We start from the raw sequence: 451,371 nt of genomic DNA, 5'->3' as shown, positions 1-451,371 counted from the left end.
GGGAGGTAAGTGTCCAGCTGTGGCCTCATCAGGCTGAGCAGAGCAGGAGTACAGTGTTCAGAGTTCTGGGCGCCACAATTTAAGAAAGATGTGGACAAATTGGGGAAGAACACAATAAAAGATTTAGAAAATTTAACCTATGAGAAAAAGCTAAAAAAGGGGGTGGAGGGGCATGTAGTCTTGAGAAAAGAAGACTGGTCAGGGACCTGATAAGTCTTTACATATATTAAGGGCTATTATAGAGACAACTGTGATCAGTTGTTATCCATGTGCACAAAATAGGAGAATAAGTAATTGATGTAATCTTCAGCAGGGGATATTACAAAGACCTTCCTATCAGGGTAGTTAAGTACAGGCAGTCCCCGGGTTACATGGATCCAACTTACATCGGATCCCTACTTACAAACGGGGTGAGGCAACCCCGTACTAGCTGCTTCCCCCCAGCAGACCAGGGAGACGCGAAGCTAGCGCCCCCCCCCCCCCCAGCAGACCAGGGAGACGCGGAGCGGCTTTTCTCAGCAGACACCTCAGCTTGAGAATAAAGGACCGAGGGAAGTGAGGTGTGGGAGAATAAAACTGAGCTCTGGAGAAATGTTTGGCTAGAGTTTCCCCTACAATATGTACCAGTTCCGACTTACATACAGATTCAACTTAAGAACAAACCTACAGTCCCTATCTTGTACGTAACCCGGGGACTGCCTGTACTGGTAATAAGTTTCCAAGGGAAGTTGTGGAATCTCTGTCCTTTGAGGTTTTCAATAACAAGTTAGACAAGCATCTGTCAGGGCTGATCTAGGTATGTAGAGGCTGGGCTAGAGGACCTTGTGAACTTCGTCTGTCCTCTCAAATTATTTTAGAGCCTATGGTATCAAAAGCAGCCCAATTTGGGGCTGTCTCAGTTATGAAGCACTTAACTTGAAACTTTTAGGGCTACTCCTCTGCACCCAAGGATTTGGGTCCTGTTGAAATTAATGAGACTTGGGCATACATGTAAGTTAAGTATAGGCTTACATGCTCTTCTGAAGCAGGGAGCTTAGATGTCTCAAGCTAGCCGTGCAGAAGTAGTGGATATATGTTTAACAAGTGGGTCTGAAACGCTTCAGAGGAGTACCCCTAAATTTGGATGTTTTTCTTATTTAGTCAGTAAACTTTTATTAAAAACTAGATCAACTCTTGACCATACAAGCTTGATTTGATAAGACTAGAGTGACTTTGAAGCAGGATGGGATTGCGGGACCCTCCGAGAGCAGTATTGTATTGTCTTTGTCCAAAACAGTACTATATCTTTGCCAACATACCACAACTGTAATCTGTGAGTGCCATCAATGTGGATAAGGAAGAGGGTAATTGAATCACTCTGTATACCCTTGATTGTAAGCTCCTGAGGGCAACAACTGTTTCTTCCTGTGCTGATACAGCATCCAGAACAATGAGTTCTGATCCATTGTGGACAGTGTTGCATTCCAAATACTAATAGCAGTGAATTTTCTGACAATTCTGTGAGATCAGAAAATTTAGCCAGAATATGCAAGTTTATTATGCTTTTAAATCTGCTTCCTGTGTCTTCCTCTCTGGCTGTATTCGATATATTCCTCCAACAATGCATTAAAATCTCTACACAGGTCTTTTAGCAAAATTCTGCTGACAGCTAATAATAGTAACATTTTTTTTTACTTCCTCTCATAGCACTTTTAAAACGTCTCTTTGGGAAGGAATAAATCAAACGATCTGTGACCATTTTTTTCACTCTTCCAGAAAGCTCTCTCAGAGCACGCAAATTGTTAAGTATTCACAATTTTCCCTCATTTTCATGAGCATTATTTATCACTTTCCAAAGTGCACAGTGTTCCATTGGGGCTTCAGTGTGGACAGCAGATTAGTTAAAACAAATGCTGGCCATTGCAAATGTATTCTTATTTATTAAACACAGACATTTATTAGAAGCCCAGATCAATGGAAGATAGGTGTCTAAATATCTTTGATGTTCTGGATCAGATAGCCTAACACTCACTGATTTGAGTAACTAAGAACTGTGCTCTTGGTCTTTACTGGATTGATCCTAGAACCCCCAGAGTTCAAAGCATGACCCTCCACATCTTGGCTACGTCTACACTGGCATGATTTTCCAAAAATGCTTTTAACAGAAAAGTTTTCCGTTAAAAGCATTTTTGGAAAAGCACGTCTAGATTGGCAGGATGCTTTTCCGCAAGAGCACTTTTTGCGGAAAAGAGTCCGTGGCCAATCTAGACGCAGTTTTCTGCAAAAAAAGCCCCCATCGCCATTTTCGCAATTGGGGCTTTTTTGCAGAAAACAATACTATGCTGTCTACACAGGCCCTTTTGCGCAAAAGTCTTTCGGAAAAAGACTTTTGCCTGAACGGGAGCAGCATAGTATTTCCAGAAAATCACTGATGATTTTACAGGAGATCGTCAGTGCTTTTCTGGAAATTCAAGCGGCCAGTGTAGACAGCTGGCAAGTTTGTCTGCAAAATCATCTGATTTTGCAGAAAAACTTGCCAGTCTAGACACAGCCCTTGAGTTAAACATCCCATCTTAAGAAGGCAATTAAGCATGTGCTTAACTTTAAGCACATTGGTTCTTACTCAGAAAGCACTTATACTCAAGCTGAAATCAGTGAAACTACTCACATGCTTAAAGTGGGCACATGCTTAAGTATCTTGGTAACATGGGGCCCGGAACTTCAAGCACCTGCTTAAAATTTCAGACATGATGAAGTGCTGTGTAGTTTCCAGGCTGTGATTGGTCTCATGGAAGTCAATGGAGCTACTCAGTCATGTGCTTAAAGTTACACATCTGCTAAACATTTCATCTAAGTCCCCGAGCTGGAAACTGTAGCCGACTTGTACCTTTTTTTAATCAGAGCTGGAGGTGAGGACACGTAAAACACACTGCTCAATAGGTTACTTTATGACTGACTAAGGGTTTGCAGGATCTGGCCCAAACTGCCTGATCAAACAAATCTTTGCCCAGTGGAGTTCCTGATGTAACAAGAATTACCAAGGGCCTGATCTAAAGTCCACTGCAGTCAATGAGAGTTTGGCCATTGGTTGGGGCTTTTACTGAGGATGGAGTTGCAAGCGCAGGCCCTGAATTTTGAAGGCGACTCTTCAGTTTTTTGTAAAACAAAAACAAAACAAAATCCAGTCCTTTCACAGGGATAATGTTATTTTAAGATACCTCTGCAATGCAGCTGCAAGTCTGAAAGCTTGGCTGGGGGAAGGGGGATGCGAGGAAGGGGGAACCTGCTCGCTAGGAGACAGCTAATTAAATATATACTGTCACTGATATACAAGAGAGCACTGAGGCAATATAATTACTGTAATTGTGCAAGCTACATACTACAGAATTGCTGTTTGTGTTGGTTTTTTTCGCTCACTTTGTATGACAGTAGATTTAAAAATCACGTAACTGCCAAATTTAATCAAACCACAACTGAAAAGTAACATTCTTTCACTCCATTGTTTGTTTTAACAAGGAGTCCTGTGGCACCTTAAAGACTAACAGGTTTATTTGGACAAGTTTTCTTGGGTAAAAACCACGGAGATGACTCCTCGTCGTTTTTGCAGATGCAGACTCACGCAGCTACCCCTCTGAGACTTGTTTGTTTTGTGTGGAGTAAATATAGCTTGTTAGACGGCAGCATGCTGGGAGCAAGGAAACATGGTGGGGGTGTGGTAATGCTCTCTTTACTTTTTATTGACTCAGATCACATGCATTAGTTACCTTTCAGCAGTAAAGATGAACTGACCTGCCAAATGCTCTTCTTAGCATGCACACAACATGTCTCAGGACAGGTGGCATGCGACCAGGATTCAAACAAAATTTGGTTTGCTAGTTGGATCATTAGCTTCCCTGGCTAGAGACAGGTACCAATCAGGGCATGTAATGTGGACACTGATCCGTGCTCCTTTTCTCTCTCCCGCCAAAGGCTCTGAAAGTAACTCATACATCCATTACCTGTGATTATAGCAGTCCTCAGTAAGCTGCTAATGGTTACAGTAACAGATCTGGGTGCTTACACAAAAAAAGACACAGGAGACTTGACAAATGAATTAGAGAATGTGTGTGTTTCACACGTGGATGTATTGAGTTTGCTAATATGCCTGATCTGTGATAAAGACATTTTGTTTAAGGTTGGTGTCTGTAGTTCCCAAGGCAACTGCATCTGGAGTATTAAGCTCAGTTTGGGTGAGTCATTGCTAGAAAGATACTGAAGAAGTAGAGAGAGTGCAACAAAGAGCAACAAAAATGATCAGGAGCCAAGATAAGCGGTATAGTTTGATTTAAAAAAGAACAGTGGGTTGTGTGTCTATGTGGGGAGACATGGTAACTGCCCACTAATATGGGAAGGCTATGTGAATCCCAATGAGAGAGGGGAATTATTTATTGTGACACACAGGGGAATTTCTAGGAGTAATAGGAGGAAATTAAGACAAGGAAAATTCAGGAGGACTATTAGGAAAAGCATTGAGATTTATTGTATTTTTAGACTTTCCTAGGCTCCACATCAACATGGTAACTCAGCACCCCACACCCATTCATGAATTTATCCTCACAGGAGCCCCATTCTAAGTGTATTATTATCCCCATATTACAGAAGGGAAACTGAGTCTCAGAAAGATGAAAGCCTGATCTGCATTTAAAAGTTTACAGGTATGACTCTGTTGGTTAACAGGGTGACTTTTTTTTACCAGTATATCTATACTTGTAAAAGCTGTACTTGGACCATTATTCTGCTATAAAGGTGTTTCATACTTGTGTCATTTTTCTTAAAACGCTACCGGTATAAGCGTATCTATATCAGTATAGCTGCACGCTCGCTAGCAGAGTAGTATTGCTTTAGCTACACCAGGCTAGGTAAAGCCGAACAGCTTTTTTACATATTCTCTACCTTTCTTGGCCAAGGTTACAGAGGTAATTTGTTCTGGGAACTGAAATAGAGCTCCTGATTCCCACTTGACTGACTGAACCATATGACCAGCCCGGGGCAGTACAGGGGGCAGGAGGGGTCACATATGCCCAGATGCCATGGATAGGAGGGGACGGCTAGCAGTCAGCAAAGAATCTAGCAGGGCAGCCCTAGCACCTGCAGCAGGGATCTGGCCTCCTCAGCACTCAACAGAAAGGGAGGGGTTGTCTGACCCTTCCCTGGGTCTCTGTGACTAGTCTTTCTCTTCCAGATGTATTAGGTTGTAGGCTAATCTCTGAAGGAAAGTAATGGAAGCCCCTTCACTTTGATTTGTAAAACCAGATTGGACAAAGATCAAGGCATTTGAAAATCTGTTATTGCTCTCAAGTTATCTCCTCTAGACAATCACAAATGTGGCTTCGCTCAAAAGCATCCTATTAGCATTTTCAGCCTGAGGGAATTTGGCCTAGAGGAGATGTTTGATGGTAATATTTGGGACATAAGGAGTTCAAATGAGGATGATGCCAAAGCAGAGCATTTACTTTCCTCCTTTAAAGAAGTGTTTTATGTTTGAGGTAACAAAAGCCTGACACTGCTTGGTGGCGCTGTCCTTCTAGTTAATGTTGTCATTGTTGATTGTTTAATGCACCATTTTTTATAAAACCTTAAACCCAAGGATCAAAGTGTTTTTACAAAGAAATAATGAATAAAGCCTATGAGCTGGTCTATGCTACAAAATTCAGTATAAGTATGTCACTTTGAGGCGTGAATAATCCACACCTTGGCGTGACGTAGTTATACCGACCTAAGCACCAGAGCAGGCAGTGCGGTGTCAGCGGGAGAGCAGCTCACACTGACACTGCTACTGCCTCTGGCGGAGGTCAGGGCCACCCAGAGGGGGAGGGCAAGAGGGGCAATTTGCCCCAGGCCCCGCAGGCGCCCCCACGAGAATGTCTGAAATCTGAGGTCTGAGACAGGGAGTGTCAGGAAGGGGCCCCCGAAATTGCTTTGCCCCAGGCCCCCTGAATCCTCTGGGCAGCCCTGGCGGAGGTAGATTAAGCTGACGGGGATGCTCTCTCCCATTGCTTGGAGCAGTGGTGGGTGAGCTGCGTCCTGTGGACCATATGAGGCCCCTCAGGTTCTATGTGTGGCCCATGAGCCATTTTGTTTACCATTGCCAATGTTCAGGGTTGCCAGATTCCGCTAGTTTCTGCCCTCATCGTTTTTTCTTACCAGTATTACTAAAGCGAGCCACATGAAAAGCAAAGGCGTATGAAGTGAGGTGTGTGATGATTGACTGTGAAAGCCACATGCTCTCTCTGCATTCAGTCAAAGCGCTGCTGCAGTTGAATTGGTGCACCCTGCAAATTCTAGGTAGGCAAGCACAGTTGGCAAAACTAACCCTAAGCCGGGAGACTGTCTTGGTTCTGACAAGCTTTCAGCCTCCCGAGAGGAAGAAGGGCCACTCATGTGGCCCACTCACTAGCTTAGGTTGCCCATTGCTGTGTTAGGCATATTTGTTACAGTGCAACCACAGACAGCTTTTGCCACCTGATACGGGGAGGGAGGGAGACAGTGTAAAAGAGAGGACAGGTGACCACCCCCCATGTCTTATGGGAAGAACTTCCGGCCAAATCTCTTTGGTCCAGGGCAGCCAATCTCACCAGTTCATGGGGGGTGAGAGCATGGGGCCAGCTGAGCAGAGACCAGGGCACCTGCTCCCAGCAATCCCCCACCTCTGCCTGCCCCACCAGAGTTACCTGTGAGGAAGGAAGCAACTCTGTCCTTCTCCTGCTCTACCTCACCCCATCTCACCCACCATGCTTAGGCTGTCCTTGGTGGCTGGGCCCAGACAGGGTATGACACACAGTCATTTCTCACATGGCTGAAGCTGGCTGCTCACGGTCGGGGGTGGTTGTTCCACGGCAGCTGCCTGAGAGAGCCTGGTTGGGGAGGGCTGTGGCTTCTGTTCCTTGTGTGGGTCCAGCTGCTGAGGACAGTGTCCAAGCGAGCCAGAAATATGCTGCAGGGGGGGGGGGGGGAAGAAGTTGCCACCTCTCCATCTGGGGTATCACAGGTAGCTGCAGCTCTACACAGAGCAGTGTCCCAGAGCAGCCAGCATGAGAAACAGCTGGTCCCGACTCCTCTGCTTCCTACCTGGGCCTGGCTACCAAGGGCAGTGGCCAAGCATGTTGGGGGCGTGCAAACGGGAGAAGAGCAGAGTTCTTTCCCCTTCCTCTCAGCAGACCAAGCAGAAATCTGGTGTGTGTTGGGCAGGGGGGGACTTGACCCTCACATGCCCCTCCCCCATCCCACCTCTGAGTGTTACAGTGGTACAGCTGCATTTTCGCAATCGGGGCTTTTTTGCGGAAAACAAATCTGAGCTGTCTACACTGGCCCTTTTGCGCAAAAGTTTTGCGCAAAAGGGACTTTTGCCCGAATGGGAGCAGCATAGTATTTCCGCAAAAAGCACTGATTTCCTACAGTAGGAAGTCAGTGCTTTTGTGGAAATTCAAGCGGCCAGTGTAGACAGCTGGCAAGTTTTTCCGGAAAAGTGGCTGATTTTCCGGAAAAACTGGCCAGTCTAGACACAGCCATGGAATCTTTTTCAGGGAACAAGACAATCTACCATTTGTATTTAAAATGCTAACCAACTATTAAAATTAGTACATGTATATACACACACACATAAACACACCAAAAAGTTTGTGTTATAGTTACCAGTCCTTATCATTGCTTGAGTCAGGCCAGTGGACTACTAGGATGAACATGAGTGGGACCTTGGCCTCTGTCAGCTGCATAGTGATGCTCCATTGCTGTCGCAGAACAAACCCAAAGGTTGCCAGGTGTCCGGTATTTTCTCTTCCTGTCCAGTAAAAAAAACTCAGAAAATACCAGACACCTAAAATGTCTGGTATTTTCTGATTTTTTCCCCCTGCCAGGAGGAGAAAATACTGGATACCTGGCAACCCTACACACACTCAGCAACCTGCCCCACCCTCCCACTTACCTGGTTCCACGGGGGAACTGTCTCCTGGTTCAGATCAGGAAAACAAGATGGCCACTGGCAAAAAGTCTCAAAGGCTTTTCTTAAAGGGACCATGCTGGGGTTTTTTTTTAATTTTTGTTTTGCTCAACAACTTTGGTCTCCCCTTTTTTTTCTCAACAGAATTTTTCCCCCGGTGTTTTTTTTTCTTGGGGGGGGGGGGGGGAAGTGTTCAGTATTTTTGATTAAACCATCTGGCAACCCTAAAAGACCCCGTCTCTCACCCATCTTTTATAGTAGTCGGTTCTCATGTAAGTCTATGGGTCTTGCTATGTCATGCTTCAATCACAAAGTAGTTGTTTCTCAAGGCTGGTTACACAATCATCTTCCATCAGCCATATTGGATCACTAATTGCAAACTAGCTGTTTTCATAACTGGTCTCCATCTCTCTATCTTGTATTTTGTTCATTCAGGGTGGATGCCTCTTGCACTTTAAGGTCGCCAGGATGATCAGGATGATAACGATGGTGGTCCCTTTGTTTCTTCACTCCCTGTTTTAGAATTAGGCCCATCAGTTGCTGGCCTCTTCTCCCTTGCCTACCCACACATACCTCATTCTCACACAGAACAGCACATTCACACAAACAGCCAAAAAGCCTCATTAAGAAGCTCTCACCCTTGCCAAGCAGGCCACTAGGCTCCCCCAAACAAACAGCAAGTACATATGCTATAGACAACAAACTTACCTCAAGGGAACCAGAATCACTCCTCCTGCACCTGGAGATCTCTCTTGGAAAACTCCCCTGCTAGCCACTCCTGTTCATTAACTTCCTTAGGAGCACAAATTTGTATTCCACTATTCTGACTGCCTTTAACATTCTCAGCCCTATCCCCACAACACAACATGCTTTTTTTCCACCGCCACCTTTTCGCCTCAGCTGATTCCACTGAAAGCAAATACAATTTGATTTTATGTGCTACTCTTAAAGGGGGAGAAGTGGGTGGGAAAGGCAGCAGAGTGGCAGAGGGAGATACTGACCTGTCGGACATAAGAGGTGGGAAGAGAGGTTTGAGACCCCCATGTTAGTTGCTGATGTGTGGATGAGGCTATCGAAGAGCAGCAGCCTCTCACACCAGCAGAAGATACAGATGTTAGAGTGTAAACATTGCAACTCTGTATTACCATATGGTAACAACTTGAAAGTGCTCCCATCAACTAGGTGGTAGCGTACCCTGAACGGACTACAGCCTTTGGTATACGCTTTGGGGGTATTTAGCCCCAGCTATGGCTCTGGCCTCTGACATACAAAGCTCTCACACGTTATCATCTAAAAACTGTAAAATGCAAATCCCTGCATACTGCTTAGTGCCTCTCTATCAGAGACAGCAGAGCTGGGGAAATAGGGGGCAGCTGCTTAAAGCTAGCTCCCCATAGCATCAGTTCACAGACCCCCTAGCCAGCAAGGGGGGAATGTGTGTAAGTCAACTGGATTAACAGATAAGCCCAGGCTTATTGGATAATCAGTTATAGTACTCGACTATACACTAACATCCCTAGTTGGGAGGGAGGTTTGGGGGAAGAAGGCTACTTACTGGTGTGCTAGCAAGAAAGATGGCAGAGCCCAGCCCTGCCGGTCGCTCCCTTGGTGGTACTACTGCTCCCAGTGGACACTCTGCAGGATAGCTCTCACCTGCTGGCTTGCTACCCCCAGTGGCCACTCACATATCACGTCCCAGACAATAATGGAAAACAGTCCTTTCCCCAGGCTTCAAGTTGTCGTAACATACCCAGACCCTGACCTTGCTTTAAGTTAGGAGAAGAGGAAGCTGCATACCAAATTTGGTGGCTATAATTCTTACCATGTAGGGGGAATTCTTGAACAGAGTCACAGACAGACACATACTAAAATGTATAGAGAGCAATAAGAATTTGACCTTCAAACTGATATGGGGGGGGGGGAAGCAGATCAATTTGTACAGTGGACAAGGGCAGAAATACATGCTGCTTTTATCAGTTGCTCTAGTTCTTCATTTGCTGAAGAGTTTAACAGCAACTGAAGTCTGTCTCCATTAAGGAATACAAGGCTGATTCAACACAGTGAAATTTAAATAGAACACTACATATTTCAAAGGTGACAACAAAAATTTACAGTTTAATAAGGCAGGTTTGTTCTAACGGTTCCTTTGAGACTGTGGTTGAAATATTTAAGAGATGCATTTTTTTCATGTCACTTTGCTGTTTTCTCCCAACTGGTCCGGAGGAAGAAGGGAGGAACCGAGACCGTATCTGGCCCTTTCCCTGTGTTGGTGAGGCTTGTGTTAACTCACAGATGTTGTGGTGATAAGCATGATATAAATAATAAATGGATAACATTGATTTTATTATTATTTTATTATAACAGAGAAAGTGGTTCACAATACTTTCTGCCAGTCAGCTAACACAAAAAGACTGCCACTGAAATGCAAGGATGGCATGTATAACATGAGAATTTATGCCCATCAGGGTCTAGTCTCTCCTGAATAAGTGCCCTGATATTGCTGAGACATCAGTGCCTTCACTGAGATACTACTACTACTACACAGTTTTATAAAAAAAAATCCAGTTCTGCCTCAGTGGATAATAAAGTCCCAATTTAGAGTCTAAATATGAGATATTGAAGAAATTATCTTATTGAGACTGAATGGAAAGACCATAATTCAGGTTTGTCAGGCTAGTGTAGAACATGTCTCATATATGACATACTGCAGTTAGTTGTCTTTGCGTGACAGCTCTCAGTGCAGGTGCTGATGGTGATGCTATGATCAGCACCAGAGCTGGAATGCAGAATTGGTGTTATAGCATATCTTGCTGCAAGACTTCAAATGAACACACCTTTCCCACATAAGCTACACTGGAACACTGATGTAAGTTGATTTTCATTGAGCTTTCCTGTGGTTCTGAACAGATTACCCAAGTGATCCTTCACGGCATACTTCCAGCATGCTAAAAAACGGGTGGAAATTCTTTGTTGTTCTTTCAGATATATGCTAAAGGATTTCTATAGGGTTTTTTTATAATTACATGGGATGACCCAGATAATTTTAGGCTTGGTTTTGAATCGGGAAGGGAGGGGAGGAGAGGGGGGGAAGAGAAATGGACTGGATGATCTAGGACTCAATTAAAGGAGATTAATATAATTAATGCAAGGCCATTTCCAAAAATGTCAGTGACCCAGAATAATCTGCAGTTGCTTGAGGCAGGTAAGAACACTGTGCTTGGTTAATTTCTATCACCACAGCTCATTGTATCTCAGCTCAGCAAGTAAGCTGTCTTTCTACTGGGAAAAATGCACGCAAAATAATCATGGAACTGCAGAATTACAGCAAACACCTACCACATTCTAATACTGTACTATACATCACTGATAATATGGACTTCATCATGTATATTCTCCATCCTGGAGGTTGTCAACTTCATTCTTATAATCTCATTCTAGCACTAAATTCAGGACTCCAGGTTGTTCACATATAAGTACAATACTGTATGTATCTGCGACTCTTGTTAAGCATTTGCTACTCAGTATGAAATAAGAATGTTGTTTAATGAGCTAGCCTTAGAGCAGTGGTCACCAACCTGTAGATCGGGATCTGCTGGTAGATCCTGGAGCCTCTGACAGGTGATCCTGACTAGTTTGGACAAGAGGCTATCAAGTGCCAGCACTTCAGCTGTCCCTCCCCTCACTGCTGCTCATTTCCTGTCCTTTGCCTTAGAGCTGCCCCTCTCCCAGGGGAGCCTGCTGCTTTCTGTGCAGGGCAGGGAAAGGAGAGAAGGGGGGCTGACGTCAAGCTACCTCCTCCCACTTTGTATCCTTTCTCCAGGAAGCAGAGAGGGGGCACAACAGGACTTGTGGAGTTTGTTGGCTGCTTTAGGTAGTGGGCCAGGTTCAGGGCCAGGGGTGAGCCTGCCTTAGCCCCACTGCACCACCAACCAGGAGCCACCTGAGGCAAGCAGTGCCTAGCTGGAGCCCACATCCCGAAGCCCTATCCCAGTCATGAATCCCCTCTGGTACCCCAACGCCCTGCCCTGAGCACCCCTGCATCCAAACGACTTCCCAGAACCTGCCCCTAGAACTGCCTCTTCAATCCAACTGCCTGCCCCACGGTCAGCTCAGAGCCCCTCTCGCACTCCAGATCCCTTCATCTAAGAGCAGAGCCTGCACCCCAACCCTCTGCCCTAGCCTGATGAAAGTCAGTGAGGATAAGTAAGAGAGGGAGAATGGAGTGAGCAGGGGTGGGGCCTCAGAGAATGGGAGGGCCTGAGGCAGGACAAGGGTATTTAGGTTTGAGGTAGATCGTGGATTGCACTTAAATTCAAAAAGTGATCTCGTGCTTAAAAAGGTTGGAGACCACTGCCTGAGAGCAAGGGTGGGGAACCTTTTTTGGTTCAGGGGCTGCTAACCCACAGAAAAATCAGTTGGGGACTGTACACATGTGAGAAGCAAAAAAACCCCAAACAAATCCTCATTGACGTGGCCCCCACCTGAGAAACAGAAAGACATTCCCCACATTCCCCTCACACACCACAACCTGGGTGGCGGGGCAGGCTAGTAGATTTTGTATGCTCCAGTCCTGTGGAGTAATATGGGGGGGGGGGGTTGGAGTGCCAGCACTGGCTCCCCAATGCTGGGGGAGGAGTCCTGACCCTTAGGGTCTGGATCCAGGAAAGCCAAGGGCCCCATCCAGCCCCCCAGCTCTTAGGTTTCCCACCCCTGCTTTAGAGCTTTTTGTATGATAAATAGAACCATCTTGCAGTGCTCTGTTCAGAGTCAGAACTAGAATGCTTTTAAAAACAAAAATTGCCAAGGACAGGCTGAAAGTTTTTAAATTTTCAAATGAATATTTCTCAGGAAAATTTAATGTTATTTCTTTTAATTATCTTATAGAGCTTGCCAAAATTTTTTGAAAATCTGAAACTGTGTCAAAAAAATTGTGTGTGAATTTTTTTGACCAGCTCTAGAATTTTCATTTAGATATAACAAGCTTTAGCATTTCACTTTAAAGAAAAGAGGTTAATAGAAGCATGATCCTTTGATTACAACTCTTTTGGTAGAGTCTTGATTTGTATTACTGTTGTGTAAATCCTAAGTAATTCCATTGTGCATATACTCTATATTTACACAAATATAACTGAGACTGTAGAAATGCTCTGCGTTAAATTTTTGCTTAGAACCAGGGGTGTTTTCCTCCTCTATAAGGCACCAAACTAGTCACACAAAGCACTTCAATTACCAAGCTGGCCAGCAAGAAGTTGCGCAAGCAAATCCCCTTAGACACGCCAGCTTTACCAGTGCCACAACCAGCACCACTCCTTACACAGATGAGAGATTAAGAAAACTAGTCTCTCCAACTCTGAACAGGTTCTCCCAGTCAAAGGACCAGCCACAATCCAAGCTCAATTTATACCTTAGAATCACAGGGATGGAAGAGACCTCAGAAGGTTGAGTCCAGCCCCCTGCCCAAAGCAGCAGGACCAAACCCAACTAAATCAACCCAGCCAGGGCTTTGTCAAGCCAATACTTAAAAACCTCAATAAAGATGTTGAACAAAACCAGCCCTAGAACTGATCCTGGGGTACTCTGCTAGAAACCGACCACCAACCTGACATCGAGCTGTTGATCACTACCCATTGGGCCCGAAAATCTAGCCAGCTTTCTATCCATCTTACAGTCCATTTATCCAATCCATATTCCCTTAACTTGCTGGCAAGAATATTGTGGAAGACCGAATCAAAAGCTTTGCCAACTTTCCCATATCCACAGAGCCAGTTACCTCATCATAGAAGCTAATCAGATTGGTTAGGCATGACTTGCCCTTTGTGAATCAATGTTGACTATTCCCCTCTCCTAAGTGCTTCAAAATGGATTCCTTGAGGATCCCCTTCGTGATTTTTCTGGGGACTGATGTAAGGCTGACTGGTCTGTAGTTCCTTAGATTGTCCTCCTTCCCTTTTTTTAAAGATGGGCACTACATTTGCCTTTTTCCAGTCATCCGGGATCTCTCCCATTCTCCACGAGTTTTCAATGATAATGTTCAAAGGCTTTGCAATGATATTTACCAACTCCCTCAGTACCCTCGGATGCATTAAAGCCGGACCCATAGATTTGTGTATGTCTAGCTTTTCTAAATAGTCCTTAACCTGTTCTTTCCCCACCGAGCGCTGCCCACCTCCTTCCCATACTGCATTGCCTAGTGCATTTGTCTGGGAGCTGCCCTTGTCTGTGAAGACCGAAGCAATAAAAGCATTGAGTACTTTAGCTTTCCTGACATCATCTGTCACTAGGTTACTTCCCTCATCCAGTAAGGGCCCCACACCCTCTCTGATCATCCTCTTACTGCTAACATGCCTGTAGAAACCTTTCTTGTAATCCTTCACATCCCTTGTAACTGCAATTCCAATTGCGCTTTCAACTTCCTGATTACTCCCCTGCATTCTTGAGCAATATATTTATACACGTCCCTGGTCATCTGTCCAAGTTAGATCTTGCTCAAAGAGCTTGCTGTGCCAATCCTTTAGAATCTAAAATGTAAAGGTTTATTAATAAAAAGAAAGAAAAGGTTGAAAGTAGGATTGCTAAAGAAAGCACATAACATACTTCAATCACCAAGTTCTTGATGCAGGTTACTTGCAGAGTCAGAGACATTTACTCGAGAGAGATGTAAGGTTATTTCTAAGGCAGCTGGAAGTAGATTTTTGTTTATACTTTTATGCTGGCTTTTCTTAGAAGATTCCAACCGAAGGTCCTGATCCTCCTGACCCTGAAACAAGGGTGAATCTAGAATTGTTACAGGGGACAAGGTCTGAGAAAGGCTGAGTAGGAAGGAGCCCAGGGAAACAGCAAGACTGTGTCTACATTGGAACCCTTTTCCGGAAAAGGGATGCTAATGAGACAAGTCGGAATTGCAAAAGCCGTGGGGGATTTAAATATCCCCCACGGCATTTGAATGAACATGGCTGCCGCTTTTTACCGGCTCGGGGCTTTGCCAGAGAAAAGCACCAGTCTAGACGGGATCTTTTGGAAAATAAAGCCTTTTCCGGAAGATCCCTTATTCCTAAATTTAAGAGGAATAAGGGTATGTCTACACTGCCCTCCTAATTCGAACTAGGAGGGTAATGTAGGCATACCGCACTTGCAAATGAAGCCCGGGATTTGAATTTCCCGGGCTTCATTTGCATAAGCCGGGCGCCGCCATTTTTAAATCCCGGCTAGTTCGAACCCCGTGCGGAGTAGCTAGTTCGGATTAGGCTTCTAATCTGAACTAGCTGTACTCCTCGTGGAATGAGGAGTACAGCTAGTTCGGATTTGAAGCCTAATCCGAACTAGCTACTCCGTGCCGCGTGTAGCCGCGTGGCACGGGGTTCGAACTAGCCGGGATTTAAAAATGGCGGCACCCAGCTTATACAAATCAATTTCAAATCCCGGGCTTCGTTTGCAAGTGCGGTATGCCTACATTACCCCACTAGTTCGAACTAGCGGGGTAGTGTAGACATACCCTAAGGGATCTTCTGAAAAAGGCTTTATTTTCTGAAAGATCCCATCTAGACTGGCCCTTTTCTCCGGCAAAGCCCCGAGCCGGAAAAAAGCGGCAGCCATGTTCATGCAAATGCCGCGGGGGATATTTAAATCCCCCACGGCATTTGCAATTCCGACTTGTCTAATTAGCATCCCTTTTCCAGAAAAGGGTGCCAATGTAGACACAGCCCAGAGTAGACTTTGGCTGCTAGTAATTGGTCCCTGTAATGAAATCTAGTGTGGTGGGAAGGCCTAACAGCCACCAACAATGTGACATGAACCCTCTGAAAAGAGGATACAGACCAATGGAAAGCCCCAAGAGAAAGGTGTGAGGATCAGCGGATCCAAAGCTGGGGATGAAGACCTTTGGCTGAAGTTGTTAGAACTGTTTATTTTGTTGGACTCTTTGTTACCGTGGAAGAAGTCTGAGCTGCTAAGTTAAGGAAAGAGAGACCGCTGGAGCAACTGTCACTGGGGAGGCCAGAGCAGCAGGAAGCCAGGGTATTAGATGCTCCAGGGGTGAGTAAATTCCTTTACATTTATGAAAGTAGGAATGGGGATCTCTGGGATGTTTTTGTGGCTGTGTGACCGTAACCTCTTTCAACCTCTTTGTGTCTTATTTTCCTCAGCTGTAAAATAGCAGTAATAATTCTCCAGTGACAGGGTTTATAAGTGTCTGTAAAGTGCTTTGAGAGCTCTAACTGGAAGGTGCCCTTTACTGTGTTTATAAAGCACCATTCTTTGGAATTGCTATTGGCTTTCTACAGAGCAATCTACAAAGACATTATCTGCTTATCCATTAGCAAGAACAACAAAGGTCTGTCTCATGAAGTTGTTTGTCCCTGTTGCAATTATTTCACTGCCTTGATAACTTCTTAGCACAGCACAACTCCCTGCCACAGCACCTCCTGCTGGATACTCAGGGAATCAGCTCTTCAACCCTGGAATGCCCCTTTCTGGCTCACATCCCTCCCAAACTGTGGCATCCTCCCCATCTGGGTATTGCCCTGCCACAGTGCCTCCATACTCTGGGGTCATCCTCCTCCAGTAACCCCCAAGTCAGCTAGTCCTCAGGGGCAAACTGCAGCCTGAAATGGGAACTCATCATTGGCAAGGTGGAATGGACCTGCTGCCCTGGCTGCATCCCTAGTACCCTCACACCTTGCTTCAGGCCCTGCAGCCTGGGAGCTTGCCTGGCCAGAGTTTCCCCAGCTCTACCTGCCTTTCCACAGCCCTGCTCTAAGTCAAGAAGCCTCTAACAGCCAGGTCCCTCTTGCTCCACAACCGGAGCAAGACTGAGTCCCTCTCTCTCTCCTCCCCTCCAGAAGCCTTTATTTATACTGCTCTCAGCTGGGCCCTAATTGGCTAATACCTGCCACAGCTGCTGGTTCCAGGGCTCCACTGCTCCAGCCCTCTCCCAAGGCTGGGTTTTAACCCTTAAAGGGTCAGTGCAGGGAAGCCACTTCGTCACACTCCCTTAAAGACTATGATTGGTTCTGGCATTTAAAACTAAGTCAAGTCCACACAGGTGTAAAGGAGACTGCCCTAGAGGAAGAACAAGTGCCAAATGCTGTTGGCCAGTGTGTGCATGCAGATCTTTAAACATAGTTAAAAATATTACAGAGGATGAATGGGATATATATGTCCATGTAACTGTTATGACTTTGTTTTCTCTGTGCTGCTCTTTTAAACGTCTTGTTTACATGGTGCGGCAAGGCAGGGCATGAATCTGTAGCTTGTCCTGCACTTGATGACTGCATGCAGTGTATCAAAGTGCACTATGGAGTTTTTAGCCCTAGTAGGTCCATATGGTCAGTTAGTGCATAGCAAGCTGGCATACTATAGAGTAGATCTTGGCTTGCCATACAATAAATTGCTGAGTAAATAAGTCCTAAGGTCTCTGTGAGTCAGCATTGATATAATAGAACCCACTGCATGGCAAATCATGGAAGCTCCTTCACTGGAGTTTTCAGAAAAAGGCTGGAGAGCCTTCTGTCTTGGATGGTATAGACACAACAAATCCTGCAACTTGGCAGGGGGTTAGACTAGATGGCCTTTGAGGTCCCTTCTCACTCTAAGGTTCTATGAGCATCTTAACAAACAAGACACAGTCTGTACTCCCATGGGCTACGTCTACACTGGCATGATCTTGCACAAGAACTCTTTTGCAGAAGAGTTCTTGTGCAAAAACTCTTCCAGAAGAGAACGTCTACACTGGCATGTGCGTTTGCGCAGGAGATGTGCTTTTGCGCAAGAGCATCCATGTCAGTGTAGACGCTCTCTTGCGCAAGAAAGCTCTGATGGCCATTTTAACCATAGGGTTTTCTTGTGCAAGAAATTCATGTTGCCTGTCTACACTGGCCTCTTGCGCAAGAACAGTTGCGCAAGAGGGCTTATTCCTGAGTGGGAGCATCAGAGTTCTTGCGCAAGAAGCACTGATTCCATACATTAGAACATCAGTGTACTTGCGCAAGAACTTGCGGCCAGTATATACAGCAAGATCGCGCCAATGTAGACACAGCCATGGAGACTTTATCTTTATTCCTTCTTGTTTCCTTTAATCTGCAAGAAAAGTCAATGAGGTTGAAAATAAACGGGTTGCTCCTACAGAAAAAGACAACAGGAGCAAAATTTTATCAGCAGGGTGAACAGCTAAATAGCAGCTTTTCAACTCCCATTAAATTTCAGTGCTCTTAGCCCATCCCAACTGAGGCACTGGAAATGGGGCATTCATATGAAAAATTATAATAACTTTATTTGAAAAATATCCCCTCGCCCACACCAAAGTGCTCTGGTAGCTGTACCATAGTGTAATCAAAGCATTATAAAACACATAAAAAATTAGAACAAAGAGCTGTGTTTTCATCTGCACCAATGAAATATTACACTTGGCAATTTCAGCATATTCTTCAGAGGAGCAGTGGGGCAGGGAGAGATAGATGGGAAGCCTTATTTATTATATGGATATTTTCCTCACTCCATGTTGTGGAAGTCTGCTTCCAAAACATTACCTCTATTTTTTACCTATGAAAACTCACGATTCTAGATATTATTGTAAGTCTCTAAGATGCTGCAGGACTATTTGCTGTCTCTATGATCTGGTGAAGCATTATATACACATCTCCAATTACTGTTAATGAAAGTAATTGCTTCTAATAGCATAAGTAATACAGTATGCTGAATAGTATGCCCTCATAATATTGTGGCTGTACTGCACATATTAACTGGCTACAAGCCACATTTTTCTGTTAGTAAAAAAAAAAAAAAAGACAACTCACATAAAGTTCTCAATTGATCATGGTTGTCTTGCTGGGCAGTGATGCTCTTTGCAGTTTATGTATTGCAGAACTTAAGTACCAAATCACAAGATTTTGTTTTTTTTAATTCTGGGGGGTTTTGCACTAGTTTTGTATATCACAGTGGCTGTGTCTAGACTGCATCTCTTTTCCGTAAAAGGGATGCAAATTAGACACATTGCAATTGCAAATGAAGCGGGGATTTAAATCTCCCCCGCTTCATTTGCATAAAAATGGCTGCCGCTTTTTTCCAGCTCAGAGATTTGCCGGAAAAAAGCGCCAGTCTAGACGCGGATCTTTCAGAAAATAAAGCCTTTTCCGAAAGATCCATTATTCCTCTTAAAATAAGGAATTTTAACGTTAAGGTTTTGCTAAAACAGGCCAAAATCTTGATCCATCCAGACCTCCCCCTTCTGTAAATCATCATCTTGATTCAATTATCAATAAACTGAAGCTATTAAAAAAAACAAAGCATAATTTCTTAATGTATTTTTCTTTTTTTAACCTCTAGAACAGTCCACATATTTCAAAAGGCAAGCAAAGCTGGGTTAAATTTTTTTCACTGATGTTATTAATAAAAATGTTACAATTATGTCTTCAAATGTAATGACACATTCTATAATTTGACTTTTGCATGGCTCTATTGGTCGTCACGTTTCATGACAGATTGGACTATTTCTACACCTCCAATTTCACATCTGTCACCATCCTGCCTCTCGGTATTTGCTGTTCCATATATTTAATAACTGACACGCAGACTTGTATAATTTCTTTATTTCGTCAGTTTCTTTTCTTCTTTGTTACGCAGCCCTTGTCTATTCTAATTACTCTTTACTATCCTCCATGCTTTGTTTCTCCCACAAGTTAGCTCTGTTGATGCGTCAGGAAAGCTTTTTGATGACAATGCTGCCATTTAAAAACGGACAAGTGTTCTCACAAGCTATTTCTTTCTCTCCCTAAAGGATTTATGCTCATCTGGCACTAATGATTCAGGCCCTTTATCACTGCCTGCAGAAGCAGTGCAAAGCTGTCAGCCAGGTTCTAGAAGACTCACCCTCCTTTGACTGTAAGACATTCTGCCTCCTCCAGCAACACTAAACAGCAGTCAGCAACTCCCACGTTTTTCACATCCTTACATATAAGACTGTGACATTCTACAATGAATTTCTCGTGAATTAATTGTGTGTTGGGGGGAAGGCTTCTTCAGCATTATATAGAGATACGACGTTTAGGTTTCTTGGCCACTTGTTTGGTAGCTTGGTCCTTGACATCCTTTTGGCGCACTCTTTCCAGCGTGTGAGGAGAGGGATAAGACAAAGCAAAATGCTGCCACCTTCTACCTGTGTGGTCACAGAGATGGAGGGCTGGTTTGTGTGCAACCTTCAAATGTGCAGACAGCCCTTCAAAGTCATAGGAGATCATGAAAAGGGCTAGCAGAGCCTGTATCACACGCTGTAGTAGTACCTTCTCCATTGTCTGTACCCATGCTCCCTGTCTCACTGCCTTACATTCTTGGAGTGCCCTGTAAGCACCTTGAGCAGAAGTAGCTGACTAGTGAGTAGGGGAAAAGGAAGGAGAGATCGTCCTCAGGTCCCTGCTCCTCTCTTGTACACTCCTCTTTCCTTCCCCTCCCTCCACATAGCAAAGAGAAGTTCCCAAGGAGCCAGCTGCCAGGAAGAGGGAAAGAGGGCATCTGCCCCAGGGCCTGGCGATTAGGGCCTCAGGAGCCCCTTTAAAATTGCTACTGGGAGCCCTACAATGAGCGCTCTGGGCAACACTGAGGGCTGGCTGCCCCAGCCCCGTCCCTTCCATCCAAGGAGGGAGGGGGACACAGGCACAGAAGGGCGTGTTTGGGTAGGGAGGAGTATCCATATTTTAGGCTACATGAAATATTTTAAGGGGCGCTACTAGAGATTTGAAAGCATATTGGTGTATCCTTTTCTCCTACTAAACTTCTGGCTTTTGTGCACTGTGTTGTGTAACTCCGTAAGTGGCACAGCCATTGTATTATAATGACAGTACTATCGCTGATAACACTCTATTTGGCTATACAAGAAAAAATGAATAGGATCTCTTTTAAAAGCATTTCATGTAGTTCAGGTTCTTCGTAAGGAAAAACATGTCTAATTTTAGCTTAAATGGATGTTAATTTGACACGTTGATTTGAATAATAGAGATAAATTCCCAGGGTTTTTTTACATTAAAAATATATGAAATGACAGTTGCCTTTTGAATGTTATTTTCTGAAGGATTTTTTTTCTTTTTGTGGTATCTAGTGATACAACTCTAAAATGTATAATAGAGAATGCTCCAGAAGTTAGACTAGGTGGGTCATTTACACCTATATAATTTATGACCGTAATAGGAGGAACATAAAACATTACAAAACATTCTTACTTTGCTCAAGTCAGTTAATAAGAAGTTTTTTTTATGGGGTAGATATTCATCAGGAGTTGGGTATTCATGTATTTCTAAGCTTTTGTGTACAATTTGTTCTGAACATAATAAAACAGGAGAGTCTAGTTCATCTTCATTTGTGATCTCATTTGTGGATCTCAAATCTAAAAACTGTATTTGAAGGAGTGCTTGACTTATCATTTATACATACCTAACAAAAGCAGAACTCTCCAAATGCTTTAGCAGGAATTGTAAAGGACTCTCGCATTCTGATCTAAATGTTTCAAACATGATACACTGTGTAAACCTTGAACATGTTACTACAGCTACTACACCAAATGCAAGTTCAACAGCCTCAAGGCTGACTCTTACGCTTACCATGTTTACCAGGTTGACTCTGATGAATGTTTTTCACAGTCTGCCTTTGACTCCCCTTTTCCACCGCTAGTGGCAATAAAGAGGGACAAATACAGAAGTCACCTTCCATGGCTCTGACTTTGGTGCATTTGAAGAAAAGTGTTTTTTTCCCCTCTTCAGAAACAGCTTGTCAGATACAAAATAATGAGAAAACAAGCTCTGCCCTGTGGTACTCGTGTCTTTCCTGAAAATCAGACAGCCCCAAAGATTTGTTCAAAGTTCTCTCGCCTTTGCTGCAGACAGAGAGACAGACTTGGTATGCAGCCTTCCTTCCCACTTCCTGACATGCATACTCCTTCCCACTACTATTTTATTTTCTCCTTTCTGACTGTCCCACTCCCACCTTCCTCTCCGACTAACATCCTTTTCCTACTATTGCTGGGTTCCTTGCTCTCACCCAATTTTCAACAGATCTTCTCATGTAGTTTAGTGTGATTCAGGGGTGAGATCCAGACAGATGGAGCTGGAGTTCTGGAAGAAACTAAAGGATGACCAACAATGACCCATCCACGTCAGGCTCCAGAATGCAATGAGGAAGATCAAAAGCATAATGTTGGGGAAGGGCCAAAGTTTTCTCATCAGTGACTTTATCACAATGTCCCTTAAATATAAAGAAGGGGGCCTAAAACACCACTGCCTAACTCCAGTGCTATGCTGGTGTAACTCCATTCACGCAAATTATACTGGTGGGTCAGCAGTGATTGACAGATTTATAATTACCATGATCTTGGACTCAGCTGGTAAATCCTCTTTGCCTGGTGAGAGTGTAATCCATACACCTTCAGGGTGTGTTGCACCATCCCATATAGTGGCACTGAGATTACTGAGCCTCTGCTAAGACCAGTTGGCTTTTAATGCATGTGGTAGAGGCTCATGTTCTAAGCTCCAGAGGTCCCAAGTTTGATTCTGTCTGTCAGTGATACATTAGCACTTACTAAACATTGACCATCTGTTTCACAGGTGAGAGGTTTGGAAACCTGGGTGGTATTTGACAGCTTCATGCCATTTACCAGTGTACTAGATCCTAGAGAAATAAATAATATAATGAACACCTAATTGCAATAATCTTAAAGCAAATGTCAGTGTAAACTAATTCTATTGAAATTCCATTACGCTTTTATTAGGTTTTTGGGATCAAAGAGGCTATTTCAGAAGGATAATCAAAGTAAAGAGGCTGCTAACTGGCTAATTACACAGATGTTTCAGCACACATGGCTTTCCAAGTACTGGTTTTGATCCAGCAGAATAATTTACCCTTGTTTTCATTCCCTTGAGCTACCCTTTTCCTCTCAGGACATTTGGGCCATGCTCCTCAGGTGCATTGATAGCTACAGCTAGCAGTAATTGTTCTTCTCGCAGAGGGTCAAATGCACCCTCCCAGATAGATTTTTCATCTTCTTGGAGGTTTTTTTCATCTTCTCGGAGGGCTTCCTCATCCTCCCAGAAAGCTCTTTCCTCTTCTAGGAGGCTTTTTTCATCTGCCCAGAGAGCCTTTTCTTCTGCCCACAGGACTTTATCCTCATCCAAGAGAACCCTGTCCTTTTCCCAGAGGACCTGATCCTCCTTCCAGAAAGCTTTGTCCTTCTTCCAGAAAGCATTATACCCCTTCCAAAAGTCCCTGTACCCCTCCCAGAATGCTTTTGCTTCTTCCCGGAAAACCTTTTCTGCCTCCCGAAAGGCATTTTCCTCCTCCCAGATGGGGTTTTCCTCCTCCCAGAAGGCCTGGATCGCCATCCTGAAGGCCTGGATCTTCTCCCGAAAGGCATTCATCTTTTCCCGAAAGCCCTTGATTTTCTCCTGAAAAGCCTTGATTTCCTCCCGAAAAGCTTTCTCAGCCCATAGCTTCTTAATGAGCTTCTTCTGGCGGGAGGTGTAGGACATCTAGTGACAATGGCAGTTTTAGTCGTTCACTTGCCAATCTTGATGAAAGCTCTCATTGCTTACAGAGCCTACTGAGGGCAAGGCATGCTCCAAGTCCAGTCCAGCTTGTCACATCCTATAGCCCATCAGATAGAAAAGTATCAGCAATGACTATCGTAATTGGAACTGCTCAAACATGCAGTAATTGTGTAAATCAGGGGGGTTAAAATATTGCTGCACCATAAATACAGATATATGCAAAGTGAAAAGCCTTTATCTTTGGACAACATGTATATAGAATCAATTAGTGCAGCATTTGGCTTGGGATCCTGTACCTCATTATAGGTGTAACACCTGGACCAAGATTTTCCAAAAGGATTTTCCAAAATGACTTGGGATGCCTCTGTTTTTTGAGGATCCAGCTTGAGATCTCTAAAGGGGTTGGGGATATCTGATCATGCTGATCACCCCACCCCCTTCTAAAAATTAAGCCCCTTAAAGGTGCCTTGAAGTGACTACCCCAAATAGAAACACACACAGATTCACTACTCCCCAGGCTCGCTGACGGCGGTGGTAAGGGACAAAAGGGGCAGTTGCTCTGAGCTATTCAAAGGTGCTTTCCTGTCCACCACTGCTACTGTGGCAGCAGCAGTGGCCAGAGCCCTGGGCCCTTTAAATTGCTGCCAGTGTGCTGCACTGCACACTCCAGGCAGCTGTAAGGGCTGGGGGGAGGGAGGTGCGCCACGCTCTGGGCAATGCAGACAGCTGGCTGCCTCTGGCCCCACCCCTTCCACCTGAGGCCCCACCCCTTCCAGGAGCACAAAGCTAGCCCCTCACTGTTGCCCAAGGGCCTGCAGAGGCTATTGACTTCCCTGACCAGTGGAGAGAGAAGACAATCCAATTTTCTATTGACTAACCCTGCCTCATAATTCCTGAACTGAGGGAAATGCTGATTACTTATTTATACTGTTATAAATATTATGAATTATAATAATAATGTATTATGAATTATTGTACAGTGCCTCAGGCTCCAAAGTGGGAGAGAAGGGTGCTTTGTAAATAAAATGTCTTTTTAAAATTTGTTTCAGAGTGTCAGCCGTGTTAGGCTATAACTGGAAAAACTTAAAAACAAACTAATAGTTCTGCAGCACCTTAGAGACTAACACCACATCTAGATGGTATCATGAGTTTTCATGGGCACAACCCACTTCTTCAGATGCAAAACTATTTGTTGTTTTTTTATTATTTGATTATGTAAGAATTTCTCTGCCCTTTCCTAGAAAATTAGGAAAGGCTCCAGGGATAACAGGGGCAGTGCAGGGAATGGTCCCTCCTCTTGCCAATGGTGATTATCAAGGAGATGGGAAATGGTTAAGCCCTTAAAATTCCTTCTTCCTTGATTCCCCCTCTCTTCATGTGAGATCTGGGTGTTGAGTGATCTTACCAGAATAGATCCCAATAGGCCTTTCCCATTGCCTTTCATGTAGATATGGGAATCTAAGGGGACGGTCTTCTAGCATCATCCGTACCATCCCCACTTTCCACTCCCCCTGTCACCCTGATCACTGGTTGTGAAAATGTTGCCTGGAATGGGGAAAAGAAAGAGGATAGAAATGATGTGCCACTGCATCTTTGCAGGGCTCCTAGCAGCACAGCTCTATCCCCGCTCCCTGTGAGGTGCTCAGTCACTGAAACAACAGCAATTTCGTCTCAAAGGTGATTGCTGGCAGTAGCTCTTTTGCACCCACTCCTCTTGTGGGCATGTCTTTTCCTCAAGGAGACCAGCAAGAAGCATCTACTCCTTTCCCCCCTCTGGGATCCCTCCTGGTGGCAGTCAGTGGGATAATGAAAGTTCAATCCCATTTACCTTCATACTAACAAGATCTGTAGAGCTGCCTGAAAACAAAGGGGAAAGGGTGCCCGACCTAATCCCAACATATGCTCTGTGCTGAGGAGAGGGAGCAATCCCTTGCAGGAGTGATAAGGACAGATCAGCTCCAGTTCTCTGGGAGACTTTGACAGTAGCAACAACAGGAGGCAAATTTTGCCATCCCATGTACTACAGGTGCTTTGGCCTGGTACTTCCTGGAGGGTCTGGACAGTAAGGAGAGAGCAAACAGAAGATAGGATTGTTTGAGTCTCTTAAATAAAAGACCCACACTTACTCACACCTTACCATGCCTTTGAGAGTGTCAACACTTGTTCCATTTGTTCATACTCACACCTCAGCCATGCTTTAAAATTTTCTCTCTCAGAAGAAACTTTTTCCTCCCACATCTTTTCCAGCAGGGGGGTTGGAGAAATCCAAAGGGCATAATTCTCCTACCTCAGGATACAAGAAATTCACTTGTACCTTTTAATGGGAGTTATTTATCATGTAGGGCCGGGGTTGGAAACAGCTAGCCTGTGGGTCAGACACAACTGTCAGGGTTAGCCTTTGGTGGGCCACCAGACCCTTTGTCCACAGGTATAAAGCCCCACATCTCTCAGTGGCTGCAGTGCTGGCCTGGCCCATACCGCTTCCTGCAACTCCCATTGGCCAAGAATGGCAAATTGTGGCCTCTGGAGCTGCAAGCAGCCGTGTCTACACATGCTTAAGTAAACAAACTTTTCAGCTTAGAAAAGAGGAGACCAAGGGGGGATATGATAGAGGTCTATAAAATCATGACTGGTGTGGAGACAGTGAATAAGGAAAAGTTATTTGCTTGTTCCCACAATATAAGAACTAGGGGCCAGCAAATGAAATTAGTGGGCAGAAGGTTTAAAACAAATAAAAGGACATTCTTCACACAGAGCATAGTCAATCTGTGGAACTCCTTGCCTGAGGAGGTTGTGAAGGCTAGGACTGTAACGGGGTTTAAAAGAGAACTCAATAAATTCATGGAGGTTAAGTCCATTAATCACTATTAGCCAGTATGGGTAAGGAATGGTGTTCCTATCCTCTGTTTGTCAGAGGGTGGAGATGAATGGCAGGAGAGAGATTGCTTGATCATTACCTATTCAATTCACTCCCTCTAGGGCACCTGGCATTGGCCACTGACAGCAGACAGGATACTGGGATGAATGGACCTTTGGTCTAACCCAGTATGGCCATTCTTATGTTCTTATGTTCTAAACTGTTTAACAGCCCACCAGTGGCTAACCCTATGACCTGCATGTGACTGGCACGACAGAGGTTCCCCACCTCTGATGTAGTGGGAGAATCATTCACTGTATTACAAGAGAAGGATTTAATTTGGAGTTTCTTACATTTATCAGTCTAACACCAGTAGTGTAATGGCAGCCAATAAGGATGTTAAATACAACCAGCCTTCTTTCAAATTAAATATCTCACATATGATATTTCTATTGATAGACTGCAGGTTTAAAGCAAAGTCAACCTGCGGAACTCCTTGCTAGAGGATGTTGTAAAGGCTAAGACTATAACAGAAGAACTAGATACATTCATGGAGGATAGGTCCATTAATGGCTATTATCCAGGACGGGCAGGAATGATGTCCCTAGCCTCTGTTTGCCAGAAACTGGGAATAGGCATGAGGGATGGATAACTTGGTCTATTAGCCAGTGACACAAGACAGGATACTGGACTAACTAGCTTCTAGATTTGACCCAATATAACCCTTCCTATGTTCTTTTCTCTTCTTTAGATCTCAGTGTCTTATCTCCAGGACTGCACACCTTTCCTTCTCCTTTTCTCTTTCTCGCCCTTCCTCCAATCACCAGGTGGAGAGTGAAAATGGTATCTGCCTTGTTAATTGCACTTTGCTGAATCTATAGAGCCACTAGCAAAGTGCTACAGAGCAGTACATTCATTATCCTGCTGTCTGTACCATATTCATTTCCACTGTTTTCTGGCCAACCACTAATCAGGGTAATTGAGGTAATCTGCTCTTGGCAATTGGTTTTGCCACATTTACTGACCTAATTTTGCCTGAGCTATAAAAAAAATTGTATGAGACCTGCTTATATTTTAGTTCAGAGCTTCTATCATCTGAAGACAAATCGGGCATCTTCTGGTTGCTTAGTTCTGCCTCTAGGGAAGTAATGAAGAAGGGGTTTACTGATGCTTCAAAAGCAAGGAGTGAAATAGACAATGAATATACAGTGGAGATCTTTTCCAAATCAGATCGGGTGCTCAGCAGACTGAATTAATAAGTCCCACTTGGAACCTCCCTCTCTGAGACATGCATTAAAAAAGCAAAGAAAATGCTTGAAAGCTCTTTTTGAAAGGATCAGTAAAAGGCAATTCCATTTCTTCTTACGAAAAATGCAGGCATAACCTTTTTCATTTTGTACATCGTAATTATCAAATAGAAAATATGACTAAATTTTGTTCCACAAATCTGCAAATATTATTTCTATTAGGTAAAAATAACAGTTGTTGAGTCATTGCTGATGTACCTAGATGTGTAATAATGGCTGACATCTTTGTTGACAACCTGGGTTTAGCCGCTGACTGGCATGAGGCCTTATGGATAGACTGACCAAATCATTTCTTTACCCAATGAGATTTTTCTTCTTGATAGTATTAATTAACATCTTTAGACTTCAGAACATCAAACTCCAGGGATTCAGAGTAAGTCTGCTTAATAACAATATATGTGCTACCAAATACATAACTTTTGTAACAAATTTAAGAGAGACTATACAGCACTTACCCAAGTGCAGTCCTTTACCCAACTGGATGTCTGATGCCCTTTGGTGATTGCCTAACTAAGATTCAGGTCACCTATAGTGATGTCATTTCACAAAGTGCAACACCAATAGTCCAAATCTCAATATAACCTTATGGTGGTCACTGAGGCAGAGCTGAATGAGGGAGGAGCCAAGAATGGATCTAGGTTCCCCTCTCATACCTTACTTTAGATGATCATCTGTTCATGGGTTATAATAAATAGAATTAGAAAACCACAATATTTTGGTTTTGGAATTACAACTTGCTTGTTGGGTTAAGTATTCCTGGTGAGGGACTTTTGCAAAACAGGCTTGCTTCAACATACTTTAAATATTAGGCAAATATCAGTATTTTGGCTTTATTGCTGAATGTATATGAAGCTTGACACCTAATATACTAATCACACTATTACATCTCCCATTAAAAACTTATTATATAAAGAAAATAGAGACATGTATGTCATGCTGGGGCTATAACTAAGCTTCATGGGCCCAGCTGATTATAACCCTGTGTCATGAAGGCTAAGACATGAAAAAGTAAATCTAGGTGCCTATCACCATATATAGGTACCTACTGTAAATAAGGCCGTGTCCAGACTCAGGGGTTTTTTCGGGAAAAGTAGCCTTTTCCCGAAAAAACTTCCCCTGCGTCCAGACTCAAGCCGCGTTCTTTCGAAATTATTTCGAAAGAACGCGGCTTTTCTTTCGATGGCGGTAAACCTCATTTCACGAGGAAGAACGCCTTCCTTCGAAAGTTCCTCTTTCGAAGGAAGGCGTTCTTCAATGTAAAGAGGCCATCTTCGAAAGAGAGCATCCAGACTCGCTGGGTGCTCTCTTTCGAAAAAACGGATTTTTCTTTCGAAAGATCTGCCTGCAGTCTAGACGCGACCTTTCGAAAGATGCTCTTTCGAAAGATGCTTTCGAAAGAGCATCTTTCGAAAGAAGCCTGCAGTCTAGACATAGCCTAAGTGACCTCATTTGTTCCACAGTATTGAGTAACCAGCAGCTCCCAGTGAAGCACTTCTGAAAATCAGGTTGATTAGTCACATTAGGTATCCAAATATAGATTTGGATTCCGGTCTTTTAAATTCTTGACCAGAACATTGATTGACTTTGCTGGGGCTTCTATCCACAGATGGCTTCCAATATATCTGTTGTTTACAATGCAACGATATACAGTGTGCTATGAATACTGATGCTGTGGTATGTACAATAGCAACTTAACTGAAAGGAGAGATTGTCATCCTTTTCTTCCATTATTAACCTTTACATGTAGAGGAGTCTGTCTTCTGTGTTTCTGCTCATTGCTACAGAATGTGGAAGGGTGAGTCACAGTTCAGGGTGTCTCTCTAGTGCAGTATTTTAGAGACAGATTCACCTGTGTACTTCAGCTGCTTGGATGACAGAGAGATGAGAGGAGAATTAAGAAGGAATGAAATGAAGTTCCAAGTGGAGAGTGAGAAATTGGAGCAAGAGTGTGCAAAGATTGCTGGGAAGCTTTTAAGAGAGGATGAAAAGCTGGGGTCAAGAAAGAAGAAAACAGCCAAAATAGAGACCTTTATGGGGGGGGGGGGGGAGGAATAGAGATGCTGCATATTGAGCTCCTGTACAATGTACTTTATATCACAAACAAAATTAGTTGTAATGTATTAACGAGTATATGTACTGCTGCCTCAATTGGATCAAATCATAATTGCTTAATTGTATGTCATAAGCCTTGTGCTGCTAATGGCTCCTTTTCATTCATAAGGTACTGTGCTTTTTTTTTGGGGGGGGGGGCGTATGGAGGGGGGGAAGAAGGATTTCAGATCTATCCTTGCTTCCACTGTGAAGTTCCAAGCTGCCAAGATATGCAGCATCAAGGAAAATTATAAAGTTCTAGAGTAGATAGTCACACATTTATTATCATGTTTTGAGTATTGATGTTTCCAGCTAGTTTCTGAAATTTCCAGCACATCAAGTAGAAATCACAAGTTATTTAGTCAAAGATAGGATGGCTGGGCTGACTATGGAGAGACTTCTCTGATCTAGTCAATTATTAAAATTGAAGTTACAAATGCTAGATCACCATCAGCATGAGAATAAAGATTTCAGCCACCCTTTTACAAGTAAAAGGTTCAAAAAAGTCAGTCAGCGGTATCCCAGAGATGAAAATAAAATTAAGCAAATATGGCAACAAATCTAAAAGAAAACACTCATGCTCTTAAATTGTTTTTGTTTTTCTTTTGAATCTTTGTTATAGATTTATCGCAGTCCTGGGAACAAACGGGTAGATAAAGATCTGTTTTTGTTCATAAGGGCTGTCATTCCTTTGTTTCATGTCCTATACAATATTTATACCTTTTTCTAGTTTGCATAACTGGGACATGACCACCATCAGCATTTGTCACTGCTATTTCAGATAAATGCTTTCTGTCTATATCTTGTAGGCACCAGTTACATCTTCCCAATGGACTTACTACTTCTCCTTCTTGAGAGCTTTTTCCATTTCCAGAAGCGCACGTATTTTCATCCAGCAGACATCTTGTTCCATCCCAATATCTTTTACTTTATTTGGGATTATTCTAAAGTCAATTTATATGAAGGCCAGTTCCTTATTCAAGACCACTGTAACCATGTTGCTGTAGACCAAGAAAGCTTCCTTATCCTCCAGGTAGGTCTCTTGTTTCTTCTAAAAGGCCTTTTTCTTCCTCCCATATGGCTTATTGATGGCTCAAACTTGTTCCCAGAAGACCTTATAGGTCTTTGTCTTTTCCCTTAGCTTTCTCCCAGAAAGTCTTAACTTCTTCCTAGAAGGCTTTATTTTCCTGCCTCTTCTTGATATATCTCTTTGGAGGGGTAATAGAATTGGAGGAGGATGCCTGTGGATGGAAACAGCAAAATGTATTCACTCACTTTCTGAACTTGGAGAAAATCATCACATATGCATTTGTGAGGGGACTATCGCCGAGTCCTGTTGTGACTGTCACATCTTGTGATCTATCAGATAGAAGGTGAGTGACTGGACATAGAGGTGATTTGGTGAAGCAGGGAACCCCTGGAATTCCTAACTACCCAGTCTATTACTACACTTGCTATTAATCAAATGAGCTGCTGGAAGAGTAATTTTCCTCTGCTCCTCAGTCTGCACTCCTTTAATGATTGCTTTTTGCCCCACCAATTCAAATACAATGTCCAAGGGGCCAAACAGACCTGCTGGGATTAAATTCTATAGCCCTTCTTTCCTCTCCTCAGCAGCAGCAGCCCCATACTCTGGGACTGATGTTCAACACCAATCATCCTTCTCACAGATGCCTGTGAAACATTATTGGCTTGTCATATAGAGCTGAAGAGCATGGGTGCCTTCTCTCAAAGCATTGGGGTAGAAAGTTAGAAGAAGCTGCTGTCGCAAATATTTTAGGGAGGAAAAACACAGGGGAGAGAGTCAGCCAATTTTGGGGACCTAGATATTGGTAGGAAGCTGTATGGAGAAAAGAATGTGCCGGGACATTATTCAGATCTGAACAGGCCTGCTTGTCTCCCACGTAGATGGCTCCTGCATTGTGGATGCTGCTACCATAGCAACAACTTCATGTAACATGCAAAGGTTCCAAAAGACAAAGAGCCTGAAGTGTTCCATTATGAAATGCTCCACTCAATCACACCAGCCATCTATAATTATTATTTATATTGTGGTAGCACGCAGAGGCCCCAATTAAACTAGAAGCCTCATTGTGCAAGGTACTGTGTAAACACCTCCTAATAGACCATCCCTGCTTAAATTTTTAATAGCTTAAAATTTAAGTAAATCCAGCAAAAAAAAAAAGCATCTTTTATGTCCATTTTGTAATGCAGACTGGAAACACAGTGCAAGTGACTTGACCGATGTTTCACAGGATATCTGACAGAGCTAGGAACTGAACTCCGATCACCTAAGTGCCAATCCAATATTTTAATCACAAGAATATAAATCTCAAAGTTGTGAATAATGAGTCATATATTTTTGTAAAAACTTTCATTTAATCACCAGCTCCCTTTGGCCAGTTGTACCTGCCAGTCTGTTTCACCAGCACTGATTGCACATTCCAATCATACACAATTCATTAAATAAGTTTCACGGCCATTGGGAGGCGTGGTATATAAAATAACTATTTCATCCACCACCAGCCAGGAATGGAGTACAGGAAATGATGCAGAAACTTGTATCCAATGAGGATGCAGACTGTATGGAATGGAATTCCTAGGGACTTACCCTGATTGCTAGGCTAAACCTTGGAACCCTACATATTTGTTAATTGCTAGTGAGACTTTCAGGCCAAAGGATCATTTTGTTTCCAAAACCAGGAAATAAGAAGTTTGGAATGGGGATGACACACCTGGGAGACTCTCATGTCCCACATTGGACTTCAGGAAGCATTTCACTCCATCTCACATCACAAGGAAGCAGCAAGGGTTAAGGAACATGAGCATATGGAACCATGCCAGCCATTAACACTCTGACATGATCTAGACCGTCAGCTCTTCACAAGAGTTCAAAGCACTTAGATAAGAGAGACCAGAGGGTCAGTATTAGCCCCTTTGTAAAACTCAGAGAACTGGCACAGAACAAAATAACTGACTCAGCCAAACCACACAATGAATTAGCAGAAGAGCTAAGACTTAGAACCAAGATATCCTGGTTTTCAGGCACCTGCTGTGACCACTGGACAACCTGCTTGTCTGTATTCTTGCATTTCATGTCCTAAAACCAACAGGCCATGAAACAGAGGGTCAGCCTACAATAATTTGGGAGCCTCATGGCCCTGACCTACTCATTACAAACAATGACGACACATTGATGTGGTTTACATAGTTGCTGCTAGCAGTCCCAAAATATTTTGGTCTCAGAAAGGGGCAGAGCAAGGTGATTAATTCAAGATCCAAACGGAGGTTGTGCAGAAAGGAGGGAAGGATTGTAAGGGCTTGTGCCATGTCCAGGCCCACCAAAAGTGTGTGTGAGGGGGGCAAATTGGACAGTTGTCTCTGGGCAGTTGCCAATGGGGCTCCTGGCTATCACTGTTGCCACCACAGGACTAGGACCACTGGAGAGGCCCATGAACTTTCAGAGGGGTGAATTACACCCATCTCTAACATGTCCTTGATCTCCTTCTATATAGCAGCTTTGGCTGAAGGAGCCATCCGGTAGGGTTGGGCTCTGATTGGGTGAACTTCACCTGTGTTAATGGAGTGGTAAGCCCATTCAGTCCATCCTCGGATGGCTGAAACATCCGTGCAAAGCTGAATTACAGCTCCTAGATCTGCTGTTGCTCCTCACAACTGCGGCTCATAGACAGGGTTACCTCTTTGATGCTATCCTTGCCCTTCATGTTGTAGTAGGCTCCTTCAGGGCACTCAGTGTCGTCTCTTTAATGGGCTTGGAACTGAAGGTCCTTGAATTCTTGGGAATAAAAGGGCTTTAGAGAATTAACATGCTTAGGCTTAAAGTCTGGGAATACTATGAGGTAATTAACTGCTCCTATGTGCTCTCAGACCATGAATGGTCCATCCCAGGATGCTTCCATCTTATTGGCCTGGAGCACCTTCTAGCCCATGACTTGCTCACCTACCTTTAAAGAACACTCTGTGGCATATTCATCATACCAGGCCTTCTGCTCTTGCTGAGCATTCTGTACGTTTTGTTGAGCAAGCGCTAAAGAATCTCTGACAGTGTTTTGTAAGTTGCCTATAAAATCCACAATGTTAGTTCCTGGGGAAGGGGTAGCTCCCTCCCATTTCTGCTTCACTGATTGCAATGGCCCCTTAACCTCACGGCCATAAACAAGTTAAAAGGGAGAGAATCCCAAACTGGGATGAGATACATCTCTGTAGGCAAACAGTAACTGCTGCAACACCAGGTCCCAATCATTGGAGTGTTCATTTACGAATTTGCATATCACAACGCCCAAAGTTCCATTAAATCTCTCCACCAGCTCATTTTTCTGGTGGTTGTAAGGGATGGGAACCAAGTGTTCAACTGTAAGGATCTAAGAGGGCCAACCTACCCTGGAAAAAATATCTGTTAGTGCCCGGCACAAGCTCTTCGCAGTGGTGTTCCCTAGAGCTACTGCTTCAGGCCATCAGGTGACAAAATACATGAAAGTCAGGATATATTGTTTTCCTCTGGGTGTCTTTTTAGGGAAAGGACCCAGAATATCCACAGCCAGACACTGGAATGGAACCTCTATTATGGAGAGTGGTTGGAGAGGTGCCTTGATCTAATCTTGGGGCTTTCCCACCTATTGTCATACCTTACAAGACCAGACATAACTAGACACATCCTTGCCCAGCCCCTCTCAGTGGAATGACTTTCCCAATTAGTCTTTGGTTCTTTTTACCCCCGCATGGCCACTAAGGAGATCATGGGCTAAGCTCAAGAGCTTTTCCCGGTACTTAGTTGGAACTGCCAACTGTCTTTGAGGATGCCAGTCCTCTATGTGCCCACCAGAAAGAGCCTCATTGTATAAAAGTCCTCTTTCTACCACAATCCTGGACCTGTTAGAAGAGCTGAGAGGCAGGGGCTCCAGCCCTTAACTGAGAATTCACACAATGAGAAACGGCAGCAGGTATCATAGAAAATTCAAATTCCAGCACTGTATCCCCCTTGGTTCTTCTGGCTCCCTGCCAACACCCATGCTAGCTACCTTCTTTTAGTTACAGGATGTTGGCCAGCACTCCTCCTATCCATCACATGCCCTCTTGCAAACAACAAAAAAGAACTGTTGTGTAACATGGTTGTGGACCAAATTATGAGATGCGTTAGTCCTGCTTGTATAAGGTCAGGGAGAAAGTATGTATTTTAATCAGTTTAAAAACAATTTGTGGCCCTTCACAGAGGCACAATATGATTGATCTCCAGTGATGATAAACAATGAATACTTTACCACAGGGCTGGGTCTAGACTGGCCAGTTTTTCTGGAAAATCAGCCACTTTTCCGGAAAAACTTGCCAGCTGTCTACACTGGCCGCTTGAATTTCCACAAAAGCACTGCCGATCTCATGTAAGATTGTCAGTGTTCTTGCGGAAATGCTGTGCTGCTCCCATTCGGGCAAAAGTCCTTTTGCGCAAAACTTTTGTGCAAAAGGGCCAGTGTAGACAGCCCAGATTTGTTTTCCGCAAAAAAACCCCGATCACGAAAAGGGTGATTGGGGCTTTTTTGCGGAAAAGCGCATCTAGATTGGCACGGACGCTTTTCCACAAAAAATGCTTTTGTGGAAAAGCGTCCGTGCCAATCTAGATGCTCTGTTCCGAAAATGCTTTTAACGGAAAACTTTTCCATTAAAAGCATTTGCGGAAAATCATGGCAGTCTAGACGTAGCCCAGTTGATTAATAGTGTACATGCTCAGTTAATTGAATAGTATAGGCACTGAGATATGGCAACAAGGTCTCTTAATTCTTCTGTCTTCTGAAAAAATATATTTGCCTTTTGTGGTAAATTAATGCTTGCCTCTTCAATCTGTTTGACCATGGAAATTTGATTTCAATATTTAAAAACTCAGCTTACGTCTCTTTCTGTACTGTCTGGATCTCTGACTCCATTAAAACTTTCATTTCCAGTGGGCTGCATCATTCTGCTGATGACAATCATCTTTCATCTGTTACAGACTCCCTTCTTACACTGATAAAGTGGCTTTCATCCTCTCTTGACCTGTTTTCATAGCCTCGTGGCTGGCTTTCATCTTCTATTAGGCAGCTTTAATTTTGTCCAATATAGAACCACATTTTTCATTTCCCTTACAAATGAGCATCTCTGGAAGTATTATACTACATGACAGGCACCTAATTTACAATGGCTGCAAGCACTCAGGTCCCTGCAGACTGGACAAGTGGATATTTCTTTTTGGAGTGAAAAAGATGGGCAGCAGATACAGAATTAATAAGTATTTTAATCTACTGCAAGATGGGCCTAAATTCTGTGGAAAGCTCCCAGAAAGGACTTGAACTTCTTGCTGTTTTAAATACGGCAATGACTAATAATATCCAGGCTTGTTGATGGGGGGAAGGGACAAAGAGGCAACTGCCCTGGGGCCCAGTGATTTAAAGGGGCCCGGGGCTTCCAGCCGCCACCATGGCTAATATGGCAGCGGTGGCAGCCAGAACCTCAGGCCCTTTAAATCGCTGCCAGAGCCCTGCTGGTACACTCCAGGCAAGGCTGAGGGTTGGTGTGTGTGGAGGGGGGGGGGGGGGGCTCAGTCCTGCCCCATCTGCCTGAGGCCCTGCCCCTCCTAGGAGCATGAAGCCAGCTTCTTTGGCCTGGGGCAGGCTGCCTGACAGTATCATTGCTGTTATAGCTCTGATTTTTATATACATATTCATTCTATTTTACACTGTACCCACTCTTGTTTTAATCGTGTTGTTGTAATGATAATGAGGCTTAGCCAGCAGCCTAGGAACCTAAGGGGTTAACTATTCCTAACCCAGGTAGAGTTGGCCAATAAGAATGTAGCTAGGAATTTCAAACTGGGACAAAGGAATTTTTGGGTTTTCCCTCCTTTTGTTTCTGGGGCAGTTTCTCTCCAGCTACTGAGGGAGTCAGACAAAATGTCTCCCTCCAAGAATAGACTCTTCACTCCTCTGTAAGTAGGGTAAAGTTTAGATAAATCCGTTAGGTTTGGGAAATGGGATCTGGTGTCTGTGCATTTAAAATGATTTTTTCTCTCTTTTGCAACTAAGTTTGGGCCTATGGTGGAATTCTCCATGAGTATATTACTTTGTGACTTTCCCATCTAGTCATTATGCTTGCAACAGGAATATTGTGGTGATAATAAAAGTTCTTTCTCTTTTCTTTTTCTTAACCTAGTGTTGGTTAATTTTTATGTCCTGGTTTGTACTCTAGGGGTGAGATCTCCCAAGTGATCTCTCCCCTGATTTTATCATTATTTGGGTGGTGGCAGCAGAGTTTTTATCCCCAAAACTCAGGTTGTTAAGATTTTGGGGGTGAGTTTTTTTTTTTTTTTACCAAAGCCGGGAAATATAAGGTTTTGGGGTTCTTCTGTGGGCCCCCCTTCTGCATCCATCGTGCCAGAGTGGGGAAGGAGCCATGACAGTTGTCAATTGATGTCTTTAGGTTTGAGTCAATAATCCATTAAAATAAGTGGAGTAGTTAGTTCCAGATCTGTGTGCAGATTAAATAACAAAACAGTGACTCAGTGTAAGTTTGGGTCACTTTTTCAAGCTCCTCTACAACCATGAGAATTAGGAATGTAATTTAAAAATAAAAGTAATAGTGTATATGCTGGATCTTTTATCTCTTCTTGTTAGGCCTTATTCTTCTCCCATAAAACCAGTCCCCTCTTAGATGGCCTTAGTCTTCTCATGGAAAGCCTTGGTTTCCCCAAACTTTTTGTTTTCAACCTGAAAGGCTTTATTCTCCTTCCAGAAAAACCTTCTTCTCCTGGAATGCCTTGATTTTCTACCCAAAGACCTTTTTTTTCTTTTCCCTGAATATTTTGATCTCCTGCTAGAAAGCTATTTTCTCTTCCTAGAACACCATGACCCCCTCCTTAAAGCTCTTATTCACCTACTGGTTCTTCTTGGAGTGGCTCTCACAAAATACAGAGATAGAAGCCAGTGGTAGACAGAAGTTCTCCATTATCCATTTGCTATCTTTATTGATAGGGCATCACTAAATTTATGGTCCATTTTAGTGAATTTCTGGGTCATCGGATTTCAAAAACCATAAATTTCATTATTTCAGCTATTTAAATCTGAAATTCATAGTGTTGTAATTGTAGGGATCCTGACCCAAAAGGAGTTGTGGGGGTCACAAGGTTATTGTGTGTGGAGGTTACAGCTATGTTGCTGCTGATGGCAGCCCTGCTTTCAGAGCTGGGCAGCTGGTGCCTGATGACTGCTGGTCAGGAGCCCACCTCTGAAGGCAGAGCCACCAGCAGCAGCGCAGAAGGAAGGAAGACATGGTGTGGTATCGCTACCCTTACATCTTCACAACGGCCTGCAGAGTTGGTCTCTAAGTCAGCAGCTGCCACTTTCCAACCACCCAGCTCTGAAAACAGCGGTGCGGAAATAAGAGTGGCATGGTCTGGTATTGCCACACTTACTTCTGAACTGCTGCTGTCAGGGAGCTGTCTTCAGAGCTGGGCACCTAGCCAACAGCTGCCACTCTTTGGATGCTCAGCGCTGAAGGCAAACAGAAGTAAAGATGGCAATACCATTATTCTCCTAAAATAAACTCCCCACAATTTCCTTTTGGGTCAGGACCCCAATTAAGAAACACTTGTATCCCCCCATGAAATCTGTATAGTATAGGGTAAAAGCATACAGAGGACCAGAATTTATGGTTTATAACACGTTTTTCATGGCAGTGAATTTGGTAGGGCCCTATTTATTGGTTACCTGGACTTCTAGAAAGATCTGCAATCCACGCTCAGGTCACAGTAATCATTCAGACTGACAGTGGACATGCGGGCAATTTGGTAAAGTCGAAAGGAGTCACTGAACATAAATCAATATAGAGCATTAACAATGAAGTTTGCATGACAGAAAAACATTACAGACAAGATTTTCAAAAATGGATGCCTACATTTAAGCACATAAATCTATATACAAGACCCTAAAAATGTGCCCAGATTGTAAAAAGCATAATGTACACAGGAAACCTCACTGAAGTTCTTGGGAACTGGAGAGTGTTGAACACTTTGGAAAATCAGCCCTCTTGTCTAAAACCTTTGAGTATTATAGACCAAGCCTGCTTATGCATTCTGGTCTGTTAAATAGATAGTGATAATGGAGGTGATTTGGAGAAGTGGAGAACTTTTGGGTAGGAAATAATCTAATAAAACTTTCTGCCAGTAATTGTAGCATATTAGTACACTAAGGTAGGGGCACAGGGTCTGTGGAAAATCTCATTTAAAAACCAGTACTTCAGTCATGAAATGCAAATCAAACACCCTTCCTCACTCATTAGCTATGGCATTCAAAGGACAGAAAAATGAATGCAGCAGCCTTAATTTGTTATTTCACAAATATGGCACATTCTGTGTTATGTCAAATCTCTAGGTCACAGTCTTCTCTTATAAAACAGGTGTGAACCAAAGTTACTGCAGGGAAATTATAATGATGTCAAACTGGTATGAATGAGATCAGAATTAGACTGTATGTGTTCATAGAATGAGATAGTTATGATAATATTAAACAGTGGATATTGCTCCACAAAATTTACTTTTTACTAGAGCTTCTACTTAATTATATAATGCCATCAAGAATAACCTATTGTGATGTAATCTCACGAAGTGTGACTCCAATGACATAATGCCGTGACATGAGCTTTGAGGTATATTATGAAAAAAGCATCCCCAAAATATACTACCCAGAAGTACCTGGCGTTTGGGAGTCCAGCACAGATTTGAGTATTTTCCTGTCTTTCTAATGCTGAAAGAAATCATGCTCTTTACAGAGGCATTTAACCACAAATCACACCTGAATTCTTAGGGCCTGATTTGCCACTGGGTAAGTCGTGTTTTACATCAGCAGATTTCAGTGGCATTACACTGGTGTAAAACTGGTGACTTGGGCCCTCAGTTTCCTGTCAAGAGATCTTATATTACACTTCTACTTTGTCTTAGATTATTCTCTCTTAATTTTTAGCAGTATTGCTGCCTTTAGTTTGACAACTGTGCAGAAATGAAAATCAACATTGATGATTAAGAAATACACTAAAGTGCACAATATCAGGACCTATCACAATTTATATGGGCACTGAGTTATTGAATGATAAAATCACCACAATAAGTAAAAAACCTGCGGTGAATCATATTTCCATTGAAGTAAATGGCAAACCCCTTTCTCAGAACATACCAGTAAGCTAAAGCCCATAATTTGCTCAAGGTACTTTGAGAAAGAGCTGAACATTAAAAAGCCCCCACACATTTTGTTCTAAGGCAAGAGCACCCAAACATCTTCTTCTCTGAAGGAAAAGGATAAATGGGGAAAGAAGAGGAGAGAAGCTGTACATTGCTGTTCAAACTGAGTCAATATTATGATGCTGTGGTGAAAAAGGAAAACATCCTTCTGGAGTGCTACAGGAGTGCTGTATATAAGACACACGAGTGTCTTTCAACCCTATATTTCTATGATTCTTATGGCAGTACCAGATAGTGGGAAAGGACTCTTTTCCAGGGATGTTGGTTAATAATGTCAGTAACAATGTAATGTACTGTTCAGTGTATGAAAGGACAGCATGGAAAATGAATATCCTTTTGGGGAGAAACCTAAGAGAGGGTTTTTTTTTTAACAGACTGAACTAATACTCAGATCAAAGCATATACAGACCTCAGAAATAAAATATAAACTCAAGTTAGCAGAGAAAAGTATAACATGATCCGATGTCTGGAAGTTGAAGCTAGATAAATTCAGACTGGAAAAAAAAGTATATATTTTTAACAATGAGAGTACTTTACCACTAGAACACTTGGCCAAGGATTGTGGCAAAATTTAAATCAATATTGGATGTTTTTCTAAAAGATATGGCTTCAGAATAATTTCAGGGAAGTTCTACCACTTGTGTTTTATAGGAGCTCAGAGTACTTGACTTCAGTAGGCCCTTCTGGCCCTGAGATCTGTGACTATCAATAGCCAACTACAATGGGAAGATTATCTTTGATCTGCAGAAGTGCAAATTAAACTGTTGATTCAGGTGTTCATATTTCATGCATAGTGACTTTGCAGGTATTGGATTTTTCCATTGGATGTAAAACCTTTGAGTTATTTACTTTTTGTCTCAATCCTATTTTGCTGCTGTGAGGGTTTAATGTTTTACTTATAATGATAGCTTGCCTTCACATTCTAACAACAAGCACAACTAAAACATAAAGATTTGTTTTTTTAAAAGTACTCTTCTGTGAGAAGCCTAATACTTTTTTCCTCTCCTAGTTTTTGGGGCATTCAAAGGATTTATCAAAATCCAGGCATTTGCCCAACAAAATCAATATCTTAAAAAAAACTCTTACAAATGGAGGCTTTCTGCCTCTATTGGAAGATGGTGACAGCATCTTGGCCAGCTCTTCAAAATGCTTCCTCTTTCTGATCAGCACCACTTCACAATGCATGGGTTCAGCTTGAGCCAGCTCTTCTTCCTCCCTGAACTAATTTCCTGTCCGTATTCTGACACCTGAGTAGTGGTGCCAGTAAAGAATGAGATGTATAGTTAGGCTTAGCAGAATTTGTTTGTTTGTTTGTTTTGTTTTTTGCAATTTCATTGATTAATATTGATTTTTAATTTTAATTTCCCCCCTGATTTTAACTATATTTATGTTTACAGCTCTGGCAAATGAAGCGGCTGAGGTTAGGACAGCAGGACTGCTGGGGGCTCTCTGCTTGGCCTAGGGGCCCAAAATACCAGAGCACAACTGTAGTCCTGGCCCACTAGTGCAGAGACACTCTCCCCACTCTAGGGATGTGAAGAGACCAAACTTTTGGTGTCAGGGCAGGCCATCCCCCTGCTGGACAGTTCCCACCCTAGAATGCCCCACAGACTTGTGGCTGGAAAGTGAGCGAGCAGGGCTGTGGAGTTGCAGAGGGCTCCGTGTCATGGAGCTGATGACACTGGATCCCTGCAGGCTCAATGTGTGGGGAGCACTGTGGTTTTGACAGGCAAAGCAGAGACCCCCTAGCCCGGCGGGCAAGGAGAACATTGATTCTCCAGCTGTGGGGAAAGCCACCTTCACTGCTGAATGGCTTCTGCCCAGGAACAGAGCCATTTAGCAGTGGAATGAGCTCCCCCATGGCTGGGGTTCCTCAGAATTGATAATGTCTGATCCCTGCAGGCACAAGGTGCGTGAGGCTGAACTCTTCTGTGAGTTGAAATCAATATTTACCAACATCTTATCCATAGAATCATAGAATCATAGAATAATAGGACTGGAAGGGACCTCGAGAGGTCATCGAGTCCAGCCCCCCGCCCTCAAGGCAGGATCAAGCTCCGTCTACACCATCCCTGACAGATGTCTATCTAACCTGTTCTTAAATATCTCCAGACAGGGAGATTCCACCACCTCCCTTGGCAATTTATTCCAATATTTGACCACCCTGACAGTTAGGAATTTTTTCCTAATGTCCAATCTAAACTTCCCCTGCTGCACTTTAAGCCCATTACTCCTTGTCCTGTCCTCAGAAACCAAGAGGAACAAATTTTCGCCTTCCTCCTTGTGACACCCTTTTAGATATTTGAAAACCGCTATCATGTCCCCCCTTAATCTTCTTTTTTCCAAACTAAACAAGCCCAGTTCATGAAGCCTGGGTCAGCAGTGGAATGAGCTCCCCATGCCTATATAGAGTTGAGTGTTAATGGGGCACTTCTTGCAGACACCCTGTGGTGTCTCCCTTTCTCTCCCAGGAGTCTCATGTAGCTATTGAAGAGAAGCTGCAGGGATAGCATGGACCCTGGGGATGGGGGGTGTCCTATCTCCTCTCTTTGATTTCTCACAAAGATGGCGGCTGTAATTACACTGAATTACAGCAGAATCAACAACAGCACTAACTGTGCCAGTGAACACCAAAATGTCATTTTCAGTTTGCAGGCATCAAGGCCTCCTACCTCTGCAGCATGGACTGTTTGCTGAGAGCAGGGGGTTTGCCCTTGATTTATTCCTGTGTGAACCCAGCCCTGGTTACTGCCAGGCCTACCCGGCAGAAGGGTTACACCTGTTATATATTTTGTGGAGATTAGATTGTACTAATTGCATGCTGTCATTTCTGGGATCCCATTTGGCATAGCTGTTAAATGCTGTGGAAAGCCATTTAAGTGGTTTCCCCTCCTTCCCCCCCCCCCCCCAGTGCTAAGCAAAGCAGCTATGAGCTAAACATTGACATGTCTTACTTTGAACAATAGAAAAAAAGCTGCATTGAATTTCTTTCCCTATAACTACCTGAGTTGCTATTAATAAATGATAAAAAGCTTTTTTTTTTATAAGATGATCACTTCTAAAAGAGAATTTAACACTGTTTTATTCAGCCATTTCAAAATTACTGCTGTCTCTATCAGCCTGGGGATGGATTCTCAGATTAGATGAAGCCATTTCCTGAATGCACTCACTTAGTCTGGCCCTCTGATGATTTTCTGTATGGTTTTATAAGCCTGTGCAAAGTGAGGGTGATGGCAGAGGTGGCTTGCTGTCACCCTGTGAGCTGGCCTTTGCAGGGGAAAAAGTGTGGTGTTTATAATGAGGTAGTCAACTCAAGTTAGCTATTTTGTTTTAAAATCCCAGTGAAGAAAAAGCACAGGGTAGTTTCACCTTGATGGGGCTGGTTGAGGTAAATACTCATGGGCAGTAGGTAGGAGAGGCTGAGAGACACTGAGCCTCCGCAAATGATCACTCCACTCCCAGGGCCTTGCTTCCATGGTGCTGCAGGGTTCCTGGGACTGGGAAGGTGACAGTGTTGCTGCGCTGTGCTCTCCTCCCCAGTGCGCCAGGACTAGGAGGGAGCCTGCAGCTTTGTTGCCCTGCACTCTCCTTCCAGGGCAGGGGCGGGGGCCATACAGACACAAACCAGCTTGGCAGTTGTGGGGGGGGGCTCTGGTTTCCGGAACACCCAGAAGGGGTAGGGCTTTGGGCACAAGGAGCAGGATTTGGGGCTAGTCTCCCCCAGCCAGAAGTTCAGGAGCCACCTATGTAAACACTAGTTGGGGAGAGTCTCAGGTTTGCCTCAACCAGCTACATGAAGGCAAAACTACTCTGTGTCTTGTCTCCACAAGGAAATTGTCAGTGACTTATTTTCGGTCAGATTTGGCCTTATAAACATCACCCTCTTTTTCCTAGTGACTGTACAACGATGATTTCATTCTTCACGATGGTTTGTAGAGTCGGGTGGTCTCACAAGGCTTTCTCCTGACTGGGCTGCTCACAAAGAATGGTGATCCCTTGGGACCCAAATTTATTTCTGGTTCCTCACATTTATTTCTGGTTCCTGGGCACTAACATACATTTGTGTATGAGGCTCTGCCGCTACTCACATTCCTTACAGGGCACACAATGCCAAGATGGCTCAGGAATCTACTGACTCACAATTAGCTTCTCCCTCTTCAGACTCACAACTGTGCCTTAATCTTGTGCAGAAAGGATCACATCGAGGATGAGAGTCCTTCAGCCCCCATACCAATTCAATCCTCAGCCCCTCTGCTGGCAAAGCTAACAGAAGTGCCAGCAGATGCCAGATATGCAGCTGGTTTTCGTAACACAGACGACTGTCCAGCAAAGAAAAGATTTCATTATTCCACAGCTTGTGGGATCTAGAAGCCAGTTTCACTCACCCACTTTCTTTACTCTGCCTTTAGTGTCACTTGCACAAAGTCATTTGTCATGGTTACAAGATTTGGAGTCAAGTTAAAATCATAGAAACTGGAGATGGAAAAGACTTACTAAGTAACTATGTATACCCATTGGCCAATACAGGCTTACTTCCAGCTGCATGTTCAGTCTGAGTTTTAAGATTCAGGCAAAAAGGATTTCTGTAATTTCTTATGGGTTTCTATTCCACAATTTAGAAGATTTTCCTAATTTGAAAAATTTATTCAGCCCACTTTTATCTTTGTCCAATGGCATCTGATTTCTGTTAGTTACACTTGCTTGGACTAATCCAAACAATTCTCCTCTCACTCTCCTTGCTGTTCCTAGAACAGTAGTCGCCAACCTTCTGAAGCATGAGATCACTGTCTGAATATAAGTGCAATCCAGGATCTACCTCTGGTCTTGGGCTAAAGGATTTGGAGTGTGGGAGGGGCTCTGAGCTGAGCCTGGGGCAGGGAGTTGAGATGCAAAAGAGGGTTCAGGATGTAGGCTCTGGAAGGGAGTTTGGGTGTGTGTGTGGGAGGGGGGCCAGGGCTAGGGCAGGAGTTTGGGGTATAGGAGGGGGTCAGGACTGGGGCTGGGGTTCAGACTGTGAGCTCCAGAAGGGCATCGCTTACCACAGGTGCCTTCCAGGTGGTGGAGCAGTGGGGTTAAGGCAGGCTCACCCCTGCCCTGGCTCTGCACCGCTCCCAAAAGCAGCCAGTAAACTTTCTCATCCCTGCTCCTCTGCTCTGTGGAGATGGGGTACAGGATGGGCGGAGGAGCACCCTGACATAAGCACCCCCCCCTTCTTCCTGTGTCCTACACAGCAAATAGGAGGCTCCCGGGGCTCGGGAGGCAGCTCCAAGGCAGAGGTCAGGAGAAGCATGACAGTGCTGAGAAGGGCAGATGAAGTGCCGGCACTTGACGGCCTCCCAGCCAAACCTGTCAGGATCACCTGTCAAAGGCTCCAATCTACCAGTAGATCCCGATCTACTGGTTGGTGTCCACTGTCCTAGAACGTAAGAAAGACCATACCAGGTCAGACCAAAGGTCCATGTAGCCTAGTATCCTTTCTTCTGACAGTGACCAATGACAGGTGCCCCAGAAGGAATGAACAGAACAGGGAGTCACCACGTGACCTATCCCATGTTGCCCATTCCCAGCTTCTGACATGCAGAGGCTAAGGACACCATTCCTTCCAATCTTACCTGATAGCCATTGATGGACCTATCCTCCTGTCAGCCGACGGTCAGGGCAGTGTGTGTGTGTATGTTTCCGAGAAAAGGTTTAACGTCCCTGTCTTTACTGCTAGGACCGGGGTCCCATCGCAGAGGGTGGCCAGCAGGCCAACAGACGCCCCGTTATATAGGAAGAGCTTATTACACCTTAGATTTTAGCTGCTAAAACACAGGGGTTCCTTCGCAGAGGGCAGCCTAGGAAAGGCTGAAAAGGTGCCCCAACGGATCTTGTCACCTGGGAGTGACACAGATCCAAACGCCCAAGCTCTCCCTATGTCTGTCCCTTTATGACCAGCTGAAGTTCTTTTAAATTGTGCTTGGTTCTATTACAGCAACTGAAGGAGTCAGGTTAAAACTTAAACAGTTACAGGTTTATTTGAGGAAGCTTATAAATCATATGGTTGCAATGGCTATTGCTCTATTTCTTAACTACTAGCAAAATATAGATCTTAAAAATGGTTACAAAGAAGATAAAGATAGAAAAATAGAAATAATGGTACCAAATAACAGCTTACTCTTTCTATGTGTACACTTAAGACAGAGGACCACATCCAGGTACAATTTTTACCCCCTTCTGTGCCTCTCGACTCCAGCATGTCAGGCCAGGGCCGGTCCCTCAATTCCTAGGAAAGACGAAAATACGAGGTGGGCGTCCCCATAGAACCTCGGGAGGTCAAACACCTAACCCGACCAGCAGGTAGAGGGTAGAATGACACTCAAAGTGAGTGTGTGCTGGACCTATCTTTTATACTCATGGGGTCACGTATTTCTCTTTCTTATCTGTAATGCCAATTGATGCTGGTCTGTCTGCTGTGAGACCAATTCTTACAAGGGAGTTGTGAACTTAATTTACACTTGTAAGAGAGAATTGAGATGATTAAATTGGAATTACTGGGGGATTCTTTTCTCAGTGGGAAATTCCTCTCCCAGGGACTGTGTGTGTTCGAATCAACATAGGTGCCAGCCTGACACTTCTTGCAGCCTCGAGCTTAGCTTATTTCCTTAATCGTTACTCAGAGTCAGAAACTCGCATGTCCTGGTCAAAGCAGATCAAAGCTTAATGGCTATGCTGATCTTCTTGCTCCTTCTCTGTCCTGTATGCTTTAGGAACCTCAGAGAGGCAAATAAGATGGATGAGATGGGGGCGGGCTGTCTGGCTACACCTCCATGTATTTATCTATTTCTTTTTTGAACCCTTGTAAAGTCCTGGTCTTCACAATGTCCTCTGGCAAGGAGTTCCACAGGTTCCCTGTGTTTTGTGAAGAAATACTTCCTTTTGTTGGTTTAAAACCTGCTACCTAGTCATTTCATTTTGTGACCCCTCTTTTTTGTGTTATGGGAACATTAAATAATTCTTCCTTATTTACTTTCTCAACACGAGTTATGATTTTATACATGTCTATCAAATCCCACTCTTAGTCTCCTCTTTTCTAAGCTGAAAAGTCCCGGACTCCTCATGTGGCAGCCATTCCAAACTCCTCGTCATTTTTTTGCCCTTTTCTGAATGTTTTCCAATGCTAAGATACCTTTTTTGAGATGAGGTGACCACATCTGCACACAGTATTCAAGATATGGATGTACCATGGATCTATATAGAGGCAATAAGATATTCTCTGTCTTATTCTCTATGGGTATGTCTACCCTAGTCCCCTAGTTCAAACTAGGGAGGCTAATGTAGGCATTCGAACTTGCAAATGAAGCCCGGGATTTAAATATCCCGGGCTTTATTTGCATGTTCCCGTCCGGTCGCCATTTCGAAATGACACTAGTCTGGACTAACTGCCCACGGCTACACGCAGCAGTTAAGCGGTAATTCGAACTAAGTCCTTAGTTCGAATTACCTGTTACACCTCATTCTGTTTGCTTTTTTCACTGCTGCTGCACATTGAGTGGATGTTTTCAGAGAACTAATTTAGTCCCCATCATTTTATATGTATAATTGGGATTATGTTTTCCAATGCGCATTATTTTACATTTATCAACATTAAAATTAATCTGCCATTTTGTTGCCTGATCACTTAGTTTGGTGAGATCTTTTTGAAACTCTTCACAGTCTGCTTTGGTATTAACTGTCTTGAACAGTTTGGTATAATCTATAAATTTTGCCACCTCACTGTTTACTCTATTCTCCAGATCATTTATGAATATTTTGAGGATTGCTTCCAGTACAGCAAGGCTGTTCCCCACTCTGGCACTACGAATGCAGAAGATGAGGACCCGCAAGAGCGCTTCAAAACCATGCTTCTATATGCCCTGGTTACACAAACTTCCCTCCAAAATCCTAATACCCATATTTTGGGAATTTCGCTGCCACCATCAAGTGCTTTGAACCTCTAAAAAAAGAGGGGTGAACACTTGAAATCACCTTCATGGGTACCCCAAGCTCTTTTATCCCAAAAGAGCTTGAAAAAGAAAAGAGAAAAACAAGCTGCAGTCTCTGGTAGCCAACCTCTCAGTCAGACGCATGCAGATACACACAGACAAACCTTCGAGGACACAAGATTCAAATCATCACCTTAAAATATGTGATTTTTATTACAAAACAAAAGATATACTTGATAAGGCATACTTGGTTGCTAGGTGTACAGAGCAACTAAGGAAAATAAATTTTTAAAATAGAGAACAAAGTCTCAGCACAATGCTTAGATGCTAATGGGGGAGGAGAGGCATAGATTCACACAGAGTAGTTCAAACCAAACCACAAAATAAAGAAAAATTACCCTGAACGCGCCTGGATTCATATTTCCCTGGTACTCACTTCTAATTTTTCTTTGTTCAGTCTGCTCCCCTGTCCTGAATTCCATAGGGGTAGTCTTGCCTGGGTTAAATCATTCTGTGTCTCTCAACCCCTGGTATTATTCTCCCTCACTGAGGCTAGGTCTACACCTCAGTGTTTTTGCACAAAAAATCGCAGCGCCTCCACTCCTCAAGCACATTTTTGCGCAAGTAAAACGAAAAAACCGAGGGGTTTTTCTGGTGTACGTATTCCTCTTTCTACGAGGAATAACTCCTTTTTGCACAAGAGCTCTTGCGCAAAAAGGTGTGTGTGGACAGTGAACAGGGTTTTTTTGCACAAAAAGAGGCAATCAAAAAGAGGTGCCCTGGTGGCCTTTCAGTAAATAGCAATCAGAGTTTCCTTTCGAGAGAGTGTCCATGCAGTCTAGACACGCTCTTTTGCAAAAGCGCATCGCTTTTTTGATGCACTTTTGCAGTGTGGACGCTGCCTTGTGCAAGACATTTTTGTGGAAGATCTAAGCTTCTTGCGCAAGCAGCCTATAGTGTAGACATAGCCAAAGAAAGCAGGCAGAGTATCTATATCCAATTCAAATTCTAAGCCTCTAACTCGATTGGTTTTCCCGGCCCCCTGGCTGACCCCTTTGCTAGGCACCTGAATTAACCCCTTAGTCACCAGGTGTTGGTCAGCACTCCTTTTGTTCATGACAACTCCATTCTCCAGATCATTTATCTGAGGATTGGTTCCAGTACAGACCCCTGCTAGACACCACTCTCCATTCTGAAAATTGACCTTTTATTCCTATCCTTTGTTTCTTATCTTTTTCTCTCTTTTAATCGGTTATCAGTCCATGAGAGGACCTTGCCTCTAACCCTATGAGAACTTACTTTTGCTTAAGAGCCTTTGGTGAGGGATCTTGTCAAAGGCTTTCTGGAAATCTAAGTGCACTATATTCACTGGATCCCTCTTGATCACATGCTTGTTGACCACCTCCCTCCCCAAAGAATTCTAGTAGATTAGTGAGGCATGATTTCCCTTTACAGAATCCATGTTGACTTTTCCTCAACAAATGATGTTAATCTATGCATTTGACAATTCTGTTCTTTACTATAGTTTCAACTAATTTGCCCCATACTGACATTAACCTTAGCAGTCTGTAATTGCCAGAATCACCTCTAGAGCCAATTTTAATATTGGTGTCACACTAGCTATCTTCCAATCATTTTGGTATAGAAGCTGATTTAAAGGATAGGTTACAATTCACAGTTAGTAGTTTTTCAATTTGACATTTGAGTTCTTTCAGAACTCTTGGGTAAATGCCATCTGGTCCTGGTGACTTGTTACTGTTCGGTTTATCAATTTCTTACAAAACCTCCTCTAATGATAATTAATTTTGGGACAATTCCTCAGATTTGTCACCTAAAAAGAATGGCTCAGGTTTGGGAATCTCTCTCACATCTGCAGCTGTGAAGATCAATGCAAAGAATTCATTTAGCATCTCTGTAATGATCTTATCATCTTCGAGTGCTCCTATAGCATCTTGATCTTCCAGTGGCCCCATTGGTTGTTTAGCTGGCTTCCTGCTTCTGATGTACTTAAAAAACATTTTGCTATTACTTTTTGAATTTTTGGCTAGCTGTTCTTCACATTCTTTTTCAGCCTTCCTAATTATATTTTTACACTTCATTTGACAGACTTTGTGCTCCATTCTATTTTCCTCACTAGGATTTAACTTCCATTTTTAAATGATGCCTTTTTATCTCTCTCTGCTTCTTTTACTTGGTTGGTAAGCCATTGTGGCACTTTTTTGGTTCTCTTACTGTGTTTTTATACAGTATACATTTAAGTTGAGCCTTTTAAGCACTATGATTTCCTGACTAACTTGCTACTTCAGTATCTAAATTCAAACTATTAAGGTTTCAGTTGGTGTTATAAGAACAGCGTCAGTCTGCCGACAGTGACTAATACCAGATGCTCCAGAGGGAGGGATCACAACAGGTAATCCTCATGTGATCCTCTCCTGTAACCCACCTCCAGAGAAACAGAAGCTAGGGATACCATTCCTACCCATCCTGGCTAATAACCAGGGCTCGACAAATAATGCAATCTACTCGTCCGTGGCAACCCGGAAGAGCCGGGTTTGGGCGATCTGCGCATGCACAGATCGCCGGACTGCGCGGCTGGTGAGCGGAGCTCGCCGTGGTTCAGTGGGCCCTGCTAATAACCATTGATGGACCTAATCTCCATGAATCTATCTAGCTCTTTTTTGAACCCTGTTTAAGTTCTAGCCTTCACTTCATCCTCTGGCAAGGCGTTCACAGGTTGACTGTGTGCTGAGTGAAAAAAACCCCTCCCTTTTGTTTGTTTTAAACATGCTGCCTATTAATTTCATTTGGTGACCCCTAGTTCTTATATTGTGGGAATAAGTAACTTTTCCTTATTCACATTTTCCACACCAGTGATGATTTTATAGACCTCTGTCATATCCCCCCTCTTTTCTAAGGTGCAAAGTCCAAGTCTTTTTAATCTCTCTTCATATAGAACCAATTCCAAACCCCTAATCATTTTTGTTACCCTTTTCTGAATCTTTTCCAATGCCAATATATCTTTTTTTGAGGCAACCACATCTGTACGCAGTATTCAAGATGTAGGTGTACCATGGTTTTATATAGAGGCAATAAGATTTTTTCTTTATCCCCTTTTTAATGACTCCTAACATTCTATTTGCTTTTTTCACTGACGCTGCACACTGAGTGGATGTTTTCAGAGAACTACCCACAATGACTCCAAGATCTTTCTCTTGAGTAATTTTAGCCAAATTAGTCCCCAACATATTGTATATATAGTTGGGATTATGTTTTCCAATGTGCATTACTTTACATTTATCAATATTACATTTTATTTGCCATTTTGTTGCCCAATCACTTAGGTGTTTTTGAAGCTCTTTACAGTCTGCTTTGGTCTTAGCTATCTTGAGCAGTTTGGTATCATCTGCAAATTTTGCCACCTCACTGTTTACTTTTCTCTAGATTATTTATAAATAAATTGAATAGGATGGGTCCCAGGACAGACCCTTGAGGGGCACCACTAGTTACCTCTCTCCACTTGGAAAACTTACCGTTTATTCCTATCCTTTGTTTCCTGTCTTTTAACCAGTTATCAATCCACAAAAGGACCTTCCCTCTTATCCCATGACAACTTACTTTACTTAAGAGCCTTTGGTGAGGGACCTTGTCAAAGGCTTTCTAGAAATCTAAAGATATTATATCCACTGGATCCCCCTTGTCCACATGTCTGTTGACCCTCTCAAAGAACTATAGCAGTTTAAACCAATTGCATGTAAAAAAAAAACTTAAAGCAATTCAATTTTCTTTTCCTCAGCAAACTCAACCATGGACATCCTCCTCCTACTATGTAGCTGTTAGCTTTGTTTTAACATTAGAATTAGTTATTCATGAATGCTGTGTAAACATGAGGGCTGAGTTCACTATTGTTTCTCCAAATTTCTGGCAGGCATTTAGTCAGTTCCCTAGTGGTGATTTTACCAGCTGGTAGCCCCTTTTTGCAAAGTCCTTTATAAAAGCCCCTAAATATGTGTAGATCTTCATTAATGCTGTAGTTGCTCCCGAAGAGATTTATCTGTCAAACATGGTTTCCTATTGTACAAAAAGTATTGCTTTCCAGCTAGTGGAATAGCACTTATTATTAGACTTGAATAATACAGGCACTTGTTAATAAAAAGAGAACCTGGTGAGTAAATATTTTAAAAAGTAGATCTCTACAGAGGTAATGTAATATATACAGGAATAAACAACATCCAGTAGCTAATCATAGAAGTTGTGTATGTGGCAGTTTTGTAAATTGCAGAATACTACATCAGACCAGGGGACAAAACAACACTAAAAATTAAACCAAGCATTTGCTATGAGCTGCTGATTTACAGATAAATCAAATCTGCTGAAAAATTTTGCAAAGGCAATATTGCTTCTTCTACCTTCACAAGTCTCCTAAGGGTTCCTCTGCTGCCCCCTGATGGCACTGTAAAGCCCCGCAGTTCTTGGGTTGGGGAGCAAGCCAACTGTGGGAGTATAGGAAATAATTATGATCAGTTCTTCTCATAACTAGAAACAGCAGAGGAGCTGCCTGTCTGCAGCAGAGGAATTTGAACTGCAACAGAGAGAAAAGGTGCATGCAACCGACAGAGAAAGATGTGGAATGAAAAGAAGCCAATATCACCCAAAGCCAGATAACTGAAAGTAGGGTCCCTGGAAGCTGACTATCACTATAGTGTATCACAGGATCCAACTTTCACCAGATACTTTTGTTGAAGAATCTATTTTGTGGTTTCTCATTCTAGATCTTTCTTTGGTTTAACAAGGTGAGTTAAGACAGCACTCTAAAGTCCTTTCAGGTATGAGAAATTCATTGGAAAGACGCTGATTTGCCAGGAATGTTTGCAGACTAAAAGACAACGTAGCATTTTGTATGTTGTCAGGGAGAAATGGACTGCAGATCACTACGTTAGAAAAGGTTTTCTGAATATTTAAAAAATTCTTTAGAATCTATGCAGTGAGATGAGCATGTTTCTGTTGCCGACGGATTTTGGGTCTTGGGACAAAGTCTAACTGATTGAGCAGTCAGGATTTGTAAAGTTACAGTACAGTGGACTGGTAATTTAGAAAGCAACAGTCTGTCTTCCTGGTTTGTTCCTCAGCAGTGTTTGGAATTGACTGAAAATGCAGCTTATTTTGTTTAGCCAAAGCATATTTGAAGCAACGCAATAATAGAAGACCAGTTTGGAATCTGTTCTTTAAGTAGGTGGTGGGAATAGTGTAAATGGGGGGATATCAATGCAGAGGGGTCAGGCATGCTCACAAAAGAGAGGTTCATTCTTATTTTGGCGAGCCCAACTCTTAAAATGTCAGGTTAGGGCAAAAACCAACGGCAGCAAACCAATTCAAAGTTCATGCTATGTGGAGCTGAGTTTACAGATGGGTCTGAGCGACAGAGACTTCTCATTATTACCTAGAGGAATAAGGCAACAGAGTTTTAAAACAAGGGGAAGAGTATCTGAGCAAGTGTTAGTATGTCATGAGTTTGCTGCAGTTCAAGCCCTGAAACCAACATTCTGCGGCAACCCTGACCCTCTCCACCAGCACAACTGGCACAAAAGGGAGAAGGACTGGAAGAGGTCAGCTGTGCAGAGACTGAGCAGGATGTGGAGGGGAAATACATGCTCTGGAGCTCTGGTCTATGGAGTCCACCTTTGCTATCATATAGGAACAGCAGGCCAGGGAGTAGCCCCAGGACCTACAGCTATGCAGGTTCACCAGACGAATTTTCTGCATTTAGGGCTGGGCAGCTGTTTTGACAGCTAATGTGACCACCCCCATGGTGACTGAATAACTTGTCTCTTTGTCTGGAGACTCTTCCTTACACCTGTGCAACACCAGAATAATTCTATTTGAGTCAATGAAGTAGCAACAGGGTAAAACTGAGGTAAGGAGGAAGCATAATGTGGGCCTTTGTCTCTATCTTTACCCAGTTGTGTCTGGGTTTTTCATTACCTGTGGTACTGTATGTACCTGTCAGTGATTTTCTAAGACCCCTGCAATACTTGTTGTGGACAAAATGAGGGTGCCTATCTGCATTACTTTAGCATTGTATAAGCCTCTATATTCTGCATTGATTCAGTATAATTTTTAGTGATAATTTACATTTTAATTTCTTGTAATCGCAGCATTCCAAAGAAAATTATCCCTCAATTTGCCTGGCAACTGAATTTCTCTTTCACATCTGTTGTAGCTTATTAGCTACAGTAAATGCTTTTGCGCTTAAAATGCATTACAATCCTGCACACAGGGACTTTTTTGGCACATTACCCATAGACTTAATGGCTCTTTCCAAAGTAGTAGATCAATCATAAAGGTTTCAAAGTCAACCAGGTAAATGGGTGCATTTTATCTGTAATCTAGTGAATTTATCTAGAGGTGATATAAATATGCCCTGTTGTGTGTGTAGTTAAGAGACATGCATACGTTTTGCTTTCTTAGTTCGGTCTTTACATTTTTAAAGAACTCTCCCTCTGTGCAGAACTCAATTTTAGCCATGTGATAGGATGGCTGTAGTTACTCAGGCCAGCCACTAGAAGGAGACATGATCACATATACTGAGTCTATTACAATTTACTTGGCTTCTTTATTGCAGTTTTTATTTAAAACCAAAGTTATTTTAGACTGAGAGTACATGTTGCTTTCTCTCTCTGTGTCTGTGGAAATATAGCTTGTACAGTTGTTTATCTATGATAATTTGATACTCAAAGATTTTTTTTACAAGCACTGATAAAGGATAGGTAAAGTAATTTTAGAAAAAGGTACAACTATGAAAATATTTTCTGTTCATTCCATTGTTGCTTTAAAAAAATTAAAATAATGGGTGTTTATATTTTTCTCATAATGGCCAAAGTGATTTAATTAGATCGTTTTATGGATATGTCACTAGCTATGTCTTGTTTCTAAAAGCAAAGTCTAATTTGGGGTTGCTCAGGAATAAAATTTACAACTAATGCCTTCAATTTAATCTACTTTTTTCTACATTTAAAACTGATCTCTCATTTAGTTTTATAAGAGGATATCATTTTCCTTTGGTAAAGAGTTATGAAGCCTTGTGCTGCTTCTACATTGTGTTTTTGTGAGCCAGGAGCTCTTGCTAGCATTGTGAACGTTGTATACAACCTACTACAACTACATTGTTACCTGCTCACGCTTTGCGCAGTAAGTACACTTCACTCAGGGCCGGCCCACAACATTTTGGCACCTGAGGCGGGGAGCTCAAATGACGCCCCCATGCCACCTTTTCTCCTGCCTGCCTGTTATGTCTCTTGTGCCCTCCTTCCTCCAGCACAGCACTCCACCATCTCTGTGCATCTAGAGCAGAGAGAATACATATGCACCAGCAGCAGACACAATTTTCTACACTCTGGGTCCTAGTGGGACCCCCCCCCCCAGTTTGGCACCTGAGGCAGCCGCCTCAGTTCGCCTCATGGTAAGGCCAGCCCTGACTTCACTGCCAATTTCTTTCTTTTAACCTGTCACTTGTTGCAATCCAAAAGCATGATAGTATCTTAATGAGTCTGGGAGGGTTTTGTGGCACACTGAGTGTGAGAGGGGAGAGGACAGGGTGAACTTTTCCAGAATTAGGTCACTTCTGAATTACCATCATCTTATTGTGTGGCCACATGAAGAGAGGCAGCCTTTGCCAAGAGTTACTGCACAGCATTTCTGAGTATGGGGGAAGGGTGCTAACACACATACAACTGCGCAGAAATTGCTGGCAAATGACTTTTTAAATACATCCCCTTTATGTACAATGGATACCAATTTTAATCTTTTAAAAAGTCACTGTCTTTCTTAATGGTGGCCTTGATTCTGCACAGTGCAGACAGGGAGTGTAGGGCCTGGTGTAAAGACATGGACAAAACAAGGAGAGGAGGGGAAGCTGATCCTCTGCATTACTGAAAGCTCTGCTGTCTGGCTGCCAGAATGCTCCTGACTAATAGCAGCAGCAAGGCCAAAAGGGAGCCGTTAGCTAAGTGCCTTGTTTGCACTCTGAGAATGTCTCTGACTTGCTCTTTTTCAGACACATCCAGTTGTGCATGTATGCCACACCCCTTTTTCACCGTGCATTCTACTCTTTATCTCTACCAGGGATGGGGAATTTCTGGTTCTTCAGGATTAGCCACTGGTGGGCTGCCAGACACTTTGTTTAGCTGAGTGTTCCCAGGCATGGAGCGCTAGTTTCCAAAGGCCGCGATTTACTATTTCTGGTCAATGGACTCTGCAGGATGCAGTGCGGAGCAGGCCACCATTTCCTGCAGCTTCCATTGTCCATGAACACTGACCAATGGCCACTGAGAGCTGCGGGGCTCCATGCCTGCAGATGGTCAGGTTAAACCAAGCGTCTGGCAGCCCGTCAGCAGCTTACCTTGATGAACCGTATCTGACCAGCATGTTGGAGGTTCCCCACCCCTGATCTATACCATCTCCTCTCACTTGCACTCATGTCACATGCCTGATTTAAGTGGAGTTTCTCCTAAGTTACACCAATGTTATGTGAGAAGTGAATCAGGCGTTTAGCATTCAGTTTATAGTGAGGTTCAATGTCTAGATTCATTTGTATGCTCTGGCTACTTGGTGCTACTCCAGCAAATTGAGTGTGGGGCTGCTTTGGGGGCTGGGGCTGCTAAAGCAAAGCAGTGAATCTGGCCCATCATTTTTAGTTCATTAAAAATGCAACTTATTATTGTCACGCCCTTATTATTTCTGTCCCTACAGCTATACCAGACAGTGATCATCAATGGCTGCTGGCCTGGAGAAAGCTTGTCACCGGTGCATATCTAAAATTGCCAGCAATGGTAAGTTACAGCTATAGAAATAGCCATTTTCTATTACTTAAACAGAGCTTTGGTTCCTATGAGAAAAATGGGCTGATACCAAATTCATTGGAAGTTAAGGGCATGACAGTTTAAGCAGCTGTGCGACCTTCTGCTATGATTTTACCAGAACTGACAAACTAAGGGCTTGACCCAAAGTCCAGGTAAAACCATGGAGATTTTGGGCACTGAATCAAGCCCAAATGGTCTACTCCTGCCTGGTGCAGAGAAAGGACAACTCCTACCTAAGTCAATTAGCACCTCACAGGAGGGACTCAGCATGCTGCAGGACTGTGTCCTAAACTGATAGATCTAGTCAGTACATAGATGAAAGAATTGCAAACTTCTGATTCCTCCTTCTGAGTCATCACTAAACCAATGTCCCACCATGGTGCTAGGAAGCACATTGCTGCTGCAGCTGTGATATAAAACTGAGGCTTGGATATAGAAGGACCTGTTGCCCATTTTTCCACACAAGTCATGTTTGCGCAGTGGCCGTATCGTAGTGTCCCGGTCACGTTTATTTTGAATAAATACATTCTGTCCCTACCTAATTTTCCTCTGCAATTTCCATAGGATGCAGTCCTCTTCTTCTCTGCCTGGAGTGTTGTTGTTTGTGTGGGTATTAGGGAGACTGGTTTGATAGAGAGAGGAACTAATGGTTGTCTGTGTAAAGCACTCCCCTTCTGTGGTATAGTAATAGAGATGTAGCCGGTTTCAGCAAGACCCTTCTGTGATGTTTGCATGGGAATGAAAATATCTTAAAGCACTTTACAATGCACTGCACTGTGGAGCAAATGTAATGTAATTCTTTTCAAATAGGGCCCGATTCATGATTCACCACAGATGTATAGTAGAAAACACCCATTAAAAAGAGTGCAGGTTGACATCTTCAGGGAATGAATCTCACATCCTATGACCCGCCAGAGCAAAATCACAATCAGCTTTTGATCCAAAGCACAATGACCAGACTCCCCAAAAGCCATGTGATATCACACTCAAACATCTGCCTGGACAAGCCTCACTTTTAGATCACAAGCTCTTTGGGAAAGGGGCCATCTGTTTGTACAGCATCTGGCACAACACAGTTTTGATCCATTACTAGCTCTCGTAGGCCCAACAGTAATTTTATTAACACCAATGGAAGATTTCTCTAACGTGGCCTGGGCTTATACAATTCGAGGCTTTAAAATCAACAGGGCCATCTTAAAAATCCTTTTGCAGCTTTATAGGGCATCAGGGTAAAAATAAAGATTATGGAGTAGAGTATAATAGAATCTTGGCTGCTCTTTTGTCCTTTGAGCAGGGGCGGATATAGGGCAGGGTGAACGGGGCGGCCGCCCCGGGCCCCGGGCTTAAAAAAGCCCCGCGCATGCACCGTGGCAAAGGGGGGGCCCCGCGGAGTTATGCTGCCCGGGGCCCCGCAAAACAGTCATCTGCCCCTGCCTTTGAGCATTCTGTACAAGTGACAAGTAGTGGAGAAGTCCTATGAAAACCCCTGTTAAGAGTATGACCACATGGTAAACAAGGTTGCACCTGTGCATTTTATGAGACTTTTTCCTGGAGCATAAGACCCAACCCATGGCATGAGGGTGGCATGAGGGCAACAGAAAACAAAATCGTTAACCTAACTTCCAACTATGTTGCCTTTATGTGCTGTGCTCCAAATTCCTAGTGCCATTACTTTAAATCCATGATGTTTTCCAAATCCTGAATCTCAAATATGAGAGAGAAAATTCCTTCATATTATTTGCCCACTCAACAAAACTGAAACCTCACTGAAACAAATTGCTATATTCCTCAGTCTTTGGTTGCTACTTTGGGGTCTCATACGGATAGTTTTGGCTTCAATTGATTGAGCTCCCTGAAAGCTCAGAATAAATGTCCATAAAGGATTAAAGCACTGAACTCCTTGTTCCATAACAAAGTGACCTAGAATGCACACACCCCTTGAAATACATTCCACTAAGGGTACGTCTAGACTACATGCCTCTGTCGCCAGAGGCATGTAGATTTGGCTACCAGGCCTAGGATGAGGCATACCTGGGTGGTCGACAAATGCCTTTGATGTCGACACCCGCGTGTCCAGACTATCGCGCTGAGCCGACAAACAGCTGATCAGCTAAGCGCGGCAGCCAGGTAAATTTAAATGAAGCGGCGATTATTTAAATCGCCGCTTCATTTTCCTATGCCTGGTAGCCTAATCTACATGCCTCTGGCGACAGAGGCATGTAGTCTAGACGTACCCTAAGATTACAATAAAATCACAAACCCCCAAAAGCTAAATTACATTTTACAGTTACTGATTCCAGTACATTAGAATTCCAACCAACAATGTTCTAACAAATCCTGTCCAGTTTGTTCTTCAAGTGTAGCCTAAAATAGTCTGGCTTTAAGCAATTCAGTCTGAAATGGAACAGCAAGAGCCCACCCATTCTGCATCTTACCTTCTCCCCTTAGGTGATACCAAATACCAACTGCCTAGTCAAAACCAAGTTACACAGGGCTGTCATCTAAGTAAAGGCCAGGCCAGGTGTGATGTAGGTTGGGAGATCTGACAGGATTCCCACTCTGAGGAAAGAGAACTGTAGGGAACATTGTTAGGCCAGATTCCTTATCCCCATCTCTTCTGTTGCGTTACTCCAGTGACACAAAGGGCCTCAGGAGCACAGACTGGTCCACACTTATAGGCTGAGGATTCACTTGGTAGGGACTGGTCCCCAGCTCATGTTGACCCTCTATGTCACACCCACCAATAGAGAGTACTGAGAGGGGTGTCCAGAACACTCTGTGCTCTGACTTTGCTTATTTTGCTGGTGGCTACTTGGGAACGGTGACCATTTGGCTCAGTCTAGAGAAGGCCCCCAGACTGCTCTAAATACCACTAGGACAATGGGAGGCTCAGAATTGCCTTAAGAAACCAGATGCTTCAGCATCTTGACAACGCTCCATTACTTCCGTCGCCCTCTGTGGAAATCATGCACAGAGAGAATTTTGGCCATTATTTTTACCCCTCTCTGGATTTCAGGACAAAGGCATAGGCAGTGTGTTTCCAGACTTCTGTTCCTATCACTGAAACAATTGAAATGCTTCTGTTTTCTGCTAGTGTTATAGTGCCACCAGAGCTTCATGGGTGACTGAAGCAATACATTACCCTTTAAAAAAAAAGGGGGGGGGGGATTCTAATATCACATATGATGGCTTGAATCTGGAATAACTCCATGGAAGTCTAGAAAGTTACCCCATGGTGTAATTGCTAAGACTCTGCAGCTAAAAAAACTGCATTTTGACACTGCACTTCAGTTCCTCTGTCTGTACTTTTCTAAGATGAGGCTTTTCCTAATATTTTAGTGAAAAATTCAATCCTACCTTAACTCTGGGTTTTCTGTGTGACTGGTGCCTCCAAAATGGATTTTTCCATCAATTAAATTAAAAACCCTAATTAATCTTAACTTCACATTTCTTATTCCTCTTTAAATGTTTTTCAGAAAGCATTCATGAAGAGGTTAGTTCTGATGTCAGATACAAACCTAATGGTTTAATGATCATTAAATGAACATAAATGGCCAACAAATCAGCATAGCATCTTTTGAAACTCTCTCTCTCTCTCTCTCTCTCTCTCTCTCTCTCTCTCTCTCCCTCTCCCTCTCCCTCTCCAATACATTAGGTTCAGAACATCAGGGCAAACTTTAGTTAATTGGCCAAACGGAATTAGAGCCAATTTTAAGTTCCAGTTGTATTGTAAAGCGAATGGGTGATATACTGTAGTCCTTCATGTGACTATTACTAAAATCCTGTTCAGATAGGTTTAGGATATATGAGCATCAATTGTATCATATTGTGACTTTTAGCAATTTAGGGGCGGTTGCTATAGAACAAACAATCTTATATTACTACATGGGAACCAGATGTTTGGTATTAGAGTTGCACAGTCAGACACTGAGGTGAGGATGGTCAGGCCTAGTTGCTGAAGACAAACGACAGAGGCAGAATCTCAAGTTAAGAACCGGGTTGGGACAAAACAAAAGTAGCTGCAGATGCTAGGTTGGAATAAACCAAGGCCTGTGGAATCTGACATCAATATCAGGAAGAGTAATCAGATTCCTGTTTCCGCTGTGAGGTTTGTATACTTACTCTAAGGCCATTTCTATACTAAACGGAGGATCGACGCTGCAGAGGTCGATCTTCTGGCATTCGATTTAGCAGGTTTTGTAAGGACCCACTGAATAGAATGCTGCGGATGCTCCCATTGACTCCAGAATTCCTTGCAGTCGTGAGGAGCAAGGGAAGGCGATGGAAGAGTTTCTCCTGCTGTGGGGTTGCTAGAGAAATTCGGCTTAAGATAAGTCGACTCCAGCTATGTTATTTACGTAGCTGGAGTTGCATATCTTAAGCCAACCTTCTGGTTTAGCATAGACCTGTCCTCATAATCACTAGACCAGCTCCTGGATTGTGGATTGGCTGGAGCCTAGCACAGGAATGACTCATCCCAGCACAAGGCTTAACCAGGCTCTAGTTCAGACATGACTTATCACCTCACCTGCACTTTTAATGTAAAAAAGATGCTTTGTTATTGCATTGCCTATAGCTGGCAGACTGACAGAATTGATTGGCCCCTGGGCAAGAGGGTGTGGAGTGGCTCTGCATTCGTGGAAGTGGCAGGGTCTTGGGTGGAAGGGGAGGAGTTAGGGTGCTCCATCAGTGATTTAAAGGGCCTGGAGCTCCGGCCCCTGCCACTGCTGTGGTAGCAGTGGCAGCTGGGAGCCCCAGGCCCTTTTGAATTACAGGCAGTCCCCGGGTTACGTACAAGATAGGGACTGTAGGTTTGTTCTTAAGTTGAATCTGTATGTAAGTCGGAACTGGCATCCAGATTCAGCCGTTGCTGAAACTGACCGCCAGTTCTGACTTACATACAGATTCAACTTAAGAACCCCAAGTCAGCTGCTGCTGAAACTGATCAGCAGCTGATTCCAGGAAGCCCGGGGCAGAGCAACTGTGCCTCGGGCTTCTTGTAGTCAGCGCTGGTCAGTTTCAGCAACGGCTGACTTGGGGACGTCTGGGGCAGAGCAGCTGGGGTGCTGCCGGGTTGGTCCAGTAGTGCCCAGAGCGGCGCTGCGGGACCAACCGGCAGCGCCCCAGCTGCTCTGCCCCAGGGTCCACAACAAAAGCCTGGTCTGCTGGGGGGGGGGGCATACTAGCTGCGGCCCCCCCCCCAGCAGACCAGGGACACAGGGAGCAAAGCGGCAGCGGGGGTGCCTCGCCTCTGAGGCTTTGCTCTGGCGCGGGACCGCTTTGCTCCCGGTGCCCCTGGTTTGCTGGAGACAGTCCCCAGCAGACCAGGGGCACCGCGAGCAAACCTGCAGCAGCGGCGGGTTCAGAAGCCAGAGCAAAGCCTCAGAAGCGCGGGAACCCGCCGCTGCTGTGGGTTTGCTCGCGGTGCCCCTGGTCTGCTGGGGACCGTCTCCAGCAGACCAGGGGCACCGCGAGCAAACCCACCGGGGCTGCGGCTTTGCTCCCGATGCTCCTGGTCTGCTGGAGATGGTCCCCAGCAGACCAGGGGCACCGGGAGCAGCTTTTCTCGCCCCGGAGGTTGAGGTGGCTGACCGCTGCCTGTGAGCTCCGGGGCGAGAAAGCCCCGTTCGTAAGTGCGGATCCGACATAAGTCGGATCCGCGTAAGTCGGGGACTGCCTGTACTGGGCTCCAGGACAACTGCCTCATTTGTCCCCTTCTTTCCCTACTCTTCCTCCTGGTCAGCATGCCTGTGTTTAATGTCAGGATAAACTGATACACATTATATTCATAGTCATAGATTCCAAGGCCAGAAGGGACCTCTGTGATCATCTAGCCTGATCTCTTATAAAATATAAGGCTTTAGAACTTCACCCAAATAATCCCTAGAATGTATCTTTAGAAAAAAACATCCCATCTTCATTTTAAAATGACCAGTGATTGAGAATCTGCCAGGATCCTTGGTAAATTGTTCTAGTAGTCAGTTACTTCTTTGTTATAAATGTATGTTTTATTTCCAGTCTGAATTTGTCTAGCTTCAATCTCAAGCCAGTAGATTGTGTTATACATTTCTTTTGTCAAATGTTTGTTCCCCAGGTAGGTACTTACAGACTGTGATCAAGTCATCCCTTCACCTTCTCTTGGTTAGGCAAATAAATTGAACTCCTTGCATCCATTACCCTATGGCAGATTTTCTAATTCTTTAATCATTCTAATGGCTCTTCTCTGAACCCTCTTCTATTTACCAATCTCCTTCTTGAATTGTGGGCACCAGAAGCAGACACAGTATTATAGCAATGGTCTCAAGAATGCCAAATACAGAGGTCAAAGAACCTCTCTTCTCCTACTCAGATTCCCTTGTTTATGCACCCCCAGGATTGCATTAGCTCTTTTAACCCCAGCATTCCACTGGGAGCTCATTTTTAGCGGATTATCCACCACGACCCCCAAATCTTTTCCAGTCACTGCTTCTCAGAAGCATGTTCCCTATTCTGTAAGTCTGCCCTCCATTCTTTGTTACTGAGGCCCTTGGTGAAAGCTAATCTTACTGCTCATAGCCTGAAAGCTGCAAACTCAGGTGGCGAGAGCTTCCAGTGGCTCCCCTTAAAATACTTTCCTCAGAAGTACAAACAGTTGTCACTGTGGCATAACTATTCTGAGTGAGTGCAAGAGAAGTGAAGGGGCTGGCTCTGTTTTAATTAAAACATTCCCATTGCTACCACATGGGGTTCCCGTCACTGGCAGTTAAAATCATCAGCCCACTCAGCGGTACTTTCATCGTTCTTCCCTGGGTGACAGGTCCATTCTTGAGCTCAGGCAGGAAAAAAAAGAGGGTTAATCAAACATTTGCCCTTCCATCTTCATCAATACTAATGGAGTAGAAGCAAATGGCTGGTGTACAAAGCTCCCCCCGACTCCCCTCTCATTTTAGGTTAGCTTTACTTCTCCACACAAAATAAAGGACTATTAAGTTCTTACAGAAAGGAGAAGAGGAACACGAGGAGCTGGATAAAGAAGAAATTGGGCTGTGGAAAAATCCAGACTTAAAAAGAATTAAAAGGGCAGAAAGCATGCTTCTCAGGATTGTTCCTTCATTGGCATTGCAGCCTTGCCAGGAAGGGTAAGAGGACCAGCTATAGATTTTATTTATTTCTTTGTCAAACCTTAGCCAACTTATATTAGGAAATCCAAGGTTTAGAATGAGTGTAAGTACGCACACTGTATGCTTAAGTCTCAGACTCATCAAGGAAGATCAGCTTGTGTCCCAGACACGCAGCCAATTCATCAGTCCTGGGCTTGTCATGAAGCAGTCTGAAGGGATATTCATGTCATCCTGCTTTTGAGTCCATTTTAAAGGGGATTTCTTGATGAACAATATACTTAATTTAGAGGGAGTCCTAAAATCAAGAGACAGGGAGAGCCAGAGACTCCTAGGTATTGAAAGCCTAGACTAAAGAGTATCATTTCAGAAAATACCGGTGACTATTTGTGGTACCATCTAATTTTGAGGAAGGTCTATGGCCTGTGTCATACAACAGCTCAGAGCAGGTGATCACAGTGGTTCCTTCTGGTTTTGGAATCTAGGTATCTAATCCAGTGCGGGACAACCTAGACTAGTGAGTGGGCCACATGAGGGAGCTCCTTTATCTCAGCGGGCTGCAAGATTGTCATAATCAAACAGTCTCCTGGGATAGGGCAGTTTTGCTAACTGCGCTGGTGTCCCTAGAATTTGTGAAGGGTAGCAGCGCTTTGATTGGATACAGTGGGAGCTCACAGCTCTCATAGTCAGTGCTGTGTTCAATCAGCAGGCACCTCGCTTCATGTGCTCCTGTAAGTGCGTGTCACTTTTGTAATACCGGTAGGAAAAAACTACGCGGACAAAAACCAGCAGAATCTGGAAACCCTGAGCATGGGTAGTGGTAAACAAAAGGTCTTATAGCCACGGACCACACATAGTATGTGGCCCTTGGGCCCCAGGTTGCCCACCACTGATCTAATCTCATTGAATGTTATAGGATACTCATCACCACCTACATTCGGATGTGGGTCCCGCTTGTGTAACCTGAGGGTATGTCTACACTACAAAGTTAGTTCGAACTAACGGATGTTAGTTCGAACTAACTTTCATAGGCGCTACACTAGCGCTCTGTTAGTTCGAATTTAATTGTCTGTATGCACCCTCTCCACCCCACTCATGCTTTTAGAGACCTCTATCCTGTCCCCCCTCCGTCTCCTCTTTTCTAAGCTGAAAAGTCCCAGTCTCTTTAGCCTCTCTTCATATGGGACCTGTTCCCAGCCCCTGATCATTTTAGTTGCCCTCCCCTCTCCCAGCCTCTCTCTTCCCCTCTCCCACCTCCTTTTCCCAGTCTCCCCCAGTTTTGTTCAATAAAGACAGATTCCATTTTTGAACACAATTGTCCTTTATTTTGTACATCAAGAAAAGGGGCTAGGGAAGGGTAAGTGGAAGGAGGTGAGGGAGGAATGGGGCACGAGCCCCCGATGGGGAGGACTGGGCTGGCTCTGCAGGCTTCTGGGGGTGGAAGCTCTCCTGCAGCCCCCCAATTGCCCCCTCTCTCCAGATGGCAGCCTGCGGCAAGTGCAGCCGGGCTGATGGCCAAGTGGTGTGATGTGCCCAGTGTGGGTAGTCCAGGCAATCCAAGCCAGGACTGCTTTGCAAGTGGGGCACCCCTGAGAACTGTCTGTCCGGGGTGGGGGTCGGGACCCTTTAAGCACAGCCCTCGGCTAGCCTGAGACAGCAGCTCCACGCTCTAAGTTCTTCTCTGATGCCCTGCCGGCACTGCTTCCGGCCATCCTTAAGCCCGGTTCAGGGTCCACTTAATGTGGACATGCTAGTTCGAATAAGCAAAACGCTAATTCGAACTAGTTTTTTAGTCTGGATCCGTTAGTTCGAATTAGCTTAGTTCGAATTAACGTTGTAGTGTAGACATACCCTGACAGATTCCGATAGCCTGCAGAACTATGTAGAGAATACATGAATTATTTTAGGGCTCAATACTGCAAACACTAACACAAATTATGCACAATGGATAAAATTCTTACACATGCATGCCCCCCTCCCCAACATAAGGCCTAACTGCCACTTACGTCCCTCTTGCGCCTTCAAAATAGATGCGTAGGTCTCATGGTGTCTCTCTGCACAGGAGTGCATTTCACCTGGTGTGACTACTCGTCTACATCAAATTACATATTTTCAGGATCAGAATCTTATTGAACAGATTCCTTTTAAGTTGCAAAATATGCTGCAGCATATTATCATAGTGTTATGTAAGTTTACAGGTGGGAAAGCCCTATTAGCTTTATGAATCCACATTCTTTCCAGCTCAGGACTGCTCTCTGCAGGATATTGTAGGGTAGTGTTTCTACTCCACTTTTAAAGTGTTCAAGGATGGAACATCTCAACTTCCCACTAGCAAATCCCACGATAGGATATTTTTCTTGATGTCTAATGTAACCTTTCCTTTGCTCAACTTCATCCCATTTGTTGTATTATATTTATACCTCTAGGACCACTCCAAATAGTTCATCTTCCTCTTGGGTGTCTATGCCCTTCAGAGACTCAGGCTACGTCTAGACTGTAGGCTTCTTTCAGAAGAAGCTTTTCCAGAAGAGATCTTTGGAAAAAACTTCCAAAAGAGTGCGTCCGCACTGCCAAAATGCATTGAAAAAGCGATCTGTTTTTTCGAAAGATAGCATCCACACTGAATGGACCCGCGCGTCTAGATTGGCCACGGAAGATTTTCCAGAAAAAGTGCTTTTCCAGAAAAGCGTCCTGCCAATCTAGACGTGCTTTTCCGAAAATGCTTTTAACGGAAAACTTTTCCATTAAAAGCATTTCCAGAAAATCATGCCAGTGTAGATGTAGCCACTAGTGTGTCATTGCTTAGCCAAACTCATCAGATCTAACTTCGTTTCTCATTAGTTAGTCCCTTCAAGTTTCCTTGCTGTCCTTTGAATTCCACCCCATTCATTGACCTTTTTCTATTATTAAAGGGCTCAGAATTGCATGCTGTATTCTCAGGTGCCCAATATACAGATCATTTTCTGAAACATATCTATAGTGTTAAATGAGGAATTATTGTACTGACAGTTGTGCTGATATTTGTTGTGGCCTGGATATATGCTCACTTAGCGTCTGCACCAAGACCACTTACTCATTTCATGGACGTTAGGTCCCATCCATCAATGGCTTTTAGTCGGGATGCGTAGGAATGTTGTCCCTAGCCTCTGTTTCTCTCGAAGTGGGAGACAGGGGAGGGATCACATGAGGATTATCTGTTGTGATCCCTCCCTCTGGGGCATCTGGTATTGGCCACTGTCAGCTGACAGGATACTGGGCTAGATGGACCTTTGGTCTGACCCAGTATGGCCGTTCTTATGTTCATTAAACATACACCACTAGAATAGTTACCAATGGGCAATGAATTCAGTCATGGCCAGCCAAGGATAGAAACTCAAGATGGTTTTATATTTAAAACACAGGCCCAGGAGTTAGGAAATCTGCATTCTGTTCGTGGCTCTACCAAAGTTCCTGTGTGATCTCTGATCAAAGCCCTTCACTTCTCTATATACCTGTTTTCCTCATCCAGGAAATAAGCATAATAAAACTCCCCATTGTGAGGGTAACTCATTAATTATATTTTGTAAACGAACAGCATAGTTAATCTGCTGGGAACCAAGAGAAGTGCATTCAATTCCCAGCTAAGCCACTGAGGGTACGTCTACACTACAGCGCTAATTCGAACTAACGCGTCTAGAACTAAAAACTAGTTTGAATTAGCATTTTGCTAATTCGAACTAGCGTGTCCACATTAAGTGGACCCTGAACCAGGCTTAAGGATGGCTGGAAGCAGTGCCGGCAGGGCATCAGAGGAGGACTTAGAGCGTGGAGATGCTGTCTCAGGTTAGCCGAGGGCTGTGCTTAAAGGGTCCCGACCCCCACCCCGGACGGACAGTTCTCAGGGGTGCCCCGCTTGCAAAGCAGTCCTGGCTTGGAGTGCCCGGACTACCCCACTGGGCACATCACACCACTCGGCCATCAGCCTGGCTGCACTTGCCGCAGGCTGCCATCTGGGGAGAGGGGGCAATTGGGGGACTGCAGGAGAGCTTCCACCCCCAGAAGCCCTCAGAGCCAGCCCAGTCCTCCCCATCGGGGGCTCGTACCCCATTCCTCCCTCACCTCCTTCCACTTACCCTTCCCTAGCCCCATTTCTTGATGTACAAAATAAAGGACAATTGTGTTCAAAAATGGAATCTGTCTTTATTGAACAAAACTGGGGGAGACTGGGAAAAGGAGGTGGGAGAGGGGAAGAGAGAGGCTGGGAGAGGGGAGGGCAACTACAATGATCAGGGGCTGGGAACAGGTCCCATATGAAGAGAGGCTAAAGAGACCGGGACTTTTCAGCTTAGAAAAGAGGAGACGGAGGGGGGACAGGATAGAGGTCTCTAAAAGCATGAGTGGGGTGGAGAGGATGCATACAGAAAAGTTCTTCATTAGTTCCCATAAAGAAGGACTAGAGGACACCAAAGGAAAGGAATGGGTAGCAAGCTTCAAACTAGTAACAGAAAGTTGTTCTTCACAAAGCAAAGAGTCAACCTGTGGAACTCCTTGCTGCAGGAGGCTGTGAAGGCTAGAACTAGAACAGAGTTTAAAGGGACGTGAGATCAAGTCATGGAGGTTGGGTCCATGGAGTGCTATTAGCCAGGGGGTAGGAGTGGTGTCCCTGCCCAAGGTTTGTGGAAGGCTGGAGAGGGATGGCATGAGACAAATGGTCACTGTCTTCGGTCCATCCCCTCCAGGGTCCCTAGGGTTGGCCGCTGTCGGCAGACAGGCTACTGGGCTAGATGGACCTTTGGTCTGACCCAGTACGGCCATTGTAAGCTCAGGGCTCAGGGTCGGGGGTCTCAGTGGACCCCCTTGATTTTCATGCACACCTGCTCCTGGGTGGCCAGGCTGGCAGCTCGCCTGCCCTATCTGGCCACTTTCCTGTGCCTAGTGCGGAGATTGTGGACAAGGTCCACGATGTCTGCACTAGCCCAGGTGGGTGCCCGCCTCTTGCGGTCCCGGGCAAGCTCCCGGGAGCCGCCAGCCTGGTCCCGGGAAGAGGGGGAGGGCTGGGGGTCATCGGGTGGGTGGCTCGATCCGTGCCAGGTGCAGGGTCTGCTGGCTGGGTGCTGGCAGGCTTGCACCTGGCACGGGCACCGTAGCCAGCCCGTGCCCCTTTAAGGGGTCCGGGGCAGGGAGGGGGGCAGACAAGTTTCCCTGGTGTTGGCCAGAGTGGCCACCAGGGAAACCTGGGGAGGGCTAGCCTCCCACTAGTTCGAATTAAGGGTCTACACAGCCCTTAATTCGAACTAGTAAGTTCGAACTAGGCTTAATCCTCGTGGAATGAGGATTACCTAGTTCGAACTAAGCGCTCCGTTAGTTCAAATTAAGTTCGAACTAACGGAGCGCTAGTATAGCGCCTATGAAAGTTTGTTCGAACTAACGTCTGTTAGTTCGAACTAACTTTGTAGTGTAGACATACCCTGACTTATTTGCTGTTCTTGAGCAAGTCACTTAACCCTTACTCTCTGTGTCCAAGTCTCCCTGTCTGTCAAACATATTACAGTGACTGAACTGGTTACCTAGGATACATCTACACAGCAGCGTTATTTCAGAATAATTGATAAGCCTTTATTTCAAAATAATGTCGAGCTGGAGGACTTCTTACTCTGACTCATGGTAACTCATTTCACAAGGAGTAAGGAAAGTCAAAGGAAAAGTATTCTTCCTTCGACTTCCTGCTGTGTAGACAGCATCAAAACCAAGTTAAGCTATTTTGACTTAAGCTATGCAATTGACATAGCTCAAGTTGCATAGCTTAATTCAATTTTAGTCCTGTAGTGTAGACATACACCTAGAGATTAAACCCCCAAGCCATTCTCCTTTCTCTCATTTTTAGGGCGTCTGCACTACAAACTTTTCCTCATGCAAGTGACTTTGGCATATAGCTGCCACAGTATATCACTTGTCTCCTTGCATCAGCATTTTGAGTACTCACTAAGAATGTTTGTTTTAGATGCACTGTGATTATTCCATTCTTTCTGATCATGCCATTCCTTTCCCCCCTAAAGCAAAAAGCTGAGCCCTTGTGCAGCCTCTCAGGAGAGATTCAAATGCCACCCAGCTGATCAGCAAAGTGCTCACACCTAGGTTTTTTGTGTCTACTGGTGGTGCACATTCATACACACATTTGTGCACATAAACACATTTATTCTGCACATGGATGGGAAAAATCTGTGCATGGATGGGAAATATTAGAGGGAACATTGATGGGTAGGTATCCCCTTGTGCCACCATCCTGCACACTGTGTTTTGAGACGTTTGGGCTAGGGATGTAAAATAACATTTAAAAAATTACCCAGTTAAACATTATGTTTAGCCACATACCTGGATCGAGTGGGCGGAGGGCTGCTCCAGCCTGGCTGGGCTACAGCCCCAAACCCCAGGCAACTGAAGGACCTGTGAGACCTGCCACATCCTGGCCTTGGGGACATGGTGGGGAGAGTTAGCTGAGGTTAGGGAGGCTTAGTCCACTATTAGGCATAGCCCTCTACTACACTCTGCCCATGGTCAATCATTGTGGTGCCAGAAAATTCAGCATCCACACCCACAATTCAAGTTCTGCTGTTGACATGGCAAAGTTCAGAGAGCATGCAGAACCTAACCCAGATGCTTTCTTCTGATTGCACATCAATGCTTGCAGGCCTCTCCATTTCTGGGCCCTCTTTTGTGCTAGACACATGGGAACAACCTTCTTATCTTCCCTGCAATCCAATGAGACATATGTAGAGCAAGGAACTTTCTTCACTACCTGCCTCCTCCTACTCAGTAGTTGCCCAGGCTCCAGGCATGGGTTCCATCCCAGAACACAGTTTCCTCTTGGCCAATCTTGGAAAATCATGCAGCTATCTTCCCTTGTCTTATGAGTATACTCCCAGAACACTAAGGCTCCTTGCAATTTGCTAAGAGGGGTTGGATCCTAGAGGGTGGGTTTCTGTAGCCTAGCGGTGAGGACATATGGTCCCCCCACAAAAATGTTCCCATTTCACTTCCATGAACTGTTGTAAATACAGAGTTGTTCCCAGCTATAGGAGTGTGGCACTGTCTACACTACCTTTGCGTATTGCAGTTAAAACAAGATTTTCCTGGGCAACATAGCTCAGATCCACAAAGGTATTTAGATTCCCAACTTTCCATTAATTTCCCATAAGTCCAGTCAGAGGCAGTGCAATCTAGACAAAACATCCAGTATCTGTGGCTGTGTCTAGACTACATGCCTCTGTCGGCAGAGGCATGTAGATTAGGGTTGTAGGCAAAGGCAAATGAAACCGCGATTTAAATGATTGCAGCTTCATTTACATTTACATGGCTGCCGCGCTGAGCCGACAAACAGCTGATCAGCTGTTTGTCGGCTCGCCGCTAGTCTGGACATTCCCCCTGTCGACATCAAAGCCCTTTGTCGGCAGCCCCGTTATTCCTCGTGGAATGAGGTTTACCGGGGCTGCCGACAAAGGGCTTTGATGTTGACAGGGGGAACATCCAGACTAGCGGCGAGCCGACAAACAGCTGATCAGCTGTTTGTCGGCTCAGCGCGGCAGCCATGTAAATGTAAATGAAGCCGCGATCATTTAAATCGCGGCTTCATTTGCCTTTGCTGAACAAATAAATCTACATGCCTCTGCCGACATGTAGTGCTGCTGGTAAAGTTTTGTGGCTAGCTACAGAACTGTGCCAATTGTACAGTCAATTGTGGAGTATCTCACTTTTTGTTAAACATGAATCTGGAAACATTCCCAGATCATACATCTGCCCCTCCAAAGCGAGATCTCAGAGGATGAGTCTGAATGGGGCACTAATGAGTAAATACATTCCCAGTGACTGCTTTGGGAAGAGAATTCATAATCATTACCTTTCTTTTCCCCTAGCTCTGAGTGGTCCCTGCTGCCACTTTCCTCCCCCAAAATCAGGCTAGTGGATAGAAAGCAGGCAAATACAAAACCAAACACCTGTGTGCCAGATGTGCAATTATAAAAGAACATGTGCCCCACCAAGCCATTCATAGAGTATACTGGAGTCTATTTAAGTATTTTTCTTTAGAACTGCTCAGAGAAAATATCCATTGCACATTTAAGAATCATCATTCTTCTTCCTATGTTTTTCTTTATTCTCTGCCCACATGGTGAGGGCAGGAGAGAGCTGGGGAGGGAAGATAGAAGTGTGAGAGTTGACCTACATTCTACTACAATAGTCGTGCTACTTGCTTACTTATAGCTCCAGACCTTCAGCTCAAATACTGAACACCTGAGCTGTACTCTCTGGAATGTTAGGTAAACGGGGTTACCTAGGCAACTAGTAGTATTCATGGTTAGGATTTAGAGTTCAACCCAATTCTAATGAAAATTATTCCCGTGCATTAGAATAATAGTCTGGGTAATGGAACAGTGAGAGGTTTTGGTATAGAACTTAGCCTTTATAGACAACCTCTCATTAAAACAATTTTGCACTTCACTGATTGCTATTTGAAAGAGCTTATCCAAGTGTTAGGCCTCTTTACAGACCATTGAGAGAGAGGGAGAATTGCTGTGCTGGGACGAGCGGATAGTATAGAAAAAAAACCCAGAACGGAATGAAGAAAAAGAAGTACTTTCTTCATTTCAAAATACCATCACACCATTTCAGCTAGTGGGTATGTTACATTCTCTATGTTTGCGGCTGAAGGAGTAAAGTGCAAGACCTCAGTACACAGCTAATAAAGCTAATGTAGGCTACGTCTACACTACAGAGTTTTTGCGCAAAAACCCGCGGCGCGTCCACACCTCAAGCGCATTTTTGCGCAAGTAAATTTACAGTAAATCAAAAGAACAAAGGGGTTTTTGTGGTATAGATATTCCTCTTTCTATGAGGAACAACTCCTTTTTGCGCAAGAGCTCTGTAGGGGTGGTAGCATTGTCCAGAGGTTAGACATTGGCGAAAGACTCAGAGTCAGGTGACCAGGTTCTGTTTCCAGCTCTGTAACTGCCTGTGATTGATATTACCCCCTTCCTCAGTTTCTCTTTCTGTGAGATAATAATAGTATTTACTTTCCATTGCGAAGCACGTGGAGATCTATGAACAGGATATGCCAATACCTATTTGTGTGCCGATTGAACCATAGCAGCACTTTGATTGGATGCAGAGAGAGTGTACGGCTCTCACAGTCAATGTTGTGTGCAGCAATCAGCATGTACCTCACTTCACATGCACTTGTTTTACATGCATGTCACTTTAGTAATATTGGTAGGAAAAAAAGCTACGCAGATGGAAACCAGTGGAATCTGGCAACCCTACATGTAGGCAACGGTAAACAAAATATCTCACAGACCATACACAGAACCTCAGAGGGCTGCGGGTGGCCCACCACTGTGGGACATATTTAGTAGACTGGGGTATCTTTTGATATACTGACACAGGGGTGGCCTGTGGCTATAGATGGACTCGGTTGCCACCTAGGGCGCCGCCGCCCGGGGCGCCCGATGATGACATCACAGGGGCGCCCGGGGCGCCCGCCAATGGTGTCAGTCCATTGACAGCCCTGCAGGCGGGGGTGCTGATCACGCATTCCCGCTTGGAGCGCCAGCTGCAGCAGCCGGCCTTGGGCCACTCCTGTACTGACTTCTGACTAACCCCCATTCTTGTTTCTTTACAGCATGCTTTATTTTTGGACTTCTAGCTTTCCTTGCTTTACCACTGTCCATGGCTTTTACAGGTAAGAGGTCTATCAAAAAAGTTTAAAGATAGGTGCTTGTAGGTACTATATAGTCATGTAGCAATGCCACTTGGTAAAAGATTAGTTTGAATCTGATTTATGACTCAAGTGTACCTGACATTGGTGGTGTCACCACGTATGGCTGGCCACTTCATATGCTGAATATTTGTCACTATGTCTGTTTATCCACATCATAAAACCACCACAGAGCTTGGCAATCCCTTGAGCTAGCGTGGGATGTGCAGGTCATTATCAAAGCAGATTGGTGGAGTTATGTGGGAAAAGCATGCTGAGTAGAACAGTCAGGTGCCAAATAATAAACACCATCCCTTCCATTATTATTTTTCACCCCTTAAGTTTCTGGGATGATATTTAGGCTTCAGATTCATGACCACAGCAACAATTTGTATGGGGAACCAGGAATTCCAGCCTTCAAATCTCATTTCTGACAATGACTCCTTCTATAGTTTTGACCATACTGTCAAACCTCTCCTCTTAAATTTCTCCGTCTATGAAATGTGTCTCTTTTAATTTTCTTATCTACCTCACAGCAATGTCAGGAAACTGAATTAGTGGTGAAATACTGCTCGCCTTACCCATTTACAATCCTGTTGACTCCAATTTCATCCAGAACTTGCCTCCTGAATAAATGGTATTGTGCAAGTCATTGAATTACTTGTGAACAAAACAGAATGAACTGTACAGTACATGTCCAGTATATGAGTTCACCTCCAAATAGCCAGAAAAGTGAACTGCTTTTTCTGAGCCACTGCACACTATTCAGGCTGCAGTTGAAAAAGTATTAATTTCAAACACAATTCAAATGCCTCTAGGCATAAATAAGGCTGGATATAGCTGGACTTGGGTATTAATACAAACAAAACAAACAAAAAGTCAAATGTTGCTCTTTCATATGATCCCTTAGTTGCACTACAGGAACAATTTCAATTAAAGGACTTCTATGAAAACCAAGAAGTAGGAGTACTCCAATACCATATTTCATACTCCTGCTTCTTGGTCTATTTTCAGCAAAGTGATTTCTGGTTGCCTGTCTATCCCCAGGATTACAGAGTTCAATGAGGAGCTGTTCTGGTGTATTTTTTCCTGGATGTTCAATATGGATTTAGTCTACCACAAATAGGGGCAGAACCTGTGAACAGGAAACCAAATCCGAAAGACCCTCACCTCTCTCCCTTCGGTGTCCCACCAGTCTGTTTTCTTAGCAGTCAGTAGGGAAGAAGGGAAGGGAACAGTGTGTCATAACAAGAGACAACCTTATTCTGGAGATGCCGTTCAAGACTCCATAGTAAAACTGAGTTGAGTTTTCATTTAAAGTAGGGACTCAGGTAGGAAGAATGGCCTAGTCTATAGCACACAAGAGTGAGCTGTAAGAAATATGGATCCAGTTCCTGGTTTTACCATAGACATCCTCTGTGACCATGAAGAATTTTCTTAGTCTATGGGTCAGTTCCCCATCTGTAGAATGGGAGTAGTGCTTCTCTACTTCACAGGAGTGTCACAAGAATAAAATCCTGTAGTGATTGAGATGTATTTAGATACTACAGGAGTGAGGGTCATGTAGCCAGAGCAATGGCTATGTTATGCATGAACAATACATCATTTCCTTCCCAAATTACAAAATTCACTGTACTGAATGTGAATATGGAAATGAACAATTAACGCACCTAAATTCAACCTTTTAGTGAGTGTGTCTTCAAAAGCAAGTTTGATTTAACTTGCATACTAAAAGGCATTAATGGTAGCAGTACAGCTATTGTGTAGCATAGGTACAGGGGAGGGTTTGCATTGTTTGGGTGCCTCAGTTGTGCACTTCTGAATCTTAAGATGTCCAGATTTCTTCAAGTTCATCATAACTCTGAGTTTCCTGGGTTCATACTGATTATTTTGGGGGTAATGACCATATCACTGTAATGTTGTTTTATCTTTAAGCTTTTGATATGTGCTCTTCAGGCTTAACTATCCTGTAATGCCAGTATTGGTCTATGAGTTTATTTAGGCCATGTCTTTACTTATGCACTGGAGATCAATCTTCTGGTGTTCCATTTATCAGGTCTAGCTAAGACCTGGTAAATAGAACATTGAGAGTACTTCCGGCCAGTGGCAGTACTCCTCACAAACGTAAGAAGCAAGGGAAGCCAATGGGAGCACTTGCTCCTATTGACCTTCCACCATGAAGACCGCACCCAGCTTGGCTTAATGTATATTGACTCCAGATGGCCTTCTGAGTCTAGTGCAGACCTGGCCTTAGACTTGATTGCTGCTTCATTGACCAGAGGGTTCCAGCACTGCAGCTCTGGCATAGAGCCTTGGCACCACAGTAGCTAAAAGAATCAAATAGAGGCAAAGGTATGGCTATGGCAATCTGGATCTTCTTTTTGTTACGAAGATAGTACCATTAAGCATTATTGCCATGAATTCTGGATATGTCTACACTGGAGAGATGATTTTCAGCTTGGGTTGTCTAGCTCAGGCTAGCTCTGCTAGTACGTTAAAAATAGAAGTGTAGCTGTGGCAGTGAGAGGGGCTAAGCCTTCCCTTCTCCCCCTGAGTATGCGCACAGAGTCTCAGATGGGATTGTACTTAGACAACTGGCCCATCCCTCTGCTAACACCACCCAGGCTATACTTGTAGTGTACCCAAACTGGAAATTACACTGCCAGCTCCAGCATAGACATAACCTATAATTATAAGCCAGATTCAGCTAAGTGTCTATGCTGCTCCTGGCCTTAGCTCAATGCTCATTGGATACCAGCACAGCCCAAAATTGCTACTGTTGAGCTAAAGAGCTACTGCAGAGACTATGGCTGTGTCTAGACTGACAAGTTTTTCCGCAAAAGCAACTGCTTTTGTGGAAAAACTTGCCAGCTGTCTACACTGGCTGCTTGAATTTCCGCAAGAGCACTGACGATCTCATGTAAGAAATCAGTGCTTCTTGCGGAAATACTATGCTGCTCCCATTTGGGCAAAAGGGCCAGTGTAAACAGCTCAGATTTGTTTTAAGCAAAAAAGCTCCGATTGCGAAAATGGCGATCGGGGCTTTTTTGCGCAAAAGCGTGTCTAGATTGGCACGGACGCTTTTCTGCAAAAAGTGCTTTTGCGGAAAAGCGTCCGTGCAATCTAGATGCTCTTTTCCGCAAATGCTTTTAACGGAAAACTTTTCCATTAAAAGCATTTCTGGAAAATCATGCCAGTCTAGACATAGCCTATGTGTCCCAGACAGCCAGGAGATGCATTGATCCAGCACATCTTGAAAACTTCTCCTGACTGAGCTCTTACATAAACCTGGGCTGGCTATAACTTAAAACTGTTTGCCTATCTCACGGGTGAGTACTGGTAGGGTGAATGAGGCTTCAGGGATGCAGGCTAATGCAGAGAAATGATGTTTACACTTGGCACCATTTACACATTGGCAGCCGGCCTTCAAAAATGGAGTAGAGGCTAGAATCTGACCTTTTGCTTTTTAATATCCCCTCCCAGTAATAGATTTTAATATATGAAACTTTGAGATGAAAATGTGGCATTTATTCTATGGCATTAGTCTAGAGTTGTCAGTAACTTCCCACATCTGATGCTGAGTTCTTGCCAAAATTAGGAGAGACTGTCAGCGTAATACTGTGTTGTCACAGGATAATGGTTTCTGACAGCTCCGTATCTGCGAAGGCATTTTGAGGAAAATGAAATTTCACAGGAGACATGCAGACATTTATTATCCAAGCAATGGGCTCAGATTCTCTTAACATTCTGTTACAATGATCTCTCACAATGACTTGATTTCTGTTGATCTAGTTATTCATGTGTAGGGCCCTACCAAATTCATGGCCATGGAAAACACATCCAAGACCTTAAAATCTGGTCTCCCCTGTGAAATCAGGCTATTGTCTGGGGCGGGGGGGGGGGAGGGGGAGACATGGTATTGCCACTGTTCAGAGCTGGGCAGCCACAGAGTGGTGGCTGCTGGCCAGGCACTCAGCCCAGAAGGCAGCACTATTGTCAGCAGCAGTGAGAGGGTAAGGGTGGAATGGTATGGTATTGTCACCCTTTCTTCTGTGCTGCTGCTAGTGGGAGCACTGCCCTCAGAGCTGGCAGAGGCTGCAGCTCTCCAGCCACCCAGTTTTAAAGGCAGCACTGTTGCCAGCAGCAGCACAGAAGGGTGGCAGGATGTAATATTGCCACTCTTACTTCTCCACTATTGCTGGCAGAGGCACTGCCTTCAAAGCTGAGTTCCTAGCCAGCAGCTGCCACTCTCCAGCTGTCATGCTCTGAAGGCAGTGTAGAAGTAAGGGTGGCAATGTGCACAGCCCCCTACAATACCCTGTGACTCCCTGCCTGACTATTGTTTGGGTCAGGACCTCCATAATTATAACACAGTGACATTTAGTATTTCAATATCTCAAACCATAACATTCAAGATTTTTTAAATGCTCTGATTGTGAAATTACTGATATAGACTATGAATTTGGTAGGACCTTACTGATGAGCATCCAGTCATTTTGGCCCTGGTCAAAGAGATAATTGCTAGCTGTTTTTTTAATGTTTACAAATCTGTAACTATGCAGAGTAATATTCATGGGAAAACCACCCATATTTCCTAACAACAGAAATTTGAGATCATGTCAACCACTTGGTTATTTATCTACTTTAAAATTTTAACAAGTAGGAATGAATTGTTGTCATTAAAAATTCCAAAAATCAAAGCTCGAGATGAAATGAACCTTTAGCTCAGAGTTCATCTCCCTGAGCATGCAGGATTGTTCCTGACAGCACATTTCCTGTGCTTTGTCTAGACTGTAGTAGAGCCAGGAAGCCATAGGATTGCTCCCAAACTCTGAGGCTCTTGGTTCACAGGTTGCTGAGAAGCTAGACAGATGAGCTTTCAGGAATGAGTTTGTTTGTGACCAGCTCTATATTTTAATAATGCACTTCACAAAAAATGAACAGAGCCATAAAACATGCACCTGGCCCAAATGAGAAACCCCATAATCTTGATATTGTGACCTTTATTCTATTTCTTCCTTTCCCTGCCTTTTTAATTGTTCATTATCCTCATTTGTGGCGTGTCTGATGCAATGCCCATTTAATTCAGTCCCACTGCCCTTAATGTTCATTGGATCAGCAGCTTATGTATGAGCACTACACTGCATTTATTTCATCTTTACTTTTTCCATAAAGCATATACCGTCATTTTGGCCACTTGAGATAATAAACAATGTTATATTTTTGGTATTCAGGAATGAAGTTTTTGGAAGACTGCCCACTTCAACCACTAATTCCCTTATATCTGTTGGTGGGTGGTGTTGTCGGCAGTTTAAAGGTACTGTGCATTGTATATGAAAAATGTTTTATGTGCCAAGATTTTGACATTATAAAGAACTAGAAGATTTACCCGGCATTACTTGGGTCCTTCAGGGCAGGGGGGCTGGAGTGTGTGTGCAGGAGTCAGGGCAGGAGCTTGGGGATGTGGGGGGCTCAGGATAGGGATCTGGGGGTGTGGGGTGTGCAGGAGTCAGGGTTGGGGGGTGAAGAGGGGCTCAGGGCACAGGGCCACACAGCCTGGCTACTGGCTGCTCCCTGGGGCCGGTCCAGGGTGGTAGGGCCGTGCACCCCAGCCACTGGCTGCTCCCTGGGACCAGGCTCTGGTAACTGCTCCCCAAAGCTGTAGCACTTGCTGCCTCCCTGTGGGTATTCAGGAGTACAACTGTCCCATGAGCTTGTTCCCCTCCACGCCCCCCCCCCCCACTGTGGTCATTCAGACTGTAGCTGTTCCTGCTATCATAGCTCTCCCTTTCTGTTTGATGAGAAATAGTCACATTCCACACACATCCCATAACCCTGGTACAACCAAACCCTGACTTGGCTTTAAGTTATGATAAAAGGAAGCTGTTTACCAAATTTGGTAGTCCTAGCTCTTACCATTTAAGAGGAGTTCTTGGACAAATAGACAAACAGATGGACAGACAGACACACAGACAGATGCACAACCTCTCTCAACATAAAGTAGATATTTTAAGTGAGCTGTGTTCAGACAGTGTGGGGGTTCGTCCGGCCCCCTTCCCTATTTCCCCTTTGTGTCCTCAGTTATCGTCCCCTTTCTCCGTGACCACGAACTTACAACCACGGAAGTGCGGGGAGGGGGGTCCGGGCCCACCCTCTCTCCCGGACCCCAGCCCAGGGCCCTAAGGACAGGGTCGCTAGGACCTGTCCCACCGGAGGGGTAAATGACCCTCAACCCACCGGTGCGCCGGCTCCACGCCCTGCCCTGGGCTACTTACCCCCCCGCCCTCAGTCGCCTTTGGTTTCTCGATGTTCCTCTCCTAACCGCCCTCGCTCCTCCTGCTCCTCTCTCCCCTGGCTCCTCCATTACTCCCTTTAAACTTCCCGCGTCCACGTTGGAGACGCCTGACGTCAGTGACGTCAGCCGACGTGAACCCCTCCGACTCCGCCCCCTGCGTTCGCCGTCCCGCGCTCGTTCCCTTGCGGCTCTCTCGGCCCCACCGCTCAGCTGAGCCGCCGCCGCGCTACAATGGGCGCACGCCCCGAACGAGCCCTGCGCCGTCCCCATCAGCGATAGGGCGATCGCGGGGTCAGTGCGGGTTGGGCCCGCTTCTCTGGGGTACGCGGGTCCCGCCCCGTCACAGACAGGATACTTGAGAATTTACATTACATTCTTATGGTTAATTGAGAGTTGTAATAATTCCTTGCTGCAACACAAAATAGGCACCTTTATCTCTGAAGCAAGAAGCATTGATCCCATGGAAATGTTCTGCTACAATGATTTCATTTACATTCTATCAAGTGATAGATTTATTATAATTAAATGGATGTTAACACAAAAAAGTAACAACTTCCCACTATACAGTACCATGACTGCATTCAGGAGAACACAGTGATTGTGGAGCTCAACCAACAGCGAACATCTGAGCCATACAAAGGACAATGGCTTCTGGTTGGCTGCATTTTATTTCTTTTATCAGTGAGGACAGGTGAACCAGGTAGCAATCTCAGTGGCTAGCACAGATATACATGATTAATGTAATATCATATACTGCATGTAAATGACACAATAACTTTGTAAGGCTGGAAATCCTGTATTAGCAGTCTAATCTCCCTAGAAAGAGAACGAAGATTCTTGTCCTGGACTGAAAAACTTAAATAACAGCTAGATTCAAAAGGTACCTTTATTTAATCAACAGAAACTGAATGTAACAAGCACAAACAGCATCTGTTCTGAAATGAGTCTGCCCCTGCTTTGAAGGCTGACAGGAGAGGAATTCAGCTGTCAATGAAACTTACTCACTTTGCTCTGCACAGTATGCAGTTACTCCCACCAATGCAAAAGTTGGGCGCAAAATATGATCAAATCAGAACAGTTGCATTTCACATGCTCCAAGTACTCACTTTTCTCTGGTGGAAATGACTGTACCGGGTGCTGGGCAATAATGAATCGGACCCTATCTCTTCTAACAGTCTCCCTAAACTCCTCAGACCCTTCCCCTTTTCCTGAAGAGACTCCCCGTTTTTTAAGTACAGGATCTTTCGAAAAAGCACCCCGTTGTCGAAAAAAACTGTGTCTAAACTGTGTTTTCAGTTTCAAAATGGCGCTTGTTTGAAACAGCGCCACGACGCGATTATGCAAATGAAGCACGGGATATTTAAATCTCCGCTTCATTTGCACTTTCAAAACGTCTAATTTACATCCCTCTACTGAGAGAGGGGTGTAGTTTAGACACAGCCATACTGAACAGAAAAACAGTGGAGCTCTTTCTCTGATCTGAGCTACTCTACAAATCTCATTGTGCCAGTGCATGGCTGTCTGACAGTCAGGGGTACCCCAGTAGTTGTGTGACACCCCAGGTAACAATGGAGACTGTAATGCTGTAACACAGTCTATAACTGTGTAGTGCCATCTATACTGCAAACAAAAACCTATGACAGACACTCCAACAATTTCACAAAGTTGCTTGCTGGCACAGGTAGGGTTACAGACTATGGAATGTTATTTTTCTCAACTAGCTATTCTATTTAGTCTCCCTCACCTTTCCTAAGAGAATCTGACTGAGGTAGGATTCCCCTGCTGTGAGAGACTCATGTTCCAGGCACGAGAAACCTGTCTCTTGAGGCCAAGCCTGCCAGTCTCATCTGAAAACAGCAGCATAGCTTGCTGCTATGCTCCCCTTGGATATGTTTCTTGCCCCTTTTTTGGGGCCAGGTTCAATGAAGAGGAAAAAGGCAGAGAACGTTTTTGTTAATAGGCTTCTACACACCCTATATTTACTCAGTATATGGTCCACGAGTGAGAAATGAATAGCCCCCACCAATGGGCTGAACTCAGCAAAATATGTGAATGAGGGAAAAGAAAGTGCTTAAGCTTGTTAAAAATCATTTGCAGTGAATGATTCCACTGCTTAAACGCTCAGTCATATGATTGCTCAGCTGGACTTTCCTGAAGCAGTAACATAATCAGAGAGTTAGTTTAATAACAGCTCAGTTTTCCTTTAGGAAAATTAAATCATAATTGGGAGTTTTTAATGGTAATGAACCGGGACCCTCACCAATAATGGAAACTTCCACCATTTTGATATGATTGCTTGAAACCAAACTAAATTCAATGTCAAAAGCTGCTTCGTAACTCAGTGACTGCTAATAACATCTGAGGCTCTCCTGATATTGTTGGCCAGAGATTACAATAAAAATTGTAATTAGTAATAAAATTGTGCTAGACATTAGTGATTAGCCTGCAGTCAGTTCTCATTAAAAATGACACTGTAAGGGGATCCAATACTGCTCCTACCAAACACAATCAGGGTTCTATCTTTGGCTGCAATGGAAACAGGATTGGACCTATATTTTATAATGTGATGTCCTACTTGATCAAAATAATTTGATTAGACTATTTCATGTTTTAATATAGCCCATCAATAGCATTATGTTTATCAGCTTAAATATAACCATTGAATTCTGCTCTCGATTAGACTCATGCATAAGAATTTAAGAATATCCATACTGGGTCAGACCAATGGTCCATCTATCCCAGTATCCTGTCTTCTCACAATGGACAGTGACAGATGCTTCAGATTGAATGAACAGAACAGAGCAATATTGAGTGATCCATTTCTTATCTAGTTCCTGCTTCTGGCAGTCAGAGGTCTAGAGACACCCAGGGTAGGCGGTTGCATCTCTGATCATCTTGGCTAATAGCCACTGAGGGATCTTACCAAGCTGTCCTGTAGTGGCTCAAGAGTAAGTAAGTACCAGCTCAGGACAGACTATTAAGAACCACAGTACAACCCCCAAATTGGTGGTAAATTCAATACTTAGGGCTGATCTACACTACACAAACTGGCATAAACAGTTTGGCTTTGTCTACGCTGCTGGCTTTGCCGGCCGTGCCTATGCAAATGAAATGCAGATTAGCATATTGCCATGCTTCATTTGCATAATTTATTGAAGCTCTTTTTGCACAAGGGGGTTTTGCGCAAAAACCCTGTTTTGTGCAAGATCCTTATGATCTGGAGAGGCATAAGGATCTTGCGCAAAAAGCCCCCGTCAACACTGCTTGTTTTTGTGCAAAAACAGCTTGAATAAATTATGCAAATTAAGCATGGCAATATGCTAATCTGCACTTCATTTGCATAGGCAAGTAGACATAGCCTTTATGTTGACCTAATTATGTCACTGTCTACACTGCAGTCTTCCTCCCGCTGATATAAGTGTCCTGTTACACCAACATAATAACTCCAGCTCAGTAAGAGGCAGAAGGCTTATGTTGGGGTAATTAGGGTGATGCAGTTGTAACCACCACCAGGCAGATTTGAACGTGGGACCTCTGGAGCTTAGTGTAGGAGCCTCTACTGTTTGAACTAAAAGCCAACTGGCTCTTATCTTACGTTGTATAAGGCTCTTGATCTAATCTAGGTGCCACCGCATGGGACAATGAACCACACTAGGGCTATATCTACATACAGAGTTTTTCTGGGATACTGAAAAATTTGGCCGCGTCCAGGGAACGCGTCTGCTCTTCCGACATTTTTTTCGGAAAAGTAGATGTACTTTTTCAGCATCCCTGTAAACCTTGTTTTACGAGGAAGAAGGGATGTTCTGAAAAAGGGGGTTTCCCGACATTTGGCCCAGTGTAGACGGGCCAAATGTCAGAAAAGCCTCTTCCGAAAAAAGAAGCGGAAAAAGCTATACAAATTGTGGTTCACAATTTGCGTAGCTTTTTCCGGAAGAGCAGTGTAGTGTAGACATAGCCTAGGTGTGTGGGTTACACAGTGTCTGTGTATAAGCAGGGGCCGTAAAATTGACAAGAAAGCCCCACAGCTAGTGCTTGGCTGTTCCCAGCTCCTCTAGAGGGCTGGATAGCTGGACCCCACTCCAGGCTGGGATTGGGGCAGCTTCCCTCCAGCCCACTGACTCCTGAGATGAGAAGCCCCAACATCTTCCCACTCTTTCCCAGATGGTAGCCAGGGCTCACAGCTCACATCTGCCCCACTTAATAGTATTAATTAAAATAGATGGAAATCAGTGGAAGTTAGAAGCCTAAGTACTTTTGAGTATTTGGGCCTCGTTTTGCATCTGCGAAGTAGGGATAAGAGGACTTCATATGGTACTGTGAGGATAATAAACCCATCATCTGTAGTGAGGCACTCAGATTCCATGGTAATGGAGGCTATCTAAGATAACCTATGGATCAGGGTGTTTGGACTGAACCTTGCTCACACATTCACTCTCGCACATAGTTCTACTCATTTCAGTGGAGATATTTTCATGAGGTATATGACAGGGAATTGATCCTTTGTTTCCCTTTTGTCCGTGTTTCTCTGGGAAATTTCCTCAAGAGGTTAGTTAGAACCTAAATGTTTGAAAGATTACCTGAACTTTAGCAGGGCTACCTTCATCCCTTATTTTGCAAAATCTCCCAAGATCTCTAGTGCTTCTTGTTCGAGTGAATATCCTCGCCATCCTTATGCTGCTCTGGCCATTTCACTGTTGTCCCTGCCTGAAACTAGAAAATGCAGCTGAGTGAGAACATGAAATAAGAAAACTTAACGGAACTGCCAAACATTGGAAGTAGGTTAGTTTGGATTCAGTTCAAGGTTTTAATCATTTATCTTATTTAAAACTGGTTCATTCATCTTGGTGGATTATTTGTAGATGCTATACAGAAAATTAAGCGCACACTTTTAAAGCAGTACCCCCTTTGTTTATTGCTTCTCAGCTTTCTCTGAGACTATGTGCCACACTGTTTATTTTAATTTTGTTGGAGACTTTTAGATGGGTCAGTCCTGACCATTCTGAGCAGCTCTAGGAGAGGTACTGAGTGCCTTCTGCTTTTGCTGCAGTCCGTAAGAGAGGAGGGTTCAGCCCCTGACAGAGACGACTCTTTAAAGCCATTGACTCCCTTTATTCACTTTTTCTCTACAACACACAGGTGACACTTCTGCTCTATGACTCCACCAGGATGAGGCAACTGCTTTCCAAATCTGTCGTGATTGATGACGACGATGACGATGAGTATCCATGGCGGCAGAATGCTCACAAATACTATATCCATCTTACACTCAGCCTCTTCCTCTTTATCTGGTTTATTCTTGGGAACTATTGGGTATTTTCTGTCTACCTGCCAAATTTCATTCCACCTTTCCACCAGCCCCAGGATTATTGCGATAAAACCCTGTACATTTTTGCTGTTGGAGTTCTTATCATTAGCCATACCGTGCTGTTTTTGCTTATCTTTTGTAGCTTCTGTATATATTGTTTTTCTAGGCGAAGATATGCTGCAGAAGAGGATTAAAAGCCACAGAAAATAAACCACAGCTGTTAGGTAAAGGGTGCCCAATGAAAAACAAAAGGCAATAATTTACCAGTGTGTGTGTGTATATATATAAAAAACAGCAGCCAATTATACTGAGGAAATTGTGCAAGCCAGTGCCAACTGGCTCTCTTAATATAAAACATCATAGTATCATAAAATTACAGCCATTTATAGATGGCAAGCTGCTCTCCCACTAACTTTTACACTTGTTTTGTTAGGGGTTTTATCTGAAGTGTTGAAATCTGCACCTGAGTACAATAGATAGCAAACTTCTCTCGAACCTTATTCTTAGACCCTTATGGATTCTGTTTCAGCATAATACATTTTCCTCTCCATCTGTAGAGGCAGTATGTGGTCTATCACTGTGGTTTCTAAGCTCCTCAATATTCATTAGCCTTTTGAGGATGTATCATTGTCCCTAATTTACTGATAGGGAACTGAGGCACAGAGAGATTCAGTGATGTAGCCAACGTTGCGCAGAAAGTCTATGGCAAGAACTAAACCCAGACCTCTTGACTCAGTCCAGTGCCACAGCCACAAGATCATCCTTCCCTTCTGGCAGAAAAAGGGAAAGCAAAGTCTATGGCTGTGTCCAGACTCAGGGTTTTTTTCGGGAAAAGTAGCCTTTTCCCGAAAAAACTTCCCCTGCGTCCAGACTCAAGCCGCGTTCTTTCGAAATTAATTCGAAAGAACGCGGCTTTTCTTTCGATGGCGGTAAACCTCAATTTACGAGGAAGAACGCCTTCTTTCGAAAGTTCCTCTTTCGAAAGAAGGCGTTCTTCAATGTAAATAGGGCTTCTTCGAAAGAGAGCATCCAGACTCACTGGATGCTTTCTTTCGAAAAAGCAAGCCGCTTTTTCGAAATTTCTCCGTGCAGTCTAGACGCTCTCTTTCGAAAGAGGCTCTTTCGAAAGATGCTTTCGAAAGAGCCTCTTTCGAAAGAGGCTTGCAGTCTAGACATAGCCTTTGTGGGACAACATCACTTTATCTATTGTACAATATCATTTAACAATATCAAGGTAGCACAAAGAGTGCTTTAAAGCCCCCTGATGATGTGCAGAGGGAAAATGACTATTTTAGTCAATGTGACATAATGATGTGGGGCATGATATCAGTATTACAGATGAATGTGTTTACTTTGGCAGTGCATTGGTTGTGATTTCAGGGGGTCCTTTTGATTTGTTCTCCTTAATGATGTACATGTGTAAATCTATAGTTAGTGAATAGATGTGATGAAAGCAACTTTTAAGGCAGCAGAAGTATTTGCTTTAGAAGCACCACCATGCATGGAGAAAGTTGTCCTGTGGTGTGTAATGAAACTAATTTCTTACTGGTCCTAGTAGATGCTGTTTTTCTGTTGATTAATGCATGTGAAGTGCTCTTTCTGCTTTTGCTTTTATGCAGTTACCTTATTTAGATGATCAAATCAAAATTCTCCCTTTGCTTAGATTTGACACCTGCGCTCAAATATGCAGGCATTCAGCAGCACCAAGATAACAGAATGTGGACATGCATTTTGGATGTTCTTTTTAATACCGTGCAGCCAATATCCTCCCCCTGTACCACATAGAAATAATACAAAATTAGGTGTGCCTCTGTAAGGGAGATGTTTGTAAATTAACTTCTATTTGTGGTTCAATTTTTGAAATGTCCCATAGCTTAATCTGATCCATTTGGGAGCAAGGCTGAACTTTATGTAAAGTTTTAAGCAACAGTTCTGACTTCAGCCATGAACACACAACTCTTAATAAAGTCAGTGGCAATTGCATATGGAGCTTGGGACACAATTGAGTCCTTATTGCTCAAGCCCTGGTACAAAGAAGTGCATGTTAGAAAAGGGTCACAAGTCATTCCACACAGTTCGGTTATTATATAGGACAGGGAACAAGAGATAGCATTGTCTTATAAGTGGCTCAGGAGGGAATTATTGAGGCTGCCCTGTCCTTGCTGGTATGGTTTGTTCCAGCAAGTCAGAGCTTGAGTTAGGCTGGAGTGTACGATTCCCTAGCCCTTGAGCAGCCATTCGAAAGACGCTATAATTTGATTGGCTGTGCTCAGGAGTGCAGGGAAGAGGTACACCTAACAGTGCTGGCAGCACTTACTGGTTCAGAGGGTTCATGTCTGTGCGGGGAGAGGTGTGGCCCTGGTATCCCTTCCCATGTTCCATACACCCAAGACAAGAGAGGTCCAGAAGAGGAGAATGAGCCACACTTTTCCAAAAGTATATAAAGACTTGCTCTCACCACACTCACCACAGTCCCTCTAGAAGAATTTGACAGTGCCTAAGCATCATTCTCATCACTGATGGAATGCTAGAATTGCTCCCCATCCCTCCTGGTGCTCCATGGGCTCATAATTTTGGCTATTGGATTCCACTACTTATCCCAGATCTGCTTCATAAAACTCAGATCATCCCATCTGAATAATTTCATATTACATGTATAGGACCTTTCATTCATAAAGCTCCCTAAGTACTTTTCAAATTTTACATAAGTGGGAATCCCTTCACCCATTACTGGCATGCAACCATCTCTGAGTCACACACAGCAGCTGTTTATCAATGCACAACAAGATTACACAAAATGTTAGGACACAAAGTGAAGAAAAATACTATATTCAATTGTTACTGCACTGTGAGTTTAAAAAGGCAGAAGATAGTTACCCAAACTACATTCATAAGACAGAAGAATCAAGCACTAACAGTTTCTATTGTTGCAAAAAGTTCTTAGGATCTTTAATGGTCACACATAGTTAAGTCTCATTTATAAGACAGCAGGACTGGTTCTCAATTGTCTTTCACTTTGGGCTTAATTCTTTAGTAGCCAGGAACCTTTTGTGGCCATTTACGCCTTTACACAGTGACTATAAAATGCTTCCAAATCAGACTGATAGGGTTTTACACTCAGCACAGGAGCTGCAGATCAAGTGTGAACACTACCATCATTATGAGATGAGAATTTGGATTTGCTAGTGGTTTGCACACATATGATCCAGAAATAAAAGTCTGCGTGGGATGGAAGGTGTGCACATGAACACCTCCAAAACCTTGCAAAGGCACTGGTTCTGATTCAGATTTAAACACACAAAGGGTATGTTTACACTACCCCGCTAGTTCGAACTAGCGGGGTAATGTAGGCATACCGCACTTGCAAATGAAGCCCGGGATTTGAATTTCCTGGGCTTCATTTGCATAAGCCGGCCGGCGCCATTTTTAAATGCCGGCTTGTTCGAACCCCGTGCCGCGCGGCTACACGCGGCACGGGCTAGATAGTTCGAACTAGCAAGCCATTCCGAACTATCTGTATGCCTCGTTCCACGAGGCGTACAGATAGTTCAGAATGGCTTGCTAGTTCGAACTATCTAGCCCGTGCTGCGTGTAGCCGCGCGGCACGGGGTTCGAAGCAGCGGGGATTTAAAAATGGCGCCGGCCGGCTTATGCAAATGAAGCCCGGGAAATTCAAATCCCGGGCTTCATTTGCAAGTGCGGTATGCCTACATTACCCCGCTAGTTCGAACGAGGGTGGTAGTGTAGACATACCCACAGTCACCCACACCCCATCCTTCAGCATCCGGGGTTGTCCCAGGTTATGTCCCACTCAGGTATTAGCAAAGCCTGACCCTGCTTAGTTTATAACAGCTGTCAAGTTTGCAACCCAAAGTTTAATCAGTGAAGATACAAAATATACCTTTTGTTAACATTTTGAATATTTTGTAATTTGAGGGATAAAATTACAGTAGTTTGAATATCAGCCATGTCCTTCCTTAATTGTAATTTCGTCTTGAAATGAAACAAATAACGATTAAGCTAATTCTCTTGAACCAGCCAACATTATAAATGGGGTAGAGGAAATCAGTTGCAATTGTGCTTTTTAAATCATCTTCTCTTCTGGAGAAAGAAAGGTCTATTTGTAGCTTTTAAAAGAAAAATATCCATAATTTCCAGATGGCCTGTGGGAGGCAAAGAAGGGGTTGCTAAAGGCAGGGAGACTCTCCCAAAGAGTTGAGGAAAAGACCTGATCTAACTGTTGGATTTATATTTTACTGTTTAACTGGGTTTTTGCTGATGGTTGTTGGTGCCATGAATACATAAATCCCTGAGAAAAAAGGGCTTGGAACACTCTGCTTTGGCACATGTTCTTTCCTGTGCTGGGGAGACAGGCCAACATCCTATACACATGGAATATGTCAATAATATGCCACTAGCAATACAAACTTTGTTCTTGTGGCTTGAGATTCCTTATATTCCTATGAAGTAGTAGTTAGATATCTATTATGTCTACACTGCAAGCTTATTTCAGAAAAAGCTATTCTGGAAGATATCTGCCTGAATAGTTAATTTTGAAATAGAGTGTCCACACTACAGAGAAGCCTCAATATTAGTCTGAGGCAGGCTTTCCTAATGTGGACATGCTATCTCAATTTAGAGCCCTAGGAGGCACTGGGGAGGAATAATTTAAAATGGCCCTCACATAGCAGCAGTGAAGCATCCCTCTTCCAAAATAGCCTTTTTGGAAGAGGCATCATTCCTTGTGGAATGAGGTTTACCAACATCAGAAAAAGACCTCCATTATTTTGATTTTCTTTCGAAATAACGTAATTGCTGTGTGGCCACTAGTATTGTTTTTCTGGAAGAACAGCCATTATTCCAGAATACCAGTACAATGTAGACGCACCCATATATCCTTTTGTGAGTTTAGCCTCAGTCCAATGCAAAACTAAGCTCTAAATGAGTCCACAAGGTGCAAGACAATAGAAAATCAAGGCCTCTGTTCTCCTTTTTACTGAAGTTATGGAAGCAATGTACTCTTGATCAATCTTTTATATTAGTGCTGCCTGGTTTTGCACACTGCATTGATACTTTATGTTTTGTACAGATTCAAATTAATATTTGGTAAATTGTACTCATTTCAGACTTATAACTTGCCACACTAAGAGCTGCTTTATTTCTTGTTGGGGCTTTGTTTTTTTCTCACATGTTGGTGAAATAAACCTTTTATAAATGTTTTTATCTCATTCATAGCCTTGCACTGACTAAATTAAATAGTTATCTGAAGTGCAGCATTGTAGCAAGTGGATTGCTCCTGAACAGAAACTGCAATGCATTTCTTTAGTCATTTTCACATGGAGGACAGCAGCTATATAAAGTAAGAATTGCATGTTGCCCTACTGGCAGATGCATATGTGGCCCACTGGTGTCAAGGGTGGTTGTATGTGTATGTAGGGTAGCATAAGGGCCTAAATAGTAAAAATCAAGCCACAATTTTCAACCCTAGTGAGTTTTGACAGGTTCAAAAATAATAACAAACTATACAAAATTCTGGGTAAGCCAGTCATACTCATTATTGGATCTGATCCAAAGCCTAGTCAAGTCAATGAAAAGACTCTCATTGAATTCATTTGACTTTGGATGAGGACTATCATATGGAAAACTAACAGCAGTGGCTAAGAAACCCAGCAGAATTATCATATTGCTTGGGTCATGATGTTCTCTTTCTGTCCTGATGACCAAACTGTGTATTTGGGGGGGTGGATGTCCCTCTCCCTCTCCATTACTGACCTGCCCATTCTATCTTCATCCCACCATTGCCCCATGCCTGCAAATACACTTCCATATTCACATAGCAACATTGCTGCAAAGACATCTGCCCCCCCCTTTTCTGCCTGGGAGGGGTAGGATCTATATGCTGAGTATGCCCATTTCAGACAGGTAAGTAGAAATTGATTGGCCCCTCTGTAACATTTGATTTTTTTTATGGAAAAAGAAAGGTAGGGTAGGGAGGCGCACAACTAACTAAAGGCAATATCAGTACAGAAAAATACTTATGAGGGGAAAGTACTAATTACTAGTGTGGCAATATAACACATGTTTGAGGTCATGGCAATGTTTGAGGTTAAAATATTGAGGCTTTATAGCCTAAAAATGTATTTTTTCTAAGATGAAAATCAACTACTCAGTATAAGGCATATTATACTATATAAAGATATATACAAAAGTGTATGTGTAATAGGTTATAAAAATATTTTAACTCTTCCTGCTGCTATAGCAGAGGTTTGAGCCTACTGGCAAAGAAGTAGTAAACATCCCATTGACTTCAATCGGAGCAGCACCGAGTAGTCTTTAAAGTGCTACATAGTCCTGTTTTTTGCTTCAGCTACACCAGACTAACACGGCTACATTTCTATCACGAGTCTTAGCAGGCACTGTCATTGTGCCCTGATCTTGAGAGATGATCCAGGTACTCGGCTCCCATAAAGGTCGACAGGAAATGAAGGCCCTCAAAATCTTACTGAAGCGAACCCATATTTCCGATGGAAAGATGTAACACATTCCTTTTGCATGACAAGTGCGGCTTGATTGTCACCTACTATGAGAGAAATTTCTTGGAAGATTAGCTTATCAATAATTGACTTGTTTCCAGAATCAGCTGGAAGGACTGAAAGAAAAGAGAGGAGGTTGTCATAGGAAGGGCTGACTGAGCTGACAGTACCCCACCACATGAACTCCTAATGAACAAAGAGCCTTTGTTCTGGGGAAATTCTGACTATTCACTGGAAAGCAATGATCCTGACAGTTGCCCCGACAGCTTTATCATTCTCTTGGATGTATATGCCCTAAACAAAGAAAATGTGCCGCTGTTCTATACACATCGGGTGCGTCTAGACTGGCAAGATTTTTGGCAGCTGCTTTTGCGCAAAATCTTGCCGCCTGTCTACACTGGCCACAAGTATTTGCGCAAGAACACTGACTTTGTACTATACAAAATCAGTGGTTCTTGCACAAATACTATGACGCTCCCACTCAGGGATAAGCCCTCTTGCGCAAGTATTCTTGCGCAAGAGGGCCAGTGTAGACAGCCAAGTTAATTTCTTGCGCAAGAAAGCCCGATGGTTAAAATGGCCATCAGAGCTTTCTTGTGCAAGAGAGCCTCTACACTGGCACGGATGCTTTTGCGCAAAAGCAAATCTTTTGCGCAAAGGCACATGCCAGTATAGACGCTCCCTTGTGCAAATACTTTTAACAGAAAAACTTTTCCGTAAAAAATATTTGCGCAAAATCTTGCCAGTCTAGACTCAGCCATCCTGTGTTTCAGGATTTTGACCTCTTCTGCAGTTGAAGTAGTTTGGCCAGTGACACTGTCATAAGCAGTTCAGACTTATTCATAAGGCTCTACAGCTTGGCCATGCCTCTTCTACCTAGCTACCAGATTCCCTGCCTCCACTCCTGTAAACAGAAGTAGTAAGCGCCTCTCCCTAAGTTCCTGGGGCTAGGTCTGCACTAGGGGATAAGTTTGAATTAAGATACACAACTCCAGCTACATTAATTGTGTAGCTGGAGTTGAAGTATCTTAAATTGAATTTTGGCACTGTCCTGTCCTCATAGGAGCAGGACTACCAGCATTGATGGGAGTGCCCTCTCAGTCCGAATTAACAGGTCTTCACTACACATACTAATTCGAACCCCAGAAGCTCAAATGTGGCAGCTTCAGTCTTTTCTGTAGTGTAGACGTGGCCTGACAGACTTCTGAATCCATTGAGCTCAGCTTAAACTAGTTACTTAAGGCCAGATTTTCAAGTGCTCTGCTCTCAGCAGCTCCTGTTGTGACACTGATTCCCAGAGGCAGAACTCAGCCCACTGCACATTTCTTTTGAAATTCTGGTTCCCCACTTACGGCTGCTGAGCTTGTTCGAAAACGTGGGCCATAGAGCCTCCTCCGATTCTCATTGGAATCAATGGCAAAATTCTGATTAACTTAATGGGGGCAGGAGCATTGATAAATGAATGAATGCAAGGGAAACAGAACATCACAGAAGCTGTCAGATCTATTGTGGGAACCAAATGAGGAAGCAGGTTTTGTACTTTAAATTGAGGCTTTAGCCACTGCAAAAATGGTAGCAAAAGAGCCTGTGATTACCTTGGGGCTGCTCTTAAACATCTTTTATTAAACACAATTTCATTTCAGCTCTGCTATGGCTCTCTCTATATATTAAATCTCTACCCTCCGGAGATGGCATGAAATGTGCTAAAATATGCTGTAGTACAGCCATCTCTATGGTATTCCATGTTTTAAAAAATTCCCTTTATGTTGAAAAGCCTTTAAAACATTGCTTAAAACTTTCTGTTCAAAATTCAAAAGATACCATAACAGGGCAGCTCTTGATCCATTCTTCCTGCTCCTGGAGGGTTCTCGGTGCATGAGATCCCCATGCATTCCTGTACTTAAGGGAAGGCAGCGATTGTGGGGAAGTTGTTCAGGGATCACACCCCCACTATGAAGCAGAGTCTTATCCTGTGTTTGGGGGAAGAGGAGTAGATTATGGGCATGATTAAGCACTGTACAGCTCCTTCTATTCCACTCCTTTAATCCAAAGGGGATAGGAGGTGTTTGTAAAATTAGTAGGCAGCCTGTGCAAAGGATTCCTATACCTCTCTCAGATCCTATAGGCCAAACTCATTGGTCCCTGAAAAGGTCCTCACTCACATTCTACTTAGTAGAATGCATTCGGTCCTTAACAAACATCAGACATCATGGCGCATGTGGACGCGGAAGTAGGAGTTCTGTCGAAAAAAGAGGCCTCCAGGAAATAACACAGATGCCCTGCTGGCCACTCCATCACAACTCTATAGTTCCTGTCTCCTGCTAGTTCTTAACGCCGCAGGCACCTGGGACAAGCTTTGTGGCAGGAAGGTGGCCCAGGGAGCTGCACCTCACCACACAGCTGACACTGCCACACTTACCTGGACCCATTGCCCAGCCTCAAGCCCCCCAAGAGCCCAGTGGCCCTCACGGGGAACATGCACAGGGCTCCCAGGACCCAGCCAGGGCACAAAAAGGCATGCACCATCCTGGTCTGGGGTGGAGATCCTGACCCTCTTAGACATCTGGGGTGAAGAGGAGACCCTACAGGATCTCCACTCCAGGTGCAGGAACGCCGATATATACAGCCAGATGGCCAAGGCCCAGGCCGTGAGGGACCACCACTGAAGGAGTCTTGAGCAAGTAAGGAGCAAGGTTAAAGAGCTTTGTCCAGGGGTATTCCAGGGCAAGGGAGCGCAGCCCTCACTCTGGGGCAGGACCGTACTGCTGCCCCTACTACACTGAGCTCCACCACATCCTGGGGGCTGGAGCAGCCCCTTCCCCACCCCGGTCATGGACTCAGGGCTGGAGACACCCGTAATTGCCCACCTGGGGCTCCCAGGCCAGGAGGAGGAGGAGGAGGAGTTGGAGGAGGAGGAGATGGCCAGCACTGTCACCCTCACTTTGGTACCTCAGGGCCTGGATGTCTCCCAGGCATCCTCCAAGGCCAGTGAGGGATCATCAGGTGAGTGCTCTGAGTTTTTCACACACACAGGGTGAGGAAGGCAGGTGCTGAGGGCCTGGGGAGGTGATCAGGGGCAGATGATCATTTTGCGGGGCCCAGGGCAGCCCAATTTCGTGGGGCCCCCCTTTGCCACTGCGCATACGCGGGGCTTCTTGAAGCATGGGGTCCGGGGCGGTCGCCCCACTCGCCCTGCCCTATATTGGCCCTTGGGGGTGATCATCGCTTGGCCTGCTTGGCTTGGACATCGTGTTGCAGTCCATGCATGTGGAAACATGAGCAGCGACAGCCTGCACCACACAGCCCCAGGAGGCAGCCCCGGAGCACCCTCGGGCTCCTGCTCCCAGGCTCTGGGGAGGCCACACACACGTCTGCCCCCTGGGGGGAACCCCTCCCACCACTAACCACTGCTGGAAGGAGGCTGGGGACAACGGCACACGCACAGCCGCACACAGACTGAGGAGTGCTGCTCACAGCACACGGACATGCCTGCATGCTTGAAGCACCACCCGCTCCCGTGGACAGCACTGCCAGGCGCAGGTGTGTGCGTGGCCCCCATGGAAGTCCAGGCTGCTCCAGGCCCCTCTCCTGCCTGTGGGATCCCAGTATGGATGGACACTTTCCTTTCTTGCTTGTCTATGGAACAGGATGTGGCGGGGGGTGGGGGGGGCAACATGGTCCCCTGGGCGCCTCGGGGCCCCTGTGAGGCAGGGCTTGCTGTCCAGGCCACACGTGACCTTGCTTCTGGGACATCACTGTCCCCTGGCCCAAGGACTATAGCTAGCAGCTCACAGAAGAGGGCAAGGGCTCAGGGACAGTGTCTGCATGGATCACTGACTGCCTCGCCCTCTTTGTTCTCCACAGCCGGACAAGCCGTTGCTGAGGGGCGATCCACATCAGCAGAGCCAGCCTCCTGACTTTGGGGGAGCTGCAGATGCCAGAGGGTCCAAGAAGACCTAATGAGGGAGCACATGGCCATCCTCTGGGATATGCAACAGACCCTGGCCCAGAAGGTCCAGGAGGATGCTCAATGGCAGAGCCAAATGTGGGTTGAGCTGGTGCAGTAGGGCCAAAACGTGTGTCACCATCCGGGAGATGATGGCACACCCAGCTCCTCTCCCTGCTCATCCCCCTCCCCTCCCCTGTCAAGCCTCACCCCACGCTAGCCCTCCCCACCTACCTCTCTGTTGTCCTGGTTCCCCCACTCCCGAGATTGCCGAAGTCCCCAGACCAAGGCGGCACTTCCAGCTGTACCAAACATCACTCCCAGCTCTGAGCCCCCCTCCTCGCTCCTCCTCTCCAGGTTCTGACCCTCCTTTTCCCTCCTCTTATCCAGATTCTCAGCCCCTCTCCTCCCCAGTTACTCTTATTGAAAAAAAATTACAAATTTATGTTTTGAAAACAAAACATTGTTTTTATTGAGTTTACAGGGAAGGGGGGAAGGGAGGAAAAGACAGAGGGAGGCTTGGCACAGGCCCCTAGTGGGGAGGCCCTGGGGAGAGTTGCTGGGGTCCTTCAGAGAAATTCTCCCTCCTGGCCTCCCAGATTCACACCCCCATCTGATGGGCCTGGCGGATGGCAGCTGCTCGAAGGACCTTCCCTCTTGGCCGGCCTCTGCCCTCCACCCCAGCAGGAAGGCCTCTCCCTTGCTCTCCACAATGTTGTTGATAACACAAAATAGGGAGACCACCTTGTGGATGTTGTGCTCCCCCACATCGAAGTGGGTCAGGAGGCACCCGAACTGAGCCCTCAAGCAGCCGAAAGCACATTTCACCTGCATGTGGGCCCTGGCCGGGCAGGCATTGAATCAGTCCCTGCTGGTGTCCAGGTGGCTGGTGTACGGCTTCATCAGCCACAGTGTGAGGGGAAATGCCACATTCCCCATGATGCACAGTGGCATCTGCACAGCCCCAACCCGCAAGTCACACTGGGGGAAGAATGTGCCCGCTTCCAGCTCCTGCAGAGGCTGGAATTTCTGAAAATGCGGGCATTGTGCACCGTCCCCGACAAAAATGTCCATGAATTGTCTGCGATGGTCGACCAGGGCCTGCAGCACCATTGAGACATAGCTCTTGCTGTTAATGTACTGTGTGTCTCAATGTTCTGGTGCTCAGATGGGGATATGGGTTTCATCTATGGCTCTCACACAGCTAGGGAACCCCAGGGTGGCAAATCCAGCCACGATAGGGTCCAGGTTTCCCAGACAGATGACCCTGCACAGCAGGATGGTGTTGATGGCCCTCACCACCTGCACAAGGAGATAAACAAACACAAAACAGAGAATCAGAAGGGGTGCCTGAGCTCTTGAAAGGTCCCCGAGTCTCACCCTCTCTCCCCCACTCTAACACCTCAGGAGCCACCCCCCATGAGGCCGTCTACCTTTCAGGGCTGTGTTAGGGCGGCACTACAGAACCTCCCAGGGACGGGACTTCCCCCCCAGCTCAACCCCTGCACCCTCACCCCCCTTTCCTTAGGGTCCCCCTTTCCAGAACTCCCCACAGGGACTACAGCCTGAGAGAGCCTTAACTCCATGAGGAGGGTCCCGACGGTGGACTTCCTCATGCAGAACTGGTTGCTCACTGACCGGTAGCTGCCTGGGGTGGCGAGCTTCCAGATGGCGATTGGCAACCAGCTTCTCCAGGGGGATGGCAGGTTGTATCTGGGTGTCCCGTCAACGGAGGGCAGGGGTGAGCCAGACACACAGCTCCATGAAGGCAGCCTGCACAAAGTGCTGCAGAAACTGCAGCATGGCAGTGTGGGGCCATCGCATGCCCAGAGACAGTTCTGGCTCCATGGCAAGGAGTGTGCTATGGTGTCCAAAAGCTAGGCAACCAGACCACGCACTGCAAATATCCCAGGCTTCATTTGCATGTTCCCGGGCGCCACCATTTTTAAATACCCCGTAGTTCGAACTACCTGCCCGCGGCTACACACGGCACAGACTAGGTAGTTCAAATTAAAGCTCCTAATTCGAACAACCATTAAACCTCCTTGCAGGAGGAATAACGGTCGTTTGAATTAGGAGCTTTAATTCAAACTACCTAGTCCATGCCGCGTGTAATCGTGGGCAGGTAGTTCGAACTACGGGGCATTTAAAAATGGTGGCGCCTGGGAACATGCAAATGAAGCCCGGGATATTTAAATCCCGGGCTTCATTTGCAAGTTTGAACACCTACATTAGCCACCCTAGTTCGAACTAGGGTGGCAGTGTAGACATACCCTTGGAAAGGTAGCAAGCAAGCAGCAGCTGAGAAATGGCAGTCCAGGGAGGTCCCTTTAAGCACACATCTCAGATAGCCTTAGACAACAGCACCCAGAAGCAACTGCTGCCCTAATGCCCTGCCTAAACTGGACAGACACACTCACTCATTCACAGATAGACTAACACTCCCAAATAAAGAATAGATTTCATTGACAAATCTGTATGTTTTTGCTCTTGTTTGAAGCAGAAACCTGGAGAACAAACAGAAGGAAGGTGGGATCTACAGCAGGCAGAAACTTGCCAACTTTCTGCTGCCCTTAGGGCTCACAATCGTTTAAGGTCAATGTAAGCAGGGCAAAGTCTACTACAATAGGTTATAGAGTATGCAAGCAAGCAGCACAAACTACACTCATCAGAGAGCAAAGCAAGTTTCCTAAGTCCGTTGGACTAGTGGGTAACTTTGTAAGGCCGGACCATCCCCCAAGAGCAATCCATGCTAACCAGGGGCTAAGGGAGAGACTCGCCATATAGCTGGGGCGCTCGCCCCTGTCAGGGCCAGGGATGGGGCCCTACGATGACAAGGGCAGGCAACTCTTTACAGCCCCGCGGGGGTGACAGGAGCTCGCCCGGCAGCAGAGTGTTATGAGGCCCTCTCAGGGTGCAGGTGCCCACCCGAAAGCTGCTTGCCGAGAGCGCCCAGCCCCCGGCGCTGTAGCGAGCCGAGCCGAGCCGAGCCGGGCCGGGCCGGGCGCTGCTTGCCGGGGCGTCTCCCGCCCCAGTGGCTTATCTAAGCCCGGGGGCGGGGCGGCGCTTACACAACAGCCGGGCGGGAGAGCGGCCATGTCCTGGTACCGGAACGCCGTGTGGTTCCTGAAGGGGCTGCGGGAATACACCAGGTACCGCGCTGCGGCAGCGGGGCCCGGGCAGCCCGAGCAGGGCGCCGCTGCGGGGTTGTCCCCGCTCTCGCCCCTGATCGCTCCTCAGCCGGGGGAGCGGCCCCTTGGCGGCGGCTCTTGTGTGGTGCAGCGAGCCCCTGGCCTCCTCCGCAGCCTCGGCTAGGGAAAAGCTGCCCCTCGAATCGCCTCCCCGCCCTTCTCGTGCCCGGAGCTTTTGGTGGGGTCGCCTGCTGGCTCGGGGCGCCGTGGCGCAGCTTGCGGAGCAGTGCGGGGAGCCGGGTCACTCCCGTGTCAGAGGCGCTGGGAAGGCGAGGTGGCCGGGGTTGAGGCAGGCTGTGTGCGGAGCAGGTCTCGAGTGTAATGCTCGGGGTTAGCTGCCAAAGCCATCCAGAGGGTGAGCTGGGCGCCTCAGCGCGCAGACCGGGTCCACTGCCCCTACGGGGCTTGGCTTGGCACGCTGGGGGGAAGTGACCGCATCGTGGATCCCCACATTGTCTACGAAAACCTTCAGAACCGCAGGTCTCGTCACAGATCAGCCCAGTAATATGCTTTCCCCATCCAGCCAAGTGACTTGGCCAGTTTTGTAATACTTTGGATGTTATGGCTGTCACGTTGGCTTATGAATATGCATAACTCAAAGAGGCTTTATGCAAAATACATAATGCAACATGTCCATTTTAAAGTTACAGTCTGCTGAATCTGTATAGCCTATTTTTCTGCCTGTATCATTCTTGTGTGTGAAGTTAGAACTATGACGTGTGAATTCAGTTTTTATTCTAAATGTGCTAATTAGTGATATTTTAAAAGTCTGAGGGGTAGCTGTATTAGCCTATAACTTTAAAAACGAGTATTCCTGTTGCACCTAGGAGTCTCTTTCTCTCTGGGTATGTCTACACTAGCCCCCTAATTCGAACTAGGGAGGCTAATGTAGGCATTTGAAATTGCAAATCAAACCCGGGATTTAAATATCCTGCGCTTGATTTGCATCTTCCCGGCCGGTTGCCATTTTAGAAAATCACTAGTTCGGAGTAACTGCCCGTGTCTACACGGGGCAGTGAAACGGAAGTCCGATTTAAAGCCCCTAATTCGAATTAGCTGGTAAACCTCCTTGCAGGAGGAATACCAGCTAATTCAAGTTAGGGCTTTAAATCAGACTTCCATTTCATTGCCACATGTAGACGGGGGCAGTTACTTCGGGCTTGTGAATTTCAAAAAATGGCGCCCTGCCGGGAAGATGCAAATCAAGCCCGGGATATTTAAATCCTGGGCTTGATTTGCAATTCTAAATGCCTATATTTGCAGCCCTAGTTCAAATTAGGCTGCAAGTGTAGACATACCCTCTTTCGATAGATATAGCCAGGGCTCGCCAAGTGGCGGTGAGTCCTGCTCGCCAGCCACACAGAAGTGCACGCTGCGCATGCGCAGACCGCGCTGCGCGGCCCTGCTGACTTAAAATCTACTCGCCACGGGCAAGTAGATTGAATCATTTGTTGAGCCTTGGATATAGCAATATACAGGGCTTGACAAATCACTGAATTTACTCGCCCGTGGCGAGTAGATTTCAGCTGGTTGCTCTGTTCACTGGCGGCGCGTGCATGCGCAATGTGGGTCTTGCGCATGCGCAGTGCGGGGCTGGCGAGTAGATTTCGCCACCGTTTGTCAAGCCCTGGCAATATAGTAACATGAGCTTTTGTGGGCAAAACCCACTCCCTCAGATGAGTGGAGAGGAAAGGAGGTACCCTCACAATTTATAACCGGTTCATAAATTGTGAGAATCCTCCCTTTTCTCCTCACTCTGCTCATCTGAGGAAATGAGTTTTGGCTATGAAAACTCACAATATTATAGATATGAAGGACTACCCCTTTTTAAGCGATTCTTTAGTATTTTAATAGCTCAGTATTCAAACCAACAACCTGTGAATAGTCTTGTTTTTCCTGTAAGGCTGATTGTGGTTGGTCATGCCAGGACATGTGGCCTGGCCACTTGATGCTGAAACCCATTTTGGATCTTGTACTTTTCTACTTTGGGTGAGAAAAGATTGAACTGAGCACAAAGATTTCCTGCCATGGACAAAAGAAATATAAGAGGGGGGAAAACCAAACAGTAGGGGCAGATGCCAGGAGCTCCTCCCGCTCCCACCGCCACCACCTGGAGGGAAGGCTGATGGAAACATCTAAGACTAAATGGAGGAAGGATTAGGCCCAAGGTAGGAGGCTGGTTAGCTTGTGAAAGATATTTAGATCAACTGTTCAGGGTGAAAACTTGCATGTAACAAATTTCTTGGTGGATTAAAATTAGCTGGAATTTTTGTTTAACTTAGTAGCTTTCTTTGATCTATCTGTTTTCACTTGCAACCATTTAAATCCTACTTTTTGTACTTAATAAAACACTTTTGTTTATTATCAAGCCAAGGGTAAATAGTTGTTATGGGGAGAGGAGAGCAACTACTGTGCGTATCTCTCTTTCATTGATAAAGAGGGCAAACTTATAAGATTTCTTTGTGTAAAACTTCTACACAGAGTAAGATGAATTTATCTGGGGTTTGGTCTCTTTTGGAGATTGGTTTCCTGGGTGCTAAGTAGGCATGTCAGAGTTTAATCGATAAGAATTAGCTTATTAGTTAACCTTACAGGTTAAACAGCCAGCATTGCCAGGAGACTATGAGAGCGTTTAACTCTGTAACTGATTGAGTGTCAATCGGTTCCACGGTTAGGCTTTTAAAAATTTTTTTACATCTCAAGAGCTGAGCCCTTACTGCTGAGCGCTCCCAGAACTGAACTAGTTCAGTGTTTGTATTGCTCTGCAGGGGGGCGGTAACCCCGATTCTGTGCTTTGACTGAGGATGCACGCCTGGGGTTAACCACCCCAAGAGGACTTCTGTGATCTCACTATTACAATTGCAAAGGAGTTTTCAGTGGTGTTTAGCACCTCCTTTGCCACACCCAGGTATAATGAATTCCTGGGCAGATTGTGGATCAGATCTTGCATAGGGACTTCCACCCTGGCTCAGACTGAGGGCCATCTACTCCAGGATCCTGTCTCTGACAGTGGCCAGTATCAGCTGCTTCAGAGGGAGGTGTAAGAACCTTGCAGTGAGCACAAATATGGGAAAATCTGCCCCTGACGTAGGTCTCAGATCTCTAATAAGAGATTATTTTAAACCCTGAAATGTAAAGTTTAATGTCCCATCTAACATGGTGATTGCCATTAATTATGGTAGCACTGGGTATTCTGGCTATCCATCTAAAAATATTCAGTCCCTGGTGAAATCTTGCTCAGTTCTTGGCCTTGGTGCCTTTCCGTGGCAACCAGTTCAATCATGCTGTGTGCGAAAGGCATTTCCTTTTGTTGGTTTTGAATTTCCTACCTTGTAATTTCATTGAATACCCCCCTCCCCAAATGGGGTCCAGAAGGAATTTTCCCCTAGGTCAAGTTGGCAGTGACCTGCAGCGGTTTTCACCCTCCTCTGCAGAGTGTAGAAAGGAGTGACTTGCCAGGGTGATCTGAATATATCTCATTTACTAATTTCCCTGCTGTGTCAGGGACCCGGAGCATTGGTGCTTCTCAGTCCCTCCTGTTCTCTCCCTGTGTGATGTAACGAAACCCACAGGGAAGTTGACAATTTACTTTGGTTCCAGTGGGTTGAAGCGGCCCCTGCCTGTGGTGGGTTGGGGGCAGGGATGGGATGCACTAGCCTGGCCAAGGCAGAGGTGGGGGTGCCTCTCCTACTTAATTAGTTAAGCAGTTAAACTTCACGTTTAAGTGGTTAACCAGTTACACAGGATGTTGCATCCATATTTCCTATCTATGTATGTTTTTATTCACATTCTTGCTGATCAGGGCCTTTTAATGCTACACCAAAGACTCTTAGAACAATAGACAGAGACTTGTTTGTTAGAAACATAATATAGATTAAACCTCTTTACACTGCGATTCTCTGGTCCGGTAACATCTGTGGTCCTCTTGGACCATGGATGTTACTGGACCAACGAGCTCCATCAGGCAGGAGTCCGGTGGCATGGTGGGCTGGTGACTGGGAACCCTGTCAAGTCGTCGGCAGGGGGTCGGTGGCAGTGGGGGTAGAAGCCTTACTGGGTTGGTGGCAGCGGGAACTGGTGGGCCGGCTTTGACCTCCCTTAGTCTGGTAAACTCCCTTGCTTGGGACCAGTCAGTTTCCAAGGATGCTGGACCAGGGAGGTCCAACCTGTAGTTAAATTTAGTCCTGATAGTGGATTTCTTTCTTTCTTTCTTTGAAGGCTTTGTATTTTTATGGATACACAATATTCTGTCACTTACAACTCTCTTAATTGATTTATTCAGGAGTGGCTATGAGTCTGCATCCAAACACTTTGTTCCGGCAGACTTGGAGGTAAACGTAACTGGAAGATCTTTCATGATTACTGGAGCAAACAGTGGTATTGGCAAAGCAGCTGCAACAGAGATAGCAAAGAGAGGTGAGTACTGTGTAGATTTTGTTCTCTGTACTGCCTGAAGTCTTAGCAGTTGCCTTGTGTGATAGATGAGCCATAGGTGACTTCTACTGGACAAAGTGGTAACTTTATTTTGTATGTATCAAAAGGATTAAGGATCCCCATAAGAAAATCAGGAAATACAAGACCACTTTAGTTTTACAAACTTATCCTGTAACCTAGTGTATGAACATCAGTCTATTGCAATTGGTGCAGCATATTCCAATCCAACTGGGTCTGCATGGAGTCTAGTCTGTGTTTCTTGCTATAAATATACTCCCTGGCTCAGATCTCATGTCTGATGTCCTCCCCGGGTTGTGGGATGCTGCCATCCAGCTGCCCTAGATCCTGAAACGGGACTCAGACTTCTGAGTTCCCAGTCCCTTGAGTCCCTCACCATTCCAGAGTTCTGCCTAGACTGTGGTCTCTCTGGACTGACTCATTTCACCCCTTCAGAAACAACATGGCAGGAAAGCAAGAACACAGGCTTATTAAAAGACTTTCTTAACCACAGTGACTATACTCTTAAGCACACGAATGACAGATCTTCGAAAAAAACAGAAGTCCTGAGATACTTACCTAGTCTGACCTTTCCCTCTCTTGTTATGCCATTGTTAATCAGTGTTTCAGGCTTGGCAGTGTCTGTGCAGCTCTCTCCATATTGCAAATTCTCCTTTCATGTGGTGATGGTCAGTTCCCAGTACAGAACAGAACCTTGCTCTTTCATATAGTGCTTCCTTCTCTGAACTCAAACTGTGAAGCACCATATCCACCAATCATGCTTGCCTCCCACTTGCAGGGCCCTGAGTAGAAAGGCCTTATACAAAGGGCAAGTAGTAGTTGAGGCGATCAAAGTCATTAACCTTAAATTACAGTGTTGATGACTCACAGTAATGGCTTTCGGTGAGGTGACGCTCTTTCTGAGAAGGTCGTCCCTTTGGAGCGCAGCATAACAAGCTGCCCCAGGCAAGTCCAAATTGATGTGGTCACAGTGCCATATTTCAACAGAGGTATAAAATTGACTTCACAATTTGAGAGACAAGGTGGGTGAGGTAATCATAGAATTAGAGGCCTGGATGAAATAACTAGCTCAGTCCCCTGCACTCATGAATAACTTTTTTTTGTTTTTTATCTCTGATAGGTGTTTTATCTAACTTATTCTTAAAAATCCCCAGTGATAACGATTTCACACCCTCCCTAGGTAACTTATCCTAGTGTTAACTGCTATTATAGAATACTAGGACTTGAAGGGACCTTGAGAGGACATCAAGTCCAGTCCACTGCCCTCATGGCAGGACCCAGTACTTTCTAGACCATACCTGATAGACATTTATCTAACCTGCTCTTAAATATCTCCAGAGATGGAGATTCCACAACCTCCCTAAGCAACTTATTTCAGTGTTTAACCACCCTGACAGGTTGGACATTAGGAAAAACTTCCTAAACCTCCCTTGCTGCAGTTTGAGCCCATTGCTTCTTGTTTTATCCTCAGAGGCCAAGGAGAACAATTTTTCTCCCTCCTCCTTGTGACCCCCTTTTAGATACTTGAAAACCGCTATCATGTCCCCTCTGTCTTCTCTTTTCCAAACTAAACAAGCCCAATTCTTTCAGTCTTCCTTCATAGGTCATGTTCTCTAGACCTTTAATCATTCTTGTTGCTCTTCTCTGGACCTTCTCCAATTTCTCCACATCTTTCTTAAAATGTGGTGCCAAGAACTGGACACACAACTCCAACTGAGGCCTAATCAGCACAGAGTTGAGAGGAAAAATGACTTCTCATGTCTTGCTCACAACACACCTGTTAATGCATCCTAGAATCATGTTTGCTTTTTTTTTTTTTTTTTTTTTTTTTTTTTTTTTTGCAACAGCGTCACACTGTTGACTCATAGTTAGCTTGTGGTCCACTATATCCCCTAGATCCCTTTCTGCCATACTGCTTCCTAGACAGTTGCTTCTCATTCTGTATGTGTGAATCTGATTGTTCCTTCCTAAGTGGAGTACTTTGCATTTGTCCTTATTAAACTTCAACCTGTTTATCTCAGACCATTTCTCCAATTTGTCCAGATCATTTTGAATTGTGACCCTATCTTCCAAAGCACTTGCAACCCCTCCCAGCTTGGTATCATCTGCAAACTTAATAAGCATACTGTATTCTCTATGCCAATATCTAAATCGTTGATGAAGATATTGAACAGAACTGGTCCCAAAACAGACCCCTGCAGAAACCCACTTGTTTTACCTTTCCAGCAGGATTGTGAATAGTTAACTACTCTCTGAGAACGGTTATCCAGCCAGTTATGCAGCCACCTTATAGTGACCTCATCTTATAGACTCATAGACTTTAAGGTCAGAAGGGACCATTATGATCATCTAGTCTGAACCACTGCACAATGCAGGCCACAGAATCTCATCCACCCTCTCCTAGAATAATCCTCTCACCTATATCTCAGATATTGAAGTCCTCAAATGGTTTAAGGACCCCAAGATGCAGAGACTCCTTCAGCAAGTGATCCATGCCCCATGCTACAGAGGAAGGCAAAAAACCTCCAGGGCCTCTGCCAATCTACCCTGCATCTAAGTTGCATTTGCCTAGTTTATTGATAAGAAGATCATACGAGACTGTATCAAATGCCTTACTGAAGTCTAGGTCTACCACATCCATCACTTCTCCTTTATTCACAAGACTCGTTATCCTATCAAAGAAAGCTATCAGATTGGTTTGACATGGTTTGTTCTTTACAAATCCTTGCTGGCTGTTTCCTATCACCTTATTATCTTCCAGGTGTTTGCAGATGATTTCTTTAATTATTGCCCCATTATCTTTCCTGGCACAGAAGTTAAATTGACGGGTTTGTAGTTTCCTGGGTGGTTATTTCACTTTTTATAGATGGGCACTATTTGACCTTTTCCAGTCTTCTGGAATCTCTCCTGTTGTCCATGATTTTCTAAATATGATAGCTAAAGGCTCAGATACCTCCTCGATCGGCTCCTTGAGTACTCTTCCTATGACAAACTTTCGTAATGCCGAACCTAAACCTCCTTTGCTGCAATTTAAGGCCTTTATTTCTTGTCCTGTCCTCAGAGGTTAAGAACAATTTTTCTTGCTGCTTTTATGAACTTGAAAACTGTTATGTCCCTTCTGAGTCTTCTTTTCTCGGGACTAAACAAACCCAGTTTTTTCAATCTTCGCTTATAGGTTGTGTTTTCTAGAACTTTAATAACTTCTGTTGCTCTTCCCCTGCCTTTCTCCAATTTGTGCACATCTTTCCTGAAATATGATGTCCAGAACTGGACAAAATATTCTGGTGGAGGCCTCATCAGCTTAGAATAGAGTGAAAGAATTACTACTTATGATTAATTACAACACTTCTATAATGCATTCTAGAAAGATGTTTGCTTTTTTGCAACAGTGTCACACTATTGACTCATATTTAGCTTGTGGTCCACTGTGAGCTCCAGATCCCTTTCCACAGTACTCCTTCCTAAGCTTTCGTTTCCCATTTTGTATTTGTACAACTGATGGTTCCTTCCTAAGTGGAGTACTTTGCTTTTGTCCTTACTGAATTTCATCCTGTTTACTTCAGACCATTTCTCTAGTTTGTCCAGATCATTTTGAATTTAATTTTATTCTCTAAAGCATTTGCAACCCACGCCCAGCTCAGAATCATCTGCAAATTTTGTAAGTGTAGTTCCTGTGCAATTATCTAAATCATTAATGAAGATCTTGAACAGAACTGGCCCCACAACTGATCCATGCAGGACCCTACTCAATATGCCCTTCCTGAATGACTGTGAAATGGGGGACCATTGATAACTATTCTCTTTGATTGGTTTTCCAACCAGTTGTGCACTCATCTTTCAGTAGCTCCACCTAGATAGTATTTCCCTAGATTGTTTGAGAAGGTCATGTGAGACTGTATCGGAAGCTTTACAAAAGTCAAGATATACCACATCTACCAGTTCCTCTACCCCCTGCATCCATGAGGCATATTACTCTGTCAAAGAAAGCTATCATGTTTGTTTGAGATGATTTGTTCTTGACAAATCCATGCTGACTGTTGTTTATAATCTTGTAGATGTTTGTGGACTGATTCCTTAATAATTTTCTCCATTATCTTTCCAGATATAAAAGTTAAAGTGACTGGTCTGTAATTCCTCAGGTTGTCCTTATTTATAGATGGGCATTATATTTGACCCTTTTCAGTCTTCTGGAATCTCTCCCATCTTCCATGACTTTTCAAAGCTCTATTTAACTTGAAAACTTTGTGTGTGTCAGCCACAGAATTTGGTCCAATAAAAGATATTACCTCACCCATCTTGTCTCTTTAATATCCTGGGATCAAAATGGCTACAACAATTCTGCAAACCATTCATAATTTGATACAGGCATATCTCAAAACATCCTTTTTTGCAGCCGTAGCTCATGCTGCTCTTCAGCCATGCCTTTCCGGGAGAGGAGTGGGACTGCCCCCACTCTCACCAGCAGGAAGTGAAGCTGCATGGCTGGATAGCAGTGTGAGCTAGGGTGACCTTGCTGCGTTTTCTCCGCTGCTGTTGGTGAATTTGTGGGTGGGGGTGCAGACTCCTGCTGCTGACACCAGCCCTGCTACTCTCTCGGACTTCGTCAGTTGGGGGAAAAGGCGGGGCAGGGGTAGGGCCTGGGCAGAGGGTGTTGTCCTAGCCCTTCCCCAGGATGGGGGCTGCATGTAGCTGGCTCCTCCCCTCCCTTGGATCTCCCCTCACCAGTCACCTCTACCTGCATCTTTCCACTTCACACTTAATTAACTGTAATTCTACTGGAATTCCACCAGGTGGCACACTTCATCTACTTTGCCGAAATAAAGAGCGAGCTGAAGAAGCTAAAAGCGAAATAATAACAGAAACTGGTAATCAGGTGAGTTTAGTATTAAGAGGTTGTATTTTTTGTTTTGTTTTGATTCTTAAGCACTTTGCCAACAATAAGCCTTAGAAGATTTTATAAGTAGTTCTCTGCATTACGCCACCCACTTTCATTGTTTGCCATTTCAGTTTGCATATTAGTGCACACTCAGAAATCAGCAAAGTACTATTATTCTTTCTGATGGCTGCAATTGATGAAGTTTAATTTCAGCAGCTGGTGGTTTTGATTGTTCTCCTGTGTTGCAGTGTGGGGGGGAGGGGAGAGGGAGGCTGGTATGCAGGATATTGTTCAGGTGAATGATATTCTTGTACTTTACCTTTTATTTTTAATATGCAACTTCCTTCAGTTTCCTGTATGGCTGAGGCTTTCTACAGTTAATGTGTATAAAGCACATGCACATTACTATTCTGGACATTCGTCCCACTACCTTCCCAACACCTTTTCTTCCCCACTCCCCCAAAATTGATCCTAGTCTCTTCTCATGCATTTGCAGATTTTCTATCTCCTGAAACTTTAGTATCCTCCCTTCTCTCCGCCTTCCATGACTATTCTTCTTCACGCCTGTTTGTTTTGTATCATACAACTCACCCTTGTGACTGCTGTTAATGTTGTATCCCCAATTGTTTAGCATTGGCACCTCTGCAATGTTTCATTCAGCATTTTACTACCTTTTTGCTGAGAGCTCCATTTGTATTAGAAAGTGACGTGGCTCTCAATTGGAGTGTTTCAACTCTACTAAAGAGTCCTTAATTTAGATTAGAATCCAACAACTTTCTTTCTATTTCTAAAGATTTCATGCTGCTTGGGTTCCTGTTCTTTGTCTCTGCTGCTGTGGTGTGGGAGAAACTGAAACTCGTCTCCTCCTCAAAAACTTTTGGCCCTTTGAGATGCAGGCATGTCAGCCCCATGCTCTTCTCCTCCCACCCCCCATGATACGTTCTAGTTCCTGAATAGAAGAGAAGCAGATTATTCCCAAACAAGTAGCTAATGAGCACATATGTAAGATATGGGTATCCTACTGGTTACAAGGAAGAGACTGTGAGAACGTATGTAGTATCTGAAACTGTTACTACCTTTCCCAATGCTGAGAAGACAGTGGGTGAGTAGTAATCCAATCAAATGATATCTTCAGAGTAGCATAATTATGGGTACGTAATAACCTCTTCTGTAAAACCTTAAACAACGAATGGTCCTTCAGACTTAGAGACAAATAAAAAAATGTAGATAGTATCATGAGCAAGTGGTCCAAAGAAAAAAAATAAATAGCAGAAAAGGGGATGGAGAGGGAAAGGGAAGGGGGAAAAAATCTTGTCGATTAGTGTCAGTGCTAAATGAGGCTAAGAGAGTGGGCTGTAAGTGTCCAGTACTTAACTTTTGATGTCATTAGGGTGTTGAAAGTAGCAGCCTATCCAGTTCATGTCTTTGTTCAAACCTTGATAAAAGGTGTAAAATTTGCAGATGAAGACAAGTTCTGCAGCTTCTCTTTCCAGTTGGTTTTTGAAATTGCTTTGTAATATTATAGTCACTTTTAGATCCATTAATGAGTGCCCAGGCAAGATAAAATGTTCCCCAACAGGTTTCTGTGTGTTACCATTTTGAATATCTGATTTGTGTCCATTAATCCTTTGTCATAGAGACTATCCAGTTTGGCCAATATACATGGCAGAGGGGCATTGCTGGCACTTGATGGCATAGATCACATTAGAAGATATGCAGTTGTATGAGCCTCTGATGTGGTGGCTTATGTGGTTAGGTCCTCTGATGATGGAAGGCTCATGTTATACTTGGAGGGGGAGGAAAACCGGAGGCACGGGGCGGTGAGGTTTCTGCAAATCTGCATCCAAAACATGAGGTGCAAGAGTTGGGGGGAAATTAGTAAACAGATGTCAAGCATATGGAGGAGAATATAAGATTTGTATTGCATGGCAATTGTATGGATGGAACTATTCCTTTGTGTTACAACAAACCCAAGTGATGGACCAATTACTTTTGTGGGCTGGAAGATATGACTGTATTGGATATTAAGCCAACTGGAAAGAGTCAGCTTAATGAAGAGGTAACAAATATTCTGTCAGGAGAGGAAGATTTCTGCCAAGGATCATAACCTCTTTAGCATATTGCTCCTACTTAAGTAGATAACTTCTACATAGGTTCCATTGTGAAGAAATTGCTACCTCGATGTTCAGAGGGGAACAGCTATTAACTTTTCCAGGTATCTTAGGGAAATGTTCATTTGACAAGTGTCAATATTGATCTGATTTGGTCTGTAAACATATGCAATCTTTAATGAGAATATACATTCAATAATTACCTCAAACTTTTTGCAGCATGAGTGGACTCTCTTTGGATAAAACCTTTGCAGAAAATATTAAATCAATTTTAGGTACTTTTAATATGTGACCAGAACAGTGTGATAAGGAAATCCTGGGCTGTCTCATACTAGGGGGTTAAAACTCAAAAGATGAAAAATCTGGTCAGATTTTTTTTTCTTCAGGGAAGCAAAATTATAAATTAGAGGGACCTGGTTTTTTTGTTTGTTTGTTCCTACACTCCCTAATACAATGGCCATGGCTAGGGCTCCAGGGCTATCAATACAAATAATAATGAAAATCCTTTCTTCTGGCTCCTCCCTCCCCATCTCATCTCTCCTTTTTGCTTGCATATAATTAGTATTTAAAAAAGAGTTGGTAGAAGAGGAGGTCCTTTGTTAGTGACAATTTTCAGTCTTGCATAGAACCTCATGCATACATATTATCTTGGAAATGCCTTGTCATGAGATACATCATAAGATTATCTGTCATGTTCATTTTGAGACTGAACGCTATTAAAGGGAAGAGTGGGATTTGATTTTCCTCTAATGTGCTGATAAATGAAACTCCACTATGCTATGTGAAACGCAAATTTACAAACACAGTGTTGGCAAGGAATTTGCATATGAACTAGTCTAAGTAAATTTAAAATGCATGACTTTCAGTGTGCTAAGGAGAAAATATTTCCTAAGTTAGTATGTGGGGGTATAGAGAAACTTTACTTTCCTCAAAATTTTTCACTTCTTCATATGCTCCATTCCCATTAGTGCATTTGTTACGTGCCTACCACTTCAGCATTGTTTTTCAAAATAGTGGAGATCGTTATGACGTGACCCTGAGTATCACTTGGGGAAAACTGCCGGTTGCTTATATTTTCCAAAAATTGATTGATTTACAACAATGCCTGATTCTCTTGTGCAAAAAATGTACCCAGCTGGTCTTCTGTGACTCTGCTCTGGAAGAAGTTTACAGCCTTTTCCATGCCCTTGACCATTACACAGCAGAGTTTTAAAGACACTTCTGTTACCCACCAGAGGACCAATGGTCAACGCAATTCTGTTTAGGGCCGCGGTGTCCAAACTGTTCCTGTCATGCCCTCTGTTACCAGTAATGAAATCTCTCTATGCCCCTGCTTCATTCCTGCCCAGTCCAGGTTTCCACAGCAGAGAAGCTTGGGCTGAAAGCAGAGCTGGAACTGGAGAATGGGGGAGAAATGGGTGCTAGAGAAGGAGTGAGACTGAGAGCAGAACAAGGGCCAGAGCAGAGCTGTGGCTTGAGCCAGAGTAGAGCTGCAGCTGAGGGCACTGCTGTGGCTGTGGGTAGAGAGGGGCTAGCCAGTTCTCTCTCCCCATAACATTTCTGCATGCCCCACAGTTGGGGATCTCAGTCTTAGATTAAATTACACACACAAAACTGAGTTAAAAGAACATGAAGGTTGAGCACTCAAAGATTAAGAAAATCTGAAGAATTGGGCTGTGCCCACGAAAGCTCATGATCCCATCTACATGTTTTGTTAGTCTATAAGGTGCTACTAGACTATTTGTTGTTTAAGTTTTTAATAGTATTACAGTTATACAACCATAACTTGATTTGCCCTTTTTCTCTCCCTGAGAACATGTCTTATGGTACATGTCTTTAATTACCTTATTACACACTATTTTTTTCCATAGGAGAATGCCTCATTCAGTGCAGAGGGTAGATCTGCCTTGTGGCTAAATTGAGATTGTATAGTGAAGAAGATGGTTTTCTGTAGGATTGTTGCTGAAGTTGCAAGATGTGTAGTACAGGTGTGTGTGTGTGTGGGAGGGGGGAAGGGAAGGGGTTTGCAGGAATAGAGGGGATTGTTTTATAGTTTTAGGCAGTTGAGCGCTGCCCTGGAGAATTGGGTTCTATCCCTGCCACATAAGTTCTATATGATGCTGGGGAAGGCACTCAAAGTAAGCTTTTTGCCAGGTAGCCAGTGTTTTTTGTTCCTCATTTTTGGGTGCTCAGCTTGTGAGCCTTGGAGGTCCAAGTTGCAGAAGGGCTGAGCATGTGTAGCTGCAGCTGAAGTCAATGTGCTTTGAACATAAGTTCTGTGCAAAGCTTGGAAAGCTAGGACTTGAGTTATCTAGGACTGAGCATCAGGCACTCACAATTAGCGGATGCTTTTGATTTTAATCTCTGTCTCCATCCCCTGTCTGCACAATAGGGATAGTAACACCCTTTCACTTCATAGGGGTGAGAAACCAGTACTTTTGACTTCAGTGCAGGGTTTGAATAGTGTGCAATAAATAAGGCATGAGGCCACACATTCAGTGTTGAGCTAAAACTAGGGTTGCCAGGTGTCCGGTATCGATCTGGACAGTCTGGTATTTTTGCCTCCTGTCTCGTAAACAAATTCAGAAAATACCGGACACCTGGCAACCCTACGACACACTCAGCAACTGGGCCCAACCCCCGCTTCCTCCGCCCCCGGACACCCTGCTTACTTGGTTCCGCAGGGTAGCTCTCTTCTGGCTTGACCGAGAAAACAAGATGGCCACTGGCAAAAACCCTAAAGATCTGAGCAAGCGGAAGCAATATCTTCCTTGGGTCTTAGTGCTCAACCATGTCTCTTCCTATCCCTATTTTGACTCTGCATGCAATTAAAGGGGCAATTCTGTTTTGTTTTATTTATTTATTTTTTGCTTAACTCTTGGGATCCTTTCTTTTTTCTCTATAACTTTGGTCTCTCTCCCTCCCCCCCCCCCCCCCGGAACAGAATTTTTTCCACAGTGGTTTTTTTTGTTTTTGGTTTTTTTGGGGGGGGAGAGGAGGGTGTTAGGTATTTTTGTTGAAACCATCTGGCAACCCTAGCTAAAACATCATAATGAGTAGCTTCTCATTCAGTGAATTCCTTTTTCACAATGGTGTATCATTATATTGCATACATAGAAAGGGGATGAATTAAGGTTGCACAGGCAACCTTAGTTCAGACATTAATAACATTCTGTTAACATAGCTTTGTGTGTGTAATTTCCTAGGCTGCTTTGTTTAAAAAAAAAAAAAAAAACATTTATGAGGGGAAAATTCCATGATGTGGCATCATATTGACGCCTGCATGGGCCATCGGGATTGGAACCCTTAGCTCTATAGCAGAGACTTCTGCCACTTGAATTGGTGGAATATCTGATAGCAGTGGTGGATTATCATCCTCTGTGTGGACCATTATCTGCGAGAAATCATGCATTTTGCTAGAGGTTTCATAGATATTTGCTGACAGCAGAGAAACATAGGGACTCTGAAATCAAGAGTTCCATTTCAGGCCCTCGAGGGAGTGTTCTTAATAGTCACTGACCCTTCTGATCCTGTTCTTTCCCAGAGGCATGACCTTGTCTGCCCATCCCTCCCAGCCCTGTCTCAATCTCTTCAATGTGGCCGGGAGGTGCTTACTTAGGCAGCTCTGGGCCAGCAGCCCTGCAGGAGCACCCTGAGACAGGTTTTCTGCTTGATGTAGCCCCAGGTTGCTCAAATGACTGGGAGAAGAGGGAGGCTTTGTGCACTGCCCCCATGCCCAGCAAAATCTCTCAGCTACCATTCACTGGTTTCCCTGAGGCCTCTCCCTTTTCCCTGGCACCCAGAGCAGAGAGCCACAGGGAGCACTTAAAGTGGCATGTGGCTGCTCTGTGCTGAAGGTCCTGATGGGGCAGCCCATAGGCCGGATCCAGCATCTTGGCAGGCTGGATGGCCAGCAGACCATTTCTTGCCCACCCCTGGTCTACAGTATAACTTTTTGGAGTTACTCACATGCAAATTCATAATGGTACCCTTGTCGCATTCAAGAGGTGCCTGTAGTCTTTGATGCAGAGAAGTGGAAGGCTAGGGCATGTACCTGGGTGTCAGGTGATCTAGATTTTATTCTCCGGTTTGTCACAGATGTGTGTCACCTAGGGAAAGTCACGTAGTCATTTTTTTTCTGTAAAATGGCGAGAGTAAGATTTAACTGTGTCCCTCGCAGGGGTGTTGTGCGGCATAATTTGTTAATGTTTGTAAGTTACCACATGATCTTTGGGTGGTCGATGCTGTGCCAGTTCAAAGCTGGAAGATCAAACGTTTTATTGTAAGAATTGGTTGGCTTTCAGATGCTTATGTAATTGAAGGTTTGTTTGTTTGTTTTTTACTAGCAAGTTGAAAGTGCTCTGCATAGTTTGTGCAGCATTTTGCAAGCTTTTCTGTATAATTCTGTAACTGTTTTATTACTGGCAGTAGCCACGAAGGCTCCTGTCTTGGCCTTTTCTTCAGCAGGGATTGAATTTACTGAGTTTTTGACTTCTTAAAAATGTCTTGCTCTGTTTTAGGGGCTAGAGTTAAAACACCAAACAGTATTGTGACTTCAGATAGCTTGGGTCAAGTTGTGGATAAGAAGTTTTGCATACAACTTCAGGTGCAAGGTTTTTACCCTATTTAGATGAAAATCAGGAGCATATTGACTTTTTTTTTTTTTCCGGTGGGTTTCATAGATATCAGTATTCCAAATTGGTTGTAATAATTCCTTTTTTTGTTTTAGAATGTCTTTTTGCACATTCTGGATATGTCTAATCCCAAGGGCATTTGGGAGTTTGCAGAAAAATTCAAGACTGAACATAAGTTAAATGTCTTGGTAAGTTTGCAAGTTTAAATTCTCTCCCCTTTGGAGTTTTCGGTCTGTATCTCTCCTTTTAATAGTATGACCTGTCTCATTCTGCAGGCTTAAATTGTATATAATGCTGCTGCAAAAATAATCTACCTAGTCCACATCTCTGATCTTGTCCAGCCCCTATTTATATATATTGCTTTGATACAGAGGACAAATCTATTAAAAGTCCTTGTTGCAGTCTTCAAGGCCCTGCACAACTTTGCTTCTGTTTGCCTCTTTGCTCTTGTCGTCTTGTTTCTTCTTTTACTCCACAGAAATAGTCTGGTGAATTCCCTTATTGTCCTGTCTGATTGGTTGGCACAGAGACCAAATGCAGAAGTGATGTCTAAAGCCCTAGTTTTAAATTAGCATCCATATAGATGGCTCTAGGCACAGAGCCATGTTGATTTCAGTAGAACTTTGTGTGGGTGCATGGGTCTATCCCAGGAGTGGCCAACCAGTTAGAAACAAAGAGCCAAAATAGCGGTGGACAGAATCCAAAGAGCAGGGGCAGATATAGGGTAGGGCGAGCGGGGCAGCCGCCCCGGGGCCCCGCACTTCGAGAAGCCCCGCGCATGCGCCGTGGCAAAGGGGGGGCCCCATGAAATTGTGCTGCCCTGGGCCCCGCAAAATGGTCATCTGCTCCTGGCAAAGAGCCATGTACTGGGAGGAAAAGTTGTTGAGCCAAAAAAAAAAAAAACCCGCACCAGAGGAAAATAGGTGCTGGTACTCGCTGTCCCAGGGAGGGGGTTCCAGGCTGGACAGTGTTGGGGTCAGGTGGAGGATTGGGGTGCTGAGCAAGCCACAGGCTTGTGGCTGAGGGTGCAGAAGTTTAGGCTAGGGTGTATGAGGGGCTCAGGGCAGGGAGGCTGGAAATATGATGGGCTCAGGACACAGATTTGCAGCATGTGGATGATGCAGAAGTGTTGTGGCAGAAGACTGGGGATGTGAGGGTGCAGGAATTTGGGGATGTGAGAGGCTCAGTACGGGGTTCCAGTGTATGATAGGCTCAGGTTTGGAGCCTGGGGGGATGCAGGAGTGTTATGATGCTGCAGCCAGATGGGGTCTTGGCCCCAACTGGGGGCTTGTTGGCCAAGCTTCATTTTTAAATAAAAATATTATGTCAAACACAACATGTTTCAGCATTGTCTTTATTTATGAGAAGGGCGGGGAACTTGTTTTGAGTCAGGGGTCACTGACCCATAGAAAAGTCAGCCAGGGCCACATAAGAGAATGCAAAAAAAATCTTAAAAAATCCCAAGCCTCACTAATGTGGCCCCAACTGTGCTGGTGGGGGCAGGGGACAGAGTGCTGGGACAAGGTGCTGGTGGGTGCTGGGGCAAGGTGCTGGTGAGGGCAGGGGACAGGGTGCTGGTGGGGGGTTCTGGCCAGGGGGAGAGGACAGGGACCGCTCGTCTGGTACCTGAGGATCCCAGGTCTCAGGAAGTGCATGGGCTGCTCTTCCCCTCCCCTCTACTCCCTTCCCCTCCCATAAACAGCTGGTGTGCTTCCTGAAACACCAGATCTGTCACTCGGACAGGGATTTCCTTCCCGCCTGTGTTGTCTGTCCGTCCATCCGTGCTGGGACTGCATGCCAGCTCCAACTTGTCAGGAAGCGCATGCTCTTCCTCTGATCCCCACGACAGCCGCATGCTTCCTGACAAGTTGGAGCTGGCATGCAGTACTAGGCTTCCTAACCCTTCCCTCCCCTTCTCCCCCCCCCCCCCCGCGCTCTAACCCAATCCTCATCCCTTCCCCTCCCCCAGAGCCAGGCCTCCCCCCCCCCCCCCTAACCCAATCCCCCCTGCCCCTTCCCAAACCTTATGCCCGGGTCCCAGAGCCACTGCCGCCACTACCACATGGATCTCCCTACAGGTGCTGGGCACGTGTGCTGAGCAGCCGGCTTTGAGCATGTGCTGGCCGGGACTCCCTGCACACCCCCTCCCCCCCCACCTGATTCCCCTCTCCTGCCTTCCCCTTCTCCAGAGCCAGGCATCTCTTCCCCGCCCTCCTCCCCACCAAACCTTATGCCCAGAGCCAGAGCCGCCACCGCTGCTGCCTGTACTCAGCGGGCAGTTGCTAGCACATGCAGGCTGGGATGCTGAGTGCGACCTGGCCTGCAAGTGCAAGATATGACACAGTGCGCTGGGGGCCATGAGCTGAACGGCGTGGGCCATGAGCATGTATGTGGCTCAGAGCGGCCCAGCCGTGAGACCGGCTGACCTGAGCGGTTCGGGGTTGGCTCATGAGCTGCGGGATGGCCACTGTTGGTCTATCCAAATGGATGCAGTTGCAGGAACAGGGCTGGAGATAGTGCAGCTTACCTGCCAAAATCTTGGAAGGTGATGTGTGTTTGTGTGGAATGTGAGGGCAAAGTGCAGGGGTACGTGGATAGTGCCCCAACTTGAAATCTTTTCATACCTTCTTGTTAGCTGTTTCTCTTGGTCCTGTTTTTCCTTACTTCTGAGTTTGGCACAAAGAAGGGGAGGATATAAGCAATAACGTTCCCGCTAATCTTTTCCATCCATTAGTGGATTTTTTCCATCCGTGTGTGGAATAAATATTTTTATGTGCACCAAGTCACCAGTAGGAACAAAAAACCTAGCTGTGGGTGCTCTGCTAATCAGGTGGGCAGCATTTGAATCGCTTCTGAGTGGCTACACAAGCCCCGAGCTTATAGGAAACACTGGTGAGCAGTAAGGAGTGTCAAGGAATAAAGCAAAACGAGAGAAAACACATTATCTGCACACCACTTGTCAGTTTTTAACCAAAACCAGATAAAATGTTAGTGACTTTTCACTAGTATAAAAAAATGAAACTGAATACATAAACACAATAGCTGTGATGATGTGGAGTCATTGGGATCTTTAAGATAAATTGGTAAATGAAAAAACATATTTTTTTATTGTAATAGTTATGCTCTGCAAATCACACAGTACTTCGTTGTGTGCAAAATGGCCAAAAACTGCAGTAAAAGGCACCATGATATCCGATGGCTCTTATAATTTTGTCTGTTCGGTTAATTTTTTCACTTCCTTATGAAGATGTTTTTTACACAGCAGCTTCACTATAAGTGGTGGATTCTCAGAGCTGGAGTTGCAATTTGGAAACCTTGTGAATTGAAACAAGCTGTAACTTAATACCATATCCCTACCAAAGATCAAACTAAAAGCAGGTTACACTTGTGTGTGTGTGTGTGTGTCTGTGTCTGCTTACTTCCTTGCTTATTAATGCTTAGCTGTGTCTTGCAGATCAACAATGCAGGTTGCATGGTAAATGAAAGAGAACTAACAGAGGATGGACTTGAAAAGAACTTTGCAACAAATACGTTAGGTGAGTACAGCAATCTTTAAATAAGAGTCTAAGGTATTCCTGTGTATCTGTTTTGTTTGTAGAAAGGTAAAGTCTCATGTAGCTGTGCAGGATGATTTATTCTTGCATTGAGAGAGAGAGTAGGAGGATTAGATTGTCATATTACAAAAATGTATAACTTGTACAGAAGGTAGCTGTTTGTTTTCAGGTTTCTCCCATATGCAAGATAGTTTCACATTGACTCCATTGTTTGTTCATAGCTCTGGCTGCTGAGAATAGCACATAGCAATTGACACTAGTTAAATCATTTTAAAATTTCAGCGGACAATTTTTCAGTCAGCTCTGCTAATGATACTGCGTGGCGCCTTTCTTCACAAGATCTGCAAGATATTCCAGCAGGGTTCTTGCAACATTCAAGTGCGTGATTTAAAAAAAAAATAGTACACTGATATTGTGATAGGTCCAAAATACACCAGTTGATATCAGGATCTCAGTGATACAGAGCTGTATGAAATAGCCACACACACACACACACACACACACACGACAGGAGAGATGGGATGGGATGGGATGCATGCAACACACCACAGTCAGAGTGACTGGATAATTCTTGGCAAAGGTCACAGAAGAGTTCCATGTGGTATCCAATACATTCTGGAAATTGGAATCCATGCATTCATTCCTTTAGGAATTAATAGTGTTTAAAATCTTTCCTTACTTTCAAAGCATCTCATTTGTCTTCCTTTGGTGACCCACATCTGCCTGATCTCCTCTCTCCCTCTTAGGTCAGGTCTAATGAAGCGGTCTACTGATAATACCTGTATAATTGTGCAAGACTTAGGGACATGACAGGATTTAAAAACTTCATAGCATTTTCAAGCCGAGTCAGTGTGCCAGATCTGGTAACTAGATACATCAGTTCTGGCATTGTCTGCCTTGGGGGTGTAAAACGTTACGATGTCTTTAAATCCAGAGTAGAGACCTTTCCCCTTGACTTTTTTTTTTAAGTGTCCTGGGATATATTGCATAAAGGATACTATTTTTTTTTTTAATCTCATTGAAATCAGGGTCTCTAAGGGGTTTGCATAAATATATTGTCTACTGTAGAAAGAAAATTCTGCACTACATTCCTTTTCTCTATCCATTCCTCACCAGAAGATATTTTTTCTTCTCACCAAGTTGTTTTCAAGAATTAAGACTTTAATTCTAGGTCACTTCATTTTCTTACTAAGTACAGCACATGTTAAGGCACAAGAGGTTTGTGAAGTAAAAGAATGGCTGTTCCTTACTAAAAAGCTCTAAGTCACTGAAAGTGATCCTTAAAGGTACGACTACATAGCAGCATTTTGAAATAACTAGCTAGCGTTATTTTGAAATAACTTAGTCCATTTCTGTCAAAATACTGTCAAGCTGGAGGACTTTTTACTCCAACTCCTGTAACCCTCATTGTACGAGGAGTAAAGGAAGTCAGAGGAAGAGTGCTCTATTTTGAAATAAGTGCTGGGTAGACACTCCCAGTTTCGAAATAAGCTACACAATTGACCTAGTTCAATTTATGTAGCTTATTTTGAGTTAAGCCCTGCTTTGTGGACGTACCCGAAGATAATAGAGAAGTCTGCACATTGTATTTATCTGAAATTTCTGTGTAATGATAGTCCAAGAAAGAATTTTCTAGTGTCTATGAAAAAAAGATAAGCAAACTATCTTTTGCTGTATCCTGGGGTATTTGAAGTCTAGTTTTGCAGTCTAGTTTCATGCCTGTGTATCATGTAAGCCACCTTGTGACTGTTTGGTTTGCCAGACTTTTTTCCAGATGTATTTTGTTAATGTTAAAACTTTCCTGTTGAATAGGGTAGTCCAGCTGTGTGTCTTTTTTTCTATAATGTTCATGGCAGTTCACAGAACAAACCCTGAAATGATCCTTGCTGCAAAGACCACTTAGAGATCTGACGTCACATTTCAGTTGATACTGTTGCAAAGGAAGGGCTGCTTTTGTGAATAAAGCTTTGTCTACACTGCAGGGTTTTTGCGCAAGAAGATTTTTGCGGAAGAGATCTTCCGCAAAAACTTCTTGCGCAAAAGTTCGTCCACACCTCACTGCACACTGCATGGACACTCTTGTGTCTTCTGTGAATGGCTATCAGAGCACCTGTGCTTTTTCAGGCAGCCTCTTTTTGCACAAGAAACCCCTGTGGAGCATCCACACATACCTTTTTGCACAAGAACTATAGCACAAAAAGGAGTTGTCGTAGAAGGAGGTATGCCTACACCGCAAAAAGCCCTCTGTTCTGCCATTTTACTGTCGATTTGCTTGCACAAAAGCGTGCTTGAGGTGTGGACGCTCCACGGGTTTTTGCGCAAAAACAGCCATTTTTGCACAAAAACCTTGTAGTGTAGACATAGCCTAAGAATTTCTAGAATTGATCCTACTTTTCTACATGAGTGAAAGCTGGCAGAGGGAAGAAGTAGGGTATGTGGGAGGACAGAGTGCACTGCACGCATGCTCACAGTTGGGTTTTGTGTCTTGATGGGTTGTTTTTAAGTTTCTACGCTAAAATTGTTGATTGTCAGCTTGTGAGCAGGGCTCATCTCTTCCTGTATGTTCATCTAGTAGAGCAGAACTCTGGGCACTACCACAGTGTTAAACTTAATGCAGCACATAAATAGGGTTGCCAGGTGTCCGGTATTGACCTGGACAGTCCGGTATTTTCGCCTCCTGTCCGGTAAAAAAAAATCAGAAAATACTGGACACCTAAAATGTCTGGTATTTTCTGATTTTTTTCTTTCTTTCCCTGCCAGGAGGCGAAAATACCAGACACCTGGCAATCCTATGACACACTTGGCAACTAGGTCCAGCCCCCGGCCTCCTGCCCCCCCTCCCTTCCCCAAGACCTCCTCCTTACCTGGTTCTGCAGGGAAGCTGCAATCTGGCTTGATCAAGAAAACAAAATGGCCACGGCAAAAAGCCTAAAGACCAAGGGGAAGCAACGCCTTCACTGGGTCTTAGTGTTCAACTGCTCCCCTGTTCCTATCCCTATTCTGACTCTGTATGCCCTGAAAGGGCCATGCTGTTTTGTTTAATTTTTTTTTCTTTTTGCTCAACAACTTTGATCCCCCCCCCCCTTTTTTTTCCTTAACAGAATTTCCCTCCCAGTGTGGGTTTTTTTTTTTTTGGGGGGGGGGGCGGTGTTTGGTGTCTTTGGTTAAACCGTTTGGCAACCCTACACGTAAGAAGTCATGCTCATAGGGTGAGATTATGTAGCAGGTTGGGGGCAGTTCAAAATGATTTCTTGTGTAGCAGCATTAGGGATGTTAGCATCTGGCCAGCAAACTGTTTAACCAATAATGAATTGCTTATTAGTTAATAGTCCTAGTTAACCGCAACAATCCCATCTCCCAGGCGTGCTCTGCATTTAAAACTCAGACTGGCAGGCTGGCTCAGTCCAAGCCCACCAGTCTGAGTTTTAAATGAAGAGCATGCAGAAGAGCCACTTGCCATTCAGACCTGTTGCCTCTGCTACAGAGGCAGTCGTGTGGAATGGCAGGGGACTACCCAGAAGTGGGCCCAGGAGACGAGAGCGCACTGGCTGCCACCCCCGCCCCCAGGGCGGAGCATTTTAGTAACTGTAACCACTATGAATTGTTGCAGTTACATGATTATTAAAATAAACTATTTCTAGCATCCCTAAGCAATATGGGTACGTGGAGAACTCTTGTTGCATCAGATGTGGCTGAGCTTAAATCTCATCCTAGAGGTTGGACTCGTCCTTGGTGTGGCTGTTTTGTCAAGGAGGTGCTGCACTGATAAGCAGTGATTTCTTGTGACATACAGGCTTCCTAGTCAGCATTTGCCTTTTTGAAGCCTCTGCAAGATGATTATCCCAACTGACAGTATTCAATCAGCGTGTGGAAAAGCTGCCAGTGGAGGTGGATGGATGGAGCACTCATCACTGTTTGCTTGTTGGTGCATTAAAGATAATCTTCCACAGTTGTAATAAGGCCTGTAAAGTACTGGAACAAGGGAAGTCTGACTTCATTTTTACATGTCACATCTCCTCACTCCAATATGAGAAAACAGTACATCTAGAGTTTATATTGGCAATGACTGGCAGTGGGAACGCTAAAGCACTCTGGAGGATGATCATAGACTAGAGTGTGTCTTTGTTCCTCACTCTAAGTGAACCGAATTCCCCTTGCTTCACTATCTTTTTCTGTTTTAATTTAATAGTTCAAGCCACATCCTCTTCCCAATATTCAGTCAAAATAGTGGATAGGACATGGGGAAGGATCCTCCTTTTTGTGCCCTAGAATGCAGCACAGCTCCCGAATGGTAACTACTCAAGCCTCCATCGCTGTTTGCAAACCCCTTTCTCCCTAAAAGGGGTCTGGATTACTGAATCACTGGAGGCAGCCCCACTTAGACCAGTGATGTTTAAACTGTGGGTTGAGATCCCATGTTCCTGGGGTCACTAGTGCTGACTTTTCCCCTGGGCCCCACCAAGTTGAAGTCAGAGCCCCACCACCTTGAGCTGAAGCAGAAGCTCCAGGGCTTCAGCTGAGTGGTGGGGCTCAGGTTACAGGCTGCGGTTGGGGAAGGAGGGTTGGACAGGCTCATGCTTCAGTTCCCCGTCCTGAGTTTGTGGAAACTTTTGCTGTCAAAGGGCATTGCAGCACAATGAAGCTTGAGAACCTCTGTACTAGACTCTCCCAGATCTGTCATTTGGTCTGCTGGTGACTTGGGCATGTCACTTCCTCCCTTTGTGCCTCCATTTCCACAGCTGTAAAATGGAAATACTTGCCTGCTTTGGTAACGTGCTTTGAGACCTACAGATGAAGTTTTATTTTAGTGTTGTTAATAATTCATCCACTGGCTGCATCACCTTTCGACATAGCAGGGCAGAGGAAGCCAGTACTGAGCACAGCTTTGTGGTATAAAGTAAGTGTAGACCATGTCTTGACTTTCGCACACATTTCACCGTCCACTCACCTTTCTTTTGCTGAGTGGACAGATTGAGGCCTCCGAAGGGGTGTGACAGCCCCACACTGATAATCTGAGGCTTAATCCCACTCTTTGGGCTGAGGAGGCCATGCCCCTATGGTCCTGCTGGGCATGCTCCAACTGAGGAGCAGATGTAATATGGAGTCGCTCAGCCCATTCAGGGTGGACAGCTGGAGAGGAAGGGCTTGTGGTGAAGGTTCCTGTAGAAGAACAGCCACTACCTTGCCTGGGAAGCAACATGCACCCATGAAGCCCAGAACCTAGGGATGTCAGTGTGTAGTTGACTGCACGATAAGCCTGGGTTTATCAATTAATCCTATCAACTACACTCTCCCTTCTCTCCCCCCCCCCCCACCCTGCTGCTTCTGTATCCGAGGCAGTGGGAAGGAGGCAGGAGCTGGTACCTGTGGGGAGCTGGCTTTTAAGCTGGCTCTCCTTGAGACCCAGATCCTGTGGAGCTGCCTACCCTCACCACTGCTGCGCTGCTGCCTCTGATGAAGAGGCAGCAGCACGGAGGGTGAGGGGAGCAGGCAGGAGTCAGTACATGTGGCAAGCTGTCTTTCAAGCCAGCTGTCCACATGTATTGGCTGCTGCTGAGCTGTTCCCCTGCACGCCCACTGCAGCATCTCCATCGGGAACTATCAAATAATTGTGTAACTGCTAAGATTTGATGTGACTGAATGATTTGATATCTAACATCCCCACTCAGAACCCAGGGAGACCTGGAGGATCTGCTTTGTGGAGGAGCTCAGTGACCCCCAACAGTCCACAGAGGGCAGCCTGAAGACATACAGTAGGAAGTGACCCAGAGAGAGTGCGGGAGTTGTATCTCCCACCTGAATGAGGCAGCAACTTGCAGTTGGATTTCCTCCTGACCCTGTGGCAGGCTATCCCTCTGCTGTTTGAGCCCTAAGGTGAGGAATGGGGGAAGAGGACTGCTGTGACCAGCTCTGGCCATACTGCCCTGAAAGCAGACTACTGAAATTGATTTAGGCCATTAGGATGTGGTGTCCCATGGGAGGATGAGACCACAGAGAGAATAAATGTTGCTTCTCCTCTCCAAATGGGGACAGGGAGCATCAGCCCCATCACTGGCCCTTAAATAACAGTGTGCAGGTTGAACCTCTCTAATCTAGCACGTTCTGGTCTAGCAATATCTGTAGTCTGGCATGAATTTGGTTAGTTGTATGTCTGCTTATCATGGTTGTGTCCAAGTTTCCTGCAGTCCCGGAAAGTGTTTACAGGCACCAGTCCTGATTCTCAGTGTTCTGTGCTGTTACTTAGCTCTAAATTACCTCTAAATGTCTTCCAAGAGCCCAGTAAGCAGGGGAAGTGTTGGTAATGCTGCTGGACAATATTGACCTCCCACGGGTTTGGCAAATTCTCTGGTTTGGCACTGGTCAGGTCCCAAGGATGCTGCACTAGAGAGGTTCAACCTATACTTACATCTAGAATAGGGATGTTGAAGACTAGTCGATTTCCCCCTCCCCACCGCTGTCTCTGAGGTAGAGACAGCAAAGGAGGGGAAGGGTACTTCAAAATGGCAGTGCTGCACAGCTGTACAGTGCTGCTGTTTTGAAACCCCAAGGCAGCACAGCTGTGCAGTGGCTGCCCCTTTGAAATGTTGCCTCCATACGTTGCAAAGGAGCAGTGGAGCCCGGGGTCAGCAAGGGACTCCCCAGCTGATCCTGGGCTCCACAAGGCACTTCTCTAGAACTGGGGCAGGTTCTGGAGAAATGTTGCGTGGAGCCTGGGGTCAGCTGGGGAGTCCCCCGCTAACCCCAGGCTCCACTGCTCCTTTGAAATGCACAAGAGCCCACACGGGGGACTCAGGTGCATTTCAAAGCAGCACCCGTGTGCAGCCCGAGTCAGCAGGACTTCTCGCTGGCCCCAGGCTGTACAGAGAATTTCGCATTCCTCCATTTCAAAGGAGGAATGTGGAACGTGCCTGTTGACTAGTCGATGGAAATTCTATCGACTAATCAATTAACCACATTTTAACTTCCTTAATCTAGAATTCTGATTTACTGCTTGAAAGAGCTGGCCTATGGGTAAACAAGAGGCCTCAAAGATAAACAATTCAACAATTCCAGGAAAACCTTGAGTGTAATCAATTTAAAAAACACTTGGTTGTGGCAAAAACAAGCCCATTAATCTTTTTAAAAATGAATTTACCAGATGAATGAACCATTGAAACCTGTATAATCAAACGGTATATTTTTGTTTCCACTTTTTTTTTTTCACAGTTGAAATAACACTGTTGCTGATATGATGCAAAGCATGGGCAGATGGGGAAAAACAACACTGAGTGTGGTGTTGGCTGCCTGCCATTGTCTGAATGTTACAGGATTAAAAACTTCACCAACAATTTAATTCTAATTGCCAAATAGAACATCACAACTATTCCAGTATGTTCCCTGGACATTTTGGTCTGCAGTGATTGCATCATCAATTAATTTATTTTTATAAACACACATCAGCTTTACTCTTTTCTTCTTGCAGAAGTACTAATTTACTTTATAAATCAATTATGAAATCCAAGATTTTTGGGTCATTCTAGATAAACGCATTGCCATAGGTAAGGAAGCATATTCTTATGGATAATGTTGCTTTTTATATTCTCGTGATCTTCAAGTCTTAAGTGTGTAAAATCTGGCTGTTTTTAACTAATAGCATATTAAAACCAATTAAAATGTTGACTTGAAGGCATTCTTGACATTTGCTTTCAATTGGCATGTGGGCAGATGCACATTTTGTCTAGCTCAAGATATATTTTTGTAGCCTTGTGTAGCAAGGATGAGTGTTCTAATACAGCATAGTCTTCTAAGACTGCTTGGTAGTTGCTTTCCCACTAATTTATTGCTGTAGAACTAGTATGATTTGCTGTGAATGAAAACCTCTGCAACAATTTACAAAATGGCTTTTCAGCAATACTGTCCTTTCATCAGAGGCCCTTCAGCTTGTGTTTCATGACAGGTGAATTGAAAAATCAATCGATTTAAAAATTATAATTGAAATTTGTGAGCTAACAAATATCTAGAATATTGGCATCATTTGTTTCTGTAGGAGTTCCTAATTTTAGAACTCGAGCATTATGAAGGTCTCACAATGTGATCACAAAATACTGAGCTTTGTGACATATGGTTTTACTGCTGTGTGTTAACTGTGAAATTATCAAAATGGAAAAGATTCTAATTAAAGCATGAGCTCAAATTATATAAATTGATTAGAGGATTTTGGAGTAAGTGGGGCAATTATGGAACATATCACTAGGGAATGTATAGTAGGGGTATTTTTTTATGTGTTTAAAATACATATGGTGTATGTGTATGTGGCTTTTTTGTTTGTTTGTTTAAAGTAAAACCTATTCTGTTCTTACTGACATACCATCTACTCTGGACTACTCTGTATAATTACTGATATACCATCTACTCTATATAATTCATTGAACTTTAACCTATATTGTCTAATTTCTAATGTGCGACATTGCTGAATGGTTTCCAAAGATGAGCACAGCTCATCTGTCTACTTTCTGAAAAGGATGAAACATTATGCACCACTGATTATTGTGTAAGCCCAGTTTACAGAAACAAAACTAGTAGATTTTTTCCCAAAGAAATATTCAGATCCCTATGTTTCTTAAAAAGTCACTGAATTTAACAAAACTCCACTTTAATGCCAAAAGACACGATAAGTTACTGCTGTGACAAACCTCATTTTGTAAAACAATGCTGTGGCTGGCTTAATTTTCCTCTAGTCAGCTTCCACTTCATTAGAATCCAGTTAGACATAGGATTTTGTCTAACGCTGTCTGAAGATGAGTGGCCTAACATTTGCTAAGTCTTCTCGCTTAGTCACTGACTCCCAGATGAGAGCCTGAAGAGATCTTACTCTCTTGTGGCACTATGATTAAAAAATAAATAAATCTCCCATTTGGGCAGAAGCATGTGACATGTTTCTAATGCAATTCATATAATCGTATTGCCTTCCTTTAGGCCATAGTTTCTTACTTTTGGAATGTGTAGCCATATCTAAATAGTCCCACAGCATTCAGAGCACTAGCTCTTTCTAAAAGAATCCTCTTCTGTCACTGAAAAACTACCTTCCTGAATGAATGAAAAGAGAGAGGGGGACATAATGTGAATAACCACCTAGATCTCTCCTACTTTAAATAGGGCATCCTCTAAAATACAGTACATCTAATGCCATTTCAATGGTAGTAATTTCACATTGCACTTTCTGTTCCCTACCACCTGTATTTCATTTTAAAGCCTCCTTGTTTTGTCCTTTTTCTTAATAATAACTTTTGGATTGTTCAGTATTTTTACTCCTTTCTCTTAATGTTAATGAATCTTTCCTATACTACTTGGTACTGTTTACACTGGTTTTACCAAGTTCAGTTTGGTTTTGTGTACATTTCTCCTGTGCCTGTATGCAGAAGTTCATTGTGGGTTATTTATATATTTGGGTCACTGGTTTACTTTAAAAAAGATGAAAAAATAATAGATATTACTAATATGGAGTCACTATTTATTAATTATGAGAAGAGCAAAATCAATTCAAAGTTAAGTTTCAGAAATTGCTCTTTTTCTTTTCTTTTAATGATGGAAATCTTGGTCAGTCTTTCTCAATTCTGTTCCACCAAACTAAAATTCTAGCTGTTATCTCTCTCTGGAGAAAGTAATGTTCAAAATATTTAAGTGGGGGAGGGAGGAAGGAATGTCTCCACATTTCTTTTCAATAATGTCATGTAATTCATAATACTATTTTGCAAGACAGCATGACCTTTATTCCCATTTATTCCCATTTCCCCTGCCATCACTCAAAGGAAATTCTACATCTGTATTGCTGCGTACTGTAACCTGTTCACATTTGTAACCTGTTCAGATTTGTAAATTATTTGCCCGATAGCATGTGATTGTGTAATGAAACCCTGCGTGATGTTAGCTGAATTTTGTAGAATAGCTTGGCCTTTTGTATTTGTACATAACTGTCGCACTGTGTAAGTATTTTTTTTTTTTTAGTTAAGTATATAGGTTTTAAATAGTGGAGATTGCAACTAGAAGATGCACCAAGTAATCTTTATTCTGTTTTTAAAAAGCATTGAGCAATTGGTAGCCAAATAATTAGGTTTGGGACACCACTCAGGGAATTACATAGCAGTGTCAGAAAGTAAGCTCCATGAAATTTTGCCCAGATTTGCGAAGGTATTTAGGCATGTAACTTCCATTGAAGTTAGGCACTTAAATGCCTCTGAGGATCTGGGCCTTTTGAGGCCTGAACGTTCACATCAGTGCGTGCTGCTCCAGGTGTCATTAGGCAGCCACTGCTGTAAAATCTTTATTTTCACGCATTACTTCCAAGCAACTGTACAGGCAGCTACAGAGATAAATCACTCTGAATTTGTTTTTTGGGGACTACTATTTTTGTGCTTAGTTTGCTTAATACTCTTATTAAACTGCAGAAAGAGAAATTAGGGTTTGAGGGGTAAAACTTATGTGATGAGCCAGTCCTTTGTCACAATAAGGGCTCTAGTCCTCGGCATTTGTTTCTCACAAAGCTAAAAGAACACTTGCTGGACTGACAGCCTTAAATGATGAACAACCACATCTCTTCAGAACTTGAAAACAAAATCTAGTACCTTTTTAAAGATCTTTGTTCTGGGAGACAAATAAGTTTGGAATAACAGATGTGCTATACCTCCGGATTTTGGGAATGAAGTGAATTTACCCCAGTCTGATCTTCCTTTGGATTTGAAGAGTCCCCATCAAAATGAAAGTTCAAACCAGGATTGTGGTCCTATTAGAATTCTGCTTAATTCATTGGGAACAACCAATGTCTATAGAGACCTTGCTTTGCTGCTGTTTTTTCAGTCTTCCAGCCCCTTGTAAGGCACGTCTACACTTCAGGGCAAAAGTTGAATTAAGGTACATAACTTCAGCTACATCAATTACGCAGCTGAAGTCAAAATAGCTTAATTTGGCTTTTGGTGTTGTCTACACAGCAGGAAGTCAAAGGAAAAACACTCTTCCTCTGACTTCCCTTACTCCTCATGAAATGAGGGTTACGTGAGTGGGAGTAAGGAGTCCTTGAGCTCGAAATTATTCCGAAATAATTCAGCTGTGTAGACTTACTCCAGTGAGAGACTCTTACATTCTCTAGGGATGTGAAAGGTTAACTGGTTTCCTGTGCACTGCCCATCTTTTATTTAAAATAAATAAATAAATAAAACATTTGCAGTCTCAAACCCTAAGTGCCTCATGGCATCTGTTCTGTTTCTTGTCTCAGGGCACCTCCCTGCAAAACCATAGTTCCTGTCAGACTCTTTGCCTGGACAGTACCAATTCTCTCCTTGCACCTCCCTCCTCATCAGATTTCTCTCTCTTTCTCTCTCTCTTCCTCCCTCCCCCAGCTTTACCTCCACCTCACTAGGTCCCAGTCTTCTTGCCCAGCCAGTCTCTTCCCCTTTCTTTGCCAAAATTCCCAGTCCTAGTTTCTTCTGGCTTAGATTCTCAGTCTGTTTAATTCTCTTGCCTTTCCTCTTCCCTCTGCTCCATCACTTATTCTCTCTGCATTGAGCTCACAGGCAAGACTGGCTCCCTACTCTGTTTTGGTACCTGGTTCTGATATGGCCTGCAGCAGCCCAGAACTGCAACTACAGGGAAAGGCCTTAGTCGGACACAGGCTAGAAGAGCATGCTGCCCAATGAGGATGCAATATTGGAGATTTTAGCTCTCGCAAGTCTCTTAGAAAGTCTCATCTAAGCTTTTGCAAACTGCTCTCTCTCCTTGCCTCCCCCCACCAGCTTATAACTTGTCCAAATGGCTTATAATAAGCCCCTCAAAGGTTTTCAGAGGTGGCAAAAGACACATCCTCAGCATACAGGCCATTCACTGCCAAATTTGAAGTTCTTGCTCTGAAGCATTAGGGCACTAGAGCCTCTCAAAGAAAAAACCCTCCAGAATTTAACCTTGGCAAAACATCTCTCTCTCTCCCCCCCCCCCCATGTTTTTGTACTTTGAAACAGCTGAATGGTCTTGCGGGGCTGGGGAGGGGGACGACAAACCAAACAAATACCCCTCTTCCCCAGCCTGAGGCAGGTACTTAGCAACTGAAAATTGTATTGTATAATGAGAAGGGTCATTCAACCTGAACAGGCAATACTAAACCCTCCTTTCCCCCTCATTGTAAATAAGCAGGCAGTTTTCTGCACAACACTCAATTACTGAAATGTGGGGTATATGAAGTTATTTTTAGGGGGAGAAAATAGAAATAATGTCGGTCTGCCACAGTTGAGATTTCTCTGGCATGTTTTTTTCCCTAGTAAACAATATTGTTTTTAGAATTATGCCTGGAATATAACTAGCAGTATATATAGTGTATATAAAAGGCTTAACTCAGTGCCCCATCTGTATATGCTACATGCGTCTGACGAACACCTACATTTTATTAATAAGTTGTCAATTCAGAGCAGCTTTAAGACTCTTTGATTATTTATACCAAATGGCTGAGAAATTGAGTCAGTAATTTGGAGGGACTTGTGTTTGGTAAAATAGTCTTTTTCTCCTTCTAGGCACATACGTTCTTACAACTGCTCTATTGCCTTTGTTGGAAAAAGAAGATGATCCCAGAGTTGTGAGTTTATAATGCTGCTTTCTAAATGGTTGTTTTTACTACACTCTCTTTGTGTTTTGTGGCAGTGTCTCTTTCCTCTTTGCTTGGGTGCATGATATTTGCAGTCCGGTACGACTTACTTCTCTGTTATGTGCCTAACACACTTAGACTCTAATAAATAGAAGTCATCCATTCAAAATCTGAATTCTATTCTGTTTTGCAACATCATTCTAAATGCTATAGGAGCTATGATGGTCAGTGAAGTAGATAAAGTATCTTATTCAGAGATTGCTATTTTCTTTAACATATCTCCTGCAGTCTAGTGAGACATCTATAACAAAACCATAGGATTAAAAGAGCCTTCTAGACTTTGATGCAGAAGGGGATCTTTTATTATGAAACATTGTTGTTTATACAAATAATTGAAAAACATTCTAATAAATTAACTGCCACCTATATTTTAAGGTTCACTGTCTTGTAACCTGCCAGGATTAGAAGATTCAGGGGGTAGCCGAGTTAGTCTGTTACAGGGAAAAAAAACAGCAAGCAAATGGTCTAGTAGCACTTTATAGACTAACAAAACATGTAGATGGTATCATGAGCTTTCGTGGGCATAGCCCACTTCGTCAGATGACCGGAGTTATGATTGGAGGATAAGGAAACTCGAAATAAATAGAAGGGGGGGGGGGGGGGGCGGAGATGTTCTGTTGCCTACCCCCTACCTCTATGCATAAAGTATCAGGAGAAAGGGTGCTAGGATTAGAAATGGACATGAGGCTTTTTAATGTGCTTGTGTCTAAATAAAAACAATTGATTGGCTTTTCCCTGTGTTGGTCCTCAATCAGTGAATTAAAAAGCCTATCCCTATTGTGTCCCTTGACTAGTGAGAAGATACAAGCATGATCAGGTCCCTAATGGGGTCAAGAGACTTTTGAGTGAGGATCTGCTCCATTTTTTACCTTTCTTTTGTCAGCTGTCCCTGTACTCTTTGGGACATAGGTGTGATGGCTCTCTTCAGCAAGCAGAGAGTGTAAAGAGAATAGAACAGAAGAATCTTGCATGCAGTTTGACTTCATTAGTGGGTTGTAATAATCCGAATGAACATGAGGGATTATGTATTTACCTTCACTTAATTTATTACAGATAACAGTCTCTTCAGGAGGGATGTTGGTTCAGAAATTAGACGTATCTGATTTGCAGTCTGGAAATGTAACATTCGATGGTACTATGGTCTATGCCCAAAACAAGGTATGGTATATGAACGATTAAGAATATGATGCAGCCTCCTTTAAAAAAGGCTGCAAAAAGGAAGTGCTATTGACACAGGATTGCTCTTTTCACTGCATCTAAACTACATCTGGCAACAGTTCTTATCAATATAGCTCATTTCCTGCTGAAACTGAAATTAATGTTGCATATCACCAGTAAATATTAGAGAAGCTTGAGGAGTGGCTAAATCTTGCACTGCAAGAGAGCAATACCAGTGTTTGATTTGACCCAACCCCAACAATTTTTTTAGAAGGGATGAGGCAGAAAATTAGCTTGGATTTGTCATTTTTTTTCTTTCCATTTTCTGTCCCTATATTTAGCCTGCAGTAAATAGAGTTGATGAAGGAAAGCTGCCTGAACTGGTTAGCTAAAAGCTTTGGTTTTTTTTATTAAAGGAAAGGTTCCTATTGCTTCATACGTGATTACTTTTACCACTCCATCTGGTCTCTGATAACGTTATCTTGAAGAGTTCTACATAGGTCAAAAACTGCTCTCTTTCACAGGGGAGGCAGGTTTGTATAATTTTTAGTGGTGCTCTGTTAGCCATGCTCCCTGACCCCAGTTAACCATGCTTCTGGAGGTAACATGCTCAGGGCAAGATGGACACATGACCAGAAGTAAAAGGTGTCATGTCACCCCTCTGGAAGGAATTTTCCCACCATCCTTCTACCAACAGGGATTAGTTTGGCCCCCACCAAACCCCCCTCATGCAGCCATCCTGCAATTGCATTAACTCAATATGTGTGACATTAACTCAGGGTGAGGGAGGCTTGGGGAAGTGTTCCCTCTAAGGCTATGTCTACACTCGCAGCTTCTTGTGCAAGTACAGCCATTCTTGCGCAAGAACTCACAGAGCATCCACAATGCCTGCCTGCTTTGCGCAAGGAAATTTACAGTGCGGCGTGGTAAGAGAGGGCGTCTTGTGCAACAGCTACGCTCTTTTCTAACAGGTGTAAGCTCTCTTACACAAGAGGGCAGTGTAGATGCTCGGCAGGGATTTCTTGTGCAAGAAACCCCTATGGCTAAAATGGCCATCGGAGCCTTCTTGCGCAAGAGAGCGTTGACACTGCCATGGATGCTCTTGTGCAAAAGTACAGCTCACACATGGCAGTGTGGACGTGTTCTTGCGCAAGACTTCTTGCATAAGAACCCTTGTGCAAGAAGCCCCCAGTGTAGACATAACCTAAGAGTTTCCTGCCATGAGCAGAATGAATTTTGTGTTGTGCACCAGTACTGAGTTCATGGGGCTTGTTTGGATATGCCATTGTGGCACCCAAGTTATTAATAAATATTTTATAAACCTTTACCTTTTCTCTCTGCTGCCATGTCTCCTCCCCTTGCTCCATCAGCTCCCCTGGTGCCTTCTGCCCCCAACTCCTCACCCTCCCCTGCTGTCCTGACTTATGCCCTTCTCACTGCCCTCAGCCCTCCTGTGACCTGCCCCCCGCCACCAGCCCTTCTATCCCCCCTGTGCCCACTCCTCCAGTAGCCCCGCTTTGCTCATGTGAGCTACCCCTCCTCATCCCCTCTTCTAACATCTCCCTCTACAAACCTGCCCTGCCTCTCTCCTCTGGTGCTGGTCCGTCCCCTGCAGGTGTCTGCCCTTCTGCTTCATCCCCAGAATCCCCTGGCACCTGCACCTTCCCTTACCCCTGCACCCTCCTGGTGCCTCCCCCTTCCCTTACTGCCCCTGCCCTCTTTGCCCCCTTTTTCCCTCATGCCCCTCTGTGCCCTCACATGACTTGCTCCATCCCCACCTTTCTCATGCCCACCCCTTATTTCAAGCCTTCTCCCAGCACCTCCCCCTCCTTCCCTGTAGACCCCAGTGTCCTTACCCTCTCCTCTCCCAGCATCACCCTGTCCCCCTCCCACTTACACCTCCGCTCCTGCCATTTTGTCTCTCCTCCAGGCTGTTCCTTGGTGCCTACCCCTTTCTTCCTCCTCCCCCTCCCCCTAGTTTTCCCCCTTCCCTGGTCTCCCCTACTTTCTGCCTTCCACTTTGCAGGGCAAGAGTCTGCGCTCTGGCCCCAGAAGTCCCCGGACTCCGAACGGGGAGCTAGGCCTTGTGGCGCAATGCTGCACTGAGCAGTTTTAAAGTCACGGCCTGTGACATCACATCATGCTCAGGTGTCTCCCCAGGTCAGGGAATGCCCCGCGTGGTGGCAGCAGCAGCCGGGCAGCGTGTGCTGGCAAGGGGGAGCCGACTGAATGCTGCGCATAGCAGGGACGGTCCAGGGCTGGGGGGGAACGCGCGGGGGAGCCGGCAGGGGCTGCGGCCCGTTCCAGGCAGGGCCGGAGGAGAGACCCAGCTCCAAATATTGCTGGAGCAGGGCCCCGGCTCTGAATATTGCTGGAGCATGGGTACCACGAGCCCATATAACTCGCTGCCCATGCTCTTTCACTAACAAAACTTAGTCTGATAAAAGATAGGACCTCACTCCCCTCATCTCTCTAACATTATCTAATGAATAGCTGCTTTATCCAGTTATTACAGGTTCCCAATATGAGTGGCACATGTTCTGTAATGCCTGTCACCTGATAATCACAGTGTTTTATGGGTGTATTCGAAGTATCTGTTACTGTCTACTGTGAGACAGGATAACAGACTAAATTAATCAGTGGTCTTTTCAGTATGTTTTCAGTATGGAATTTTTTGTTGTATCCTAGAGACATCAAGTAGTCTTGACAGAACAATGGGCTAAGGTGCACAAAAATATTCATTTCTCAGTCATGCATCCTGGCTGGGCAGATACACCAGGTACGGTCTGCTAAAGGCTTTTATCCCTTCCCTGTCTTGGTCTGACATTGAATTGCAATATGACATTATTGTAAATTTGCCTAACAGGTTCACCAATATCTTCAGTTTAAATTCTTGAAAGGTGGTAGTTTTAGAATCCTTTGCTGTCATGTTTTACAGGGAGCCTGAGGTCAGATGGAGCTGGGGATGCAGATCTGCAGTGTAGCCTGACTTGCTCCTGTAATTCTTCCTCTCCACCCCCACCCCCACACATGCTTCAGAATGTGGGCCCCCAGTGATATCCCTCTCCTTTCTGCTTTGAGCTTGGAAACCACCAGTCCCGATTGAGTGTGCTTGAGTATCTTCTATTGCTCTCCCATACCACCCTTGTAGTTCAGCCCCCCTCAGTAGATTTCAGCTTATTCTGTCTTGTAAAGCGGGTGGATACACAATAAAAGATTTCCAGCCTAGGTCAAAGGACACTGTCTAGTCACAAGTCTTTATTTTTACATTCTCTAGAACAGTGATTCCCAAACTCTTCAGCATCATGCCCACCCTTTCTGATTTTTGAAAAACCCTCACCCCCCCCCAAAAAAAAAAGCTTTGTGGGGGGAGGGAACTGAGCAGGGCAGCAAAACTTGATGGAGGGGTGGCTGGGTCGCCTTGTGCCCTCCCTGGAATTTCTTCACGGCCCCCCCCCCCCCCCCAGTTTGGGAACCCATGCTCTAGAATGTCACTTCTTAATAGGCTTCAGAATACCCCTTTATAAATCCAGGGGCTGGCTTTGCCTCATAGAGAACTTCCCCAACACCCATTGGCCTTGTGCAACTCTGGGTATCCCCCTGCAGTTTTCTGCTGGTCAAAAATATAGGCATCAACTTTCCTTTCCCAAAGTTTTACTTCACACTTACTGGCTACGTCTACACTGGCATGATTTTCCGAAAATGCTTATAACGGAAAAGTTTTCCGTTAAAAGCATTTTTGGAAAAGCACATCTAGATTGGCAGGATGCTTTTCCGCAAAAGCACTTTTTGCGGAAAAGCGTCTGTGGCCAATCTAGACGCGGTTTTCCGCAAAAAAGCCCCGATCACCATTTTCGCGATCGGGGCTTTTTTGCGGAAAACACTACTGTGCTGTCTACACTGGCCTTTTTGCGCAAAAGTCTTTCGGAAAAAGACTTTTGCCCGAACGGGAGCAGCATAGTATTTCCGCAAGAACACGGACGATCTTACATGAGATCGTCAGTGTTCTTGAGGAAATTCAAGCGGCCAGTGTAGACAGCTGGCAAGTTTTTCCGCAAAATCAAATGATTTTTGCGGAAAAACTTGCCAGTCTAGACACAGCCACTCAGTTTAAATGCATTGTGTGTAGCTTAGGGAATAGTAGCGATCTTCTTGTTTGTTTGTTTGTTTGGCTTTTTTTGGTCATGTGTTTGTAAAATAATTCAAAAGACTACACTGGTTAGGGTTGATCTCATTCCTAGCAGTTAGCTATTTTCATTGATTTTATACTAAATCACCAGATAATTTGCAAAACATGAGAAAACAAATGGTGTATTCACTTCAAACAACCGGGGAACTTCTCTCAGCCTTGTGACTGTCTTTGGACACTTTAATCCAAACAATGTGAAATCGCTGGTTCATCTTTTGACAACCTAACTTTGCACCAGGATCTGCCATCCCTGGGACAATAGCATCTTCTTGCCCTGATTTTAAAAGGGCACTGCTTTCACACTACCAAAAAACTAGTACTATTTTAAACTTTAAAAAACTCTTTAGCAAAAAGCCTTGATTGACACAACACCTTCACACTGTTCTTCACTGCAGCTGTGAGATCATCGATGCCAGAATTCTATGAAAGGATGAAGAACAAACTGCGCACAGAGGCTCAGGGAGCTGATACAGTAGTGTGGCTGGCAGTCTCGCCTGCAGCAGCTAAGCAAGCAAGTGGCCTGTTCTTCCAAGGTAAGGTGGAAGTTTCATACATGGAACAGGAGGGAAGATTGTTATTGTTGCACTGATTGTACAATTATTGTCTTTGCCAAAGGACAAGAGTGGTCAAACACCAGGTGTTAATATAGTTCCTGAAATTGTTTATAATGTGCGACTCCAATGGCTAAGCACGGTGTTGCATAACTAAAGGAACTGTTCAAACTGATGATATATTGCTAGCTTTGCCCTTTCAACCAGCTGGCATTGATTAGATGTGACGTCTGGGTTTAAGTTAGCTCTGCACATGACAAGGCAGAGACTAGGCAAAGCGAGCCTATAGTGACACCAGACAGACTGCTGCCTTCTGTACAGAGGACCGAGGAGTTGTATTCATTATGCGTGTCTACACAAGCCTGTTATTTTGAAATAACAGGCTTCTTATTCCAACTTCCGTAACCCTTATTTCATGAATAAGGGAAGTCGAAGGAAGAGTGTTCTTCAAGTTTGTGTAGACAGCTTCTGAAGCCTAGTTAAGCTACTTCGACTTCAGCTTTACAATTAACATAGCTCCTGTTTCTCCTGTTCTCATTAACAGTGCCCAGTGAAAGTGTGTGCTTGTTCTTTCTGAAGCTTCATGGAGGGAACTTGAAGTCAAATTGTTTATTACTGTGAACAGTGCAGACCAGCTGAGATGAGATTGAACTGCAGCTGGGTTGGTGATCGGGGTGGGGATTAATGCAGAGGAGGGTGGGAAAGGGCTTTAAATATTCTTTCTGCCACTCATACAGTGATTGCTCAAGCAGGTGCAGTTTTGTGCTGCCTCTACTCCAAAGGCAGTTCAGACCTAGCACGTGGGAGACAGGCCACAGTCTGGGCCCCTGTTCATAAAAAGCTCCATTCTCTCTCTAGGTAACTGAACCACCCTTAGTCAACTTTTTAATTAAAAAGTTGACTAACATCCCTCACTCACCCCTAAGAGCAGTAAACTACAGGCTTGAATCAGCTGTCCGTAAACCTGACTGGAATTTATTTTCAGATGAAATTGTTTGTGAGGCATGTTCAAACCTCTTACTGTAAAAAGCAGGGGTTTTGCCTTTTTTTCCATCCTTAAGTTTCTCTTCCTCCCTCTTATTTCTGTTCTGTCTGCTCTGACCACACTTCTTGCTACATTGTTGTCTCCTCTGGGTCACCACCCCATCCATGCCCAGTTCACTTTGAACAGGCAGCGGGACTGTAATCATGAGGTCGACCGGGGCTGTGTTCCTACAAGCTTTGGACTTGGCAAGGCTGTAGCTTTGGTGATGGGAGCAAAGAGTCTAGGGTTGGCCCCTAGTTACTTTGTTGCCTGTTTTGTCAGTTGGGGAACCCTGGGACTTAGTGGCTCCGTTCCTTTTGACTACTCTGAGGAAATCTCATTTTTAAATACTCTCTCTGCCCTTATCCTTTGGGGTCCCTCTTGAACAGTGCATTGTCATCCATTGCTGTCTTAGCAAATAGCTGTCAGGAAACTAACCCATAATAAAAGGAAATATGCCCAACTAAATTAACACACAGCTATTCTGCTTCTATTCCCCAGCTGTTTCTCTTTCACCTTCCTTATTCTGTTCAGTTTCGGTACAGAATATAAGCCCTAGTCACAGTTTTTTGCTGAGGAGGGAAGGGGGTTGGGAGTAGGCTGTCCAAGGCTTTGTGTATAGTACCACACTGTTGACATAACTTACACAACTTCAGCTACATGAATAACATAGCTGAAGTTGACTGACTTAGGTCTCCTTACCATGGCATCTTCACACTAGTAAGTCAACCACAGATGCTCTCTTATCAACTCCACCCACACATCTTGTTTTGGCAGAGTCAATGGAAGAGCACTCAGTTTACCTCATCTGTACTAAATGTGAGCCCTGGTGGCTCAGTTGCTGCCTGTCGATCCAGTGGGTAGTGAAGGCATGTCCCTAGGCTCAAATAATTCCTTCTCTTCTGCTAATGAGACTGCTTCTGACCTGCCACAGGCAGGAAACTTTCCTCCATAGCTTTCATAGAATAATAGGACTGGAAGGGACCTCGAGAGGTCATCGAGTCCAGCCCCCCGCCCTCAAGGCAGGACCAAGCTCCACCTACACCATCCCTGACAGATGTCTATCTAACCTGTTCTTAAATATCTCCAGAGAGGGAGATTCCACCACCTCCCTTGGCAATTTATTTCAATATTTGACCACCCTGACAGTTAGGAATTTTTTCCTAATGTCTAATCTAAACCTCCCCTGCTGCACTTTAAGCACATTACTCCTTGTCCTGTCCTCAGTAACCAAGAGGAACAAATTTTCTCCTTCCTCGTTGTGACACCCTTTTAGATATTTGAAAACCTCTATCATGTCCCCCCTTAATCTTCTTTTTTCCAAACTAAACAAGCCCAGTTCATGAAGCCTGGCTTCATAGGTCATGTTCTCTAAACCTTTAATCATTCTTGTCGCTCTTCTCTGTACCCTTTCCAATTTCTTCACATCTTTCTTGAAATGTGGCGCCCAGAACTGGAAACAGTACTCCAGCTGAGGCCTAACTAGTGCAGAGTAGAGCGGCAGAATGACTTCACGAGTTTTGCTTACAATACACCTGTTGATACAACCTAGAATCATATTTGCTTTTTTTTGCAACAGCATCACACTGTTGACTCATATTCAACTTGTGGTCCACTATGACCCCAAGATCCCTTTCCGCCATGCTCCTTCCTAGACAGTCGCTTCCCATCTTGTATGTATGGAACTGATTGTTCCTTCCTAAGTGGAGCACTTTGCATTTCTCTTTATTAAACCTGATCCTGTTTACCTCTGACCATTTCTCTAACTTGCTAAGGTCATTTTGAATTATGTCCCTATCCTCCAAAGAAGTTGCAACCCCACCCAGTTTGGTATCATCTGCAAACTTAATAAGCGTACTCTCTATCCCAATATCTACATCATTGATGAAGATATTGAACAGTACGGGTCCCAAAACAGACCCTTGAGGAACTCCACTTGTTATCCCTTTCCAGCAGGATTTAGCACCGTTAACAACAACTCTCTGACTATGGTTATCCAGCCAATTATGCACCCACCTTATCGTGGCCCTATCTAAGTTATATTTGCCTAGTTTATCAATAAGAATATCATGCGAGACCGTATCAAATGCCTTACTAAAGTCTAGGTATATGACATCCACCGCTTCTCCCTTATCCACAAGGCTCGTTATCCTATCAAAGAATGCTATCAGATTAGTTTGGCATGACTTGTTCTTCACAAACCCATACTGGGTATTCCCTATCACTTTATTACCTTCCAAGTGTTTGCATATGATTTCCTTAATTACCTGCTCCATTATCTTCCCTGGGACAGACGTTAAACTGACCGGTCTGTAGTTTCCTGGGTTGTTCTTATTCCCCTTTTTATAGATGGGCACAATATTTGCCCTTTTCCAGTTTTCTGGAATCTCCCCTGTCTGCCATGATTTTTCAAAAATCATAGCTAAAGGCTCAGATACCTCCTCTATCAGCTTCTTGAGTATCCTGGGATGCATTTCATCAGGACCTGGTGACTTGCTGACATCTAACTTTCCTAAGTGATTTTTAACTTCTTCTTTGTGTATCCTATCTTCTAAACTTACCCTCTCTCTGCTTGTATTCACTACGTTAGGCACACCTCCAGACTTCTCGGTGAAGACCGAAACAAAGAAGTCATTGAGCATCTCTGCCATTTCCAAGTTTCCTGTTACTGCTTCTCCCTCCTCTGATTTGGTAGACCTGGTCCCTCCTTTGACCTGGTAGATTACTACAGTTCCAAACTATCTACATAGACTAATTCTCCTAGTAATATTAATTGTTGCCTCAAAGTAAAGCAAGCACCTCTCTCATTGTTTGGGCTCCTGTGCACTGCTTAGTGAAAACAGATGTAATGCTGCATGTACAGTGAGTTATCCTAGAAACTGACAATTTTCACCTTCCTAGAAATTCTCCTCTGAAGATATGAGCCAGGCCCTCGTGCTTTCATGGAAATCTTCCAGTAGAGCTGATAGTAGTGTTTGAAACTGAACTCTTGTGCAAGGATGGGCTGGATGACAAACCAGACTAGGACTAGGGATGTCACTGGCTAACTGGTAAATATCACCCTTACTGGGTGATGCTTACCCATTAAGCTGTAGCCTGATTGGGCAGGGTCAGCCCTCCCTCCCCCCTTCCAGGATCTGGTTTATCCTGTTTAATCCATTAACAAGCATATATATAAACTTCCTGCTCTCTAAAACCACCTGCTTACAGCATGGCTTTTAGGCTCAACTAGTCACTTCAGACATCACTAAACATTCTAGCCATACTGCTGAAGAAGAAATACTCCAAGGCACAGTAGTGACCTAAAGTTGCTGTTTAAAAAAAGTTGTGAGACCACAGTCATTGAGTTAAGGCAGAGACCTAGATCTGCTCAGGAGCAGGTATGTAATTAATTACTATTCCTTGTGCTTTTCTGGTATATCTGTGGGAGAGACTGAATAAGAAATCTGAGGTTCATGTATCCAGGCAAGGAATGCCTTACTGTGCAAGTTTGGCTAAGCATTTTGACTGAGAACCAGTTTATTCTCTTGAGGAAAAGGTTGAGTGCTTAGCAAGCTAATTTTATAATGCTAAACTAAGGATAAAATTAGCCCTATTCCATCCTGTGGAATAGATGCACCATTGCAAATCTCCATTCTGAAAACCAAGCCAGGTGGTTCTGTGGTTTGAAACTAGGGATCTACATGTAGTCAACTACATGATTAACTGATAAAGGACTTATTGGTTAATCCTATTGACTACACACACTCCCTCCCCCTTGCTGCCTCTGATAGAGGCAGCAAGGGGAGGCTGGAGCTGGCAGTGCAGGGGGAGCCAGTTTTTATGATGTACGTCTATGCATGCTGGTCTCAGCAGAGCCTCCTGCCTTCCCCATCTCCCTCAGACAGAGGGGGGCAAGCAGGAGCCAGTATATGCAGAAAGTAGCTTTCATGCTGGCTCTCCAAACATGGCTCTGTTCCAGTGGAGCCACCTCCCCCAGCCTCTGATATAAAATGTGTAACCCCTGAAATTTAAAGCACAAATACCTGATATTTAACATCCTTATTTGAAACTAGACTGAACACCACCACTGCAAGTCATTGCACTGGTACAACTACGCTAATAACTAAAATCAGGGTTAATTCAAAGAGCAGGTTTGAATCTTATCTATAAAAATCAATCAGTCTCATGAGGACAGGCCTTTGAAATCCCTAATTTATAATGAGATTTGTTTAAATGATTTCATATTAAAATAATTCATTTACCAAAAGAACATTTAAATATTGCAGAAATCCACCAGCACAGATTAACCTTTTGGCCTCAGGATCATTCTGTGTACATGTAGATTGCTTTGGTGGTTCAGCTTGAGGAGTAGGATGCACCGGTACTGGGAGAGGTGGAAGACTTACTACATTTTTTTGCTTCTTTCAGATCGGCAACCTGTTGCTACCCACTTACCCTTTGCCAGAACGTATTCTTCACCAGAAGAGGAAGCAAGGCTAATAGAAGCCTTGGAAGAGCTGTCCCAGAGGTTTAAACCCACTTGATCACTCCACCTAACTGAACAGAAATAAAGCTTTGAATTAAAAAATTATCAATACTGTGTTACAAATATGAGGGGAAGAGGAACAAGTTTAGTACAAATGGCATACTTTAAAGGTGAACTAGGATTTCTCTTGTAACTGACAAGCTGTAATGTATGCTGCTGCAGTCTTGCACAAAATAACATAAGCCACTCATGGTTGACCTCCCCCCCCCCCCCCCCCCAAAGTCCTACTTCTGTCATGTCATACACTAGGGTCTATTTACCTAGCTTTAAGGTCTGTAAGGGAAATGGAGGTATTTCAGCATGAGGCTGCTCACATGTGCCTGTAATAAGCATTTTATAGCCTAGCACTATTGCTAAGTTAAAGTTCTATTTCCTAGTGACTGCCTCAAACTTGCATGGCTACAGTCTGTTAGGCAGGCTTAGTTAGACTTTACCTCTATTGTCCAGGTTTTGCTAGTGTCCATGTTTTCCCCTTGCTGTTCAACTCAGTTGTTGCATTATAGCAGTAAAGGATGGCTATGTAAGTGAAACAAAGGGCAGGAGTGTTAGGCACTAGACATGCTTTTTTCCAAGACCAGAAGGCTTAGACTAGCTGTCTGGGAAGGCTTGTATAGTCCTAAGTATTGGGAGTGATCTTCTATGCAAGAAGCTGATTTTCATTTTTGGAGGTTAACTAATACCTTTCTGTATATCCATGTAGCAAGTGCTCTTAAATAGCATTTGAGAGGTAAGAAACAGCTGCCCTGTATGGAGTGTCATTCTGTAAGACCTGTCTATATTAGTTTACATAAATTGGATAACACTTACTGGTTCAGTTAAACAGGTGAAAGGGCTTGAGACTGTATGTAAACCAATCACTGGTTACAGGACGAAGCAGACCACTATTTCTGTCAGGGGGCAGCTCTACAGCTGTTGTCAGATGCCTGTTGCTTGACTCAGGGTGGCTGTGTCTACACTGGCATGAATTTCCAGAAATGCTTAAAACGGAATACTATTCCATTTTCAGTTTTTCCGGAAAAGGAGCGTCTACACTGGCAGGCTGCTTTTCCGGAAAAACCCTTTTTCCGGAAAAGTGTCTGTGGCCAATGTAGCTGCGCTTTTCCAGAAAAGAGCCCCGATCGCCATTTTCACGATTGGGGCTTTTTTCCGGAAAAGACTACTGGGCTGTCTACACTGGCCCTTTTCCGGAACAGTGTTCCAGAATAAGGACTTATGCCCGAGCGGGAGCAGAATAGTTTTTCCGGAAAAGCAGCTGATTTTGTACAGTAGAGCATTGTTGCTTTTCTGGAAATTCAAGGGCCAGTGTAGACAGCTCGCAGCTTATTCTGGAAAAGCAGCTGATTTTCTGGAATAAGTGGCCCAGTGTAAGACACAGCCGGTATGTCTTTGCTTGCCATTATATTGGCACTGAGTGAGTGGGTTTGGTGAAAGGGCTCTCCTATCACAGTGTATACTCCACCTCCCTGAGAAGCATAAGGGAAATTGACAGATGCTCTCCAGTCTACCCAGCTCAGTGCAGCCATTGCAGTAAGTGGCTCTAAAAATGTTGACTTTACTCCAGCTTTAACACAGACATATACTAGTTTCTCCTTTCACTCTTTTGCCTATAAAGTTACAGCTGTTTTCAGGCATTGTCGTTACTAATGCTTTAATATTTGGCTCTGCTTTACTAAATCAATGCTCCACCCCTTGAGGCGGTAGTGGAACAGTATTTCCTCCTTATGTCCAGCATAAGTAAAGTACCATATAAGGGAACACACATCATAACAGCTATAGGCTGAGCTTATTGCATGCAACAGAACTACATGCATTCTACCCTTCCACCCTGTTTACAGGCACTAGCTGAAATCCTCCTAGTAAGGGTTCTAGATTCCCCATTTCACCTCTCCTGCGATACTAGCCTCTGAGTATATCCTCTCCCCATCTTGTGTGCTCTTACCTATGGGGTCCTCTTCAGTCTCCCACACACCAGGCTTGAACTTGTTCTTCCATTCCCAGAATCTCACACTGGCAGAGAGAAGATATTTGAGAGGAAAGAATGAAGCCTTCTCTCACCTTTTGCTGGCTGGGGGTACCTCTACAGTAGAGGACAAAAACAAGTCTTTTTTTGGGAGAGGGAAATACAAGCACTCCCTAAGTATCCAACACACAGAGCAATGACTTTTGTCATTCAAGCAATTAACACATCCATGCTCTATGGGGTGGATAAGCAGGAGTATAGTTATGCTGTGGAGAGTTAATGGGCACCATTCAGAGGGCAATGGCATCATGTCCCCCCTTCTCTCACTGCTCCGGTTGGCCCCAGAATTCATAGCCATTGGTGCCTAGACCATTTCCTGAAACTTTGGAAACACGGGGCTGCTATGTTCAGATGTGACTATGTTCAATACAGACAGAAATGCTGGCCAGCTTATCATGGGAGGAAAATAAGAGGTTACAGGGGGTTAAATTAATTTTATCTGTATATATTAAAAATTGATGTCACCGGTTTTTATTCATGACACTTGAAGTGTGACTACAGGGAACAAGTGATAATGAACTTTGTGGTTGCATTAAGCAGGCCAATACTTGTCTAGAACTATCCACTCTGCAAAAGCAGTAACCTAACAGTAGTAGTTTGATACTAAGCAATAAAGTCTTTGTCAGTAAACCTTTTATTGCAAACTCTTAAAACAAGTATTACTCCAACATACTTTATTAAAACTGTTTTAGTTTCTAATGTGTTTTCAGATAGCAAGAATAATACATTAAAGGCTTGTCTGCACTGAATGGCAAAGTGCTCTAGGAGCAAGCCAGTTATAGAACACTAATTGTTCAGGGTAAACACTGCTGGCATACTCTAAAATAGTGTTTAGTTTGTATTCGACTGCTCTGTAAATAATACCTCCCTCTAGAGCACTTTGTTGCCATGAAGACAAGACCATAATTTACAAGAGATCTACTATATATTTGTGCGAGTTTGTCTGTTTGTCCTAAATGGTAGAAGCTAGGACCACCAAATTCGATATACAGCTTCCTCTTATAAACATAAAGCAAGGTAAGGGTTGGGTGGTGCCAGGAAAGTGGGATTTGCCAGGAACGGAATTGCTTCTCAAAACCATACAGAAAAAGGAACAATCACCAAGCAGGTGAAAGGGGCTGGCTGGGGGTGCCCTAGTCCTGAGTCTCCCACCTCCCCAGAGACCCTTTATGGAGGATGGGCAGGGCTGAAAGCCCCCTCCCCCCAGATTCATATGGGGACACTGCTAGCTGTTCCTCTTGATCAAGGAGCAAGAGAAAAGTGCAGGTTGCTGCATTCCTCGCTGTGGCTGGGGAGTACAGGGGGCTGGGGAGTACAGGGAGCAGATGAGCTATAAGAACACTACAATGGCCCTACTGGGTCAGACCAACAGTCCATCCAGCCCAGCATCCTGTCTTCTGACAGAGGCAAACACCAGGGCTGCGTCTAGACTGGCAAGTTTTTCTGCAAAAGCAGTTGCTTTTGCACAAAAACTTGCTAGCTGTCTACACTGGCTACTTGATTTTGCACAAAAGCACTGACGTTCTACTGTCCGAAATCAGTGCTTCTTGCGCAAATGGTTTGACGTTCCCGTTCGGGCAAAAGCCCTTTTCCAGAAATGTTTTTGCGCAAGAGGGCCAGTGTAGACAGCTAAAAACTGTTTTGTGTAAAAAAGCCCCGATGGCGAAAATGGTGATCGGGGCTTTCTTGCGCAAAACCGCGTCTAGATTGGCATGGACGCTTTTCCACAAATTGCTTTTGCGGAAGAGCATCCATGCTAATCTAGATGCTCTTTTCCGCAAATGCTTTTAACGGAAAAACTTTTCTGTTAAAAGCATTTGCGGAAAGTCATGCCAGTCTGGATGTAGCCCTCATGCCCCAGAGGGAGAGATCACAACAGGTAATCCTCACATGATCCCTCCCATCACTCGCCTCCAGAGAAACAGAGCACTTGGTGCTCACTCCCTGATGGGGGAACAGCCCTTCTGTGAATCTCAGAGAAGGCAGGATTTCAGCTCTCTACATGCCCCCCTACACACACACAGTCCCCCTGCCCAAAGCCCTGCCTCCCTCCAATCCTGACTCCTGTACTTTCCCAATCCCCTGCCCAGAGCCCCTCCTTTAAGGACCCAAGCTACACTGGGTAAATGTCCTAGCCCAGGTCAAACCTCTTTGGTCCAGCAACATCAGTGGTCCAGCATGTTAGCCAGATGTCCATTTATCATGGGCATGGCCAAGTTTCCTGTAGTCCCATAAAGTTTGTTTACAGCCACCAGTCCAGGCTCTCAGGGTGCTGTGCTATGATTTAGCCCCTAATTTACCCCTAAATGTCTTCTGAAAGAGTCCAGTAAGCAGTGAAGTGTTGGTAATGCTGCTAGGCAATATTGACCTCCCGTAGTCTAGCAAATTCTCTGGTTCAGCGCTGGTCAGGTCTTGAGGGTGTATGCTTGCTGGGCTATACAAAAATTGAGACCATGCTGCAGCATAAAGGAAAAATAATTACATCTAGATTTTAACAGCTTAAGGAGACTTGCACATAGGTGTCCCAGCTGTGTGAAGTGCACATAGTTTAAAAAAAGGACTCTGACCTAAAGCCTTTTACATTTGTGTTTTAAAGTATCCACATTAGGACTGAAAATGGATTCATTTAAAGAAACTTGTGTTTCCAGTCTCTCTCTCTCTCCCCTCTCCCTCATATTTTTATATATATATATATATATATATATATGGAATACAGTCAAACAAAAACAAGATCTTAACTGTGGTAGCAGTATTTATAACAAGCTGCTAGCAAGATACAGGGTAGTAGATAAACAAGGCTATTACAGTGTTCAAGAGGAGACTGGTAAAGAATAATCTACAAAGCAATCTTATGAAAACTAAATAGACAATGTTTTGAGAATTGCATTTCCACTCACATACCAGTGACAGTGAAACAGTACAAGAGGGAGGCTTGCACAGACATTTATTTCCCAAATGTTCAGGTTTTACATTATTAATGTATTACATTGTTTGAACAGTTAAATAATTATTGAAAATATGGCAAGAAATGGAGGGAAAATTATAGACAAAGAGAAACCGTCACATTTAGCCCATGTTCATGGTATATTAATTACAACTTTTAAGTAAGTTTCTCATTACTGAATAATCGTATTAGTAAGCCAAATTCTGTGCTACTGGAATGTCCTACTACAAATATAAAAATATACTAACCCTTCCCTTCTGTTATACCCTGACTAACAGCAAATGGGAGTCAATATTCTTAGTGAACCAGATACTTTTGTCAATTTGCTGCGTTTGAACACTATGCTGCTCACCTACCATCTTTGTTCTGGTTGAAGGGGAAATTTAAAAAAAAAGATTCCAAAATGCACAGTAAACAACAAGAGACAACAGAGGAACTTTTATTTAACAATGGAGATGAAGTTACATGTACCAGGTAATGTGTTTCAATTTATTAAACTCTTGTCCAAACAGTGGAAACAGAAAGCATGTGCAATAACTACATTTCCTAATCCAGCAGGCCACAAAGCTTATTAGGCTGATGTTTGTGTTCTCTTCAGGGTTTCTTAGGCCTAGTCTACACTAACCCCAACAGTCTATCTAATCTACGGGACTTCAGCTACACAAATAGTGTAGCTGAAGTCAACGTACTTACCGCAGCATCTTGTGTGGGGTAAGTTTGGCAGGGGCTGCCCTCCTGTTGATGCTGGCTACTCTTCTCGTAATGGTAGAGTACCAGCGTTGATGGGTGTGTGCTTGGAGAGCAATTTATCGCATCTAAGCAGACACGATAAATCCACAGCTGCAGTGTCGCTCCCCAATGTAGTGGAGACAAGCCCTTTGCTCAAGTAAGTTTGCACATGTGCAGAAGTGAGTTTGGTATAAGCTACCTATGAAACTGCATAAAAGAATAAAAAGTGCACTTATGTACTTTGGTCCATATTCCATACTGGCATATTTAAATACCCCATCATAACTTTCCATTGATGGTCTGAAATTGGAAAGGAGGGTAACATGAGCAAAAACATGTTTGTGTAAAACTTAGTCACAGTGTAGGAAAAAAGCCAACCACATATTTTGTGAAGTACATTCGTGATCTACAATTAAATCCAGGGCATAAATTCAAAGCCAAATACATTGTTTCTCATAACATGGGCCTTATACTTCACTATTTGGTGCAATATTTGAACACCATTCTTCCCTTTAAAAACATTCCTTTTTCCTCACTGGGAGGTTGACTGAGGTATGTAATAATGAAGCAAGGGAGATGCTTTATTTTAAAATATAATGCACATTAGGTTATACATGTCATGTAAGCAAATACATTCCCTGTCATCTTAAATTCTAGTGGCAAGAGACACTAGAGAGAGACTATCCAACTAGACAGAGGACCAGAACTTTAAGCAGTGCACTTTCAATACTTTAAAAATAAAACCAAAACAACCAGACCCCAGGAAAGCAACAAACAGTTAGTGAACTGGTGAAATTATTTTTCCACGATATGTAACTCAGACTGAGTCTGTAATATCAACACAGACTTTCTCCCTCACCTCACCTTCTTTACTACAGACTAAAGCTTTGATGCTAGCTTCCTCAATTTACTGCAAACTTATTTTTAATGGGCTTATTTAAAAAAATCCTCATCAAGCCCTTATATTTTTCATGACTCTTAAGAACTCTTGATCAATACTTAAAACAGCTGTGCGTTCCTGTTTATGTAAATAGCTTTTTGCACAGGACAGAGTAACATCATTAATTCCCTTGGACTTTCTCATTATGACATGTTTTTGTTCAGATGGTATCCAGCCCCTTGTGGGCTCCAAAGACAGGTGTGCACCATCAGCACTACAATAGAACTGATTATGTAGTGTTACTCTAATGCCAAGAGTTACTAATAAGGTTCAGGTGATTTTTCAAGTTGACAGTGCCCCTGTCCTGATTTCTGCATGTGGAGAAAACTTGTTCCATAAGAATATGGCTAAATACAAATACCTGTAAGCAACAATTGTAAACAAAGTCTGCCTTCTAGCGCCAGAGCTCTGCTAGTAACTGTAGAGCACTATCACATTTGGTGCTCTTATTCTCAAAAGCAGGTGCAAAGCGCAGCCAGCAAGTCTGTGTGCACCACACATTTTTGTAGAATGTACCATTGAACTGGAAAACATTTTACAGTGCAGCTAAATTTCATTATAATTACCTGAAGGAAACAAAGTACCATCTATAGTTATGTGCCTGCTTCTGAAATACCAGTTTTCTATACTATTTCACAAGATTCTAAATTTAGATGAAAATTGGAGAGGCTTCTAAACCTGAGAGTATTTCCCGTTTTTCAACCACCTTGCTCTAACACTACTTTATAATTCCACTTTTGGCAGGTGAGGTTTATTTTGATGGATTTTCAAATATCTGACTTGGATGGACATCTGAGATTGACTAGGGAAAAGAATTTTGCAATGCATACAATGTTTTTAGAGACACTTTTATTCACATCCCAAAATCCTTTCCCCTAACCAGTCTCTGTTGTCTATCCAAGTGGGATACCCTTGTTCAGAGAAAGAACGTGCCATTCACAGACACATACATATATTAGGCTTTAGAAAAGATGTGAGGATATACCCGCCAAAGGTTGCAGTAGTAGAAAGCCAAGTATTCGGACTATAGTTCTATAGCATCCCAAGAAATTGGAAAACAAGCAGCAGCTGATCAGGAGACATTATAGGTCAGTCCAGAAGGTGGCACTTTTTCCTAATAGGATGAGTCCCAACCAGACTAGTTATGTTTTTGCAGAGCTTAGTGAAAAAGGGAATGCTGAACACTTTAGGTTCTGCAGAGTTCTTCTTCTGGGCTGAGGGTAGTGAAGTTTGGAAAAATTAAACCTTCATCAGCCCCCACATGCCTGTAACTATTGTTGGATTTTAAGGATTATCAAAAATTCTCTCCAAAGGAAAGAGTCTCAAAGGAATCCTAGAACATGTCTACACTACAAAGTTGACATCCAGCCACACCCGTAATTCGGTCAGTTGTGCATGTCCACACTGCACATTGTGCCGGTGGAATGCATTGATGCTGAGAACAGAGCAACAGGGGGTAGCTATTCTGCAGAACAACTAATTGCGGGTCAGCCGGGAGGTCGACTTGCAGCAATGCCGCCTGGGACCAAAACATTGCAGGGGGAATGGGAACATGGATTCGGTCTCCCATGATGCGGTTTCCTTCCTCCCTCCCGGTATTAACAGTAAATCACCCATGCTCTCTTGCATCTTTTTCAAAAGCCTGATTGAGCTGTGCATCTACCACAGCCCAAGAACCATGGACCCTACTCAGCTGTGCACTCTTGTTGAGCATTACAATCACCTCACACCTTACTCTGAAGTATTTCCAGACCCAAGCCATGATCTGCCACATTAATGTTATTCAAGCAGCCCTGCTGCAAGCCACAGCACAATTCCCAGTTGCTCTTGGCGGTCGCACAGCAGCTGAACTGGTGGGATCACATTGCTATGCAGCTATGGGATTACTAGCAGTGGCTGCAGACCTTTTGAATGCGGAAGACCACAGTTCAGGAACTTTGTGCAGCATTCCCCAGCTTTGAAGAGCAGCAAAACTAAAAGGAGACCTGCTCTGACAGTGGAGAAGCAAGTGGCAATGTCTCTTTGAAAGCTTGCAATGTCAGACTGCTAATGGTCAGGGGGAATCCACCCGGATTTGGTAAATCCACCGTGGGAGCGGCTGTGATCAAAATGTGCAGGGCCATTAACTGACTTCTGTTAAGAAGGGTAATAAGCCTGGCATAGTGGATAGCTTTGCCGCAGTGGGGGGTTCCTAGCTGTAGCAATAGAACACATACCTTGGCAGCAGACTGTTTCGCCAGAGAGTACACAAACCAGAAGGGATAATTTTCCATGGTGTTGCAAGCACTGGTGGATCACAAGAGGCAGTTCACCTCTACCAATGTGGGATGGCCAAGAAAGGTGCATGGACATACGCATCTTTAGGAACACAGCTCTGATCAGGAAGATGCAATCAGCGATTCTCTTTCAGATAACACAATAACCACTGCCAATGCTGAAATGCCAAGAGCGATCCTAGGAGACCCAGCCAAACCCTTTATTCCACAGCCACCTGGACAACAGTAAGGAGCAGTTCAATAATAGGCTGAACAAGTGCAGAATGATGTTAGAACGTGCCTTTGGACATTTCAAGTGTTACTGGTGAAGTCTGCTTTATTCCTGAAGGGAGGTTCCCAAGAGGATGGAGAGAGGCTGTTCTCAGTAGTGACAGATGGCAGAACAAGGAGCAATGGTCTCAAGTTGTGGTGGGAGAGGTCCAGGTTGGATATTAGGAAAGACTACTTCACTAGGAGGGTGGTGAAGCACTGGAATGGGTTACCTAGGGAAGTAGTGGAGTCTCCATCCCTAGAGGTGTTTAAGTCTTGGCTTGACAAAGCCCTGGCCGGGTTGATTTAGCTGGAATTGGTCCTGCCTAGAGCAGGGGGCTGGACTTGATGCCTTCTGAGGTCTCTTCCAGTTCTATGGTTCTATGATATTCTATGATTCTATGCTTACTAGGTTAGACATCGATGAAAGCAAAATCTCCATGATTATTGCTGCATGCGGTGGTTTCCATAATATTTGTGAGGCAAAGGGATAGGGCATGAAGGTGGATAGGTTGGCAGCTAATTGTCCTGGTATGTGACTGCTCAAAGTAAGAAGAGCCCAGCAAGGAGTTCAGTGTGTCTGTGAGGCTTTGAAAACCCATTTCAATCACAATATTGAGCATCATTTTTCTGCACTGTGCCTTCACATCCCATTTTCTCCCCACTGCAGCAGTTTCCTGTATCTTCCCCTTCCCACAAACTTCCATGATGGGAATAAAGAGTATTTCATTCTCAAATTGTTGACCTTTACTGCACAAACTGAAAGAACACGAAAATTGTGAGCTTCAGCAAATGGTGTGATAAAATTGAGTAGGAAGAAAAAAAGTCAGTTTTGTCTGTGAAAGCACACCAATCTTGCCCATCCCAGATCTTTGAATGGCCACCCTGTGTTCTTAGTACCCTCTTCTGATGTTGAAGGAATACTTTCAGCACTGTTTTCTTTTGAATTATTTTGCCACTAATTCTCTGTGCTCTGTCCCCAACAGGAAAAGATTTCAGTCTCACTGAACACGAATTTAATTTAAGAAAAAGTGTAACAATGCAACAAACAAAGAACTGCAAAAGACACTGAAGTGGCCACGCAGAATTAAAGGGAGAGCCACTGAATCTGGAAATTTAGAATTGTGGGTCTTTATTGGTCCAAAGCTGGAGGCAAAGTGTTTCCCTCAGATGTATGCAGAATTCCCACTGCTATTCATATGTAAGATCATGTGGAAAAAATCTAGCCCCATTTTTTCCATTAATACTACATGTAAGTGATTCTGTAATATACCTGTTCTCACAGTATTTTGCCAGACTTCTGGCTTACCCCAAACCAACAAACTCACACATAATAAAGTAATACTTGTCTCTCATGCCCAAATCTCTTCAAGTTCAGAGCAGTCAGCAACTCAGTCTTCCTAGAACTGTAGTTAAGGTTTGTTTGTTTTTAAAAACACACTGAAATGTGTATGCACAGCATATATTGAAAAGATGAGGAAGGCTTAATTGGAAAAAAAAACCCATCATTTGCTGATGCTGGTTAAAGGATCAAGATACTCACATGGAATAAATAAGTACACATTCATTGCTGAGTTAATTCTTACATACTACAAAATACATTTAAATATTAATTAATCTGGTCCCTTTTCCCAAGCTCTTGTTGTAAACAGTAAGGACATTCATGCACATCATTCTCAACTAACAGCAGCCCTAATGTTTAGGATTGATAATCTCAGTATTTTTACTTACACCTAAGTCTGATGAAATGAAGTAATCTGTTTATGAAACCATACAACAATTTCCTTTAATTTGCTTAACCTAGCGCTTTCTTTCTGCCACTAAACTGAGCTACATGGAGTCCTTTTCCAATAGTTTCAGAGGGGTAGCCAAGTTAGTCTGTAACAGGAAAAACTTAAAACAAAACAAATAGTCTGGTAGCACTTTAAAGACTAACAAAACATGTAGATGGGATCATGAGCTTTTGTGGGCACAGCCCATATCTTCAGATGACCGGAGTGTTAGAAGTACTTCTAACACTCCCATCATCTGAAGAAGTGGGCTGTGCCCACAAAAGCTCATGATGCCATCTACATGTTTTGTTAGTCTTTAAAGTGCTACCAGACCATTTGTTGTCCTTTTCCAATGTCTGACATTTTATCTTCTCAGCAGCAACCGACCCAATACTGAGGAAATATGTCCCCACTCCCTGGCCTAATACTGTATATATTTAAGCAACCCTGGCAGGGCTAAACTTCAACAGTTATCCCTTGGACACCACTTTAAGTATCACACCATCTGGTATTCAGGTCTACTCTTCTTTCTTGCTGTGAAAGCCACAGGATCACCAAGCCACAGGAACACTATCAGGTCACAGAAAAGAGACACACCCTTAATGGATCTTCTAGTCTCTTGTTGGCACTGCAATACAGTTTGTTAGCCCCTCTGTCAGTCCAGTATGAGATGGCCCATGCAACGAGTTTGTTTATTCTATCCTCAGGAGACTATTGCTGTTATCTAAAAAAACTGCTGCTAGTAGTCAGCATACATTTTTCCTTTCCCTAATTTTCTCTCATTTTTAGTTCCTACCTTAAAAAAATACCCTCTTCTCTTGCAACCCCAATCCTGAGTAACATCTTCCTTTAGTCATCAATTACCCAGCATGAACATATGCAGTTATAGTAATATCTTGCCTAAGATCAATTGCCAACACACTCATTTACTGTCAGTGCAGGGTACTATAATGGTGGGACTTATTTTCTGTAAGCATTGCAGTAATAATTGTTTTTTAAACCACACAGACTGCATAGACTTCCTAAAAGGGGGGGGGGGGGGGAATGAGCAAAGTGGATAGATGAAAATCTGTTACATTTTAAATCAAGAGTGGATGAAGGCAAGTGTTTTCTATAGTCTTTCAATGCAGTAGAAAAAAAAATCACAAATGAAATAAAATGCCACTGTAATCAACTACCCCAAGAAAGTGGAGGATTCTCACTTGTACTTCTTATGGTGTAATTTAACATCCTTGTTGAAATATGCCCTTTCATTACCTTCAGGTATAAGGAAAAAGGTTAAATTTATTAATTGCCTTGAGGGTCAGTGAGAATGGATCAGAGAACAAGAATTCTGGGATCCATGCTGATCAAAGGACTGAAAGAAACGGATACTCATCACAGAGATTGGACATTCTGCTTAACTCTCCCAGTGTCGAATCCTTGTACTTTTATGTGGGAGATAAAGGAGCTGCAGTTCGAACAAGACAGGTCTATTTTCTTTTCATGTACACAAGTCGTAGCTCCAATGAAAGCTATAAGATTACATCAAGTGGAGAACAGATCCCCTTTAGCTCACGTGTCCTCCAGTCAAGACAAATCTTTGTTACAAGACTGAACTCTGAATTGCCCAATACATCAAACATTTTTCTAGGCACAAGTAGAAGCAAAAATCTAAACCAACCTGTGGAATGGTTCTCTCAGGCTTCCAGCCACAGCATTTAAATTGTAATGATTAAGACGATGACGCCTATGCAAAGTGTAATGAAGTAAGTACAGTCAAACCCTTTTTCAGGCAACTGGGTGTGTGGGATGTTGGAGTCTGGTTCTCCATTTTAGGGGTCAAAACTCTGAGTTATTTTTTGCTTGCTAATGGATTTGTATTTACACAGCTTATGAGGAAAGGCTAATCCTCAGATGATACAAATTGTTAGCTTCTTTGACTTCAGTGGAAGTTCGATAATTTACCCCAAATGTTGGGCTACCCTCTTAGCATTTATCTTAGCTGTGAAGCTTAGATATGTCCAAAGATGCTCTAAGCAATGTCAACAAAACCATCACCACAAAAATTAAATCACTCTTGCAAGCCCATGCTACGCTCCTTGTGTCAGCAGTGCAAGTCCTCTCCATGAGAGTTTGTACCAATTAAACTGTCAATGTGGGGCATTGTGGGATGGCTTCTGATAAGGCAGCAACAGTCAATGTAAGCAATTCAATATCTACACTGACACCGCATCAATCTAACTAATTATGTTGACTGATGTACTACATCTCCTGTGGCAGTAGACTTAAGTCAGTGTAGTAGGCAAGTTACATAGGCGGGAGCTATATTTCAGTGTAGCGGTTTACAAAGTTAGGTTAACATACGCTGTTTTACGTCGACATAACTCTGCAGAGTACAAATTGTTTAGCCTAATATTTCACCCATATTACTATGTACTTGGTCAGAACAGCAGCAAAGTGGATCTTTTTTTAGAAAAGTAGTCCAGTCCTTCCAAGGTATTGTGGACTAGCATAATCTAGCAGCAACAAGCGTTTGGATATTGGCAAAAAACAAAATTATCTTGCCCAGCTTTTACAGCAGAAGAAATTTCAGTAATCCTAAAATATGGAACAGGTATAATGACCCACCTTTGAAAGGTTTTACAGTGGGAGGATAAAAACAGCAGCCAGCTACCATCAGAGAATGCAGGTTAGCTTGCAAAAGAACTAACATTTACACTGGAAACTATTTTTTTAGCTAAGCTTATCATCATGTTTGAAAATATACATGAGGGCTGCTTAGAGGAAAAGCAGATTATGAGCTGCATGCCCAATAAACCAAGAGTGGGTTATTTTAAACAGGAGAATGAGGACTGGTAACCTATAAATGTACATAAATACTGCAAAACAGAGAACTGTCAGGAAGATTTACCAGCCCTGGCATGTGCACACACCTACTCACTTACCCTTTATAATGACAACTGATGATAAAATATAATTAATTCTCCCCCCCCCCCCTTTTTTTTTTTTAATTTTTGCAGGCAAGGGGCAAGAGTAGGTGTTTCCAGGGCTCTAACAGCACACTTAGCACTATACAGTACTTGACAGCTGCAGACTACAATCTGCTTTACAAAGGTGGGTATGTATCATTATGCTCCATGAGGCACAGACAGGGGCAAGTCACTTCATCATGACCAAAAAGATTTTGCTTGTGCCACTGACTTGCTGATTATTAGTTGTGTATCCAAGTCCCCAAGTCACAGTGCCTAACTCAACAATAACTCCATATGAAAGGTCTTGCAGTACCTGCTACAGTCTTTCCACTTAGTTCCTTGCAAGTGCAGCCACAATAATTTATAAATGAAACGGTCAAATAATCCAGAAAGCATGGGCCTTCCTGATAGAACGCCCGTGAAAAGAGGGCAATTTTCCTGCCTATTAACCTCGACAATATCCCTTTATAAAGGTCATTTGTGCCAGTGTGATTTTTTTAAAATGACTTTTTATTATTAAAAAGAAACTACCGAATAGGACAATGGGTGTGAGTCAGCAATGTTTGTTTCAGGATGACATACACAATTAATAAAAACCACCAGCAATTTTAAAATAAATATGAGTAACTGGGTGGGGGAACAGCAATGGGAAAGTTAAAATTCTCTCCAGCAAGAGAGACAGATGTAAACACTGACATGATGCTTCATGAGGAAGAAACAGGCTTGTCTGGGCCCAACGAAGCCTGTTTAGACTCCTTTTTATAAAATTCCACAGTTCTAGAAGCTGCTGCTACTTTAATTTGAACAAGCCTGCGCAGCCTCAGAAAATAAACTGGTTTGGACACTTCTTGAAAATGCTCTGGGCTGGAAAACTGTGTCAGCTACTGTAAGATTAGTTGCTAAGCAACCCAGCCCCTTGATTTTGAAACCTGTGTGACATAGGAGAGGGCATAAGGAACTGAATTTCATATTATGCAACAATAAAAATACTATCTCAAGGTGATATTTGTTAGAAAAAGTAAATGGAAGAGCCCCCCCCCCCCTTTTTTTTGGAAGCATGCAATAGGGTCCAGAGATCTTTTATGGTGTAGTAAGCAAAGATGCAAGGTCTTGCTCAAAATGTCTCCACTGAAGAGGCCATCAGCAGCAGAAACATCACAAATAAATAGGTACTCTCTCTGGGGAACTCTGATTCCTTTGTACAGTACATTGAGATTGGACACTTTCTTACAAGTCCAGATTCAAAATAAAGAACCCTTCCACACAAAGCAACAAATATAGCAACATAATGAAGTATAAAAACTCAATTGCACACACAGATTTTTCCAGATACACTCACAATAACTGAACATAGCCAGATCGTACAAACCGTTAGTTAAAAAAATACCTTTTCTGATATTTTGAGAACAAGTTGAAATAGAGTCTTCGTGCAAATGTTCAACCATGATCTAGACGATGTCTTGAAAAATCATCACAGATGCATTAGCTCCTTCCTTATCTGCCATATACACACAGCGTTTTATCTTTGCAATATGCTTAGGTGTAGGCAATCCATTTCCTCAGCAGATAACGCCTTTTAAGTTCCACTGATGTATCAAGACACTACAGGTGTCATATCCCACAACTGTTAACAATAATAAGAATGAATGTAATAACATAGGGGAAAGTATTGTGATATTCTGATAAAGCAGAGGTTCTCAAAACAGAGTCATAATCCCGCAGGAGGTTGGCAAGATTATCATGAAGGGGAGGGGGCTGTCACAAGTTTCTTAGTTTCCAACCCAAACCCACTTCACCTCGAGCATTTATAATGGTGTTAAATATAAAGTGGTTTTAATCTGTAAGACAGCGTAGGGGGGGGGAAACTGAATTTGTACCATGTTTGTGTGTGTGTGTGTGCTATGAGAACTTTAAAGTGGATTTTTAAATGAGATTTGAGATATCTGCTTAAGAAAAAAATGCCACTTGTAATCTACAGAGATTACATATCACTTAATATATTTTTAGTTTTTCAGTCACATGCATATAGAAAATGTCTTCAATTCTTTAGCTGTTTTGATTATTTTATTTAAGAAATTACTGTTTTATTTCTTCCATTCCTGCCACATCAGAGCTCCATGTCTGAAGCTCAGTGAAGTGACTGCATTTTATTAACTTCTTGCTCATAGATGGCTCCTGTCCTGAATCAGGATTTGTCAGAATAAACTAGCATTTCAGATTAGTTTTGCAGACTTCTCTCTTACCAATTCCCTTGTTGGTACTAATACTACAATAGCTAGCACGTTTGAGTAATAGTGTCCTTGTTCATATGCAAAGGTGCAAAGGAGCTGACTGACTCAGGTGTAGAATTAGTCAGTGAAAAACAGTGTCCCAGCCAGCCTTGGATACCACACACAGAATGACCAATTTAATTTGAATTAGTCTTCTCATTTCCTGCCATGCTGGCAGCAAGACAAAGCCAGACGCTTATGAAAGACAACATGTTGCACCAAAACAACTTTCTGATTGACAGGGCGACTTTCAAGGGCATTTTTGTACCAACTCCCTAAATGAACAATTCCACTGTAGAGCACACCTGCTTACCAAAGGATAGAGCAGCTCCTAATGGAATTACACTGATGATCACCACTGGGTTATAAAAAAAAAAAAAAATCTCTGAATGGCTGTGAAAAATACCCAGTGAGAAACAGCAATGCATGATGAAAGCACAGAGATTCCCCAGACCATGGGAGCGGAAAGGGAGATTCAGACCTGAAAAGATGTGGCAGGAGGAAGGGACATAGACAAGGACTGAAAATGAACTAAAGCAGTCACCTTTCTCTTACCTTAATAACTTTGTCTGTCCCAGAAGTCAATAACCATCCCCTGGTTGCATCAAAGTGTACATGAACAATGTTGTGCTTACTGTCATGGAAAGTGGCTGTGGGAGCACGTCTAAGGAAAGATCAAATATCAAGAGTCAAGGAGACAGCAACTTTGGTGTTGCCCTGATCTAGTCAAAAAAGGAGGAAATGACAATTTGATCACTAATGTAAGGCTATGTCTTCACTAAATGGAAGAGCAATGCTGCCACGATTGATCTTCCAGAGTTTGATTTAGCAGGTCTAGTTAAGACTCACTAAGTAGAACTCAAAGGGAATCCCTGCAGTGGCCGGTAGTCTCCCATTGTGGGGACAGTGAGAAAACTCAAAACAAGGTGGAGCAACTCCAGCTATGTAATTAACATAGCTGGAGTTATGTATCTTGATTTAATGTTCCCTTTTACTGTAGATCTGGGCTAAGTAAGTGATTTCGGTCAGTGATTCAACTTAATTACTGAGCAAGAGAAGGCTCTGTCATCTCTCTGTGGCTATGTCTACATGGCACACATGCTGCAGTGAAAAGTAGGCTGCTCTCATGCAGTGTGATGCCACATGCTACAGTGAAAGGCTCTTGCCGAGGAGAGGCAGGGGGAAAAAGGCTCTAGAAGCTCCCTGCAACTGGAGTCTCTCTCAGCTGCCTCTCCTCAGCCAGATCATTTTCTTGCTGTGAGTTTCCCCTAGCGCTAAGGAAAGGCTCTAGCAGCAGGACACTATACTGCTATTTTTAGCGGTGTAGAGTGGGCAGACACTGCGTAGCCATATAGAGAACTGTGCTGGGTACATATCCATAGGGTTCAGGAGTCCTACTCATCAAAGCAGGGCCTCCCCATCTATACTGCTATTTATACCTGTGCGGCGTATGTACTATAAGGGGCGCTGTAAAGACTGTGCCATATAGACACACCCTCTGAAGGATGACCTGTAGCTCCTTGGAACCACAGGTTTTCCTTCAGAGATTGACTTTTCTATTTCCCAGGGAGTTACCGTGCAGGAAACTTTCAGATGCAATACTGAAAGCCTGAGTGTACCTGCTCTCGTGTGGACAACAGAGATACCGTGATACTTCTGTGATCAATATTGCATATCACTGTGCACTTCCTCAGGGCTATCTGAGCTTCAGTAAACCACAGTCAATAAATCTGGAAAAAAACCTTATGAAATAATCTAGCTCATCTCCATGTCCAGGCAAAATGGCCCCCAAAGGCACTTACCTAAGGAGATTATTCCACAGACTAATCACAATAGATTCTATTTACAGGAATTTTTTCTTTTAAGTTAGCCTAAAAATGTTCACTTTAATTCCATCCCACTGCTCCTACTTATGCCTTGTTTTACCACACTAAATGCAACAAATACCATTAAGCAGAGATATAAAATCTCATTGAATTGGCTAACCAGTTAACCGATTAAAGGGGGGGGGGTGAGTGTGAGGGGCACTCCAGGCTGGCTAGAGCCGCCCCCTGCCCACCACTGGGCTGGGACACTCCCCACCTCCCACCCCACTGTCCGCAGCAGGCCCCACAGGGCTGGAGCACCCCCCATCCTGGCAGGCAGAAAGCTGCTCTAACCCCCAGCGGTTAACCAGTTAAACCTCCACATCACTATCAACAAATTAATTTCCCATAACTAACTGTTATGTAGTAAGTAAAAAATATTTAAACAGTAACCAGAACTCTAATAGCCTCTGCCTTTGGTATACTTATAGACTGCTGTTTTTCCCATAGCCACTTAGCTGTCACTCAAGCAAATGGGACTGGCACTGGTTGAAGAGAAAGCCAGTGACCTCGGTGGAGCAGCATGGTGCTATGACAGAAGTTCATCTTGCTGTCCCTGGGTCTAAGGCCCCAGGCTGAAGCAGGACAGGCTGAAACTCCATCATCTCACAAGAGACAGCCCAGTATTCTGTAATGGACATCTCTGTTAACCTTGCAATGACATGTTAAGGTGGGAAGTGAAGTCCATTCATGATGGCCAACTTTGTATGTCCGTGGGAAAACAGGGTGGGGGAAGTAGTTCAGACTCACTCTTCACAGGGAGATTTGTGGCAAGGCAAAACATGAAAAACCGCTTCTCTTTTATATTCAGCAAGAGCATATTAGGAAATAAACATGTAGGAAGAAACAACGGCTCTTTAAAATCCGTGGCTGGAGAATTCTACTTTGCACCACCTCTTTAAAAAGGTTTCTTCATATTCCGGTTTTTGTTAATTATGTCCAACTACGTCCTACAGTCTTGGCAAAAACCAGTTTTAGCTTCAAGTAAAATTAATCCTTTATTTTGCATAAAAATTCCCATATTACCTCCCCACTCCACCCCCTTCCCACACACCCACCCTAGTTAATTAAATGAATTCCTCTGGCCACCAGAACAATTCTGTTGCTTTTTCCTAAGCTCCCTACAAACTTTCTAGTATTGAGGAACCCAGAAATGAACACAGGAACAGAGGCACAAGAATGCTAAAGTTATAAAGGAGGAGAATAATTTCCTGCGCTACACAGAGCTATGGAGGTTGATGGCCTGCCCTGTTAATGGAGAAAGCACTTTAAGATAGCTCTATGATACTCCCATCCAGCTGGCCAAGAGCTGAGTGTCTCAGAATACTGGAAGAGTTCTGTATCTGAGGTAACAAGGTTCGTCATTTATACTTACTCCTCATCTGTAATTGATTCATGACAGCTATCGCAGACTCTCACTTCAAACTCAAATCCCATCAGTGGTATGGAGGAGCGCTTAGAGCTGCATTTGCCACACACTGCTTTTCCACACTTCCGGCAGTGATGCTGACAGAGGCAAGCCAAAAAGGATTGGTCAGAATAGAAAAAACAAAGAATAGTGGTGATTTCTTCTCATCGTCACCTATTCTCCTAAGCAGAACTCACCTTGGGACACAGCAAATTCTTTGAACCCCCAATTCAGGGCAAAAGGAAAAAAAAAGCTGAATAACCGGGGGGGAGGGGGGGAGGGGAGGAGAAAGAGGGGACCTAGTCTCAATTCTGCATTTCATTACGTTTCATTAACAACCCCATCTAGCTGAGCATCTGGAGTAAGCCAGCCACCAATGACCAAATGGAGATAATGTAGCCTAGTGGGTAGAGCGCTGGACTAGGACTTGAGAGCTGGGTTCTGTTCCTGGCTCTGCTTTTGGGTAACCTAGGTGAAATCACGTTCTCTATACCCATTTCACAGATAAGGGAAGCGAGGCACAGAGACTCTGACCTCCTTTGTAGAGCACTTTGAGAGACACGGATGAGAAGAGCTACCTAAGAGCTAGTTGCATTATTATGTGGTGAATTTAGATCATAGCTATTTTGCGTAACAATTACCAGTCTATAACTAGCTAAAATAAAGAGCTTTGGAAACTTTTTATCAGCCTGGTGCTTTGATCAAGCAAAAATGCTATTTGACTGGATATTCTCTTTTGTGCATGTGTGTACTGAGGATAGCGTGTGGTAAATCAATGCATGCAACCTACATTCGTGGTACAAGAAACAACTACAGTATCAGTGGGAGAACTGCTCTCTTTTTAATTAGTATTCTGCCGTTACATTCAGGACACTGGGGCAATACCTCTCCTTCCTCAAATATGATCTCTGATATGAATACACATATAAACCTACATCCCTGAAGCAGGGCTGGCTTGAGCCATTCCTGCGACCTGGGCAGCGGGTGCGTGACGCATGTATGGCTCCGTCCCCAGGCGCACGGCACGCTGCGCACCTTATAGCTACAACCGGGTGCGCGGCACCTGATGGCAGCAATAAGGGGCGCCACGCAGCCCCCATAGGTTGGCACGCCGGGCACCTGCCTGGCTAGCCCCCCCCCTTAATCCAGCCCTGCCCTGACAGGCAACTGAACATGTTTCCTTTTGCTACTTTTTCAGTCTTAATCAAGACAACGTCTAGGCTACACCTCCAGGGAATGCGTCTGCTCTTCTGACAATTTTTGCAGAAGACGCACTCTTTTCTGAAGCCCCATCTTCCTCGTACCATGAGGAAGAAGGGCTCTTCCAAAAGAGGAGGCTTTTCCGAAATTTGGCCCAGTGTAGACAGGACAAATTTCAGAACAGCCTCTTCTGACAAAACTATCAGAAAAAGATACGCAAATTGCAGAACGCAGTTTGCACACCTTTTTCCAATAAAAAGCGGCAGGGTAGACATAGCCCATGGGAGCAGCAATACTTCAAACAAAGCAAACCACAGTAGGCTCACGCACCGTGAGCTGGGCTCTAGGACGGTGTATTAGGATTACATGAGACAGCAACTTACAAAACCAGCAGGGAAGAGCAATACGGGAATTCGGCTGCACTGGTTACTGCTGGAGGGCCAGATAACAGTTTATTGTTAACTGAGTGCCTGACATTACCCAACTAAAGTCAGTCACGTGGGCATATTCTCCTCAGCTTTTTACAATCCTTATTCTTAAAAACAGGCCTTTGTTATTATGACAATTGCTACCTAACCCTGTCCATTTTATCACACCACAAACTGTATGCCAGTATTACTAATAACTGGGCAATTGGAATAACAATATGGACATGGAAAGCAATAACTTAACGTAGACTACTGGTTCCATTAGAATCTTCAGAAGTGAGCTTCGGGCCACATTTGTGGTTTGTACAGAGTACTCCTGCTGAAATTAAATGAGATTCATGTGGCTAAGGCCACATGCATCTCCAGTTTTATGCAAGCCAATGTACAGTGCGTAGTTTATACAGAAATGGATTATAAAAAGTGCTTCTGTTTGTGAGGGCCAAGACATTTACCCATCCTCAGGCCTTTGCCTGCCTATACCCACCCATCTTGGCATGAGGGGTAGCCAAATGCCTTTAATCACCTAACAGGCAACAGAAAGATTTAACAAGTTCTTATACATTTGAAAAATGTTAAAATATTTCATAGAACTATGAGATATCCTGTTCTCATTAAATTACTCCATCAATACAAAACAGAACAAACCTGTCTAAGGCCTATTTTCTTACAGTCCCACATCTGTTTAAAATTCCAAAAGAAAGGCTGGTCACATTTTTGACAGGAGTCACTGTCCAACCACTCTGGTGTCTGTAACACATAAAAAAGTTATGATTTAAAAAGAAAAAAAAAAGGCAGAAAAGCTTCCATTCCAGTACAAATCCAACAGCAAAACAAGCAGCGTGGCTTTTGCTTCAATAATAAAACAGAGTTGAGACAAACTTTTCCAGAAAAACACTTCTTCAGCTAAAGGTAGTTTAAAACAGAGGTTCCCAATCCCTGGTCTGCGGACCCGTGCTAGACCACAAACCACTAGCTTCAGGGCCACAGCAGCTGCTGGAGCTGAAGCTGGGCCCTTCACAGCAGCTCTGGGCTGAGGTACACCCTGGCACTCTGAGCCATGCACAACAGTCAGCTTCAACTCCAGCAGCTTAAAAAAAAATCAAGGTGTTTCCTGGGATTTATTTTGCTGTGTTCTGAAAGTTCACATGGGAGGAAGATTTCTCACCCTACTCATAATGCAAGATTCTACTGTGAAAGGAAGGACATTTGCTGGAAACATAGAAGCATAAAATTAGATGCTTGAAATGAATGGTGCATTTTGGAGCAATGCTGAGCACTTGCAACTGGCTCCAATGAGAGCTTCAGATACTCGGCACATCTGAGACTCAGGCCAAGGCTCCTGCAACCTCGCCTGGACCCACTTGTCGGTGCTCAGCACCACTTAGAACCAGGTAATTCATGTTGCTAGCCTTTATTTGTAGTAAAAAAACCCACTGTTTTCTAATACAGTTTGATTTATTGCCATGCCCTTCATACTTTGAGTGAAGTGGGTAAGTGTCACTCCTGGGTGAATTCTGCATCACTGAACAACGCAAGAATTTTGCAGACATTCAAGCTGTATGAAGGAACTGGAGGGTTCCCAGTAGCTGCAGTTCCCGCTATGCTCTGAAGGAAGGAGCAGGAGTTCAGGAAACTGTGCAAGCCTGGGAGCCAGCATCAGGCTGTTTCTCCCTCTTGATCCTTGGGCTCTAGGAAGATAGAGAATGAGGGTATCTGGGCCAGAGGACCCCACAGCTAGGCTCTGAGAGATTGGGAGTCAGTGTGTCTGGGCTGGGGAAGCACCCCGATTGGGCTCTGCTGGAGATGGGGTGTGGGTGTCTGGCTCCCATGTTGGGCTCTAGGAGGAGGGGACAGAAAAAAAAACAAACAAACAAAAAAAAAAAACAGAAATGGGTTGTTATGGGGGTTTCTTGAATTGTCTGCTCCCCAGGAAATTTTCGTCTGTCTATGTTGTTACCAACATACCTGCTGACATGTATTTTGAAATAAATTGGTGTGATTATACAGTGCAATTTGACAAATAAAATGTGCAGATATTTTCATTTTTTTGCTGCAGCATTCCCTCAGGGTCAAGAAAGAAGAAGCCTCAACAAAGGCTATCAATGCCTACATGCCTCGTCACTCCAACCCAAGCACCAATAGAAGGATGCTGGACAACTCAAGCCTCTACTGGGAAGGAAAACGGATTATTCCCTTGGCCCTGTTTTGCTATCATGACCCTGCTGGCATGAAACAGGGAAACAACTCAGTGATAGCAGCTGTATTGGCAGCGGTCTGAGCTACCACCTCCTTGCCACTTGTTGGGAAGCAGGGACACTCCTCTTTAATATGCTAAACATTCCTCCCCCTTGTGTTAATATTCTAAATACTCTTCCCCCTTGTGTTTCCCTCCTTCTAGCTTTTATCTTTTTCCTGCATTTTCCTTCCTCTAGCCTTTGTCTTTCGCCTGCCTTACCACAAATCACACTCCTCTTTGAATCAGCTGCTGCACTCTCTCAACCACCTTCGCCCCCATCTTTTGCAAGGTTGCTCTAATATAAATGCACCTTAATCCACATCCAGTTCTCACTATGGGGCACAGAAGGGGATTCTTTAGAAGACTGCCTCATTAAGTACACACCCAAGTTACAGGAATGGCTTCAGAAGACACACTAGCTGCTTACAGGTATCGAATATTAAGGAATGAAATGTACAACACTGTAATTAATTAGGTGTAGATGACGATGGAGTTTAGCAAAAGCAAAAAGCAACGTAAGGCTGATGAAATCTTTAAACGCAAACCTCCACTCCAGCCCCCTACAATGGAAGGAGTCTTAAAGGAACTGAACCTCAGCCTTCTTTGTTAGGTTATCTCAGACGTGCAGGTGCTTTAGAGGTAGTCCTCAGTTCGCACTATTTTTCTAAAAGTAACCAAGTCTTTAATTAGATGTGAGTGCCGAGAAAACAAGGCTTTCATCTCTTAAGCACTGAAATCCTACATTTGAAAATGTCACTTTTACTTGTGACAGTAATGGCTCACTGGTAAAATGGAAACAACTTCTATCTTCTTTCAAGTGTTCCTTTCTTATGGTCTTTTAAGATTGAGAGAGAAAATAATTTTAAAAGGATTAAAATATAAAATGGCTCAATGCTTTCCTCATGCAATTCCACAGTAGAAACGGCAATATTGAAGTGAATACTACACACATATTAAATGGAAAAATCTGATCAGTGAAAAATGCCACCAGGCAATAACCAGAACATTTTCAAGGACAAATCGAAGTCTGCAATGAATAAGTAAGTTCATTACTGCTTGAGTTTAATCAGTTACAAGGAAGTGAAAAGCTTGAGCTCAGAGAGCGCAAGCCCTGCATGTGCTTGTCTACACCTAAGGTTCAGCTCTGGTTCAGCTACAGAGACTACAAAACTGAGGCTACTCCAAACATGCGAGAGGCACAGAGGTCATTTTTACTACTGTTTTTGTTATTAGCCATAGCAAGCAATACCTTATGAGTGTGCAAGTAGGATTCTGTTCTGTCATGTACAAAGTAATTGTTCATTAACTGCTAATCTGTTACATTTGTCCTAACTATTAGCAGTAGTGGCATTACAGTTGTAACCCAGGGCCTATTCGGGCCTTCTCTACACTGGCACATTTTGTCACCAAGATCTGCCTTTTGCCAACAAAACTGAAAGCGACCACACGACAATGTGACTTTTGTCCAGAAAAAACACCCAGTTTTGGCGAAAAAAAACTTCCACCTCTGCGAGAGACTTTTTTCTTCCCCCCTCCCTTTATTGTCAACAAAGAGCCAGCGTGGACTCTGTCTTGTTGAGAAAACCAGCTTCCACCAGTAACCCAAAATACCTGCCCTGATGGCTGTGCTCAGTATTTTGTGATCTCTCCTGCCCTACAGGCACACACTCCTCCCCTTTCACAGCTCTGGGAAGTATCTGACATCTGAACGAGCTGCTCGGTTTGGAGGAACAAAGAACAAATCTTTGGAATGCTCCTGTTCTGCCTGCTAGAAACACAGCAGCACACAGACTGCTGCTACAAGGGGAGGGCTAGAGAGACTGCAGTGCTGCTTTGACATTCCTTTGCATGGAGAACTCAGAGCTACGAAGGAATCCCAAGACGCGCAGGAATCAAATCTGCCTTCCCACAACACTACACTGAGGGATGCTTACCGACAACAATTTATCTGTCGACAGGGTGCTAGCAATGTGGCCATGAAACATCAACAGTAGGAGGCAGAGAAACTGGTTTGAGTGGTTTTCACTTTTGTTAATAGCACTTCAGTGGCCAAACATTCCTAATGTGGACAGCCTTAGCAATTTTTGGTAAGAATAGGAAGGGAGAAAAAAAAAAAGCGGATCAAATGGCAATCTGAGTTTCCAGATTTTTTTTTTTTTTTAAAAAGCAAACATCCATCTTTTACATGGTAGATTGACATCCTTGAAAACTGAGATTTAAGTCAGTGTTTCCTCCTTGCCATCATTGCTAAATATTAAATTAGGCCATTGGTATAAACCAATTTCCTCTTAAGTTTTGTACAGATGTCACTGATTGAAACGTGAACAATCATTCTGATATGTAAGAGAACAGAAATCTTATTTGCACACTCATAACTGTATCCTATGGAGTTACTGAAAAACACAGGCGGAACATACTGTGATGCCCTCTTCAGAGTCACTTTTCAGAGCACAAACTATTTAGCAATGTGTATAAAACACAAACTCCCTGCCACATAAGTACCCTGTACCACAAGATCTCTCTCTCACACACACACACACACACACACACACACACACACACACACACACCTTCACAGGTGTAACTAGAGCATTCCTAACACACTAGTTTTATTTTCTAACCTTTAAAACGTTACTGATCAGACTCAAATTACACACTTTAGAAAAGCCCCAGATGTTTAAAGGATGAACAAGAGATAGCTACCTCCTGTCTCTCAACATCCATATTCCAGACAACAATTCCACCATCTGCACCACAGGAGATGAGCTGTCTTGTGTGGTGAGCATAGGAGAGACACTGAACTTTATCACTACAAAAGAAACATACAGCATCAGTTAGTAACAAACCATTTAGAATTAGTCAAAGGTTTAGAGATATATATGTCCCAAGGCAAAGTAACTGGTTTGTCATATTTTTCTCTCTCAGCTCATTCATATGTATAAAGTTCCATAATCCTACAATTCCAATTAGTAGATTACATATTATGTACTGTACCATGTGCTATGAATTTGGTCCCCATTGGGTATCATACCACTTAAATTAGTTTCCAGACCTAACTACTGCTTGCCTAGTTAATTAGGTTGGAGACCTAGCTTTCTTGAAAGCCACGGTTGCATTGTAATTGAATGACCTCTAAAAACATAGTCCCAAATATCTGTAAGCTCTCACTCCAAGAACAAATCTATCAGTTATTGGTTAATTTGTTAAATCTCTGTGCCTGGGAATGAAGCAATGAAAAACCCAATGTTATCTGGCAGCTTGAAGAGAAAAATACTTAAGCTGCTGCTGTGAGTCTTCGAATTTAACACTAACAAATGGGAAGAATTTCAAATAGAATATAGAACTGATAAGGCTGCCCCAGACCATCTTAACATTTTAAGATTAAAGGTTTTTAGAAAAATGGACACTTCCTCCTTTTATTATTCTTTGTTAAGCACAAAAGGAATGTGCTCAGCTCTACACAAGAGAAATATCAAGGGGAAGGAATTACTTGAGCTTACTTTGTTTTCTTGCACTGGTCTTCGGGGGTGGGAGGGGAGAGAGAAGAGGCTCTAGAAAAAATGGATCTTCAAAAACAGGGGTGGTTTAGCACTCAGATTAGGTCAGGACTTCACCCCAGTCTTTGACTAGAAATGTTAGCATATACATGACTAAATGATAAGTGGATGTTAATGGTGTCAGTTGCATTCAGCCTCCTGGGGAGGCTGCTTCACTGCAGCAGGGCAGCAAAGCCACCTCCGCTGGAGCTGGGTGGACCAGGCCTGGTGGCCCGGTTCCTGGGGTGGCTTCACTGTGGGCTCTGCAGTATAAAGTAAGAATGTTGAAGACTAGCTACTAGTCAAGTCCCTCAGATCGAGACAGCGAGGGGCGGGGGGAGAAGGGGAGAGAAGAGAACTTCAAAAGGCGGCGCTGCATAGTTGAGCCCAGCTCAGCTGTGCGGCAGTGCCCCTTTGAAACACCAAGGTGGCGTTTCAAAGCAGCAGTGCTGCCTGGAGCCTGGGATCAGCTGGGGACTCCCCAGCTGATCCCAGGTTCTGAAGAAATGCTGCACAGATCCCGGGATCAGCTGGGGAGTCCCCAGCTGACCCCGAGCTCCACAAGTGCGCTTCTGCTTTGAAATGTGCAAGAGCTTGCACATTTCAAAGCTGGCACGCCTGCATGCAGCCCGGAGTCATCGGGACTGCCCGCTGGTCCTGGACTGCCCATGGTTTTCCACATTCCTCCTCTGAAATGTACAAGAGCGCCAGCAAGGGCTCATGTACATTTTAAAGGAGGAATGCGGAAATGCCTATCGACTACTCGACTCATAAATTAACCGCAATTTAACATCCTTAGTATAAAGTAAAGCCAGCAGTGCATTCAATCGCTGAGATTTTCAGCAGTTACACTTTCTCTATGACATGATTTTTAACATCCCTAACTTTGGCACCAGCACTGCGTGACACCAAGCCAGGCTCATATTCAGAAGTGCTTTAATACTGGTCCATTACCTTGTATACAGATGTTTCTCTCTGTAGCAATGCTGTTAGAAAGCAATTTAGAACAGCTCCAGACTATTGTGTGTCTATGGTTTGCCAACTCCAAAGGCAGGACACTGTGGAAATGTTATCATTACTGTGGTTCTACCTAATTTAATGCATTATATCACTGAACCAGCACGTTCTCCAATATCAACATAATGCAAATAAGATCCAGAGGTTTGCCTGCACGGTAGATGCTCTGATGGTACAGCAGTGAGTGTCAGCAGGGCATGCAGCAGTAGGTTTTAATATAAATAGGCATAAAGATTGACTATCAGTTAGGAAGTCCCAAGCATGCACAGCTGAAGTGGTACAGAACCATGAAATCAAGGAAGACCAAACAGTCAAACAGAAGGTCCCTCTGAACTGTCAGTATGCACGGTCACAGTAATTCAGTGACTGGAAAAACATTCATTAGTCTTTATTAATGGTCTAACACCAACTCATTCCTTCCTCTATAGGCCTCTTCAGTACAGTACTTCCCTTTACAACAGCAGACATCTGTTCTGCCTTGCTCAGTTGCTGATATTTATGAACATACATTTAACATGCTGAAAAAGGTTGGCTAATTAGAGTACTTCAGTACAGCCTGGGTTCTACATCTATTCACATTTAAAATATACTTAGTGTGGAGTTAAAGTGTCTGGTACACTGTGCTCCCTGAAAGGGGGAAAAGAAAAATTCTGATGCCAAAAAAAGGAGATTGAACCCTATGAGGGAAAACCACCTTCAGTAATACTCAAGATACAGGGAGTCCCACATACATCCCATGCAGATATTAGAATATAACCCTTTGGTTCAGCTTCCAAGTGTGACTGCTGCTTTTAGTTTTTCTCCCCTGAACACAGGAGAAGGAAAAACTCTTCAAACGTACTTGTGTCCTTGTAATTCAATGGCTGTTCCTTTTCTTCCTCCTATGTCCCACATAATAATAGAATGATCTGAACTGCCTGAGAACAAAACTCGCTGCGCTGGGTCCCAACAAAGAGCAGTGACACCACCTAAAAACAGAAGAACAACATTATAGTTCTTTTATTACCACTAAAAGGGCAAAGGGAAGAACGTAATAAAATCATTGAGACTCATCTCTTTTAAAAAAAAAAAAAAAAAAAAAAAGTGAGACTTTAGTTTAAACGCACCCAACACACCCTGCATGTGCACTGCCCACAATGCTGACTTTCTGGCTGGCACAGAATGAGCCTCACTGAAAAAATCTCAGAAACCAGAGCCAATTTCAAATCCTGACTTTCTGTTGGCACAGAGTCTAATCCCAGCTCTCTAGCTCATGAGACTGAGCCCAGAGAATGGTGAACATATCTCGGAATAGGAAGTCACCTCAGGAGTAGTCAAATTGCTGTTATGTAGCCACCCAGCTCCACATCCTAGAGGTAGAGTTTGTGACGGATCGCGGAGACATCAGGGAATAACGAGAAGTGATGTCACCATAAAAATTGCAGCATGCGGATTGAGCAGCCTTGCCTCAAAGGGCTAGTATGTCAGTGGGTTGTCAAAACACTTTCCACACTCAGCATCAGATGACTGGTTTGACTTAGAGCGGTAGGATAACGTGGAGGTCCACTGAGGCCAGTGAATTGCCACAGGGGAAAAAGAAATTGATCAATAAAGAATGAGCCATCATTCTCCCCCTCCATAAGCACAGGTTGTAATGGTGGACTCACACACCAACCATAAGGTAATGCTTTAAAGTATATTTATTGTAAGATAGCTCCAGCTGCGAAGTGACCCGTCAGCTCCTGCAATGGGTATGCACTTTTAAACTTCAACTCCTTACATGCTTTTTGTTATATCCTGGAAATGCAGCACAGAGTATGGCCTACCCTGAGCAGTTCAACTGACTACAAATATGGCTACTAGATGCACATGTCAGATGCAGGATTGGGGTCTTATCTACCTGGGCATTAGTTGTAGCACTTTCCTACCCAAGTAATGTAATTAAAGTGCAGAACATTCATCATTTAAATCTGGCTCCCCTCCTGTGTATAATGAGACCAAATTACCCCCTTCCCCTTGCTGACAGTTCAAGCTCAACTACTGTGCCCCCGAAAATACAGACATTTCAAATCACCACAGCTACTTTAAAATTTTAAAGCATCATCCCATGGTAACGCAGAGGCTATATGAAGAACAAGAGGGGATTATTTAACCTTAAACTTTACCTGTATGTCCCTTAAACGTGGTGACAAGGCTGCAGTTCTCTTGCTCTAGTTTGAGAATGGTTACCTGCCCTGAATGGTCACCTATAAACACATGTCGGGTCTCAACATCAAATCTGATTGACAGCATTGAGGAATTTTCTGGAAAGGCTCAACAGATGCTCTGAACTACGGGGATGTTTATAAGAACATGTGACATTTTTATGAACAGTTACACAGCAGTTCATATTTAAACAAAAAGCGGAGTAATTATTGTATTGCACTGCAGTCCCGGTTGCAGCAACTACTATTATGCATTTATGACATTCCCCTCACAGTAACACCGTGCTCTCTGTGATTAAAGATGCATGACTCCTCCCACCTTTTAAAATAGTTTCTAGTACGTGGCTGTTAGTGTCTCATGACATATTTGGAGGAAATGCCAGTTTGAATAGGTGCTTCCTGAAGTGTGGTCCAAATATGCTGAGATTACAACCAATTACTGGAATAATCAATTCTGACAGGTTATAGCTCTTCCATCTAATTTTAGTTGCACCTTATATATTTGAGGAATGGGATACTGGCACTGAGGCTGCATTGCACTAAAGTCTTCTGTAATCAAAGGGAACCTTCACATGGCAAACACATTACAATGAGTCTCAGAGCTGGGTACGGACCTGGGCTCGTGCTATGGTGCTAAACTTGGCTGCATACACCTTTCTGCTAGGGTTCTGCGGTGTGGTTGTGAAGAATGGGGGAGAAGAGGGATATATGGATTTCAGAGTTAAACCTCAACCTGAGCATGACCATGTCTGCATGGCTATTTTAGCACACCACAGAGCAAGCCTTACACACCTGAGTCTATAGAGCCATGGTCTGAAACGGTGTCTGTGTGTTAAACAACGTAGACATAACCGAAGAACTATGGACTCTGAACTCAAGAAGCACTGCAGGGAACACAGTCAGAAATTAACAAGGTAATAAGGTTGTTAGCACTGCCACTCTATTACTTGATTTGTTTGGGTTAACAGAAACACAGGAGCTGCCATTCTGACATGATGTAAAGGTCCGGTTCAAATGGTCACCATGTGGTAGAGAAAGAATCCTGAAACCCTCAAGGGAACTAGGCAGTGGAAAGGACAACAGGATCCTGTGTTACTCAATACTTTATACTAACCATGGTAAATATTTTAGAAGTAGAAGTTATTCACTATTTACACTAGCGGCGAGGAGTCCTGTGGCACTTTTGCAGATTCAGACTAACACGGCTACCCCTCTGATACTACTTACACTGTTTACACTTGTTTTCACACTTCACTCAGCCTGGACAGGGTGCACAAGCTTGTCAATTTTCACTTGTTTGTACAGAAGTTGGTTTCCTGCCGATTCGATCTTTAGGTTATGATGAACTAGTAAAATGGAAATTGATTGTGCTGCAGAAACTTTAACAACTCATTGAATTCTCCATTGTCTTAATTTTTAGGAAAGATTATTTTTAAACTCACAATTTATCACAGATCAAACAAGAGTCGAAATTTCTTGCGTGAAGCATCTAGGGGCAGATCTTGGAAAATGAACCTGTTTGAGTAACATTTTAGGAATAATTTACACTCCAGCTGAGCCCATATTTCACAAGTACAAGGTAGAGGATATGAACTACTAAATATTTGAAAGAGTTTGTTTGTTTATTCAAGAGCCCCTCCAAATTGGAAAGAACGAGGACCAGCAAAGTCAGGATAAAGCTTCTTCTTATCATAACCTAAATCAAGGCAAGGTTTTGGTTATACCAGGAAAATGGGGCTACAGCAACACTGTCACTTTTTTGAGGAAGAGAATATACAAATCATGCTCGCATTTGCATATCTTCTTCTGATTCTTTTTGTGGAAGAGGTTTTGCCTATAAAAAGTCCCATGTAGATGAGGCTATTTATCTGAAAAAAACCCTCTTTCACAAGATCCTGTAAACCTCGATTTTTGAAGAATAAGGGATCTTGTGAAAGAGGAGTTTTTTTTCCCCGACAAATGACCCCGTCTACATGGGGCTTATTGGCAATACCTCTTCCGCAAAAAGAATAGGAAGAAGATATGCAAATGTGAGCACGATTTGCATATCCTCTTCCTCAAAAAAATGGTAGTGTAGCCTGGGATATTGTTGGGATGGGACTGAATCTCAAAACCATACAGAAAAGAGACAGAATCAGCGGGCAGGTGAAAGGGACTGGCTGGGGGCATGCTCCCCAACCCCCGCTGGGATTGGGGACTGCCTTAGCCTCTAGCCTCCCCCCCAAAAGTGCTTTTTTCCTGGGGAGTTGGGGGAGAGGGAACAGATTTGTATGGAGGAATATTGCTGGCTGTTCCTCTTCACCAAGGAGCAAGAGGAAGTGCATCATTTGCTGCATCTCCCACTCTAGCTCAGGGAATGTTGGGGGGCAGATGAACCTGGACCTGGCCCAGACAGGGGACAAGCACTGCAGCAGCCATGAAGAGGAGCTTCTCACCTGACCCCATGCTGCTGTGGTGAAAGAGGGCTGGGTTTGTCCTCTCTCCCTGGGGCAGCCTGCAAACTGCACACTCATCCTCAGCCCCACTCCAGAGCAATGATTTAAATAAAGCACGTGCATTTTCATTTTATTTTTAAAAAACTGAGTTAAGGACCTGAGCATCACTAAGTAAATCATCTAGTTATTTCATATTAAGTCATTTAATTTTTGCCTAGTGCATGAGCACACTAACTTAATCACTAACCTAGTTAGCTGCTATTAGAATTCCCCCAAAAGAAGCATTTTTTTAAATGAAGGTCCCATTTAAGGTCCCATTTTTTTAAATGAAGGTCAATCTCTCTTACAGTAAGACCACAATCAGATGCAGCTTTTAAGAATGGACAGGTCACTGAGTTTACAAAAGTGTTTAAATCTAAATATACCTCAATGTATAAAAAGGAGAAATCTATGAGGCTCCAGCCAAGCCGTGGTGGGCAGCGGGAGCTACTCCAGCCTAGCCAGGTTTTAATACAGAAGGGTAAAATGACAAAGGCTTGAAAAAGCCTGTTTTAAACAAAGAAGTGCCAAAGAAAAGAAAGTGAAAAGCTGAGATATCAACAAAGGATACTGCAGGCCACAGGCCCCCGCGCTGGTGCGGTACCCTCCGAGTCGCTGCCCACTCTCCGAGCAGTGCCATGTGAAGTGCTTGTCCTGTCCTGTGCTCAATACCCACTCCATCTCCAGCACAAACAGAATCATCATAACTCTGCCTTGGTGAGCTGGAAATCAAGCAGAAAATGCACACACACACAATAAAGAAAAGCGATAGAAATGTAACCATCTTGTTAGTCTTTAAAGTGCTACATAGTCCTGTTTTTTGTTTCAATAAAGAAGAGGTCACTCATTTGCTATAAAAAAAAAATCCACAACCATTAATCCCTTCGTACCAAACAGCTTCTAATGTCCAATTCTGCAAGACTTTATCCCCGCCCATAATCCCAACTAAAGTTCTAATAGGTTTGGTCATGTGACTGACTACATGCATCCAATCTTGGAAGCCTTTTGTCCACATGATACAGGAGAACCTCAAGGTTTCAAACGCCGCAGTTACAAACTGACCAATCACATGCACCTCCTTTGTAATCAGAAGTATGCAACCAAGCACCAGCAGAGAAACACAAATAGAGTACGGTGTTAAATATAAACCACTAAAAAAAAAAAAAAAAAAAAAAAAAAAAAAAAAAAAGAGGGGTGGGGTTGGGGGGTGGGGAGAGGGACAGTAATTTCTTCATAGTAGTTCCAAAGCGGCATTAAGTCCATGTTCAATTGTAAACAGTGTAACAGTTTGTTCAGAGTTAACTCTATTCCAGAAGCATTCATAGCTCTGAAATTCTACTAAGATATACTTTTGCTTACACTTGCATTTTTCAGAAAAATGCCCATCACTGCAATATCAGCACTGGTAATGTTAGTATTACCTTTCACAGGATAAACGAGGTCTTGTGCATAAGGGGGAAGTGTTAGATGCGATCTACCTAAACTCTAATAAAGTATTTGATACAGTCTCGCATGATAATAAATTAGAGAAACACAACATAGATGAGGCTATTATAAAGGTGGGTGTACAACTGGCTGGATAACCATTCTCAGAGTAGTTATTAATGGTTCACAGTCATGCTGGCAGGACATAAATGGTGTTCCGCAGGGATCAGTTCTGGGTCCAGTTCTGACGCAGATACTGAACAAAAATTTAGTACAGTATATTTTAGTATAGATTTGGCATACAGAGTACTCTTTTTAAGTCTGCATATGATGCTAAGCTGGGAGGGGTTGCAAGTGATCTGGACAAACTGGAGAAATGGTCTGAGGTAAACAGGATAAGGTCAAGAAGGACAAATGCAAAGTACTCCACTTCGGGAGGAATGATCAGATTCACACATACAGAATAGAATGGGAAGTGACTATCTAGGAAGGAGTACTGCAGGAAGGGATGTAGGGGTCATAGTGGGCCACAAACTAAATAGGAATCAGCAGTGTGACACTGTTGGGGGGAAAAAAACCACCCCAAATATTCTGGCATGCATTAGCAGGAGTGTTAGAAAGACACAAGATGTAATTCTTCCCCTCTATTTTGTACTGATTAGACCTCAACTGGGGTACTGTGTCTAGTTCTGGGCACCACATTTCAGGAAAGAGGTGAAGAAACTGGAGAAGGTCCAGAGATGAGCAACAAAAATACTTACAGGTCTAGAAAACATGACCTATGAGGGAAGACTGAAAAAAGCGGCTGTTTGGAAAAGAGAAAGACTGAGAGGGGCTATGATAGCAGCTTTCAAGTGTTACAAGGAAGAAGAAGAAAAATTATTCTCCTTAATCTCTGATAGAATAAGAAGCAATGGGCTTAAATTGCAGCAGAGGAAGTTTAGGTTGGACTTTAGGAAAGACCTCCTAAATATCTGGGGGCTTAAGCACTGGAATAAATTGCCTAGGGAGGTTGTGGAATCTCCATCATTGGAGATATTTAAGAGCAGGTTAGACATCTATCAGGGATGATCTAGATGGTGTTTGGTTCTGCCATGAAGGCAGGGACTGGGCTCAATGACCTCTCGAGGCCCCTTTCAGATCTAGCATTCTATGGGCAGGGCTCAAGGCTGTGATTTTTAGATCTAATGAGCAGGTTGGTACAAATATCATGCCCTGTCTACATTTCCACTCCCACAATTACTGTTATTAGTAGGTCAAACTGCAGTCAGATTTCCTGCAGAGTTAGCATAAACTGTCTTAAACCTGAGTTTTAGCACTGAACACACATTGTTGGAGACTTAAATCACAGATAATGTATCAGAGTCCGATTGTTTCAGCGCATCTCCTTGAGTGAATGGAAAATTATGAGCAATCTCCAGATGCACATGCACATTGGACAGACATGGCTGCATGGTTTTGCCAGAGTCTGCTTTGTTTGATGACACCTCTCTTCGGCTTTTTCTGGTCTGCTATTCTCGATGGCTTTATTGAGGACCAATGATCTATTGACAGCAGCAGTTTCTACTGAATTTAGGCTGACCTGGTCTGCCTTTAGATGAGCTTTGAGCCTGTGTTTATATTGCTTTCGTCAGTCTCCTAGCACAAGCTGTCCCATTTTCAAATGTCTACAAAACATGGCTTTGGGGAGTTTGTATCGTCTGAATATGCAAGGTTACCAATCCAGCCAAGTTGCCCCGCTATGATCGCAAACTCAAAGGTAGTAATGCAGGGGCTGGTCCAGGACGCCAATGTTTGGTAATCTGTCCAATCATTTGATGTTGTATGTGTGTATTGCACACAGATAACTTATTGGAAACAGGATGATGAAAAAATGCTATATAAAGATCACACCTGGTCAATATCAATAAAACATCTGAACAAATAGACTTCTACTTCTACATAAATAAAATCTACGAAGAGCTTTTAACCTAAGAAATGGAGCCCTATCTTCCACTAGCTCTTTGAGTCAGTAGCCTCTAGGCTGAACTGTGAAGTTCTGATTGAATGGTTTTAAATAAAGGGGTTTGAAAAATAGCTTCCAGAATTATTCCCAGCTGCTTCATAACAGTAAATGCTATATTCTGCAATACACAAACCTACTGTTTTATTATAGTTCTGGGACCTTGAGACATATGTTATGCAAAGTAGACTGCTTTCATCGGTTTATGTGAAACCCAACACTGGAAAGAGATCTAATACCTTTGCAGCAGTATTCTGATATTTTTTTAAAAAACAAAATTACTCAGAACACAATGCTAAAATGAAGACTGGTATATTTTTGTTGCTGCATTGGCCATACAAATATATGTATACTGTCTATTGAATCTTATAGAGGAATTAGTTCTAATTAATGGTGTAAAATTTGCATACACATCTGTTAGAGCCCCCGCTTTTCAGGATCAGTTTCTTCATGCCCTGGTAACTCAACACATACACGTGGCTCTCACAGTGGCATCCAAACTTCATGAATATGTCCACTGATGTTATTCTGAAATAACAAAGAGTGTCTACGCTGAAAGCCATTATTTTGAAATAATGGTAAGATGAAGGACTTCTTACTCCAACTCCTGCAATCCTCATTTTATGAGGAGTAAGGGAAGTTGAAAGGGTTCTAAAAGAACTCAAATGGGAAATTGCTGAGCTATTATCTGTGGTTTGTAACCTATCCTTTAAATCGGCTTCCGTACCTAATGACTGGAAGGTAGCTAACGTGACACCAATATTTAAAAAGGGCCCTAGAGGTGATACTGGCAATTACAGACCGGTAAGTCTAACTTCAGTACCGGGCAAATTAGTCAAAACAATAGTAAAGAATAAAATTGTCAGGCACATAGAAGAACATCATTTGTTGGACAAAAGTCAACATGGTTTCTGTAAAGGTAAATCATGTCTTACTAATCTATTAGCATTCTTTGAAGGTGTTAAACATGCAGTCAAGGGGGATCCAGTAAATATAGTATACTTAGATTTTCAGAAAGCCCTTGACAAGATCCCTCACCAAAGGCTCTTGTGTAAATTACATTGTCATGGGATAAGAGGGAAGGTCCTTTCATGGATTGACAACTGGTTAAAAGACAGGAAACAAAGGTCTGGTAAATTTTCAGAATGGAGAGGGGTAACTAGTGGTGTCCCAAGGGTCAGTCCTGGGACCAATCCTGTTCAACTTACTCATAAATGATCTGGAGAAAGGGGTAAGCAGTGAAGTGGTAAAGTTTGCAGATGATACTAAACTGTTTAAGACCATCTGCTTCTGTCTTGACTGTGAAGAACTTCAAAAAGATCTCACCAAACAGTGATTGGGCAACAAAATGGCAACTGAAATGTAATGTGGATAAGTGTAAAGTAATGCACGTTGGAAAAAATAACCCCAACTATAGGTACAGTAGGATGGGGGCTAATTTGGCTACGACAAATCAGGAAAGAGATCTTGGAGTTATCGTGGATAGTTCTCTGAAAACTTCCACACAGTGTGCAGCGGTGGTCAAAGAGGCAAACAGGATGTTAGGAATTATTAAGAAAGGGATAGAAAATAAGACACAGAATATCTTACTGCTCCTGTATAAAACTATGGTATGCCCACATCTTGAATACTGTGTACAGATGTGGTCTCCTCACCTCAAAAAAGATATTTTGGCCTTAGAAAGGGTTCAGAAAAGGGCAACTAAAATGATTAGGGGTTTGGAACGGGTCCCATATGAGGAGAGGTTAAAGCGACTGGGACTTTTCAGTTTAGAAAAGAGGAGACTGAGAGGGGATATGATAGAGGTATATAAAATCATGAGTGTTATGGAGAGGGTGAATAAAGAGAAGTTATTTATTAGTCCCCATAACAGAAAAACTAGAGGACACCAAATGAAGTTAATGGGTAACAGGTTTAAAACTAATAAAAGAAAGTTCTTTTTCACACAGCATGTAGTCAACCTGTGGAACTCCTTGCCAGAGGAGGCTGTGAAGTCTAAGACTAAAACAGAGTTTAAAGAGAAGCTAGATAATTTCATGGAGGTCAGGTCCATAAAAGGCCAGGGGATAGAAATGGTGTCCCTAGCCAGGGGATAGAAATGGTGTCCCTAGCCTCTGTTTGTCAGAGGCTGGAGAAGGATAGCAGGAGACAAATTGCTTGATCATTGTCTTCGGTCCACCTGGTGCTGGCCACTGTCGGCAGACAGGCTACTGGGCTAGATGGATCTTTGGTCTGACCCAGTACGGCCATTCTAATGTTCTTATGTTCTAAAGAAGGGTGTTCTTCCTTCAACTTCCTGCTGTGGAGGTAGTGCCAAAAGCTGAATTAAGCCATTTCAATTTGAGCTATATTAATTGTGTAGCTTAAGTTGCATAGCTTAATTCAACTTTTGCCCTGCTGTATAGATGTGTCCCTACAGTAAACAAGCCAGTTTACTAGACTAAAATTTAAGTTGTGCCAGGTACATATCTCATCCAGCTGCATATGTGCTAATCTGCAAAACAGGTTGCAACACTCCTGTTCCTACACACCTCCAAGCTAGGGATGTAAGATCCCATTTAATTGGTTAACCAGTTCACCCTCTCTTTAATATGTTAATCAGTTAAACAATATGGTGGGCGGGGAGGCCACTAGAGTCTAGCTGCTCCAGATGATGGGACAGCCCCGTCCATAGCAGCCCCCCATGGGGCCAGAGTAGCTCTCTGCCAACAGCAGACTGGGAGCTGCTCCCCACACCAGTTAATCTTAATCAGTAAGCTTCACTCATTAAGGGGTGAGGCCTGGTTAATTGGTTAAACGTTCACATCCCTACTCCAAACCCTGTTTTATAACCATGGAAGTGGGATTGACAGCACACAAAACTACTGATTATTTTAAAGCCAATCTGTGCTGTACTTAATTGGTCAGAAGCACTATATAGCCAAAATGTAGCTTCTTACCGTTTGCATAAGTATAATGAAGGCAACAAGTCCTATATATTTGTGTATAAGTTCTGCATGCTTTCGTTGCACCCTGCTAGCCACCCTTTATGGTTAGCGAGAAGGAATGGCTTCAGCTGTTGGTAGATATGTATCAGGTAAGCTGATACGTGCACATCCTGATGTTAAGGCAGGAAGAGAGACGATAGCTTTTTATAGCCATTTCTTTTATCTTAGGACTTTTTTTCGTTTTACAGTGTTTGCTATAAAGTTTTACTACTTGATTGTATTACAAATTAAGTTGTGCGTCCAAATTAAGTCGTGCGTCTTTGTCTGCAATACAAATTAAGTTGTGTAAGGTGGTTTTTTTGGTAATTTCTTTAGTAACGCTATAATCCTGTCTAAAATGTAATCTTGTCTGAAATTCTCTGTAAAATTGTTTGGTGAGAGTGAAGGATGTGTGCACAGTGGATAAGGTAAGTGTGAAAGCCATCACAAATGTCCAGATGGTCAAGAAGGAATGAGAGAATTGTAGGTACCAGGGTTTTGCTAAACAAGCAAGCAGATCCATGTCCCTAAAGCGTAAGTATATACCCCTGAAGGCAAGGTAACAGATAATAGGGATGTAAAATCCCATTTAATTGGTTAACTGGTTAAACATTAAGTACAACTGGTTAACTGATTAACGGGTGCTACTTCAGCCTGGCTGCTTCTGGCCCCATGTGGGGCTGCTGACTCCTAGCTCCCATGGCAGGGCTGCAAGGGGGGGGGGGGTACTTCTCAGGTACCTGTTAACTGTTATCCAGTAAGCACCTAATAGAGAAAGGTAAAACCAGATGTGGGAGAACCGTCAAAATGCTGATGAAGCATAATGACAGGAAACACCTCTTCCCCCACAGGTGATAGCCTTGCAGCATCAGATCATGACCAACAGAGCCCAGCTCCTCATTCCTGTTCAACCTAACTAGCCTTTAGACCAGGCATGTCCAAAGTCCGGCCCGCGGGCCAAATGCGGCCCGCGGTCGGATTTAATACGGCCCCCCACTTCTCCCGGCTCCCCGGTGCTTTTTTTAACTGGCGCGCTCAGCGCGCCGCTTCGGGCCGCCGCCGCGGTCCCAAACCCTGCCCCTGCACTCCGCTTTGGGGCTGAGAGTGCAGGGACAGCCCCCGCTTCCTCCCCCTCTCCTGGCTCCCCGGCGCTCCTCTGGCGCCGCTTCCGGCCGCGCCGCCGCCGTCCATGGCGGCCGCTGCGGTCCTAAAGTCCTCCATGTAGGGCACGTCTGCAGCCCCACTCCCCCGCTTGGCTACGGGTTCGCCCTGCCCCCGGGCCGCCGTGAGGCCAGCGTGCCCTGCGCTCTCCACCCGCCTCTGACCCTGCAAGCCCTCTACCTTGGGGCTGAGAGTGCAGGAACGGACTCCGCAGCTGCTGAGATCAGGGACGGACTCCGCAGCTGCTCAAGCTCAGTATCTGTGATTGGCCCTGCACACTGTCAGCTTCCTGGCGGGCTCAGGCACGTGGAGCTGCGAACATTAGAGACTTCGCCACAAACGGGGTCAGGCACGTGGCGCTCATCATTAGAGACTTCGCCACAAACAGCCACAAAGGCAAGAGAATTCTTGTTGGGCAGTGTATTAGTGCAGTGTATTACTTGGGCAGTGTATTAAACCTCTGGCACTGCGCTCACATGATCCCTTCCCCTTCTGGTCAATTTAAAAAAATGGCGACTGTAAATAAGAGAAGGAAAGTTGACAGTGAGGGCCGCCGCTTCCAGGACAGGTGGAAAGTGGACTATTTCTTCGCTGAAATAGAGAATCACTGTGTTTGTCTGATATGCCAAGAGACTGTGGCTGTTTATAAGGAATTTAATGTCAAGAGACACTACCAGTCGAGACATAGCACATACGACAAGCTTACAGGGCACGACCGCAGTGAAAAGTTGAAGCAACTTGAAGCTGTTTTAATGTCACAACAGAAATTTTTCATAAGAGCCCGTGAGTCAAATGAAAATGCCACAAGGGCGAGCTATGAGGTGGCAACGTTAATTGCTAAAAATTGCAAATCTTTTGCTGAGGGTGACTTTATCAAAGAATGCGTTATGAAAATGGTTGAGAATATCTGTCCCGAGAAGAAGCAAGAGTTTGCCAACATTTGCCTGGCTCGTAACACTGTAGCACGGAGAATTGAAGAGATTTCATCAGATGTTAAGAGACAGTTGACATCCAAAGGAGTGGATTTTGACTTCTTTTCAATAGCCTGTGATGAAAGCACGGACCTATCTGACACAGCTCAGTTGCTGATTTTTATGAGAGGGGTGGACGATGAAATGAATGTGACTGAAGAGCTACTTGACCTCCAGAGCCTTATGGACCAAACAAGAGGAAAAGATTTATTTGTTTCTGTTAGTTCCGCCATAGATGACATTAAACTGCCTTGGAACAAAGTTACTGGGATTATTACTGATGGGGCACCTGCCATGGTTGGTGAACGAAGTGGATTATCAACCCTAATCTGTAACAAGGTGATCGAAGAAGGAGGCAAAGCTATTAAACTCCATTGTATCATTCATCAACAAGTTCTCTGTGCTAAACATCTCAAATATGATCATGTTATGAAACTGGTGCTAAAGACTATTAATTTTATTCGCTCTAAAGCCCTGTGCCACCGCCAGTTTAAACAGTTTCTACTGGACATCCAGGCTGAATACGAAGATGTTTTATATCACAACGATGTAAGATGGCTCAGTCGGGGGTCTGCACTGCAGCGTTTCTACTCTCTCAGAAAGGAAATCGGAGAATTCTTGGAAACAAAGGGACAACCAATGCGAGAACTATCTGATCCTATTTGGCTGGCTGATTTGGGGTTTCTAGTTGACATAACAAAGCATCTGAATGTACTGAACACGAGTCTTCAGGGGAAAGATGCAGCAGTGAACCAGCTTTATTCACACCTCAAAGCCTTTGGGACAAAGCTGCAACTTTTCATAAGGCAGTTGTCACAAACACAGCCCAATACCATACATTTTTCAGCGTTGCAGGAAATAATGAACAGTTTTCCACAGGACAATATCAGTGCGCAAACGAGCAGGTATGCAGCAGACATTGCATCTCTGGCTGGGGAGTTTAAACGGCGCTTTCAGGACTTTGCAGCTATTGAAAAGGAGATCAGCCTTTTCTCCTCTCCATTCTCTGTTGACCCCGAGGATGCTCCAGATCAGCTGCAGCTCGAGCTCATTGAGCTGCATTGTGACAGCGAGTTACGCAGTCGTCACCAACAGCTCTCTCTTGTGAACTTTTACCGCCAACTGGATAAGAGACGGTTTCAAGAGATTCGAACATTGGCTAAGAAAATGCTGAGCTTGTTTGGCTCAACATATATGTGTGAGAAGACATTCTCTGCTATGAACTTTAACAAGAACCGCGTGAGGACAAGACTAAGTGACTCTCACCTGCGTGACATTTTGCGCATCAAAACCACTGCCTTTGAACCAGACCTAGCCTATGTACTGCAGTCCAGATCTCAGTTTCACCCTTCACATTAGTGTAGGCAAGTTTTTTTTCAACTGAGATGAATACATTGTAAAATCTCAGTTAATGTCAGTTGGTCTAAATCAGTTATAAATATATTTGGACACAACATGTATAGTTGGTGTTATGTCGTTTGCCGTTTGCAATAAACTTTGCATAAAATAGTTAATTTGCATTTAATTTTAATGGTTCAAAGAATGTCAGGCAAAATGGTCGGCCCTCACGCATGTTCACTTCATCAAATCTGGCCCTCTTTGAAAAAAGTTTGGACACCCCTGCTTTAGACAGACTCAAGGCACTACAGACTGGTAACTATAAAAGACCATCTGCAGGACGTATGTGTGAGCATGTATGCATATGAATACTCTGCTTTTCAGGATATATTTCCAATAAACATAGTTATTGCCTTTTCCCCTGAAAAAGGTCCTATGTGCTTCTTATAAGCATAACAGCCAGCTTTTATCTAGGATCTCATTGAACTACAGAGAGTGGTCCCCCTCTGGTAAGCCTGCTGCAATGGGTGGGGTGAAAATCAGAGTCATTCATTGGTTACCCTGCATCATATTGCAGAATTCTCAAGCATTGGCAGTACTCAAATACTAATTCAGCAACAGCAAGAAATCTGTGTGTACATATTAAACACACCTACAAGCATTGAGAAAAGTGGTAGGGTAAAAAGACAAGGAAAGTTTTAGTCCATTTTTCATTCCTCCCACTAATGAAGTTCATTTAGGCTCTGATCCTGCAGCCTCCAATGCATGCATGTAAAACTCAATGAGACTTCCCCCGCCCCTCCCCCCCCCCCCCGAATCTACTAAGACGTGTGTAAGAGGATCAGGGCCTTCCAGCACATCAGTCAGAAACTCTGACATAATAAAGGGTTTTTTTGTTTTTGTATATTTAAAACCAATCTAGAGTTTTAAGATATGCACGTACATTTTACTTTAAGTCTATTTCTGGAGAGTACATATTAACACAAACTTACTTATTGTTTCTTGCTTGATGTTATAACATACCAGGCAGCTTAAGTGAAAGTGATCTAAAGTAAGACTTTTAAAAGCAAAAATGTGTTTCATTTTCATTCGTGAAGATCAAGATTCTTTAAGTTTTCAAGGGTATGACCCCCAGGCATCATCTCTTGAAAGTACAGTGGTCACATTTTGAACCTCAGCATAGAACTTTTGAAATAATTCACATTCATCTTTTGAACATCAATCAGTGCTCAAGGTTTCTATGTGGAAACACCATACTTATACCATTCAGTATAGTGTATCTCTCTTCCTTTCAGGCATGTAGATTACAAAGGGGGAGGGGGGGAGAAGGACTACACAATAGTCATCAGTTGAAACTGAATTTATGATGAATACTGGTATGAACACCTTTGTGATCTCACAAGCAAAAGTAGGGACAGCTAGGTCTTTTAGAAGAGCTCAGTGAACATTAGAATGTTATTAGGTGGAAGGTATGAATTAGTATTTAATCTTGTAGTAATATATCTAATTTGAAATGTAATGAGAGTCTGGTCTCTTTAAATAGATGTGGGCATTTAAGATAAAAGGGGACAGGATTTTTATATCTTCATTAGATATGCTGGGCTGCCAAAGATTCAAATAGAAAGACCAGATTTTAAGGAATTTACCCAGAAAAAACACATTATGACTCAAACATTTTAAACAACTCATTGCTTTTTCAGTCTTGTAATCTCGCAATAACACAGTATAGTATTAATGAAATGACAAATTAAATTTTTATATTAGTAAATTAATTATGGGAAATACTACTTTACTCCTTCTACTGCAAAAGAGAAAAATTGTGGGGGTTTTTCAGACCCAATCAATGATATTAAAACAAATGCAAATATATAACTCTGCTAACACAGATTAAATTTCTCACCCTGGTAACTTTTGACTGGTGTCATCTTGTTGTAATCTTCTGATAAAATAAACTCCTGTAAAAATAAAAACAATGTTTAGAGTGAAATATTTACAAATAAGTCGGTGCTCTATTTGAATGTACTGTACAGAAAATGTAAAATTTCTCCCATGTTAAAATCAAACACTGGCTAGAATTTTATTCTCCAATACAAATAAAGAGTTTCCTTTTAAATAAATGACTAGTAAACTCCTCTCCTACCAGAGTGCTTCACCTTAGCAATCTGCCCAACAAATGATTTCACAATAATGACTGAACAAAACGGAGATGGAAAAAGCAGCAACCAACAAATTTAGAGCGAACTGTGCCACATTAATCACTTAGCTATTAGCTGAAACAAAAAACAGGACTATGTAGCACTTTAAAGACTAACAAGATCGTTTATTAGGTGATGAGCTTTCGTGGGCCAGATCCACTTCCTCAGATCAAATAGGAAGTGGGTCTGGCCCACGAAAGCTCATCACCTAATAAACTATCTTGTTAGTCCTGTTTTTTGTTTCAGCTACACCAGACTAACAGGGCTACATTTCTATCATTTAGCTATTAGCCAAACACAAGCCACACAATGGGAGACCTGAGCTCAAATGCATCTCAAGTACTTTAGTTTCTTAAGCCAGCTGGGGCTTCAATTCAATGTGTGTGTGTGTCTGTGTACTACTGCCCTCTCCTGGTTAAAAACAAATCAGAGCCCGAGTACCTGACATTCAATTTAGAAGCACAAAAGCATCCTATCCAACCCCTTAACAATGCAGAATTATTCCTCATTGTGTTCCATCGAGCTTTAAATCTCAACAAATTTGCGTTTTGGGAAGTTTTCATAGATATCTAGGCCATGTTTCCTATTGCTTTATTTCAGTCCATGGTGAATCTATGCCCTTTATAATCACACAATCCTAAAAACACAATATTTCTCCTTCTCTAGTGTTGATGTGAGCCTGGTGAACAGCTATAGCAATGTGTGGGATGCTATGAATTATTGCAAGCTCTCTCAATGGGAAAAGAGGTGTGGTTTGGATTCTTGGTCTCAAGCACTTGTTTTTGTCACTTACAGAAACATTCATATCAGAGGAGGTTGTCAGCCTCCCAGTGCTGCTTAGGTTTGTGCTCATTTTGAAAAAGCAGCAGTTATTTTCATAGTTATTAAACTATTAATGTATCAGCACACAAGACGACACATGGGACCACTTCCAGACTTTGGAACACAGAACCACAAACATCATAATACAAGTTAGTTTTTACTGCGAGTAGAGGCATCCTTCATCTGTCTGACTTTTGAGAAACAACAGATCAAAACACCTGAAATTAACTGGCCCCAATGAAAAGAATTTGATAGAAGTCTGGTGATACTAGATTGCAATGACCAAATACCTAGATCTCAGATTTTGTGCTCTATGGTAGGATTGCATAAATTCATTCTCAAATTCATAGTGGGCACAGACACTAGAAAATACTTATAATGGACTAAACAAAAAAATAAGCGAAGGTGACACATTTAAGTAGTATGGCATAACGTTGGGGCGAGAGCTCAACGAGTCCTTTCATGGGGAAATAGGTGCATGGAATCGGTACAGGCTGACTTGACACTCTGGAGTAAATAAGAGAAAAACTGAAAGTGCACAAGATAGTAAGTGTTGAGAGACTTCACAAGATGAAAAGAGCAACAGTGACACTGGTGGGGGGGGAAATCACAAAGGTTGCACAGAATAAGAAGGGAAGGAATGAAATCAAGTAAAAATGTTCAAAATAAAGTTTTAAAAGCCACAATAAAAGTATGTGGGTAATGAAAGGCAGAGAAGTACTATAATTGATTTATAAAGCAAAGTGCATTGTATATAAAATAGGAAAAGCCATTTTTTGACTAGAGACTTGGTAGTTATTTTAAAAAGACAATGTTTCTCTATAGCTCCATCTTTAGGGGAATAACCAGCGTATGCTCAGATCTTACTGTGAAGTAACTATAGGTCCGTACCTTTTCCCACTCCATGCATCTGATAAAGTGGTTTTGACCCATGAAAGCTTATGCCCAAATAAATCTCTTAGCCTTTAAGGTGCCACAGGACTTCTCATTGTTTTTGTAGGCCTACATGTTAATTCTTTAAAATTGTGGCCACTTTAATCCAAAAATCAGCCTACAATAAAATTACTCTGACATCTGCACATTTTACAGTAACAGAACACTCTCTCTAAAAAGAGGCCATTATACCAAGACAGTGGATACGACCCACTAAAATTGAGGTCAGACTAATGAATATCAGCCTGTCAGTCAAAGGTTAGGAACACTGGACTGTGAAATCAAATGTGACTTGTTTGTCTTACCAGTTCATGCAGCAACAGAGTACAAAAGCAAGTGTCTGATGTTTGTAAGTTTCCTTGGCAAGTTAATTATAATTGTGTTCTCTTGAATTGCCCTACTTCATCCTGCTGTTCTCTTATTCTAAATCATTTCATATTAGCCATCCCCTGGCACCAACAAACTACAATAGAGCTCAGTTTTAACAGGGGTAACAAATCTATTAAGCAAGCTGAATTTCTAGTCCAAGGTCACTCTGACACCTTCACTCTCAGAGCAGGAAGAAACTGCTCCACCACTGAGGGTAGGTTTTAATTAGTTACTGCCTTAAAGATCCCAGCAATTCAACCACAGCATCAAGTGCTTTACATTAACGTTTAGACCAAGATTCCTTGATGTGAAGTATTATTTAACTTTCCTGATGTTACCTGAAAAAAATAACTTCGTTTTACTTGTTACAATGTGTAACAGTTAAACATTCCTACCTTATTAACCTTTAAGACCCCATATGACACTGCAGTGATGCATGGATTCTAGAACCAGAAGTAGCTACATTAGTGTGGCAACTATGACTCCAGTCACCTACCCAACAGTAACCATCAACAACTCATGAACTTGTCTCAACACTGTCTTCACCCATATTAAATAAACCTGAGCCATTTTTCTAGAAGAAAGTAAGATACTATAAATACAGTGGACACTCCTAGCTAGTTCTAATTTTACCTTGATAATTATGTAACCATCTCGTTAATCACTAGTCTTCAACGACAGACTTTTCAAGTGCTTTTGTAACAGACTATCACACCTTATTGAATAGGGAATACTAAGGTTGCTGTCTAGCAAAGGTGAAATTGGAGTAAGAATTATGAATGCATCATAGTTATGATTTAATACTAGCAAACATCTAACCAGTGTGTAACAGAGATATAAAACTGATAAACTATCTATATACACAAATGTCAACCCCTTTTACCTTTCTTTAAAAAAAGGAGATGGAATGTATAAGGAAGAATGTTCCATTAACCTGAACACAATCCATATTTTCATCTGCATGCCCCCCCCCCCACCCCCAATCTTTTCTTCCTTTCCACAGCTACATCTCATGCTTGCTTTGTATTCTCTCCTTTTTATACATTCTTGGCTGTTTCCCCCAACATTTTTTATAATTTTTCTGATTCCCCTTCTCCCTTTTAACCATTGTTTTCTTTTACTGGGTTCTCATTCCCCCGTCCTTGTCAAAAATGATTGAACTGGTTGCTCCAGGGCACAGGTATTTTAATATAACGATACTATGCTCAGGAAGTTCACACCTTCTGCACCTATGTGTTTTGTTTAGTTTCCACTTTGATAACCCTGGATCATGGAATATGGTTCCACTGTGAAAGCAACTTCTTTCCAGTTCTTATTAGGCAACTTTTTGGCTCTATCCATTACAAATGCAGAGGTCACCCACAAAGATCAGAACACATCTGTTACAAACTGGAAAGGCTATTTCCACAGTACTTTTTCCCAGGAATTGAAATTAGGAGGAGTTTTGGATTTACGGGGGGGGGGAGGATTGGAAAGTGACTACATTGGTAAGATTGCTGAATTAGCAGACCACTCGGGGCGTATGTGTGTAGGCTGGGAGATGCATTTGGATTGAACTGATCACTACTTAAATTGGAGGTGGACACCTCTGGCAAAGACGGATCCTAAGATAGCTGCCAGCTGCTCTTCTGCGGCTAGCAATAATGGGTTGTAAACAAAAGGTTTTTTTTTTTTTAATTAAACTACTTAGTACTTTTCATAGTATAAAAACTGCCAGGATGTCCAAGAAGATTCCGAGGTAGACTTTTGATTCTGAATGCCCAAACTGATTAAACACACTGCCTATCAAGATGGAAATTGCTATCGGAATCAAATTTTTGGTTGGCAAGGTAGTATGGGCTCTTCAGAAGTCTGTTAAGACTCTACTTATTTACATTTTAGCTACAATGATCAAGCCTCAGTCTGATTTGTTTCTAGATATAGACTGAACCTCTCTAGTCCAGCATCCTCAGGACCTGACTGGTGTCAAACGGGAGAATTTGTTGGACCACAAGATTTCAATAGTGTCTAGCAACATTACCAACACTTCCACTGCTTACTGGGCTCTTAGAAAAAATAAAAGGAAAAACTATGTAGCACTTTAAAGACTAACAAGATGGTTTAATAGATGATGAGCTTTCATGGGCCAAACCCACTTCCTCAGATCATATTCTGGAAGAGAATTGGCATGACCATATATATATCAAAAGAATACAAATGAAAAAAAGTTATGATCTGAGGAAGTGGGTCTGGCCCACGAAAGCTCATCATCTATTAAACCATCTTGTTAGTCTTTAAAGTGCTACATAGTTTTTCCTTTTGTTTTAGCAAAATCAGACTAACACGACTACCTCTCTATTACTATTGGGCTCTTAGAAGACATTTAGGGGTACATTAGAGCCAAACAACAGTCCAGAACATTGGGAACCAGGACTGGTGGCTGTAAACAAATTTTATGGGTCCACGGAAAATACGGCCACACCCATGGTAAGTGGACATCCAGCTAACTAAAATCATGCCAGACCCCAGATGTTGCCAGACCATAAAGTGCCAGAAGTTCAACCACTACATTTAGTCAGTGACCGAATGATAAAAATGTAGGGCTGGAAGTGACCTTGAGAAGTCATGAGGTCCAACCCCCTGCACTGAGGAAAGACCATGGAACCCTAGACCATAGGTTCCCAAACTGAGGGCGCGCCCACGGGGGGTGTGAAGAAATTCCAAGGGGGGGGCGCAAGGCGACCCACCCCCTCCCCCATTAATTTGCGCCCCCCCCCCATCCTCCCAAGAAAGCACCCAGTCCCTCCGGTTAAATATAAATAAATATATATATATTCATTCAGAAGATACCATGTGACACGTCCGATATTTTCCTTTTTTCCTTGCTTGGGCATCTGCTGGCAGCTTGGGCTGGTGGAGATTGGGGGGGGGGGGGGTGGGGAGGATGGAGAGTCCCAGGACAGATTTTAAAATGGCCACCTTAAAAGGGCAATGCCTGCTCTGCTCTTAAAAGGGCAATTTTTTTTGGTAAACAACTTTTCCCCTGGAGCACCGGCACTTTTTTTTTTTTTTTTTAAAATAAACACTGGTCCCGAGAATTAAAGGGGATGACTGTTTTTCGGCCCTGGTCAGTTGTGTGTGTGTGTGTGTGTGTGTGTGTGTGTGTGTGTGTGTGTGTGTGTGTGTGTGTGTTTGTTTTTGCTCAACAAGTTTTACTGCTTTTTCTTGGGGGGGGGGGGGAAGAGAATGAGGGTCTCTCAAAAATCGAAAAGGGGGTGTGATGCCAAAAAGTTTGGGAACCACTGCCCTAGACAATCCCTGATAAGAAGTTTACCCAACATGTTTTTAAAAGCTTCTAATGATGGAGAGCTACAACCTCCCTTGGGAGCCTATTCCAGTGTTGGATTCACCACAAAAGCCTTTACGAACAGGCGAGGTGAATCTCGAGTAAGCAAGAATGTCTTATTTGGGGATAAAGATTGCTGTGTATAGACCTCCAGATAATAATTGAGACAGACAAATATTCTCCCTCAAAAAAAATTCAAGTAACATCCTTTGGGAATTTCATTTTAATCTTTTCCCACCTGAAAATATTAAATTTGGCCACACAGGCATTCTTCCAGTACTCTCTTGACAACTATTGAGCAGACTAAGTCTACTATCTTTGCACACTATTTACGTTAACTGCTAACACAGTGCTCAGCCTTGTAGATGAGGCAGAAAAAAAATGCCTTTGGCCGAAGGATTTTACAATCCTTCTGGACCAGATTACATAGTTTGAATACTAAGAAATCCAAAGATAGATACAATCTTGGGTTCTTATGTGAAAGGGTGGCTGACAAATCCTTATTGGAGTGCGTTAGTGAGTACATACCCCAGAAGAGAACAGATTAGCTTCAGGATCAGAAAAAAAAGGCTCTTTAAAAGATAATTGCAGTTACATAGTCAACAGTAAGGTTTTGTTTATTTCCCAAGAGGCATTTAAAAAAAGTTTGATCATCTTTCATAACCTGGGAAATATTACTCAGGATTAAAGCTATTAAGGATTAAAATATTTAAAAAAAAAGTGCAGAAAAAGTTGGGACCACTGCATGGAGTTTGGATTTCAAGTAAGATTTTCATTGTGGGCTTAAACCAGTCTCCTCTATCTAGCTTGCAGAGCAGACTTCACAGGGCATACCCTAGAAGCAAAACAAAGTTGAGCTCTTCAAGTTCTGAAGCAACTCATTCTGTACAGAATATGAATCAGATCAAGAGGCTAGGAGGATGACGTAAACTTTCATTTAATCTTCTTATCTCTAGGGAAAAGACAGTCTAATGGCCACAATCTGGGTGAGCAGGCCAACCTCAGTTACAGACATTGTATATGACAGACTAAATTCTAGCACTTGCTCTTGCTAGATGAGAAAAATCAATTTTTCCTGATAGTGAAGTGTCATTGCTCTGAATGGGGTGTTTGATGGGATGGATCTTTTTCTTGAGACCCAACTCAATGGGTTTGGCACCCAGTTTGCATCAAGCTGGAGTGGAAGTCTACCACACGTTAGCGTGCCATGCATTAGGTGCTCATGAAGACAAGTTCTGGGATGTGCAAAAATTTTGCTTACAACAACAGAAGAATAGTGATAGTGTATAAATGTCCTTACAATTAATGGAGGCAGAGCTTTTAAGATACCTTCATAGAAAGGGAGGTTTCTTCTTCACAGCCACTTGAGTGGGACACTGACATCTTCTACAAAGCTTATTTTTTCTTCATGTTGGAACAGAGTTTGATTTTGAGGAAAGAGTCCCTTGGCTTCTAAGGGACCTGAAAAAGCCCTGAAGATTTGGAGTAAGCAATGGAACAAGAGGGACTCTTGAAAGACAGCTTCCCAAACTTCAGGCCAGGTTTAGGGGAAGGTGTTGCAGAGTGGGAGCACAAGAAAAAAAACCCCAACAACATGATTTTGTTTTAAGTGCCACCATTTCCTAGGGACATATGAAATCTGGCAGTGGAGATTAAAATCAATCATTGTAAGGCACACTCGGTCATCTTGTCTGCATGTTCTGCTTATAAATTTAAGCTTCCAAGCTGACAAGTTATAACGGTTGAGAATAATCACTTCTGACACTTCTAGGAGCAAAAGGAGAGAAGTTCATCATCCACTCGATTTTACTCAGTGACAAATGGATGAACTGTTCTAATTAACTTTTAGTTAGAGGTTAAGCTAAATTGAAACAACAGTAATTCATCTCAGCCACCAGCTCTCTCCCCCCAGCTCTGGTGGAACATATGTCTCTCTACTGATTGTCAGCCTCTTTAGATACAAACATCCTGCTTCTTACAATACTAAAACTCCATTCACCAAAATGCCAGACATATTACTAGAATCAGTCTTATTTTACAAGTGCATGTAGAGAGAGTATTTCAAACACATTTCTTCCTTGTCCTGTGCTGATGCATTTGAAATAACCAACTTTTCACTCTAAGCTTTGACTCTCTTGGAATATTTCCAAAAATTTTGTTCTGTATCTTCAAGTATTTTAGAGAATAACTGCAGCTTTCTGAACTATTAGTAATCAGATATTCCTTTGATTCAGAAGTTGGAGGAATATAACAAAACATCTGTATGCTAAAACATCTGTATGCTGTGTGATTTTTCCTGTTCCATGCTGATACTTTCAGAGCATTTAAAGGGCTAAACAAGGGAAAACAGCCTGGTAGGACAGAATCTGTATGCCGATGTAGCCCTATACCAGGGGTCTCCAAACTACGGCCCGCGGGCCGGATGCGGCCCGCGAGGCCCTCTCATCCGGCCCGTGGAGACCTTTTTGTCTACGGAAAAAAAATTACGGAAATTTACGTGTATCCTGCCAAGATCAGCCGCCGCTTACGTGGATGTTATGTTTTTACCGAATTAAAATAGAGGCACGCAGTAGTGCGTTATGTTTTCCAACCGATCATTACATTGCAAAACCTTATTCGCTGCTTACTTTTTAGTAGTGTATCAATGTGTTATTAAATAATAACTGAATAAAATAATATTAAATAAATAATTAAAAACAACATCCATATTTTGATTGTTTTTTATTTGGACCTCAAGTGTGTAGTCGGCCCCCGAACTGCTGTTTGATAGTTAATGCGGCCCTCGGGCTGAAAAGTTTGGAGACCCCTGCCCTATACCAACAAATCTAACAACATGCAACCAGCATCTTTTTCCTCAATTTACTTTCTTCAGAATAAATAACGTGCCCTCAGAGAGGATCCAAGTCTCTTGTCAACTATTTAGAATTACAAACTCAAGACACGGTTCAATCAGTTTTCCCTTTCCCATAAGCAAGAGCAAAAAATACCAACACTCTATATCCTGACTAGTACAGGCCGTCCTTGCTCTAAGTCCAAGATATGTTCCAAAAAACTCAGACTTACAGCAAAACAACTTAAAGTGGGGATTTGTTTCCATGCAGCTGGCTTTCATTTGCACAAATTGGGTTTTTTTTGTGTGTGACTTAAGAGTGGGGAATGGGAGGACTTTTAGTGCATTAGTTACCACAAGCATCAACGACTTTAGAGCACAACGGATGTATACCAGGGCAATTTATAGCGGGGGGACACCCTTTATCTCAATCCTGTCTCTCTCCTCAAAGGACAGGCAAAACAAGTGCAGTGTGTGCTGAAAGACAACAAAGGCAGAAATCACACTAGAGGGAAGGCTTCCCTCAAGCCCTTATAGCTCCCACTTATGTATTATATCAATGAGGATTTTAACACCTGCAGCTGTAGCAAAATAAAAAAGGGAGACAAAATTTCAGACAGGATGTTCCCAGTTCATTTCAGGCAGGCTTTAGAAGTCAAAGCCAGCACCTTAAAACCTATCAGAGAGCTCACAGGTAAGCAGGGCAAAGCCCAGGGAGCCCCCCATGTGCTCTCTGTAGGACACTGTGCTTGTCCTCTGAACACAGCTCTCTGTCAGCCCCCCAAGTAAGAATTTACATAATAATTACAGGGCCCCCCTGAGCTACATGGCAGATCTCTGCTTCAGTGTTCTGCTCTTTTACATACACGGGGATATCTCGGAAGTTACTGAAAGGAGAATGGGTCCATTCACACCGCTATAAATCAGAATGGATTCCATAGAAGGAAGTTGTTCCTCATAGGGAAAATTACACCCGAGTCACATTGTGTTAACAAGAGAATAACCAAAACCAGTCTTTGTGTACAGTGCTCTGGAACAGCGCTATAAATTGTGTATAAAGAGCTAAAATGTATGTACTTTCAGTTCCACACATCATATGGATCTGGAAGTAACACTATGTTTATTTGTTGTGTTCAGAAACCAGCTTAGCACCCAGGAGGTTAAGTAGCAAGTAAATGACTAATTGTGTACTTGATACAATTTGATACAGAGGCAGCATGGGAGGGGAGGGGAGGAAAGGAGGGAGAATGTAAGTAGTTGACAATCAGCTACTTTTTTTACATCCCTACTTAGCACAGGCGATTAATAATTTGATCAAAGTTGGCAAATTAAGAACTTGTTTCTGGACAAGTAAACCCATACAATTTGTTTAGTTGCCTAATTCCTCTAAACCCAGCTCAAGTTTAGATAGCAGTTTGAAATTTGTTATGGTTGACTGTTTTCAGCAATTAAGCTGTCAGTTTCATTAATAGCTAGGGTCAATGTTAATCTCCGTCATTTAGCCAATGCTAATTGAAATTCCTCATCACAATAATGTATACATACTTCTCAAAAGGGAAGTATTTCAACGGGAAATCTTATTTACATGTACTTACTGAGATTGAACCATTGTCTAGACCTACGGACAGCCTTCTTGTTTCCGGGTTAAAAGACATGCATGAACATGGAGCTGAAAAAAATGAACATGTTGATGAAGTTAACAAAACCATGATTCTCATTGATCTTGAATCTCTGGAACACCTATCTAGCTAACACACTTATGGTGCTATTCTTTATTTTACTTAAGACAGAAAAGCATAAATATACTCTTCCTGTAATGCTATTCATTAAACCCTGTTACATCAGGAAATAAATGAGAAGCTATACAACTATTCCTTACTTCACGATTCCCCCTCCCCACACCATGAAGATATTAAAACAGAAAAATGTTATACGAAAGCAGTTGTCTTTAATATTATTTGAGAGGTTTTTAACACCACATTTCAGTTTTAAAGGTCTGAATTTAACAGAATGGCTGAAGTTAATTTTCTACATTTTCTGATCTTCAGCTATAAAGTAATATAATAGCATTTCTCAGGTTTACATCCCATCATTTAAAATTCCTGAATGGACTAAACTCCTATGGACTGAAATGTCACGGAGTTGCAACAAAACTAAAGATAGACAAGTGTAGTTACATTATGGACTATCACTTCTATTAGAATTAGATTATTTTGAAACCAATGACTAAAAGCATGATCAAAATAATAATATAAAACCCTAGAATGCATTACCCTATGCAATTACCACACTACAAATGCTTTCTGTCTATAATCTCGCAGCTTACTTTTTAATAATTCCTTATGCTGCTTGAGAATCTGGTGATGTTAACATGTTGGTGTAGACAATCAAAATTTTCTACTAAGAATTAGAGTAATGTTTGCTCACTGTTAATAGATAGTCTTTTTAATCCAATCGAGGTGTGCAGTGATTGTTTTGTTTGTTTGCCTCTTAATACTGCAGCTGGTGGCCGTAAGTCTCAAGTTTCTGCAGGACAGGTTCAAGATTACAACTGACAATCTTAGCAGAGGGACTAAGAATTACTGCTCCCTCTGATTTTTATTATTCTTGTGATCAACATGGAATTAATGTCCTAAAGATTTTTAGTTTTGCTATACACTGGATTATTATATTTTGTTTCTTGTAAACCCTCCCCTTCCCACCACAGCCATCCCCAGCCAGGTATGTGCACTTGCTTTTATAAATAGTGAATACCTTACATATTTTCAACTTGTTTTCTCAATTGCTTTAAACAAACATTCTAGATTGGTATCAAAACATTCATCAGTTCACTGGATCTGACATGTTCTTTAGATTGTGGTATAATCAGATGAAGGAAAGACAGTACAAAACAGTTTTTGTTGGACATTTAACCGAAACTGCACCACTACATGAGTTTATGAGTTTATTAATTTATTTATCAAAGGGAGAATTCAGAATAATTTATGACAAATCTCCAAGTGCACAACAGACAATCAAATAGATCAAGAGTGGCTCTGCTGTTTTTTCTCTATTTTTGAATGGTTTAATTTGATGTTCAATGAACAGGGGAAAAAAGGCTTCAGTTAAAAAAAGGAAGATGTCACGGTAAAAAAGTACTTTGTTGATGATACTAGCTCCATCAGAGATCACCAATTTCACTTTAATAAATAGAAAAGTTTACTTTTCACCATTTTGCCATTTATTCTGTGGATTTAAAGCAATTTCAGAGCAGTGAAACTTATCTGGTCAGTCTGACCTTCTGGTAAGAGGTCATTTCCATGACTGGTGCATAGGCACAATGCTGTTATGCCTGGGTTTCTAACACTGCAGGGCAGTGTAAAGAAAATGCTTACTCTTAAAAAAAAATTATGGAAAACATTTGTATTTTTATATCATACCAGGTAACAAATGCCACCCACACCCTACATTTTAAGGTCCAGCACTAGATAGTGACTAACCTAAAGAACCTTTACTACAATTGCAAATACCATTAACAGTTCACAGAAAATCAGTCAAGTGCTGGGGTCCTACAAGATACTTATTTTTCAAATTGTGTTTCTTTCCTAATACACACTTGACTAAATAATGTGTCAGTAATGCAGCTGGTGCCCTCTTTCCCCCACCCCAATTAAAAAAAAGCTTTTGGATAAGTTATTCAAAAGCACTGAAACAACATAAGACTTGGTATAACTACTTCTCAGGGTTTGGTTTTGTTTTTTTTTTAAAACTACACTTATACTGCTACCACCCTAGAGTAAATGCAGTTATATCTGTTTACAAAGATACTGTAACAACTTACTGCCTTACCCACATAAAGCACTTATTTTATTGGTTTATTTATGTTAATCACAGATGACTGAGCGGCTTCAACTGTACTAGTAGAAAGTGCTACTGCTTGTCTACAGACAAGCCCTTAAGTGCTTGCTTCCCAGGGAAACTGTCTGAGTCTCACTGACATAAATGCTCTGAAAATAGTACTTAAACTGGCAAAATATTTATAGGCTAGTGAAATTTTTACCCACAGGACCAGTCATTTTCTTTAAGCCATCTCCTTTAATCTGATTAAGGAATGATCCATTAACCTTTCTGCCACCGTAGAAAATACACCATTTACTTATAAATATGATATAAGTGACTCACACTTAGTGTGCTCATTTTCACCTTCTTAAACTATAAATTAAGAACATAAGAATGGCCATGCTGCAGTGCTTCCCAAATGGTGTTCCGCAAAAACAAAAGGGTTCCATGAGAAAATTCCACTACAACATTTTATAATTTTAAAAAATTAATTAATATTTAAGCAATTATGATTTTAATTAAAACAATTTTCATTTGTGTTTGCCACGTTAAGTGTCCCTGTGTAATGCCAGCTTAGCCAGAGAGCAGGGACAATGATGTCACTACTCAGCACTGATGTCCATATATTACTGTTATTAGGGGTCCCGCAAAATTCTTTCGAATTTAAAAGGGTTCAGTGGCCAAATAAAATTGAAAAATACTGCCAGACTGAGTCAGACCAAAGGTCCATCCATCCCAGTATCCTATCTGCTGACAGTGGCCAATACCAGATGCCCCAGAGGGAGGGATCACAACAAGTAATCCTCATGTGATCCCTCCCTTGTCTCCCACTTCCAGAGAAACAGAGGCTAGGGACACCATTCCTACCCATCCGGGCTAATAGCCATTAATGGACCTAACCTCCATGAATCTATCTAGCTCTTTTTTGAACCCTGTTAAAGTTCCAGCCTTCACCACATCCTCTGGCAAGGAGTTCCACAGGTTAACTGTGCTGTGTGAAGAAAAGCTTCCTTTTGTTTGTTTTAAACCTGCTATCTATTAATTTTATTTGATGACCCCTAGTTCTTATGCTATGGGAATGAACAAATTATGTGTTCTATATTCCACTTATGATATATTCTCTGTTACTAATCCCTAATAATCCTTTGAGATGAGATATAACCAATACTGATTTTATTTAAAGCTAACATCCTCCTTGTACCTCCTTGTACCTTGTACCTCCTTGTACCCAATGGAAACTCCACTCTCTTTCATTAAAGTAAGTGCTCTATCCCATTCCGCACTCTTAACATTTCTCTTCACTACACTGTTTCCTTTTCATAATTTTAAGACCACTTGTATGAAAAAGTAAAACTGAACAGTGCTCAAATGTTTAGGACTAAAAGTCTTCATGAATGTGTAGGAGGAGGATCAGCTGCCTTTACAATGGACCTCTGAAAGATAGCTAAAGAATGCTGCTGCTAAGACATGTAGTGAACATGACAACTATATTGTTTTTCACTTCTCCCCAGTTAGCCATACACATCAGCAGTGCCCCCTTAAAAGTTTGTGAGTTTTCACTGTCTATTTCCTCAGATGTAATCATCTATCAAGCTTGAGAAGGGTGCCATTCCAAAAGCTAGGCTCATCAACAGCTCTTTATTTGGCTCCATGTTACCAGACATCCATCATCTGATGATTGAGAGCAATGTCTCTGATAGGCAATTTGTCCATTCAAAGAAACTTCACACAGCAAAGTTAGGAAAGCATGCCCCCGTTAAACAATTCAAAAATTTCATTCCAATGCTCTCCCGCATTTTGTTTTCATTCCACGTCTGAGCTCTATTTTGCTTTCAATGCATCTTCTGATATCTGATTTCATATTCTGATAGTTTCAATATGTATTAATGACTTTCTGTTGGCCTTGTACAAAAGTAACTCAAACAGCTGACATCTGGCTTAGTCCTGTAGTTCACCCTCCTTTCCCCTTTTCCTCACATTGCCACTCCCAGCATATTAACAAGCAACAGGCACCAATAAGAATCCCGTATGTCTGTGTTTGGAGTAGTGATGCCAGTGGGATGGCTATGCTTGGGAGCTGGAATTTCAGCACATTCTGGTAGCAAAGGGTATGTCTACACTACAGTGTTATTTTGAAAGACCTTATTTCAAAATAGTTAATTTGAAATAGCTTGTTTTGAAGTAACACATCTACACACAAAATGCATTTCAAAATAGCATTTTGCTATTTCGAAATAGCATGTCCACACTGAGTGGACACTGAATTGCATTGAAGGCCGGCCGGAACTAGGTCCAGCAGGTCATCAGGTCAGGAGTTTATTTGTGTGGCTGCTGCCTGAGGCTATCTGAGGCTTGTGCTAAAAGGGACCCCCACCCCGAGCAGCCAGTCCTCAATTTTCCCTGCTTGCTTGCCTACCTCGATGAGGGACAGCAAAGCATTTGTATCTCTGCGTGCTCTGGTTGCCCTCACTCGGGACACCACAGCACTCTGCGACATGGAGCCGGAGCTGCCTCTGGGCACTCTGGTGCTTCTCGTGTTGATGAGAGCCTGGCTGAACTTTCTGCAAACTGTCATCCAGGAGGTCCATCGGGGGCCTGTCAGTATCCAGGAGGCCCTGCGGGAGAGCTTCCACCCTAAGGAGCTCTAAGAGCCTCCCTGGTCTGCTCCACTGGGGTCTTGTGCTTCATTCCTCCTCCACATCGTTCCACTTACCCTCCCAGCCCCCCTTCCTGATGTCAAATAAAATACATGTATTTTCATGAACACAAACTCTCTTTATTTAACAAAACTGGGGGGGGGGGGGGAATGAAACTGGTGAGACTGGAGAAAGGAGGTGGGAGAGAGAAGGAAAGAGGGTGGAAAAGGGGAGGGGGAAACCTGGGAGGAGGGAGGAGGAAGGGGGAAGCAAGGGGAAGAAGGGGGAGAGGAAGCTCAAGGCTCAGGGTTGGGGGTCTTGCCGGACCAACTTGATTTTCATGAGAACCTGCTCCTGGGTTCGCATGTGGCCTTTGGTGGCCAGGCTGGCAGCTATCCTGCCATAGAATGCCACGTTCCTCCGTCTAGTGCAGAGATCATGGACCTTGGGAGCATCCCCCCAAACCTAAGTAAGGTCCACCCTGATCTCCATCCTGAACCAGGCTTCTCCAGGCCCTGGTAGGCTCCTGGGAACTGGGAGACTGCACCTGGGGAGCGGTGGAGGGCTGGCTGCCAGTGGCTTGCTGGCTCACGTTTTGGGGCCATTGGGTCAGGGGCAGTGACTGCTGGCTCTGGGCTGGCAGGCTTGGAGTTGGCACAGGCACTGTGGCCAGAGTCAATCCCTTTAAGGGCTCTGGGGAGGGATAGGAGTGTTCTTGTTTGAGGCTGGAGGCCCCCTATTTCGAAATAAGTGTCTACACAGCACTTATTTCGAATTAGCTATTTCGAATTTGGCATTATTCCTCGTAGAATAAGGTTTACCAAATTTGAAATAAGTGCTCCACTATTACAAATTTATTTCGAAATAGTGGTTTGGCTGTGTAGATGCCAGTAAAGTTAATTCAAAATAACGGCTGCTATTTTGAATGAACTTTGATGTGTAGACATACCCAAAGAGACATCTTTTCCACCACTTGTACCCCTAACAAGTCTTTTTAGATACTTGCTGCTGTAATGCTGCTTTCTCCTGGCTAGAGAAGTGAAGGGCAACTGTATTGAAGAAAACAGCAATGCCACTCCATGCTCAGGCAGCAAGGTCACTCCTGGTGTAAGAGATGCATGGGCATTGGGAGTTATCACTTGTGTCCTATCCAATAGCTTTCAGACTCAGGATATAGAAAAGACACAACGTGTATCAATTCAGCAGCCAATATCCCAGAACCGTAAGGTTCACAGGAATGGAGAACCGCTTTTGGGTTGGGGGCTGCTGACCCACAGAAGAAAAAAAAAAGAAAAGTCAGTTGGGGAAAAAAACCCAAACCAACCGTCACTGACATGGCCCCTGACTGAGAAGGAGAAACACACTTCCCACATTCTCCTCGCACCCCAAAGCTTGGCAGGCTCAGGCTAGAAGATTATGTGATCCAGCATTAGGGATATTAAATATCAGATAATTGAATAGTTGATTAACCTCATGAATTATCGGTTACTCAGGCAGGTCAGCAGCCAATGTGCTCTGGCGCTACTCCCAAGGAGCCTCCTGCCACTCCACGCTGCTGCCTCTGTATCAGAGACAGCAGCACAAAGGTGCCAGGTGGGAGCTGGTCCACGAGGGGAGCCAGTTTAAAAACCAGTTCCCCATGTGGACTGACTGCCTGTTGCCCTGTGCTACTGCCTCTGATACAGCCCAATGCAAACCAGAACCAAGTCAGGCTGCACTTTAAATGCAGAGCTGCAGCGGGGGGTAGGTCCCAACCCAGCGCAAGCCAGGACTAAGCGAGGCTGCTGGCCAGCCTGCTAAAAAAAGGGAATGCATGTAGTCTACAGCATTAATCTATAAGCTTTTGACAATTGGTTAATCAACTACACTATTACATCCCTATCCAGCACCATGGGAGCATGTTTGGGGAGAGAGACTAGCGCACCAATGCTGACTCTCTCATTGTGGGGGAGCCTGAAGCTCTGGATCCACACCCAGGGGCCACACCCAGCCTTAGGTTCCCCACTTCTGATAATATTTGTATGCACTTAAAAGTATGTGAGAGTATAAAGATGAGAATTGTCTTGATGTGTAAACTTGACGAAAACTAATGAAGGACTGCACCTGAGTATCACACTGTGTGCATGTTACGTTTACTCATCTCATGAGATTGGAGTATTGGAAATGTACAAGACTGCCAACTTCAAAAGATGCATTGTAGTTGACAATGGAAATTCACAGACTGCATTTAATCATCAAAGGAAGAACCCATGCTGTGAATGAAAGCATCTGCCAGAGTGCAGGATCTATTCTAATAATATATTTCCAGGGAAGGCAATCGAACATTTATCTTTGAAAGGTTTTCTTTGCTAATAAGGTGGAATACTGAACAAGTGAACAGGAATCCAAAGAATTACTCTGAGTAACCCTGAAGAACTTTTGGTAATTTAACTAATTACTAAAACATTAGGAGTTGTAGATTTATAACCTTTGACTCAGCTCTTAAATGTATTTTACCTACTTTAACCTCTCAATAACTCATTTCCTTTTCTTAATTAATAAATCTTTACTTTATTAGAGAAATTGGCTGCCAGAATGGTTTTTGTTGTGATGTAGAGAATATCCATTGACCCATAGTAAGCGAGGGACCCTTTGAGGTTGGGAGTAACTTAATGAGATATGATATTTGATATAGTGACCAATATAACAAAGGCCAGCTGATCATGGAGTGAACATTTGTTACTAGTTTGGCAAAATCTAATTGGTAGACTATACAACCAGTTTTGTGAGTATGATGTGACAGTCTGACCTGAAAGTGGCAACTGTGAGCCATTTCAGACAATGTGACAAGTGATGTAGGCAGCACAATTCAGATGCTACTGGTCCATTGGGCTTAAAGATCAGAAGGCAGAAAGAAATCTGAAGTTTCCCTGCCCAGAACTGATGTGAGAGAACTAATATTTTCTCAGGACACCTGACATTTGCAGCGACACAAAACCCAAACCCAAACCCATTAGGAATAGAGGATTTGAGATGAGAGCAAAAATCTTAAACACAAGTGTATAAAAATATCAAAGAGAGATGAATGCTATACTGCTAGGGCATCTGTTGCAGCACTGCATTAGCTAAGGGAACACAACTGTTCAGGAGAGATTAAACAGAAGTGCAGCTACTGGAAGTCACAGCTTCACTGGCTTCATTGGAGCTTCGTAGCTGTACCCCAGCAGAGGATGTGCCCAGTATTTTTTTGAGCAATATACTGAACACACACACACACACACACACACCCACAAGCTCACTCCTGGACACTAAATGGGATTAAGAAGAAACAGCCTGCCAGGGACACCTGCAAACCAAGGTGAAAGTAACCCATGCACTGCTCCAGAGTGCACCAGCTACGAGACTGCCAGCTGGGCGTGGGGCTCTGGATGTTCCAGCACTGGGGACCCAGCAGACTGTGAAGTGTGGAGACCACACACTTCCAGCCCTCAGGTTCCCCCACACTCTACAACCCCCAGTCCTGAGCCTCCATCCCACTCCAATCAACTGCACTCTTCTCACCCCTGCTCTCAGCCCCCCTCACACCCTGCAATCCTTTGCCCTGACTCCTGAACTAGGGATGTTAAATAGCATTTAATCAGATAATCGAGTAATCGATAATTTCCATCAACTACTTGATTTGTCGATAAGTGGGGAACTGCAGAGCCACAGCAGGATTAGCTCCCAGCCCTTAGCTGCCAGGCTCTTAATACATTTAAAAGGCAGATGGTAGTGGGGGACTGGGTGCAAGCTGGGACTCGGTTGATTCCTGGCTCACAACCAGTCCCCTGCTATGCCTCTTCCTCCATTGCCTCCACCCCATCCCCCCTCTCCCTTAGAGATGGTGGTGCTGGGGAGAACTGGCTTTTAAGCCAGGTGAGAAGGGTTGCAATACAACAATATCAATAAGAAATTTAAGTTACTTTCTCCTCTGGAATCCTTCTCAAATAGGATAATTGGGCTGTTTCCCCTGCTGAGCATGTATTTGATATGTATGTTCAAAATGCTGCAGGATGTTCAAAACCCATCAATACAACTATGCTTTGCTAAGGTCCCAAGCTTACAAGCAATCGCTGTGGCATTAAATACTGAGTAGGTACAGAACATTTCCCAGTAAGGAGATGGGCCTGTCAATAAGCAAGTCTTAAAATGTACACTGAAACAGAGAAACCTTTGTTTTTAACGTACAAAATATTCTCATGCTGGGAAAGTAAGCCTCAGGAAGGAAAGGACAGGTGAGAGGAGTGTTGTGTGATAGTAACTCCAATTCACAGAGTACCACTGATTTTCAGTACACTATAAGCAGGTTGGATTGTCAATAGAATTCACACACACAGCTCAGACTTAACCCTCTCACACTTCCTGATTTTCTGTATTGGTAACACATAAGCAGAATGCAAAACGGCCTTGGCCTAAGCTTTCTCCCTAAAATATCTGCGCAGAAACTACCCTCTCAAAAAAAAATATAAAATTACTCCCCACATATGTTTACATCTGTATGAACAGACTTAAGGAGCCATTTCTGCTAAGGAGTCTGCATCCTGTCAGGGGTTAAACATGCTGCATCAAGAAAGAATTCCTTCTAGCCGATTACATAAGAATGGCCATACAGGGTCAGACCAAAGATCCACTATCCCGTCCTACAACAGTGGCTAATGCCAGGTGCCCCTAAGGCCGTGGTCACCAACAGATCGATCGCGAGCTACTGGTAGCTCGCGAGGCGTCCTGTCTGCCCTGCCCCCCATTTCCCTTCCACCCCCGAGAAGCCCCACTACTTACATCAAGGAGGGATGAGTCAGCCCCGCGGGAGGCACGCAGGGGGTTTCGCAGCGCGCGCGCGCGTGGGGGGGAAGGTTGGCCCCGGGGCAGGCTTGCACGCGAGGCTTCCCTGTGCGGGGGGAGGGGGGGGGTGCCGGGACAAGCGCACACAGGGTTTCTCTGTAATGACCGTGCATAGCACCCATTGGGTTTATCATTCATAAACTTCCCTCTACAACTAATGCAACACTTCTCAACAAGATAGACTTGCCACACTGGAGAAGACCACTGGCCCAGACGTTTAGTATCCTGCAGTAGGCAATACCAGATTTTTGCCTGGTAAGAATTTTAAAGGTTATCTGAAAGGTCCTTACTGGACCTTCCTTAGCCTTGACTGACCCCGCCCTCCCTTTAATGACAGAGTTTTATACTGGATTGAATTTTGTTGATTTGCATCACATTCATATATAAATCACCTGACAGAGTGATTCTAGGTTCTTCTTGCAGCACTGTAATCTCCCCTCTCTGGTACTCTCAATGGCATTCAGAACTTTGTGCACCATCCTCCACTCTCTTGCACACAGATCTTCCCCTCTACTCATAACTTCTCCCACATCCTTCACTCACCTCCAGTTGTCTTTACCACTTCCATGCCTGGATATTGCACCCTCAATTTGCCCCTCTCTTCTAATGGAGCCAAATTCCATCAGCTTCCCCCATTGACTCAGTTCACAAACTTAGTGTCTCTCATCCCTTTTCTCTTCCTTCCATTACCCGTATCCAAGGATATGCTGAGATCTCTTTTCTGATCTTCCTCTACATCAGCATTTACGGAACCCACACTACTGCTTAATTCTGACAAATGATATAGCCATCTCCCCCCTCCCTTTGTTTTTATAACATTTTCCTTTCTGGTTTCTCTGAACTTCCCCCTTCCTGCCCCTCCAAGAAGCTGTTAAAAAATAAGCATTTTTCCCCACTACTCTGATCAGGTCACTGCCTTTTTCATACCATATTACTTCATTTTTCTGATTTCCTCTTAATTTCAAGGCTTTAGATAACTCTGCTCCTGCCTATAACTTTCTGTTCACTTCCTCCTGCTTTCTATTCTTTATTTAGCTCATTGACGGTAGACAAATGTGCTTGACATCTGCAGATGCAACTCCTGTGAGAGAGGTCACATCACTTTCCCAGTTCTTTATGCTATCAGAACCCACATGCCAGAAGATTAAGCTAATCTCAAATTGCCTTCCAATCCAAAACTAATGCATCCCCTTTCCTACTCTCCTTTTTGTTTCTTCATTGATACTACCTCTTTGGGAATGTCCTCCTGCTTCTCACGTAGTGGACAACCCTCATCTTCCAGAACATCTCTCAATAAAAGACATTTCACTTGATCTGCGGCACTCCCATGTGCCACCTGCAACTCATACACATGTATCTGAACTAGACTGTCATCTGTTCAGGGCACAGACATAGTGTTTTTTTACTTTTTAGAAAAGAAATTGTTACTACTAGGACTTGATCTAGTAACAGAAACAAAGGAGAAATTTTACAAATTGTCAAATAATTAACATTTAGAAAGATAGAGGATTTGGTAACAGTTCACAACTTGGTAAATAAGCTTCAGAGAATCCTGACATTCAGCTCAGGCATAGTATCTAGCACACATGGTGAGTTCTCCAAAAGGTCACAAGCTCAGAGGTACATGTCCAGGCCCAAAGAAGTCAGTTGGCGAATACACAGTAAACAAAGAACATCCAAAACTACTTACATGGCATTGCATGGTATATGCTAGGCCAGTATTGTCCACTCTCTCTCTTCAGCCACACACGGACAGTTCTGTAGAGGGAAAGTAAGTCATTCATATTAATTTTCAAGTGAGCGCTAAAGAAAGTTACTAGATAAATAGCCTTTAAAATTAGAATGTTTTGTCCAGAAAATACAAGAATCTCTCTGACTTCCTACTAGCCTGCCTCAATCACTAGCAGTACCTAAGGAGAAGGTTCAATTTAATTGTCTATGACCATCCCAATCCGTGGCATATATGCTGAATGCCACAACAGAATCTATTGGTATCTGTGGTAGAATTTTTGATGTTGAATTTTTCCCACTGAAAAATAGAGTAAGGCCACTGACACATTTCATATAATAGCTAGTAATGACAACTAATTACTAGCAACATGAACTGCATTCTAACCAAATGGGCTCCCCCAAAAAAAAAGAGGCCAAAGAAAGACCAATCTCCCTCCAGCTCATAGATAAGGCATGGGACTGGGTGGCTGAGATGGAAAAGACTACAGTGCTGCTGCTGTACCCTTGTGGTAGAAAAAAGCAGAATTCAGTCCATACTACTGCCAATGTCACCTCTTTCCATCTGTAAAATTAATTTGAAGAGCATATTTAGCAAAGCAGAACATGTTGTACGGAGGTGGAAGTTACATGGATCATAGTCCAATATTATTTGAATTTGTATCCAATTATTTCTTATTCATCCTTTAGATACTTAGACATTTTGTAGTATGCAAACAGAATTTCAGAATTTCTTGTTCAAAGGTTGGAAATGCTTCACAGTGTTCTTGTGCACCTTGGATTCATAAAAGTCAGATAATTCATAGAGCTACGGACTTGAGTCTTTATAGAAATATACTTCTTTCATGGTTTAATAAAACACACTCCTTATGTAGCTCTTGGGAATATATGCTACTCAAAACCCAAGGTGATTTGTCAGTGTCAACACTAGGAGACTCAGTTCACACTATTCAAAAAGAAAGAGTTAGTTACAATCACCTTTTTAGGTTTAATTGCCATTTACAGACAAGCAAGTGAAAGGTTCAATACCCCTCAGCAGATTTTAAGGAAAACACGTCAACTGTGTTTTGAGACTGCAGTCTATCATGCATGCCAAAAGTCACAATTTCCTTGTACTCCTCCACCCCTCTACCATAGCCATCTGTTGTCTCCTGTCTCAATTCCATTCTCTCCACTGCAAAAGCAGATCCCATTTTGATGCTGGGTGAGCTCAGCGCACAGTTCTGGGAACATGGCCTTCTGCATCCAAAAGTTATGCAGCCACTGCTGGCCATCCCACGTTTGCCTCACAATCTGCTCTCACCATTCAATACCTGCTCCATGGGCACAGAATTGCCAGTAACCAATTGCAGAACTGGCCAAGTTTCATTCAGTATCCGCAACATCCGCTTCCCCTTAGTACTTTCATTTGTAGCGTCGCACAGGCAGCTACACTGTGGTTTCATAAACACAAAACAAAATCAGTCACCCAGCTTCTGAAGCAGCCACAAGAGCTCAACCAATCACCTTGGCAGGCATGTTTGCCAGTGAGGTGGAGAGACTGAAAACTGGCATAAGAAAACAGATTGATCAGAGGGGATTGTGGGACCTTGACCCCAAATTCCCTTAACTCCTTGAGAGCACTAGTCCGCCCCTCCCCCCAAGTATGACCAAGCATTCCTGAAAACATTCCCACAAAGCAATGCGCCAGATGGTGGTGATGGGGATAATGAGGCGCCTTTTCACGGTGCTGTGTGGCTGCCATTGAGACAACCTGGCATCATGGGGACTCACTGCAACAGCAAAGGCAGCCAAACGTGAACACACCTCCAGCGAAATAGCTGTGCCAGCTGCTACATGCTGGCAAAACTGCTGCTGGTAAAACTTAGTAGCACTGACATGGTCTTAGATTTAAGCTCCTTGTGGCAGAGAACTCCGTTCTCCTGTGTTATTACAGTGTCTAGCACAATGGGGTCCTGATCCATGGCTAGGGTTCCTCAGCATTATGGTAATACAAATTATTAACATTAAATGAAAAATGTTAATAGCGCTGCTAACATAATATTCAGTATACTTAAATGGGAACAAACCACCAAGTAGCAGCTATTAACAGCACCAGTACAGAAACCCAACGGGTACGCTAAGACAGTGTAAATTTAGACAATGACAAATAAGGTCAGTATGCCAGCATGCTGGCATCCCCCACAAAAATTAATCTGTAATTTGGTTGGTTAGTTTAATAAAATTCTTAGGTCTAATAAATGGTTCACCAAGTAGTCACAGGGGGTATATCTACACTATGGGTTAAGGTCAAATTAAGATACGCAACTTCAGCTATGTCAATTGTGTAGCTGATAGGGTTGCTAGATGGTTTCAAAAATACCGGACACACTTGGCATTACATCATAATCTACAAAATACTGGACATTTATATTTTCTCCATTTGTTTTCCGAGCAGAAAGCTCAAATACTGGAATGTCTGGTTCAAAACCAGACACCTGGCAACCCTAGTAGCTGAAGTCAAAAGTACCTTGATTCGACTTTTGGCAGGGTCCACACTGCAAGAAGTCAAAGGGAGCACGTTCCCCCTTTGACTTGCCTTACTCCTCGTAGAAGCAGGACTACCAGCATTGACTGGAGAACCCCGTCAGTTCGAATTAGCAGGTCTTCACTAGACCACTAATTTGAACCCTAGAAGACTGACAGCAGCAGCTTTGATCTTCTCTGGGTAGACATACCCAGGGTGATCCCCTAGCACTCTCTCGGTACTGAGGTGAGCGAACTCCAATTCCCCCTGTCCTTTGGAGTTGGGAAGCAAACCTGTTCCGCTGTCACAAGTACTTCTGCCCTTTAAGCATACTGCTCTCTCTTATTTAACAAACCAACTTTTTACTTTTCTCCAGGAGAGAGTTAAAGCAAAGCTTCCAAGTGAGCTCAGAGATGCAGTGGTTTCCCCTCTTCTGAACAAGGTGAATGTAAAACACAAACAGGCAGTGAATGCTGTTGTTTTTCCTTTCCCCTCCTCTACAGAGCAGAGAAGACTTTAACAAAGGCAGCAAACAGACCAGCATCACAACTCAGACTAACAGTAGTCTTCAGTCTTCACTTAACACTGATCTTAGTAGTAATGTTAGCTCTGAGGTGCAGAGTTTTTGTAATATAGCATTTAAGCTGCTAAACTACTCCCAGACCCAAGAACTTCCAATTTTGATTCTCCAGACTTCTTTCCCAGAAGGCCAGTAAACTATCTGTTTCTGGGTCCTGCAAAATAATCCATGATCTCCTCACAAAATCTGACCTGCAACACTGTAATCCATTCAATCTGCCAACCCCTGCATCATACTAGTATGGCCTATTGTTGTTAAATTTCCAATGTTGTATGCTTCTTTGGAACCAGAACATCACACACTTTGCTGTACTATTACCACAGTATGGGAACAAAGCCTTTACCAGCCTGCAGCAATAGAAAGACAAGCAGCAGTCTAGACTAAACCTGCCAAAAAATACCTCATCTGCAAATTCATTAACTGCCAGCAACTAGGTGGCTATGTTCAGATGAATTTTTTAACCTAATTTTCTTTGAGTTTATCATCTCCCAAAATATTTTAATTTTTTGGCTAGTCCCCAAAATATCCAGAATTACCATTGTTAGCACTGCTACCCTAGCTGAAGACTGTCATACTCTATTCCACGAAGATTTTAAAATGGAAAGTTCTATAGAAAATTTTAGAATATACAGTACTAGATTATTAGAATAGATGGATTATTTGAATGGTGTGCTCCAAACTTCCTCTCTCAACCTCCAGCATCAAATCAGGCAGCAGAAAACTAAGTTCACATTTAATCTTATTTTTTCTTTACATCTTAAGTTTGTATTGTGAAAATAATTATATTAGTTTTTAGAGACCTACTGAATAATGATAAATCCTTGTTTATAGTTTAATATCCTTTGAACCGAAGAACGCACTCAGTCCATCTGAGACCATCAGAAAACAATGCAATGAACTCTCACATCTTCAAGGCTGCATTACTTTCCTGAAAGGCTACATTTTCTTTGATGAATACAGTCCTGAAGAGTCCAGGATCCTTATTAAGAACTTCGGTAATAACCATCTCTATTAGATGGTTTATCCACATTATTTTTATTTATAGTGATGCTGGCCATTTCTGAATAGAACAGAAATTGAGCAGGGCCCTTAATCTTTCCATAGACATTTAATTTGCTTACAAAATTCAGGAAGCAGAATAAACATTTAACATCAGGAACTTAAGGGCATGGAAGAAGCCAACTATCCTCTGTACAGTGACTCTTTTTCAGCCTACATTCTGCACATTTTTCTACATCTCTTGGTACAATATGGTTGGCCAGAAATTCAACCCAGAATTTTTAAAACCTCATAAGCGAAGTACAAATAAAAGTAGTTTAAATGGATTTATTATGGTAATAAAGCATAGAGTATCTCTTCTGGTAGCTTAGTTACTGAAGTGTAACACAGCACCCACCCACATGAAAATCCATTCTTCAGCTGCTCTACAATGCAAGTCACATTACCATGGAAATGAACTGTCCCTTTGAAAGAGAAGTCATATTTTGTGCCCAGTTAAGCAACTTAAACTTTTTTCTGGGCGTGCTCCATGAATCAATGGACACTTCTCTCGTTCTTTCACAACAGATCTTTGTGCAGTCTAGAGACAGAAAAACTGCATCAAGTGAACAATTATGCCACCCAAGGAGTGACACTGCACTTTCTGTATCCCTTTAGTACATAATCTTATTACTTCTTTATTTTATTGCCACTTTTTAAATACAAAATTGTTCCAGTTTCTACTTTCTTCTTCTACTTCTAGTTTCTTCAAGGAGTGTGTGTGTTCATGCATGCAAGTCCAACTATTCTGTTTGACAAACTACTACATAATGTTACTCAATAAGCTACACTTAATACTTTTGGACCATTGACAAAAACACTTTTCCCAGATGTTAGATTGGGGTGGGCAAGATTCAGCTAATCACGCTTTTTAATCCATGGTGCACCCCACCAGGACCCTTTGGCATGTAGTAGCTCGACACTGCTCAAAGCAGTTGGCTGTTCCACGTGACTCTCTGCACTACTTGCTGGGGGTGGAGGCAGCTTCGTGAACTACTCCCCCATCCCCACCACAATCTCTCAGATCCTATTGGCCAGAAACCAACAAAGCCTCTCCCTTGCCTCCTTGGTGTGTGATACAGAGAGCCACATGGAACAGCCAGCTGTGTTGAGCCTTGGGCTGCTGAGACAGAGCCTGCCTGAGGGTCCTCCTGGGCTGCTGGCTAGGAGCTGCCTAGTAAGTGCCTCTGGCTTGATCCTGCCTTTGGCACCCCACCCCTTCCTGCACCACAACTCCCTGCCCCAGGTTACTACCCAAACCCTCTGCATCTCCATTCACAACTCTCAGATCCTGCACATCCTCCTGTGCTCCTCCCGAGGCCAGAATCCTTTCCTGAACCCATACCCTGCACTTCAGTCCTCTACTCCAAGCTCCATTCTGCATCCAACTTCTGTCCCATACCCCACACCGCTTCCAGAGTAGAGCATAGCCCTGGACCATTTACCAAAATCTTGGAGTCAGCCCCACCATCAAAAAATCATTGCCCACCCCTGTGTTAGATCCTAATTTGTGGGGGGGGGGGGGAGGGGAGGGTTGTAAATTTAAGGGACTAAAAGCAATGTCTGGAACCTGGCGCAAACAGGCAAAAAGCAAAATTCTTTAGTTATCTTTATCAGGGCACCTCTATTTTGACCTGCAAGATCTTGCCAGTTCAATGAATGGTAGGTAGGTAAGCAGGCTGTGTATCCATCCTCAGATATGCAAAGCCCTGCCTATAGGTGACTGAGTTATCCTCAAGATCCAGCAAAATGGGAAATACTATTCTCAAATGTGTGAGTAGGTTAGATAAATGTCTATCAGAGATGGTCTAGTAGACAGTATTTGGTTCTGCCATGAGGGCAGGGGACTGGACTCAGTGACCTCTCGAGGTCCCTTCCAATCCTACTATTCTATGATTTTCTAGATGCTCTTGCATAGAAAATTTTTGTTTTCTATATGTCAATCAGAATTTCGCTGTAACCAACTCTATTTATCTTAGATATCAGTATCAGGAAATTTACAGATATTAGTGCTCGGAATGCATTGCTACAGAGTCAGATTCTGTAACTACATGGTAGATAAGAGCTTACCAAGTTTTATTATTGCTAACTATGTATAACACTTTCTAAAAGAGGGCCTATGTCTTGCCAAATTTGTTCATGATCCACAAGCCAAGGAAGAGTTCATTTCATTCACTTCAGACCAATTCCACATAATAAATAATAAGTTTTTTTTTTTAAACTTAACACTCAAAACACTCTGCAAAGTTTGATCACTCTTCCTATGCCTTCTATTTCAGCTTTTTGGACAGAAGGTATTGAACATTGCTAGTCATAGGTTTACCAGAAGATAAATGTGTGAATCCTCCTTTAAAAAAATATATATTTATACACACACACACACACGATAAACTTGTCAGCCATTCTTTATACACTCATCTTATGTTGGCAAAAGTTTCAAAGAAACCACTGGGGAAAGAATTATGGATGACTGCAATAATATCTGTCAGGCTCCTGCAGCAGAAAGTAATGTTCTATCTGCTTTACTTACAGTATCCTCCCTAGAAAAAGGATATTGCATAAATGGATTAGATAAATTCTTGTTTCATCAAATATTTTAGCAACTAAAATGGAAAAAATTGAGAAAAAAAATTACCCATAAAAGAATTATATGAATCTCAACCCTCTCTCCTGAGAAATATGGACTGAAGTGTTTCAGTGGCTTCTGCAAAGATTTAACCCAACAACAGGGAGGGGACTCACTGAGGAATAAATATAAGTAATTAATGTACATATATTTCTGTTCGAGGGTTATTGGTCCTCACATTCAAATATGCAACTTCTAAATTTTAGTAGCACCCACAGGCTCCTGTCAGTATTAAAAATCCCATTGTGCTGGATGTTTTATTAACACAGCATCTGCCCTAGAAAGTTTATACTGCAGTTTAAAACTAGGAGAAAACAGAGGAATGAGGAAAAGGAGTATGAGGGCAACTACCCAGGATTCTATATTGTAGGTAGGTAAACAACCCACAAAGGTTCTAAACCACAGAGCCACCCACCACCACTTCCAGTCACTACGTAATTATGAGTAACCCCTACTTGCCCTCTACCAATGGATTGATGACTAAAGTTCTGTGGAGAGGAGACTTGAAATATTTCCTCAAACAGCTGCAGGAATATCAGAGCTCCTATTTTATTGCAAAAAACACCCTTAAAACACAACACTGGTCCTGTAGCACCTTACAGACTAACCAAAAAAATATATAGATAGTATCATGAGCTTTTGTGGGCACAACCCACTTATTCAGGCGATGAAAGCGCGTGATATTATCTATCTACTTTTTGTACAGTCTCTATAAGGTACTAAAGGACCATTGTTGTTTAAGTTTGTTTAGTTACAAACTAACACAGCCACCCCACAAGCTATTTTGTTGCAAGACAGCTTTGTAAATATAAAGGATATCTAAACTTTACAAAATTGCTTATTCTGTCAACTGCAGTGCGTGTCATTTTTTCCCTTTTGTTAAACTGTTGTAGTGACAAACTGACTGCAATTGATTGTAGTCTATCCATTCAAATCTCCCCCCTAATCCCAACAAGTCTTTGGTTGGATTTTTGCCATCTTTGGAGGAGATTTTAAGCCTTAAGTAAAAAGCTTCTTATCCTTTAACAGTGCTCCAGAGAGCTGTTTCTTTGAGAAACTTGTTACCATTCCTAAATGCAGGAATCATATGGAAATTCTAGAAACCATCAAATATCTTTCAGATTCTCTGTCTCAGAGAATGCCTTCCTAGATCACAAAATTGTCACAAAGTTTATTACATTAAAAAAATCAATATGGACAAAGCAGTTGCTAAAAGACTACTGAGATTAGGAAAGAGAAGGCAGACTAACACCTGATGATAAACATGAGGAAGGGCTGGATAGGAGAGTAGGAAGAATTCAGAGAAAAAGAATGAGCCAGGAAATAGCTCTACACCAAGAATCATTCACATGCTGAAAGAGGAATGTGTTTGATTAATTACCACTGCATCAGATTTGTAATAGGGATGTTAAGAGGCCAGTAAACAATCTCTGTCAGCTACACAATTAGCTATCAACTACATGGATTAGTTGATAAGGGAGGAAGCCTCTGGAGTTACCCCTCCTCCCCCTCTCTCCCCCACAGGTCTGCAGTTTGAATATAGTAAGAGCTGGGGTTCCTGATACATGTAAACTGCAGAGTAGCAGCAGGGATAGATCCCGGACCTGGTGTGAGTCGGGAATGAGCCGGGCTTGCTTGTCCACAGATGGTTGGTTCCACCAGGGAGCTAGGATCCCATGTAGACAGGAGCTACTCTGGCAGCAGCCTGTGAACAGGAGCAGCTGTCATAACAGCCCCTGTCTGTGGTCGGCTACGAACAGGGGCTGATGCCAGAGCAGCCTCTGTTCGTGGCCAGCCTCTCCTACCCCCACACCCAGCAATGCAAGGACAATGCTGGGGGGAACTGACCTAAGCCAGATTCCCCCAGCACCAACTCCTGTTTCCCCCTTGGGGAGGGGAAATATGAGTAGTTGACTCAACTACCTGATAATCCAGTGTCTCCCAATTGGTGCTCCGGGAAACCCTGGGGTTCTGCAAAGCAAAACTAGGGGTTCCGTGAGGAGCCAGCACTCCCCTGCCCCCTCTGAAAGAGAGAGAGAACCGGCTAGCCAGCAGAGGCATGGCCAGCGAGTTGTATGGGCTCGTGGCGTCCATGCTCCACCAATATTTGAAACTGGAGCGGGCCATGGCTCCCCGTGCATCCTCCTACCCGGGCCCCAGCGCGTCTCTCCCCTGGCCTCAGCCCCATCCTGTCCCTGCCATGCGCAACCTTCACTGAGCTCCCCCTTGCTCGCTGCTGCTGCTCTGCGTGGCATGCTCAAACCGGTAGGCGGGGAGACCCCAGGGCTTGATGTAATGTCACGGCCCAGGATTTTAAAACTGCTGGATGCTGCATTGCGCCGCGCGGCTGAGTTGCGGGTCCGGAGCGCAGACTCCAGCCCCGCAAAGTGGAAGGCAGAAGGTAGGGGAAGGGGAAGGGCTGGGAGAGGAAGGGGCTTGTGCAGAGGGGGAGGGGAGAGGGGAAGACACCAAAAGGACAGGGTAGAGAAGAGACAAATGCCAGGGGGTCAAGTGCAGACAATGAGGAAAAAGGCAGGAGGGGAGGTGTCAGTGGGAGGGGGACAGGGTAATGCTGGAAGGGGAGAGGGTAAGGGTATTGGGGATTTGAGGGGGAGGGAGAGGTGCTGGGAGAAGGCTTGAAAGAAGGGGTGGGCATGAGGAAAGCAGGGATGGAGCAAGTCATATGTGAGGGCACAGAGGGGCATGAGGGGAATGGGGGCAGAGGGTGGTGAGCATCAGAGAGAAAGAGGGCAAAGGGGGTAGGAACAGTGAGGGACGGGGGAGGCACCAGGAGGGTGCAGGGGTAAGGGAAGGTGCAGGTGCCAAGGGATTCTGGGGGTTAAGCAGAAGGGCAGACACCTGGCAGGGGAGGGACCAGCACCAGAGGAGAGAGGCAGGGCAGGTGTGTAGAGGGAGGTGTTAGAAGAGGGGATGAGGAGGGGTAGCTCACATGATTAGAGTGGGGCTACTGGAGGAGTGGGCACAGGGGGGAGAGAAGGGCTGATGTAGGGGGGGCAGGTTGCAGGAGGGCTGAGGACAGTGATAAAGGCAGGAGTCAGGACAGCAGAGGAGAGTGAGGAGTTGGGAGGCAGCAGACACCAGGGGAGCTGATGGAACAAGGGGAGGAAACATGGCAGCAGAGAAAAGGTAAAGGTTTAAAAATATTTATTAATAACTTGGGTGCCACAGTGGCAGATCCAAACAAGCCCCATAAACTCAGTACTGGTGCACAACACAAAATTCATTTTCCTCATGCGAGGAAACTCTTAGGCTATGTCTACACTGGCCGTTTCTTGTGCAAGATCATCTTGCGCAAGAGTTCTTGTGCAAGAACACGTCCATATTGTCATGTGCGAGCTGTGCTTTTTCACAAGAGCATCTATGGCAGTGTGGATGCTCTCTTGCACAAGATGGTTCTGATGGCCATTTTTGCCATAGGAGTTTCTTGCGCAAGAAATTCAGGTTGCCTGTCCACACTGGCCTCTTTCACAAGAACAGTTGTGCAAAAGGGCTTATTCCTGAGCGGGAGCATCCTAGTTCTTGCGCAAGAAGCCCTGATTTCATACATGAAAACGTCAGTGTACTTGCACAAGAACACACGGCCAATGTAGACAGGAAGCAAGTTTTTGCGCAAGAGCGGCCGCTTTGGTGCAAGATCACACCAGTGTAGACACAGCCAAAGAAAGGGAGAGAGGGAGGCAGGGGCAGGCAATCAGCAGTGGCTCAGCATGACTGCATGGTGAGGGGGAAGGTGCAGGGAAATTGAGCTCAGCTGGGTTGCAGAGTGGGGAGGTCCGGGGAGCTGAGCTGAGGGTGTGCGTGTGTGCGGCTTAGTTTGGCTGCAGGAGGAGGGAGATGCCAGGAACCGGGGCTAGACTCAAGGGGGAGGGAGGGACAGGGAATCAGCGCTTGGCTCAGCAGTTTTGCGGGGCTTAGAGGAGGTGCAGGGAAACGGGGCTTAGCTGTGCTGTGGGGGAGGCATACAGGGAACCAGTGCAGGGCTCAGCTGGGATGAGGTGGATGCAGGAGGGCATACAGAACAGACGGGCAGCTCAGCTGGGCTGTGAGGGGCTGCAGGGAACTGGTGCGGCACTCCCTTGGATTGTGGGGGATGGTTTGGGGGGAGGTGCAGGGACTCAGCAGGGGTGGGCAGCTCAGTTGGCTTGGAGGGGATAGAGGTGCAAAGAAGCCTAGGGAAGGGTAGGGGAGGAACCAGGAGCCCTGAAATGACCTTCCCCTGGTCCAAAAATCCCCCTTCTGGGACAAGTCAAGTCCAGAGGGTGCCAGATCAGGGAGGTCCAACTCCTACCCAAGTCCCCTCCTTGCACCCTCCCTCGTAGCCAGACACCCTACCTCCAATCTGCTCCTGCTCCCTCCCCCTGGCCAGACACCCTACATCAAGCCTGCTTCTGCACTCTACCTCCCACCCAGACCTTGCCCCCTTTCGCCCCCCACCTCCTTCCCAGATCCTGCACCCCATCTCTATCCCGCTCCTTGGCAGCCCTTCCATCCACCCTAGCACCACCCTGTCCCTGGCCCCAGCACCCTGCCTCACACCCCAGGACTCAGCACCACCCTGGCCCTAGTACCCTGCCATCCACGCTAGCACCCAGCAGCACCCTGTTCTTTGTCCCAGCATCCTGCCAGTCACCCTAGTGTCCAGCAGGACCATGTCCCTGACTCCAGCACCCCGCCACCTGAGCCAGCATCCTTCCATCCAGCAGCACTCTCTCTCCAGCCTCAGCACCCACTTTCACTCTGTCCCCTGACCCCACCAGCACATTTGGGACATTACTGAGGCTTGGGGGTTTTTGGAGGGGTTTTTTTTGCATCTCACATGTGTGACCCCAACTGACTCTCCTGTGGGTCAGTGACCTTTGACTCAAAACAGGTTCCTTACCCCTCTCATAAATAAAGACAATGCTAAAACCTTTTGAGTTTGACATATTTTATTTAAAAATGAAGCTTGGCCAACAAGCCCCCAATTGGGGCCAAACCCCCATCTCACTGCAGCATCATAACACTCCTGCACCACCTGACCCCAAATCTGAGCCCATCATACACTGGAACCCCCTGTCCTGAGCCTCTTACGTTCCCAAACTCCTGTATCCCCACATCCTCAGTCTTCTGCCACAACACTCCTGCACCATCCACACTCTGCAAATCTGTGTCCTGAGCCAGTCATACGCAACCTTCTTCCTGGGTCCCTCACATAACCAGCACAAACTCCTGCACCCTCACATCCACAAGCCCATGGCTTGCTCAGCACCCCAACCTTCCACCTGAACCCAACACTCCCGAGCCTGGAGCCCCCTCCCTGAGCCAACATCCCCTTTTCCTGCATCCAAATTCCCTCCCAGAGCTTGTACTTCTCACCCCTTCCCACACCCAAATCCCTCATTCCCACCCCACACCTCCTGTCTCAACCAAGTGAGAGTGTATAAGGCCGGGGATGGCAAGTGATGGAGAGGAGGGGAACAGAGCAGATGAGGCCTCAAGGAAGGGGAGTGGGGTGGGGTCTTGGGGAAGGAATGTGATTTTCATGCATTGGTGGGTCCCTCCCCCCCCCTTTTTTGGATTTTTTTTGTCTTGACAAACTTAGGGGTTCCTTGAAATTCTGAAAAGGGTTCCTCAGCCAAATAAAATTGGGAAACACTGTGATAAGCCTAGGCATATCGCTTAGCTGACTACTCACATACATCCCTAATCTGTGAAGTTCCCTATTACAGAAGGAAAAGTTCATTGCTGAATGTCAATTTCAATGTTAGGTGCTGTTTCTCAGCTAGAGAAACATCCTTTTCCAAAGGAAACCCACTATCATTTGATCTCTCTTGAGGAAAAAAAATAACATTTTTGTTCATAAGCAATCCTTTCAGAACATCTGAAATGCCAACGCATTAGAGTACACAGAAGTCAAGTAGAGTGCATTCCTTGATGCATGAGACCTAGTCTATTTTAACACAAGTTAGAGGGAACAATGCTGTAGCACAGTATTTCTAAAAATGGGCTGCAGGTCTGCACGCATAAGCCGATGATGGGCCCATGCTACTTTATCTAAAGCAGGGGTTCCCAAACTTTTTGACACGGGGACCAGTAAATCCATTCACGAACTTTTGGAGGACCAGTAATACTCATTTGCATATTCATTAATCAAATGATGAATATTCAAATAAGTTGTTTCTGGTCCTCCCAAATCTCCCAGTGCCAGCTTTAGCAAAGCTTTTGATATGGTCCACCCACAATATTCTTGCCAGCAAGTTAAGGAATATGGATTGGATAAATGGGCTGTAAGACAGACAGAAAGCTGGTTAGACCAGGGTTTCCCAAACTTTTTACTTTAATTGGAATCCTTTTTTTTTTTTTTTTTTCCAGTTCTGCTTTTTGCAGCCCAAAAATATAAACACATGAAAAACAAACTGAGAAAATACCAGACATATAAGATGTCTGGTATTTTCTCAGTAGGTAAGTTGTATTATTACTAGATGTATCAGTTTGTAGTTTTGAACTGCCTGGCTGGTAAATGTGCTCAGGCTGCATGAGTGTGTCTACCAGCTAGATAGTTCGCAACTACTCAAGGGGGGGTGGTGAGGGAGGACAGTAGAATCCCTGTGCCGGACTAACTCGTGTTTTGTGGGTGGGGGGGGAGAGGGGCGAACGGGGTCGGTTCAGTTCCACTCCCTGCAGGCCGATTCATTCCTCCCCCCTGCTCCCCTTGCTGCGCCTCTGGCCAGCCCCACTTTCCCCAACCCCCTCCCGGGCAGCCAGTTCTCCCCCACTTCTCCTCTCAATCTCCCTTGGCCAGCCCCGCTGCCTGCGTCCAGCCCTCCTTCCAGCGGCCGCTTCTCCCATCCTGCCCATATCTTCCCCGGCCAGCTCCCTGCCCCCAACCTCACACCCCCTGATTCCCCCATCCAGTTCTGCTTCCAGTGGCCAGCTCTCCCCTCCTCCTCACCCCAGAATCCCCTGGCACCTGCACCTTCCCTTAGCCCTGCACCCTCCTGGTGCCTCCTGTGAAAGTAGAAAGAATTATACTGTAAGAGAAATATGAATTGTGCTGTAATAATTGAATAAGTTGAAGGAATACTGTTGGTCTTTTAAGAGGAAGAAGAAAAGTATGTTCATGTTGATTGTAGGTATGGAGATCAGCATGCTAGCCAGGTGGGCCTGAGTTAACAGGAAAAAGACATTAGGTGTTAGGGAGATATGGACAGGAGATTGCTGTGTGCTTGATGTTGAAAAGAAGATACTTGACTAGTCTCACACTAATCATGTGAAGTTTTGCCCCTCTTTAATCCTGTTAACTAGGCTTTCTTTTGACTGTATAAATCAAGGGGTTTGAACCTTGTATGGTGCTCACATTTTCTGGGTGCATTTAGCAGAGCTCTGCTAATAAACAGAGCGGTCTGACAAATCTGTGAGTCCTGTCTGACTTTGACACTCCCTTTGCCCTCTTTTTCCCCTAATACCCACCCCCTCACCAGTCTCTGCCCCATTCCCCTCCTGCCCCTCTGTGCCCTCACACACAATTTGCTCCATCCTGACCTTCCTCATGCCCACCCCTTCTTTCAAGCCTTTTCCCAGCACCTCCCACTCCAGCCCCCAATGCCCTTCCCCTCTCCTCTCCTAGCATCACCCTGTCCCCCCCTCCCACTGACACCTCCCCTCCTGCCCTTTCCCTCATGGTCTGCATTTGGCCCCCTGGCATTTGTCTCTCTCTCCTGCACCCCTGTCCCTTGGTGCCTTTCCCTCCCCCGCCCAAGCCCCTTCTCCTCCTCCCTCCCCCCGCCTCCGCCGCCACACGAGCAGGTTCCCTACCTTCTTCCACGCTGCGGGGCTGGAGTCCACACTCAGGCCCCGGAGGCCGAACCCGGAGCCAGCCAGGCCCTGCAACGTGCCTCCCGTGGGTTTCAAAACCCCGGGCCGTGACGTCATGTCACGCCCGGGCGTTCTCCCCGCCCACGTGCAACGCCGCGCATGGGCGGCAGGTGGCGAGGAGGAGCTGCACGCGGCAGGGATGTCCGGGGCCGAGGGGAACGCTCAGGGGAGGGGGAGTCCTGGGCCCGCTCCAGGCAGAGCCGGGGAGAGACCCAGCTCCACATAGTGGTGGAGCAGGGCCCCGGCTCTTAACTCGCCGGCACTTCCGGGTTCAGGGGCGTGGGGTTCAATTCAACTGAATGGGTCGAATCGGCCTAAAGGCCGGCAGCCACCAGGCACAGTGAGGCCCGGCATTTCTTTTCTGAGGCCTGGTATCAGGCTGCAGACCATAGTTTGGGAAACGCTGATCTAAAGCATCCATAGCACGGAACCGCACAGCTGCCACTGGCTGTGGTTCACCGTTTGTGGAAGGAGACAAGAAGGGAGACTGGAACAGAGGGCATACGTGAGGAAAATAACAATGTTGTATCAGCAGTTTGTGTGGTTCTAAAATAACCTGGATCAGCATAGTAAGTGGTCTTCTGTGGTGGTGTGCTAGACATAGGTCTGGCTTTGGTCCTAAAAAGTCTATTTCATAAAAGAAATTAACGTTAAGGACAACAGTTGCCTCTGCCTTTTTCTGGTCAGCGTACCCCTTCAAACACGGGTGTCTTTAATACTAATTATTAGAGTGTGGAACTTCAGATGGATAGAACCTGCATAGCTGTTCCTGAAACATCACTCTCCAGAAGCAGTTTGTACAGGAGACGGTCAGCCTCAGAAAGCTTGACTGTCGCATTCCAGCAAGTGTTTTTTTGTTTAGGAGATGACCCTTTCTCCTGCAACATATCCTGTAGATCCAGCTGGCAGCAAAAAGGCCTGAGATTGCTGGTGAGTCAGCTAAGGACAATGGCACCATCTTTGTCTTAGGCCTGTGGTGTCCAATCAGCTCTGAAGCAGTAGCTACTTTAGTGGCTACTGCTATAGGAAATTAGCCACACTCAACCAGCCAAATAGTCACGTGGCTAGCAGCTACAATGTTGGACACTGGTCTTAGGCTGTGCCTTCCAGTGGCACAGAAAGAAAAAAAAGAAACCTGGATAAAAATGGAAGCTCTTGTGTAAATGTGTTTTATCAAAAGCAGTCAAAAATTTTAATAGCTGGAGCTAGCAACTTATGTATCAGAAGCATGATTAGCACCTCAAGAATAAGAAGATAGTCTCTTTGCCCTAAGGATTTTAACCAAGGCCCTCCAAGTCTGCCACATATACACACACACTTTGTTTTACACATAAGTAGCCCCAACTGAAGTCACTGACCAACATGATTTAACAGAAGGAGAAACAAAAGGGGATGGGACCCAATATGTCAAGTTACACAGACTAAGACAGGAGTGGGCAATAATTTTTGCTGGGGGGACCACTCCAAGATTTTGGTAAGTGGTCAAGGGTCGCTCTTTTCTATGGTTGGAGGATCTGGGTGCAGAAGGGAGCTTGCGGTAGGGGACTGAGGTACCGGGGATGTTATGGGGACGGAGATGGAGTTTGGGTGAAGGAGGCAGTTTGCAGCGTGCAATGCTTCTCCCTCAGCCCCCCCAGTGCAGAGACACAGATGGAACAGCCAGCCGCTCTGAGGCCTGGGGCTGCTCCCTGTCTGTGGATCCAGTAGGGTGGACTGAAAGGCTTGGCAGGCTGTATCCAGCTCCTAGTCTGTATCTTTGCCCATCCTTGAACTAAGGTCATCTGCTCATCTGAAGAAGTGGGTTTTGCCTACAAAAGCTCATGATACTATCCATATATTATTAGTCTAAGGTGCCCCAGGACTACTTGTTTTTAAAGTTACAGACTAACACAGCTACCCCTCTGAGACTAAGGTCAAGGAGATTAATTCTGTTTGCACAGTAGGCACTTTGCTACTTCCTTCATTTTTATTCTGCTTAATCTATTTTAAATTGGGCATGGTGTGGTGGGAGGGATGAATGTCAATGCTGTATGGACAGTGAGTTTTACTAACTTTACCACAGCATTCCTGTTTTGGAATGTGTTTAGCACATGGAATATCACATACTAAATATGCTGTGAATAATGTGAAAAATAATATGCTGTAAATACTTCAGCATCTGACACTTTGTGGCTACCACTTTGCAGGGCTTTACGTGTAGCAGCTCAAAATCTAGACCTCACACTTGTGCTCTAAGGTAGGTTAACAAGTTACTTTGTCCACTCTTAAGATGAGGACTGAGAATTCTAGTTTTTAAGTCATGTTGAACTACTTCATATAATTTGAAGTTTTCATATTAGTTTTACTAATACAAACATTCTAAATGTAAACAGGACATTCACCAAGCAGACACTGTAAAAGCAACATGCTGTTCTGTCATTTTTTGTTGTGCTCAAATTCTATTTTTGAAGCAGCTGCAAGTTCACATTCAGCTTACACAACACTAACTCAAGTCTTGCTGTGTAAGATATTTTCTCATCCAATTTATGCTGCTGTACACTAAAATGTAACTGCAGATTGCACAACAGCCAAACAAGACTTGGAAAAGTTTCAGTATCTAGAACCAGGAAGTTTGATAATTTTCTACTGCCAAGCATGGCCATCTCCTCCCTGTATTAATTTTAAAAAAATAGACATTCCTATATTTAAGTAATAAATCTTTATGTAGAAAAGAAACAGCTTTTGAAACAAACATCCATAGTAAAAGCGGCCAACACACAAAAATAATGACTTGACCCACAATGTATGTTATACATCAGCTCAGAAAAATTGCACATTCCTCCACAACAGCTATGCCAGTTTTTAAATTGCATAGAACAATCTCAGTTTCTCTGGTTATTTTTCTGGGGATGCAGAACAGAAGAAGATTTTCTGGGATGATCACTAGAACAAAAAGGAGGACTTCTATTTGAAGTGCATGTCTGGTACACTTGTTACTTAGACACAGAATCAATAGTTGGGAACTTCCAATTTTTTAAATCAGGCTGTAATACAGTCCCTCCCATAGAATCTGAAGCACATTATAAAACACCTGCGTCCATGTCCTAATCTGGAGAGCAGACAAAATAAATTGTTAACCTATTCATTTAGAAAAATAAATAAGCTATTTATTTAGAAACTGGACCTTTCGTAACTCCATTCATCTGAAGAAGTGGGTTGTGCCCATGAGAGCTCATAATACCATCTTCATGTTTTTTTAATCTCTAAAGTGCTGGTAAACTATTCATTACTTTAAGTTTTTCTTGTTAACCTACCTTAGAGCACAAGAGTGAGGTCTAGATTTTGAGCCACTACTTGTAAAGCCCTGCAAAGTGGTGGCCACAAAAAGTTTCAGAGGCTGGTATTACCCTGGTATTCCATGTGCTAAACACATTCCAAAACAGGAAGGCTGTGGTAAAGTTAGTTTTGCCTTCAAATGGAGAGGCAAACAAAATACATCCTGTATCTCCTTCATACTTTGTTTTTTAGTTAAAAGTGCAAAGCTTTGCAATAGTTTCAGTGAGGCGTCTGTATTTATCTTCTTTATCACATTTCTAGGAAACAGGAAGGTTACAAAAGGATTCACAACAAGTTGTTTTTCCAAGCTCAATTTCCTTAAAATGACTATAGGATATCCCAAACAAACATTATTGACCACTGTATTCTGCGTTCTGCAGTACAGCTTATCACAAAATACTATTTTTACTTGTCCAGCAAACACAAGAGATACGCTCCCTCAATTCAGTTATTTATTAAACAATGTGCTTCTGGCTAGACAAAAAAGGATGAAATATTGATTTTTCCACTCAAGTTTCTCCACTGAAACAATCAACTGGTGCCAAAAAATTTTATTTAAATGAGAAAGAACAATGATCATGATTTACATTTGTCTATTACATTGGCAACCAGACACTGCCTATCAAGGCTGGAGATCACCACATATCATCCAGATACATTCAAAAAGCAGCCTCTGATCAAAAGACAGCATGGGTCAAACACTTTTTTTTTTTTTTTTTTTAAGAACTATATAATATTTCATTGTAACTGTTAACTTTTGCAAGAAGAGAAAGTTGTCCATATTTTTCCTACTACTATTATTTGTGCTAGGTTTGAGATTTCCAGCTCAACTCATTATTATGCAGGTGGGGGGAGAAGGAGAAACAGTGGCAGAGAACTGATTGCACTTGACCAGTTCTGATACTGTGTAGCAAAGTGGGGAATGGAAGGAAAATTAAATATATTGGTATTAAGATGTACACAATTTTAGACTCCATGACAGTGTGCATCTGCCCCCTCACTTATTTCTCAGCTAGAAGATGCTCTAGAGATTGTGTCATTATAAAGATCCACCAAGTCAAGTGATGTGCCTGGAATGCTTCACAAATAGGAGTCTTGTCTTCTGGTCATGACCAATGCTGTGTTATAGCTAGTCACATCATACCCTATAACCTCCCTTTGCTTATTAAACTATATCATGATATTAAAAAGAGCTAGATAAGTTCATGGAGGGTAGATCCATCAATGGCTATTAGCCAGGATAAGCAGGGATGATGTCCCTTGCCTCTGGTCATCAGAACCTGGGAATGGTTGACAGGATGGATTCACTTGTTTACCTGTTCTGTTCATTCCCTCTGAGGCACCTGGCATTGGCCATAGTCAGAAGACAGGATACTGGGCTAGATGGACCTTTGGTCTGACCCAATATGACCGTTCTTATGTAATGAAAAGACATGCCAGATGGAGGCCAATATTTTAAGATGGAAAGGCAAATGCTAGTTACTATCAGATGTACTTATTCTGAGATTGAAGTTATACCTGTGCTAGTCAGGCTATCACAATCAATGGTCTGGCAGTCTCTATTATAATTTCTAGGATGTGACAACTGGGAAGTCAAAGACTGGTCTGTACTATGGATGTTAAAAAGCAGCTAATTAGGTAACCGTGTAACCATTAAATATCTTAGCGCTTACACACTGTGGGCTCTGCAGTATAAAGCTTAGACTGCACAACGCACAGCATAGCCAGCTCCCTGGGAGTGGGGCCTGCAATCAGTGCACACATGGAGCCAGCTCCTGCCTGCAGTCCCACTCCCGGGGAACCAGCTGCCGCCCCGCACTGCTACCTCTGTATCTGAGGGAGTCAGTGTGCACTAGCAGAAAGCTTCTAACCCAGCTCCCACCTGCTGTCCTGCTCCTGAGGAGCCACCTTCTGTCCCGTATGGCTGCCTCTGATGCAGAGGTAGCTACGCAGGGCAGCAGCCGGCTCCCCAGGAGCTGGCTTTTAAGCCAATTTTTGGTTTAGACACAATGATGAAGATACACACCATGCTGGAAGAGATGTGGGAGCAGAGGCACAAAGTTAGCAAGTTAAGGAAACTAAGAAACTTATAAAATCCCATTTAATACGTTAACCAGTTAGCTGCTCCAACCCCATGCATGGGAGCTCGGGGGGGGGGGGGGGGGGAGCTGGAGCAGCCCTCTGTCTGCAGCAGGCCATGGGCAGCTTTGGGTAATGGTTAACCGTTACCTGGTAACCATCACCCGTTAATGTTTGCATCGCCATAAGAGATTGGATCTCAAAGGCAAACGTACCTTCAGATCAGTGCAGCAGCACAACTTCACAGGTGATTAATCAGCTCTGCCCAGTCAGTCAGCAGTTTGCCCTTAGCCTCTGACTGGGTGGGGCTGATTCATCACCTGTGACACTCTGCTGCCCCACAGCTTAGAGGGAACACTGCTTCAGATCCCACAGTTTTCTAGATTTTCCTCTCAGAACACTAGGAATCACATTACACACTCACTCACTGGGCTACAACCATGGGAAACATCCCTTCTCAGTCCCTACTCTCTGTTCATGAGCACAAAAGATTTGCAATATCATAGCTAAGAGTTATTATACAGAGTATTACACCATCTCACACGACTTCTTGAAAGTGGCTGATGAAGGGACTCTTATATGTTAAATCTGGCATCTACTTTATTATGAATATTTTTGAATAGCTTAGAGTGATGAGTATTTTAGAAAGGATCACTGTCTTTATAAGGTCTTGCAATGCAAAACAAAAATGAGGAACATGCATGTTTTGTAAAATTCTGAAATATATGTGGTAAGTAAACATCTATGTATACACAAGTTACAAAGATTTTTTTTTTTTTAAATCAAAGCAAAAATGGTTTGTGTATTTCCACAGCTTTGAAAAGAGGGGTCATAGGAAAAAAAATGCTAAGAGACTAAATACCTCTGTAGGTCAGGATAAAAGCCTGTTAATCTATTCACTTATATTAAAAAGATAAACAGTTTACTTCTCTTGCTTTAGATACCAAAGAATATAGAGTATTTAATGCAATATATTACTGTAACTAATCTACTATATATTTTGGAAAGTTTGTCTGTTTATCTGTGATCAATAATTCCTCCTGCACAGTAAGAGCTAGGATCACCAAATTTGGTATGCCATTTCCTCTTATCCGAACTTAAAGCAAGTTAAGCGTTTGGTTGTGCCAGGAACGTGGGAAATTCCTGGAATGGGATTGCTTCTCATAAAACCAAACAGAAAAAAAAAAGAATAATCAAATCAACATTGACATAGCTGAGCAAATGTTGAAAGAGACTGAGCCAGAAAAATAGGACGAACCTGAAATAGGTTTGCTTCTCAATAAACCTTACAGAGAAGAGTTAATGGAGCAATACTCCAAATTTCTCTGTTTTTTGAAATACACTTGATGGAATTCCCATTTTTTTTAAAAGAGTACTAAAAAATTAAACAGATACATTTTAAACAATCTTTTTCTATTAAAACTAGTTTAATAAAATAACACTTTTAAAAAAATATAAATCATTTAAATAAAGCATGTACATGTTCCTTTAATTTTTTTGGGGGGGGGGGGCAACAAAATTGAGTTAAAGACCAAGCAAAGCCATGTAAATTTGCTAGTGATCTATATCTTCTGATTGTTTTGTAGGTTCAGGAAAAATAGAATTGCATCTCTTAATACAGTTAGACACTAGAGAAGGCTACTCAAAGATGTTATACGAGGGCTTTGTTGGGGTTGGACTCTTACATAAACAACTGTGTGAAAAAAGTAATTTTTTATACTTCTGAAGGCCATCTACTCTTCTTCCACAAAAGTCTTGCAAACACTTATTATGCTAATAAGAGAACCCTGAAATGGTTTTCTTTCATTTTAGTGTTTGTAGATTATGCTGTGCACCATCCACACCTGTTTGGGAATATTATAAATGATAGTTACAACCCAGTTTAAGATTATGGCTGGCAGCGTACATGTCTGTGATGGTTTGGTTCACAGAGATCCCCTTGAGAATGTCACTTGACGGGCTGATCATACCACTGAGCCCATTTACCTGCTCTCTGGGGTGCTCCACCACCCTGTCCCGCTGAGCCAGAAGCTCCGATTTTCCCCAGCAAAGCACAAAATTATAGTTACAGCCCACAACATCATAAGAGACACTGAGAACAGCTCAGCTTGTAGAAGGCTCAGTCAATGGGACTTGACACAGCACCCTGCACACAACTCCAAGAGGATCAAAATCCAGATAAATCCATCCTATGAAAAAGTTACACAAAGGAAGTTCCTGAAGCTCACCCCCTTTACCAATGAAAGAAAAATATGCACAGCTATTGTTCCTCTTCCAGGTAACAGTTGTATACGCCGGTTTTAATATAAACAAGAGTGACTTTATTATGTATAAAGAAGTAGGAATTAAGTGGTTGGAAGTGATAACAGACAGATCAAAGTAACTTAGTCAGCTAAAAGAAAACAAAGCACACCCTTTTTCAAGCCAGAGCTGTTTTCTGATCTGGCTCCAGTAGCTCATCCCCACCCTTGTCGTTAGAATTCTTTTGTTCCTAGGTCTTCTCACATATTCTGCCAAGGTTGGGAGCAGTCTGTCAAGCCAGCTGAAAACAATCATTTGCTTCCAGTCCCTTATATAGAAATTCTCCAGGGCAGGAATCCTTTGTTCAATTCTCCCCACCCCTGTGGAAAAGTACAAAATTCAGGATGGAGTCCAACACCAGGTGGCATAGTCACATGTCTTTGTAGGACCATGCATAGTTCAGGCTTACATGAAAAACAAGACTATTGTCTGGAGCCACAGGCCATCAAGTTCCTTAAGTTCCACCAATAGTTTTCACTAGCTCACCTAGATTGATGAAAAGATTTATACTATACATTTCAAACTTAAAATAAAACATGATACATGCATACAGAATATACACATTCAGGGGATTACAAGCTCTTGAATGCTAGGTCAGAGGCCCTATTTTGGACTAGAGCATCTTTGAGTTATGCATATTGATATTCAAATCATATTATGGGGGTGCAGCCTCACAATGTCTTTTCAGGATAGACTACCATTTTGTAACCTTCCAGTTTTCTAGAACTTTGATATGGAAAATATAGAAGCCTCACTGAAACTATTGCAAAGCTCTTTCCCTCTCCATTTATTTGTTCCTGAGGGACAACAGAGTCAGGTCATCAGGTCACTCTGTGACCCACCTGCCTCCTCCCATCCTCCCCTTTCCCTAGTGCTAGGGAGTTGGGGCTGCCAAATAGCAGCCTCCCTCCTTCTTGGTGCTTGGGGGAAATCCAGGGCTGGCAAGGCCTCAGCCCCCTTTGCCCTTTGGGGGGGGGGGGAGGGGGAAGAGCACAGGGTTTGACGAGGCCTCAGCCTGGCTCTCCCTCCTTCCCCGCCCCCAACTCCCCAGCAAATGGGGGGGGATTCTGGCTGGCACGGCCTCAGTCCTCCTCAGCGGCGGTGGAGAGTGAGAAGACGGCCAGGGCTGGTGTGGCTGAGGTGTGGGGGAGAGGGTGAGGGTAGAGTCGGGGCTGGCATGGCCTCAGACCTGCCAGCCAGCCAGGTTGGGGAACGGGAAAGAGCTGGCCCTTGAGGGGCAGAGGATAAACCAGGGTTGCCACGCCTTGGCCTGGCCCTCTCCAGCAGCTGGTTGGAGAGCCAGGGATGCCTAGGGGGGGCGGGGGGGTTGGTGAGCATAGCGAGCAAGAGGCACAGCACCTTAGTACAAAAAAAAAGTATGAGATCAACTTAGGATGTATTCGTTGCCAGTTGCTTAACACATTTGACTGTTCGGTAGCCGCACCACACTCTTTTAAGTCTCCGTTCTTCTAGTTAAAAGTGCTTGTCTCCTTAACTAGGGCACCAGGGCTTTCTCGTGGACAGTCCCATATCTAGTCACTCAACTTGGCCATTCAATGTGAGCAATGAATAAGCTGGAGTGGAAAGGATTCCTTTGGCTTTACCGCTGACTTTCATTTCAAGGAGATTGATTTGACATGACTCAGCCTTGTCTTCATCATCTGTGCTTAACAGATGATTAACAAACCTCCACTGCTCTTGTACTAACCCCTCTCCCTAAAGGAAACAAAACACATCGGAAAGGCTCAGAAAAATCCCATTCACTTGAGGCAAGTAGCAATTTTGCCCTGGTAAAGAGGCTGAGTCAGGCTGGGGAGCAACCAGCATCCTCTCTGAAGGTCGCAGACCAAATAACAAAGCTCCTTTAAATAAAACAGCAAAAGATGGCTCAAACCAAAGCATTCTCTGAGCAGCTAGCGCTTCAACAAAAACTTCACTGAAGCCCTGCCACCACTACACTGCAGTCCTGCCACCACTCACGTGGCAGTAAGAGAAATGAAACCTGAGCCCAGAATTAGTTCAATTGAGATGACCGAAAGGCAGACCCATGACTCATCTAGTTTACTTCCTCATCATTAGCAGGCATGTGAGGAATTTTCTTGCTCCTCTCCACCTCCCACCCCGGGAAAAAAAAAAAAAAAAAAAAAAAAAGTCTCCTCAATCCTAATAGGAAAAACTCAAACTTCAGATCTTAAGTTATCTATCTCATACAAAACAATTTACCACAATTCTGGATTTTCTTCTTGTACGTGTCAAATCCCTCTTTGAATCTAGTTACATTCTTCCCCTAAACAAAATCCCACAATACCATGGCATTCACTGCTATGTGAAAAAGCCCATTATCAAGAACAATTAAAAGAAGGCTATGACATAGGGAGAACAAAAGCTTCCCCAACCACCTTCTCTACACAATTCACTATTTTGTACATGTTTATATCACTTCCATTCTCAACTCTCTCTCCTCTAATTTGTACACAATCCCAATCTTTCCAATCTCTCTTCATTGGAAAGTCTTTCCCATGCCACTAGTGATTCTCATTTTATGTTCCTGACACCCCTCTCATTCTTCAGTATCCTTTCAGAAATGGCTTGATCCATACGGAACACAGTACGCCATGGGAGGGCAAACACTTCTTTATGTAATATTTGTATTTTATTCTCCACTCTACTGCTTATTCATCTTAAGATTGTTTTCTTATTGTGATCACAGCTCCACAATGATGAGCCCATAATTCCTTTTCCAAGTTGATGGAAGTTATTTAGAATTCTGGAAGGTATATGAGCAAATCAACTTTCCCCCCTCCAGTATGCATTACTTTCCTGAGTTTAATCTGCTGAAGTGTTGTCCATTAACCTACCTTGATTAGGTCTTTCTACACCTCCTCAATCATCTCTAGATTTGATTAATTTACATTATCTTAGCCTCTGATTGGGACAAAAGAAAGGCCCAGAATTTACCAGCAGAAGAGAAGTTTCACTAATTATAGATAAAATGGAAACCCCAGAATTCATGTACTGGAGGTGTCCAGAAAAACAAAAACACACCACAATCACAAGAAAAATAGAAATGCAACAGAAGTGATTATGCACCAGCATTATAATAAAACCTGCACTACCTATCAGACTTTCCCCAGACCTGATAAATAGGAAAAATCCAAGTTTAACATGCAATTGTAGACAAATACAAAATTAACCTTTCCTCACATACCATAGTAGGAAGTTATTTCAAGTGTTCTAACCACTTGGTGGTATATTAGAATATTGTGATGGTCTCTAGGAAACATTCCTTTGACTGGAAACCAGATGTTATTCCCCCATCAAATCAACCAACTATGTAGCAATAGCTAGTTCTGCAGTGGTTGTTTTTTCTACCTGATATGTTGCATGTAAGAGATACTTTGTGATTAGACAAGGGTTTAAGGTCATGGTGAATCCATTATACCTTATTAAAGCTTCTCAGTGTTGTATTTCCGTCTCATTTGTCCACCTTTCCGTTTGGAGTTTCGTTGAAGAGGAGGTGAATAAACAGCCTCCAATTTTTTTTTTTAATTCTCTGTTCTCAAAGATCTGAAGTTTCAGTTCACTGGAGATGGATGGCCAACTCTCTCTTTCAACCTGCAAGGAGCAGTTTCTTTGAGGACTTTAGTGAGAACCAACTCCTTGCGAAATGCAGACATCACCACTTGACTATCAGAACAAGTTGTGCTTGCATGTTTAATATTACATGGCAATTACAAAGGCACATAAAAAAAACCCAATAAAATTAATTATGCTACTTGGCTGGCAAGTTTTACGTTACTTTCATTTTTAAAGTCCAGAAGGAGACACTTGTGATAAACTAGTCTGAGCTGCTGTATAAAGGAGGCCATAGAACTCCCTCAAAATAAAATCCCAGTTATCTTGGCTTGTTTTACTAATCTAATCTACAGATTTAAGAGCATAGGAATGGCCATATTGGGTCAGACCAATGGTCCATCTCTCCTTCAATGAAGAGAATAGAGCAATTATTGAGTGATCTATCCAGTTCTAGCTTCTGGCAGGCAGAGATTTCCAGATACCTGGTGCATGGTTCTGTCTTCATGATCATCTTGGTTAATACCTATTAATGGACCTATCCTCCTACTGTAAGGTTAGAGGCAGATAAATAGGCTGTTATCCTGTCCTACAGAGATGCTCAGCCTCTTGTTACATTTTCCCCCCATAACACCTCATTTCAAAGCCATAGAAACTCACAAACAAATTTTCCCTTTGATTTTATCTAACATCATTTTTTAATCCAGTTATATTTTTGGCCTTAACATCACCCACCAACAAGGAGTTCCACAGCTTGATTGTGCACTGGGAGAAGAAATACTTCCTTTTATTTCAGGGGAGGGGAACCTAAGACCTGGGGGCCGGATGCAGCCCCCCGGTTTGCCTGGATCTGGCCCCTGAGGCTCAGAGCTCCACCCAACATCGGAGAGCCTGTGCTAGTGCTCCATCCCACCACGGGGCTGAAGTACACACAATTTTCTAGCCTGATATGTGAAGCGGTATGTAGGAAGTGTCTTTCACCAGTCAGGGGCCGCATCAGTGAAGATTTATTTGGCTGGATTTTTTTACTTCCCACTTGTGTGGAGTCCCCTTCCCCCGACATTTTTCAACAGCCCCTGACCCCCAAAAAGTTTAGACACCTTCCCCCCCCCCTTTCATTTGATTTAAACCTGTTGCCTATTAATTTCATTGGGAAACCTCTGCTTCTAGTGTAGTGAAGGGGCAAGTAACTCTTCCTTATTCACTTTCTCCAAGCCATTTGTGATGTTATAGATCTTTATCATATCCCCTCTTAATAGGGTGACCATCCGTCCTGTTTTTACCAGGACAGTCCCGTACTTAAGGGCTGTTCCTGGTGTCTTGTTTTTGTTTTTGTTTTTTAAATGGACACATTGTCCCGTATTTCTCCTGAGCAGGGGGTGGGAGGAGCCATCAGCACTCCCAGCTTCAGTCACTGAAGCCCCGAGCACCAGCAGCTCCCTCCTCCCCACACCATGGGGCTAGAGCCCTGAGCACCAGTGGCTCCTCCCCTCCCCCTGAACCCCAGTGGCTTCCTCCCCCCCACCTCCACTGCAGGGCTGAAGTCCCGAACACTGCCCCCTCCCTCCTTGCGCTACAGGGCTGAAGCCCCAAGTACCAGCAGTTCCCCTACCCTTAGTATCCCGTATCTGGCATGGGGAAATATGGTCACCCTGCCTCTTAGTTATCCTCTTTTCTAAGCTGATCAGTTGGTCTTTTTATGCTCTCCTCACCTGAAAGATGTTCCATAATCCCAATAATTTTCATTGTGCATCTCTGTACTTTTTCCATTTCATATACACAAACACACACACACAGGGCTTGACAAATTAGTCAATCTACTCTCCTGGGGTGAGAAGATTTTAAGACGGCACGGCGCCGCAGCATGATCTGCGCATGTGCAGTGTGGTCTGTGCATGCGAAGTGTGCCAAACTGCGCGGCTGGTAAGAGGGGCTCGCCACCGCTTGTCAAGCTCTGTATATTTCTTTTTCAGATGGAATGACCAGAACTGCATGCACTATTCAAGGTATGGGCATACTATGGATTTATATGGGAACATGATATTTTGCTTTATGTTCTCTCTTCCCTAATGATTCCTAGAATTCTGTAAGCTTTGATTACTTCTGCACATTGAGCAGATATTTTTGGAGAACAATCCACAAGAAAGATCTTGGAATCATTAAGTGCTAACAGCTAATGTAGACCCAATCATTTTATATGTATAATTGGTTTCAGTGCTTTCTGTATGTTTAAAAAAAAAAAAAAAAAAGTGCAGGTACTCCAGGGGAAAAGTTGTTCAGCTATGACCGGAAGTGTACCAGGCAGTACTATCACCAAAAAAAAAAAAAAAACCACTGGTTGGGATTATGTTTTTCAGCTTTACTTTGCACTTGTCAACAATTAATTTTATTTGCCCATTTTTGTGTCTTGTCATTCACTTTTTTGAGATCCCTTTATATCAGAGGCTGTGTCTACACTACAAGGTTATTTCAAAATATTAACTCCTGAAACAGCTATTTTGAAATAAGCTTAAATCTCTTCACAAGTCAGGAGTTACTTTGAGAAAACACAAGCCCATTATTTTGAAACAACTGCTTGGTAATGTGGATGCTCGCCTTGTTTTTTTGAAATAAATCCCCAGTGTACACATGCCCAGAGGAGCACAAGGGGAGGAGGGGGAATGCACGTAGTTGATCAAATTAAATGATAAAGCTAGTCTTATAGGTTAATCATGTACTCCACTACACATTGTGTCAAGTATCAGAGGGGTAGCCGTGTTAGTCTGAATCTGCAAAAGCGGCGAGGAGTCCTGTGGCACCTTATAGACTAACTGAAGTGTAGGAGCATAAGCTTTCATGGGCAAAGACCCACTTCATCACATGCATCTGACGAAGTGGGTCTCTGCCCACGAAAGCTTATGCTCCTACACTTCAGTTAGTCTATAAGGTGCCACAGGACTCCTCGCCGCTCACTACACATTGACATCCCTAGTACAAGTCCTTGTGGAAACCCTGCATTGTGAAAATGGACCATTTGCTCCTTATCTTTTCCCCCCTGCTTTTTGACCAATTACCTATCTACAAGAGGACCTTCCTTCTTATCCCAAACTGCTTAAATTTGCTTAATAGTTTTTGGAATGCAACCCTGTGGAAGGCTTTCTACCAACTAGAAAACTCTTGCCCAAAAGCCTGTTGATTTCCTCAGAGAATTATATCACATTGGTGAAGCATGATTTCCCTTTACAAAACCAGTGTTGACTCTTTCCCAACGTATTATGTTCATGTCTGAGAATTATATTCTGTACTATAGTTTCAAGCATTCAATTTGCCTGGTACTGAAGTTAGGCTTATCAACCTGTAATTGCCTCTTTAAAAACAAAAGAGAACAGAAAAACTGCCTCACATAAGCTACCCTGCAGCCATTTAGCAAAAAGACCAATTTAGGCAATACGTTACATACCGAATCTAGCGGTTTGGCACTTTCATATATGAGTTCCTTCAAATTCCTTACATCTTGATTTAAATGATCAGTGATTGCTTGGTTAATTACTCTCTCCTTATTTTCATTATGTATTTGTCTAACTTCAACTTCTAGTCACTGGAATATGTTATACCTTTCTTGGCTCGACTGAAGAGTCTATTATTATATAAGGAACAAATATTTAGGTACTTACAGGGATAATCAGGTCACCTCTTAATCGCTTTATCTTAACAAAGAGGAGGTTAAGCTCTGAGTCTGCAAAGATAAAGCATGTTCTCTAATCCTTTAGTCATTCTCATGGCTTTTCTCTGAGCCTTCTCCAATTCATCAACATCTTCAATTATGGACAGCAGAACTGGATGCAATATTCCAACAGCAATTGCACCAGTGCCAAATAGAGATAATTCAACTTCTCTACTCTTACTCAACACTCTCTTGTTTCTGCCTCCAAAGGATCCCATTTGCCCTTTTGGTCACAATATCCCACTGATCAGTGGGACACATATTTGTGGTGAATAATCTGCTGACCAATCTTTAAGAATCACTGCTTCTCAGGATAGAGTCTCCCACTCTGTAAGTATGACCTACATGCATGCATTTAGATGTATTAAAAACGCATTGGTTTTTTGCACCTCACTTACCAAGTGATCTTAGTACTGTAAACTTCTGATAATCCGGCACCTTTAGGACCCAGGGGTGCTGGATTATCAGATATGCCGGACTATCGGAAGGAGGGGCTATGAGGAATCTGGGGTGGGGTGGGGAGATGCAACCCCAGACCTCTCATAACCCCCTTCTGATAGTCCAGCTCTGCCCCAGGCATCCCCAATTCAGCCGCTGCTGAAGCCTGGGGCAGAGCAGCTGGGGTGCTGCCAGGTTGGTCCGGTAGTGCCGCCCTTCAGCGCTGTGAGACCAACCCAGCAGCACCCCAGCTGCTCTGCCCCACGCATCCCCAAGTCAGCCACTGCTGAAACTGATCAGTGGCTGACTCCCGAAAGCCAGGGGCAGAGCTGCTCTGCCCCGGGCTTCCTGGAATCAGCCGCTGATCAGTTTCAGCAGTGGCTGAATCGGGGACGCCTGGGGCAGAGCAACTGGGTTGGTCCCGTAGCCCCGAGGGTCAGCACTACAGGACCAACCCAGCAGCACCCCAGCTGCTCTGCCCCCAGCTTTCCCGATTCAGCTGCTGGCCAGTTTCAGCAGCAGCTGAATTGGGGAAGCCGGGCGCAGAGCAGCTCCAATTGTCCGGCAGCCAGAGCACTTCCAGGTTCCTGATGGTGCCGGACCATCAGGAGTGCTGGAGCATTGGATGCCGGACCAATGGAATTTTACTGTAATACACTTTTGAACTATCTTAAACAAGTCTTCAATCCACATTTACTTCCTTGCAAGCAATTGTCCTAACAGTCTCTTTTTCTTGTTTAACCTAGCTATGGCTATTTTTAGGCCTTGCCTCCACTATGCAGTGGATTGATGCTGCAGTGATTGATCCACTAGTAGTCTATCATATCTGCTTGGATTTTTCACATCTCTGGTACTTCATCAGGACAAAAGGACTGGCTGGAGTTGATGGGAGAGCAGTCCCCACCAGCCATAACCTGTGGAAGACACCATGGTATGCTGACCTCAGCTACACTATTTGAATAGCTGAAGTTGAGTGGGGTATATCAACAGGAAGGTTTAGTGCAGACAAGGCCTTAGTTTTCGTATTTCAGATAGATCCAAAGCCAGAAATTCAAGCTGAGACACTTTTAAAATGATTGTTTTTAATATTTCTGTTTTAGCTTGATTATTTTTCCATATTAGGGCAATTCATACTAGAATGGAGTAAGATGGTATCAATAACCCAAGAGACCTACCATGTAAGCAAGCTGGATTGTACCCAGCTAGTTCTGGACAAACAGGTTAACTCAGAACCAATATATTAAAAGAATATATAAAGACGATGAATGAGTATTACAATAAATGCCTTGTAGAATTTGTATGAAGTGCTGGCATTTGATGAATTCCGTTTTATGCCTTGTACTACACAGTTGGCTTGAACTATTGCCTCAGTGTATTAAGCAAAGATGCAAAGTACATTATCCATTATACAATTCTTTGAGATGCACATTGGCTGATGTGTAAATATACCAAGTCATCTGTAATTGTAATCAGGTTGCTATTATACCTCTTATTTCTTAGCCAAGATACAATTTTCCCTACATGACATTTTAATGTCTCCAAAACGTCTGATGAAAAAAAGACCAACAAACAGGATGACTTCAATTATTTTATTATAAAGGCTGAGAACACAAGGTTACTCAAGGAGCTACTTGGAGGATCTTTGTCAGAGTTGAGACCTTCTGTTCACAATGGATTGTGTGAAGTGGGAGTGATGCATTTTGCAAAGTTTAAATATAGGACTGTATTACTTGATAGAGGCTTGCAACCTTCATTCATTCATTCTACACTCATTGTGGGCAGTGACTGAATGGGGAGCGGGAGAAGAGCTTTCTTCTACCTATGCAATCATCTTGCTACTTCACAGTCTGTTGAAACGATAGGTTGGCAGTAGTTACTAGAGGCAGATTGTAATTAAAATGCTGAGCCCAGCTGGCATCAGATTTTAAACACTAATTCAAGTACAGCACAGTTAGGAAGCACCTTCTAGAGTAGAAATTCCTTGTCCATAAAAACAGCTCATAGTATCTGTTGAGAATGGGAGGACATGAAATGTGGGGAAAGGAGGTTGGATATAAGGGGTGTTCTTTATATTTCAACTGGCTCTTGAATTAATCCGTTGGGAAAAACTGAATTGAAGTCTTCATGGCTTGTGGCATTTGACACAGAACAACAGGGTTGCTTCTTATACAGTAGACTTCCGATAATCCAGCACCTTTGGGACCTAGGTGGTGCTGGATTATCGGATATGACGGAGTATCGGGAGGTACTCTGGCAGGGGGCTGTGACGGGTTTGCTGGGACCTGCACTGTGTCCAGGGGGTGGGCAGGGAACGGTGCAGCAAGGGGCAAACCCTCCGCCGTTTTACAGGAAGGCGGGGGAAGCCCCATGATGCTGAGAGTTTCCGGGAGGGAAGCGGGCTCCCCACCTCCCAGACTGCAGTAGTTATCACCAAGCAGGGGGGTGAGGGACGGCGTTGCAGGACCAACCCAGCAGCACCCAGCTGCTCTGCTCCACCGCTTGTCAGTTTCAGCAGCGGCAGACTTGGGGAAGTGGCAGAGTAGAGCAGCTGGGGTGCTGCCAGGTGGGTCCCACAGTGCCGCCCCTAACCCCGCTGCTCAGCACCCGGCAGCACCTCAGCTGCTCTGCTCTGCCACTTCCCCAAGTCCACTGCTGCCGCTGCTGAAACTGACAAGCGGCGGAGCAGAGCAGCTGGGGTGCTGCCGGGTTGGTACCGCCAGCAGCTCCAATTGTCCGGCTGGCCAGAGCACTTCTGGGTTCCAGTTGGTGCTGGACTATCGGAAGTGCCGGACCACTGGATGCCGGACAATTGGAGTTTTACTGTACAAGTTTTTGGAGGGTGGCAGGGGAAAAGGGGGAAGTGCATGAGGAGAGACATAGATCACCCTGCCAATAGTGACAGCTAAGTCACTAAAGAAAAGAAGGTATACCAAATTTGGTCCAATTACCAGGGTCAAGAGATTAGCTTCCCACAGATTAGAAGCCCCAGTTTATTTTAATATAACTTTATAACAGAAAATTTACCCAGTGTTGTTTGGGTCCTTAACTTAAACATTTTGTTTTTCCTTCATTTAAATCATTGCTCTGGGGTGGAACTGGGGATGAGGGGTTGAGTTTGCAGGCTGCCCCAGGGAGAGAGGACAATCCCAGCCCTCTCCTCACTGCAGCAGCTTGGGGCCAGGAGACAAGCACCTGTCCATGGCTGCTGCAGCTCCAGCAGGCACAGCCAAGGGGGGGGGGGGGTGCATGTCTCACACAAACTCTCTGAAATATGTAGTATATAGCTGTCCTTTCTACACGCCTGTCCCCTGCTAGCCCAATGGGGTTATAGCTGTTCCAGTTCTTATCTCTGGCCCCTTGCTGCCCCCTTGTGGTCATTCTACATTATAATTCCCTCCTACTAGAAACCTCCCTTTTCGTTTTATGAGAAGATCGAATTCCAGGCACATGCCATTATACTGACACAATCAAACCCTGACCTTACTTTAAGTTATGAGAAGAGAAAACTGCGTATCTAGCTCTTACCGTTTAGGAAGAGTTCATAAACAAATGGATAGATAGAGGCACATTTCTAAAATATACAGTAAGATTATGCTTTGTTATTTATTTCCATTTTTACATTTTTCTGCATTAGAGTTTTAGGCATAAAAATTTTTACTGAAGCACTCCAGAGAGAAAGACTAGAATCAAGTCTTTTCCAACTCTAATGAGCAAATTACATCTAGCTATACAAGTAAATGTGAAATACATTGTTGGGCACATGCACTTGATAGTTCTTTTATTAAAAAAAAAGTCTGTATTCGTTAAAGCAGACAATCAGTGCAGCAAGTTTGTTACTAAAGGTAAAAAAAGTTCCATTTGACTGGGGGGGGGGGACGGGACTGAATTATCATCCTAAATGCTAAAGGGAAAAAATGACTTATTTCAGTCTCTACACAAGAATCCTCATGATTGCTATTGTAGAAGACAAATGTGAGCCAGCTATAGTGCCTGAGAATATACTGACCCAACCATTCCACAAATGGATCCTCAAGGGCTTATCCAGGGAGCAGTAAATGCATCCTTAATTCATGCAATCGCTGAACAAAAAGCTGAACATGCTGCTACAGCACTGTAGTGTCAGTGCTTTTTCTGTCAATATTACACCACCTTTCTGAGAGGCAGTGGCTAGGGCAACCAAAATATTCTTTCCTTAACCTAGCCGCATTTACACCAGGGGTTAGGTCAACATTAAATCAGCCTAGCTATTTCTCAATTTGATTTGTTGTGCCACAAGCACTTTTTATTTTGTAGGAGGAGCATAGGCTGAGGGACTACTGAGAGATTTAAGCTGTATGGAATGTTTTGAAGGAAAAAACACTTTCATGGAAGGGCATCAAGTGCTTGATCTATGGCGCTATAACTGTGTCTCAAACAACAAAGCCTTTAATGAAAAATCACTGAATACTGGGAATCTCGATCCTAATTGGCTGACTAGTTCTTATGTCTTAGATAGGAGTTAGTAACATAAAAAAAATCATACCACAGTGGGCTCCCACAGTAGAACACACAATCTGTAAGTCTCCTGGTAGCCACAGAACCTCTCTCCATTGCTGCTTCTAATAGTCCTCCCTTGACCCCCCCCCCCCCTGCACTTTAATATGCATATGTCTGCTGCGGCTGACTGACGACATACCTCCAATTCCAAATGAGGTGCATGTGACTGACAGATCAGTTTGTAACAACAGGGTTTGTAACCCAGAGATTCTCCTGTATCATATAGCCACAGTGCTTGCAAGAGTGGACCCCCTACCTATGCAGTCAATCACATAACCAATCCCATTAGGAGATCAGTTGTGATTACAGGTATTGGATTCTAGAAATGGTTTGGTGGGAAGGGATTAATGTTTGTGTGGGGAGCGGTGCGCAGGAGGAAGGGGGGTGGATAGCAAATGAGTGACCTCTTCATTATTTTGTGTGCACATTTTCTGCTTGATTTCCAGCTCACCAAGGCAGGGTTATGAGGATTCTGTTTGTGCTGGAGATGGAGTGGGTATTGAGCACAGGGCAGAACAAGCACTTCACATAGCACTGCTCGGAGAGTGGGCAGCGGCTCGGAGGGTACCGCACCAGCGCAGAGGCAGTATCCTTTGTTGACATCTCAGCTTTTCACTTTCTTTTGTCTTTGACACTTCTTTGTTTAAAATAGGCTTTTTCAGGCCTTTGTCATTTTACCCTTCTGTATTCAAAACCTAACAAGGAAATAATTTCAGTTGTTGAAAATGGTGTTAGCCCTCATAGCTTTGTCCTCTTTATGCACTAAGGTACATTTAGATTTTAAAATGTTGGAAAAAACTGAGTGTCCTATCCATTCTGAAAAGCTGCATCCAATTGTGGTCTTATTGTAAGACAAAGATTGATGGGATTGGAGGTAATTATAATAGCAGCAGACTAGCTTAGTGACTGAGTTAGTGTACACACACACACCAAAAATTAGATAACTTAACATGAAATAACTATAAGGTTTACCTGGTGTTGCCTGGGTCAATTAATTTTTGGTTTTTTTTTTTTTGGCAAACTAGAATGAAAGTGTACATACTTTATTTAAATCATTGCTCTGGGGTGGGGCTGGGGACAAGGGGTACAATATGCAGTTTGCCCCAACGAGAGAGGACTACCCCAGTCCTCTCAACATAGCAGCTTGGGGCCATGTGAGAAGCACCTGTCCATGGCCACTGCAGCTCCAGCAGGCACAGCAAAGGGAGAGGTGCATGTCCCCCAGCTGGGGCAGATCCAGATTAATCTGCCCCCTGCATTTCCTGAGCCAGACTGAGGAATGAAACAAACTATGTGCACTTTCCCCTCGCTCTGAGAAAGGAGCAGCTAGCAATGTCCCCGTAAGAATCTGCGGATGGAGGCTCTCCCCCCACCCTCTCAAAAGGGCACCTGGTAGGTGGGAGGCAAGATCGGGACAGAAGCAGTCCTGGATGCAGGGCAGGGACTAGGGGAGATGTACCCAGCCCCTTTCACCTGATAAAACCATACAGAAGAGAGGCAGAATGGTTAAGAGATGCAACCCCATTCCAGGTACATCCCAATGTGCCGGCACAACCAGACCCTTGCCTTGCTTTAGTTATGATAAGAGGAAGCTGTCTACCAAATTTGATGTTCCTATCTCTTTCTGATTAGGAGGAGTTCTTGGACACAGACACTCTCTCAAATATATAGTAGATAATAAGGTTGGTAGAAAAAAAGATTCCAAGTTGTCTTAAATCTTTTACACAGGCAACAAAAGTTATGGACTAAACAGAGATATTGTATTGATGGTTTATTTCAACACCTGGATCCTATTAACTCTTTCTTTTCATCCTATGACAGCAGACCTGACAATGGACTACTCCACTTTGAATGGTCCCTGTCAGTGCTGTTCCCCACTCTGGCATCCCGAGTGCAGAAGGTGAGCACCGGCAAATGTGCTTAAAAACCTTGCCTCTACACACACTGGTTTCCAAAACTTCCCAGAATCAAAGATTCCCTGGCTCAGAGAAACAAACAAACAAGCTACCACCATCAAGTGATTTTTTATCCCTAAAACCAGGGGTGAACACTTGAACCCACCCCCAGAGTGGCCCCAAAAATGCTTGAGAGAAAAAAGAGAAAAACAAGCTGCAGTCTCTGGTAGCTGACCCCTTAGTCCAGTGGTTCCCAAACTTTTAAACATCACGCCCCCTTTTTGATTTCTGAGAAACCCTCACGCCTCACCCCCATAGCAGCAAAACCTGTTGAGCCAAAAAAGGAACTGACCGGGGCCAAAAAAACAAATTAGCAGCAAAACTTAGGGGGGGTTTGTGTGTCTGTATGTCCATCTGTCTTGTAAGTCTGTTTGTTCAATAATTCTTCCTAAACTGTAAGAGCTAGGACCACTAAATTTGATATGCAGTTCCTCTTACCATAAAAGAAGGTAAAGGCTTGGTTGTGCCAGGACAATGGGATATGCCTGGAATTTGACTGTTTCTCATAAAAAGGAAAGGGTGGGGGTCTGCTAGTAGGGACAGTTATTCTGTATAATGACCACAGAGGAGACGGAGCAAGGGGCCAGAGATGGGGGCCAGGACAGCTATAGCTCCATTTAGGCAGCGGAGGGCAGGGGTGGAGAAAGTGACAACTACCTACTATATATTTCAGAGAGACAGAGACAGAGCGTGTCTGTGTGTGTCCCTCCCCCTGCCAGGGGTCATGCACCTCTCTCCGAGCATCGCCCACTGCAGCATCAACCGTGGACAGGCACTTCTCATCTGGCCCCAAGCTGCTGTTACGTGCTGTTACGGGAGAGAGGGCTAGGGTTGTCCTCTTTCCACGGGGCAGCCCATATAGTAAGCTCCTCATCCTCAGCCCCACCCCAGAGCAATGAGTTAAGTGAACAAAAGACAAAAATTATTTCAGTTAGGGACCTGAGCAATAACAGGTAAATCCTCTATGAAGTACATTTTCACATTATTTCTGGACAACTGGCATCCCTACAGGAATTATGGTTTTGTGCTGCATTTGGCCATGTTTGTTGTTCTGTCTCAATCATTGCGCCGGTTAAACTTTTGCTTTCCTTAGATTTGATGCAGTGGAGACAAAGCATAATTTTCATTTGTGCAAGGAGTAAGGCAGAAGGATGACCCTATATTACAGAATGAAAAACAGGTGGGTGGGGGGGGGGGGGGGACACGTTACAAAGCTATGGTAGAAACGAGTCTTCTCAATACTTTAAAATACACACAACTCTCAAGATATTCCTTGTCACTGTTCCAAATTTCCTAGTATCTATTCTAAGAAAGGACAGTCATATTACTCTGACTGCTCTAGGTTCTTGGCTCAAATTATTCCGCAGTTAAACCAGGGATGATTTTGGCTGGGTGACGTCTTTCTGTAGCATTTCATTGTTTTCAATAATTAAGACCTTACTTTTGAACAAGGGCTTTGCGTACATGGGGCTAAGTAGTCACTCGGGATGTGTCTTCTATGCTGCACACAGTACAGCATGGCCACTGCAGCACTATGACACAAGCAGCATAGTTATACTTTATCATCGGGGGAGAATTCTCCCAGAGATTTTAAAAAGCCACCCCGAATGAGGTTGGGGGGTGGGGGGGAGATAGCTTTATCACTGAGGAATGCAGCTATACTAGCATGTCTATACTAGTGCGTTAGAGCTAAAATCTTTATCCCTCACAGGGATGTTTTTTCACACCCTGCATGACTAAAGTTTTAGCACTGAAAGTGTAGACACAGCCACAGTGTACAACAAAAATACACTGATAAAAATCTCACTAATCACTAGAAGCAGACTTAGGCTAATGTTTAGCACTTTTACACTTCTGCCTCAGCCAGAAGTGGGAGGTGGAGTTGGCAATCTTGATACAGAAACCAATGAAAACCAATTTTTACTTGTGTACAGCTGAAGTTTAAAAGCAAGTCACTTCAGAAAGAACACGTCTGAGCAGGCTCACAATTAAGTCAATAGCAAAACCCCAAACAGCTGAACCAAGACCAGACTTTTCATAACAAACAAGCATTAAACAAAATTGTAACAAGCCAGAAAACCAAGTTACTTACACTTCTTTTCCCCTCCCAGTCAGTCTTATTCAAAGAAAAGTATCCCCAAACCCTTTCAGTTCATCCTTCTTGCACATATAGCTAACTATGTATACTCAGACTGGTAAAAAAGAATGTAAGCCTGAAATAAAACACAATAAGAGAAAAAACAAAAACAATTATGTGGCAGAGCTTGTATGAATAAGAAACAGATGCTAAAACATAGAACCATCATGAAAAGAAGGCATGTGAGATTAAAGTGACATTCCTTTTGTAGAGGGATGATCACTAATTACCACATACCCCTAAGAAAACAGAAGTTACCAGCACATATCAGATTCTATATAGTCCAGATAGGCATAATAAGACTAGCAAAATAAATACAGGATAAACTATTGTTGATGTGGAATGTTATACACATTACAAACAAAAGCAGCTTATTCAGTATTGATTGTACCAGTCCCATTACACCTGTCCAGACTACATGGAGTCCGAAATGTAATAACTTCTGGGTTTTTAGGAGCAGATGGTAACTGATGTTAATCATCCTGCCACAAATACAACACACACATTATACTGACAAGCATACTTAATTCTATAACCTTTAAGATTAGCTGTATTCCTCAGAAAAGTCAATGAAGTAACTGCAGAAGGCCACTGAAGAATTGTATGGACAAGTAAGAAAGCAGAATTGGATGGATTCAGTTTTGCTGCTGACATTGTCCTGCTCAGTTCAAATGGAAAGAAAGACCCTGTTTTTGGTAAATACCACAAATCAAGTTGATTTGTTCATCAACAAGGGGAAGACAAAATGGTTATCAATATTCCAAAAGTAATCATTAGAGTAGATGAAGAAACACACTAAAAGAAGTCAGTCATTTTACCTACCAAGGAATGAGATGTGCAATGATAGGGACACACTGCAAGATATCAAACAATATATATAAAAAGCAATAAACAACTTTCTTATTCTGATGCAGAGTTATGGAAATCTACAACAGAAACTGATCAAGATATCAACTTGTTTCGAAGTAAATGCCTAGTCTTCCAGTGTCTACTGGAAAAAAAGTTTCTTGAAACATTAGACATTCTTTCAATTAAAGCAGAAAATGAATATAAGCATCCAATATGGTAAAATGAAGACAATGAACACATTTAAACTGCTTTAAGGATGCTCCCAACATGATTTCCAAACCAAGTGGTAATGAGGACACCACCTGAAAAAAAGGTCTTCTAGAAACATTAAGCAGAACAATAGAGGGAAAACTTTAAATCCATCAGCATGACACACCAGGTGGACTCACCAGCAGAAAACTAAAATAATGGCGGAAACTGATAGTGGAGGAAGATAAAGGAAGGTGGTTTACTTGGGGCTTTTCAGGTATAAGTTTGAGCTGACTCTACTTCCATTTTTCAGTTCCTCTGTAATAATGCCAAGAACACAAGTTTCTTTATCTTGTATCCGTCTGTCATAGGATAACCATCTTGGACAACCTTTTGTTCCCCTTCTCACAATTCAAGAATAGTTCTTGAACCATGAGACTGAATTAATGTCACATCACGTCATGGAGGAATTCATAATAAATTGAAAACTTAAAATAAACATTCAAGCTCCACTGCCTTGTGAGACTGCAGGTCTTCATTCACCCCAGTTGCCCCTCAGACTAGTGAGTTCTCAGACTCACACCCAGAGTCCCCACTGAAATTTTCAAACCACCAACGCAATAATGCAAAAAATGTCCATCTTCCCTGGGCATAATAAAAGTCTCTCAACCTTCTTGGGTCTTTCCAAGGTCCTTGACCCTTGTATAGGACAGTGGCCACAGGCATACCTTTGGCCTTTGCTCTTGCTCCCAAATCTTGTCCTCCCACTACCCAGCCCTTCTGGCTTCAAGCCTATGATCCTGTTCCCACAGGAGGACCTGCAGAACTTTCTGCTCTCTGCAGCAGGCAGCGTCGGTTCCTTGCAATCCTTTCCTGAGTGACTTTAGGCCTGACTGACGTAGTCTCCTCAGTCTGGGATACTGGTCCCCTCTCAAACCCACTATGGGTCAGCTGCTCCATCGCTGGCACACTTGCTTCTGCCTCTTATGGAGACAGTGCAACCTTGTGATGCAATCTATCTATGGTGGTGTATAAAATATAGAAACCGCATGCCCAGCTAACACAGGTATAAAGAGCAGCACAGACAGACAGTGAGGCACACCTTAGGCAAGTACAGTACAGCAGAGTGTCCTACATGCCTGAACCCTCAACTGCATCTACAGCCATTTTTAGGGATATGGTGTCCCAGTGCTTCTCACTGCTATTGTGCTCTGACAGGTGGAGACAGTTTCTTCACCACACTGAAAGGCTTTGGCAGTGAAGAACCCCCATGGATAGGGCCTCCTGCCACCCTGCACTGCTACCTCTAAATCAAAGGCAGCAGTGTGGAACAACAGGTGGCCAGTCTGCAAAGGGATCTGGTTCTCTCAAGTGACTCCCCTCAGACTGGCTCCTGTCTACCACCCCACGCTGCTGCCTCAGATACAGAAATAGCAGCGTGAGGTAACAGGGCCTCCTCAGAAGTGGGGCCGGTAGTGCACTGGCTGCCAGCCCCACCCCGGGGGACTATCGAAAAGTCATGTAACCACAAAGTTTTGATGTGTTTACACGACTGTTCAATAACCTGATATCTAACATGCCTAGAAGTCACTAGTGGGTTTCATGGAGCTTCTAGAATTCTCCCACATTGGGGAAGAAAGACAGTTTGTATTGGATGTTAAGAATTTCTTTCCCTCATTTTTTAAGGTTGCATTGTTTCAGGGGTTTTGTAAGTCGGTTAGTGTTTTAGGGAGAAAAAGAAGTGTTATTTTTATGGTTGAAAAGCCTTTTTGAAGAGGGAGATTTTGTAGAATCTCTCTCAGATAGTCTCTAGCTTCACTTGATCTTCAAGAGTTTGTTCTATAGCCAAATCACCTTGACCGCATGTTCTTTACCTTCAGCAACTCATCCTGGAAATTTACAGTCTACTTTGTCTCAGATTGGCAGAGGCCCTGGAGGTTTTTCACCTTCCTCTGTAGCATAGGGTACAGATCACAGCTAGAGGATTCTCTGCATCTTGGGGTCTTCAAAGTATTTGAAGGCTTCAATATCTGAGATATAGGTGAGAGGATTATTCTGGGAGGGGTGGGTGAGATTCTGTGGCCTGCACTGTGCAGGGGGTCAGACTAGATGAACATAATGGTCCCTTCTGACCTTAAAGTCTATGAGTCTATAAGTATACAGCTCTCTTTGTTACTCACAGATTAATATTCAACATTTAATGTAGCTGGGTATCGATCCATTAATTGCTTTGAAAAGTCAGACCAAAGCCTTAAACTAGCATCAGAAGCAGGTGGGTAGCCAGTGGAAGGACTTGAGCACAGGTAAGCAGTGCTAATGATGGCTTAAAACAGAGAAAGAGAAAGACAGGAACATCCTATAACAGCTGGAGTAGGTGTCTGGTTTTATCTGAAGGTCAGTGTGAAAACCAGTTACGATAATCCTGCCTGGAAATGACAAATGTATGGATCGCTGTGGCTAAGTCTTTGTCCCAGAGGATGGCATCTAGTTTCTTAATCTGGAAGTGAAAGAAAGGATTTTGGGAAACTGATGCTACCTAGTCACTCAAGCTTAGTGAGGAGTCAGGTAGTACCATGAAGCTTTGCACATTGGCAAATGAATTGCAAGTTGTGTGCCTTCCAAAGAAGATGGAAACAGGGTCTGTTAGTTCTTCAAAGCAACAGCTTAGTTGTTCTCCATTTAAGAAATGATGTTTTTGTTGGCGTAGAGATAGTGGTTACATCAGCAGAAAACAATTGTATATCTATATCACCTAGAAACAGTGTCAACATATTATTGGGAGATGAACCATTGGCTTCTCTCCAGAGAAGATCCCTGTGGGATCCCACAAGTAAAGGCCTTTCAAGAGGAGGAGAAGCTGCCCGTCACCAATCCCTGAGCTCTGCTGTTGGGGAATGTGGAGTCACTTGTGCTAGACTACGTCCTCCTGCTGTGTCAGGTAAAGCTTATGAGTAATACTATGTGATTTATACTGACAGAAGGGCTGCAAAGGTCCAGAAGCACAACCGTGAAGTTATGGCCATGGAAACAGGCAAGAACACCTTGGTGTTGTAGACCCTCTAGACATGTATCTGTGAGGAAGTCTGATCCCTCAAGCCCCAGAATGTTGGCTGCCATGTGATGAAGCTTGGTGTACTTGCTCAATTATTTTGCCTAGGAATAGGATGTTTCCAATACGAGAGTAGCTGGACAGGGCTTTGGGGCATTTTTTTTCCAGGACTGAATGATCGATGGCTTTTTTAAATAGACGTTTGCTTCTCTGAAGGAGGCATTAACTGCTTAAATTAGTAATAGGCATAGTACTCAGCTGGCTTTCACCAGCTAGGAGGTGCATGGACTCATGCACAATAACCTTCATCTAAAATTATTAGTCTCTAGTCTTTTACCCACTACAAAATTTCTTCTTTCTATATAATGTCATGCAAGCAATCAGGAAATCTTTACATTTAGAGTATTAATGTGTGGTTTAAAGAACTGAAGATGTTTATCTCTACATATTAATCCAAGCAAGTTAACACACTATTTATATTATTTCATTGTGCAATTGTGTTCTACCCTCCCCAAAACAGACTACTTTTGACCTCTGTTTCACTTAAGATTTTTTTTCAAGTACTCAAATAGTTTACTCAAGAGTTTTAAGGAACACAATCAGACATAAATTGACCTAATATTTGGATCTATAAAAAGCTTTTATGAAACCCAATAACAAGTGAAATGTTTCCCTACTGGTACATGTTAACGACAGTCCAAGGAAGAAATTCTTTAAGTTACACAAATACTGCGCAAATATTTTTTTCTAAGCCCAATGATGCAATACTGTGTTATGCAAAAAGAATCAGAAAGTTAGTCTGACTAGGCTGTGTCAACATGGACTTATTGCTAAAATCTGTGTAGTGTAGACATAGCCTAAGCTTTTACAAAGAAAAGCAGCATTTATTTTAGGTGACAGCAAAAGGGGAATACGAATGAAGTTAATTTGAGAAGCAGTCCTTTTTAAAAATAGCTGACTTTTGTAGTTTTAGCCTCTTTATGCTGTACTCTGGTTTACAGCTTTTGGAATATGGAACATGGTGAAAGTTTCCAGGAGATTTCCTGACAACTGGGGGACCACATACTCATCCAAAAAGTCAAGTGACCACAGAACACTCAAGTAAAGAACTCACCTCAAGAGGAAGAAATGCAGGGGGGGGGGGGGCCTCAAACCAGGTTCTCTGGGAAATAGGATACACGCATATTCAAGTTAATGCTCTGCAATATTTTCCCCTCCCATCCAGCTCCTATGGATAATGGAGAGTAGCATGCATCTGTATCTCTGCAGGTACCATCAGAGTGACCTCGCCATTATTGGCTGATCAGACTCAATGTGCTCAACCATTTTAAAAAAATAGGTCAACGTGTCAAGCTGCCAGAAATGTGAACAAATTAACCCAGTCTTTAATTGCTTCCACTTTTTGCTTAAAATAATCAAAACCAAACTGAATTAGAACATGAAGCTGATAGGTTACATTAAATAGTCAGACAAACTGAGCTAAAATCCCTGCAGAAATCCAGTAAGATTATTTACAGGCTGGGAGCATCATCTTAGAGCAGGATAGATAAATCAGTTCCCATTAATTTACTGAGTGTTCTATTAAATGAGAGAGAAAGAGAAAGAGAGAGAGAGAAGAGAAAGGATTTATTGTGTATGAAGTCAGATTCACTTCCCTGTACTTAAGGGCTGTACTTTACAGTCCCTAGGTTATGCAACTGTTTCTCCTTATAGAATCATATTGCTACAATTACAGTGGCCTCCCTCCACCATGGGAGTGGATTGCTTAATCATAGAGCTATCCCATCTTTCTGTCACATGGCAGAATCATCTAGCAAGAGTGAAGAATATTGATTCTTACCTAATAGCAGCAAAAGCTGTTTCAGCAAAAGAAATATTACTCCTAATTCCTAAAGCAAGGGAACCACAGAAACTTGGGAATTACTAGACAAATTCTTGCTCTTCAAGGAGAGAGACCTTGAATCAGCGAGTCTAATAGTCTTCTTTGTAGCTACAGAAACATATAGAATATTTGAGCACAATGGGAAATGTATACAGGCACAATTCATAATTTCTAAATTCCATTTTAGATGTTGTAAAAGGCTAGTTTTCAGCATAGAGCCCCTTTTTGATAGTAAAGAATAAGAGGCAAGGTATCCTTGTTGCAGCATTGGAAAAGGTAATTCTTAATGATCAGATAGATTTATTATACCCCTAACCTGTAACAGTACTAACAGCAATGCCCCTCTGCCATATACATTTGCCAAACCAGACAGTCTCTATGCAAAAGAATAAATGGATACAAATCAGACATCAAGATCAGTAACATACAAAAAATGGTAGAATGTTTCAATCTCTTTGTAATCTCAGTAACAGAATTAAGAGAGGGATGTTAAGAAGTGGGTATTTAACTAATTGTGATTTCGATAGAATGTTTATCAATAGGGAAAGGCACTCAATCCCAGCTCACGCCAGGTCTGGGAGCTGCCCATGTTGTAGCTCTGCAGTTTAAAAGTAGTAAGAGTCAGGCGGACACAGATGGAGCTGCTGCTGGAACATCTTCTGCTTGTGGCCAGCATGGGCCCATTGTGGGCAGAAGCTGGTTCACAGCAGTCTCCTCGGCCCTCCCCCCATGCTGCTGCCTCTGATAGAGTAGTTAAGCCTAGTTGCATCATCAGGTAGTTAATTACTCACTTTTAAACCAGGGATTTAAGCTGCCATCCTCAACAAGAACACTTCAAAAACAGACTTTAAGAGAAACCACAGAGCTGCAATTCATTTGCAAACTTGACATTATTAATATGGGTTTGAATAGAGATTAGAAATGACTGGCTCACTACAAAAACAATTTTCTCTCTTGGTATTGACATCTCGTCAACTGTTTGGAGTGGGTCAGATTCATCCTGACTGAATTGGGCTAGTTAGTACTAGTCCTCCACTTGATAAGTTAACTCCCTTCTTTTTATGTGCTAGTATATTAATGCCTGCTTCTGTAATTTCCACCTCAACACAGCCAACAAAGCGGGTCTTTGCCCACAAAAGATCGTGCTCAAATAAATCTTAGTCTTTAAAGTGCCACAGAATCCTCATTGTTTGTGCAGATACATACTACTACAGCTACCCCCTGATACTTTTCACCATGTTCTAATTTATCAATAAGCTTAAAAATCCCAAACGAAACAATTATGTCCATAACAATAAGTATCTCATTAACTCACACCTGTAACTGTAACCCTAATTTCTCCATAGTCCCTTCTCACATCCAGGGATGACTTATACATTGTTTCCCATTTTCATACAAACATTTAAATGGAGGGCTGGAAAAGACCAATGAAGTCATCAGCACAAGGGACTGGATCCGAGTAGGACCATGCAAATCTAGACTTTCCTTGACTTGTCTAACTTGTTCTTAAAAAACCTCTACTGATGCAGATTGCACAGCCTATCCCAGAGTTTAATTATCCTTTTAGCTAGAAGGCATCTTATAGCATGTATTTGAACATTATTGCTGCCAGCTATGCCACTTGCTTCTTACCACATTCCACTGTGCATGCAGAACAACTGATAACCATCCTTTTTGTACTAAGGATGTAGAAATGTAGTTGATTAATCAATAAGCAAAAACTTACAGGTTAATGCTATAGACTACATGAATTTCCATCCCCCACCCTTGCCAGTACATTTTTTAGCAGGCTGGCCAGCAGCCTGGCGCAGTCCTGGCTTGTGATGGGTCCGGGATCTACCTCTGTTGCAGTTCTGCATTTAAATTGTATTCGCAGCCAGGCAGCCCAGCTCAGTTCCGGCTTGCGCCGAGTCTGGGAGCTCAAACCGCCCCCTGAAAAGGGGCTGTTGACAACCTGCACTGCTGCCTCTTTATTAGAAGCAGCAGCAGTACAGGGTGACAGACAGCCAGTCCACAAGGGGAGCTGGTTTTTAAACTGGCTCCCCTCGCAGAAAGTGTTCCCTCTGAGAAGCGCGGCAGCAGAGCTTCACAGGTGATTAATTAGCCCCACTCAGAGGCTCAGAGCTGACACAGAGGCAGCTGTGCGGAGTGACAGGGGGCTCCTTAGGAGCAAAGCCAGAGTGCACTGGCTGCCGGCCCTGCCCCAGCTGCTGGCCCTGTCCCTGGGAACTTTAGAATCGTCGACTAACAGATAAGAATTCATGCAGTTACTCGACTATTCAATTAACCGATATTTAACATCCCTATTTTGTACAAGCCCTTATGTATTCGAAGATTATCAGGTCCTTCCTCAGTTTTCTTTTCTCAATATTAAACACGTCCCATTTGTTAACATTTCCTCATAGGTCACATTTCTTGAATATTTGTTGCTTTTCTCTGGACTCTTCCTATTTGTCCACAACTATGGCACTGTTTAAAGTAGTATCCACAGCTATGGTACTGTTTAAGTAACAACTACTTCTGCAGTCAACTATGTTTGAGAATGCATACGAAGTTTTCTAGGGTAGACATTCCACATTCAAACACCCATTGCCAACACACTCAGATCTTGCACTGATGACACAGTCCCTCAACTTCTACAGTGAACCCATGATCAACTATCTTGAGACTAACACCCCCACTGTACTCATGGATTCAGGAACTAAGCTACACAGTATCGCACTCCACCACATCCTCTCTTTGGGGTGCTGCATTCAGATCACAGAATTTTCACCTCTTCCTAAAAATACTTCCTAGGTAGGATTTAAAATAAAAATTGACTAGTTGGTGGAATTTCCATTGACTAGTCAATAAGCAAGGGAAACTGTGGAGCTGCAGCGGGGTTAGCTCCCGGCCCCAGAAGCTAACCCCGCTGTGCCTCTGCCTTTCAAATGTATTACCTGCAGGCTCTTACTACATTTAAAAGGCTGAAGTGCAGCAGGGGAGATCAAAGCAAGCTGGGAATAAGTTGTCCCGGCTCGCACCTGGTCCCAGCACCTGGATGGTGCTCAAGGGAACTGGCTTTTAAGTCCATCAGAGGCAGCAAGGAGGGGAAAGCAATTAGTCGAGTCACTACTCAACTGTCCGATAAGCTTATGCTTACCCTATTGATGACTAGTTGGTTACGTCCCTACAAGGAACTAGAGTTTCTTCTGAGTATTTAATAGCTGAATGGCCCAATTTCTATACCTTACAGCAGTGGTGTAAAAAGGTTGGAGACCAAAGATCCCTTTTTAAATCTCCGAACAGGCGAAAATCTTCCGCCCCGCCCCTTTCTTGAAGCCCTGCCCCTTTCTATTCTCCTCCTGTCCATCATTTGCTACCCCCAGCCCTTACTTACACACTCTGAAAAACAGTTTATTTTTAAATTATGCAATGTATAAAATTAAAATCAGGTGTTTATAGTTATGAAATAAATGGTCTGTTTCTTATTCATGCTATTTAAATCTAAAATGAAGCATTTATAATTATACATTTTGTGGGGACAGTTCTGCGGCTGCGGGCAGGGGAGAGGGAACAGGGTGCTGCAGCAGGGGACAGTGCGCCAGTGGGGACAGGTTTCTGCAGCTGGGGACAGGGCAGTGGGGACAGACTTCTGTGGCTGGGGACACGGGAGTGGGAATAGAATTCAGGGAGTGGAGACAGAGTTCTGTAGCTAGGGAGTGGGGTGCCAGTGGAGGCAGAGAGTCCCCTGTATCTGCCTCCTCCCAGGATTCCCCCACCCCCAGAGGGAAACCAGCGCACGCCTGCCCCGGGGCCAACCCCTCCCCCCCCGGCACAGGGAAACCCCACACGCGCGCCTCCCCTGGGGCTGACTCACCCCTCCCATGCGGTGCAGGGAGCCGATGCTCCCTCCCGCAGTACACCCAGCAGAGCTGCTAGCACTACTTCCGGAAGCACCGGAAGTGGCGCTAAGATGCGAGACTTCTGTCCATCCCCGGAAAGCCTACACTACCTCCATTTTCACTGGAGGTAGGTAGTAGGGCTTCTCGGGGGTGGGAGGGAAATGGGGGTGGTGCGGACAGGACGACTCACGATCGACTGGTTGAGGCCTCATGATTGACCAGTTGATCACGATCGACCTGTTGGTGACCACGGCCTTACAGTGTATTTCACAAGAGAGTTAAGAACTACCCTGAAAAGTGTGCTTTCCCTACAACCATATTGAGCAATACAACTAACATGTAAAAATCTAAAATTCCTTCTATAGCTCAAAACCCTTAGTCAGTGATTCTGTTGGAGAATTTGTATGGCAAACATGCCCAGAAGACAATCTACAGATAGATGTGCTAAGACAAACTATGCCAACCTAAATTTTAAAACCTCAAATTGCACTTCTGATGCTGTTGTGCAAGTTAATTTTACAGTTCATTGGATGTGGAATGAATAAAGAGGACAATATGAACTCAGAATGCAAACTCTCAGGGATCTTCACCTATTTAAACTATGGGATAGAAATTCAAAATCAATTAAAGCATTAAAAACAGCTTTTAAAAATTGTTTTGTTAAATAAAATGGCTAGATATAAGAAATCCATTTATTATAAATGGTTCCAAAACATCTTCTGCATTTAAAACGAATGGATTTATTCAACAACCACAAAAGTTGTGCTTAGAAAATTCAACTGATTTCTGAAGAGCATAGTGATCAAAAACACATCAGAACTAGCAAATCTCATCCTCTCAGCTGTTTTTATTCATAAACTGGAAAAGGAGAACACACTTTTCTGCTTTTTCAACCCTCATTGGTTTCTTAACTTTGAACTATTAACTAGATGAACCCACAAAAAAGAAAACTAAAAAGAAAATATTCTCTCACCTACAGAAAAGACTACTGCTGTCAAAAGCTGGATTAGCACCTCATCAAACTGTAGGTCCAAGTGCTTACCATGAGCTCAGTGATCTGACTTTCTTTAAAATATGGCATCCAACATGTACTGCTTAATATTTTTTATAATTATTTTAATAGATATTAAGTTTAGGCCAGAATATTAGCTGTCAATTTAAATGGGTTGTTAAAAAAATTAAAAAAGGGGAAAGGGGAAAAAAATTTTATTGTTTAAAAAAGTTAAATACTATCCACTTTGATTTCCTGTCAAGTCAATGGGATGTCGGAATGCTAAGCACCTGTAAGAATTTGGCCAATATGCGTGCAGTGGAAATGTAAGACAAATAAACTCCAAAAAGTTGTCTTAAGTGTAAAAGCTTTGGCACACTTTCAAAACAAAGTCACACATGATACACAATTCTATGTATTGCCATTCAAGTGCTACCAGTCAGCTCCAGTAGTTTGTTAGTAGGCAGGGCAGTAGGGAGGAAATCTTATAATCTTGTTCTCAGAACTTTATCAGATTTAAACTTTCTCAGATAAGTTTTAGCTTTCACCAGCCTGAACACATATACTCACTTCTACAGCAATGAGTCCAAATAAAATGTTAAACAATTATTTGTTCCTATGTCAATCCATATAATATATTGTACCATTGCTCAATATCCTATGCCATGATAAGCATCAACTCAAACATTTCAGGGGCTATGCTAAACCTAAATATCTTTTAGAGTGTCTAATCTCCATACTTCCACTTTATGATCAGAATTCAGAAACCAGTTTTGCAGAGTACAGAGGTCATCAGATTACAAGTTTTTCCAAAATAAAACCAAAAATTTCAAGAACTTTAAAGATAAACTTTAAGAATGTTGTTGTTACACAAAGTACATGCTGTTCAGGTTCTCATATTGCATCATTCATGATGGTATTGTTAGTTATTGTTTAAAATGATCCTTAGAAGTTTACAAAGCAGTGAACCAACGCAGGAGTCTGGGCATTGCACACAATACAGAAAGACATCAAAACCCCTGTTGTAAATAGTTTATGAAATGAAGAGCCAGATGATGCAAAATACACACCCACCTTAAAGCCAAACTTTAACACTGTGGAGGTTAGGAATAATCAAAGAGCTACTTGACTACTTGCTAGCCTTCATGAAAAAATTCCTAATTCCAAATATTGGATACAAGTCCTTCCAAGATTGAAGCTGATTAATAAATTCTAGAGTTTCCCACATACAACTGATATATGTAATTAGAGCCCTATAGAGATAAAAAAAATTCTATCCACATTCAATCTGCAATCCACAAACATGGTCCATTGATGTCCATAACTACAGATATAAGTCAGATATCCTCAAATATGCAGAGCTCTATACATAACAGGTCCCACCTCAGCCAAAACAATACCTTCCTTCTATAAGTTAGGAAACAGGCATGAACTCTCCTCATTGATTACAAGGAAGTTTTTTATAATTTCCAACTATCGCTAAAAGCAATTACATAACTGAAGAGTGTAAGCCGCTAGGGATGTTAGCATAGTCACTTAAACCAGGGGTAGGAAATTTCAGGCTGGGGGGCCGCATCTGGCCTCCGACTTGCCTGAATCTGGCTCCCAAGGCTTAGGGATCCCCACTGCACTGGGGAGTCCATGCTGGCACTCCAGCTAGGGATGTTAAATTTAGATTAATCAGCTAATTGAATAGTTGATGCAATTTGCATAACTATTCGATTAGTCAATAAGGGCACCTCCGTCTCTGAAGTGTAGCAACAGTCCTGGGTTCCTTGGAAATGCTGCCCAGAGCCTGGGGTCAGCTGGGGAGTCTTGAGCTGACCCCGGCTCCACGTGGCATTTCAAAGCAGTAGCGCCACATGGAGCCCGGGGTCAGCAGGGCAGGCACTGCCGCTTCGAAATGCACAAGAGCCCTCACTGGGGACTCTTGTACATTTCAAAGCTGGCACACCGCATGCAGTCTGGGGCCAGCGAAAAGTCCCACTGACTCTGGGCTCCACGTGGATGCCTGTCGACCAGTCGATGGAAATTCCATCGACTACTCAACTAGTAAATTAACTGGTATTTAACATCCTTACTAGCGTGTCAACTATCCAATAAGCATTTGCTTATCAATAGTCGACTAGTCTTTCACAACCCTATTATAAAGTAAACAATTAGCTACTAATATCCCTACTTCAGCTATTAACCCAGAAATTAACATCCACGTGCATAAATCCATTTTTACCTAAAATAATGAATTAAATAAGGTTAATAAAAGAAACCATCAACTAGCAGGGTGAAGAGGTTTCCAGAATGCCCAAGCAAAGTGCCTCTAGCTTTGCTAGATCCCCCAACAGCACTTCAAACATCTAACAGTAAATAGCAAAAGAAACACTTAACTAGTTTTACCATCAGGCAGATTAATCATCATACCAGGAGATTCTGAAGTACCGTGTTCCTTAGTGATACTCTCCAGATTTTCACTCCATTGAGAGAGTCTCTATTCAAATAAGCTTGTAGTGGAGTGCAGAAACATTGACTTACAGTGCAATACATGCTATTATTCTGGCACCTCAAAATTAGAGGATTTTGTACCTTGTCAAAAGTAGTGCAATAAACAATTCTTTCTCTAAGGGGAAAAACAACAAGTACATTCATTCTATTGACGTAAACAATGTAAGAAAACACTTCTCAAACACCTCAAAACATCAAGTACATCAATCCAGCTCCTCACTATGAACCAACTCCCATTACACTCATGCTTTACTCAGTGTCTCACATAGCAAAATTTGGTCATAATCACTTTTAAAAAATAGATTTCACATTTTCAGTTACTATCAATTCCACTGTATATCTCTGCATCTTAGAAGCATAAGTGTGTTCTTTCCATAATATACACTACGATTTATTGGCACCCACTGCACAGATTAACTTAAATGAGATTTTGCATAGTTCACTCATCAGAGGGCTAACCAGAAATTAACTTACAGTAGGACTTAGATTTTTTCCGGTACACTGAAAAAAAAGGGGATACATTTCTTTAAACATCCTGTTAGGGGCAAATAAGTCAGTCACTTTTGCTTGAATGATGATAAAACTACATTATAGAATGATTATATTATGGATTCCAGTTAGGATCCTAGGGCAATTTTTATTAGAAGTGAAAGCATTCCTATAGAGTTCACAGAATGAAACCACTCTAGATGTAAGGGGAAATGCCAATAAATTAAATAAAATTTGAACTGTTTCAGAAAAGAAAAAAGCATCATTGGATGACTTTTATATTGTGGAGTAAAACTACTAAAAATTATAAAAGAAACAAGACACTTTACCAGATTTACAATACTAGATACTCGACTGTTCTCGTATACTTAGATATGTTATTAAAGAAAACTAGACTGAAATGTTTTGTTAGGTAAAAACTAAAAGTAGTGTTTTAGTTAGCAACACTGGCATCTTCTGTCCAGTGTAAAATAGACCTCACATGGATTTGTCAAAAGCTGTATGTGATTAATCAGTGTATTTAATATGGAATTTTTCAAACCAGTTTAAAGAGTAATATAAACTGCTTATATCGAAGGCCAAAGGGTGGTTGATTCCCCAATCTAGCAGTTTTACTTAACTGAAAATAAGACTAAAATGCACAAACGGTTATTGAGTGCTACAATTTGTTGCTCACTGTTACCAACTTTGAGTTTGACATTTCTAAATGCTGGTTTTTGAAGTGACAATATTAACAGAAATTGAATGAGACTACAGTAGTTTGAGTGACAAATTGCTACAAACATTTAACAGCTCCTTCTTAGCAAGTTACATCAAACACAGGCAAGGTCTGTTGTTTTAAAAGCCTCCTAAAAAAAAAGTACAACTTTGGCCTGAAAAAAAACCCAGCTTGGGCTTCTGTAAATATTACTGACATGATTTCTCAAGGTGCATCATTTGTGAAATCCTCCAGGTCATTTTATGATAAAGGGTCATACCTTGAAGTGCATACCACTTCTGGACTACGGTAACACGGGCGTGTTATGAGGGAAAACTCACTTTAGTTTTCAGGACAGATCCTTTTAACATGTGTGAGCACAAAACCCTTAAAGTACCTGATACAAAAGTTAAGATACGGGATGGGTTGTGACTAGGCATCAGCCACAAGGGAGCCTGGCTTCTGTCTGCGTAGCCTGACTCATGCAAGCACAGATGCAACGGGGAGAACACGACACGGCGAGCTCCGCTGCAGAGCGAGCGCTGTGCCCTGCACACCGAATAGGCCTGATCAATATTTCATCTGCGCAGCGTGTGCTCTGCCCCAGCCGCACGTCCGTGCCTCCTCGTGCAAGACACGGACCAGCCCGGCACGGAGGGGAAGGGAGGGGAGCGCCCTGCTAGCCCCAGGGCAGGATCGATGCACGCGGGGCAATCCCCGCCCCAGCATTAGCGCACAGCAGACCAGTGCAGCCAGCCCGCAACACGCCCGCAGCATCCCCGCCGAGCCACGCACGCTCCCTAGCGACTCCCGGCACCGAGGGGCCCGCCTCCCCCGGCCAGTACCTGTCCTCGGAGACGCTGATGACCCCGTCCTCCTTGGGCACGATCGCGGCCATGCTCACCACATCCTGGGAGCCCTCCACCTTGCTGAGCAGCACGGGCTTGCGGGTCAGCGCCTGGGGCTGGATCTCAGCGGCCATGGGCAGCGCCGGCTGCCTGCAGCGAGCGAGCGAGGGAGGGAGGCGGTGCCGGCCTGCAGCAAGAGCAGGGGGAGGGGCTCTGCGGCTCGCGCCCCGTGGAATCCCACAGAACCAGGAACCAAAACAGCAGCTGGCGCGGCAGCCCCGCCCCTGCAACGACACCAGCCCCGCCCCGCCGGGCCAATGTGCCAGCGGCACTTCCGAGAGCCCCGCCCCCTCCCTCCGCGCGGCAAGCCGGCAAGGCCGCTGCGCATGCTCACAAGTCGGGAACGGGGGGCGGGGCTGGGAGAGCAAGCGGGTTGTCTTGGGCGCCTGCGCAGGACGGTCGAGGTGGCCGGCACCTCTGCGTGTCCCGACGGCTTTTTTTGCGGCTGCGCAGTGAGATGGGGCAGTAAAGGTGCCGCTATGCCCGCAGTCTGCCAGCCACGGCTCCCGGGCGGCGCGGGGCTGAACCATCCGGATGTGCGGGAGAGGGGAGCCCAGGGCATGTTCCACGGCCGCCGCGCCCCTTGTCTCCGCCTCTGGGGCTGGGTGGAGCCGCTGTTCCAGCGCCGCAGCAGCTGCCTTGGGCGTGGGGGTGTTGCCGCCCCCCCCCCCTCCCTCCATTGGCGCGCCCCGCGCGGGGAGCAGGGAGCTCGGGGGTTCTTCTGACACCGCAACCACCAGCGTCACTCACACGAACTAGCTGTTTGTAACGCATAACCCATTAGCAGGAGCTTCAGGGGGTAGCCGGGTTAGTCTGTACAGAAAAAAGCAACCCACGACCTGGTAGCACTTTATAGAGGTTCTCACCGGACTCGTTCAAAATTGTCAGGCCCGTTCCTAATGCCTGGGGCTTGTTGGCAAGTTGGATCTCCCGTTAAAAGGCGAATTCCTCTGAAAATTACACAAAAAAGAAAAGTGTTTCCCCAGTTAGGGTCTGAGCATCAAAGTAGGTCAGGAGGATAATAAGGCAAGAAGAGAGGATAAATAGGAGAGGAGAAAGCTGCAGAACCCAAATTCTGCCCATACACAGTTGCAAAAATATTGGTAACAATATGCAATAATGGCAAAAGAATGATAAAGTGTTACTGTTCTCCAACCACAAACAAAGAACTTTCTGAATAAATGATCTTGAAGATTATACACAGCAGCCTACTGAGTTTGGAAGCTGCTGAAGAGGCCTTTTAATTTTATACGGCGTCTCACATCAATTAGGATCAAAAGTTATCGCCCGTAACAACAGCTGGGGTTGTCTAATATTTCTCATAGTTTGTCAGGATTGGTTTCCCAATGCAGGAAAGCACTTATGCACATACTTTAAGAATGTACTTTAGCACTCTTCATGAATAGAGATGCATTCCTAAAGTGGGGCCTGGGTTGTCTGGTTTAAACTGGGCCTACATTTTACATGAGTAAAAGCAATCTTGAGACCTTTTACCTTTGGCATCGTTTTTCCTCAAAGCTGACAAACTGTAGCTTGTTGTAGCAACCAATAGGGAAACTAGATAGACATGTCCCTTTTCTTCAGAGAGATGCCAAAGGTAAAAGATGTTACTCTTTTCTAGTGCTATTAGCTAATTTAACAGGTATGAGATGCTTGCTGAGATATTTTTTGTGCAAATCTGCAAGTGTTTGTAGAGTAATATGCACTTCTGTAAGGAACAGGGAGGACAAAGACTAGAGGGAGATGTTTCCAGGGACTCTGTGTTTGTATTAATTTTTCCTTTCTTATTTTATGCTTGAAAGTGTAAGTTTGAAATAATGATTAGCAGATTTAAAAAAAAATTGGTTTGATAGCTCTCTAAACTGTCAGTCCATATTAAATGGACATTTATATTAAAATTATTTGTGTATTATTACTTTTCTGCATCACACAAACTTGTCTTAGCCACAGTTCTTTACTACCAAAGTGTTTTTCAGACTTAAGACACAACTGTGGCTGTAAATCTGTGTAACATATCAGAGCAGAACAGTCAATGGGCCATCCTGGTTGCACAAATCGCACCCATGCAGAGGTGGTCCACCTGACATTTGGGCAGTGCTGCACCAGTGCTGGCTGGTCCCCAGCAAGCTGCCAACTGTGCTGCCAGGCGTACTTTTCTGACATGGCTAGAGCTTCCACTTCTGAGCTGTCTAATTGCGCAAACCCAAAGGCCCTTGTCTTGCCTCTTCCCTGGGGCCACATCCTTGTGCAATCCCTTCACCAAGGCTCCACCCCAGATCACTCTATCCCTTCTCCCTCTGTCACACTCTCTCTTCCACCTTCACTCACTTTCAATAGGCTGGGACAGGGGTTAGGATGCAGGAGGACATATGAGGTGCAGGAGAGGATTAGGGGGTCAGCACTTACATCAGGCAGCTCCCAAAAGTGACTGGCACACTCCTCTCACAGTGGTTGCTAGGTAGGGGCTTTCTGTGTGCTGTTGTTCACAGGCACCATTCACGCAACTTCAATTGACCACAATTCCCGGAAGCCTGCCTGAGTTCTGCTGTACTGCCAGGGGCCCCTTTAAATCATCTGGGCCGCTGGGTAGCTGTCCAGCCCCATTGCAGGGCCAGATGTAGGTTCATCCATAGTTACCACCAGATAGCAGTTTTCCTTATGACTAGTGTGCCTCTATCTCATAAGCAGAAGAGTGGGGAGAAATATTGGATCTAAATCTGAGCACCACTGGTGGCATATTTGCTTAATATTTCATGTGCATATTCCTAAAAAGCATGTGCACTTGGAAAAAAAATGTATGCCTCTCTTTGCAAGCACTGAAACTTCAGTATTCTTTTTGCATCTGATCTCCGAAAGCACAAATGGAGAGAAATGAAACTGTAGTTTTATCCAAGGGTTTTGTTGTTGTTAATGTAAATTATGAAATAGCAGGAAGCCCAGTTAGCATGATATTCTTGGAAGGAACAGAGAGAGAGTGGGAGAGAGAAAGATAGAGAAATAATTTCTTCATTGGTCCTTACTATTCAAAATCCCATGAAAAAATCGTCCATATAGTACAGATTGCCTCTGAAAAATTAATCCTTTTTATCACGTCAGTATAACTTGTGTTAATCAATGAGAGACAAGATGGGAGAGGTAATCAAAGGTTTTCTGATATACTGTCCTGGTGTGTGTACTAGGAGATTGGCTCAACTACTTGTAACCATCTTGACCTTAAGGCCACCATTGATTCCCTGAGTTGTGCTGACATCATCAAATATGTGAATCCAGAAACACTACTGTCATCAACAATCAAGTTCATTTCATTCCCACTAGAGTGAAAAGGAGTAAACAGAAGTACATCAAAAAGGAAAGACCACGGAGGGACTTTTCTGTTTACTAACTAATACAGCAAAATTTAAAATAAAACTAAGATCTTTGCTGACTAAAATATCCAATCAAAGATATTCCTCATCTGCAATCCTGTTTGGCAATCCAGAGTTACAGCAGAGAGAAATTCCCCACCTACTACTGCTATCATTTTGCTTACAAACTTGCTCTCTGGGTCCATCTTCTGGCTTCTTGAACAATAGAGTGGAGTGAGAATCTGGAGTTTTAAAAGTAGATGTCATCAGCAGGTAATCACAGACTAAGTCAGATGCATCTACACTGCACCATAGTTCGAAATAAGATACAATTTGCGTATCTTATTTGATCTTATCTCAAAATAGCTTATTTCGTAATTTGTCGCTGTCTACAAAGCACCAGATTTTGAAAGAACCCACTGTTCAAAAATGTTCCTTACTCCTTGTGGAATGAGGTTTACAGGGACATTGGAATAGTGAGCCAGTTATATTTCAAAGTAACGGACTTGCTGTGAAGATGTGGGCAGGGCCGGCCCAAGCCATTTGTGTGCCCCAGGCCCTGGGAGTGTGGCGCCGCCCCCAGGAGTGCGATGCATGCGTGGCCCGACCCTTGGGCACCTGGTGCATGCGTGGCACCACCCCAGGCGCATGGGGTATGTGCGGTGCCGCCCCCACCCAGCCCAGTAGCCCCACGTGGCGCCCCCTACAATGGGGCGCCCCAAGCGGTAGCCCAGTCAGCCTGTAGCTTGGGCCGGCTCTGGATGCAGGATAGCTATTTTGGGATTCTCCAGTATCCCGAAATAGTGTTGCAGTGTAGACATAGCCTCAGTGTTTCTCAACCAGAGTCACATGTATCTCTGAGGGGTGCAAAGAGGTCTTCCAGGGGCTACATCAACTCATCAAGATATTTGCCTCATTTTACTTCAGGCTACATAAAAAGCACCAGTAAAGTCTGTACAAACTAAAATTTCATACAGACAAAACAAGAAAATACGTATTTTTTCAGTAATAGTGTACTGTAACATCTTCTATCTTTATGTCTGATTTTGTAATCAAGTAGTTTCTAGTGAGGTAAAATGTACGCCAAGGGCCGCAACTTAAGTGTGGTTGCATATATGTACAAGTATATACACAAATATATGCAAATAGCTTATTTCACACTGACGGGCATGAATACAAAGATTAAGGCAAGATTATACAACACGCAGGCCACATTTAAGTCAGTTCTGTTGATATCAATAAAATACAATATTTATCCAATTTCCACCCATATGGCAGCACTTTTAATGAGCAATGACAGTCCAGGAATTTTACTACTAAAATGCTTATCAACAGAAGGCCATTCTATTGACTACTTTTTTTGTTTTGGCCTCACAATTTTAACAAATTAATCAAAAACTACTTCTTATTAAAAATAAAATTGTATACCAGTGTCTTGGGTGTTTAGCTTGAAGCTTCAGATTGTGCATTTCTTGGAGGGATTTTACTGTAAAAAGAAAAGTTTCCAAGCCAGAGCACTCCAACCTGCGGCAGGCGGGAGCTGGGCAAAAAAGGCCGGACACGAGAGGCAAAAAAGGAAATGTGCCCGGGAGCCGCATCCTGGGTCCGCATGTGGGAATTGTTGCTCCATGCAGGACGGAGGCAGGGCTACCTGGCCGTGGTGCCGGACGCAAACATGGCCAGTGTGAGCAAGTCAGCACCTCTCAGACTCTGCCCACAAGGCTAAGCAGCTGGCACTTCCCACAATGCCCCAGCACTCCTGGCACCTCCTCCCTGAGGGCTACAAATACCCTGTATCCATCTGTTCCAGCCAGCCCGTTTGCTTGAGTCTGTCAGTGTTCACCCTGCCTGGGAGACGCTTTGTCATTGTGGAGTGTGTTCCCAGTGGAGGCCATGTTTAAAGGATCCCACCCATGAGTTGCATGTTAGGCCCCGCATAAGCCCAAACCACACCGCGGGCTGCAAACAAACGGGCCGCGTGTTAAGTAGCCCGGATGTAGGGTATGCAAGACAAATCAGATTCCCTAAAGGGATACAGTAGATTGGAAAGATTGAGAGCCACTGGCTGCAATGAAAGTTCAAGCGGACAGAAGACAATTAGAGAAATGGCATAGAAAGGTGAAAATGGAGTGGTCTAAGATGGAAGGAGCTGGATGGAGTCCCCAGTCCTTCTGTGATCATTTTAGTTAACTATAGCTGCAGACCTTCTACTTAAATTTGTGGAGGCATCCCTCTCCCACAGAAAATGGTCATTTAAAAAAGTGCTCAACAATGAAGGTTTCTATTAATTACAATAAATATTTAGCATCCTGAGACTAGTCTCTTAACAAATTAGGACTGTTTTATTACTGGTCAGTTTTTGGGTCACAAGCTCATCTGAAGAAGTGGGTTGCCCATGAAAGCTCATTATACTATATATATTTTGTTAGTTTCTAAGGTACCACAGAGCTACTTGTTTTTAAAGTTACAGACTAACACAACTAACCCACTGAAATTTCTTAACAAGTGCACCTTTAAGCTGTTATGTAATCTGATCCAGGTCCCTCTCACTGTACAAGAAGGTGACTAGTGTGGCAGAGAAATTGTACTTTGCTTGAGTACTTAGTTGACATGAAGCTGGATTTCAATATTTTGTAGCCTCTCCAGCTCAATCACCCATATGTCAAACAACTCTCACTTTAGACCTGGCAAACTTGTCTTACAGGAAACTTATTCATAAAGAGTAACATGTAAGGCATCTACAGAAAAATTCTAACTTGTCAAGACAGAACCATTGTGAGATGTATATAAGGATAATATTTAAGGAATAATGTATTTATATTGAAAGCATACTTTATAAACTTAGAGTAGACATCAGTCTCCAGCAGGTAAGATCATAAGAACAGTCATTCTGGGTCAGACCAATTGCCCATCCAGCCCAATATCCTGTCTTTAACCAGAGCTTCAGGGGGAGTATTCAGTACAGGGCAAACAGTAGAACAGGGAGCAATCCATCTCTGTATTCCCCTCCTATCTTCCGGCAGTCAGAGGTTTAGCGTAGCCTCAAGCCTAAAGATACATTCCTGATTATTCTGGATAACAGCAATTCATGGAGCTATCCTCCATGGACTTTTTTTTTTTTTTTTTTTTTTTGGTAACCCAGTTACATTTTTGGCCAACGCAATATTTTATGGAATAAATTCCATAGGTTAATTTGTTTTGTGTGAAAAAATACTTCCTCTTGTTTGTATTAAGCCTATTGACTGTTAATTTAATTGGATGTCTCCTAGTTCTTGTATTGCAGTAACACTTGCAACACTTGTATTGTTAGTAACACTTCTGTGTTCATTTTTTCCTCACCACTTACGATTGTATCCTCTCTTATATTTCCCTTTAATTGCCTCTTTTCTAAATTGAACAGCTCTTACCTTTTGTCTCTCCTTATATGGAAGTAATTCCATAATCTTGATCATCTTTGCTGCACTTCTGTGAATTTTTTCCAGTTCCACTATCTCTTTTTTGTGATGGGGTGAGAAGAACTGGACAGAGTATTCTAGATGTGGGTGAACCATGGATTCATATAGTGGCATATTTGCTGTCTTATTTTCTATCACTTTCTTAAGAGTTTCTAATATTCGGTTAGCCTTTTTGACCACTGCTGAGCACTTAGCTGAAGTTTTCAGAGAACTGTCCTCAGTGACTCCAAGATCTCCCTTGACTGATAACAGCAGATTTAGAACCCATCATTACATGTGGTTTGTTAAGATTACTTTTTCCAACATGCATTTCTTTGCACGTATCAAGGTTGTATTTCATCTGGGGTTGATTCTTCCCCCAATAAAATGTGTTTATGTATGTGCCTGATAATTCTGTACTATGCTATAATTTTTACCAATTTGTCCAGTACTGAAGTTAGGTTAATTGGCCTGCAAGAGACAGCATTGCATTTGGAGTCCTTCTGAAAAACTGTCATTACATTAATTATCTTCCAGTCATTTGGTACAGAGGTTTGTATCAGCATTAAGAAAATAATATTAGTGCTGACCCATGCAATCAAGAGGAAGTTGTTACCCTTTGCTAGTTAGTGAGGTAATGGCAATGTTCTATTGCCTACCCCTGCTACATCCCCAAACAGGCAGTGGAAGACAATTAGAAATAACAATAAACAATTAAAATCACTTGCAGGCCAAAAATAAACTCTGAATCAAACCAGCAGTTCACCTGCCTATGAATAGAAAGAAAGGACTATTTTTTGGCATAACAGAATTTAGAAAAAGGGATTTCACTGAGGAAAAACCTTGGCAGAGGGAGGTGCTTTCATGGATATTTCAATCCTGATTCCTGAGAAACCATCCAGCTCTGCAATCAACTGAACTTTCAGGAAAATCTTCTTTATTAGAAAGGAAAGGTAACTATAAGTGTAGACCCCAGTTTACTCTTTATGATTGTACTGTATCATATAACAACATCTTGTTTCCAATACAGGCAGTCCCCGGGTTACGTACAAGATAGGGACTGTAGGTTTGTTCTTAAGTTGAATCTGTATGTAAGTCGGAATTGGCATCCAGATTCAGCCGCTGAATCTGGACACCAGTTCTGACTTACATACAGATTCAATTAAGAACCCCAGGCGTCCCCAAGTCAGCTGCTGCTGAAACTGATCAGCAGCTGATTCCAGGAAGCCTGGGGCAGAGCAACTCTGCCTCGGGCTTCCTGTAGTCAGCCGCTGGTCAGTTTCAGCAGCGGCTAACTTGGGGACGCCTGGGGTAGAGCAGCTCGGGTGCTGCTGGGTTAGTCCAGTAGCGCGGCTGCTCCTCAGCGCTACTGGACCAACCCAGCAGCACCCCAGCTGCTCTGCCCCAGGCGTCCTGATTCAGCCACTGCTGAAACTGATCAGCAGCGGCTGAATCAGGACTCCTGGGGCTGAGCAGCTGGGGTGCTGCCGGGTTGGTCCAGTAGCGCCAAGGAGTGGTGCTGCGGGACCAACCGGCAGCGCCCCACCTGCTCTACCACAGGCCCCGGGCTTTGCTCCACATCTCCCTGGTCTGCTGGGGGGGGCACTAGCTGCGTCCCCCCCCAGCAGACCAGGGAGACGCGGAGCAAAGCGGCGGAGGACCCGGGCTGGACCGCGGCGCTTCCAGATCAGCGCCGCGGTCTGGCCCGGGTCCTCTGCGGCTTTGCTCCGCGTCTCCCTGGTCTGCAGACCAGGGAGACGTTGAGCCAAGCGGCGCAGGACCCAGGGCCCGACTCACGGCGCTTCCAGCTGATCTGGAAGCGGCCGCGGGTCCGGCCCCGGGTCCTCCGCCGCTTGGCTCCCCGTCTGCCTGGTCTGCTGGCTCCCGCAGCAGACCAGGGAGATGGGGAGCAGCTTTTCTCGCCCCGGAGGAGGCGGGCGGCGGGACCAGGCATCCCGCCGCTCGAGTCCTCCGGGGCGAGAAAATCCCCGTTCGTAACTGCGGATCCGACATAAGTTGGAGCCGCGTAACTTGGGGACTACCTGTACTCTCTCGTTCCTAGTTTAATATTTATTATGCCTTACATTTTTTGTTTGCTTTATTATAAATGCTTACAAGTGCTGTGTGGCTTACAGGAGAAGTAGTTTAAGGCATAGGCACCAATTCTGTGGAGACACCAGGGCTGGAATACCCAAGATAGGCGAACCAATGGGAGCAGGGAGGAAGGGGGCAATTGCCCAGGGGCCAGGGTGACTAAAATCCCCACCAGGCCCTGTTAAACCTGTGGGGCATGCTGCAGGAATGGATACATGAGTTGAGGTTGGAACCTCCATTTGAGGGAGGCTAGCCCCGCTCCTCTCTTTCCACCTGCACCGTTCCCCCTTGACTGGCACCATGAGACTCTCCCACCCTTGGCCAGAGCCATGACCTCTGATTCCCCCCTTGCCCTAGCCAGAGGAAACTCCTGGGCTGCTTGCAGGGCCTCCTCCCTGCCTGGAAGAGCCCCAGGCCAACTGTAGCCATGCCTACCTCCCTTCTGTGAATAGCCGGATTTCACAGAGACATGATTCAAAGGGATTTGAGAATTGCGGTGTGCCTATTGTTAACTTGCAAGGTAAAGGAAGGGCTGGCATAAGCCCAGAACTGTGTGTTTGAGTAGCGAAGGGCTAGCAGTGTCAGGGAGCTGACACCTAACTACCACAAAAAGACTTCCTTTTGCTGGAAGTAAAGGAGTAGCAAAGTGACTCAGTCCTGAGTGACCCAAGAACCATCAGACCATGCTAAACCAAAAGGAATTGTATACACAAAACCATAACAACACAAAAGTAAAAACACTTAGCATCAAGCAAAGCCACAAATGACCATTCAATACCCATCAATTTCAGAAGCCTCTTCTGATCTCTTCAATGTCCCCCAACTACTGCATTTTCACAAACTCAATATAAATCATACATTGTATGGTAGGAAACAAATCTCTGAATCAAACATCACCAACTGAGCAACTGCAAATGTGTGTGGTTGAAATGTCCTCCCATGCACCACACTTGTTTTCTTTAGAGGTGGTAGTCTTGATAAATTTACTGCAATTTTTTAAATAAAATGCTTTTCATTTAAGATGATATCAACACTAATATTTTAAAAATGAAAGTTAATGATTCTTCAAAAAACTAAAGCAAATCAGGGGGAAAAGAATATACCACTGTATATAAAACATGGGCAGGTAAGACCAAACCACTTCATAGTTTATGGAGCACTAACTTGTCTGAACTTGTTTTTAAAAACGGATTTCTAGAAAACAAATTTCATAAGAAAATGCACCCTCACATTCAGCCATTCTTTCCTCTATTTTGTGATTTTTGTTTTGTTTTGCTGGCTTTAGCATTCTAGTAGGGAATAATATTGCTTGATATGTAGCTTTCTAAAAATAAACCTTCACATGCTCTTAATGAGATGTAAGCCTCAGTTTTCACCCATATTCCACTATTTTTTATAAATTTGGAAAATACTAAACTTCTGTAATATATGTAGAAACTGATGCACAGCTGGAGTCTCCTGAGTTATGAATTATGAAAAAATATTTAAAAGGATACTTGTCTTCCATGTCAGCATACAGCACCTCATCTAAAACAAAGACATTAATGTTTAGCTACCATGCAAGTGTTGTTGTCTCTTAGACTGTGAGAACAAAAAAGAGAGATGCTGTGTCAGTGTGTAGGCTGCAAATGAGAAATCCTAGCTCACATATTTTGCTCCATAAGCAGTTCTTGCATGGAATGCAGTCTTATTCCTGTTTTCTCTGTCCTCACTGACATCTCCATATATTTTCTCAAATTTTGGGCCTCTAACCTTGTTTACTATAGAAATTTTTGTTAGTAATTCCATTATATTTTTAGTGGGTCTCTCCACCAATTATTCTTCTCTGCTCTTTACTCTTGAACTTTTCCAGGCCTGCTATAAAGACATGACAAATGTTGATTTTTTCTTTACATCTTCCTTTTCTATTTGCTCCTGAAGATTAGGATATCATTAATAAGTGCATCAGTGTATCTTCTGTTTGGAAAGCAAAGCAGGGAAATGCATGCAAAATCTACTTGAAAAAATAAATTAATTTCCTGCACACACAGCACTGAGTATATGAAGGTTTTGAAGTGCTAGGCACCTGATCTAACTATAACAATTAAAAACAATATTCCTCCAAGGAGCATCAAAGGACCTTTACACAATGGCTTTTGTCTGCACATTAGATTTCTGTTCTTGAAAATTTTCACTTTTGCTATTACTCATATGGTCCACCAGTGGGAGCTCGTAGTTTGACATGGTCCTGGCAGCCACTGGAGTTTCAACTACCAAGTTATTTAGATTTGCTGTGAGCTGTGTTAAACAAGATTATGATTAAAATACTGGTCTTCATTAATGCTAACACTCCCACTGCTCCTAGCTCACTTGGGGACATGTCTACACTAGGAAATTATTTTGAAATAACTTATCCAACTCCTGAAATAACTATTTTGAAATAAGCATATTCCCCAAAGAAAGCAGGAGTACAGATTTCAAAAATAATCAGCCCATTATTTCAAAATAACAGTCTTGGTAGTGTGGATGCTCCACTAATTATTTTTTTTTTAAAAGTGGATTATTTTGAAATAACTCCAAGTGTAGACCAGGGCTTGATGAGGTACATCAATGGTAAGAAAAAAGTCTAGTGCAGGCACAACTTAGCAATAACCATACTAAAATTTTGATTGTAACACAATTGTATCGTAATTTCTGTTACCAGTGTCGACAGGGATTCCTGTCTGCAAATGTTAGCCAAACCACCCTGAAGATTAATGCAAGCGTACAGAAAGCTTTATACCACACAAATACAATTGCCTGTCTACCTGAATGTGTAAGAAAGATGGTAGATCCTCAGTAAGACTAATTTGATCATATAGGAATGTGGCAGGCAATCAATTCCAACTGCTTATGGTTCCTCAATCAGAGTATTGTCCTCTTTTCTGTGGGAAAGGATTCCTTCAAAGAAAGCATGGAAAGGAAGCTTGAGAGTAAAGAGTAAAAGATTTAATATGCATGGGAGGCTTAGGACTTTGTGACACAGATTTATTCTGGATGTCAGAATGATGCTGGATCATCCAATCAAGCTCTTCCACACTTTATTCCCTTGAAGTCTCCTTCTCTTTTAACGATGAGTCAGCATTCCAGTCCCTCAATCAAATGAATCTATAATCAAATGTGAAAGTATCCAAATACCTAGCTAATAGGTAGCAGTGTGACAGTGCCCAGTTAACACAGACTCTCTTAAGCAGCTTAGTCGCCTGCAGTTTAGGTTGTTTGGTGCCAAAACAGCCTCCCTTCTTCAGGCTTGATATAAACATAGGGGAAAGGCAGACATTTCCTATACAGAGCCCTGAGTCATAACAGAGACAAAAGGATGCTTTAAAAGGTCCTTTTTGAGCCCAAGCACTGCTCTGAGGTCAAAGCAACTCTCCTTCTTGATTGGAAAAGTTTTCCACAGCTGCATGGAGTTAAGCAGTGCAGCAGACTTCAAAGCAGCAAGATGCTTTATGAGAGATTTCTAGCATCTCTCTTGGCTGAAAGGGTGCAGATGTAGGGGCAAGAACCCTTACCATGTAAAACCCCTCCTGGCCTCCAAGATGGGAGCAGGAAATGAGTTTTCCATCCACCAATTCTCTCTTCTGTCAGTAGCCACAGAAGAGGGAGAGGGTATGTCTACACAGCAAAGCTATTTCGAAATAACAGCCCTTATTTTGAAATAACTTTCCTAGGGTATGTCTACACTACAGCGCTAATTCGAACTATCTTAGTTCGAATTAGTTAATTTGAACTAAGCTAATTCGAACTAACGCAGCTAGAACTAAAAACTAGTTCGAATTAGCGTTTTGCTAATTCGAACTAGCGCGTCCACATTAAGTGGACCCTGAAGCGGGGTTAAGGATGGCCGGAAGCAGTGCCGGCAGGGCATCAGAGAAGGACTTAGAGCGTGGAGATGCTTTCTCAGGCTAGCCGAGGGCTGTGCTTAAAGGGTCCCGACCCCCACCCCGGACAGACAGTTCTCAGGGGTGCCCCTCTTGCAAAGCAGTCCTGGCTTGGAGTGCCCGGAGTACCCACACTGGGCACATCACAGCACTCGGCCATCAGCCCGGCTGCACTTGCCGCAGGCTGCCATCTGGGGAGAGGGGGCAATTGGGGGGCTGCAGGAGAGCTTCCACCCCCAGAAGCCCGCAGAGCCAGCCCAGTCCTCCCCATCGGGGGCTCGTGCCCCATTCCTCCCTCACCTCCTTCCACTTACCCTTTCCTAGCCCCTCTTCTTGAAGTACAAAATAAAGATAACGTGTCTTCCAAAATGGAATCTGTCTTTATTGAACAAAACTGGGGGAGACTGGGAAAAGGAGGTGGGAGAGGGGAAGAGAGAGGCTGGGAGAGGGGAGGGCAACTAAAATGATCAGGGGTTGGGAACAGGTCCCATATGAAGAGAGGCTAAAGAGACTGGGACTTTTCAGCTTAGAAAAGAGGAGACGGAGGGGGGACAGGATAGAGGTATGGTGAATGCTGTGGCCCTAGTTCTAACTCTGTCAGCAGAATCCAAGGCAACCTGCAAGGATGTCTTGGACACCATCTTTCCTCCTCCAGAAGAGCTGAGAACTCCATGTGAGTCCTGTAGGAGCAACTCCCAGAATGTACAAAAGCGACGAGGAGTCCTGTGGCACCTTATAGACTAACTGAAGTGTAGGAGCATAAGCTTTCGTGGGCAAAGACCCACTTCGTCAGATGCATGTCCCAGAATGTAGCCACTGTGCTCCAAAAATTAAATGTGTATCAGCTAAGCACAGCCTGTTGACTGGCCACACGCAACTGCAGCCCCTCCCGCCACATGGCATAAACTTTACAGCCAATTAGATCCGATGTTTTGGCCTCTCACCCTTAGATGCAGGCCTCAGCTGATCTCGGAGTTCCTTGTGGTTTGTCACATCCACAATGAACGTGCCTGGTTGCAGGTGAGTAAAAAGGTGCTCATAGCCCTTTCTTCGGGACAAAATATATCCTTACAGGCCCATTTGTAGTAGGAGGCATGGAGGTTAACATATGCCAAAGCATCCTGGTGTTAGCCTGAATTGTTTTAATAAGAGACAGACCCACTCTAGATGGATCTTCAGCAATGAGAATATCCACCACGGGGACCGACTTCTCCACCACCTCCTCCACCTGAAAGTCTAACTTCTGCCCCACACATGAGGAGATGTTGGTGGGCTTTGGTATCCAGGTTGAACAGCATGATCATGGAGGTGCTTGCCACTGCCTCATCAGGGAATGAAGATGAGGAGGACTCGGTATTGGGACAGCATTCCTCAACGTCCTTATGGAGCAGCTCAGTGGTTGGTTCCACTTGCATAAAGGATTAAGGAAAAATAGTGGTCTGAGATGCAGGCTCAGTATGGGCCACAGTCGAAGCTGGTTCTTCATTTTGGTGTTGCTCTTCTTCATACTCAACATCAGTACTAGTGACGGCATCATGGTGGCTGAAGGAGGGTCTCACGATTCTGACACCACCAACACAGTTCTTGAGCCAGCCCCATGGAACTGGGGGTAGGACCAGGGGGTCCAGCAGGGACAATTCAGTGGATCCTGCTATTGAGAGGGTCAGGAAACTGGTAGTGCCAGTACCTCTTATGGTCTGTGGTGCCTAGAATGGTGCCAAGACCAGGATCATACCAGCTATGAGAGGATGCCAAAGATTTTTCCCTGGAGTCCGAGGAGTACTCTGTGCTGGATCATGGGGGTGCCAAGCCTGATGGTAATGGGGAGCAATACCATGGTGAGGTGGAGTCACGGCGCAGCATTAGGGTATGTCTACACTACAGCGCTAATTCGAACTAACTTAGTTCGAATTAGTTAATTCGAATTAGCACATCCAGACTTAAAAACTAGTTCGAATTAGCGTTTTGCTAATTCAAACTAGCATGTCCCCACTGAGTGGACCCTGAACCGAGGTTAAGGATGGCCGGAAGCAGTGCCGGCAGGGCATCAGGTTAGGACTTAGAGCATGGAGCTGCTGTCTCAGGCTAGCCGAGGGCTGCGCTTAAAGAGACCCGACCCCCACCCCGGACAGACAGTTCTCAGAGGTTCCCCGCTTACAAAGCAGTCCACGGCAGGAGCCCACACTCGGCACATCACAGCACTCGGCTATCAGCCTGGCTGCACTTGCTGCAGGCTGCCATCTGGGGGGGGTCAATCAGGGGGCTGCAGGAGAGCTTCCACCCCGAGGAGCCCACAGAGCCACCCCAGTCCTCACCAGTGGGGGCTCGTACCCCATTCCTCCCTCACCTCCTTCCACTTACTCCTCCCTAGCCCCCCTTCCTGATGTACAAAATAAAGGACACGTGTGTTCAAAAATAGAAACTCTCTTTATTGAACAGAACTCGGGGAAACTGGGAAAAGGAGGTGGGAGAGGGGAAGAGAGAGCGTGGGGGAGGGGAGGCTAACTAAAATGATCAGGGGTCTGGAACAGGTCCCATATGATGAGGCTAAAGAGACTGGGACTTTTCAGCTTAGAAAAGAGGAGATGGAGGGGGGATATGATAGAGGTCTATAAAAGCATGAGTGGTGTGGAGAGGGTGCATAAAGAAAAGTTCTTCATTAGTTCCCATAATAGAAGGACTAGAGGACACCAAAGGAAAGGAATGGGTAGCAGGCTTCAAACGAATAACAGAAAGTTCTTCTTCACAAAGCAAATAGTCAATCTGTGGAACTCCTTGCTGCAGGAGGCTGTGAAGGCTAGAACTATAAAAGAGTTTAAAGAGAAATTAGATAAATTCATGGAGGTTGGGTCCATGGAGTGCTATTATCCAGGGGGTAGAAATGGTGTCCCTGGCCTCTGTTTGTGGAAGGCTGGAGATGGATGGCACAAGACAAATGGCTTGGTCATTGTCTTCGGTCCATCCCCTCCAGGGTACCTAGTGTTGGCCACTGTCGGCAGACAGGCTACTGGGCTAGATGGACCTTTGGTCTGACCCAGTACGGCCATTCTAAGCTCAGGGCTCAGGGTCGGGGGGTCTCACTAGACCACCCTGATTTTCATGCAAACCTGGGTGGCCAGGCTGGCAGCTATCCTGCCCTAGACAGCCACTTTCCTGTGCCTAGTGCAGAGGTCGTGGATGAGGTCCACGATCTCCGCACTAGACCAGGCGGGTGCCTGCCTCTTGCGGATCTGGGCAGGCTCCCGGGAGCTGCCAGCCTGGTCCCGGGAAGAGGCGGAGGGCTGGGTGGCAGCGGGTGTCTGGCTTGTGCCGTGCCAGGTGCAGGGTCTGCTGGCTCGGTGCTGGCAGGCTTGCACCTGGCATAGGTACTGTAGCCAGACCGTGCCCCTTTAAGGACTCCGGGGCCCGGAGGGGGGCAGAACAGTTTCCCTGGTGTTGGTCAGAGTGGCCATCAGGGAAAGCTGGGGAGGGCTAGCCTCCCACTAGTTCGAATTAAGTGGCTACACAGCCCTTAATTCGAACTACTTAATTCGAACTAGGCGTTAGTCCTCATACAATGAGGTTTACCTAGTTCGAATTAAGCGCTCCGCTAGTTCGAATGAAGTTCAAACTAGCGGTTTGCTAGTGTAGCGCCTATCAAACGTCTGACAGGGTACGTCTAGACTACATGCCTCTGGCAACAGAGGCATGTAGATTAGGCTACCCGACAGAGTAAAATCAAGCGGCGATTTAAATAATCGCCGCTTCATTCAAATTTACATGGCTGCCGCGTTGAGCTGACAAACAGCTGATCAGCTGTTTGTCGGCTCAGCGCGATAGTCTGGACGCTCCCCTGCCGACATCAATGGGAGTTGTCGACAACCCAGGTATGCCTCATCCCAGGAGGCATACCTGGGTTGTCGACAACTCCCTTTGATGTCGGCAGGGGAGCGTCCAGACTATCGCGCTGAGCCGACAAACAGCTGATCAGCTGTTTGTCGGCTCAACGCGGCAGCCATGTAAATTTAAATGAAGCGGCGATTATTTAAATCGCCGCTTCATTTTACTCTGTCGGGTAGCCTAATCTACATGCCCCTGTTGCCAGAGGCATGTAGTCTAGATGTACCCTTAGTTCGAATTAACTTTGTAGTGTAGACATACCCTTACAGACTTGTCCCTAGGTTGAGCCATTGGTGCAACAAACACTGTAGCAAGTAGTGTTGGCATCGGCACTGCCAGCGAGCAAGAGGGTAGAGTGCTTGAGGTAGCCCATGAGTCAATGCCTTAACGGTGTCTGGTTGTGCCAGGGACTGTGCTTTTAAGTCTATAGGATCCCTTGTAGCCTCAAATGTGACAGATGTAGAAGGGAGATTGAGGTCTTCTTTCAATTGCTCTTTAACTCAGGAGACCAGGAAAACCAAGTTCAATGACAGAGACAGAGCAGATGGTGCCAGGAACTGCCATATAGACTGTGGGTGCCCCTGCACCAGGCACCCCACTGGAGTCCTTTCACAGTGCTCTAGCAGGTGACCAGCCCCTATCCATCTTTTTCCTCTTCAGCGGCACCGGAGTTTGAGAGTGGTGCTAGACACTTGACCCTATATGGTGAGCAGGGGAGTGGTGCCCATGGGCAGAGTGTTCCTTCGGCACCAAGGTACCATGTATTCAAGCTGGAGCTCTACGCAACATTGGTGCCGAGGCTGACTCCAGCGCTGGTTGAGGTCAGAGCGCTGTTTCCATCAAGAGGAGCTTGAGACAGTGATCCTACTCCTTAGTTAGAGGGCAGCTGCTGCAACAAATAGGGTACTTGTCAGTTTGATGTCCTTCACCTAAACACTTAAGACATTCAGCATGAGGGTCACCCCTGGGCATGTTTGCTGCAGCTCTTCCATGTGAATGCAGCATACTCCGATAAGAGGAATGAAGTTGGGGGGGACCCAGAGCAAGTAACTGCTATACAAATATAACTAACTAAAACTAAGATGCCGAGATGCCTGTGAAGCAAGAGACCAGAGCTGCTCCAGCAACCATTATGGGGAGTAAAAAGGAACTGAGAGAGGGGGTTGGCAATGTTTTATATGCACCAACATGGTGGTGCCACTCCAGGGGGCTCCCTGGTCAACTTGACAGATACCGCGAAGGTAAAAGCTTTCCAGCAACCATACGCGTGGTGCAGGCATATACCTGTTGGAATGCACATGAGCAATCACTTGAAGAAGAATGAAAACTACTACATGGGAAGGGGTTGAAAGGGATATTTCTTGCATGCTGTGAGGCCCACATCGAAGAGTGGAGAGGAGTGATTGGAGCAGCTCCATCTTCACAAGAAGACGAGACCAGGCCCATGTACCTTCCAGCTTGTGAGTTGAGAGTCTCAACTCTAGCTTTTAAATTAATCTTTTCTTCCATCCAAATTCTTTTTTATTTGCTCCAGATTTTTTCACTCGTCTCCTTTCTTCTTTTGCCAGGAAAAAAAAAACACATATACAAAACATGAGGACCAATGCCTGGTTTCCATGCTTATAAGACAATACATCTGGGGAGTGGGAGGACGTGGATGAGTCTGACTACATATAATCACCCTGAGGGAAACTTTTATGCCCATTGCACTTTTGCATCTTGGTAAGTGGACACATACCACAATAAGTCTAATTTATTATAGAAGAAGAGATAAAAATTCCCAGACCATCTATTTAGGAGCAAGAAACCCAAGGTCATTAACTATCCAGACATCTATTGGATAACAGTAACAAATACTATTTGCTAAACATGTATCATTAAATGGTTCTTAAGTTATGCAGAGAACAATTTCACAAATCCAGAAAACAAAATTCAAACAGATAAATTGGCAGTAAAGAGGAACTGACCACAACATGAGAGTTATATGAAAGTTTAGTACGAGTGACAATGGACTACCTGAATGCTATATGCAAACAGACTTGAATACTTTATTACAGCAGACTTTTCTATATTAATATTAGAAATACTGTGGTTATATTAAATGGACACAAGCAAAAACTATACTTTTAATGGCAAGTACTATAAAATACACTAATATAAGTGTGATATACTTCAATAAGCAATTGTTGGGAAATTAAGAAACAATGAGCAGATGCAGCAATGGAAAGAATATGACCAAATGTGGAAAAGGCCCTGTGCATTCAAAAGAACAAATAGTTTTAGCCCAAGAGACTATAGTTCCTCTACAAAGAAAAACAAATGAACCTATGGAACATCCCAACTCTGATTGCTTGTAAATTGTTATACTTGCTTGGCAGAGGGATGTGACTAAGTCCTACCTCTGTTGTACTGGGCCTTGATTAGGCTGAATGGTTGTCACTTGACTCTGATGTGACAGCTGAGAGCGGAACACAGTTCATTCTTTGAATACAGTAATTCTTCATTTAACACATGCCTGCTTAACACGATTTCACGATAGCACGATTTTTTTTAGGGAACATTTTTTGAATTACATGACTGTCCCTGGAATAACACGATTTCCCCAGCCAGCCGTTCGCCGGCGGCTGTGTGGGGCTTCCCCTGCCTCCCTGCAAAGCGGCAGAGGGATCGTTGCTCGCTGCGCCATTCCCTGGTGACCTCCCCTTGCCAGACGCAGTGCAGGTCCTGGCAGACCCATCACAGGGGCATACTCCCAACCATAATGTTTTGTTCAGTTATGGACATTTTGGAGTTAGGAACAATCTGCATTCTGAAGGTGTTTGTAACTCTGAGGTTCTACTTTGTATTTTACATAGTTGAGAGTGAAATGGGTTTAACAGCTGAAGGCCTGATTCTGCCATCTTCATGATGAGTAGTACCTTATTCAAGGAGTAGTTTCTTTTTGCATTAATGTTAAAAGTATTCCTCACATGTAGTGTGCCAATATCAGACCCTAAAAATACAAAATATGAATTTAGCTTAAAGTAGGGAAGGAGCAGAAAAATCGAATGGAAATTATTTCATTAATCACAGAATACAGTTATGAAATATACAGAACCAAAAGTGGAAAAGTATATATTTGCAATGTTTATTAGCCAGGACATGGATTGTGGGATGTGCTAATTTGCTCTCCTGAACTTTAAATTTTGGATTTATGCTTGGAAAGTAACAATGTGTTGCCTTTGAGAGAATGGTTTATGAACAGGTAAAGATCAGAACCAGTTCTGTAACAATCAAGCCTCTCCAACTGCAGCATCATGAAATTAAAAGCAGTTTCTAACAACTGAAGAACTCATGGCTAAATAAATGTCAGGCCATTATTATGTATAGGTATACAGTAATAAGAAAACATTCTGACATAGGAAAGTTAGAAAGTAGTAGTGTGTTCCAGCAGATTGGACTTTGTAGTTTCTACTAAAGCTGAATGGAAAATGAATTTTCTTGACTCATGAAAAATTGAGATTTTGTTCCAAATTGTCACAAAGTTAAAATTTTTAAAAATTCTGTGAAATAAAATTCCTATTTGTTTTGGTAAACTCAAACATTTCATTTTGTTTCATTCCTTTACTTTTAATATTTTAAGGATATATTTTTTTAAAGTCAAATTGTTTTAAACTGAAATATTTCATTCAAAAAACTAAAAATTTGACATTTTCAAAATTTAATTTTTGTAATTACTTCACCTCCCTGGGAAGTGCTTGCTTTTCTTAGATGAATCTCTGATAGCTGTAATCAGTTTATGCTCCAAATTGGCTGTGACTGAAACCAATGTCCCTAAACCAGTTGGCTGACTACTTAGTTCTGCAAGCCAGTATTTGGCATCCATGTTAATGGCATGTGTCTTTGGTTCCACAATAGGGTTGTTATGCTAGGAAATGTGTGAGAAGGTCCACCAATCCAGGAAGGACATGATTTCCTGAGCTACTGAAACTGCAATGCAGACAGGAAAGAATGCTTGCAAGAAAAGACACTAGAAACTTCTGGAGCAGAAACAGATGATATTGCACAGGTCAGCAGATCTTTGCAAGAAACTAGCATGTTATAGAACAGGGCAACTCAACACATGTTTGTCTGCGGCCCATGGGTGGGAGCCAAAACAAAAGAGTAGTCAATATAATGGTCTTCTGTTGACAGGAGTTTTAGTAGTTAAATTCCTGGACTGTCATTGCTCATTAAAAGTGCTGTCATATGGGTGGAAATCAGATAGGGTATGTCTACACTACAGCGCTAATTCGAACTAACTTAGTTGGAATTAGTTAATACGAAATAAGCTAATTCGAACTAGCGCATCCAGACTTAAAAAGCTAGTTTGAATTAGCGTTTTGCTAATTCAAACTAGCATGTCCACACAGAGTGGACCCTGAACCGGGGTTAAGGATGGCCGGAAGCAGTGCCGGCAGGGCATCAGATGAGGACTTAGAGCGTGGAGCTGCTGTCTCAGGCTAGCTGAGGGCTGTGCTTAAAAGGTTCCGACCCCCACCCTGGACAGACAGTTCTCAGGGGGTTCCCCACTTGCAAAGCAGTCCTGGCTTGGAGTGCCCTGAGTGCCCACACTCGGCACATCACAGCACTCGGCCATCATCCCGGCTGCACTTGCCACAGGCTGCCATCTGGGGAGAGGGGTCAATTGGGGGGCTGCAGGAGAGTTTCCACCCCGATGAGCCCGCAGAGCCACCCCAGTCCTCACCACTGGGGGCTCGTACCCCATTCCTCCCTCACCTCCTTCCACTTACCCCTCCCTATCCCCCCTTCCTGATGTACAAAATAAAGGACACGTGTGTTCAAAAATAGAAACTCTCTTTATTGAACAAAACTTGGGGAGACTGGGAAAAGGAGGTGGGAGAGGGGAAGAGACAGGGTGGGAGAAGGGAGGGCAACTAAAATGATCAGGGGTTTGAAACAGGTCCCATATGAAGAGAGGCTAAAGAGACTAGGACTTTTCAGCTTAGAAAAGAGGAGATGGAGGGGGGATATGATAGAGATCTATAAAAGCATGAGTGGGGTGGAGAGGGTGCATAAAGAAAAGTTCTTCATTAGTTCCCATAATAGAAGGACTAGAGGACACCAAAGGAAAGGAATGGGTAGCAGGCTTCAAACAAATAACAGAAAGTTCATCTTCACAAAGCAAATAGTCAACCTGTGGAACTCCTTGCTGCAGGAGGCTGTGAAGGCTACAACTAGAACAGAGTTTACAGAGAAGTGAGATAAAGTCATGGAGGTTGGGTCCCTGGAGTGGTATTAGCCAGGGGGTAGGAATGGTGTCCCTGGCCTCTGTTTGTGGAAGGCTGGAGATGGATGGCACGAGACAAATGGCTTGGTCATTGTCCTCCGTCCATCCCCTCCAGGGTCCCCAGTGTTGGCCGCTGTCGCCAGACAGGCCACTGGGCTAGATGGACCTTTGGTCTGACCCAGTACGGCCATTCTAAGCTCAGGGCTCAGGGTCGGGGGTCTCAGTGGACCACCTGGATTTTCATGCAGACCTGCTCCTGGGTGGCCAGGCTGGCAGTTATCCTGCTTTAGACGGCCACTTTCCTGTGCCTAGTGCGGAAGTCGTGGACGAGGTCCACGATGTCTGCACTAGACCAGGCGGGCGCCCGTCTCTTGTGGTCCTGGGCAGGCTCCCGGGAGCTGCCAGCCTGGTCCCGGGAAGAGGCGGAGGGCTGGGTGGCAACGGGTGGCTGGCTCGAGCCGTGCCAGGTGCAGGTGTCTGCTGGCTGGGTGCTGGCAGGCTTGCACCTGGCACGGGCACCGTAGCCAGCCCGTGCCCCTTTAAGGGCTCCGGGGCCGGGAGGGGGGCAGTAGAGTTTCTCTGGTGTTGGCCAGAGTGGCCACCAGGGAAAGCTGGGGAGGGCTAGCCTCCCACTAGTTCGAATTAAGTGGCTACACAGCCCTTAATTCGAACTAGTTAGTTCGAACTAGGCTTAGTCCTCGTGGAATGAGGTTTACCTAGTTCGAACTAAGCGCTCCGCTAGTTTGAATTAAGTTCGAACTAGCGGAGCGCTAGTGTAGCGACTATCAAAGTTAATTCGAACTAACGGCTGTTAGTTTGAATTAACTTTGTAGTGTAGACATACCCATAAATATTGCATTTTGTTAATATCAGCAGAACTAACTTAAATGGGGCCTGTGTGTTTTGTAGTCTTGCCTTAATCTTTGTATTCATGCCCATCAGTGTGAAAGAAGCTATTTGCATATATATATAAAATCACACTTAAGTTGCAGCCCTCGGTATGTGCTGTGAGTATTATTGTGGTTCCTGGGGCTTCCAAAGTTGAATAGCCCTGCCATAGAAGTTTCTCTTGGGAAAGATATAATTGGCTTCCCCACACCCCTGATGATTGTTAAAACCATGTTGCTGGAGAAATGTTACACATTTCCTAGCATAACAACCCTATTGTGGAACCAAATACACATACTATTAACATGGATGCCAGATATTGGCTTGCAGAATGTGACATGCCTGAATAGGTATGTTGCATAGAAAGAAATGTACACATGTTCTCTTCTCTTTTTGGAGCAGCTATCAGGATCACTATCATGTCAGTGAATACACTGGGTAAAACAGAAAGGCAAAATGGTAGTACTCTGAACTGACGGCAGTTTGCACTAAAGCAGAAAAAGAAGGGTTTTCTATAGGAAGACAGAATTCAGATTTGGAGATATTTCTCACAGGTCTATGGAGTTACCCTAAGATATGGCCAACAGAATAGTCTTCAGAGATTTTATCATGAAGAGTGATTGTCTCACTGGATTTCTTCAGCAGCTCAGGTCTAGAATACTATGTCCTCCAGAGCTTTTGGAGATTAGGTAGAAAGCAGATGAAGATTACCAGATACTATTCTTCATCTGGGACCGGCTCTGTTTCCCTAAACAGAACCCCAACACGGTATCTATAGACTCCTCCACCTCCTTTTCTGGGAGGTCCAAGTTCACAGTCACCTGTTTCAAAAAGTCTCAGTGTGCTCTATTGTCAGCCTGTGGGATCACTGGAGGAGGAGGTGCCACTATGGCCTAATCTGGTGTTGAGGATGAAGAGGTCTGGGTGGATTGTTCCATCTCAGGCAGTGGAGGCTGATCCTTTCTGTCTCCCTCACTGTTGGGATGCCTGGCCTAAAAGACTCCAGTGCAGGAGGAGTGGCTAGCAGATGGCCCCAACTGAGCCTTGGCCACTCCAATCACTGAGCATGTAACTTATGGCTGCATGGGAAAATGCCACAGAGTCCAGGTGCACCATTGCAAAAGTGTAGGCTACAAGGCCATCTGTGGTGCCAAAGTGGGCAGTACAGGGTGCAGTGCCAATGACTGTGCCAGTGGGTAGAAGGAGTATTCTGAAGGGTGCTGGCTGATCTAACACTGGCCAAGGCCAAGGATGGAGAGACTGGGTACTGTGGCCTCTCAGGTGCCAGGAGCTGCCAATTGAGGGCAACTTCGGAAACCATGGAGAGCATCCATGGCAGTGGGCTGAGAATCAACAACAGTCTTTAGACCTACTCCAAGGCAATGGGGACTGGCAGCAGGGAGACTATAACCAGTGCTGGGAGAAGGATTAGGACTTGGACACCCTGCGCTTGCGTCCTGAATAACGCAATGCCAGTAGGTAGTAGCAGTGTGGGGAATGGTGCTGTCCATATAGGGATACATTTAGGGATCTGCATGCTGTCCCTATGGGAGCTTGAGTATGGTGAGCGACTGGCTCTAACGTGCCTTGGCTGATGGAAGGGAGCGTGCATGCCTCCAGAGGTCTATGCCCATTCTTTGGTGACGCTTGGACTACAGTGTCCGACCCCCGTCTCTTTCTCACAAACCATGCAGGGCTGTGGTGGACTCTTCTAACTGACCTTGCAGGAGAGCAGAAATGCTGTGTACTTGGTGACTGAGGCACTAAAGGGAAGTTACTCACTTTGGTGCAGTAATGACACTTCTTAGAGATGTGTGTCCCCGTGGGTGCCCCACTGTAGGTGTCGGGCTCATCCCAGAACCGCAGGTTGGAGAGTTGTAAGCAGTAGTCTGCCGGACCACTCGTGTGCATCTTGAATCTTGTGTCTTTCGTGCCATTTCTAATCACACATGGTCCAGCTCCCGCCAATTCCTCCTAACCGCCAAGTATCTGAAAGACAGAAGAACTCTGAAGCGGGGAGGAGGGTGGGTCGTGGAGCACCCATGGGGACACACATCTCAAAAAAGTGTCATTACTGCACCAAAGTGAGTAACTTCCCTTTCTTCTTTGAGCTGTGTCCCGTCCCCATGGGTGCTCCACTATAGGTGACTTCACAGCAGTACCCCGATGTAAGGAGGCGGGATTCAGAGTTAGGATATACCAGCGGTAGAAAGTACCACTGAGGCCACTGCTGAGTCATGGATGTGAATGTTAGATAGGGCATAATGCTTTGCGAAAGAGTAGCCAGAGAACCACATGGCTGCATGGCAGATGTCTGCAAGGGAAACTCCCTTTAAAAAATCTGTAGTAGAGTGAGCTCTGATGTTGTGAGGGAGACGTCTGCCCTGTAGAGAATAGCAACACCTTATGCAATCGACTGATCTTCAATATGCATTGTACTAAGATCAGCTGGCCCTTGGAACGATCAGCTGTGGAGAGAAACAGGCATTGAGATGACCAGAAAGGTCACGTCCTGTCAATATAGAACCCCAAAGTCTGGCAAACGTCTAATGTGTGAAACCGGGCACGCTCATGAGTGGAGTGTGGTTTAGGAAATTTTTTTGGAAGAACTATCGGTTCATTTATGTGGAATTCTGAGTTTATCTTAGGTAAAAAGGTGGGCTGGGGGCAGAGAATGACCCCCTGTTATGTGAACATCGTGTAGAGTGGTGCTGCCAAGAGGGCTGCCAGTTCGCTCACTCTGCAGGCTGAAGTTATCGCTAACAGTAGTATTGTCTTCATAGGGTTGGCAAGTTGCATGTGGCCAAAGACTCAAAGGGAGATTTCATCAGTGCGTCCAAAAACAGTTCTAAGTCCCATGGTTTGGGAGGTTGTCTGCGATGTGGAAACAGGATTGTTGAGCCCTTCATGAATCTTTTAGTAATTGGATGGGCAAAGATTGAGTACCTGTCGATGGGAGGTTGAAAAGCTGTGATCGCGGCTAGATGGACCTTAATTGAAGAGAGTGCAAGACCCGTGCTCTTGAGATGAAGTGCGTAGTCTAGGATCTGGTGTAATGGGATGGATACTGGGTCTAGGTTGCTGTTAGAGCACCATGAATGGAAACAACGCCACTTCTGAAGATAAGTTGACCTAGTCGAAGAGTGCCTGCTATATATGAGAATATGCTTTACCTCCTAGGAACAGAACATCTCCGCTTATTGGAACCAACTAGGAACCATGCTGTGGGGTGGAGGCAGTTGGGCTGAGGGTGTATCAAGGCTCCCTGGTTCTGAGTGAGTAGATTGAACTGGTTGGGAAGGTGAAATGGGGGGTATAGGGATAGTTGAAACAGGTATGCGAGTCACAGTTGTCGTGGCCAGAATGGTGCTACCAGTATTACCGTGGCCTTGTCCCTGGCTACTTTCTCCAGAACTCTGGGAAGTACAGGAGTTGGAGGAAAAGTGTACAGGAGGTGCTGGTTCCAATTGATTAGGAGGGCATCTCCTAGGGATGACGGTCCTATGCCTGCTCTGGAGCAATACTATCTGCACTTCGCATTGAGATATGTAGCAAAAAGGTCTATAATAGGGGGGTTCCCCATCATTTGAATATGAGTCATATTATGTTGTGATGTAGCTCCTACTCATGTTGCTCCACGAAGTGCCTGCTGAGGGAATCCGCTCTAATATTTTCCCTTCCTGGGAGATACTTGGCTGTTACTAGAATGTTGTGGTGTATGCACCAGTTCCACAGCCGGATTGATTCTGAGCATACGGAGTGGGATCGTGCTCCCCCGTCTGTTTATATAGAATGCCACAGTGGTGTTGTCAGTGAGTATTCGTACCGTGTGTCTCTTGATCAAGGTATAGAAGTGTTTGCAGGCATTGAGCACTGCTCTGAGTTCTAGTAAATGGATGTGTTGGAGAGTTTCTACTGCGGACCATTTTCCCTGGGTGTGGTGGTTCCCTAGGTGTGAGCCCCATCCTGATAGGGATGTGTCTGTCGTGATTTCTAGGGTGGGCTGAGGTCTGTGGGAACCCCCACTAATGTTGCTGGGAATCGTCCGCCATTTGAGTGATCATACGATGTTGCGTGGTATGGACACCATCTTGTGTATGTCGTGCTTGCCAGGTATGTATACTGTGGCTATCCAATGTTGTAGCCAGCATAGATGTAGTCTGGTGTGGGGCACTACGTATGTGGTAGCTGCCATGTGTCCCATCAGTTGTAAATATGTAAGGAGGGATGCTCTGGGTGTCATGGAAAGGACCTGTATGAGGTCTTGGATGGTCTGGAACCTGGCACAGGGCGAGTAAGCCCTGGCAGTGGCTGAGTCTAGGTGTGCACCTATAAACTCTAGAGACTGCTATGGTGTGATTGCTGATTATGAGTCCTAGAGTTTAAAATATGTCTGTGGTTATATTGATGGCCCACAGGGCATCGTCAAAGGAAGATACTTTGATGAGGCAATCGTCGAAGTAGGGAAATATCATTATTCCTCTGCTTCTGAGGTATGCTGCCACGACAGCGAGCGTCTTTGAGAAGACTCTGGGTGCCAAGGAAAGGCTGAACGGGAGGGGCCTTTGTATTGGAAATGATTGGAGCCTACTACAAACCGAAGGAAGTTCCTGTGCGCAGGGTGAATTGTTATATGGAAGTAGGCATCCTTCAAGTCGAGGGATACAAACCAATCCCCTTTTTTGAGTGCTGCGATGATAGCAGCCAGTGTCACCATCTTGAATTTTTGCTTTCGAACATAATGGTTGAGCCTTTGTAGATCCAAGATCGGCCTCCATCCATCTGACTTTTTGTGGGTCAGAAAATACCGAGAGTAAAACCCCTGCCCTTGAACTGTTCTGGTACTCTCTACCATGTCTATGGTAAAGAGGTGGAAGACCTCTTGTTGTAGGAGGGTCTTGTGACAGGGGTCCCTGAAGAGGGACGGGGACGGGGTGAGGAAGCGAATTGAAGGGAGTGATGTAACCTTTTGCTACCAATACCAAGACCCATCTGTCAGTGGTGATAGAGGCCCATTGATGACTGAATGGCCTCAAGCGATGGTGAAAAGTTTCGCCCGTGGTGTATTGATGGGTGAGTATGGGGATGGTATACAGGCCCTCAACAACTGTGTCAAACCTGCTGGCAGTTGTTCAGCTGATTGGAAGATCTAGTGTTTGTGGGCGTTGCCTCTGGGAGCGTTGCCTGGGACGTTGCTGCTCTTGTTGCCTGTATTGTGGTGCACTGTATTGGAAAGGCCTCTGGCTGTGGTAAGGCGTGTAGTGCTTCTGGCAGTACGGGGGCGTGTACATGCCTAATGTCCTTAAGGTGGTTCTGGTATATTTTCCAGAATGAAACACCTGGTCTGTCTTGTCTGCAAAGAGGCTTTTCCTGTTGAAGGGTAAGTCCTCAACTTTTGGATGGAGTTCTTTAGGTATTGCTGCTAGTTGTAGCCATGATGCTCGACACATTACGATTAAGGTGGCAGTGGCCCGAGATGCGTGTCTGCGATATCGAGCACAATCTGAAGCACTGTTTTAGAGGCAGTGTAGCCCTCTTGCACCACTGCTTTAAGTATCTGACACTTAGTGTCCGGCAGATGTTCTAAAAGAGGCACCAGCTTTGAATAATTGTCAAAATTATGATTTGTCAATAAGGCAGAGTAGTTGGCCATGTGGAGTGCTAATGTGGCCAATGAATATACCTTGCATCCAATTAGATCTAAACATTTATTGTCCCTGCCTGCGATTGTGTTCTTGTATTGGGGTGCCTTGGCCCTCTGTTGAGCAGCATGTGACAGATGTCACATGCTACAGATAGTTTAGGAAAAAAATGATTTATAAGAAATATTACTAGAAATACATACATTGTATATATATATTATGACAAAGTGGCCAATATGGGTTCTGTGCTTTTCCTGGCAAGAGAGCGGGGGCTAAGACATCACCCCTGTCCCCTGCTCTTGGGGCCTCACTAGTGGCCCAAGAAGGTGGCAGAGAACAGAAACAGAGAAGGGGTCTTGGTTTGCTCTTCACTCTGAGCCCCACCTCTGCTCATCCCCTCTGGATTTCTTACCCTCTTCCTCCTTGGGTAGGATTACCCCTAGTCCTTGATGCTGGTGGAAGGAGTCTCCCTGCTCCAGTTATCTGGTCTTTCAATTCTTAGTAACACACCTCTAAACTCCAGCCCTCCTTCCTCACTCCACCCTGTCTACCTGAAGTGTAGTGATAGAAATGTAGCCGGGTTAGTCTGGTGTAGCTGAAACAAAATACAGGACTATGTAGCACTTTAAAGACTAACAAGATGGTTTATTAGATGATGAGCTTTCGTGGGCCAGACCCACTTCCTCAGATCAAATAATATTATTAATTAATTATTTGATCTGAGGAAGTGGGTCTGGCCCACGAAAGCTCATCATCTAATAAACCATCTTGTTAGTCTTTAAAGTGCTACATAGTCCTGTATTTTGTTTTACCTGAAGTGTGTGTGTGGGGGGTGGAGGGGGTTTAAGTTCCTGGCAGGGCCTCAATTGGCTACTGGTGCTCCAATTAACCTGTAGTAACCTTCCCTAGTCTGCAGGGAATCATGCCTTAATTAGCCTAAGGTATCTCTTTCTCCCTTCTACCACTCTCCCACTGCTCCCTGGCCCTGCTGTACCACAGCATAGATATATACACAAACAGAGAGAGAGAGAGAGAGAAAGAGTCCACATAGGAGCAAGGCTCTGAAGAGCTAGAATAACTACCAAAAGTGTGTAAATTGGGATTACTGTATTTAGAGTGGTCTAAAAGAATATACTGTAGTTAGGAGGAGCTGGATAAAATGAAGCAAAGGAAAATGTAAGCATAATCCACTCCACTGTGAGAATTATGGAAATTTCATCTTTTGTTATTAATTAACCAAAATCCTGAAAAATATTCTATATGGAAAAGGAAAGAAACAAAATCAACTTGCCTTATTTCCATCTCTAATTGCTTTGGTCTATGTAGTCTCTTTCGTAGCAGAACTTCTATTCAAGATGGTAATAGATCACAAAATTGTAATGAGAACATACTGCAATTTCATAACAGGATCTATCAAATAAGAGAAACAGGATTGATTGTAAAGTAAAATTTATTCAACAAGAAACCAGATACCAAAAATACCATTTTCAAGTTAACATAGTAAAAAAGACTGTAGAGAATCAGTGTACAAAGATACATTTTTGAAATAAAGTTATCTCTAGATTTGCTAGGTGGTTGTTTTTTTTGTTGTTTTTTTTAAATTGTCATACCTCTTTTTAAATTTCCATAACTCCCGCAATGGAGTGGATTCTATATTATGCTTCCATTTTCCTTTGCTTCATTCCTCTGTTTAACCACAATCAAACACCACATTTCAGAAAACAAATTACATAGCTTCAGATACTATAGCTGCTGCTCTATTTCCCAGACAAATGTTGTGATTAAGACTTCTTTCCTCCCTGGCTGTTATGTGAAAGAGTCACAGAAACAACTAGGGAAAATAGCTCACGATATAGTGATAATGGTGATCCTCATTATATGCAAAATGTTGTCAAAAATATAAAGTTAACAAACAGAAAAATAAACCTGAATTTCTTTTTCTAGTTTTTCCAGGTATAAAGTAAGTGTTACTTGTCATAATATGTGCGACATTCTCTAGGTACAAGGAGGACTGTTGAGCAGCTATGTCCCCTTATTCTTTAATCTAGGGTATCTTTTACACTTTCAAAGCCTCCCCTCCCTGGTTCTCCTCATATACAGACGTTAACATGTAATTTGCTCCCAGCTACACAGTATTGAGTTCTACTAGTTATCCACTCATGAATTGCTTCCTGGGCAACATCAGCAAATTTTTAATTCAGCCTTGTTCCCCAGAAATGTGTATCTGAATTGCTCAGTACCCTTCTGAACAATACAAGCTCATAGAAAGTCTGTCATTTCATCAAAGGAAAATGTCTATGCACCAGCCTTGTTATCTCAAGGAGAAGTTTCCAAATATTTCAATCCAAGCACACACTGGTATAGATAAAATAATAAAACAAATGTATTATGTACAGAAAGTAAAACTTTAAGTGATTACAAATAATAAGGCATAAATGTAAAAATTAGTTACAAAGAAAATAAAAGATGAACATGCAAGGTAATACCTAAGGGTACGTCTACACTACAGCGCTAATTCGAACTAACTTAGTTCGAATTAGTTAATTCGAACTAAGCTAATTCAAACTAACGCGTCTAGAACTAAAAACTAGTTCGAATTAGCGATTTGCTAATTCGAACTAGCAAGTCCACATTGAGTGGACCCTGAACAGGGCTTAAGGATGGCCAGAAGCAGTGCCGGAAGGGCATCAGAGGAGGACTTAGAGCGTGGAGATGTTGTCTCAGGCTAGCCGAGGGCTGCGCTTAAAGGGTCCCAACCCCCACCCCGGAGAGACAGTTCTAAGGGGTGCCCCGCTTGCAAAGCAGTCCTGGCTTGGATTGCCCGGAGTACCCACACTGGGCACATCACAGCACTCGGCCATCAAACTGGCTGCACTTGCCGCAGGCTGCCTTCTGGGGAGAGGGGGCAATTGGGGGGCTGCAGGAGAGCTTCCACACCCAGAAGCCCGCAGAGCCAGCCCAGTCCTCCCCATCGGGGGCTCGTACCCCATTCCTCCCTCACCTCCTTCCACTTACCCTTCCCTAGACCCCCTTCTTATTGATGTACAAAATAAAGATAACGTTTCTTCCAACATTGACTCTGTCTTTATTGAACAAAACTGGGGGAGACTGGGAAAAGGAGGTGGGAGAGGGGAAGAGAAAGGCTGGGAGAGGGGAGGGCAACTAACATGATCAGGGGTTGGGAACAGGTCCCAGATGAAGAGAGGCTACAGAGACTGGGACTGTTCATCTTAGAAAAGAGGAGATGGAGTGGGGACAGTATAGAGGTCTCTAAAAGCAGGGGTTGGGTGGAGAGGGTGCACACAGAAAAGTTCTTCATGAGTTCCCATAAAGAAGGACTAGAGGACACCAAAGGAAAGGAATCGGTAGCAGGCTTCAAACTAGTAAGAGAAAGTTGTTCTTCACAAAGCAAATAGTCAACCAGTGGAACTTCTTGCTGCAGGAGGCTGTGAAGGCTACAACTAGAACAGAGTTTAAAGGGAAGTGAGATCAAGTCATGGGGGTTGGGTCCATGGAGTAGTCTTAGCCGGGGGGTAGGAGTGGTGTCCCTGCCCAAAGTTTGTGGAAGGCTGGAGACGGATGGCACGAGACAAATGGCTTGGTCACTGTCTTCGGTCCATCCCCTCCAGGGTCCCTAGGGTTGGCCGCTGTCGGCAGACAGGCTACTGGGCTAGATGGACCTTTGGTCTGACCCAGTACGGCCATTGTAAGCTCAGGGCTCAGGGTCGGGGGTCTCAGTGGACCCCCTTGATTTTCATGCACACCTGCTCCTGGGTGGCCAGGCTGGCAGCTCTCCTGCCCTAGATGGCCACTTTCCTGTGCCTAGTGCGGAGATCGTGGACGAGGTCCACGATGTCCGCACTAGCCCAGGAAGGTGCCCGCCTCTTGCGGTCCAGGGCAAGCTCCCGGGAGCTGCCAGCCTGGTCCCGGGAAGAGGGGGTGGGCTGGGGGGCATCAGGTGGGTGGCTCTGTGCCGTGCCAGGTGCAGGGTCTGCTGGCTGGGTGCTGGCAGGCTTGCACCTGGCACGGGCACCGTAGCCAGCCCGTGCCCCTTTAAGGGCTCCGGGGCCGGGAGGGGGGCATAGAGTTTCCCTGGTGTCGGCCAGAGTGGCCACCAGGGAAAGCTGGGGAGGGCTAGCCTCCCACTAGTTCGAATTAAGGGGCTACACACCCCTTAATTCGAACTAGTAACTTCGAACTAGGCTTAATCCTCGTAAAATGAGGTTTTCCTAGTTCCAACTAAGCACTCCGCTAGTTCGAATTAAATTCGAACTAGCGGAGCGCTAGTGTAGCGGCTATGAATGTTAGTTCGAACTAACGTCCATTAGTTCGAACTAACATTGTAGTGTAGACTTACCCTAACTTACCAAACTAAATAAATTTAAAACAAAAGAGTCTGTTTCACCATAAGCTGCTGTAAATTTCACAGGCTGAGTCTCTTTCTAGTCTTGGATACCTCCTCCAGTTCAGAGTCCTTCAGGTGATCATTGATGTCATGAACAGAGAGATGAAAGAAAGAGAGGTAAGATGAAGGCCACAGTTTCCCATTTTAATACTCCTCTCACCTCTTTGAGGATTATCCCCAGCTGGGGTGGAGGTAACAAGCAGTTTCTTGTGTACATGAGGTTTGGATTATCTCTGTATTTACTTGTATATTTCTTGTTTATGCCTTCCTTCCTGCTGGAGAATGGCTTAAGCAGTTGTTAGTCTTTAATACCTGACTGGGTATTAGTCTGTTTTATGTTATTTCTGAAGCATTCCCCAGAATTATCACATATTTTAGTATGAATGAGGGGTACAGGGTGTCAAAGTAGGAAAATATTTTTCGGACAGAAATGTGAGTTTTATATTGAGGCTGCCCCTTTATATTTCAAGTAAAACAAGTGATGATCATACTAGTTAATTTAAACTGTATATTAGATATAAATATGCCTATTGTGTAAAAAAGCTGAGAAGCCAAAAATGGCTGTATCTGTTTCGGTGATAATCTAAAGGTAATCCATTCCTCAGGTATATGTGCTGTGATATCAGCATTTGAAATTAATTGCACAGAAAGCAGTTGGTATACCCATTCCCTGCCTACAGGCACAGTTTTACTTCTACATTTGGAGGACGGATGGGTGCAGGGGGGGCTTAACTCTATTCATAACAGATACAGGTCTAACTCCTGTATTTACTGATTACTAGGAATACGGTACTGAAATTACAGTGTACCTAAATCACAACTAAATTAAATATTTAATCACCCTTAATTTTTTGTTTTAATATAATTGTCATCTTTACCAGCTACCCCTTAAAAATCAACATTAGCATACAAACAATAAGCAAAATTGAGCACTTTTATGTAACTATGAATCAGACTCTCTGACTTTAGAGATATATAAGTATTGTCTTAACATAGAAACAATATATTTATCTTTTAGAGCTACAGTTATAATGTCTTACTATAGAAATACTGTATTTACCTGAATGTAGATACAATCATCTTTCCCTTTGGGTAGTGTAAATGTCCACAATATTTTCTGCAATCAGCTTTGCAGTTAAATCAGCTTCTATGTGTAGAAGAGCCCAGGAAGAAAATCCTTCTTCTCCCATGATTAAACACAATGGCTGCGTCTAGACTGGCAATTTTTCCGCAAAAGCAGCTGCTTTTGTGGAAAAACTTGCCAGTTGTCTACACTGGCCGCTTGAATTTCCGCAAGAACACTGACTATCTCATGTAAGATTGTTAGTGTTCTTGTGGAAATACTATGCTGCTCCCGTTCGGGCAAAAGCCCTCTTGTGCAAATGCTTTTGTGCAAGAGGGCCAATGTAGAATACATGGTATTGTTTTGTGCAAAAAAGCCCTGATCGCGAAAATGACGATCGGGGCTTTCTTGCGCAAAACTGCATCTAGATTGGCACGGTCGCTTTTCCACAAAAAGTGCTTTTGCAGAAAAGCGTCTGTGCCAATCTAGACGCTCTTTTCTGCAAATGCTTTTAACATAAAAACTTTTCCGTTAAAAGCATTTGCGGAAAATTATGCCAGTCTAGATGTAGCCAACCAGTTTCTAATCTGTCCCAACGTGGCCATCCTGGCTGGCGATGTGAAAGCTAACTGAGTGAATTTGTAATCATTTTGGGTATGTCTACACTACAAAGTTAATTCGAACTAACAGACGTTAGTTCGAATTAACTTTGATAGGCACTACACTAGCGCTCCGCTAGTTCAAACTTAATTCGAACTAGCGGAGCGCTTTGTTCGAACTAGGTAAACCTCATTGTACGAGGACTAAGCCTAGTTCGAACTTACTAGTTCGAATTAAGGGGTGTGTAGCCCCTTAATTCGAACTAGTGGGAGGCTAGCCCTCCCCAGCTTTCCCTGGTGGCCACTCTGGCCAACACCAGGGAAACTCTATTGCCTCCCTCCCAGCCCCGGACCCCTTAAAGGGGCACAGGCTGGCTACGATGCCCGTGCCAGGTGCAAGCCTGCCAGCACCCAGCCAGCAGACCCTGCACCTGGCACGGCTCGAGCCAGCCACCCGATGCCCCCCAGCCCTCCGACTCTTCCCGGGACCAGGCTGGCAGCTACCGGGAGCTTGCCCAGGACCGCAAGAGGCGGGCACCCGCCTGGTCCAGTGCAGACATCGTGGACCTCATCCACGACTTCCGCACTAGGCACAGGAAAGTGGCCGTCTAGGGCAGGAGAGCTGCCAGCCTGGCCACCCAGGAGCAGGTTTGCATGAAAATCAAGGGGGTCCACTGAGACCCCCGACCCTGAGCCCTGAGCTTACAATGGCCGTACTGGGTCAGATCAAAGGTCCATCTAGCCCAGTAACCTGTCTGCTGACAGCGGCCAACCCTAGGGATGCTGGAGGGGATGGACCAAAGACAGTGACCAAGCCGTTTGTCTCATGCCATCCCTCTCCAGCCTTCCACAAACTTCGGGCAGGGACACCACTCCTACCCCCTGGCTAATACCACTCCATGGACCCAACTTCCATGAATTGATCTCACTTCTCTTTAAACTCAGTTCTAGTTCTAGCCTTCACAGCCTCCTGCAGCAAGAAGTTCCACTGGTTGACTATTTGCTTTGTGAAGAAGAACTTTCTGTTATTACTTTGAAGCCTGCTACCCATTCCTTTCCTTTGGTGTCCTCTAGTCCTTCTATTATGGGAACTAATGAAGAACTTTTCTGTATGCACCCTCTCCACCCAGCTCATGCTTTTATAGACCTCTATCATATCCCCCCTCCATCTCCTCTTTTCTAAGCTGAAAGTCCCAGTCACTTTAGCCACTCTTCATATGGGACCTGTTCCAAACCCCTCATCATTGTAGTTGCCTTCCCCTCTTCCACCCTCTCTCTTCCCCTCTCCCACCTCCTTTTCCCAGTCTCCCCCAGTTTTGTTCAATAAAGAGAGATTCTATTTTTGACCACACGTGTCCTTTATTTTGCACATCAGGAAGGGGGGCTAGAGAGGAGTAAGTGGAAGGAGGTGAGGGAGAAATGGGGTACAAGCCCCCGATGGGGAGGACTGGGCTGGCTCTGTGGGCTTCTGGGGGTGGAACCTCTCCTGCAGCCCCCCAATTGCCTCCTCTCTCCAGATGGCAGCCTGCGGCAAGAGCAGCTGGTCTGATGGCCGAGTGCTGTGATGTGCCCAGTGTGGGTACTCCAGGCAATCCAAGCCAGGACTGCTTTGCAAGCGGGGCACCCTTGAGAACTGTCTGTCCAGGGTGGGGATCGGGTCCCTTTAAGCACAGCCCTCGGCTAGCCTGAGACAGCATCTCCACGCTCTAAGTCCTCCTCTGATGCCCTGCTGGCACTGCTTCCGGCCATCCTTAACCCCGGTTCAGGGTCCACTCTGTGTGGACATGCTAGTTTGAATTAGCAAAATGCTAATTTGAACTAGTTTTTTAGTCTGGATGTGTTAGTTTGAATTAGTGCTGTAGTGTAGACATACCCTTTGGTACATAATCAGAGATGTTTATAAATTATAGGAGATTACCAAGCTCCTAGAATGGGAAGGGACCTTGAAAGGTCATCAAGTCCAGTCCCCTACCTTTACAACAGGACCAAGTACCACCCCTGACAAATTTTTGCCCCCAATGGCTTTTGCAAGGATTGAACTCACAACACTGGGCCAATAGTCAAACCACAGTAATAGGCCAATAGTCAAACCACTGAGCTATCCCTCCCCACTTCTTTTTGAAGTCTTTGTAAGGTAACAGAAGATTCCATGCTGATACAAATGTCCATTTCTCCAACTGTAAGGTGAGTATTTATGTTGAGTAGGTCTGCATATTTATACAAGAGTGGATGAATGCAATTTTTGTCACTCCACAAGGGTGAGTCACATGCTTCAGCAATTTCCATCAATTCTTTTGAGAGTCATCTCTCTAACTCTGCTGTTAGGCCATCCAAAACATGAAGATCCAACAGCTTATGCCACCTGTACTGGGTTTCTTTTTCTTTTTCAGATGCAGTTACAGTCTTGGGTATTTCACATACATTTTTGCCACTTTTACACACTCTCTTTGACCCAAAGTTATTGGGACAATGGCGTCTATAAGAGATGTCAAGGGTTTTACTACTTTTTTTTTCTTTTTGGTGAGTGAAAAGAGTGTCTTCATCTGGCACTGCAATATTATGGTCTTAACAGAATTCTGTACAGTCTTTCCAGATTTCATTCCAGCCTTCTTCACTTCTGTGTTTCTCAAAGTATACTTTTATTTTCTCTATGAGAAAGCTTTTGAAAGTGTGGTTTTGATGCCTTGAAGTCCTTTGTGAGCAACATGAACAACTTTCATAAAATGTTGTAAGATAATCAAGCATGTAGTGAATGAAATGTCTAAAGCGTATCACTGCGCTGCACAATATCTTACTGCCTGAGACCCAAAGCTGTCTGCATGTCAAGAAACATGTGATGATTAGTGAGCTCTGCAAAGATCAAATACCGTTTCTCATGTATAGTCAGGAAACCCACATCACAACAAATTACAGCATTCCATGAGGATGAGGATGAATTTGTGTGCCATGCAATATATATATATTTATATACACACTGTAAACAGAGGGTCTATTTTCACTGAACAGAGCAATGTGTCCTGACATCATAGAAATACGTACCACCCTAATATTTCACAACTATTGGCACATTTTGCAAGCCACATGTCTTCAAAGCTGTTTTTATGTCAGTATAAATGCCATTTGCATTTCAAGAAGACAAGCAATTGATGAAGCTCACAAATCTTTCTTTATCTCTAGGTTTTCTGAATGTCTCATATGAATTGAAAGTTGCTGTGTTTTAAATGATCTAGCCTCATCTACAGTTACAGAAAAAAAAAGTCTTTTTCACTGCCTATACAATTTCTTTGCAAACCAGATCTGCACGCATTTGTAATATTTTGTTTTGAAATTCAGGGCTTGTTAAAAAACTTGCCTGCATTTTCTTCAAAGTTTTGTCATACTTTCAAAAAAAATCATAATAATGGAAGTTTCCTTTCAATTTAGATTTGTTTCCCTCATTATGCCTTTGAAATGGTAAACTAAGTTTTGAAAATAATTTGTCAATGTCACAAATGTTAATAAGGTAATTCCAATTTCTCTCAGTGGTACTTTTATGACTTGCTGAAATCTTCACTGCTACCAATCCACTTTATTTTCTATGTTTAAAGCATAGTCACTTTTCAATACATTTCACATGAACCTAGAGAACAGTGTACTTACACAATTTTTCAGAGAGTCTCATCTAATCCTGCACTCCATTTTTTATAAATGTGCCATCCAGATAGACTGTTTCAGAGTGGAAGTGATGGTGGGCAAAGCAGAATACAGTATCTTGTTGAACAGAATGAAATTTGTGGTAATGGACACCTAGAAAAGAAGGGTTGTGTTTTCCAAACATTCTCCTTGGACAATCAAGCAGATGTGGTTGATTAGTCCAGCTGCTTTCTTCTCCAAGGTCTGTAGGAACAGTTACACTTCTCATATAATCATCAGCTTTATCTGTGCTGAGAGAACCTGTACTCACTACACCAAAAAATTCAAGATCCTTTTGTTCTACCTGCAATGATAAGATGTCCAGACCCAAGGCAGGCAGTGACAGGGCCTGGTCTGAAGACACTGTAAAATTCTTCAGCAAATCAGCTACCAAAAGTTCAACAGTCACAAAAAACTTCAGAATGTCCATTTTAGCCTGTCTCGGTTTTAGGTAAGTCCATTGAATTATTTTATTACAGTTAAAACTTTAAAAGGTTAATTTCAACATTTTATGTTAGTGTTCACTGCACTATTCGATTCAACTCTCGCTCAAAAGTGATTGTTCCTTTTGTGATCCATGATTGTTGTTTGCCTTATATAAAAACATCATGGTTTGTGGCTATGTGGTGCGGTGTGCTATTTGACACAGGAAGCACTTAACAGAAAATTCAATGTATCATTAGTGCCTTTTACATGCAACTTTTTTCCCTCCCCAAACTCCAGCTATGCTTCAGCCGGTTGTATGCGTGCCTCATTTATACATCTGTCTTTCTTTTATTGCCTGTTGGTTCTTCCTAAATTTCAGAGCACAGGCAATGCTGTATTTATTGTAAGAGAAAACAATGTTCACAGAAGAACTGTTACCAACCAAAGAAACCTCTCTCCTTTTTTGGGGGGGGGTCTACAAATACATAAAATCAGATGAAACTCTATTCAAAATTCACAAGAAGAGAAAACCAGCAAAATCCCATTGGGAGTAAGTGACCCATTATTAATAGCTCCTTTCCCTAATCAGGCAATGATTGGTGGGAGACCTCTTCATTGTTCTTCCCTAATGGTCAAATGCTTGGAAGAGATTCATCTACCTTTGGACACTCCTTCACCCTCCAGAGTTCATACAGCTGAGTTCCAAGTAGTGCTTGGGGATGCAGAACAGGAGTGCCAAGGTTGGGGAGGGAGATCTGGCTGCACTCTTCTTCCACCACACACTGACGGGACTCTGCTGCAATGGGTAGATCCCATGCACATCACTGTGGAGGAGTGAATGCCTCTGGCAGATTCTAGAGTGCTGCACTAAAAGCTTCCACAGCTACCTCCGACCTTCCCCTTTTCTCTGCAAACATTGCCCTCCCCCCCCCCACACACCTGCCCCAGCAAAGTGACTGCAGCCCCAACACAGAAAAAGTGCTCTGTGCCCAGCATGAGTGTCCTGTTGCCTACCATGGGACTAGTGTACAGTTGGGGGGCAATAGGAATTGTCCCTGCATGCCTGTCTTCCCTGCCTATGCCTTTCGACTACTATCATCACTAAAATATCAGTTTTCTGTTCCTCCATAATAGATCTTTGGACAGGAAGATTTATAGATATCATTGATGCTGGTGCTAGACCTTGGCATTTTTATATCTATAAAGTGCTACCAGACCATTTGTTGGGTGGTTTTTTTTTTTTTGCTCAGACATCTGTTTAGTACAGACTGTATTGCTTGTTTTTTAAGACTTAAGTTGATTACTTTGCATTTAAATTTTAAAAGAATGTATCAAAAAGCATTAATACCTAGTATAAGCAAAATATTACTATTTCTGACCCTAGAAAGGGTCTAATGGGGTAAATCAAGAGACAGCAGTATTACCTGACAGACTTGTAGGTGTGAGAGAAGGGGTCAGCTAGCTGACTTCAGTGATATTAGCACTCAGTGCTAGCATCACAACTAGGAATGTGAACAGGTAAGTGGTTAACTGGTTACCCAGTAAGTATCACCCTTAATTGGTGATGTTTACTGGGTACCCATTAACTGGTACCTGTGCGCAACCCCCCAGGTGGTTGCTCCAGCCCCACAGCGGGGCTGGGAGAAGATGATGGCTGCCCTGTGTGCAGCAGGGTTTCGAGCTGCAGCCCCACACATGGGAGGGGGCCGGGAACAGAAGCCACCCTCCCCGTGGGCTGGATCACCAGCTTCTGCTGCCAGCTTCCCTGAATGAGGGGCAAGTGGTAGCAGGATCCCACTTAATCAGTAAACTCAGTTAACTGATTAACCAGGATTTTACATCCCTAGTCACAACAAGCACATATGTGTATATATCAGGGCTGGGCAAAATACGGCCTGGGGGCTGGTTCCAGCCCGCCAAGCCACAGGATCCGGCCCGCAGACCGCCTTGCAGGGACCCTCGGGCACACACAGCTGCCGCGTTCAACACAGACCTGCATTTTTCTGTTCTGCAGGGAGGAGGAGGCTTTGTGCAATCTCCCCACCCCTAGCCCAATCCTCAGCTCCTATTGGCCAGAAACAACCAGCCAATAAGAACTGACCTAAGCCAATCTCTCAGTTCTTATTGGCTGGAAACAGCTAGCCAATCAGAGCTGAGAGATTGGCCAGCGAGACTGGGGCAGCCAAGTTGAGAGCCACGTGGAGGGAGCAGCATGTATTTTCAAGCTGGCTGGGGCTTCTGGCCAGGAGACAATTAGGTAAACTCCTCACATCCAGTGCCTGCCTCTGGCACCCCAACCCCTCCTGCACCCCAACTCCCTTCCCCAGATCACCATCCAAACCTTTTGCACCCTCCTGCCCCAGGTGACAACTCCTTCCCAGATCCTGTACCGCCTCCTACACCCCTCCCCCAGTCCAGAATCCTCTCCTGCACTCTCACCCCCTCCGTGACCCTACACCCCAATCCCCTGACCCATGTCACAACCCCCTCCTCCACCCAAAGACCTTCTGAGATCTCACATCATCTCCTGCACCCCAGTCCCTTACCCTGTGTGACCTTCTGCACCCAACCTCCACCCTAGACCTTGCACCCGCCTCCACAGAAAAGTGTGGCCCTTGACCACTTACCAAAACGTTGGAGTAGCACCCCTCAAACAAATTATTGCCCATCCCTGGTATATATGATTCTTCAAGTATTAATTCATATAGGTTGCATTGTAGATGCACATGCATCCCACCTACATGACTGGGTTTTCTTGGCTAGCAGCATGTGTTGGGATAATTCATGTGGCCTCCATGACCTTGCCCTCACCTTGTCATGAATAAAAGGCAGAATGGGAAAATGCTTCTCAGTTCTGCTTCTCACCTGTGACAATCACACAGAATTGAATCCACATAGCTCATAGCTCTCACTTGTTACATTTAGGAATAGCATTAGGTAACTCTTAGCATTAATTTTAAAATTAGTATTTTATACTGTTTTTCTTGGCTTACTGGCAATAAAATAAAATCATAGATAACATTAGAAATTCCAAGACCCTCAGTACTGGCCACTAGCCCCAGCTTCCAGGTTCCCATTCTGTCCACTGATCCTGCTGTCGGCCCTGGCCACTGGGTTCCACTGCCAGCCCGGTTGGACTTCTGGCCACTGGACCCCTTGGCTTGGGCCAGGAACAGAACCCAGTGGCTAGGAGTGGGGGGCCAGCTGGGAGCAGAGTGACAGAGAGGCCGGCATCCATGGAGCTAGTGTCTGGGAGCCTGGCTGGGGCAAGGAACAGAGCTTGGCCAGCAGCTGGCATGGAGGGAGGGAGGGGAAAGCTGGTGGCTGGGAGTAGGGCTTGGGTCAGCATCTGGGAAGAGAACCTTGGGAGCTGGTGGCTAGAAGGAGAGCCTGTATGGGAGGTTGGCAGCCCCCTGGAAGAACTTGGAGGCTGGCTGCAGAGAGCCTAGCATTGACCTCCCCTGGTCCAGCAAAGTCCCTCATTTGGGACCAGTCAGGTCCTGAGTGTGCTGAACCAATGAGATCCAACTGTATACATGACTTAAATTCTGCCTTTTATTTAAGACAGCAATGCTGCTGGAATAATGGATATTCTAAATGCCCTTTTTTGGACTTAGAGAAGGTCATATTCTTGATAAATACTCCATCTGTAGATTGCTCCCCAAAAAGATGCAGAAAGCCTAGATGCTCAAAGTTATTTTTACTAGAATGTTCTATGAAGTGTTTGTCTGACTTGGAGAACTATGAGTTGAAGTGTGTCTCATTTGTTCACAAACTATATATTTGGCCAGTCCTCTGGTAACCAGAGTTATCTCTTCTACTCAAATTTCCATGGCTACCAAAAGGCCCCACATTTTGTGCAGAGGTAGTGATTGTGTAGCATAGACCTCAATGGGTCACTCAGTTGCTTCGTCTGTCCATGGGAAAGGACAGCACTAATCACCTTTCTTAGTACTAAGAAGAAATTGAAGAATCATCATACCTCTAACCTGATCACAGTTCTTCCTCCCAAGCCTGACATGCATTGCAGTTCTGCTCTTCCCATGATGCATGCTCTTTGACACCAGCAATGTCCCATCTGAGCTTGGTTACCACTGCCAACCTTTCTACATTGCCATTAATGTTATTACTCATAGACTCATAGACCTTAAGGTCAGAAGGGACTATTATGATCATCTAGTCTGACCCCCTGCACAGTTAAATTACCATTTATCCATCTATTACATATAGGGATGTAAAATCCCATTAAATTGGGTGAGAAGGGGGGGGCCACTCTAGTCCAGCTTAAACAGGGGTTGCTCTGGCTGTGCTGGAGTGCTGCCTGCAGTGAGCTGAGATGGGCGTGTTGCCGATGAGTTCTTCTATGGCTGGACTGGCGCACTTCCCATCCCTGGTGGGCCTTGTGGAGCTAGATCAGCCCCCTGGCCACAGTGAGTACAAACTCCTCTGGCCCCCACCAGTTAACCATTAACATCTCTAATTACAGACATTTTGGCATCACAACTAGAAATGAGAACTTTATCCAGACTGATCTCTATAGTATCAATATTTCCATTATTGTCTTCCCTGTTACCAACTCCTTTGATACGAGCAATCTCAGCTCCCAAAATATTTAAAACATCTTGGCTGTGTCTACATTGGCAAGATTTTGCGCAAATACTCTTAACGCAAGAGTTTTTGCGTTAAAATATTTGTGCAAAAGAGCATCTACACTGGCATGTGCCTTTGCACGAGATGTGCTTTTGTGCAAAAGCATCTGTGCCAGTGTAGACGCTCTCTTGTGCAAGAAAGCTCTGAAGGCCATTTTAGCCATCGGGCTTTCTTGCGCAAGAAATTAACGTTGCCTGTTTACACTGGCCTCTTGCGCAAGAACAGTTGCGCAAGAGGGCTTATCCCTGAGCGGGAGTGTCAGAGTATTTGCACAAGAAGCACTGATCTACATTAGAACGTCAGTGTTCTTGCGCAAGTACTCGTGGCCAGTGTAGACAGGTGGCAAGTTTTTGCGCAAAAGCAAGTGCTTTTGCGCAAAATCTTGCCAATGTAGACACAGCCTTTGGGTACATCTACACAGCACCCTAAACTTGAAATAAGATACACAATTTGTGCTATTTCAAAATAGCTTATTTTGAAATTTGGTGCATCTACACAGTGCCAAATTTTGAAATAATGTGCCATTTTGAGCCCTCCTCTAACCCTTGTGCAACAAGATTTACCGGGATGCCAAAATAGTGCACCTTTTATTTCGAAATAACAGGTGGCTTGTGTAAACCCAGTGTAGTTATTTCGGGATACATCTGGTGTCCTGAAATAGCCGTGCAATGTTGACATAACTCTACAGATTTAACTAATCATTGGAATCAGAATCTTCTACTGTACCCCACTAGACCCTACTTCCCTCCCAGAGCTGAAATAGAACCCAGGTGTCCTGACAGTCTCTTACACTCTCTCTCTCTACAGAGATAGTAATGAAATAAGAATATACATTAAAATGTTAAGCCTAATTGGTGTCCTTTAAATGACTTGCCTCGTCAGAATATGTTAGTATTAGAGCTGAGTGGGTCTAATAATTATTTTTCTTTCTTTTACATAGGAATTAGATACAGTGCTCCTGTCAGCTGATTGCTAAGTTATCTGCCAAAAAATTAGAGCTTCCAAGTGCCTTAGTAGCTCCTGGGAAGAGATGGTGTGTGTGTGTGTGGGAGGCTGGACAGGGTCATTCTTTCCTCTCCAATTTGCTGCTTGGCTTGTACTGAGCATGTTCAGTAACACTGATGAAGTCACTGTTCTCAGTTGGTCCCTCCTATGCTTTCACTTTGCTCCTTCCCCCCCATATCATGTCATGCACAGGTCACCCCCGACCAATCTGAAATAGCACCCCTACAAGGAAGGTTCCAAAGTGAGATTTCTAAAGATAGCTATAGCCTTGGGCTCCAGTGTTTAAGAATTGAAATGTCTTTCAAAATCTAAGAGGGATAAAATGTGGAGCATGCTTATGAAAAGCAACACTCCATAAGCTACAGAGCCTGAACCACCAAAAAAAGAAAATCACCCTTCTCCTGGTGGCATCTGACTCAGATGATGAAAATGAAAACGCATCATTCCACATTGCTTTGGATCCTTTTTAAGCCAAAGTGGTCATCAGCATGGATGCATGTCCTCTGGAATGCTGGACAAAGCATAAAAGATATGAATCTTTAGTGCATCTGTCCCATAAATATCTTGCAATGCCAGCTACAATAGTGGCATGCAAATGCCTGTTCTCACTTTTAGGTGACATTGTAATCAAGAAGCAGGCAGAATTATCTCTTGCAAATGTAAACACATTTATTTGTCTGAGCGTGGGTGTGATGGGATGTGCTGTCCCCGCACTGAGCAGGAGGGGTTAAACCAGCCCTGAGGGTTGAGAAGGCCACACCCCCTGGGCCTTACTGGGCATGCTGGAACTGTACTGCTATAAAAGGGAGCAGCTCAGCTCATTTGGGACTAGGAGCTGGATGGAGAGGACGTGCCTTGCCAGCTCCAGGCAAACCACAGAGAACACCCAAATGCTGAGGTGCTACCACTCAGGCGGGAGGTCAGATGTGTCTAGAGACCTCACAGGTTCCAGATGCAAGCAGAAGCAGACTGGTCCCAGATGGAGGAGAGCTGAAGATCCATCGGTGAGCTACAACACCTGGGCTGTGTCTAGACTGGCAAGTTTTTCCGCAAAATCATCTGATTTTGCGGAAAAACTTGCCAGCTGTCTACATTGGCCGCTTGAATTTCCGCAAAAGCACTGACGATCTCATGTAAGATTGTCAGTGCTTTTGCGGAAATACTATGCTGCTCCCATTCGGGCAAAAGTCTTTTCCCGAAAAACTTTTGTGCAAAAGGGCCAGTGTAGACAGCAGAGATTTGTTTTCCGCAAAAAAGCCCCAATCGCAAAAATGGCGATTGGGGCTTTTTTGCAGAAAAGTGTGTCTAGATTGGCCATGAACGCTTTTCCACAAAAAGTGCTTTTGTGGAAAAGCGTCCTGCCAATCTAGACTCGCTTTTCCGAAAATGCTTTTAATGGAAAACTTTTCCGTTAAAAGCATTTCCGGAAAATCATGCCAGTGTAGACGTAGCCCTGAGGCAGGAAGCAGCTCAGGGATGGTGACAGCTACAGGGTGATTGAGCTGGTGCCAGAGACTTAATGTATTGTGATTGGAGTCTTTCTCCACTGAATCAGTGACTACAGAAAAGTAATCAAGAGGTAGCTATGTTAGTCTGATCTTGATAAAACAAAGGCAAAAAAATTATGTAGCACTTTAAAGACTAACAAGATAATTTAAGCCACTAACAGGGCCTTGGGCTGGGGTCCAGTGGAGTGGGAGGACTGGACTCTCCTGCTGGGGGATGTAAACCTTCCCCTTATCTACTGTTCCTTAATAGACACTGACCATTGGGTCACATTAGGACTACTGAACTGGGCTGTCCTGCCAATAGGGGCAAGTTAGTCTCTTGACCAATTGGGCCACCCTGCCCTGGATACTAGGGGGAGGGAGTAGACAGACTTTGGTAGGTGAGATTAAAGTCACTGAGGGTATGTCTACACTACCACCCTAGTTCGAACTAGGGTGGTTAATGTAGTCAACCGAAGTTGCAAATGAAGCCTGGGATTTAAATATCCCGGGCTTCATTTGCATCTTGCCGGGGGCCGCCATTTTTAAATCCCCGGTAGTTCGGACTCCGTGCCCGCAGCTACACGCAGCACGGAGTAGGTAGTTCGAATTAGGCTTTCTAATTCGAACTACCGTTACTCCTCATCGAACTACCTACTCCGTGCCGCGTGTAGCCACAGGCACGGAGTCCGAACTACCGGGGATTTAAAAATGGCGGTGCCCGGCAAGATGCAAATGAAGCCCGGGATATTTAAATCCCAGGCTTCATTTGCAACTTCGGTTGACTACATTAACCACCCTAGTTCGAACTAGGGTGGTAGTGTAGACATACCTTGGCTGAGGAACAAAGGTGGAGAATATGAGCATGACAGGTGTGAAATGGGCACCCTCACCGGGTCTCTACCCAAACTACATGACACAGGGTTTGCCAAACTTTTTTGGTCATGGAGTCCCATGAGGTCATGAAAATTTGGTGGAACCCTTAAAATACCATGATTTTTAATTCAATCGGTACCCAAATAGACATAGTTTTGAAATTCTATTTTTATTTCTTAGATTTTATACATTGTTTACTTGTCAAGAAAACTATCAGAACATTAGTAACTAAATAACAGGATCATTGTAACTGGAGATACAATTTTTTCATATTTGAATCGGGAGTGTGTTTGGGTTTTTTCTTTGCAAATCTGTTTAATATCTGGAATTATACTGGAAAGTTGGATTCTTGTATTAGGTGCAGCATTGAGTCTGTTCCTGTCTTTTGTTTTTGTTGCAGCATATTACAATCCAGTTTCATTCAAATATATTGTAGCAAATGGAAGGCATTCACAAACTGCATATTTCGCAACGTCTGGGTACTCTTGAACAGGTTATTCAAAAAAATTAATTAGTGGAAGTTTGTTGAAATTTTGAGCTGGTAATCAGAAGTCATATCTATAAAACTCTCATAATCTTGAACCCATAAGCCAACTGTGTTGGCTGTTATTAAAAATGGATTTCTCTCCTAAGAATTGTTGTTGTTTATAGAAGGAAAGTATTTTGAGAGAAGTGCAAGTCACACATGTGCTGTACAAAGTCACTGCAAATATCTTTATTGAAAGTAGAATTGATACACTGAACAACTTTTTCACTGAAGGAAAGCAGTCAATGTTCTTTTCTTCTACAGCAAAATGCAGGACAATGTAGCACTTTAAAGACAAGATGGTTTATTAGATGATGAGCTTTCGTGGGCCAGACCCACTTCCTCAGATCAAATAGTGGAAGAAAGTAATTCCAGTTTCTGCAATAGCGACAAAATTTTATCTTTTATGGTGAAAATGGTCACATATCTTCCTTGCAGCGACAGATTAACTTCATTCATCTTGGTGAATGTATCTGCAAAGTACAGCAGCTAGGAGTAATTTGTCAGACAATCAGACAGTCAGCGTTTGTGTTCTACAAAGTAAACTAATACTTTGTGATGAAACTCAGAAAGTCTAACAAGCACTTTCCTTTGTGATAGCCACTTCACTTCTGTATGTTGAAGGAAAACTATGTGCTGCCCACTTCTCTGCACAGAATTCAGAATAATTTGGATTGTAGTCGTCTAGTTTGTATATAATAATTTGCACTGTCTTGTCCAGAACATTTTAAAGAGGTACAAACATATTCTAATGGCAAGAACTTGTCTGTGAAGGACATAGTGATTGCTGGTGCAGTTTGGAACCATATCCTTAATTCGCGATACAACTCTGGCTGTGTCCCCAACTATTGCCCTGGTGCTGCCACTACACACATCAACACACTTTTCCCAACTAATTTCATGTCTTGTAATAAAGTTAATACAATAAAATATTTCTTCACCAGCCATATTTTTCTGCAAGGATTCACATATTTGCAAGTCCTTTACAGTGGTTTTATCAAACATATAATGGCTGTGTCTAGATTGGCCAGTTTTTCCGCAAAATCAGCTGCTTTTGTGGAAAAACTTTCCAGCTGTCTACACTGGCCGCTTGAATTTCCGCAAGAACACTGACTATCTCATGTAAGATTATCAGTGTTCTTGCGGAAATACTATGCTGCTCCCGTTTGGGCAAAAGCCCTCTTGCGCAAATCATTTGCGCAAGAGGGCCAGTGTAGACAGCACAGTACTGTTTTGCGCAAAAAAGCCCCTATAGCTAAAATGGCCATCGGGGCTTTATTGCGCAAAAGCGCATCTAGATTGGCACGGACACTTTTCTGCAAAAAGTTCGTTGCGGAAAAGCGTTCGTGCCAATCTACACGCTCTTTTCCTAAAATGCTTTTAACGGAAAAACGTTTCCGGAAAATCATGCCAGTCTAGACGTAGCCCTGAAGTTTTAAACTGTTTTATTTTTGAGTGCAGAGTTTTTTGTACATCCTATTTTATTAGTTAGGAAGGGTAATTAATATGTGCAGACCAAGGTTCGGGTCTTATAATTTTGTTTCGTATTATCCATTTGTTTCCATCACACTCTCGTTGCTAATAGAATCTCTATATTCTCTTAAATATACTTTTCTTTTAATGTAAGTGCTCACAAGTTCTGTGTGATTTTACAGGAATAGTGATTTAAGATAAAACTAGAGAACTGGGGTACATGGCTGCTTTGGAGCAGAGGATCTGAGCGGCTAATGTCAGAGGCCAGGTAACAGGGAAAATGATTCATAGGTATATTAATGGAGGAGGTGCTAGGTCTTGGATGGAGGCTGGCTGCATAAAGGAGCTTGGAATAGGGGACTAAGGAGTAGGAGAGGGTGTGGAGTCTGAGAGGAAGACTAACTGTTAATAAGGTTGGGTGAAGGAGGGGATTATTACGCTGAGCAGGGGATTTTTGTGTAGAGTCCAGGAGTGCATATGGGAACAAGAAAGGATTCTGACCTGGAGGAGGGGGCTGCAGAGTCTAGGAGGAGGTTGTGACCTGTGGCACAATTGCAAAGGTTTGAGTTGTGTCCTAGATCAGGAGGGAGTTGTGACCTAAGGCAGGAAATTGGGATGCAGGTCTTGGAGGGGGCACTGGTGCAGGAGTGGTGGTACAGAGGGTTTTGGTTGTGACCTGGGGCAGGTTGGAGGAGTGGGAGTAGGTGAAGTCAGGTGTAGGCTCTGGCCAGTAGATCCTTACCTTAGATAGCCAGCAGCCCAGCCGGACCCTTAGGCAGGCTTCATGCCTGCCACAGCCCGTACTGGCACAGACAAGAGGGCTACGTCTAGACTGGCCCCTTTTCCGAAAGGGGCATGTAAATTTCATGAGTCGTAGTAGGGAAATGCACGGGGGATTTAAATATCCACAGCGGCATTTAAATAAAAATGTCCGCTGCTTTTTTCCGGCTTTTAAAAAAGCCGGAAAAGAGCGTCTACACTGGCCCCGATCCTCCGGAAAAAGTGCCCTTTTCCGGAGGCTCTTATTCCTACTTTGAAGTAGGAATAAGAGATCCTCCGGAATAGGGCTTTATTCCGGAGGATTGGGCCAGTCGAGATGCTTTTTTCCGGCTTTTCCCCAAGCCGGAAAAAAGCGGCGGACATCTTTATTTAAATCCCGCGGGGGATATTTAAATCCCCCGCGGATTTCCCTATTCTGAAGTTGAAAATTAGCATGCCCCTTTCGGAAAAGGGGCCAGTGTAGACGTAGCCATACTGCTTGCTACTGCCTGGTCAGTAGGAGCTGGATGCAGCCCATAGGGGATGGGGTCTGCCGGAGCTCACACATAGCAGCCAGCTTGCATAAGGCACCATGAAATATGAGGTAATTTGGTACCTCAAATGTCATGGTGCTCCATGTCTGTGGTTATGTGTCTTGCATATGGGTAGGGAAAGCCCAGGTCCAAACTGTAAAACATAATCTGTGCCTAATTTATAATTAGGATGTTTCTGCCTGTGCAATATTCACACAATTGTTCATACATTAAAAACCTAACGAAACACATTGGTCTGTAAATAATCAATCTTCTGGTGTGCACAGTAGTGTAACTCACCACCAAATGAAAGGGAGTGTCACAACTTTGTTTCTGTTGCCTCTGATCTTGTGGCCCTATTGCCTGGCTTGGCCACCTTGACGTCTTTAAACTAAAGAGAGGCAAAATCTTACTAGTTTTTGAAGTTCTTTGAGTGGGTCTTGAGTGATTTGTGAGGTGGAAGTCTTGTTTTTATTCGACAAGTTAGTGTCACATTTCAGATCCAAGTAGGGGAGCTGGAACTATTTTATAGTGGAGGTGCTGAAAGCAGAAACCATGCACTTGGTTACTATTACTTTAAGGGGGCGGGGGAAGAGTGCAGTACCCTCAGTTCCCCAGGATCCAACTAGAAGAAAAGTGCAGTACTTTTAAGGTCAAAACCACAGCACTCCAGGCATGCAAGGCTGTCTCAATGTGAGACCATCCGAACTCGTAGACTCCCCCGCTGAAGAGAAAGACAGTAGCGCCCCAGCCACTAAAATACGGGCCCCGCCGTCCTCACACAAGGCATCCGTCCTGATTATCCCCCTCCCCTTCTCTCCCAAAGACAAGCTGCAACGCCCCACGCCTAGCAATTGCCTCTCCCTCGCCGGAGAGGGGGGGAGGGGGAGTCGCCCCGCAAAGCCCCCGCCCTTGACCCACTCTCCTCCTGACGTGGAGCGCCACGCACCCCGCCTCCCGTGAGCCCCTGCAGACCCGGGCTGCGAGCGGGCGGGCAGGCGGCCTGGCCCCCACTGCAGCTCCCCCGAGGGCCCGCCGCCCGCTCCCTGTTCCGCCTCCCCCCTGTTCCCGCCCCTGCCGGGGACCGCCCGGAGCCCAGCGAGGCCGGCCCGCAGCCCCAGGGAGTCGCTGGGCGCCTGCGTTACGGAAGAGGAGCGGCGCGCAGGCAGCAGCAGGCGCCGCCCCGTGACTCACTCGCGGAGGGACCGAGCTGCTAGGCCAGCGCGCAGGAGACTCCTCGCCGGGGGAGCCCGCCCCCGCGTCCCCTCGGGCCCTGCCGCCTCCCGGGCCTGCTCCCCTCCCCTCCCCCACCCCACCCCACCCCAGCGATAAGCGGCTCCCGCTACACCCCCGCCGCCCCGCTCGGGCCTCATCCCCGTAGCCGCTCCCGCGGCCGGGCCTCCGGCCCCCTCGCGGGCAGCTTCACAGGCCTGTCCGACGGCCGAATTACCTCACTAGCAACGCCCGCGCCCCTCCCCCACCCCGTCTCCCTCAGCGTTTTCCGATGGATCCCTTCCTCCCTTCCCAGAACGGGGCAGCTGGGGGCGACTATGTCATTGCAGCAGCACCCCCACCCGGTCGGAGCAGCAACGCGCATGCGCGCAGCTGGAACGCGTGCTCGTCAACCGCCTTCCCTTCAGTGGCTGGATCCGCCTCGTTCCCCTTTTCCCCGTGATTTAAATATGCTAATGAAGGGTCGTCGGGAGTCCAATGGCGGGGCAGGGAGGCCGTCACGTGGCCCGTGGACGTGCCTTTAGGGGGCGGCTCCCGACCTGCCCAGGCTGCCTTAAAAGCGGGCTGCGAGCGAGGAAGCGCCTCAGTCAGAGAGAGAAAGTGTCGGGGTGGGTGGGTCGCGGCTGCTCCGCCTGAAACTTCTGAGTAACATCAACAGGGGGGCCGGCGGCGGCGGCAGCAGCAGTGCAGCCCCCGTCCGCCTTTTCCTTATAAACCAGCCTGTGCAGGGTCCTCACACAAAGGCGAACGGGGCGCGGGGAGGCGTCTCTCCCTGTGCAGCGCACTCATAGCCCCCACTGCCCGCCCGCCCCCTCGTGTCTGACCCCCGCCCCTGTCCATGTAGCCGCCGGCCCCGCTGCTGCTTCGCACTATGCCCATCTTACTCTTCCTGATAGACACGTCCGCCTCCATGAACCAGCGCACCCATCTGGGCACCACCTATCTGGACATAGCCAAAGGCGCTGTAGAGACTTTTATGAAGGTACCGGCTCTGCCTGCGAGAGGCGGCGGCGAGAGAGGGGGTGGGTTGAGGTGGGGGGGGGGGAGGTCGCCCTGCTGCCCGGGGTTGGGGGGTGCGGACCTGCGGAGGCCGGGCGGGGGCTCGCATGCGGGGCGCTGCTGCTGGCTCCCTCGGGTAACCCTGCGCTTTGTGCCCGCAGCTCCGCGCCCGGGACCCCGCCAGCAGAGGAGACAGGTACATGCTGGTCACTTTCGAGGAGCCTCCCCACGCGATCAAGGTAACCCCCGCGAATCGCCCTCCTCCCCCGGGCCGTCCGCCCGCCTCTCCCCTCCCCCGCGCTCCCGGCGGCGCGGCGCAGCGCAGCTCGCCCCGCACAGGCACACACAGGCTCTGGCAGCGGCGGCGGCGCTGACATCAACATGGCCGACATTTTTCCTGTGCGGTGTGCGAGCAGCAATGGACTGTGGGGGATATTGATTCAAGTTAGGAGAAGTGACAGCAACTCTAAGGCGAGTTCGGCGGCGAGGAGCGGTACCTGCTTAGGGCCGGGCAGCCTAGGCTGGGCGCTTCGCCCTTGTTGTGCGTGGAGACCCGGAGCCTCCACATGACACATCAGAAGGGAACCTGCTGTAGGTCATTGACCGGCCCCGGCCGCTGCCGTGGACCAGGCTCTGGTTATTTCAGTGATCCTCAGTAAGTTATAACTTATAGGCTCACTCTTTGCACCTCAAACCGTGAAACCAAGCACCGATATTCTCCTGCGAGGGGGACGGGGTGCGAGCTGGGGTGTGTGTGTGTGAGAGATGGTATATGAAGCCTTTAGAACAGAAGGGGTTCTTAGTTAAGGCTCTAAGATGAGTTGATAGTTTGTGGGGGTATTTTTTAACTTCATACATGAAAGAGAGGAAGAAACCATTTTTGTAATCTGTAACAGAGAAGGCTCTCCATGTATACTGCTATCATCTGAAAGATAAGCATTCTTGCCTTTCTCTTTGCAGGCTGGCTGGAAAGAAAACCATGCAACCTTTATGAATGAATTGAAAAACCTTCAAGCTGAGGGACTTACGACTCTTGGCCAGTCTCTAAGGACAGCTTTTGATTTATTAAACTTAAATAGATTAGTAACTGGCATAGACAACTATGGGCAGGTAGGTTGAATATGAATAGGTGTAAACACTTTTTTAAAAAACACTTTCAGAGACCACACATGATTAGTTGACCAAAATAATAGCCTCTGTGAAATATGAAGAGTAAAACATAACGGAAACTATTTTACAAATAAACAGTGCTGAGACAATTGGGAAACCCATAACTAGGATGTAGTTTTGCACCCAGTTTTAATTCATTTTTTATTTCATATCTGTTTAAAACTTCTTGAGTTTTTTAAAACACAAACACAAGCATTGATTTACATTTTTTTTCAGTTCACACGTGTACATTTTTGGTATATTATGTTCAAGATAATGAAACCTTATATTTCAGCACATTACCCAATCGCATGCAGTGGTCATAAATATATTTTCTCTTACGTGTAACATAGGTGGTACCCAATCAGTTGGGGGGACTTTGGGGGTTTAGCTTCTCGCTGAAGTACACTTATTGTTAGCCACTGTGGGGACCTAGCTATTAGGTTAACTGGAACAGAGGTTTAATCAAGTATTGGTTTATTAATTAATTAGACCACTGCTTCTGTCTTTGCATATTCCTGTATCATTCAATCTCTTTCCCTCATATTAAAGCCCTGAAAAGCTCTGGCTTCGCTGACAACTTGTACTGGAGCTGCCATCCTTCTGGCTCAGAAGGATTTGAACAGGACTTCTTTTGGAGCATGTCAACATTATATTTAATCAGCAGTGTGGGTCACTGTAAAACAATAAGGCACTTATTTGCATTCTTCCTTGGGTTGAATATATATTTGGAAACACTCTCAGTTGCTCCTGGCCTGAAGAGTAAGAGACTTGGACTATGAATCCAGCTCGAGTTTTGCATAGTAGTGGAGAGCATTGCTAATGGGTACACATATTAAATGTATATTTTGCACTTACTTGCCCTATTAGCCTCACATTTCCCCTTTTTATTTTCTCCTGTGATGTAATGCCCTCTGAGAGGAAGAAAGGCTGCTGCTGTTTGTTTAAAAAATAAGTTGCTTCAACCAAATGCTCTGAGACTGAGCATATATCTGTGTTGCCATGTTCTGTTTGTGTAGGAGGAAAATTCTTATTTCCCATGTTTCACTATGTTGCACTGCCAAGTCACCCTAAACATGTTTTTAAATGCAATCTTGGTGACAAAATTTTGAAATATACTAATTTCACACGTAAAGCTAATCTTTTTAGTCTGTTTCCATGCATGGCCCTCTTATACACACACATGTATTCACCTGTTTTTCTGCTTTCCTTCGTTCCTGTTTGACTTAGGTCAGCCTTACAAAGTTTTCATGAAAACTTACCATCACAGATTCAAAAAAATCCAAACCCATAATCCATCCTTTGCCATAGCTATTGATAATGAATACAGCAGTGATAGTCACTCATAAAACATCACATGCCATGGGTGAGTCAGCTTTTAAATTCAAGTGGGCAATTGAGTTGATGCCCTGGCTTCCCCTGGCTGGTTATGCTATGAAGAATGAATACTTTTCATTGACTTTCGAGCATCTGCATTGTTTTCATTTGTGCCTGGTTTCTCTAGTCCTTAGATCTTTGATTCCAGGTCTCTTTCTAACCTCAGAAACACCCTTACTCTTTAGATATGTTAACTTTTAAACAAGGTTTATCAGGTACTTCAAACTGTTCCACATGTAGAATTGACAAAGGAGAATGGCTTATGGTATGTGCAGGTATTCACTCACATGATTAAACAATCTTTTCTTAACTTTTTTCAGTGTCTTTTACAAAAATAGGTGACTGTGTTAAATAGATTTGTTCTGCTAGGTCCTATGCTGCTGTAGTTCCCATTCAGGCATCCCTAATCAGGATAGAACTTTTTCATAAATTAAGCTAACATTTTGTATTACATAAATGCGCTGGAATCCACTTCGTGGACTGAACTGGTCCTTCAAGTTCACATTGGCCTATACACAGTATATATTGCCATCCTGTCAACTGACATCAACAATGTGAAGATCCACTGTAAAACAGCACTTCTGAAAATAAACATTAAAATGTACATGTTGCAAAGCATGTGGAAATAATTCAGGAAGATAAAATGGGTAAGAATATTCAATTGCTGTAGAAATATTGGAGATAGTAGAATACTTTTACTCATCTAATTTTTTTGAACTGAAGGTTTAGGGGAAAAAAACCCTTATACTGATGAGACCGCCTGAATATCTCAACCAGTCTAGTTCAGCTATCTAAAATAGAGTAGCTAGAGCTCTTCTTTCCTGGATTGAGAAGACAGAACAATTTATAAATAAATAATATCTAATAGGTATTAGATAAGATATAACATGCAACATAAATATAAACATTTTAATAAAGTATTTTTGGGGCAATTATATCAGGCTGTCTCTTCTCTCAAGTTATGTATCTGCCTCTTCCCCTTCCATTGGATTGGCAAGCTTCTAAAATACTTGATTGGATTCCTTTTGTTTCTAGTACTTGAGTTGTAGAACAAATTTGTTCTTATTAAGTTCGAAACATGTCTTATGAGCTTTTGTAAGATTAAACCTGGTTAAGCCATCCAACTTCTGAATTGTATATCTAAATGGCTAGGCCAATCATTATATTTGACACTTTTTGAAGCTGGCCAGAGTTTACCATGAGCAGGCTTCCTGGGTCAGACTGATAGCTGAACGTTTGTTCTGACATTAAATTTGAGGAAAACTTCTGATGTAAATTTCTTTGCATCACCTCTGCTTGAGCCTTAATACAAATATCCCAGTTTATTATTTGTATATTGCATTGATACTAACTCAGAAACAGATAATAGCAATGTTTGAGTTACCACTTGCATAGACATGTCATGGTAACATAATTTCACAGTCAGGTCTGAAAGGGGCTCTTAACCTAATTTTTAAAAATTAAGTTGGAAAAAAATTTCTAGTTTCTAATAGAAGAGTTTTTAAACATGTTTCCTGAGTTTATAAACCCCCTTCAAAGTGTTTTGACAAAGGTTTTTCTGCTCCCTTGTTTTTGAAGGGTTTTCTCAACACAGAAGAAACTGTCCTACTAAATGGGAACAGTGGATCTGCTTAGAGGAAAAACATTTTTCCTAATGGTAGTTATAACATAAGGGTTTAATTGTACCTACTGCAGCTGAGTTTTCAGACAGAAATGGGATTTTTTTTATATTGGCTGTGTCCCTTTCATTTGTGTAACACTTTACACTTGATGTTAAACTGTATATTATCTTTCCTTGGCTCTAGCAAAGTTCACAAAGTGCAATAGTTTGACTTATTTCACTGTGTGTGTGGCTTCCCAGATGAACCTCAGAGGTTTTTGAAAGAGTCTTTAACATTACCACTAAAAGGTACTGGTCCTGTACACCTTACTGTGGATCTTCATTAGTTAAGCTTTACTAACAAAAGACAGACCAAATAAAGATGTGTAGAATAGAGAATCTGACGAAGTGGGTCTTTGCCCACGAAAGCTTATGCTCCTACACTTCAGTTAGTCTATAAGGTGCCACAGGACTCCTCGCCGCTTTTGTAGAATAGAGAAGCCATGTAAATACATTGACTTTATACATTTACTGAATATTACATCACCTTTGTAACTTTGCAAGCCTAGCTTGCACTTACTTCATTTACTTGTTTTATAATGTTTTCTCTTAGATGGGCTTCTCTATCCATTGTCTACACTAGGTTGAATTGCTAGAACTCTCACTAGCAGACTTTCAGGTAGAGCTGGGAAAAAGCCATTTTTGATTAGTTTGCAATTTAAAAATTCAATAGAATTTTGTGTAGCGTTGAACAAAATATTTTGACAAAATTGAAACTTATTTCAGCTTGACTATTTTTAAATGTTTTAATTTTTTTATTTGTTGAGAATTTTTAAATAGAAAGTGGTTTCAAGCCAGAAAATCAAAATGTTTTATTCTGAAAATGTTGAAACAAAATGTTTTGAATCTCTTGGATTTTTTCCTACCCCCTCTTAAACAATATGGTAAAATGACAATTTTTCAAAATTTTAGTATCCCTGAACCTATTTGCTGAAAAAAGTTTTGGCTAGTTGTAATTTTGAGCATTTACAAATATCTGGGTAAGAAACTTTGAGGCAGAAAATAACTTAAAATCAAATTGGACTCTAAACTACATGAAGGCTACCTTAAGCCATTTTGGAATAAGCCAAAGGCTATAAAGAGATTAACCATCCTATCCATTGAGGGGGTTTATGTATATAATGGGATTTTTTTTTTAGAAAATAACCCAATTGTCCAAATTTTATCCAATTTGCAATCTTTTTTCAAGTAGCCTCATTTTGGCTTCTTCACTACTTGAGTTTTACTTAGTTTTTCCTTAAAGCTATTTGTAGATTCAAGAGAAATTTTTAATTTATTCTGATCACTGGAATATTTACACAATCTGCAGAGGATCAGTATTTTTTAAATTAAATATATGAACTATTACTAATTTGTAGCACATTTACATTGTGTAAGAGAGGCAGGCATCTTATTTATGCTTGTGAAAAGACTTATTTTATCCAGTTTTATTGAACTAGTAATACATTTCAATCTATGGATCTTCACCTGTGTCAGAGTAACATAAATTAATAAAAATATTGGGTAATTGAACTTGAACCTCGGTCATTTTGATTAAACGGGTGACCTATTTATATAATGCCACCTTATCTAAACATCTTTTGAGTGATGTGTTGTAAAGAGTGCCTCACTGTACCGTGTCATCTTAAATTGCATGTGTTATATTTTACACTAGTTGTCATCTTAGTTTGTGATGACTTTGAATAGTAATTTAAATAGTAGGGTTTACCTTAGAAAATTTGTATTAGTAGCTTTTTGACAAGGAAAAGTGAGTTTTGGCCAGATGTTTTAAAGTTACGAGCCTGTTTGAAGATATGGAACGTATTTCTGGCTTGTGCATCATGTGACCTGGAGCTCATGATTTTGGGCATGGGCAGAGAATGTAGTGATCTTGTTTGCAATCCCTTCCTTATAAAAAAAAATCTAAATCTTTTAAGTATAAATCTCGTGGCATTCAAAGGTGAAAAATAGTGCATTGTAATGACCTGTGCTTTGACAGGTACATCCAGATTTGCAGCCTGAGTTTAGATTAACGTTCTCTGCCATGTCAGACTTGTACTGTTGCAGTGGCATTTTCTTTTTTTATTGCTTTTTGATGATGATAGAAGTTTGTACTGCCCTAGAGAAACTGCATTTTCTTTTTCTCTCCTGTCCCCCACTTAAAAAATTCTACTCAAAGCAATTCTGGACACAGTCCAGAGAGAATTTCATCCATAAAGAGGCAGGAGCACTACAGTTTTAGGGCCTGAAAGTTGCAAAAATAAGGGGGTTAATAGAATTAGAGCAGGCTACAAAATATATAATGTAAATTCATCATAAGTTTCCCATCTGTAACTGATTCTAGGTGTCCGCTCAAGAAATTCATGTAGAGGGCTTAGGCGAGTTGGAATTTTTGCCTTTCATACTTCATTGGATGTTATCACCAAGTTTGAGTATTTTGCCTTCCAATTATGTGTTTTTGGGATAAGGCGTTACATTCTCTGATCTCTAGTTATGCCATCCTCTCCACTGCTTTCCTAGAATAGTTTAGATTTCTGGATATCTCTCTTGTTCCACAGTATCAGTTAAGAAACCATGCTTAATTTCAGATCTTTAGTTGGAGCTTGGGCCTTCCTCAGTGACCTCTTTGCTATGGAATGAATGAATGTCTAGTGGTCTTTACATTTTGAGACATGTTCACATCTTTAAAATCCCTTGCCTTATTTATCTAGCTTGGGTAGCTTAATGTATTTTTAAATGATGTTCTGAAAAGAAAGACTCATCTTGGTTAACAAGGTTACATGAAGTCTATCTTAATTTCACAGATATAAAACTTTCTTGTCCTATTCCATTAGTAGAAAGTAGGTGTCTTCTATTTGAGATATTTCCTGATATTAAAATACCAACAAAGCTTTGCTCATTTTGATTTTCAGGTATTCAAGTATATTCTTTTAATCAGAGGGAAAGCGTATTTTGGGATGGACAACTGAATTCCCTAATATTTATGTCTTTGACTCAACAAGTGCTGCTAGTTTTGCCTTTCACTAACCCGTTTTCAAGATGACATAGCTAATTGCCATCAGAAAGGCAGAAATAGGCTGTAGGAAAGGGGGTGGAAAGAAAAATAGTGTTTTTTTGGATTAAGCCTTGACTGGTAAGACTGCAATTCAGCGCTTACTTATACTCTCGTTTAATGAAATATTTTCTGAGCAGGCGTCAGGTAAGTAACAGTAACTTGCATAAAAGCAGTCAAGGGAGATGCTGAAAACAATTAATATACTTCAACTAAGTGATATGAATATATCCTGCTCAGTATTGTGCTTTCCCTTTCCTTGGGAGCTCAGAGTAGCTGCTACTATCAAACTTCAGATCTTTCCTGTCCTCGGTCACTGCTACCTCTTGTGAAACTTTGTGATTCCAAAGATTCTGTTAAAGATGCATCACTGAAAATTATTTTTGAATACTAGTGGTTAAGAGAGGTGCAATCTCTCTCATTTCACAAAGTATTCCTATCTCGGAACAAATTTTCTTTACAGGAGCATGTTTCCAATTCAAGCTGTTGCCTCTTAGCCTTATGTTATCTGGGCACATTTTCAGTTGTTTACAGCCATTGTTCTGTTTATTCTGCAATCTTGAGAGCATGTTCAGTATGCTTGGTTATTTTAATAACTGGGTGATCCCCGTATCAAGCTGTACATTCTATATGCATTGACACGAGAGTGATAGTTAATGTTAGTTCTCCAAAGGGGGTAGGTCAATCTTCCTCTAATTTTAAGTATCTTAATTTTTCTTGAAAGGGTTAAACTCAAGGTGACTTTTCTAAATGCAAATCTTTCCTATATCTCAACAGATCTCTTATTTTAAATGTAACGTAACCCATGGTTATTCCATTATTTTTGGTCACGTGTTTTTTCTCTGTGGTATTTTCGAAGAATACATTCATATTAGTAGTCTTAACTTCATACAATCTTATTATAGCTATGCAAGTCTTTTCCCTCTGCTATAGCCCACCTCATTTGAAAAGTGTGTAGTCTTAGATTCCTCACTGTCAAAATATGTTATTGAAATTAGACTGGGAAATGTTTAATGAAATCTGTACTCTGACTTTGGTTCCTGACTCTACTGGGCTCTTTAGTAATCTATCGTACAGCTATTTCTCTCCTTAGCTATGCATATATTCCTCATTACTGTAATATCAGAGCATCTCACAATCTTTGATATCTTTATCCTCACAGCATGCTGTGGGATAGTTTGTTGTATAATCCCTGTTTTACAGATGGGGAACTAAGGCACAGAAAGAAAGTGATTTGCTCAAGGTCACACAAGAAGAATGTGGTGGTGCAGGGACTTTAACTCAGGTGTCTCAAGTACTGGATTAGTGTCTTAAATTGAATTATTACAAATAAATGGGAAGTCATTAATATTTAATTGCCGAGATATTAATATCAACAAGAAAAACTTGAGTCCTTATGTTTCAGAGCAAGGCAATACTTAATTGTTTATAAAAGAAAAACAATATGTAATGAGACTCTGGTGCAATCCATGTTACAAGCCATGACTATTCTAGCTACAATGGCTGTCCTAAAATGTTTGTCAAGCATGGATTTATCTGAGTTATGCTTGACAAACACCTTTTGACCATGGTGACAGCTAGCACAGTTACATGGTGTTCAGTATCTACAGGCTTTTTAAATAGCTGTGCTACCAGAAAGCGTGGCATATATTCTATTCCACTAAGTACTATGGTTTCCAAATATATCTGCGTTCCAAAAACATACAAGTCTGGTTGAAAATAAGTTTGGTTGTAACTAACAACTCAAACATAGTTGTTACGTGCCCTGTTGTTCAGACTTTACATTTTCATCTGATTCATAATATTTGCATTTTCTGGGCATAAAATAATTGCTTATACATGTTAAGGTTTTTTTCCTGTGTCCATCCCAGTCATCTCCAATTTACAGTATTTCACAATTGCCTTGATCTTTTATGGGGTTTCCTTTCTTTGTGGTATTAATTATTGGCTGCCACTAGAGGTAGCATGCAAATATAATATGTTTGGTGTGGTAACTCCTGTGGAGAGATCATCTTGAGGTGCCGATACATTGTGAACAATTGTTCCTTCTAGTAAAAGTTCTATGTGGAACGCAGCTAGAACACCAACAGTTGAGTGATTCTACATGACTGACTACTATTTTCATGTAAATCATAATTTGCTGTTTAAATGACTTAGGGCACTAAATAAGAACATCTTCCTCATCTCTGCTTTTTAATGTGTTTGGAGTAGACCTAAAAGCATTTGGGTAATGAGTATATCATGTATAGCTCAGGTTCCAGATGGAAAACCTGGAAGACATTTGCTCAAAATCAGCCTTATGGTGGAGAACATCACCTCCTAAGACACTGTGGCTGATGTTACATTATTATACTTGGTTTGTCTACAGTGAATGATAATGTTCTGTAGCTACACTGTAATAGTATATTAGTGGTACAAAATTGAATATAATTGCAAAACGTAGACAATATCAAACGTGCAGAATTATGACAGCAATGGGTTTTTTATATTCTTTAAAAAATCTACCTACGTATAAAGTCATAAAATACATTAATTTCCAAGATGGGTCTTTGTAGCCTCTCATGCATCCTTATTTCCTTTTCTAGTCCAATGCCTGGCCAAATGCTTCTGCTGTTGCCAGAGTGATTAGTTGGAAACAAGTCATACTTGCTCATAGTGTTGAGCAAGGATGTAATGCTTTGCATCTTACTTGATCCTCCACTTAAGCATTTCAAAGTGCCTTACAAACATTAAGAAATTGAACTCATAATATTCTGGCTTGGGGTTGCACAGGAGTCTTTGATTCAGCTGCAAATACAATCTTGATTTCTTAATTCCCAGTCCTGTGCTTAATCACTAGGCAATTTTTTAATCTTAGAAAATCAAATTTCTTCATGGACTTTACAAATATGGTTGGCTTTATCATATTGTATTTAGCTCCACATCATGCCACCACTTATTTTGAGTGGCACTGTTTAGCAATACTTTTGTTGGTCTCATTTTTATTTATTCAGTGTTGTATCCGTGACCTTAGTCAACTCCTTTGTGAGTCTTCCAAAAAACCCAAACAAACGTCAAATGGAATCTGTGTTTTATGTTCACCTAGATGAAAGGAGTGAGATCCAATTTTTATTAATGCACATTTTAAAGGGCATTGTTAAGATCTGAATATAGATAATTTTGCTCACAAAATCCTCCGTTTCATATTACTTTTTAAAAATATACTTAAGTATGGAAAGAATTATCAATCCAGTAAAATAAAAAGGCTGCAGTAATTTAGGATTTGATTTAAAGCCCAGTGAAGTCAGTTGTTTTTGGAATTGGCTCAAGCTCTCTACAGATGTATTTAGAACACATGACTAAAATCATCTTTGGATCTAAATTCCTTAGGATAGATTTTAAAAGTAAAGGTGCTAATATTTTTGCAGGAAGGGAAGATAAGTAAAAATACCTCTTACTACCCTTTTTCTAAACAGTTTAAGTCCAAAATTTATGTACAAACATTTTTGCTTTTTGGTATAAAAGAATAAAAATATAATTAGTTAGAAATATATTTGGATTCTAAATAACTTTTAAGTATATTCACTAGGCCCTCAAGAGGAGGTAGGGAATCACAATTTCAAAGTGATTATACCAGCATACGTGGGAGAGCTTCTTTATTAATCTGTAACAAGCTGTGCATACTTTTTTTTGCATTTTAATAAACAAGATTCAATACGACAGATAAGTTTTAAACCTAATACAAAAGTGCCATTTTTACAGTATATTCACTCACACATTGTTACTGTTGTTTTCACAAAAATTAAGCAAATTAGATATGGTCTCAGTAGCTCTCTAATATTTTCAGTGAAATTGACATTCTTGATTTCTAGTTGGCAAGCTTAATAACTTTTTATAGTGCAACCCAGTGTTGAACATCCTGGCAATAGTTTGGTGAGAATTCTGGATTTCAAGCAAAAGTGATACAAAATGAGTACAGCAGAACTGTTTGATAATTCTTATTTCTTGATCTTCACTAGGTGTAATGAGCTCAATGCTCTTGTAGTTACTTGACAGTGAATTGCAATATGACATTTGGCAACCTTTTAAAAGGTATTTAAGCATCGTCTAGAATTTTCAGAAACATCTCGGTGTCTAAAATCCATTGAAATGAATTTTAAGCATCTCAGTGCTTTTGAAAATCCCACCAGATGCTTAAATACCTTTTAAAAATTGATCCAATTATCACAGATTGCTCAGGATTCATGGATTTTATTCTCAGTTTATCAAGGAAGTAGTCTAACTTACAGCACTTCAAAGTTTACTGTCCAAAAAGTTCAAATAATTTATATAATCCCCTTTTAGAATTCTCTTCAATTAGTTCTTACATAATTTCTCTCTCGTGATCTGTTCTGATTTCTTATGTGGAAAGGAGATTTGTTTAAAAGTTTGTACTAAATGAATGCAAGGCCTATTGTCTTTTAGTGAGATGTGCTTCCATTTTGATTCAGATTTCTCTGTCTATACGTGCATGTTAACATGCTCTTAACATACTCTGAAATATGTTCTCCCATTTATATTAAATCTTCTGTGCGTGGTTCTTGGTTTGTGTTTGAGCAAAACTCATCAATATTGTTTGAGTTATTAGATGATAAACATTTTTCCAGTTTATGTAAAACAAAACAACCATCTTTCAAAGCATTTCTAAAGAGGCTAAAGTTTCATAATTGGTAGCTAAACGGTTTTAATAAGCATTACCTTCTTCTCTGAACTTGTGAGCTCAAAGTTTCTAAAGTTATGAATTTTTGAAAATGTGGCAACAAGCACCTCTGTTAAATGTAGTTACACAGTTCAAGATAGATGTAATGTGCAGGTCATTGTATGATGATTTAGTTTTTAGAAATTTACAAAATTAGGCAAAGCTAGAAAATGTGGCAAAGCTAGAAAAATGTAAGCTTAAAAATGGCCTGCAGAAGGATTTTTGAAAACTGGCTTTGGGACCATTTTGCTGTTTTATAGAACATCAAAAATGTCTGAAACTTTTGGATATTTATTATGGAAGATTTCCCTGGTGTTGCGGTAACCGTGGGTTAATCAGAAGAAAAGTCTGCTAAGGTCTTACAAACCTTGATAGTGTCTCTCTAATTCTCATTTAATTTGGATAATTAATGATTACCTGTTCTGTTCATTGCCTCTGAAGCATATTGGACTATGTGGACCTTTGGTCTGACCAAGTATGGCTATTAGGTTCTTATGTAATAAGTTTGAGACTATTAAAGTACTGTGTCAGAAGGATCAAAACGTTGAGCTATAAACATCTTACAGTGGTGGGGTGCTGTTTGTCACTTGCCAGTTTTCCTCAGACCTGGTAGTGGGAGGAAGAGAAGGCAAGAACTCTTTTTATAAGATGCTGTTCGATTTTTAAAGCATTTTAGAGTTTCTCTTTGAAAAATTGTCAAAAGTTTTATGTAGTGAATAGAGCAACCTTTTCATGAAGCTGTCTGTTTCAAAGCATAAAAACTAGGAGAATAAATGCTGCTACTGTAATTGAATGAAGTATTTCAGTTATGAGTCTGAATTCGTTATGACCGGGGATTATTAGAAGTCTCATGCATGTATGCTTGGCTATGTAGTGCCCCTTGGGGACTCTTTCATGTCATGTCACTTTTCACTTATATATTTAATTGATCTAGCACTTGATTGTCCAAAGAGTCTCAGTTACACTATAGAATGTCTATGCAGATTGCATATATGTAGATCATTTAATCTACTACTGAACTGCAGCTAACTGTAGGAAGTAAGTTGGCAGCTTTCGGAAGCACCCAGTAATTCTCTACAGAAGTAAGCAAAATGTACTGTATGCCATTGACATAAGTGGGGAAATATTTAGGTAGCTGCACTGTGTAATTAGCCTAAAGAACATTTGGTGAGTTCATTAAGGGTGTGTCTAGACTACAGAGTTTTGTCGACAAAAGTGGACTTTTGTCGACAAAACTATACCTGCGTCTACACTACCGCTGAGTTCTGTCGACCTAACGTCAACAGAACTCAGCAGTTTTGTCGACGCTGGTAAACCTCATTTTACGAGGCATAATGCCTTTTGTCAACAGAGTTCTGTCGACAGAAGGTGTTATTGCATCTAGGGTTGTGTCTAGTTTACAGGGTTTTGTTTACAAAGCAGCATGCTTTGTCGACAGAACTGAATGTAATCTAGACGCTCTTTGTCGACAGAAGCTTTGTCGACAGTATCTGTCGACAAAAGCCTGTAGTATAGACGTACCCTAAGACTAATGCTCCTACAGTACTGTATTTCTGAATGGCTGTCTCGTGATCTAGTGGATTGAACAGGGGGCATAGAACTCAGGAGATCAGCGTTCTATTCCTGATTGCTACTGAATCATTCTGACTTTGGAAAAGACATTTAATCTTTTTATTTCAATTAATGGATTGCTTAAAGAATGCATTAATAGATCTCATATGTGCTTTGAGCTCTGTGGAATAAAACTGCTGTATACATGCAAAATGTGCCCTTGATTAATTAAGTTCCTTATATAGGATGGTCAGTACTGGGGATTATTTATTAGCTTGTGCTCCCTCTGCTGTCTAGCTATGCAATTACAAAGCAAAATTAAATGTTCACTGCTATTGTATTGATATATTTTAAATTAGGCTACAGAGGTTTTAGAGATATTGTCCCCTAATTAACTAATTATACTTTGAAATCATGAGTTTTGTTATGGGGTCAATACTGTAATAGAAAGCTTGTCTCACTTAATTTACTATATTTATTGTAATGTTTGATTTTAATAAGAGTACTGTAACTTGACTGATGTACAAAATATAAAAGTACTCTTTAACATCTCTGTGTTAGGGGTATAAATGGTTAACCAGTTAACTGGTAAGGGCTGGAGCAGCTCCCCACTGACACCGGCAGGGGGCTGCTACAGCCCCACAGGGCCCACTGTAGACAGGGGCAGCTCTGGCTGGCTGACTGGAGCAGCCTCTGTCTGTGGTGGGCCTAGCCTAGGCAGGGGCTGCTCCAGCTGGCCGGCCAGAGAAGCTCCTTTCCATGGCAGCCCATCCCTCCTACCTGTCGCAGGTTACACGTTGGCTCCCTGGGAGCAGGCTGCAGAGCCCGCCGTGAAGCTTCCCTGGGAGCAAGGGCCAACAGCACCTGAGAATGCTTCACTGCGGGCTCTTCAGTATAAAGCTTTAATCTTTATTGATCTTTAATCTTCATATTGCAGGGCCTGTTGTGTGTGTAGTGTATCACTGCTAAGATTTTTAGTGGTTACTCAGTTACATTTTTAAATGACTTATGTCCCTACTCTGTATGTTTTTCTGTTAAATTTCTGAAACTAATAGATGATGATCATGTAAGATTAATCTGATCCAAGAAATGAAAGGCATAAACATTTTATTTATTTATTTATTTATTTAAATATTTTTACTCCACTCTCATAAAACCTGCTAAAAATGTAAGATGTATTTTTTTGTAAGACAGTTGGTGTATCAAAATAGTCACTGCTTATTGTGCTATATTGACAATAACTTTTGGTGACTTTTGGTCACTTAGTTGCTTTCTTGAACCCTTGACCTCTGGATCCAGAGGCGGGTACCTTGTCCACTGGGCCACTATGGGGGAACCCCCCAACCTCCTCACAATCTGGGCCCCCCCTTATCCTTCCTTTGTTCCAAGAGTGCCTGGTCCATCCATCACCAAGCTGGCTTGATCCCGCCCCTCTCCACTCACCCAGGCAGTGGCTGGACAGCCAACACAGACTGCCCCAGAGTTGACTTGGGCATATCAACAGCACTTTTGTTGCCTATTTTTGTCAGTGTTCTTTTGCTACTTTCTCCCTTGTGTTGGCTCTGAGCCCCTGACCCTCTTTCTTTACTATATTTTCACATGTTATTTCACACATTTTTCACCCCTTCCTCACTGCTGCAGTCTTATGCTTTCTACTCAATTTTTTGGTTGCAGTTATACTTTTTCTTTCTCTAACTACTCAAATTGTACTCGGTTGTACAGAACCTTCTGATACCACCATTCAGTTCCTCTTTCTATCAGAGACCTTACACTAAAACATTTTGCTGCATCAAAAACGGTAGCGGACAATAGCTCCTTGTTTTACTGAGAATTATTACAGCTTTGAACTTTATTTCACACTGCTTTGCTCTATTAAGTGTCATGTTACCGTGCCATCTTCGTCTTCAATCCTTTTGTTTCTTACTTGACACCTTGAAGATTGTGCAAGTTGTTTGGAACAGGGAGCTGTTCCCTTTATGTGTCTGTGTGATGCCTAGCACAAAAGATTCCTGACCTTTAATGTATTCCTAAATAGTACTGTGATATACCTGTGTGTCTTGTCATTCCTGCTAAAAGGAAAATTCCAGACTAGTTGGGGAAGCTAACAATATTCCTTCAGGTATTGGCTAACAGTAGGCAATGAGAGAAAAGCAAATATTAATGATTGACTTCCTTATTATATACCACAAATTATAGGGACAGTTGAAATGGTAGTCTGTAGACCACTAATTTGTAGCTAATCTGGCCATCTGGGAGATATATTTTGGGAACCCTAGTTAGCTCAGGAAACTTGTGACAAAACAGCAGGCCGAAGGTGAACCTCCAACAAAGTCAGACGCTAACAACCTGATAGGCACCTACGTGACCTTGGATTGGAGCTGTTGTATGTGGAAATGGAGGGCATCCAGAGCAATCAAGTTGTTCTGATGACTACAAGATTTCTGTTGCACAGACTGATAAACTTATCAGAAATAAGATTGGGGCATTTTCTGATCTTGGAAGAGTGTCCTTTCCATCCATTAGTCTTTGAGTTTACTTTTAATAGACTAGTTTCTTTTTTGATGTAATCAGAATCCTCAGGTTAAAATCTGGCTCCTATAGCTTTAGGCATCTTGCATAGATACTTGTGGCTTCCTGATGGATTTGGCAGTGGAATTTAGATACTTCGTGCTTGGATTCCTAGACACTGAGAACTCTAATAATCTTGCAAGATGGAATATGAAAGGTGTCTTTTTTTACTTCATAAAGTCTTGCCCTTCCCTCAGAATCTATATAGGTGCATCTAGGTCTGCTTTCCTCAATCTCTAAACTTACTTGCACATAATGCTGAAATACTTTGTTACATTGTAAAGTTACTATATTCTCAGACATGCATCTGCTGAAGTGGGTCTTTTCCCACGAAAGCTTACGCTCCAATAAATCTGTTACTCTATAAGGTGCCACAGAACTTCTTATTGTTTATGCAGATTCAGACTAACACGGCTACCCCTCTGATTTCTATCAATACCTTTACTGATACTGTTTGTTTTCAGGGGGTTTGCTTTCAGGGTTCCTTTAAAAAAGTGTCATGTTGACCGAAGTGGTGCTAGATGGAGCTTCTTGGGTTGGCTAGAGGGAATTTCTTAATAGTTGTGCGAAGAGGTCCAGACCCAGCTTGATCAAGGAACCTAGGGATCAGTGGACTACATACCCCAATTTGGTAAAGTGGTAACTAACATCACGATTTAATTGCTTCATGAACTGGGACAAGAACATGACACTTTAACTACTCAATTTTGTGTTATGTGTTGGGATACTGTATTGAAAGTAATTAAGATACTAACTTTTTACTGTTTTTCTGGTACTTTCATTTTAAGAATTTGAGTGTATTCTCTATTAGTCTACAGGTTTCAAGTTTGCCTTGCTATTTATGCAAACTTGTGAACTAATGGAACAATGACCTTTTCTCTCTAGAGCACTTGATGGTGCAGATGAGTGAAGGGGAGAAACTTAGACTTCTACCACTTACTGTATAATAACTGCTAAATGAATAGAATGCATCATTCTGCCATCAGATGTTTCTTCATTACTCCTTGGGTGTTGTCCTGTTCCAAACTAGAGGGCTCTAGAGTAGAAAGAAAATTATTTTAAAGAGGTTGTGACAAGGTAAGAATTCTAGTAGCTACTGAGCATTAGAAGGAATTGAATTGAAAAATGCCGGTTGACCAATTAGTTGTCTATTTGACACAATCAATTGAAATCCTTACAGGAGCTAGTTACCACCCTGAATTCATGAACGAAAATAATCAATAATGTACCATATATAAGGAACTTGTCTGTGAGGAATCCTATTTAGATAAGAACTAAGTAACTGTTCACTGCAGGCTGAGTAGGATTTTGCTGTTTATTGCCTCTCGCCAGCCTTCTGTACAGCATTAACTACAGGCAGTCCCTGAGTTACGTAGATCCAACTTACGGCCCCCCAGCAGACCAGAGAGACGCGGAGCAAAGTCCCGCTGCCCGCGTCCTCCACGTCAAGAAAAGCCGCTCCGCGTCTCCCTGGTCTGCTGGGGGGGGTCCAACCTGGCAGCACCCCAGCTGCTCTACCCCAGGTGTCCCCAAGTCAGCTGCTGCTGAAACTGATCAGCGGCTGATTCCAGGAAGCCCGGGGCAAAGCAGCTCTGCCTCAGGCTTCCTGTAGTCAGCCACTGGTCAGTTTCAGCAGCGGCTGAATCGGGGACACCTGGGGTACAATATGTACCAGTTCCGACTTGCATACAAATTCAACTTAAGAACAAACCTACAGTCCCTATCTTGTACGTAACCCGGGGACTGCCTGTATAACAAATGAGTTGTTTAAGGCTCTAGAGCAGAGGTGGAGAACCTAAAGCCTGGGGGTCAGATGCGGCCCTTGGGTTGTCAGCATCTGGCTCCCAAGGCTTAGGGCCTCCCCCAGCATTGGCAAGCCCGTTCCGGCACTCCAGCCCACCGGCCATCTCCCTGCAGCCCCTGAACCCTGGGGCTACGTCTACACTGTGAGATCTTTTGGCAAAAAAAATGCTAGTGCGGGACTTATTTGCATGAGTTGCAATCTCATTAGCATATTTTCTGCCGTTTCTTTTTGCGCAAGGGATTTTTGTGCAAAAAGAAGCAGTGTGGATGGTTTGGGGTTTTTTTGCGCAAAACCCCTATGCCTTTCCCGTGAGAGGAATAAGGATCTTGTGCAAAACTGGGTTTTTGCACAAAAAAAACACACGTTCACACTACTTCTTTTTGTGCAAAAAGAAACAGCCGAAAATATGCTAATGAGATTGTGACTCAAGCGAATGAGTCCTGCATTAGCATATTTTTTGCCGGAAGATCTTGCAGTGTAGATGAAGCCTGACTGGCTTTGGTGTCAGTGGCCCACGACCCAAAAAAGGTTCCCCACCCTGCTCTAGAGAGATGATATGCATATTCACCATCAGTGATCATAAGTATATATTAAATCTCTTAAGTCTGTTAAAGGTTTTGGTATTTTTGGGATACAAAAAAATGTATGTGTGACTTTAATACATAACTGGACAAAGGTCAATGATAAAATGAATTTGAATGATAGCTTTGAAATTGGAAAGAAAGATTTTTAGAAAGTTAAAATTCTACCAAGACATCCATGGAATAAATAGCTTGATATATAGCCTTCTATTTACATGAAAAAGCACTGAACTAAAAAGTTGCTAACTTCTGATAACTTAAATATATATAGTTTCAGAGCGGTAGCCAAGTTAGTCTGTAACAGGAAAAACTTAAAAAACAACAAATGGTCTAGTAGCACCTTAAAGACTAATAGTTACAAGAGTCTGATAAGAACCATTAGTTTGCACTTGGAAAGGAAGATGACCAGCACCAGATTCTACACAGACATCAAGAACCATTAGCACCTTCACAATTTGGTTGGTTGATAATGTGCGAGCCATCCGATTCATACCATTTGCTTGAGAATTAAACTTGTAAATGAAGTTAAGTTCCAATGCTCTGTGTATTTGGTTTTTGGAACTGATCTGAAACAAAACAGCGACTTGGAGATCTATTAATGAGTGTCCAGGAAGATTAAAGTGTTCTCCAACTGGTTTTTGTGTGTTGCCTTTTTGGATATCAGATTTGTGTCCATCAGTTCTTTCCCGTAGAGATTGTCTAGTTTGGCCAATATTCGTTGCAGGAGAGCTTTGCTGGCATTTGATGGTATAGATCACAGTGGATGTGCAATTAAATGAGCCTTTGATTTGGTGGCTGATGTCATTGGGTCCAGTGATGAAATAGTTGGTATAGATGTGTGGGCAGAGTTGGCACTGGGGCTGATTTCAGGGGTGGGTTCCTGGATGATTATGATGGATGTGTTTTGCATGGTTACTGGAAATAATTTGTTTGAGGCTAGGAGGTTGTCTGTAAGCAAGAATTGGCTTTTCCCCCAAGGCCTCTGAGAGGGGGTCATTTTCTAGGATAGGTTGTAGATTGTTGATAATACGTTGGAGGAGTTTAAGTTGAGGACTGTAGGTGATAAGTGAAACTCTGTTGTTTTCTCTTCTGGGCCTGTCTTGAAGTAGTTCATGTCTGGGTACTTTTTTCACTCTGTTGATCTGTTTTTTCACTTCATCGGGTGGGTATTTCAGTTATAAGAATGCTATATGTAGATCCTGTAAGTGTTTGTCTCTGTCTGAGGGATTGGAGCAAATTTGGTTGTATCTTAGGGCTTGGCTGTATACAGTAGATTGGGAAATGTGTCTGGAATCGAAACTAGAGGCACGAAGGTAAGTGTAGTGGTTGTGATAGGTTTCCGGTATGGGGTGGTGGACATTTGTCCATTGTTTAGTAGTACTGTAGTGTCAAGGAAGTGGATTTCTTGTGTGGACTGATCCAGGCTGAGGTTGATGGTGGGGTGGAAGGTGTTGAAATCCCTGTGAAATTCTTCAAGAGTTCCTTTCCCATGGGTCCATATGATGAAGATGTCACCGAGGTAGCATAAGTAGAGTAAGGATTTTAGGGGCGAGAGCTGAGGAAACGTTCAAGGTCAGCCATAAAGACGTTGGCATAAAGATGGTGCCATGCGGGTGCCCATGGCTGTGCTGCTGACTTGAAGATACAAATTGTCTCCAAATTGGAAGTAGTTGTGGGTGAGGACAAAGTCACAGAGCTCTGTAACCAGGTATGCAGTGCTGCCATCGGGGATGGTGTTCCTGATAGCCTGTAATCCATCATCATATGGAATATTGGTGTATAGAGCTGCTACATCCAGGGTGGCCAGGAATGGACGCACATCCAATATCCGAAAAGGCAACACAAAAACCAATTAGAGAACACTTTAATCTTCCTGGATGCTCATTAATGGATCTCTAAGTCGCTGTTTTGTTTCAGACCAATTCCACAAGCCAAATACACAAAGAAGGATTAGAACTTAAGTTAATTCACAAATTTAATTCTCATGCAAATAGTATGAATCGGATGGCTTGCACATTATTAACCAACCAAATCGTGAAGGTGCTAATGGTTCTTGATGTCTGTGTAGAGTCTGTTGTTGATCATCTTCCTTTCCAAGTGCAAAGTAATGGTTCTTATCAGCCTCTTGTAACTGTTTAGTCTTTAAGGTGCTACTAGACCATTTGTTGTTTTTTAAGTCTTTCCTGTTACAGACTAATTCAGCTATCCCTCTATCCCTCTGAAGCTTATCTACTCTCTGTCTCTTTTTCCTCCCTCCCCCCCGACTTATTTATTCTTGAATCTGGACTATCAACAATCCAGTCATCTGAAGAAGTGGGTTGTGCTCATGAAAGCTCATACTACCATCTATGTGTTTTGTTAGTCTTTAAGGTGCTACTAAACTGTTTGTTGTTTTTTATGTTTTATATATTTTTATATATTTTCTGTAGTAACTGATCTAAAGTTGCTTGTTCTGCCTACCTTCTTACAGATGAACTGAAGAGTAATGAGTAGTAAATCAGGATTTTCTGTTTTCAAGAGTTGATGACATCTTTAATTTCTGAAAAATAGAGACATTTCAGTATAAAGACACTTTGAGCAGAAATCTTTTCAGTATTTACTCATTGTAATATATAACTGTTCCTTAAGGAAGAGTGTTATAGTCATTCATGATATTATAAGATGCTGCATGAGGTACATGGATAGGGGTCCTGAACTCAGCTCATCTGTAGCCTTGTTCTGTGATTTCCTAGACAACTGAAGTGCAGCTGTTCGATTATTCTGTTATCTTATTACTACCAAAACATGTGGGCTACGTCTAGACTGGCATGATTTTCCACAAATGCTTTTAACGGAAAAATTTTCTGCTAAAAGCATTTGCAGAAAAGAGCGTCTAGATTGGCACTGACACTTTTCAGCAAAAGCACTTTGCAGAAAAGCATCTGTGCCAATCTAGACGTGCTTTTCCGCAAAAAAGCCCCAATCGCCATTTTCGCCATCGGGGCTTTTTTGCACAAAACAAATCTGAGTTGTTTACACTGGCCCTTTTGCGCATAAGGTTTGCGCAAAAGGGACTTTTGCCCGAATGGGAGCAGCATAGTATTTCCGCAAGAAGCACTGATTTTAGTCAGTAGGAAGTCAGTGTTCTTGCGGAAATTCAAGCGGCCAGTGTAGACAGCTGGCAAGTTTTTCCGCAAAAGCAGCTGATTTTCCAGAAAAACTGGCCAGTCTAGACGCAGCCATCCAGTATCTGAATTATAGAGCATCAGTTAAGCCTTGCAGGATTGTGTCTGGGTGGACTGGGTATGGAGGCCCACCTCCTGGAGGCCTCATTGCCCTACCCCATCTTACTTTAATGTAGAGCAACAACAAGTTCTATAGGTAGTCTAGAGAGGCTGTTCTGCAGCATATCAGAGAGGCTACTGGAGTGACCAATAAGGAGCCAGAAGGGCCAGATAATAGACAAGTAGCAGAGCAAAGTCTTCGGTTGCTGTGTGTAACTCGAGCAGGAAGGACTGGGTGGCTGGCTGGCTAGATGAACAGCAGGACCCATCAGCTCATCAGGTATAAGTGAGCCAGGGAAGGCTGCCAGGGATTATGTGCTTGACTGGCTGAAGAGCAGCAAGACCATTGAAATGTCAGTGTGGGCAGACTGAACCCAGGGGACTGAGAATAGAACTTAGTGATACCGGACATAGGTAGTGGGATGAGCCCTGCACATCTGTTTGCAGAATGAGCCTGAAAAGGGCACCTGCTGAGGGTACCAAGATGGGTCCTGGCTGGGTGATGTAAGAAGGCAGTGCCTCTGGGAAGAAGACTTTAAGGGCTATTTCAGTGGATTGAAAGATTGTTGTAACCAAGGTGGTCTCCTGGGATAGAGTAGTCATGCTAACTATGCTTGTATGCCTAGAATTTGCAGGGTGTGCTCGATTGAATCATGGCTGTGCTTTGATTGGTTGCATAGAGAGTGCATAATTCTCACAATGTTATATGTAGTCAGCACGCACCTCACTTCATGTGCCTTTGCTTTAAGTCAGTGTCACTTTAGTCAAACCGGTAAGAGAAAAACTGTGCAAGAAATCAGTGGAATATGGTAATCCGGTGCACAGGCGGCAGTAAACAAAATATCTCATGGGCCACACAGAGAACCCCAATGGGCCATATGTCAGAAGGTTTCCTACCACTGTCTGAGTAGAAACAAACTTTTGTAATAGTGTAATACATTGAATGAGGATTCATTCAAGGTTGCTGATCTGGAAGAATTTTCTTTCCATTGTTTAAAGTCACGAAAAAAACTCTGACCGTTCCCTTTCTTATTAATGCATTTTATTATACTGATTAGGTAAAGATATTTTTGTCCCTTTGCTGTATATATTGACATTATTCCTGCATCAGATGGAGTACAAATGTTTTTTACTAGTGATTGAGCTCCTTCTGTATTTATGAAATCTGACTTAAATTAAATGCATTGCAATATTGTTAGCTTTCAGTTGTTGCTTCACAGTTGCAATAATCTACTTTTTGATGGAATAACATACCACAACTGTTCCTTACAGCTTAGACAAGACTGGATGATCTTGGCAAACTAATAAAAACACATGGGATGCATAATCCTAGAGATGGGGGTTCCACAGCCACCACCCCCAAAAGAAAAAGATGGGTGGTGGTGGTCGGGGACTCCCTCCTAAGAGGGATGGAGTCATTCATCTGCCGTCCATACTGGAATCTCGAGAAGTGTGCTGCTTACTAGAAGCTCAAATTCAGGATGTGACCAAGTCTTCCAAAACTGATCAAACCTTTGGATTGCTATCCCTTCCTGCTTCTCCGTGTAGGAACTAATGATACAGCCAAGAATGACCTTGCGTGGGTCACTACAGATTATGTAGCTCTGGGAAAAAGGATCAAGGAATTTTAAGCGCAAGTGGTGTTCTCGTTCATCGTCCCTGTTGAAGGAAAAGGTCCAGATAGGGATTGTGGAATCATGGAAATAAATGCATTGTATGTAAGAGAGCAGTATGGTTGCTCAAAGCTCCAGTATTTAGAGGGAGAAAAGCCTGTTGAGTCTATGGGTTAAGTTTAGAGGTGGAAGCAACAGGGGTGATGATGTGGTTGGTGTCTGCTGTAGACCATCAGATCGGGTGGATGAGGTAGACAAAGCTTTCTTCAGACAACTAAGAGAAGCTTCCAGATCACAGGCCCTGGTTCTCATGGGGGCCTTCACTCTGACATCTGTTGGGAGAACAATACAGCAGTACACAGATGATCCAGGAAGTTTTTTGAGAATGTTGGGGATAACTTTTTGGTACAAGTGCTGAAGGAACCGACCAGGGGCTATGTGCAACTTGATCTGCTGCTCACAAACAGGGAGAAACTAGTAGGGGAAGCAGATGTGGGTGGTAACCTGGGAAACAGTGATTTCGGAATCCTGACAAAAGGAAGAAAATAGAGTAGCAAAATACACACCCCGGACTTCAGAAAAGCAGACTTTGACTCCCTCAGAGAGCTGATGGGCAGGATTCCCTGGTATGCTAACATGAAGGAGAAGAGAGTCCAGGAGAGGTGGCAGTATTTTAAAGAAGTCTTATTAAAAGCACAAGAAGAAACTATCCTGATGCACAGCAAGAAAGCAAATATAGTAGGTGACCAGATTGGTTTACCGGGAAAATCCTTGGTGAACTTAAATACAAAACGGAAGGTTATAAGAAGTGGAAACTTGGATAGATAAGTAGGGAGGAGTATAAATATGTTGCTCGAGAATGCAGGGGAGTTATCAGGAAGGCGAAAGTACAGTTGGAATTGCAGCTAGCAAGGGATGTGTAGGCTAACAAGAAAGGTTTCTATAGGCATGTTAGCAATAAGAGGGTGTGGGGCCTTCCTGGATGAGGGAGGTAACGTAGTGACAGATGTGGGAAAAGCTGAAGAACTCAAAGCTTTCTTTGCCTCTGTCTTCACAGACAAGGGCAACTCCCAGACTGCTGCACTAGGCAATGCAGTATGGGAAGGAGGTGGGTAGCTCTTGGTGGAGAAAGAATAGGTTAAGAACTATTTAGAAAATCTAGACGTACACAAATCCATGGGTCCAGATTTAATACATCCGAGGGTACTGAGAGAGTTGGCAAATGTCATTGCGGAGCCTTTGGCCATTATCTTTGAAAACTCATGGGAAAAGGGATGCAGATTAGACACTTTGGAATAGCAAAATCCGCGGGGGATTTAAATATCCCCCGCGGTATTTGCATTAACATGGCTGCAGCTTTTTTCCGGCTTGGGGATAAGCCGGAGAAAAGCGCCAGTCTAGACGTGATTCTCCGGAAAATAAAAAGTAGGAATAAGAGATCCTCCGGAGAATCACGTCTAGACTGGTGCTTTTCTCTGGCTTATCCCCAAGCCGGAAAAAAGCGGCAGCCATGTTAATGCAAATACCGTGGGGGATAGTTAAATCCCCCGCGGATTTTGCTATTTCAAAGTGTCTAATCTGCATCCCTTTTCCGGAAAAGGGGTGCAGGGTAGACACAGCCATGGAGATCAGGAGAGATTCCAGATGATTGGAAAAAGGTAAATGTAGTGCCCATCTTTAAAAAAGGGAAGGAGGACAATCCAGGGAACTACAGACCAGTCAGCCTTACCTCAGTCCCTGGAAAAATCATGGAGGGGATCCTCAGGGAATCCATTTTGAAGCACTTGGAAGAGGGGAAAGTGATCAGGAATAGTCAACCTGGATTCACTAAGGGCAAGTTATACCTGACCAATCTGATCAGCTTCTATGATGAGGTAACTGACTCTGTGGATATGGGAAAGTGGGTATATGAGATATACCTTGACTTTAGCAAAGTTTTGATACGGTCTCCCACAATATTCTTGCCAGAAAGTTAAGGAAGTATGGATTGGATAAATGGACTGTAAGATGGATAGAAAGCTGGTTAGACTGTCGGGCCCAACGGGTTAGACATAAATGGTCTTTTATTCTGGTCTGATACTACAAATCTTAGGGGTTTATCTCTATTATATTTAAACACTTTTCAGGTAAACTAAATCTGCACGGTGAGGTCCAGAGTAGTGTCATTGAATCTTTTGTTTGTCTTAAAACATACTTTTATTTATATACTGGTTATAGTGGAAATGATTTAACAATGAGGAGGTTCTTTGGGTGATGTCCCTGTTGGTGCTTCATGTAAGATGACAGGTCATCCTTGGAGCCGCAGAGTCGGAGCTTTTTCCTTAGCAGTTAGCTGACAGGCCATGTGTACACAGCTGGTGTCTGACGCTGCTGGAAGTTGGATGTTTTGCATGCGGCTCAACTCCCTCCCATCAGTTTCTTTTCTACTGCCCTTGATCCTGGACGGAGCTGTCCTGCTGCTTGAGACTTTTGTCCCCTCATCGGAGCTTTCACTTTCTTTTACTAAATTTTCAATCTCCCTCAGTTACAATTCCTTCTGCTACACTCTTGCAATGCCATTAAAAAAAACAAAAACAAAGAACAGGACAAGCTGGTTCGACAGCTCCGCTTTCCTTTAGCTGGTTGCACTCTTTATAAAAAAAAGAAAAAGAAAAGAGAAGAAACAAACAAGCTATCTGAGAAGACACAAAACAGCAAGCTTTACCACAAATGGCTGTTGATTCAAATAAGAAACTCCCCTCCCCACACACCTCAGCCCTCAACCACAAGCATTAACTGTCTCTGCTATGCTGGGTTCTCAGGGCTTTAAAAAGTGCCACAGCTGCAATGATCCAATGCCAGCCTCTAATGGCCATAGCAGCTGCATAAGGTTTCTGGAGGAGTTGCGCACACCTCAGAAGTGCGATCATTGCTGCAGTTTGACCGCCAGAGTGAGAAAGGATCGGGAGCTCAGACTCCGCATGATCTTCCTTGAAAAGGCTATGCAGCTGACAGGTCCACAATCAACGATTCTGTAGACCCCCGCAAAGCAGAGACCTGCCTCTTCAACTCCACAGAGGCATCACAAAAGGAGTGTCTCGCCAACCAGATTGCTGCTGCTTGATCCATCCCTCAGAGGGAGCAGGGGAGATGTGCCAGGCATTTTCGGCACCGCGATGCCGAAAACATCAAGCGCCGCTATGGAGGCACCTAAACACAATATGGCACCTGTGCACGCCTGCTCTGTAGCAGAGAGAGTGCTCCAACAAACCCCAGTGCCGAAACGAGTGCTTTAGTGCCCAGCACTGGTGAAGGACGTGGAACCAGCTTCAAAATGGCCCTGCAAATCCCTGGCATTACCTCCCAGCGTGCCAGTTTCCCTGATGCCTCCCCACGCGGAGGCTACTGACAACATGTAGCCATCCCAGGCTGACTGCAATGATTCACTCAAAACCAAGAAAGACTTGCTTACAACTGGAAGTGAAGAGAGGCACCCCTCCCTACTCCAATCAAAGGAACAATCGCTGGTGCCCTTTTTACCGTGCTCATCTCCAAAGTATAGGAGGTCCTCCCTGATTGCAGGGGCACCCTGAGGTAACTGAACAGAATTGGAGGAGCATGTACTCGTCCCAGCACTCATCTCCCACCATGCCCCGCTAGTACTATCATTACAGGGAATGCTGATATCAACCTGAGTGGCAACCAAACTGGCACTACCCACCTCCACATTACCCGTCCCACTGGGCACCCTGGGACTACTGGGGACCACCTAGACATCAACCCGTTGGCCCAGTGCGTTTGCCAAAAAGGCTTCCATCAGCCTCACTACCTCACACTCTAATGACCATGCCAGAGACAGAGGAGAAGGGCCAGCTCTCAGACGATCAGGATGACATTCAACTAACACAAGATAATTCATTCTCCACCCGAGGAGGCTATAGTACCTGAGGACGCATATACAACCGACGATTTGAAACAATTTTAAGACCTCTTTAAAAGAGTAGTCACTACCCAGGAAGTAAAGCTTCAAGAGGTGAAGGAGAAACAACATTGCCTCCTAAAGAACATTCATTCTTCGTCCCAGGGTAGGATTGTGCTGCCCATAGACGAGGCTATCATGGAGGTGTCTGACATCTGGTGGATGCCTGCAAGAATCTGCAAGAAGGTGGACAAGAAGTATTTTGTTCCTTCTAAAGAATTACTTACTTTTCTCCCACCCTCAGCCAAACTCGCTGGTAGTAGATGCAGCAAACCAACCGTCAAAAGTTCCTCAATTTAAATCAAACAGTGGGGACAAAACACAAAAAACTAGAGCAATTTGGAAAAGGGTGTTCTCCTCGGCTACCTTATAACTCAGAATAGCAAACTACTCTGCCCTTCTAGCCAATCATGACTTCAACTACTCTAAATTAGCCGAGCTTATGGAATACCTGCCAGAATCCCAGAGGTCCATCCTCAGAGCAGTCATCTGTGAAGGGCACACCATCACCCACACCGGGGTGTTCTTGGCAATTGATGAGGCTGACACGGCAGCAAGGGCAACCGCTACAACAGTGGTCATGAGGAGGGCTACAAGCTGCAGGGGACTCCAAACCGAAGTGAAGGACCTTCCCTTTGATAAACATGAGCTCTTTGCAGCCAACACTGACAAGTTTTTAAACGGCAGAAAACTCACGTATCACTCTGCACACGTTAGGCGTGTACACCCGATCATAGAGACGGAAGCGCTATACCCTCTACAATAGCAAGAGGGATGCATATTACAACCATCCTCAGAATAGACCATATGAATACAACCGTTCCAGACAGTGCAGCCATAGGAAGTGCCCACTACACCTACATACCTCTGGTATCTAGCCTTCTAAACAGCAAATTTGAAATGTTGGTCGAGCGTCTGCCCGACCTCCCTGATTATCCAGTACAACAAAATCATAGACTTCTATTCCACCACAGGCTACGTCCCTTTTTCCATAGTTGAGATGCAATAGCATCTGACCATTGGGTTATGGAAATCATCTGTATAGGATACACAATCCCGTTCACTTTTCTTCCCCCAAACCTCATCCTTTTCCAGCCCCTCTCAAGAGATACCTCTCAAGCAAGAGATAGATTGGCTCATCCAGCTGGAAGCTATGAAGGAGGTGCCCGAGCTATACACAGGGAGAGGGTTTTATTCAACTTACTTCCTAACCCAGTAATGCAGAGGGGGCTGGAGACCAATTCTAGACTTCAACAAACTAAACAGGTTCCTGCAAAAACAGTGCTTCAAGATGGTCATATTATCTTCAATCATTCCGGCACTGGAGAAAAGGGATTGGTTTGCAGCACTAGACATACAAGATGCATATTTCCATATCATGATACATCCTGCCCACAGACGCTCCCTAAGATTCACTGTGGGAGATGATCATTTCCAGTACAAGGTCCTCCCCTTCGGCCTATCCTCCACTACACGGTTTTTTTTTTAAGGTCCTAGCAGTCATTGCTGCCTGTCTTCAACATCAAGGGGTCGTGATATTCCCATACCTGGACTGCCTAATAAAGGGTCGCACGAGAACGGAATCAGCAGAAATAGTATTAAAGACCAAACGATTCTTCAACTCCTTAGGGTTCCTCATAAACAAGCAGAAGTCAACCTTCAATCCTATGCAGGACTTATAGTTCATCGGGGCCTGGCTTGACTCCATATCAGCTAGAGTGTATCTACTGCAGCAAAGATTCGATATGCTACGCGGCCTAGTTGCCACTCTACTGGCAAACCCATCTACAACTGTCCATACTTGCCTCCAGCTGATGGGCCAAATGGCGGCCACTACTTATGTGGTTCAGTATGCACGCCTACACTTCTGTGCCTTCCAGTGTTGGCTGGCATCGGTTTTTATACCATCGCAACATCCGTTGCGCAAGCCTACGACTATGCCCGAGCGGGATTGGGCAGGGGACCCAGGGGAGGTGCCTTCCTAATCCCATGGGATGAACCGATCCACTATTCCTTCCCTCCAGTACCATTGGTGCCCAGAATCCTGCGCAAGATCCACTCGCAGCTCGAATCATTCTAGTAGCCTCATCTTGGTCCAGACAGATCTGGTTTCCCATACCTTCAACACGTGTCTGTCGAGACACCATATCCTTTCCCCCACCGGCGTGATCTCCTCTTCCAGAATGCAGGCAAATTACTTCACTTCCATCCTCAGACCCTTCATTTCCATGCATGGCTTCTGTCTGGCTTTGTGGCATCAAATCAGGCTGCTCTGATCATGTGAAAATTGTCCTCCCTCATAGAAGGAGACACTCTACTAGAACAACTTACCTGCAAAAATGGAAGTGCTTCTTATCCTGGTGTCTTCAGATGCCTGTTGATCCCAGCAAAGCCTCACTCCAGATGGTCCTGGACTACTTACACGGCTTGAAGAGTGACACCTATCTACTTCCATTAAAGTACACCTCTCAGCCATTATGTCCTTTCATGACTGCACTGTTGGGTCATCGCTGTTTGCGCATCCAGTGACTAGAAGATTTCTCAAAGTAGTCCAAAACCTCTACCCTCCTTTTAGGGCCCCACTGCCATCATGGGACCTAAACCTGGTTCTCGAGTCCCTTCTAACACCTCCTTTCTAACCTATGGCCCTCCTCCTCCTCCTCCTCCTCACGATGAAGGTATTTTTTCTAGTGGCTATCACCTCCCGAAGGAGTGTCAGTGAGATAGGATCCCTAATGCTGGGCCCACCATACACCGTATTGCTAAAGACAAAGTGACTCTGAGTCCACATCCTGCTTTTTGGCCCAAAGTCAGTATCAGTTTTCACATCAATGCGCCTGTAGTACTACCTATATTTTTTCCAAGGCCACATGTATCTTCCAGACATGCTATGCTCCATACTCTGGATGTCAGAAGGGCTTTGGCTTTTTATATTGACAGAACTCAGGCGTCACGCAAGTCCCCACGTCTGTTCGTCTCTGTTCCAAACTACTCTAGGGGCAACCCAATTTCCACACAGCACATTTCCAAACTGATATCTGCTTGCTTACTCCAGTGTGCAACAAACCACTGATGACGCCATCAAGAGTACAGTCCACCTGTGCTACAGCAACATCCAAGGCACACCCAACATCCTCAGTGGTGTGCCTCTCAAAGACATTTACTGGGCAGCTATCTAGTCATCCGACCACACTTTCTCTAAGCATTACGCCATCATGCCTCAGCTGGTAGCAAACACAGCAGTGGCTACAGCAGTTCTATTTGCCATTATTAAGCAGTGACTCTAAGTCCCACTGGCTATAGTGAGTACTGCTATGTAGTCCCTTTACATGGAGCACTCATGGGGCTTCACCTGAAGAAGAAAAGGAAGCTACTCACCCTGTGCACTGACTGTTTTGCGAGGTGTCTCCCCGTGGGTGCCTATACCTGCCTCCAGCTAGTCCCAACCCATTTAGGGCTTTATAAGTCATAACCAAGTCCTGGAAACCCCTCTACTCTGAGTTTGATGGCTCTGTGGTAGGTGAGGAACTGAGGGGAGGGAGTTGGGCTGGGCCCGAAACATCTAGCCACCGGCAGCGCGAGACGCTAGCTGGGCACGCACAGCTCAACTGCTAACTGCTATGGAAAAAGCTCTGATTCTGCGGCTCCGAGGATAACTTGTCACCATATGTGGGGCACCCATGGGAACACACACCTCAAAGAACAGTTGTTACTGCACAGGGTGAGTAACTTCCTTGTCTTGCAACATGCTCTGAGTGGTCAAATTATGGAAATGTCTAATATCTGGAACCTGACTGCACAACAAAACCCTTGGGCTGAGTGCCCTTCTGTCACTTTGATCTGAGCTTTGGACAAAATAGTTTACAAAAGAGTATAACTGTTTTGATGGCTTTTAAATGTCTGAGCTGCACTGAACAGTTAACTCAACATAGCTACATTTATCAAGGGTGTGAAAAATCCAGATTTTTTTTGTCAACCTATCCAGTCACTACATTGTGTCTTCACTTAAAATGCTACATTTTAAATGTAGGCAATAGCCAAAGATTTTTCAAATCTGTCAGTGGAAGCAGACTGGAAGCCATTGGGACAGAAGAGAGAACAGAGTGGTATGTTCCTGGTGCTCGGTCACAGGATTGCATCTTCAAACCTAGATACAGACAATTATAGTAACCCACTCTGAATTGGTACATCCATGACTCTAGCTTGATCCTCCTATTGTGGTCCTGGCAGGCTCAGGAGTGTCAGTGGCAATATAGGTCTCATTGTTAAGACTTCATGATGAACAGGACCGTAAGACCTTGAAGCCACTTGGACAGACAGGGTCATAAAATGTCTTGTAATTTTGGATGCTATATCTTAAATGCTACTGTTGTAGAAAGCATGTCAAGTGTTCATAAACATTGAATAGTTATTTATTCTATTTATTTATTTATTTAAAATATTTTTACCCTGCCTCTCTATTTAAAATATTTAAGGCGGCTTACAAAGTTTAAATAAAATACAATAAATAATGTATAGACACTAAAATACGAGACCCCAAATGTGCGGGGGGACGGACACAAAACCTGCTAAAACACCTCAAAAGGAGGGACACATACACCAATAAAAGAACGGGTAAAAAGGGTGGCCTTGGCCTGGCACTGAAACAGTGCCAATGTTGGCACCAGGCGAGTGTCCTGGGGGAGAGAATTCCATAGCTAGGGGTGAAGGGAGAGAAGGCCCTGCTTCACATAGATGTCAACCTTGTCTCCATAACTGAAGGAATACAGAGCCAAGCCTACCCAGCTGACCTCAATCCCCGGGCAAGTTTGTATAGGAGGAGACAGTCCTTCAAATACCCTAGTCCCAACCCATTTAGGGCTTTATAAGTCATAACCAAGTCCTGGAAACATATCAGAAGCCAGTGCAGCTGCCAGAGCACCGGCATAATGTGCTTCATATAACGAGTATTAGTTAAAACTTGAGCAGCCACATTCTAGATCAGTTGAAGCTTCTGAAGACTTTTCAAAGGCAATCCCACAAAGAGCGCATTGCAATAATCCAATCAGGATGTGACAAGAGAATGGATTGCTATAGTCAAGTTAATGAAACAATGTGTTGGGTATGCATGCATGAGAGAGAGAGAAAATGCCTCGAGTTGAAATGTGACCCAAATAACTGGGTACCACCCACTTCTAAGTATCCCTCTTGTTTCTAGCATATTAATTTTCAACCCGTAGGTTATGAAGATGTTTTCTTGAGGTCATACTATAGTTTGAACATCTTAATTTTTGATCAGTAGTGGAGGAGGGAACTACAGGTTCTTCTGGTTATGAAGATAATGTTCTGCTTGTTAACAGCTGCACCATTTGGATATTTGCAATTAAAGAAATTCTCAAAAAGACTTAACAGTCCTTTGTTACTTTAACATTTATCATGAAGTCCTTAGTCAATAAATGTAGATGCCTGTTTTAGGTATATGTATAGAACTTTGCGTAGATACAAAATTTTGTATCCGCATCTGAATTGACAAAAATGAGCTGCAGATATCCACATCTGCAGATGCGGATATCCATGCAGGACCCTATATATGTGGCATATGTATTGGTTTCAGGATTACAGATGTAAAAGGTTGATGAATCTATTCATAGTGTAAAATATTGCCATGGAACAAACCATCTATCTAGGGCCCCAATCCAGCACCCACTGAAGTCAATGGGAATATTTCCATTGATTTCGTTGAGTGGTGTATTGAGCCTTTGGTGCACCACACTATGTTGAAGCAAGAAGCTTAAAAAATTGAATGTAGCATTTCTAATGGGAATTCACTTTTTTTTAGGGAAGAAACCCATTTTTTCTGGAGCCAGCAATAATTATAACAGTTACTGATGGGAGTAAATTAACTACCACAAGTGGGATACAGGATGAGGTAAGGTCTGATCCGTTTCTTATCTTTATTGTACCAGACTCTTATATAGAAGGTTTATAGGTTAGAATTGCCAGTTATTTTGCACATACGGGATGAACTTAAATGTTTCCTTGTATTTTATAGTTTGCGTTAGAAATGGTTTGAAAGCCTTTCCAGCACTAAAAACTTAAAAGTATTATTAAAAAGTATCTTTAAATAGGTTTAAAGAGTTTCTAAAATACTCAGTTTGACAATTTTATAGTCTGATTTAAAACACTGGCAGAGACATGCTTTGATGGATTCCCCTCCCCCGTTCTTTATTAAACTGGATTTATGGACACAAATATTTATAACTCAGAGATGGTTGGGACAAATTACCTTATGTAACCTATTAGTCTGGGTCTGTGTGTTTTGTTTGGTGTATGTATCATTCTTGTGTGTAAAGTTAGATATATGGAGTATGAAATGCTTTATGGCCCTCAGGGTTTGGTCAACTCTAAACAACTATTTTGTCCTTTAAATAATAGGAGTGGTTGGTCAAAAGGTAGTCACGTGGCCTTGCTAACTGGTAGGGACTGGCCAAGTAACTTCCTGTGTCAGAGTGTAATGTAGAAACAGAATTCCTGCCCAAAGGTGGAATCTGTAAAACAATGGGAAGCTAGCACTTCCTTGTTCTTTGGCTGGCATGACACACCCAGGAAGATAACTAAAGACCCCAGGGAAAAGGAGGATTCCCTGGTTTGGAGGCTTAGCTGGAATAAGAACTATTTTTAGGGTGAATTTGTTATGTTTGTTCTGAGGTTTTAGTTTTAGAATTAGCAAAGCATTTTCTGTTACTTTAAATTTGTAACCTACTTTACTCTGCCTGTTCTCACTTATAACCACTTAAATCCTACTACTTTACTTAATAAATAACTTTTATTTACTATCAAGCTCACTATAAATAATTGTTACCTGGGAGAGCAATCAGTGTGTACATCCTCCTTTCATTGTTAATGGGGGCTTACCTAAATAATTCATTTGGGGTTCTGATCCCATTTGGGGAGTGGTATCCAAAGAAGTTGGGCCCAAAACTGAATTTTCCTTGGACCTGAAGAGATTCAGTGTCTGTATTGCTCCTTGGGGTAGGGACAGTGATCTCAGCTCTATACCTCGGCTGGGAGAGACCAGGGAGCTGTCCCAGCAGGACAGGGTAAGTGAGAAGCCCCAGAGAGCAAGAAGGCCAGTGTCAGTGGCTTTGTCAGCACTCCAGGAAGCACCCCCACAGGGTCTTTTGTGACCTCACTCCATCACACATGCATCACCAATTCAGTTCATGGTAATTAGGGTATTCAACATAATTGTCAAATGAGTGTCCATGGCTTTTTAAAGGGCTTATCCGAATAAATGTATTGTACTCAAGCATATACATCTTGATAAAGTATAAGCATGCATAATTCATGTATAGACTTGATTTAATATATTGATCTTTCAAGGATGGGATCCATAAACCAGGAAGCAGGTTGGACACATGAAGTATGAGAGAAGAGATTACTTTTGGATTTTATAGCTATCTGTTTAGAATTACTGTTTGGAATCTTAAATATCCCTTAACAGTCCAATTAAACACAGAGGTGGGCTAAAGAGGGGTTAATTTCAAATTAAATTCATATGTATATCTTAGCATATTTAAGATCAGAAATACTGGGGCTATGCTCTCAGTAAAATTTGCACGTCTCCATAGCTAAAATTCTTGAGGCATTAAGCTGTTTAATTACCAGATGGTACAAGTCTCCTTGCTTGTGAAGTTGAAACTGTTCCTAACTACCTTGGTGAGGAGCTGTTTACTGATTCTGTGATTCTGGTTTGGTTTCTTCTGTGAACAGGTTTTGCAAGAGAAGGAAATACTGATACTGGCTGGTCCCTCTTTTCAGAAGAGACGGTTAATATCTGAACCCCTTTCATTGTTGCTTGTTTTCCTTTTTTTCTTCATTTTTTTTTGCTTGAAACAGATTCTCAAACATTTTTGTATGGTATATCACATTTTAATAAAGAGATTTCCTTTACAGATCACTCCTCCAAATTGAAATTGTGCAGACTTTCTCCTGTTTTTCTGGTATTACATTCATGTGGCAATTAGAGAAAAAGTGAAATATATTTTTAGCCTTTTTTTAATGTACTTAAGTTGGTAATGAGCACAGTAGGAGAAGGAACAAGGTTGCTTAATGTGATAAGCCAGTTTTCCGTGCATGACCAGCAAGTAGTCCATGAATCAGTTTGAGAATTTCTATTTGTTTTTAGTTTACTTTTTTGTGACCTTGGACTATCCCCCTGGCTCTCCCCACCCCCCTTTTTGAGTGATAAGTAATGAGGTAGTTTAGTACTGCTCCACATGTTCTCACATAACTTTCCTCCCAGGGAAACACTGATATTGTTGATTCCTGCATTGGCAATTATTCTGATGCATCTGATTGTGGAGTTGGCTTCAGGATTCGCAACCTGTCAAATACCTCTTATTCCTGACTTTCTATAATGCAATCAGTGCAGATGTTTTTAAAATTTTTAAAAGCCTATAGTGTGGCTATCGTGTAGGCAGATCATTTTTTATAATTGAGCAGTCTACTTCAATGCAAATACGATTAGCTTGTCTAAATATTAGACTAACGTTATACAGTCTGCAGATGTCTATTTTTCTACCATCCTCTGAGTGACGGCAGTACCCCAGCCTAGTTGTTACTTAAGGCATCATGAATTTTTAAGGCCTGACTCTGGACAGCCACAGTCAATTTTCAGGAAAGCCATCTGTGACCCTGTGGATTTACCAAACTGCCACCTAGTATCCAACCTTTGTTCTCCAAGTAAATTAACCAGATAGTTCTTGCAAGTGGTTTTCAATTACTCCTATATGTTACAGATATCTTGGACCTTTCCCAGTTAGGTTTCATGCTGGGATGTGGAACAGGAACTGTATGCAAATGGGCTACCACTTTTTGTCCATTGATGAAGGAAAGACAATTTCTCATATTACTAGATCCTTATGCAACATTTGTTACTATTATCAACAGAATACTATGTCAGTTTTGAAATTTTAGGGCTTACTGGGGAAATGGCGCTAGATGAGTTCCTTCCCTTAGAAATGTGCTCAGAGTGGTGATAACTAACTTTTCACAGACCTCTCTTCCCTCAGTGCGCACACTATAATTTGTCCAATCCTGTTCTTGGTCTAATGGAAGCCTCAAGGGATGACACTGCACTGTGTTTCTTATGGTTAAACAAATCTTCTAGCTATACCAGTCCAGAAGATTCTGGATCATGCAGCACAAATGTGCCTATTTTTTGTCGTGCCTGCCTTCTAATATGATTTGCCAATTGGCATTTTGTATTTGTTATTCTCATTATAAGAAAGCAGGAATGGATACTACATATAAAACAGTAACGAATTGGATGCATGGTTTTGGTGCTCTATAACTAGGGTCCTACCAATTTCACAGCTGTGAAAAAAATGGAATAAGCCCTTCCCTGTGAAATCTGATGTTCCCTTGTTCCTAGGAGTGTACCATTAAAGGAGGCTTCATAGTTCTGATTGGGCAGTGGATGGACAGGGCTTGTCCCCTGCAAACTGCTCTGGCTGTGGGAGTGGTGGACCAGACCAGATCCACTTCGTGGTGCCTGAGATTGAGTGGCAGCCTGAGGTTCCTGCAGCTGATTGTGGGGCAGAGGGTGTAGCACTTGCTGCTGCTGTGCAGAGAGAGCTAAGTATTGTCCCTTCTAAGCCAGTCAGGACTAGCAGTGAGGAGCCCCTAGCTGGAGTGTTCCCTGCAGCACAGGGGGAGATAAGACCCACATGTACCTCTTGGAGCCTCCTGTGGTTGTTGCCTTCAGAGCACAGCTCAGAAGGCTACACAGAAGTGAGGGTGACAATCCCATGACCTCCCTACAACAGGTTTTGTGCCCCCCCCCCATCTTTTTGGGTCAGGGCCCCCAGGTTACAATACCATGACATTTTAGGTTTAAACAGTTTACAAGCATGAAATTTACTAATTTTCAAATTGTATGTCTGTGAAATGGGCCATAGTAGATTGTGAATTTGGTAGGGCCCTACCTATGACTAATTTCAAGGGATGGGTTTTATTTGGGAAAATGTTCACTCTGGCCACTTGCAGCAGCAAAAGCAGATTGAAAGGGCAAGCATCACTTTAGCTATTGAAAGCATTTGCTTTTTTTCTTCTTTTATAAAACGTGAAGCAGAGGGTTATCTATCTATTCCATGCTTTCAAAGCTCCTGTGTAACTGCGTAACTCAGACCGTTTGTCCAGATCATTTTGAATTATGAGCCTATTCTCTAAAGCTGTTGCAACCCTTCTCAGTTTGGTATCATCTGAAAACTTAATAAGCGTACTTTTTATGACAATATCTAAATCATTGATGTTATTGAACAGAATTAGTTCCAAAACTCACCGCTGCAGAACCCCACTTGTTATGCTCTTCCAGCATGATTGTGAACCATTAATAACTACTTTCATGATTGTGAACCATTAATAACTACAGTTATCCAGCCAGTTGTGCGCCCACCTTATAGTAGTCCTATCTAAGTTGTATTTGCCTGGTATATTGATAAGAAGATCACGTGAGACCGGATCACACCTTACTAAAGTCTAAGTATACCATGTCCACTGCTTCTCCCTCATCCACAAGACTTGTTATACTATCAAAGAAAGCTATCAGATTGGTTTGGCATGATTTGTTCTTTACAGATCCGTGCTGGTTGTTATCTATCACCTTATTTTCTTTCAGATGTTTGCAGATGAATTCCTTAATTACTTGTTCCATTATCTTTCCTGGCACAGAAGTTAAACTGACTGGTCTGTAGTTTCCTGGTTTGTTCTTATTTCCTTTTTGATGGATGGGCACTATATTTGCCCTTTTCCAGTCTTCTGGAATCTCTCCTGACTTCCATGATTTTTCAAAGATGATTATTAAAGGCTCAGATAACTCCTCTATCAGCCCCTTGAGTATTCTAGGATGCATTTAATCAGGTCCTGGTGACTTGCAGACAGCTAACTTTTCTAAGTAATGTTTAACTTTTTAAATTTTATCTTCTAAATCTACCCTATTTCCACTAGCATTCACTATGTTAGACATTCCTTCATCATCAGACTTCTTGTTGAAGACCGAAACAAAGAAGTCCTTAAGCAACTCTGCCATTTCCAAGTTTCCTGTTGTTTCTCCCTCTTCACTGAGAAATGGGAGTACCCTGTCCTTGGTCTTTTTCTTGCTTCTAATATATTTGTAGAATGTCTTCTTGTTACCCGTTATGACTTAGCTAATTAGAGCTCATTTTGTGCCGTTGCCTTTCTAATCTTGCCCCTGCATACCTGTATGGTTTGCTTATATTCATCCTTTGTAATTTGCCCTAGTTTCCACTTTTTATATGGCTCTTTTTTGATTTTTAGATCATGCAAGATCTCCTGGTTAAGCCAATACTTTTGTCATACTTTTTATCTTTCTTGCACAGCAGAATAGTTGGCTTTTAGGCCCTTAATAATGTCCCTTTGGAAAACTGCCAACTCTCGCCAGTTGTTTTTGCTCTTAGTCTTGCTTCCCATGGGACCTTACCTACCAGCTCTCTGAGTTTAATAAAATTTGCCTTCCTGAAATCCATTGTCTCTATTTTGCTGTTTTCCCTCCTACCATTCCTTAGAATCATGAACTCTATGATTTCATGATCACTTTCACCCAAGCAAATTCTCAAACAGTTCCTCCCTATTTGTTAAAATCAAATCTAGAACCGCTTCCCCCCCGTAGCTTCCTCAACCTTCTGAAATAAAATGTCTCCAATGCAGTCCAAGAACTTACTGGATAATCTGTGCTCCGCTGTGTTAGTTTCCCAACATACATCTATATAGCTCAAGTCCCCCATCACCACCAAATTCTGTGCTTTGGATGATTTTGTTATGTATGGCCCATTCGTCTTGAGAGACGGTGGTAAGCAGCGGCAGTGACACTCTGAGTTTTGCCTGGATCTGCAACTTCTTTCATGGCTTATGCATCCAATATTGGATTTGCACAGTCGATTACAATAGCTACATGCCAGTCTACTTCCATTTCCATGAGTCTGAAAATGTTTCCTTCTGAGACGGAGTTCTTTTGCATGACTTGCACAGGTCCTATCGAAAAATGATGTGCCCTGTTGTAATAATTGTCACCAGGTGTTGTGATCTGATGACGTAAATTCCCAAGAGTTTGGATTGATGTTAACTTTTTCATAGTGTTTTTACATATTTCCTTGAATCTTAACTTTGGCTTTCCTCTTGTCCTTGTTCCACTTGTTAGTTCACCAAAGAGGATTTCTTTGGGAAGGTGTTTATCACTCATTCTCCTCACGTGGCCAAGCCACCGGATTCTTCTGTTGTTAAGGATCGTTATGAGACTGGGTATGCCAGCTCTTGATAGGACATCTACATTTGAAACTTTGTCTTACCACTTAATATTCACAATTCTGCAAAGGTGGAAACTGTTCAATTTTTTTCTCTTGGCACGAGTAGGTAGTCCAGGTCTCAGATCCATAAAGCAAGACACTTAATACGCACGCTTGGTATATCAGCATCTTTGTTTTCAATAATGATTTAGTTAGTTGTTTTAAAAAAGCCTCATCTACCTTTTCTGCCTGGGTAGGTGGTCTACTATAGTAGAATCCTAGCATGACATTACCCTTGTTTTTTACCCCTTTTAACCTAACCCAGAGACCCTCAACAAGTCTGTCTCCTACATCCATCTCCACCTCAGTCCAAGTGTATACATGTTTAATATATAAGGCAACCACCTCCTCCCTGTTTTCCCCGCTTATCTTTCATGTGTAAGCTGTATTCTTTTATACCAATATTTCAGTCATGTGTGTTATCCCTCCAAGTCTCTGTGATACTAACTATGTCACAGTCACATTTGTTTATTAACACTTCAAGTTCTTCCTGCTTATTACCCATTCTCCTTGCATTTGTATACAGGCAGTCCCCGGGTTACGTAGAAGATAGGGACTGTAGGTTTGTTCTTAAGTTGAATGTGTAGGTAAGTCGGAACTGGCGTCCAGATTCAGCCGCTGCTGAAACTGATCAGTTTCAACAGTGGCTGAATCTGGACGCCAGTTCTGACTTATACAGATTCAACTTAAGAACCCCAGGCATCCCCAAGTCAGCTGCTGCTGAAACTGATCAGCGGCTGATTCCAGGAAGCCCGGGGCAGGTGCTTCCTGTAGTCAGCCACTGGTCAGTTTCAGCAGCGGCTGACTTGGGGACGCCTGGGGCAGAGCAGCTGGGGTGCTGCTGGGTTGGTCCAGTAGCGCCGCCTCTCCTCGGCGCTACTGGACCGACCCGGCAGCACCCCAGCTGCTCTGCCCCAGGTGTCCTGATTCAGCCGCTGCTGAAACTGAGCAGCAGTGGCTGAATCAGGACTCCTGGGGCAGAGCAGCTGGGGTGCTGCCGGGTCGGTCCAGTAGCGCCAAGGAGCGGTGCTGCGGGACCAACCGGCAGCCCCCCACCTGCTCTACCACAGGCCCGGGGCTTTGCTCCACATCTCCCTGGTCTGCTGGGGGGGGGCCACTAGCTGCGCCCCCCCCCCCCCAGCAGACCAGGGACACGGGGAGCAAAGCCGCAGCGGTGGCGGGGTGCCGCGCCTCTGAGACTTTGCTCCGGCAAAGCCTCAGAGGCGCGGGACCTCTCCACCTCCCCGGCTTTGCTCCAGGTGTCCCTGGTCTGCTGGGAACCGTCTCCAGCAGACCAGGGACACCGGGAGCAAAGCGGCAGCGGTGGCGGAGTCCCGTGCCTCTGAGGCTTTGCCAGAGCAAAGCCTCAGAGGCGCGGGACCCCTCCGCCTCCCCGGCTTTGCTCCAGTTGTCCCTGGTCTGCTGGAGACGGTCCCCAGCAGACCAGGGGCACCCGGAGCAGCTTTTCTTGCCCCGGAGCTCGCAGGCAGCAGGGCTGCTGCGCTCTGGGCAGTCCTGCTGCCTGCGAGCTCCAGGGCGAGAGAGCCCCGTTCGTAAGTGCGGATCCGACATAAGTCAGAGCCGCGTAACTCGGGGACTGCCTGTATAGGCATCTAAGATACTGATTTGATTTTGCCTCCCAGGTCTCTCCATGTTCTTCACCTACCTGTGGGCTTTGGTCACCTGCCCCCGTCGAGCCTAGTTTAAATGAAGTGTAGCAATACCAAAATGAGATCCACTCTGACAGTTGAGAAGTGAGTGGAAAAAGTCCTGTGGAAGCTTGAAATGCCAGACAGCTATCAGTCAGTTGGGAATCAATTTAGAGTGGGTAAATCATGGAGGCGGAGTAGTGGGGGGTAGGAATGCTATGATCCAAGTAGCCAAGGCAATCAATACCCTTCTGCTAGAAAGGGTAGCGACTCTGGGAAATGTTCAGAGCATAGTGGATGGCTTTGCTGTGATGGAGTTCCCTAACTATTGTGGGGCGATAGATGGAGTGCACATGTCCATCTTGGCATCCAACCACCTTCCCAAAGAGTACGTAAGCTGCAAGGGGTATTTCTCTGTTGTGTTGTAGGTGAACCACAAGAGTTGTTTCACTGACATCAGTATGGGATGGTTGGGAAAGGTGCATGATGCATGCATCTTTAGGAACTAAAACTGCAAGATGGAACTTTCTTTCCAGACCAGAAAATTAACATCAGGCTGTTGAAATGTCAATAGAGTTAGCCTTGGAGACCCAGCCTATCCCTTCTGTGGCTCATAGTCATACATAGGCAGCCTGGACTGCAGTAAAGAGCAGTTTAACTACAGACTGAGCAAGTTCAGAATGGTGATAGAATGTACTTTTGGATATGTAAAGGATGTGTGTTGCAGTTTATTGACTATGTTAGACTTCAGCGAAAATAATGTTCTCATTGTTGTGGCAGCCTGCTTTGTGCTCCATAATATCTGTGAAAGTAAGAGGGGAAATTTTATGACAGGATGGATAGCTAAGGCTCAGCCCTTAGTAATTATGAATAGTCTGACACCAGGGCAATAAGGAGAACACATTCAGGGGTATTGCAAATCAGAGAGGCTTTGAAAAACAGGTTTGTGAATGACCAGTGATATGATAGTCACGCATGTTGCTCTTAATGAGGTGCCCCCTGCATTAAGTGTGCTTGCCTGTATTACCTCTGCCCTCCATGCAACACAAGCAATAAAGGAACTGTTTTTGAGAAATCATGCTTTTTTATTTAGGGAAAACAAAGAAGCATGGACAGAAAAGGAGTTTAGGGTGGGCGTTACCGGTGGGGGCGGGGAGAAGAGAAAGTGGCATATTACGATCCCCCAATTCAGTAATCACATAGGTGTGAGAATGACATCCTTTTGTTCCAGAATACAACCCTGAGGGGTTGAAACTGAGGCTACCAATGACTCACCTTCTTCCCCTCCCCACCAGCATTCTAGGGCTCCTGGGAGAGGAGGCTATAGAACTTGGTGAGGAGGGAATGTGGGTCAACATGGGCCAGAGGGGTTGTCTGTGATCTGGCTGTCCTGTGAGTTTACCACATGTCACCAGCTCCGACATGACCCTCAAGATGTTTTCTTGTGTTTTTACTTCACATGCTCTGCATGCTTTTCTGTCCTCACGTTCCACTTCTCCTGCAGCAACGTTTTCCTCCAGTCACTTAATTCGCTTAATTGTGCCATTGAATATGCCGTCCCTGCTACATTTTTGTCTTAGCCAAAAAATGGGAATAGCTGGACCTGGGGAAGTGCGCATTAGGCTTGCAGTTGCATTCCCTGTAATGTAAATGAAAGGCAGATTTTACAGGAGTTATATTGTGGAACACAGAACCTAATATCTTAGCATAAAGAAAGATCTGTCCAAGACAATAGGCATGTGTTATATACAAGGCCAGTTATGCTTTAAGCACTCACTGTGCATCAGGTACACCAAAGATCTTAAGGAAGCAGATGGACTCAGTTTGGTGGGAGGCATGGTAAGGGACAGGTTGGGGGTCACTCTTTTGCTTCCACTTTGAAAGCATGTGTGACACAGTTCTTGCAAATAGCAGCTCCCATAGCTAGGCAAGTGCCTATGTTTGCAAACTGGGACCATGGTGGTGTGTTACCAGGGCAGGGACTCAAATAATGCTTTGTTGGGGATGAGCAAATAGGTGTACTGCTGTGGTATCAGTAACATATCTTCCTCCACTTCATCCAGGTTGCCATGAACATTATCAGTCTTCTCTAGTCACACAAAGTGATAGGGAGCAAATGTTGAGTGAATGTGGCCAGAAACCTGGACTTTGTGCTGCAGTGATGCCAGACCACTTACTGCTGGTTTGTTGTGGAAAGGTATCCTTCTGGGGAGGAAGGCATAAGACTGGCCTTCCCAGAAACCTTGAGAGCGCTTTATGGAGATGTGCAAGTAGGATTCCCACTCCATCTCTAGGCACATTAATGAATAGTTCTGGGGAGCCCTCGCTGTATAGGCAGGGTGGCTGCCACAGATCGCACCCAATCACCTTAACCCACATGTAGCATGATTGAAAAGGTGAACTCACAAGAAGTGCCCTCCCTGCTGTCAAAGCCCAGCAGTGAGATGTCTTGGAAGGAGAGGATTGTCTCCAATAGGTCCTGGCTGTCAGTGAGATGGGATGTTCTCGCTTGCTGACCATTCTCCTCCTTCTCTACTTCCTCATCCACACTGTCCACTGTACTGCTGCCTGAGGCGTCCAGAGGAGTGTCTTGGGAGAAATCCATGGACTGGCTTAGGAAGTTGGTTGCATCTCCCCCCGAATCTCATGCAGCTGCTCATAGAAGTAGTGTGTTTGTCACACTGACTCAGACCATCTGTTTGCTTCCTTTGTCTTCAGGTACTTTTGTCTGAGCTCCTTTAATTTCACATGGCACTGCTGGGTGTCCCTGATGTATCCTTTCTCCACCATGCCCTTTGTGAAGTTAGGAGCTTCAGGGGATAGCCGAGTTAGTCTGTTACAGAAAAAAACAACAAATGGTCTGGTAGCACTTCATAGACTAAGAAACCACGTAAATGGTATCATGAGCTTTCGTGGGCACAGCCCACTTCTTCAGATGACTGGAGTTATGCTATCCCCTACTCATAACTCTGGTCATCTGAAGAAGTGGGCTGTGCCCACGAAAGCTCATGATACCATCTACATGTTTTGTTAGTCTATGAAGTGCTACCAGACCATTTGTTGTTGTTTTTTTTGTGTGAAGTTGGCATAGATATAAACATTTCTTTTGCTGTTTATATTTCTGTATGAACTGATTTCTCACCTCACAGAATGAGGTGCAGGGTCTCCTGCATGCTCTATGCTGGAATTAGTTTTCAACCCTGGGCATTCATGGTCAAATGTGCTGCCTGCTTTGAGATCTGCTTGCCATGCTGGCCTCTCAAGAAATGAAATTCATATTTTCCCAGGTCTTTTCCAGTGTTCTTGGAGAGCAGCAGAGTTGAAAGTCCTTGCCAGAGCAGTCAAAGCAGAGCACTGTGGGACTCTTCCCAGATGCCAAAAATGTCGACTTTCACAGTGCTGCATCTGCAGTACTCTAAAGCAGACCTTGCTAGCTTAAATTTATCATAACTCCTTATGAAAAGCTGGAATACTGATATCGATGTAATCTTTAAAGTCATTGGAAGAAGATTGATGGCGTATACTTATTGTTGAGAAAATTGACCTAATGCAGTTAAGTTTGACCTAATTTCCTAGTGTAGATCAGGCCTGGGGCAGCACTCTCCTTTTTGTGTTAATTAGCCATCAGGCTTACTGATTGTAGACTAACTTTAGAAGTTCTGCAATGTGTCTTACTGCTGTTTCAATAAGTACTACATTGGATGTCCAGAATGATTGCACCTGGAAAGTTCTTTGAGCAGTGTCCTTGTTTGTCCTGGTGCTGCTTTTTGGAGAACTTCAGTAGCAGTGTCCATTGGGCCCCTATACATGTTGTCTCTCCTTAAGCTGCATCACAAGGCTATCGTGTGTGTGTGTGTGTGTGTGTGTGTGTGTGTGTGTGTGTGTGTGTTAGTTAACCTTTCTCAATTCCTCCTCAGCCACCCTGGCTAGAGATGGAGCAGTCCATTAAGACTATCATCTTAATTTTACTTACCTATAATTACTCTCTGAGTTATAATTCTTGTTGTTTTCCCCTTTCTTTCTCTATCCTTAAAAAAAAAAAAAAAAAAAAAACACTTTATTTTTTTCTTCCCACCTTTTCTCCCCCATCCGGGGTCCTTTTCAGCAGCAGGCTATTCTTAATTTGCCAAGATTCAAAAAGTCCCTCACTTGTAAATAAGCAATCTTGATCGCAGATAGATCCTCTCAGCATTCAGTACCTTGACCAAGACCTCATATAACAAAAGCATGATCTTTGCTAATCACACTGGCCAAGATCCCACAAAGACTGTGCCAGAAGAATATTTTCGTAGTGGCAGCTCTCCAACCCTGATCATCTGATAGACACACGTCTTCCACATCTAAGGGCTGTGGATCAAAGAAGTAGGCTGTGGACTCCTCTCTCAGATCTTCTAAGAAAGCAGAATGCCTCTTTAGTGAGTCCCAAGATAATGAGCAAGATGGTTATTTCTTATGGCTATCTTCAGCACTGAGGCTATGTCAGTTCAGAAACCAACAATAACCAGTGTTGCTGAAAGGCACACAGACCTCATGGGCATGGGCGCTGGTTCATTGGCAGGTGTAAGTGGCTTGATCAGGACAGTAGCAACCAGTGTTGACAAGATACCTGTCCCCCAGACACTGACATTGATGCCAAGATGATGGATACAGACTGAACTCTGACATTCAAGAGACCTCAGCATGCTAGATGCACTGGAATCCCTTCTTCTTGGTACTGAGCCTCTTCCAAGCACAGGAAATATCTCCACTGCTATGCCATGTTCCTCTGTTGTCTAGCAAAGGTTCAGACAGCAAGCCTGAGACAGTAGTGTTTTAATATTCTTCTCATCCTTCATGTAGTTTTCATTACCAAAGGAGCTCAAGGACACACCCACAGATGACTGCTCCACCGCCCTTCAGGAATGGCCACCCATGGGTACCACCACTGGGCTCTGTGCTGCTGCCACCCCAATGGCCTTATTGGGATCATTGGGTGGTGCACTGCCAGCACACTTCTAGAGCTCTGAGCTTCACCAAGAACCCTTGAGGGCATGCTCCCTTGGCCACACCATCCAGAGGTTCAGAAACATCTTGTTATTTAGATGAACTGGAAACAGGTAACAAGGAGAAAGTGATTCTGAAGACCATCTCCTCTCAATATGAAGCAGTCATGCCTTCTTCACCATCTTTGGCAGTCATCTTGCATCTTTTTCAGCAACTGACAAAGAAGATGGCAGACATTCTTCAGATTGCATTAGAAGAAGCTGAAGATACTCACCAACTGCTTAATATCCTCCTTTTTTGAGCCTCCTCAAAGATTACCATCCTGATTAATGAGGCCATTTTAGACCTGGCAAAGGCTGTGTGCCAAACCCCATCATCGGGGCCCTTACCTGCAAGCATGCAGACAAAAAAGGCTATGCTCCTACTATGGAATCTCTTATTCTCTCACCCATCACTCAGCTCCATTGTTGTGGGCTTTCTCAACTCTCCTGGTCAAGAACACTAGTCTAAGAGCTTATTCCTATGACAAAGGTTGGAAATGATTTGATATGTTTTGTAGAAAAGTATACTGTTGAGCCACTCTACTGTTTCTTAGCACCAACTCCTAGAACCTCATGACAAAATATGATTATATAAATTACTCAAAGCTGAATTACTACAGGGTATCCCTGATATGCATCCAATATATGTTACAAAAAAGTGGCCATATAGTGAAAGGATGTAAAGTGCATATCCCTCCCCCTCACTCCCCCCCCCCCCCCCCCACGGCTGACTCACGTTTGCAGAAATTGGTCCTCTTTTTTTTGCACGATGGGAGGGCAGGGAATGGGAGGACTTAAAATGGAACAGTTCCCGCAAGTGTCAATGACCCTAGTGTAGAACCAACAGACACCCTCTTATTAAGAGAACCAGAACCAGAAGTACATCATAACTCATTCAAGGCCATTAACCAGGAGAGCCAGCTAGTGGCAAAGACATCACTACAATCTGCCCTTGAAGTGGCTGCCTGTCGTCCTGCTCTACTGCTGAGGTAATGCAATGAGCATTATGACATTTGTAAGGATTCCCTAAAGAGAAGCAATCCATGGTTGAGGACCTTCCCTTTTGAGGGTATGAAGCTCTTTGCTGAGGAGATTGACATCTCCCATTATATCCTAAAGAATTCCAGGGCTTCTACTCCAGTCACTGGGTGTCTATACACTGGACAAAAAAGACAATTTAGCCTCCAATCCCAGCATAGACCACATGTCTCAAAATTAAATTCAGCTCCACTGTTAGCTGTAAATAAATGGAAATTCCCTAAATTCAAACCATCTGGCCCACAATCTTCATCCCTAGTCCTCTATATTTACACCCCACTTTTGATGGACAGTTTGAGGCACCATTACACCACTCCCCGACTGACACAGCCGACCATTGTTTCACATCCATTTGGCTGTTGATTGGCAGTGTTCTGAAGTGTCTGGGAAGGCACATAAGACTTGATGGGACCTAGTGATTGTTTGAACTGGATACTGCATTCAGTTTATCTCCCTTCTTCCTTCATAACACCCTTTCTCATTCCTCTTCAAGGACCTTTCTCACAAGAGTTACTATATGACATAAGATAGATCACTTCCTCCAGCTAGGAGCCATAGAACCAGTACCTCAACATCTACAAGACAAGGGGTTCTACTCTTGTTATTTCCTACTACCCTAAAGGAAAAAAGGTTGAAGAGCCATAAAAGGCTTCAGACATTTCCACAAGTTTGTCAGATGGAAAAATTAAAGATGGTCATGTCTTTGCGAGCATTACAGCATTGGAATAGGGAGACTGGTTTTCAGCCTTCAGCCTGCAGGACGACTATTCAAGTAAGCTGCTGTGGAAGCTGGAGAGCCTGGACCAAAGACTATCATGGGATCTAGATTTTGATAATGATAGCACTGAAATGTTTCTTGTGCAGGATTATCATTCCCACCAATATTCTGGTCTGCCACTTCAGTAGTTTTGTTCAGTGGTTTTCATTTATCTTCAAAATGAATACAGAGAAACACTTTCTGAAATGAGTCTGGATCCTTACATTGCTCACCAAAAACAATTTTGATTTTAGTACATTTTAGGCAAAGGAGAGTGTAATGCAGTTCTGTTTGTAGGAACTCTCAATAAAACAAGGTTAAAGAACGTAAAAGTAAATGTACATTTTTAGAAGGTATTCCCTATTTTGGTTTTTGGCTCTTAAGTTTGCTTTTTCTGTTGCTGTGAAATGAGTTTGTTCAATGCTGACCAAGTTATAGATTCCGTATTAAATATAAAATATCTGATCTTTGTTATATTGTAAGCTTTTCTGGGTTACGTATCTTTGTGGTTGAATTGTACAATAAATTGTAGCCATATAGATACTTGACTTTTTGAATTCTCTATTTTGTGAAAAAAAAATAAATATTTTTCTTTTCAGCTTCATTTACCTCTCAATTCTCCTTTACCTGGAAGTGAATTGACTAAGGAACCTTTCCGCTGGGATCAGAGACTATTTGCTTTAGTTCTGCGTTTGCCTGGCATCACAACTCCAGAATCAGAGCAGATAGCAGGCGTGCCAGTTGATGACTCAGCAATTACACCTATGTGTGAAGTCACAGGAGGTGAGTGCCTTAGCTCACTTCACAAAGTAGATCTTATGGAAAAGTGATCTAGCATATAGCTCACTTTGTATAAGAGTGTATTTGAAATTTTCTGACTCCTTTGTTTAATCTCTTTAAAACTCTAGACACACTAGGGGTATATATTACAGCTCTGTTAGGACATATAAGTAGTAAAATTTCACATGAATTCATTTGAATTATCTTGAAAGGATGCGCATTTGCTTTCTTCGGCAGCTTTTCACAGAGGATGAAATATGTTTTTTATTTTAGGCACTCATCCAGAAGTCTTAAAAATTATGAAATCTGTTCCATAGTGAGAGAGCATTTAGTTTGCTGGCAGAGAACATGTCAGCATTTAAAGGCCATGGAATGTGTTTTCTTTTGAGAGCTTTTAAATATTTCTTAAATGAAGAATATTTTTTGAGAAAGGTCTGCACTTGCCCTTTTCTTCCATTGCCCTTTATGTATGTTTGTAATCTTTCATGGTTATCTGTCTCATTTAGATTGTAAACTTCTCTGGTACAGGTGAGAAGTTATGTCGTGTCTGTAGAGTGCCATAAACACTTTGTATCAGAAACACAATCCATGTAGCAGTAATTGAGGTGATGGAAGAGGGGAAAAAGGAAAAATTTAAAAGTGAAAGAAACTTCAAACAGATATGATCTCCAGCCACACTCCTCAGAATGTAAAGTAGATACTTCAGCCACTGGATTAAACAATGGTTAACATCCATGGGAATTTAAAAGGTGCTGAAGGAATTTAAAAGGGGGAAGGGATAGCTCAGTGGATTGATCATTGGCCTGCTAAACCCAAGCTTGTGAGTTCAGCCCTTCAGGGGGCCATTTAGGGTTCTGAGGCAAATCTGTCAGGGATGGTACTTGGTCCTGCTGTGAGGGCAGGGGACTGGACTCAATGACCTCTCAAGGTCCCGTTCAGTTCTATGAGATGGTATATCTCCATATATTATATTATTATATTGAAGTCTGCCACAAGGGGGAGCTCAGATTCCAAGAATGTGATAGATTGTAAACTATCAAAAAAAATCTGAAAATGTAAAAGGCTACAAAGTTAAAACACAGTATGTATATGTCTATTAGTTGTTACCAAGATACATGAAGAAATTCATTAATGAAGTCATTTAATAGGCTGTCTTCATTCGACCAAATTACATATGTTCTCTTTGTAACTTGTTTATCTATTTCTCCGTAAATAGATCAGCAAAAATCATAAGTCAGCCTTTCCAGCTTCTCAGTGAGTAAGAATTAAAAGGCTAAATTTGAACAGCTTGGATGAGAGATGAGTAAGAGGGGACAGAAGTCTAAAAATAATTCCTAAGCATAATCTCCAAAATGGCAGAGAAAATACATAGTGATGCATAGATATATCTAAGAGTAATAAAATGAAATTATGGATGAAAGAACTCTTTTACAGATGTCTTAGACTGTGAATGTCTACTAAGGGAAGTTCTGGACATCCTCTTGGGAAAAAGACACTTAAAATATAGTACAAGAGGCAATCTTGCATTGATATGGACTATATAATCTTATAAGTCTTTTCCTATTGCTATTGTGTATGCACAATATGTATGTACGATTTTATATTCTGTTACCATGTTTTAGTTGCACTATATATTTTAAAGGGATTCAATGAAGTACTTAATTGTATTAAAGGCAATATCTCAGATTCCCCATCAGTACATAAGAAAAGTACTTTTTTGGTTTTGTGATATTAGATATAAAGATCATAACAGGGCATTATGTGACATTTGGATCATTTTCTTACATTGACAAATACAATCCTTACTTACATTGACAAAAGTAATCTATGAATTACATCTAGTCTATACACATACAACTTGTTACTTTAAATAGTTGTGTTGGCTGTTGATACTTTTTTGATTTTTCTGATTTATAACATGGTTGGTTTTATTATAGTTACCAATAAGCTATTTGCTAATAATAATCCATTAACATGATATCCGAAGTGCAACACTATTTCTTTATAATATAGAATAATAATATAGCTGCAGTGCCTCACCTCAAAACACTTTATATGGTAGATGTTGATATATGGTGTTATCTGTTACTGCTTTATAAACAAAAATACCTGCTTGTACAGCCAGTGCAATTTTGAGAATGTAATAAACATGCAGCATACTGTGTCAGTTTTAGAAAACTTGTTACATGGAGAAAGGATGTTTAGATATCTTAAATCAAATGCATTTTAACTAGACTTCTATGAAATGGATTATCCTGAAGATATTTCATAAGGTGAAGGGAGAAATACGAAGTTGTAGATTTGCACGTGAGACTTTTTCTTTAATCCTAGGTCGCTCATATTGTGTGCATTCTTCAAGAATGTTGAATCAGTGTCTTGAGTCTTTGGTTCAAAAAGTGCAAAGTGGAGTAGTAATAAACTTTGAAAAATCTGGACCAGATCCTTCACCAATTGAAGGTATTTGAAAATATCTACATACTTTTGTATCCCATTAGATTTGCACGTGGTCTTCAAATTTAACAGTCGCCAGAAGTGTACATAGTTTAATTTGGAAGAAGCACTATTGTTCCTTTTCTAATGTAGTAATATAGCCACCTTCTTGAATGGTTTAAATTTCTGTAATTTTACTCCTTTTTGTTCTAAATATGAATAACTTGCCTAGTTCTTTTAGAACATGTTCATGGAAAATACTAGCTTTTTCTAACCCTGAAATGCATGTTAAAAGCTCATTAGTGTCATTCATATTAGATTAATATATGTTCAGTCTTTCTGCACCAGAAAAATATGAGTTCTGAAAGCACATCAGATAATAGAAGAACTGGGTTTTTTTCAGATTCTCTTTCAGTAAACATTTAAGTGTTACTCAACTCTAAATTAATTAGCATTCCTGCAGGAAAAAGCTAAAAATAAGCTAGAAACTGGTATCTACTATTATGGTTGTTTCTAATCTACTTTTAAGGATATCCCTCTTAAGTGTATAAAAATTCTTGCATATTTCATAGAATGTTTAAATAATTTGTAATACTATATAAAACAGAGTTAAGGAAGTAATTTTGTTTTTTGTATAGATGGACAGATGGACGTAGCTAGGTCTTTTGGACCCCAACCTTGGCACAGCTGTCACAAACTTATCTATGTCAGACCAAACCCTAAAACTGGAGTTCCCATAGGTCACTGGCCTGTTCCAGAATCCTTTTGGCCAGATCAAAATTCTCCGACACTGGTAAGTACTTGAAGTGAGGTAGAAGCAAGGCAAAAACTATAACTGCGTCCTATTCATGCGTTTTAAATCTTGGACTACCTTGTTCAAGTATAAGCATTGTAAAGGAAATTCAGACTAAAGTGTGAAAGGAAATGCAGCAGACAGATGTTTCAACTGCTGTGAATAATATACTGAGTGGCAATTAACATACTGTGTTCATTGTGGAATAATTGCGTGAGAGACATCTGTTTCTTTAAGAAACAGACTGCCTATAAGACTTTTATTACCGACATCTAAGCACAAAGCCATGAACGTAAACATCTTACTTAAATTTATCTCTTTCAAACGAAGTATTTTCCCCAAGGACGTAATTTAGAATGCAAATGAAGATTCTAGAACTGATGCTGGTTTCTCTCTTTATCTTGTAAACTATCACATGTAACCATCCAAAAGACAATCTATTGCTGGGTAGGAAGTGGGGAAGGACTTCTTTGTAAATATCTCCACAATTGGCAGACGGTAAAGCTAGTGATGACAGTATTTTAGTGCAGGAGTGGGAGAGTTGCCCCCGTCTCCTGTTCAGTGTAGCAGTGCTTCTTCCACAAATAATAGAAACTACTTCTTCAAGTGGTTACTCATGTGCATTTAAATTAGGTGTGCACGCACCGCGTGCATGGTTCCCGGAGCACTTTTTCCCTAGCGGTACCCGTCGGGCTGGCAGGTCACCCCCTTCTTCTCATGGAGGCAGCTTTTCAACTGGCGCTGACTGGCCACTCCACAGTGAGCAGTGTGCCGTTGTCGATGCAGGACACCACACCCCGTGCATGGACTTTGGTACCAAGAGCTCTGCACCATTCTTACTCGCCGGAACCAAAGAAACTAAAGGCTTCCTGCAGTAGGTCTCTGAGCCGGAACTCTAGGTCGGGCCTACTCCGCCGCTACGCCTCGCCACGCCAGACATCTCCAAGTGCTGCTGTGCGGAGGAAGCGAGCAGGGAGACCATCCAGTCCGGGTCAGCTACCCTCGCATCGTCCCTTGACGCCGGAGACTTTTGAGGCGGCGCAGGACTTGATTAGCCTCACTACCTCCCCTTCGTCGTCTGTTGAAGCGGAGAGGTGGAGGTGGTCTTAGTCAGGAGCCATGTTGGCACCAGTTGGATCGGTCGGCACCGGTCATGTATGCAGAGGGACCGTCCTCTGTGGGACCAGTACCACTTGCCTCTGTTGTTGCCGGACTCGGCACAGGCTGCCAGGCCTCACCCAGTGCTCGGCTGGACTCGACTTCCCTCAGTGCTGGGACCTCTCCCGGAGCTGGTCTTGGCTGCGCCAGTGTTGTATTACTCAGGCCATGTGGCACCGTCAGCGGCACCATCAGCAGTACCAGCACCAGGCCTCTTGCAGTCATCGGCACCGTCCTCTTCGGCACCGCTGCAAGTTTCGGCACCTATTCTAGTACCGGCATCGGCCCCCGGGGGCCGATGCCGGTACCACCATTGCCGACGCCGCTGATCCCTTCCACGGCAGCCACCATGGCTCCGGTGCCATCAGTTCTACTCATCATGGTGGCACCGGTAGGAGCGCTATCTCTGGGGCAGTTGGACTCTGCAGCTCCACACCCGCAACTGGCACCGACCTCGGCACCACAGTCCACGTGCACCGTGTCGGCACCACAGTTGGGCCCGAAACCTGTCTTTCCGGTACCGGCTCTGGTATGACCTCACCGCACGCACGCGGGCAAGCCGGAATCCATGGCCAGGTTGGCTCCCTCCCCCGGTGGTAATGGGTACTCGTTGTTGGCACCACACTAGCCTGAGTCTGATTATTCGTCAGATTCGGATGTGGGCTCTTTCAGATCGGGATCCTCGAGGGCTTTGTCAGAGCATAGATCCCGTTCCTGGCACCGGTGTGATCGTTCGCATGTACAACAGACTTGGCCACCTCAGCCGCACTGGCCTTTCTGGACGCCATGGGCATACCATCAGTGGCAAGGGCCTGTGCCCTCGTCCACAGTGTCCAGTGTCTCCGGGCATCAAGCGCCCCCCTTGGCGTCCCTGTCGCGACCCCCTCCCTCGCCTTAGAGGACTGCAACCATAGATGCTGCTGTAGACCCGCAGGCTTCGGTGCTGGAGCCACTTCCGCACACGGTGGTGCTTGCCCAACTGGCGGCTCAACTGGGCCCTACGCTGGACCCGGCGCCATTCAGGAGGAGTTGTCGTCGTCTCCTGATGAGGCCTTAGCGGATCCCGCACCGGCGATGCCGACCATGGATGCTCGGTCACATCAGGATTTGCCCCGGCGTCTGGCCTCCAACCTGGGTGTCCCAGTGGAACCAGTAGTAGAGGACATGGGTCCAATAAGAGACATCCTGTCTGACGATGCGCCCTCCTGTTTGGCTTTGCCACTTAACTGTGGCTAAGATCACAAACGCCCTGTGGCAGACCCTGGCTTCCTTAACCCCTATCTTAAAGGGAGTTGAGAGGTGCTATTATATCCCAGTCGGGACACGAGCACCTGTATTCCCAGCCTGTCCCGGGGTCCTTGGTCATCCAAGCCATGGCTCAGGAGGAGAGGCTTCCACAGCCAGGGCTGTCCCCGAAGGCTAGGGAGCCCAAATGCCTAGATTTAATGGGGTGTAAGCTATATGTCACCGGTGGGGTGCAACTCCACATCGCTAGCCAGCAGGCAATGCTGAGTCGATACGCCTATAACACATGGGAGGCGATGGATAAGTTCAAAGATAAACTCCCCGCCGAGGAGTGTCAAGAATTTGGGGCAATGACCACAGAGGGCAGAACCAACACCCACATGGCTCTTCAGGCTTCCCTTGATGCTGTTGACTCTGCAGCGCACACCATGGCATTGGGTGTAGTTATGCTCCGTGGTTCCTGGCTGCAGGTGTCTGGAATACCTCCTGATGTCCAGACTACTATACAGGACCTGTCTTTTGACAGCAAAGCGTTGTTCTCTGAGCATACTAACTTGATGCTCAAAGACACGAGGTCGACTCTCCGGTCCTTGGGGATTCACACGCCGGCTCCTCAGCGACATCAGCTTTCCTACAGACAAGGGAGAATGTAGTCCCAGGTCCCCTGTGGGGATTACTGGAGACACCGTCCTCGCACTCCTAGTGGGGGGGCAAGGGCGGCCATGGCCCCGTCTTCGTCCAGAGCTTGTGGTTGCCGCCCGAGAGGGGACAACCCCCATGGGGTTGGACAGGGCCCCTCTCAACAGTCCAAGCACCCGTTTTGACGGTCCTCTAGAGCGTTACGCACCAGTTTCCCTCCCCGGCCCCCTGTTTGGGGCCAAGTTATCCCACTTTGCCCATGCCTGGGAGCCCACGAATGGTCCCTCGAGGATTCGCCCCTTCATAAGGTCTTCCACAGGTGGGGTTGTCCCCTAGTAGACCTGTTTGCCTCGGCACACAACACCAAGTGCTAGGGTTACTGCTCCCTGTTGGGGCTGGGGGACCACTCCAGGGGAGATGCCAAGACCATGCCGTGGCTGGCGGGCATCCTCTATGCATTCCCACCGTTTCCCCTAATTCCCAGGGTTCTGACCAGGGTCAAGACCTTCAGGTCCACGGTCATCCTGATAGCCCCTTGGTGGCCCAGGCAGTTCTGGTTCCCTATCCTGGTGGATCTGCTCAGTGAGGAGCCTATAACACTCCCACCGGTTCGGGATCTCCTGACCCAGCCTCGGGACGGGGGGCTCATGCTTCACCCGAATCTCAGCTCTTTCCACCTGATGGCCTGGTTTATCCGTGGCTGACGCAACCAGAAAGGGAATGTTCCCAGGAGGTGCAGATGGTGCTCCTAGGTAGCAGGAAGCCATCCACTAGGCTATCCTATGCAGCCAAGTGGTGGCGGTTCTCGTCTTGGGCGTCCATAAGGGGGTGCACCTGTCCTGTCCATTCTGGACTACCTCTTCGAACTCAGGTCCGGTGGGCTCTCTACCTCTTCTATCAAAGTCCATGTGGCATCACTCTCCGCCTTCCATGTTGGATTGGCAGGAGTGTCTCTGTTCTCTGATCCTGTGGCCAGGTTCCTTAAGGGTTTGGATAAGTTGTACAACTTGATTAAACACCCTCTTCCCGCTTGGGACCTTAACCTCGTGTTTTCTAGACTTGTCGCCCCCCTTTGAGCCGCTGACCACATGCTCTTTGAAGCACTCTCTCTATGCAGGTTGCATTCATTGTAGCCATTATATCGGCTCGCAGGGTCTCCGATCTGAGGGCGCTAACTATAAACCCGCCCTACCTAGAGTTCTTGAAGAATAATGTGAGGCTCTGCCTTCACCCGGCTTTTTTCCTCAAGGTGGTGTCACCTTTCCATCTGTCCCAAGAAATTTACCTCCCAGTTTTCTTTCCGAAGCCCCATGCCTCTCCTAGGGAGCAAGTGTTCCACTCCCTAGATGATAGATGGGTGTTAGCCTTCTATGTCGATAGAACGAAACCCTTTTATAAGTCCACAGAACTGCTTGTTGCTTTTGCGGACAGAATGAAAGGGCTCTGTATCTCGAACCAGAGGTTGTCCAATTGGGTCACGGGGTGTATCAGGGAGTGTTATGTCTTGGCCGGGAAGGTCCCGGGTTACAGCACATTCCACCAGGCACAGGCGTCCTCTGTAGCCTTTGGGGCACAGGTTCCAATTACCAAAATCTGCAGGGCGGCCACATGGTTGTCAGTGCATACCTTTACAGCGCACTATGCTGACACAGCAGGTCAGGGAAGATGCAGGGTTGGGCTTTGCGATCTTCAGCTCCGTGTTGTAAATGTGTTTATTTCTCTGTACCACATTGCACTTTTTTTTCTACAGTTCTCTGTGTTCTGTTACTTGAATAAATATGTCTGGGTTGTTCAACTTTCGTGGACTTCTCTTTCTGGGTGCTCCGACCCCTCCTCCATGAAGTGGGATTAGCTTGGAAGTCATCTCGAAGAAGAAAAGAACGGTTACTTACCTGTAACTGTTGTTCTTCGAGATGTGTTGCTCATGTCCATTCGATTCCCCGCCTACCTCCCCTTCGTCAGAGTCTCCAGCAAGAAGAAACTGAGGAGGGGGAGCACCGGCAGGGGGTACTTAAGCTCCGCTATAGCGGCGCCACTCCAGAGGGCAACCTGCCGGCCCGACGGGTACCGCTGGGTAAAAAACGCTCCGGGAACCGTGCACGCATTGTGTGTGCACCTAATTTGAATGGACATGAACAACACATCTCGAATAACAGCAGTTACGGGTAAGTAACCCTCTTTTTTCCTCATACTATAAAAAGTCTTCATTGGCAATACATTAGCTTTTTTATGCTCTTACTTAATTAAAAATAAAAGGATGTACCTGTGCCAACTTCTATTTGTAGCATAGAACACTCAACTTTGCTTGAAAATATTAGTTATACTGATGTAAAGTTTGTTCTGTTACCTACTTTATAAGAGGCTCTTCACTTATAGTCTTTGCGTCCTACATCTGATTTATAAAGTTAATACACTTATTGTGTTCTATGCATTTGGCTTGCAGAGAACATGAAGTGCTTCCACTGAGTATAGAAAATTGAAGATTAGTGTGGTGTGTATGGAAGTATTTTATTCTTAAATTTAGTTTTTATTTAGTTTGTAATATATTTTCTCATTGTTCCAAGTTCACTTAAAGACATAGTCTTCTGAGTTGCATAGCAGCCCAGCCTATTCTGAAGAAAAATTAATCTCCTGCAGATGTTACAAAACAAAATCCAAATATTGTGTACTTTGGTATTATGGAGCTATTCAGTAGAATATCCATTCCCACAAATGAATTCCCTGTGCTCCACAATAAAGCATACCCAGGATTTGCCTGCCTTTGTTCATTTACCCGTGTATGGGTTTAACAGAGTTTGGTGAATTACTGTTCTAGGTCCATGGTTCCCACATTTTCTAGTTCTGTGGCTCCCTTACAGATATTTTAAAACTTGGTGTCTCCCTTAGCCAAGTGAACTTTTAAAATTACTTACTTTGGACAATAGAGTTTGGATGTTTTTGTGACTTGATATAATTAAATTTTTGGTACTTCAATAATCTCATCTAATCTGAGTTTTAAAAACTAATTTTAGAATATGGATTGCTTGGCATGTTTGGTCACAACCTAATGTTTTTTTCTCAGAGGGGTAGCCATGTTAGTCTGTATCTAAAATAAACCACCACCACCCAGTGAGGAGTCCTGTGGCACCTTAAAGATTAACAGATTTATAAGGGCCTAAGATTTCGTCATCCAACTTCATCAGATGAAGTGAAGTGGAAGTTACAGAAGTAGGAGTATATAAGAGGGAAATTGCTTGTGTTAATGAATCTAATCAAGTCAGGGTGGAATGTTGTGAATAACCCACTGTGGAAGGCAGCAGGGAGAAGGGGTGCAGGCAGCTCCACTTGAAAGCCTGCCCCCACTTGTAAAAGTGTATCTGCTAAATATCTAGTAGTTCTTCCTCGAGTGGTGTCCCTGTAGGTGCTCCACTCAGGTCTCTGTATGTCCTTGCATTGCTGATCATAGATTTTTGCCTAGCAGTGCCTCCTGCACCATGAATGCACAGTCACCACCTCATGCTGTTTTCGTCTGTTAGGTGTATGCATGGCATGAGCCTTCCTCAGCTCCTTTTCTACTATCCTCGGCAGATGATGGAGTTGCAGCAGTGCTCTCCTTTCTGACAGGAAATAGTAAAATAGTCTAGAAGCTTCAGGGTATAGCCGAGTTAGTTTGTACAGGGTAAACTTAAAGAACAACAAATAACTAACAAAACATGTATATGGTATCATGAACTTTCACGGGCACATCCTAAACTCAAAATTCCAGTCATCTGAAGAAGTGGGCTGTACCCACAAAAGCTCGTGATACCATCTACATGTTTTGTTAGTCTGTAAAGTGCTACCAGACCATTTGTTGTTTTTAAAATAGTTTAGTTCATTTTAACAGTTGTTCATAGTTTGTCAGTTTTTACTTAGTTTTACCTAGTGTTCTGTTACAAAAAAACTCAACAAAACCTGCTTCACCAGGTTTTTCCTTTTTGCCTTCCTACTCAGCTTTTTTCCCCCAATTTTTGAACCTTCACATTCCTTCAACATGCCAGGCTCTCCTGGTTTAAGAAATGTGATTGTCAGGACTCAGTGCTGGTTTCTGACAGACATGCCTCTTGTATAAAATGCTTAGGCAAAAGCCATGCAGCGCGGAAGTATCCGCATTGTCAGAACATGACAGCTAGAGTGAGGAAAGACCATGAAATGAGGTTGAAGAATCTTCTCTGGGAGAGATCCTTCCAACCACCGGGGGATAAGTGCCCAAACACACAGACACGCTCAGTGCCCCGCGAGAGGGCTAGCTCATCACCCCACAGAGGCACTTCAGTGCTTCATGCTTCCTCGGCATGATCACTGCCGGCCATGTCCTGGTCTGCTCGTTCCTCGGTGCTGTTAATTTCTGGCACCGTGGAGAAACGTAAACTGACCTCAGCAAAGAGAGCTGAGTTGCAACTGAAACAGTGAGCTGCCACCCCCTGATGCAATGACCAGCACCAACAAAGCCTGGCGCACACGCTGCCACTGCCGGCACCCAAAAACAACCTGGCACCAACTGAACAAGCCAGTTCCCGGCAGGTGGAGTTAAAGTGAGCTCTGGCACTGGAGCATAAAAAAGTGGTGAGCAAAACGCAGCACTTATAAAAAGACTCGCAACCAGACGCACTATCTCCATCGGTGTAGAGAGTAGCTTCACCATGCTCTCCTACAATACCTCACACTAGCTCGCAAAGGCAAATGGCAGAAATACTTTCTTACTCTCCCATATCAGCTTCACTGCAAACTGCACATGGCTTTGATCAGGGAAGTAGATTTTTGTCACAGCACTCATCCCCAACAGGATCATTGCCTTCCTGGTGCTCCACTCAGCTCCAACCTTTCCAACAACCCCCACAACTTCCATGTTTTACCAACAATGGGCCCTTATTACTACAGACAAATGGGTTCTCGAGATCATCAAATTGGGCTACACAATCTTTTTTATGACTATACCCTCTACCCAACCTCCTTCCCTGTCCCTCTTCAGGGATGCCTCTCATGAGCCCCTGTTACAAGCAGAGTTGCAAAAACTACTCATCCTACGGGCTATAGAGTCAGTTCCCACAGAGTTTCAAGGAACAGGGTTCTATTCCAATTATTTTCTAACTGCAATTATTTTAAAACAGGTGGTTGGAGGCCAATTTTAGATCAGGATAGTGACTATGGAGACTATTATACCTGCATTGGACCAAATGGGAGTGGTTCTCAGCCCTCAATCTTCAAGACATGTACTTCCATATAACCATACATTCTACCCATAGAAGATGTCTCCAATTTGTGGTAGGACAAGAGCATTACCAAAAATGAGTCCTTCCCTTTGGTCTGTCCACGTCCCCTTGAGTTTTTTCCAAGATCTTAGCCACAGTTACGGCCTTTCTCAGGAGGCAGGGCATCATTATTTTTCCCTTCCTTGACGACTGCCTAATCAAGGGGCCCACACATCAACAAACAATAACTAAAATAAACACTACCAGAGAGTACTTCTCCCACCTAGGCCTCCTCGTAAATATCCGAAAATGTACCCTGCAATCTAGTCAAATGATAGAATTCATTGGGAATGGGAAGTCTTCTAGATGCAGACACAGCCAGAGCCTACCTCCCACTGCAACTGTTCCAAACGCTATGCAATCTTATCAGGACAGTCAAACATACCTTCATTACTACAGCACTCACATGTCTCCAAATCTAGGGAAACATGGCAGCAACAATCTTCGTTGTTTTATTTGTGAGCTTGCACATGTTGCCTTCAGTATGTTAGCATCTATGTTCCCAACCGACACAGCCTCACAAAGCTCCATACATTCCCAATGGTAATATTACAATCTCTTGACTGGTGGACCTCTACAAACAACCTAGTAGCTGGCATATACCTTACCATCACCCAGACCCATCAGTAATGGTCATCACTCCTGGGATGGGACCTACTGCAACACAAGAACAGTACAGGGCAGTTAGTCTCATCCCAAGCTGCACATCCATATCAATATCCTGGAACTCAGAGCCATCCGCAAAGCATGTGCTCACTTCCTCCCTCTCCTAAAGGGCAGAACCATTTGTGTCCTCATCAATGACACAATCTCTGTTTTATATCAACAAACGGGGGATGCCTGATCATGCTCACTCTGTGAAGAGGCAATCAGATTTTGGAACTGGTGCTGCAAGAACCAGATAACCCCAACTGCCGCTTACATGCCAGGCTTACAAAATACCACAGCTAACAAATTGAGCAGATACTTCTCCGAACAACACAAGTGGGAACTTGGTCTTAATATTCTCCCAATTTTCTGACAATTTGGGTCCTCACTTGTACATCTGTTTGCGACAGCAATCAACCCCACATGTCACTGATTCTGCTCTGAAGCAGGTCAGGGCAAGAGGTTGGAGGGAGACTCTTTCACCATCTGCTGGACTGCTCCCCTACTCTATGCTTTCCCACCAATTCCTTTACTCTCCAGAGTAATCAACAAGATCCGCTCAGACTGGGCCGCAGTAATTCTGATAGCTCCCTACTGGCCAAGACAACCTTGGTTCCCTGACCTACAACACCTGTCAGTAGCTCAACTGATTGCTCATCCTATGAGTCCCCACTTACTTAACCAACACCGGGGCAAGACTCACCTGAACACCAAAACCCTGAAACTTACAGCATGGCTTCTCTGTGGTTCCAAAATGAAGAACATACCTGCTTAGGGAGAGTTAAGCACATCCTACTGAATAGTTGACGCTCCTCCGCAAGATACACGTACCAAAACCAATGGAAATGTTTTCAGCAGTGGTGTAGAGTTCATCAATTACAACAGATGACCGCTCCCGTACCCACCGTACTGTAGTACTTGATGGATCTTAGTGACGCAGGCCTTTCCATCAACTCGATTCAAGTCCATCTCTCTGCTATCATGGCCTTCCATGAACTAGTTGATGATCTCTCACTCTTTGCACACCCCATGACGAAGCGTTTCTTAACAGGCTTGTGGAAAACGCGTCCAAATTTACACCCGCCTGTACCTCCTTGGGATCTAAACTTTGTACTTGATACATTCACTAGGCCACCCTTTGAACCACTAGGCACTACCACAGTGGAGTACCGATCCACAAAAGTGACTTTCCTAGTGGCAATAACATCTGGCGACAAGTGGGTTAAATTGCAGCTCTCATGGCTCTCCCTCTGTATTCTACCTTTACTAAAGATAGGGTCATGCTCAGACCTTATCCCAGGTTTCTCACTAAAGCTAATATCTTCTGTTACACTTCATGTGTCCTGAATAAGGATATCTTGACTCCAGAAACTTAAGATAAGTTTGTTACATCTCTGCTAAGAGCCTGCATTAAGAACTTTATGAATTTGTTTGATTGTTCTGAGAGGACCGAGATGACTCCTTCATTGGGGTATGAAGTAGGGATGTTAAACATGTATTTGTTTAAATGTGTAAGAAGTTACCCTGTGCAGTAATGATGGTTCTTCGAGATGTGTGTTCCTGTGGGTTCTCCACTCAGGTCTTGGTGCATCCTCATGCTGCTGATTGGAGATTTTTGCTTAGCAGTGACCATCGGGGGCTCTTGTGCATTTCAAAGCCATGGTGTCTGTGGTTAGCTGGGGAGTCCCCAGCTGATCCCGGGCTCCACGGCGCTGCCCCTTTGAAATGCCACCTCAGCATTTCAAAATGGCAGCTCCATGTGGCCTGGGGTCATCTGGGGACTCCCCAGTTAATCCCAGACTCCACATGGCATTTCAGTGGAACCCGGGATTAGTTGGGGACTCCCCAGCTGACCCTGGTTTCTGCACAGCATTTCCCCAGAACTAGGGCTGACCCCGGGTTCTGAATCAGTGATATGACTTCTTTGTTGTTTATACTCCCCAATTTTTGTTTTATCAGCAAACTTTATCAGTAATGATTTATATTCTTCCCAGCCATAAAGATGTTGAATGGAGTAGGATAATCTACTCCATTTGTAAATCATTGTCCTTGCCTGACCCCTTGAGTTAGCAGTTAAAATACTTGGCTTTTACTTTCTAAATATACTTACACTCTAAATTAAGATTTGCTGCCTATCTAAACCTAACAACTGTTCGTTCAGGTTTCACTAAGATAAAATACTTAAACAATCCATATTTCTTTATTTCAGACACATACTAACAGATAGTTAAGGGACAATTTTTCAAAATGCTTTTATATTGTTTTGGAGTAAGAATTAAAATGAATAGATCTGTATTTGTTTGTGCAGACCCACACTTAACAGCTGAATGTTTCTGTTTAGCCACCTCGCACATCTCATCCTATAGTGAAGTATTCCTGCACTGACTGTGAACCAATGGTCATTGACAAATTACCTTTTGATAAATATGAGTTAGAACCTTCACCGCTGACCCAGTTCATTCTGGAAAGGAAATCTCCTCAGACCTGCTGGCAGGCAAGTTGAATATGTGCTAACTGAAGGACATTTATTTGAGAAACAGTATTTTGTTAATAACTTGGTCTGAAATTCTGATTGTGTGTTGATTTATTGTAAACTACCTAACATCACACCTTTTATTTATAACTCACACTTTAATAATACATGAACGACATAAACTCTTCTTATTGCAGGTGTATGTGAGCAATAGTGCAAAATATAGTGAACTTGGCCATCCTTTTGGTTACTTGAAAGCTAGTACAGCACTGAATTGTGTGAACCTATTTGTGATGCCTTACAATTATCCAGTCCTCCTTCCTCTCTTAGGTAAATATAGCTTTCTCAGATTTTTCTGATGTGGTAGGCAGATGGGGAAATTGCTTCAGCTTAGTTAGTTTTTTGTGTTATTTATGCTACTGTTAATAATCATAAGCCTATACAAATCCAAAACATTAAGAGTATAATATTCCTATTGAAAAGAGAAAAAAAATTTGGTGTCTACTATATTCATGATTCACTTATAAAAAATTACTACCATTCCTCAGTCTGTGTATAAGCCTGTTGACTTTTAAAAATGAGTATTCAGATAGTATTACTCATCCTTCAATATGCTGCTGTTGCTGCTTTTATTCCCTCTGCTGCTGCTGCTTTTCCTACTCCTGTAGCTCTGATGAGTTAGATTTTATAAATAACACCTTACAAGATTCTGTTTTCCTTGCACACCTCATGAACTGTATCCCATAGTGATTAGCTTTGATTAAGCCTCAGTGCAGCATGCCACATCTTTAGAAGAAATGCTCTTAGAAAATGTGTGGGGAATGATGCCTTATATTTAGAAATGTACTTCTCATCTAACTTTATCTCTATTCGTATAACTTCTTAGACGACTTATTCAAAGTACACAAGGCAAAGCCAACCTTAAAATGGCGGCAGTCATTTGAAAGCTATTTGAAGACAATGCCTCCTTACTATCTAGGGGTAAGATGATTTATTTTATGCGTGTTTCAGAATTTCTGTTGTATCCTACAACCTGTGGTGGATGTGAAATTGCATCTTCAGTTATTAGCTTGTTCTGTTCACGGTCTTCTTTTGGGTTTATTTGATAAAGAATTTTCTGAACATAAAAATAAAAGGTTAATGTGTACAATCTAGGATTTCATATTTATGACATCATGTATGCCCCTGGAAGAATAATGTTCTTAAAATTTCCATTAATGCATTGACTTTTTCCTTTGACCTTAATGTAATAAAAACTTGATCAGATATGGCTACTATTTGAATTATACATTCACCAACATTTGTCTTCATGGGTTACAAATTCACTTTGAAATGAACACAAGTCATAGCGTACTTTAAACTCTTGCTACCAACTTGAGGATACAAATATACAATGTTATAAATATATAAATGCATATATTATTTGTTTCAGCCTTTGAAGAAAGCTGTGAGAATGATGGGCGCACCTAACCTTATAGCAGACAGTGTGGAATATGGACTTAGTTACAGTGTAATTTCATACCTCAAAAAGTTGAGTCAACAGGTAATGTTAATGCAAAAGAACAGTTAAAAAAAAAACTAAAATTGGAAAACATTGATATGCTAATGTCAGACTAACTTGAAAATATCAGAGGGGTAGCCGTGTTAGTCTGTAAATGCTATAAAACTTAAAAAAACAATGAATGGTCCTGCAGCACCTTAGAGACTAACAAAAAATGTAGATAGTGTTATGAGTTTTCGTGGGCACAACCTACTTCAGGTCATCTGAAGGAGGTGGGTTGTGCCCACAAAAACTCATGATACTATCTACATTTTTTGTTAGTCTCTAAGGTGCTGCAGGACAATTTAAGTTTTTTGAAAATATCATTGAACCATATTGGTCCTTAACTTGAGGGTCTGTCCCCCTTTACTATATCTGAATTCCTATATGTGATTTCTGTTGGTACATTTTTCATTTCTGAATTAAGTTAAAAACTCTGTTTATAGACTAAACTGCAAAATATGTATACTGAAATATGGCTGGTTGGATAACTCAAAGTATATAGTATGTAAGCAGCATTTTCATATCTGCCAACTTTAATATATTTGTAGTTTAAAAGGCAATCCTTTCTGCTCTGAGTGTTAAAAAATCACATTACGCCTTGAATGAGATCAGGGATTTGAGCCTATATGTATTTGGACAAAATACAGCTTTTTTCATTTTTGGCCCATAATTTGTGAAGTGCTTCAGGATCCATGAAAAATGAAAGGTACTAGCTAAATATAAAACATAGTAAACAATGTCTTTAATCCACTTTGAAATGCTTCTTATAAATGGGGAAACTGGCACAGAAGGAACAAGGTTACACAGTAAGCCACTGGCAATGGTAGGGACTCTCCTGCTCTAGCAGCTAAAAAACTATATATTTCCCATTATCAGTTACTGTTTATGTTCACAAACTTTTTTGGATAATGACAAATAGAATAGGTTGGACACAAAAAGATACAGAAATGCAAGCATTAATTACTTTGTATGTTAAAATTTCTTTAAGTTTAGAAACCTATAATATAGATCTTATTTTTAAGCTCCTAGACAAATCTAATGGAAATCTGTGATGAGTCTTACCAAATTGTGTGGTCATCTTGAACAAAAATCTGCAGAATATATCAATCTCTAGATTTATACAACTTTGGCTCAAAATACCTAAAATACATTGTTGTGTACAGTATGTTATAGCTATGGTATAGTGATCATTCTTAAAATATCTTTCATTTTGAAGTATTGTACCAGTTTGAGATTTATGTTCTGAAAATGGGAAATAACATTTAGATGTAAAGTATGGAAGGAACTTATGTGAAACCTCTGAATAAAGATTGTATGGCAGTTAGAAGTTCTCAAATGGCTTCTGGTTCATTGTTCAACTATATTCTGCCAAACTACTAGTGTTACCTTTCATAGCACATTTGATTTGGGGACATACTGAGCAGGTAAAAAATTACTGGCTATGGAGAACTGACTGCCAAATGGAGGAAGAATCAAAAGATTGCTGTTCCTTTATTTTGTTGAAGTTGAACTGTCTCTTCCTTGCTTTAATCTCACATTCTTTTGTATCTTTTGCCTTTTTTTTAAAAAGAAATTGATATCATCGTATGAGTCCATAATAAATACCGCTAAATGAGATGTTACCTTCTGAGAATTCGCATAAAACTTCAGCTGTTTTCACAAAGTAAAATCCATGAGCACATGCAGAAATTGTGGCACATTTTTCCAATAATCTTAATCATGGCATTTTTCTGAAAATAAAAGCATTGCATGCATATTGGTGCTTAGATACTATAATAATGGGCACCCTAGAAATACATGGAAGAGCTAGACACAAAAACTGTTTACCATATTCTAATGATTTAGAATTGTAGTAGTACCTTCAGCAAACCACCGTAACACTCATACACATTATATTCTTGAATAGTATATTAATACATTGCCGAGTCTTCTAGGTAAGAATTAGAAATGAATTTAATATTCTGACTAATCCTTTTAAGAGTATATTGTCAATTTTATTTATTTATTTATTTCAAATTAAGGCCAAAATAGAGTCCGATAGAGTCATTGGCTCTGTAGGCAAAAAGGTAGCGCAAGAGACTGGAATTAAGGTCAGAAGCAGATCACACAACCTGTCTATGGCACATAGGAACGATTTTCAACAACTGCTACAGGGGATTACTGGGGAAATTCCTCATAGACTTCTAGACTTCAATATGAAGGAGTATGCTGGGTTCCAAATAGCTTTGCTGAATAAGGTAAGCACCATTATGTGTAATGTTGTTATTTTCAATACACTTCCATTGAAGTATTAGATGTTTTTTCATGTCGTATTAATCAAAACATTATTATATTGCTGCTACTGTAGGAATTGAAACCTCAAACCTTTAGAAATGCTTATGACATACCCAGAAGGAATCTTTTGGATCACTTAACAAGAATGAGGTCTAATCTTCTGAAGAGAACTCGCAAGTTTCTCAAAGGACAAGATGAAGGTAAGATTATTGGTTTGCTTGCATATCTTAAAGTGTGTAATATTAGCATAATTTTGTGTAGTTTGCTGAATGGAGTAAAGTTGATAGTTCTTCAATAGGTGCTTATTTGGAAGGTTTTCTTTCTGAAATAAACTTATTCTAAGACTTGTGCTGTTGCTCACAATCTCCAGTGGTTTTTCTTGTTTTTTTCACCACATGTTTATTGTAAGTTAGGCATATTCTAGTGACTTATGGGAGAAAAAGCTTATGTCTTCCATCTAATTTCTTTATCCTTGTCTTAAGAACAGTTTTGTATTGTTCTGCTTTTGAACTTGTTTGTTTTTATTTCACTTCTTTCCAACTTTCTGGGTATATCAGAGGACAAATATCTTCTGGACAGTCCTGGACACTGAAGTTCTCTGTCCATATAATAGGTATATAATAGGCATTGGTAGAGCAAGTTACCCCACCCATCCTGCCAACTTGCCTTATGCTTGCCCTGAAAGGAGCACCTCTGAGTGAGAAGGTAGTTGTTTCCCTGCTAATTCAGTCCTTTTCTGTCTGTGGTGACTTACAGCAGGCAGTACAATGACTTACCATAGAATAATAGGACTGGAAGGGACCTCGAGAGGTCATCGAGTCCAGCCCCCCGCCCTCAAGGCAGGACCAAGCTCCGTCTACACCATCCCTGACAGATGTCTATCTAACCTGTTCTTAAATATCTCCAGAGAGGGAGATTCCCCCACCTCCCTTGGCAATTTATTCCAATATTTGACCACCCTGACAGTTAGGAATTTTTTCCTAATGTCTAATCTAAACCTCCCCTGCTGCACTTTAAGCCCATTACTCCTTGTCCTGTCCTCAGTAACCAAGAGGAACAAATTTTCTCCTTCCTCGTTGTGACACCCTTTTAGATATTTGAAAACCGCTATCATGTCCCCCCTTAATCTTCTTTTTTCCAAACTAAACAAGCCCAGTTCATGAAGCCTGGCTTCATAGGTCATGTTCTCTAAACCTTTAATCATTCTTGTTGCTCTTCTCTGTACCCTTTCCAATTTCTCCACATCCTTCTTGAAATGTGGCGCCCAGAACTGGACACAGTACTCCAGCTGAGGCCTAACTAGTGCAGAGTAGAGCGGCAGAATGACTTCACGAGTTTTGCTTACAACACACCTGTTGATACAACCTAGAATCATATTTGCTTTTTTTGCAACAGCATCACACTGTTGACTCATATTCAACTTGTGGTCCACTAGGACCCCTAGATCCCTTTCCGCCATGCTCCTTCCTAGACAGTCGCTTCCCATCTTGTATGTATGGAACTGATTGTTCCTTCCTAAGTGGAGCACTTTGCATTTCTCTTTATTAAACCTCATCCTGTTTACCTCTGACCATTTCTCTAACTTGCTAAGGTCATTTTGAATTATGTCCCTATCCTCCAAAGAAGTTGCAACTCCACCCAGTTTGGTATCATCTGCAAACTTAATAAGCGTACTCTCTATCCCAATATCTACATCATTGATGAAGATATTGAACAGTACGGGTCCCAAAACAGACCCTTGTGGAACTCCACTTGTTATCTCTTTCCAGCAAGATTTAGCACCATTAACAACAACTCTCTGACTATGGTTATCCAGCCAATTAGGCACCCACCTTATCGTGGCCCTATCTAAGTTATATTTGCCTAGTTTATCAATAAGAATATCATGCGAGACCGTATCAAATGCCTTACTAAAGTCTAGGTATATGACATCCACCGCTTCTCCCTTATCCACAAGGCTCGTTATCCTATCAAAGAAAGCTATCAGATTAGTTTGGCATGACTTGTTCTTCACAAACCCATGCTGGCTATTCCCTATCACTTTATTACCTTCCAAGTGTTTGCATATGATTTCCTTAATTACCTGCTCCATTATCTTCCCTGGGACAGTCGTTAAACTGACCGGTCTGTAGTTTCCTGGGTTGTTCTTATTCCCCTTTTTATAGATGGGCACAATATTTGCCCTTTTCCAGTCTTCTGGAATCTCCCCTGTCTGCCATGATTTTTCAAAGATCATAGCTAAAGGCTCAGATATCTCCTCTATCAGTTCCTTGAGTATCCTGGGATGCATTTCCTCAGGACCTGGTGACTTGCTGACATCTAACTTTCCTAAGTGATTTTTAACTTGTTCTTTGTGTATCCTATCTTCTAATCTTACCCTTTCTCTGCTTGTATTCACTACGTTAGGCACACCTCCAGACTTCTCGGTGAAGACCGAAACAAAGAAGTCAATGAGCATCTCCGCCATTTCCAAGTTTCCTGTTACTGCTTCTCCCTCCTCACTAAGCAGTGGGACTACCCTGTCCGTGGTCTTCCTCTTGCTTTTAATGTATTTAAAAGGTCTTCTTGTTTCCCTTTATGCCTGTAGCTAGTTTGATCTCATTTTGTGCCTTTGCCTTTCTAATCTTGCCCCGCATTCCTGTGTTGCTTGCCTATATTCATCCTTTGTTATTTGTCCTAGTTTCCATTTTTTATATGACTCCTTTTTTATTTTGAGATCATGCAAGATCTCCTTGTTAAGCCAAGCTGGTCTGTTGCCATATTTTCTATCTTTCCTACACAGCGGAATTGTTTGCTTTTGGGCCCTTAACAACGTTCCTTTGAAATACTTCCAACTCTCCTCAGTTGTTTTTCCCTTCAGTCTTGCTTCCCATGGGACCTTACCTACAAGTTCTCTGAGCTTATCAAAATCTGCCTCCCTGAAATCCATTACCTCAGTTGTGCTGGTCTCCCTTCTACCTTTCCTTAAGATCATGAACTCTATTATTTCATGATCACTGTCCCCTATACTGTCTTCCACTTTCAAGTTTTCAACTAGTTCCTCCCTATTTGTTAAAACCAATCCAGAACAGCTTCTCCTCTGGTAGCTTTTTCAACCTTCTGAAACAAAGTTGTCTCCAATGCAGTCCAGAAACTTATTGGATAGCCTGTGCCCCGCTGTGTTAGTTTCCCAACATATGTCTGGATAGTTGAAGTCCCCCATCACCACCAAATCTTGGGCTTTGGATAGTTTTGTTAATTGTTTAAAAAAGGCCTCATCCACCTCTTCCACCTGGCTAGGTGGCCTGTAGTAGACTCCTAGACTTATGCTAGCTATAAATGATAGTATTAGAGCTCAAGAGAAGTACTCTGTTTCAGAATACTCTGCAGTTAGTGTTTCATTACACTGTGGCACCTGATGAGAAGAAGATAATAATGAAATAAAAATAGACAGAAAAGAGAAAACCAGACTTCTAACAACATTTCAAGATTGCAAATATTTGTTGGCCACTACCATCCAATGACTATTAAAAAACGTGTGGGCAGTTTCTGGAGAGCTGTCTGTATTACAACTGGCATGAATTCTAGGCTAATCTGCTACCCAACCTGTTTCCTTGCTGAGCAAAGGATTTGAGTGAAATGTGTCATGTTGTGAGGTGAAAAACACATTAAAAACCTGAATCACAAGGCTCTTAAAAATGCTCTTGAAACTTGTACAATACTACAGGAATTTTGCAGCATGCTGACAATATTAGTAAGGACATTTATCAAGTTATTGGTGTTCAACTTCTGATGAAGTCTTCATATTTTTGGCAGGTGGGAAGGAACTTCTTTACATAATCAAAGTTCAGAGTAGGGTGTTGAAGTGGAATATTATTACACAGTTGTCTGCATCAGTGTAACAGTAACCTCAGTACATTTTACAATTAGTGTAGGGATGTTAGCAACTAGTCGACTCAACTAATCGCTTTCCCCCCCCTTGCTGTCTGTCAGAGAGAGGCAGCAAGGGGAGGGGAGGAGAAATAGGAGCTGGCTTAAAAGCTGGTTCCCTCTAGCACCATCTCTGTGGTGGGGAAGGGCAGGGGCATAGCGGGGAACTGGTGGCACTTCTGCCTTTGAAAAGTAGCAAGAGCAGGGCTCTTGCTACATTTCAAAAGAAGAAGCGCTGCAGAGAGCCTGGGGCAAGCTAGAGACTCAAAACAGTTTCAAAAGCAGAGAGCGCCGGGTCAGCAGGGCCCGTGCTCCCTGTGGCATTTCCACCTTTGAAATGTAGTAAGAGCCGGCAGGGCTTTTGCTACATTTCAAAGGTGGAGGCGCTCTTATCTACTAATCGAATAGTCAGTGCGAATTACATCGACTGTTTGATTAATTGATAAATCTAAATTTAACATCCTTAAATTAGTGTTTTCAGATAGTTGCCATTCCTTTCCATCCCATACTGTCCAAAAAGAATTGTGTATTATATTGGAAAAACAAAAACTGTACTCAGAAGACTATCACTCAATTCTACAGTGAGATGATGACAATAGACATTCTACATACGTTGATTTCTTCAACACCAAGGGAAGCCTTCCACAGTTTGTGAAGTAGTAGATTACATATTTTAACTATTTTGTTGACAAGGAGGAAGATAGGTTTTGAGCATTATCTCTGTATACTTTTCTGTTGACACATCTGGATGAAAAAGATGGAATAATATGAAAACTGGATATGTGAAAGGCATCCAGAATTAAATACTGATGAAATGAATAGTGTCATACTATTTCTACAGTCATAAAAATTATCTTCAATTCTAATAGATCAAGTTCACAGTGTACCAATAGCACAAATGGGAAATTATCAGGAGTTCCTAAAACAGATACCATCCCCCCTTCGAGAGCTAGACCCTGATCAACCCCGAAGGCTACATACATTTGGTAATCCATTTAAATTGGACAAGAAGGTAATTTCTCTTCCGTACTCTTTTTGTGTTAAATTAGTGCTATGGCATGTGTATGTATTGCTAATTATAAGCTTATCCAACTGCTTAAGAAATATAGGGACCTTCTTTTCCAAATTTTCTCAACCCTTTTTTAGATCCCTGTATTTTCATGGAGGGACAGACTTTTAATTAGAAGTCATTTATAAAGTTTCTGACTTTTTAATATGCTAAATTCATATGTTGTGAGATTGCCATCACTCTATTCTTTTTTATTCCACTCCCATTTATTAAATCCTTCCTTAGCAAAAAGCTTGCATTAACTTGATGGCTTCTCTAGTTTTCTACTTCACAAATCCAGGTCTTTGACTTGACTTGAGCGAATTACCAATATAGTTGAATGTATAACTGATTAAAAAATTACATTGTGTGTAACTCTAGTTTAAAGGTTACATTTTACCTACACAATTTTATAACAGTGGTCACCATTCTTTCTTTGCATATTGTTTATAGAGTGGTCTTCAACACATTAGTTCCCCAGAGTAAATAATTTGACTTTTTTAAACTTGACATCTAAGAAACCAAGTCAAGGTGGCTTATTTTACCTGATTGGATTGTCTAATACCTGACAGTGTCAGGAAATGGTTGGATGTGTGATGTTTTTTGTTAAACTTGCTGTGCAAAATAACACAGATTTAAGGAAGCTTTTTTATATATTTGTTACAGGGAATGATGATAGATGAAGCAGATGAATTTGTATCAGGGCCCCAAAATAAACACAAACGACCTGGAGAGCCTAATATGCAAGGGATTCCTAAAAGACGTCGGTGTATGTCACCTCTTCTAAGAGGCAGGCCACAGACTCCTCCTGTTGTGAATAATCATATTGGAGGAAAAGGGCCACCTATACCTATTACGCAAGCACAACCAGATCTTGTGAAACCTATTCCTATTCACAAAAGTAAGTTTAACTCTATTTCAGTTAATTTTTTGTCTTGCCTTCATTTAGTTCTTCAGTTAATTCACTTTACTATTTTATACAAAAGGATATTTTAGTTGTTCTGCAAAAAGTACTCAAAAGAGTAAGCATGCTGTAGATTTCTCAAATTTGAGCATTTGAATAGCGTGTTCCAAACGGTATGTAAATGTGCAGCCTTAAGTATTCAAATTAATTTGCATATTGGCATCTCACAGGCAAGAAATGTTTGCCATTATTTTTCATTTTAAAGCGATATAAAGATTTCTGAAATTTAACTATCTGCCATTGAAACACCACTTTCTAAAACTACATTGTTCTGTATAAGGGAAAGTTTTCTATGATATAGACAAAGGTATTTGTCCAATGCCTTTTAGTTATTTCACATGTATGCATTTTTCAGATTTAATGATACACAAATTGACTGTAACGATATAGTAAGTAAAATAAATGTCAGTGAAGTTTGTAGTAACTATGTTCCTGGCAAATGTGAGGGGGCAGAATATGGAGGGTTTCATATTTATAGACTTGTCATGTTTGTTGTTTGCCTACCTGCACTCTTTATATTGAGTTCCTTTAAATTTTCCTCCATAAATCACTCTTTTGAGCCCCTGATTATTTCTCTTGCTCTTGTCTTCCTCAGCATTTTAGTAATAAGAAAATGGACGTATTAGTATAACATTTCAGGTTTATTTGCACCAGAGGCAAGTTAGAGGGTTTTTACCTTTCTTTTCTGTGATGTGGTATTCCAGTATAGGTGAAGAGTTTAAGAAAGGAGTTTGATATTTCAGCCATTAAATTCAACTCCATCCTTTCTTACAAGTAGGCCTACTCTCCCTTCCCACCCTCCCCCAACAATATAGAAAGCATTTTAACTCATTTTCTTTGGTGCTTATTATTTTTTACACTTAACTAACTTAATATTCTTCTTCGAGTAGTGTCCCCGTGGATGCTCCACTGTAGGTGAAGGGTCGCCCTGAGCCTCAGATCGGAGCTTTCTATAGCAGTTTCCCCTGTTGAGCCACGCATGCCCAGGAGGCGTCTCGAGCCCTTCCCGCCTCCTGTGGAGCGTGACTCAACCCCCTCCCTTTCAGTTCCTCTTTAACCGCCCTCGCCAACGGACGGAGCAAACAGGAGCTCCCTGTCAGACTCGCTGACTACCTTTCTCTCCCTAGTTTAGTCATAGTTCTTTCCCCTGATATCCCAAGTTACTTTTCCTTGTTTCTTCAAAAAAAAACAAACAAAAAAACCTAGTAATAAGGAAAATACACTTACCTAAACCCCCCCTCAGGGGGCTTGAACCGTCTTAAACCGGGACTCTGAGGTACCGGTGTTCTCACAGCTGTTCAACACAGGAAAGAAAGAAGAGACTTAAAAAAAAAAAAAACCAACACGGACACTGACGACAATAACAGTAACAGTCAAATAAATACATAGAACAAGCTCAAAGAGGAGAGAACCGGCCATGTCCGCCTCCTCAGGCTTTAAAAAATGCGACCAATGCCGGGACCCTATGCCGGTTTCAGATGGACATTCAAAGTGCATTCGCTGTTTGGGGGAATTTCACTCTCCCCACAGCTGCACTCATTGCAATTCACTCACGGCGAGAGCCAGGAAGGACCGAGAGCTCCGCCTGAGAATGATCTTATTTGAAAAGGCTTTACAGCCCGCTGGGGAACAGGCGGCAACGCGACAAGAGCCTCCCCCACCCTCCAGGAGCGAGCCGAGGGGCAGACCCTCACCATCCCGCTCCTTACCAGCCTCTTCCTCTCCAAAACATGGAGGAGAGGCACACCAGAGCGGGAGGACCCCTGCCACGAAGTCTTCGGGGCGATCCACTCCGCACCGGCATCGGGGCGCGCTATGGCTGAGCGGCCCCGGGAGCGCTCCAAACAGCTGGCACGGCAAGAAAAGCCGGCGCTGAAGCAAACCGCGGTGCCGCTTCAAACGGCGGCACCGCTTTCAACCCCGACGCTGCCTCAAGCTTCGGCGGCGCCGAAAGCTGCAGCACAGCTTAAAGCTACGGTGCCGACTAAAGCCACGGCACCGCAGCAGAGCGAGTCACAGCCTCCCAAGCGCCCGGCACCACCTTCAGCTAAACAGCGTGATGCTGCACTAACGCTGCCAGCGCAAACAGACAGGCAGCCAGATGACACTGCTATGGAGCAGCCTCAGCAGGAAACTCACTCACACAGCAGCTTTTATGATCAGTGCCTGCCTTCCACATCTTACTCACCTGGGAAGTCCCCATCAGGGCTACCCCTTCCCAGGTCTACACCACTCTTATCCAGCCAAGACGCTCCTCTTCCTGAGGATGACCACCACACGTCTTATTCCTCGAGGCACGCATCACCTAGGCAGTCTTGCTTTCATCATTACAGGGCTCCACCACAACAGAACCAATGGCACCCATACTGGCCTTACCCACCCCCACCTTATCCACAGTGGGGACCCTGGGAACACTGGGAGCCATGTGGACAAAGCTCCCCAACTCACTCCACTCCATCCTGGAGAAGCTTATCTCTGCCGCAGTCCCTACCTCCAGTAATTCTTTCGGATGAGGAGGTGGACCGAATCTCTGACAATGAATCAGACAGTCATTCAATAAATGTTACACATTCTGATGCTCCCGATACACAATCAGATGAAGCCGTAGTTCCATCAGATTCTGCACCAATTGATGACCTAAAACAGTTCCAGGATCTATTCAAGAGGGTAGCAACAAGCCAGAATGTTTCCCTGCAAGAGGTCCAGAAGAAACAGTACCAATTGCTAAAAAATCTCCATCCTACATTACATAGCAAGATTGCTCTGCCTATAGACGAGGCAATAATGGAGACCTCAGAAGACCTCTGGAAACACCTGCATCCATTCAACCAACTAATAAAAGAATTGATAGGAAGTACTTTGTCCCATCAAAAGACAACGACTTTCTCTTCACACACCCACAACGTAACTCGTTAGTCGTAGACTCAGCACAACAACGTGCAAAGCTCCCACAATACAAGTTGGGCAACGCAGACAAGGACCACAAAAAGTTGGACTCCTTTGGCAAGAAGGTATTCTCCTCTTCCACCCTACAACTCAGAATATCGAACTACTCCGCTCTTTTAGCAAATCATGACTTTGACAATTACTCGAAACTGGGAGAACTGGTGCCACATCTCCCCGAGTCTAAAAGATCCATCTTGAAAACAATAGTTCATGAGGGCCATATGATCGCCCGCACTGCTCTCCAAACCGCAATGGATGTTGCTGACACCGCAGCCCGAATTACAGCTACAGCGGTGGTCATGCGTAGAGCTTCTTGGCTCCAGTCGTCAGGAGTTCCCCGCGATCTCCAGCCTAAAGTAGAAGATCTGCCATTCGACAAGCAAAAGCTATTTGCAGCTACTACGGACGAAATACTCCATAACAGCAAAAATTCCAAGTCCACACTTCGCACGTTGGGCATGTACATGCAGCCCTATAGACGTGGATGATACACCCCATATAACTCATACAACCGATACCGATATGGGCAATACAATAGACCACAGAGGCCCTATGAAGACACTAGACCAAGGCAACGAGGTCCCAGAAGGCGCCACAACCAGGCCCGCCCACCAACTACCCAACCATCTAAACAGCAAATTTGAAGATTTGGTCGAGGGCCTGCAACACCCTTCTTACAATCTACCACGACTCCAACATGGCCATCTGTTCACCCACCGTTTGCGGCCATTCCTTCCTCAATGGGAATCCATAACATCGGACCGCTGGGTTTTAGAGATCATTCGAGTGGGCTACACCTTCCCATTTACCTCTATCCCCCGTACCGTTCCCCCTATCCCGTCCCTCTTCAGGGACCACTCTCATGAGACCCTTCTGAAACAAGAAATCGATCGACGACTCCTCATCGGAGCAGTAGAAAGGGTACCCCGAGAGTTCCACGGGAGAGGGTTTTACTCGAACTATTTCTTAACCGAAAAACGAACAGGGGGTTGGAGACCTATATTGGACCTCCGCAAACTGAACAAGTTTCTCAAGAAACAGCATTTCAAGATGGTCACTCTCTCCACAATCATTCCTGCGCTAGATCAAGGGGACTGGTTTGCAGCCCTCGACCTCCAAGATGCCTATTTCCATGTAACCATCCACCCCTCCCACAGACGTTACCTACGCTTCATGTTGGGACCAGACCACTTCCAGTACAGGGTTCTTCCCTTCGGCCTCTCATCAGCCCCGAGGGTATTTTCCAAGCTACTGGCGGTCGTGACGGCGTATCTCAGACGACAAAATGTCATCATATTTCCCTATCTAGACGACTGCCTTCTAAAGGGATCCTCGTACGCCGAAACAGCCTCTATGATACAGACGACCACGACCCTCCTCAGTCGTCTAGGCCTTCTAATCAACCAAGACAAGTCAACTCTGCACCCGGTTCAAGACATAGAGTTCATTGGCGCACGCCTGGACTCAGTGACAGCCCGGGCATACCTACCTCGGCAACGTTTTGCAACTATGCAAGAAATTATAAACGGGATGCTTACAGTTCCTACCACCACGGTACTTACATGCCTCCGACTAATGGGGCACATGGCTTCCACCACCTACGTAGTCCACCATGCTCGTCTGCACTTTCGATGTTTTCAACTCTGGATGGCAACCGTATATATCCCATCACGACACCCTCGAAACAAAACGGTTACTATCCCACCAGACGTGCTGGCATCCTTACAATGGTGGACAGTGCCAAACAATCTTCTGACGGGGGTTCCATTCCAACAAACCGAACCCACTATCCAAATCACCACAGATGCTTCCATGCTCGGCTGGGGGGCACATATGGACGGTCACGAAGCTCAAGGCAGGTGGTCCCCAAATGAGACACGCTTACATATCAATCTCCTCGAATTGAGGGCAGTAAGGAATGCCTGTGCACACTTTGCCTCCGACATCGCCAATCACACAGTCCGCATCCTAACGGACAACATCTGCACGATGTTCTACATAAACAGACAGGGTGGATCCCACTCCCGCTCTTTATGCGCGGAGGCTATTCGCCTGTGGAACTCGTGCATCCGCAACCAAGTCACCCTTATAGCATCCTACCTGCCCGGAGTGAACAACATCAAAGCGGACTCACTCAGCCGAAACTTCACCTTGAACCACAAATGGGAGTTACATGCAGAGGTGACGAACTCAATTTTCCACCAGTGGGGATGGCCATCGATAGACCTCTTTGCTTCTACCCAGAACACCAAATGTCCCCAATTCTGCTCACGTGCGGGACTTGGCAGACACTCTCTGGGGGATGCCTTCCTGATCAATTGGACAGCCTCCCTACACCACGCCTTTCCTCCCATACCGCTCATCCCAAGAGTCCTGCGCAAGATCCTGAGAGACAAAGCCCTAGTCATCCTGATTGCGCCATCATGGCCTCGCCAAACCTGGTACCCATACCTTCACAGGCGCTAGCGGTCCAGCCTCCCTACCCGCTACCGTACCGGATAGACCTACTATCTCAGGACGACGGCAAGATATTGCATCCACAACTCAATACCCTGCATCTTCAGGCTTGGCTTCTCTCTGGTTCTCAGAGGTAGAAGATCGCTGCTCCCAGCGAGTAAAAGACATCCTCCTCCAGAGCAGGAGACAGTCTACTCGGAAAACTTACCAACAGAAATGGGCACGTTTCTGTCACTGGTGTCAGCGAGTCAAAGTGGAGCCCCGTGCCTCACCATTAGATACCATTCTAGACTACATTCTGGACCTTAAAGCATCAGGACTCTCTATCTCCTCCCTAAGAGTACACCTCTCTGCAATAGCAGCATTTCATACACCAGTAGATGGATTCTCCATTTTTAGCCATCCTATTACAAAAAGATTCCTCAAGGGACTCCAGAATGTGTACCCACCACATAGGGCTCCACCCCCTTTGTGGGACCTAAATCTTGTTTTGAACTGCCTCACCAGACCTCCCTTTGAGCCACTGTCAACAGTGCCACTTCCTTTCCTTTTTATGAAGGTCTGTTTCCTCTTAGCCATCACCTCCATCAGGAGGGTGAGTGAACTCGGAGCATTAATGTCAGAACCTCCTTACACAATTTTCACAAAGGATAGGGTCATACTTAGACCCCACCCCACGTTTTTGCCAAAGGTCGGCACAGAATTCCATATTAACGAACCGATCGTGTTACCTACCTTTTCCCCAAAACCGCACTCTTCGCAGACAGACGCCAGCCTGCACACTCTGGACATCCGGAGGGCTCTGGCCTTCTTCCTAGAAAGAACGAAACCATTCCGTAAATCTGAAAGACTTTTTATCTCCATTGCTGAACGATCCAAAGGCACACCAATATCATCTCAACGAATCTCAAAGTGGATATCGACATGCATAATTAAGTGCCACTCTCTGGGCAATAGACTGCTGATATGCCCACCACGAGCGCACTCTACTCGAGCCACGGCTGCTTCCACAGCCTTTCTGGGCAATGTCCCCTTAAGAGACATTTACCGGGCAGCGACATGGTCCTCAGATCATACCTTTGCTAAACATTACGCCATTCTTCCACAACTTAAGAGTGACTCAGCAGTTGCCACGGCAGTGCTCTCCACCACTGCCAAACATTGACTCCGGCTCCCTCCAACCATATACTGGATACTGCTTTGTAGTCACCTACAGTGGAGCACCCACGGGGACACTACTTGAAGAAGAAAAGGAAGTTACTCACCTTGTGCAGTAACGAGTGTTCTTCGAGATGTGTGTCCCCGTGGGTGCTCCACGACCCTCCCTAACTCCCCTCTGCTCGGAGTCGAAATTACTCGGGCGGAGACGAGGAACTGAAAGGGAGGGGGTTGAGTCACGCTCCTCAGGACGCGGGAAGGGCTCGAGACGCCTCCTGGGCATGCGTGGCTCAACAGGGGAAACTGCTATAGAAAGCTCCGATCTGAGGCTCAGGGCGACCCTTCACCTACAGTGGAGCACCCACGGGGACCCACATCTCGAAGAACACTCGTTACTGCACAAGGTGAGTAACTCCCTTTTCTAGTTTGGTTTGGTTCTGTCATTTGGCTTCATACAGCGAACAGACCCTTCTGAAATCAGTTGGTTAATCTTTGTATTGACTGAAAGAGGCATTGTAGCTTGTTTTAATGATGGTGTTTCTGAGAATCCCCAGTTGCTTTGCACCATGGTAGATTTTAAACCTTCCATCTTGTGTTATTTACTAGACTTACTTTTTTAATTACAAATTTTGTATTCAGGTGATGGTTGCATTCTCTTATTTTTGGTTCATTATCTTTCCCCTTGTAACACAGTAATTTATTAATTCAGTAAGACCACACTTATAATTAGATACCACTATAAGGCATTCAAGTAGAGTGACATTCAAGAGTAATAGTGCCTGATTTTAGCTGGATTTCATCCTCACTTCTTGCAGGTGTAATTTTGTGCTTGCAACTAAATGTCATATTAAAGCTTACTGTTTAGATGATGATATATATGATAGATTACAGACTTAAATTAGGTATGCAGTTAATCTAGTAAGATTTATTTTTGCAACTCTGAGCAGAAAAATAACATTCTTTTTTGAGTGTTTGCTCATGGCCATTTACTGTAGGTGTGCGCGCTTACCACATGCACTGGTGCCAGAAGACTTTCCCTCAGCAGTATCTGTAGGGGACTGATTCCAATGCCCTGTAAGTGGAGCATGCATGCTGCGCTATATAGGGCGTTGTCGAACCCCCTGCTCCCTCATTTCGTTCTTACTACCAGTGACACTACTTGGAACTGCATACTCCAACTTGGGCTGTAATCTTTAGTTTAAGATCTGCTATTCAATTGTTAAAAAAGTGGTCGTGTAGCTCCTTAGAGACTAACAAAAATATATAGTGGATTGTGCCCACAAAAGCTCATGATATAAGGTGCTACAGGACCACTCATTGTTTTTTTGCAATTAGACTAACATGGTTACCCCTCTGTGACACTCATTTGTAAATAGTTTCCCTCTAGTTGTTTAAATACTTGTAAATAGTTGCAGATAGGGACCTAGCCCAGGGGTGAGGTGCGGGTTGGGCATGTCCCACTCCCCTAGCTTTAAAGCTTGTGATATGTGCCGCAAGCCTTTGCCAGTTAGCAAGACACATGCTGATTGCCTTCACTGTTGTGGTGAAGCCCATATTTCGGAAAAGTGTCGATCTGCAGATTGTTTCATTCTCAGACAATAAAAGATAGGGTCATCTGGCTAAAAGCTCTACTCATGGAGTCCACTCTTACTCTCTAGCACCAGCGCTTGGACTTGGCACCGAGCGCCAATACCTTAGTGTGGTTCGCTTCGTCTATGGCATAAATCCAGCACCAGTCATCTTCCATGGTTCCAGCCAAGAAGTCCAAAAGGTCAACCAAAGACAAGTCTCCCACTCTGTGAAAAGAGAAGGTGAAGAAAGGGGAGCATGGTGGTGACCACGTGCCCGACACATCTTTGGCACAGACCGAGCAGAACAGCTGTTCCCTGTTGCCCGCCCCAATCGTCCAGGTCCCTTTTACTCTGGAGGCTTTTCAGGCAATGCAGGATATTATCACTGTCCCTGTGCTGCTGACTCAAGCACAGCTCAGCCCCCAAAATAGAGGGATTTTGCTCCTTGATCACTAAGCACCTGATGCTCTTGCGCTCCCCAAGTGGATCGGAGAGCTCCTCATAGCACTGCATGGTCACTTCATCTGAAGCATCACCGGAGTCTAGGCATAAACCTATGAAGGCTATGGCAGCCAAGGCACGCTGGAGCTAGTCACTCCCTGCATGTGAGTCATTCTAGGATGGATCCCTGCAAGCTCAGCACCACTTCCTATGCTGCAGTTATTGACTGGCACAGAACTATTTGAATCAAGACTACAGGTCCTGCTCGACTTCCCAGCACTAGGCACCAATTTCTCAGTGCCTAATCGCAGCCACAACAGAGCAGGTCTCAAGACTGCCCTTGAGCAGCTGACACTGATCTAGCTAGTCTCCATGTTCTTTAAGGTCTGTGTTGTCTTGCAACTCTCGGTACTGAACAGAAAAAACCACGGGCTCCATGTTGTGAACCTTGGGCGCAGTCTGCTCTGTCAGCACTGCATTAGAATTAGTTTCCCTACCTCTGTCTCAATCATTGTCACTGTACCACCTCAGGCCAGTTACTCCTCAAGTGGAAGAAGAGGTGGGGGTGCTCAGCCCCCAGCAGCAGAGGAAGAGCAGTCGGTCTGAGCCACCGCATCCGCAGATGAGGCTATTGTGGCACATCCCTTGCCCCCTTCAGTGGTACCTTCAAGATGATAAAACCCACAAGGATGACTTAAAGAGGGTGGCTGCTAACCTGGAACTCCAGGCAGAGGAAATAGAGGAGGCCTCTAACTCCCTATTTGGAGTCCTTTGATAGATGCTTGCCAGGGTAGTCCTACTGCTGCATGATGGAGTGGCCAAGATTGACAGAGTTCTGTGGTAAACTCTTTCTTCCCTTCTCCTCATTTAAAAAAGGAGGGGAAGGAAATATTTTATCCCCACAAAAGGCCATGAGTCTATTCCAAATTTCCACAAGCCCCTGAAGAGGAGGTGAGGGAGCCTCAACACCTAGGGCAGCACTGCAAGTGGCTTCTGATGTGGTGGACTCAGCAGCACATTGCGTAGCATCTACAATTTCTATGTGAAGGGTGGTACGGTGGTCCCTCTTAGTAGGGTAATCTCCAGAAGCCCAGCATTCCAACCAGGACCTTCCCTTTGACAGGGCTGCCCTATTTTGCAGAACAAACGAACGAGAAATTCAGACACCAGCAGTGCCCTCAGAAAAACTATTTTGGGGGCTTATCTAGATTTTATTTTACTTTAGCATTCCGGAGCACCTCATATTCCTTTCTTTCTCTCACCCTCCAAAAAGCCTTTCTTTTTTCCTTGCTCACTTCTAGAGTTATTGGAAGACCTCTTGGTCATGCCTGGTTCCTCAGGCTTTAAAAGGTGTTTAACCTGTAGACTGTCCATTTCAGTCTCTGACACACTCAGGGTATGTCTACACTACAAAGTTAGTTCGAACTAACGGACTTTAGTTCGAACTAACTTTAATAGGTGCTACACTAGCGCTCCGCTAGTTCGAATTTGAATCGAACTAGCGGAGCGCTTAGTTCGAACTAGGTAAACCTCATTTTACGAGGATTAAGCCTAGTTCGAACTAGCTAGTTCGAATTAAGGGGTGTGTAGCCCCTTAATTCGAACTAGTGGGAGGCTAGCCCTCCCCAGGTTTCCCTGGTGGCCACTCTGGCCAACACCAGGGAAACTCTATGCCCCCCTCCCGGCCCCGGACCCCTTAAAGGGGCACGGGCCTGGCTACGGTGCCTGTGCCAGGTGCAAGCCTGCCAGCACCCAGCCAGCAGACCCTGCACCTGGCACGGCACAGAGCCACCCATCCGATGTCCCCCAGCCCACCCCCTCTTCCCGGGACCAGGCTGGCGGCTCCCGGGAGCTTGCCCTGGACTGCAAGAGGCGGGCACCTTCCTGGGCTAGTGCGGACATCGTGGACCTCGTCCACGATCTCCGCACTAGGCACAGGAAAGTGGCTGTCTTTCTCTCTCTCTCTCTCTCTCTCTCCCCGCTGCTTTGGAGTTTCTTGTTGATCCTCTGCAGCAGGAAAGGAACTGAGGGGTTGGTTGGTTGAGCATGTGGGATAGCCACTTGTAACGGCATTTTCCAGCTGCCCTGCATGTTCAGACTACCATAAATCTCTGAGCAGAGGCACTCAGATACCTAAAGTGGAGCACGCACAGGGACAACCATCTCAAAGAACCCAGTACTGCACACGTGAGTAACTGCCTTTTTGTGAGAATTGACTCTAGGACAAATTACAATTGAATAACTAGATATAGTCAGACGTACTGGGATATGCCTTCTAATAAAGTTTAGGCCCTTTCCCAGTACAAAAAGTTTGTTGCCCCTCTTGTCTTTTAATACAGCAAATAAAGTAAAGGAAAAAGGCTGGTATATCCTGTTAGGTGGGTCTCACTGATATTGATATATTAGTGAATAGAATCTCTTTAATCTGCGTCATTTCAAAATATTGCAACACATACGCTTGTACTTGGTGAGCTTCACTCTGTTGAACAGTGAACTTTATTCCTTTAATGAGGAGCCTGTGTGTTGCATAGGTCTTTGAGCCATCCCTTCTGAACTAAAACTAATGTTATCAGTTAATCCTAATGGGATGAGGTAAGTAATTCCTCACAGAAACACTTTTTATCTTCTGTTCATTTGACTTCTGGCTTTGTTGTTAGTCCATATAGGTCTTCCCTTTTTCTCGTGATGAATGCCTCCGTGTATTGCTAGATCGCCATCAATACACATTCCAGGTGTTCTGTACCAATATCGTGTTGTGATGCCCCGATGTTGCAGAAATATCTTACCTTCTCCTAAACCTAGCTGCTGAACATGTTCACACAAGACAAGATACTTGTACCAAATCATAGATAATTTTGATTGTTTCTAATACATGTTTGCCAGTTTGTCTCTTCATAGTTTTTATTTTTCAGCTTCAGAAGCCAATAACGAGATTGCAGCGGATGATGTGATTGAGAATCATGTTGCAGACCCACTTTCATCAGATGTTTTTCCAAATGCTATGGATTCTGAATTTTCAGTGTTGTCTTCTCCATTCAGTCCATTGGACCGACCTACAACTCATTCAGAGGATTTAGGCCATGAACATTTAGGAACTAATAACCTTAATGTTGATGAATTTATGCAAAATCATGAGTCGTGTGGTGAAGAGCAAAGTGCTCAAGAAAACTTGGCAGCATCTTCGCCAAACAAAGGGAAAAAAGTGATGCTTTCCAGAAGTGAGAGAGAGGTTAATATAGAACTAAAAGCACAAATTATGAAGGAGATTAGAAAGCCAGGAAGAAGTAAGTATAAGAAATCTAAACCACTATCTTTATATCCAGATTATTGGAGATGTAACTAGACTCAGTTGAAATATTTAAACTAGATCATTTTATTTTGAAAGATACTAAATCATGAAAGAAATAGAGAGATCTGTGATTAATAGCAGAGGTAAAAATAAAAGAGAAACACAATGTGTACTAGGAGAATTTACAAGGAAATCCTTTCAATGCAAAGTTTATAAGGACTCTTTAGAAAATTTGAAAATATATTTTTTCATGCTTTCCTAAGTGGGTGTGTGGAATAGGACTTATAGCCCTCTGTGTTTATATTCGTCACCATACAAGTGTCAGAGTTTGTGCTTACCTACTTTGACAGTATCCTGGGTTTAGTACGTTTGGGTTTTAATATTAAAGTTGACAAATAACAATTAATTTTTCTTTGAGTGATGGTCCTTGTGTATGTTCCTTATGTGTAATAAGCATGTACACCATGAGCTTGAGTCTGGAATTTTTACGAGCATTATCCATTGGCTTGCATGTGTGCCATAGCTCTCCTTGTGCTTAGAAGGATCTGATGGTGAAGGCTCAGGATAAAGAGCTTCTGATGCTTCCTTCCATTTCTAGAGCTGATGCGATACCCGTAACAATAAGACCCCAGAGGAACCCAACTGCCACAGTGATGACGGAAGCTACAATTTTGACAGCTCTGCCAATGGATTCTTTTTGTACTTTGGGGTGATCAGAGACCTATGATGCCCTTACTTATCTCATCCATCCCTATTATTGATTCCATCTCCATTGTGGGATGTTGATAGAGGAAAAGCCTAACCTGTTGAGGCACAGCTATTGGAATGGTTCAGCATAAGAAAAGGGATTGGGCTTTTTCCTTGGATGAGTCTGTGCAGCAGTAAATGGAGGACCAGAATACAGCAGGCAAAGAAATAGGTGATATCCTATGCTACAGAAAGGGGGACAGTCCTCTGCCAGTTGATCCATCTTACTGTGAGGACTCTGGGATCCCTATCCTGGACACTCAAGATTGGTGCAGGCATCCTGTTTGCCATCACCTGGACACCCGCAACTGGCTGTTTTGGACGATTTGGAATGGGAGAGTGAGGAGGATCAGATATTTGTGAGGTTCTTGGAGCAGTCTTATCATCTTCACTGGATGAGGCAATTTCTTTGTTTTCTCTGTATCTGCCAGATGACTTGAAATAATATCAAGACTTCATGTCCAGGGTGGCTGCAGAGCTATAGATTCAGATTGAGGAAGTTCAGGAGTTTGTGTATTTTTTTAAAAAATTCTGCAGCCTTATAGTCCCTGATTAGTGGCCACCATCATAAATGAAGTCATCATGGACTCAGCAGAGCTAGTTTGGCATGTTGCTGCTTCTTGTACTCACACCCTTAACAGGGCTGAGAAACACTACTTTGTTCCATCTAAGGGTAAGTTTTTGTTCTCTCATCCACCACTGAATTCTTTGGTGATTTAGGCAGCTACAGAGCAGCCCAAGCAACAGCCTCCAAAGACTACTCCTTCTGAAAGGAGATACAAGTGATTCAACCTTCTAGGGAGAATGGTTTCTTCTACATCATCCATTTCAGTGTCTCAAATGATCAGGCCTTCTTAGCCAAACATTATTTTTACTATAATTTTTTGGAATTTAAGGACAAGCTCCTTGAAGAGGGCCTAATTCCAGGCCTTAGTGAATGAGGGCAGATTGGTGGCCAAAGCTTCCCTCCAAGCTGCATTGTGTGCAGCAAATATTGCATCTAAGGGAATAGTTTACAGCTGTATTATGGAAAAAGTCTTGTCGGGTTATATTCCTCTGATGTTCCTAGAGAGGTGCAGAGTACCTTCCAAGATCTGCCCTTCAGTACTATTCACTTGTTTCACAAAAAGGCAGATGAGTCTTTTCATTCCCTCAGACTCAAGCACAATACTTTACTTGCTGAGCATTTATTCTCCTGCCCCTAAGAGAAAACACCATTGACATGGGTATGGGGCAAGGCTGCCACCTCAGTTGTTTTACCACCAACATCCTCAGGGACCACCACACAAGAGACTGAAGTTTATAGACCCAGGATCCTAGTCTCTATAGTACACACCATCACTTTTATGCTGTAATACCCTACTGAAGAGTTTCTTTTGAGAGAATCCATATGCCTTTATTGATGCTGCTTCGTTCACCTCCTCTGATATTCAGAGGCTGCCTTATCCAAATTTTCCAAAAAACTGGAAGCCCTAACTACAGACAAATGGGTATTAAAGACTATTCAGGGTGGTCGTCTGTTAATTTTTCTTGTACCTCCTACCCAGGCACCTTTCCCAGATTTTTTCAAGGACCAGTTTCACAAGGAGATTCTGTAATAGCAGGTGAACTTCCTTGTCCTCAAGGGGAGCCATAGAAAGGGTTGCACTGCAGCCTTAAGGGACGGGATTCTATTCCCCTTACTTCTTGATCCCTAAGAAGGTTGAAGGATGGAAGCTAGTTCTCAATCTGAGACAACTGAACAGGTTCATGTAAAAACTAAAATTCCACATATCTTAGGCATCTGTAATTCCTTTGTTAGAAGAGGATACATGGGTCATATCTCTCAATACGAGATATTTTCACAGACATCTACCCACCCACCTACAGGAGATTCCTGTTTAGTTAAGAACATGACTAATTCAGAGTCTTCTCCTTTCTGTTCATTTTCTCTGAAGCATCTGGCATTGGCTGCTATTGGAAGACAGGATAGTGGGCTGGATGGAGCATTGATCTGATCCAATATGATCGTTCATGAGTTTTCTATCAAACACAGGATATCAGTCAGCACTTGCCTTGTCCCCTTCTGTACACTTGACACTGTTTGCCAGGCTTCAGCTTTACTGCCTCTGGGACTGGCTTCTGTATACAATCAGAGAAGGGCAACACGAGAATTCTGCCCAAAGTTTTAGACTCTTCCATCGGGTGGACAACACTAGAGAACATTCAGGTGAGGATTCCTTTCCTCAGTAGGACTCCTAAGGCAGCCATTATGGATGCTTCTTTCTTGAGATGGGGTGCTCCTATGGGCCATCATGTGGCAGAAGACAGGTGGACCCTGCAAAAATTCAAAATATGTGTTACTTATGACCACTCCAGATGATCCATCAAGTCTGATGCTTTACTCCCACTCATCCAGTCTAGACAAACAGTTTTTGACAATGTGACAACAGTATTATATAAACATGAACAAAGGGAATGAGATCTGTGTCTGTACCGAGAGGTAGTCATCCTTTCTGAGGGTACATCTAGACTACATGCCTCTAGCGACAGAGACATGTAGATTAGGCTACCCGGCATAGGAAAATGAAGCGGCGATTTAAATAATCGCCACTCCATTTACATTTAAATGGCTGCCGCACTGAGCCGATGAGCTGTTTGTCAGCTCAGAGCGGTAGTCTGGACACTCCGTAGTCGACATCAAAGGCATTTGTCAATCTCCCAGGTAAACCTCATCCCAGGAGGCATCAGTCATAGCATAACACTGTCAGCAGCATATTAACCAGGCATGCAAAACTCTTTAGCAGACTGCCTGAAAAGACATTTTTTCCAGAAATCACAAAAAAGGCGATTCATAGCTTGGTTCTTGATGATAACTTTGCCCAATAACTGGCCTGGGATTTTTTTACCTCACAGGACAACAGGAAGCTTGCTCAGTACTGTTTCAGAGCAGTGCTGGCTACGGGCTTGATGGGACATGCTTTGTAAATACCATGAAAGGCTCATTTGAGGTATGCTTTCCGTCCTATCCAACTGATACCACAAGTTTTACAGAAGATTCACTCATCCTATCATAACTAAATTTCTGAAGGGAACTCTCAGATACAAACTTCACCAATGATTGAAAGTAACTCAGGGGACCCCAATTTTGTTTTATTGTCATTCACTAACCTTCCCTCTTTTTTGAGCCTCTTGTCACATGCACTGTAGCCTAGCTGTCCATGAAGTTGGTCTTTCTAATAGCCATCAGCTAGAAGAATCAGTGAACTGGGAGCACATGTATCTGCTACAAACTTTATTTTTTAAAAAAGGTATCATTTCAACTCTGCTCTAGATTTATTCCTGAAGTAATTTCCAAGTTTACACAATCTGGGTAATCTAATTAAAATTGCTTGCCTTAGATAAAGTGAGAGAATAGGGATGTAAATGGTTAACTCTGCATTTGTCAAACTGTGGGTCCCGACCCCATGGAGGGTTGCGAGCAACTTAGAGGGGGGTTGCAGAATCATGAAGTTTGAGAACACTTGGGTCAACCAGTTAATCAGTAAGCCTCATCCTCAGGGTTTGACAAACCGTGGTGAAATCTACTCACCAGCCCTGCACTGTGCATGCGCCAGACCCGTGTGCTCATGCGCGCACTGCCGGTGAACGGGGCGACCGGCTGAAATCTACTCACCACTGGCGAGTAGATTCACTGATTTGTCGAGCCCTGCTCATCCTTAATGAGCTCCCTGTCCTCCCCAAACAGGATGCTGCTCTAGCCCTGTGAGGTCTGCCAGAGCAGCTTCTGTCCGAGGCAGGTTCAGCTCCCCAGCCACAGGTTACATGCTGGGTCCCCATTTCTGGGGAGCTAGCTAGCTACAGAGCTCTGCTCCTGGGGAGACTTCTCTGCAATATAGAGTTTATTTAAACTTTTTACTGTAGAGCCTGCAGCCCATGTAACTGCTATTAATTTTGGTGGTCATACAGTTATATTTTTAAACAATTTTTTACATCCCTTAAGAGTTGAATTCTGTACACATCTAACGGGTATTATCTTATCAAAGGAAAAAAAGGATATTGGAAAAATACCTAAACTATTTTTCCATTGCAGAGCATTCAAGGGATCAAGTTATATTGGTTCAGAGACTTTCAAAATAGATCTTGGCTTGTTTGCATTACCCTTTTATCAGTCAACTTATATTCTCCTTTGAAGGAGAGGTTGTCAGGGCTCATTCCGTAGCAGGGTTTCTGGAACAGTTTATATAGTGGGGTTGTATAAGAGCCATTGACCTTGTGTATAATGAAAACCACTTCAAGCCTGGGGGTGCAGCATCACCCCTAGTTCCAGTACCTATGTCCACTAGAGGGCAAGCTACGCTGTCTACATCACATACCCCTCCTAGAGATTCCTAGGACAGCTACTTGGTGCTCTTTGCATATCTTAATGAGATATTATGTTCTGGTCCAGTTGTTATCTGCAGCAACAGTTGTGAAGACAGTAGTACTACAGTTGGCTGGTGCTGCTGCATTCTTGCATCTAACCACTGTCTGACTACTGCTTGTTAAGCACCCACATGTGGAATATATACATAGAGACTATCACTCAAAAAAGAAATGGAGGTTGCTTACCTGTAATGGGAGTTATTTGAGATGTGTGGTCCCTTTTCGTATTCACTACCCATCCTCAGTCACCTCTTCAGTGGATTGTTTGAATTGTAATAAGAATGGGAAAATGGAGAGGTGTCTGCCTGCACCACTTCTTATGCTCTCTATTCAGAGCGGAAGGAGAGCTGTGGTACATGTGCTGGACAAAGGACACTGCTTGCAAAAAAATTCTGAACTCAGGAACCCTACATGTGGTGTGCGGACAGGGATCATACATTTCAAAGAACCTCCAGTTACAGGTAAGTAAGCTATGTGTATACTTGCCTACTTAATACAAACACAGTACCCTTAGTTAACCTGTACAAAACCCGGGATGTAGCTTGGAATTATGCTCATAAAACAGGGTGTTGCAGCAGACATATTTTGGTTTCACCTAATAATAAACTTTTTTTGCTTTATTTTTTAAGAATATGAAAGAATCTTCTTTTTGCTGAAGCATGTACAAGGCAGTTTACAAACACGACTAATATTTTTACAAAATGTTATTAAAGAAGCCTCAAGGTATGTAGTTATTATAAATCTTGTCAAATTCTACCAATGTATTGTATGTAAATAGAGGTGTGTGTATGTACCTACTATATATGTTGCATTGAGACCCACATATTTGTTACCAGCATTCATGTTACTACTCAAATGTTTCAAAGTACAGGCAAAAAGCCCTAAGGAAATCTCTTCTGTTCTAGTTCATTCTGATCTATTGGTTCTTCGGGGTGGGGGGGAGTTTAAGCCTTTATACTTGCACAAACTCAGCTCTTTGCCACCATTTTTCAATTTAATATCTTGGAAATGACTGAAGGTGTTAGAAACAGGAAGTAGATAAATCCATATAAATCTAGCAAGCTAGGGTGTGATTGTCCAGGGCACTAGCTTTCTGCATACTAACTTGACATGTGGACCTGTCTAGCATACACTAAAACTTCTGTAGTGTGCTTATGTAACCCACACATCTAGTGTGGTTACTGAGCAATGCAAGGGGTACCTAGACCACAGCAACAGTTAAGATCAAGAGACCTCTGCAGTAGCACCTGGGAGCCAGCTGGCTTTTAACTCAGAGGGTAGAGGCTCCTATACTTCACTTCAGAGATCCCAGGTTCAAATCCACCTGGTGGCAATTACACTTTGACTTACTGCTGTTTGAAAAAATTCCATAGTATACAGTATCAGTCTCAATCAGCTAGTTACTGTGCAGCAACCTGGTGCATTGAATATTTATACCCTGGCTTGTTGAGCAGTAAGTCTGTGTAGATAAGCCTTAAATGGAGAAGAATGGTGCAAAATGGAGGAGAATCAGTCCTATTCCTCAGTGTGGAGTATTGTACTACTTAAGGACAAATTTGAGTGTGCTTCCCATCTCAAAGGCCTATGTATAAACACAGACAAGGAAATAGCCCAAATACTTCCTTGACAAATGGTATTTTCCGACATACAGCCTACCCCAAATATTGATGGAATGAGACTCAGTCTTCATTCATTAACTTATCTGCTATCCACAACTAACGCTCTGTAAAACTTTCTGTGAGTGATGTACCCAAATACTTGTTCACTAATACCTAACCTGTACTTTTAAACTTGCAAATCTAAATCTGGGAAAGTGCTGATTATGTACTATATGTATCATGTGACTTGTTAGGTGAAACTTTTAATTTTAGATCATACAAGCATGACACCGAGATGCACAGAAACTGACTCAATCTGTGTACTATGTAAATGTTTTTAAACATAAGCTTCAATAAAGATTTAAAGCTGTTCATAACAGTGGTTCTCACCCAGCAGGTTACATTAAGTTGTTTAGATATTTGCCTAGTTTTACAACAGGCTATGTAAGAAGCTGCAGCAAAGTCAGTAAAAACTAAAACTTCATACAGACAGTTACTTGTTTTACTGCTCTATATGCTATACATTGAAATGTAAGGACAATATTTATATTCCAGTTACTTTATGATTATATGGTAAAAGTGAGAGAGTAATTTTTCCATAAGTGTGCTATAACATTTCTGTAGTTTTTTAATGTCTGATTATATAAGCAAGTAGTTTTTAAGTAAGGTATAACTTGGTGGTACATAAGACAAATCAGACTCCTGGAAGAAGGATACAGTCATCTGTTTGGAAAGGTTGAGAGCCACTGTATCATAAGATTGTGGGTCAAATTATTTGATGATGTAAAACAACATAAACCCATTGACAACAGTGGAGCTGTACCATCTTATAGTAGATGTGTTAGATATAATGTAATTGAATATTCATATAACAGCATGAAATCTTAGCAGTTACACAACTATTGGATAGTCCTTGGAGGCGGGGCTGGCAGCCAGTGTGCTCCTGGCCCCGCTTCCAAGGAACCCCTGATACAAAGGCAGCAGCGCAGGGTGACAGGTGGAAGCCAATCTGGGAGGGGAGCCAGTTTAAAAAACAGCTCCCCACACAGACCAGGTGGCAGCAGCCCCTGTCCACAAGAGGTCCTTGCTCCCCACGGACAGAGGCTTCTGCCACAGAGCAGCCTCTGTCCCGAGGGAGTTCGGACCTCCTGTGTACAGGGCCTACTGCCACAGAGCAGCCTTTCTCCGCAGCAGGCCCACGCTCCTGTGGGCACAGGCTGTTCCATGGGCTGCAGAGCAACTTCTGTCGGCGGGGAGGAAGGCAGGTCCACGGGAACTGATATTTATCGGTTAATTGTGTAGCATCTGCACGCTGGCATGCTATCTTATTCTTGCTCAGGATCTGAGCTTATATACTTTGAGATCTTGCTCCAGAAAGATGTCCTTTTACTCCTCATGTTGACTTTGTCCAGAAGAAGCTAAATCCACATTTCCTTAGTCAGAGGTTAGAGAGCTTTGTTGAGTAGTGAGCAAAATCTTGATCCTTGTGTGTATTGTAGATAGGATGTAGATACACTCCTCCCAATTTCCAATAACCATGGAAATAGTTCAAGGAACACAACTCCTCTAGCCTCCAATGCTTTGCTGTGCCATCTGTCTTGAATCCCCTTTCAGAGGTGTGCTCCAGCTCATAAGGTGTATGGAGGCCTATGCATGGTGTTTGCTTCCTCACTTCCCCCAATACAATGAACTTATGCCAATTCTGTGGGTGTTAGATTTCTTGCAGGCATTAGTTCATAGAATCATAGAGGTGAAGAGACCCCAGGAGGTCATCAAGTCCAGCCCCCTGCCCAAAGCAGAACCAACCTTAACTAAATCATCCCAGCCAGGACTTAGTCAAGCTGGGACTTAAAAACCTTTAGGAGTGGAGATTCCACCACCTCCCTAGGTAACCCATTCCAGTGCTTCACTACCCTCCTACTGAAATAGTTTTTCCTAATATCCAACCTAAACCTCCACCACTGCAACTTGAGACCATCACTCCTTGTTCTGCCATCTGTCACTATGGAGAACAGTCTCTCTCCATCCTCTTTGGAACCTTTCTTGAGGTAGTTAAAGGCTGCTATCAAATCCCCCCCTTACTCTTCTCTTTTGCAGACTAAATAAGCCCAAATCCCTCAGCCTCTCCTCGTAGGTCATGGTCTCCAGCCCCCTAATCATTTTGGTTGTCATCCGCTACACCCTCACCAATGTATCCGCATCCTTTCTGTAATGAGGGCCCTAGAATTGGATGCAAAACTCCAGATATAGCCTTGCCAGTGCCAAATAAAGGGGAATAATCACTTCTCTAGATCTGCTGGCAATGCTCCTTCTAATGCACCCTAATATGCCATTAGCCTTTTTGGCTACAAGGGCACCCTGTGGACTCACATCCAGCTTTTCCTCTACTGTAATCCCCAGGTCCTTTTTGGCTGAACTCCTGCTTAGCCAGTCAGTCACCAGCCTGTAACAATGCTTGGATTCTTTCGTCCCAAGTTCAGGACTCTGCACTTGTCCTTATTGAACCTCATCAGATTTCTTTTGGCCCAATCCTCCAGTTTGTCTAGGTCTCTCTGGACCCTATCCCTACCCTCCATTGTATCTACCTGTGCCCCTAGCTTAGTGTCACCCGCAAACTTGTTGAGGGTGCAATCCATCCCTTCATCCAGGTAATTAATAAAGATGTTGAAGAAAACCGGCACTAGAACTGATCCTTGGGGCACTTGAAATCGACCGCCAACCAGATGTCAAGCTATTGATCACTACCTTTTGAGTCCGACAATCTAGCCGGCTTTCTATCCATCTTACAGTCCATACTTCCTGAACTTGCTGGCAAGAATTATGTGGGAGACCATATCAAAAGCTTTGCTAAAGTCAGTGCTGAAGTGGGTCTGAAACTCCCAGATGAAGGAAGCAGTGCTTCAGCGACGCTCCCCTTCCTCCTTGCATGAACCAGGGGATTTTTATGATGCTGTAGAGGAAGTCTCATAAACCTTAGACCTCTGGACCTCAAAAAGGCAAAAGTAGATACTACCTTTGCAAGATGGCATTTGGTATTAAATAAGTGGAATGAAAATCAGGGTTAGACCCCTGCCCCTTTTCCTTCTTGCCCTGAAGGAGTATGTTTGAGGGTTTTCTCTTCTTGTAGATGATTTCTCAATGCTCATATTAAGCACTCTAAGCCTTCCCCAAGCATGTAGAATAGGTTGTTACTGCTGTACCATGTGAAGTCCTCCCTCAGGCTGCAGTGTAATGGAAATTGTAACTGTTTCACTTTCAGCCCAGGGCTCCTTGATCCCCCAGGAAAAGTGGCTCGGATTTCAGGTATCAGCAGAATGGGAGTTGTGACTTCTGCTCTTCAGACAGAAACGAGCTCTGAGTCTGAAAGGCAGGAATGGGTCTCTTTCTACCACTCCCGTTTCAGAGGCTGGCTCCACATTAAACTCTAATTAAGAAGCATTGCAGGCTGACTGACCAGACCAGACACACCATGAAACTATAAATGAGAAATCTCCTCCAATGTTCAAAACAACTCCTGATTTACTGTTAAAGCTGTGAATGGTACTGGATCACTTCTTGGGTGCTAGCCAGACTGGAGGAACAGGCACAGGCAGGCAACCTTTCAGACTTGTAGGGATGTTTAGGTTAATTACACAATCAAATTAAGTTATTTTTACCAATAGCCTTCCTCTGAGCAGTCCTCAGGCCAAGATGAACAGTATGTTATCTGCCCCGTAAATAGCATGCGCAAATACCACCTGTGTGCCATCAAGCACCTTCTCCCCCCCCAAAAATGCAGGACTTTGCAGGTCAGGATGCCAGTGGCTTGCAAATGTTAAACTAAAATGTATAAAAACATTTTTAAAAAGTTTTTTATAGAAGACCTCCACTAGTTAGATGGTCTTGCTTTCAGAAGGGTTCTTGCTTCTAAAAGACACTGAACAACCCCGCAGCAATATCTGTTCAGACCAACAATTTTTCATAATATTTTAGTAAGGGAAGCCTTGTTGGTGTCATGGAAGTGCTACATGTTCTAGGTGTGACCTTGCTTGGAATGAAACATCTCTAGTTTTGTCCTGATGTGATGGGGAAGGCTAGGCCTAGAAGCCCCCAGCTGGAGGCCTTGTGGTACTGCCACACCCTGCCCCAGAAAACAGCAATCGAGAGGTATTCCAGGCTACCTGGAGTGGCTGTGTGAGGGAACAGCCAATCAGGACCTAGCAGCCTAGCATAAGAAGAGCTGCCTGGCCAGAGGGTGTTTAGCTCCTTGCTAGAGCTAGAGGAAAGCAGATCTGCTCTAGGTTAGCTGCTGGACTTTACTGGGACAAAACCCTGAAGGGTAAAGAATGTGCTGCAGCCATGGGGAAATGGACCAAGAAATTATTGCAGAAATGCAGTTATTTAAAATGATGTTGCAGACATCTGCTATGTACAGGGTTCCGTGGCCAGGACCCAGAGTAGAGGGCAGGCTCGCTCAGGGAATTGGCCAGGACAGTGAGGCATTTCAGGGGGAGCTGATCCAGCTGAAAAGCTGGGGGACAAAAAGGCCAGGAGAGGGTGAAGACTTTGCCTCCAGGGAAAGAGGTCTGGGGCATCACTCTATTGCAGAGCAGACACTACAGAGGGTACTGAGGCTATGTCTACACAGCAGTGTTATTTCTAAATAATGTTGAGATGGAGGACTTCTTACTCCGACTCCTGTAACCCTCATTTCATGAGGAGTAAGGGAAGTTCAAGGGAGAGTGTTCTTGGACAGCACTAAAGGTTGAGCTACTTGGACTTCAGCTATGCAGTCAATTTAGCTGAGTTGCGTATCTTAATTCGAGCTTGTCCCATAGCATAGACCTACCCTGAGAGAGGCCCCTGTTGGGATTGTACTCCTGTAGGGATTTGCTTTGGGTTTATTTCACATACAGATTGCATATGACTTGGATGGAGGGCTGAGTCACCAAAGAGCTACCACAGAGTGGAGGCACATGCAATCGGGGGCACTCACAAGCAGTGAGTGCACCCCATTACACTTGATCAAACCTCTGATACGACATTGTGTGAAGACCAGTGGCTTCTCATAGTAGCTACAAGGAAACTGTGGCAAACCATCAGTCATCCTAAACCAGTGGTCTCCAACCTTTTTAAGCATGAGATCACTTTTTGAATTTAAGTGCAATCCAGGATCTACTTCAGACTTAAACAACCTTGCCCTGCCAACTCCCTATCCCTTCTCTGAGGCTCCGCCCCACTCACTCCATCCCTTCTTCCTCCACCATCCTCACTCATTTTTATCAGCCTGGGGGCAGAGGGTTAGAGTTCAGGGACGGGATGCAGGCACTGCTCATGGGCTAAAGGATTCAGAGTGTGGGAAGAGTTCTGAGCTGAGCCTGGGGTAGGGAGTTGAGGTGCAGGAGGGGTTCAGGACTGGGGCTGGGTTTGTAATGCGGGTTCCAGCTGGGCACCACTTACCCCAGGTGGCTTCTGGGTGGTGGTGCAGGGGGCTAAGGCAGGCTCACCCCTACCCTGGCCCTGCACCACTCCCAAAAGCAGCCAGCAAACTCTCCATCTCTGCCCCCATCTGCTCTGTGGAGATGGGGTACAGGGTGGGGGAAGGTCACCCTGACATTAGCGCACACTGTCCTTTTCTTCATCTGCCCTGCGCAGCAAGCAGGAGGCTCCCTGGGCTGGGGGGGGGGGGGAGGCATCTCCAACATAGAGGGCAGGAGCAGCACAGCAGTGCTGAGAGGTGCAGATGAAGTGCTTGCACTGGAGCCTCCCAGTCAAATCTGTCAGGGTCACCTGTCAAAGATTCCAGGATCTAGCAGTAGATCCTGATCTACTGGTTTGGTGACCACTATCCTAAACAGATACAGGTGAGAAGCTGTTCAGAGAAATTAGTAGCTGAGAATGCAGAGAAATGTCAACCCTCATTTCAGTGCCAGCATAGCAATACATTTGTTGCTATACAGGAATGGACTATTTCTCCAGCAGAGCAAAAATTCTGAAGCACAAACTTCTAAGGATAAATTGATAGAATATCCTCCAAGCTAATAAAATCCTCAGTATGACAAAGAGAGCATTTGTGTATGAGAATTTGAAATTCCTATACAAGACTCTTCCTTCTGATCCACTGCCTGCATCCAGTCTTAGTCACAGATAGGCACAGGTTGTAGATTATCAACCTAATCAACATCAGTGTGCTGGCTGTGGGGGGAAAAAGAGACATTCATAATTGAGCAGCTGCTGGAAACAGTACTCATCAGTTCAAAATCAAGAGCAGATTTTCAACCCAGTGCAGAGAATTGCTTACCTAATGGTCACAATTTTAACCTCATAATAAAAATTGGCAAAGTTAAAAACTTCATTGTGTCAGTGACTTCCTGGTAGTGGTCATCCATAGCTAGTTGTGCCCAAAAGCTAGGGTTTCTGATTCAGTGCATTGGCTTCATCCCCTTTAGTAGGTTATTCAGAATGTGCCTGCAGAATTTCCTTTAAAGGACAAGGAACTGCATACCTGATACAATGCAAAGTTAAGTGTCATTCTCAGCTCACATCTGAATGTCCCTTTTTGAGCAGGTAAGTACATACGTGCTGAAAGCAAATCCAATTTTTATACTAGACCCTTGGAAGCAAATTTATCAGGTAGGGAAGCATAGTTGAAAGACACATTTTTAAAGAGTTTAGAGCAGTGGTCCCCAACGTGGTGCCCGCGGGCGCCATAGCACCTGCCGGGCCATTTCTGTGCGCCCGCCAAGTGATTGGGGCCGGCCCCGCCCCGGGCTCTTGGCACAGGGACAGCGCCAGCCCCGGGCATGTAGCACATGGGCAGCCCCGGGCGCTCAGAGCATGGGCTGTGCCAGCCCTGGGAGCGCAGTGTATGGGCGGCCCTGCCCCTGGGCACACTTCACAGGAGCAGCGCTGGCCCCAGGCACGCGGCGTATGAGTGGCCCCGCTCGTGGGTGCCCAGCAGCCCCAAAAGGTTGGGAACCACTGGTTTAGAGTATACATCCTTTTAACTCCCTTAGCTTTATCAGTGGTGTGTCCAAGCCAACACCTGCCCTGAATGTTGGCATGTGACAGAGGCCAGTGCCATGTCAGAAGAAGGTACAAGAAAATGTAGCGGCCAATTTATTTTCGTCACTGGAAAAGTTGTTGCTTCACAGAGATTGGTTCATAATTGAAGTAAAAGTGCTTACTTCCAAAACCAGGAAGTAATTGGAGGACAAAGCTTCTCCAGGACAGTGGAAATAATGTTCTGGACAGAAAAGAATCTGCTACCTCTCAGAACAGTTAACATAAAGGCAACAGACAGGAGGAAAAGGGAGAATTGAAGTCCCCCTTCTCTGCTAGCCCAAAAGGCACCTTGGACTTGCAAGTACCAAGGATCCCTCACTGTACAGCTAGTAAGAACTGGGCCTCTTGAAGCACAAGACTCCTTTGTCTGAGCTAAGAACATCTACAGTTAACTACTTGACTATTGGAAATGAAATGTAGTTTAATATAGATTCTTCATTAGTTTCTGATACATTTTGGTATCCAGACAGAAATCAAAAAGGAAATTTCAGTGATAGATCTGGTCAAACTTTGGTTTCTGGTGCAAGAGGAAACAAAGCTCTGGGACAGGGATTGCTTCTTTGTTTGCACTGGGCCCAGCACAATGTTGCCTTTCTTTTATACAAGAACCCCATCATGGTTGATATGAGAAAAAGGTTGTTATTAAAGCTCCAGACACCTTTGTGTTTAAGGGAAGTTCCTTCTTCTTTAGTCTCAGAGATGTAGTTCTAAGATTTTGTTCTAACCTTTATTCCTCCTTTGGAAGATTGTGGCATACAGGTAATTCTGATGAATCTCAAGAATACACAAGCCACTTGAACCCTGTTCATCTCACTGTATTCAGAATGCTAAGGCCTTAGGGCCTCTCAGTTGCTGCAAGCAAGGTATTAAAATCCTGCACCAATTGGCATGCTAGACATCTGGAAAGCTATTCACAGAAGTCACTCGGTACATTTGGAGGAAAAAGTGTTTTGAGTCTCATCTGAAGATTAGCAGAATTGATTCCCATCTTTGCAAAGGCATCATTTGGTAGGGAGGTATTACTGGATGCTTCCTTGCTTTAGAGGGGGTTTGACTTCCCGTTCCTGTCTATTAGTCTCATGTAATACTTAAAACTTTGATTATGCTTCTTTCCATGCTTCTGTGATTCACTGTTCCCTGCTTCCCATTAGCAATTACAAGAACTGCCATTCTAGGTCAGACATGGGATGTAAAAGATTAACCAGTTAACTACTTACCCAGTAAGCATTTGGCTTACCAGAATGCTTACCAGATAACTGGACGGCCAATGCTGGCAGGCGTGAGCAGCCCTGGCTGAGTCTAGCTGGCCATGTGGGGGGCAGTAAGTAGGGCCACACCCGTGTTGGGCCAGCAAGTGGTGCCATAGGCTCTCCAACTCATCCCGGGTGGGTAGCTGGGACTCTGGCCTCAGCTGTGCTGGGATGGCTGAGCAAGACCCTGGCCAAAGGTTAACTGGTTAAATATTTTAATTTTAGTCATCTTACAAGTTAATTGTGTAAATAGTTATTTACATCCCTGGTCAGACTACAGTAAACTTCTGATAATCCGGCACCTTTAGGACCCAGGGGGTGCCGGATTATCAGATATGCCGGACTAGCAGAAGGGGGGGCTATGAGGGGTCTGGGGTGGGGTGGGGGGATGCTACCCCAGACCCCCTCATAGCTCTCCCTTCTGATAGTCCGGCTCTGCCCCAGGAGTCCCCGATTCAGCCGCTGCTGGTCAGTTTCAGCAGCGGCTGAATCGGGGACGCCTGCAGCAGAGCAGCTGGAGTGCTGCCGGGTTGGTCCGGTAGCGCCGACCCTTGGCACCGCGAGACCAACCCATCAGCACCCCAGCTGCTCTTGGGGACGCCTGGGGCAGAGCAGCTGGGGTGCTGACGGGTTGGTCCCGCAGCGCCGCTCCTCGGCGCTACTGGACCAACCCTGCAGCACCCCAGCTGCTCTGCCCCAGATGTCCCCAAGTCAGCCGCTGCAGAAACTGATCAGCGGCTGACTCCAGAAAGCCAGAGGCAGAGCTGCTCTGCCCCGGGCTTCCTGGAGTCAGCCGCTGATAAGTTTCAGCAGCAGCTGACTTCGGGACACCTGGGGCAGAGCAGCTGGGGTGCTGCTGGGTTGGTCCAGTAGCACCGCTCCTCGGCACTGTGGGACCAACCCAGCAGCCTTCCAGCTGCTCTGCCCCAGGCGTCCTGATTCAGCCACTGCTGAAACTGACCAGCGGCTGATTCCAGGAAGCTGGGGCAGAGCAGCTCTGTCTCGGGCTTCCTGGAGTCAGCCGCTGGTCAATTTCAGCAGCGGCTGAATCCGGGACAGCTGGGGTTCTGCTGGGTTGGTCCCGCAGCCCCAAGGGGCAGCGCTACTGGACCTACCCAGCAGCACTCCAGCTGTTCTGCCCCCTGCTTCCCGGATTCAGCGCTGGTCAGTTTTAGCAGCGGCTGAATCGGGGAAGCTGGGGGCAGAGCAGCTCCAATGGTCCGGCTGCCCGGAGCACTTCCGGGTTCCTGATGGTGCCGGACCATCAGGAGTGCCGGACCATCAGATGCCGGACCATCGGAGTTTTACTGTATTTGTCTGTTTAGCCCAGTATCCTGTCTTCTGACAGTGATCAACGCCAGATGCCTCACAAGAAATGAACAGAACAAGTAATGATCAAGTGATCCATCTCATGTTACTCATTCCCAGCTTCTGGCAGCCAGAGGCTAGAGACACTTCAGCACATGATTTTGTGACCCTGTTAGTCTTGGCCGTCACATCTCTGGTCAAAGAGCTCTCCAGATGGTGTTGTGTGAAGAAATGCTTCCTTTTGTTTTAAACTTACTGCCTATTCATTTCATTTGGTGATCCTAGTTCTTGTTATGAGGAGGAGTATTGCCTCTCCTCTTGTGGGTTCCAGAACCAACTGCTCCAAGAAGTAGTTATTTAAGGAATCAATAAGCTTTATCTCTGCATCCCATCCTGAGGTGACGCGTCCATTCAATATGAATATATTTGAAATCCCCTCATTATTGAGGAGTTTAATTTTATAGCCTCTCTAATCTTCCTTCGCATTTCAGTCACTATCATTATCCTGGTCAGGGTTCAGTAATATATCCCTACAGCTTTATTCATATTATTAAAGCATGGAATTACTATCCATAAAGATTCTGTGGAACAGTTTGATTCATTTAAGATTTTACTTCATTTGACAATATGCTTTCTTTCGCATATTTTGCCACTCCCCCACCAGTATGACCTGTTCTGTCCTTCCGATGTATTTTATACCTGGTATTACTATGTCCCATTGATTATCCTTATTCCACCAAGTTTCTGTGATGCCTATTATATCAATATCCTCATTCAATACGAGGCACTCTTGTTCACCCATCTTATTATTTAGACTTCTAGCCTTACTATATAAGCACTTTAAAAATTTGTCCCTATTTAGCTGTCTGTTATTACTTGATGTGATTGAATTAGGCTTTTTTTCATTTGACTGTTTCTCATCTGATTTTACATATCTTATCTTCCAGCCTCTCTTCTTTACTAGGTCGTAGCGAATCTCTATTAATAGACCTCTCCCAAGGGATGTCTCTGATCCATGTATTCCTCTGCACCTGTCAGTTTTCCCCCAGCCTTTTTTGTAAAATACTGCTTTACTGCCTTTACATTTTAAGTGCCAGCAATCTGGTTCCATTTTGGTTTAGGTGAAGTCCATTCTTCCTGTATAGGCACCTCTTTTCCAAAAGTTTCCCTAGTTCCTAATAATTGTAAACCCCTCTTCCTTGCACCATTATCTCATTCACACATTGAGACCTTGCAGTTCTGCCTCTCTACCTGGCCCTCCATATAGAACTGGAAGCTTTTCAGAGAACTCTACCATTGAGGTCATGGTTTTCAATCATTTTCCTAGAAGCCTAAATTTGGCCTCCAGGACCTCTCTCCTATCCTTCCCTATGTCATTGGTACCTACAGGTACTACGACCACACTCCCAGTACTGTGGGAGACCACACTCCCAGCGCTGTGGGAGAACTCTCTCCCAACGGCAGTGCTTTAAACTTGGAAGTGTTGACCAAGCCTTAGAACATGCACCAAGCACACAAGTTTTTAGACCAAGGTGAGGAGTTGAGAATAGACATGCTTTGTTGCTTGGTCTGTATCACAAACTCACAGCTCTGTCCCTGAGAATGGGGATGGAAATGGCAGATCCTTTTCAGTACAGTTCTGTCCTTCGTTGGTCACATGCCCTATTTCCCATGCATTCTACAGCATCTGATAAGGCAGCATGGAAATGTGTGTATTATAGCTGTATTTGGTAATTGCTCAGAGTGTAGCTTTAAAATCGCATTGGCATATATGTTAATTCTGTATTCTCTAGTTTTTAAGTTTTGAGTTTGTTTTTCTGGCTTCAATTTTCTGGAAAGGCATGCCAGAAAACACTGAGAAACGCTGAGTAATGTTGACTCTGTTAATTAAACTTCTGTCCGTGAATATATACACAGAGAAAAGAGTCGGAAGAAATAATTGTGCTATGGCGCTAACTTGCCAGAACTTCTACAGACAACAGTACATATACAGTGAACCTTTGATGTATGCAGTGGACACTGAAAAGTTTTCAGAGTTAAGTCTGGTTTTGAAATGTCCATTTCTTTAACTGTGAGTTTAACATTAACAACATTATTTGTATACTTTCTTTTCCATTCAGGTTTAAAAAACGAATGCTGATAGAACAGCTTGAGAGTTTTCTGGAAGAAATCCACCGCAGATCCAACCAAGTCAACCATGTCAACAGCAGCTAAGAGATGTTTTTCCCATAGAAAAGCCACAGTAGGGCACTGCTGTATTTACCTGCATTCATTTTTGACATGCACTCTTGGCTCAAGTCCCTTATCTGAAAAGACTAAAAGCTGCTCTCTAGTATGATGGAAAAAGTGTCCATAAATCTTTTTCTTAATTTCTCTTATTTTTGTAATGTGAAAAATATCACTAAAACATTTTATTTAACAAAATAAAAATAGAGAATTTCTTGCTTGTCATTGACTTAAGTGTCACTTGCCCTCAGGTTCTATTTTCTTAACCCAACCTTTAAAATTATCATCTCTGTTAAGGTTGAACTTTGCCAAAAAAAAAAAAAAAAAAAAAAGTTGCTTTGTAATTTTCAAAAAAGCACATACATTAAACAAGGTAATGTTTTGTATATACAGTTATTTTGGATATATTATTGTAAGTTGTACAAATGTATTTTGAAAAATATTTAAGAAAAGCACTTTTGTTATTCCACCAATAAAAAACTTCTATTTTAATCTTTGGTGGTTAGGAATGAGTACAGTTTTCATTGAAGTGGCTCATTTTTCTCTCCCTCTCCCCCTTTCTTCCTCCTTTTAGATCTACACAGTTTTATTGTCAGTATTTAGGAATCAGCTACAATGGTAAGCCTCATGGAAAATGCTGACTCTTCAGTTCTCACAATTAAATAGAAATTATGAAAAGCTGCATTTTGATTGACTACATAGTTATGGCAATAAGTTGACATTCTAAGTCTGTTTACTGAACAGCATCACAAATCTCATGTATGTACACCAGAGAAATGCAAAATTTAATTTTTCTTTGAGGTTTAGCAATCTTTCAAATTACCTCCACCACATCCTTTGCTCCTTAATGAGGTTTGTTGTGGGAAGGGAATTTTTGTAATGTAAGGTCTGAATTGGAAATACAGGTTGAACCTCTCTAGTCTGGCAACATCCGTGGTCCAGCATGATTTTAGTTAGCTGGATGCATGTCCACTTATCAAGAGTATGGTAGTTTCCCACAGTCCCATAAAATTCATTTACAGCCACCAGTCCTGGTTCTCAGTGTTCCATGGTGTTTATCTCTAATTTATCCCTAAATGTCTTCTATGAGCCCAGTAAGCAGTGGGAGTATTGATAGTGCTGCTAGATAATACTGACCTACCATTTGTTTGGCAAATTCTCTGGTTCAGCACCAGTCATGTCCTCAGGGTGCCAAACTGCCCAAGTGTTCAACCTGTAGTGCATGTGGTGTTACTGATTCAGCTCGTAAGGTGAGTAGAGATACTCACTGTGTATACTGCAAGTGAAGGTGTGAGTGTAGCATGGGTATACCCACTAGTAATGTTAGCTTTAATTTAGCTAGACCGGGTGACAATGGTAGTGTGGGACATAGTGGCTCAGGTTAGCAACCAAAGTACATAGTCATTCTCCAGTGGGCTTGTAGACTGGTGTCCTGGCACCAATTCCTTAACAGCCTGTCTCTCAACTGGATTGTTTCTTTTGGCAACATTTCAGGCTGTCTCTTTACCTCGTTACTTCAATGTAATAATGTAACTGGTTCTGGAACTTAATTCAGTTTCTAATTTTTTGTTCAAAACCTTGATTTCAGGAGCAAGAAATAAACCACTACTTGCAAAATAGAAGATAATGTAAAGTTTTGTGGTGGATTGATATTGCCTCCTCTCAGCTGAATCAGTCTTGTGAGCATAGAGTACAAATACCTGCTATACATCCTGTTGGTTGTAGTCAGTCTCCTGTTACCTCATGATGCCAACCATTTTTTTAAAAGAGTAAATAATACTTATACAGCTACAAAATAAAAGTGCGCTACACAAAATGCAAATGTGATACATTTTATTTACAAGGATATTTAGTGAAACATTCATCTGCTCTTCTTTGTGGATTTTTGAAAAATAATTGTAAATATCCAGTTTTTAATAAATATGCATAGTGTGCCTCAATTGCACTGAAGGAAAGATGACCACAGGAGTAACGGTAGAGTGCATTGGACACTTATTCTGAGGGATTTGTAACTCTTCCTATAAAGAGCACTGACCCTGTGAGTTAAAATAAACATTTAATTAAAATTGCATACTCAAACACTTATTTCCTATACATGGAATTATGCCCCTAATTTGTACATGCAACAGGTAGATTAGCTGTTAGAAAGTCATGTAAGTTCAAATACAGTTTTGGGGGATGCAGTTGCAGTAACTCTGCTGCATTTTTAGGAGCCTGTGAAACCAGGTAAGGAGCAGGTTAACTTATTAATTCTGTACATTAGATTCAGCTAATTGTTAAAGGGTTGGTATCAAAGCTTTCTATTCTGGTATGACTAAATCCTTGCTAAAAAGAAAATGGCTTTGAACTTGACAAAGTGGTAATGGGACAGATTATTTCCTGTATGTTTGTACTGGAGCTACATCAAAGATGAAGTTGGCTCATTAGAGTCACTAATTCACCTATGCTTTAAATCACTTCAATTGAAATGGGATATTTTATCAGCTGCTTTTCTCTCTAGAGAGAAATGTTCCAAAGTGGAATTTCAGAGAGTAAAGTGGTGTATCGTGATTGGGACTAGGTTATATTTTCCTTAGTATTTGGAAAATGCATAGCACATTTCAGAATATAAATGAGGGGCAAGATCCTGGGCTTTTGTTCTGTAATGACACCTATTAACTTGCAGGTGATAGGAGTTTGGCTCTTGCTTCCCCCCAAAAAATGGTTAAGAAGAAGCCATACATTTAAAAGTATTTTAATAGCTTTATTTACTCTTATCCCTGCCTAGAGAAGACAGACTTCTACTGAAGGCAGTTGCACATTTTATTACTTTTTTCATAAAAAGAAAAGGAAAAAATGTTTGTGCTATGACTGTTTCTGATTAGAGTGCTGTTTCATGTTTTCTTTATTGCTGAAGTATGCTTGATTTCTCTACATTTGTATTTTACAGTCCCAATTTCTGTCCTATTTAGTGCAGAGTTGAGTATAGTAAGTTTTAATTTATAGGTTCAGTTTGCTTATCAAAACCACTTTTAATACTTACAAGTGTCAGTGACAGCACTGCTGCATAACTTTCTAAATGAGATGCTTAAATTTGTGCATAGGGACAGGACAGGGTAGAAAAAACTGGCACTACCCTACATGTGCTGTGCCTTTCCGTTCTTTGGAATAATGTGCATTACTCCTCAGGGCCATCAGAGTGTTTTTGAGCACAAAACTGATGCTAAAAACAACTTTAACTGAATTCCCATGATTTTGTCAATTTTTCTGCTTCAATTTTTTGTAGTTGAAAATTTATTCTGCGAGATTATATTTTATGATAGTTGAAATGGAAATTGGTCATTTTAGTGAGCAACTCCTTAATTATTAGAGATAAGATTTTTTTTTCCTCTTGAGTGACTCCTGCTTATGCTGAATAAATGAATTATGCCTACCTGTATTGGAGTGCCTCAGGAAAAATATAAAAGGTCGGTCTACTTTGAAAATAGGAGTTCGAGATCTTTTTAATAGCACCATAGCTGCCATGCAAGAGAGAGAAAATGTGTCAGTTTTAATTATCCCTTCTTTTTCTATAGAGTATTGCCATAAAACTGTTATTTACTACCCTAACCATCAAATTATTCATCTCTAATGACTGTGATAAAAATCAAGGTAATGTTTCATTTACTTAACAGAGAAAAATTTCCCCAGATGAATGAACAAGTAAAAATTTTCAAGGATGAATTACACAGGGAAAGCAGTGCTGTCTACTCACTGAGTAATTATGCCTACTTGCCTTTTTGTTTTAAGACTCAGCACTACTATTTTTTTCATTGATAGTACTAACACCCGGTCAAGATCCTACTGCACTACTTGCCCTGTTCGTAAGCAACTATACATAGAGACAGCCCTTCCAGTATGTAGACAAATGACACATTAACTCCTTTTTGCAGAGGGGAAACAGAGGCACAGAGAGATTAAGTGATCTGCCCAAGATCATGCTGGAAGCTTATGGCACACCCATGGATTGAACCCAACTTTCCCATCTCCAGTGCAGTGCCTTAATCAGAAGACTACTTCATCCCTGCAATTATTTTCTTACATATATATAAAAACTTTCATTTTTAAAGTTACAAAAATTAAAATCCTATTTAAATATAATTGCCCAATATTCATTTCTGTATACACTAATTAAAAATTAAGTTTTTAGCATAAAAACATTTGTCTAAAACAATTTTAATCCAAGATGTATATTAAAAATACTTAGCAAATGTAGTTTGATTAGAATGATTTCCGTCTGTCTTCTACGATCTAATTATTTCCAAATTTTTCTTTGCAATAAAATGCATGACTAGATTTTCCAGGTTTTTAAGTAACCGTGCAGCTATATACAGATTAAAACCAGCCATAATTGCTGTGGCAATGGAGTACAGAAGGAAGGGAAAAGAACACCTGGGTGACTAGAGAGAAAGTTAATACGGTAGAAGACTGCAATCAATGGTATAGATGCTATCAAACCGACCATAATTGGGGCAGAAAGCGAGTAGTGGAAAGCAAATGGCACTAGTGTGAATTTGTGCAGTGCTGTTTACAAATATTCTGATACTGGGCCTCTTGTTCTCTTTTCCAGCGTCCCTATTTGAAAAATCAAATGCACAACTACAAAATGGGAATAACTTATGGGTAGGCGATAGTACTGCTGAAAAGGATCTGGGGATTAGAATGCATAAAGTGGACAAGAGTCAGCAATGTGATACAGCTGCAAAAAAGGCTAAAATTGTTCTGTGGTGTTTTAGGAGTGTTTGTATGTAAGACATGAGAAGTAATTGGCAGTGGTGAGGCCTCAGCTGAAGTACTATGTTCCATTCTAGGTTTAGAAAATGTGGCTTATGAAGACATTTTTTAAAAAAGGTAATTTTTAGTCTTGAGAGAACTCAGGGGACCTGATAATTTTTCAGGTATGTTAAGGGCTCTTAAGAGGACAATGATCAATTGTTCTCCCATATTTACTGAAAGTTAGAAAAAAATAATGGTCTTAATTGCACCAAGAGAGTTTTAGATTAGATATTAAAAATTACTTTCTAATGTAAAGGGTAATTAAAATCTGGAATAGGCTTGCAAAGGAGGTTTTGGACTTGCTACCTTTGTAGGTTTTAAAACGAGGCTGGACAGATGCACATCAGAGATGGTACAGTTGTACTTGGCTGTGCCACAGTGCAAGGGGTTTGATTTGATGACTTCTTAGGGCTGGAAGAACCTCAAGGATGTTAAAAAGTGGGTAACTGACTAATTTTGTACTCAATACAATTTGTAGTAAGTACATGATTAGTCAATAAGCTGTAGCTTTGCAGTTTAAATGTAGTAGGAGCCGAGTGTGCAGGCAGCCCAGCTCCTACTATATTTAAACTGCAGAGCTACAGCGGGGATAGAATCATAGAACCATAGAACTGGAAGAGACCTCAGAAGGTCATCAAGTCTAGCCCCCTGCTCTAGGCAGGACCAATCCCAACTAAATCAACCCGGCCAGGGCTTTGTCAAGCCGAGACTTAAGAGGACTGGGACCGAGTGTGAGCTGGGACTCAGCAGCCCTAGCTCACTTGGGGTCCCAGACCACTGCAGCTCTGCTTTTTAAATGTAGTAAAAAGCTTCCCCATCTCCCTGCTGCCTCTGATACAGAGGAAGCAAGGGTGGGGAGCGAGTAGTGACTTGACTACTAGATAAGCCTAAGCTTAACGGGTAGTTGACTACTTGAATAGTCGCTTATATCCCTAACCAGCCCTACAATTCTATGATTCTATGAAGAGTCTCTTCTGATTTTTTTCAGCCCCTCTTGAACATACTGTGTTTCTGAAAAAGCAGTTCTTTTCAATGGCCTGTTCCTGCTGAAATTATTGGGACTTCTATCATTGACTTCAGTGGGACAAGGACCATGTGCTGTCTGTTGATTGCAGTTAATATTTAGTCTTTGATATGTAAACATTTGAAGTTCTATCTTCTCTAAAGGATTTGATTGGAAATATTACAGGTATGTTAATACATCAGTAAGATTGAGAATTTAAGTCAAGAAACCCAATCTTTGTCTCCACATACATAACTTACTATATTTTTACTATATCCCCATCAGTATCCAGCCCAGACAAGAAAAGATAATCTCACCAGCCGACTTAATTCAGTGATGAATCCTGATCACCTGTCTCATGCGGCATGTCATGTACAGGCAGTCCCTGAGTTACGCGGATCCGACTTATGTCGGATCCTCAGTTACAAACGGGGCCTGTCTCCCTGGTCTCCAGCAGACCAGGGAGAGGAAGCAAAGCGGCGGAGCACGCGGGCAGTGGACAGCCCAGACGCGTCTGGACTGTCCCGCTGCCCCCGTGCTCCGCGGCTTTGCTCCGGACGCCTGTGGTATAGCAGCTGGGGTGCTGCCGGTTGATCCCGTAGCGCCGCTCTGGGCGCTACTGGACCAACCCGGCAGCACCCCAGCTGCTCTGCCCCAGGCATCCTGATTCAGCCACTGCTGGTCAGTTTCAGCAGCGGCTGAATCAGGACGCCTGGGGCAGAGCAGTTTGGGTGCTGCTGGGTTGGTCCAGTAGCACCAAGGAGCGGCGGCGCTACTGGACCAACCCAGCAGCACCCCAGCTGCTCTGCCCCAGGCGTCCCCAAGTCAGCCGCTGCTGAAACTGACCAGTGGCTGACTACAGGAAGCCCCTGCCCCGGACTTCCTGGAATCAGCCGCTGATCAGTTTCAGCAGCAGCTGACTTGGGGATGCCTGAGGTTCTTAAGTTGAATCTGTATGTAAGTCAGAACTGGTGTCCAGATTCAGCCGCTGTTGAAACTGATCAGTTTCAGCAGCAGCTGAATCTGGACGCCAGTTCCGACTTACATACAGATTCAACTTAAGAACAAACCTACAGTCCCTATCTTGTACGTAACCCGGGGACTGCCTGTATACACTAAGCATACATACATATCTTACCATATATTCTAGCTCTATATCTAGAATATAGATATAGATTCTATATCTTACTATATACTCTAGAAATGTCTGTGTCTAAAGTTGTTCTTTCCCCCGGGGTAACTTGCATACTGAACCCCTCAGCCCTACCCCAGAACAATTATTTAAATTAAAAACAAAAAACTTATTTCAGTTAAGAATCCAAGCATTGCCAGGTAAATCTTCTAGTGCTATATAAAGCATAGTCAATTGTATAAATAACCAGCACTAATTGCTTTGACCACTATCATCTAGATAATGCTACCTCAGCTGTATTGAGTCAGACTTTTAAGTCTGGTTGAGCAACGCATAGCACTAGAAACAAGGAGAATAGACTAGACAAGTATATCTTAAGCCCCTTTGAGGTTCCCTCATTTCCATAGCAGCTGGGGCCCAAATTAGACCCTACCCAAGATATAGCATCTTCAGAATATTTCAGCCCGCATTAAAAGGCTGTAGCATGTCCCAGGGATGTTACCAGCTCAGCTCGTGTGGTAGGATAGCCAGGAACAGGTGGTATAGAGACGGATGTGCTACCTCTATGCCACCTGAATATTTCTATACAAAGGGGCTGTGTCTACACTGGGCCACTTATTCCGGAAAATCAGCCGCTTTTCTGGAATAAGCTGCGAGCTGTCTACACTGGCCCTTGAATTTCTGGAAAAGCAACGACGCTCTACTGTACAAAATCAGCCGCTATTCCGGAAAAACTATTCTCCCGCTCGGGCATAAGTCCTTATTCTGGAATACTGTTCCGGAAAAGGGCCAGTGTAGACAGCCCAGTAGTCTTTTCCGGAAAAAAGCCCCGATCGCGAAAATGGCGATCGGGGCTCTTTTCCGGAAAAGCGCGTCTACATTGGCCACAGACACTTTTCTGGAAAAAGGGCTTTTCCGAAAAAGCAGCCTGCCAATATAGATGCTCCTTTTCCGGAAAAACTGAAAACGGAATAGTATTCCGTTTTAAGCAGTTCCGGAAATTCATGCCAGTGTAGACACAGCCAAGGAGAAACCCTAGATACAATAGTAGGGCTCTTGTAACACAAAGGGGACGGAGAAGAGATTGACAACAATTAACAATTTTTTACTCCTGTTTTTTGCTTTTGTTTTAATTCTCAACATTCAAATAATGTGGGGTTTTCTATTTACATGTCAATGCTTTTGAGGGTGGTGGAGGGTTAAAGAAGGAAGTATGAAAAAGCCATTAATTTAAACTATGCTGGAAGGTGGTATTTTGGGTACAAAACATTTTCCTTTTAATGTGAAATTCCATCTGTCCCAGAAACTGGTGCACATGGGGAATGCAATTCCAGAACATTCACAAAGATGAAACTTCTAATCCTTAACTACTGTAGCGTGTTCCTCACAACCCTGGTTCTTTAAACCAAACATGAAAGATCAGTTGCTCAGGACATCATCTCAGAAAAATTTGGGGAGGGGGCGATGTGTCAGCAAATAGAACATTTTACATGATTATATTATATCCTGTAATGTCAGAGGGAGAAAGGCATTACAAGTGGAACACATAATGGAACATACAGCACTATAAAAAGTGGAGGTGGTAAAAGCCCTCCTTGCCCCATAGTAAATAATGCCTATTTCAATTGCCTTCAGTGGTGTTACTTGAACATAATAGAAGGCTTGAACAAAAAATAAAAAATGGTTTTGAGTGCTAGTAGTTCTTTAGTGCTGAATAATAATAGGTGGTTGGGTTTTTTCTCTCACTTATCTGTGTTATTCTGAGACCAAACATGAAACAGAAAATGTTTTAAGAAAGTTATAAGCAACTGAAAATAGGAGGTAGAATGGAAATAATTTCTTAAATTTGGCCCTGATTCTTCAAAGCATATAGAGGTATGTTTACTTAGGAGTTAAGGGGACTCAGTTAAGCACATTATCGATAGGGATGGATTTAAGCATGTATATAAATTCCTTGTTGAAGCAGAGCTTTAAATTATAGCATTTGTTACTGCTATAAGAGGACTCAGACACAAAACATTACTGAAGCATAAACGTCTCGTCTCGGAGCAGCCATGTTAGTCTGTAACTAAAAAAATGTAAACAAAGGCTCTGCAGCACCTTAGAGACTTAACAAAAATATATAAATAGTATCATGAGCTTTCATGGGCACAACCCACTTCTTCCGATGACAAATATGAAGCATGAAGCAAGGGGCACAACGTTTGAAAAATAAAGCAGAAAAAGAAGGGAGAGGGGAAGAAAAAAGAAAGGAAAAAAACCTGTCAACTGAAGTGTCCTCGCTAAATGCGGCTAATAGAGTAGGCTGTAAAGTGCCTGATACTTATCCTTTGATGTCATATGGTTGATGAATATAATGGCCCACCCAGTTCATATTATGGCCTGAACAAAGACTGCTTCAGGACCATCGTTTTTAAGTTTTTTACTGAAGTTTGTATGTCTGATTTACCTGTAGTTCCTGAGGCTTTTGTGCCGCCTTCTGTCACTTCAATCTTTGCTTTATGAATAGCTTCTGAAATGTAAAGATTGCCTTGCTCTAACAAAACAACCAAAAGTAAGTATTAATAGTTATTACTTATTTATTGTAAAATCAACACAACCTTTTTTTAAAAAATATTGAGATACTTCTGTCTTTGCTTTTCTCTTATATTGCTGCTCATTTCCATGTTACAGTATTGGAATTCATTCTGAAATCCTGTAGTTACCAGACATTTCATCCAGGGTAAGTAAGACAGTTTTTCAGTTACTAAATTCAAAGATTAATTTAGACCAGTTAATTCAACCGGTCACCTAGGTCTGATAGCATGTATTGGCTATTAAATAGAGAACAGATAATGCATTTTGCTAACTGTCAGGGTGGTTAACCACTGGAATAAATCGCCTAGGCTATGGAAACTCCATCACTGGAGGTATTTAAGACCAGGTTCAATGGACATCTATCAGGGATGATCTATCGTGCTTGGTCCTGCTGTGAAGGAAGGGGACTGGACTCAATGACCTCTCGAGGTCCCTTCCAGTTCTAGGATTCCAAGATTCTTTGATTTTATCTTAACCAAAAATGATGTATGTAAATAAAAATAATTTTCAAAGATAATTTCTGAATAATTATCAAAATAAGCATATCTCTGTTACTGTCAAAGCCTTTTAACCTGTGTATTCCATTGGTGACTTCTTAGGACATTCTTAAGTTACAGAATAACCAAAATTCGAATTTTTAATACACTTTTAACTAGCACGATGTTTACTATGGTATCAGTTTATGGAGTTACTAATTGCAGGTGTTGTTTCTAATGCTTTGAGACAAACAGCAGTACACATCATAATACTTCTAACAAATTGCACTTATTTCTGCTGTTCTCTACAAATGCTCATTGTAAACCACTGCAATCCCTCCTTTTATCAAATTTAAGATTAACCTTTATCAAATTTAAGATTAATCATTGTAAACGATTCCCAAAATGGTATTAACTCTTTTGATTGAATTATTTTGTAAAATAAGTCCAATTTTTATGGAATGATTAATTTTCCAAATATTTTACCCAATCTACATAGTAGATACAAGTTTCCTTTTGTCACAGAGGTCTTCCACTGATCTTTCCTCGATGTTAAAATAAATTTTCTTCAAAAAGATGGGGGTGAGAAATTTTCACGCATGATAAGATTTGGTTTTACTCTGCTTGTCTGTTCATAATTTAAATGTGCTGTAGGGAGGTGATTGGGAGGAGTGAGCATGGGCCTTGGCATTGTAAGAGTGTGATTTCTAATCCTGACTCTGTCACTGTGGCATTGGGCAAGTCAAGTTGTGGGTCTGGGTCTCAGTCTTCCCTTCTGTACAGTGAGGATATTATGCCTTACCTCACAAAGGGGTTTTGAGGGTTAATCATTTAATATTATTTTGCTACACAAACAGGTCATTTGAGAGGCAGTGATTAGGAAGAACAGGGCACATAAGGTAACATCTGACTTCTGTTCCCTTGCGTACCATTGGCTTGCTGTGTGACCTTGGACAAGTCACTTGCCTTTTTTCTCATGTCTCCATTTTCTCCATATGTGGCAATATTCTCCCAGGTTTTTGAGGCATGGTTTGAAGTTCTTATGTAAAACACTACTAAATTTTCTACAGTCAAACCTCAAAGTTACAGACACCTTGGAAAAGAGGTGGTTTGTAACTCTGAAATGTGTGTAACTCTAAAGAAAACGTGGTGGTTTTCCCAAAAGTTTACAACTGAACATTGACTTAATATAGCTCTAAAACTTTACTTTGCAGAAGAAAAATGCTGCTTTTCCTTAATTTTTTAGTAGTTTGCATTTAACACATTACTGTCCTATACTTGCTCTTTTTTTGGTCTCTGCAGCTGTCTGATTACATACTTCCAGTTCCAAACAAGGGGCATGGTTGACTGGTCAGTTCGTAACTCTGGCGTTCAGAACTTATTAGATTCTACTGTATTTATTACTGTTTGAATAATAATATTCATATTGAAACACATTTTCTTAACTCAGTTCCAGATTAATGAGGTGAAGGTATATGGTGAGAATAGAAAATTTAATGGTTCCTTCTGGGTTTACAGTCTATGAATGTTATTAAAGGTGAATTGATCCATAGTGTTTTTCAGCAACCTCAGTGGTCTTGTAAACGCTGAATAGCTGGAAGCCTGTATCTCCACAGACAGCTCACTGATTGGACAATTCTAAACTGCTGTAAAAACCTGAAAGTGAAATAGCTATAAAAAAATTAAATAACTATGTAACTTATGTGTAGATCAAGTAACACATGACTAGAGCACTGCACAGATACAAAATTAGTATCTGCATCTGCAAAAATGATCCACAGATATCCACAGATGCAGATACCTGGAGTTATAAAATGGATATCTGCAAATTAACTGGTTCTAAATCCAAAATTGGTATCCGCATCAGTATTAGCAAAAATGAGGTGCAGCTATCTGCATCCACAGATACGTATATATGTGAATTTGCAGGACTTTACACATGACCATAGGGCAGAAGTTCCCCATAAACTTTTAGGTCAAGTTAGGGCTATGCTGCAGTTTATAATGAGCACATCAAAATTGATTCAAAACCCAACATAACCAAAATATATCACAGCTCTATAACAATTCAGAGAACATCTGCAGGAAAATTTAAATGTTCCAATTTGCTTACCTTATGGAGTACTAATTGCTAGTAAGAACAGCATCAGAAGGCTAGCAAAAATAGAAGATTGATTTCTGTTCTTCTGTCTAGCTATGATTTGCTGAGAGACCCTGAATAAATCACTTCACTTAACCTTTCTTGTATCAATCACATCAGTAACTTTTTGACAGCTAGAATTAGTTGAAAGATTCAACCAAACCTCTAATGTCTGGTCACCTATTTTAAGAATTTTGTTTAAAAGGATTACTGGGCCCAGTCTGGCCTGTCAGTGTATAAATCTAGAGTAACTCCAGAGATGTGTAATGAATAGAGATTTTAGATCTGAATCTGGCCCCTATTTTCTGAATAATCATTTTGCATATGTGTAACACAATTGGAATGAGGCTTACTGTCTTCGTGGAGAGGCACTGCACTGAATCTTATAAACATGGAACAAAGTTTAAGGGATAAGAGAGCACAGTCTTTGCTTCCTTCTTGTTCTTCATCTTTCACCATATAGACAACACTTGGGTAAAAATTCAGAGAGGAATCATCCAGAGACTCCAGCTGGCAGGAGTAGGAACAGCCATTGAAGGGACTTTTGGACATTCACCAAACTTATGGGTTTGACTTGACTTTCTGAGCCCAATGCTCATTGGCTGCTTGCTCTAACCCTCCTTCTACCCCTCTCTCACCTGCCTCTCTTACTCTTTTCTCCCAGGTTCCCTTCATCCACCTTCCCTTCAGAGTCCCCCTCTCCCTTCGCTTTTCTTTCCACTTAGTTTATCCCTTTCTAGTTAATCTCTTCCCCCATACCACCACCAAAAAACAGTGGAACTAAGTGCCATTTGCCACATTTGCATTGTTCACTTTGTGTATTCTATCTGGTCCCCCGCATTGTGTCTGTATTGTCCATTTAGACTGTAAGGTCCTCAGAGCATGGACACAGCTACTCAGTGTTCATACAGCATCTACCACAATAAAACCCTATCCTTGGTTGGTCCTTAGGCACTACAGCCACTCTCCAAGTTATGAGCAAGTTACGGACCAACACTTGGTCTGTAACTTGAACTGTTCATAACTCGGACCCCATTGAGTTTCACGCGATCGCGCTGTTCGTAACTCGGGGACCGCCTTTACAACCGCTCCATGAGAGCTTTGGTCGTAAGTGCGAACAGTCGTAACTCGACCATTCACAACTCGGGGAGCGGCTGTACTGTAATAAATGCGATTGATTAATACTGAATTAAATGTTGAATTCTATTGGTAAGTGGCCAACCAGTAACTGATTGTCCCTTCACTAATTCTAGTAATAAATAAGATTTCTTGGTATGAAGGGCAACTATCGAGTGCGTTGGGAACAATAAATTAATGCTTGGTCAACTAAGCAATTCAAAGAAACTCCCGCAAAAACATGTTGAGCAGGAAGAATCATTGGTAAAACAAAATAGAATTCTGATTCCTGGTCTACAGCAGACCTGGAAGGCTGGTTTAAGGTATGCATCTCCAGCTACTTAAATACTATAGCTGGAGACAACATACCTTAAGCCGAGCTTGGCACCATCTTCACAGTTGGAGGTTGATGGGAGCAAACTAGATCCTCTAAATCAAACACCAGAAGATTGATCTTCAGCATGACAAGTGAAGACATGGCCTCAAAGTGACACTTAGAACTATCCTCAGCAGTCTTTTTGTAAAACTCCAACTGTAACTCCCACGTTCAATATTTATTATGGGTAAAACTCTGCTTGTCATCTTTGTGCCTGAGCTTGCAGGTCGACTCAGTATTATGCCAGAGAGGCAGAGGAGCAAAGGGGACAAAGGGATGACCCCATTAAATAATAGGTAAAATCTGAGGAAAAAGAGCCACTTGTGCTTTTTGATTAAGAAAAATTTAATGGGTGTAAGTCCTAAACAATACAGACACAGCTTCCTGGTATGCTTTGATCCATTGTAGTTCATTTTCTTTAAGCACTTATGTATATAGCTGTTTGTTTATAATGTGAACTATCAGTGAACTTTATCCAGCACAATAACACCTCATTTCTAATTAAGCATCCTATGCAATTCATGATCACATCATAACGTATTCAAATGTAAGGGGAGTAAAATGCAAATCTGTGTCCTGAGCTTTGGCCCATGGAAGTTACTTTTCTGATCAGGAGCCTTCTCTAAAGCCATTCCAACTGTACCAGCAGATCCTGTGGCCATGCCTCCATGTAATGACAATTGCACACTGACCAGAAGCATGTTAGAAATGCTATAAAATTTCCATTTAAGACTTCAAATGCAGGTGCCCGAATTAAGAATTGTATACCTAGCTGCAAGTGATACATGTCAAAGCACATAAACCTTTATGGAGTCCTTTAATATTAAATCAGGATAAAGTTTTCCAGTGAGTAGAAAAACATCCTTTTGAGACACAGGTCGCCAGTTTTTATCTTAGCATATGGTTGTGGGGTATTGTGCTTGTGGACTGGGTGGTGGTATGCTGATTGTTGGATTGTAGCAGTGCAGAAAGGAGATTACAGGCACCTGTGAGTGACCTCAGGACTCAGAATAAAGAGGTCTGTTGTTACATTGGTGTCACTGACTGTGGAATGACTATTTGCTTGAGCTTTGTCTATACTACAGAGTTTTTTTTGGAAAAAAACACTTCAAGCCTGTTTTTGTGCAAGAGAATCGAAAGAACAGAGGGGTTTTTGCACAATTGGTATTCCTCTTTCTGCGAGGAAGAAGCCTTTTTGCAAAAGAGCTCTTTCGCAAAAAAGCATGTGTAGACAGCGAAGAAGGGATTTTTGCACAAAAAGGGGAAAGAGAAGAAAGCACAGGTGTCCTGGTGGCCATTCTGTGCATACCAATCAGTGCTTACTTTTAAGAGAGCATCCATGCAGTCTGGACACTCTCTTTCACAAAAGCACATCGCTTTTTCAATGTGTTTTTGCAGTGTGGACACTCTCTTGTGCAAGAAGTTTTTGTGGAAGATCTCTTCCGACAAAAGCTTCTTGTACAAAAAGCCTGCAGTCTAGACGTAGCCTTGATCTGCAGCAATCCTTGCAGACTTCACCCTGCACCCTAGCAAACACATTCTAGCAATGTTCAGCCTCGCTGGTTTTCATCTCTCAAAATCTTTCCCTACCACTGGATTTTGCTTAATCCAAAATGCAGTAGTTTGAAAGAAATTTCAATTCTACAGTAGAGAATAGAATCTGGATTCTGTTTTAAATTTTCATTGTGCCAGAAGTATCATTCATGCAGAAGGATCTGCCTTTTTGAATGTCAGCTTACATCATATTAATGTCTACAACAATCTATACATGGAGTGATCATTTCCTATATAAGGAATGTTCTTACCTGAAATACCTTTAAAATCTGCCTTAGCTGGATCAAACATATCTGTAATTCCCAGGACAGGTAAAACCATTTTTAAGTCGAAGTGACTTTGAATTCTGAACCTAAAATTAACACAGTAGATTTTATTTAAATATATATGTGAACTTGGCATTTGCCCCCATTTGTGCTTGCTTTTTTAAAAATTGTAATCAATTTGGTTTAAGATAGAAACACATCTGCAAAACATTCGCTAGGAAAAAGAACATTGATGCACAAAACATTTTTCAGTGTTTCATTGGCATGGGGAATGTATTTCTGGAGGTATGTAATAAAGCTTTTCTGTACTTATTGATGTGCTAAGTACATCTAGGAAATACCCTCCTCTTTTTGCACCCACATGGTACATCCTGGCATTCTATTTATTCGAGAAATGCTGTTGAGTCGTGCAAATTCTGGCAAAAATGAAGGACTGGAGTGATAGACAGTGTGAACTTGCACTGTATACAGAAGAAATGCAGTGATTGGTGATAGTTGCTGGAGCTCCATTAAATATTTCTAATATTAAATACACATAGTAAAATGCTTTTAAATATTAAGACAACTTTTTTAAAAAGTATATAATAAAATGAAGCAAGAATGGGTACAAATAATTTTCTTCCCTCTAATTTTTCCCCTCAAACTTTTAAAATATTATTAGGAGTTGTAGAATCAAATTTGATATTTTTAAAGTAATGGCTTAATTATAGCATATAAGATGCATACATTATTAGGAATGCCCTATCCCACTTCTCCTAGCCAAAGATGGAGAGAGGGTACTCTGCTTTGCTAATGAAGTAATCAGGAGAATAAACTTGAAAGTGTCCTACTAAAAGGACCAATGTCCTATACATTGATTATGTTCACAATAAAGTATACAGCACAACTCTTAACAGTAACAGATACAGCTACAAAGGATGGCCATGTCCTGAATCACTTACCTAGGTAGAAAAATATCCATCTTCATTCTCTTTAAGCTGTTGACCCAAAGAGTGATGATTTTAGCTGAGAGGTGTGACTCAATCTGGGACAGAGATGTCGTCCTGTCACTAGGAAGCACCACAAACATGCTGACAGTCTCACCCAGATAAGGCAACTCGACTACACTGAACTGCTCCAGCGACAGAGTGTGGAACTGACCTACAAGTTGGAAAACATAATCCTTGGCATTACTAAAGGGAAACAACAACACTGAAGAACTAGATCATTCAAGGCACTAGTACAAGGATACAGAGCTTTTCACCACTGAGTGACTGACTTGAATACAGACCAAGTTGTTAATTAAGGTCACTGGCTCACATGAACTGAATTAATTGTCTCAATCCACTTCCGAGCAGGCAAGTGTCTAAATCACACATTTGCTAACATAAATAGCAATAACTGACCACCTCTGTGGCTGTCTCCATGGCCAATCCAATGAAGCATGGTGAATTAGTTTGTCTTCTCACCCTAATACTACTCCCTTTGGGTCAGGGTTGAGGAACATTGGTGAGTGTGGATGAGCGGGTGAATTTACAATGTGATTGATCTTGCTACAGCTCTTTTTAAATAAACAGATGACTTAGTTTTCCAGCTCCTTCAATGTAGCATCTTTCAGCAGAACTACACTTACTAGTGAAAAAATGAAAAGAAAAAACAGCTCCCATTTGACTAATCGAGAAGTACTTTGCCCAATGCTCTCATCCTTACACCAAATCAATTGCACAAGTTAAGTTGCTTTGAAGAAGCATGCAGTTTTATTGAACTACAAAGCATTTGGAACCTGTCAGACAAAAATCATGAAACCCGTACTGCAAAAAGGATACAACTTAATGGGCCTTCAAATGAACAGGGTACAGTATCCATTAATTCAAGTGTCAATAATAACCAGTTGTTGACTGTCACATACGTGCATGTAAAACTATTTTGCAGTGCAATATCACAGCCCTGCTAAACTCCTTTTCAGGAGCCAGTGTTCCAATGGAATAATGGCATGTCAAAGAACAATTCCTGCAACGGTCAGCACCGAGAAGGCAGTAAGTATAGATTGCAGTAAAGTGGTTTATGTGCACTATATGGAATAGCAAACCTCAGGCATAGAATACCCTTTACTAAATTATAGCAGCTGATGCTTTAGGAGTAGAGGGTTGTTGGCTTTTTTTTAACTTTATAATTAGTTCTATTTGCAGTCTCACAAATACTGATGTGTAACCATAATGTCTGCAGAAGTAATTGTCTGCATATCATACAAAATGTCAGTAAGGTTCAATTGGTAGTGCTCATTAGTTCTGAAAAGCATTGGGATATAGATTTCTACCCAGTATATCCTTTGCAATACAGGCAGTCCCCGAGTTACGCGGATCCAACTTATGTCGGATCCGCAGTTACGAACGGGGCTTTTCTCGCCCCGGAGGACGGGAGCGGCGGAACGCCCAGATGCACCTGGTCCGCCGCCCCCGTCCTCTGGGGCGAGAAAAGCTGCTCCCCGTCTCCCTGGTCTGCAGGGAGACGGGGAGCAAAGCCTTGGAGCACACCCGCAGCGGGACAGCCCGGGTGCGCTTGAGCTATCCCCCTGCAGGCGTGCTCCGCGGCTTTGCTCCCCGTCTCCTGACCAGCAGACCAGGGAGACAGGGAGCAAAGTCGCAGAGCACGCCCGCAGGGGGACAGCTCAAGCGCGCCCGAGCTGTCCCGCTGTGGGCGTGCTCCAAGGCTTTGCTCCCCGTCTCCCTGGTCTGACCAGCAGACCAGGGAGATGGGGAGCAAAGCCTCGGAGCACGCCAGCAGTGGGATAGCTGCGGCGCACCTGGACTGTCCCGCTGCCCGCGTGCTCTGCGGCTTTACTCCGCGTCTCCCAGGTCAGCAGACCAGGGAGATGGAGCAAAGCCGTGGAGGACTTGGGCGGTCCCGCCACCCCCGTCTCCCTGGTCTGCTGGGGGAGGGAGGTGCAGCTAGTTTCCCCCCCCCCCCAGCAGACCAGGCTTTTCTCGCCTACCCCTGGGGTAGAGCAGCTGGGGGCTGCTGGGTTGGTCCCGCAGCGCTGCTCCGGACCAACCCGACAGCACCCCAGCTGCTCTGCCCCAGGCGTCCTGATTCAGCCACTGCTGGTCAGTTTCAGCAGCGGCTGAATCAGGACGCCTGGGGCAGAGCAGCTGGGGTGCTGCTGGGCTGCACCAGTAGCGCCAAGGAGCCCCGCTACTGGAGCAACCCAGCAGCACCCCAGCTGCTCTGCCCCAGGCGTCCCCAAGTCAGCCGCTGCTGAAACTGACCAGCGGCTGTCTACAGGAAGCCGGAGGCAGAGTTGCTCTGTCCCAGGCTTCCTGGAATCAGCCGCTGATCAGTTTCAGCAGCAGCTGACTTGGGGACGCCTGGGTTTCTTAAGTTGAATCTGTATGTAAGTCAGAACTGGCGTCCAGATTCAGCCGCGGTTGAAACTGATCAGTTTCAGCAGCGGCTGACGCCAGTTCCGACTTATATACAGATTCAACTTAAGAACAAACCTACAGTCCCTATCTTGTACGTAACCCGGGGACTGCCTGTATAGCGTGAGAGAGAGGGTGCTAACATATTAATGACACTTTTTTGTCGATGAGATGTTAAAATATCAACTCCTTCTTTCTGTCATCCTCAAATGGCTCTCCAGGTAAAGATTCTTTTCAGATTGAGAATCTGAATCTTTTCAGACTGAGAAGGGAAAAATCCCTGGGTTCTGTTCAACATTCCATCTCGCAGTGATAGTCTAATCCTGCTCCCACTGAAGTCAGCAGGTGGTTTGCCATTTATTTTAACAAGAGTGGAACTGAGACCAAAAAAGTTCAGATGTTCAAGCCTATGCCTGTGCCACTGCAGGGCACTATTGGCTCCTGTTTTTGCCTTCAGTCATCATTAAACTATAACCTCTATTTCAGGAGAAGTTGAGACAGGAACATCACACCCCCAGGCTGTGTCTACATTGGCAAGATTTTGCACAAAAGCGGCCACCTGTCTACGCTGGCCGTGAGTTCTTGCGCAAGAACACTGAAGTTCTAATGTAAGAAATCAGTGCTTCTTGCACAAGAACTATGATGCTCCCGCTCAGGAATAAGCCCTCTTGCACAAGAGGCCAGTGTAGACAGGCAATATGGATTTCTTGCACAAGAAAGCCCTATGGCTAAAATGGCCATCGGAGCTTTCTTGCGCAAGAGTGAGTCTACACTGGCACAAGTGCTTTTGCGCAAAAGCACATCTCTTGCGCAAAAGCACATGCCAGGGTAGACGCTCTTGCGCAAATACTTTAACGCAAAAACTCTTGCGTTAAAAGTGTTTGCGCAAAATCTTGCCAATGTAGACGTAGCCCCAGGTTTTATATATCAGAGCAAAGGTTTGGTTCTGAGCTATTACATTTTTTTCTTGGTGGTTTCCCAAAGCTCTTTCCTCCATGTTTGTGCAGTATCTAGCACATTGCAGGCAGTTCTGGAAGTAAAAGAATTTAAAATGTATGTAGTTTATAATATTGTTTTATATGTCAAAAGTGGCATGAAAAGTAGTTACCATAATTGACTTCAGCTGTGTGGTACATTGTAGGCACTCTCAGGGTGATGCCCTCTGCAGTGGTAAAAGGCAAGGACTGTGTGTCTGTGAAGGAGAATTTCTTTTGCCATATGCTTTTGAAGTACATGGTGCTCACCACAGCCATCTGGTTAAATGGTGAACTGACTGTGTCCAAATATATGCAGTCTGCTTCTCCACCTGTGCAAGAAAAAGATGAATTATCTTTCTTTCTCTCTCTCTCTGTCACACATGCATGCACTCGCACACATACTGCAGAGCTAATCCTGCATCTTCTTTTTTTAAAGTGGAATTACAGGGCAAATTATTAAATTATTGTTTCAAACTTTTCTGAATCCTTTTGTTCTGACGTGCTTACACAAGTGGCTAAATCACAGAGATGAGCAGCATTCTGTTTGTAACAATGGGGATGAGGGTGATGCTGACAGTGTCATATTTTTGTTCATAGCTGAGCTCTGGAAATTAACGTATCCTCTTACTTTGTCTTGGTATTCGCTACATTCAACATCAGTTATAGTCATACATATTTTTAGAGACACCAAGACAGGTGGATCACTGACATAGCAAATTCTTTCTTACTTAACATGTTTCATAGTTAAAGCAGTGTTGCTATCTTTACTTTCTGTGGTAGCAAGTTTATTTAAAGTAAACCTTCTGGTCTACTTAGAAAAAGATGAGATATAATTGCCACATTTGAGGCCAGGATGTAATTTTCCCTCAGATCAGACTAGAAGAGATTTTTTTTTTAAACCTTCCTCTACAGTGTGAGGTATGGGTCACTTGTTGGTTTGAACTAGAATGAATGCTGGATTCTCTGCAACTTGAAATCTTGTGTCAAGTTTTGAAGATTTCACTAACTAAGCCAGAGATCATGGGCCTATTACAGGAGTGGTGGGGGAGATTCCATGTCCTGCAATGAGCAGGAGGTCAAACTAGATGGTCATGATAGTCCCTTCCAACCTTAAAACCCCTAAAAATAGTAAATGTTCAGTCTTAAATGACTGCAGAACTGCTTCTAGCATTAATTTAATAAGTGTGGCTAAATCTATGTGAAATGAGTTGAATATGAAATTATGCTGAGACTTTGATAGTATCAATGATTAAAAAACAGGCCTTGGGTTTGATGGTTGTGTCCTCTTTGCCATGAAATAAGGGCTCTGATCTGAAGTTTTCTAGCTGATCATGCCATTTTATTCACATCCCTGCCAGGAAAGCCATTGGCAGTTCAAAAGATATAGAATAACTATCAAAAGTGTGAGCTGACATTGTCCATGTTTGCTGGAGCAATCATTTTCTATCACAAAATCCTATTATAGTTCTCTTGACGAAGATAGAAGAGACTTCTCAAAACCAATCTCAGTGTGCATGTTTAAAATCACATTTGTTACCTACTAATCAAATTGAAGGCCAAATTAATCTCTAGTATATATAATTTATGTAAAATCAATGGCACAAACCAGTGGTCCAGTGATTCTAATGACTTCCAATCTTAGTGAAAAATTGACTGTATTTAGTTTATCTTCCTGGTCATGTAAAGGAATAAAGTTAGCTAATTTCATTTTCTATTTTCACTGTACAAACAAATGGGTCAATACTGCGAACATCTACTTACTGAGTTTACTGCAAGTATCTTTTGCAGTGAGTACTAGAAGAATTTAGCTCTAGCTAATTATTCTTAAAACATCCCTGCAAGGTTGATGGTATTATCCCCATTTTACAAAACCAGGGACTAAGGCAAAGTGATTAAGGGCTTGATTCTGTAATCCTTTATTTACATACCTATACTTAATGCAGTCTTGCCTAAAGTTAGTATCAGTAGTGCTTATAGCACAGTTGTTCCTTGTTCCTACCCTTGAGTTTAAGACTATGACTCTCTGTATAGAACATAGTACAGGTTTCACCTCTCTAATCTGGAATCCTCAGGACCTGACCAGTTCCGAACGAGAGTATTTTCTGGACCACAGGAGGTCAATATTGTCTAGCAGCATTACCAACACTTCCGCTGCTTACTGAGTTAGAGGATATTTAGAGGTAAATTAGAGCCAAATAACAGCACAGAACACTGAGAGCCAGGACTGGTGGCTGTAAACAAACTTTATGGGATCGCAGGAAACTCGGCCACACTTGTGAAAAGTGGACATCCAGCTAACTAAAATAATTTTGGATGACAGATGTTTCTGGACAAGAGAATTCTGGATTAGAGAGGTTCAACCTGTACTACACGTTTATTATACTTAGTTCAATGCTATAGTGCTAACCGCTACTACCTGCACATTTTTTTTATTACAGCTGTGTCCCACCTCATCATCTGTACTACTTGTTGTTTTACCTTCAGTGTTATTAGTCACCCATTCATTTATCTGTGCGATAGTCCTGTTAGGCTCACTGAAGTTGGTTTTCTGCAGGCTGCTGTTTGCCCAGAGTGCAGTATGGTCCATGAAATCGGGAGACAGATCAACTCCAGCTTGCACAAATAGAGCACATGCCAACTGAACCATGAGGCCTTGACTAGAGTTAGTCACTTCTTCATATCCGGTACGCAAGAAGTCCTGCACTCTAGGATCTGCCAGACGGGAGAAAAATCAGTGCTATAATTCTCATGTTGAACCCAAGAATAGCAAAAATAAAGTGTTAACGATAATTCATTACTGAGCAAATTGCCAGTGCTTAGCAAATAACAATGGTCCATTTCTACCTACGTGATTGCAACAGCACTTAACATTATAGTGTTCCAATGCTGATTGGGTCCTTTGGATGCTACAACAATATAAAGTAATTCATAATTCAAGTATGTAACGCTATTAGAGAGGCCGAGGCTATTTCCTGGGAATACACTGAAGTGCATTGTATGTGCAGAGAGTAAAACACAGATAACATTAATAGAACAAAGATCCATCAATGTGAGCTGCTTTCTCACTGCAATCACAGGAAAAAGGACTATCTGGACACGATCCCTTAATTCTAATGGCTGAACCCTGCTCCCTGGTCCAGAGGAAAGTGACAAAGCTTAAGGGGTCCTTTCCAGTATGCCTGGAGGAAAAAGTCAGTTCTAACATTAAATTTTCCGATTTAATTCCAGTCTGTACATGTGAGCAAGAATCACTGTAGCTATAGATCTAATCTATGTATACCTGTTGGAACCATGGTTGTATAAATAACTGCACATATTTTTCAAAGGTAGTTGGAGAGAATTCAAAACACTGAAAGTCAGAGAAAAAAGCCTCTTTTGATATATAACCCAAGCTCTCTAGTGTTACTGCTTGCAGTTGTATGACAAGTACTGCTTTTCCGGATGGAGTCCCCCACCCTGAAAGCATAGTCTTTGCTGGTAGTTTACATTTAGCTTTATGAAAACTTGTAGGCTACGTCTACACTGGCATGATTTTCCAAAAATGCTTTTAACGGAAAAGTTTTCCGTTAAAAGCATTTTCGGAAAAGCGCATCTAGATTGGCAGGATGCTTTTCCGCAAAAGCACTTTTTGCGGAAAAGCGTTCGTGGCCAATCTAGACGCGGTTTTCCGCAAAAAAGCCCTGATCGCCATTTTCGCGATTGGGGCTTTTTTGCGGAAAACAGTGCTGTACTGTCTACACTGGCCCTTTTCCGCAAAAGTCTTTCGGAAAAAGACTTTTGCCCGAACAGGAGCAGCATAGTATTTCTGGAAAAGCACTGACAATCTTACATGAGATTGTCAGTGCTTTTCCGGAAATTCAAGCGGCCAGTGTAGACAGCTGGCAAGTTTTTCCGGGAAAAGCTGCTGATTTTCCAGAAAAACTTGCCAGTCTAGACACAGCCGTATTGTTTGCTTGTGCCCCGCTTACCAAGCAAGCCGGAGTGCTTGTTCTCCCCCAATTTTGGGGTCATCTGTAAACTTTACCGATGAGGACTTTTTCTTCCACGTCATTGATAAAATACTAAATAGTGTAGGGCCAAGAACCAATCTCTGTGGTGGTTCCCTCTGGTATCACATCTGCTCAGAGATGATTCCCTATTTACAGTTGCATTTAGCAGTTAGCCAGGTTATAATCCATTTAAAATATGCATTGTTAATTTTATAGTATTATAGTCTTTTAATCAAAATGCCATGTAGTAGTACAATGTCAAATGCCTAACAGAATTCTTATTAAATCAACATTATTATCTTTATCAGCCTAATTTGCAAACTCCTAAAAATATCAGATTAATTTGACAGACTGTTTTCCATAACTCCCTTCTCATTGGCATTAATTATATTACCCTCCTTTCATTCTTCATTCAAGTCCCATAGCAGCTGCTCCATTATCTTGCCAGGATGCATGTTCATGGTGAGTTCAAGCAGACTGTTGCAGTCTAGAAAGAACTCTGCCTTGCAGTGTTAGACTAAAATGGACACCATTTAGTTGCTGGGCCAAAAGTGAAAGGTTAACACCATCCTGGGTAGGAGTACTTGCAGTTTTAGGTTCTCTTGCATTTATAATCAAACATTCTAGCAGTAGCTTCCCTGAAAGTTACCAGCTATTTCTTTGTCATAATTTTGTTAGACACAAGCCTTTATGCTCTCACTCCAGTCCTCAGGTTTTGTAAGGAACTGACTTAAACCTTTCCTACTACAAGAGGCCTTTCCCCCATCCTGGCACTTGAACTTAGTTGTAATGACATTGGTGGGTCCACCTAAAAGCCTCCTTAGAACATCTTTCTGTCAAAATGGCATTTTTCAAAGACATTGCCTCTGTTAGGAGAGTTAGCAAGCCCAGTACCTTGATGGTCTTCACTCTACACAGAAGAATCTACAGAAAAGGTCATTTTGAGACCTTGCCTCAGCTTTATGACTGAGGTGTTCTCAGATTTTCATTTGTTGCAGCATATTTCTTTCCTCAATGTCTTCCCTAGACAGAAGGAAGAACTACAGTCACTCAGGGGAATCCTGTTTATACTTGGCTGCAAAAAAAGAGATCTGTGCTGCTATTTGGACTATTCCCTGGGGGGGACTACTCTCATTGGGAAATCAAACAGCTTATTTGTTGCCTATGGGGAGAGGTGTAAGGGGGAACCTATTAGTAACAAGCTCTTTCCCACTGGATTAAGAGATATATTGAGTACTCTGCTAAGGCCATAGTTGCCCCTAGCTTTTCTGAGCTGGGTTTTTATTGTAGAGATTTACAAAGCAGCCATGTGGAGCGAGCACTATTTGTTAGACTTGGCATCACGTGGCAATGCTTGGTTTGGTAAAGCGGTGCTGCAGCCCACTTGTGCCTTGAACTCAACCATCTCATCTGATGGTAGTATCATCTGCTAAACTCACATGAGTGGGAATATATAGAAGCTCACAAAGAGTAAGTAGAGGTTCTTTCTTGTTAATAACCACTATTCTTTAACAGTTGTCTCTGTGCATTCGCTCTACCCACTCACCCTAGCCTTTCCTCAGTGTTCTTGGTATTTCAGGACTCTGTAGGCTAGGGAGAAGGAATTAAGGTTGTCGGGGGGAGATTTGCACTTCCTTGTATAGATCGAGTATATGATGTCCTTCTAACAGGAAGGTGATACTGCGCCACCAGTGAATGTGGCTCTATTGGACAGTTATGAAGCTCGACATTAGATACCAGAAATGTGAAGGCACAGAGAAACAACAGTTACCAATAAGTAACCATTTTCTACATTCTTGGGGGCAGGGTTGGTTGACATAAGCTTTTTGAGATCTTAAATACAGTAATGCTTTGCATCTAAATTAATTCAAAAGCACCATATAAGAACTATGTGTTAGCAGTAGCATTAATACACAATCCATTTAGCTTTGTTTTATCTGCAAGATTAATGGAGGTGGAGACTGGAAAATTCTAGAGCTTCTTCTGGAATTTTTCCCTAAATCATTTTATTGAGGAGGCAAAAGACACATGCATGATACCCTTAAATCTCCTGGATTTTGGGACTCTGCACGGTCATTAAAGCAGGTCTTTGCCTCTGCTTTAGCTCTAGGACCTCCTGCTCTCTCCTCAAATGGAGAAACTGTGCAAGAGCTTCTTCTGCCAGCAACTATCCAGAATCCCTTCTAAGAGGGGGAGGATGTGCACAGCAATGTGAAGGGGGCCTTTGGCTGCCCTGGTTTCACTGTGGAGCTAAGGAAGGGAGATAATTGTGTTCAACCTTCTCCTGCCCCATAAAGCAGTCCCATGACACTGTGGAATGTCTTCTGTAGAGTCAGGAGTATTGGGGAATAGTGTTGTGGAAGTGGTGATGCCCAGGCTACCCAGTAGGAAGAAAAGGAGAGATCCTGGGAGACAACCTCCCCCATGCACTTAACACACACAATCATCTTGCATAAACCTAATATATACTTAGCACTGTCATATCAAAATTTGACTTTGTAAAATTAACTTAAGCAAAATCTCAATATAGGGTCTGAAACCACTAGAGACGTAAACTGTTCACTAATTGTGAATAAAACAGGTTTCTGGTTTTTTACATGCATTAATATCCACCAAAGTGTTTGCAACTTAGACACTGCACCATTTTGGTGGTGCGAGAGAACCTGGGACAGAGATTGGATTGAATGCCTACAGATAAAAATGAACTAGCTTCTTTAGCACTTTTCAGAGGAGGAGAAATCCAAACAGGAAACAAACAGCATAAGTGGGGAAAAGCAAAATGAATTTTAAAAAATATTCTGTTTTAATAATCAACGGTGTTGTTTATTCTCATACCATTGCACTTTAGCAGTGCCTACAGATCAAATGAAAATAAGGACACCATTATGCTAGCCATTACTACAAACACATGACAAACCCTGGCTCAAAGATCTTCACTCTAATTGCACAAGACAAAGGATGGAAGGAGAAACACAAGCATAGACACATGAAGTCACTTGGCTCACACCACAAGTTAGTAGCAGAATCAGGAATAGAACCTAATTCTATTGTTTGCCAAACCAATGCCCTATGAACAGGAACATTCTGACTCAGAACTTTTTAAATATATGAGGACAGATTCCAAACTGGCCAGTATATACCACCTGAGAATCCAGTCCATGATTTTTAACCTATTGGTGTCCTTTTAATAACCTGCACAAAGATTAATGCAGCATAGTGTTAAAACTTAGCTCTATTAATCTTTAAGGGGAAAATATTAAACTCCTTGAACAGATGTCATTAAGATTCAGATGTTTTTTAGGTGTAAAGTGCCTTTCTCATGTGTTTTGCATTAGTATGCTAGTATTTGGCAAGCATACTTTGAGGATGTAAGAATTCAAAGATGATAAAATCAGAAACAGATGTTATATGAGATGCTGTATCCCCAGCTTGTAACTTCAGTAATACCAACAATCTTAGCTAACTAAAATTTTGAATTTTTACTTGTTGGCCTGTTCAAAACTCCTTTCAATTTTTTTTTATATTTGTTATTCAGACAGACAAATCTTTATGGTATTTTGCTCAAACAAATGTGGCTAGAAGAGATACTAGGGAAGCTGCAGAACATTAAAAGAGGTCATTAATGCCAGGGAAAGCTGATTCTTCCTAAAGAGTGAACTTGTATTGGATACTGATGGCTATCACTATAGTTTTTGCCAGATTGGTACATTTTTGTTCCATGTCCTGCATTATAGTTAAAGGCAGAACTACAAAAATGTTATCACCAAAATATATTAAGTATGTGAGTTAGTTTTATTCACCTCAGAGAAAATTTTCATTTGATCTGCTTCTCCTGGGTTAAAGACAAACATGGCATTTGGGTCTTTCTTTCTTTCTTTCTTTCTTTCTTTCTTTCTTTCTTTCTTTCTTTCTTTCTTTCTTTCTTTCTTTCTTTCTTTCTTTCTTTCTTTCTTTCTTTCTTTCTTTCACTGTTGCTAATACCTTCAGTAGGATATTTGTGCTATACGTATTGTGTGAGAGGCAGAGAAAATATGTAGTACATATAACTTTTATCTGTATATAATAGCTAGACTGAATGGGACTGGTTATTTTTGAATGCCAATTCTTGACTAAAAGGCAATAACTAAGTAAGGTTACAGAACACTACACAGCAATCTCTATAAATTTTAACTTTTGCCTTGTGTGATGAAAATAAATGTCATGCTTAAGAAGACTGATGTCAGTTCTAAAGCTTGCACAGTATGTATAAGCTACAAATTTTAAAGATGAGACAGCCATCTGTTTTCTATAACCAGTGTGCAGATCATGAAAAATAGCTATTGATATATTGTGTCAGGTGTAGGATTAATCTTTGGTTAAAATGGAAAGAATATCCTGAGAGTCCAACATTAGTTTAGCTGGAGTTATATGTTCCTTCCAGATCTTCATTTTTTAATGTATTTGTTTTAAAGTACAATAGAGTGAGAACTACTCAGAAAGGATAAGAAAGAATAAGCATACATGTACATCAACTGGTTAGACCATTCCTACAATTCAATAAAATATTAACAAACCTAATGCATTATGAGCTGTTGTAGACCTTATTAATTAGAAAGTTTAGTTTGAGTATGTGCAGTTGCTTTCTCCTTAGACAGGGAAGCTGATATGTGAATGTATGATATAATGCAAAGCAGCTATTACTAACAAATACTTTGTCAAATTGCATATTACCATGGATGTTGTATCCAAGAGCATCTTCCAACTGTGTAAAAGTGTTCCCTTGAGCTCCAAACTGCAGTAGCCTCAAAGAAATGGACACACTTGCTGGTGCAACTATCAAGTTAGTTCTGTTCTCTGGTTCTGCTAATTGCTGGTAGAGATTGATGTCAAACTCAGTTTTCAACTCCTTTAGCTCATCATAGAAATCACAGGTTCCATTGTTTAAGAAGCAGGAGTACAGAATGAGCATAGTAAAGACAAAGGGCAACATGAAGGAACTCTCTGGAGTATCTCCAACAGACAATTACACCTGTAATTAACAATGCGAATATTCAGAAAATTATAGAGACAGATGACATGTGAACTGTTGTTCTACATGCTCATTAAGCTGAAACTTATCAGGAAAATAAATAGTGGTAAAACTTACCAAGGCATAGTCCAGTCATTGTCACACACAAAGAAAATATCTTAGGACTCTGACATGCTTTCACCAGCTAAAAATGTCCAGTCTGCCTCAAGACAGCAACCAGTATAGCTACTTTTATCTGATGGTTGACCATTAAAATACACATGGCCAAGACATGCACACACACAAAAATATTCAGACTTCATGAACTGGTGTAAAAAGCAGCTGTCCAGCAATTAATTACCCATTCAATTCTAATTTTAATTTCTTAATAAATATTAAGCAACATTTAACACAAGTGCCCCAGGCGCTGCATCCATAGGCTGCTATATCTATAGTTAGGTACCTACACACAAGAGATCAGTTTTTAGAGATGCTGCACATTCAAGGATCCCTCTGACTTCCATTGGGAGTGGTGGGTACGGAGCACTAGGTTTGAGAATTTTGGTCTTAGTGTGCAAAAATCTGTAGCTAAGGCATCCCTCCTCACTATCATCATACAATACCTCCGCTGCCAACTCAGCAAATAGGCTCGAATTTGCAAAAGACCTGTGTAATTATGACTTACCGCTTTGTTTTTTTATGGGGGGAAATTATGTTTTGAATCAAGGTCGAGGTAGCATGAGGCTAAGCTATTTAGAATGTTTCTTAAAAACAATAAATAATCGATCCTCCAAACTGCTGCCATGAGACAATTTTCTCCACATCATTTTAGATTCTGAATATTTTATGCAAATATGTATTTTTTAAAAAACTACTCCAATCATTTTCAATTTAGGATTTCACACAAATCTCTTTCTGTGCCCTTTGCTCTAGAGAGCACCTCTAACTTCTTATGTTTACTCACAGTTTGTTGTATATAATTGCCTTGCTGTGTCCTGGGCGTCTGAGCTGGAGCTCAGTATGTACTCTGTCCCCTTCTTTAATATGTGGTGGAGTAAGGTGTAAGTCATGAGACTGCATTTAAAGGGATAGTCAGTGATCGCAGTCTCTGTCGGCGATGTCTGTACCACTCTGTCCAAATTCCTGTAGGCTACAGGCTCTAGATAGAGCCAGGCAAAGAGGCATGTCACCGACCAGCAAATCCAAGGCAAAGAACAAAAAGGTACATATGGAGATACAGTCAGCCACTTCCTTTCAAGGAACTTGTGACCTGCTTGTGCTAAGCAAGGCATCTCCTATCTTTTGTCTTTCCTCCCCCTTTTTATGAATTCCATTGATTCCTCTGTCACATAAGGAAGGAGACATGGTTCTTTGTGTACCAGGCACACAGTTATTTTTTCACTTTGAAACAATATTCAGAATGCAATTCAAGGTCTTTGTTCTCCATGATATTTTTAACATCATTCCAAAATGTTAAGGGTTTCATTTACTTTTTATTTTTGGGAAGAACAACAAAATTAAAGAAGAAATTAAACTAACTTTGAATTAACCAGAAGTACAATACCCACCAATAACCATTTAAATACAATTTTAAGCTTTTTTAGCTTTCCAAGTATGACACGGTCCAGATACAGGTCACATCATTCATGGAGAGAAATTAGAGACATATTACCTAGGACAAGCAGGCTTCAGTCCATAATTTGTAGAAAGAAAAAGAAAAGTTATTCAGGCCAACAAATGAATTGTAAATTACACATCACTGAAACATAAAGTTCCCTTCTACCTGTGAACAAAAAACCACTAAATCTACAGGAAAAAATTTATGAAGATCAAAATTCTGAGCACAGCAGCTATATGAATGCAATATTTAGATGCATATTATTACATTAAGCTGTACTTGTTCTCTTTTTGTCAGGTAAGTGAAGGGTAAATTGAACTAGTCCCCAAACAGGAAACCAGAATAAGGCTGGTCTACACTAAAAAATTACATTGGTTTTGACACATTTCTCAGGAGTATGAAAAATCCACATCTCTAACAGACTAGTTAAATTGACCTAAGCCCAGGTGTAGACAGTGTTAGGCAGATGGAAGAATTCTTTTGCTTAGGTGGATTACCTACAGCAATGAGCTGCAGCTGTAGTGTTTTAAGTGTAGACATAGCCTGCATCTTTCCTTGCCTGTCTTTTTGTTGTTGTTAAAATTAAGGTCTATTTAGTGCGGGGGGAGGGGGGAAAGTGCTGGTTTGACAGTTTGAAGTGCTCAGTTTCATGGCAGAACAATAAAGAAGGGCAAGAGGATGAGCATTCATAGTCATTTAAGCTCCAGGGTTGCTAAGCATTTAAGGACGTGTCTAATTCTAAACATGTGAGGAGTTGTCCCATTGAGTGCAATGATATTATTCGCAGGCTTAAGATTAAGCACAGGGTTAAGCACTTTGCTGAATGAGAGCCTTAATTCTAGGCCTTCTGGCTACTGTACGGCTTGGATTTGGATTGGTTACTTAGGGGTATGTCTACATGGGAATAACCTATGACTGGCCTGAGTCAGCTGACTTGGGCCCAGACTCCAGTGCTGAAAAGCTGCTATGTAGACATTTGGGCTTGACTGGAGCCCAAGCTCTGGGATCGGGAGAAGATGGAGGGCCCCAGAGCTCAGGCTCCAAGCCTAAATATCTATATAGTAATGTCTAGGGCCTCAGCCCAAGTCCTGTGAGTAGCAGTGCAAGTAGGCCGCTATAGTCCAGTGCGCTGTACCAGCAAGATGCTTCTAGCCAGTCCAGCCTACCATGGAGACACGGTACCATTCCCACCCCCTCCACACAGCTGCCTCTTCTCTGGCTCGGTTTCTATGAAGCCCCACAGGCTAGCAGGGCTCGGGGAGGGGAGAGGAAAGGAGGAGAGCTGGGAGCAATACAGCAGCTGGAGGAGCTGTCAATGTTCTGCTCCCCACTCTGCCGCCTGCCCTTCCCAGCAGGGAAAGGAGGACAAGCTCCAGCCCCATCCTCCAGCAAGGCGGCTGCTGTATGGAGGAGAGGCAGCTCCATGGAGGGGCAGGGATTGGGGCTGGGGCTTCTGCTGCTTTCCCTGCAGCACTGCCAGCATCTCCTCTGGCTATTGGACTGCTCCCCCAGCCATCTCCCCCAGGTAACGTGGGATGGGGAGGCGGGGGAAGAGTGTGTGGGGGCAGAGTCAAATGGAGGATCACATGAAGCAATCATGTGCCCCTCCCTGCCTTAGCTGGTGTCTCTCCTTCCCCATCCCTCCCCTTCCTCCTCATGTATGTAAGAAATCTATGTCACCTGCACCGCTTCCTGTGGGCCTGAGTCAGCTGACCTGGGACCAGCAACAGCTGTGCTGTGGGGCTTTTTTCCCTGATGGGTTAAAGGCTGTACAGTGCATCCATGCCCTATCCTAGCGGACTCTTTCCTAAAGGCAGGTAAAGGCTTAGGGAACAGGGTAAGGGGTCATAAATGCTAAATGTGTTTTATTTCACTTATAAAATATTAACAACCTTTTTGTGCCCATTTCATTCAGTCAATGTATCACTAAGCACTGATAAGCACAGTATAATATTTACCACCATCTGCTCTAGCGACACGAATTCCCACATTGAATATCATTCAGAATTGACCGAAAAACAGTCTATACGCAGCAGAGAAGAGAGATCCTGCCAAATTCTGATGTAAACTTTCTCAAGTCTAAACCCACTGAACACATTGCTGCTATCATTAAATACACTGCACGCTCCCCCCTCCTCCTCCCTTCCGGATGGGAATCACAAAAAAATGTAGCTGGCCCCACCTTGTGGACTGTGCCTCTGCAATACCAAATTGCAGAGGACCATTCTTAAAATACAGTTACAGAAAGCAATGAACACCTTAGCCCTGCAGCCTAAGCCCCATGAGTTGGAGTCAGCTGATGTTTATTCCAGTGCAGACATACCCTGAAAGGCTAAAGCTCAGGACTTTACCTCAGGCTCAGCTTGGACTGGGAGCAATGAGTAAGGAGCAATCAAAGAAAGGCATTAAATGCCATCAACTGGGGAATGCTGAAATACACCGGGCCCTTAGATATTCATTTATGCCTTTGCAA

The 451,371-nt window shown here is 43.4% G+C and overlaps 6 protein-coding genes across 14 annotated transcripts; 3 read left to right on the top strand and 3 right to left on the bottom strand.

Annotated features, from left to right (window-relative positions):
* Window positions 1–22,267: 22,267 nt before the first annotated feature.
* On the bottom strand, window positions 22,268–28,143 carry CCDC70 (coiled-coil domain containing 70). Of its 3 annotated transcripts, none has more exons than XM_006124937.4 (2): window positions 28,095–28,143; window positions 22,268–23,572 (listed from the first exon to the last, which is right to left on the bottom strand). In XM_006124937.4, the coding sequence occupies exon 2, from the start codon at window positions 23,455–23,457 to the stop codon at window positions 22,852–22,854; it is 606 nt and encodes a 201-aa protein (XP_006124999.2). In that variant the 5' UTR covers window positions 23,458–23,572; window positions 28,095–28,143; the 3' UTR covers window positions 22,268–22,851. The 3 variants fall into 3 exon arrangements, with proteins under 3 accessions (XP_006124999.2, XP_025041347.2, XP_025041348.2); XM_025185562.3 differs by lacking the exon at window positions 28,095–28,143 and adding an exon at window positions 27,396–27,470; XM_025185563.3 differs by lacking the exon at window positions 28,095–28,143 and adding an exon at window positions 24,881–24,902.
* On the top strand, window positions 27,617–86,171 carry TMEM272 (transmembrane protein 272). Of its 3 annotated transcripts, none has more exons than XM_025185565.3 (5): window positions 27,617–28,012; window positions 56,716–56,795; window positions 73,572–73,631; window positions 78,881–78,963; window positions 85,081–86,171. In XM_025185565.3, exons 2-5 carry the CDS (start codon window positions 56,738–56,740, stop codon window positions 85,441–85,443), a joined length of 564 nt encoding a protein of 187 aa, XP_025041350.1. In that variant the 5' UTR covers window positions 27,617–28,012; window positions 56,716–56,737; the 3' UTR covers window positions 85,444–86,171. The 3 variants fall into 3 exon arrangements, with proteins under 3 accessions (XP_025041350.1, XP_025041349.1, XP_075775213.1); XM_025185564.3 differs by lacking the exon at window positions 27,617–28,012 and adding an exon at window positions 52,462–52,760; XM_075919098.2 differs by lacking the exons at window positions 27,617–28,012; window positions 78,881–78,963 and having other exon boundaries at window positions 56,718–56,795.
* A 12,377-nt stretch (window positions 86,172–98,548) lies between these two features.
* On the top strand, window positions 98,549–142,709 carry DHRS12 (dehydrogenase/reductase 12). Its single transcript, XM_006124893.5, has 10 exons — window positions 98,549–98,880; window positions 103,202–103,335; window positions 108,162–108,244; window positions 115,088–115,180; window positions 118,447–118,528; window positions 131,080–131,141; window positions 132,264–132,368; window positions 135,057–135,147; window positions 136,953–137,090; window positions 142,543–142,709. The coding sequence occupies exons 1-10, from the start codon at window positions 98,627–98,629 to the stop codon at window positions 142,656–142,658; spliced, it is 1,158 nt and encodes a 385-aa protein (XP_006124955.3). The 5' UTR covers window positions 98,549–98,626; the 3' UTR covers window positions 142,659–142,709.
* Window positions 142,710–147,609: 4,900 nt separating this feature from the next.
* WDFY2 (WD repeat and FYVE domain containing 2) lies at window positions 147,610–262,886 on the bottom strand. Of its 2 annotated transcripts, none has more exons than XM_014574504.3 (12): window positions 262,578–262,886; window positions 208,504–208,571; window positions 197,094–197,167; window positions 186,925–186,979; window positions 175,733–175,883; window positions 172,649–172,761; window positions 171,346–171,472; window positions 168,655–168,760; window positions 164,361–164,462; window positions 162,055–162,185; window positions 159,370–159,478; window positions 147,610–158,168 (listed from the first exon to the last, which is right to left on the bottom strand). In XM_014574504.3, exons 1-12 carry the CDS (start codon window positions 262,712–262,714, stop codon window positions 158,139–158,141), a joined length of 1,203 nt encoding a protein of 400 aa, XP_014429990.2. In that variant the 5' UTR covers window positions 262,715–262,886; the 3' UTR covers window positions 147,610–158,138. The 2 variants fall into 2 exon arrangements, with proteins under 2 accessions (XP_014429990.2, XP_075775210.1); XM_075919095.2 differs by lacking the exon at window positions 262,578–262,886 and adding an exon at window positions 215,301–216,820.
* A 51,343-nt stretch (window positions 262,887–314,229) lies between these two features.
* On the top strand, window positions 314,230–418,987 carry INTS6 (integrator complex subunit 6). 4 transcript variants are annotated; one of them, XR_012900687.2, is made up of 19 exons: window positions 314,230–314,781; window positions 314,960–315,037; window positions 315,759–315,908; window positions 347,889–347,978; window positions 363,482–363,665; window positions 365,994–366,119; window positions 366,731–366,885; window positions 378,187–378,339; window positions 378,516–378,648; window positions 379,205–379,299; window positions 379,751–379,861; window positions 381,883–382,098; window positions 382,209–382,335; window positions 386,914–387,056; window positions 387,759–387,993; window positions 399,542–399,913; window positions 405,699–405,792; window positions 418,187–418,304; window positions 418,390–418,987. XR_012900687.2 is itself a non-coding variant. In XM_075919089.2 (18 exons), the coding sequence occupies exons 1-18, from the start codon at window positions 314,671–314,673 to the stop codon at window positions 418,481–418,483; spliced, it is 2,667 nt and encodes an 888-aa protein (XP_075775204.1). In that variant the 5' UTR covers window positions 314,233–314,670; the 3' UTR covers window positions 418,484–418,987. The 4 variants fall into 4 exon arrangements, 3 of the variants coding, with proteins under 3 accessions (XP_075775206.1, XP_075775208.1, XP_075775204.1); XM_075919089.2 differs by lacking the exon at window positions 418,187–418,304 and having other exon boundaries at window positions 314,233–314,781; XM_075919091.2 differs by lacking the exons at window positions 347,889–347,978; window positions 418,187–418,304 and having other exon boundaries at window positions 314,231–314,781.
* A 2,853-nt stretch (window positions 418,988–421,840) lies between these two features.
* On the bottom strand, window positions 421,841–447,287 carry SERPINE3 (serpin family E member 3). The gene is made up of 7 exons (XM_089777361.1): window positions 447,004–447,287; window positions 440,771–441,016; window positions 438,436–438,621; window positions 434,871–435,069; window positions 433,915–434,015; window positions 427,874–427,960; window positions 421,841–421,992 (listed from the first exon to the last, which is right to left on the bottom strand). The coding sequence occupies exons 1-7, from the start codon at window positions 447,260–447,262 to the stop codon at window positions 421,841–421,843; spliced, it is 1,230 nt and encodes a 409-aa protein (XP_089633487.1). The 5' UTR covers window positions 447,263–447,287.
* Between the last annotated feature and the right edge of the window lie 4,084 nt (window positions 447,288–451,371).

This window comes from Pelodiscus sinensis, chromosome 1 (genome assembly GCF_052426305.1).
Source record: "Pelodiscus sinensis isolate ZL-2025 chromosome 1, ASM5242630v1, whole genome shotgun sequence".
Lineage (NCBI taxonomy): Eukaryota > Metazoa > Chordata > Testudines > Trionychidae > Pelodiscus > Pelodiscus sinensis.
The sequence above is the reverse complement of the archived record's forward strand: the minus strand, read 5'-3'. Positions and strand labels throughout refer to the sequence as shown.

Excerpts from the sequence above, each read along its gene's own strand:
- CCDC70 (XM_006124937.4), bottom strand. The coding sequence starts at position 23,457 with ATGTCCTACACCTCCCGCCAGAAGAAGCTCATTAAGAAGCTATGGGCT.
- TMEM272 (XM_025185565.3), top strand. The coding sequence starts at position 56,738 with ATGGCTGCTGGCCTGGAGAAAGCTTGTCACCGGTGCATATCTAAAATT. Across the intron at positions 56,796-73,571 it reads ATCTAAAATTGCCAGCAATG|CATGCTTTATTTTTGGACTT; the intron begins GTAAGTTACAGC and ends GTTTCTTTACAG. Across the intron at positions 78,964-85,080 it reads GTGTTGTCGGCAGTTTAAAG|GTGACACTTCTGCTCTATGA; the intron begins GTACTGTGCATT and ends TACAACACACAG.
- DHRS12 (XM_006124893.5), top strand. The coding sequence starts at position 98,627 with ATGAGGCCCTCTCAGGGTGCAGGTGCCCACCCGAAAGCTGCTTGCCGA. Across the intron at positions 103,336-108,161 it reads AACAGAGATAGCAAAGAGAG|GTGGCACACTTCATCTACTT; the intron begins GTGAGTACTGTG and ends GAATTCCACCAG. Across the intron at positions 115,181-118,446 it reads AACATAAGTTAAATGTCTTG|ATCAACAATGCAGGTTGCAT; the intron begins GTAAGTTTGCAA and ends TGTGTCTTGCAG.
- WDFY2 (XM_014574504.3), bottom strand. The coding sequence starts at position 262,714 with ATGGCCGCTGAGATCCAGCCCCAGGCGCTGACCCGCAAGCCCGTGCTG. Across the intron at positions 175,884-186,924 it reads ACCAGTCAAAAGTTACCAGG|CTCACCAAGGCAGAGTTATG; the intron begins GTGAGAAATTTA and ends CTTGATTTCCAG. Across the intron at positions 168,761-171,345 it reads ATTGAATTACAAGGACACAA|TGATAAAGTTCAGTGTCTCT; the intron begins GTACGTTTGAAG and ends TTTCTTTTGTAG.
- INTS6 (XM_075919089.2), top strand. The coding sequence starts at position 314,671 with ATGCCCATCTTACTCTTCCTGATAGACACGTCCGCCTCCATGAACCAG. Across the intron at positions 366,886-378,186 it reads ATCAAAATTCTCCGACACTG|CCACCTCGCACATCTCATCC; the intron begins GTAAGTACTTGA and ends GTTTCTGTTTAG. Across the intron at positions 387,057-387,758 it reads CATTTAAATTGGACAAGAAG|GGAATGATGATAGATGAAGC; the intron begins GTAATTTCTCTT and ends TATTTGTTACAG.
- SERPINE3 (XM_089777361.1), bottom strand. The coding sequence starts at position 447,262 with ATGTTGCCCTTTGTCTTTACTATGCTCATTCTGTACTCCTGCTTCTTA. Across the intron at positions 435,070-438,435 it reads CACAGCTGAAGTCAATTATG|GTCAGTTCCACACTCTGTCG; the intron begins GTAACTACTTTT and ends TCCAACTTGTAG. Across the intron at positions 434,016-434,870 it reads ATGGATATTTTTCTACCTAG|GTTCAGAATTCAAAGTCACT; the intron begins GTAAGTGATTCA and ends TGTTAATTTTAG.